Raw genomic sequence first — 576,716 nt, forward strand, 5'->3', positions numbered from 1 at the left:
CTTGTCAAATTGTGTAAGATCATGTTGAACTAATATGTATATTTCAGAGGCAGAATAAAATCTCCCCTCATAGCCTTTCATATTCTTTCATTGCATTATGCAAAAAAGACATTCTGCTTTTGATTTTGCTAGTGTGAAATAAAAAAACTTCAGATCATCTTTTCATTCCTCGTTGAGAAAGTTCTGGTTTCAAGAACTGCGATGCAGATAGTTCAATCTCTGTAGCCCACTGTTCATAATTAAAAGTTAGCTGTAAACAGAAATTCAGAATACCAGGCCAACTCAACTTCATAAATGTAACAAATAAGAGAATAAAAGGTAATAATCAGTCAATAATCAAAGCTTAAGTTATATCCTGTCATATCAGTTCTTGTTGCAGTGGTTCAAGAGTTCAGAAAGGGAGCAGGCTCAAACACACCAAAGGAGACTGATTTGTACCCCATTTGTTTATTAGAGTTAAGTACGCATTTTCCATATCACAGCATTTTCATCTGCCTACGCAAAGACCTAAAGTACCAATAGACTAAAATGTCAGTCACACAAGCCTTTGCTAATTAATGCCTTCACCAGAAAATGTCTGGCATTCTTAGGAAATCAGGGAGATATAGAACATAGAGATCATTCATATTTATATATATTTAAAAAAAAAAAAGGCAGGAAAAAGAAAAGCCCTTTAATCAGCTATTTTAAAAAGCTCCAAATCAGTCAGCTAGGCTAAAGGTCATGAAAATGTAGCTAGATCTAAGTAACCCTTGGTGGCAAATCATCGCACAAGCTTGTTGCAGTTTCCTGAGGCAGTGTAGAGCACTTTGGAGCACACAAGCCAGGCCAGTAGGCTAAGAAATAGCATTAACCATTCAGCCTTCACCATCTGTTCTGTGTACAGCCAAGCCGACAGTTGGGATGAAGTCGTTCTATATGTTTCCTTATTTCCAAGCACATGGTTTTTTAACTGAACTTCTTCACAGAAGGCTTGCCAGAGAAGACAAACTACTGTCATCAGCAGCACCAGTATATATTGTAAAGCAGTAGCATTGATTGGGAAATGATAGTTGGGCTGTTCCCAGACTCTTGAGCATACCTGTCAGTAAAGCAGGGCGAGGGCGTGGTGATATTTGTTGTTCTAAGCATGAGACAGGGAATCAGGAATACCTTTTAATTCCACGTTTGATGCAGACTGGCTTTGTAGCCTCAGCTGATTTACTTGGCCCTTATTGCCAGAATTCCCATTTTCTTCCATGTCATTGATATATCCAGGCACTAAATGACTTGTCATACTATTCAGTTAATCAGTAAACGCGATGTACGTCTTTTCTTCTCTTGACGGATAGTATGAAATACTCTCTCTAAAGCATTACTATATAGAAGTTGTTGCATGTGGTATTATATTCAGAAGAATGCTCTTCTGCTTGTGCTTAAACATGCTGAATATGTATGCCGAATACCTTAGTTATGCAGCCTTCTTGTGATTCTTGCTATCAACAAGAGTCACTGAAGGATCAGGATAATGCCTAAGAAGATTTTAAAAAAGTTTTCAGTGGGATCAGTTCCCCAGTGTGACTGAATTAGAGCCTAAATGAGTGCCAGTGTCAGCGCAAGGGGGAGAGTGGAAGTGCGCAGCTGGAGCTGAGCTGTCCTTTCCCTGGCAATCCACACTTAGCTCAGCTAAATGCGATGCTGAAGCCACTACCTGAGAAAACTGTTATGAATATGGAGGCATTTCACAATCCTGACTGTTGCCTGTGAGGCATTTATCCAACCACTTCTCATCTTATTCTGAAAAAATCTTGTAAAAATTGTTAGAAGTGAAATCCATAGAGGCAGGCTGAAATGAATCTAAATACTTTTGAAACACCTTAGTCATTTTGATGGGACAGAAATTGCTATTTGGTTATGGTATAATGCATCCTTTAAAAAAAATCAATTAGAAAATGTATAGCAATGTCATCATTTAAAATTCTGTACTTTTAATACAGTTGATGTTATTTCAGGGGTTCTCCTAAACCTCCGACAACACTCCCTCTTTTATTTTTTTTTTTCCTTCTTCCGCCCCCACAACACTGGGGCAGGACCCACTTCAAGGACAGAGGTTGCCCTTGTGATCTGACACGAGAGTCACTGCAGAAGGATGGCACTGTCGGTGCTTGGACCCCAGGGAGCCCTTTAAGAGGATGGGTGGTGGTGCGTGAGCGATGTGGGAGCACCAGCACCACCAGGAAGCTGAGAGAGAGCAATTGCTGAAGGTAATTCAAAAGCAGGTGTTTCCAGACAATCTGTAAAGGTCCAAGGATGCTGGTACCCAAGCCACCGCACATCTCACGTGCAGATTTGCTCCTCCACTTCCTTCTTGGCTTTTCCATGGAATGGGGTGATCTGCCCTTAGGCAAGCATTTCACTGCCAGAAATATTTCAAGGAATTGTTCTTCTCTGAATGCATATCCCACTCTAATTATGCATAAGATTTCACTGAAAGCTTTCTCAAAAGGTAGACATGCAGCATAAGATCTATTATGTCAACAGCCTGAAATACAGATACACTGAAACTGTTCATTGACATTCTGGGCAATCCAAATTAAGCATCCCCAGTAAATGCTGCAATCAAAGGAACAAAAGCTGTAAAATGATTCAATGAATTTATAGTCCATGTAACCACTGGAAGACAAACATTTCTGCCTTGTACAAAAAAGTAGAAATGTTGTAGTTTATGCAAGGGGTGGATCTGAGAAAATTTTAACATGTCATGGTGGTCTGCAGTTAGATCTTCAGCCTTCACTTGTAGCCACTAACTCTATTTGTCAGTGAATTTCTCAGCAAATTATTGAACATGATTTTACCTGGTTTCTTTCCCAGATACAATGTGGAGCTATGCTTTTCACTTTAGTATTTCCTTTTGTAGGTGGGTATCGAAACATTTAACAAATACTAATTGCAGTATATAGTCCTGTCTCAAGGGAGTGTATTGACATTCTTAACCTAACCCTGAAATGAGCCAGTATGAAGATGAAGCCCAGAAAGCTCTTAGCAGTTCAAGCCACTGCTGCTCACCAGTTTAAGGGAGGAGGCAAATACATCAATCCTAATTTAATGGGAGAATTTTCAGGTAGACAGTAATTGAGTTGGAATTTGGCCAAAGCCTTGAGGTTAAGGAACCTACTCTTATGAAATATATTAGAGGATCTTTAATGAATGCAAAGAATTGAGATCACAGTTTCATCTCTTCTGCAAGGGATAGCAGAAAATGCTTGTTTCCCTCCAGAAATACTACGCTGCCTGTAATCAGGCTGGGGCGCTGAAAAAAATATGCCACCTTCTGAAACTCTGGAACTGTTTTCTCATCAACAAAGATCTCAGCATGTTGACCTGTAGGAGGAGTAGCTGGCTCATACATTTTAGTAATAACTCTCACATCAATACTGAGAAATGGCCACTAAGCAAGTAAAGAAATCCTTAACTAAATTGAATTAACTTACACTGAATTCAACTAAGTTGTACTTTTTTCCCTTTTTTGTCTCAGAAATCCTGCTGATTTGCAGAATAATTTTGAACAAGTTTATTAAGCTCTTCAGATAGATAGACTGGACAAGAGGAAGGTCTCCAGGCTTGCTGCTTTCCATAGATAGATATTTCCATATCGGTCAGTTCTTTTGGATTTCTTACATATATTTATTTCTAAATATAGCTAATGGTTGGGGAAATCAGCATAAAAATGAAGGAAAATTGATGCTTTACAGATACTAGAATTATTTGCCTTTGAAGCTCTCTGGGTGAAAAGAATTGTGTCAGCATGCTGAAGCCCAAAATATAAGTTACTGTATGCGCAGAGGGGATTACATGTTGTTATTTTAAATCACCTTTAGTGCATGATACTTTATCAGCTGAAATAGAAGTCCCTTTAAAAGCAACAGCCACTAAAATGCATATGAAGGTATCTACTTCGGAGATTAAAAAAAATATACAAGTCAAACTTTATATGAGTGCTTAAATCCTTTAATATGGAATTTGAAATGTTGATGCCTTATGCTGCCTTGCACCAGGATGGCCCCAGAGAAGCAATGGTAGGTAACTAGCTTGGTCGCTTTCACTGATGAGAATGAGTAAAGAGCAAATCCATTCATTTAGGTTTTGTAATGTTACCTGTTAAAGCTAAATTCTTGCTAAACTAGCAGAGATAAAGAGTTGTTTGTGCCTTCTTTAACTATGCATTTACTTGTGTTTTTAACCTCACAGTGGGTGTGTAGTTCCTAGCACACAGGCACAGAAGGACCTGACATACCAAGTATCATTACGTACTCTGGAATTATTAAAAGCCTCAATGTTTACACCTGTGTGTGGAATTGCTAAAGTGGTACCAGGTGAATGAGACAGGCTAACCAATACCCTACTGCAATGTACAGTGGCCCTGAGAGTGACCCCCAATTCTAAAATCTGCATTCAAATTTATATAGTTAACTTTGGACTTTTAGTGCTATGAAACATAGTATATGTTCTGTATTAACCAGATCAGATTTTGAGAGGCAAAATCACCTGTATTTAAAAACATACAATATGTAAACTGAATAAGAAACTTAATTTTAGTGCCCTGCCTGAGATTCCCTGCATTCTCCTAATGCTTTCCTCTCCAGCCTCCATACTTAGAAACAAATAGAGAGCAAAACCTGGGTGAGTGGTTAATTCCTTCAAGATGACATGGACTTGGAATCCAACTAAATAATATTCTTGCTTTTATATTTGATTTTTGGTTTGGATTATTCAAGGATATTTATCCTTCTCTCTTGGAATAATTTTGCTTTTGGAATAATTTCAGACAACAAACACAGTCTACGGTTTAACTTACTGTGACCCACTTTGGCTCCCAGACTAATTTCTCCTACCGATTTATTTCTCAATCGTTGGCTATGCTCTGCTGTTTTTTAACTCCTTTTGTGCCCGTTAGATTAGGAATTGCTGCTGAGATATTTTTCTTGAGGACCTTTTATTTCTGATTTACTGTGCTTTTCTAAGTAAAGAAATTGCTTTCATTGCTGTAAAGTAGTAGGAAGCTGCTAATGCTTTTTGAGAGCAGAACCACACACAGGAGGCTCATATAATTTACTTAGTAATTGAATGGTACATTTCTCAGCATCCACATTTTTAGCTGTTGGGATTTCTTTTTTAAGATGATATATCCTTCAGAGGTTGCGATGTACTCCTATTAAAGACAACTGGGGTGTATTTCCCTAGCTCATAATAATAAATTGCTTGAGCATCCTATCGCCAGCGAATCACCCTTCCAGTTCTGTGTAATCCTCCAGTAACCTTGCACAAACTTCTCCCAGGCTGTAACAGAAACTTGGCACCTTGCTTCTGGCTGTACTCAAGCTGGGCTAGCGCCTCTCAGAGCTGTACCCTGCGATGTTGCTGTGAGCTTGTTTTTTGTCTTTGGACTGATTGGACCTTTCTTCTCAGGGCCAGATTCTGCCAGCTTTATTGAGGCTGAGTAGTCCCACTGCGCTCAGTGAAACTATTCATGGAGTGAGGTGAGCTTGAGGAACTGTTCAGTGGGAGCTGGGCTGGCACCGTCTGGTCCTTGGAAGCAGGGAGAGGAAAGTCTTTTCCTCCTTTTGTGAAAAGCAGAGAGCATGCGTAACAGAGAGGGATGGCAAACAAGAATGCGCTGGGCAGAAGTAGACATGGGAAGGAAATGAATCTTTAACTCATTATCATGGAGCAGCAGCGAAGCTGGAGCTAAAAAATACTTCAGAGATTTAACATGAGATCTCAATTTTATTTCAGAGTTCATATTGCAATTTCATTGCAATGACAAAAATGAACCAACTGAATAATTGAATTGGAGCTGATCATTATTCAGTTTTTCTTTGTGGTTTGATGGATGAACTGATAGTGAAGTTTAAAAATCTCTCTCCTTTCAGCAAAAAAAGTCCCAGTTCAGCTCCAGAGTGCTTGCTTGAGAAGGACTGGATATACAATGCCTTTGCTATTGCTGCTGGAGATGAAGGTGAAAGTGGATATGAGCACTGGAGTGAGTATCAAGATACTGTACACAATATGAAAATATAAAGGAATACACAAGTGCTTCCCCATATCTTCCTCTTTCTGCTTTTTGAAACTTGAGGAATAGTGTATTTCAGTGAAATCATGCATACTGCTGCATAGGTTTGTTTAAACTAAAGCAATTGCTTGGAGCTTAGATGTAGTCCAGCACACGCCATATGGATAAGTAAGAGGGTTGATACAGCTGTGCAGTAGCTACATGGGGGTTTTGGAGCAGGCAAGCAGGAGTGGCTTTGGGTAATTGCTGTTGCACCAGGTCCTGTTCTTAAAATGCTGTCCCTCCCACACATCAACACTGTCTTCCTTTTAGGACATGAGACACGACCCAGGTCTATGAGAGAGGAAGGTAAATCCTCTTCCTCATTGCTGGGCCCAGCATTTGGTTACCTGCCCTCCTTTCACCTGAAGCTGAGGGGTAGCTTCCTGCAGAGAGCTGGGTTGCTCTAGCTTGAATGCACCTGTGCGTTCCCCTTCTCCAGACCCTCATCTGCTCCTTCTGCTGGGACCATGTACAGGAGACTCCTCCAGGACACGTGGCCCTTCCTGGTCCCTGGCAACATCATCCTCGTTGGACGGCGCTATCCTTATAAATAGTCCCTACTTGTGGCAGTAGAAGTACTCCTGAAAAATGAAGTACTAATAAAGACCAGCTTCCAGTGCTAAAGGAAGAACCACTTGTGTAGATCAGAGAGCTACGAGTCCCAGCCTTGATGAGGACATATGCCTCAAAACAGTTCTCTAAATGAAAATTAATTCTCAGAATAACTTCAAGTTTTTGATGCTACTGTTCAAGTAAAAGGAATAATCACTTTCTGTAGCACCAGCTAAATAATTGAATGCAGATCTTAGCAGAATATTATCGGCCCAAGGACAGTGGAAATCATAGAATCTACGTCTCCACTTGTGCAATGACAAATTGTGCAGAGGAATGCTTTTTTTATAAACGTCTGTGAGCTGCTTATATAAACTCTCTCATTACCTCAGCTGCTTTCATCACCTCAATTTTGTCTGTACAAGATTTCTTTTTTTCCCTCACTTTCCTTGGTTACATAATCATTTTATATGATACAAGTATTTTCTGGTACTTTTCCCTGGTTCTGAGGTGACTTTTCCTTAGCTATTAAATCAATAGGCTGGACTTAGAGTAAAAACTGAACTTAAAGCATTTTATTTTTAAAAAACTTAGTCTTTTTGGGTCTGCATTGTAAATTGAAATACAAATTAAGCCTTCTACATTTTGATAAAATTGATCTTTTTTTTGTTTGCTTGCTTTTATAGATGATAAATGTTGGAGTCTGAAAACAGGGACACAGACAAAGAGACTGAGAAATGAATGGACAGAGTCATGTTAGTAAGAGTGAATCCGAATGCTGTAAGTCTCAAAGAAGCCCATAATTCATTCAAATATGAAGTTCTGCATCAAAATATAATATTTTGTCTTAACACTGAAATTTGTAATGCTACCCCAGAAAGCCTGATTTTGGGAAGGTGTCCCCAATGCGCAGAGGTCAACGACTAATCCATTCCTGCCAAAAGTGTCTCTTACCAATTACAGGCCATTTGTGCTGCCCAGTTGCCTCATGAGCTATGTCATGCATAAAAAAATGGATGCTCAACAGAACCGGTATCATAATTTTATAATCTTTTCATTATTTAGACATTTCTCTTTTTCTGATTTATGTGCATTGCAAACATTTATTATGAAAAGAAAGCATATTAAATTCTGTTTTTTAAATCAACCCCTTATATCCCATACGACAGTGGGCTCTCTCCCATCTCTTCCCTTCCCAGCTCCTCACCGCAGACTTCCCATGCTGTTGCAGCTCGGAGACCTTTATCCTGTAACTAAACGTATTCTTCCTAACCTTTACAAAATACATGAGAGCGATTCCCAGTATCTCTCCCTAGGAAGATGCTTCCTGCGGGCACTTCCACCCAGATGGCGGGACCGTGCTCTTTCCACTCGTTCAGTCTTTGCAGAGCAGTGAGGGGGAGAAGCGGCAGTGCCTGAGTGGGATCAGATCCTGGCTGGCCTCACACGGCTGCAGCTGCTGTGGCCATCTCGGGGGGGCTTCCGGAAAACGGGAAAAGCTGAGCACTCCAAGAGGCTGAGAATGGGTGTAGGCCAATTGATTATTGTGATTTTTGCTTGTGGATAATCATGGAATACCAGGTTGGAAGGGACCTCAAGGATCATCTGGTTCAACTTGGCAAAAAAATACATAACGACGTGTTTTCTATCATGTGCTAGCATAATGAATTTATTCCTAGTGATGGGTCGTTTCTTCTCCTTCATGAAGTCCACAGATTACAGGATGAAAAGCCTGGGGAGTAACAAGACTCTGCTACTTTTTGCCTTTCTTCCCTCTTTCCACTCTTGTTCCTGTTTCTCCCGCTCCTTGCCTTGGTGTTTGTCCCTCTGCATCTCCTTCCCTGCAGCAGCCGCCACTTCCCAGCTGATCCCTTCTTCGTGTCACTAAAATGACTGCCATGCAATTACGGAGATTAAAATTCACCCATTAACACTGCAGTGAGGTGGGGTCCGAGGAGTTCCTACCTCCCAGCTTGCTGTGCCACCCTGCCAGCAGATTCAGGAAGGCGACACCACACTGGTTTATCCTGGTTTTCTTTCCAACCCTGACAGCTGGTTATAACTGGTTGAGCGATGGCTGGAGTTCAGCACAATTCAGATGTCTCAGACAGTCTATATAAACATCAGTCCTACTTAGAGGTCCTGTTGGAAGAAGTGTCTGTTGGGCACTTAGTGAATTACAGGCTTTAGAAACTACCTGGCAATGCTGGAGACCTTGAACCAGACGCAAAACTTCCACTAATGCAACCTTTAGCGTCTTAAGTAGGTACTTGGCTGCCAATCGGTTTTAGGCACGCTGTAAAGGGACTTTCTAAAAAAAATCTGACTCTGGACCAGCATCCCCGTTTGTTTCATCTCGATTTGGAGTGGTTAAATAGGAATTTGCAAAGGAAATGAATAAGGGGACCAGCTTCTTTCATTTAAAAGGCTTGTCTAAGTAGAACCAAGCGACAAAGGAATCCAGTGTAAGGTTTGCAATTTTTGTCGCTCTTGTCTAACCAGATTTACATCGTCAAAAACAAAACAAACAAACAAACCCCCCAAACCAACATGAGAGAGCATGAGCATTTTAGAACGTGTGCATTACAAGTGATAGAGAATATGCATTTATGATTCAAAATTTTAAACAGCTGAGAAATAAATATGCAAAGTAGGTTGTTCTGTTTGCAGATGGTAATCCTGCCACACTGATTTTGCTCAGCTGTCTGATTTTTCAATGTCTGCATTCCTGGTTCCTGGGGTTCCTGATTAAGAAATAAAATATGAGTCACGGTGCATGGTTACCTTCTGCACATCTGAAAAGGTAACTCAGTGACTGAAAACAGATTATTAGAGGCTGATGCCCTGCTGAATTCAATGCATTGTCAGGGGAATGGAAAAAAAAAAAAATCCCTTCCCCACTCTGCCCCTCATTTTTACAGCTGTAGGATAAAGGTTCCTGCCAGCTCTTGTAGATCGGCTTGTAGTAAATTGGCCGCCCGGCCCAGCTCTCCTGGGGGTCTCTGTAGGCGAGGATGGCCAGCGGGCAGCACGCTGCTCGGCAAGGTGAGGCGCATCCCTTTCCCTCCCTCTCCCGAGGATGACTCAGTCGGTTATTAAAGATTTCCAGCTTCCAGCTAAAAATGGCATCAGAAGCGGTGCCCCGGAGGGAAGAGGGGGAGACGTGAGAAATGGGTTCTGTTCCCTTCTCGGCTTCCCAACACACACACACATGCGCACGCACACGCGCAGAGCTGATGTGCAGCTCGTCTGGGAAAAGTTTATTTTGCAATAAGAGGGGTTAGTATTCTGCTAAAGGCTTTTGCAAAGACTGGATCCAATTTTCAGAGCCTGTTGCCAATATTTGTGAGTCATTTCCTTGGAATCCTACCTTTGGTGTTTATTTCCCTTAGAAGGAAACTTGTAAAAGAATAATAATAGCTCTCATTCTTCGTGGAAAGTAGCACACAGCAAAGTGGAAGACAACTTGCTCTTTGTTCCAAAACACTTTTTTGTTTGTTTTGTTTACTTTCTTCAGCAGACAAAAAGTGAAGAAGGCAATATAATTAACCTCATAAACCATCTAATTTACGGTGCCAGTGACATGCATGTGCTGCTGCACCGGAGTGAAAGTTAAGTGGGGAAGCGGTTTTAATTGGTACCTCTTTTAAAGAACGAGTCACGAGAACTGCCTTGTGATTTGGGAAGTCTCCGTATGTAACAGAAGGGCTTTGCTTTTTCGCAGCCCTGCCTGACTGCTGGGACCCCTTTTTCTCTCTGACCTCAGTCCCAATAACAACATCTAGCACCTATTCAGTGTCAAAACCCATTACAAAGGTTAACTAATCAGAAATACTGTCAGTTATAGTTTGCAGCAATAGGAGCACCTTTTACCCTCAGGATACTGGAGTGTTTTGCAAACTAAACTCCCACTGAGCTAAGTGGATCCTGGACAGAGCTTTATATATCTAGCAGGGCCACGCAGCCACCAGCGGGGTGGAGGCAGAGAGCATATGAGACATTTTGGCTCAGAACACTGGAAAAAATATTTATGCTTACTGAAATAAATACCATGGGGCTTTATTGTTCTCCCAGAGCAGGCAGGCGAAACAGCCTTCAGGAGATGGCTGCAGTAAACTTGATGTCACCTTTTCTCATATCTGCCAGAGCCCTGTGGCCAAAAAAAAAAAAAAAAAAAAAAAGGCAAATTTGCTTGTATTTTCATATATTTGCATAAATTCTGGGACAAACTCTGTTAGAACCACCATTTAAGAGTTCATTGCATATAGACTACCAAGGCTACTGATAGGTGACATACCTACAAAGAAATAGAAGAGGAAACCTCTTTTCTGTCGATATAGAAACCTCCTCTTGTTCTGCTTCACAGAAGCCAGAAGCAGGAGAAAGTACAACTGTTAAGAATTCAAAAGAACTTTTAAGATTTTTTTTCTCTGAAGAAATGCTAAGAAAATCAGGGGACTCTGATAAACTAGGACAGAGTAACTCCAAATAGTCTTTCTGGAAGAATTCAACTGAAAAGTATTAAAAGAAAAAAATTAGCACATGGGAATTAGGAAAGTTAGAGAAATATTTGTGTGGAATTCTGTCTTGAGAAAGAGACACTCGAGCATCTGGAGTTGTATAATCTACATTAGGACAGAAGTTAAGTGAAGACACTTTTGAAACACTTTCATGGAAGGGCTGCATCTTGACACAGAAATCAATTTCTGATTTCAAGTTAATTCCCTTTCCACCGAACAGTAAGTCCAGCTCTAGAAAAAGAAGGGGGGCAAAAAGAAAGCAAAAATAAAAAAACAGTGGATTCCTTGAAATTCCCTGAAGTGAAGGCCAAGAAATACAGGGAAAAACACTAGACTTGGCAGGTATATAGTTTATCTATACCTCCGAAGGATGAAGAGCCGAATTGACCCCGCTGGCACACAGACCTGTTGTTCTACCAGTCTAGTTATTTCAGCCAGCCTTAACCCTTTAATTTCTCCCTTGTAGCATGCTTATGTTAGATGGTATTATACAAGTTTCTGATACGAGGTGCAGCTGAAGGAACAGAAAACCGTCATTGCCTGGGGCCCGCACTGTCTCGCTGCCGCCTGTCCTCATTCCCCTCTTTCCTCTGCCTCCTCCCTGCAGTCTCCGGCTTGTGGCTCACCATCTCCCTCACTGCAGACCAGGGACCACTCTGCATGGGCACGGTGAGACACTGCAGCAGTTCTCAGCTATTTTATATCACCAAGAGAAGGAGGAGATCTCTCTGTCTGCTCCCAAGCCATGGCCTGTCTCTTGGAAGTTCAATTTTCAGTTTAAATCCACATGGCCCATTCTAGATGCTTTTCCACTTCTTGCACCCTCGCTGCTTGCCTTGTCTCCAGAGCCCTGAGTGCAGGGATCATCTTTGACTCTGCTTTCATTTACTGTGATTGAGCTGCCCCAGTGTGCTGTGATTCAGTGTTTCCACAGCTTCATTCATAACGTTACTACAGCTCCATGCATAACTATCCAGACAATAATCAATTTAATCAAGGCCATTGTTATCTCCCATCTCTGTAACTTCCTCCTCCTTGAACTTGTGACATATCAGCCAGTTTGATCTATTTAAACATAAGCTCCCAACATCCTCTTCCCCGTCCAGTGCTGTGGTCAGAGCCAATGTGTCTCCTGCCTTTCTTCCTTTGCCTGCATCTAGTCTTTAATTTTCACATGCTAGGCTGTCACAGCTCCGTCTTAGCTGTTGTCCCTCCGCCATTGTCCCTACTGTATGGCTCTGCTCTCTTTGCCAATGATGCTTGTGCATTTATCTGCGGCTCCCAGGGGAGCCTTTATGCCCTCTTCTGCGATGCTCTTGCCCACAGAATGATGCCCTGCCTCCCTCAGCTAAGTTAGCGATACCAAACTTTGTTGCAGCAACCATAAAGAGAAGATACTTTACAATGAGGTTAGCTTGGAATTGTTTACATCTGGTATAGCTGGCTTTTATTGTTTTTAATGTACGTACACCAGTCTGGGTAGATGATTGTGCCTTTCCCCTTCCTCTCTCTGGCTGTCACTTGCTTCCTTAGACTGTGGGTCTGCACAGCCTGCGTTCAGTGCTCGTGCAGTGGGATTCCTGATTGCTTCTGCAGTGTAAATTTTCTATAACGCCAGAAAGGTAACAGCTACCAAAATTGTGGCAATTTTGTTTTCTAAGCCCTGCAATCCAGATGTTAACAATGGTACAGTACAGTTAAGAAACGCTATTCTCTCCTCAAATCACGTTGTTACACAATGGAAACGCTCCAGAATATATGATAAAGACTGAAACTGCTGCGGTACTTGGGTACAAACCCAGGAGTTAAGAATGGAATAGCCATCTTAAGTCTATTCCCTTGTCTTTATTGATCTTGGTGAGACCTGCAGCATTATTGTCACAGGCATTTTATATTTAAGTTTGCGTTTTTAGAGGCATTCTGGAACTGTATAAAGAGCCCTTTTCACTGACATCGCATCAGGCTTGTTATAATGTGAATGGCATCATTACAGTTCTCTCATTAACATCATAATGGCTCTGGAGGAATAGTGAGTGAAAACCCCAGCAAATGGAGTAGCGGAGCAATGTATAGTAGTCTTACTGTGTAAAACTGCATACGGAAAAAGTTTGACATTTTAACCTTCAGGCTGCTGTAGATGCCTCAGGGTGTCCTCATACTGCATGCATTTGGCTGACAAAATGGAAAAATTGTGGTAGCCTAAGGATGGAGGGCTGGGTTCAATAAAAAACTGTGCCTGGCTTCCATGCCACTGAAGCCCACACAAGGCTCCCAAATGGATTTTTCAAAATTGAATCCAGCCCCAAGTGTCAACCTTTTGCTGTAATTTTGTATAGTAAATGTATTGTATGCTCAAATGTACATCTTTCATCCTTTATTTCCAGTGGCGTTAATGGAAATGTAACAATGCGTGTGCTGTTCTGCAAAGTCTCATTCAAACAAACGGGATTTTGGATGAAATCCCTCCATTGCACACGATAATGTAATATAAATGGGTTGGGCTTACGGCTGGAGGACGATGAGATCTGGTTCTATTTCTGGCTCTGACACTGGTTTGCTGCGTGACTTCTGGCAAGATACTCTGGAGTGGATTTTGCCACCCTTAATGGGGAAAAACAGTAGGCTGGCTCTCCAGGAGCAATGCCAGAGGTCCTGTTTATGGAGTCAGGTCCGGTAGTACTTTTGCAGTAAATACCATCTCGTACTTCAGGCTTTCAGTTTTGCCATGTCCAACTTTACCTTTGAGGAGGCTGACTGTTCCCACGTGCTGAGTACTCGCAGCTCCCTTCCCACTCATTTGCAGCAGCTGGAAATTGGTGCTTCTGAAAAATCAAATGGGAACAACGGGCATGCCTAGAGTCACAGCCCTTTTAAAAGCCTGATTCTCAGCTCCTGTGTGCTGAAGCAATTCCTTCGCTATAAAATGGGACTTATTTTGTATCTCAGTACCACCTAGACAGATTTGTAACACATGCTGAGACCTACAAGCTTGGTTTGGGGCTTTGGATTTCTGGTTGGGTTTTTGTGTGTTTTTTTCCCTTTTTCCTAGGGAAGCTCTATTATTTATGCCTGGTTTTTATACAGTTTGAAAACATGGAGAATGAGCATGGACAGTAGCCATTTATAGAACTGGCCTGCCTCTATTAATTTTGCGTGTTGTAAATTGCAGAATCAGTTCATTTACTTTACTAGCTGTCCAGAGAACTCAGTTTTTCAAGATAAATCAAGAGAACTGTGCAGAAGGCATCCCAACACTCCCTCCCTTCCTCCCTTCCTTCCTCCCTTCCTTCCTTCCTTCCTCCCTCCTTTCCCTGTTTCTGCTTAAGCACAGAAAGACCTATTTGTGGTGAAATATGGTAAAAAAAAATGCACAGTCGAAACCTCTGCATAAAAAATTCCACAAAGAGATGTTGAATTCATTACGAGCAAAGAAATCCTGACTTTCCCAAAGCAGCAGTGAGCTTCTTCCAACCCTTATTCTCTAAGGACAAACACTGAGTGTTGACATCATGCCAACACGAGAAGATTGATGTCTCTCTGTGAGTGATTCCTCCATGCAGATTAATGAGAAGAGTCCATGGGTGCTTTCTAATGATGGCGTAATCTTTTCAGCCACAAAATATATGAGTTTTTAGCTTGTTCTTGGGCCATTTTTTGGCCCTGTTCTTAGGTCAGCAGACTGACCCACTTGTTGTTTTGACCGGTCTTTCCATGTGTCGGTACTCAGCTGGTAACAAAAGGTGTGGGGAATAAATAATCTATATTGTCTGTGTCAGGGATAGCTTCCAGTGGGCCAGTTGAGTGGCTTGCCCTTGCCCCTGTCATTGTTTCTTTGCCCAGGAAAAGCAAGATGGCCGTAATGGGCTACTGCAAGAAAACAGCTGAGGGCCATATGCAGCACGTGACCAGTGAACTGATTCTGAGGAAGGGGTTTAGGCACCCTTCAGCACGATTGCCGTGAGGTCTGGTGGCCTTTACTAGGGCAACTGCCCGTGGAGTTCCCCTTCGCCTCCCATTTTCTGCCCTGTTGAGGAGTGTGGGGCAGAGCCACGCACGCATGCATCCAAGGAACCGAGGGTTAGCGCGCGCTGGAAGCCCGTTTCTTCATAAAGTAGCAGCCTTGTGCATTCTTCCAGGATTTAAGAAAACAAGTGGCAGATGTGAATGATTTATTTTTCCTCCCTCTTCTGCTGCGGTTTATTTTTTCCTCTTGTTAGAGAGCGCTGGGCTGCTAACACAAACAATTGCTGAAATTCCACCTGCCCACCTGCGGCCCCTCCTTCCCGCTGCTCGCTCGGGCCCTCCGGGGGGGCTGCACCGAGGGGAAGCTGCGTCCCGCTTTCTTGGAGAGAGGAGGAGGAGGAAGAGGAGGAAGGAGAGGGAGGGGCCGGGCCGTGTCTGGGCGCATTGTTCCGCGCTCTTCTGCCAAGAAGTAGGTGACTATGAACTCATCCCTTGCCCCTCGCAGAAAGTTTGCTCCCTCCCCTCCTCTCCCCTCCCCTCCCGCCTGCTGTCGCGGCAGGAGGCAGCTCGCAGCCTGGCGCTGGCCCCGGAGTCCCCGCTCCTGCTTAATATTCCGCCTGCTCCGCCGATGTTGTGCTTGGCTCCGGTGGGACTGCAACTCACGGCTTGAAACCGGAGCCAATTTTCTGTCTTAGTCTCGCAGTGTTTTGACTGGAGGCAGATCCAGTTCAGTCCGATCGGGGCTAGTGGAAACAACTACCTAAGTCTCTGCTGTCTGCTTCGGTTGGGAGGGAAGAAAGAAGAAAGAAACGCGATCCCCAACTGCTGGGCGCGCTCGCTCGCTCTCCCACACACGCACACCCCACTGCACACACACACACACGCGCGCACACACACACGCACACCCCCCCCACTGCACACACACACACACGCACACGCAGAGACTCGCACCCCCGCCGGTGCGGAGCGCGCCGTGCCAGCACCGCCGGCAGAGAATGGGAAGCGAGTGAGCGGATCCGTGCCGGTGTGTGAGCGCCGCGGGGACGGGCCGGCCACGGCGACGGGGCGGCGGGAGCGGGCCCGGGGGGTGGCGGGGTGTGGGGCGCGGCGGGGGGGGCAGCGCGCCCAAACTCGCGGGGCTGGAGACCCCGCGCCCTTTGTGGGAGAGGGCTCCGGTCTCGTTTCTGCCGTGAGAAGGGAAAAAAGAAAAGAACCCGCAACCCAGCGCCGGTGTGTCTGTGTGAGATACATCCGCGTGCAGTTGGTGCGGGCCGAGGCGGGAGCGCCGGGGGGCGCCGCGGGGCGGGGGGCAGGTGAGGGGGCGCCGGGGGCAGGTGAGGGGGCGCCGGGCGCTGACCGCGCTGCTTCGCTTCCAGGTGCCGGCGCCCGCGATGACCCTGGTGCTGCCCATGCAGCGGCTGGGCCGCCCCATCGCCGCCGAGGGAGCCGCCGACCTCGCCGCCTACCGCGCCCTCTGGCAGCCGCCCTGCTGCGGCCGCCCCGGCCCCGCCGCCCCGGCCCCGTCGCCCCCGGCCCCGCCGGCCCCCCCGGCCCCGCCGGCCGCCGGGCCCCCCGCCGCAGGTAGGCACCGCGCCCCCCGGCCCCGCGGGGGGGACACGGGGGTTTGTCCGCGGGTCGGGGCGGGCGGGAGGCGGGGGCTCCCCCACGGGCGAGCGCGGCGGGGCCGCAGGTGCGCGGGGCTCTCGGGGCGCCGTCGCGCCCGGGCGGCGGGGGCAGCGCCGGGGAAGGCGCCCGCGGCCGGCCGGGGCGAAAGTTTTGCCGAAGCCGAGCGTGCGGAGGGGGGCCCCGGTTCCCCGAGCCGCCCCGGTTCCCGGAGCCCCCCGCGCCGGCGGCCCCGGCTGGCGAGCGGCGCCGGAGTCAGGTGAGGGTCTATTCCCGATCGCTGCCGATAGATGGGAAAATACGCGGTGGAGTTCTGTAGCGCGAAGGGAAACGAAAAGTATTTTGTTTGGAGAACCTCCGGCAAACCGCATGTCATTTGTCATATCTGATTTATTACCCGCAGGATCGCATTACAGGGGAATTTCAAATCCTGTAACAACATCCAAGATCACATACTTTAAAAGGAAATATGTGGAAGAAGAGGATTTTCATCCACCACTCAGCAGCTGTACACATAAAGTATGTTTTCTAATAGTCATTATTTTTACTCCGAGTTTCAGATGCTTAGTAACACTCGATTGACCCATTTCCAGAAGGCTGAAACACTCCACTGAAATTAGGAGAAAGATCCAGCTGTTTGCTCAGAAACGAATAGTTGTCACTTGTTCACATTTATTGTTTTATTGTCATCGAATTGCTTAAGAAGCAAAGCCGCTTCTTCATTTGTAACAACTGTAAATGGAAACGCTGAGAATAACTTTTTTTTTCCAGATTATTTTGTTCTTAGCTGGTTTATATCGTGCTTACAGAAACAGCTCCATAACAGCATGAGAACAGCAGAAAGGAAGAACATCAATAAAAAGGGCCCACGATTCCCCACTCATTCCAAACTTTTTCCGGGGGAGAAAATAGTAATAGGTTCCATGTACCCCAAATGGGTTACAGATCCTCTAGAAAAATAGAATGACTTGGAAAGCGAGTACAAGCTCCTTCAGTATTTAATCCTGTTTATTAAAAAGCTAATAACTCCAAAAGAACAGATTAGTAAATGAAAGAATATTTTTTTTTTTAATGAATGCTGTCAGGGGAGGGATTAGGGCAAACATTTCCCAGGCCAGTGAATACATAAATTGAAATCTAACTTTTTTTATGAGAGATTTTATGCTCTCATTCATTAAGGGCTCAGTCCTGTAGGGAACTGAATGCCCAGAGTGATGTGCTTAAGGATAGCATGTGCCTTGAGTTCCCATCCTTACCTTGCTGGATTGTACCTGGCCCACGGCAGCCCGGTGCTACCCAAGTACTGCTGGTGACAGAGAGGCCGCCATACAATCTGATTTATGCCCAGCTTATGGGGGTCGGTGGTACCACAAGAGCCCCAGAGATAGAAAGCTAAAACAGATCAAGATGCGGAGCGAGTTTATACCTTATCTTTCCCTGCGTCGCAGAGGCGGCCTTCTGAGATGTGGGGAGAACAGAGCGCCTGGTCCCTGCTGCGGACACTGGGCGGGCAGGTCTGCCCAGTGGGATCCTGTTCCCTGGAGGGATTTCCACAGGGGAGAAGCGGGCAGTAACGCTGAGCTCGCTTCCCAAGGACCTTAGAGTAGCTGAAAGAATTTTCAGCTACAAGTAGTGTTGGCTGGAAATAAGTACCTGACTGGGAAGGTGGAAAACTGCCCCGCCGTTAATTCCAGAAGGTGCCCGGCCTGCTTCCAGAGTGATGATCAAATAGCACTGAGGGTGTCGAAAAATGTGCTCTGGTTAGTGAGCGTGTCCCACATGTCACATCGCTCTCCAATTTCAGCCATTTTTTTTCTTGGCTAGATTGTTGGATTTTTGTATCAGTGATTATTTTCCTCGCAGAGAGGAGGAATAGTTACTTATCCCTTTCTAACAGCATAAAAAAACAATTGTGGAGGCATTGATAAGACAGACCTGTCCCAGACATCGTTTTGTGCTGTTGTAGATGTGTATCGCGGCAGAAACCCTGGGTCACCAGTTTCTTCTGGTTGACACAAGTGTGTTTTCTACTTTGCAACACTGAGCTCTGGGGAAGGGAGGATGCCCACCAGATTTATTTGAATTTCTTACCTCCACTGCCCGGTAAAGAAAGAGTTATGTTCTGAGATTCCTTGTCCCATAGAGTGTATGACACTAGGGCCCCAGGGCCCCTCTCCAGAGGGCTGTTGGCAAACGTTTGTAGTAGAAAGCCTTTGACGACTTGTTCCTACTGGTGACCCTCCAGGATGTATCTCCAGCAGGATCACAGTTCAAGGCTTACTGGTTTGCTCCAGGCTTTTATGGCTTCACTGACTATTGCTGCAGCAGGTATAAAGGATGCAAATTAACCAATAGGCTTAATATGATTTAAAATGAGTCATTTATTACAGAAAATTACTCTCTCTAACAAAGAGGAGCTTCAGCTGTGAACTCACATGAAAACACGGCCCATTTTTGTTTTTACGAGGCACTGGCCTGCTTCTAAGCCCTGCAGACAGGACCAGGCTGTGGAAAGAACTAGAGGGCCGAGGAGAGCTGAATGGATGTGAAAAGCAGCTGTGCTTTAAGCTCTTTCAGTCCTCATAGCTACGACTTCCACTCTGCAAAAATGCTGTAACCATGTGGGAAAGGGAAGAATGATCAAGCCACAGATGGGGGGGATTTAGAGCAGTCTCTCTTTGTGCTGTGCTGCTCTCCTCCTACGCAAACCAAATTCTTACTAAAAATGAAAATTAGTTAATAGTGCTTACAGTAGCATGCGTTGCCCCCTCTCTTATTTTGATTCCCAGGGTAGCGATTACAGCGCAGAATCCGGGGCCTCCCGGGGGCAGTAACCTGCTCGTGCTGCCAGTGCTGAGAAAGGGAGTCCTGGAAGGACCATGGAAGGGAGAACAAATCTGTGGGCGTCGAGCCAGGATTTCTGCAAATCCCTATCCTCGCCTCGTTTCCTGACCTTGTCCCTGCCTATCTGCGTTCCCACCAGTCCTGTAGAGCGCAGGGTGTAGGACGCAGGCCAACAGCTGCTCTCCAGATGCTGGGATGCTTGGAGAGATGGGTTTCTCCCTGCCTCCCTCCCTTCCTGCACTTCTGTACACAAGAGCAGTGCAAGGGAGCTTGGCAAATGGCGACCTCCTCGCTGGAGGGCCTCTTCCACTGGCAGCGGATGAAATGCTCCGACGCTTGCAGCGTGAGGCGAGGGCTGCTGGCTGCGTCTTGCCAACCCTGAGGCTGCAGGAGGGGACCTTCACTTGGCTTCCGAGCTTCGTAGAAGCCCCACAGGGGATGATGGAATTGGGTCAATTTACCTCAAAAAGTCCCCAGCCATCACTGGAGCAAAACTGCACACCAATTTTATGTTCTAACCCCAAATGCAAATAAAGAGCCAGATGTGTGCATCTGGATCTCACTCTCCCATCCTGGATTCGTGCCTTGCGATTGCCTCTGGGGTGTAATGCTCAGCTGCTTACTTCCTAAACCTGGGTGAATGCTGTGGCCAAGAAGAAGCAGGTCCCTGGCTACATGGGTGTGAAAAATGAAAAGCCAGTTTTAGGCACCTCAGGAAGAGAATGGGAAAAGTAGCAGTGCAGGGGGAATACTTTGCTTCATTTTCTTTCACCTGGCCTGGAACAAAACCAGTTGCCTTCAGCTCCATATCTTCTGTCTTTTGCATTTTCAGACAATCTCCGTGTTTGAGGAGCGGGCCCATATTCTTTACATGTCTTTGGAAAAGCTGAAATTCATTGATGATCCTGAAGTCTACCTGCGGAGATCCGTCCTCATCAACAACCTAATGAAGAGAATCCACGGAGAAATCATCATGCAGAACAACTGGTGCTTCTCCGCCTGCTCCTTCAGCAGCACCTCGCCACAAGAGTGGTTTGTGCCTCAGGACTGTCCGTACAGAAAACGCCTTCGGATGGCAAAGGAGGAGTACGAGAAGCTCCACACGTGCTGCTTCTATCAAGAGTGTGGCAGTCACTATTTAAATCTACCCTACTCTGTTAATGCTAGTACAGAAAATACTTCCTCCTCTTCTTCCTCCTCTTCCTCCTCCTCCTCCTCCTCCCCCTCCATTTCTTTGCCAAGCTGTTCCCAGCAGGTGGATTATGACATTGGCAGTGCCCCTTCTTACAGGAGTGATGACCAGATACCTGCTAATGAAATATTCATCACTAATGCCAGGTCTCACACTAATCAGGAAAAGGCAAAATTTAATGACGAGAAAGGAGGTAATGAACCTGAGCGAGAGAGCATCGTCCTAAACTGTGAACCTGTAAGAGGCACCCATGCTCTCGAGTGTAAAGGCAAATTTTATGACTATTTTGAGACTGGATGCAATGACAAGAGCAACATAAGTGAATCTTGGAAAAAATCCTTAAGGAAAAAGGAACCTTTACCAAGTAATAAAATGTGCTGCAGCAAAGGAAGTAAAATATGAGGCATCTTTCTTGCTCTGTTGAAGCATGCGCAGCATGTTCGTTTGTCTATCAAATTTTTATTTTGAATGGATTTTTTATAGTTTTCTACAAATGATACAATCATGCCACAAACGTTACATGTAGTTCTAAATGACTGGAGAGCAGATTGCGTAAAGCGTCTCTATGATCTGCATCAGCGGGCTATTTATAAATATGGAGACTTCATAAAGAACGCAGTTGCGTTACTGCTTAGCACTGTAGTCTGTACAGCTATGGTGTAGCTTTTGTTACTGAAAATACCAATCAGCCAGATGGGGAAAACATATTGTTTTATATATCCCCGCCCCCAAGAAGTCTGCCATTAATTAAGAAGAACCTCCATTATGTTTACCAAGGAATTAGAAGTCTGGTAAACAAATTGATGCTACCAGCAAGGGCGATGTGCTCCTTGTAACTCAGTATTTGTTCTGACAAAGGACCGTCTTCATGGACTGGGAATAAACCATCCTTACGTTTTGTACTGATACTCTTGAATTCCTGGACTCAGCATCTTGTTCAACTGACAAAATAGGACATAGCATAAAGAAATAACCTGTTTATGGGATCTTGATCAGAAACACAACATGCAGCTCAAGTACTTGCATGTTTTCACCTCGGCTGTAATAACTAATGAGGCTTGTTGTTATACAGGGCAGGTTTTTTTTTGGTGCCTTACTTTTTGTCTTAATTTTTGCCAGTGTGAAAATTAAGTATAAATCAGTGATACAGCAGGGATTTAACCTAAACAGAGGAAAAAAAAAAACCCACAGGGTGGATCAATATTATTAGAAACCTTTAACCTTTGAAGTACTGAGTTCAACTTCCTATTCAAACATCTCTGTTCTTCCTTTTTGATGCTCAATTGCTTTTTGATTTGCCATCCTTAGGAAGGGATTTAAGAAACAATAGAGAGATGTCTCTTGTAAACAAGCATTCGATGCTTGAGTGTTACTATGGCAACTGTCTGTTGCTGGGGCTCTTTTTTTTCCTTCTTCGTATAATGAAGTTCATGAACCAGTGGCATGTTTTATACTTTATTCTGTTTCGCATAATTTCTCTCTCTTAGATTGCAAAAGCATGCGGGAGTTTTCTATGACTTTTGCCGTTGATTTAAAAAAGACAAGAAAGGAAAGCAAAAAGCACAATGTTAATCCATAACGTGGCGATAAACACGATTTTATCTGAATGAATGTAAGGGGTTTAATTTTAAAAAAGAACATTTTGGAGAAATGAGCTGAGATTTCAGTGGCTAAGGACAACATTTAGTCAGCCCTAGGTAGACCATCTGCAAAAACGTGCTGTTTAAAATGCCCAGAAGACATTAGTCGGGGTTGGACCGAGAGTATTTTGAGTCTTGGATCCACCAAATTAATTAGTTCCCACAGTCCCCATAACAACTGGCAGGATGTGCTCAGCAAAATAGCCACATCCAAGCCATGGCTGACTCATAATAGCTGCCTGTTCCCACAGCATCATGCACTCAAATGACATCTTCTCTGCTTGGTTCTTGTCCAAAGGGTGAAATTCACCTCTGTGCTGGGGGAGCAGCCAGCTCGGCGCAGGGCACGAGGGTCCCCAGGGGGACACCGCCCTGGGCTGCACCCAGCTTGGCCTTGGAGTCAGCCAGGTCTCTGGGTCAGAAACCTCCTGCTCTGGGTTTCACGGGTTCAGCCAGAGTCCTCCGGAACAACGGTTACTTTGGGTGGCATGTGCACCCCGCAGCCTCGTTTGCAAAATGGACAGTTTTCATGAGTAAGCCTGGTGGTCACAGGAAAAAGCTCACCCCCAGCCAGAGTGACCACAAAGAGAGTAGGATGTAAACCAATGATAACCTTTATGCGGTCAGGTGAGTTGGAACAGATAAGTTTGTAAGGGTTATCATTGTGAAGAATGACAAAGAAAGAAAGTATAAGTCCCACCTGATTTCTCCAAGACAGAAGCTTTTTTTATTATTAATAATAATATTAAATATAGATCTCATTCATACAGTGTATGAGTAGGATCATCATTTAGACATTTGTCCACAAGGACCAATTTTTTAAAAATGATTTTTCTTGTGTTATATCCAGATAGTCTAGTAATGTCTGCTCTTTTCCAATATTTGATAAACACTTGATGTTTTAAGCTTAAATATTAGATGCTTGTATACTAATGTGTTGTTGTAGTAAAGTGAAATTTCCTTGATATATATTTATTAAAATGACCAAAATTCATTTTAATTTTACATCTCAAATGGCTACTGGGTCCTTTCCCCCATGTTCCCCTCCCTCACTCAAGGAAATGCCATTTAATCAAACTGCTCCCTGCTGAAGAAGTTACGCTGCGGTTGACTCTGCACCTCAAGCTGAGTCCAGGATGGAGCTCAGCCTTCTTGGGGTTTCAGGAGCCTTTAGGACAGTCTGAAGGTGCACGAGAAGCAACAGACTTCTCTGAGGACTTGCACATATAGCCAAGGAAAATGCCTGGCCAAATGCTGCCCAAACCACAAATCAGCTAACACTTACAGGAGGGCTGAAAGTTTTTTGACCCTAAGGGGCTCCTTCGTCTTCAAGAACAAGCCTGCACACATAACCCATTGCAGAGTCATCTGAGTTGAATTTGCACCAGCTGAAGTGATGGATCAGGAGAACTCTCTGTCTACTCTGGCCTCTCTAGCAGCTTCTTTAGTTCCAGGGACACCTAGAAATTAACCTGTTACAGCTCTGGACAGTCTTACTGGGTGTCATAAGGGTCTGTAAGGGATGAAATGTCACCTAATGAAGGTTGGCCTAAGGCCTAAGTGGTCTTTTATGCCTTTCTCTGGACCCTGCCTCACAAAATAATAGGAAATACTGAAAGTACATGTATTGGAGTCGGGAGTCCACTGATTTATCCTGTTTGCTTCAGAAGAGACAGAGGTATTTCATGTTAGAAAAGGGAGTTGGAAACACCCTTGTCCAATTGCCAGAACTGCAGTAGACCTTGATCGGATTTCCAGCCTGGGCTAGGCTGAATGGGTTCGTGGTTTAAATTTGGTTTGATTTATGGCATGTGAAGAGTGTAAACGTGATAGGCCTTTTCCCCACTGCACGCTCCAGTACTAAGGACATCTTGCTAGTATCACAAATTCTCAAGAAATACTTCTTTTCGGAGATTATGCTAATGCCTTTCATCCGTATGTCCCACGCATAGCTACAAAATGAATCCTCCCGAACCTGATCCTGGCCCCCCTGCCTGGAAGAACTGGACAGAAGAGCTTCACTCTAGGGAGACTGTTTAACTCTCTATCATAAGATACTTTGCTCCTGGAGTGTAAGACTGAAGTACTGTGCCTTTCAGCAGGTTGATAATGGTACTTCAGTAATACATGGAAAACAGCAACAGAAAAAGACGTTTCTGTTGTCAGGTCTATTTTACTGTCGCTAAGAACAGAAGTGTCATTTTATCTTCAGGATCGCTTTTCACCAGGCAATATATTTCCCTTGGAAATGCATAGTTCATTTGAGTTGAAAAAATTACGTTCCTTTTTCAAAACATGTGGCATAATGTCATTGTGCTTCATATATACTTAATGCTTTTGGTAAAATTTTACTATTTTTACTGGATTAGCTAATCTGTTGAAACAGTTTAACACAGTTACTTAAGCATCCCCAGCACTCAAATAGCCTCAGCTGGCACCAATTTGCAATGCCAGCATAGCAGCTGGCTCCACAGAGAAAACAAACGCAGGCTGAGCTGCAGAAATGAAGTGCTGCTTTCAGTCCTGAAGGTGTTACGCCCCAAAGCAAAGTTGTGGTAAAGAGAGGTTTTTTCACATTTAATCTTCCTGTGCACCTTCCATCCTCCTTTTATGCCTCTCATCTACTGACTGTCCTTTCGCTGAAGACCACGACACGCTGCTGAGGTGGTATGCTGGGTACCATCATCCTTCGGGTCCACGCAGGGGAAGCAGGGAGCTGGTTCAGAGGTGCAACATGATCTAAGGGGGAATTTAAACAAACTAACCAGGGTGCAGTGTGTCTCGGCTGCTTTGTGGCCCATCTGGAAGCCCATGCCAGTTGGACCCATCCAGCTAAATGGCCTTTCCAGCTGCTGGTAGCTCAGATTGCCACTATGGCAGCAATTTGGTGATTAAAGGGCTATGGCCGGAGCAGAGATGTGAAGGTGATTTCTAGCCTGTGTTAGACTCATGCCCTTTCATTGCCTTCATGAGATAAAGGCTGTAGCCAGAGGTGTAGCAAATGCAATTGCTGCTTACACATACCAGGAACCTTGATAAAAGAAGTTTTATCACAAAAAGAGCCAGCCAGTCACATCAGAGAAAGGTTTAAACTGCTGTGGGGTAAAGGATTTCATCTGGCGTTTTATTCAGGGAATATAACTCTCACATGGAAGCCTCCCAAAGGGACCTAACCTTTTTCATTGCCTGTCCCTTCCCTTGCCACCTCGAAGAAAGGGGCTGCCCTCGCTTTCTGGAGGGAGCCTTTTGGGCTCCTCAGAACTGGTACGAAGTTTTCTGCAGCTGCACGAAGCACCCCAGAGGCTTTTCCTGGCAGGGTGTGCAGAGCCTGCTAAAAGATCGCAGCCAGGGAAGCACTGCAGAGGATCTTGCTGGAAATGTTAGGAGATGTGAATCTTCCACAAGGCATCCCATGTAACAGCCAAGCCGCTCAGTCACAACTACTTGGAATACACAGTAATTTCCTGTGTTTTTTCAATCTCACTTTAACTTCTCTGACAGATGGGGAAAGATGACTAAACCAAGGGAGTTTACAAAAGTTCGTCTTGTGGTGTTTGCAAACTGTCTCTGTGAGGTCCATTTTCTCTAATGTAAACACAGCCGTGGCAGGGTGCCGAGAGCCTTCGCAGCAGTTAATCCCGCTCAGTTTAAGGCTGCTAACACGAGGTGTACCGGGCCAGCCAGGTCTGTACTGGGGAACTGGACGCAAACCAGGCTGAGGGGTGTTAGGATGAGACCTTCACTCCTCTTGGCTCTCAAGAGAGAGCATGAAGCAAAGCAGCTGTGGCTGTAAAAGCAGGCTGAATTTACCATTTGGGTCAGTGGCTTTCCATGTCAGGGGGCCTGGGGTCAGGTGTGGAAAGTTAGAGTAAACACCAGGGGAATAACCATGTGAAAATAGTTGCCTTTGGGGCTGTAGTTGGCCTGTTGTTGCTCTTCCTAGTCTTCAAGTCATAGCAAGGAAGTGAGTGTACCCTGGGGAAGGTGGAGTTTCAGTTTCTCAGCTTTGCAAAAGTGGTGCAGACTGCAAGGTATGCAAAGCTTTCTCACCAGATCCAGCTGAAAGACCAGGTAGGTAAGTACGTTAACTTCTTTTAATCTCTGTGTTCAAGTTCCACCTCTGAGGAATGCAGGGAGTGCAAGGAGGAGTCACAGATGGGTGGTCTGTGTACACTCAGAAGTACCCACAATGAGCAAAAAAACCCAAAACCTGGCAAAACCCCCGAAACAGGGAGATAATGAATTTGAAAAATAACTTTTCTTGCATGGCTAGTAATTCTCAATTAATATAACATCATTCTCCAATTCACTGCAGAGAGAGCATCTAATCTGTCATACTAGGATTGCAGAAAGGAGATAAATGGTCTGTCTGCTCAAGGTCCATCCATTTAGTGCTACCTCCCCGTGGAATACCCTGCCAGGCTCACCTTTCCGTACCGTGGGCTGTGTCTGCCTCCTGAAACAACTGAAGGCTCTGGCCATTGCGAAGGAGGGTGTCAGAGTGGCAGTGGTCATTGGCCAAGCCTCCTCCATGAGAAACTGGCCTGTAGCCATATAGCTCAGAGGGACCCCACAACATTTATTCTGCTGTCCCCTCACCACCTTATATTTCTAATATAGCATTTTTACTTCTGAACTATGACTGGTGTCAAATGCTCTCTGGCAGTTTGCTGGCTGATGTTTCAGAGACTTTTTGCAGCCAGGTGATAGGTGATCAGACTGTTGGCTGGTGTGAGAGGACGCTGTGTTATTGATTTTTGGAGAAGTTGTGCCTGGTCGTGTCAGCTGACCACCCTCTCCTTTGGTCATTGTTGGTTTTGTCTTATCCCCCCCCCCCCCCCCAAGTTTTCTTAATCAGAACAAGTTTCAAATGGGAATCTCCCACCCCATACAGTGTGGTACCGGCTACTCCGTATTTAACCCTTTAGTTAGGGAAAGCCTCTGCCGGTGGGAGTTGGAGTTGAGCAGCAGGTTATTTTCAAATCCAGTTTTATTCCCCGACTTCAAAATCGTTTCTGTCTCTCAGTATATGTGTAAAATCTGTGCTCTACTCCTTCATCAACCCTAAAAACCCTTGTAAATTTTTTTTTTTCCCTCCATCCATTTCTTTTTCAGGGTGAAATCTTCTCTACCTATTTCTGTGAGTTGGTCCCACTCACCAGCCACATCCTCTTAGCCATATGGTTGCCATGGGGGCCTTTATTCCTTTGAATAAAGTAGCGTGGTTTTGGCTCAAAATGCAATTGCCCTTTATATTACAAATCATCAGACAGTGCACGTACATTAAGTGTTGCTACCCTGTAAGTGTAATGTACTTTCAATATTATGTTTTCCTCATATTTATCTTCTGTGAGTCTCAACAAGTATGACCAAAGCAAACTACATTTCTCAATTTCTATTATTATTATCCTGAAAATATAGTTTGACCAATTTTTAAATCTTGAGCAGCCTACATTTTACCTGTGGAGGTTGAATACATATTATTCCTTCTTTGACCCCTTCCTCTGCATAACAGACTGGATTCTGGTTTACCAACAGACTAATTAGTGTAATACTGCCAAATTTCATTTCATGTTTGCTATGAGAAGTGTGTAGTGTTAATGCAGTCCTGAAATGTACTTTTGTTGCAGAATTGCTCCAGTACCAAAACTTTAAAATAACCTGTATAGTTATCACAGTCATGAAGAAAATCTTAAAACATGAGTAGGGCACTGTCAGATCATTTTCCTTATTCAGCATGAAGGCTGAGACAAGAATTTTTATTGTATGAATTTATCCACCCATTGAAAGTGCCTGTTTGCTAATTTTGAGGCTTAAAGATGACAGTGTAATGTCAGCTTTTGAGGTATTTCACTAGTGACCATTATAAATAAGACATTCAGCTAACAAGCTTGCTCCACATTTCCAGCGGTCTTCTGAGCTGCTCAAGCTGCCGGTGGCCCCCAGTAGTCCCTTTCCAGCTGCCAAAGCTCCCTTTTCCCTTTGAATATTTCCATGTGCTATCAATAAAATATCTTTCTAGGCTCTAGAAACACAGGGACAAGACAAACTCTCTTTTAACTGAATATCAACATAAATAATAGAAAGGCAACCAGGCCGATAATTTTATTCTTTTCACTTTGAATATACGAAACCTTTTTTTAAGAAAAATATTATTTGGGAACTTAATTTTAATTTAAATAATGCAACCACAGCATTTTATGGCTGTCATGAATCTGACACCCGCGCACTAAAAATCCTTCATGATCACATAGAGCTACCCTGGTGGGTGCCAAAATCAGAACCTCGGCAGAGCCTCTGAGGTTTGACTGAATGTTTTCCCACACTGCCTCATTTTTCCCCTTTGCTCAGAAGTGCTGAGAAGATGCGTGTGGAGGGGGAGGGGACCTGAGAGAAAAATGTAAATCATGGCAACCTGACTGTCAAGAGGGTATCACTTTTTAATTCCTAGCTTATGTTCCCAGTGGCGGTGGAGCTGCAATATTAAATTGTGTTGTTTTACCTCTCAGCTTGGTTTACAGGTGCCGGAAGAAACGCAGCCCCAGCTTCTTGAGCGCAGAGGTAAGGGACCTTGCAGCAGAAAGCTTGCCTAGAGGTTTTGTTCCCCTTTGATAGGTTGGGCTGGCGCTTGTTGCTGGAGCAGCTGGGAAGAAATGATTAGCATAACAAAGAGCTATATTATAGTATTGCATTGTGCATTTTGAGCCTTCAGATACCTTGACACGTTCGGTTGCATGTTACCTAAATCTAAATTCCAGGTAGAACTGGAAAAACACAAAATAAAATGAAAATAAATAGATCCTCCCACCTTTAAACTTAAAACAATCTGAATACTCTAATTGGAAATATAGAAATCCTCAATGTGTTGAGCGTAGCCATGCTGCAAGTGCATTCATCTAAAACCAGGTGCCAGTGGCTCTCGACATGGCTGCCCGGCACATGTGGCAAAGGAGCACGGTTCTCCCTGGCTGGCAGAAGGGTCCGAGGGGGACGCAGGGCCAATTCTTCCTGGGGTACAGGAGCTGATGGACTGGGGTGCGTGGGCACGTGGGCCTGGGCCAGCGGACAGGAGCCTGATGGCCCCCGCCTCCCCAGCAGCCACTTTCCACCCTTCTCAGCCCAGAGGCAGAAGAGCCGTGCGCAGGCGGTGGGTTGCCAAGGAGAAAGCTGTGGGTGCAAACAGTTGATGTTTTGCTCCATTTTCATTGTTAGCAAATGGCAAAGCCACGCTGTGGGGGCGTTGCTGATTTGTACTGGTTTAGTTGCACAAGAGGTTATGAACCCCGCGGAAAGCTTCTTTCCCTGCCCGGGTGCCTTCCCCTGGGCGCTCCCAGGCATGGTGCTCTTCTCTCCCACCTTGCTCGCAGCAAAGCTGCCCCACACGTCTGCTCCTGCCCTGCGGCAGAGGCTGGAGGAGCATTTGCAAAACCTGTGCTCCCTTCCCTGGCTCGTGTGAAATAAGCTGCTTTGTGCCACTTACGTGTGCCATGCCCACCTGTGGTCTGGCTGCCCACTCACTGCAGCATACCTCTCTCTTCCCTTTTTTTTCCCCCTTTTGTCTGGTTTTTGGCTGAGGAAAATTACCCGCCCCAGGAGTTAGAAGAAATGTGGAGAATGAAGTAAAGGGAGCAAAAATATCCCAGGGAAGGTTTTTCAAAGCTGATCCTCCCCTGGGTGCAATGTCTGTCAGACATGCTTGCAGCACACAGCTGCATCATGCTGTCAAAAAGAGGGATTTAAAATCTAACCCACATACGCAGCTCTTGCTCCCTTGGATTGAGAGTCCCCTGGCAGGGCAGGAGAGTAAATCCCAGTTTAGGAGGGTGACTCTGTCGGCCCTGCAGGCAGTCTGTATTGCAGCAGGGAGCTGTGTAAGCTCTGTCATCCATGGTGGTGGTGATTTTTGCAAAACCTGAATGTACTTCACCCAGATATTTGTATTCAGCACAACCTCATCAAGCAGGGAGATCCAAGCTGAGCAAAAGCATGGAAGATCTTAGTGCTCCATCCTGGTTGTGCATGGAATAGGAAGGCTGCTGAGCCTCTAACAGAGATAACTTGGGGAGAGAGCTGGAGATAGGCTTTGAGGAAGGACAAAGCCAGAACATTACAATAATACATTATGGTTCTTAAATGGTTGTGGTAATTTTAGGAAGCCATAACTTTCAAATGGTTACTAAAAACACAATGTTGTTTAGGCTTTATGCCTCTGATAGTTATAATAAAATTTATCAGAGAAACATATTTGTCAAAACTAATGAGACTTTTTACATTTAAAATACACTGACATTGTGTTATGCTTTCCTTCACAAGTAACGTCTAAAATAAGAGTTGTAGCTGAAAGAGATTTGTGAGGAAAAATTACACAGATCTATTCTTTTGTTTACTTTGTGCACTTGACAGCCCCTGAACACAGTCAGGTTCTCCGCTTTGCCTGTACAGTCTGTCAGTCAGTTTTGTGACATTTGTTTGAGCCTTTCACATAGCAGCGCAGAAGATGGAACTGGTTTTTACAAGGAAAATATGTCCATGAAAACACAAAGGGTGCCGATGGATTCAGCGGTAGGGAGTGTCACTGGGTGATGCTTTACATTCATTCATTTCAGCGGAGAGAAATAAAAAAAAAAAAAAGATTTAAACAGACTGTTTCTTTTTACAGCAGAGAATGCTTCTTTGCAGCCTGAGAGCATAAAACACCACACAAGAACACTGATGAAATTTTAAAAGGCAAGACCTGAAAGAGCAAGAATCTCAGGTAAGCTCCCTGCAGGTTTGGGAGCGTGGGGGAGTGTCAGCCCACAGTGCTTTAATCCTGTCCTCACAGTGCACAGCCACAGACCTTGAGGCAGTCTCCTCTGTCCACAGCAAATGTGGTTCACCCCATGTGTGAAAAATATCTTTCTTAGGATCTGCAGTGGCGCTTGTTCTGGGTCTTGCATAGGCACCATCAGGTCTGTTCTCTCTGAGCCTGTTTCTACCACGGCTTCAGAACATGGGTTCTTCCTTTCTATAACAACCACATAGCTTCATCAACTATATCCATTACCAGTGTCCATTTTCTACAGCTCACACTACTTACATAGAAAAACAGGCTCTACTACTTCTCTCATCCTAATTTCACTCTTTCGTAAGGAGTATGGTCAATTTAAGCAAAGCATGCCAGACTTAGCAGAGGATGGGTGCATAATCTGCTCTGGTACACCTCCAGTGAGATCGGTAACCTGGTGCAGGGGCAGACCCTTGGGCAAGGCTCATCAGAGTTGATCTGCTGGGCCACATACCATTGCAGGACACCCATCAAGTCATTATTTCCTCCTCCTCACAGATCTGGACTGAGGAAACAGAAATCAGGCAGGATTGAGAAGTTTTTGGGATCAGCAAGAGCAGCTGGCTGCAGTGCTTTAAACCCTTGATACTTGCCAGACCCACTGTACTTCCTTCGGGCCAGAAGTATACTGCAGAGGTCTGTAGGACATAACTTCTCTGAGAAACAGGAGAAGATTAGAAAGATCAGAGAGCTCTCTGTGTGGACTTTCTGTATGTATATCTGTATGCAACTTCTGACACTTAGAAGGAATGGCAAATATTTGGAACTGTTTGGTAACAGCCAAATCTGCACAATGTGAAGGACCTCCATGCCTCAGCCCTGTGTTGTGGCTAAGTGGTCTTCTCCGACTGTCCATCTGTCCTGGGTCCTGACTTACTTGGGACATGCAGATTCTGCTCCAAAGATTTGCTGATGTTTGAGTGAGACTTATTGGAAGAAACAGCTGCCTTTATGGCTCTCATGCGGTTGTCTGGAGAAGAGCTGCAGTCTTGCTGAGGCTCCCAGAAGTGCGGCTACACGGCTCCCAAAGGTGCTCTGACAGGAAGATGCATCTTGAGCACAGCGCTCCACTGTAGGTGACCCCATGGGTCCGCCCTCCTGTCCCTGCTCTGTTCCTCCTAAAATCTCTGTGATGCTCAGAGGCTGTTGAAGGGATATGATCACATCATCTCCTTGTGCCTTTGAACCTGGTAAACTGGAGGGTGATTTGGCGGTGGCTGAACTATAGCCTTAACTATTTTTCTTTTTTTTTTTCTTTACATCAGCACTGCTTTGACTCAAATTCTTTCAAACTCCACACTGTTGGGTAAGAACTGCTGCCAGACCCTCTGCTTTGAAGCAGAAGAGAAACACCTCCATAATTTCCCTAGCCAGTGCCAGAATATGGAGGAAGTCTGCCACAGTGCATGCCCCGATCCTGCTTTGGGGAATCACTTAGAGCTGTTCCTGTTTTGACAGAGCTCATTTACCTCTCCCTAACTGCTGTAATCTCTTAAGAGTGCAATTCAGGTTGTTAATATGAGTACCTTCATAAAGAATTTCCATATGCAAATTCCCAGTCTGAACTTTGCTACAACAAAGTCTGTTGCTGGAATACATTTCTCTGCACCCACAATCATCTTTTTTTATCCTCTGTGCACCATACCTTCCGCTACCTGCTCTGAGCTGCTTTCTGTAAGCTGGAAGTTGTGAGCATGAGTCTAATTTCACCCTTCAGTAAGCAGGGAATTCAGAAAATTTAGAAGTGCTGGGATCAACACCAGGCGCTCGCTTTTGTGATAGCTCTCGGAGTTAAAACTGCGAGTGTAGCCGTGTAGCTGCTATGCTGTCATTTTCTCTGAACCTGAAACCTCTCCGAGGTCGGCTGCCTGCAGGCAGCAGTAGGCTCTGTTTGGCATGCCGGAGGGAGGCTGGGCGTAGCTTGTTGGAGGACAAGCACATGTGTGCACACATTTGCTGGGCTGTTTCCTGGAGCCTGGCCTTGTTCTGTCTTGTCTCTGGGCTCTTTAAAGCAAGGGTCATTAGGACTGTTCGCTCTGGCATTTGTTCATCCCACATCCTTCTCTGTATTAGACAATGTCTACCTTACAATGTCTGATCCTGATCCAGCAGAAAATATTCCATTAACGTGACCTGAAGAGAGGAACGTATTTTTCCCAGCCTCAGTCTGTGAAGTTAGTTGCAGCACGCTGCTTTGTACATTACGACCGAATCAAACTTCCTTTCATCAACACCAGCTGCAGCGCTTTATGCCTAAACCCGGGACGCAGAGTAAAAAACTTACAGATCCGAGTCAGAGCAGGAACTGACCTCAAGCCGTCCATGGGGCCTCAGGTCAAGTCTGCATCTATCTCCTGTTGCACTAAGCTGTTAAAAACAATTATCTTGAGAAAGCCTTGCTTGTATCTTTACATCTCATTAACTGGTGGGTCCTGCTCTCTGTCATGGTGGCACCTCATGAAGAGTCAAAAGTGGGAGCAGGAAATGACATGATGAGTCAAACCACAGAAATTCAATGTCATCTGTCCAAAGAAAGACTAGATTGGTTTAATGGAGGTTGGAAAGGGCATAGCATACATGGAGTTATGCTATTTACTCTCTGCTGATCTTGATCATGGGAAATGACAGCAAACAGAAAAATAGATGCGAATTTACAAAGTGACATAAGGGCAGAAAGCAGCAACACAAAGACACCAGTGGGAAAAAGGACTATTTAAGATGGCTTTTGGCTATAGAATAGAGCAAGGTGAAATTAAGTATCAAGTAAATATCACCAAGATCTGCCTGAGTGTGGAACAGCCTCCAGAAAGAAACTGGGAGAGCCTTTGCTTGAGCCACTCAAAACTAGCCTGAACAAGGTGTGGGGAGAGATACGCTACAGAGAAGAACTCTGCAACTGCCATAGGGCTGCAATGATCTAATAGTTCTTTCCCACCTTTAATCTCTGTGATCCTGCAGTTAATCATCACATATTCATTGTGAAATCTCTGCTCAGATCATTTGTTAAGCCTCTAACTAGTGAAATTTTATATTCTCTAGAAGAGGACAAACCTAGGAGTTTTAATCCAAAATTACAGCAGCTAGTGGGCTTGGAGCCATGATTTTGCTGGCAGAAATTTGGACCCAGGTCGAAACTTTGTATCTCTACAATGGGCAGATCTGAAATGCAGCCTTTTTGTTTCTGCCCTGTGCCTCTGTAGAAGCTGCTGCCAAGAGATACAGATAGTGAATCAGAGACAGGTTCTTTTCCAGAGCAGTGACAGTGACTAGCAATTACAAATAGCTTTGGACCTCTTGAATGTAAGAGTGTAAATGGAAGCTATTTTTCCCTTGCATCCTCCCCCACCATTTCTCTACAAGCGCAGAGGTTGGGACGTGGGTGTGATGAAGACAGAGGTGGCCAGACCGTTTGCATGATAAAGCCGCCTCCCTGGAGCTGCAGGAAGTGCTTCCTCCAGTTTGTGAGCTGCAAAGCATTGAGATGGCAGGGGCAGTTGCAGTCCATAAATTTGCTTTTGTCACTCTGAAAGATGATTATAGATCTGTGAGCAACCCCCTGGCCTACGTAGGCTTGCACAGCAATTACTTCTCCATCACCCTGCTGTTTGTAAACTTTAAGAATATCCCAGAAATAATATTGACCTTTGGGCTGATGGATTCCAAGCAATGAACTGTCAGATGAGCTGTGACGTGTTGCTTTTCCTCAGTTGTGGAGCAGGTGCAAAGGAAAGCAAATAGCACTGGTGTCCTCCTCTCGATCGACGGTTCATTTCTGGATGTTGTCTGTAAATTGAAGAATGTGATGACGGCAAAAGGGCCACCAACAGTGGACTGGAAGGACACAGAGAGGGGAGAGAAATGTGCTGTAACTGGGTCATGAATAGAAACGTATTTCTCTGAAATTTGCTGCCTCACTCCTCTGACTCCAGTCATGGATAAGTAGCTTCTCATTAGTTTCCATTTCCCTCCTTTATTTCACCACCAGTTTCACATCACTCTTCCTTTGATTTCCTTTAATCCGGGTTTCTCCCTGATGGTCCTTTTCCATACATATGGGCTAGTCCTTATGTAGTTGCAGAAGCAGAGGCCTGCCCTGTTTTCATCTTAACCACGACTTTCCGAACATTTTTATTAATAATTCCCTTTTCCTTGCCACATTACCAGAGGGTCCTGACAAACAAATTGGGTAAATCTGACTTCCCTCACAAACTTAGTATTCCATGCTCACTGTGTGCAGCACAGATAAAAGAAGTCAGGTTTTTGCATAAAAGTTGATACTTTTTTTTCTGTGCTTCCCGCAATGAATATGACAGGATATGGTTCAAGAATGCACTAATGTCTTGATGATTTTTTGCATCCAGATTATGCACATTAGTAACATGAGCAGTTCCTGGGTATGAATAGATGAGCTTCTCATGGGATTTTTCGCTGTGTCAAGCATGGGAAGCAGGTGAAGCTGGAGAAACTGGAAGGAAGCAGTTTTGCTTACAAAGACTGTAATTCTGAGTTTGGATGTGGGTTTTTTTCACCCAGAAACTTCTTCATGATCTGAAGTTTGCAAATGGGTTTTCTATGTGAGTTCATTTTCTTCCCAATGCTGCTTTTGGGGTGCAAAGGGGAGGCTTGGAGGAGCTGAGGCAGTTGGGTCTTGGGAGACTGTGCAATGTTGGTAATACTGTCCACCCTCCCAAGCCACTGACTCATTGCTGCTGGCTCCAGGAGGAAGAAGAAGCAGTTGGTTATCCACAGACTGCTTCAGGAAGACTGCGTATCATTCTGCAGCTTCTACAGATCAGCTGATAAAAGGCTAGAAAGAAGCTCTGCAAAAAAGAAGAAGGAAAAAAAAGTCAGAGCTTTGCCTTACCCAGCCTTAATGATGGCCCAGAACACTTACTGGGGAGGCTAGACGACCCATAAAAAAACCACAATTCAGTTATGCCTGGGAATAGAGTAAACTGAGATCAGCAATAAAGCAGCTTTTATACAAGTTGGGAGGATGCTGTAACATGCCAGGGTATTTTGCTAGTAGTGCCTTTCAGGGTTGTGTTATGGCAAGTTACATTCTGCATGGGCTATGTCCAGAGACAATCTTCCTTTTGCGTTTCTTCTTTTTCCATTAATAAATTTTCTGCTGCACTCAGCCGCAGAGCAGTTTATGTGCTTGTCTGGCATTCTTAAGCAGTGGAGTTGGAAGTCAGGCTAAAGAAGTCCTAGGTAGAAAGGGCAGAGTGCATTAACATAGTAGTGCTCCATCTGCCAAAAGATACACTGGTTAGCAAAAGTTATGAGCTAAAATCCACCCTGATATTTTGTACTAGCTTTCTTAGTGACCCCAGAAAGGGATTTCTTTTCACCATCTTTCCAGTTATGCTGCGGATTACTAATCTCTGCCTTTTCTGATTTCTTTCATTATCCTTCCCGTCAGCGGACTTTTGAAAGATCCTGTGCTATATAAAAACACTGTCTCTGGGCAGGAGGCAGGGATAGTCTTGCCCTTGCACATAACTAACTTCCAAACCCACAAATTCAACCTCATGATGGGCGTGTGTTGAAGTGGGGCTCTGTGTCCAGGGCAGTCCTCAGATAATGGCCCAATTCATCAGGAAGCATCATGAGCACCAGGTCTGGACTGCAGTGTCAGGGTAACTCTGCTCTCTTCTTGTCCTCCTCTCTCTTCCTTCTCTCCTGTGGTTGGTCCAATTTATGGGTTGACCGTGGCCAGCTGCCAGATGCCCACCCAGCCATGCTCTCACTCCCCCTCCTCAACAGGTCAGGGGGAGAAAATAAGATGAAGAAAAGCTCATAGGTCAAGATAAAGACAGAGAGATCACTTTCCAATTACTGTTATGGGCAAAGCAGACTTGACTTGGGGAAAATTAATTTATAACCAATTAAAATAGATGGGATAGCGAGAAAAAAAAAGACAAAACAGCACCTTCCCTCCCTTCTTTTTTCAGGCACAACTTCGCTCTCAACTCCTCTAACTCTTGCCCCCAACTGGTTCAGGGGATGGGAGATGGGGGTTGTGGTCAGTTCATAACAGCTCCTCTCTGCTACTCCTTCCTCCTCACACTGTTCCCCTGCTCCAGCATGGATCCTCTCCATGAGCTGCAGTCCTTCATGAACTTCTCCACCATGGTCTCTCCACAGGCTGCAGGGGGACACCCTGCTCCACCATGGTTCTCTACAGGAGAATCTCTGCTTTGGTGCCTGCAGCACCTTGTCCTCTGACCCAGGTCTCTGCAGGGCTCTTTCTCACATTCTTTCTCACATGCTTTCCCTCAGGCACTACTGTCTTGGCTGCTGGGCTCAGCTGTGTCCTGCAATGGGTCTGCTAGAGTTGGCTAGGACTGGCTGTGTCTAGCACAGGGCAGCCCTGGCCTCTCCTCATAGGGGCTGCCCCTGCAGCCCTCCCTGCCAGCACCTTACCACGGACACCCAGTGCAATGACTTTCAGTCAGATGGTCCCAAAGTCCTTTCTGAGGAGCTGAAGTCAAGTTTTTGCTCTCCATAACCCAGAGGTGATGTGCTGGGGGTGGCTGGGGGTGTCTGCTGCTGCCTGAGGGAGCTGTGGTTGGAGACACCAAGTGTGGCACGTGAGCGTGCGCCAGGGCAGGCACTGCCAAGCCGGGCTTGTGGCAGAGGCAGCCAGAGGTATGGTAACAGGGTGTCTGGAAGAGGGAGAGGGATGTTTGAGAGGAGTGGCGGTGGGCCATTGGCCACACGAATCTTGGGGCTGCAGTTCCCTCGTGGTGCCAGGACTGCTGCACAGGGTGCACTGAGATGTAGACGTGTGAGTGCGCAACTGTGCTATACCACGGCAAAATCATTGCCTTGGCCTCAGAGTGCTTCGGTCCTGAACTCTTTTTTGTCTTTTAAGGGTTCATTACAGACTGGGGACCTTTGTCACTTGTGTGCATGGCCAGGGTCAGAAGTCTTCTTCCTTTAGAAGTCACAACTCACCACCAAGTAAGTCTCTGGCACTCGCTGTTGGTCAAGTGTTGCCCACATTGTTGTACCCCAGGGAAGGGTGATGCTCAGCGGGGATTTCTCAGAGCTGAGAGGAAGGAGGTGTGGGTGGTTTTTTTCCCCTGGGCTGAAAAGATGGCAGCAAGAGGGAAGCTCTTGAACAGGAGAAATATTTCAGGGAAAGGCGGGGAGGAGGCATGTGCGGCTGGAGGAAGGCTGGGGCTGAGGCTTTTTGGATTTCCTGAAGCTGTGGGATGTGGGAAGCACCGTGGGTGACAGACTTGGACGGAGGTGAGGAAACGGCCCAGCGCGTGGTGGGCACTGGCCCAAGAGGAGTGTTGGCCGCCCTTCTGCGGGAAGCCATCCTCCCCTGTGCTGGCAGTTACGGGCGAGGTGTGCTTCAGCTACCAGTTCCAGCAAAGCTAGCACCGAGCTCTGCCGGCTTGGCAGGGCTGGTCCCATCATTCCCACACAGCAGGGCCCTGGCAGTCTCCCGTCCCCCGTTTGCAGCCCAGGGCAGCCTGGCCCGCAGAGCTGGGGGCTCCCAGCCGCCTGCCGGGGAGTCCCGGGGGGCTGCGCAGCCTGAGGTTAGCGTGCACACCCAGGCAATGCTGCTTTCCCAGCTGCAGGAGCCGAAATCGCTAACTGTTTGCCAGCATGTCTTCTGTGTTTTATGTAAGAAACCCAGAGCTTTAGCTCTTTTTTTTTTTTTTTTTTCTCCTAATCAAGAATTCATCAAGACAACTGCAGTTGGGCATGGTTTAAAGTAAAATGATAATATGGGCTCCTGTTGAAGTTTTAGTTTTGCAGATGGTTGCGTTTTGTAACAGACACCAGCGTGAAGCAAACTCCTAGATCCAAATACCTCCCAGCTTTTAGATCTGAATCATGTACATTCAGAACACTTCTACTTAATCATTAGTAAACCAGAATATTAAATGGCATCAAAGTGTGGCCATGAGCTAGAGATTTTGTTGGTGAGGTTTAACCTTTGCAGTTTCAGAGCCAAAGCTTTGCATAAAGGAGAAATTCTAGGGTAAATGTAAATAACACCCAGGTCTGGAGGATTAGCTGTCTCTTGTCCAGAAATGCCACACCTTGTAATTAAAGAAGAGGCTGTTAGTATGAGACACAGGAATGCAGAGGGTGTGGACCATCTCAGATTTACAGGCTATCAAGTTTATGAAAGAGACTAAATGCTGTTTAGTGTTACAAAGGTGGTAAGACCTTTGTTCAGCGTTGCCCCAAAAATCTGGCAAGCCTCTGATGGGAAACCACTTTGCAAGTAAGATCTTGCTAGAAAAAGAATCTGTAGGAAAAATTCAGTAGGGAAACTCCAGTAGCTTCTCAAATGACTCCTTTTCTTCATGCACTGCAACAGGATAATGGTGTATAGGCTGAATGTCAGTTCGTGTTTGCAAGTTGCCTACTGTGAACTGGAAAGTTTGACTGAATATTTTAATATAACTTTACAAGTAGCCATTAAAATAAAAGTTCGTGAGTGAACTTTAGTGCCAAAATAAGTGCAACAAAAGCATTTCGGTATGTGAAAAACAGTATCTGCGATGAAGATCTGAATGTAAGCACAGGGCTGAGGAAATCATTTTGGTTGTGTCCTTTCCAGTGAGTTGCTATACCTCAGGATATTTATAGCTTTGTAGAATAATGAATATTAACACTTGTCATCTCACATCCAAAGTGTCATGTTAAAAAAGGGATTTGAACTCTAGAGATTAATGCAGTGAAAATTATGACAACATTTGGCTCAATGAAAGAAAAGATTTGAGTTAACTGTAAAAGACTCAAAATGGAAAACTTTTTTTCTTTTTTTGCCAGACCACCGTGGTGACTCTGTGCTCCATGCTATTGTGTCCACATCTCAGGTCTGGGTAAGGCTGCCTCCAGGACTCTTCTACAGGTCAGTCGTAACACCTGTCACTAAGTCTAGTGAGTTTTATAGTTGGTTTGGTACTCATGAATGGGCTGGAGAATAGAATCAAATGTGCTAACAGGATACTAGAAAATAATCAGAGACCTACTCTTGCACAGCCATGCTCACTAGAAGTTTGCACCATGTCTCCTGCAATGAAGGCAAGCTAAAGAGACTTGATTGCCTGACTCTCCTGCCTGGTGAATATGCTGTCTTTTTCATTCTTTTGCATGGTTGAAAATTCCACTTTTCCAAAAGATTTGCAGAAATCCCCTCCTCTCAAGGCAATTGGAGTTTTAATGGGATAAAGAAACATTAGCTACAGTGCTCTGAGTGAAGGGGGAAGCAGCTGATTCAGATATCTGGAGTCTGAGGGCACCATTATAATTCAAAGCTTGACCTCCAGTTGGACAGTGTTTCCCTTCCATGCTAGGACTGGATTTGGTTGTGTCATTACAGACACACCATTGTGAGGCCAGATTTTGCCCAGCTGCTACACGGGTACACAAAGAGCTGAGAAAGCTGCAGGGAGCCTCTTCGTTGTGTGTTCCTGGACAGCGGCCAACCTACCATCAAAGGTTGCTCATTCCTTGAAAAAGCACAGGGCTTGCCCCATCCCCCAGCAATGCCACAACTGAAAGGTGTCTGAAGAGAGATGGGAAGGGTATTTCCAGTGTCCCAGTTTGTGGGACAGAGTGTGCAAGGTGGGCTGGAGAGGGAAATCTGCAGTGACAGAGAAGATAAGCAATGCCTGAATGGGAGGGTGTGGAAAACCGTCTCTCAGGGACAAGATGTAAGGCATGATAGAGCTTTTAATGGGTGACCTGTCATCAAATTTCTAGTAATCTTTAGCAGTGAGTTTCAGTATGCCTCTGACTGATTTTTACATGCATTTGCAAAAACTCCTGAAACTCATCTATAAGCTGGCCTGCCTCTGACCAGCACAATTCTTTGTGTGTGTGTTAGTTTGCATCAAATACAGCCCAATTCTTATGTAAAAATTCCATGGGAAAATCCAGGAATGACTGCATAACTGATTTGGTATGGCACTGGGCTTTAATTGTTTTCAGATTCCAGTTTTCAAGGCCAAGAAACCAAAACCCTAAATAATGTTTCATTTCTATCCCTTTGCAAACTGAGTCTCTGCGGAATGCACAACTGTAGCACTCAGCGCTGTATATAGAAAAGCACTTTCGGTGTCCTGCAGATGTCTGCTCAGTAGCTTCCATATGGCAAATTACTTGTTATTGGACCAGACTCTGCTCATGCTTGTGCAATTCTGTTGCAGTTGGCGGGGAGGTAAGGCAATCACAGCTCAATCTGGCCCGTTGGGTCAAATAAACTCTCTGCACACTTGGGTAGGGGTTTCAAGCTGAATAATGTTGCTGGAACAATTTCCAGCCCTCACTCACGCTGGTGTAGCCCCGCCTCTCACAGCACTTGAAAGGCTTATGGGTTCGGTAATAGGTTAAGAGTTCTCTGCCACCTGAGCACTGGGCTAGGGTGGAAACTCTTGGATATTCCTGGCACCTGGGAAGCCTTTACTGGCCCAATGCAATAAACTGGTGGTCTTAGTGAGGTGAAGGACCAGATAATTATAGAAACAGAATCGTCCTCCAGAAACTGTTCTCCCTGTCAAGCCTGAACTATTTTGGCAGGGGCAGTTTCCTCAGTGTCTCTCAAGCTCTGTATTTTTTGTGGCTTAAGAGAACACTGCATTCACTTGGGGTTTTGAGCCACCGAACTCCATTCTGTTTTCTATTTATAATATTTTCCATGTTGTTTTTTGGGAGACTTCTGTGTATATGTCTGAAACAAAGACCAAAATTTGAATTTAGACTCTGCAATCCAGTCTTGCCAGTACTGGTGTCTGTGCAGCCTGGATCCATGCCCACTTGGTTTCATGCTGGTGGCACTACGATATGTGGAGGATATGTTTTGTGATGGTGTTGAGTGATGGCTGGAAATTGTTTCTTACATTCAAAACCTCATTTTGAGATATTTTTGATGCAAATGTGCTGGCTTCAGGTGAGCTGCACCTGTCTAGTTCAACTCAGGTCCAACCTAACAAATGCAAGCTCATGAGAGCCCACCTGAGGATACCCTAAGCTTTAAAGACCCTTCTTATTTAATCAAAAACTGTAGTACATCAAAGTTTTGTCCAATTAGAAAAGCTGAATTTGACCTATAGTTTTATATTGGTACTGCAGTTAAAGAAGAGTTCAAGCAAGGCATTAGGGCACTGGATAGATAAGGCAGAAATTTGGTGATCCTAACTTGTCCATTTTTGTAATACAGACAGTGGGGACACATAAATAAGAAGGTTTGTTCTTTTGGCTACCTTGTTTTGGTTTGCAACTTGAAAATCGTATTTGTAGTTCAGCTAATTTGGAAATGGCAGGAAACTCCAGTCTAGTTATGAAGAGACACTCGCCATCTGCAGTCTAGCAGTACTTGCCAACTATATGTTTGGGACACAGCAGTCTAGGCAAAAGTGGTATCATCTGACCCTAATATATCTATTTCTCAGTTTATGGTGTTGTAAGCATGTCAACAGAGCAGCTCTCAAACATGGCACATTTTGAAACAAGTAAATTATAGCACTAATCTAATGGCTGATTTTGTTTTTCTGACCTACTTAATTAAAAAAAGTGTCTAAAAATGGAAATGCTGTTTAGCTTAACGCGAAGACAGAGCTGGCTTTTTTTCTCTCAACATCTGTGTCCAGAAAGGAAGAAAAATCCTGTTTTGACTGGCCTTCCTCCACCAGTCTTTTTAAATTTTTTTTTTATTTCTTGTCTAAAGCAAAGTAAGTTACATAAACATTCCACCTCTTTCCATAAATTGGCTGCAGTTTCTGAACAATAGCGTTACTGTGAAGAGAAGAAAACCACAGACACACCCCACAACTGTTGGTCACACAGCCAAAGAGAACTAAAGACACATTCTTTGAAAGTACCAAAAAGGAAATCCATGGTCTTAAGGCAAGACCTTTTATGTTATGTTTGGAAATGTTTCTCATTTCTCTCTTTCTTCCCCCACCCCCGCTTCTTCTTTAGCTTTCTTACTTCAACATGTTTAAGGGAGTGAAATGGCTCTAGACAGAACTTTATTCTTTGTCAAGATGTGTTGATAGTATTTGTCAGTACTCACTAACCTGAGACTGGATAGTGAAAGAAAACTGAAAAGTGGGATTTTTAGAAAGAGGAAAGAAAATATGTTACTAATAATGCCTTTGAGGCTTCCTCAGTATAAAAAAATACTTCACTTGCAAGAAGAGAGAGGCTAAGACAGAAATCTCTGTTTAAAGATGATAGTTCTCAGTTGTAAAAGTAATAATTCTCTTCAGAGAACAATAACTCTGTGGAAACAACTGTTTGCTTCTCTGAAGCATCTCAACACACTTTCCAAATGGGAATTCACACCCATCACAGCCTGTGTTCCCCAGCTGGGCAAGGCGATGCACTAGGTTAGATGGTCCTGTCAGAGTCACGCTACAGCAATAAATACACCCGAATTACTCTCCTCTGCTGTATCCACCAGCCTGCACAGCCTTCTAAACACAGAATACCAAGTGGTTTGGCACTGTCTGTCGATATTCCCTCTTGGAGGCTCTGGGATTATGATCTCAATGAAGGCAAAGTTGCCGCTGATCTTACTGGGAGTTAAGCAAGCGTAAAGTCAGCAGAATCCTGCAGGCACCAGGAATGCACAACAAAGCGATGCCTATAAATCAGCGACAAGGTGTCTACTCGCCTCCTGCTTACTGGTATGTGCTGTGGATATAACAGCAGCCCTACATGCAGCTGGAAATCCCAGCTGCTCTCTAGCCAGTGAGAGGGCATGGCGGAGTTTACCGACTCGCCTTCGCAGCAGCCCATGCTCAAATCTCCCCCCAGCAGACCCAGTCGGGCTCGAGCATCTGCCCCACTCTCCCGACGGCTGCCAGGGCTCCCTGCTGCACGCCAGCCCCGCTGTCACAGCCCTCCCCGGCGGGGTCACTTCCCCTTGCCCCATCTCTCGCTCCAGAGCAAGTCGGAAGCAACATTCAAATTATCTGCCTGCATTTCTGAGTGCATCTGTATATGTTATTGAGCATGCTTTGTTCAGGAAAGCAGCACAAGTGAGCAAATATTATACCATGTAAGGAAGGAAACAATGAAAATAGCTGTTCTTCTGTTAAGGTACCAGCAGAAAGCATGTTCAATTTTCTTAAAAAACCCAAACATTCAGAATAAACTTCAAATACAAGGAAATAAAGAAAAGGCTTCTGAAAACGGAAGATGAATTTTTAGAACCTCAGATGGTTCTCTGCAGTTTTACTCTGTAGTCATAACTTGCAGTTGTTTGGCACTACTGAGACATTTAGACAGGATTGGGCCCCTCTAAGATATACAGTGTACATAAGCTGCTTCCAGACCTCCAGCTTAGGACAGAACACAAACAAAGAAAGAGAAAATGAAGAATTATAATCACTTGCATGCTATTAAACACAGATATATACACAAGCTAATCTGGTTTTAGACCCTGCAGTGGCTGGTAGGTGCAGTATGCAGCATGTGGACTGAAAAAGGTTAATTTTTTCCTTCTGCTTGCCAAATCATTTCTCTACTCCACCCTTGGTGTCCAACTTTCCAATCCCTGAGTCAGTGTCTGAAGTCAAAACATCCAGCTGGGCCTCACTGAACCTTTCACTGTGGGAAAGCTCAGCTCAAAATGGCTGCATTGTTTCTCTGTAATCTTATCCTCAGTGTTTAATATCCTCAGCAATTCACAGAATTTTCAGGATTGTGTTTTGGTCCTATGGGAAATAGTGACCTAAATGGTGTGAAGGTTTTTGCTCTTATGTTATAAGGGAAAATATTATGAAAAAGTAAACTATCCATTTACTATCTCTGTTGATATATTTTACCTACCACTTCGAGCAGAAAGCTGCACGATTGAACTACATACACCTTTTTTCAGAATAATTCCTTAACAGAATCCGATAACCTGGTAAGATGGAAGACTGGAAATGTACCTGTCATAAAGAATGTGTCATAGTAACATCTACTAATGGAGAATAGTTTGTCCCAGCATTTTCAAACTGCCTCACAAAATTACTTCATGGGCAAAGCGTGCAGTATCTATTAATGTCTAAAGATCCTTATATAGGCAAAAAAAAAAAAAAAAAAGAAAATATTGTGATTAAGAGTAGGATTACAGGGCACAGGAAGAATCTGACAGGAAGAAGACACATATTCATTTTGGGGATGATGTGTTGTTGCAACACTTCCAAAATTTTTAATATTGAGGTACAGCAAACAAGGGCCATGTTTGAAAAAAACACAGGAGGATCTCCAAATGTAAAGAAATAGAAAATGTGTCACTTCAGTATGAGCAGTATGTTACATTTTGAGGGTTGGGAGGAAAGCTCTGCGAGTATTTGCTGTGTGTCAGGCAGACAAGCGTGCCTCCCACTGAAGAGCCTATTTTAGTGGTGCTAGCTAGTCTCACGGGTGCACTTGTTGGAGCAGGTGTCAAGGCAGGTCTTGTGGGCTGACCTCAGCTTTGGCAAGGAAAGCCCAAGGAGAATCCTGTTAGTACAGTCTTATTCTCAGCTGTGAGCTGAAGGCCAGAAATCCTACCTTTGGTGGCAAGGTTTTAATATCAGGGTAATATTGTGACAAGGTCTTTGAAGTCAGTTGCATGGTGAGGACCTGTTTGTGTACCTGTTGTACAAATTGCTCATGTGTACCTGGGATGGCAGTGATCAGGCAGGCTGAGAGGCAAAACCAAGACTTTTCACAGCCAAGGTGGAGGGTTGGGGGGTGGGCAATGTCCCTAGGGTTTGATTGGTTTAAACCATCTTAATGATTCCCTCATTAAGAACCTGATGTTAATGTAGTATCTGTGATGATTGGCTTATGATGATGATGTAGGAAAATCACATATTGCAGAAACTCTGAAAAGCTCTGGAGCTTCCCAGTCATTACAGATGGGTAAATACTGCTGGAGACTAAGTCTTATGGCAGATAGCTTCTGCTGCTGGACCTTGATCCCCAGTCTATGCCTGTTTCCATCCCATTCCATAGCCTTGCCTATATGTGCTCTTTTTTTGCATTTTTTGTCTATGGGACATGTCAACATCTTTTATTTAACAGTGCACATTTCTAAGCTAGTCTTGGGGATGGGAGCCCATGTCTTGAGATAGCTGATGACTGGGTATTGTTTTGTGTGCTCAGCTTGAAGAATTAAGCAATAAGCATCAATGATGCATAGTGTATATACTTGTGTATGTAAATTAGGTTCCTGCTGTTAAACATGTGACTGTGAAAGATTTGGTCCTCTCATTTAGGGTTCTTTCCCCCCTTAGGGAAAGGCACCTATTTTAGAAAATATAGATATCAGACATCCAGTTCAAATTTTCACTATTACTCAGTTTAGATGAAAAATCACCACTGACTCATTCCTCTGCAATTCAATGTTTGCACAGTTCTCTTCCCCATTGCTTGTGAGGGGATCCCTCCTCACCAGACTGAAATTCAAAAGATCAATTGTGTTACAACTGCATAGAAAAAGAATGTTGCAATTGTGACCACAGCAAATTGTACCAAAAGATCTGCTGCTGATCTATACAAAGACTGTCAAAACCCTTCCACAGCTGTTTGCTTTGGCATTGTCCATGACACTGTCCTTGGGCACCGCGTGAGGAACATGCAGGCGCCGCACAGGCGATACTTGGGCTTTTGGCTTTCTTGGGAGCAGTCTGCCAGACAGATCACAGGGATTGTGCAACTGAGAATTCAAACTGATTAGACATGTGTTTTTAAGTGAAATTGGAAATGAGGAGATCAGTGAAGACAGATGCCGCATTATGTATAAAAATCTGCGACTTGGTTAGACTGAGATTCATATGACAATAGATCCTTATAGTGATCTTAATAGAGGAGCACTTTCCCTTCTATTGACTTTTCCTACTTCTGTTCTTTGTACTGCAGTAGCCCTGAGCCTTCTTACTGTCCAAATCCGAGCAAGTCTCAACAAGGCCTCATAGTTCATAACAAGGCTTTATCAGCTAGTGTAATCCTTAAATCTAAGTAGCCCACTGTCAAAATTACAGCAACAGGCAAACCCTTGAAACTTGTCTACTGGCAGAGCTGCCACAAAGTCACAGGTCAAGGGCATGATCCACCCTGGAGATATGTGAGGTAACTGGGCACACTGCAAGGACTAGGAAGGACATGGTGTGATGACCTTAGGACCATCATACTACTGAAAGACATACTTGAGATCATTGCTTGAGGTCAAAGCAGATTGGCGTTTGTACTGCTTTACAGTTTCTCATTTCTAAAAAAAACACCTTTCCTAGTGCAAAGTTGCAGCCTGATAGAGAAATATTCACATAGCCACAGGCAAACATCCCTACCTTTTCAGAAATTGCTGTATGTGTGATAGGCTGTGGGCCAGTCCTGTATAGCTACCTGAAATACTGATACCAAAGCTGCAAGAGATGTACTCCCGAGAGAATCAGAAACATTTTTTTTAAGCTAAATTATGCACAAATATCCTTACAAAGTTCATGATTCCATTAAATCTTTATTCCATTTCCTTGTTAGCTGGACCAGGCAAGTTTGTGATGCCCTCAGCTGTCCTGTGGTCTACTTGTATTCCTCACTGTGTTAATTTTTCTCCTAGGTACGTTATTTTCATTAGAGTTTATACTTTTGCTTGTTTAACTTCAGCCAGAAACATCAGCTCTTTCTACTTTAAGTCCCCCGTCACGCACTTCTACTGTTTTTCCTCAGACCAAAACACAATCTTTGTAAACCTTACTACCTTCTACAGCAACAAAAACATGTTGTATTTTCCAGTAAAATGTCTCAGGTGCCAAGCACAACCCAACTGGCAGTCTGAAGAAACTGTCTCCCAAAAAGGTTGGTGAATATGTGCAAACATGAGCTGTTTTTCTAAAGGCACTTGCCAGAGCCCTTCTGACACACCAAGCTTAGAAAAATATTTGGCATCAAGCCCTTCTTCCAGAATTTCTCCATTTGTAGACAGTGGAAAATGCGTTCTTTTCATGTATTCATATCTTCTGGGTCAATGCATTAGCAAAGCCTTCTATCTTTAGTTCAGCAATGGCTGGCAAGCAGTCACTCTTTCAGCTTTTACTCATGATACAGTCATTTGTTTAGTTGGACCGTTTCAGTCTCCTAGCTTCTCCCCTGAGAAGAGAGGGTATTTTCTAGAGCAGGAGCCATAGGAAGAATGAGATCTTTTGGCTGTTTTCTTTACCCTGAGGGGAGTATGGTCCCCTGCACCTCCAACTTGTCACTCCTCCTGTGACAAGGAACTTATGGCATTCCATAACTGAGGTCATATACCTCTGCATAGAAACCGTATGCCACATACTGTGAACAGGTTCAAACACTGGTAAGGAAGATTTCTCAAAGCCAATCAGGCGTGAAGGCTCATGGAGATGAGGGAAGAAATTAACTACGGTTACTCTTCTGTACCACTAAGCTAGCTCAGCAATCTGGCTGTATTGTTGGATGTCTCTGTTCCTTCCCATCTGGCTTGCAAGTCTTCCTGTAACTGATATCATGCTGCCTGGTCTTTTTCTGTGTTGCAAAGTGTGAATTTATTAAATAAGCATGGTACAAATTCTGAAGCAGGTCATGGTATGTCCACAGTAAACTGGTAAGTATGTCAATAGAGCAAGCCAAGTCCATACGAAGGCTGCTCCAACTATGCTTTCCAGGCATATCCACCACCCAGTTCTGAACTATAACAGAATATCACTTGTTTTTACAGCTCCTTGATGAAAAAATGCCATGTTGGTCTCTGTTAGAAACCATTGACCCAGCATGTGGACTTTCAGGATAGACTGAGACTAGATAAAACCCAAGTAGTATTTGTGACTTTTTGCTAGTTTCATCTCTTGCTGCTCACATTTAAGTTATTACAGAAGTTATGATGAAAAACCCCACTGGTTTATTTCTGCAGAAGCCATGGTGCAACGTCAATAATCTTTTATTGCTAAAACCTTTATGCAAAGCAACAGCTTTCTAACAGCTCATCACAATTTTTTTTGGCATAATTTCCTTATCCTGGCAGAAACAGGTGACCAAGAAATGCAAAGAAAAAATAATTTGGGGTTAAGTTCCAAAGAACAATTCCTTAAACAAGACATTTATAACTCAGGCTGCTTTATTGTAAATCATACATGGTCATATGTCCCACATGCACTAGGGGCAGTTTATTGCATTGCTTAAATGTCAATTAGTTTATAATTACAGCACTTGAATATTAACATCTGTAGGGTCAAGTGATCCTGCAAATATTTCACCAAAATCCTTAATGTTGTATGTTATAACTGTTCAGCTACTACATAAATAGGCCAAGGTCCAAAGGCTTTGCTGCATCATTACCCAATTAGCAAAAAGAACCTTTCTCTGTACAGAATGTAAATCTTCAAACTTATTCATACCAGCTAATAAGGCTCCCTTATCAATTAGGCTCTCAAGGATTCAATTTTTTTTTTTTTTTCTATTTTAATTGCTGTAATTGCCCAGAGCCCTCAAATGCTCAACTCTAAACTACATGGAGGCCAGGTCTGCTAACATACATTATGTTCCTACATCAGAGTGAGTTACTACACAGGCAGGTAGCAGCATATTCTAAAGTAGGCAAATCCTGGATGTAAATTTGTCCTATGAACATAATTTCTGCGTAACAGGAGAAATAATAACTGAGTTATCACTGTGTGCTCTGACTGATAGTAAATTAGTAGAAAGTGGTGGGGTTTTTTTCCTTTCCCTTGTGGCTGATAATGAAATGCAAAGTGTCTTCCTGATGTGTTTCTTCATAGCTATGTAGAACTGTAAGAGATTGCGAGATACGGTCCTTCCCTCCTGATTTACACCCACCTATCATTTCTGGCAGCTGTTTGTCTAATTTGTTCCTAAAAATCTACATGGATGGGAATTGCACAGACTCCTTTGGTAACCTGTGCCAGTACTAAGCTATCTCTTTAGCCACTGCCTGCTCCCCACTGCTCTGAAACAGGTTTGGCTCTTCAACTTGTTCACTCTTCAGACATAGCAGGACACTGGTGACTCATCTTAAAGCATGAAGATAATACGTGCTTTTCAGGGAAGAAAATATTTGGAACAATCTGTAAAACTGATGTTTCTTCCTTTTTCAATTAAACTGTTTGGCAAAAATAGATATTAACTTTGCTTTCCTGTTAAAAAAAAAAAAAAAAAGTTCAGGAACTCTGTGGGAACAGGTCCCACCCAGCTCACGGTGACCAGCTGGTTGTCAATGACTCTTAAATTCTCCATGGGCCAGCTTATTTTTCATATTATTGCAACTGTCCTCCCTTGTGTGCTTGTGCTGTCTTGCACACAGGTTGCAGCCAAGCTGTCTGCTTTGTTCCTCCCATATGCTTGGGCTGGGCGTGGGGCTGAGTGCCCATTAACTCTGCCCCGCGGTGCAGCCAGCTGTGCTTCTCCCAGGGGTGTGTGGGACCTTGGGTAGGTACGGACAGGATAGCCCTCCCAGACAAAAGAATTCTTTGCAATTCCTAACAGAAACATAAAATAGACCATAACAAAAAAAGCAGCAAAAATAAAGAGAAGCTCTACATGCCTGCCATTTTGTCTAGTAACAGGGACGGGCTGTTTCACACAGCTCAGTTGGAGTCTGTGTTTCTCATCTGTTTCCCATAGTACTGCCCTGTCAACTACCAGATCCTTAAAAAGAAAGTCACTTTTGTCCCTTTGTTTCAATTTCAGAGGCCTTTGTTATATCCTGAGTGTGAAAATGTGGATTTTTGGCTTGTAACTGGAAACTCAACAAAAAAAAAAAAAAAACTTTTCCAGAAATTAAACCACCACAACTAAAGGATGTCTGGAATTTTTTTATATGGTCTTTATACATGGATTGTTATGTGACCATACTTTAAAACTATTTTCTTTTAATAAGCTTACTTCTCTTTATATAGAAGGGAGACCCAAAACTCTCAATAGGCTAAAATTCACTCAGATATTTTGTCACAAGTAGCTAAAGTAAAATTCAAGGTCTTGCAAAATACCATTTTCCCTGGATACTTCTCTCTGTCATTGGCAGCTGAGTAAGTAATAGACAAAACAAGTGCTTCAAATAAGCTTGTTTGGGGGTTCTCTCCACAGGCAATATGAAATACAATGGGCTTGGGAATTTCGTGTTAATTCCTCTTAGAATAAGCATGATAAAACTGCAGGCCACTTAGTAAAGCAGGAATTTCCCTAAGTGCAAATACACTTCCAGACATCTCCCAGAGAAACTGAAAGTCACGGGAGAGAGAGAGAGAGTAGCATAGTTGGTGGTGACAAACCGGGCAATACGTGGCCTCTCTTGCCCCACGCAACCACTCTGGAGGGTCGGCCCAGGGTGAGGGTGCCCAGCGGCTCCTGGCAGAGTGGTCCCCAGGCCCACAAAGATGGGGCTCTGAGATGACATTTCATAACAGTTGCAGCTCAATGCGGTGCAAGGGGTGGCCCACAGAACCGAGTATGTAGAGGCTGGATGGCACCTCCCACAGCAGAGAGGCCTGCCCACCGCTGGCGCTTGCAGGCTGCGGCAGAGGTGGTGGGGCCATATTGGACTGCTTGATGTTACTCCTGACCCAGCCAGCCCCTGGCCAGGATGGTTGCTAGCAGGGAGAGAGAGGGAGGGAACCTGGCGTCCTTTTTGGCACTGTTTCCTCTTGCATTGCTGCGCGTGGCTGTGGCAGGAAGGAGACATCAGGGCTGCATTTGGCAGCACCCACCCAGAGGGGACAGTGTAGCAAGGGGTCCCCATGGCAGCACTGCACAGGGAGGCTGCCCGAGGGGGCCGTGCCATGCCGGGGGGCGGGAGAGTCCACTGTGAAGACTGAAATGGAGAAACGAGAGAGGAAGGAAAAAGATGTTTGGTACAAAATGGAAAGAATCTAGGCTAGGAGAGTGTCTCTTGTGGAAATGGGTAGTGTAATGAGAGAGGAGGGAGTCACTTTTACTGAACAAGCCGCTGGGACAAGGGTGTGATGAAAGAAAGTAAATCCAAACCAGAGGTCTGGCTGGCAAACTTTGATCCTCCTCCGAGATCTGGTCTTTTTTCTCTGCAGACCCATGTACTGAAGAGCCTTGTGTAAAGAAAAAGCCATTTCCATTTTTCTGGAAATCAGGAGACTGTACAATAGTTGCAGGGAGAGAGACCTCTAAAAACATTTATGGTGCCATGTGTTTGTTCATTTGTTTTTCCCGACGGGGTTACAGTTTCCATTGTTATGATGTGCTGCATTTAGGGTTTGTGATCTATGGCAGTTGTACAGTTTCACTCCAGCAGAGTTTTATTCAAATATCAGATGATACTTTAACTTAATAGGCACGTTAGAAATCCTAGAAGTATTTTTCCCACTATATCTTAAATTGACATTGCTATGCATATGTGTATCCTGTGTATCCTGCCATGCACATGCTTTTCGTGTTTCTTCTTGCATATCCTGATGATATGCTATGATAGCACGTTCTCGTAATAGACTGGAACAATAAAAACACTTCTTTTTTTCTTTCTTTCTTAGAAAGAACCAGACTCCATTAGCAAAGATGTTGAGAGCTTATTCTTTACTACAGTTGGTCCTTTCAGGCATTTATCTAACAATATCATCAGTTCTTGGATGACATTCCCTTCAGTGAAGCTACACGCTTGCCTTTCTAAATTTAAAGCTTGCTCAGTGAACACAGTTTCTGGTAGGAATCCATCAGTTGGCAAGTTTGTTAAAGGTGTGATGTTATTGGCAGTTCAGTTTTGTGATTTTCCATGTGCTGCAGTACTGTACAAGAAAAGCAAAGCAGCATGTTAGGGAGGATAATAGCATAGCAGAAAGCTTCCTGATTCTCAAATAAGTAGGAATTCCTTCTGATAACATGGGATTACACTGAATTTGCAACTAGGACATTGGGTTTTACTAAGTCAGTGTATCAAAGCTTTTTGTCCCCACTCTCAGCTGGTTGAGTGATGTTTGCCTGCTCTATTTCAGACGAGAGGTTGGAAGCTGGTGTAAGACATTGCCTGCCAAATCTTGTAGAGTGACAGTGACTGCAAGGCATGGGGCTAAATGAATGAGACTATATGCACGTTCTTTTTGTATTGTGGAGTAGAAAGGGGCTCTGTGGGAAGAGCAGAGACCTGGGAGGCACAGCATGTGTATGCAGGATCCTCCTCCTAGCTTCATACTGCTGTGTTTGCGGGTGTACTGTACCATGAGGCCTCATATTAAAGCACATACTGTTTATCTTTGTGTGGCATAGTGCTCTGAGGTACTCATCCACCATCATCCAGGAGGGAGATGTGGCTAGAGAGCACCCAATCTTCCACCCAATCTGCCTAGGATTTATGGTGAGATCTTCACCATCAACTCTGTACAAGTAGCTTGCTGCGCCTTTTTGTTCTGTTTCCCAGGACAGAATAGTCCTTTATATCCCATTGCTTAACTCTGGAAAGTTAAACTAAATGAACAATACAAAACTAAAATACAAAATTACATTATTGCTAAGTTGTGCCTTTAATTTCAGAGCTTCATACTGTGGCAGACTGTGACTGCTCTTTTGTCCAAAAACTTAGATTTAAGAGGCTAAATAGTGAGTATGTGTTCAGGGAAGCAAGGAGCTAGAGGTCAGTGGCATTGATGTCATATTCACTTTGCCTCTATAAGAGAATTAATTAAACTTCACACAGACAGAAAAGTGAAGGATTGAAATGGTGAATGAAACCAGAATGAAAGGCAATTGCACATTTTCTCATGTTTGCTGCAAATCTGATTGCGTAAAAAGACAAGCCATGTTCTTTCCCCCCTGAACCTAAGAACAGCTGTAGTGGGTCAGACCAGAGATTTGCCTGTTCCAATGTCTCATGCATGATACAGGCTAATAACAGAGCCCTGGGTAAAAAGTTTAAATACTAGATGAGCATCCAGTCTTGTTTCTTTCAGTGTACCCTTCCAGTTTCTGGCAATCTGCAGCTAGGTGTTTCTTCAACCAGAGATTGTGTCCACATCTCCCCGCTGAATAGTTTTTCATGGAGTTTTGCAGGGCTTAAAGTCACTTCATTCACAGAGCTGTCTTTGCTCTTGAGGGTGGGACACAGCGGTAGAAATACAAATGACCAGTCCACCAAAAGCTGGTACTTACCAACTCTGTGTTATGGAAACGAGTTTCATTTCTTTGGTGTTACTCATGACTCACTTCTTCAGTGTTACTCCTGACTCCTACAGATGCAAGAAGAGATTTGGGCCTTTTTAGTATATTGTATATTGTTTAACGGGGAATGCCTGTGCACAATCTTTTCAGAAACTAAATTAAAATGAGAAACTCCTGAAGATTGCATACAAAGTTTGTACTTGGTATGAAATGAGGATGAAATGCACTTTGCATCACTTCCTAAAGGACAGCTTCTGGTACTTCTCCTGACCAAGGATTGAATGGAAGCAAAAATCTGCAAAGGAAACAACACTTCATAGGAGTATCCGGGGTACTGGGTATGCACATACAAGACTCCTTACCAGAAATATATCTGCTTAGTTCATTTACCCTTTCTAAAGGGAGGGACTCTAACCAATTTTGATGGAATAGTCAAATAATTCCATCAAGCCAAATACAAGGAGAAGCAACATTTTATATTCCTTAATTATGCAAACTTTCCTTTTGGCCACGTTATACATAATTCTGCATGTGCCCAGAAAAAAAGTGGTCAAATAATCCTACATGTGCCCCAAAGTGCAACACACACACACACACCCCCAATATGGCTCTTTTCCAGTTCATAATCTCTTCAGGTGACTCTTAGGGGACTGCTTGTACACTGTCATTATTACGGTACAGGAGCTCACTGTGATTGTACCCTTGCTAAATTCCCAGAGATTTCCTTTCAAATCAGATTGTGTGATCAGATTCCATTGAAAATCCTCAGCCTCTGTATTAGCATAAGCTGTGTTCAGGTTTGAAATATAATTTGGTTCTTTATAGAAGTGCAGAATCTTCAGAAGAAATTTAATGCTATGATCTGATGATTTAGACTCACTATTTTTGTAAAACGTAAAAAATTGGCAGTATTCTGTCTTCGGTAATCCTTTCTCGGAAAAACTAAGCTTCTTAATAAATCTCAGTAGTCATGGATGGAAATCCACCAACTGCAACAGTGTTTATTGACCTTTCAGAAGTGTTATATTTAATTACACTTTCATTAGTACAACTGTACATAAATTAGTCAAGTCAGCTCTTTTCCATGTTTGCACTGATGAGGTTCCCAGCTTCTTTTAGCCTTAACTGGTTCTTCACTTTAAAGGACATGTTCGCACTTCAGTCTGCAGTGTGTTGTGGAAATACCTGAGCTGACTCAGATACTGGGATTGGTTTAATTGCAGTGGCCTTGGAGATGAGCAGAGGGCTTACCCCACTTCTTGGCAAGCTAGTCAGCCGTTTGACTATGTCCAGCATTTGAGCAAGCTCGTTTAAAGCCAGCTTAGACATCTCTGCACTATGCTACGGTTGTAGTGCAGATGCGCACCTCTCTGAGGTGGTTTAGTGGTGCTTGATCCTTTGCTCATATGCTTATTCAGTAAGCCTGCTGAGGGAGCATCTTGCACCAAAGGAAATATCAGTGGGGTGTTCATTATACACTTTTCTGCTTTCTTCCATGCTTTCAGTGTCATACCAAAAGCAGCTGTAGTCAGGCCAAGGAGGGTGCCTGGTTTTCTCCAGCTATATTATTAGAGCAGTAGGAAGTCTTTGTCTATCAAGTTTCAGTCTTATAGTGGACATGTATCTTTCCACATAAAGGGGAGTGAGAATCAGAGAAAAATATCTGATGTCACACCAAAACCAGCTATTCAAACCTTTAGTTGCATTGACATGTTTATTATGAAGACTTATCTAACGGATTGCTTATGGTGCCTTTTCAGGATATTTTTTCCCTTAGTAACACTGTCTGAAGTTGTAAGAATACCTTTCTGTATTTAAAAAAAGTGTCCGTAGCCATATGCCCATGCACTCAAATAAATACAAATTAGTATTTCCACAATGCTTTATTTAATTCTAGTTATGCAAACATATAGTGTAGTAAGGGCTACCAAAATTTATAAAGTACTCAAAATGTTTCTGTTAAATTATTTCTATTATCAACATAGATCTACAGTGCTTTGACAGACGTTTTCTTACTACTGAAAATATGTGCGCATGTTGGCGGGGGTGAATATATGTATATAAAAGTGTATATAGTGTATATATATGCTTTTTAAACAGCTGTGGCCTCAGCAGGAACTTCAGAGTACATTCTTCAGAACAAATCATCAGTTTAGTTCATTTTCTACTACTCGCATTGAGCAAGGTTAAACTGTACTCCTCATCTACTGACATTCCCTTTTAGGCTGAAAACTCTTCATAGCAAAGAGCATGACTCTTGTTTTATGAAATCACTTGCTGCCCTTTCTGGTGCTACAAGATAGATATTAAGAAGTGCAGTTTGGAGAGGAAAATCTTCAGAATGATTCAGAAAACTAGTATTGATTATCCTAGATTAGTAAAAGTATGAAATAAAAGTAATGGTAGAGAAGACATTTCAGAATGATAAACAGATTTTTTTCATTTCCCGTTTGCTCAGACAGTTCAGAGGGGAAATCTTTTTTGTGGCATTTCTTAATCTGCCTGAGCCAAAATGCATGTAAACATAACTCCTGATGTGATTGGAATGATATTTCCAAATATGACTATTGTGAGGACTATTATGGCCACATCCGAAAACTGGTCAGCTGCATAGTAGATTCACCCCCAGATTTGTAAAGCTAGCCTTAGGTTTGTGGAGGATATCACCTCATACATTTGTTCACCTAACATCTAAGCTAAGGTGCAGGTCAAACCCAGGGCTACAATACGGAACCTTTTCAGATCCCACGAGACACAGCAAACACTTAGACTGACAGGAATCAGCTGTGCCATGACAAATACTGAGGGGGTAAGGACAAATCCACACATGGATGTGATACCTTGGTGGGGGGTGGGAATTACACACTAGTTTTCAGAAGGTCCCAGTGTTGTGTTGCTGTACCATGATGAAATAATGAAAACTTGATGTAATACTTCTGATTAGTTTTTTTATTGGTTAATTGTGCTGTCATCTGATACACTGATGGAGAGATTTTTGGAGGGGAGGGGTTGAGCCCTGTGAAACCTCAAAGCACTTTCTTTCCATTGTGGGCAGCTCAGTTAAGCTCTTATTAAACGCAGCTTTTTCTAATTTTGTAATTCACCTCCAGACATTTGCTTTTGCTCCAAACACAATATTAGCTGTAGATGTTTGTCTATGTTTGTGGTGTGGGTTGTTTCATTGCTTATTGTTGTCTGGATTATCCTTTTCTACTGTCAGGTATCAATTAAATATTTGATCCTTCTTTGGCTATAAAATAGCTTGCTAACCATCAGACTAATGCTCTTGAATTCAGGACTTAATTGAGGTTTACTGGTGAAAAGTATATGTATTTAGATACATTGGAAGTAACATGTTCTTATTATAATTTTTGTTTACATACAATGATCCATAAACTGTATAAGTTTTCAGGCACTGAAGACAAACTTAGTTGAAGTGAATTCATTTCAGTATTATTTCTTCATCCACCCGAACATGCTTTCCTTTTCCTGGAAAAAAACCCTTTTCAAGTCAGTTGCTCAAAATGTACCAAGTGACGAACTGCAGATAGCAAACTGAGCATTTGTTTGAGTTCATGCTTATTACAGCAGTGTTCTGGAAAGTGTTTGTGCTTAGGCTTTTAATAAACTCCCTCTAGAGATCAATTACCATGATTTGTCTAGTTACTATGGATAAGAGGTTTTGGGGGGTTGTTGTTGTTGTTGAAATGTTTTGTTAAATTGAAAGGGTCTTGAATGCTTTTATTCAAGTGAATAAAAAGAGAACAAGAAGCAGAACACAGTATCTCTAAGGAAAAATAATAATTGAAATAGTCTTAATAAAAGGACTCGGCAACATTACCAGGCCTTGTAGAACAATTTTGTCTGTGTGTTTTAGACTTGTTCACAGGTAGCCCAGAATGTAGGTCAGCAGGAGAAGACATGTAAGAAGGAGGATAAGCACCGATAAGCTAATTCTCTTGACAAAGTTTTCTCACTATAAGGTTTCAGTATAATCAAAACCAGTTTAGCATTTGAGGAAAAGCACCATGAAATGGAGTAATGGAATTAGCTTTTATGTTTTTCCAGGAACCTAAACCACATTTCCTGTCACAACTGTATATTATTAATATAAGGCATCTGCTAAATCAGAGCTGCCCTAAAATGTGCACAAATATCATACGTCTGGTTTAAATCATTTCTTTTTTGACATTTGCGGTGAAAAACTAAAGCAAGATGCTGCCTCAACCCATCATAAAAGAGTATGATTTGGAATACAGCAAGTTTTCAGCATGGTCTTGCAGACAGATAATATAATTCTGTTAATTTAGCAGCCAGGACTGTTACTGCCTGCATTTTTATGTCTTGCTTCCCTTTCATTTTGTATTCTGTAGTTGCACCAATTAATTTTCAGTCACAGAGGGAAATGAGCAGCAATCTTGAAACTCACTCACTTTCTCAGCCCCCTGTCCTTTAGAATTGGGAATAGAATGCTGTTTGTTTTCTGATTTTTTGGGGTGGGGGTGAGACATAAGTCATCTTTTCTCACGTTGTAACCATCTTCCACAGGCTTAAGGCGAAGGGCCCAAAGCCTGATAATGAAATGGGATCATCTCAGGAATATAATGTCCAGAATATAATTTCCCAGAGGACTAATGCCTTACCCAGATGATTTTCCACATTAATACCCAGTCTGAAAAAAAATCTATTACTGCATTTCCTTATAGATTACTTCAACATATACCAAGGATGACAGAGGCTTCTTTGGGAGCCAGACAAGCCTGAAAGTCTGGCACTGAGTCCTAGAGTGTGAATCACAGAATCACAGAATTGTCTAGGTTGGAAAAGACCTTGAAGATCATCCAGTCCAACCATCCAATCGGGACAACGAGACTCAGAAATTCCTGTGTAGTTTCCCCAGCCCTTTCCCAAAGGCCTGTGTGGAAGGGCTCTGGATAGTGTCACAGGTATGTGTGTCTGTGTGCTGCTTGTGTCACGTTAGCCTCATCAGTATGCTGAATAGTGGGAGAGTGTGTCTAAAATCCCACTTGATTACACTAGATGACTTACCAGAGGCCTTGAAGACCATCATAAACTTTGGCCAAATGTAGCTGTAAGCCGAGATAATGTGAGAGCCCTGACACAGAGATCAACTCCCTTGCAGAGGTGATCAGCTGGTTTTCCAGCCCTCACCAATTCACTTTATGCTGACGCCAACCACGTCTTCTTCCTCTCATGCCTGTGGTGCCAGTGTTGCTTGACCACTTTAGCCTCGTTCTTCATTCTGTCCCTTCTCCTGAACAGCTCCGCCTGTTCCCACAGATTGAGCCCTAAAAATTTCCCCTCAGCACTTTAAAGGATTTGTTCTTAATGAAAAATGAAAACATACTGAAACAAACAGTGTGAGGAGCCTCTCTACTGCTTTTTTATCATTGTAATTGTGTCTTTTTCCATCCATGGTCTGTTGCGATCCCTTGGCCATGTTATGTCTAATTTAGTGATTCCGAGATTAAAGGACAAAAGCGTTAGCTGGTTCATGTCTGTAGTGCTGTGCAGGTTTATACCAGCTGAGCATCTGAATTCATGTGTGCTAAAAATCCTTTTGCAGACTAATCGAGTGACATTTCACATATGGAGGGAGCAACTTGCCTATCCAGCTGTACAGCTGGTTTGAGCCCTGAATGTTTTGGCTGTAAAATAACAATGATATCCAGAACCCAATAGTGAGAGGAGGATTTTTATAACCTATTTCTTGGAAGCAGATCGGAGGATCTGAAAGCCAAGCTGGGTGTTTTAAGGTTTGCACATCTACCAGGATAAAGATTTTGCAATTAGAGTTAATTAATACTTGGTTGGTGAACCAAAACCAAATCATTCTCACCCAGTTCAAATTATGAAAAGAGAAAATATTGTTTGGAGTTTACTCTCCAGTGGGACTAATTATTCTCTATATTTCACCCATCACATTATAATCCTCTTCAGAGAAAAGAAAGAATAAATGTTCTCATTAAATTCTGAAACAGGCATTTTTTTTTTCTGACAAGTTGCTCTTCCTTTGAAGAGGCTAATATCCGATGATGGAAATCATAAAGAATAAATAAAAAAGCTTTGTAGAGAATGATTTATTTAAAATTACACTGTCAAAGAGCTTTTCATAATAATTAAAAAAATTCACAATGTTTGTGATGAAAACTCTATTGAAACTGCAATCTGCTTACTCACCTGGTGGTATTTTCATGTTCTTACTTAATGAACACACTCTGTGTTTTGTTATTGTAAGGCTGCCTGGGAGAGCTGGGCTGGTAGCATTGACGCTTTCCTCAAAGACAGAAGTCTCAATTGAGCAAATCAGGCCTATTCAACAAACTACTTGAGCATGCTCTCAAGTTCCATTAATTCGAATGATTTTCTGACCTGGAGACCAAAGGGTCCCTAGTAGTCACACAAGGCTTTTGCTCTCATTCTTTGCAGTAGGACCAGATGCTTTGGGTACAGTGTGTGTGTCGGGTGAAACTGCATGGGAACGCTCTCCTTAGTAGCTGTGTACACACAGTTCTGATTTCCCTGTGAGAGCAGTGTGTGTTTGATATCCACAGCAGAACGGACTGCTGGGTGAACGAGAGTTACCTCTGAGGACGGAGAGCTGTTTAACACCTTCAAAATCAAATTGTTCTGGTACTATGCCAATTCAAAAGCCAACTCCCTTAAGAAGGTAGATGTGGTCAAATGAGGCTCCTGTGGACCATTATGAACCTGGACTTTTTCTCTCCAAGAGTAATTTCATCATTCCTGGAAGCCCATCATATAAGTGTGCCTGATGAAACACACCTCTTGGCAGCCAGGTGAAGAAATACCTTTTCCTTAGTTAAGGAGTGTCCAAATGAAGAAAAGCGGCTCCACAGTTAGCAGATCTATTTATATATATGAAACAGTGTAATTTGGACCTGTATGATGTTCCTACCTGAACATGTGAAAAAAACCTTCCCTCTCATACCTAGGAAAAACTTGTCTTAGCTGTGAAGTAATTAATCTGGAGGAGTGTAGTCTGAAGTAGGGAATGGTTATGGACTTCTCCAGGCCTGTTTGCCTGCCAAAGCGTTACTGAGGGGCAGAAAATGTCCCAGAGAAGATCATATCCAATTTTGGTGGGACTTTGCTTATAGGCTTATACCAGCTATATAAGCGCAGCTGTAAGACTAAATGGCGCTTGGTCCATTTGACCAAAGTCCCCTGAGCAACTTGTCAGTGTTTTAAACGCGCTTCCCTGCCCCACAGCCTGCTATCTGCTCTCCCTCAGCTGCAGGACTTCTCAGAAGCTCATTCTACTCCCGGCCTCGAAGTTTGTCTCCGTGGGTACCAGGTCTGGATCCATGGAGTGCTGCCATCTCCTCTGAGAGCTGTTCTGTGTTACAGCTAGTGTTATCCATCAAAACTGGAATCGTTGCTTTTCCTTTTGATCTATATAATTTTTCAGGCTGACTTACTCTCAATCTAATTTTCTAATACAGCTACGGTCGTAAGTAAGGTATTAGAGACTCTGGCACTTTGAGATTCTCTGATTCAGACACTTGAATTGCTACATGACCAATACATGCTGTCAGCCAACTCCTAAAGCAATGTTAGAAAAGAACTGCATTGCCCTGGAAAAGTGGCATTATCCTGTCCTAATTTTTAAAACTACACTGCACCTATTCTGTGTGCTGTTAACAAAAAATATGCTGCGGGCCATACCAAAGAAATATGTATCCCACAGCTAAGTCCACATGAATTTTTTTTTAACACACAAGTTCAGACATGGTTTTCAAGCATGATGAATAAAGAACAATGTCCTGTTTGTGGGGGTGTGTGCACTGTCAAGCAGGCGAGGTTTAAATGGCTGCAGATTTTTGAATGGGAATCAAAAAAGGTCGTTTGGAAATGGACAACGTTTGCTCCTGCACAGTTTGTGACTAAACATCTGGGATTCACAGAGGACACTAGAAAAAGGTATTAGTAGTAAACAAGGTTTTGCTGGTTTCTTCCACAGAAAGAGCAATACCAAGAATAAAAATGGTAACAGAGTAGAAATTGTTCAAAATTTTTGTGCGGTGTGCACTTAAGCTGCTTTTAACAATTATGGTCTTCTTTCTTTGCTTTGTTTTTTTTCTCCACTCAGAGCCTCAAAAATTGACTAGCTCTAATGAAAAAGAAAAGACGCCGATGTTATACAGTAGTGGAAAACAAACCAATTTGTTGAAAATTACTGTTGAAAAGTATTCTTTGCTAATAGGTTACATTTATTCTCTTGAAACATTGTGCAAATTTTTAAATTCTTCTGAGGCTGTAGTGAATGTTTTTCATCTTTACAATAATGTTTTGAGGAATCACAGATAGCAGGCATCTCAGAAGGGGAACATAAGTACCCTCCTGAAGCAGATTTTACCATAATATCATACTTCTGTACCTATTTTCTCCCCTCTTCAGGAAATACCAAAAAAAATTACTTGCTTTCAAGCTATAATAACTTAGCAATTTCTTCATTTATGCCCTTCAAGAAGGTTTATATCATACTTATAGTTGTTTCATCTGCCTCTTTTCTGTTGATTCCCCCATTTCAGAAAATGGACATAAATGAGCGTAGGTATTGATGTGAAGAATACTGATGCATTATTTTAACATATTTATTCCCTGTAAACATTCATTAGTTAGAAAGGAACGCTTTTCTCAAAGCACTTCCCAGCACATTCTTAAAACACAATCATCCAAATAGACTACTCTGAGAGCAGGCATCACCCAGGCATTAATAACCTGGTAGCTGAAGGCTTGTTGGCTTTCTTACCAAAGCCAGTCTTCCAGCTTCTCTCGGTTCAGGAAAGCAAATGTGCCTTGCAGCATGCCCTGAAGGATGATAAAGTCAGGCTATTATTGGCAATAGTTAGTCTTTAGAGGGAAAGCATGAAGTATTGTTCTGAGCACAAGACAAAACCTGAAACTCCCAGTCCCAGCTCTGACTATGATTCTCTCCAAGGCTTTGGGTAAACCACTTGATCTCTTGACCTCAATTTCTTTATCTGTAAAATGGCGATAATATCACTTTGTTTTGCTGACTAATTTTACAAGACGTTGGAAAATTAATGCTTGAAAACCACTTTGATGGTAACAAGTGCATTTTAAGTGTGAGGTTTAATACAAACAGCTCATAAGAATGGTGTTCTGCACTCTGTTATAAAGTAATCAGGACAGATTAAATGCTTAAGTCATATCACAGGATCTACAGCTGTGTTTTTAGAGCAATCCACAATAACATTTCCTTAGAAAAAGCTGTAGAAAGTGGAAACCAAAAATGCTCCCCACTGTTTCCTTTATTTTTCAGACTTGTTCTCTATATATGGGTTGCAGCTCTGAATGATGAGGCTAGTTGACCCAGGTCTATTGTCTGACCCTTCCTCTAGAAACTCCCTTCTGGAGAAAAGGCTGTCAACAGCCAGGTGAATGATGGGCTAATTCCAAAGAGGGGCCAGCATCTAAACCAGAAATGGGGTAAACTGGAGGTACCTAACTGAACACTGCCACTTAAAACCACTTAATGCCAGTGGTGCTGAAATGCTCTAACATTTCCCTGTTTGACCCAAAATATCTTTGGGCACCTGGAGCTCTGCTTTATTCCTTGTGCATACTCCCTGTGTCCCAGGTAGTGCTGTGAAAACTTGTAGGGCGTCTCTGAGTTCGGTAACAGTCCCTCTGTGCTCCCCAAGGGCCGCTAGGAGTACGCTTGCACCAGCAGCCAGAGCAGGTCCCACTCTCTACACCCTCAAGGCAGCCATCACCACTTTCTTTTTAAAATACAAGTGGCACAACCTAAAGCTCCGAGCAAACCTCAGGATGTGAGACTGACAGATCTTGTATTCTCTTCAGCCTCAGAGTTTCCATCTGTCTCCATTACAGAAGCAAGCTCAGGGAAAACAATGTGGTGGGGAAAAAGAGCTCTCCACTTTTCCATGGAAGGGCTATCACCTGACAAAAAAAGAATGCAGGATACCTGGGCCCAAAAAGAAAAAAAAGTGCAAGTATGGTGCTGTATCTAGTATCTGGGACACTCGTGAGAGAAAGGATTTTTATGGTTTTCAGTCTTCCATACAATTGTCTTTGTATTTTGCACTAAATCTCCATTGACTCAACTGTGTGAAGCACTGTCCAGAGATGATGACACTCAGTTGTCTCCTCCAGGCAGCCTAGAGGCTGATCTGTCTTGTAGGGCTTGCATCATTTTGATGGGCTGGTCCTTATTCAGTTCATTTTCCATGTCAAGGTGATGTTTTAAAGAGGTGAATCCTCTTCTCGCTTTCCAGTGAAAAGCTCTCAACTCAGACTAAATAAGGCAGGAAGATTATGGCAGTTCATGGTAGATGTGAGGTTTGAAACCTATTCCGGATCTACAGTAGTCAATGAAGACATTGTGCATTGAAAGCATCACCTTGTCCTGAGGCAGTAATTTGATGTATTTGCAAATCATGTTGCAGTTATAAGCCACAATTGGCAATGACCCACTTTTTTATTGTACACAGTGTTAGTCAGTTGATTTGTGCTAGTTGCAGAGCAAAATTTTGGCATTTCAAATTGCTGTAAATATTTATGAGTTAAATGCAATTTTTGCTAATATTTTAGCACCGTTATTGGAAGAGATTATCCGCAAAGGGTGAGATGTTGCTGGCATTTTGCACAGGCACCAAGAGAGCTTTTGAATTCTTTTTCCTATTGAAAGGCATAATCTCAAGAACAATCTAAAAAATGCTTCAAGTATGACAGAGCACTTCTCATCATCTATATACATTTATGGCTTGTTACATAAACACAGAAGCAAAATAGAAGATGTCTGCATCATAAAGTCAGGTTTTTTATGACTTAGAAGCCCGTCCTGGAGTACTGCCCTCTCTTCATGGAAAGGTGAAACACAAAGTGGAGACAAATTAGGGAGAAGTCAATGCATAGAACAAGAAAGCTTCTCAGATAAAGCATACAGAAGCATTTGTTTCCTGAAACGTCCTTAGAGGAAGGCTCCTCCTGACCAGTAATGTAATGTTACCTTAGTTCTTAAGATGCCATCCATGTACTCAGGTAGGAAACTAGCTAGAAGCTTTTTATTTAGAACACAATGTGGAGGCAGGTGCAGATTGATCTGAGCGTGCATACATGTAAAGGGAACAGGACCCTGCAGCCATAAGGCCACAAGTGCACCAGGTAGCCAAGGAGTATGCATGACTGTGGACACGAATATAACTGCATTGACTTGAATATTCAGTGAATTTTTCATATCTGTGTTGTGGTAGAGCTTAGAAGGAACAACTGGCAATTAAGGCATTATGGACTAGGCCCCACACACTCATGGAACAAAAAGACAGTCCCTGAAGAGAGGACAGCCTGAATAATAAGGGAAATATTGGCATTGCTCGTGAAACTAAGATGTAGCAAGATCCCTTCATAAAAGACACCAGAATGTATCCAATCCACTTAGAAATGTTTGTGAGAAATAATACTTCTACCAGAAAGTTAACATAAAAGACAGGTCTATATCTTTGCCTCATTGCTATGAGGGAGGAGTTTCTGAGTTGTCTGCTGGTTCTGTCTGAACCGCTGGCTACTCGACAAGGCTGTATTGGCTCCATTTGTGATGTTGTGAACAGTCAGCTCCACTGAGTCTTCTTAGTTTTACAGACCTTAAAAAGACAAAAGAAAAATATTCTGCCAAATAGAAATAGTCAACCTGGAATGTATTCCCACTCTTTCACAAGGATATGGCAAACAATAGGAAGTAAGGGATAAATCAGTAAAATAGAAGTGGTTGTGGTAGCTGGAATGATCCTTTACTGGCTGTTCATATAGCGAAGCGATGTGAAGAGACAGAGAGTTTAGAAAATTTTCTCAATAGGTAGTGAGAGAGGCCATTCTGGCTGAATATTTTTTGTCAATTATAATATAGTAATCTGAGATGTATTTTTTTGCTACATTTATTCCATTCACTGAACTGATTAAAAAGGCAATGTTTTCAGGAATATAGCTATGGATTAAATATAGATGTGCACAGATAGGAGTAATTTCTTATGCCACTGAAAAAGATGTGTATAATTTGGTATAATAGAATGAGATTTGCATCTGATTTATAACCTCAGTGTAACTAAATTTAAATCACCTTTTGGATCACTTACATTTTGTCAGCTACTTGCCCTGTTGGAGGTCAGGTGGTAGTCTTGCCATCGTTTGTAATAATGTAAATTATAATTGAGTAAACTGGCTGTGATCAGGCCTTTTTTTTTCTGAATTTCATTCCACTATTACTTAAAAATGGTAAGAAAAGTAATACCTGAAGTAGGGATTTTTTTGAAGCATCCCTTCTCCCATGTTTGGACTGGACCATCCGTTCTGCCCAAGGATGACTGAGATACTGAAATACCGAGGTGTTTAAATATTCCAGTAGTGGATTAACCGCTTCCTCACTAGGAATCACGGAAGGTTTCGATATGATGGCTAAGGTATGTAGGAGTTGATTCACTATCCCCTTAACTCCCACCATTTCACACTTAAAGCTAGACAACTTCTAAGGCGTATTGTGGGAAAAAGAAAAAAAGCCTTTCAGTTTAATGGCTGATTACTTTGAAACTAAGGCTCAAGCATGATTAACTAAGACTTAGACATGATCAAAGTAGCACAGCTGAACCTCACCCCAGCTATGGTAGCTGTACTCAAGTGGACTCTACATCCATGGTGAGAGCAAGGCTGTACAACTGCTTTCATTGGAGGGAAGAATGAGTAATCAGGAAAGAAATCCACTAAAAGGCTCTGACCAGGAGGATGGTTTTCAGGGCTTTAGTTAAGCAAAGCAGGTAGTGTATTGATGAGGAAGCCACTGAGATGTTCAACATGAATCCAACAGTGAGCTGCTTAGTTACAATACTGGATTAATTTACTGTATTTTTTTACTGTATTTTTTCCAAAAGTAATTTTATGAATCCCCAGTCAGAAGCATGATGGTAATTTTCCAGCCTCAGAGCATGAAACAAGTTCTCAAAGATGCAAGGGATTCATTAAAAGGAAGCCAGGAAAATTGTTATATCTGCATGCACAGAAATACTGACTTTGTGATTGCAAGGATCTCTATATAAACAATGTCTGCGTAGATACAGCTAAAAGTGATGGGGAAAAAAAAATTCTTGGCACTTCACAAAGAACCAGTTTCAGGGCTGGGGGTCAGAGGAAAGAGGAACCTGTAAAGGTGGGGCTATCTGCAATACTGACCAAACTGTAATGCTTGCTTTTCATTAAAGCCAAGCCAAACAAGACGAAAAGGGCAAACTTGCATGTTGTCTCCCTAGAGTTCATAACTCTGTGCCTGAGATCTCCAGAGGGAGGGTTCATGTTAACCTCAGTTGTGTCATATTTAACTTGGCTATTGGAAGACTCACTTGGCTCTCTTCGTAAATACCACACCTTTTATATTTTTGACTCTCCCCCTTTTAATATTGCTGTTTTGCTACATGGAGATTTCTTGTCATACTTGTGATTTCTTCTAAATATACATGGCTCATCCTCCTGTCTGCTGCTGAACTTCTCATCTGCAGACTCTCAGTGGGTGCTGATCATGTCCCATCACTCAGATGTTGCACAGAGGGGGCGTTACTGTGTGATTTCCAGAGGGTGAATAAAAACAAGAGGTTTGGTTCAATGCTGTAAGATATCAACCTGTGAGGGAAAGCTCTAGGGCACTGCTTGTAATTCCCAGGGGGACTTTATATTCAGAAAAGCAGTGAGAAGCCCTATGCTTTAGCCTGCCTGAGGACTCTACTGCTGGATTCATAAATACTCATTTTGACTTCTTAACAGCATGCAAAACAAATGACAAGTTGAAAAAAAGGGTTGAAAACGCGAGCTTCAGTTTACTTTCCCAGCTGCAAAATGCCTCAGTTGCCCACCTTATTGCCTTTTACGCCCCCACCCTGCCTTGTCCCTGTAGTCATGACAAGGCCCCAGAATTAAGAGTTCTGTAATGAGCTCACATTGGAAGAACTTGCACAGAAAGGCAATAATAAGGGCCCTTTTAAAAGCCTCCTGATACCTCTGTCCTTCTTGATTCTGGAATAATTTGCTTAAGTTTCTATAGCTGATCACATAAGAAAGGCAGACTGTCACCAAAGAGCATTTGAACTTTATGGTCAAAACCCAACGCTTCCAGCCCAAGTGCTATACCAGCTTCAGAAGAGATAGAAATAAAAAAGGGGACATGAACTGGTCAGCTAGAGACAGACTCTCTTCTAGTGATGCTTGTACTGATCGGCAAGAGGCTGGCACTGCACCCTCCACTGTTCATCAAGGCCATGGTGGGGACTGGATGCCTTCCTGCTGGCTCCCAGTAGCAAAGATGGACACGGACCTCTTCGGCAGGTTGTTGCCTTTGCACTTTGTAGCCATTCTGGTGCTGAGTAAGAGTTGGTACAAACTTTCAGGCAGAACTGATGCTCCAAATTTGTTCCAGAGAAACACCTCTACTATCACAAATAATCATTCTGCCCAAGGTGGATTGCTTATTTTGGCCTCAGAGGAACATGCTGTATGTGTACACAGCATCGCACCACTTTCTTCCCAAAGGGCAGTTGTCTTGAAGAGGCTGCCAGGCCTGTGCAGCTGCTGGGACACATGGCAAATGACATTAAAAATCTTTACCTCCTTGCTGATCAAATGAGAATTGGGGCTTTCTGCTGCTGCTTTTCTAGGGTTTTTGCTCTCAGGTTTCTCCACTGCCTGTCAGTGACTATAGCAGCAGCAGAACTAGCTTTTATTCATGCCATCTAAAACGGTGAGGGCTGTGTCAACGTGTAGGTGTTCATGCCAGTGATGTTCAGCAGCTTAGTTTACAGCTAGTCTCACAAAGTCGTTCATTGAGATTCTTGTCACGTTTTACTATACAAAATCCTTTGAATAAGGATGGGGGGGGAAAAAAATCATCTAATGTAGAAGTCCAGGCAGTGAGATCTTCCAGCTGGGACTGTTGGCAGAGTTTGTCAGTGTTCCTGCTCCACCCCTCTGTGGAAGGGTAGCAGCTCACCTGCTAGCAGAGTGTACATGGGCTCCTGGATGTCACCACATAACTAATGACAAAGATGTCCTTTTCAGTGTAGCCTGATGTAAAAGCTGTAACTTGTTATACCTCTTCCCTGTCTGATGCTGCAGTACGGCTCCTCCGTGCATACTGTTTGTGTTATGCAGCCACCTAGAGGGCCTGCTGCCTCTACCGCCTTCACGCTGTTGACCAGAAATCACAAAACTGCTGGAAAATATAAGCTCTGCTGACCCTTAGTGGCTGTAAATTGGCTGTAGTGCTGTGGGAATCTTTTTACAAATTCAGGACTGCTGTTGTTCTGGTGCTGTTATGCAGGTGTCATATTTTTTGGGGGGAAGGTCCTGACTAACCTGCTGAGGGCAAAAACTGGGGAAGCACTGTCAGCAGAGAAGAGGATCTGGTATCATAGAGGAGAATATACCCGACCTTGATATTTTACCGCAGTTCCACAGAGCAACTGCTGTATCTTACATCTAGGGGCTATCAAAATTGACATTGTAAACTGAAGGTGAGTCATTGCCTGGCAAAGAGAGAAGGGAAGAAAAACTGGAGGCAAAAGGTAAAATGACCAAAGACCACCACGTGGCTCTGACAGATGGATGTGATTCTTGGAGACACCAGGAGATGCATGTCTGGTTCAGATAGGGAAGACAACCGCTTGTACTGGTGAAACTTCACCTGGAGTATCAGACACAAGCCTGGCTTTCAAAGATCAGGAAACAGGAATTTGAATATGCAAAGAAGGCCTCAAAGTAATCAGGGGAACCAAAATACTATTTTATATGAGGAACTTAAAGATTCAGCAAGACAATATCCAAAAGGATATGAAATGTTTCCCCGATTAAAAAAAGGTGTCAGTGATGTCAACAACAGAGAAGGATAAAAGTATCACGGTGCAAGATCGGCTGAGCATAAATTGCCCAAATCTTTTGTGCTGGAAAGTCTGTGTGTTTTTAACATTGAGAGCAGTGAGGTTCATTAGCCATTTCTGAAGTGTGAGGAGGAACGAAACTTCTTCCCTCGCTAAAACGCAGGTTGATCCATGGGGTGGTTGTCAGCACCAGCATTTCCAGCCCTACATTCCTGCTTTGGTGGTGCTCTTCAGACCTGCTGATTTATCAGGTTATGTCATGACGACTGTAAAAAGAGTGTCCCTGCATTAGCGTCCCTTGCACTCCATCAGGGGAAAAAAGTCCGTGAGAGGCTGTCGCGGACACCCTTTTGGTCTGAATATCACCCTTCCTTTTGACCTCACTGTTAATTCACACGGCATCTCCTGGAACAACTTTTCAGAGGCCTCAACTTTTTGCTATGTTTGAAGACGTCTGTGTTTTCACTCTTCCCTGCAGCACTTGACCGTCTGCCAGAGCCATCCCCGCGGCTTGGCCCGCTCCGGTAAAACACTGCCGCTGGCACCCTCGTCCCGGGACGCCTCTGCACAAATGACACCCTCCTGTGATCCCGCAGCCGTGAGGGTGCCTTGCATCCGTGCTCGGGTCGCGGTAAATGCTACGGAGACACAAGACCAGAACGATTTCATGCACGTTACACGCCCAAAGGCCACAGTGTTTCTCAGTAGCCCGGCTCCGCACAGTCCTCCGGCGGGGCGGCAGCGGCAGCCGGCGAGGGGCCGGGAGCGGGGCCTACCCGACCCCTCTCCGCGGAGAGCCCGGCGGGGCGGGCTGCGGCGCCGCCCGGAGGCCGGGAAAGGGCGCGCAGGGGCGGGGAGCTCCGCCCCGCTCCCGCCCGCCCTCCGCGGGGGGCGGCCGCAGCTCTGAAGGGGGCGGGCGGGGTCGGGGCTTCCGTGGAGCGGCGGGGGCGGCGTGGCCCGGAGCTGCCCCGCAGGTGTCCCTCGCTGGGGGCCGCCTGCCTGCCGCGGGGCCGGAGCCTCGGCTCGGCCCGGCCCGCCTGCAGCCGCGACTGCTGCTCCCACTCCCGGCGGCGGAGCCCTCCTCAGGTGAGCGGGGTCCCCTCTTCTGCTCCCCTTGGTCCTGGGTCGGCGAGAGCAGCCGGGGTCCGGCCCTGGCCTTAGTCTTGCGCCGAGGGCCCCGCCGGGCCCGGACCGCACCGAGCCCTCGGCCCCGGGGCCTCCGCGGCCGCCGCGGTCGGGCAGGGCTCGCCTCGCCTCCCGTCCCGGCAGCTGCTGGAGGAGCCCGGCCGCCTCCTCGCCCCGCGCCCGCCCGCCGCAGGGCCCCGGCAGCGCACTCGGTGGCCGCTGCCCGCCCGTCTTCCGCGGGGAAACCTCTCCCGTCCTCTGTTTCCCCGCAGGGAGGCGGCCGGCGGGGTCTGCGGGGGAGCAGCTCCCAGGCCGATGCTGCTGCCGGCCTGGGAAATGTGTGTCTACGGGGCCCTGACCGTGGGCTCCCACCTCTACGCTTTCTACGAAGCGCACCAAGTGTCTCAAAGTAAGTGTGCGGTGCGGGTGTGCTCGCTCCCGCAGCGCCTCCCGCCCGGGCTGGGAGGCTGGACGTGTGCTCTCGGGGATGGCTTCTGCTTCGCTCTCCTGCAAGGAGCGCCTCTGCTCTGCCTGCCCGCAAGCCAGCCCCGGCTGAGGACGCGGTAGCCAGGGGCCAGCAGGGCAGGGAGCTTTTCCCAGGGCTTTTCTGCCTCGAGGGCTGGGGAGGCCCTTGGCCATGGTGTCCTGGCACCCGGCTGTCAGGGAGGAGGTGAGGGAGACCGCTGAAGTCAGCTACTCAAATGGGGGAAGTGTAGGAATGTTGGCTCTGAATTGGGGTTTTTCCTGGCTAGTCTTGAACCTTTTCACCTGCAGCCCCTTGGAGGTGGGTGGTTCAGAAGCAGCTGTGCCTCCTGATGGTGCTTGCTGGGGGTTGAACCTGGGGAGGCCCCAGGGCAGGTGGGTGCTGCCCTGCCTGGAGCTGTGGGGCTCCTGTGCTGGGTTGTGGGCTTGGAGCAATGACTGAGTTGTCTCTGCAGCTTTGGGGTCAGTTTTTCTCCAAATACCCACCTGTGCCTTGGGTGTAACCTCTGAGTAGCTGCTGTAGTGGCTTGGTTCTGGTTCGGTGGGGCTGTGTAGTGCAGAGGAGGGGTGGGGTTTTAAACAATTTAAATACAATTTGTGGATGAAGTGAAGCTGTGTTCTGGCACATGAGTATTTTAAGGGAAATGAAGGTGGCATTACCTAATAAAACTATAGCTGGTTAGAGAGGCTTGTTAGGGAAATGTTTATTGCAACTTACTAGGCTTTAATCAGCAAGGTGTTCTACATTAATGACCCTAGCTGGCCTTCAGAAGTGCTTAAGGGAAGGACAGGAGTGTCAGAAAGGTATTTGCAGGGTAGCAAAGGAAGTGCTGAGTAAATGGGTACAAGGCTGCGCACCCACACGTGCAGCATGTCTTCTGCAGAGATGGCAAAAAGCTGCAGGGGAACAGGCTCTGGAGGCAGCTTCTCTGAGCAGCTTTGCCATGTTCTGGCCATACTGGTCACTGTCAGGTCTGTGTGTCCCTTCTGCTGTGGTGGGAGAAACCAGGCAGTCCTGAAAGAGGGGGAAATGAGGATTAGTGATGGTCCTGTGTGGTAAAAAGTTGGTCGCTGTCTGCTACTGCCCCTGTTGCAAGGGGGTATCAAAGCATAGGTTCTGGGCAATTCAGCAGCTTTGCCTTTGCTGCGGGGCAGAGCTGGGGCCTGGTTGGGCAGCTCCTCTGGTGAGCGGTGACCTGCCCTTCCCTGGCTCCAAGTGTCCCCATCGGCGGAGGCAATGTGGGACTGTGTTGCTCTTGAGCAGCAGGGGCCATGTCCCTGGGTCTCCCTGCTCAGGCTGCTGTGTCATTAGCAAAGGTTTGCTCTTCTCTGCAGAATATGAAGCTGTGATGGACAGAAGATTTGGACTGGAACCAGGGACTCTTTTTCGGGGCCTCAAGAAGGTAGGATGGGTGACCAGTACCAGCATCTTTTATTTTGTGGCAATAATGTGAACATCATGTCTCCATGTTCTTTGCTTCCCAAGCTTCTGAGTTAGCTTCAGAGGTTTGTAGTAACTTTGCAGATTTGGATATTCATAGTTAATTTCGGTCTGTTTCTAATGAAGAAGAGGGACTTGCTGAGTGTGTCTAGATCTAAGAATCATAACCAAAGTTTTGTCTCTTTTCTTGATCCCTGTCCTAAGTGTTTCTCCTTTGTTACATCATTTAATAACCTTCTATTTTACTGCTTGGCCTTAAAAGCTATAATCACATTTGTTTCCTGCAGCCTCTTCCCCCTTTTTCTTGCCACTGAGTGGTTTGGAAATTGTTTAACATCAGTGAACGTGCGTTTTCCTCTTGGTTGGCTTGTAGTCCAGCATAGAGGAGAGCAGATTTTTGAGGTGTAAGGACTTAAAGAAACTTGGTTGGTCTTAAGACTAATAAGAAAACCAGTACCCCTCTACCCCAAACCAAAAAACAACCAACTCCCCCACCCTTGCATGTTTTTGACCTCACATCCTTTTGAAGAAGTGCAACTAATATTAAGGATAATTTATGCAAGACCAGGAATGCACTTCTGTGGAAGTATTTTGGTGTTTGGGCCCAACATTGCTGCTGGTAAGGGACCCTTGATGTGCTTTCAAGAAAGCCATAAAGCAGTTGTGGAGATGAACTTCTAGTGGGGTTCTGTATGGGACACAAGGCTACCATCTGATACTTCTTACCTAGCTTAGATAAAAACCCATGTCACAGGAGTCTCCAACTGACCTGAATTCATCTGATCCCACCTAGGCTTTCTTGAAACAGGGAGTGTAACTTCTCTTCCAGCAAGGTGCCTTTTCACCCAAGCTCTTGGTTTTCCAAGGCAGAGCAGAGTTGCTCTCTGAATCCCTCAGGAGAGGTGAGGGGCACACACAAGGAAGGCAGGTATCTGTTTCTCTGTTGCTTTTCTCAAAAGCTCTTAAAAAGGCTGACAGAAGTTGAAAAAAGAAAAATTCCTGGCTAAACTTTTCATGAATTAAGTGTAGTCCAAAACTGATTTGGTTTTTTTCTTTCTAAATGAAAAAAAATTCCTAAAATGAAAAGGATCAGGGCAAGCATAGGTGTGAATTTGTTGGGTTTGAAGAGAGAGTCAGCAACAGTAGTAGCAGACTAATTTGTTGTTTTCTGAGAAGCTTCCTGACAGGGAACCAAAGCAAGGGTGTGTTGGACTGGGAGGCCCTGAGAAGTGGGACCCTTGTTCCAGGCTGCATCTCTGTAGTCACCAGCCTGTTCTCCATGTCCCAGGGAGGAGGGGGAAGCGGGGGTGTGTGCCTCCCTGCCCACTTTCTGGTTGGAAAACTCCCCAGGGTTTGTGGGGAAAGGCAATGATTACTGCTTGGTCAGGTTCAGCACCAGTGTGGGGCTTAACAGTGTGGTCACAACACCATCTAAAGCTCTTTTTCTGAATTTCACACCACTGGAAGTCAGAATGGTACTGTCTGAGCTCACTGTTCTAAGTGACCCAGCTGGACTGCTGAAATGACATTCCTCAGATAGAGTTCTGTGGTGTTGGGTAACGGACCTCGTGTGTTAGAGATGTCTCCTTGTCCTGTAAGAACATGCTTTTATGGCCAGATACAATAGTGATTGGTTCCCTTGATGCCCCAGGACCCCACAGACTTTGAGTGGAGCTACTGGATTGAATGGGGAAGGGAACGTATACTGTGGCTTCTGGCTGGTCACCTGCTGGTATCACAAGTGTCCAGGCTCTTGGTGGAGAAGGTATGTATGGATTTCCTTCACAGCAGAGAGTTTCTGTGGGTTTCAGTTTACTCTGGCCATGGGAAACTTTGCACTGAGGCTACTGAGTGTGGAAAATACCATTCTGTGGGGTGAATTGTGTGAGTGGGTCTGTAGCAATGCACAGGTGAGGCCAAGTAGGTCGGTTGCTGTAGTGTTTGGAGACTTCAGCTTCCAACCTGTGAAAGTCTGTGCTTTGTTGTGAACCATTAACCAGTGTCATTTGATTTGTACACAAAAGGAAGGTGTAGTTATTCCTTTCCAAGACTGTGAGGTGATGACTGTTTGGGTTTTGGCACTGTTGCTAAATGATTGTCTGAGTGTGGGAAATGACTGTCATGTTTCTACTGCATGTTTCTTCTCTAGACCCTGTGTAGGACAGCACAGATATTGGGTGTTTTTTTCTTTGGAAATCAAACTAAAAATTGTTCATTTTTCTTTTTCTAACAGTATAAACCATGGTGCTTGATGGTTTATGGAATGGCTGCTTGCTGGTTGTTACTGGGAATCAAGGGCTTTGCTGTCATTTTGGTACATGCAACTATTTCGTTTGCTGTGGCTCAGTTTCAGCTGTCGCTCCTGACATGGTTGTGCTCCCTTATCCTGCTGTCCACTTTGCGCATACCAGCTGTGGAAGAAGCCAAGGTAATGTGAGAAGGACTAATTAAACATCAAATTAATTATGGTGGTGACTGTCCATTATGGCAGGTATCTTTATGATAGAGTACTATCCCTTCAGTTGATGTAAGCAGAGGTTGACTTGAAAAACCTTAGGGAGTAGAGCTGCAGTGACTCATGCTGGAGCTTCTCCAGTTAGAAAAGTCATATTTCTCAATCATGCTGGCTGGTACATTGAGATGAAAGTATGTGCCTTAATGTGTAAGTGGTGTTCAGTAGAGCTGGAGTATGATAATATTTACTAGTGCTCTAGTAACCACGTTTCTTGTTCTTTGGAGCTTGGTGTTTGGATTCACATCCAGGAGTTGCTTAGTCAAGCCTGACTGTACCGTATTGGTGACTGGAGACTTCTGCATGGAAAGGGGAAATGTTTCTCCACCACTTTGATTTGTACCAAATGAGTTGCTTGCTCACAGCTGGTTGGTGCAAGCTCAAGTTTTGCTCTTTCTTTAATGGCTTTTGCTGGGCCATACAGATTTTGGAGAAGCTGCTGCTCAGTTGTGAGGAAATGTCCTTGTTGCATTCACTTAGATTAAGGGGAAAAACTGAGCATATGTTATAAGGTTTGTTGCCCTGATGTTCAGCAGGAGGCCAGAGGGGAGATGAGCAGGTAGGGTCTCTTCATGTGGTGTAGACAGATTTGTCTCTTGCTGAAAGGAGGAAAGGGCCCGCTGCAATACAACTGTAATCAGCCAAACTGTTTGCTGATGTTCCCAAGTTTTTTGTGATTTGTTTTTTGTTACTGGAAACAGGTGTGACAGTGAGTGTGAAACTTGATAAATGCTCAGTAACGTTTTGCCACTCTCAAATTTTCTCAGGAGTGACTAATTCTCTTCAGATCTGAACCACAGCCTTGGCTTCAGCCATAGCAGTCCCTTGGCTGTCAGTAGTGTTCTCAGCTGGTTTGGATATTGTATCACTGGACCAACTCTGAGGGAGATAATGGCATTCCTGTAAGAAAAGCTCTCCTGCTGTCAGTTCTTCACAAACTGATACATTTCTGAAATCAAGCTGTTGTCTCTTTATGCTGGTTGCAATAGCTCTGGAGGCCCTTTCTCCATCAACAGCCAGTGCTTGTGGTTCATGTGTAAAGTAGTGCTGTTCACTTCAGATGCTTGTTCCAGCTGCTGTTTGCTTTAGTTGTTTCCTGCTGCTGGTGACCCTGAAAGTTAGAATCTGGGTGGACATCATTGTCCAGTCATGTAGAAAACACAGCATTGCGCCATCATTGTCTGGCTTTGTTTTGTCTTGCAGAGAAAGTGGTATGACACCGAAAATGAGTATTATCTGCTGCTCTTCACTGTGTCTGTCCGCTGCCTCTTCTGCACAAGCTTCAGCCTGGAGTACTGCTGGCATGGACCTGCCCAGAAGTCAACCCACTCGTTCCTGTGGATGCTGGCATACGTGTTTTATTATCCCATGTTCCACAACGGACCCCTTATGAATTTTGATGAATTCAGTAAGCAGGTAACAGTGGTTTTTAAGATCACGCAGTTACAGATTTTCAGTGCATCTGTGCCTCAGGTGAATTGGGTGAAGAACTATTGAAGTGGATGGTGATCTCTTTTCAGCTGCCAAATCCATGCACAGACCCTATACTTTGAGGAATAAAATTTAAAATTAAAGTGTGATGGGTTTGGGTTTTTTGCTCATCTTGAGAGGTTTTAATACCAATCATGAGAATTTTAGACAACTTCATCCAGTTTTCCTTGAGATGCTCTTTTAATGGTATGTTTCATAATGTGGTTTACAGGTAAGCCTGAGTTTTTATTTATTTCCTGCTTAACTACTTGAGAAAAGTTAATACTGATGAGACTTTCAAACAGAGGGTGTTCCTGGTATCAGTCTGTATCTATCATCTTTTTCTGTGTAAGTGTTGAAGTATGCTGCATGCAAAAGGGAAGGCTGTAGTTAGAAACCAGTCTTGGGTATTCATGCTTGTATGCCAGCCATGGTGTAATACTGAACTTGCATAAGGCTGGTAACTAATGTTGAAAATATATTGTCAAAATAAGTCTTTATATCTAGTGCTTGGGTGGAGAGAGGTTGATTAGACTCCAGTGTTAGAGAAGGTGGAAAGAAAGCAAGATAATTTATGAAGGCTGGCTGATAAATCTTCTCTGTAGACTCTGATCTCTATTTCTATCTGAAATAAATATTTTTCCCTTAACGAGGTACTTTGGAAAAAAAAGGCAAAACAAAACCAAGCAGAAAAGGAGTTTTTATGCATGTTTTGACTTCAGTAAAAGCATCTATCTATAACTAATATTTTTCCTCCTTACTAGTGACTTGAAGGATTTCAGTTTTTTACTTAATCTCCTTGGAGATTAAGAATTGTTTGGGTGTTTTAAGCTACCTTCCACATAACTTTGAAAATATCAAGTAGAGTTACAGGAATGTGAAGACTGGACAATTTTGAGTGTAGCATTGGGAATTTGACGGTGTCCTGGATATCAATGTCAAGACAAGCCTTCTTCCTCAAGTTCTACTTTACAGGATCTTCTTTGTCTGACGTCAGATTCATCCCTTCAACCTGGGAGCAAGTGACATATGTCATTACATTTGGAGAGTGTTCATAATTTTAGCGTGCAGCTGCTGGACTGGATTCTTGTTTTCATCTCTTCCATCAGGTGGAATAAAGTAACGTTTTCAGCAGCAGCTGGCTGTTAACTCCAGAACAGGTTTCGGAGTCACAGAAAGCTGCTGGTTTGTATTGGAATTCTTGAAGACTCCAATTTCCCCTCATGTTGGCGTGAAAACAGCTGATTTACTTGGAACACTTTTCTTCAGACTTTAGCAAGCTGAGCAGCTCCTTAAATGTGAAAGACCTGCCTTTCTTGCTGAATGTTTTTCCTAGTGCCTTGCAGGCTGCTTTTCAAGCCTGCTTCTACATGACAGGAGAAAACCCCACATTTCCATGCTTTATTGCTTTCCTTTATTTTCTTGCACACTTGAGTAAGAAGTGAAATCACCACCCATGATGTCTATAGCTAACATCATTGGGAAGAGTGGACATTTCAAACCATAAAACTGCTGTTTCAACTTATGTATAGAAGCCTAGGTGCTTCCTTCTGTTTATATTTGGAAATTTTCTGTTGAAGCCACAGCAAATAGACTGGGCTTTATGCAAGTGGAAACAGATTCTGGTGGACCCCTGAGTGACAAGTCCTATGCTCATTTGTCTTCAGTAGCTCTGGAAGATGCAAAGCTGAATTTTGTTATCCTGGGCTGGATGTTGTAGGAAAAATCCGCATAGACTTGCATAGAAACTGAGGTAATTTATTTTTTTTACTGTTTATTGTTTTGTAGCTTCTGAAGTGTGTTAAATTCCATCTATATTCTTGTACCCCTAGCAGAGGGAGAGGTTGTTGGGTTTTGTTTTTGTGTTTTTTTTTTTTTAAAGAATGTTTCAGAAGACTGTAAGACTTCAAGTTGTGAGCAGCTTGGGGATAGCTGTAGGGAAACCTGAGGGTGGTCTTGCATTGAAACTAATCTCATCTGGTATGGCTCCGCAAAGACTTGTGCAGAGACCATCTGTATTTTTGCTGTGAGGAGAAAAAGGAAGACTGAGAATGGTATGCCTGTATTTGCAATAGGTTCTCATTTAAATATGAACAGACCTGTTTGGTTACAGCCATAAAGAAGAAGGAACAAACTGAACAACCTTAATGTGTTTCTTGTTGGTGATTGCTGGAGTGCATTGTCAGAGCCCTTACCTGAGCAGAGGATATTGCCTGGACAGCTGAGGTTGGAGAAGGGTTTCAAAGTTTGCAGCACCCAGCAGCTGATTCAAGTGCAAAACGCAAAGAGTGTGTTTATCGCTGCTGTCAGAAAAGACCACCTGCAGAACCCCTTAACTGAAGCTGAGACTGAGACAAGGGCTCCTGCTGAGCACCCTGGAAAGCAGAAGTCCTGGAAGTGGAGGCAGAGAAACTGCTGTATGTCCTGAAGGGTGTTAATACCAATGCTGGCAATTGGCATCCATTGCCAGGCAAAAATGAGACTGATGCTTCATCAATGGCCTTGTTGAATTTCTGGGTTGAAGCACGGCATAGCAGTTCTAGTCGTGGGTTTGAAGGCCTGTTGTGCAAATCCCTGCAATTAAATAGTAGTCTCCCAGTTTTCATCTAACTGGTACAAATGAACCTTGAAAATGAGTGTCCTGCTTTGTTTGTAAGTGAGCAGAGCTAACTGCCTATTTGCTGTACTGTGTGCTTGCAATTGAGGGGTTTTGTCTGTGCAGATGGATGAGTTGGTTGCTTGTCTTCCACATGCATTTGTGGTGGCAAGTTAGAGACTGAAGAAGGAAATGTTGCACACACACAATGATAACGTACCAAACATGACTAAATTTTTAGGCAATCTTATGTTTCTGTTATTTAATTATATTCCCTTTTACTGTAGAAAGAAGGTAAAATAATAGTATACTAGTGTGTTTACTACAGTTAGCCGCGTAAGAATTTGGGGCATCTTGAGAAGCCTGTAAACTGCAAACCTTGTCTTATCCAGTATTTAACTTCCACTGAACTGCCATTTGCTCAGCATGTCATGTAGGTCTTGTTGACTTTGGCAATACTGCAGGAAGAAAATGAACTGTCCTCAAATAATCAATCCCATGCAGCTGGTAGAAGTTGGAAGTATTTTAAGAGCAAGCAGTCATTGTTTCCGTGTTTGGTAGGGCTGCTGCTTGGAAAACCTCCTTCATAGTTGTAGTTTCTTTAAACTTTTTTGATTATCTCTAGAGGTTGATCAAGTTACAGGAATTAAAAAAAAAAAAAGTGTCTCATGTCTGGATTCTGTTCAGGTTAACAGCACTTGGCCTTTTCTACAACAGTTTGGTGCAGTGTATATTCCTGTTTGGTCTCTTTTTGATTTCTACTGCTTACTGAGATTGAGAATGGAGAGACCAGTCTCCCTCAAGAGTATGTCAGGAATTTCCAAATGGTATCGTCAAATGGTCCCTTTAATAATAGTAATGAATAGCAAATGAAATTTTAAAAAAAGTTCTTGGGATGAGTATTTGAGTAAAACAGTCACTTATGTGCCATATAACCTCTCTGGATTTCTTTTTTAGATGAGACGACAAGAAGCCTTCAGTTTGAAGACCAATCTCAGCATCTTAATTGTGGGCATAACTCGTATTTTCTTTTGGTGGTGTCTGGCTGAGCTGATGATTCACCTCATGTATATCCATGCTCTCTACAGCAGTGCTCCACCTTTGGAAGCTGCATCATACTGGGCCTTGGGTGAGTATAGAAACAATAGCAGAAATCTTTCTTCTCCCACCACTTCAAGAACCCCAGTCTACTTTTATGTCCATCTGTAGGTACTTATGAATAGTACCTTATGGCCAGTCACTGTCAGAAATATGGTCTGCAGACTTAATATAATATAATATGTAGATTCTCTTAAGAAGCTTACAGTTGAACTTATTGATCTGCTTCCTAAATTAAAAAATATTCTGTATTTTTTTTGCAATCTAAAGTGTGTGTATAAACTTTAGTCTGAAGTGGTTTCTTACCCTCCCTAAGTCAAGGAACTGGACACTTAAAAAAAGTTTTAGTGTAGGAATAGAGGAGAGGTTAGGAATTGAAGTGTGTTTTGATCTTCTTCAGTGTTTGATGTTTCTAGTTAGTTAGTCACGTTGAAGGGTAAAATGACAGTACTCATGAAAAGAGCAGAGGGAAGAAATTGCGAACAAGGTGGCCTGAAAGTAGCAGTTAGTGCCTCTCAGCTATGTTTTCCTGCTTGACTTCCCCCTCTTCTGCCCACTCCCAGCTCCCTGGGATTTCATTAAAATGACTAACTGGGGGAAAAAAAAATGAGCACTGATGAACATATAAAATGGCAAGAGCTTTGTGTGCTGGTATGTAGTTAGACATAGGCTAACCCATAAGAAACTGATGTATGTGGTTAGTTTGATTTCTTTTGTTTGTTTGTTTTCCACTGTCCTGCCATGTGTATCACCAAGTAGGAGGAGTGAAAGCAGAGAAACCCCAGGCATTAAAACTGGGTTCTGAAAAAGCCTTGGTGATTGCCAAATTGAAGGTGTCTCTTACTGTAGCAGCAAGTAAACACAAATCAATACACACACTGATACGGTCCTATCAAGCATTCATTGGAGATCATGTTCGATGAGCAGTGTGTGTGCTGGAGCACACTTGTGTATTGGACTCTGGTCAGCAGAGGGCAATGTGTGTGCTCTGTCTCTCTACATATGTATGTGCATATGTACACAGTTAACATGTATTTCAATATATAAAAAAGAGCAAGAGCAGATGGAGAGCAGAAAGTGAGAGATTTGCCTCTGTGGTTCATTCTATCTCTCCTCACTCAGTCACTGTTTAGAATGTGGATTCTGAGTTTTCATGTCCTGTTCTAAGTGTCAGTTCATTGATGAATTGAATCTGTTGGCTCCTGGTGGTATCTGAATGTCTGACAAAAATCTGGCTAGTGGGTAAGGCAGGCAAGGCTATGGAATTAGGGATGAAATATTCCAGCTTTGGTGTTACTAGTGGAGTCCTCCTTCCCTTAAAGATTACCAATATTGATTTTTAAAAAAGGGGGGGGGGGGAGTTACTTTTCAGACAATAGCTAAGTAGGCTGTATATTTGACGAAATCAAGTGCTATATCCTAAGAATTAAAATGCATTTTGAACAGATGATTAGGAAAGGCTAAAATGCTTAAAAAAAACAGGTGATGAAAGCCAGTCTTAAAGCAAGTTTGGACTGTAAAGATGCCCGATTAAAATATGATCATTAGAATTGAAACAAGGCCCCTGTGAAAACTCTGCTTTTAGGAGAGGTGTGTTCAAAGTGTAACCCTACTTTTGTTGAGCCTTGTCTTTGTGGTAATGAAAGCAGGTGTTTAAAATATACTACAAATGAGATTGTGAGGCAGAAGTTTGTCACTTCTTAGAACATTTTCTCTGCCAGTTCTATCACAGTGACTCTACAGGTCTCCTGAGACTCAAATCAGTGACAGGACACTGTTGTGACCTGCTTTAGGGAGCCACTGATAGGAGTAAGAGTACTGGCAATATTTTTCTGTTGATCCTTACGGATCTTACCATGCTTCTACACCAGTTCTGTACTGAGCCAAACGTTCCTCTCCATTATTGCGCATTTTGTGTTATTGAATTAAAACCAATTACATCAGATAACTGAGTCTTGAGACCAAGGAAGCAGCTTGTTGTTGTCTCAGGAGGATTAACCACATGATAATGCCTTTCTGCATTGCTGTTTGGGTTTTTTTTGTTCATTTTGTGTTTCCTATTTAACTACCACACCTTCAAAACAGCATGGAGCATCTACTTACATCATGATGCCTGGCTGCCCCGATAGCCTGTTAAACTTAGGGGAAAGGCTGTGAGGCTGTTCTGCAATTAGCTCTAATTAGGGAGGTTATAACTGCTCCTTCATATTTCTTCTGGGATGTCTTTGAATGATAGGCAATAAATGCCAGCAGTGCAGATAAAGGTGACAGTGCTATGAGATTTTGCTCTTGGCATCTTAAGGGCAATGATGATGGTCAGTCTACACCTCAGAAGTGTGAAGCTACATGGTGTTCTGCATCACTTCATGTGGTGTTCCTGTGAGGTGAGACAGCAAAGAAATAAAACAAACTGAGTTGCAATGCTTGTTTAAAAATGCCCACGTACAACATTGTTTATGGCCATGTAAAGCAGAAATGCTAGTTACCTGAAGTAACATTTCAGTGCACACAGGTATGAAATTAAGCAAAAATAGTACCTGGGAAAATATATTACCCAGCAGTAAGAGAATTATTTTCTCTTGTGTGGAAGGAATTAGGCAAATGAGTGTCTAAAAGCAGCAATATACAAAATGGTGCATGTATTGTTTTGATGCCTGTGTATTTAACTATAACAAAGATGCAAGCTACCTTCAGTATTACTGTTTGCGTGGATTAGCTGCTCTTAATACATTCTGTGAATTGTATGGTTGGTTTTCAAATTTCTTAAATTTTGTGTCCTTTTGCCACTAAACCAAAGATCCTTTTAGGTCAAATGTTCAGGTGGTTCTTTTCTCCATGCCCTTTACAAGCCAGTACCTGCATGACTGTAACAACACTCTTGCCTATAGGTTATGTTACCTCATTCCTTTCAATTAATTTGAAAATGCCTAGTTCCGTGTATTCTCATACTCTTCTGAAAGTGAGCATGTCAGAGTCAGTGCAGAGTTTCTCTCTTGCTAGAGGAAGCCACTCTGTCCTAGATAACTCAGCTGGGCTGTGTGTTTCTTGTCACGTGTGTTACCATGGTGTCTTAAAGGCTCGGAGGGCATTGTAGCCTTGCTTCACCCTTTGCTTGTTGAATATCCTCCAGCCTCTTTATTGGCTGTATAATCTGGGTAGATGAAGCCTGTCTTTTGAATAAACAATGATGTGGCACATGCTTTCATGCATTGTTGTACTACAGCAGGAAGAACTGCTGTAATAGAAGTATCTGTGCAATCACTTTAATTGCTGTTATATGCAGGTTATATTTATAACAGGCAAGTTTCAAGGTCATTAACTGGGTGATAAGTGTTGGGAATTGTGAGCAGAAGACTAAAGACATAGTACATGTGAAGGTAGAACCTTCAATTCTCTCCCAGTCACCCATGTTTTCCTGGATTACTCCTCTCTACATTTCTTAACTAGTGCATGGCAGTCGCCAGTAAAGGCAACTTATGTGCCTGCCCTGTGGATCAGTGAGCTATGGAAGTATATAGTCAGCAACTCTTGAGAGAGCAGGTTGCATCCCCTGTGCATTAATCCTGTAATGAGTAGGAAAGTAAGTGTCTTGTTGCACTATGGCTCCTGGATTTTGGGGCATTTAAATGAAAAATGGAGTCCTAGCTGGAGGATCCTCTGAAGAACAGCAGCTTTCTTAAAATTAGTCTTCATGTTATTTTAGAACTTCTCTACTAAAAGAGAAAATGGACATTCATTATTTAAGCTTTTCAGCTAGACAGTAGAAAAATCTATTTTTTCATTTTTTTCCATGTTGAAGATTTTTAGCTGGATTTCTGTCCATGATATGAGAAAAAGCTGGTTGCATCCACATCTTCCATGGACTAAATAGAGTAGAAAAATATTCTGGATCTGTTTTCAGGATATCCCCTCCCCTGCTCAGTACTACAATTCCCATGTGCCACGTAGATGTCAGAATATCTTCTATCACGTATTCCTCCTTACATTTAAGTTGTTTCCATTAATATTCTGCACATACTTCTTTAAACTTGCATGCTTATATCACAGCAAGCTGTGACTGTGGTACTGGAAACCAAATGCCACGTATATTAACAAAAAGCTGCATCATATGGGTCTGAAAAAAGTGTAATTTCATGCTGAGTACACAGTTGTATTCCATTTCTTCAGTGGCCTGTGCTTGGTAGCAAGAATAACCTCTGAGAGGAAATGTCAGTCTCTGGTATGCAAGAAGAGGAGGTGGTGAGAGCTTGCTTTGGGTAGAGGTGCTTTCAGATATCCAAATATTAACTTTTTTGGGTAACTTTAGGTATAAATGATTCACAGTCATTGCCCATAGCTCCAGCTCCCACAGAGACTTTATTCTTCTCTGTATAGGGAAGTGGGAATCTTGCTCCCTGTCTGGATGTTGGGGAAGGCATTCGGCCATACCTCTGGATGGTATGAGAATGGGTAACACACAATCCCTGTGAAATCTTGCACTTGTTTCTTCAGTGACTCTTGTACTAGCCTGTGTATTCCAGCAATGCCGTGAGCTTCAGTGGCACCCCACTCTCCCAGCAGAAAATGATACTGTTCTCCAAGACTCACCATGCATGATGAACACCTGGCAGCACAGTATTAAGGGCTGCTCATGGGCTGGGCTTTGCTGCTCTCCTCTGCTCTTTTCTCAGAACTGCTTATCCTGCCACCCCTGTTCTTGCAGCAAACCCTGGCTTCAAATTCTTCTTGGCAATGCTGCTGATCTGTGGTAGGAATTATTTGAAAAGCCAGGTGATGGCAAGCAGTATGGTTTTCCAGTGGCCAAATACTAGGTCCCACAACAGGAATAGGATGAAGAATATGATGGTACTGTATCCATAGTGTTTGAGTTTTTTAACTGTGTGTGCCTGTTTGCCATATATATATGGCCCTTCAGTTTGTGGGAGGGATGTTAATGTCTGAATGCAGAATTAATTTAAAGATGTCAGCTGGGCAGCACCGTGCTGTTATTTATTGATTCCAGGAAGCCATTGTTTGAAGAATGAGAGCATTTCTAGAATTCACAAATCATTGTGCCTATATTCACAAATGTTTGTGTCTAGGAATAGTTAGCTATTGGCATATTGAACAGTATCAGGGCATTTGTGCTTATTTAACTCTGAGCACCAAATGCAGTGTTCATAGTAATTCCATGTTTTTGTGACAGTGCTGCATCTCATTCTGGTAGCATCAGTCAGCTGCTTCTGAAAGAACTGGGCTTTTTCAGAATTAATGTTGCAGCAGGAAGACCTGTATTCTATGGTAATGGAAACCCTGATAATTCTCAGCTTTTAAATTTAATTGGAATGAATTTGATGCCTTTACATTTTACACTGTAAAATGAAGATTTGCAGGCACCAATGAGAAAAGCCATTATGGTGAACTGCAGCACATCAGAGTAACAATGCTAGGCCAGATCATCTGCTCTAGTGAGTAGTGTTTGGACGTGGGGAGCTTGGGAGCTTGGGAGAAGAATTAAAAAATAAAGGGCAGGTAGATTGGTGATCTTTTCCAACCTGTGTTCTTCAGGCTTCTGTAGCTGAATGCCAAATTCACTGACTTGTAACAGGGAGCTCAACAGTGCTAGTTGAAAGATCTTAAATTGAAGTGATTTATTTTTTCTTGGCTACGTCAACATAGAATATAAATGGTAAAATTTACTCTGGTGGGGTACACTCTGTTGTATAGAAACAGAAATGGATGTTGAGTGTTGCTAACTCATTTGTGTGTTAAGTCTGATTCTGAAAATGCAGAGGTTAAAAAAAACCCCACTGCCTATACTTTCCTTATGAGGCTTCACATTTAGCCTGGTGATTCAGCACCATTTACTCATCTCTGCTTCTCTGAACAGAAATTCATGTCAGTCTCAAGGTATGGTGAAAGCCAGAATTCTGCATGAAAATGTATTGTCTAATACAATTGTTGCACTGGATTAATCCAGGATACTAATAGATACTGTAATTGTAAAAATATATTTGACTAGGAGTCTGTATGCATGTGTTCTGTCAGAGGTGTCTGATGTAGACACATACATTTGAGACGTATGCATGCATGATACGATGTCATGAGTGTTCTGTGGGTGTAATGTATTGGTCTTAACCATGTGCCGTTTGTTCTAGTGAAGTATATGCAAGTTAGTGTCAATTAGCTATCATTGTTTCAATTATTAAATAGTCTCTAGTACTCCAAAATGGTATTTATTTTCATATGAGCAGCATGTCAGTCTAGAATATGATCTGTTCAAAGGTGGAGCCACCTGGTTTAATCTGTAATTGGTGATTTCATGTTTTGATTTCTTAAAAGAAGAAATGTTACATAAGCTTCTCTTTGAAAGCAAGACCTACAGAGTAGTCCATGTAAGTTGGATGTAGGGTGCTGGTTTTGATGTATTGCATTTCTTTTTCTAATAAACCCATAGTTAGGAAATGGATTTCTGAGTTCATTTTAAGACATACAGTGTTTTGCTATCGAAATGAGGGTGTCTGCATTTGTCTAAATGGTAATGAAATACTAATAGTAATCTGAGATTTTTTTCCATCCTGCAAGATAATAAGGACGATCTGATAAAATACTTGGCATCTTGATGTCTGTTCTGAAAACTGGGAACACAAACATGATTCAGAAAGTTTAGTAAGATTTTATTCTCTAAAACATGTTGTAGTTCACTGCTTTATACAAGTGTGTGTGGGAAGGCACATTTTTTTATATGCTTTTCTGCAGACTAAACTTCTAGATAGTATTGGCAATTAACCTATGTTTATGCCTATTTTTACTCATGTGTGTTGTGGCTTAACCCCAGCCACTGACTGAGCCCCACCCAGCTGCCTGTTCACTGCCCCAGTGGGATGGGGGAGAGAATAGAAAGGGTAAAAGTGAGAAAACTCCTGGGCTGAGATAAAGACAGTTTAATAAATAAAGCAAAAACTGCGCATGCAGCAAAGGAAGACAAGGACTTCATTCACCACTTCCCATGGTCAGGCAGGTGTTGGGCCATCTCCAGGACAGCAGGGCTCCATCATGCATTAACCGTTACTTGGGAAGTCAAAATGACGTAACTCCAAACGTCCCCCCCCCCCCCCCCCCCCCTTCTTCCCCCAGCTCTATATGCTGAGCACGACATCATACGGAGTGGGATATCCCTTTGGTCAGTTGGGGTCAGCTGGCTCAGCTCTGTCCCCTCCCAGCTTCTTGTGCTCCCCCAGTCTACCCACTGGTGGGTTGCTGTGAGAAGCAGACAAGGGCTTCACTCTGTGTCAGCACAGCTCAGCAATAACTAAAACATCCCTGAATGACCAACGCTGTTTCCAGCACAAATCCACAACATAGCCCCATACTAGCTACTGTGAAGAAAACTAACTGCACCCCAGCCAAAACCAGCAGAATGTGTAACTGTTGATTTATTTAGAGTTCTTCCTGCAAGTAGTTACTGGTGAACATAATGCTTACTGTAGAGGTTTTAGGAGTATTCAAGGTAGGTGACTTCAAGGCATGTCTATCCATGAAAAAAAACTCTGGTTTTCTTTAACCTGGAAGACCTCTGTATGCCTTGACCAAGAGTCCCTTGGCAGCTCTGTTTAATCTTGCTTAAGTAACTCACTTTGGGATTTTTATGTCCATTCAACTGTCTAAAAAGAAGCACTTAGCCTCCTGGGCAAACACTGTGGTATGTACTTTCCTGCCACTGCTTTGTATGTTTTAGGATTTTTCTTGCTTCTTGTGTGCTACTACTGGAAGGCTGGGATATGAAGTTGGGCTGCATGAGTCCCTGTAGTACTTTTTTTTCATAATTCCTTTTGATTTTGTGAGCCAGCACCTCTTTCAAAGGGGAAAAACACTGCTGAGCAATGAGCCTAATTAATAATTGCATTGTTTTCTGTTCAAGTAATGAAATCAGTGTGCTTCATGTTTCTTGCACGATGTTCTTTGTCATTGGCTAGAGACAGGAATAACAGAATTGAGTTGTCACTTTTGCATTAATTCAGGTCAGCATAGGAGGTACGAGTGGATGGTTAGCCCTGAGCAGGGGACAGGAGAGCACAGCATGATGTATGTGGGATTGCTGGCAATGGCTGCAGAGCTCTGCTTACCTGGCAGCCTGTGCCAAGTTGACTTGGCGCTGTGGTAGTCGTATGTTCATATGAAAGCTTCCCCCAGCATGAGATGTAGCCTGCTGCTGTGGTCAATACCAAACTAAGGTCATGGTAGATCCGGTCTTGGGGCTTCTGTCAGCAGGAGTGTCCTGCTGTGAAGAAAATGCTGTAGCCCAGTGTTACCATGCTTGTCAATAGTTGTGCTCTTATTGATTGATATAATGGAGCTGAAAACTCCTGATGCATTTTTATGATTGTTGGCATTATTGCTGAGATACATCTGTAGCCTATCTGCTCCAATGCAGAGCCTTATTCCTGGAGATTATAATTTGAAGGAATCCCTGCATAATTTTCAATTCTTCTCCATAAGAGGAGGCATGTAAAAAAATGAGAGGTTAAATGAACCCCTGAAGACTGATGTTTTGAACTTTATGATCTGGCCCCAAATTCTGAGCCTTTTTACATGTCTGTTTCCTATCGTAGCATGTGTCAATAACCCTTTTGAAATATGACTGCATATTTATCTCTGATGTGTGTTTTCTAGTTGAACCTGCCCTGGTACTTGACAGAAACAAGCATCTACAATTATTAATGACATAGGGTCTGTGTAGCTGCAGAAGGGGTAAATTTGTGCTGTTGCACTCGTAATAAAATTGCGTGCAAGTTACAATTTTTGACCATGAGTTTTGGTGATGGTTTATGGACAGAAAAATGCCAAGTGTGGTTTCCAATACCTGGATCCAAATCTTTTGTCACTTACTTATGAAAATGTTCTGTTTGGTAACTTCTGTCAAAACATACCAGGCAGAGTTTTGAGAATGTGGGGGGGGGGGGGGGGGGGGGGGGAATAAAATTCTGTGAATATTCTAAATTCCAATTATTTTTGAAACAAAGCTTTATGAAACTTACAAAATGCAGTTTTGCAGTAAATTTAAGGAAGGTAAATATTTTAAGGTCTATGAATGCATTTTTAAAGCATGGGAAAACTTAAAATGCTTTAAGGATTGCAAGATGATAAATTGAAAATATAAATTTCTAGAAAAGTCAGTTAAGTTAATCTGGGACTTCAAACAGCTTGACTGCTCAAGTGCATGGGCTTAAGATTGGGTACTTTAACTTGATATTTTTTTTATCCCTTAACACGTTGCAGTGTTACAAAAATTTAACCTTGTCTCTGAATCATTTGAATGAATTTATTATGGGGAAAAGATAGCATTTTTGCAATACTCTTTCCCTTAGGTGTGTCTTTAGTATACACTTAATATAGCTTTTTTCCAATTTAAGATAATGCTTGTGTGTGAGTTCTAGTTAAGCTTTAAATCAAACACTAGAGAACATATAATGTGACATTGTTAAAGTTGAGAAGTTTAGCATTGATCTTAAATTTCTTTATTTCATGTATTTAAATCAGGTGAAGCAGTGTACTTCTGGCTGCTTTGTGTTACAATGGAGCAAAATGCAAAGCAGCTGGAATGTCTCACATATTCAAGGTTTAAAGCCTGTGCTGGTTGCCAATGTAGCCCAGCTGTTGTGTGGCAGTAAATCTTGCCCTGAGCTTTCCATGTGTTGCCAGAACTCTCACACCACTGGGATGAGTTGAAAGCCAGTGAGAACTTAATCTACATATTTTGGTAGGGACCTCCACATTGCTAGTGTTGTGAGTCTTAGAATTGCTGCATGCAGAGTAGCTAGTGTGTGTCAGGTAACAACTGGTGATATGACATCTATATTTATTTAAGATACTGGTGCTATTGAGCTATCTGCTAGTTAACACAAATGACAACTTAAATGTATGTTGTTAGAGATGGTGAAAATGTTTTTTTTTTCCCTGAAACTTGTGTATTATAACTTTGTATCTGAGAACTTGGAATATTTCATCACTGTATTTAAGAACAAATGTATTGATTTTCAGGTCTCAAGAGAGCAGTAGTCTATGTCTCTAAATCTCTTTGTCATGCACAGCCACACGATTTTGAATTTTACCAGTGCACAGACAGCTGTGATCTTCATAATCGGTTTGTGTGGGTGTCAGCATTCAGCTTGCCAATGAAATTTGTCAGAAAAGAAATGAGAAACTGAATGAGATGGGAATTAAACCAGAAAGTTAGCTGTATAGATGATTTAGTGGTAATCTAATGTGTAGCTAATTGGCTAGTATCCAAATTGTGCTTCTGATTGTTTGTTTTCCTCTGGGGAAGAATGTTATTGAATACTAGATGACTGTTTCCCTGAAGGAAAATACCATAAGCTTCATGTCTAGGTATGTTGTTCTAACATCAATTTTTTACCTTGTGTGGCACAACTGTTTCTTATAGCATGCACATGGATCATGATACTAAAACTAAAAACGTTGGACTGTAGCAGCAAAATGCTGGCCATGTTTAGGCTAGCAGGAGTTCTGCAATTTACATTATTAATGCCAGAATTTCACCCTAGGTTGTTGTATGTTAAATGAATTTTTATTGTTTAACTTTTGGTTGTCATCCATAGTATACTCATTAGTCAGCAGAATGCAAAAGGAATGTTTTGTGGAAAAAAGAAAAGCAGATTTAGATGTTCACGGATGTGTACTGCTGGAGTCAGATCGAAAACTTTGTCTCCAAGGAAAGTCTGCTGGAAGGTTTTAAAATTCCATTAAATATCTAAAGTACTCCAGTCAAATCACAACTTGGTCAATATCAGTGAGGGAAAGCAAAACACTGGAAAAGGAGGAGACATAACAATTGCATTTTGTTGGTTTTTTTTTTTTACTCTTCCAAATGACAATAATTTAATTTTGTTTTCCCTCCTTTGAGATTAGATTTTACTTCTGTCAACTGTCAGTCGAATGGAAAAGTTCAGTGAAGTCAGTGGAACTTTTAGGAGTGAATTCTCAACAGTTTCTATGAAGGTGTTGGCATCTGCTTTAAACTGAATTTTCTTCTTATGATTATTGGTCAAATAGTGTTTTATTCAGCAGAAAACATTTAGAATATTGATATGAATCATCTTGCTTTATGTATTTTAATATTGTTGCTCACAGTAACTTGTGTAATAACTCTGAGAATAGCCAGTGTGACTTTCATCTAACACCTGGTCAAGATGCTGTATTTTGTGCCATACCTTGGGGTTAAGCTGTGAGCAAACACACTGCCAAAATTTCTCCTCTGGAAATCAGGCAGCTAAAGCCCCTTAAGGAGGCCTTTGTCCTGTGGGTTTAAAAACTGAAATATGCCTTAAGCATTATGCCAAGTGGAGTTCCAGTCTTCTATGCCTTGGCTGCAGCAGGAGGGATTTTGTAGGGAATGATTTGGGGGATACAAAAAACCTGACAGTACATGGGGTGTTTGTGGAGCTGTCAGTATAAGCTGCAAAGATAACCATTGTTTATACCTGTCTGGAGGAACAAGTGAAGCATGGTTGGTTGGGTTTTTTTGCAAAGATAAAATTTATTGAACCTGGGGTAAATGTTCATTGTTTATATTGCTATGTTCTGATTTTTTAGCTCAACATAAGTCAGTATTTGTTTTTCATAGCAGTCAATACCCACAGTCCAAAGATTTTTTTTTTTGAAAGTGGAACTACAGATGCTTACTTATGCCTTCATATTGGAATGATGGTACTATTTTGTGCATGTGTGCCTAAGGTCATCATTGCATGTGCTTGTGTCCTACAGCTGTTGCAAAAGTATGTATTGTATATCACATCAACTGATAGTGCTTGCTTCGGTTCTTTGAATAATGTCAGTTTGGAAGTAATCAGTATTAACAAGTTTTAAAAGTATTTCAAGACTTGTTTAAGGTATGATTTTGATTTTTTTTTTTTTCTTTTAGGTGGCCTGGCTTTAGCTCAAGTACTATTTTTTTATGTGAAATATCTGGTTTTGTATGGTGTTCCTGCCCTCCTCCTTCAAATGGATGGACTCAAACCTCCAGCTCTGCCTTGCTGTGTGAGCCTGATGCACAGTTTCACTAAAATGTGGAGGTTAGTCATTATTGCTTTTCAGACAGTTTATTACTGATATATGGCAGTCAGTGTATAAGAACATGCATGTTGTGTGCTCATGGTCACATACATGCTTGCTTTCATGTCCTCGTGCTTTTTCTCGCCCCCATGATTCAGCTACTTTCTAAATTAAATTCAATTTGATGGTTACTTTTCTCACACTCTAGAGGGTAAGGGCAAGCATCCCTTTCAGCATTTTCATCCTCTTAGTTATTAGAATTAGACTCAGTCTACTTAGCTTCACTAACATAGCAGTTATCCTTTTCCAGATATCTATTAAATAGTTCGTTTTTCTGTCTTGGTCTGAAACCCACATTTCAGCTAGATATTCTTCCAGAGAAGGAAAAGAAATGCTTGATTAATCACCCTATGAGGAAAGCTGTAGTTATAAACACCTTAATATGTAGAGTCATGCAGTAGAGAAAGTCTTCAACACGTAAACCATTACCATTTTTCATAGTATTTTTAATAATGTAGGATGAATTTCTGGATCCCATTTGCTTTTAAAGAGTTTCAGCACAGTATTTCACAAAAAAGTATCAGTTTGGAATCTTGCAGTTGCTTTAAATTAGTGTTCACTGAAAACTGACTCCCAGGTGGATACTGCTTACTGTTTAGCATGTGCGTAACAGTGGATTCACTTGACTTTACCCCTCCCTTGTTTTCTTCTGCACTATCTCTAGTTCTTTTCGTCTGTGGGATGCTGTGCCCCAGACTTCTAGAAACATTATTTAAAATGATTTAGACTTGTCAGCTTTTTAGGGCAGAGACTTCTCTTGTGTTGTGTGAGCCTAGCGCAGTGGTGTTTACCCTGTTTGGTCTCTGACTGCTTTGCAATATGAATGAAGCTTTTTCATTTTAGCCATAAAATCAGCAGGCCTGCTATTATCAGAGCTTTGTTGGATGAGATTTTAATTTTGTTTTTTGTCTTGAAGCTACTTGTAACAAGAAGGCTTTATAAGAAATGCAGTAGAAATAGAATGCAGAAAACAGATGAACTGTTAAAAATAGTAAGATACTAGCAAATGCCTTGGCTTAAATTATTTTTTAAAGTTTGAACTGCAGTTATGACCTATAGAGTTAGTATAGAAACCTGTGGTTTTTACCAGGCGTTCTCCTGAGAGCAGCATCTCTTGGACTGCAAGCAGAGTTACAAACAGCAGTGGTTTTTTTCCTTCTCCCGCAGTTATTATTCCAAGGAATATGTGTTACTGCTCTGGAGGTGCCAAATGAAACTGATCTTCAGCACAAATACCAATGACACTGCTGTGTCAGGTGGTTGTAACAGACCATGAAAAGGTACTCTGTGCCTGCAAAGATGTGTGGTGTAGCACAGTAAAAACATAGGGGGTTCTTTAAAAAATATTCATAACCTTTATCTCATAAGAAAATGAAACTAATATCTAAGCAGAAAGCTTAATTTTTTTTACAGAAGGAAAAAATGTCAGCTGCTGATATTTACTGTTTGCACAAGTATTTCGTTCATATACGTATCAAACATTCACTGCCAGAAATAATAAAATTATCTTGTGGATGGAATTTGTTTGCTTTTGAAGGTTGAAGAAATGAGTTCATGTACTGCTGACTTGATTTCTTGCTCTCAAAGCTGTGTAGATGGTAGAATTCCCTATGGCTGCTAGTGAATTATGGGTCACTCTCAGTTATCTAAGGAATCTTGCATAGCTTGCCCTCTGAATCCCTGAATTATGATGCCCTTATACCTTTACAGTTAGACTCTTCAATCACTACTACCCAGAGGCTTTGCAGGTTTTTTTATTTATTTTGGTACGTTATATAGGAATGTCAGTGTTAGGAGTGGGAATAGCCTTTGTTTCTGAAATGTATGACTGCCTGAACAGGACAGAAAGTGTGGAGACAATGGGTTTATCATAAAAGTTAGAAAAAAGGGTAAAAGTAAATAGCTTGTGACACTTTCCTTAAAGTGCTAAATACTTTTTTGTAGTTTGTGAATATGTGGACTTCTATGTGAACGTTGCTAACAACTTTATCAGAGTGAGTCAAATTTAAATGTTAATAACACAGTGCCTAGTTTTAAGCTGGTAGAGTGAGGAGACTTGTACCAGGCTCTGTTTTTGTAAAATGGTAGCCTGGTACAGCTTATTAAAAGCTTCTAGGGCCATGTTGGGAAATGGAGTGGGGTGGAATGAGCCAGATAACATGAAGTGCACCACTGTTACCTGCTGGATGACATCTGTGAAGCTGCTTTGAAAAAAGTGTTTGTGTGTGTTTGGTTTGCTCTTATCCTTCTTGCTGGTGGTGTCTGCTTTTAGGTACTCTCAGAAGCAGGGTATTATGCTATAGCTAGGCTTTCGGAGGACCCAGTATTGCTGTCTTTATGTCTCAAAGCTATTAGCAGTGCAGATTTTGAAGGAGAGAAGGTAGCCTGAAGATAAAGACAACATGAATGCCACAATGTAAGGAATGCAAATATGCTACTAAGGAGTCTTCCACCACCACCTGGTGTCCTTTGGTCATAACAACAAAGCTTTTGATCAGATACGTCCAGACCAGTGTCACTTATAAGGAGTACGGGAGGACACAATTCACTATGTAATATAGCAGGTGGAAGAGCTTTCAGTCAGGAAGGTAAGAAGGATACTACAGTGTGTCTAAAATTTCTCTGAAGCTGAAAAGCAAAGCAGGTTATTAGAAAAACAGATCAGGTACTCTGCCTCCCTATTTATGGTACTAAACAATAACTCCTTTTTAATTAAAGCCTTTTATTTCTAAGTTTGAATGGACACAATTTGATTTATCAACTTAATAGTAGATTCTACCTAATTTGCACTTTATTTAATCAAGACAATCTCTTGAGTCAAAAAATTAGCAATCTTGTTTATTGTCTCAAGACAAATACAGGTGTTGAATATGTTACTGTGGTTTCATTTTACCAGGATATTGTCTTGCTAAATATGCAGCTGCACAGCTAATGAACGCATGATAAATGTATTACTATTCAGAAACTTGTTTATAGCTGTGAAAAGGAGTTTCTGAGCTCCTGATTTCCAGATAGGGCAGCAGTTCAGTGACACACCAACTTAGAGTTTTTAATGTCTGCTTTATCTTAAGTCATGAGAAATTAAAACTTGGTTTTTGTTACCAAAGTCGAAAGCAAGGTATTGAATAGTGCGTGAGCAACAAATGTTGTTTGAAACTTGTAAGTGCTTTTAAAGAATTGGTTCAAGACTGATGTCTGCCACACAACTTCTTAGGTGGGGGGTGAATTGCATAGTGCAACTGGAAAAAGTTGTGCTGCTGCTGAAACTTGCAAATTAGTTCAATATGGAAAAATATCCTAGTGGAGGAATAAGGGTGTGGAAACTACAGAAACAACAGATAGCATGTAACTAAATCCTGTATCAATTTTGACATAAGTAAATGACTTCGGCAATGTATTCCAAAAGAAACTTGTCAGTTCATAAATTAGGACAACGTTTAGCACAGATGCTGTTCATGGGGAAAAATCATACTTCCATTTTTATGTTTCCATACTATGTTACTGAGTGTGAGTGCTTTTCTGCAAAGATATTGGACACATTGATCAGATGTGTTTTGATGTGCCGTGGGAATAGCATGTCATAAGAAACCAGTTATCTATGGTCACAGACTGATACAAAATGTGCAGAAGCACAACTCTTCTTCTCTGCCTTTCCACCTTAAAACTTGCACATTCCCAAGTATCTTATCCCAAAATAATTTTGAGACAAATGTGTTGGGGACAAATTCTGCTAAAACTTTATGCATGTTTAATATAGGTCAGCCTCAGCAAAGACAGAGATTCAGGAAGGCACTAAGTAGTAGTATTTGAAAGGTAGATTTAACAGGAAACAAATTCATCTAGAATAAAGAAAATGGAGTCAAAGAAATGCTACAAGATAAAAATAAAATAATGCAATGATGGAGAAAGATCTGACTGTTTTCAGCTACCATACTGGAAGTTCTAGATTCCACCTTGTATTTAACAACCCAATTCTTGTCCAGACAGGAGTCTGGCATAAGTCAACCACCTAATTTTCTTGCATGCTAATGGATGGACTAGGAGGGCTGTATTTTGCATGTACAGACACATGTACACACTTTTATATGAACCCATGTTAAGTTTATCCCACAGATGTTTTGGTGACATCCAAAAATGGTGCCTGGTTATGATTTGAAAGAAGTCATCTATGGTTCAGTCTGGTTTACATGCCTCATTATTGCAAAAGCATTGCTTGCCTTATATGGGAAAAGTCTGTATGCAAGGTCTCAGTGAATTGCTCCAAATTATGGAGTAGAATTTTGCTGTAGGCTAATAGCATTCTCGGCTATAACCATGCCATAGAAAGTGGATCTACAAGTGAAAATATAATCTCATCTGCATCTGTTACTTCCTCATCCTGATACTTTGTCTACCTTCACTGCTGTTCTTGAAACCTTCCCCCTCTGGAAACAGTTCCTTGTGTATGTCTATCAGAAAGGACTGTAGAGGGTATTTTCCCTTCCTTTCAGATTCTTTTCTGGGAAAAGACAAGTCTGATACTGATGTTATGTGTGAGTGTGAGCACAAGAGATCACTGTGACCACATGCAGTAATTTTGGCATGATGAATAGCAAGCAAAACTCTCTTATTTCGGGCTTAAATGCTTGATAGTATTTATTTTTTTATAATTATAATTGTCTGTTCTTAGTTTGTGCTGAGAACTAGAATAGATTTTTAAACAAGGAAAATGGATTTTCTGACCTGTAGAGGAAAAGTAATTGAAGTCCACTTTCACCTGTGCTTCTCATGGTCTCAGTCCAGTTTATCATGTACTTCCGTTCTTTGGGCTTCAGATTTTTGTATTGGAATAAATCATTTGGGGAGTTAACTTATTAAATATATCAAGACTAGTAAGCTGCTGAAAGGCTTTATGTTATATCATTAAGGAAATTTAAATAAGATGAGAAATGCTGTTTCTGTAAGTGCTTGATTTGAGAAGCTTGCCTCCTTAAATTCCCAAATAACCAATGTCTGGCACAAAAACCAAACATAACTGTCTAACTGTGCTACAGTCGTGTGTAGTCAGGATGACACCCCTGCCTCTGGGCTCAGAAAAAGGTGTCTTTACAAGTTTAGGGGCTTGTACTCTAACAAACTCCTGTGGAAGTCTTTGCTTTCTGTTTGAGTATTGTAGTGCTCTTTTCCTGTGGTGTTTCTAGGTGAGTTGACAGATGGTCTGAAATTCAAGTTAGCAGATTTTTCTCCCTATATTTCTCCTTTCTATGAGTTTAGTTCTCTGATTACATGCTAGTAATAATAGCAAATCACTGTGGTGCAACCTGTCATTTGGAGGTAATTATAGGGGGGAAAAAGGAAGGATGCTAAATGGTGGATCATAAACTCCTTCCCATGACAGGTATCCTCAGGAGTCAGTTAAGTTATAAATCCTTGAAAAATTTGCATGAGGGAAGGAGAAGCAGGCAGTGGAAAGGAACTCCAAGCCTAGTTGTGCTATGAACAGGGGATCTCATTTTAAGTGCTATAAATGGCCTAGCAGTCAGCTTCAAGAGGATTGGGTATTTTGAGGTGATTTGCTTTGTATCTATCCTATAGTTCAAGACAGCTATGTTTTTGAAAGCTCTCTACTCCATGCCTCTGATGGGACTTACCTAGTAGCTGGAACTGAAAAACAAGACAAGGAAGGACAGGTTTATGCATATTTCCCTCTCCTCTGGAGATTAGGAGTGTCACTTCTGGTATATTTCCAGCCTTCGATATTTTCAAAGAAAAAGTTGTCCAGTGTGTTTTAGTGTATCTGGTAAAACAAAAATGTCATTTAATGATCTAGCTTCTCACTGGTTTTCATCTTAAAAATGCTGCAGCATTTCTACTTAAATATCAAAAAGCACCTTTTCTCCACCCTATATTTGTAGACATGATCTCTTAAATATGAAAAAAGATTATTTAAAAGGAGAGTTGGATTAAACAGAATTACACCCACAGTGTTGAAACGGCCTAGTGCTCATGAGTGAGGGAAAAATGTATAGAAATCATATCAATATCGCCAAAGTTTGCAGAAGTCCAAATACATCGATGCCCATGAGCCACATTAACGTTTGCAAAAGAAGGCTTAACATTCTGAAGTCATAAGGTCTGGTTTGTGAGACCTGCCTGGACAAGTACACTGAATTGGATTCCAAATCAGTAGTAAAAATAACATGCATAAGAACAGTTTTGTCATGGAAAACTTTTGGATTATGTGCTTTATAAAGCTTAAAGAATACTAGTTTTCATTCTTGAGAATCTTTTTATGTCATCTTTGAAGTTGCTGGGTGAGAGTTTCAGAAAGGAAAGGGCTCTTTTTTCCTTCCGTTGGTATGGAAGGACCAGGGTTGCATTTAAGGCAGGTCTCGCTGTATGTCCTTGCCACCTACAACTCCTGTGGTACTTCTAACCAGTATGCTCCTGTGTGGAATGTGCAGCTACTATGTGGAGTAACAGCTGGAGTCAGGGTGGTCTTTCAAAGAGAAGAGCCCTCCTTAGGCTGTGGAGTTACATGTAGCCTTTAAATGTTACATCTGCTTTCCAGTATTCAAATACTTGAGCTACTTGCCCAAAAATTGGGCATTAATTGCAGAATTAGTGCACGTTTTTTAGTAATGGAATAACTTGTTTCTCAGTTGAAAAATTAACACTTTTCCCAATTTACTTGCTTGTTGTATTTTTCATTAACTGTTGTGATGCTTAAAGCCAAGCATTGATCTGTGACACATTATTTTAACATGTCACCTGAATATATGAAAGATACTTTAGTTCTGGACTGGTTAGTCATTCTCTCGCTGATAGAGAGAAAAGATTTAACTGCTTTTGACGTCAGCCAAATTAGAGCATGCTACATTTCTTATCAACTGTACAGCTCAATTTGCTGGTTATATTAAAGCTTTAAAAGGATCCTTAAATCTCTTCAGTAGAAGAAAAAAAATCTGTTATTTGTCTCTTTGGAGTGTAAAAAGAGGCAATAGTGAAGCACCTTAATCCTTCTTGGTCTAAATTGCATAATTATTGGAAATTTATTTGCATAGTGACTGCTTTGTTACTGTAATTTGAAATTGCTGGGCTTTTTTTAACAAACAAATGAAGCCCACCTACTGCTGATCACCCATGAAGCCCATTCTTCAGTGTTTGATATGAGCTCTGCATAGATACAAACCATTACTGCTACTCATATTTGGCAAACAGCACTCTGCCTGTTCACAACTACTGTAGAAAATGAGTAATGGCTATTAATAAACTTCATTGTTATGTTTGCAATAAGGATAGGGATCTCATAGTAATTGGACAATCACACTGCATTGCAAGTGTCTTACTTGAGGAAAACTGAAGGAGAACTTACCCTATGGGAGTTTGGTACTAATAGGCATTAGGTTTTATCCACTCTCCATGAGCTACCACAGGCTTGTGAAGAATCAGGTAAGGTATAAAATTAAAGTAATATTTCTTCTGAAGGGTTCTAGGAGAGATTTACAGAATATAAATGAGATTTGCTCTTTTTAAGAAAGTGTCTGCTGAACCGTATCACCAAGTTCCAATGTGACTGATATGTGAGAAACAGAACTAATTTCTTGTCTTAAAGCCTTCTAAATAGGCAGACCTGTGTGTAATCTTACATTAACACTGGCAATGACTGATGCCTGCTTAAAGTTCTGCTTGTCTCTCTGGCCAGGAGATTGCAGAGGTGGGAGGAAATTGCTGCCTAGAATCATTAAAACTTCCCTCAGGCTTTCTGATATAATACAAGTTGTGTGTTTAAATTGAAATGAAACAAGACACATTCGATCATGGATCCAATTTGTAGGCTGGAGGCCACTAGCAGTTTGTGAAGTCTTTTTATGTGGTCCACAAAAGAGCTTTCTCCTTGTGGTTATCTTATTGTAGATTATTTTTGCTATGCAGGTCTCCAGCCTGAGCTCCCAGCTAATAACTGAAACTCCACAGATGAAGCTTTGGGACTTACTGATGTTTTCTACTCGGAGGTGAAGGGGTCTCTAAAAAGTTGAACTGTTTCCTGTGTTATACGGACTGTCCAGAGTCAGTCCAGGTATATCTGCTTCCATTGAAATCAGTGAGGGCTTTTGATTTTGACTGGGTCAGGATTTCATTGTGGATTTCCACCATTCTCATAGGTATAGGAAGCCCTAGATTCTCCCTGAGATACTTTCCAAGTAAAATGTTTAGGGTTTGCTCTGTTCAACTTCAAAGTAATCACATATTTACAAAGTACTCTTTCTGTGAAGTAAGGTGAATGTTTACGCATCCGCTGTATTGGTGCTGAAGAGCTCTACAACACTGAGCAGGAACTCCAGATGGAGGCATCTGTCACAAGATGAATGCAGTAGCAGCTTTGGTTATTCCAATAATGGAGGAAACCAAAAGGCAACTTAGTACTGTTTAATGATTCCGGGAAGAAACAACAGAAATTCAGAGTGTTTCATCTAAGCATGAAGTGTTAAAATTCCAGTATGTCCTTAAGCAAGTGTCAGAATATGATAGATATCTTCATGTATATACAAGTCCTGCTTATTATTACTGTAACAAGAAATTGCTTGTCAAAGACATGATATAAAAGCATTTGACAGTCTTCATATTTTTTCAAATACAGATTTTTTTTTTGAGTCTTAGCTACATTTTTACATGGAAATGAAAGAAAGCTGCTGCTACTAGTTTGCTGCATTGCAGATGGTTAGAACTTAAAGCTCTCAAATAAAAGACAGTCCATTGAAGCTTGAGACCTAGGCTTAAGCAGGTTCTTAAGATCTTGATGTTTAAAAGAACATTAAATTCACTTAAGAATTTTCTCATTGGGTTGAGCCAGGGTTTGCTTCATTGTATGTTGCATGGTAAGAACAGAGATATTCTGATTTTGCATAGGAAAGAATAGGATTTGTTATTGTTTACCTTGAAGGAATGCCAAAAGAGGTCCATGTATGTATTTGTTCCTGATTCCAATACCATATCAGTGGGCAGACTGTGAAATCTGTATGTGGGTGGAATTCACAAAGTGTCTTGCACTGATTGAAAGGCTGAAGTGAAAAATGAGAGCTCCAAGAACATACTTGTATGTGGCAAAAGAGTCCTCAGGAAGTGGTGCAATGTGACTTTCAAGGCTCGGTGTCCAAAAGTATATTCCATAGTTTGGGTAATAGATAAATCCAAATGAGTGGTTATATTGGATTGGATCTCATTTTTTGTCACGCATCTTTCCATGTTCATTTTAAAAACTAACAACACTAATCACTCCAGGCTTTTTAGATTAATACTTTGCTTGCTATATTTATTTCTACTGTAAAGTATCTTCTGTGATAATTTGACTGTTGTTTTTCTATTAAGTTGTACATCTGCCTTCTAAATAGTGTGTCCTAGCATGGTGGCAGTTATATTATTTAGGAAGTGTACTGATTGTCACTGAGGAGACAAGCTTTGCTATAAAGGTGTAGGCTTCAAGTAAACTTGCAGAAAACAGTATGTCTGAATCTATGCAAGCTATGGACAGGCAAAAGTGTCTTTTAAAAATATGGATGGCTTTCCCAGATCTTTAATAATGAAGATGAGTCAATTGGTAGCAGTCACTAGTTGAAAAATAGTTATTCTACTCGGGAGGTATATCCCCTCTAGGGGATTTGCTTTAGCAAAGTTTTATAGTTCATTGAGACATTAAATACAAGCACTTACAAAACCTGTATATAGACTTTGCTGTCTGCTTTTCCTGTAGTAATCTTACTCTTCAGACAAGACTCTAAAACATGTTTCAGACTTACGTTGCACACTTGTAATTATCTGTAATTTGGAAACTGTCATCTTTGAGGGATTGCCAGCGGGGGAGGTTGCCACAGGCAGCATTGGAAGAGAGATGAACAGAAATAGGAGGATCCAGAAAAGTAGTTGAGAACTGCTAAATGGTGGGGCATCTGTCAAGGGAATTCTCTCATTTACCACAGTCTTTTGGGCATCCCTGCTGTAAGACATTGCTTGAGAAGGAGGGACAATGAGGCAACTTAAGAGCATTGGATCAGTGAAAGCAGCTGTCATTCAATGACCTCTCAGTATCCAGTGCAAAATGTTCTGGCGTGGGAGTGACTCTTAGTCAGCAGCTCACCGGCAAAATGCCAGATCTACTTGCAAAGACTGCTAATAGAAGTGCTGGTCTTGCAAACACTGTTCTATGGTTAAATAGGACGGTCTACTCTGAGGATATGTGAATGAGTTAGATTTTTCTAACGTAAAGTTTAGCCACACTTGTGAAAGGAAAGGCAGAGTACTGCTGTTGAAACACTGCAGCAACTACAATGCTTCTTTTAAGAGATGATGAATGCCCTCAGGGTAGAGAGTACTGAAGCTATAATTAATAACCCACTTGTTGGATTTCATCGCCACCGTAAGTGACAACTAGTCTAACTGATTTGAAGAGATTTAAGTGCAATTATTGTATTGTTTGCTCCAGCGAAATGTGGGGTAGGGCTGCTGCTTGAACTCCTTTCCTTTCTGCATTCAAAATTGTTCATGTTCCAGCAGTAACATGACTGTTTTTAAGGTGTCTAGGATATTTCTGTCTACAGTGCAGTGCAGTCTCTGCTATCTACCTAGATCTACTCCCATGAAGATAGGGCCTAAAGTTAGAATCATGCCACTATCTGCTTTTCAGAGTGGTGATGTACTGTCTATTTGCAGTGGGCATCTTTGCTGAAGTGCATGGTTAACCAAATGCCTCCCAGGTTATGCTACATGTTGCAGGATTTGTTGTGCTTTGTTTCCAGGAATTGCATGCAGCCCAACAGTCCTGGGGCAGAACTGAGAGAGAACAAAGCCATGCTGGTTTCTCTTCAGCACATGGTTTAAAAATATGGTTATACAAAACTGGCGTTTGGCAACTCATTATTGTAATTAGTTTCATGAAAAATAGTTCCAGTAAGGAGCTTAACTTTAATTCATATGATCCTGACACGTGCTTGGCATTTATGGCTGGTTTTTTATGCTGTAAATCACTGGGAATGAGGTCTCACAATCCAGCTTTGTGAGATGGGGTCCTTTAGCCGTCATACTGGAATTGTGAATTGTAGTCTAGCCCAGCTAATGAGTAGCAGTTTTCATCTAGGTGGGTGTGGGGTCAGGTCCTTAAATAAATTCATTGAATGTAAAAGTTGTATACCAAAGACTCATACAACTGCTTTGAGGAACCAGAGTTTAGACCTCAGTGGAACGAAGGCACAGCTTTGTAGAAGGTGGGACAGCTCCCCCCACCCCATGACACAAGGGGGAAACAGATGACTGGCCACTCTGATATCCTAACTGCAGCGTGAACAGAAACTTGTCAGTTTTGCTCATTTGGTTTTCAGATGTATTCTTTTTGCATCCTGGGGACAAAAAGAGGATTTCTGTACTTTTTTTTTTTTTCCTGGGAATCATCAGGATTACGATTTCAGTGCATGTGCTATTGCTACTGGCTGTGGTTCATACCAGCATTTTTCTGCCTTTTCATATTTTTTCTGTATAAGAGGACTTTTCCCCCCCATCAGTTTTGTGCTGAATGCAAATTTGGAGGCAGCTTGTTGCATTATGCATTTAGCTTTCAAAGCAGAAACTGCATGTCTGTGAAATAATTTTGAAAATGTACCTTGAGGAGAGAGAGCGATATGCTTGCAGGCAGAGATTTCAAAGATTATATTTTGGAGAAGGTCCTTGTTGGTTTAGTAAATATATATTGTTGGTCATTGACTTCTAGTTGATATACTGGGAAAAGACGGATTTGATTAGGAAGGATTACATGTATAATCTTTTGTTTAAATGTATCAGAAACTAGAACTTCCATGCTTAACAAAAGAATTAGTTGTGTACAGAACTGTAATTCAAAACTGCCCTTCAGAGGAACAGAATTAAACATGTTTTTGTAAAGAAAAGAACTATGAAATTGTTTGCAATGAGTAACGTGATTATGAAATGGAGGCTAAATATGTCACCTTTATTGTTCCACTCACTGGTCAAGATTTTGCCCTATTCAAAGACTATCATTACTATTTTGATAAGATTTTACCCATTATTTTTCAAAAAATAAAACCCTATATTGCTACTGACATTTGAGCAGTATAGAGAATTTAACTGGCAAATACTTTTTTACTTGTATTGCTATGGATATCCTTTCACTTGTTATTTTTAGATTTTCTGAAATAAAGGTTTTAATTAAAATTATGCTTGTTCTAGTATTTCAAAAGCATTTGTGAAACTTTTATGTTAACTGAGGCACCCCATATTGCAAGGGTTACCAGATAAATCCTGTATTTTGCAGAGAAGCTCAGGAACTTGCTGAACAAGCTGTATGAAGTTGATTATAAGTTGTGCTGGAATATGAAGTAAATATAGGTTGACTTTATAGGCAGTAGATAATCATGTCCGTGAGCATATGGCAGGTGTAGTTCTGAGTTAATGGGCGGGGAGGTGGGTGGGGCACCCTGTCATGCCTGATGGGTAGATTCCTGTGATGTTGAAGGGATCATTATGAAATTTTTAATACAAAGGTAGTGTGATTTCTTGTTCTTTTTTCATTTAATTGAAGTTGCTTATTCCACCCCCAAGTTGCACTCTGAACACTGCTATACAAACACCCTCTTTACCCCTTGTTAACTTTTCCATCTGAGAATGGAGGGATTAATTACATGTACCAGATCTGTTTCCATTGCTACTTCACTGTATTTTTCACTTCACTTGTAGACTTAAATGCAGTATGTATTTAAATGTGAACAAGTATAACAATTGAAAGTGTCTATGGTATTGTTTTGTCAAAAACAGCTTCCCATAATCCTAGCCTCTCAGGATTTTTGCCTTGCACGATGTCTCTATTCATTATCCTAGGTGCTTAAAAGTGCATGTACCCAATATCCGTAGCCTTAAGTAATGCAATTAATTCTCCCATTTATAGTTTGAAATTGTTCAGTCTTGTTGTTCTTGCTTTTTGGAACTAATCAATGATACTGTCCTGAGGTGTCTTTAAGATCTAGGTGCACACTCTGCTACTGTTTATTCTCATAATTCTGTTGGTGTAGTTACTACTTTAAATGACTGCTTACACTGTTGAGAATTCAGGATCTTAAGTGCTCAGATGAAATGTATCAGTACAGCATCACACCGAGGAAATGGGGCCTGCATCTAAAGCTGAGTTATACCTAGTGAGAGTCTGATCTTTTTTCCTTCTTTTCATTTATTCTAATTGATTCCATCATGTTCATTTGTAATACTTATTGAATGTTTGTAGAAATATTTTAATAGCTAAAGCCTATATGAAATAATTACAAAGCTTTTTTAATAGCAAGTGTATTATGTTTTGGAAAGGGCAAAAATTGAGAGAAAAGATGGCATGTAAGACATGTCATCTTTTCAGATGAGTTTCATGATAGTATGAGGCAGCAAACTGTCTCATTTCCTCTCCCACTCTGAACCCACGCCGCCTCAGGTTTGTCCACCCCCAACCTCCTTCAGCTCTGATCATCTCTAGTTAGCAGGACCATCCAGTTTCCATGCTTGTTGAAGGCCAAGTCCTTTGGCTTTTGGTTCAGTGTCAAAAGTGGTGATATCTGTACACTCCACATCCCTTTCTACAAGAAGCTCAGTTGTTATGTCCCTTCAGAGATGGTGGCAGATCTGGTCATTGTCATTTAGAGAATAGTTAGGGGAACTTGAAAAGAGGAGCTTGGCTGAAGATGTGCAAGATGGCTGTTTAGCGTACAGCTGTTCCCTGGAACTGTACAGGTTTCTTCTCCTCATCCCAGCACAAACATACTGAGGTGCTTGGTCGTAGGAAGAAAAGGTTTTCAGAGCTATAAATACAGACTGGGCAACTCTGATATAGAAGACTGTACAACGCAGTATTTTAGTGAAGAGGGGGAGCCAAATTACAGTATGTGTCCAGTCAGGAGCAATGCAGAAAGATAACTGGCCATACTTCATGCAGTATAATTACACAGTAACATAACAATAATGTAAAATGGAGAATGATTTTAGGAAAGGAATATAAAAATATGGGTTTAATGATGACCACGTGCATGTTTCTGGCAGAATATTCTGTTGCAAGGCAGCCTTTAAGTGAGAAACTTGTTTCCCTCCTCTCCACCCTGCTGAACCAGTGGACTTTCCTTCCCTGTTAACTCCTAGAATTTCTACAGCTCATGATGTATCTGCTGTTATCAGGATGCCACTAACTACCTGATGACTTCTCTTGTTGCTTCAGGTAGAAGGCAGCACACTGCAAGCAATACTGTTAAAATAAAACCACGTTGTACTCAAATGACCAGCTAGGCTTTTTTTTTTTTTTGGAACAGGATGCTCAAGAGCTTAGTATATGCCAAAATGTTTTCTGTGTACAGAGTGTAAGCCCATTTCAGAGCAAGGCCAGCACTAGAAATAAGACACTTGCATTTTCCAATTGTGCTGTTATGCACACAGTTGATCTGGGATTATATTGATAGTCCTGTAGAACCAGCACATACTTCAGATACTGGGTACATGTCTCAAGTCAGCAGATACCTTCCTGTAGTGTCAAGGATTTGCTAGTACATTGTTCATGAGCTTGATTTTCCTGAGCTGGCTGAGGGATGTAGGAAACAGGGGAAAGAAGCACTGGCACTCACTGCTAGAGTATGTTAGTGCTGAAGTTTTCAGGCATGGTTCTTGTAATGTAGTGTGATCTAACTCACCGTCAAAAGTCCTCAAAGTTTTCCTCACCAGATCTAAGTGGAATATGCTTGCAAGGCCTACTTCTCAGTATATTCTGTGTATCTGAAGGAGACATAAGGGACTTCTCTTTGATTATCCTGTATCATGGAGAGAATTCAGAGCAATTACTTGCATTTTAGTGCAGTACAGAGCAGAAAAGGGGAAAGAAAGGATTCCACAGTAGTTTTGCATAGAAGATCTACCTGCACATGACAGGAAACGTGCAGACTCACTGGTCATCAGGATGCTTAAAATTATTTCCAGTAACAGAATATACACAATTCATACTTTATGTGGTTTATACTACTTTGAATGTTACTGCTTTATTGAAGAAATACTCAAGGAATTTGTGAACTTTTTAACATGCATCTAAATATTTCTATATGATCATCATCTTAAATTTCACATATCACTACAGAAAGGAAACTGTATATTATATTTTTGCTTCTATTTTATCAGTTCTAGTAATTTTATATTTATCTTTGGTGTCACTGTTTTGAAATACAGTGTTTGTACAATACAGAACAGAGTAGTATTTATTTAATAATTTAAATATGGCAAATCTTTTTTCTTGCAGAAGTTTTGATGTTGGGCTACATCGCTTTCTGGTCAGGTAAGCTAATATTTACTTTGAATTGCAATTCTGTTATAAGTAGAGATGTCCATGTGAACTCAATACTACTTCATATCTTCTATGCAAGATCCTCTTTTGTCTTCCACTTATAAATTAATTTGAGAAACTTTTAACTATTTGGCTCGGCTATCTACCCAATGTCACTCTCTAAGGAACCTCTTCATGTGTCCTTCAGGAAGACCTTGACTCAGGAAACTTCAGTGGTAGTGTTCCACTCCATTCCTGAGGAAATCTTAATTGTGGCTTATACTGAAGAAAAACTTGGTGTCCGTCCGTCCCGCCTGCCCCTTCCCCTGGTAACTCAAGTACCTTCATACTTTCTAGTATGGGCTTGACTTTTATAGAAAATTGTGACTGTGGAGGGGAATTTTATTTTCTCAATAGAAAACTTGATTGATTTTGATGCACAGGATGGACTATGTTCTGAAGATGAGTAAGGAAAGTGTAGTAATTGTGTGTTTGCTGACATTTAGAGAAATGCAGTGATTAAAGCAGGGGCAGGGCACTTCAGGAAAAGGGAGGTTAATGTGTTTGAATGCTACACTGAGGAACTGGTTTTGCTGTTTGGAGTTCTTTTGTGTGAGCAAAGTCACAGGTGTTCACTGAGAATGTGTTTGCATTCATTTTCAATAACAAACCTATTACTATCTACTTACCTTTACAAAGAAGTGCAATGCGTACCATGTAAGGTGAAGTTTGCAATGGTCTTCAGGCCCTTGGAGAATTCATTCTGTCAGTCCGCTAAAATGGTGCAGTGTCCCTCTGTGAAGAACTTTACCTTGGAAGAATGAACCCAGTATGCGAGCCAGAGCATGCTGGTTGGGTCCCACCATAAGGGTCAGGTAATGCTAGGCTTCCTTTGATTTGGCCTTGGTACTGAACTCAGAATTTTATGCTGCTTTGTCATATTTCCTGGATAAAGAAATATGGTTAAGCCTTCACACTCATGAGTCCTTGTGTCCTTAATGCAGAGGTTTTTGGCACTGAATCACAGGCTCAAAGAGCTCTAACAGGTTGGTTGCTCCTGATAACTTTTCATTCCTCTGGTCGGTCACTTGAAGCGTGTGTTTTCTAATGTTTTCAGAACCCTGCTAATAGCCTTTGACTGTAGCTAGTGAAAGAAGCATACAGCTCCAGACAGGATGATAAATGCCTAGAAGCATTTCTCTGCCTTAGGCTCAGCATCACTTGTAAGTGTTCTTTCTGCTTTGTCCTCTAAAGTATCTAAGATGCCCCTTTCATATTCAGTTTCCCCAAATTATCAGCACCATGGCTAAATCTGGGAACACTGGTAGTTCTCTGTCCAAGGTCTGGGTGCCAGTCATAAAAAGGGTATATCTTAAAGGGAAGAATAGTGGGTAGTGTCATATTGAACACCATGCTTTTGTGGTTTAAGCTAAGTACGAAAACCATATAAGCTCACACAAAGCCTGCATCACAGGGAAAATCAGGTTTGTTTTAAGTTTTCACAGACAAGCACCCATCCTGACATCTCATAATCTTTGAGCAGTAGGCTTTGTAACATTAGGGTTATTTTACGTATTTCTTTGCATGTAACATGACAGCTTTTAAGACAGCTTTCTTCATTAAAGCTATAGTGTCAATATTGCTGAAGATATATGTATTTCAGTTTGTAGATACAGTTTTTAGACTATTGAATGTATTTAAATTCAGGTATCAGTTCTACAAAATCAGTTGCATCTGTATTTTGACCAGCAGATTGGTTTTTTTGAAATAGAAATCATCATATGAAGAAAGGGTTTAAAAATATGCTACTGTTGTAAAGGATTTATGGTGCACATGGGAATGCAGACAACTACTTAACCAAGAATAAAATCATGGTAAGCATTGATGTCCTAAGTTTGAGCCCCTGGTAATGCTTCTGCCACAAAATATGCTTTCACTTGCTTCATACAAAGAATGTAGTAAGACCATACTCTCTTTTACTGCACTGTTTTACATCCTGTGGAGATGCTGTATTGGAGTTGTATGCTTGTGCAATCCCTGGACTGCAAATAGGTGTTGAATTTAAATGAGTTGAATGTTGTCTTTGACTAATGTGTCATTTTTTCAAAGCCAACTGTGGGTTCTGTGCAGCATGGTGTTCTAACCTTAGCTTTAATACTTCATTCTCAGTCTGTCACCTACCCCTGTTAACAACTTGAGGAGCCATCAGATACTTTCTCTGTACTGCTAAGGAGGAAATATTGTTCCCTTCTGTTTTAGTAGTATGAGTTTTGCTTGGGTTTCCATAACTAAAAAAAAGTTCTGTTTAGTAGATGACTTTTGGACTAGGAAACAGAGGACTTGGTGTTGCATCTCTGCTGTTGGTCTGCCATGTGACCTTTAGAAAGTTATTGCCTTTGTTTTTGCTTATTTAGACAGTTTCTGCTCCCGAGAACCTGCAGATCTTCTGTGTTCATATAGTGTCTGTCATAAATGGTCCTCTTCACAGTTTGGGTTTCTATTGGTGAAATATAGGTGTGGGGGGGAAAGAAACCCAAACAAATCAGTTTTGCAGGAGGTGTTGAAAATCTATGACTTGAGATTTGAAATGTTCGAGAGATACTACTACATTGTTTTAAATATAAGGATGTCACCCCACAGTGTAACAGGGAATCCAATGTGACACTTCCAAATATAAAGTGCGGGGCCAGCAAAACTAAAACCAGTCTCTGCTAAAAGGACAATCGGTGCCTAATCACTTATTAAAATGCTGATTGAAGACTAGGACTGTACACAGCCTGGCATAAACAGTCAATGGCTTGCCCAAGTAAAGCATGACACAAAGTATGACAGAGAATTACAGCTACACAGCTTCTTCCACATTAGGAAAAAGTAAATACAAATTTGTATCCATCTATGTAGCTGTGGCTTGAACTATGCTTCTGCTACTGTTTTTAAGATAGCTCAGAAAGGTTTAAAAATCCCATCTTTTTAAATACATTTGTTATGTAAAGGTGTATGTTATACTGAAATGGCTATTATGTGGTAATTACTGGCTTGGGGTGAACTGGACTGTAGGACTAGATTTCTAATCACTTGCATGCTGAAATATGGTGGCATCATGGAACTACTACTATTCGTGAAATTAAAGTGCAAATGGGTACATTGGGGTCAGGACCTTGAACATTTGTTAGCTACACCACAGTGGGGATCCTGGAAATTCATGGGGGAAGGATCAGTAATTTCATGATGAAAACTGGGTTTTGATACTACCCATTAAAAATGTAATATACTTGGAAGGTAATTAGTCCACTGTTTTCACACAATGTTATAGAAGCAAGTATTTGTTACCAGTTTAAGGATCAGCAAAATTATTAATCAATGTTATTTAAATCACATGAGTACTATATAAACATAGTAATTTTTCATTGTGACTACAGGAAAAACAACCCAGTTTATCCCAAATCTAGGCATTCTCAGAATGAAGCAATGGGTATATTTTCAGAGTTCAAAATGCATGAAAATAGTGTTTAGGTAGCAGTTTAGGGAGGAAAGAGCAAGAGAGGTTGCCTGGTGCTGTTTGCTCACTGAAGCTATTTTATCCAGGGATTTCATCCAGTGCTGAGAACAGGGCACTGGATGAAAAAATATTGTTGAACATATGAGAATATTTACTGTCCTAGTGCCAAACAGTGCTACCTTTAGGGCAACACTGATGAGGACAGTGGAGAAGAATAACAGTTCCTGGAGGCATGATCCTTTTGAAAAATGTCCATGCTTTTAGCACTGCTGTGCCTTTGAGAAAGTGTGAATCATACTCATTTCAGTACAGATCTGGCTTTGAAAAGAGCTGCAGGATCAGTGTCTCCCAAAGGTGTCCATCTGTTAGCAGTGCTCACAGCTCACCCCATGGTTTGCAATTACTTTAGCTTGTTTAGAGTTGCAGGTTATTTAGGTTTAGCTTATTACCTGGTACAAAGGGTCTCCAAATACAAAACCTGAAAATCATGCCCTTTTCTAGTTTTCTCAGGTGAAAAGAGGCATAGTTTAGCTCCAGGATCAAAATTTAGTATGTGTTGCCACCTTTTTTTTTTTTTTTTTTAGTTAGAAACAGGACACCTTCATATAAGGGCAGAATGGTCCCATGGCAAAAGAGGGATTATGGTTCTAAATAAGGTACACCATGAAATGATAAGAAAAAAGTCTGTTCATCTGCTGGCTCAACTCCTGTTTTTGTTCTCTGGGGAATCCCATAGAACCCCACATATTTCCATGCTACCCAAAAGAATAACAGAATAATGATGTTGATTAACTATCTGATAACTGGTTTAAGTAAACTTTTAAAAAAGTCAAAGTTTTTTTCTTGTTGTTCTACTCTGTTCAGGAAGGTGCCACTGAGATCAGTTTCTATGAGGTCAAACTTTTTCTGAAGTACAGACATTTCCTCCCAAAAGACATCATAACTCTTTACTGAGATGGTGAGAAGACACTAAGTGTAGCCCCTATGGGAAGTGTAGACTCACTGAAAAGCTCAACAGTATTCAGGCCATCCCAAGCTGAAGAGATCTATGCCCCTGTTTAAAAAACCAAGCAGTTCTTGCTATTGTGGTTTCTGTTTAAAAAAAAAAAAAAACCCAACCAAAAAACAAAAGCCCAACAAAACAAAAAAACCACACCACCAACACTTCTGAGCTTTCCCCTTCTTTCAAAGATGTGGGTGTATTAGAAAGGCAACATCTGATGCAACAGTCCCTTTCACTTTGTACTACATTCCTCCTCTAACTGTTATGAGGTAAGACCAGGGGTGATTCTGGGCTCCAACAGTTAGACAGATTCTCTGCTGGGGTGCCCCATGGAATGGAGTGTAAAGCATGGCCCTCTTTGGGAGACAAACACCAGTGCTAATGCTGTACAGTCTCTCTGCTGCTTTGAATGTGGCTGCCCACAAAATACTACTGATGTTCTAACGTGCTATAGCTGTGCCAGGCAGCACAGTATTAGAGATTCCACTTTTGTTGCAACGTGATTGTTAGAGGTATTTGGATAACTGCCTCTGCCTTTGAAAGCACTAGGTATAAAGTCCCACAAGGATGCATCCTTTTTCCTCTGCTCTGTCAAGAAGTTTGTTTTTTTTGGTTCACTCTGTGTCCTGGTCACCTAGTCGTCATTACTGCATGCACACCAATAATAAAATAATTTGGGTTGGAAGGGACCTTAAAAAGTCACCTAGTCCAACCTGCCCCGCAATGAGCAGGGACATCTTCAGCTAGATCTGGTTGCTCAGAGCCCTGTCCAACCTGACCTTGAGTGTTTCTAGGGATGGGATATCTACCATCTCTCTCGGCAACCTGTTCCAGGGTTTCACCACCTTCATTGTAAAAAATGTGTTCCTTATATCTAGTCTAAATCTACTCTCTTTTAGTTTAAAACCATTACCCCTTGTCCTTTCACAACAGGCCCTGCTAAAAACTTTGTCCTCATCTTTCTTATAAGCCCTCTTTAAGTATTGAAAGGCCACTATAAGGTCTCCCCAGAGCCTTCTCTTCTCCAGGCTGAACAACCCCAACTCTCACAACAATGTATGCCCAAACTATCTTCTGGAGCAAAACAAATCATATCCTCAAGAACAAAAATCTGAGTGGGGTTCTGGGGATCACTTGTACCACAGACCTTTTCCCATAGGTGGTGTGGATACAAGTAGTACACTAATTTTGTCTTCCTGCATGCCCTATTCAGTCCTTTAGTAGTTCCCCAGTAGCTTTTACCCTTGGGACTTCCCTTTTCAGGCTGTGCTTTTAGTCAGTGGTGCTGCCCTCACCTTCCTTCAGACATCTTGAGAAAAACACGGTGCCTTAAGGCACAATTCCTGCTTTGTGTGGATTTGGCCAACCTATTCCAAATGAGGTTAATCCTAATGAATTTTGCCAAATCTTTGTACTGCTTTGCCTGGGAGTCCTAGATGACTGGTTGGAGCAGATGTGTTTGACTTTTATGTGTAGCCTGTGTGTCTATGGAAGACTCATTGGATAAGCAATAATCTCCTCTTCAGTGTTACTCTTGGTGTGTCTGACAATTCACATCTTTGTCTCATTTTTCTCACTTGGATCAGTGCTAGCACAAAGGTGCTGTGTTGATTAAGCAGCAATATATCTGGATGAAGGAAAACAATTTATGTCTGTCTGTACTCATCAAAGTAATGTACAGGGTAAAAACTGCTGAAGATGCAAGTGATGCACTGCATCATTCCACTTAAATCTACTCATATGCTTCCCGGGGAAGGATCCAGTGATGCTGGTACTTAATTTGTCATATGCAGGTGGGACCGCTGTGTGTAGGATATGTGCAGTCGCTGTACTTGCATTCTCTTCTGGGTCCTTTCTGTCTCCAATCCTTAGCCTTTAAACCAAGCAAGGACTAGTAGGGCATGAGGGTCTAGCAAGTATTTACTCAACTCCTTTGGATCACTGTGCTCTTCTGGAGCAGTGCAGATAAAGCAGAAGTAGCAGAAACTGTTTTCAGTCATGGGTGTCCAGCTGTGAAACAAGCTTCTAGAGCAGACTAACACAGAAACAGGCTGTTTCCAAGTTATATTACAAAGATATTCCTTTGGACAAAAAAGCCCTGCTGTAACAATACCTCCTTAGCCAGGGAGTTAAGAACAAAAGGTGATTCTTGCCATCTTTTATATGTCTTGTGCTGTAGAGATGATGTGCTGGAGACAGCCCATGTAGAGACTTACTTGAAATTTTGTGATTAAGTTAGCACATTGAAAACCCAAGTATGTAGTCTTGTTGCTGATAAAAGAGATTGTAGTAATCACTAGATGTGATTGAATGGCTTTGTCTAATTTATAAGTAGCTTTAAGGTTAAAGTGTTAATTTTACTACTGTGAAGAGGTAGTGTTAGTAGCCTAGGAATTATTTCTTCTTTAGATTTACTTTCAATATGGGGCCTTAGTGTTTCTACAAAAACTGTTTTAAAGTTCTAAAATACCGAAGAGAACAGTAATCAATCTATCTGTAGAGACCTCTGCATGGAGGAGCTGAAAGCTGTAGCTTTCTATAAAATGTTGCAGTTACATCCAGCTGCATCGGAGACTTCTGTGAGCTCTGCTTTCAGATGTGCTGGAAGTTTTGAGATGTTTGCTGGTGTTGACAATTTTTAAAGGGGTCAGCACCGGTCTAATTGTGTTCCTGTTGAAAGTAATGATGACACTGAAGTGACATTAAAAAAAAAACCAAAAAAAAACCAAAACTGCACAGTGCTTGGAAGCTTCTAAAATGTTCTCATCTACAAGATTCAACCTTACTGCTGTTAAAGTCTGTAGCTGAACTCCTGTGGGTTGCAGTTGGAGGTTTTGTCAATGTTCTGCTTGTGTGTACTGGGCATAAGTGTGAACTATACAAGTGACCATGATGCATAAAATCAGTTGGAGCGCTTTGCTTAGAGTGAGACAGTGTCCAAAAACAGTCAAGTTTGTTTTAAATGAAAATAAAAACCCAGAAAAGTTGATCAGATAGTAATGAAGAATGATGCTAAATTGCTTCAGAGCAACTGCAGTCTCTCAGATACCTTCTCAGAATTAAACCTTTTTTTTTTATAGAGCAAACAATCTGTTGTTACATAATGAATTAGCATTGAGTATGTTGCAAAAATAAGGCTGGGTTTTGTATAAACAAAACTGAATCTTTATGTAAATGTTATGTAAATGTGACATTTAACTTAAACTGTTGGAGTGGAGAAGTCAGGATTAACAAGGTACAGATCTCTTCATGTTTATGTGTTGCAACTGTGAATTAAAACAGTTTGTTATTTTTGTTGCAGGGTGTTTGAGTTACTATCTATGAGCAAGAAATAAGTTTGTGGAACGTGAAGTATTTTGAGATTCAGTTCAGGCCACTTTTAAATAATTTTACTGAGTAGTTTAACGGAGCTGGATCAAACACGGTATTTCAATATAATAGAAGAAACCATGGGCCCAGGATTCTTGAACCACCAGAGGTTGTAAGGATTCTGAATTTATTCTTTGTGAAGTCCAGGAAATTATATAATGGGAACATTTTTTGTCCCTGACTTTGACTATAAGGGCCAGAACTTCCCAGATTTTACATGTGATTTCAGTCTGAGAAACTTTGTATCTTTCATAACTGCAGCAACCTGTATTTCAGAGTCACAAACCCCAATATTTTGAAGTTACTTGTGTACTTCACAAGTGTTACTTGCATTAAAAAAAAATTACGTAGTACTTCCAGTTCCACTGAGCACTTGTAGTTAAAACTAAGCATATATATAAATATTTTTTTTATGATCTGGAGTATAAATGTACAGATTTCTGCTTAACTTTGTTTTCTTTTTGATTAATTCTTTTGTCTGTCTTGCTTTTAATGTTGTCTTTTTTTTTCCTTCCATGTGTTGTGGTCCATATTTGTATTTTGGTATGCTAAGAGGCACGATTACCACTTCCAAATAATAGGATGTGGTTGGTATAAACTTCCATCTCAAAGTTATTTTGTGTTTTGTGTTAAATGTGTTTTGGAAAGCCATGTGCTATTTTTGCATGGTAGTGTATTGGAATTGTTAAGATGCAGACCAGCTCCGGAAAAAATTGTGGAAAAAAAATAGGATGAAACAAGCATTCTTTTCTGCTCCCAGCTTCTGGTAAATGAGTTGTTTGCAGCACAGCTTCCGTAAATGACATTTTAGCCAGCACGATTCAGACTCAACCTTTGCAATCCGAATCTCGGCCTCCCCCTCAGGAAGAGCCGCGCGGTGACCCTCCCGCCCCGCTCTCGCTGCCGCATGCAGGAGGACGGAAATCCTCAAATTGCGGCGGCCGTGTCTCGGGCTGCTCGCTCCTTCGGTGCAGGGCCGGGCCCTGGGGAGCAGCAGGACTCCCCCGGGCGCACCCCGCTTCCCGGCCCTGCCCCGAGGTTGGGCCGGGCCCGCCCCGCGGCTCCGCCGGCGCGGCCCCTCGCTGCCGCCAGGGGGCGGCCTTGCCCCGGCGCTGCCTGCAGCGCGCGCGGGGCGCCGCCTGCCCGCCCGCGGGCCCGCTGAGGGCTGCCGAGGGCTGATTGCCTCGGCGCCGGGCCCCTGTTCACCCGGCCGGTCAGAAACCCGAGTCCGCTCCGGTGTACGGCGCCTCAGCGCAGGCACGAGGAGCTGCAGTTTGTCTGTCTGCGCCTGTGCTTCGCTCGACCCTCGCTAAGCTTGGGACGGGGTGAAACTTCGCATCATAAAACTGTGCTTTCTCTGTAACTTCTTTCTCTGCATGGCAAATGGTTCAGGGAATGACATGGGAGTCCATAAAGCAGCCTCTATGTTTCTTGGAAGATGGGCCCATTCTAGGAAACGTGCGTCCCAGAAGATGCAATCTGTTGTGCGATCTCCTCTGCTTTTGTGCCTTCTCTTCCTGGAAGTGCCAGTGCAGGAAGTAGGGAGCTTGTATAACGTTCTAAGAACAGCTGCTCAGAATAAACTGCCTGGGTTAACACAGTGGAATACAGAATGCCTCCCTTCGGCCCCATGGGCAGGAAAGCTTGCATGTGTTTCTCTTCCTTGGCTACTTTATTGTGTGGAGTGTTCTGGGGACTGAAGTGTTTGAATCCTCTCCTGAAGATCATGGCTCTTCAGCTCATCTTTGTGCTCGGGGTCAGCTTGCTTGACTTTGCCTGAGTCCAAAGTGGTTTTGAGGTGGTTGTGATATACCATGTCAAAACAATAACCCCTTAACTTTAATCTGAAGTCATGTTACAAAGTTTTCTCAGATCATCACGTCTGGATAGTACGTTATCAGATGTGTTACTGAAGTAGATAGCATTACCAATTATTTTGTGGCTGTACAGTAGCATGCAGTGGTTACTTGGCTGTTGATCGGATTGGAACTTGTGCGGTTAGTATGCAGTCTGCTTTCAGTGCTTGTCCCTCCAAGCTCCGATACTTGGTTCTAGGTTCTCTGAATAACCCAAGAGAGTTTATAGGGTTAAGGAAGTCTGAGTTTAAACATCTACCTTAGAGCAAGGTGCGAAGAGTGGCCATGAGAAACAAATCTAAGAGGGGAGGAAAGGTTGAATTCAGGAGGCGTGATAACTCTCATCTAGTTACCCACAGATCAGGTCATTTGAGGGTTTCAGTGTGGAGGTGAAAATACTTTGAGGCACTTTAGTGGTGGCATTAGACTTTGATATTTGTGTATCTGTCTGCAGCAGTATTAATTTCAGCAGTAAAGCCTGAGTAGAGGGCTTAACTGCAGTTATTTACAGCACTGATGGCAACATTAGTGTGTTTAGAGCTGTAAGCAGGGAGAAGGTAGAGTACACTGTTAAAACATGCTGCCTGTGTGGGATGGGAGGTGTTTTAGTGAATGATAAGCTGAATAAGATACCGTATTGAAAGCCATATTCTCTCTGGACTGATCCTAAGTGACGCGTGGAATTGCTGAGTGCAAATCACAGGCCACTGTTATGGAAGGCTCTGGGGTCTGTCTGCAGGTATGGATGCTGTTCTGGCTGACCAGTGGAACTGCAATTTAAAGTGCAGTCCTAGCTTCACTGTGGACTGTGTGATCCAAATTTCACCCTGAAGATCTCCATGTCTTTTCTTCTCATAGATAAAGCAGGATAATGATCATCCTTTGTAAAATGCTTTGAGATCTATGGATTAAGAATGCTATATAAGAGCTCAATGCTGATATTTAGTATAAGCTCTTTACGTAACACCAAGAACAGATGATAAAACAGGACAGGAAGTAACTATTGGATTTGGAATCGTTCTATCACAGATAGAAATTTAGGGTAAAAAAAAAGGAAATGTGATTTTTTTTTTGCAGTCTGTGTGTGCTCTTAACTGCATTTACTTGGGCAGATTATAAATGTCAATAGGAAACTGTAGTAAAAAGTGATCTTTTAAGCTGCTAAGCTAAAATTAATAAAGCATGTATAAACTATGTCAGTCTTCACAAATATGTTGTGACGTGCAGTTTAAGAGGAAACACTCCTTCCCTAACACCTAAAGAAGCTAGGCCATGTGAATCAAAATCTCATGCAGGCTTCCATCTTAAAGGTCACAAATAAATAATTGGGTAGAACTGATTTTTGAAGGAATGAGTGGTCAAAACCTTCAGACTTCTATTTATCTAACTGTCTGAAATAAGAGTAAAGTAACACGCTGTAGGCTTCCTAGTATATCCTAAAAATGTAACTGCAGTACCTCCGTGCAGTGCTGAAGAATGAGCTAAGGTCATGGCAACCAAAGGCTAATACTTTTTATCAGCTGTCATAGAGTTCTTGTTTGCTTTTTCCTGGAGAAGATTTAGCATTTTCTTGCAAGCAGTGCAGCTGGACACTTGAAAAGTAGCTCTCCATTCCAGCCAACCTCTACTGTTCTGTTCCATGTGAATAGCAAAATGTAGTTTGCTTGCCTGAGTTACATCATGTAACACCAACCTTAAAAAGCGTTAAAGAAAACAGAATTTCACCTTGGCTGATGTAAAGAGAATCAGGATGTATAAGTAATGCTCTGCTATTTTTTGTGAATACAGATATTATATAATGAACATTATCTCCTCTAGCTATAAGGATAATGGCATTCCATGTGCTAGTGCTTTTCAGAGACAGTTCTGGTAGATTTAGAGATTATTTAAAAATTTATCTAGTGTTTTGGTACAATGAATTGCTTTTCAAATCTGGATTAGACTATGGCTCTGAAAATATCAAGTATTAGACATATACAACTTGCTAGTGAGGCAGAGTAGTTCTAAATACCGATCTTAATTTTTTGGCCCATGATAGGGAGCTAACACGAGAATGTAAACTTCAGTAGTGTTTTTATTCGAGTTCTGCCAAAACAAGTGTGTGTGTGTGTATATATACACATTTTATATATATATGTGTATATATATGTATAATATGTGAAAAATTTCTGGATGTATGGAAAAGGGGAGCCAAAACAGACCATGAATTGCTCAGGTAAATTTTCTCATTTGAAGGCCCTCAGAGTGTAGCAACAACTGAGAAGCAGATCTTGTTCGAGTAACATAAAATTGATCATGCCGTGGAGGAGAAATTAGCTGACCTCTGCAGATTCACAGATTATCTAAAAGAATAATAAAGGTGTTCACTGATAGAAATTTCTGCAAACACATAGCAACAGTGAAATGCAGAAGTCTGCCTGTAGGATGGTAGGCAAGCTGATATGTTTAAGCTGCACAACAGTTTCCAGGACACTTTTTGGCTAGGACACAGCAGGAAAAACGTTGCTTCTTAGAAAAATGTCTGTCTCAGTCTCCATATGCTACTTAAACAGGCTGTACTGTACTACTTGAGTCACCATCCCTGGAGGTATTTAAAAGACGTGTAGACATGTCACTTAAGGACGTGGTTTAGTGGTGGGCTTGGCACTGTTAGGTTAATGGTTAGACTCGATGATCTTGAGGGTCTTTTCCAGCCTAAATGATTCTGATTCTACTTACCACCTTTTACTGAAATCGGTACTGCAGGACCAGCCAGTATTGGAGCTGGCTTTGTTGCTGCGTGATGACTATGCATACAGGGCCTAAGGCTAAGTACTGCCTCTTAACTGAATGAAATTGATATCCAGATACCAAGGACTCAAATACCTCCAGACTTTCCCCCACTGGGGACTCCATATAGAATATCTGGGCTTTTGAGTGTGAGTCCGGAGTCTTCCCAGTACTAGTGGTATCATAGAGTTATTGTTCCTTCCCAGACAGTAAGAAGCTAAGCTGAAATAGAAGTTTCCAGGAAATCAAAATAAAAATGACCTGATTTAGATGACATTTTTGCTGTGAAAAGTACTGTTACACAGAATTAACCTTTCATCTCAAGGTAAGAGTAACTTCTTTTGCATTAGAAGTAAATGATTAAAACTGCAGCTGTTTAAATGGATAGAGCTTGAAAATTGCCTTTGGTGGTCAGTTAGTTTTAGCTGACAGCCAGGCAAGAGCTTTTACTTACAAGTGAGACACCTGCAATTTTATCATTGATCTCAAGGCAAGGGACCCTCATCTAGTGCAGATAAATTACAGATGAACTGTTAGTAAATGAACTTGAGTCAAGGACTTCCTCTGCATGTTCAATAAGGATTTGTCTTATATAGTGTACTTGATAGCACCAGCAACTAGTAGATGTCTGTCTTCTAGAGCTTCATTGGACAGTCAGCTGTTGAAACAGACATGACATATGGTGGGATCTTTCTGTAATGTAGATCTTAATAAATACTTCATTTCTTCTTGTTTATAGCGTCTTGTAGTTTTTAAACTATGTAAACAGCAAAATGGAGATGGTTAACAAAGTAACCATGGAAACCTGCTTTATCCTCTTTCTCTCTCTCTGTGGAAATGTTTTTTTGATGATATTTATGATTTCTTTCCCTTACTGTGATTTGAACTGAGCCAACAAAATAACCCATAAAAATTGTATTTTAAGCTGTTGGTTATCTAGTCACAACCAGTAGACCAGTATTTGTATGATCAGTGTAAAGAGAGAGTTTTCATTCATACTCTGTATCTGGGGTAGCACTGCAAGAATAGAATAAGTGGTACCAAATAACTATATATGTAATGCTAGTAGCAAGCCATGACTAGACAAAATACATGTCTGCATTTCTGAAGAACGAGATCTTCAAATTTGCAATGGCATTTTTCATTGTGAAATGTTGGATGAGGAAAACAGATAAGGAATCATTTGAGTTTTTTATTGATACTTCAAGTATATGAGTGCTAACTTGCATAAGATCAAAGCATTGTTAGACAAATTTATTGTACTTCTTGGGGGAAGATTCTTAAACTGGACACAGTGCCTCCACTTTGAAGAAATGAAGGTCACCTGAAGCCTTGTTTAGTTCCTCAGATTTTGAGAGACCTTCCTTTGGGGAACCTGGTAGGTTAGAGCAAAAGTTAACTACAAGTATAAGAGCAACTGTGCGAGTTCAGAACAGAGCTCACCCTGGCCAAGGACTGTCTTTGCTAGCAGGCAGAAGTGAACACCTAGCGAGGAGGCGTGTACAGCTGGGTCAAGTCTTGTTGGTAAACTGTTGTCTGCAATTTGTGGTTCCTGAACTTCTGGAGTCAGGAGTGGTGTCTTCACGTGTGATGGTTTGTACCATGCGCTGGCCTTGACTCTGGGTTTAGATTGGAATTACTGCTGTGTAGGTGAAATGCCCTCCAAGGAGGGGGCTACCTGCAGCACTTTGTTCTTTTTGAACCCTCAGAGTAGGAGCTGCACTGTCTTGGCACTTGTGGTCATTTAGCAGTTTTTAAATGGGAGAGTGTTGCTTACTTTTTGGATCAGGTAGACTATTGTCAAAATACAGGTAGGTTTCGCAGAGCTGATCATCCCTGAATCTACAGAACTGACAAAAAGGAATGTGAAAGGAAATAATGTTTTTTGTTTAGAAGTCATTAGGCTTTTGTGTTAGAAGTGCTGGAACAAAGAAGACTAATATTGGGTATAATTTACCTTTCTAATTAATTCCTCACAAAATAACAATTGCAAATACAATATACATATTTTACATAATCTGAGACATTTTAAGAAACACATAAGTATGTTAAAATTTTGTGACTGCTTCAGATTCATATTTTAATTGTGGATTACTTTAAGATGATTGTATGTTGTCATGTCAGTAAGCTTAAACTCAGTGGAAAGGGTTAGCGGTGTTTAATTTTTGTCAAATAAACAATCAATTTCAGTAATATAAAACCAAATTTTATTTCTTGGATTAACTTAGTTTCAGTGATTAGATATAATGCGACATCTATTACCTGAATGCTTTTATTGTCCTTCTAGAGTTGGAGAATAACTGCTTAGTGGTCCTCCAGTGGTCTGGAGCATTTCTCTGTTGTTTATTACAGGACTGATTATGCTGCATTCAGTCTGGTTTTAAGAATTTTTGTTGCCAGGATTTTCATCACTCTTTGTCCCTGCTTTTATGGGCAACAGTTCTAGTTCATTGAGGTATCCACCTCTGCAAGACTTTCCCTGTCTTTCCTGATTCCAGAACTGAAGATTGGTTGATGTTTTGAACTGTCTGATCAGAGCTTTGCATGACTCAAGAGCAGTGATTAAGGAGCAAAAGTTATAATGAAGAATTTTGTAATTTCTTATTCATGGTTTTGCCTTAATTTTTGGTTTGTACTACTGCAGAGCATTCTGTCTTATACAGGTTTCCATTTGCCTACAGGAGTTGTTATAACAGGTAGGAATTAAGCCCTGACTTCAAGTAAAGAAATTGTGTTAGAAGCCATCAGTAATTTACTTGTGTATAAAAAAAAAAAAAAGCCTTAGTAGGGACAAAGTGTGAATACACCAGGCAGAAATTGCTCCTGCAGGCCAGTCTTCTGTTATTTGTACTTTCCTGTAGATGTGATATCAAGCTCTTTCTTCTGGTAAGTTAGCATAGCTATAACTAAGTGAAAAGTTGTGATTGAATTGACTGTGGTTGAATTTCTGGGCACAATGTGTGAAGAAGAGTACGGCATGTGCCAACAAAACTGCAGATGTAGTACAGTGATATGTAGATTGCTCAAAGTAGACATAGTCTTATTTGCTTAATGTTACCAAGTTAAAAGATATTTCAGTGCTAGGAGGCAAGTATCTACAAAACATTTGCTTTTTGGACAGTGCTTAGAGAAGGGCATGCAGTGTGCAGGTCATAGGCATAGTGCTCAAAAGTAAGTTTCAAAAAGTTACTGTCAGCTACCATGCATGCTTTTAGTTCCTCTCCTAAATTATTTTTGTGCCTCACATTGCAGTTTTTAAGTGGGTTTTTTCCTACTCTTCTGCTGAACTGAGGAAAGATGAAAACTTGATCCACCTCAAACAAGGAGCAGTGACCCAAGGTTTTATGAAGTGCTGTCAAGTGCACAGACCAAATCAATAGGGAAAGGCTGAAATCATTGTTTTCAAATTTCTTTCGTCTTAAGCGTGGCTTATAACAAAAGGCTCAGAAAGCAATATTCAGGCAGAAGTGTCTCGCTTCAGCTGATGGTTATCTCTGAAGAGTTTAGAAGTAAATTACAAAAATAATGACTGCTTTCATTAAGATGTTTCAGCTGTGAAAGCAAATGTGTTGGAGTTACATGCTTTTGCTAGAGCTGTAGATACACAAACCACTTTTAGGATCAGACTGACAAATCATTTAATCACAGAAAGCTGACATGTCTTTGTCCTGATTATGATCAGTGTCTCAGAGGCAGTGTACACCTTGACTGGGTGATTATCATTTCACTGAAGTGGCACAGACCCTCCAGAACCTGTGCAGTGGTCACAGCATGCCGACTCCTCTCATGTATCCTACAAAATCTCTTGAGGGCAGTATGTAGAAAACATTGTTATGACTTATTTTGTAGATATGAAATATTTATATCATCAGTCCATAGAATTGCTGACTTGACATTTTATGCCAGCTTAAAGTAAGAAGAGAATGCTTCCTAAAATGTAGTAACATGTGAATAACTGCATGTGTGAATAAATGTTAGGCCACTTTCCACAGGAGTAAAGTGATTTTTTTTTTCTCCTCATTATTAAACAACAAAGTTATTAATGCCATAATCTTGGGTCAGCATTTTGTGCTTTCTTGTTTGTGTCGTCATAATATCTAGCTTCCGACCTTGAAAATGCATACAATTTTCTTCAAAAATATCCCTATGTGTTGAGATCAACAGATTTTTGTTCTGTTTCTACATGTTTTATAGAAATAAAGATTTTGTTTCTCTCTGAAGAACAATGTGACTTTAGGTCCTGATGCTGCCCCCAAGAACTGCTGATGCGAAAGTCTGCCCAGAGGTGCTGGCAGTAGGTCTTGGTATTGTCAGAAGGATCATTTAAAAATAAATCAAAATGTCTCATAGTTCAAACTCGTAAGGCCTTGGAAGATGAGCAGTGAAATTAGTACTTCCATCTCTTGTACATTTCCTTTTCACGTCCAAGTTCACTTAGGAGCTCCTTGCTCATCCATGCAGGCCTCTTGCTGCCTTTGCTTGATTTCTTGTCAGGATGGACCTTTCATGAGCTTGGAGGGGGTGATCCCTGAATATCAACTGCTTTCCTGGACCTCTCTCCTCTCCAGAGCCATATCCCATGGGGTTCTTTTAAACAGATCTCTGAAGAGGATGGTTTCTGCTCTCCTGAAATCCAAGGCTTTGGTCCTGCTTTCTGCCCTGCGCCCTCCTCTCACGATCCTGAAGCCTATTATCTCATGGTTACTGCAGCCAAGGCTGCCTCTGACTTTCCTGTCCCTGGCCAGTTCTTTGTTGTTTGTAAGTACGAGGTCCAGTGGAACACTCTTCCTTGTTGGTTCCTTGATGATCTGTGTTGGGAACTTGTCATCAATGCACTGCAGATATCTGCTAGGTTACTTGAGGGCTGCTGTGTTGTCTTTCTAGCAGATACTGGGGGGGTTGAAGTCCCCTATGAGGACCGGGGTCTGTGCACATGAGGCTTATTCTGGTTGTTTGAAGAAGGCCTTCATTCTTTCTTTCTTTGTCATGAGGAGGTCTATAGCAGATACCCAGTATGGTGACACCCATCCCCAGGCAGAGCTCCGTGCACTCCAGCTGCTCTCGCACATATTGGGCAAGTTCCCCTCCTGGCCTGCTCATCCTGTCCTTCCTGAAGAGCCTGTATCCATCTGTCAGCACTCCAGTCATGTAACTGCATAGAGACTTCTGGCTCCTGGGTTTTTTTTTTCCCCCATGCTGCCTGCATTAGTGCAGAGGTGTTTTAGACAGCCACCTGAGCATGCTGAGTCCCCAGAGCAGGCTTGAGAGCTTTCCCCATAAGACAGTTCCACATTGTTATTGTATTTTTACCAAAATGTACTGTAGAGTATAGAGGGATGTACTTTAGTAGTCCTGAAACAAATTACAGAAGTGTTTTAAGGCAATATCCTCTGGGCCTATTTTTCCTACATATTTATTTGTTTTTAATTTACGATCAACATTAAGGGGGTATGTGGTTCTTTTTCTGTGGAATCAATTCAGTACTAGCCCTTACGAAATTATGTTAATGAAGAAAGCTCCCAAATGACTCTGCTTAGATGTGCATTAGATGATGAACATGGCTTCCTCTGTTTTGTTGGTTTATCTTGTATTGTAATTTTCAAAGAGCAGAGTGATTTTTTTTTTTGAAAGATGCCTAACTTTTTTTATACAAAAAAATAAAAGTGAGCTCTAAAGACAAATGGTTTATTTGCATTCTTTTATATGTAATAAAACAGTTTGTGATCTGTCTGTATTAATTTATTCTGGGTTTAATATCATTCCATCTGTGCTGCTTTGAGTTGTTGCTACTAAACAAAAAGATATCAATGCAATATTTATATATGAACACCTGGCAACCAGTTGTGCAGTGCATAGTTCTGCCAACTTTGTGAGAAATCTCAGGTCAGAAAAGTTACCAGTGGCAGCCTGAAAGGAGGGGAGTGCTGACATGGCAGTGCCAATCCAGTCCTGATAGGAATGGCTAATACATGTTGTCAGTTGCTAGACCTAGAAAAGGAAGTATGGAATACATAATGGGGAAACAATAAGGGAGAATGAACAGAGGACAGTAGCACAGTTTTACTTGTTGTCTTATATATAGTACTGGCAATATAGTTGCGTTGGAAAAATGCTGCTGTCTTTCCAGTATCTTAATGATTAATGATTATTTGTAGTCTTTCATCTTTGTAGAAGCACTCCTATCTTACAACTGGTGTAACTGGAATAAGAACCAAGTCCACTGGTTTTAAAATCACTGTTTACCACACATAGGCACGTAAGTGTTGTTTCTCTTTGTTTCTGCATATTTATGTGTACATGCTCAGTGTACAGCACACAGTCCCAGCTCTGCTGAAATGCCTGAACATAGGGGAAAATACTATTTAGTGACTGTAACTATTTCATAAATACTATTAGTGATTTATTGATTTAATCTGAAATGCAAAGCTGCACTGTTTAGACTTCTCAAATCAGAGAGGGGGAAAAATAAAATCTGTTCCTACTGTGCAAGTTGTCTGAGACAAAACTTTGTGTCTCTGTGGTGTATGTGCTTGTTTCTCTTTGCTTTTTTGTATGCAAGGTAATGTTGCCAATGTTCAAGATGTTGGAAAGTGAAGATAAGAGCCTCAACTAATCTCACCTGACTTGAAGGCACTTTACAATTTCATCATACCTGCCCCTTCAATGATTTGAGGTAAATGACACTAGAGGAGTTGTTTTCCTCCATTGCCATGGGTTGAGGAGGAAATGGGAGTGATCATTATTTCTACTGCATACACAAATGCCTCAGGAGACATGATCTAAAGGTAGTTGGTGCTTCCAAGAGCAATGGGCTTTGATTTCTCTTCACTTTGCAGAAACCGTAGCCACAAAAAGGCTGAAAATTGCTGTAGTTTGCTTTTGGTAGTGCCTCCTACCCATGCTGCCAAAGGGTAAATCATAACATTGGGCATTGGAGAAGCAATTCCTCTGTAGTCAGGGGAAGAGTGAAATGATGGGGAGTAGGAAGACGATGCGTGGATTGAGTTCTGACAGCGCGGCAGGCTGGGCTTCTTGGCGGCAGATGGCATTAAAATGTCAGAGCATTAAAATATGCACGTCAGGAATAGGATTGGGCATGTAAGAGGTAATTATTCCACAGAAAAGTGATATTTCTATGAAACAGATTCTGAGAGGATTTAGGATGGTTGCTGCTGTAATTAGCTGTGTAGGCTTATCGCCCTGTCTTTCAGCCCTGGCAGGAGACTGCCGCAACCACTTTAGTTAACAGACTCTCAATTATTTAAATAAAGGCAGAAATGAATGAATCTTCCAATCCTGTCTTTCTGATCTGGGAAAGGAAAACCTTTTTTGCTTGGAAAAGGTCTCTAGAAAGTCTCTTTCCAAGTTCCTCAAGAGCTGCTTTGAAATAGGTTCCTATTGCATTTTAGGTAAAGAGTATTCTTTCTCAGCTGATGTCCAGCATCTTTGCCCTGCTTGCTGTTATAGCAGGACCATCTGTTTTCCTGGTCCTTAAAGATAAAACCCCTATATCCTAAGAATGGTGTTCATATATTTTGCTGTCAGTATTTTGCCAATGTCTGGATTCTGCAGTCCCGGTAAATCATACAGGCTGGCCCATAAAGCACTATATTAATAGAGAAACGTGTTGCTTTTATCTTATAAAAACAGCAGATAAGTACTGTGTGCTGAGTCCTAGCTGTCTGTGTTCCTGGATGCATTATTTACATATTACCCAAATTGGTGGGCCTACTGAATATGCTTGTAATAGGTGTCTGTATGTAAAGGTAAAACTACTCTGTAATACGTTGCCTATAGATACAATATATAGGCTGAACATGAGCCAGCAGTGTGCCCAGGTGGTCAAGAAGGCCAATGGCATCCTGGCTGGTATCAGCAATAGCATGGCCAGCAGGGACAGGGAAGTGATCTTACCCCTGTACTCGGCACTGGTGAGGCCGCACCTCGATGACCGTGTTCAGTTTTGGGCCCCTCACTACAAAAAGGACATTGAATTACTGGAGCGTGTCCAAAGAAGGGCAACGAAGCTGGTGAAGGGTCTGGAGCACAGGTCTGATGAGGAGTGGCTGAGGGAACTGGGGTGGTTTAGTCTGGAGAAGAGGAGGCTGAGGGGAGACCTCATCGCCCTTTACAGCTACCTGAAAGGAGGTTGCAGAGAGCTGGGGATGAGTCTCCTTAATGAAATAACAAGGATAGGACAAGAGGTAATGGCCTCAAGTTGCGCCAGGGAAGGTTTAGACTGGATATTAGGAAGCATTTCTTTACAGAACAGGTTGTTAGGCGTTGGAATGGGCTGCCCAGGGAGGTGGTGGAGTCCCCATCCCTGGAGGTGTTTAAGAGTTGGATTGACATAGCGCTGAGGGATACGGTGTAGTTGGGAACGGTCGGTGTCAGGTTAATGGTTGGACTAGATGATCTTCAAGGTCTTTTCCAACCTAGATGATTCTGTGATTCTGTAATATCTACTTTTCTTAATTGCTTATACAGCACATCAAAAGCCATGACTTCATGTATCAATCTATAACAGGTTTTTGGCTGTGAATCCTTGTCTCAAATAGGTGCCGTGGGACAATTTCGTGTCAGGAACACTTCACTTGGCTCTGGTGCCCATTTTTCAGCAGTCTGGCTGTTAAATTCTGTTCATCCATTCTCCTGGTGCTTAATTCATCAATGTATTATGATGGCTCTTTAAGCCATCTTGTGCATCACCTCCCTAAACCCTTGATTTGAGCCAAAATTCTTGTGTGATGAGGTCAGTACACTGGCCTGTGTAACTATCTTCTGGACAAAGAAACATGAAAAGCTGATGGAGTCTCCTTGTCTCTACATTCCCAGTTACTGCGGATGCTCCAGAAAAAGTGTATAGGATTCATAAGTTTAGGAATATTTCTACAGCCAGGTCTTGTATTACTTGGTTATTTTTAGTATTAGGATCTCAGTCTATTAATTACTTGTAACATTATTAATTTAAAACCTGTCACTGTATCCTAAAGAAGGTAGCTTCTAAGCAGATTACTGCATTAGCCTGTGTTACTTTAACTCGGTGTTCGTACCAGTCACTTTTGCTATGAGCCATATACATAACTGAAGCTCAGTGAAACTTTCATTATCTTTCAGTTCCTTTACAGCTGTTTGTCTTAAACTATCTGAGAAGTCCTCCAATGACCAATTTTCCTTTGGTCACCTGTGCACCCTCTCCTTGTTTGCCCAGCAACTTGCACAAAAAGGGAAGTTCAGTCACTGCAATACAGCAACCACTGTGAGGAAAGGTGAAGAAATCGGTAACATGATCTTTGCCTGCTCCCTAGGTAGTTACACTGAATTCAAGTTTGGGTTGCTCTGTCTTGGCACTTGAAGTTTTTATGGTATATATCAAAGATTGTGATGAAAGATATCTATCTTTAAGGTGAAGGATGTTTTAAATATGACTGTGTTGTGAAGCACATATGTAAATTTGGTATACTTTTTTATAATTAGCCTTCCCTTTCTTAGACTTTTCAAAAAAACTGCATATGTATACTGTAGATGGAGATACCTATTAAGTACTTTACCCTGGGTTTAGGAACTGTAGGTTCAATATCCTTTTTTTTGTGTTTACATAAAACAAATATCTGAAATTCTTAACGTTGAAATAGGTAGGCTATTTTCACTTAGACACTTACTAGTTACATAAAACTTTGTCCCAATCATATTTTTCTGGTACACCACCAAAACTTTCTGACATCTTATTTGCAGTGTGTACATCTAACGGATAGAACTGTAGAAAATGAAATGTAGGATGCTTTGATTGTAGGGGGAAAAAAAAAGCATTATACCATGTTTACATGATATGTGATAGAGAATTCTAGACAGACAAACATTATCATCTTATGCCTCCTTGCTGTCAATCCCAAATTTTATCTGAGATTTTTCACAAGTGTTGAGAGTTTTTGCCTAGAACCTAAAAGCTGCTCATGAAAATTGCTGAAACTTATATTTTTGTATCATTGCACCTGAGCTAACTTTTCTGTTGCAGTGCTCTCTCAAAGTTGTTTCTGTAGCTTGTCTTCTGGCCACTCGCTTTCTGCCTCTTAAATCAATTTTGATTCTTTGGCATAACTTCTTCCATTCGGTGGATTTAAGTGTTTGGAATTTTGAGGGTGATGGGTAAACTTATTTTGACTCTTTTAAAAACAACTATTCATGTTATCTCTGCCTTTCTCTTTTTCTTATTCTCAGTCAGCTGAGTTTTTTCTAGCCTTTATCATTTCTGCCACCCTTCACTTTTGTTTTTGTCCATTCAGCTAGCCTGTGTAGTGCTGTGGTGCCCTTATCTAGCCACTGTCTCAAAATAGTTCTTGATGATGATGATGATAAAAAAAATCAACAGTAACAAGCATGACTAGTAATTCTAGCTAATTACAGTGTCTCCTCCCTGTCAATCAGCCCAACCCTGCCTTCTCCCCAATCTATTTTGTTAGTTTCCAGAAGTCTGTCTGGTTAGCTCCCATGTAGGTACCTGAAACAGCTGTAGCACTGGTGGACATTGTGGCTGTCCTGGAAGCATTTGTTACATCCCTGCATTTCCATGACGACCTATGGGAAGTGTTCCTGTATGCTGATGAACAGTTCAAGGTTTCTCTAAAAATATCTGTGAGCAATGTATATACATCCAGTGCATATAGAAAGAAGGAAACGTGAAGTAGGCTCCATATGGTTCATGCAGGTTGTTCATTGTTACTCAGTGCAGGGGTTTGTTTTGGTGGGATAATGGGGGCAAGCTCTGCTCATTTTGTCAGCAGGTGTTTCACGTGTTTCCTTCCCTCCAGGGTAAATGTTTTAGATCCAGTTACAAATTATGAACAATTGGCTTTACCCCTTGAAAGGGTGACTTTGAGGATGGTTCTCATTATCCCTGCAATGGATTGATTTAGGTTGTTTACAACCTCCTTGTCATCTTTGTTTTTTTCCTCTGGTGACATAGTATGTTTGTAGGCTGTCATTATGCAATGTTTCATATCTATAGATGGCATCCCTATTTTCATACATAGTTACAGAAGTATAATGGGTAATATAATAAGCAATCTTCTTCTTTGGTGAGTCAAGTACTAGCTTATACAACTGAAGTGTCAGGGGAGGACAGGACAGGACTTGGAACTGGATTCTAGGGCAACACTGCTTGATTTTTGCATAGGGTGTTTTTTTTTCCACTGATTGCTTTTTATACCGTGCTGTTATTCTCTAGCTTAGCTATCTTAAGCAGCACAATGTAATGTGCCCTTGAAAACAGTATTGTTAGAGTGCTCTGTCTTTTATAACATCCGTTGTTGAGAAACTCTTGTTGTTCCTAGATAGAGTGCCAAGGTGTGATGATGTACATCAAATGGTCCAGTTAGCACTGAATAGTGCATTTTTTCACTACCATGGGCTACTGCTAACACATGAAAGCTAATCTACATTCTCTATACTTCTGCCCTGCTAAGTACTAATCAAGTTCAAGGTTTGGGCCCTGTGGGGCTCAGAGACCAAAAAGATTTCATTGTAAAGATCTTGAAGGCAGACGAGGGTCAGTAACCCTAATCCTCAAAGGTAATGAGTCCATCTACATGCAGGTTCAAGATGATCTTTTCAGGAGTTTATTCTATCTGGTAATATAGTCTATAGTTTTGTGGTGAGCACCTACCCAAACTAAGAGCCCTGGTATCACCTTTTAGTCCATAGGCAGAGCAGGGTTCTCAAACCTTGCTTACTTTATTTCCAAATGCACTTTAAAAAACACATGCGTGGTCTCCCTCCATGCCATACTGCTATGCTGTATTGCACAGGTGTTTTTTTTTTCTCTGTGGTGAGTGAATAAGCCATTGAATATTACATGTTTGGTTTTGGTTTTTTGTGTTGTTTGTTTTGTTTTTGTTTTTTTTAAATACACTACCAGAATGCATTCAGTTACTGTAGTGATGGAGATAGGATAAGCATTTTTATAGAACAATCAAGAATGTGGTTTGACAAGCACAGACTGTTTCAGATAAAATACAGAACACTTACCAGTGCCTGAAGATAATTTTGGAACAAACAGAAATCTTTGAGTATTGTTTTGAATAGATACTCTATCCTGGATCACACATGACATGCATAAAATAAACAGTATGTTAAGATGATGTTCAATGTAACTTTCTTGTCTGAGTGAGGTAAGCAGGAAGAATGGAATCTGTATTTTCCATTACAGTTCTGACAAATCTTCTTTTGTTTGCCTTTTTATCTGACTTAATATGGCTTTCCATGTATCTGTTTCATGCAGACAATGTATGGGAAGCTTTACTGAACCCTATTGAGAGAATGTGGACCAGCTGAACCCTATTAGATCAGATTGCATATTTTAAAGGTATTTTCCTATGCATTTTAAAAGTGATTGCAACATGATAATTTATCTCCCTTCCCAAGTACACAGAAGAAAAGAACATATTTTTAGAAAAGTAATGAGAAACTTATTAAAAATAGTCTTTAGCATCAGACACATCAGTACAGAATTCATATGTAAGCTGAAGGGTCTGGAGAATAAAGGACTACAAGCTGTGTTCTTCCTATGTGTTCTTTCAGCCATGAAGAGATACATATTGGAGGAGGGAAAGGCTGTGGGTGTTGTCTACTTTGACTTCAGTAAGGACTTTGACACCGTTTCCCACAGCATTCTCCTGGTGAAACTGGCTGCTCATAGCTTGGATGGGCACACGCTTTGCTGGGTGAAAAACTGGCTGGATGGCCGGGCCCAAAGAGTTGTGGTGAACGGAGTTAAATCCAGTTGGCGGCCGGTCACGAGTGGTGTCCCCCAGGGCTCGGTTTTGGGGCCACTCCTGTTTAACATCTTTATTGATGATCTGGATGAGGGGATTGAGTGCACCCTCAGTAAGTTTGCAGATGACACCAAGTTGGGTGGGAGTGTTGATCTGCTTGAGGGTAGGGAGGCTCTCCAGAGGGATCTGGACAGGCTGGAGCAATGGGCTAAGGCCAACTGTATGAGCTTCTGTGTTGGTTTAGCCCCTGCCAGGGTCTGAGACCACGTGGCCGCTGCCCCTCCCCCACAAAGGGAGTGAAACGCAAAGCCCCAGACTGAGATAAGGAAAGGTTTAATACAGCAGTGCAACTGCAATGCAACAAACAACAATAACAGTAATAACAATGAACAGAGCAAAATATCTACCAATACAGCAGTGAGAACAGAGCAAATACCACAGTACACGTGGTAACCCACTGTCCCACTTCGGTGCCAGGATGTGAGGTCTGCATGGTATCTGAATAACCCAGCTAGAGCTCCCCCCACCACTGCTGGGGAAACTTAACCCTATCCTGGCTAAACCAGGACAGCTTCAATAAGGCCAAATGCCGGGTGCTGCACTTTGGCCACAACCACCCCCAGCAGCGCTACAGGCTTGGGGAGGAGTGGCTGGAGAGCTGCCAGTCAGAGAGGGACCTGGGGGTGCTGACTGACAGCTGGATGAACATGAGCTGGCAGTGTGCCCAGGTGGCCAAGAAGGCCAATGACATCCTGGCTTGCATCAGAAATAACGTGGCCAGCAGGGACAGGGAAGTGATCCTACCCCTGTACTCAGCACTGGTGAGGCCACACCTCAATGACTGTGTTCAGTTTTGGGCCCCTCACTACAAAAAGGACATTGAATTACTGGAGCGTGTCCAGAGAAGGGCAACGAAGCTGATGAAGGGTCTGGAGCACAGGTCTGATGGGGAGTGGCTGAGGGAACTGGGGTTGTTTAGTCTGGAGAAGAGGAGGCTGAGGGGAGACCTCATTGCCCTCTACAACTACCTGAAAGGAGGTTGCAGAGAGGTGGGGATGAGTCTCCTTAATGAAATAACAAGGATAGGACAAGAGGTAATGGCCTCAAGTTGCGCCAGGGAAGGTTTAGACTGGATATTAGGAAGCATTTCTTTACAGAACAGGTTGTTAGGTGTTGGAATGGGCTGCCCAGGGAGGTGGTGGAGTCCCCATCCCTGGAGGTGTTTAAGAGTTGGATTGACATAGCGCTGAGGGATACGGTGTAGTTGGGAACGGTCAGTGTTAGGTTAATGGTTGGACTGGATGATCTTCAAGGTCCTTTCCAACCTAGACGATTCTGTATTTGTACATTGATAATAATGACTTTATATTTAAATCACTTGATATTTTCCAGGTGCTACACAGATTTTAATTAGCATCTCACCTTGCTTCCAGTCAGCTCATTCTCACTGATTCAGAACACATTATTCCTTGGTATGCAATGTTTCAGCATAATCAACTTTCAGCTTGCAAGCAGTCTAAAAATCTGTTCTTTCTAGTGTACAAGCAGTTCTTAAGACTTATACATGGCAAGGTCACTTGCATTTGAATAATTGTGATATAATTTGAAAACATAATTACCATCTGGGCAGTAAAACCATTTCCATCATTATCGGTCAAATGGCAAATTTCTAAGATACTCTTAATTTCTGTCTTGTTCCTTCTTCAGCTCTGCTTTAATTTTCATAAATAGTCTTGTATATTAGTTGCATAGGAAGAAAAAGATGCTAAAAAGAACAAAAAGCATGGTGTTTTTTTTCCCTTCTGCAGTTCATTTCCACATAGACTTCTTTTTTTGATCTTTTCTTCACTTCTGCAAACCTGCTGATGAAAACAGAAAGTAGGGTGCTTGCAAATGGTGCCAGCACAGTTATCAAGATCCTTATCTGTGTTTGCTTTGAAGCATATGTGTTCAATTACTTAGCTGTTAGATGAAGCTGATCCTAATGCAGTGTAGTAGGGGTTAAAACTCTGGGTCTCTATAAAATGGATTTTGGAGTTTGCTCAGTCATGTTTTATCTGTTGTTAATGTCTGAATCACAATAGATTAAGAAAGCCTAGAATTTGAAGGTGAAAATGTCAAGCAATTGTTTTCTTATTGCAATACAGCTCTTGGTCGTGTTTGACAACTGGAATATTTTGCATACTTGATCATCTCTTGCCATCAGCAAACATAACTAAGAGATACTGATTCATGCCCACCTGTGAACTGGTCAAGTATTGGCAGTAAAATATTATCTTCTTTTCTCTTTCTTTCCTTTTTCTCTCATACGTTCATGCAAAATCCCCATTGAGTTAGCTGGATGATAGCTGTGGGGGTACAGTCCTTGCTGTGCTCCTTAGCTCACTAATAAGCCCAGTACAGCGTTACCTGGCAGTAAACTATTAAATCTTCCTCAGAAATGAAACCAGGATGGCACTGTAAAATCCTGTCCAGGGCTTACTGGTTTCCTTGCAAAGCGTGAGATATGGTGAATGTTGAGCCAGGGACACAGGATATGGTGTGGAGGGTGATAGAGCTTCACTGTGCAAATCCATGATATTGTCCTAGTTTGTGGCCTTTTTGAAAGGGAAATATGGGATAGTTGAATACCTTGCACTAAGTGTTGGATCAGTCTGTGTGCTTTATATTTAGTGACTTGGTAATCCTAAGAGGGGTTTAGTTTTTGAGAGAATTTTCTAGGCTTAGTAACTAAGAGACAAATTTGCAGTGTGGAGAATGTTGGAAAAAATACTATGTACAGTCCTGAAAAGAGGGTGAACATATAAATTAAAAGTTTTTTGCATCAATTTAAAAGGTTTGGGTTCTACATGTTATTTAAGTACATGCCTGATGTTAAGCATGTACGTACTGTCCCAGTTAAGCAACACAATTAGGTCTGTGCCTAATATGGGCTCAGTAAAGTTTAAATATGCTATTGCTATGTAATTACATCACTTGCCTGGACTTATTTATTCACATAATGGCTTTCAGAGACAGTAACAGTAGAGAACAGCATACTGTAATGATTTTGTCTGAACTGGGAAATGTTAAATCTAAGTAGCATTATCAGCTAGAAAATTCTGAAACATGGACAGGACAGGCTTGTCTTGCATGTCAAGCACTCTGTACAGGCTGCTGCCAGACACTGGATGATATCTGCAGCCGATCTTCCTCAGTCTGATGTGGCTGTGTGGTATCATTGATCCTTGCAGGATTATGTACAGAAAAGATACTTGGATTAAGAAAAAAGTTCTCTGCTGCTTTATTTCTTGCTATTAGGAACATGGAAAGAGAACGCTTTCTTAATTACTGAATCTCAATGACTAGACTAGAAGTGGTACTGAAATAATGCCGAAATGTTGATTTTTAGTATTGCACTGCAATTTTAACTGAAACAGGGCTGGAGGGGGTCAATTGCTGTTAATAGACTACACAGTAAACAGGTGATACAGTCTGTTTCTTTATCTTGTTTGCACACAGTACAAAAAACCCCAAGAGGCAGGAATCAAACCTGTATGGTATAAGACTGCTCTGCCTCTTTTCCAGCAGACTGGAATAATAATCGGTGTATTTGTGTCATAGTGCCAACCAGGCTCTTTCCTGCAATGGACTGAGTGGTGTTAAGAGTTTGTCAAGCACCAGTGGTTGGTACTTTTGTTTTCCTTCTCTCTCTTTCTTGAATAGTGGACTTAGCCTGTACTTCCATTGTCTTTGAAGCATACAAAGAGTATTTGATACATGTTTTGTTCACAAAACAAAAATTGATCATAAAGACATTTTCTCAATAATCTTACCTTTCAAAAATTCTGAGTTAAAATGAAACTGCGTGGTGGTTGTTTGTATTGCTATTCTCCTTTAGAAAGTGAAAAAACATAGCAAAGCTGGCTGAAGGTAGATGATGGAGAAGAATGCCCTTGCTATTGATTTAAACTCTACCTACTCATCAGAAAAAGAGCCACAGGAATCACAGCTAGGCTTCCTTCACAGAATGTACTGATACTTAATACTGAACTCTCTTAACAAGGCTAAGAAATGAATGCTGTTATGATAACTAAGACCAGGTTTTCTTGTGCAGATGCAGCTAGCAAAGAAACGGATCTATGCTGTGCAAAGATCCAGTTGATCACAGGGGTTATCATTGTTAAGAAATGTGTACTTCAGAGCTAGAATGAGGTTTAAAACTCAGTTTACAATGTAAATTTTGCCTGCACTCACTTTTGTCCACTATTTGTTTTTGTTACAATAGGAGCTAAAAATTGCCTCCTGTTCTGAATGGCAGCAGCCCCACCTAAAATCCTCAACCTTCTGCCAGCAATGGATGCTTTAAAGGTTTTAACACCAACTGTTAACAGTTGGCTTTATGCTGTCCCCTATAGCTTTAAAAAGATGTTGCAGTTCCCTTAAATGAGCCTGTGATAGGATCTTTTGACTTCCAACCTTACTGCTTTCTCATATTGCCAGGCAGGAGCAGAAAAGCCAGTACCTACTGGGATCTCAGGAGTAGCCCCAGCAGCTTGTGCTTTCTGACTGAGAGGAGGGGTGATGAGGGAGCAAGGGAACAGCAGCTGTCCAAGAGGGGTTACCTCAGGAGGCTGTGTCATAAGCTCAGCTTATCCCATAAAGGCACAGAAAAGAGTCTGAGATACAGAGAACAGTGTTTGTAGGTTTGCTCTTTAAATAATATTTGAGCTTAACACTTCCAGCTTAGCTGCAAAGTTAGTACTGTGCATGTGCTCAGAAAAGGATTTAACTGGCAGGCTTGATGTTAAGGACTGCAGTTTAGTTTGCACTGTATTTTCTTGAGGGTTTGTCTACCTTACGACAGTAATTACTTTTCAACCAATATACAAGTAAAAATGTCAACAGATCATGGAAGCATAGTAAGAGTTTTTATACAGGAATGCTTAGAAGGTTAAAACTGGACAGCCAGGTCATAATTACGTATGGCTATTCTCCCGAGCATATAAGACAAGAAAATCATTGTATCTTGCATGTGGTATCAGGTTTTTATAATAAAGAATTTTTAATGTAGGAAACACTGTTTTAAACATTGAAATGGAAATAATTTAATAAATATACTCTGGAAATTGACAAACTGAAATAATATACAAATTGGAAGAAATATCTGTCAAGTTCACTCTGATAAATCCAATCTCCAGACTAAGTTAGTGGTGAAAATTTATTTTTGTCTTTCTGCTCTGCTAAATGTATGCTCTCCTAAATGAACCCTATCCCTGCACCTACAAAACACGTAAGCATCCAGCCAGAGCATTTGTGTGAATACATGCAGAAAAAGAAATATAAACACACAATTATTGAATACTTTTTTCTTTTGACATGACAATGAATTGTAGCATCATCTCTGTAACTATGGAAAGGTCAAGAAATCTTTGATTCTTCAGTCCTCAAATTTTGAAAAGGTTTAATTTGGCTCATTTTAGGGGTAGAGCAGAGGAGACTTGGTGCAAAAGGTACTTGGCAATGAAAATGAGCACAAAACCCAGATCCCTATCCATCTGAAACTGATCAAAAAAAATCTTGCTGGCAATAAAAGAAAATATGGTCTGGCCTCTTCTCTTAGGAGCAAATAAACTGATCTTAGTTACCACAGTCCAAGAAATCCACTGCTCCCCTTGGTGGTAATTTGGTGCATATGCATCAACAGAATACTTGCATTTTCCCTTTGTTCTAGGAATAACCTAGCAGTCTGAACTAATGATTTGGGTATCTGTTGAAGTGTTCAGAGCCATCAGTCATCATTCGTGTTTTTTAGCCAGCAGTTTCAGCCTGTTACTGTCTCTACACTAGTGAATCTGGTCTAAACTGTCACACTACTGCATTTAATTTCTTTTCAACAGTGTTGAAGTGTACATATAGAATGGAGACTGAAGCAGTCATAGACTTGACAGACGGTAATGAAGAGTGGGCTGCTGTTGTGGGACTGGGGTGAAGTGGGGGCTCTTTAGCTTACAGAAAAAGGTGAGAAACAAATGAAGAAGGCTAGCATCACTAATAATCAAATGCGTGAGCAAATAAAAATGAGGAAGCATCATTCCATGGCCATTCCACTTCACATTAATTCTCACTGAACATCATTAAACAGTGCTGTAGAGGTGGATCATCATTATCAATCTCTGCAGCGGTGCTGTTAAACAAAACATTTGCAATGTAAACAGAAGATGTTCCAGGACATTGACACACTTGACCCCAGACAATTATATTTGACTTTTTGGTATGCATGAATTCTCTCCATATGACTTATGCTCTGCCACTGTATGAACTCATAATTGAGAATCATGAGTTTCAGGTAAAAGATGGGGGAAAAGGGGAGACACCTCCTTAACCTGGCTGAGCATTTCTAGTCTACTTCAGGGCAAACAGTCAAATCACTGGTGAGGGTGCACCTGAAATTCAGGTTTGTTTTCATTGCTTAGCTTTTGGTCTCAGCCAGGAGCTGGTGGATGCCTAGGAGCTGTGTAAACACTGTACCCCCACATCCTTCCTTCTGAAGTAACCTGTCTGTGAAAAGGAAAAGTGCTGCTGGAGGCAGGAGTCTGCCTCGGCTTGGAGGCAGAAAGCATTGGACAATGTTGTTCTGCTTGCAGCTCTCCAAGTCGAGTGATACCTGTGTGAGTGGTGATTTGTGATAAACAGAAGCCATTTTCCAGTCAGGAAATGGTCTCTGCAAGATGGTGAAAAATCAACAGCCAAGAGCAGTGTTTGCCCACTGCCTCTCAGTTAAGGCTGGAGTCAAGGACAAGCGTTCCACCTCCATGCAATGTCACCCATGGTTTGAGGGTGCAAGAGCCTCATGGTTGCATTCAGTGTGGTGGGACACTGTTTCTTTGCACACATGCTTCCTTTTCTGTCATCTTCACTGCCATCATGGCAAAAATGCAGTAGGGTAGAGGTATTTTTTTATTGTCTGATACTCTCCTACGTGTGTACCTTACAGCCCTGGGGGGTACTCAAACCCTGTTGCTGAGGGGTGTGAGTTACTGAATAGTGAAGCAGTTTAAATACGTCATTCAATATTTGGTGAATAATTCAAGCAGTTTTAAAGCTAAGCTATAGCTATCTGACCATGATGCTTTTTAGATTACTGTTTAGACTTTAACTGACAGATTTGGGTTTAGCTGAGGTTTCTCAGGGAAAAACATGCCAGTTTGGTGTTGCTGTTTCTATTTAACTCTTTGAAGCTGCGTACTATTTTTTAGCTGGTTAGGCCTGAGTATTAAGGATGATGTGAGTACAAGCTGCTGTTCCTCAGTCTGTTCCCAAGCACCACCAGGAATTTGTTAGACTGCTCTGAAGCTTGGTGGGGTTTTCTTGCTCCTGCTTGGTCACCCCCACTTCTGAAGAAAGAAAAGGAATTTGTTTGCTTTTTACAGTCTCTTGAAATCTCAAGAAGCAGAAAACAGGAAAAACAATCACTGGTGACCCAATGTGTAAGCCAGATACTTCCTTGAATAGCTTTCAGAGAATTTCATGAAGGCACACTGACTGGAATGCTGTTGATAGTCTTAATGGTCTTTAACCTGTTTTCTACCTTTTCTGGCCCTCATTTTTACTTCCCAGTTAAAACTAGTTTTGTTGATTCATCATCTTGGGGCTTTCTGTGAAGATCAATTCAGAGAAGTCATTCTTTTACCAATGATTATTTGTTCTCTCTTTCAAACAAACAGACTACCCTTAGACAACTGGATAGATACACAGCTAAGTGTTGTAAGAAGATAAAGAAGATTTATGGTACATTTTCTACCTACCTTTCTGTGATACCCTGATTTTTTTTTTTTTTCCTTGACAGGCTTTTACCATTTCTTTTTCCTTGAGCATGGACCTTTTTTTTCCCCTGTTTCTTTCCCCTCCTTACATATATATTTAAATATCTGGCTGTAGCTACAGTATTTCTCACTCAAGTCTTACCTTTGCATTGGGTTACTGTATTTATTCACATATTTGTTGCTGTATGTTTAAAAACTATTGGTTTGTTTAGCTCTGGTCCCCTGATGCTGACGACTTCCCAGGAACTGACATTTCCAACTTAAGTTTTTATCTGGATTGAACCATGTTCCTGACTGGTGTTAGGAGAGTATGTCTGTGCTTTCTTTACAAATGAGAAAAAAGAGGTCATTGCTATTTAAGGGTCCTGCTTCAAGAAAAGTAAATATTTTGCTTCACTCTACTTAATTAAATTTTATATCCATTCTCACTTACATAACAATTAGGCAGTGTTGATATGGGCTAATAAATAGGGATTGTACTCTACATCAGAGGGAATTTACTCGGCTGGTGTTTGAAAGGTTTTTGACAATAGAGAGTGTATAGAAGTTTTTTAGTATGAAAGGTGCTCTATAATCTTCATTTAAGTCATCCCAGCTTTGCCTAGGCATCTCAATGCTTTGGCTGCATTTTATAAATAATCTGCAGACTATTTTCTAAGAAATGTGAACTCAGGAGATTGAGTGAATTATTTGGCTTGGAATAACGTCAGAAGTCTTAACTCTTCAAACTTTGTGCTCATGCAACTTGGAGGAATATGTAACGCTACTTAATAGTTAAGCAGGTACATTGATATAAAGTTTTCTGCAATATTTAAACATCATCTCTTCTATATTTCTGCTTTTCATTAATTACATGCTTTTACTTTTTCAGAGATGCATTTGAAGTACATTTTGTTGATGTTGGTTTATAATCTGAAGGTTGTAACACCTACTGAGTCTTCACGGACTTTGGAACTTTGGATCTCAAACATTATTCTGGTCTCTCAAAAATTTGTATTTCTGATGTACCCAGGTGAAAGTCCTCTGACGCCTTGGTTTCTGTTTGTCTGTAGAGCAGCCCAGTGAGGCAAAGGTATTGCATGGTTTGGTGAAACTGCTGTGTGGTCTGTGGATACTAACAAAGTCCTTTGACATGCATGTGTACAAAGCGGTATATAAATGCAAAAGAATCATCAAGCTCTTCGTAAAGGGATTTGTGAAGATTTTCCGTTACCTAGCAAATTGCAGGGGGCTGTTTAACTCCATCACTTTGTCTCTAAGCAAAAATATTTTAATAAGAAAAATAATATAGGTTCTATGGTAGTGACTACATTTCATGCACTCATTTGGCAGAGGCATGCTGGAAAAGGTAGCTGTTAAGTGCATGGTGATGGGTGTATTTTAAACATCTGAATTCACAGATGCAGATGGAGCTGCATTTTGTCTGATGTACCTAGCATACTGAGATCAGCAAGATGGCTAAGTAGCTTGTGCTTCCACTTATGGAATTTAAAACAGCTTTCTAAGAGGTGGGGAGAAGATATAGTACTTTATTCTTGGCATGGTCAAAGCAACAAATGATGTGTACTTAACAGTTTTTCACTAACTGAACCACAAATAGTTCAATACGTGCAGTCACACGCACAGGAAGAATTGTTCTCTGTTGTTTTAGCTGTAATTGAAAACTACTGTAAAATGTGCTGTTGTGAATGCACACTTATGACAAGAGGGGAGATGGCAAGGGAAGAGATTTGCTGCAAAGGATTTATTTGTGTGGGAAAATTATGTCTATGCAGCCTCCAGTGCAGATATGCAGAGCTCTGAATTCTGAGCTAGGCCCTCCAGTGTAAGAGTCAGGAGGAGTAAAGAAAATGAGGAAAAAAACATTAATTCCTTTGTTCATGGTGTTGCTTATGCATTTTGTCTAATCATTCACAGTGAGCAATTGCTGGTGCAGAAAGCAGGACTGGGATCTCTGCATCTCTCTGGGTAATGCCCTAGCCACAGACTTGTTTTTTCTTGCATATTCACTCTTTGAGTCTCATTTTCTTTTCTGCCTGGTGGCAGCCTGGTAACAGACAGCTGGAGCACTCCTCTGGGAGACAAGATATGTTGGTCTCCTTGGCAAAGAGCCTGACCTCTACCATTTTATAAGCAAAGAGTGACAGTGCTATTAATAGATCCCTCCTCCAGCTGGGTTTTCAAAGGAGTATAGCCTGATTGCTGTGCTGCTGAGCTTAGATATTACCAGCACATGGTAGGTGTATTGTGAGTATCAGGAATGAATTGGGCCCCTGAGGAGAGTTAAGTTCAGAACAGCTTCAGGGAGCTCTGCAGGCTCTACATGGGAGGAGGCTGGAGGTGCCTGCTTCCTGGCTCCATCAGCCTCCAGGGGACACAGCCCCCTCCTGCCCAGTAGCTGAGCTCTAGGCACTTAACTCTAGGCTGTTTTGGCAGTAACACACAGGCTCCTACCTTCAGCAAAAAGGTTGGGGCCCTGGTTTGGACTTAGTGATTTAACCAGTCTTTTGGCGCTTTGGTCATCTGGAACCTCTCCCATTTCCATTACGATCAAAGGTAGTTGACTGGTAGTTTTGCATTTGACTGCAAACAGGTGGTGGTAGGCAGGATTTCTTTCTTTTGTAAATGTGGCTGGGACAAAACTAAACACAGCAGTCCATCAGTAATGAAACTTTTTCTATTAAAAGGAAGTATTATGATCTAGATTAAAATTTCATTTGAGATAAATGAATCTCATTGAAAACATGAGCTTCCTTGGAAGAGTGAATTCAAAATGATTTGTTCAATATTCCCCAGTTATCTGCCCTTTGACGTATGGACTTGACTTGGATCATTTTTTATGTTGAATGCAAGGGAATAAAAGTACATTAAACACTTTTCACCCTTTAGTAGGAAACTGCATGCTCATGGGAAGCATGCTAACAACTGGAAAGTGAAACAAAATTCAGGTCATATTTGTAAAGCCGAGTGTTCTTGCATATGAATATTCTCATTAATGCTTTGTAACCCAAATGGACTTAATTTCTCATTAAACATTTTTGTGGTAATTTAACAAAGCTTGCCTGGAGCCAACATTAGCTTAAATATTTTAAAGGGTCTGCATTTGTCAAGGTCTCTCTAAACATCGCATTAAGCTGGTGAGGTGAGAGAATCTTCCAGAGCTTAAAAAGCTTTGTGAACAGACCAGCAAAATTATTAGACCGTGTGAAAAATTAGTTTCACGGTAAGAACAATGCTTACCTCCCTTAATGGAAACTTTGCCAAATGGTATTCCAAATACCTCTGGTTATTTTTTTATTTCAGGTGAAAATATGTGGGGCTCAGCCTTCAAAGTCATGTTTACAAGAGATGTTTCTGTGATTTAAAACAGATTTATTCATGTAGGACCCAGTCTTGCAAAGACTTACAGGTGTACTTTACTTATGCGCTCTGCATAGCTCCATCCAAGTCAGTGACAACTTGAACTGACAAAACAGGAATGGTAAGAGCTCACCCAGAAGTAAGAATTTGCATAACTGGGCCTGAAATCTTAATATTATGCAGCAGATAAGTTTGAAATCGGTCATGTAAGACCGCAAAAGGAAACACAGGGTTAAAAGTAAATAGATTAAGGAAGCCCAACTGCAGTTCTAGAGGGAATTCCCCTTTAGTTTTCACCCATGTCCTGCCATGCTTTTCATTTCAATTAAATCTCTTTTGTGGTGACAATCTTGGGATAATTTAGAAGCAAAAGGAATGGTAACTTAGGTATTTAAGTTTATGCTCAAAATTGTTCAGGATGATGACAAACTTTTTATTGACTTAAAGGTTCAAATTCTCCAGATATAATGCTACCTAGATGAAACTTTCTATGTGTCCACAAATGGACACCATCATTGTAGAGAACCTCAAGCAATTTCTGTTGTTGAGATGTAAGATGAATACTTTATTATTGCTTTTTTAACTTTTACTGTGTTAGCTATATAATTGTCCAACTCAAAACAGTATGGTTAACCCTTGAATGCTTTGAAATTTAGAGAAGCATTGGAATTTTGAGCATCAAATGTTCCCTGAAATGAAACACTAGAAGCTCATAAACTAATTTTATTTACAAGAAGTTTGCCTTTACAAGCAAATTAATGTTTTTTTAAAAATTTATGTTTCATCTGGTTCTGGATAAGGCATTCCAAGACCAATAGCTAAGGAGAGGGGAAGAAAAATCATGGATAGCATGCATCTTGCTATATGGCCTTAATTCAGGAAGAAATTTCAGCACATGTTGAAGAAAACCCCTGGACAGAACTACATTTAAACAGGTGCTTTACTTGCACTTACTTCAAGGTTTAAATGTGTTTAAAATTACATACATGTGGAAGTAAGAGCAGTGTATTGAGGCCTCAAGGAATAAAAGCCCTTAAGTTAAGTAATTCTTAACTAGTTATAAATGCTCCTCTTAAAGGTTTTCTGAAGTTATTAGAATAAAAAGTTTATAATGTAGATGTCATTAAAAGAAAGGAAACAACGTGTTTTCCAAGGGAATGATTGTCAGATCTCTTATGATTGTTCTGTAGATTACCACTTCAAGAAAACTAACAAAATGGTTATTGGATTTAAAAGTTACTCTCAGTAAGTAAATGTCACTTTTAAATACCTCAGCTATTATGTTTGTGTTTGCATTACTTTAGGGATTTAAATGGTACCATTTACATATTTTATCCAATTCTCTGATGTTCACTTAGTGAGTTAAAATTAAGATAAGTTGCGTAAATGGAACAGCTTGCTGGCTGTAGATAAGCTGATTTAAGCTACTGTAAATGGAACTAAAAGTAAGGCACTTGGTTATTCAGAAGACATACACAGTTATGCTTCGTTTGTGAAACTAACATGTTTAATAGCATGTAAGTTTGAAATCAAAACAGTCTATGGAAATATGGTAGAGACTGACAGCATCTTTGCCTTGGGAGGGGAAGGCTAAGAATGTATGTTTAGTTGTGTTTAGTCATGTCAGGTGTATGTGTTCAAATAATTTTTACTATGTAACATTCTCTCAATATTTATTCATATTTGTGCCTCAAATGCCCCCCAGATGTTTTGAGATACTTAATCTACACGGAGTTCTCTTCCCCCTTCTCTTCTTTCCATTTACTATGCACAACCTTTTCTTCTGATGTGAAGTGCCTTTCCCTGTTATCTTTAAGAGGTCTAGCCAGACTAGGAATGGTTGGCAAAGCTGTGGCATTCACACGTTCCTCTTTGACAGTCTGCCTCTGTTCTTTCACCTTCAAATTTCACCTTTGAAGTTTTGGCAGGGATCGACTTTTGATCCCCTAAGTTAATGTTCTATTTTTAAATACTCACCTAGCCTGCATTTTTTGATACTAAGCACCTTCCACAGGTCTAATCTTCCTGTCTCTAATTTTCATGGATCTGACCAGCATTACCCATCCCTCAGAAGTAACCTGGAAGGACATAAACGATTACCATCCTCAAATCTACTTGCCTTAACATCCTTTTCCCGTTGCGAAATACTCTGTTGCTTTTCTTCATTTATCTGTCTGGCTCATTGACCACCTGTTGACTTTTCTTTTTCTGTGAGTATGTGAATTAAGATAGAGTTGCATGTTGGCACCACGTTTTTCAGCTAAGTCTGCCTTTTTTGCACATCTACGGTAAATGTGTAATCTGCTTATGAGCTCTTAAGAAATTCTGCTATGACGGTGTTTCTTTGAGTTGTGTTAGTCTGCCATGAGGATCCATGATTACTTTTATGTACTAATAGTGCCTGAACTGGGGGTTTTGAGCTTCTCTGTGGATTTTCTGTGATTAGAGATGGAAATAGTCTTAAAAACTGCGTGGAAGCTTAAAATGAGATATTTATGTAATACTATTCTACATATGGTGTGGCAAATCAGCGTGCTCACAGCAACCTCTCCATTTGTGTAAACCCTGAGTTTCTAATAGCAGCAGAGAAGGACTGTACGATAGATTGAAAGTAGACACTAGTATTGGTAAGAAGGAAAAAGTTTGGGAAGCATGCAGATATATAAGGCATCAAATTGTAGTAGCCATTGCCTCTTAATCTCTCTCTCCCTGCCTCCCTCCTTCACTCCTCATGGATTTTGTTAGTGAACTGGAAGACAGAACAATGTTCCTAATGTACTGTAAGAGACTCCTTTTCTTCCCCATCCAGCTGGGGGCAGGGAGTGAGCAAGGGGCTGTATGGGGCTTAGCTACTGGCTGGGTTTAAACCACAATACATTTTAGTTACAAAGCATGTTTTGTATTGTAAATGATAATAAAAAAGTAACATGTTTCTTCTATCTTCTGGCTTAATAATACTATTCACTGTTTTGTTCTCCCTCACACTTTAGTGTAAATGTAGCTTTCTGTAATCAAATGAGTACTTTTCTATGTAAACACACAGGAAAGGTATTGAGAAATTAGATTCTAAACTACCACAGTGCTCAAAAATAAGAAAAATGCATTTTTGTAATGACAAGGGGCTCTTGTGGTGGTTCTTTTGCAATTTTGGTTATATTTGGGAGCACAGAGTGGCTAGCATGGAGCCAGGATCTGGCCCTGGCTTCACACTGAGTTGCTTATTGCTTGTACATGGGCCTGCCAACGTAAGAGTGTTAGCACAAGAACACGACGTGGTTATGATGTGTGTGGGTGATGAAGTAGCAAGTATATTTTATCTTAATGTATTCTGTAACATAATAATGGACTTTTCATGAATTTTTCTGCATAAAACAGCCAGGAACATACAGAATTGCTCTTCACACTGCTTGAGAGAAGTGACTCAATATCCATCAGTCCTTTATACCTACTTTAAAATTGCCAGCAGGAATGCCCTACAAGGGAAGGCAAGATCACGCAGTCTGAGGGTGGTTAGTGCCCTTGTGACAAAAACCGGCAGCCAGCCTTCGTTCTGCAGGGAAGGAGAGAGGTGTTGCTTTCTGCTTTGCATTTCTCCTCTGGGCAAGTAGGCAGACTCTCCACAGTACTGGAGGGGAAGGCTGAAGTGTTAGTAAAGATTACATGACTCCTTTTGGCTTCTGTCCTTCTTCAGACAGGTCTTCACAAAGATACCACGCATGAATTTTCAGTGGCACAGTTGCCATGGGCCTCACTAGGAGCTAAAACTTCACTGACCTTGAACATTCATCAAACTGATGAGTTGTTGCTGCTCAATTATTTAGCTGCTGTTGTTAAACACTAAAAATCAGAAAATAGCCTATTTTTCTCTGCACAGTAATCTGAAAGCCATTCAGGCCAACATAAACTGAGCTGTGATTGCGAATGAACAGGCTGGTGCTGCTGGGCTGTTCCTGGCAATGCCAGGAGGCTGCCTGTGCTGACAAGATGACTGGTGCCTACAGAGCAGCTCTGTCTCAGTGCAGGGAAAGGGACTGTACAGAAACCCAGAGCTACTTCTGCAGTAAAAGCTACTTTTTGTGCCATGGATTTAACCCAGGACCCTGTGAGGTTAGCAGAAAGGTTTCCTTAGGGCTTAGAGTAAGGTCTTCGTCACAGAGATGTGTCTCTGATGGTGTCTGGGTTACGTTTAGTGCTGTGTTTCAGTAAATGTACGACAGAGTGAGCTTTGCTGGGAGTGACAGGGCTGGCAATGTCCTGTTTTGGGCTCCTCTGGGTGAAGCTCTGCAAAACAAGGTACTGCTGTGCTTGGAGGGCTGGAAGGGTGGGGAGGTGCTGCGCTTGGGATTGCAGTTTCTGAGCTGTGGCATGGGGCTGCCAGCCCCCCTCTAGCCAGCCTGCGAGGGGAACTGGTAATGACAGTGGACCCTACCTATAAAATAACATAATCAGCCTTTAAAAAGGGAGAGGGAAGGTATTGGAAAAGTACCTCCTAAGAGGGGATGACATGCTTTGGTCTTTCATTTCTGTAGTCCTTTGTATAGAAGGAATTTGTCTGAAGCAGTGGAGTCTGACTGCTCTCTTGACCCTCTGTGCCAGAGCCCTGCAGGGGATCCCCCTTGTTACAGACTACTGAGACGTACCACTCTATTAGACTAATTGATTGGAACTGCAAGTGTCTATTATTGCTACGCTATTTCTTTATATACGTGATGAGAAAAGACTAGATTTGAGAAAAGCATAGGAAGGGAAGAGAGAACAAAGCCACAGCATAGATAAAAAACTTCTGCTCTTAATTTCTATTTATTTTCATATGCTTAGTAAAAAGCATACTTATACTGAAAATCACTGTAAATGTTATCAGATGTTCCCTGTAGCAGGTTGAAGTAAAAAGGTGTATTGATGTTATGTGTAGAGAGAATTTGGAGCATTTGACAGTTTTTTATTTAATGACTTTTCTGTTTACCTTCTAATTACTTTCATCACTTTATTTTACCCTGTTACTGTATTTTCTTACTTCCTAAGATTAGGAATAAAGCACTATGGTAATTTCCCTTTTAAGTTTTTAAGCTAGTATTTATCTCTGAATGTAAAATCTGATAACCACAGATAAAAATTTCACTGCAAAAGATTTCCCTTAATTATCTTAGCAAGTAGGAGTAGTCTCAAATATGAGTACAGTGTGTCATGCTAAAGGAATGACAGCTGAGGAGAACTGTCATCGGTGTTTCTCATATACTGCATCTCCTTGCTGGTACCCGTGAGCTCGATGGTGACTCTGTTGCCTGATCAGCTTCTTCAAAGTGTTGACAGGAATATGCAACTTTTTCAGATATTTGGCTGGCCAGTGGCCATGCATTACTTGGAAAATGCCAGGAGTGGATGTAGCTCTCGAGGCAGGAAGGAAGTGAAGTGACCCAGAAAACAGTGTCAGCTTTCAGAATCCCATTGCTTCTGGTATTTTTACTGAATGAGCACTGTTTTTTGGACACTTATAAGCATCAATTGAAGACTAAGGTTCTGACTCCTGGATTCAGTTTAAATACAGAATAGAATTGCATGCAGGGTGCTTCATATAGGTTTTGGAGTTTTTTTGGTATATGTGCTCTGAAGGTCATTAGGCAGACATGATTTTGAGATTATAATGCAAGAACTAGATAGGAAATATTTTCAGTTCATATAATTTTTAATGAAAGATTTAAAAAAAGAAATTACAAGCCTTTAAAAATAAAAAATGTTTGCATGTGTCTACATTTCTGATAAATGGAAAACATTTTATGGGTTATGACTATATATGATTTAGTATAATCGTAGACTCACAGAATCATAGAATACCAGGTTGGAAGGGACCTCAAGGATCATCTGGTCCAACCTTTCTTGGCAAAAGCATGATCTAGACAATATGGCCCAGCACCCTGCTCAGCTGAATCTTGAAAGTGTGTGTCTAATGTTGGGGAATCCACCACTTCCCTGGGGAGATTATTCCCATGGCTGATGGTTCTCATTGTGAAAGATTTTCCTCGTGTCCAGTTGGAATCTCCCCAGGAGTAACTTGCACCTATTACCCCTTATTTTTTTCCACGTGCCTCCTTTTGAAGGGTCTTATAATTTAAGTTCACACGAAGATTACATGTAATTTCTGTGTATGCAAGTTGAGTTATGACTGCTGTGGTTTAAAAAACCTGAATCTTTGTCTCTCACAATTTTGAGAATATAGTTTATACTATACATTTGCCTAATGCAGAGTTCCCGTGACCACAAAATTGTCTTTTTGCCAAATGGTATGTGCATGTATTTCATGAAGTGGTCTACAACTTTGCAGAAACTAGGGCAAGCTCTGTAAATAGAGAACGTCAGGTAATTATTCAAATTCTTTTTTTATGCCACGAAATAAATTTTCTGTAGTGGATGTTTTTCTGAGATTCCCATGAAATCTCTAATAATGATGCTTATCTGTCGTTTCACCTGCAGGTACATTTATGTTCCAATGGGAGGATCTCAGTCCAGTCTGCTGGGAACACTCTTTTCCACAGCCCTCACTTTTGCCTTTGTAAGCTATTGGCATGGAGGACAGAGTTATTTGTGGTACTGGGGCGCACTTAATTGGCTTGGAGTAATTGTGGAAAACGGCGTCAAGAGGATACTTTCTATTTCATTTATTCAAGATTTAATTGTAAGTTTTACCTCTCTTCATTTCATGTTCTTGTTTCCTGGCTCCATGCTCATCTGAAGTTCCTGGTTACTAGTTTGATTTAACCTAGATTAAAAGTTGTGGGTAACAGAGAAAAGAGTTAGCATTCCATTGCTCACCTTCCAGTATTTGAGATAAGCCATATAACTAGAATTTTGCAAAGTATCAGCAAAGCAAACACTAAAATACGCATGGTTTTAAAAGCTTCCTCTGCAGTCCTAGAGTAAGCAACTGCTTGTCACGTTGTATGTGGCTGAACAGAAGCCACTTTCAACATTTGTATTCCGATTTCACTCAGGATGGCCTTAAAATATTCATCTTCACCAGAATTAGGAGTGTATATTTCTAAACATGTGTTTCCTGGACAAATGAGTGTGTAGCAGCTGCTTGCATCTGGGAACAAGCTTACAGTGAGAAATCTTATGCTGCTAAAGACCCAAGTAAAGAAAGTACTATTTTTCTTTGAAGATCTCTGATATTTTCATTTTACTTATACTTTTGACCTTCATGGTGTCATTTCAAAAGGACAAAATTGTCTTTGACATGCAATCATATGCAAAAAGCGCTATTTTAATTTTGGTGGTCATTTTAGTCTGCAGGTTTGCTCACTATTAAATCCCAAATCTTCTAATAACTTTGTAAGAATATTCCTATGTCTTGCTTTCTTAGTAGTGATAAGTGCACAGAATTTGAGTCCTATGTAACGTCGAGGTGGTGGTGGTGACTCACTCTACAGCCTGATGAAGTCCTGATGCTGAAGTAATTAGGCTGTTCTCCATCCCACCCATCGCAATCCCATGTGTTGCAACTGATACAGCTAAGTAATTTAGTAGCCAATAACATCCAGTACTACCTTATATCATCTAACTGTCCATCAGTGTGAATTCAGTGACAGTGTGTAAACAGCTTTTTTCCTTCTTAGAGAATGAGTTTATCAGATCCATTAATCCTCCCTCTAGGGTGACACTGAGCTTCACCATTTGACCAGCTGCATATGTTTGTCTCTGGACTGGAAGACAACGTAGTTTTTTAGACGTCCAGCTGTACAAGAAAATATAAGTGTAGGGGCTTTTTGTATTTAATGACATTGTATTAGGAATTTTAAAAGAATGTTTAAGGAATTAAGTGCTTAAATACGATAGAAATTATAAGAATGTGGCATTACGAAGGTGGGGTTATATGTGTTGGATTAATTTCTAACATGTAGTTCTAATTATAGTTAACCGATGCTGGCAGTAGGTTCTTTAATTAACTCCCCAAGAGTGAACCGAGTGCATTTTATCCCTTTGTTTTCATCAAGTGTTTTTAAAGGCCTATCCAATGTCTTCCGTGTCTCCTCTGGTTTTCATTTCTGTTTAGAAACATGGCTGTAGACCTTCCTTAGAAGACACTTTCCCATCTTTCCCTGAAATATTTCTGAAGTCAACATTTTTAATATGAATAGTTTTGACATCTGTATTAGTGCATTAGGCAGATCTTGCTGCATTTGGTTATGACTGAGTCATGCTTTGCCTTGTGCCTTGAAAGCTTCTTTACAACAACATGAGCTACAGTCTTTGCAAATACCCCTCATTGCTCTCTCCGCACTCTTCTAACAAACTCCCATTTTCTTCTTGAACACTGAGACTGGGGAGCAGATGAGTAGTTGGACTTCGACCCTTCCTTATGCAAGGGGTGGAGTGATGTGACATTCTTTAACAAGTATCACATTCAAAATAAACTGAAAATTCCCTAATGCCCTGTATAAATTTCCTTTTTTTCCCCTTGTAATCTGGCCTTTGGAAGCATTCCCATAATCCCGTCTCAGCAAGAGGTGTGCTGCAAGCCTAGTCACTGTGGCATTGAGAAACCCATTTGGGGGGGGGGGGCGGTTTTCACTTAAATTTCATCTGTTGACAAGCTGAAATCCTTTGCATTCTTGTGCTTCACTCACTTGCTGTGTTGGGTCTTGAAGGCTATTTTTGAAAGGGAAAATTTGTGGTTTTCCCCAGAATAGCAGATGGGTTTATGAAAAAATACAAAGCACAGGTTTATGCTTTTTTTAACCCATTCTATTTACCAAACCTCCCCATATATTGTTGTTAAAGTTGGGTTATGTAATTCAGTTGAGCAGGAGGTGTTTAATTAGTAAAATATAAAAAAACATTGAAGAATAAATTGAATTTTAATTCTTCTGTTTTTAAAATTTAATTGACCACAAAGAATAACAAGACTTATATCAAAACTGCTTCCCTTTTTTCCCCACTCTATTGTCTCAATTCTCTTGCAAAAGAAAGATTTAGAAATCTAAATAAAGCATGTTTGAGTCTTGTCCTTCACTGAATCCTTGTGCTGACTAAGAATATATAAAAAGAGTTGGACCCTATATTTATGCAAATTTTATGGTAGTTTAAATCTCAGCACTTGAAACCTAGCGCAATATGGATAAATAACACTTTTGCGGCAGTCTGACAGGTTTTAAATGTCATCTCAGGCATATTGAACTAGAGTCAACAAAGAAGCATGGGCATTACTTGTGAGAGGTAAAATCAGCATATAAACAAATATTTACTGAAAACAGTAAATTTTGTGACCCAAAAAAATGGATCTGAAACTTTTCATTCAAACCAGTGCCTGGCTTCCTGATTTCATCTCTAAAATTGCTGATACTCCTTCTTATGTACTTTTCAGCTTATACTTCTCTGAACTTTCGTATTTCAGTGAGTTGTGTTGTGAGAAGTTATCAACATATCTTTTTTTCCCCTAGAGATTACTTGCTAGATATCAGAAAATTAGAGCTGAACTAAGTAATGTTGTCTCTTTATTAAAACATTGTATATAAACCAACAATAAATGCTATGCATCATAAGCTAGGGCATATCTGGGAACTTTATATTAAACTGGAGAAGCTTCATTGTGTTTTTACCAGTTCTTTTCTTTTACTTTTTCAGGATATATTTAGACCCATACTGAGCAAAGTAGTGCTTTGTTTCACTGATTCTATATTAATTTACAGATGAACAGAGACTCCAGTAGTATCTCGTTCGAAATCAATGACAGAATTTGTATTGACTTTTAATAAATAACGTATCAGGTTTCTGAAAGAAAATGCTAATGGCTATCATTCCTCCAGTGATTTAAATTTCTTACAGAAAAAGAAGATATAGATCTATACAAGAAATTAGATCTTGGTATAAAAATAGATTTAGAATGATTTAAACCTTAGAATAGCCAACAACATTTTTTTAAATCAATGGATTTTTTAAAAAAAAAACATTTGGAAATCACCCAAAAGAAGATGTAGCAAAGGGAGTGAAGTTGGCAGATTGTTAAAATTAATGTTTTAATCTCAATTGAAACAGCAATATTTATCTTCTTAGTTCTTTCATAAGGTGCAAACACATCATTCAGCCTAGTAAGAATTTTTAAAATTAAGATATAAAGATCTCTCTCCTAAAACTCATGCTATGATGAATTTCTAGTGTAAGATCTTATCTGTAGCTTTAGTAAGAAACTAAATATACCATAAACAATTCAATTTGGGAAACCATCTAATTTTAAGCGTGGCTTATTTTAAAGTAATTTGTACTATCTTTGTTTTGTTTTTTTAATGCATAAAATACTTTGATTTCTCCGTTTTCATTTATGGCTGTAATGAGGTACACTAAGTCTGTTTCAGTACACTGTAATTGCCTTTCCAACCTCCCTATGCAAAAGCAGAAATACTTTGTATGAGGTCTGTGTTTTTGGTTAGTGTTTGATTTGATTTGGTTAGATTGTCAGATACTTTTTTTCCCCCCCAGAAGAGTGAACTCCATATGTTTGTCTCTGTAGTTAAAATATCACCATTGCTTTGGGTACCAGAGATGTGTTCAATGACCTTGACATCCTAAGTTTTATAGAGAACAGAATTTTAGACATCTTCAAAAAGTTGGGCGTGGTGAGGGGGTTTTGTCCATTTTTTTTCTCTAATTTTTCTTGCCCTGTTTTTTCTGCTAGGTGCATTGCAATTTCTACAGTTATTCATAAGTTATGCATTATGCAGTGATCCTGCAGACAGCTGGTGTGGAGCATGGAAAGGTACCGAGAGGTGAGCCTGACCTCTGGGCTGTGGTTTGACAGGGAATTAAGCTGATCTAACAGCTCACTGTTATTGAAGGGGGAAAGGTTTAATTGCCCTTTCCTCCCTTCCTTGTAGTCGCACCACTTCCTCCTCTGCATGCATTCCTGCTGGAATCTTTGCTGAGCTGACCTGGCTCTTTACCCCAGCAGAAAGCTTTACTTTCTCTGGTCATTTTATTGCTAGATGATTTGTCTCATGGAGAGGAATCCAGAAAGCACCCAAAGCAGCACAATCTAAGAGCCAATGAGAGGAAGTGGAAGAGGAGGAGCTCGACTCCTTGAAACTTCCCCCTTGCAAACCTATATAAGCAGTATGGGGTAGTAGGCTGAGCCTCTGTGTTTAGTCAGTGGGTCAAAAAAACCAATTGGGTTCTGCTGCAGTAATTACTCAGCCCGATGTTAGGGCCCAAACTCAGCCTATCTGAGATAAAGATTCCTGTGAATTTCACATCCATGTCCTATATACGTTGAGCAAATGTGTAACTATCTCCTTTGATGACAGAATTTCATCAGCAAGTATAACTCTTTCATCTGCTGTGAGATAACCGTAAAGCTTCCTTCTGCAGCTGAGGCAAGACCTGACCAAACATTAAGAACTCATTAAAGGGAAGTATGTTTGTTGACCACCTTGCAAGATTAGATCTTTAATAAGATCTCTGTCATATATAAAGACCCTTCTCAGCTGTTCTTCAGCACGCACTAGGCTTTGATCTTTCTTTTGCTTAATTTGGTGGAAAAAGTATTTATATCACTGGTTTACTAATGCCAGGCCTGTCTGACCTTTTCTTTTTTACAAATAGTTTTGTGTAATTCATACTTTTTTTTATTGCAGCATGGCAATTCAATTAAGTGGCAAGCATTGCCAATGATACTTCCTTCATAACCTTTTTATGTGCTTGCTGTAGACTTCTGTTGGGTTAGCCGTTTCACTCTCTGAGGATCTGAAAGAATGTAAGGTAGGATAGTTGAATGAAGTCCCTTAATCAGACTCTTATTCTCTAGCACAGAAATGGTTTTTGAGATATAGGTATCATCCATAATGATGGAATCACCCAGACTTCCCACCCCAGCCTTGAGTTAAGCCATATCATTGCTCTAACCAGAAATCTCTACTATCCAAAGTAGATGTACCCTGACTCAGAATCAATGGAAACTCCTTTCCCTGGATGTGAACATGAGCCAGGGCAGAACTGTGACAACTGGTCTTTGTGCGTGGTACCTAGAAGCAGCAAGCTGAATTATTAAGATGCTGTTTTGTACTGAGGGGCTCAATGACCATTAAAGGTGAATATGGGCTGGCTGATGCATCCTGTGGTTTTTCCACGGACTTCTAGCTGTGCCAACAATAATTCTGAGTCAAGTAATTCTTGCCATGTTTCTGCTTTTGCTTGATTTTATTTTTTTTCTCTCTTTTCCACCCTGTTGTTGTAAGGGTTCATTTGTCTTCATGGAAGTGGATCCCAAAACTTTTTGAGAGCCCTGCTGAAAATACACACACTTGCACTCCAATTCTAGTTTTCTTTACTGAGGGAACTTCTTGCCTCAGACTCAATAACAAAGACTGAGAATCTAGAAGGTGTTGTTTTGTGTGAGGGACAAGCATATGCAATGATACAGGCTTTAATGAATGACAAAAGTGGCTACAGTAAGATTTCAGAGATAACATTCTATCACTTCCTACCTTCTGAGTACAAGCATCTGTTTTTTTGTCAAATCTGTGCAAGAATAATTATTTTTGATGTCAGCAGTGGAGAAACTTGTTATTTTACATCTGTCTTTAACCAAATGATTGTTGCTCTGCTTCAGACAGCAATGTCAGCTGGGAATCCCCTTGCATAGCTGCTCAGTTGTCATAACAAAAAAATGTTTCTCCCACCTACCAGCATTATTTACGTCCTCTTCTGTTTTGGAGGCATCAGGCAGTTTTCTGGTGCTCAAGCCATACACAGTTTGAAAAGCAAGTAAATCACGCTATGGGGTCAAAAGAAGGCAGAGCAATGCTGGTTATGTGCTTCTTTGTTACTGTTACACAAATACAGCCTCCCTCTGTTGTTCACCTCAAAAATTAGTCCAGACAATAAATGTCAGCAGTTACAGAAGTACAAATTAAAGCACCGAGGAACAGTTGCACTCTTGTCTTTCTGCTGTGCCTTGAGCTACAGAAACTTGCCACAGGGAAAGCAAGGTCTGTATTTGCTGAGAGTGTTTATCAGATGTCTCCATGGGGATTATTACTGTGTATTATTTATTTGTTAACAGTTTCAGTTTCACAGTGACCGTGTAGGAGGGCCATAAGGGCAGGATCAAAATGCAGCACTAATGATAGATGAAGTTAGATCCTTTCCCAAACTGATTACAATTTAGAAGATATAAATGTTAAAATGTGGATGAAGGAACTGAGAGAACCAGAATAGGCAGAATGGGAACCAGAAGAACAAAAATAAGGATGTCAAGGACCTGACACAGAGGAGAGTGCGTGGCGCTCTCGAACTGTCCTCCATGGGGAGAGCTGAGACACGTTTATAGAGTATGTGCAATGCCATTACTTGGTTAATTCCTTGCTTTAAACATAAACCAGAAAAGAGGATGGTGCATTTCAATGCTGTTCATTTCGCGCTTTTCACAAGCTGCCACTTTAAAAAAAGAAATGTTTGGGCAGGTTCTTTAAGGGTGAAGAGTAAGTATAGGAGCAAGTACAGAAATTTACTTCTGTGTATGTCAAACTTTCACACATGCATCTGTAAGTGTAGTGCACACATACGAGCTGGTAGGAGGCTTTCTTCAAACAGAAGTGGGGGTTGGCTGTTTGCTGAGATGCTATAAATGTAGATCTTCTGGAAAATCTAAAAATGAACTGGTGCTAGTGCAAGACAGCATTTTGTTGAGTGAATGTTTAGTAAGACATCAATAGAGAAGATGAGTATCTTCTCAAATACTATATATAGCATTTATTCCTAAATTCAGAAACAAGTTCTATTTGTGAAAATAGATCTTAACTGACAGCTGCTTGATTTTAATTGTGTGGTCCTCTTTTTATAGGAGTGATGTAGGGAATTACAGGTCATTTGCATCATCCTGTCTCTTGGAAAAATTTTGTCAGTTCCTACCTTCATGTGTGAACCTTCCAGGAGCTAATTTTTACCTTTGCTTTGAAAGGAAAGTATATACATTGAAAAGAAACAGGAGTTGACCTCAGGCCACAGTTCAGCTTGGGAAGAAGGGACAGAGCAACTGCAAGCAAAATAAAATGCCAGAAAAATAAAGCAAAGAAAAGTAAAGGGGAATGGGTCTTGGTTAGAGGTAGATGAAGAACAGAGCAAACAGGAATGATTACCATGTTTACTGAAGGGTACAGTGTATGTTGATGAGAAATTAAATTTATTCTTCCATTTCCTGTGGCAGTTGTTGATGGATGAGATCTGATAGCACCTCTTGTTCCCTTTCCCCTTGCAGGCCTGTTCCTTATCTTGTTACTGTTACAGCTCTGGGGATTCCACAATTTATTTTGGATTATTTCATAAAGGGATATTTTGCATGTGTACTCAACCAGAATTTTTAATTTTTGTTGCTTTTCTGTTCTTTGGTACAGTCTCTACTTTTCGCTATTCAACATCTGTCCCTCAGCTTCCAAGTGCAGGAGTAGGTATTATATTGACATGTCAGCCTCTCATCAACTGCCTTTCCCTTGCTGCTGCTGCTCTTCAAGCCTAACTTCTACCAGCATTTTATTAATGAGCACATGTAGTCCCTCCCTTCAATTCTGTAGTCTCCCAAACACACTTTTGTCGCCATTACCCATTGACAGTGTGTATTAACAAATATTTTTAGAAGTTGCCCCACTGCTTGGACCCAACCCATCTTCATTTCTATTGCTTGCTTTAAAAATTAAATAAATTGACATTCTGTTTGGCAGAGCTTTGTCATAATTTTCAGCCTTTCCTCCATCCCATCTGCTCCCCCAGCTGCTCAGTCACACCCTGCCCTCCATTTTCAGTGCTCCTAACTGCAGATAGATAAAATAGCCAGTAACTGTTAGTCAGGATGTGTTGCTTCCCTTCCCACCGTCCCATCTGCTCCTCACTCTCAGCTTTTCACCCGTGCTCTTGTTTTTATGCTGTCCCGTTATTTTTGGCAAATGGCTGCATTGCGGATGACCCAGATTCAAGGAATGCATTGAGGTGTTCACTCTTGTGGCAATGGGGTGATTACCAGAGTTTAGGGATAGACTCTGAAGTGTTGGCCTGTCATTTATCTAAGAACATTTTTTAAAAGAAAGCACTTAGAAGTGCTTTTAAGATTGACTGGGCAGTCTCTGTTGCTTTTGTAGAGAGGTAAACAAATTCAAGCCTTACTCTTCAGTTGTGATGCAATGGGGGGTGAAAACCAAAGTTCAAATCCTTAAACTCTGCTGGTAAAAGGAACCCCAGCAAGCAATTTGAGTGTTTTTCCAAGCATTTTCGTGATATGTATAATGATATGTACTGCAGCAACTTTGCCCACAAACGTTTTACCATTCATCCCCTCCCCCCAAAAATCCTTGCAAATCCTATGTAACAGACTATTGCAGAGAATGTTTCATTTAGTTTTTGAAACCTAAAGATGAGTTAACATTACATTAGCTTTTAAGCATTGCTTCTCTAGTAAAAACCTTCAGGAAATTAAAAGGATGGAGCTTTCATAACTGTAGGAAGCACACTTACTCCCCTCATACACTAGGAGAGGCAGTGAAAGATAATGCAGGACTAGGTGTTATATTAATGGTAATTAATTTGCTTGATCTCTTCAACACAACAAATAGTGCAGTTTGTGTATCTTATTTTAAAATTATTGTGGATAATTTGGCTGATCGGTTTAAGTGGGAGAAGATGAAATCTGTAGAACAGATAGTAATTAGATATTATATGTTTAAAAAACCCCAACTCTTCTAAAAATTGTACTAGATTATTTTGACCCTTTAAAAACCAAAGGCAGATGAAAATAGAATAATGTAATCTGTAGTGTTGCAGTTTGTAGTATTGAGCACATGTTTCATGTCACTCTGGCCATAGTATCTGACAGTCTTATTCCACAGTGCATATGTTCCCATAAGAAATACTCAGCTGCTTCTCCAGTTTTACCATACGCTCTTATTTTGCCATGTGCTTGGATTATCAAGTTTCTGGAAGGGTAGTTCAAAAAGGAATAAGTGTTGTGAGTCTCTGTTTTACTCCATAAAGATGGACACTTGTTCAAATTGCACCAAATTTAATTCCCTTATATGGGACTTGTTAAAGTATTTTTAGTATGAACAAGCTTGATAACATCACTGACTTTATGCAGAAGTTTTCTTTAATCTGTCCCAGAGCAGCTATATAAATGAGATGCGTTGTGAATGCAGCACGCGTAGATATTTTCCATCTTCTGAGCACTTGCCAGGAAGTTACCAGCTACTGTCTGTCAGGGGAGGCTTCTTGCCACATGTCACCCTGTCATCAGGGTGGGTTTGCAGTGTGGGGGAAAACAGGCACCCCAGTTGCTAAAAACAGCGTGATGCATGTGACCTCCTCTCAGAACAAGCTGCTGCAAATGGATTCAGCAGCTCTCTGAATAACGAGCATTTGAGACGTGCCAAATCACCATGGTGTCACCACTGTTGCTAGAAAAAGTTTAAGAATGATTGCTGTAGGAAGATGTAGGATTGGGTCCCTGATAAAATACTGGGGAATATATTTCTGTAAAAGAAGACTTTAGCCTGATATTTTGTATAGGACTGCCTAGTTTGACAGCTGTACAGAATTCAGTCTTGGGTGTCTCCTCAACTTCCATGTGGAAGGGTGGATGACTTATTCTGGTCAGTATTCCCCAAAGTATTTTCTCTGTTGTTGTCAGCTAGGAGGTGTAAATGCATTTAGAAAAAGCACTTCTGGACCCTCAATTTCATCTCTCCATGCCATTCAGTAGTATTGTTACACACAGTCCTGTAAATCAGAGAAAATGATAATTTACTGTTCATTAGCTCTAACTCATCTTAGACGTTCTTTTAAATGGTGCTCCGCTGTCTGAAGCCACTTCTCCTGCCATGTTTGGTTGTTTCTCACACATAGTGGTGTAATTGCTCTGCAAAAGCAAATGAAATGAGTATTTTCTCTCACATCCCCTGACTTCAAAATCCCACTATGTCATTTAACTTCACTCTTAATTCTAACCTAAATGATCTATTCTGGTGCATGTTGTCCTTCATAAGCTATCTTTCTCAAGAAACAACCGTTATACAAGCTTCCTATATCTGGCTTGGCTTTCACTTAAAGGCTGAATGTGACATGCATGTGTAACTGGAAATGGATTTAGGAATGGGAATGTTTGGACTGCGCAAATCCTTTTCACGCCTGTCTTCTTCCACCCCTCTCAAACACATACACAGATTTACTTTTCAAGGTACCCCACTACATGATAGTGTTTTTGTAAGATGACTGAGAAGGCCCAGTTGAGAGAGGTCTGATGGTAGCCGATTTTGCTAGACCCAACAATGTGCTGAGAGAGGTTTTTCACAACTGGCAAAAATGTCTGAAGCTGGCCTTCGTTTACAGCAGGATTTGGATTGGAATAATAACCCAAACTCCATTCAGTTCCAGGAAAGGTGGCCTGAGACAGCCTTTCTAAGTCACCTCCTATGTCATGTTGCATGCTTTTGGACTTGAGTATCTTGACAATATGTCTATTTTTTTGTGTAGTTTAAATGCTACAGTCCATTTATTTCACAGTGTGTGGGGAGGCGGGGATGGTGGTGATTACTAAAAGTAAAGCATGATGAAGTATTGATGTGAGATTACAAGTAAGATGGAGCATTGAGGAAGGATGTAAATATTAGGGTTTCAGCCAGGCAGCCACAGCTTCATTGTAATTTTAACACCAGGTGCTCTTTTGCCACTCTATCTTCTGGCCATATTTCCAACAGGAAAAGGGGAGAGAGAAAGAGACAGCGGTAAAATCCAGAGAAACACAACAAATCCATAGCAGCTGCTTGTATTGTTGCAATGGGAACATATTGTTAAAAGCATTAAATAGCATAATGAAGAGTTGTGGGTGTGGAGGTTTTTTTTAATTTTGTCTGCTTTGATGAAAACAACTTGCTGTATATTCAGAAAAATCCACATGCTGGTAGATATTTAAATCACAGATGTTATTACGGATTATCTAGACCAGCCTCATTCCTTTTTCATGGGTAAATTAATGCTTCCAGTGTATTAATTTGAGCACAGTAGCTGCTCAGGTACTTTCGTAGTTAGCTTTTTCTAGATGACATGAGATGTTTAAAGAAATTTTTCTTTTTTTACCTTTGTTGCAGCTGGGTAAAAGCTGCATTGACATCAGAGACTCTCAGGAAAATGTCTACTGCTTTTTGGATCAATGCCTAGCAAAGTTAATATAAATTAGCTACAGCAAAACCCAGAAAGGGTTCAGTGTTTGCCTAAACAGTTTCTGTTTTAAACTATTCCCTTATACTTTATAAATGACCAAAGGCTTTTATGGTCTGTACTACAGTTAGTCTATATTGTTTAACACATAAACACTTTTATAGAGGATGACGTATTATATGTGACAGTTCTATTTTTTTTAGTAACTGTATCATTTTTTTAAAAAAGTGGCAGAGGTTTTTTTAGGTATTCCTGTTGTTTGTCTTTATTGTATTGCTTTGGGTTGCAAAACGGGCAGACCTCACAAACTTACCAAGTCTAATCAGTGCCTTGGTAGAAAATGCAGTCCAACACCAGCGCTCTGATGGGTTGTCCACCTCTAACTCTTTCTACAGCTCTACCACAAGGTTCTTTTTTTTTTTTTTTTTTCCCCTTTCCTAATTAAAACTGTTTCTCTATAGAGTTGATGAATAAGTTTGATAGGCAAAGGGAGAGTGAAAGGTAGATCTAATGATAGACTATGCTCTATAGATAGGCTACAGCTCAATCAGAATTAATTAGCATGGTGTAAGAAGAGGGTAAGTGTGGTGACTTAACACAAAAGTTCAAGCTAGCATGATCATAACTGCTTCTTACTTAAACTTGGTTGTTTAGCAAGATTTTGAACATCTCTATATGAATACACTAATGCATTCTGAAAAGGTGTACATTTTTCATCTATGGAACCATGCATTCATAGTGTGCCTTTCAGGAAGAGTAAAACTAAAGATATCCTCTGAAGGAGAATGTTTTGGAAGTCCTTGGGCCGCTTGGGAGATGCAGTGCTAGAAAGGGAAAAAGTTGCTTCACTAACTGTTGTTATCTGTGAATAATTATGATTATCTTATGTTCTCTGTCCTTCTCCTGTGATGCTATAGTTTTCATCTAGAATTTTCAGAGAAAAATCTCAGTCTCTGTTTTCAGACATGAATGTCTTTCATAGCGTTGTATGGAAGATTGACCATTGCTGTATTATGCATACAGCCTGATACAGAGTACTTTTCCTTGAAGCTTATCTATCCCTAGTTTTGTGCTGACTCAGACTGACTCATACACTAGATATAGTTCTGACTGGGGCTAACATTCAATTTACCAGAGATCTGCTTTGCAGTAATATGTAAAAATTGTATTTTTATGCTTGTAACTGTCATTTATTTTGAAGATTTGTCATTTTATAATTTAGCGGTTGAAACATTTGTTTTGATGCTTACAAAACTAGCATTTAATTGTCTAGGAATGTATTTTTAGGTCTGTTTTGAGCATGTGTTTATGTTGTTTCAGGTATCTGAGCATGAATCTGACTGCAGCTATTAAAGATTAATTACTGCTCCTTTTGTTTGATGCTGCAGTCACAAGACTTTGTTTTCTGCAACATCGCCGTTTATGATGTGAAGGCTGAGCCACTCCTGATATTTTCCTTTGTTCCCATGCTTATCACTTCACACGAAGCATTCAGTCTTTTTGCAGATTCAGGCACTGTGTAAAGAGGCTTTCAGCCTGGAGCCATATTGAACAAGATATTTTTCCTTTTGCAGTAATAAGACAATATTTCCTTGTGATGTGCTATAATGATCTTTAAAATTTGTTCTAACAACTGAATATTGGAGGATGCTAAAACTTTCTCATCCTTCTTTCACTGTCTTCTTGCAGTCTCTGTGCTGCACTCACACCTCAGGTGATAGTACAAAATACAGAATTGGAAAAATATGAACTAGCATGTGGTAGAAAGAGACCTACTTTATTTGTATCACTAGAACAACAGTACCAAAACTATAAACCGGATACTTATACTTCTTGAGCAGTAATATTTGTACTGAAAAAAAAAAATTTGGTTTGCATGTGTTTTTAAATCTTTCTTTTATATGGAAGTATCTGTTTATTTGAATTAATTGAGATAACCAGTTCTTGTCTGACTCTGGAATCTTTCAGTGAAGTCTTATGAATCAACCAAAGCATTAATGACTTCTGAAGTTTTTTGATGATGTGTGTGTTTTGTACTGAAGTGCTTTAGTCCATATTAGAACCTACTGGATAGTATCATCCACCACAGAAGCATGTTGTTACTGTTTACATACATCAGCAAAAATTTGTCAAGGAGTACATTTAATAAGGAAAAAAAAAAAAACCAAAACAACATAGAATGTATAGAACAGTGTCCAGTTCTGGGCTCTCTACTACAAGACAGACATGGACATGCTGGCATGAGCAGCCCAGCAAAGGGCCCAGCAAAGGGCCACAAAGATGGTGAAGGCACTGGAATATCTGCCATATGAGGAGAGACTGAGAGAGCTGGGACTATTCAGCATTGGAGGAGAGAAGGGTCAGGGAGATCTTATCCATGTGTATAAATACCTAATTGTAAGGAGGAGGAAGACAAAACCAGACTCTTCTCAGTGGTATTTAGTGACAGAACAAAAGCAATGGGCACAAACTGAAATAAAAGAAATTCCACTTAAGCATAAGAAAAACTTTTTACTGTGAGTGTAGTCAAACACCAGCATAGTTTGCTCAGCAAGGTTGTGCAGTCTCCATCACTGGAGATATTCAAAACCCAACTGGATGCAGTCCTGAGCAGCCTGCTCTAGCTCACCCTACTTTGATGACCTTTCTAGGTAACCTCCAGAGGTCCCTTCCAACCTCAGCTATGATTCAACATCACTTTTTATCGTGAAGTCTTACCCAAACTTAAGTGACGTTGGTGGGAGTTCTGCTAGATATTTTAAAAGCTTTGGGGTGTGTTCCATAAGGATTTGAACTTCTGCATGAAAATTGTCTGTCATAACTACCATGTCTTTTTCTAACATTGATTGAAAAATGATAGGGTTTCTTAACTTCATCTGCATGTTTTGTTTTGTCCCTCAGGAGCATTTCTTCTCACCAAGAATTCGTCGTCGACTTCATGCTGTCCTAGCATCTGTTAGCACTTCAATGTTGATTTTATCAAATCTAATATTTCTTGGAGGAAATCACGTTGGAAAAATCTACTGGAACAGGATCTTTATGGAAGGCAAGTTTATTTTTATGTGCTTTCTAGATAACAACTTTCCAAATATTACTTTGGTTAGGCTGAGCCAGGTTCTTCTCTCAGTTCACTACCTGGGAGTAACTTTTTTCTGTTCCCGTTCAAAACTATCAGAATCTGTCTGACAAAATCTAAATAACTCTTCAGGCTGTGTGGCTACAAAGAAACATTGCCTTTCTCCCATCAAGTCTAGAAAGAGAGTTATCAGGCTTCTCTGTCAGTGAAATCACTGAAGATCAAATAATAAATGTGTGACAAATTAGCCGGGTTGGATTTTTTTTTTTTCCTGCTCTGTATTCATGTACATTAGTAAGAATAGGTGTACTAAAGCCAACCCCACAGATTCTGTGGAAGATTTGTGAATGAGATCTGCATAATATGGCATAATTGAGCAATTAAGGTTTTTTTTTCCTAGTGGATCTGTTGTCAGGGTAGGGACCTTCTGACTATTGAGGACAAGGTTTGAGCACAGGGTGAGAATTTGGGTGACAGTATCAGCCTGTGGTGTTGCTAAATAAGTAGTATGCAGCGTTGTGCTGTGAGCGGATTCAGGGGACAAATCCAGCTTTAATTGTTTTTCCCAGAGCTCAATGTAAGCAGGACCGGTTTTCTTCTTGCTTCCTATTGCTGCCAGGGCCCCACACTGTCAAATAAAGGTCTTGCAGAGGAATATTTCTTCCTCATGACAGAAGTACTAATAGCCTCTGTGCCTGGAAGTGCTCTGCTACAAAGACTGCTGTCTGTTGCTCCTTCATGCACCTTCATGTTTCTCCTCTTGCTACTTGCAGTGGTTTAGAGGCCAGCTCTGGGGTTCCTACTTAAGCATCTCCGAATAATAAAGGTATTAAAGAGTAAGTTATGTGTATAAACTGAACAATTTGTCTTCTGAGCTAAAGCAAAAAAACATTTAAACAGCCCATTTTTAGCATAAAATATAGTGAAGCTTTTTGTTAATACTGGGCAGGGAAGATGGGTGAAATACTTGTTCATGTTTGGTTTTTGCTCTTAAAACATGAAAGATTTGTTTCCTATTTTCTTAAAAAGGCTTAATTTTTTCTTTAATTGTTTCCTCCCAGTTAGCTGGCTAATAGTTTCAGTAGAAAAAAATAGCTGAGAGAATAAGTTTGGAAATAAAGTTAGACATCACTTCTTATCTACTGAAACAAAAAAACCCCAACCCTGTGAAATTGTCCATTTCAGGTTTATAGCTTCATGGAAATTATTTCCTTAATGCAATTTTGTATATTACAAATGGAGAAAGTAGGCCTTCTTCTTTGAAAGGGTTAGCAGTTGGCAGAACGGTGGGGTTTACAGTTGATGAAGGACAATGTTTTAGCAAGTAGAACAGTATTTAGTTAAACCAGATCAAGCATTGATTGTTTTTCTAGGTTTGGTTTTGGTGAGTTTTTTTTAGTAGTTGTTTGGTCTATTGCTCTGTGTATAGCTTGAGTATATATTAGGTACCAGGTGTCTAAGATAGGAATAGCAAATTAGTTTAGTCATTTGCAGCTTTGTTTCCATGATGAGTTAATCAAATTAACCTTATTTTTAGAACATAAAAGCTTTTGCTTAGTGCAGCTCATACTCTACTAGTAGAAATCTCAGTGTTAAGCTTTATATGCCTGTAATCTTAGATCACGCAGATGACTCTGAGCATATTCTATTACTGCTTTATGGTTCTGACAACTCATGTGTACAAACGAAGATTTTATTGCATCAACACTCCTTCTCCATTGCGGTTTTCCTACTATGGAACAAATGCTGAGCATTGAAGGCCAGTCAGATCCTGAAACACTATTCAGAACTGTGGTCTTCAATTTAAAATAAATTTAAGTGCTGGTCTGTAGGAGATGTAACAGAAATCTATACATACATTTGGAGAGTGCAATGCTGAAAGATAAATAAATTTTTGTGTAGTCTGCACTGTTCTGATATATTCAAACCAAATACTACAATATATATTCTGGTCGTTCCTTTGTTATCCCAAGGACAGATGAGATGATCTAGCTGCTTGTCTTCAACTCAAGTTTTTGTCATTACCTTCATAAAAAGTTAGCTGGGTATATGGTTGACTTGTTTGAAGAAGCAAGGGTGGTGGTAGTGGGTGGGTGTTCTGAGGGGCAGGAGGGGATTTGTTTTGGGTTTTTATTTTTATACGTTTTCTGGTGTGATGCAAACAATATAAAGTTCCCATGAATGAAGATTTTCTCTTGTGCACTGTGATGTTGAAGAGCTTTGATTAGAACAGATGTTGACCTCCCATCAGTGTCTTGTGAAGGGTAGTCAAGAAATCTGCAAGGTACTCTCAAACCACTTCTCTACATGATACCCAAATCTGTGTCCTTGCACTTGGTAGACAAAGCAAAGTTATAATGTCCAGTACGTTACTAAGATCTGCAAAATATGTATCTAGTTACTTTGAGTCAATAACTGTTAGCTTTGAGTCGAGAAGAAAGAAGATACTTGGTGAATTTCAGGTTAAAATATTAAAAATAATATTCTTGCTCTATTTAAAACCTTTTTTGATCTGTTTGAAATTCGTCTTAGGTCAGGAAACCTAGGCAGGGTTTTGCACCACTTTAAAAAAAAATCTAGGGAGTAGACATGTGCATTTGGAGGACATCTCAGCAACCTGGGCAGCAGGGCTCGAGACTGGTTGACTGAGAAGGCAGAGGGCTCTGCAGCTGTAGTGTAACAAAAATATCCCTCTGAAGTAAGGAATAGAGACCAGGTAAGGAATAGAGAACTGTGGAAAGCAAGCTGTCCACCTGCACATCAGCTGCAAAGAATAATCAGTTTCTTTCCTTTGTTCAAATCCCACAGAATTACGTCTACAAAGATTTGTATGTATACAGGTAGGAAGACAATAAGAGATAGATGTGTGTTTCAGTCTGTAAATATAATTGGCATTTGTAGGTCATTAACAAAATTAATCAAGAACATATATGCTAAACTCAAGCAATAAAATGCATCTCAGAGCAGAAATGAGATCTCCAGGTTTAGATGCAGCTTTAGGTGTTGTGCATGGCGTTTTCAGGTCTGGCATGTAAATGAACCTCGGAATACCAGTATTTTAAAACCCTAAATGCCCAGTGTATAGCACTTTGTAGTCAGAAATTATGAGTTCTGTTGTATAATATATAAAAACAGTGCTTGGAGAGCAGCTTCCCATTAGCATGTGTGTGACAGTGATACAGATTTAAAATGGCGAACTCTTAAAAGGAACTTTTACTGAAGCTGAAGGTGTACAAAATGCACTTCTGTTTTTCCTCTTTGGTTATTGAAGAGGATCTACTGTGTTCTTTTGCAAAGATTGAGTATTATCAAAAATCTATACAGTTGCCTGAGAGTGGGCAGGACAGGACATGTGCATGAAAGCAGTTAAACCCCAGGACAGCGTAGTCAGTGCAAGGACAGCCATGCAAGTGAGCTATCTTTGTTATCAGAGCTTTGTGGATTGCTTTCTAGGAACAGGATTTAGATGAGGCTGTTTCTCATGTGTGGTAGCTTTGGATGGTGCAGTACCCCTTGCCATGCCATAGTTACCCCTTTTCTTTTCCCGGAATTCTTGCTTGACTGATATTTGAACTGTTTTGCAGTGCCTTGGCAGTGCTTTCCACAGCTCCCATACCACTGATGAGGAGAGTTTATATTTGAGCATGCCAAGTAGCAATATTTTTTAGCATTTGCTTTTCTCTTGTGAAAAATAATCTGGCTTTAAAATGAATTTCTGTGCATCATTAAAACCACTGTTGTCAAAATCATGAGAGCAGGGGGGTGTGTGTCTCATATGTATGTTTATTTGTTCTCAAACTGTTTGGACCAGCCTCAGTGCTTGTTTCTAAAACTTAACTTAGGGTCAGTGTCATAAGTTATTTACGAAAAAAAAAAGTTCCTGCAGCAGGCATTTGCTTTGACTTTTTTTAGTAAGGCTTCTCTCGTATGAGGTTACTGTCATTCTAATAAGAAAGCAGGAGAAATGTCTTCTACGTAACAAACTGGTTTTAATCCTGTATTCAGAGTAATTAATTAATACTTCACTTCAGAATGAGAGGCTTCAATGAGGGGGATTCTCTTTGGAAGGACTCTCTCCTGGGACTGGCGCTGTGCAATGCTTTTGGTTAAGATGCTGGGTTATCTCAGCAAGCATGGCCAAAGGCATTAAGCTGGGAGGGGACACAAGTATATTGGGTGATAAAAGTAAAAAAATGCTTCCTGCTCTTTTTCTGGTTTGCAGGGAACAGAGTCCAGATCAGTGAGAAAAGTGCACAGTGCGTGTCAGGCATATTTTACTTTGAATAGCTGCCTGAAAATTGGACAGCCATCACTTAACTATAAACCAGTACTTTAACTATCCTATTTACCTTGCTAAATTGTGAGGACTGCCTCTCTTGAGGGCAGTTCATTCCATGCACATCTGTCTTAGCATGGGATGAGATGTGCTGTCACTCTTCCCTGAGATCAGAGGCATTTTGTACAGGCTAGTTAGATTAGGTTGGACATCCAACCTTTGAGAAGGTGTCCTTTAGTAGGCATCCAGTCAAGAGTGAATTTCACTCTTGGTTAGCAATGATTTACTGCAGAAGGACAGAATGGCTGGATGGGCAAAAGTCCTGCAATGAAGGGTATCTGACTGTTCTACCAGATTGCAAACTTAGTGCATCAACAGTGTCATACCACTTAGAACAAAAATAGGCCTTACATTGAGATGTGTTGACAGCAGTGTAATATGCATAAAATAACCTCTTCTTCTACATGATGGTCTGAAGGTTAAAGCTAAAATATGTCCAGTTTTGATTACTGCAGTTTAAAAAAATAATAATAATCATCTGAAAATTAGGGAGAGGGAAATAGAGCAACATAATTGGAAGTTTAGGAGCCATGGCCCTGAAATAAATGTTTTGAGAGGAAAGTACTGAGGGAAGAAATAGGTTCAGAGAAGTTTCTGCAAAGAAAATGTTAATAAGCTATTCTGTATTGCCAGTGAGGTCAGGAGAAGAAAAAAAACCTGTAAAGCATAGCAAGGAAGCTTTAGTTGAGGTAGGAAAAACTTTCAAACTGTAAGGCATGGAAAGTATTGAAACACATAACCTAGGTAAGCTGTTGGATTGCCATCTCTGGAGGACAGTCTCTGGGTAGACAAAAATCTGTCAAGCAGTGAAGAAAGTATTGACTTCATTGTGGTGTAGGAGGAAGCTCTGAATGGCCTCCAGACCCTTTCCAAGCCCTGTTTTCTTTCAGTGCTTCATCAGCAGATACAGCTGTTTACCTGGAAAAGAAATCTGTGTACAGCACAGCAGGATTTTTGTTTGGATTTATTTATATATTTCTTCAGTAAGTTAAGGACTATGGTAATGTACAAAAATGCAGTTTCAGTAAGATTTTTTTTTTTAACAGTTTCTTTATGAAGTTTGATCTGATGGGGAAAAAAAGCCCATAGTGCTATGCCTGAGGTGCAACTTAGTGTATGTCATGGTGCAATTTTAAACTACTGACAGATACTCGCATGGAGAAGTCTGAAATTATTTGCTGTTTCATACTTGCTCTTTTCTTCTAGCGTTTAGGATGAAATGCATAGTGTTATATATGAATATTTCATTAGACAAATTTCTGAGAGCATTTAAAACCAATTGTACTATGCAAAACTAAAGCTGATTTGTTAGTGTCTAATATTTGTTCACTAACTGAAGATGGTGGAGCCTTTATTTTACCCCAGTTTTCCCTTTCCCAGCTTGCTTTGAAGCACAATCAGGTTTTATGCTCATCAGAATTCAGTGATTTGGTTAATTTATAGGGAAAAGAAAATATTTTTTCATCACTACTAGGTGATTACCTGATGTATTTTATGGAGGCAGAAAGCCTTTGGACTTCTTCACAGCTGTGCAGCACTATCTCAGATTGTGTTTCATGAGACATCTTAGACACTGATTTGCAAGTGGGAATTTCCATGATAATGGCATACAAGATTCAGAGGTTTGAGTGAACCAGAGGCTTTGGTGTAACATGCATAAAGGTGGAATTTTTGGCATACTTTGGCAGAAACAGTAGGCCATTATGTTATGACATTAAATGAAAATGATGCTGTTTGCTAATTACACTGTATCACAGTATTGAAGATTATTGTTAGAATTTGTATTTGTTTCATTTTATGTAAATCATGTAGCAAATTAATTGAGAATTAAAAGGGTATCAGGATCCTTCAAAACATCATTTTGGATTGCTGTTACCTTTAGAAGCTTTGCTCTTGATTTTGAAGACAGTGGAATTAGGTCCTTTTTCTACAAAAAAAAAAAAATCAGTTGTGTATTAGTGGTTGAGAAGCCTTTCTGTGTTCAACTAAATCATTTAAAAACTACAAGTTAATTCTTGTGTAGCTCCACTGCTTTATGAGGTGTCAATAACAAAAAAAGATGAGAGATTCCTGTATTGATTGGTGATTGCTCTAGTCTGGCTCATGTAAGATCATGTCTACTCATTAGATACGTTGTTGATCATATGCCTCATTTGCTGCAGTAACAAGTGTAGGAAAAACATCTCAGGATGATCAGCAGTTTATATGACAGCATCTCTCCCTTCAGAAACTATCTGAATATTGCTAGTTAGCTTAATTAACAGATTTAACACATTTTAAGGGCTGAAGGAAGCTAATAAAGAGTTGGTGCAAAGGGTTTTGTTTGGACTTTTTAACTCTGAGATGTTGCCAGATAACATACAATGATGTATTAGGAGCCATATTGCACTCCAACTTCTGAGATCAGTAGCAGCGATATCTGTAAATATCTAGCTATGAAGGGGCTTAAAGATGCAGGAGAGATGAAATCATGTAGCGAAGGACCTCAAAGGAGGCCACAAAACCTGTCAGCTGAGGCATCTCTGTGACTCTGTGATACTCTGCTGTCCGTTTTGTGCATTCTTGCAAAGCCTTCATTCAAGTTTCTTTCCAGCTGAAAGAAGAAGGAGGGCTACTTCAATGATTGACTGTTCAGAGTTGTTTGTTTTCAGATGGCCCTTGTTTTGGTTTGAAAGCTTCTGCTGTAGAGTAGCTGACATATGGTTTTCCAGTGTTCCTGTTCTCCAGATTTTCACTTTCACTGAGAAATCCCACTTGCTGCTATTATGCAGAAACTTACTTAAGGTCATTTTTTCCAAAAATACATTTATGAATGCTATTTTGATGGATTGCATAATTTAGAGAAATATTGCATAGTGGCAGGGATAGTACTGAAGATGTCACATTTTTCCAAATGATTCATTCCTCTTCATGCACAAAGGAAACTTGTTTTTACAATCGTTTATGTGACCTTGCTTGGTGGGTGCAGTTCTTTGGGAAGTGAACTGGCAAAATGCGAAGAAAAATGAATTTTGGTCTGCAGTAATAAGGAGGCAGTGATTCTTTTTTTTTTTTTCCCCCGTTCACCTCCCAAAGGAAGAGAACTGTATGAAAGCAAATATTCATATGATTTTGGGAGATTTTCTTTAGAGTTGAAACAGTAAAGCATGTTCTGCCATTTTCTGTTGAATCACATTGGTTCAAGCCTCTGTTCTATGTGAAAACTATTGGAGCATTGCTGTATTTGAGATTCAACAGCAACAGTTGAATTTCATAGTTTACCATTTGTCTTTACAGTCTTAGGACCTGATCCTGCAATCATATCATGCAGAAAGGACCTTCTGTCTAGAAAGTTCCCTGACACATGCAGACATGTCTGCTGGGAACAATATGATTGCAGGGTCAGAATCGGTCACAAAGAATCTACATCTTATATACCACGTTAAAGCCTTTATTTTACATATGGCATGTGCAACTACAAACATGCAGGACAGTCTACACTATGACTGCATGTACAGAGTTCACTGTTTTGGGTTACGTTGTATGTGACTTACAGAACGAAGTAAAATACATTGCACACAGAAAACGGGGAGCTGTTCCTACATCATGCTGCCTTCTCGGCAATCTACAGCTCTTTTATAAACAACAAGAAGTTTCCTGCTTAATGAGCTTTGCTGATCACAGGCAAAATGCCTCCAGATTTTCAATGACTTGGGCAAGGCTCATACAACCTTTTTCTTATCACTGCAACAATGCCAGTAAAGTGTAGGATGGTACGATGAGCAGTTGGTGTAGTGGTTTGGCCAAGTCCGTTTTACAGATGTAACCTTGCTGGTAGCAATGTGCTTAGTGTGGAAGCTGGAATGAATGATACTGCCAAACGTGCATGCTCTGCTGGTGTAGCAGATCAGTATGTGCTGTTTTATCATAGTATTTCAGAGACTGAAGTAGTTTGAATGTGTGTACCCTTTATGTATTAAACATAGCATGTATGTAAAAAATAAGATTAGTTTTTGTCTCAAAAAGCTTAAAATTACCATGACCTCATGACTGCTCGTCAACATGTAATTCAGCTTGTAATTTCCATAGCAGAACTCAGCAAAGAAGTGAGAGGGTGGGAAGGGTTTTAAAATTCATGGGAGAATGTTTTAGAAACAATAATCTTGCAACACCTCTAAACCGTGTTTCTCTTTTAGGTCAACATGCACGTAAAGTACAATGACAGACACATCAGAAGGCCATGTAGGAATACCATTGAAACCATGTTCTTTGGGAATTGCTAACAAGACAGGAATAATGCCCATTTTCCCTGTGAGTTCTAGATTAACCAGCAGGGACTGGGGCTGGGGGCTGCCAGAGGGAGCAGTGTTGCTTCCAGAAGCAACACGGGAAGATGAAAGTGTAACTGTGGTTATGCCAAATCTTTTTTGTCATACATGACCAGCAAGAGTAACTTCTGAAGACTGTTAGTTTTCTTTTCCACTCCAGGCCCTGCTCATCCTCAATGTTGAGGGGCGAGATAAAATTTCAGCTATACCTTGCAGAGGAAGAAGTGTAATGACCCACACTGACCGTGACTCTTTCTCTTCCCTGCCATTGCACTTGCTGGCTCTTGCCATGCAAAATAGCCCAGCCAAGAACCTTAGGAACGCAGAAGATGCTCATAGTTTTGCCTTCTCCTTCACAGCAGAAGTCTCACAGTGACTCAGAATAACATAGCCTGGTATAAAACACTTGCTGTTTTATACTTACTGTGTCACTATGCTTATAGGGAAATTTATACATAAATGAACTCATGGATGTGGTGGCATGTATGTAACTGATTAGTAAGAGACATAATTTCAGCTAAGACTTGCAACCATTGAGAAAAGTTCTCTGAAGAATGATGCAATCTTTCTTTTCCCTTATTCAGAAATTTCCAGGAGTCTTGTAGCTGCTACTTCTTTCTCATCACTGAATCCTATTTCTTCCGTCAGCTTCTTTCATCTGTCTTCAGATTTGAACTAGTCCTGACTCTTTCACTTTTTTTCAAATGCTCATTGAGAAAACAGTTCCCAAATACAGAAAGTAACCATCTAACAGCAGAAACTGGAACACCAGCTGTATTTAGCTTTGCAATCATTGAGACTTTCATGACAACTTTCTAAGTTGTTTATTTCCTGAAAAGTGATGTTAAAACAGCATTGTGGGGTTCCACAATTACTGCCACTTGGAGCTTGCTAGATCAAATTTTCTCAGCTTATAGGAAAAAAAGACACTTTTTTTCCAAATGCCAGCCCTTCATATCAGCCTGGGATTGGAAATTCAAACTGTGTTTGTTCTGGCTCTTGCATCTCCAGCAGCAAAGTCAGAGATGTTCTTAACAATTCCGTTGTAAAGGTGCAAGGGCCACAGAGGAGGCTGATCCTCTTCTAAAAGTTACGTTGCCTGTGGAACAGGAATGAAAAGCAGTTAAGAGCTTATTTTTCTCACTAAGGAAGCTCTACGGAAGTTTTTACTAGAACACAGTTCTGTTGCATAAGTATGCAACATTTTTACACTAATGCTGTTTTGTGTAATGTGCTGTTCTAAGTTCACAAAGATAATGGTCTCAGACTATATTAGCATCTTCCTTTTTATCTCTGACTAAATTTATTTCAACCATCCTTAAATAGCCACTGTTTTTAAAGAACAGAAAAACTAAAAGTACAAGAATACTGCAAAAAAAATGCCTGATTTGATTAGGCCTTGTCTCATTGTCTTGACTGTTGTTTTTTGGGTAGAGTTTTGGTTTTAGGACTCTTATTTTTTCGAGAGTGAAACATTGTGCCTATATTTGACAAAATTTATAAACTTACACCTTCATAAATGGTGACAGTTCTGTGAAACGTCTTCTAGCTCCCATCATCACATTTCTTATGAAATTGCATGCTGTGGCATGTTGTCTTAGGGCACTTGGTGCCAGCCCACAAAGATCTGAAACTGTGCAGAGCTGGGATTTAAGTTCATGCCTGACTTGGAATATATCAAACTTTATGTAGACTTGATCAAACCCTATGAGAAACTACACCATACGGTGGAGCAGACTTAGCTCTGATGTCCCTAAGGAAGCACCATGAGGGCAGAAGTTTGTTTCCTTCCTAAACAGCTGGGGTTTTTTGCTTAGTGTTATACCACTCCACTGATAATCTTCTGTTTAGTGTGGCACCTGTAAAGGATGGATGAACAGGGAGGCATGTGGCTCTACTACATTTTTTGATCTCTTCTGGGCTGGCTTCCCCTGAGAAAATGGAGAGATACCTGTCTCTGACTCCTAAAGCCTCATTTCTGTCTGCCACAGAGGCTACACCCCTGGGATACGGTGCTCTCCATTGCTATCATGTGCATGACTTCCAATGGCCATTTGAATACATGGTTTTGAAGTGCATGGTCTGTGTCCACCTAAGGTCTGAGAGACCGGATAGAATTCAAGTACTAAATGGCACAGTTCCCAGAATTAACTTCAATAATTATAGAAATGTTACATCTTTCTGTTAGTGCACGTACGTGTGTGTCTTAAGTAACAGAATGTAGCTGAGATACTAGACTAAATAAATGCAAGAAATATTAGTTCTAAAATCCAGTTGTAAAGTTGGAGAGCATCATAAGTGTTCCCAGTTACTGTTACAAATTATGCTTGCTGTTCATTCTGTAGTGAAATAATTAGAAATTTTTGAGCAGGGAAATTCCTCAAGAACATTTCTTCCAAGGAAGTAATGGAGTTCTAATATTAGGGTAGTTTTTATTTAATAAACTGTCATCCATTTTATCTTTCCCTTTTCTCACTTTTTCCAAATTTCTTAATATATGGAGAGCATGTACGGAAACGCAGTTGTGACTTGTTAGGTTGCAGATATCTTTCTAAGTGTTGAATTTTCACTGTTAGTAGGTTAGCTTAAAAGCCTGATACAAATGTCTTGACTCTCCATGCTTTAGCAAGATCCATTTTATTTCCGACAGTTGTTGAGATACCCGAGTCTTTTTCCACAAATCTCTGTCAAGCTGCCAGACCCGTGTATTCCTACCCATTCTACTAGTTAGCAGTAAATGGTGTGAGTCATTTGTAGCTACAGAGTATCACGCCAGTACTTAAGGGTCTTAAGCCGAAAATATGCTCTGTTGTTAATAACTGATTTAGTTATTTTGATTTTTTTTTAAAAAGCTACCTCCTTATTTTTGTTCCTTGCATGCAAAAAATGATAAACAAAATGATAGGGTTTTTTTGTATTGTTGACATCCATGCTCCTAACCATGTAACAACATTGGACTATGGATTTTTATTACCACTGCGCTCTTTCATGTGGCTTTTATTAGACCCACAGCTAAGCCTTCTATCAAATATAATAATCCTTCTGCAAATTCTAACTTGGACTTTGAAGCAATCCTGGGAGAAGAGTGACTTGTGTATTATAATACAAATTATCCATAAAAATTTTCCCAATGGCGGGACTTTTATGTCTGAATAAAGACTTATCTTGCATCTGGATTGGACAAAAAACTCAAATCTTGGTGCTTGTGTGGAGTATTGTTGTGGGAGAGAGTTGTTTGTCTCTTTAGAAATGTAATAAAGTGTTATTGAAGTACTTGCATTGTTCACAAGAAGAAACATCATCTTTAGTGGTTCTTAACACTTAAAGAAAAGAGTAAGTATATTGTTCCATTATCTGCAGGTTAATATGCATCCTGCAGTGAGGAATAGTTTGCAAATAATTAAAAATGTTTTAAACTTGAATCTTGTGACTATAATGCTTTGCCAGCCCCTCTGTCCATTAGTAATATTTATAGTGAAAGCATCTTCTATTTAACAAATAGTTTGTATGTAAATACCTGAAAACCAGCTTATCAGAGAATCTTAACTTTGTTCCAGTTGCTATTACCTTTGATTTAAAATGCTTAAAACAGTGATCCTTGTTCTAGCATGTCTGTTGTATGCAGCTGAGAATGTTTTATATATTCTTTTATTGCTGTGCATAAAAACTGCCGCACTTATGTTTTTATTGTAGCAAATCAGAAATTAAACATACATGTGGAACAAGATAATCTTCAGGACATGGGCACCATTCATTACAGATCAATTCCAGCACGTGGATATCTTACTTTTTACTCCGATATTGAGACAGGAGACAATTTGCTCATTCCTGACCAAATAGCACGTTCAAGTGTTTAAGAACAGTCAGCCTGTACCAATGTGGAAAGTGAAATGACTGAAAAACTCTAGAGAATTGCTAATTGCATGTACAGTCTTTTGCCTTAGCTGAAGTTCAAATTTTTTCCAGGTCAGGAGCAGCTGAGAGTTTGTACCACAGGATAGTTTCTTCTCTGGTATACAAACTGGGAAGAAGGATTTATATAAAGTTGCTGTTGTTTAGCAGAAACTCAGCAGTATCAAGGTGGGTCTGTAGACTGCTCTAGCAGTGGAATAAGCTTGGAGACTGAACTCTACCTCTTGGAGACCATAGTCATTGCACAAAAGCTATGAAAAGTTAGGGATTCAGTTTTTGTCACATCCCAGATGTGCTAGGAGGAGTATTTGCATTGCAGTTTGCCTATTACTTCCAGTAGTAAAAGCAGTCTCACTCTAGCTGATCTTGTTCCTAGCCTTACTAAAGATGTCCTAGCAGAATGGGACTAATTCAGGTATTACAAGCAAGTTGTGCATAAAGACCCTCAAAAGTCTTATAAGTGCAAATATTCTTTCAGTATTGTGGCAGACTGTCTTGTGGACCAAATTTTTAGTATGTTGGCCAGTCCTGGCACATTCAAACGTCTGTCGTCTGTTGTATCATGTATCGTGCTAGCACCCAATACCAGATGCTCAGGAGAAAAAATGCGTAAGGAACAGGCCAGGTCTGCAAAGTGCAGGACAGCAAAAGTTTTTATTACAGTGAGAACCAGTACACAGCTCAGCCTGAGCTGTGCAAGCTAGGAGGGGCAAGGTTGTGTAAACGTGGTCCTCCTCTTAGTAGGGCTGGGGAAGCTCTTGTCAGGGATGAAAGCTACTTGGGCCTCATGGAAAATCTGCTCAGTGAATGTGTTGCTGACTGACTATGGTGAATACCCTCGTGCATAGGGCAGTACTGCGTAATTGCATAGGGCAGTACATGGTGTTACACCTCCCGGAAACAGCAGGATTTAATTTCTGTTGTGGAACTGAGGAAGCAGTCATTATTTCTTTATCTTACAAATATGTGTTTGGTCTCTGCACTCATCTGCTGTTGACAGAGGAGTCATATATTTTGGCTTAACTACAACTAAAGCATGAGAACAACAAAAGACAAAAGCTAATTGGTATTCTTTTGACTGCTGCTTTGAAAGAATGGAGCTGTATTCTCAGCTCCTTCTTAAGCTCCAGTGGAGATTAAAAGACGACAATGACTACAAGGGAGAACAGAAAAAAAGAAATGGAAACAAGGCAGATCCAGCCAAGAAAAAGGTCTGGCCTAAGCATTTATTCACACTGCAAATTCATGTAAAATAAACCTTGAAGAGAGACCTGCATTGAAGCTTACTCTGTCTTTGCAGATTTCCTCCATTGCTTTTGCATAGGCTCTCACTCTTTGTTTGGAGAAAAGCTGTTGTCCAGTTCCTTTTACTGGATTGGTTTGTGGAGCAGACAGTCCCACTGCGAAGTAGCACAAGGAACATGGATGGTGTATTGTGCAGTGCAAGATACCAGTGGGATCAGCAACTTGCTGGAAGAGCACATTCCATTGAATGAATAAGTTATACCTACTTAAAAATGTAATATGGACCAACGCTTTCAATCTATAGAAGCAGAGCACAGACTCACATCTCATGGGTGGCTGCTTTAGCTTGCATGGCTGGCACTGACACAGCTGCCAAGGATAACCTGAGCAAGGTAACTGACCTTGGCACTGTACCGCAGCCAGTATGAACTGTAGACTTAGGAGCTTTTTTTTTTTTTTTTTTTTTTTAAATGCTGTTTAAGGGGTCAGGTATAAATCAGGTTCTGTAGCACCAGGAGCAGTTCAGAGCCTCTGGTGGAGATCTAAACCTGTGAAATTATTGGCATCTGCCGTCTGAGATACTAATACATTCAAGGAAGTGCTGTTCTGACTTTGTCAGAATTCTTGTTCATCCCCTCTCCTCCAAGTTTTAAAAGGATTCTTTTTTCTTTTTCTTTTCTTCTTCAATATTTTTAATCATTGTGGCTGTTCTGGCTGGCTTTGCTGGCAACTCTCTTTTGATCATTGACAGTCATGTGAAAAGGACATCTCCTGAGGCTGCAGGATCAAGGGGCCAGTGTTAAGGAAGTGCATCAAGGCAGTTCACAGTTTAATCCTTTTCAGTATGTATAACAGCACATAACCATGAATTCTAGCTAACAAATCCAATAGATATCCAAGAACACTTTGTTTGAAAGACCACTTTTTTTGTGGTAGAAGCTTTAGTTTGAGTTAATACTGGGTTTGATGTTGGACTATAGCCCTTTTTTGTGTTGTAAGTACTGAGAGGACAAAGCACAGGATGCATTAATGCAATTTGAATTGCATGCATGTTGATTTTTACTTGAAATGTAAACTGAATCTTTTCTGATCACTGTTAATGTCGCCTAGAGAAACGTACCCAGCCTGCAAAAGTTGCTTCAGCAATCAGAGCTCTCATGTCCATTACAGCTGGAAACAGACAGGGTTTTCTTTTGTCAGAGTTGATTTTCTCAGAAGAAATTGGGTGGACAGGAGAGAAACAGCTCTTTAGGCTCTCCAGTAACGGAGACAAGTTTTTCACTGCTACTAGAGGTTAGAGAAGCTGTAAAGGTTTTCCAGTTTCTGCTGAAATTGATAACCTACAACAGCTGTCAGCAGGCTAGAGGCTGCAGAATGCAGTAGGCTCTACTGTAGTTTAATAAAGTCCAGCTAAGGTCTACCAAAGATGTAAAGCCCACCTACTCTGGCTGTGCTACACCTGACCATTTGTTCTTTTACTCTTTTATTTTATTTCTAAACCAAAAGATACTCGTTTATCACGTGTAGGGTGACTTGTTTCTCTATGTTTGTCATTTTGAAGTGAAACATCATAAAGTATAATACCTTTTGGCTGTATTTCATTTACCTTAAAAAGACTATAAAACCGTTAGAAAGGATCAAAAAGTATGTCCTTTCCTACAAAATAGTGTCATCTGGAATAAAACCCAAACCACATTCAGCCATCTCAAATTTTTACAAATATATACTGTCCCTGACAATTTCCCTTTGTGTTCTTTCCCTTATTCCCTCAACAAACCAACCAACTAACAAACCAGTGGGGTGAGCCTTTATTATTAGCAGAGGAAAACATACACGAGTTTGACTTCATCAACACTTCCATTTTGCTGAAATACCATAAGACATTAGTGAGGCTTTGTGTTTAGCAGATAGTGTACTTGTGAGGCATGAAAGCAGGCACCTTGCCCTTATTTTGTTCTTTTGTTCATATTTTAATACTTTTCCTTAGTCTATTCCAGGGAAGAATTAAATGCTTGACTATTTTTGTGACTATTTCTATTTCTGTTAACTCTTTGTCGGATCATTCCTTTTCACAGTTTCTGATTTTACTAGTGGTCATTGAAATACATCAGAATTCATTCTGAGCTAGAGAATGTGTGATGGGTGGCCTGTCACTCTTGGCTGGCTGGCAGGCTCACAGTAATATTGCTCTGCAATAATTGTCACAGATCAGTGACCATTTAGGATATCATGGGGTTTGTGGGTCACTCTCCTCCCCCAGTCCCATTATCATCCTGAACGTGTCTTGATATTGGAGAATGAGAATAGTTTGAGGACATCGAAGAGCTGACAACTGCCTGAGGAGACTGAGTAGCATACAAATGATTAATGAAGTGATGTATTTGGCACTGCTAGAATTATGTTTTGGATAATGTATTCAGGAGAAAGTAAATCAGTAATGGGATTTAAGAAGCAAAAAAAGAGATTTCACTATAATAAATTACCTTCACAAAGGTGGTACCAAGTATCTATAATATTACAGGAGCAGGGAGGATTTTTGTGTGAGCTGACAGCATACTCAGATTTTCAACTCTGAGCACTGGATCGGTACAGTATCTGTTGAAGATGTCATTAGTGCTTTGCATTACTTTCATCATTCACTCTACTCCTATAGGGAACTGAGTGGGTTTCCCCACTGTGTAAGAAATACTGGATCTTCATTAGTCCTTTGCTGGCTCCGTGAAGAAGCTGATAAGTTCATGGCACGTGAAATTATCTATCTCACTCCTCCCTGAATTTCCAGATTGTTTTATTGAAGCAAAGAGCATAAGTGTGAAATCTTCAAGCTCCCCAAATTGCTAGTTTTCACAGAAAGGAATTGATCTTCCCTCTTCGTATTCTGTCTCTGGACAGTTCTTTCTGTTTTCAAAATATTTTGTTTTTCTACTGTCTATTTGGTGTTCTTCAGTACCTATTTGTGAATCACCTTACTAAAAGACTACTAGCAGCCTATACATGTGAAGCATGGTAACTGGGTTTCCCTCATTGACTGTCCTGGTGTTGCAGTAATTATGACAGTTTTCCTATGTGAAACTATGCTGCCCTAATCATTGCAAATATCTGGAAAACTGAACCAATGGGATCATTTCACGTGTTTGCTGGGTACATAATAGGATTTACCAGTCTGTGACTCTGCAGATAGAACATTTGTTATTTTCCTCCCTGTTATATGTGAATGTGTCAGGCGAGGAGAGCAAAGGAGACCCGAACCGAGTGCAGACACTCCATCATGCACTAGAAAATGTAGTTGAAAACTTGCATTGAGTAGATAGTTGTAACTGCCTGTGCTCTCTGTGTCACAGGTGGAGTTGCCTAAGGAGGCCCAGGCAGGACCTTCAAGCAGACATTCTTGCTGCCTGAAGGCAGCATACACATCCTATACCTGTGTAACTTGGGACAGGTACTTGTACAAGGTACTCCTGCAGCCCTCCAGCCCTGGGCTTCCAGAATGCTCTTCAGGTTGCCAGAGCCCGCCCTTCCTAGCATCCCTGTCATCTTTTCTGACACAAGGAACTCTTTTCCTTCGTTAGCCACTACAAGCTGATGGGGGATGGATTATTTCCTTCTGGTTTTAGGTGACCTTTTACAGATTTGTCTGCACCCCTTCGTTATTTTTTTCATGTGTCTTTCCATCAGTCTCTTTTATGTTGTCTCCGGGTCTCTTATTCTTACTGGTTTTGTTATTACTTGTGGCCTTTCCTGTATGCCTACACGCTCAGATTAGGTAACCTAGCGATGCTACAGAAATGCAGTGTTTATATTTCATTACAATCTCAGTCTGGCTCCAGTTACAGTGGGGTAATTTCAAGCTCAAAGTTTCCATTTCAAATTCATTAATACAACAAATACAACTGTCTTCCTGTTGTCTAAAGGAGAAGGGTAAAATGCTTGCCTGGCATCATTTACCGTGGGCTAATTTCAGGTAATGAAGTTAAACCAGGTTTATTTTATGAGTGTAGTCAGGTACTTAGTTTTGAAGAAGCTTTAATCACAGTCCCAGAGCTGTTGTAAAGAGAGGCTGAGTATTTCAGTTTACCCTGAACGATTAGAAACAGGTTTGCTTATGCCATTGTTGGCATCAGTTTTACTGAGCTAGAGTAGAAGTGCTCGCATGGTCACTACTGCATTTGCTTAATTAAAATGAGCTGAAAACACACCTTTTCATTAGACCAATATTAAGCTACAGTTTTGTTTAGGTAAAAGCAGAACTTCAAATAGGCATTGAATATTAGCACTGATGCAACTGTGATCCAAATAGATACATGTGTTTATAAATACACAAAACCTTAAACTAAAATGGCTCTGACATGTTTCCTTTTACTTACCATAAACTGAGGGAAAACTCATGAAGTACTATCACACACTAATTTATACATAGCAACTTTTAAAAGTTGATCGAGTGTCTGAGATCTACCAGTCTTGAGCACACAGGTGAAGTTTGCCTTGAATATTGTCTGACAAATTTCTTAGTGGTCGTTTTCAAACAGAAAAAAGGAATGTTTAAAATGCTAAATATGGTTTATGAGATGCCCTGAGGAAACCTTCCTACATATAACTTCGCTTGAATTTGATGTGCTGGCATTGCTTTTTACATTCTGTAACTTTTGTGTTTGGTTTCTTTCTGGTAGCTCTAACCTCCTGCCTTATCGGTACTCTCCAGGTCTCACAGGGAGTAGTGGCCGAAAGTGAATTCACTGTGCTTCTTGCTGTTTCCACATAACTTATCTGAAATGTTATGGGCATACTTCAGGATTTAATCTTTTCCCTTTATGACAGTAATTAGTTTTCTGGGTTTATCTCTTAATTTGTCATGCTACCAATTTCTGTTTCTTAAAATAGTCATTCTGTGGCAATGTTTTTAATTTCAGTGGCTCTTACAGCTTGTCTGTGTAGAAAAGTAATGACAAAATTCCAGACTAAGTCCTCAATTTAAAGTGCCAGAGTTACTACAGAATAGCATATTCTTGGTCAATGCTACTGAGCAGACAGCCTCTCCATTCTTTCTTATATTTCAGGTGAAGCAGAGACATTGTTTGGCCTCCAGATCATAAATGTAAACTGCTTGTCTGGCAATTGAGATCTAGTTTCTTTTAATCTACTTCTAATAGCATGGCATTTTTCCCTTGAAAAAAGGATGAAAAAACATTTTTCTGGGGAATGGCATGGAGCTTTTTATCCCAACAAAGAGTTTGATACCTCATAACACTGAAGGACAGACAGAACTGATGTCTTCGACAACCTGGATTATGGCAAGTGAAAAAATAGCTCAACAATGTTAAATGTGAGTGAGGGGCAGGAGAGTGGGAATTTGTGGGGACTCTTGAGTGGGTTCTTTCTGTTAAATAACGTATCCTAAATATATTTCATTAGAAATACTGTCATCTTTGTCACTTCAGACAGTGGGTAAGTACATTTTCTTGTAAAAGAAAGTTCTTTTGGAGCAATATTGAAAAAGCCCTGTAGCTACACCGTGAATAGATAGATACCCATGGTAATGCAGCAGGTTGGTTTGATTTGGTTATTTTCCTCACCTAGACTTGCAAGCATACAGTAGTTCTTTTTAGAATACGATTTTAACATCAAAATAATTACAAAGAGGTTGGGGTTTGGGTTTTTTTTAAAATAGTTTCTCTTTACCTGTGGCACATCTGTCAGGCGTGGAGACAGTTGACAGTAGAACCTTAAGGCATTGAAACTGTTCCCCACTAGTTCTGGTTTGAACTTCAGGTACTGTCTTTCCTTGTAGTGCAGAAAGAAAAAAAATTGCTAGGGGATAGGAAAATGCATTTTTGTCATTATGCTGAATGTATGTTAAGCAAATGACTGTCCACAAGAGTGGGTATGTGGAAGTCACTCACTGAGGCTATGCTTTCACTGTATCTTCATATTTGCAATCCAGTCCATGTTGCTGCAAAAAAAAAAAAAAGGCAGGAAGCTCATAGCAAAAATAAGATCCTGTGGTTGTTTTGTTGTGGTGTTTTTTTCTTTGTTGTTTTTTTGGGGTTTGGGTTTTTTTTTTTATTTTTAAAGCGGGCATCAGTTAGCGTTAGACCATTTTAAACAGTTACTGTGTAAAAAATCTGTATTTTTTTCCTGGTAATTCAAATTAACATGCATAGATGAAATTGATTGAAGCTGAAGTAGAATTTGCATTGAAGAACAAGATTTCATTCCATAACTTAAAAGGAGAAGCAAAAATCAGTTGTACAGCTTTACATACTAATATGATCATTACCACATTAGGATTGCTCCAAAATACTGGAGCAATTAGCATTATTAGCTTCTGAATTTTGGGGTGCATGTCATTTATTTCTTTTGCTTGATGGCAAAGTTTAAGAGGCAAAATCCACTTTCCTTTTGCTCTTGTCACCATCCTGCTATTTGGTATAGTTTTGACCTGCAATAACTAATTATAGTTCTTTAAGGACACTTAAAAATTCTTTTTCCAAGTTTCTGTTGTTTGAATTTCTCCCAGAATGTCAAGTATAACCTTGTGAGGATAGTTTGACATTTCTGCAGCTGCACTCCATCCCACTATGTTTTGCTCATGACCAGATTTAGTAAATTTCCTGTGTTCTTTATCCAGAAAGAGAATAGATTTATTAGACATAATTAGTTTGTTTTAAATCATGACTGCTTATCACTCTTACCTTTGTCATCACAGAGATTGTTTGTAGTTTTTGTTACCTAAATATTTGTGTCATTCTTTTACTAATTATACATGCCAGCATTTACAGCTGCTCACCATTAAAATGAGACTTACCTCTCTGCAGCTACCTTTTCATCATTTAAGAAAAACTGGTTTGTGATTTGGAGGGGGGATCAACTCACTTGGCACCCTAGCGAGTGTATCATCTAGCTCTTTGGAAACTCCAGGCTAGTGTCAGTGGAGAAGCATTTGGGTATGTTAGGAAGGGTATGTCTGTTGGATGACAGGCTGGGTCAAGCAGAGAACAGAGGGCTTCTTTCTACTATTTCCTGTTTTACTAATCATGAGTACATCTTAAGTAATGCAGTATCTGATGAATGGTGGGATGTATGTTGTCTGCATACGTAAAACATAAAGTTGAGTTGATTCTAACTTCTGATTTACAGGGCTTTTTCCCCATACATCTCTCTGCTCCTAATATTTATCAGTACAGAGTAAAGAATGCCCTGCAAATGCAGCCACTTCTGTGAATCTCTAAGCTTTATTGCAAAACTAAATAAATCCAGAACAGGCATTGTAAATGATTAGCAAGTTGTAAATAGTCACCAGGTTCGTGCTTGTGAGCTGCATTTACACACCTTTCCTCCCACAAAGAGTGACAGAAATAAATTGAAAGATGACAGGAAGGTGATGGATGGAGAGTTGATAGATGTAATTGTGTCCCCTCGATTGCTTTAAAAAAAGGGGAAGAATTGTTTTATATTACTGTCTTGCACAAAGCTGCTACCTTTCCTGAGTACCAGGGAAAAGGTAGCACAGAGCTCAGCTTTGTATTTACAGCTCTGGAGCTTGGGGTCAGTCACTGCTTCATTAGTTCATGTGCGGGAGTGACAGTGCAGGGCAGAAAGCAGATTAGCCTCTAATTACTGTAAATCCCTTACAGCATCTTCTGTGGTGGAATTAATAAACAATTAGTTGCTGCTGGAAGCAACTGAGATTTTAAACATATAAAAAAGTAGGGATGACTCAGAACTGTATCAAATTAGCTTTGTATTAGTGTTGAGGTTGAGGATGACCATGAAATTGTGATGGTGGCAAAATCCCACCAGCCATCTACACAGCTGCTGTTTCAGACTGACATTTGTGAGAGCTGAAATGTTTTTAATTCTTCTTAATTCCTACCCAGAACCAACACTGAAGGGATGAGTTTGTATTCAAGGATGCGTTTGTTGGCTGTCTGCTGGAAAGGTTTTGCTGAAAGACTTATTTGGGCTAATGTAATTAAGCTTCTTACGGCTTATAGCTGAGCCAAAAAAATACCTGTTTAAGTGCGCTGCAGTGCTCCTGAGCATGCTGTCCTTGTGCTCGCTGTACGCAAACTGGCCGGGTAGGGCTGTTTCTGCATCAGCAAATAGCTTTGTGCGGCAGGAGCAGATCTGTACAAGCAGCAGTCGATGCTGAGGGTCTGCTGATTACAAAATGCTTTTGGCAAGAAAAATGAAAATGTTAAGGTGGTGTAACAGTCTCAGAGTGGATACTGTTACTTAGGTGCACAATAAAAATTTCAGGTTTAAGGAGGGAAGGCTGAAGGGGGTCTTTCTGCTATTTAAGGGGAGGGTATGGAGAAAACAGGAACAGAGTCCTCTTGAGTTGCATGGTAACAGGACGACAGGCAGCAGTCAAAAGTTGCAACAAAGGAATATGCAATTAAATATTATGGAAAAAAGTTTCAGAATTGGGATATTTAACCACAGGAACAGATTGGCCAGAGAGGTTGTGGAGTTTAGCTGAACAAAGCCCTGAGCAACCTAAGGTGGTGCTGCTGGCATCTGGAGCAGATGACCTCTAGAGGTCCCTTCTGACCTAAATTAGTCTATAGTCTTCGTCTACATCCACACATCCATGCACAGTGTGCTTCATGAAGAGAAGAGGTTACTTCAGACTGGATTTGTTGGATAGTATTTTAAGGTTTTAATTTCAGCAGAGAGGAATCCAGTTCAGGCATATCGTGTTGCTCTGTGATGCAAATCAAAGTGCTGTAAAAAGAAGCAATCAGAGGATTCATCTCCAAAGCATATCTTTTCTTTTTTAAAGTGATTTTTTTTATATTTTTTTTTAGACTCTCCCTAATGCACTGTGTCAGGAACATCCAGCATGAACAAGCTAAGTAACACTTACTCAGGATCAGATCTATTGTTTAAAATGAATCACAGGTGAAAAACTGTTGTTGCAGAACCACTATGTGTAACAGTCTGGAAATCAGGAGTCTGTAGCTCCATCTCTCTTCTCATACTCGTATGTTTTCACGCTTTCTGGTACTATGGTAGATTTTTGGTTTCTGAGATTTCAGTTTAGCTTTTAGGTTTACTTGAGCTGCTGTAACAGTGAAATGTGGTTGTTCTTTGGTGAGGCTTGCAGCTGAGTATGGCAGATAAAATGCTTATCTCTCTTCTACTGTATTGTTCAACGTTTTTAAAAGTTGCTTCTAGTTTCAAATGGGAACAATACAGAGAGGATTAGCTTAGGCTTAACAAATGCAACAAAACAGTGCAAATGAGATGCAGAGCCATCCAGGCTGAAACTCTTACTATTTGAGGTACCTAAAAGATGGGTGCAGTGTTCTGCTGACACACAGTTCAATGTTTCTCTTTATTCTTATATAAGAGCCCGAATATCTGCTCTTCTGTTTTTTTATTTCATTTTTATTTTTTAATCTCCTTTTCTATTTCCATTCTCATTTTCCTTTTCCCTTTGCACATACTATTTTCTTGTACCCTGTCCCCAGAATTTTTGTTTTGCTTTGTCCTTATCTGCTTATCCCGTAGGTCTTTCCTCCTTTGCCTTTTCTATTTCTTTTTTGCTACCTTTTCCTTGATATCTTCTCTGCCAGTTTTTTTAACCATCCTTAGCATTAGCTGCGTACCAGCCCAATTTCATTTGTACCCTCAGTTATTGTTGTACAATTGTGTATTCTCTTCTGTAATCCATTTTCAAGTATGGAAGGATGTGATTTTGCTTCTGCAGAAAAGTAAAATCCCCAGCAGTCCACCAAAATGGCTGTTTGCTAACAGTAATCATGACACAGACCTCAGGCCTCCTGACTCCAGGATAGTACTGAAATAGCAGCAAGCACATAACTGGGTGCAGGTCCTAGGGATCTGCAGAGATTGAGGGGTCATTGGAGCAGGGAATTACCTGTGAGGTTTGTGTTGCTGAGCTTTCCTGAGCACACCCTTAACATGCAGTAGAGTGCTATGCTGATGCCTCTGTAGGCTTTCCCTTGTGGCTGTCAAGGGTGATCTGATCCAGGAGTCCTTTCCAAAGCAGGCTTCTCTTCTTTGTCACCTCTGATTAGTCAGATATGAAAAGGTGCTTATTTACTCTTCTGACTGCCACGATGGGAAAAAATGTGCCTAATAAATTTGGTGGCCTTCTACAATGGGGTTACAGCATTGGTAGATAAGGAAAGAGCAACTGACATCCTCTACCTGGACTTGTGCAAAGCATTTGACACTGTCCTGCACAACATCCTTATCCCTAAATTGGGGAGACATGGATTTGATGGATGGACCACTCAGTAGATAAGGAATTGGCTCAATGGTCACATTCAAAGAGTTGTGGTCAACAGCTCGATGTCCAAGTGGAGAGCAGTGACGAGTAGTGTTCCTCAGGGGTCGGTGTTGGGACCAGCGCTGTTTAACATCTTTGTCAGTGACATGGACAGCAGGATTGAGCGCACCCTCAGCAAGTTTGCTGACAACACCAAGCTGTGTGGTGCGGTCAACAGGCTGGAGGGAAGGGATGTGCCATCCAGAGGGACCTGGACAGGCTGGAGAGGTAGGACCATGCAGACCTCATGAAGTTCAACAAGGCCAAGTGCAGAGTCCTGCATGTGAGTCGAGGCAATCCCAAACACAGATACAGGCTGTGCGTAGAATAGATTGAGAGCAGCCCTGCAGAGAAGTGCTTGGGGGCATTGATTGATGAGAAGCTCAACATGACCTGGCAGTGTGCATCTGCAGCCCAGAAAGCCAACTGTATCCTGGGCTGCATCAAGAGAAGCGTGACCAGCAGGTCAAAGGAGATGATTCTCCCCATCTACTCTGCTCTTGTGAGACCCCACCCAGAGTATTGCATTCAGCTCTGGAGCCCCCAGCATAAGAATCATAGAACTGTTTGGGTTGGAGAGGGCATCTGCAACTTCTCTGGTCAACCTGTTCTAATCTAACATCTAATTTAAGTCTACCTTCTACCAATATGGCATGGACCTGTTGGAGCAAGTTCAGAGGAGGGTAATGAAGATGATCAGGGGGCTGAAGCACCTCCCTTATGAGGACAGGCTGAGAGAGTTGGGGTTGTTCATCCTGGAGAAGAGAAGGCTCTGGGGAGACCTTATACTAGCCTTCCAGTACCTAAAGGGGGCTACAGGAAAGATGGGGAGGGACTTTTTACAAGGGCATGTAGTGACAGAACAAGGGATAATGGTTTTAAACTAAAAGAGGGTAGATTTGGTTTAGGTATTAGGGAGAAATTCTTTACCATGAGGGTGCTGAGACACTGGAGCGGGTTGCCCAGAGCAGTTGTGGACGCCCCCTCCCTGGAAGTGTTCAAGGCCAGGCTTTGAGCAACCTGGTCTAGTGGAAGGTGTCCCTGCCCATGGCAGGGGGTTGGAACTGGATGATCTTTAAGGTCCCTTCCAACCCAAATCATTCTATGATTCTATGATTGATTCTGATTAATAACAGCCTCTTTAAAGTTTAATTGCTCAGCTTCATTTTTGCATGTTAACTTAGTTATATAAATCACTGCTTCCTCCCCCACAATTTTTCATTGTCTGATACTCTTTGCTTGGCACAGTCGTCTAAATGACAGGTCAGCAGTAGACTTTAAATGAGTTATGGCTTTGGCTCCTGAACCTGGTACTTAGAAAGATGGAAGCAGAGAAGCATAGTGTGTTCAGCTCCTGGTTTACTGCCTGTAGCTTTGGCCATGGTATGGGCCAAAGTGTCAGGTCCAAAGCCAATACAGTGGTATTGAAAGTTGCCAGAGTCCTATCGTCAACAGTGCTTGTCATCTTCATGGTGAGTTATATGGCTTTGTATGCTAGAAAACCTTCCAGCTTTTGACCTGAATTTCACATATTAAAAGGAGAAATTGAGGAAATGTTTTATCTCCCACATTGCCTTTTCTTCACAGTAAAATTGGTGGTGGCAACGAACACAATCTACCTGCCTTTTTCATCTGTTGTCTGCCAATGATGCATCAAGTTACGGGAGATGAAATTGAGAGCAGCTCGTGGTGGCGTCCAGCCAGCTTGCAGTGAGAGAGGCTGCCTCCAGAGCTCTGTTGCTAATGAAATGGCCCATTTCAGTGATGGGTATTGATCAGCGTTGGTGTGTATTCCTGGGGCTTGTTGCACAGACAGGATTCTAGGGAAGAAAACAAGCTATATACTATGGTGGGTTGACCCTGGCTGGATGCCAGGTACCCACCAAAGCCACTCAATCACTCCCCCTTATGAGCTGGACAGGGGAGAGAAATTAGGGTGAAAGGCTTGTGGGTCAAGATAAGGACAGGGAGATCACTTGCCAATTACCATCATGGGCAAACCAGACTCGACTGTTTCATATAAATTAATTTAGTAATAAATTGATTTAATTTATTACCAATCAAATCAGAGTAGGATAACGAGAAGTACGCCCAAATCTTAAAAACACATTCTCCACATCACTCCCTTCTCAGCTTTACTCGTGATTTCTCTACCTCCTCCCCTGCAGTGGTGCAGGGGGATGGGAAATGGGGGTTGTGGTCAGTTCATCACACATTGTCTCTGCTGCTCTTTCTCCTTGGGGAGGACTCCTCACACTCTTCCTCTGCTCCAGAGTGGGTCCCTCCCATGGGGTGCAGTCCTTCAGGAGCAGACTGCTCCAGTGTGGGTCCCCCACAGGGTCACAAGCCCTGCCAGCAAACCTGCTCCATGTGGGCTCCTCTTCACAGCTCCTGCCAGGAGCCTGCTCCAGCATGGGCTTCCCACAGGGTCACAGCCTCCTTCGGGCACATCCACCTGCTCCATCGTGGGGTTCTCCCCAGGCTGCGGGTGGAGATCTGCTCCCCCGTTAACCTCCACGGGCTGCAGGGGCACAGCCTGCCCCACCATGGGCTGCACCATGGGCTGCAGGGGAATCTCTGCTCCAGCACCTGGAGCACCTTCTCCCCCTTCTTCTTCACTGACCTTGGGGTCTGCAGAGTTGTTTCTTTCACATATTCTCACTCCTCTCTCCAACTACAATTGCTCAGTTGTTTTTCCCCGCTTCCCCCCCTTCTTAAATACATTATCCCAGAGTCATTACCATCATTGCTGATGGGCTCGGCCTTGGGCCGGCTGGCATTGGCTCCATCGGACATGGGGGAAGCTTCTAGCAGCATCTTACAGAAGTCACCCCTGTAGCCTCCCCACTACCAAAACCTTGCTGCACAACCCCATTTTGGGTTTGCATCCTGGTCATGTGCAGATTTGCTGTAAGGGCTGAAGTAGTTGTAAGAAGTTGTGATAGACTGGGGCATGAGGTAAATGCAGGTCCTGTTATGACAGGCAGTGCCAGCTCCTGATGGTTATATCAAGTCAAGCGCTGAGGAGAAGGAGAGAAGTGGTGGCATAGTGGAAGGTGCAGTGAGGAAAGTGGCCCTGGTGTCCTATAAAGGAAGGAGCTGAGGAGAAGCAGTGACACAGTGTCTCGACACTGTATGTCTGTACTGTTGTAAGTAATTGGCAGGAATGATATGCTTCTGTGCTTAGAGTCAGCACAACAGACGATCACTGTACTGCAGGACTGTAGTATGTGTTATTGCCCTAGAAACATTTCTTTGAGAAGCCCTTTGTCCCCATCTGGGTTGTGTCTTGCCCACGAGGCACAATTGCAAGGTCGTAAGGGCTGTTCCATAGTTCTGAGTCTGATGGAGGAAATGAGCCTTGGAGAGATTGTTCCTTCTTTGTAGAAAAGCAAAAAAAAAGAGGTATTGACAATGTGCTCGCATTGAGTGTCTTCATTCTCTGTCCCTAGCTAAACACTGTCATCCTGAAATGAGACTCAAACCACAGAAGCTACAGATGAGGAGAATTTGGAAGACCTGGAAACACTGGCTGGTGTTCTAGCGGCTGGCACCTAGGTGGAAGAGTTAGATCCGTAAAACTCCGAGTGCAAAGAGTTACCCATTTATTACAGAATTTGGCAAGTTACTGGGTAAAATGGAACAAGGCCCCCCAGTATTCAGGATATTGAACCCAAATCATACAGCTGATAATAAGCAAGGAATAGGAGACTTCACTGTAGCACTCAACTAATAAATACATTCTGAGAGAAAGAGCAGGAGCTGCAGGAGTTTTGTTGCTGAGAGTCAGTCGATTTGCTACATGGAAATTAGTGGGATTCTGCTCACGCTGCTGTCAAGTGACAAAAATCTATCTTTCATGTAGGTAAAATAAGGCTGCTTTGTAGTATTTCTCTGTAATAATGGGCTCCCTGTTTCTCTTTACTCATTTGTATTTGAACTAGTTATAATTAGTAGTGGCATACATTTGGCAGGCATCAATGGGCAGGTGGCCATGCCACTTAGCAGGGCTGGAGTTTAGGAAGCAGTCACTGTTGTCCTAGCACTTCTCTGCCAACTCAGGTGTAGCAGTTGACCCTGCTGAAACCCTCGCTTCCCTAGCATTTGATTTTTGGATGTGAATTGTATTAGTGAGCCAAACTTTATGTCTTATTTTATAGTATTTGACAATGGCTTTCCAATAACATTCAGCACATCTCCCAGCTCTTCTCTAATTGAGCAAAATCAGGCGTTGGGAAAAAATAGCTGTATCATGGTGTACAGATGAGTTTATCAGCTTGTCTAGTACTATTTTCATGATGTCCCTCATTAACTCCATTACTTGTTGTTGCCATGCAGTTTTGTTAAAGGGCAGTAGGGAACATGGTAGTTTATTAAATCCAGTAAAGGCCAAATGTGAATAAATTGTAGCTAATTATAAATTCAGCTGGACACATGATGTGATGTAAAACAAAATTATACAGTTCTCCTTCCTCTGTTGTTGTTGTTGAGTAAATGTTTTGCCTGCTAAATGTACCAGCCTGGGTTTCCTGAAGAACAGCCTCTCATTTTTTTGTTGCATTAACTTTCCAAAGTAACTACCTTGAGTTTTCAGAGTCATGATTCAAAGTAAAGACTAAAATTGCTAGTATTATTTCAGATGGCTGAGACAGTCCTCATCTACCTTCCCCTCCTGACCTGACCAAGCGCTATTAAATGTTAAAGGGAAGGTGACACAAAACAACTAATTTGACCACAGATTAAGTTGTCATTTTACAGTGGACTGTGAACTGGTGTCACTTGGATTGCCTCCTTAAGATTGCCAGATATGAATATTGTGAGATATCAGAAGTCTGATCCCAAAAAATGTGTTAATGCCTTAAAAATAATTTTAGACGTTAATATCATTTGGATTTTCTACTATAATTTTGATTTTTTTGGCCTTTTGCTGCAGTCCAGTTGTGTTTTAGGTAGCTTTCAACAAATAAGAAGGCTGAATATGAACTCTGGTTTCAATGAAAAGCTGACATTTTTTTACAATTCCAGCATCTGGGGCTTTTTAAAAAAAAATCTAGTTTCCCCAAGATAGGAATTTTGATTCAGATAGCTTCAACTAGAAGTTGAGCATTACTGTGTATTTTTGTCTCCATCTTGGATCTGATTTCCAGCTCAAGAAAGAAAGTATGAAGTTGAAGTTGGGAGTAATCATACCAGGAGCACTCAAATGGATTTGCAGATGCTGTAGGGGAAATGTATTTCCTTCTATGCGCCAGTGTTAAGTTCTCTCTTTCTTAAGTACATAATTTTTTAGTTGATTCCTAGTGATATTTTAAGAGCAGTAGAGTTTCTTTGTTTTGGTTTTTTTAATGACAGATATGTCCTGCAGATTTTGCTTTGCCAAAACTGTTTCAGGATTTTCAGTCTGGTCATTCCATGAGACAAGAAAAAATATTTAATGAAGGTGGCTCTGGTCATCACCTTTATTTCTTTGAAAGGCTTGAGAGCCTTTAGCCCATTACCTTCATGCCTTTTGCAGATACTGCTTACATGAACTTTCTGTTTTTCTCCACTCCTGCAGAGAAGTCCTGCTTTCAGTAGACTCCACACAGTGGTGAATGATTTGTCTTGTGTTACCTATCAAGACTGTAATAGAGCCACAAATGGAAATCAGATTCTCTGGTTCTGGTCTAATGCTCCATCCTTTTACCCTGGTTTGAATTTTGCGGTTAAAATGGTACATGCATAGTACAGCACAAAAGCTTTTGCTGATCACATAAGCTGTTGATTCTGATGAGACCTTGTTATAGAATCATAGAGTAGTTTGGGTTGGAAGGAGCCTTTAAAGGTCATCTAGTCCAACCCCCCTGCAGTGAACAGGGATATCTTCAGCTAGAGCAGGTTGCTCAGAGCCCTGTCCAACCTGACTTTGAATGTTTCCATTCAAGGGGCATCTACAACCTCTCTGGGCAACCTGTTCCAGTGTTCACCACCCTCATTGTAAAAAATTGGTTCCTTATATCTGGTCTAAATCTACCCTCTTCTAGTTTTAAACCATTACCTCTTGTCCTGTCATGACAGGCCCTGCTAAAAACTTTGTCCCCATCTTTCCTGTAAGCCCCCTTTAAGTATTGAAAGGCTGCAATAAGGTCTCCCTGGAGCCTTCTATTCTTCAGGCTGAACAACTCCAACTCTTTTAGCCTTTCTTCATAGGAGAGGTGTTCCATCCCTCTGATCATTTTTGTGGCCATCCTCTGGACCTGCTCCAACAGGTCCATGTCTTTTCTGTGCTGAGGAGTCCAGAGCTGAACGCGGTACTCCAGGTGGGGTCTCACCAGAGCAGAGTAGAGGGGCAGAACGACCTGCCTCAACTGCTGGCCACGCTTCTTTAGATGCAGCCCAGGATACAGTTGGCTTTCTGGGCTGTGAGTGCACACTGCTGACTCATGTCCAGTTTTTCATCCACCAATACCCCCAAGTCCTTCTCCACAGGGCTGCTTTCAATCTCTTCATCCCCCAGCCTGTATTGATACTGGGGATTGCCCTGACTGATGTGCAGGACCTTGCACTTGACATTGTTGAACCTCATGAGGTTCACATGAGCCCACCTCTCAAGCCTGTCCAGGTTCCTCTGGATGGCATCCCTTCACTCCTGTGTGTCAACCTCACCACTCATCTTGGTGTCATCTGTGAGCTTGCTGAGGGTGCACTTAATCCCACTATGTTACTGATGAAGACATTAAACAGTACTGGTCGCAGTATGGACCCCTGAGGGACACCAGTTGTCACCGATCTCTATGTGGACATTGAGCCATTGACTACTACCCTCTGGATGCGACCATCCATCCAATTCCTCATCCACCAAACAGTCCACTCATCAAATCCGTATCTCTCCATTTTAGAGAGAGGGATGTTGTGGGGGACTGTGTCAAAGGTCTTACAGAAGTTCAGATAGATGGCATCTGTAGCTCTTCCCTTGTCCACTGATGTAGTCACTGCATTATACAAGCCACTAGGTTGGTCAGGCAGAACTTGCCCTTGGTGAAGCCATGCTGGCTGTCTCAAATCACCTCCCTGTACTCCATGTACCTTAGCATAGCTTCCAGGAGGACCTGCTCCATGATCTTCCCAGGCACAGAGGTGAGGCTGACAGGTCGGTAGTTTCCAGGGTCCTCCTTTCTACCCTTATTAAAAATGGGTGCCATGTTTCCCTTTTTCCAGTCACCAGGGGCTTCACCTGACTGGGGTGACTTTTCAAATATTACGGAGAGTGGCTTGGCAACTACATCAGCCAATTCCCTCAAGACTCTGGGATGTATGTCATCAGGTCCCATAGACTTATGTATGTTCAGGTTCCTCAGGTGGTCATGAAGCTGATCTTCTCTCACAGTGGGAGGGACTTTGCTTCACTGGTGCCTGTCTTGCAGTCCCTAACCTATAGGGAACCGTATAGAAAAGCAACAGAAAATAGACTCATGCAGAATATTAGGGTGTCTCATTGTTTCATGTAAGATGAAGACTACCCTGCATTCATCCTTTGACTTTGGTTGCATAGTCATATTATAAGAAAATGCATGGTGCAGTTGTGGCACAAGTCACAGTCATTCTGAGCAAAATACTCTTTATAGGTTGAGTATAAAACCCCCCAGATTCTCATACACGCATAACAAAACTCACTTTCTGAACCTGTGCTTTTTATACCATGTGATGATTCTGCTCTTTGTCAAAGTAGTCTGTGTACAGAGCAGCAAACGTGACCATATGTTGTATTGTTGGGTTCTAATAAGGTTCTCCCTGAGATGAAGTACTTTAAGCAGCAATAATGGATGGCGGGAAGTGAAAGCACTAAATAAATAAATGGGGTTTTAACAAAATTATCTCATGCCACTTCCATATGCGTGTATTTGTGTGAATTCAAAGGAAGGAAATAAGTAAACGTGACATCCTAGAATCCAAAGCTTGTGCCAGATGTCTTATGCTTGGAGTCAAGTCCTACATGAATCAAGAAAAGCTGTTGATTTTAATTGAAAGTCGACTCTGGTCTGCTTTGCTTGATCTTATGCTCAGTAGAGAGCTCATCAAATAAGGACCACATCTGTGAAAGAATGGCTTCTTAGAGAGTAGGATACCTCTATTTTGTTGTCTTTAGTGTGTGGTTCCCAGTGTTTAAATCCCATTGCACTTAATGAGGCAGAGGAAAAGAATAGGCACAATTTTAGTTTTCTCTAATTCCTACTGGTATCCAAGGAGCTCTCTATGCTGCAGAACAGAAGTTCTCTAATCCCTGGAAAAGAGAAGTTAGGAAGCCCTTGCTGGAGCAGTGAGGGAGCTGTTGCATGCCTGGCACCACTCAACCTTTTGAACAGAAAAGGAGAATTCCAGGGCTGGTCTACAAACTGGTGTTGCAAATGACAAATCAAAATGCCAATATACTGCCATACAAATGAGAATTATAGTGAGGTCTGCTTTTAATTATGCACATTATCAATGTTTTGTGATCATTGCTGCTTTCTCTTCTAGAAAGAGGGCTCCAGAACAAAAATCAAATTAGAGCTCAAAGTCAATAGGAGCAATGGTAACTTGGGAAGTCTTCCATTAACAGTAATGTGTGTGTGGACCACAGGATGGCCCATACATGGACTGACTGTAGCATCATGTTTGTATCTTACATTTCCATTCACTCTCTACACTGAGAACACAAAACTTGTACCTGGTGCGTAAATTCTTACAATATCCAGTGAAATGAATATTTTTTATTTTTAATCTTATGGAAGAGGAAACAATGAGGTATCAGAAGGCTTCTGCTCCTTGGTGTGACTGCTGCAGAGCCAGAAAGAGGACATGGATTGCCTGTTCTGGTTTTCCTCTTTGCAGTCCTCAAATTCTGCAGGGCAACTTTGAAACACATAAAGCTGAGCAGTATGTACTTAAGCTCAATTTAGCTTTAAAGTTGTGCAGGTGTGGTCTAGGTCAAACTGGATACGCAAGTATCTGACTCTGTCCACAGGTCAGGTAGGTAGATACCTAGTTTGTGCTACTGTGCCTAAAATTACAAGGTTGAATGATGGGAATGAGAGAAATTTCCACTGTTTTCAGTGATGTCAAGTCTCTACCTAAAACTGTGGTCTCCAATCTAGACAGGCAAATATGAGGTCAGTTTAAAAAAATTCAAGATCAACATCTCTGCTATGAAACACAGCTATATCCACTGGAGTCAGTTCACATTAAAAGGCAAAGTTAACTTTGTTTAAGATTGAGGGCTCAGCTCTGGCTTTGTTGGTACACTGTAGACAGGGAATGACTGTGGGGAGGGCTGCACAGGAGTGGGAGGGTTTCCTTCAGTCACCTAAAATGACCTCCTTAGACCATCCCATTTCCTGTGGTGAAGGAAGAAAGACTTCACAGTGCCAGGACAAATATGCCTAAGTTAGATGCAGGGATGTGTTTCGAACAATGCTGCATTCAGGAATCCTGCCTGGTTTGCTCCATGTGATGTGTTGTAAACTGCAGCCATTTGTTACAGCAAATAAGCAGGACGGCAGGAAGCAGCTTGCTGTGCGTTTCTTTCCTGCTTAAATGGCTTGTTGAGCTCATAATTAATAAGCAACAGGACATTAGGTTTATCATAACTTTACTCGATGGATGGTAAATTACTTATCACTGGAGATAGAAAGTACAGTAATCCTGTTATCTGTCAAGACTTTTCACATCTATAGGAATTGCAGCCATTGATGTATGGAATAGAGCACTCCTTCAGAACTGTAATATGCACATGAATTATTATTGTTTGGAAATCCCATATGGGATTCTTAAATTATTCCTGTTTGCTTCAGCTGAACATTGGATACAATAGTATCGCATGGTCTTGCAATCGAAATAAGAGAAACTTTTGGGTTGAATGACAGAGTCTTAGGTAGATTCTGTGTATGAACCTTTGTAGAGATGCACTTAAACTGAAACAATGGTTCAGGACTACAAAGAGATTAAAGTATTACCTACTGAATCCTTAAAAACTAAAAATTCCTAAAGTATCCTTAAAGTTTTCTTTACTAATTCTGCTCAAATCTATTCTGTTTAGACATGATGCTCTAGTGAGGTAACTGTTCAGTGTCTCCTGCACATATGCAAAATGGATAGTATAGGCACTAGTATAAGGCATGCTTATATCTAGCAGGGCATACTGGCTGGTGTGCAATACATATCCTGTGGGCTAGGTCCTACTGCCGACAGCTGGACGCTGAAGGGGGCTGCTGAGCCTGGGGCTGCTGTGCTACGTATCCTCCAGGAAGGTGATGGGGAGCAGGTGCTGCTGACTCATGAGCCGATGAGAGAGCTGATGCTCATCATAAGCAGCTGGCTATGAGTAACGCTGCTGCACAGGAAGCTTTTGTGTGCCTGTGGCTGTCTTTCATAGCAGTTTCTCTTCTTGTTCTCTCTTAAGGTTAGCTCTTCTATTAAGGTGATCAAAGTGTGTCTTCCAGACAGGATGAGAAAAGCTTCAGGTGATGAGCACATTGATTGTGCGTGCACCTGCACGCTTGTGGATTGCAGCACTGGGCCTGTACTCTAATAAGGGACTGTATCAGCGGTTCCCTAATGTGCTGGTACCCACCTGTTCATCAGAGCTCCGTTCAGTGTGCATGTAGGTGATTGCTTATACAGCCAATCACGCCATGCAGGGAGGCAGCCTCACTTCTGGAAACAAAGCTGGGAGTTAGTGCATTGCCTTGTTGCTCTGCTTTTGTCACTGCACTGCAGCTAGTGGGAGTGAATCCTCCTAAGTCTTTTCTTGACTGAAAATGCAGTGCTAGAGTCTAAAGCTCTGTAATATAAAAGACCTGATAAAGCTGCAAGACTCTATGCATATTGTAAAGCTTCTTTTTATTATTAGACTTTTTTCTTTTTTGCTGCTAGAGCCATGTAAAAGAACTCAAAGGATTTTCAGTCCTTTGTGAGGAATCCTCACTCCCAAGCTTCTGATGGGGGATGGAGTAGAAATAGCATAGCTGCAAACTGAAGGTCTTTTTCAATTTGTGCTTAACACAGCGCTGTGAACGTCACTAAGCAGGAATTAAATTCTTGCATTTGAACAGTTTAGTTCTTTGAAGAGGCACTTCTTAGTTCATCTTTAAAAGCCTAAGGCCATTTCTTCATGATAGTCTGCTAATGCAAAGACAGTGCTAACAGGTTGCTTCTAAAAGCTTGTCACGTTTATTTATATCCTTGATGGAAGCAAGCACCTACAAAAGCTTCTCTATTAGGGCTGTGGTGTTAGGGAAGTGAGTAAGGAACAGCTTTGAAAGAGCTGCATGATCAATCAGATAGGACAGTTGCAACACTTCATTCTCTCTGCTTTGGCAAGCACTGACTGCTTGGCTTCTTGGAGCCACTTCTGCGGCAACAGTAAATGGCCTGGATGCAGGCAGCCAGATTTGTAGCAGTTATCTGGACTTTTCAGGATAGCACAAAGCTGGAGGTAATGGTCCTGAATTCTCCTCCTCCTGATAGGCAGTGGGCAGTCTTTCAATTCAAATGGACAACCTTTAGCCAGCATCCTGTGTTAAACTTGTCCTAATCTAGCAAAGTCTTTCTTGGAAACCAGAGCAGGACAGGAAACGGTTTTTTCCTGTCTCTGGGAGGTATTGAGTCTCAGAAATTTTCCTGTCATAATATGGGATAAAACCAGTAAAAAAAGTTCGTTTTCCTGACCTGTCAGGTAGGATACAGGGAGATGTTTCCCTTGGGTTTAAATTTCATTTAGACTTGAATTTTTTTTAGTTGAAAAAGAAAACCTTAGCTTGCATTTCAAAACAAGATTTTGGGGTCAGGGATTATTTTTTTTTTTTCCTCCTGTAGGAAATGGTAAAAGGTTCTGTTTAATCTTCTTTTTTTTTTTTTTTTAATGAGAAACCACACACAGAAGGATCGTATAAATTTGTCTCTCCGTCTAAAGTTGCAGAGTCAGTGTGACAGTATATTTTGGTTCAGAAAAGTTCTTAGCCAGCTACTAGTATGAATACAGAACATTTCAGTGGGCTTCTACTGCAGCATACTTGTGCAAGTTAAGTTTGCACATTTCTTCCTGCAAGTTCAGCATCAGATTCTTCAAAGGGAGAGAAGTTTGGTCAGGATTATAAAGAGAATTCCTGGATGGAGAAAATAGACAGCAAAAACAGTGGGTCACCTGTAGTCCTCCTCCAATTGCAGTCCTTCAGCACTCTTCGCCTCTTTCACCACTGGCAACCAATTCAGTGTTTTACAGCTGGTCGTATTCAGTCTGTAGCAAAATGTACCAATTTCTAGTAGCTCTGTAGAAGACACAAGATTAGACATTGGTCCAGTTACAGGCATATAGTGCAATATAAATATATCTGTAATTGGTTTCTTACTATCTCATACTCTGCAATGCTGCATATGGCTGGTGAGTGTTTCCACTGTGTGCCTTCACTGTCACATCAGACACTGTGTCTGACTCAAGTAGCTGAATGATTTTTTTAACTGCTTAAGGCATTAAATGATCATCTGATGAGGAAGGATTTCAGCACATCTGAAGCTCACTGCAGTCTCTCTGATTCTTATATCTTGTTATCCTCACTTTGCTAATTTTCTGGCAGACAGATGTGTTCTTTGGTTGCTGTCTGCATACAAATATTTAATTAAAATAGGAAGTGGTAATGCTTCTCAGAGGCAGCTGTTGTCCCCACCTCCAAATGGAAAGAGTCAGTTTAGCAGTGGCTTCAAAACGCCTGAAAAGAAGCAGTGATGTGGTCAGTAAGTCCATGCTGGCAGCAGGTGCATGTGCAGCAGATCAGAGAAAGGCCACGAGCAGCATGCGTCCATCAGTGCGTTTGGCAGCGTGTCTGGCTGCAGCCTGCCTCAGGATCACACAGCAGCAGCCAGAGCTGTGCCTGCTGGAGAGCGAAATGTTCATGAAGGTGTCAGGCTTTTAAAGAAACAAAGAACTTAGAGATGCTGCAAAGCTGGCCAGGCTTGAGTCTCAAAGCTGAGGAGCTGTTATCACTCACTAGTGAGTATTTCAGGGGGCAAAATCAGTCTGCTGGCTCTGCTGCAGCCCTCAGCTGCCTTCCAGGCCCCTTTGATGAACCAGCACACTCATCAGCACCATGGTACTAACTGGCATCAAAGTGCAGTTTTTCTTTACCAGAAAGCAGCACGCTGAAAACTGTAGCTAAAAACTTCAGATTTTTTTGGATGCAGCAGAAGCAGTTTTGGTGTGTTAAGGCAACAGCATTGCCTTGCCTGCTGCCTTTCTCATTAAAATGTCTCAGCAAAGGATGTTGAACAGCTTTCTTGACCTGTTCCTCCCACAAGCATCCAGGCAGGATATTCAGAAGTAGGACTTTTTAAAAAAAACACATGGTGTATTTATATTTAATAATGAGATCCATCTTCTCTGAGTTATAACCAAAACTTGGTGTATTTATATATGAAAAAGATTAGTGTATAATTATCACAGAAACAGTTGAAAATACACAGCTGTAGAGAGGAAAGCGCCGGGGATAAAAAAGCTTTCAGCATTGTCTTCCTGGTTTGATCTTGGGTTTTTTGACCATAAGAAGTGTCCCAGTTAAAAGCAGGTGCTCTGAAGTAAATGTATATTTCCTAATTCATTAACTTGTCAGCAGGTGAGCAAGAGCCATAGCTGGAGAATGAATTGCCAGTTCACTAATTAATCTGTTGGTTTTACTGGAATACAACATCCCTGACAGTGATATTGAAGAATGATAGTTCTTTTTGGGACACTCTGTTCCATGCTGCAGGTTTAATAGAAAATAAAACTGAAAGGAAAAAGAAAACAGAGAGAAGCCCAACACTCATTGAGGACTAAGAGGCAAGTATATGGAAATCAGTTTAATCATTCCTATTTGTCATTGTTATATGTAGTTTTGAAGGAAAACTAATTAAAGTAATTGAAGTTACTTCTCTTGGTCTGGCATCCATTAAAATCCCCTTGAATATGTAATGAATGTTGTTAATATAACAAAAGATCTAAACTGAGGAGAGGGCTCTTTTATCTTTCTCTTGCCTTACCACTTCACCCTGCTGTTGTGTGTTTGAGCATATTTTTTTCTTAATGTAGTAGTGAATACACAAAATATTTTTCTTAGACTTCTCACTTTATAGTGTCTTACCTTATCAGAGAAGGAAAAGCAAGGCTGTTTCACTCTTCAGGATTGCTGGGCACATTTTAAAATCAGTAAACATGGTTAAATGCTTCCTTATAACAGAGTGTATCTAACTGTTGAGGTTTAAAAAAATCTCCACATGCAGATGTATGCACGTGCGTGCACACACTTGACTGAATCTGTTGTTATGGCAAATTAGATGCAGCAACTGATTTGGAGATGGAAAAGCTGTCTGTCAACCCAAGAAGTGGAATAGTGTAGGCACATGTTCACCTGTTTTAAACTCAGCTGGCAGAGGCTTTCTCCACTAATGAAAAAGCAGTTCATTTTTTTTTCTTTCAGCTGTTATTTGTGATGAGATCTCATTGCAGGTAATATTGATTAATACCAGGTAGACTTTTCCTTTAAGAACTGGAGAGCATCTCAAGTTTATTCCCTACAAAAATAGCTGGTAGATGGTAATGAGCTTTTGCACAAGCTTGTAAGAGAAAAAAGGAAGAAGAAAAGTTTTTTATCTGGCTGCTTCTTTTTATTTTTTTTTTTTTTAATCTCATAGAAATCCAGAACACAGTTTTATCTAGAGAATGGTGTAAGAGCAGAAATGGAAGTGTATGTAGCATCACAAGGTATCGCTTTTTTTTCCTTCTGTGCGTGCTACTGCTGAAGGTCAGAGCATCAGCCCCTCCCTCACTTCTGTTCCCTGCCCTTTTTCAGTAGTTCATTTCTAATGGTGTTAATGAAACTCTCAGATTAAATAGATGAATTAAAGTAATGAAAAGCTTAACATTGCAAGTGCATAATAACTAGCAATCAGTACAGTCCATTGCTCCTCAAACAGGACAGAAATGAGTTGCATGCCTATTTGCCAATAATATATTTTTAAAAAAATGAACTTTAAGACCAGTAACCCTTTGATTTGATTCCCGAAAAAGAGAAAAAAATTATGATACTGGTTGTCTGTATTTGCTGTCATACATAAACAATATCCACTCAAGAGCTCTACTGTTATACGTGGCTGTAAAGTCTCCGGGAAAATTAAGCATCAGGACAACGCTGCCTCCAGCAAATATTTTAATAAAAATGCCTTAAGAGAAGGAGAACAGCTAGGATAATCAATATTGGTTTATAATCCTTTCAAATCCACATAATTTCTGTTCAGTGAGGCAATTTAACTACCAGTATTCTATGAAGTTTGACAGTCCAGTCACACAATTGACTAGTTGCAGCAATATTTATCAGTTGCCTTCATTTATTATAAACAGAATTCTCCAGATTTGCTTCAGAACTTCTGTCTGACATGGGAACTTGGGCTTTTGGAAATGAAATGCTGAGATTCAGCTTTCTAGCTGAAACTTCCTCACAAGCTGGTTTCATGCATTTCACGCAGAGGCTGTATTAAATTAAATGAATTTGGTCAAACAAACATAGACAATAAGCATTGATTGTGGAGATCCATTCATTATTGAAGAAAATAATCTTTACTAAGTTTCATTAAAATATTTTGAAGTAACATTCTCAAAAATTATGCATGTCTGAGCGCTACATTTAAATTCTTGGGCTGTTAATCAAAACCCAATTACAAGTTTTAAATAAACTAAACAGTACAACTTCTCTTCCGTAACTGAATTAAGAAATATCACCTCCTAGAGGACTGATAAACATATTTTGTCATATTTATACCTCCTCACTGAAACAAAACTTCTCTTTGAAATGATTTTATGAAAAAGCTTCAGCTGTTTTGTGAGAAAATTTGAGCAATCAAACAAAAAAAGGCACAACTTTTATATCATGTAATATTATTATTATGAGCACTTAGGTAAATGTGTGAAGTCTGAGCACTATTTATATTTTAACTATCTTCTAATCCCCTTCGTTATCTTATTACCTATATAATTTTAATGTTAGTGTCTCTTCATGCCAGAGGTCTGTACTTTGAAGGGAAGGTTATCCTGCTTATCTTCAGGATTTTAAGATCATCTTTTTTTACCTGCTGACACCATCTTGTAATTCTAATTTAGTGATAAGCAGAGACCAGATGTTAAAAATGGTGTGATTTTTATTGTTTAGCATCTTGTAATCCGATAGGAGTAGGATGGATGCTTTTTACCACTGGAAAGAGGACGTGAGCTTTTTGATTTTTCGTAGCTTCAAGGTTAAAACAATGTTTGGATGTTACTCCTGATCTGAATACAGAAAGTTTACTATACCCATGCAAGTCATAAGAAAGATTGTGTGAAGCAAACAAAGTTTTTATTTAGTGCCAACACTTTGTTACTCTTTCTTGAAATCAGAAATGAAAAAGATGCATTAAAAGTTTAAGAAATTCTTGATTTAAGTGCTTTTCAGAATATGGGAAGGAGGGGGAGGCAATTCATATTTTTTATTTATGGTTCTTATGCTTGACAAAAGGAAGTTTTGGAAGTATGGGTTGGTTCTATGAAAAGCTTCTAATATTTTAAAACTCTGTAAATATGAATACTGTTATATTGGGAAATTGACTTACTGTTTTCAGATATGCTGTAGGAGAATATCAAAATCTGCTGTTTGGTGCTGACAAGCTGCACAGCTCTTCCTCTCAGATTTAAATTGTACATCTTTCTGCTTAATGCTGTAGTTCATGCCTGTTCCCTAAACATACCCTCCTTATGCTGTGATCCCACCGAGTCACTGTTCCTTGGTATAAATAAAACCTTTGTTGTCTTTTTCTATACATAGATACTGACTTTGATTTTCAGTGGTTTTGTTGCATTACTACTTTAATGAAATTTAGCAGAAAATGTGGTGTGTCCTATTATCATGAATGGATTTAATTGAAGAGTCGGAGACAGTAACAGAAGATTGCGAGTTTATACACTGTTTACGGTCTGTGGCAGAACCAGTTTGATAGAGAAGTTTCTTAGTACAAAGTAGAGTGAGGACAGCCCTGAGGCCCCATTTTTTAAAACGAGGAGGGATGAATATACCCCTAAAGGCTGGGTTTTTAAATGGATTTAGTGTTGCTCTGCAGTAGTAGTAGTAGTGTTTTGGCCTGTTGTCGCTATGTGTAGGCAGGGTGTAGAAAAGGCTGCCTTCAGGCAGCCTCTTGGAAGTCATAGGAAATGCTACATCTCAGCAGCACAGGGCTGCCGTAATCTTGGTGTATTTGATTGGCACTTACCTGGGCAAAGATGGTGAGGTGCTGGGACACAGGAGCCCTGGTAGGAAGGAGAAGACTTCAGCAGGGAGGAGGCCAGAGGCGCACAGAGGTACCTCAAAGGCATACTAGGAATGAGTGGTAAGTAGGCTCTGCTTGGGGCGGAGTGTGAAATTCGAAGAGAGATCTCTTTGAAACATGAATGTTTCTAGAGTCCTGTTAGGTCTAATAGTCATGAAATTTTCATGGGTTTCAACAAGAGTAGGGAAACAAAGCAAGAGTGGTAAGTCTACTTCAGTCCAAAGTGGATGTGATCAAATCAGAGAGTTTCTACATCCTTGCTTGACCTTATGCCTACAGTAGATGAGGAAGAAACTTGAGGAGATTCATTTCAATCTTAATTTTTTGTTGCATTTGTTATTTTCCAAAAAAGAGATACATTTCTGATGGTCAGTACGAAAATTCATGTTTTTCTTCACAAACAAATAATAATGTAATGATAGTAGGAGACTTGGTGTTTAGGGGGATTTTCAATAGCACCAAAGAACCTGTCAGCACCTTTGGATATCTAAGACCTCAGAAAGTCTGGCCCATACTGAGTCCTTTAGCACTGAGCTCTTACACTCTCTGCTAGTTTTTGTTTGTAGATGAGAAGGGGAAGGTAAAGAATACTGGTTTTAGAATCACAGTGTGTTTCTAACTTTTAGCTACTTTAAAGAAAATCTTCCTGCGTAACGGAAACTGAAAATTAGGACAAAACTTCCTCATTTCATCCTCAAAATAAAAAATACTTGCATTTGTGGTAGAAAATTAGTTAACACAGGGCAGGAGTTCACTCGGATACTTCTGTCACAGTATTATTTGCTGCATTATTTATAGAACTTGAATTGACATCTCCAGCTACAGCTCTTATTTATTCCATTTCTACATTCATATAAAGTCATCACCTTTTAACTTATTAAACTTCACAGCATGATTCAGTAATGCAATATTTCTTATATAAATTATTTTAATAGATTACAAAAGTTCAGATATTCAGGAAAGTCATCATTGGTTCTTATTAAATTTTAAACAAGTTTGTTTAAAAAGCAAAATCATTAAAATGTAATTTACATGCTAAAAATTCATTTGAAATAAATTCCTTAATCTCCATCCAAACATGGATGCAACTATTAAAAATAACTTTCTTTGAGTGTTGGACTGTATCTTTCCTCTTACCAACTGTGTCTCAGCTCCTGAGTCTAACCCTGCCCTGTGCCGCACCATTTACACCAGCATATACTGATGTCCACTGTTTTGCTCCATTAGCATCTCCAGTCCTACATCTGATTTGTCTCCTTCCACTGGTCTATTTAAGCCTTCTGCTCCATTACACCTTGTGCCTGCACCCCCTCGTTCCCTCTCTAAGATCCCTCGCATCTATCATGGAAGCAAATTTCAGTAGGAGTCCCTGGCTGCTTTCTGCCAGTGGATGTATGTAGTATATGAGGTCATTGTCCGTTTGGATGCGCTGTCTAAATCTGTGTGATGTTAAGTTTTACACACAACAATTGCTCAATTGATTACGGAGTCTGGAAGATTTTTACAGGGAAATCTGTGAGATAAAGAGTAAGCCCTCAGGGAAGCTGATAGACATATCCTGACGTAGCATATTTAAACCAGATTTACTGACACGGTCATCCTGACAGGAGCGTTTTACATTCCCTGAGTCTTTTAGTGCAGTGTACATGGGGTCTGTAAAGCACTTTGATGTTGGAGCTGTATTTAAGTGTCAGACATTGTTGTTTGGAATCTTTCAGGTTAAGGGTTCTCGTGGACATGAGGAGGCTGGGTTTTGTTAAGCTTTCTGTTTTATCATCTTCACACATGGTGTCCTGCTGCATGGACTTGACTTAAAATTATAAAGTACAGAATTAAGTATTAAAGAGGATTTTGGAAAGGTGACTATCAGCTGTGGGTGATTGAGGAAAAATGCGGACTTCCCATGTAAAAAATCACATGGAGAAAAAATTCTCCTAACGTAGAACTGGAAGAACTCCTCGTCCTTGCTCTGCACTGGCATGCCGGGTGCCGGGCTGCAGAGACCATCCAAGGTGGGGGCTGGATTAACACAAACCTGAATTCATAAAACTAGCAGAAATGACCTCTTTTTCTCAGGAATAGAAATAGTTTCCATTTTGACTGTTACGTTATTATTGCAATGTTAAGTCTTGGGAAACAATCTTGGGTAGAGGTTGTTTTGTACATTTTTGTGGTATTTCCTGAAAAGCCCTTTTTTCTTTGCTAAGAGCCACCTTTTAGTTCTGTGTTCCCTACGCTGTTTGTTTGTGTTGGTGTATTTCTGTGTTCAGCAAAACCTCGAAAGCCTGGAGCTGCTCATTTAGGAGAGTCTAATGGTGATTGCTCCTGCCACCTCCAGAGATCTTTTAAAGTGGAAAGAAGATGGGAAAGATCAGGAAAAAGAACATGTCTTAATGGAAATTCCAAGAGCATATTGGAGAAGTAGATCTGTGGCACTCTGTTGTTTTCAGCCGAGTTGTGTGTTTTGTGTACACAATGAAGGGAAAGCTGAGTTCACAGTGTGGTGGTTCTTTCAAGGCTGGCCAATCTTCTCTACTGCTGTTTCCTAATCAGTGACTGATACAAGCTATAAAGAAAATTCCAAAGAGGCTGCAGGTTTTGGTTCTTGGAGAATTATTTTTGTTATTTTTTTCCAAATCTAAAGTACCTTAAATGCCTGAAGCATACTCGTTATGGCAAAACACCATGTACAGGTGAGCTGATGTCTAAATGGCCAGAAAGTCAAGGCTTACTTCTAATGTGTCCTGTTGATTCAGTGAGTTCTGCTTAGGCAATCTGGGACAGCCTTCCCTTTTTCCATATGAAAAAAGTTACCAGGCCTTTTAGAAAGTCTGTGGCTTTCAAATCTACTCCAGTGGGATGAGCTGGAAGATAACTATGAGTAGTTTTCCTATCTACTAGTTAAAACCAGGTACTGATTAAGAACTGAGAGGCAGAATAACTTTGAAAGAATGTGTTTAAATATCTACCTAAATAATTTCTATACATTTGCAACCTGAGCACTTATTCATGCTAAAATAAGACTGCGCGCTGTTGGTTTTTTCTAGCAGTGAAATTAGAAGACTGAAGACTAATATTAACATTTCTGTATTACATTAATCCCAAAAGAAATTGAATTGATGTATTACAAATAGGGTTAGGAGCACCTCAGGTTACTCACTACAAGACCATTAATTCTTTATGTGCTTTTTGGGGTTTTTTTGAGTTTTTATTTCTACTTTCTCTCAGGCCAATTCCTAGAAGAAAAGACTCAGCCAAAACACTTCAGGCATCTCCAGGTGTGGGGCTGAAGTACATAGAACTAGGTTGACAGTTTTTGAAAGGCTAGAGGCAAGACTTGGCATTTGGTCAGAGATGAGGAAATGGAGAAGGGAAGTATGGGGATGACTTTGGTTTGTGAGCCGGAGGTGAGGAACAACTGCCTCTGTCAGGATTTGGCTTTTTGCTGTATGAGAATTGACCATTCACTCTTTTCTTACTCAGAAATTCTTGTTCAAGTTAACAAGGGCAGTTGTGCTTTTTTGATATGTAGATGTTGTTTGAGCTAATTATGGAATCTGATCTGAAGCCATGTCAGAACTGCAGGACGGAGCCTTAACGGTGGTATATGCTGTGGCTTCTTTGCATCCTTCTGTCTTGCTTGTTAGTGCTTGCTGGTTGTGAACTCTGGTCTAGGCAGAGATGCAGCTGGGAGCAGGCGCCACTGGGCTTCCCCAAGAGCTGAACTGGACTACAAAAGGAAGCATGACTGACTTTATCCTGTTCTCTCCCTACTTCTAGGGAAGAAGAATCTTTGCCAGGTGCCTAGGAGCCACATATTACTTGCCTGCTCACATCCTGTGCTAGATGGTAATGGTAAAAAAGACATGAGGCAAGCATGACAAGGTGCAGAAGGATCTTCAGTGGCATAGCAATAAAATGGCAGATGAAATTTAGTTCACTTGTGTGTTAACTGCAGTTCCCTTACACATTAACTGTATATTGACAAAGGAGAGGGAGGGAACAAAATCCAATCTCTATATCTGAGCTGGCTGATACCATCCAGGAGAGAGCCTGACATTATCTCAATGACAGTCCAGTGAAAACATCAGCTCAGCAGCAGAAAAAAACCCAATCATGAGTATTGTCCATTCTTGGGAACACCATTTTCCTATGGTACAAGGCTGTGCTGTGCCCACATCTTGACAGATGCAAACTTGTCAATGACTTGGTTTGGAAGTAGGTGCAAAAAGCTCCAAAAGTAGCATCTGGCTTGGAGACTCATCTAGTTCTAGGTTGGGTTTCTGCAGTGGTTGAGCTTACCATATGCAAGTTCATAAATGCATCATATATAAGCATTTATCGGTTGTAAGCATAAGGCTCAAGCATGTATGGATTTATTGCATAGCTCTGAGTCATCATAGCAGACTTCTGTCTGCACAATATGGAAAGTAGCATTTGCCCTTCTGCTCTCCCCACTTTGATGATGTGTTATTTTGCACCATTGATTTCAACATGACAGATTTGCTATATGGTCCTGCTTTTCAGACGGTTGTTCCTCTTGTGGTATCTGCTCTGTAGACAGTTCCACCTGCATTTGTTCCTATCCCTGCCACAATTTGTTCCTTTTACAGCCTGTTAACTATATTTGGACTTCCTTCTTCTGCTTTACCCTGCCATGTTTATCAGTCCTGGATGGGACTTGTTTTACACACCACAGTATTCACGTACAGGCAATTGTTAAACCCTCTGGTATTTCTATTCAGGCTACTGTTGAGCTCTGCAGTCCCTGCAGCCTTCCTCCCATACAAGAAAACATCTAACAGAGCTTGACATGTTTTGGAGAACAATGGGAATGATGAAAGGGTATGACAGTTTCCATGCACAGAATGATCATGCAGGTAAATAAGTTGGTAGCTGTCAGGTAACCAAATGCTGCAGTGAAAAAGTTGATAGATGGAGAAATTACAGCAAAATTTGTTCAAGTGAAATTTACAGATTCAGAGCAGACACAAGTGTCACCTTCTGTTTTCTAAATGTTCTTCATGAAAGAGTAGTAGATCTAACACTTTACAGAAGACTGGTAGTTATTTGTTAAACAATTTCATTTTACAGAAGTGTTTTGATCTGTCTATGCCATATTGTGTCTTCTTTTTTTCACTGAAGTAGATAAAAAGTTCTGTTTATTTTCCTGTCCTCCAACTATTTTATTGGAGAGATACATAATTTTAATATTCAAGTATTGCTAATTATTAAAACATTAAATGTACTCCTTTCTCAGATGGGAATGTGCTGGGGATAGTTTGGAGGTGGGGAGTGTGAGAGAAGGTCCTGTCATGTAGTCACAAGATATGAAGCCCCCCAATAGCTGTCACAAGCAAATGGTGTATTTCCAAGGTGAGGTAGGCATCAATATTTCAGTTACTTTCAAGCCAAGTCCCCCAAATTATTGACTGCTTTTAACTTCTGCCTGAGTTGCTGGGAGTGGTCGTCACCATACAACAAAGAGCATCATACCCCAACAACCCAGTCCTATTTCCTTTAATGTTGGTGGCAAAATCCGCACCATTTTGTCAGTACCTGATTTAAATGTCTGGATCTTCTTTTCTCAGGTAAATGCGTTTTCTACAAAGACCACAGTATTTAAATCTGAGCCTTAATACGTCATATGAAAATTTTAGTAGGAGCTTATCCCAGACACGTTAAACCTTACATTTACTGCAATTTGCCTTGTTTCTTCCATGTACACTTTCATAGCCTAGAAAACACCATCAAGGTGTTGTCCTTAAGAAATCTTCTCCAAGCAATGAGACCATCTCACAAAAAGCTAATTTGGGGTAAGCTGCATGCTGAACAGCCTGTGTTCGATACACTTGCTGCTCTGTACTGCACTGAAGATCTATTGCCTGACTCCAAAAATGAGTCCAAGTTTTGTCACATCAATTCTCTGCAGGAAGCAGTTGTTTTCAGCTATCGAACTGCTTCAACTTGTTTAGTGGCAGTCGTGCCTTTTATCACCTAAACAGTTCGATGCACATTGTCTTTTATTCCGTGTCATGCTGCAAAACAAAACAAAAAATCTAAAGGAGCCAAAAGCTATTTTGTAGTTGACAGCAGCATATAATGAACTGTGCTTCCTGGGGGAAAATTACTAATGGCTCCCTCTTGGTGTAGGGGAGAGAGGCTAGCTCTAGTTACAGTGAGAGCCATAGTAATTAAGCTCTGGTCCACTGCATTTAGGAGAGGTTAGCCCTGAGGGATGCAGAGTAACTTCAAGATGCTAAATTTCTCAAGGACTAATGACTTCCTAAAGAATGTCTGGAGTTAGTCTGGGATTTCTTTGGAGGACCACTTTTCAAAGAGGGGAAAACCACGAAGGGATTTCTGTCTAGCTGATGCTTGGTTCTGTGTTCTCAATTCATACGCTTGGGGCCATACCTATGCAGAAGGCACCTTTGCAAGTACATGAATACCCACAGGCTGTACCAGTAGGACATCTCACATATATCCATGCTTTGTCCTAGTTCAGTAAAACTCCTCCCTGGGTTGAAACAGCATATAATGACAGAAATACTCTTGTAACTTCTACCAGCAAAATTACATAGAACAGGGATCGGACCTTATTATACTGTTACCTGATGTGTGCAGCTTAGTTGTAAGGGACATATAGCTTTGCTAGGACATTTGATATCATCTTGCTGCTTTATCCTGAACAGTAAAACCCCATACTCTATCACAGCAGCCAGGGTTAAAGGCCTTTCCTAGTAGCAGCAAGATCATTGTGTTGTTTCTAAGGCATCCTTTCCAATGAGGCTGATGTTGATTGATGGTGACACAGTCATGGAGCTCTGTGCACATCACTGTATGAACTAACCTGTCTGATAAGATGCAAATTTTACATCATAATGCTGTTTATTAAAAAAAAGAAGAAGAATTAAATAGCACCTGTCTTTATTGCAGTAAAACCTCTGTTGTGCTGGCAAGATGTTGGACAAAATTGCTCAAAAATATCCCAAAACACCTATCCTTATAAACCTACATTGTTTCTAATTGCCTTATAAACCTACATTGTTTCTCTCTCCTGAAGCGAGAGAGCATGGTTTCTTTTCCTAATGTAGTTTGAATCTGCTTTGGCCAATTTTAAGGTTGTGGTAGGTTGCCAGGCTTCTGAGCAGTAAAATATAGCAATAGATGGATGTATCATTTTGTTGTCCTGTATTGTATTTTTGACCTAAACATTTGAATAATTTTGTAATACCAGTTGCTTTACAAATAACAAAGGGAAACAGAGGCACAGAGAGAAGTAGCAAGTCCATAGCAGAACTGGGAATAGATCTTGGCTCTCATGCCTACTGTCAGTCAGTGTAGTTCAGCATTCATCCCTCCCTGTGGTGTGCTTTTTCACAGCCCTGCTTAGACACCACGTTCTTTAGGGTTTGTGAATGGAGCTCAGTAGCACAGAAGGAAAAGCCAGAAGTGATCATGAAGCAGAAACACAGTAGTGTTAGATCCTTTCAGTGCATTGGTTTCTGTGCTTCTTGAGCTGACAGTAAAGTTTTCAGCAATAGCAGTGCATGAAAAATCCACTGTATTGTATATAGAAGGTGTTGCTATGAATGAGGCTATGAATGAGGCATGTCTTAATTTGTTTGACTTATGCCAAGTTTAGAAAGGTTAAGTCCTTGTTTAAAAAGTCACAACCGCTCACTAACATGAAGGTGTCTTCTGTACATCACAGTAAGCGCTGCTGATCTGTCTCTCCATGAGCTGGCTCCTGCATTACAGTTAAATACACAAGCTTTATCTCGGGCTTCTTTTTTAAGTAGCATTGATGATGGAAGGTTGTGAGATGAGGACAGGAGAAGCTAGGAGAGAGTCAGCATTTACCTGCTTTGACAGCCTAAAAGAAATGGCAAAATGTATCTTGTGAGACAAAATAGCTTCTTCTGTCCCATCCCCCTTTTTTCCTCCAGAATTGTCTGTCTTGCGTAGGTTAGGGGTCTTTATGATGTGCTTGTCTTTATTTGTGGGGTTTTTTTCTTCCTCTGAAGATCTGCCCTCACCTTTACTGCCCACTGCTCAGGTAAAGTGAAGTAGTGAGATGTCCTCTGCATGGTCTGGGTTTTTGATTCCTCCTAGAGAATGCTAAAGACAAGCTGGAAGCATATGTAGGATGTATTTGGTTTAGTCTCTGCCAGTTGGGCCATACTGGAAAGTCTGATTTTCTTTAAAAGGGTTACTGGATAGAAACAAAATATAGTCTGTGGAACGGGGACGGGACCTCTCTCTTCCATTCTGCTATTCTGTAAGAATACAGAAAATCCTGGGGTTTTTTATGTAGTGACTCTCTGAGCCATGGAGCAGCTCCTGAAAGAGGCAGAGCTGAGCCTGACATCGGGGGCAGCTCCAGTGTGAGCCTCCAGCAGAAGCTTCCTGGGGTGAAACGTGTTTCCCTTTGGGAATCTAGTCCAATATAATTATTACCCCAACAAATTCAATAGGTATTGTTGCTACAACATGGTGTGTAGGCACTACTATGAGCATGGCCACTCACAAAGTGAAAAAAAACAAACAAACAAACAAGAAAACCCACTGCATACCCAGATGTCACATCTTAAAATGCTGAGTCTTCAGGGTGATGTAAAAAAATAAGGGTGGCTTTTGGTTTTTTTTTTTTGTCCTGCTTACTCTTTGCACTTTCTATATCTTCACACCATCTATAGTATTATATAAAGTATCTACGATTTCATTTCAGTGCAGGCACAGTAGTATATAAAACAACTGTAAAGGTCTGTCTACAGTAACCTTCCTGTGCTTCTGTTACAATAGTCAAGTGTTGACCCATCAGCTCTCTTGAAACTGAGACCATGGCAGTGCTGTGCTTAGCCCAGGACACACACTTTATGAGCATTTAGTCACTGAAGTTAATTACATCAAGACCCTGTGTTACATGTAGTACTTTGCCAAATTTGTACTAGTTTTGAAAGATGACACAAATTACTTCCATGACTATTTATAGATGGTTCAAAATTAATGTATAGTCTGGTTAGGTCTCCATTAATCAAAGATAGTGGTTATTTTGTTAGAAAATGTTAACATTTACTCGACACTTTTTACAGAATATTTCTGCCATCATGTGAGTTCTGCAGGAGTAATTTCATTAATAATTCAGTTCAGCTTTATGTACTGCTGCCTTCATTAAAGAAGTTGGCTACTGACAGCACTTGTATTTAATGTTCTGTTAAGCTTGATTAAGATACAAGATTAAGTCCACTTCTATCTCCAAGAGGGAAGACAACAAAATTTTTCTGCATTAGTAAGATTACAGCTATAATTAAGCTGCTGGTCAGCCCATACCAAGCCTACAACTCTTCACTGTAGACTAAGTCTTCAGTCTGAAACAAAACTGGCATAATTACCTCTGAAAGAAGGCTTAAAAGCCTGGACCTGTTTTTACCAGGTAAAGGCCACCCTAGTTAATAGCTGCAGTTTACAGATTGATCATTTTTCAGGGTGTCTTGGCAAAAGACCTTCGGTATCCATTCTGCAAGTACAGGATGCGTGTACTCACCAAAGGCACAGGGCAAGTTGAGATAGCTAGTGTGCCTGCTGAGACACACTCATGAGCACGGGGGGAAGTTTATGTTGACATACAGGCTTTGTTTGCTTTTACTTGTAAGACTAAGAATAACCACCTAAGATTTGAAAAAAATACAGTTATTGAATCTTTTTCCCTGTCTCCTTTTCTAAAAGACCAGTATTATTTAACAAGAGAACTCGAATGTTTTACTCTCTCATAACATACTTGATTGAGACCATTTGTTGTCTAATGTAGTGTGTAGTGCCCATTCCTTGCCCATTTTCTAACTGGACTGTTATATCAGTATTGATGAGTTGAAGAAGCCTCTTACGGCTGCTTTTTTAGTGAAGAGTTAATTTTTTCAAATCTGTGAGTTTGACTCTTGCTTCCCATCTTTGTCACAGTTTCCATAGTTCGGTTCTCAGTCTAACCTCTGACATTTTTTCCTTCTTACTGGAGATTCACTTGATCACTTTGACCCTTTGATCTTTATTTTTTCAGAGTCTTTACCTAGAGTGATGCTAACGCATTTGAGTCACCTTCTGCTTCTGTCCTCTGTACTTTCATTTATAGTGTTTTGAGGCTTCCAACAGCAAATCAAAATGGAGACGTGCCACAGCCTCTCAAGTATTCCACCCAACAATTATAACATCTGTTGCAGTTTAGGTTAGGATTTAAAACAAATTAAGCTACATCACTCTCTGAAGAATAAAAAATAATTTATTATTCTAAAGATACAGGGGCTTCAGCAAAAGGGAAGGTAGACATGGTAGCAAATTGATAATGACCTTGGTCCATCTGCCAGGGTAATTTTCCTGCCTTGGTAATTGAAATCTATTCAAATGCAATTTAAAGGTCATCAAGGATGCAAGTCAAAGACTTAAGCAGAGTTTCTGATCAAAACATTAAATATTGTGTTTGACTTTTCCTTTTATGAATGGCTGAAGGATTCTGCCAAATGGTAAATTTCTCTTATTTAATCAGGCTTCTTTGTTACAACAAACTTTGACTGCAGCTGAGCTCTTCACTTGAGTCCAGTACTCACTGAAACACTAAAGGACAGAGGAAGGTCTTTTATCCATAGTTATCTTGCAGTTCTGCAGTAAAGTGAGCACTGAGACAAATCCCAATGCAAAATAATTCTTCAAAGGGGAAATAGAGGGTCATCTGAGCAGCCTTGGCCCCTATGATGACTACAGTGTGAGCAGACATGACGAATGCTAATGCTTGTGTCAGAAGATTTGATCCAAAAAGCAAAACTTTCAAAATCTATACTGGGTGTGCCAGTATCCTCAAAAGATTTTTTTGAAAGAAATGAGTAGGGCAATATATGATGGCTGGACAGCCAGATTGTACATTTAAGATTTCCAAATAAAGAACCAATAAAATAAATTGATACTTTTCTCTTTAAATGTCTGTTTTCCTGTGCAAAAATCAGCTGCATTCAGTGACCATGCATAGATTTTTAAGAAGCTCTTCCATTTCATCCAGAATATGTAGTTCAGCATGAGGCATTGATTTTTAGTAATAATTCATGTAGAACCAGTAGAAGATCCAACTGAAAATAAAGGGAAAGGGAAGAAGATGAACCCTCTGTCCTCTCTATTAGGTGTCCTAATTATTGCCAAAGAAATTGTCATTAATCTCCTTGTCAAGATCAAGAGTAATACTGCCTTCCAATGAAAAATAACCTATTTCAGCAGGGTGAGCCATATTCCCTGTCTTCCCTGCCCCCGCCCCCCACCAGGCAATTGTTTGGATCTTCTCCAGCTAATCAGTGTAAATGATGGACACCTTGATAACTTCATTTGGCAATATGCTTTCCCCAACATACCAAGGATTGCCAACCTCTAGCTTTGGCAGTCCTGACTAAAATGAGGCCATTAACCCCATTCACATTTTTACTGCTACAAAATCACGGCTATCTTTCTTGGTAGCTTGTTTTCCATGTCTAGCTTTCCTTCTGCTATCTTACCACAGCCATCTAAGCGGATCAGATCTAATAAGATATTTTTTCCACCTCAGGTTTTAAAATATACCATTTTTGCATTTCTTATGCCAGGCTAAAAATATTAGCTGCATAGCCCAATTACCATTGGGTCACTTACTGACCCTAACAGTGACATGAGGAACGAGGCTAACAGAAGAAGAGGACCTTTGAGCTATCACCTGTAGAGCTGTTCCTCATGTCTTGTTCTTCCCAGCGCACACACCATCCTGCTTCAACACCGGCTTTGCCCGTGCCCAGCCAGCCCTCTGTAGCCACTGTGCTCTCTTCCTCAGGTGGGTTACTTCTCTACCTTAGTGTTCTAGTTTAAAAATGGGGATATGAGAAGGTGTTGTTTTGACATGTAGTGATTGTAAACAAAGATGTTTGATCATGGTCTGGGCCTGCTTGAGATGCAGCATTCATTAATTGGCCCTAAATTATATTTAATACGAACTAATCTGTGTGGCCATACCACTGCATGTGAACTGTGATCTCTGAAATAAAGCAAGTCAGATCCAGCTGTTATATCGGATCCTCTGAGCTGATGTGATAGTGCTTAGATTAATTAATTATTCTGGTTGTGTGGCTGATCCCCATAAAGAAGGCAGTATGCACCCCACACACTGTGGAGAGGTTTGCAGAGAAAATTGTTTAGCAGGGACTGTACATATGGAAATTTGTTCTCATTTCTTCCTTTGTGCTATCCCATTTACAAATGACTGCTTCATAGCCACTTCTCATTATATTTCTCTCCCATGAGATGTGAAATTAGCACTAGGAGAAATCCCACGGTGGTTGGGGCTGAAGCCTAGTCTCTGCGGTCGAGGCTGCTCCACCAGGAAGGGGGGAGCAGGGAGGCAGGAAGGCTGGCAGGACCCTGCCCATGCCAACATGCCTCAGCAAGGGGCAGAGGCAGTCCACGGGCATCAGCCAGGGTCAGCCAAGGGGCCAGCCAGGGCTGGGCAAGGCAGTTGAGACGAGCCAGGGCCAAGGTGGAGCTGGCAAGTCCAGTTGCGATCAGGCACAATGTGCATCCAGTATATGCATAAACAATATATTTTTATACAGTTAAATACAGGGGAAATGGGGAGGCCCCTACTAAGTGTGATCAGGGCACTGAGAGCCACCTGGTGCCCTCCTGTCCCTGATATCCATGTAGGGCCCAGCTATCTTCTGGTGAGGAGTGGAGCAAATCCACCCCTTGCTGCCCTCGGGTCTCACACTGTGTTGCTTAGCCTGGGGTGGTACAGCTGACTTCAGTTAATCTGTCCCTGTTTTACATCAACAGCAAACACCATCAAGGCTGTGAATCACTGAATTGTCACTTCATTGCACACCTGGGTAAGGAGACAAGAAACTAGTTGAACATTACAGAGTTGATGTATATAAAAATGGGTCACTAGTTTCCTCCGGAGAGGTGTATGTGTGTGTTGGGTTTGAGCACAATGTGTGTATTAGCGCTATCAGCAGTCACAGGTTTGCAGCACTGCTTTTATTACATTGAATAGCAGAGCACAGGTGGGACAGAAGGTATAACAACCATGCATCAGATCGTGCTCCTTGGTAATTTTAGTGGGCCAGGGAAGAACATGGAAAGATTATGTCTCACTGCACTAAGTTGCACTTTGTTAAAGAAGACATAATAAATATAGGCACTAACTTTCTGGTAAGGCATAGTAATACTGTTTTACTTGGTTATAGTTTGATGTAATGTAAAGGAGGTGGTGGTTGTGAGGGATGTTTTTCTTCTAGAAAAGGGAATATGCTGCTAAAGATATTTTTTTAAAAAAGCAAATTTTTTTAGAAAATCTTTTTGTAGTCACAGGCTTGTTCCTGTGTATGCTTTGCTCCACCAGTGCAGCCATCTGACCTGAAAGGAATATTGTGAGTGATCCCATTCAGCAGCTGTTCAGGAAGCTTGCTTGAAACAGGAAAGCAAGGAGAGCAGCTAGGCTATTATAACAACATTTAAATTTTTCCATGCGCATTCCTCTGAGCCAGCTACAAGGCAAAGAAGTGTTGTTGCTCTCAGTGGACAGGTGAAGGGGCTTGGGCTGACAGAGTCATTTTGATCTCGGTTACCACACAGGTAGGTAACTCGCTCAGATTTACGCTGATCAAACTTCCTCCCCTCGGATGGCTGCTTACTGGCCTGAGACCAGATCCCAGGAAAACAGAGCAGGGTTCAGGAAATGAGCTCCCTGTACTTGCCAATGCTGGCAGATTTTGCATGTTGATGTGGCTGCCTGGGTACTTCTAATCTGTGTTTTGAGACGTAGGTGATAAAGGGTTTGCTAGCTTTTGCTTCAGATGAGCTCCATGCTTACACAGCTCACAGAAGTAGACCCGTGTTTTCAGGTACTCTCTGGGCTCGGTGTCACAGACAGCGCACTTCCAATTCACATAGAAAGCAGGGAATAAGGTGTTTCCTCCTCAGACTCACTAGATGTACTCTTGAAATCCAGAATGTGTTTTCTGAGAATATACAAGCAAATTGTCTGATTTTGACCTTGAAGTCAGTTAAATATTGATATATTTCAAGTAGTTTGAAGTTAATTTTTTTCTTTGTTTCAAGGGGTCTTTTTTCCCACCAAAATTAAAATTAATCTTACCCACAAACAATCTGCAATTGAACTATTTTATTGATTGTTTTTCTGTTTAGTTGTTGTGATTATATGGGCTGCAGCAGGGTCAGGTCAGCTTGCGCAGGTGAAAAGTGAAACAATTGCTTTAAGAAAAACCGGCTGACCAAGGTCAACCCTGTATGGCCCTTTTCCTCCAGATAACTTGCATGGAACAGTTACATTTCATGTGATATGCTACCAGTGTGATGGAGACTGTTGGTTGTCAATGTTTTCTGTTGGCTGGTCACCGCCTTCAGGCGCTGGTGTCCTTCCAGGGCTGCCTGCCTGAACTCCGCACCAGCCCTTTTCTTTGCCCTTTGGCGATGCTGTGAAAACAAGACACAAGCGGAAGGGGAGTAATTTCATACAACCTGAGACCAGCAGCATCAAAAATGTCTTAGTCCTGAATTGATTGCTACAGATCAGTAAGCAATTACAAGATTGCCTTGGTTACCTTATCTATGCATTTCCATCCCTCAAGATGTTTGGATTTCTGTTAAGTGAGAACTCGGTTCAATGGTCTCACTTGTAGTGCTGGCTTTACACTGATACAGCAATTATCACAAATGCAGTGTTCCTGTAAATTACGGGTGTGCTCTCAGCCCTTCTCTTACTGCATTAAGCTTTAACAGGTAATATAATTTTCATTACACAGCGTTTCAGGTACGAGAGCCCTGTGATAAGAGGTTGCAGTTTGTTTATTTCTAGAGTACTGGTTGTAAATAGTTGTAAATTTGTCACGCTGTCTGCTTTTTTTCTTAATGCTCTGAAGAGACAAGGCAGCACCACAGAATTGTATCTGTGAACATAAGTGTTTTTGAGAATGGCAAGGAAAAATTGTAGATTAAAAAGTGTGATGGAGGTAGGAAGGGGACTGTGAATAATTCATCCTTAAATAATTCTTCACATTTAAAAATTAATTTTTTTATGGTCATTTAAGCATCTTCTATTCATGACCATTCCAGGGTACCTTAGCCAGAAATCGGGTTGGGAAATAAATTATAGTACTTCACCTTTTTACCCAAATGTTTGCTTGCTGGTGATTGATGATACCTGTCTGAATCCCTGGTTTAAATCCTCAGCTTTTGAGAGCATATAGCCTTGATTTCTTAAGAGCTCCCTAGCACTAAAAAGGTAGAGGAGTTTCATTGAATGCAAAAAGGCTGACACACAAACCTAAATCCTAGAACCTCAATTAGATTGATACATAAATCTTCCTGAAATTCAAGCTCTAGTAGAGGGGAAGTTAATTCACCCTTCTGCTCAGCATGTCTTTCTATATATAACATGGGCATCTCTCTGCTCAGTAAGAGACAGATGCTCACCTCAGGATCCTGCCAGGCAGCAGCAGCATTCCCAGCTCTGCCTTTGGGACATTCATGTTCTTCTGGGGAGTAAGCTCTTTATTCTCCTGTTTCATCTTGCAGCTGTAACGAAAGGAGGCTCCTGGCTCTGATGTTTTAATTGGCATGTATAATGCTCTCAGCCAATAATTACAAGTGGAAAATGCCCTAAAATCTTTGCAAGTGCTATCTTTCCATAATTGTTCACGCCGTATTTAAGGAGGTTGCGCTGGGAATACCTCAGTAGACATTCAGTTATAAGGATAGTGCTGTCCTGATGCATGCCAAGTCAAATACATTAGTCTCAACTGTTTTCCTTGCATAACACTTTGAAGAGGTAGCTCTTTCACCTTGCTTCCAGGTAAAGAGGCATCTTTATTTACAGTAATGCTTTCAAAAGCTTTTGTCTCTGTTCTAAAAAATAAATTATCAAACACTGAGATTTCATGTTTTGTGGGTTTGATTTCACTTCAGCTGTGTGTAGCTCTCAACTAAAGACCTGGGAGGAGAAGGAAAGTTGCTTCTGATTTACAGATTCACCCATTCTTAATCTGAAAACTAAAGCTGTTTGTCTGGTTTTCTTTTCCTTTCCTATTAGCAGTTGTGGCAGAAAGACTCTTCCAGGCAGTTTTAAGCAGTCTTCTTTATTGTTGATTCAAATCCAGCAGTAGCACAAATATGGGTCTTTTGATTTTAATTGAATTACTCCAGAGTCAACTTGGTACGCATGAGACCGGGATTACTGCCTAAAATCTCAGGCTTTTTTCCACTGACTAGCTCTGCTGGAAAAACTAGTAGAGGGTGAAGCTTCATTTTACAACCTGAAGCAGAAGGCATAACTGCTATGATTCTTTTGTGCTTTATACAATGTTTAGAAGTAAAAATACTTAAGGTACAATTTTGGTCAGATAATACCACAAAAAACCGCCAAGAAATATAGAGTGACGTTACCAGCATCATCCTGCTCACATCATGTGATACATACAGGGGAGGTAATGCTTCTGATCTACCTTGTAGAGCAGCCAGAGAGCTGCTAACGTCATGGTTAGGTAGCATTAAATGAGGTTCTGGCTCCAAAGACAAAGCAGAGAATCCATGGAGGCAGGCATATCCTGTGTGGATACCTGCATCCATGGAGCCTTCACCAGCATTTGTAAATAACACAGTAGGGTTTTTTTCTTTCATGTACATACTTAATGCGATGCAAATAGTTTTGGCATCATCATGGATTGTGTCAACAGGTGCTTTATAAAAGCTATAGGATAGGCCTATCTTTTGAGCTCTACCTATGAAAGTGTTTATTTGCAGGTTATCTAATTAACAGGAAAAAGTATGTTCAGCATCCTTAGCCCTGACGTAGGTTGAATTGATTTCTTGTTTAAGAAAGTCTGTGTCAGCAGGCAACTTTATTCAGTGCCATCAAGCATAAAAGTAAAATAATTCTAGCTATGGTAAAGTGTAGTTCCACACACAGTAAGAACACAGAAAAACCACAACTTTTTTGATCTCTGTCTGCTAAATAAAACCTGTTTGTGTTATGCAAACACTAAGAGACTACGCCTTTCTGCTTTCAGTAATGCTGATCTGGGTGAGTTGCAGTCATCCTGCACTGCAGATGATGGTCTTGGACTGTTACCTATCAATTTTCAGTTTTCCTCAGCAGTTATAAGTACTCCTCAGAAAGCCATCAGTGTAAGCATTCTCCAGGATGGTACAATTTAAAATTCATATAAGTAGACTACTATGTTATACATTTGTTAATGTCTTTAGCTGGAAACTACTTCGCGTCTACTGAAGTCCTCTTCAGGGTACCTGGCTGAGGCTCAGGTCTAGACTTGACAGCTAAGGATTTCGTCCTTTTCAGTCTTGTTTCCAGATGCTGCATGGGACAGCTTTTGAGTTATCCTTACAACATTTCCCTGGTTTTCCTTTGAAATACCTCCTATTGTACAGTAATACTTCTTCTGAATGTTTGGACTTTACCCACACTTGCAGCTTCAGTATCTTCAACACCTGAAAATGTGTAGCAACGAGTAAGGTCAGCCTGGAGTCTTCAGGCTGGTTCCCCTTAGCTTAAACCTCTCTGCTGCTCTGCTCCCAAGTGGCGCAGTGGATGGAGGGGAGAGATGTGGGAGCTGTTTGCTGGGGGCTAATAATGGGATGAGGTGGCATCTTGAATATACAGATGCTGTGAATCTGTGTGCTGCTTTACATGAGGAGGAGGATGGAGGTGCCCAGCTGGGACTTCAAGGGCTGTGCTTTTGCTGGCAGAATTTATAGCCTATCCTTCACCGTGGCACTGGTGTACCTGTCTTCCTGCAGCCCAGGGAGGAGCAACATGTGCAATGTGGAGGCCAAAAGTAGCAGCAAAAAACCCCCTGCCATCGCTTAGGTTAGGGCTTTGCTTGCCATATATATTCTTTTGCAACTGAATTCACTGTGCCCTGTGTACTACATCTTACCACCCTTGCAGTTATCCCTGATCACAGCTGGAGGTGATTTGATAACCCTGGTTTGAGTGCTCCCATGCAACAGTCAAGAAGCCAAGAAATTCTCTGCATCAGCTCTTTTTTCCAGGCCTGTTGGTTAGCAGCAGAAGCTTATATATCAGTAGCTGAACTGAAGCATGCAAAAATAAAATATTTATTAGTAAAAGCTTCTACACAAGGATACAGATTGTTTGCAGACAGTAATGTCTAAATTAGCTGTTAATTTAGAAAAGCACCACAGTTGAATTTAAGCACTTGAATAATACAAACTAGTAGCCTCTTCATTTTATGTTTTAAACCCAGGAACTGGGAGCCTTAATAGGCCTTTAGGCTAAGATTTCAAATATTAAAAATTCTGCTGGATTTGAAGAGGAACATCTACAGTGAGTAATGCACACACTTTATTTTTAAAGGCCTATCCTTAAATACAGATTATAAAAAAAAAAAAAAAAAAAAACCAAGGAAAAATTTGATCACCAATGCCAGGCAGTTAGGAAGAATTTAAATATTTGGAGGACTGCTTCCCTGACTAAAGATTTTTACAGCATTTGATGCACACAGAAAAAGTCTTTTAATAGCACTGCTCAAGAAAATACAGACTGGTGAGAAACTGCATTTCTGATCAAATTCTCCAGGTGCTGTAGAGCTTGCAGAGCAGTGGGAGGATAAACTGAGGAAAAAATTCTTAAATCAGGTTTAGATCACTGCCTACTCTCATCAGCTCAGGCAGAGTATATAGAGATCAGTGGAGATGGGGCAGATGTGATTGGGATCGGGTACAGCTGGGTGATTTAGATACATTAATAAATTTTCTGTCAATATAATTATGTTGCTGTACCTACAGTATAGCAAACAGTGCAGATATGTAGCAGCCACACAAAAGGGGAATTACATGTCTTCATTTAATATTTTACATGATTATTCTTCTCTGCTTTTGGCCCTACTATATGATGCTGCAGTAAGTTTACTTTATTGCAGAGAAGATATAATTCAACATATACAAGAGCTTTTCCCAGCTACCTGTCAGCTCTGCTTACATCTTCCCATCTCTAAATTTTGTTCTTGGGATGAGCTGTAACATAGAAGTGCTTAGGGCAATGCTGTCAGCCACTAATAAACCACTCCAAAGCTTTCTAAGGGTGAGGCGGGCAATCTGAGGCAATGACAGAAACTGAAGAAGGGGGGGGGGGGGGCAGAGAGGAGAAGTGTGAAATTTTATTGAATTGCAAATAGGTCTAATACTTCCATAATTGCTTCTGGGTTGTTTTCTTTACACCTGGTAATAGAGTTGTTTACTATTATAGGTTCTAGTTTCATAGAGATTTCTTAAATGTCTGGCTTTACTTAATGAGTGGTAAAATTACTTAAGCTAGAAAACAAAAGCTGTGCTTGGCTCTTTTTCTTCATGTGATAATTGAAACTACCTGGTTTCCTGTCTGGAAATAATTATTATTATCTGGAAATAAAAGTTATAAGTGAGTAAAGGGAAGCAGATAGATAGGAAGGAATTAGCATCTAAAGACACTTTAAAGGAGTTTGTAGGAAACCCCTCTCTATAGAGGTTGATTTTGCTATTTATCATGAGTGCTGTATTTTGAAGGATGTATTATAAGGACAAGAATATCCTTCAGAAATAACTTCTAAAACCAAGATTTGAAAATGAGAGTTTCTTTCACACTCTGCTCTAGTACCTTTGGAAGTGGAATGAACTCCAGGAGAAACAGAAGTCCCTTCCATTTCTCTTCATTTAAACACTGAGCTTGGTCTGTTGAAAGAAGAACAGTATCTGTGAAACGACAGTACAATGAATGTTAGGTTTCTGTTCAGCTGTGCAAACTGAGTGCATATGGCATAATGCAGTGTTACCCAGCATTAAGTAGGGCTGCGTGTATCGTGTGTGTGTGTACGGAGCAGCTGGAAAAACTGATGCACAATGCATGGAGCAGTTTTGTATAAACCAACTGGATCGCCTTTAATGTGCTTTGAAGTTACCCAGTCCACATCTGCATGCTGAATGCTAACACAGCTAAAATTATATAGGGTTTCCTTTTCCAAATACCTAAAGAGCAATTGGGTATCAGACTGCACAGTGTTCGTAATACACGCTGTTGGACATGCCCTGCTAATGGTCAGCAGGGGTCTACCTGAAAGTGACAAACAGACCTCAAATTAAAATTTTAAAAATCCAGAGTTTATCCTCTGCTTCAAATGTTGGGCTAGATAATAGGTTTCTTTCAACTGATCTTTAGTTTTGAATGTTATTTTGCCTGAAAACGTGGCAGTTTTACTGATCTTTTAAGGATGTTAGTAACTGCAGGTAAGAGAGGTCTTGGCCTCAAGTGCTGGTTTGCTTTGTTTTTTTATTGTGCTTGACAAATCAGTGCCTGTTCCTCCTCCTCCACACAGTTGAGTCTCCTTAATTCCACTTTACAGTGGAGTTGCTTCAGTGTCTTGTCACATGTGAACTTCTGTTTAAGGATAAATTTTCCTAAGTGCTAAATCTTACAGCAACTTAGGTACTTCTGAATCAGAGTAACATGAAAAGCTTCACTTTAGAAGCATACAAAGAGATGACTTTTTCTGACTTCTGTTGATTTATTAACTACTCTGTACTTGAAGACTTTTTAGGGCTGTGCAACCAAGTCACATCTGAAAATATTATTGAGGTCCCAAAGCTACTGAGGCAGTTTTGGAAAATGCAAAATGCAACTACAGTTCCCTTCCTCCTACATTTCATGGGTTGAAAGGAACAAAGGGCTGTTTCCTAGCATTTTGATGATGATATGAAACATGGATATGCCCAAAACATTGCTAGGGTGATTCTTCTTCAGTACTGTAGGTGATGAGGAAATTTGAAAGAGCTTCCTTGTGGATACTAGATTAAATTTGGTTCAAGTGATTTGAAATGAGGTAATGAGGACAATGAGAGCATAACTGGTCTTTGAGAGCTGTGATCCAGCCTGTTACTTTTGAGTTGAAAGCTTAGTTTTACACCACTCCCTTCAAAATTCAGACTGTGCCAGACACATGACCTTTTCTAGATGTTTGCACAGTATCCAGAAGGATTCTTGAAGAGGAGTTAGGAAGCTCAAAGGAAAGAGTGACTCCAAAAGCTGTTCCTGCTGCAGCTAGTTTGTATTAATTGTCTTGACCATGTAATGAAAACAAGTCTCCTATTCATTATGCTGAAAGCTGAGTACATAACATACCAAATTGTGATTTTAAACCGGCAAGATTATTGGACAGTAGATCAGGTGTGTGCGACAGGGCATTGCCTCATGCCTAGTGGGGACTGGAGGCTTCTTTGGGAGTAGGTTGTGTGATAGACGGATAAAGTGCTACTGTTACCTCACCCCAGAATTCACCGTCCTCTTCACAAAGGAGTTTGTGTTTGATATTTGTGGAGCAGTATACCTGTATAAGCAGAGAATTTGGTCGTGATTCCATTAATATTTCTCACCCAGTGTTCCTTCGTTAAAAGGGAAGTTCAGCTGTCTTAAAGGAAATTTATGCAGGTAAAGCTCACAAATATTGCTGGATTTGCAAATAGCATATGAGTTTGTTCTTGGATTTATAAATAGCATATGTTAATAAAGACTAATTCATCTTTCCACAAAAAAAGATTATGAAAATCTGAGTTGTCTCATGAAACTTGGCCTTCAACTAAGATCAAATCACTGAAAGCAGTCAAGAAATTGTAAGATTTAAGGTGGTATGTGACATGTTTTTGAATAGACAAACTTAACTCAGTCATTTCCTAACAGCTTAGTGCTTGATTTGACCCCAGTAATGTTCCTGAGTACATTTTATGTATATGACTTTGTAGAGAAGTACTGATCTAGAACGCAGGCATGTACCCTTCCAAGCAGAGTTTGGAGAATGGTACAGCATAGGTGAGGATGCAGTATTTTAGGGTGATAAGCTGGGGAGCCACCAGAAAGAGGAGTGCCTTTAATGGTGTTGGAGAGTAGGAGCAGAATGGGAGTCAGCAAAAGGCCTGAGGGAAGAATGTACCTTACACTGCAGGCCCAGGGCAAAAAGAAGTGCAGATCTGAGACCATCAGTACTGTTTGGTTGTTTGGGTATACACGGAGAAACTGTTTAAGCAAGGAAAAGGCTCCTGTGAACTTAACCCTGCAAGAAGGCAGGTCATGCTGCTGTTTGATTATAGAGGTCACATACACGGATGGCACACAAGTCATTTACGTGCTAGGCAGAATTTGAAATTGCATCCTTGCTGGATTAACATATCTCAATGTGTCCCTCCCTACAACATCACCTTCTGGAGACCAAGGTCTTCAGTCCTTTCAACAAGTTTATTTTATATCCAACCCTAAAATGGAAGGGATGAATGTAAACCATTTAAAGATGCCCTACTTGCTTCAGGCTGTCCTTGGGCTGCTTCTCGGGTATGGATACACTTCTGCAAATCTGCCTTGAGTGGACTGGAGCTAATCTGGGATTGTGTAGGAGCAGGACGTGATGCCTTTGCTTTGCTCACTTACAGCCAAAGCACCGTATGCATTTCCTCACACCCAGCAGCCATGCATGTGGTTCCTGTAAGGCAAGAAAGGGCCAGCAGGGCAGAGGTGCCCTCTCTTTCACCCCCGCTCAGAGCTGGCCACCTCCTGCTCATGCAGCAAGAAATGCTTTGGGATCTGTGCAGCTTCTCCTAGAATAGCTGTAGCAAGATTAAATTAAAAAAATTCCCCTTTTCCCTCACCCATAGCAGGTCACTTGGTCTTCCCCCTTCCTTTTCAGCTTAATTAGATCAGGAGGAGGTGATCTGCCGAATGCAGCCCCTGACACCTCTTACAGTACAGGAGAGACTCCCTACATTCCAGGAGGATTACCACAAACCTGCTTATAGCGGCATGAGAGCCCCATGAACCCAGGTCATGGGCACTACAGAGGAATCTTATCATAAATCTAAGACATCTAGGAAAGATTTCCATTGCATACCTATGTATTCTGACAAGATCTCTTTTAACATTGGCTGGGGATAACAAGCAAGTCAGACTAAAGACTACTCTTGGCACATTTTCTGAGTGCCAGAGCTCTGAAGTATTTAAAAACGCAAAATATGTATCTAGCAAGATTTCCAAAAGGTGCCCTTTTAAAAAAAAAAGCAGCACAATTCTAGACCCAGTCCTTTAACTTTCCGGCTCTGTCTGTATAAAGCAGCCACCACAATGTTGCTGCCAGAAGAGGTATTTTTTACTTCATGCATTGACATACTTTCACATGCAATTTTATCAGAGACAAAGCACAGCTGGGCTTTAGCTTGCCGTTGAAGGTGAAACCCAATCTACGGTAGCCTGATTTCACTGAAGAAAAAAATGAGACTATTTTATTGTTAAAAAATCCATTTGGAAATACCTCAGAAATTTTGTTTCGTGAAACAAATAGTTAAACAAAAAGTATAATTATACTTTAGAGTGTTGTGAGGACAAGTGATTAATATTTGTAAATGTCTCCATGAAAATCATTCGGGTTACAAGACTGTATTTCACCACAAACAAGGCCAGAACAATTAGAGATTCATGAAGCAAACACACAGCTATTCACAGGGGGGAAAAATAACATTTTCTGAACCTGTTCCAGGGTGAAGTGTTACACTGCTCGGGCTCTTGGAGCGCAGAGGAAGGGTCCCAGCATGTGTGGTCCCCAGAAGTGCAGGACCGAGCCCAAGGCTGCAGCCCTGCTGAGGGTAGGGTATTAAGCTAAGGCTCAGCTGGACATTAGCACAATTAAAAAGCCTCCAGACTGGAATCAGCTTGAAGCCTGGACAAAGCCAGCCTGCCAAATTAACTTGTAAACATACCTTCAGTAGGAGCTCTTCCTGGAGTGTCGTGTTGTGGAGAGGTTACAGCTTCTCTCCATCCCTCCTCCAGGCCAATGGAGAATCTCACGTCTGCCAGCAGGGTCCTTCAGATCAGGGTTTTCCCCAAGAGGGAGCACTGAAGCTTTTCCTTCAGCAGCAGGTGCTGGTAGTTCAAGGATGGTGTGCAGAAAAAGAGTCATACACCTAACCGAAATTCTTATGTCAACAACAACACAAAAAAGCCACCAAAACCCCCTCAAACACCTTCTTCCTTGCCCCCTTCCCCCAGACAAAACACACCGAAAAACATGAGGGCCTAATGCAGAGGATTTCAACCTATAAATTCCAAGCAGAGGAGGGGGATGGAGAAAGGGAACAGAGATGCCAGGAAAGGTATCAAAAAAAGTGAAATCATTTACCTGATTACAGATTTCTCAAGTGATTTACATCTCCACTGGAAAGCAGTAGACCTTTTGGCTTGTGACCTGCTGCTCACTGTTTTGCTTTTAGCTGTTAGAAATTGCAGTGAAAAGATGGTGACTTCCACTAAAAAGAATTTGAAAATAACAAAACGTGTAATTTCCCCAGCAAAAGTTTTATGTATTGGAGGAGTCAGTCTTTTTAGTTAAAACATAATCTAGCAAAAACACATCAGGCAAATAGGGCTGTCTGTTCTGCACCAGCACAATGGTGTTCTGACCCCATTAGCTGTTATGAGGCTGTAGAGCAGGTACCTTAATTTTTACACCCAGCTGCAGTGTATCCAAAACAGCCTTAATCAGAGGTTTCCCCAGACTCTTTTTACAGAACAGATAACTGGATTTGTTCTGATTTTTAATAACCTACATTGTGGTTATGCATCCCTTTGTGCCTAGGAAGCACCATAGAGAGCTTAAAGCGTCAGGGTTCATTCGGGGATCTGCTTGATAGACAAACCCACTACAAAGGCGAGGATTGAAGCAGACCTCTTTAATTTGGAAAGCATCCTTTGGAGGTGCAGAGCAGGAATAAACCTGGTCCAGTTCCCTGAAAATGGAAGAGACTGGGGCTGCAGGGGGTCAGGCATCCCTGAAGCTCAGACAACCCAGATTTCCCTTTTCAGATTTTGTGGGTTGGCTCTACTTACTTATGAGACTGAATTGCTACTAAAATTAATTAGAAGCATCATAAGTTGGACATCCCAAGAGTATTTCTACTTGAAGCAGTCATTAATTATTCTGACTAGGATTGTCTGTCTTTCTATTTATAGGCTGGCCATGGGCGACACTGACTGTTCTCGGGTTCCTGTACTGCTATTCTCACGTTGGAATTGAATGGGAGCAAACGTACGCTGTGAATTAGGAATGACGCAAAACAATGATTTTTAAGACAGGTTGATGGCTTTTCTACACTATATATCCTGTCTGCAGAAGCAAGTGCCAGACCAAGACTTTGGTTAATGTGTTAAAACCAAAAACTCATTTAGTTGATTCTGGATTGTGAATGCAGGAATTAAACTAGAAACACTGATGGGCTGTGACTGGGGGTGGGGAGAAATTATGAAGCATTTGAATTATGTTATTTTTATAAAACAGCATCTCTGTGACTCTATGTACATTGGAAGCATGCATCTCAGAATAGGTATTTGATATATGTTGGAGACTGGTTTTGTTTCTTCCAATGTTTTTCTGCCTATTTTGAGATATTGAAGAAGAAAATTTTTCCTATCTTGAAGAATTTAAAAAGCCCAATCTCTCATAGCCTCTGTCCAGGGGCATACAGGGCTGTGCCCTGCACTTACACTACTCTGTGAAGGGCATGGTGTTCATCAGTTCTTCTTGATTGCTTTCTGATTTAAGTTAGAACATTTTTGCTATTCTCACTAACTGCAGTAGTTCAGCCTTAAGCTAGTTTTCTACCTACTGTAGCAAAGTCTGCTTTAATGTCTTCATTTAAAATTTTGCCTTTAAAACAACACCCTTTGTTTGGTAGTCTTAGGAATGGTTTTACTTGTTTCTTTAAAAAGAGGGAGTAGGGAGGCAGGTCTTTTCTTAAGAAACAGCTTTTCTTTTTAATCAAATATGACCTTATAGCTCCTTGGGCTTTAAGTGCTCTCTGCCTTCTGTTAGAACTAAAGCATATACCATGATCTTTATTATGGGGTGAATCCCAGCTTCAAGGGAACCATTCAGTCTGCCTCTTCTATTTTTCTGTTACGAAAGGTCTGGCTGATTGGTAAATCTGTTCAGTCTGCCTCATTTTGTGGTGTCCAGGCAATCAGCTCCTGCAATATTAAAGACACCCTAGGAGTAGCATTTTAAGACCTTTAAAAAAGTTAGAATGGTCCAATACAGTGACATCAAATTAGCCAGAGCTCCATGTCCTTTGCCCACAGGCAGACCTGTTACAGCAGCATCTTTGCTAAAAGACTGGGTTGCCCAGGGCTGGGAAAGTCCTGCCTGCCTGCCTGCAAGTGTCAGGGCTGCAGGGGTGCTTCAGCATGCGCCGTTTTCCAAGGAAAGACGAGACCCTACGCCGGTCTGGTACAAGGGGTGTCTCCCAAGCTGTTATTTTTTAAACTGATATTGAAGAGCAGCTAGAAGACCTTTAGTCTTTCTAAAGTTACACATTTCACCTAGGCCTGGTGAAAGGCCATCAGTCCTGGAGAGGGCTTCTTGCAAGAGCAGCTTCCTGTACCCAAAGCAGGACTCCTGTCAAAACCTGTCCCATTCCCCTTAGCAGCCATTTCAGCCTGTTGGGAGGCACGGTTAGCATCCTACTGTCCATCACTCCCGCAGCTTCAGCCAGTCTGATAGACCTTATCCCTTCAACAAGAAATTCAGCCCCTGAGATAGGCTTCGGCTTAGTGCCTGCATTTCTGATATCTCTGCTGCTCAGAACTTCATTTATTCCTGAAGAAATAAGGGTAGAGGCTTTAGTTCTCTATCTATCTGGAGAGAAAGCCCATCTCTTGCTGTTTCAAAGCAGAAGCTCCAGCCCTTTATGTTTAGGGAAAGATTTTCCACCTCATGATTTCCCCTGGAAGTAATTTCTAGGAGATACTGTGGACTGTTGAAAATAAGACACACCTTGAATGCTGCCTGACCAGAGACATGGCCCTCCTGATTGACTTACGCTGACTGCATGGATCCTCTCAGCCATGAGGAAGTATATTGCTCTCAGCCTCTGAATGTACTAAGAGGATCTGAGACTGATCTCCCTTTTGGAGTAGAACTGAGCTAAGGGCAAGAACTTTCACAAACTTAAAACTTTGTAATTAATTTCTCAAACTTTGTAATTAAGTGAAATTAGTACTGGAGCAAAAAGTCATGAGTCTGTTCTTCAGTCTTATCGATTACCGTTATTACATGAAATGAGGGGCTACTAAGTGATTAGATTCCAATTTGTATGCATGCAAAACTTCCTGCTCCAATATGGAAATGACCTTGAAGGTCATCTAGAGTATGCTTATTTCTGAACTAAAATTGGTTGGGGGTGGGGGGTGTTTCAGTGCTTTATACATCTTTCATAATTTTGTATCCCTTTTTCTATAAATAAAGCTGAAACTCACTGTTGGCTTGAAGAACTGTGTCTTAGAAAGCTACGGTTTGGTGTAAGAAAGAAGTGCTCCACTGCTGTGAAGAAACACTACTATGCACTGGAAGCCTGCAGGATGGGTGCAAGGCAGACTGGTCACTTTTATCCCTCTTGTGCACTGTGTGGAACATGCATTCCCTAATGGTGTGAGTTTAAAAAGCAAATACACCTTTTGTATGTTAGTTAAGGTGAGACTTCTGCATGTGAAGCTTATGAGAATGGTCACAAGAACAGTATGAAAGCAAAATGATGCTTCCCTTTAGATGCTTGCTATCCTGGTCCAGGGTCAGAAGTACGAAGTGTGCTTGCACAATTTACAAAACAGTACCGATTTCTTATAGTTGAAATACTTATTGTATGAGAAACAGATTTCCTTCACTCAGTCTTTCCAGAGGTTCTTTGTCCTGCTACTTTGAAATATGTATTTCAAGAACAAGCCCACTCACAAAGTTTCTGCTCCATCCTGCTTATAAAGCACCAGTAGGCAAGGTGTGGGGCATGCTTGGTCAGCCACACAGCTCTGTTAAGAGCTCAGGCTGTGCCTGAAGCACTGTAAGTGTATGTAGTCAGTTGTACCCTCAGCATGACCTGAGAATTGACTCTTCATTATCATGTGGCATCTGATGTAATTGACATGATGTGATAGCAGAAGTGCCATCCTTCAAGCAAGTCCTCTGTGACAGTCCTAGAGAGGTGGGAGTTTGTGGAGACCTGGAAGAGACTGAAGTAGACACCCCACTTACCAAAGGAAAAAACATGCAAGGGCGGGGGGGAGAAAGAGACTTCCAAACACTAAGGAAAAGCTAGTTAAGGGACCTAGGAAACAGTTGACAAAGACAGAAATTGCCAAAGACATTGGCCATTTTGAACCAAGGGGAGGCACTTATCTGGTGGGGGGTTGTGGGGACACTACTGCAGATAGACCCCAGAAGTCACAAGAGTGCAGTGACCAAAAAAACGCAAGGTGGTGGCTCTGAAACAGAGCTGGACAGACACATGATGGCTACTGACAAAAACAGTTTACAAGGGATCTTGAAAAACAGCCTAAGCAACTAGCAAGCATAGCATATCACAATATATGTCTTTAATGGCTAAAGTCTCTTCGCACACACACGTCCTTCCCCGAACCCCCTCCTTGGCTAACAAAGCCCTCCCAGCCATCATCATTACTGGGGATGGTAAGATTATGCTAAGTGGCTCCTTCTTTAATTCTGTATTGATTAGGGGGTGAGTGAGGCTTTGCTCACATATCTCTTTCACATCTGAGCACTAAAAGCAGCTTGGAATAACCAGCTTACCACAGGTCAGAAGAAAAACAGCTTAACTGTGAAGACCTGCAGCAATTTTGTTATTAGTCAGTCACAGCAATAGCACAGGGCCTGTCCTTTCTCCTGCGCACCCACTTAATTTCCTTCATCACTGCTAACCCGTGAGCCGGTTGCAGCTCCAGCTTGCTAAGGGGAGGTTTGCCTTCCTCAGGCGTGCTGGCACGATTTTCCTCAAGGAGCTGTGAAGAGCAAGGAGATTGCTATGCATGGGCTGTCACAGCTTCTCCTGCCTGAGCTTTATGGTCTCCCTCCCCTCCCGGAGTAGCGCTGCCTGTTACTGCTTTGCAAAATAACTCCCTCTGCTCACAGCTCGATGCAAACCTGTGAACTCTTGAGGCTGTAACACCTTTGAGAAATGAGGGGAAATCTGCATTACAATAGATTAATTCTTGTATTAAGGGATCTCTGAGCGCAGCCCTCTCTAGTGGGTGTCTCTGCCGACCCCCTGCAGACGCAGAGGCACAGGGGTGTTGGCACATGCACCAAATTCAGCAGTTTCACCAGTAGCTGCTTGTGGAGCGGTTCCTCCATTAGTTGCATGTAAAAGGAAGAAAAGATGAAGACAACTGTTTTATTTGATATTTCCACCTTCAGCAAACACAGTCATGTCAAGCACAGGTCCTGCCAGAGCATCTGAGGAGATGAGTCCCAGCTGCCCATGGTGCAAGTCACCTACACCTGAGCTTACTGTGACCAACTCTGCTCAGGCATCCCAAGCCTGGGGACAAGCACTGGCAGCTCTGGGATTGAGAGGCTTTCAGGGATGCCACCAGTACCCAGGAGGAGAGGAAAAGAAAATGCATCCATTCAGGACAGCCACCACATGCTTTAGCAGCATAAGTCAGTCCTCCAGCCTCATGTCAGCATCGGTGGCCTTGGAAACTACTGCTCTGGGAAGAAACAGGCACATGCGCTCTGACCCAACACAGAGCATGACAGGATGAAAACTATGCAGCGGCATTAGTCAGGGGAATTAAACACACTTGCAGGTACTCAAAAAGCTCCTCATTCCTTATGCTGGGAGTCACAAAGGTCTGGGCAAGAGCAGGTTAAGCTAACATTGGGGTTTAACAGGCAGATTTGGACTACAAGCTAGGCCGCACCACCTTTCATCATATTCAGAGCCAGTTTGGGCTAAGTGTAAATAACCTTAGGTACCTGCATCCCAGTGCCTTTCAGAAATGGGTCAAATGAAATGGGCTACCTGTGGTACACAACCTCCCCAGGAACGGTCAGCCTATGGGTAATCAAAGTGCATCACTATCCACAGGGATTTAAGGAAAACTTTACATACGGTTTGGAAGCTGAGGTGAATCGTTGCTGACAGGTGCATCAGCCAGCCACTGAAAAATTGAAGTTTACTGAAGAAATAATACAGAAATGTAACTCAGGGTATGACCTGTGAAGTTTAAATTGTATTAGCACTCCCTCTAGAGCTGATCTTTCTTGACAAAATTAATTAATTTTTATGGACCGCAGAACTTCCATCCCTGCACTAGTGCATTTGAGTTTCCAAAATTAGGTGGCAAAAATAGAACTGGAAATGCTATTAGAAGACCAGAAACATCTATACTGTTGGTAAATGAATTTTTAAAAGGCAAAAGGGAAAAAAGAAGACCCAGTTGATTTTTTTCAGACTGCCGCTGGAAGGGTTAAGGTTGTTGTAAGGGCTCAGGTATGTGGGAGGATTACCTTATAGTAAGCCAAATTGCAGAGATAAAAATAAGCATTTATGAGACAGTTCTTTAAATGATGGTACTGCTGATTTATAGTTATGGGTTTCTTTATTCTTGTGGTGGTAGTTTTGTGCTGAGGTGGTAGTTTATGCTGAAATTACAGGCTAATAACATTCATTTGATCACATCTCTGCTCCAGGCTACTTCAGTGATCTCTCAGCTGCCTTCCCCACCTCTTGCATCCTGCCCCAAGACCACCCCTTGATCAGGTTCAGTTCCCATGACAGTGCTGCAGACACAGTAAGGGCATTGTTACCTTGGCAAACATCTGCCCAGGACCAGGCTACCTAACGGTGAGCCCAGCACTTGCCCAGCCCCACTGCTGCCTGCTGGGGCCTCTGGGATAGACAGAGCTGCAGCCTGAGGAGGTAAATAACTACCCTTTAGTACCCTCCCCACACGTGGCCTTACCCTGGGCCCCACGCTAAAACACCACACAGCAGCATCAATGCCCAGCCCACCCTGGTTACTTATGCTCAGATTTCCTCAGTTTGATCAAATCCTGCCAAACAGCCCTTGTTAAAAAGAGACCTACAAAGGGCCTTCCATCTCTGAAGACGTCCTGCTTGCCTTGAGTGGTTATGCCAGTAACCACTGATACCAAGAACAACTGCAAGTTTAGTATGAGCCCCGACATGGTATAAGGGTTAAAAAAGCGTGGCAATCATGCAAAATACAAGAGTGTACTGCTTCTGGAGTACTTGGAGGCTATGAACTGCCTATTGCTTAATGCTGGTTGAGAAAACTTCTGACTGAAGAAAAATTGCATTTTTATAATAATAATGTTTCCAAGCTTAATCTTTAAAACTTCTTTAAGGCTGCTGGCAGTAACACAAGGGTACCCTATGACACTGGCAAAGAAACCTAGGCAGGATGAAGTATCTTCCAGAAGACAGCCACACTCCACTAATGAAACTACAGCAGCTGTGGGGCAGACGGTAACTGAGGGCTACAGCTCCCTAAGGAGCTTCCTAGACAGTCGGTCGCATTTGCCCTTGTGCCAGTAGTGTGCTTTGATTCAGCTACTCCTGCTCCCTCCCTGCTGTCTGTCCCCTTGGCGGGTTTGCAGACTGCACTCACCCTCTCACCCTTTGTTTTTTCTAGGCTTTCCTCAGATGCTTTCCTGAGACACAGCTAGATTTCCTCCATAACCAATTTTCCTGGACAAAGGAAACATAGCAAATTCAACCCATCGGAACAGGCATCCAAGGCTGCACTTTGGCTACATTATATGCTTCTTCCACTTACTGCCATGACCTCAGACTCTTCTCCTGACACCTGGCCTACCACTGAGGCCACAGCAACCAGCCTGCAGCTTCTCAGCACGCCTGAGTACAGCTGCTTTGTTTGCTGCTTACAAATGAGACATGCCCACCCCAATTTTACAGAGCTATAATATATACAAGAGCTGCTGTAATTTCATGCAGTAGTCCATGCACGGTTTCTGCACACTTTCCTAGAGAGTGCTTTTTTCAATTTAGCTTTCAGCTGAACTGTTTTAGTTTTTATTTGTCTCCACACTTCCAACAGCCAGCTTCAATATGGCTGCATGTGCAGTGTTATCATCCTAAAGGAAAACCAAAACAAATACTTTATTTTGACTTGGGGCTACATACAGATTATCTTAGCTCTTATTCCTATCCTCATACCACAGCTGAGAATGTTCAATAAATTCTCCTGTTAATCATCAGTTCTTTTAAAATACCTTCTGCTTAACCGTAAAACTCACCAAAAAAGATTGCCGGAGAGGTTTGAAAGCAATCTGTATTTCCCTTCACTGTGAGCCACTGCTTACAGGGACCATTTCTTGCTGAGCTGTCTTGGTCCTATTGCTGAGCACACAGTAGCCCCCAGGTTTAATACTGCCACCACTGCTTAGCATTTCCCCCAGTGGTAACCCTGACTTAAGAAGAGGCCACAGTCCCGCCTTTACAGGAAAATCCACATGTCTAATAAATACTCCAGCACAGTTTCTCCCCGAGTTGTGTATTTCAGCTAAGAGAATGGGGGTGTGGAGGCAAACACCCATACCAAAACATGTCCCCCTCAAATTTGCACATACAAACTGCAGTGACATTCACAGGGGCTATGCATCCCCCAGGCAGGCATTAACAGCAAAACCACACCTTTGCCTCACTCATCTGCCTGAAGAGAAACATGTTCAAGGAAAACTCTACATCTGAACAAAGCTTAAAAAAACAAACAATAAAAATAAAAGAAACACTGTGTAGAACAACAGGCATCTCAAAAGCAAGCTTTTGGAGGTTGCTCACATACTCCTGCCCCCGTCAGTACCAGAAGAGAATTTTAGGTAGAAAAGTTGAGTCAGATATGATGGATCAACCTGCCAAAGTTAAGCTTGTTTTAAATGTACACCTGTGCCATGGGGCAGGTTAAATTTGAATTTGGCTGTGCTACATGAGGGCTTGAACTTAATTAGGAAGGGGGAACAGGAATGGAAAAGGAAGAGGAAAGGAAAAAAACAAAGAGACAAGGCTTGGGCATGTGTATTTTGCAGATATGGCTGTGCACAAACATCTTCATATCTGCTTCTGACAGCAATGGTATGAGTTCAGTTACTGTAATGCCGCCTTTGGATCTCTCACAGGTTTTTACTCATTCTGCCTTTCAAGAACAGGACAGGTTATTCCTCCCAGCTTCCACATACCAACACTGAGGTGGTGAATTAGAATGAAAGGAGCAAAAAATGCAGTCTTCTAGATGAAAAATATTTGCTTCCTATGCTATAGGCCTGTTGCAGTGAAACCCCTCATACCGCTGGTGGTAATAAATACCATCTCAATACCACATCCTTCTCAGCATTTTCCAGTTGGATACGCAGCCTGACTAAGCACCCTGCCTCAGTGGAGCGCAAAGCAGGCACGGAAAGCAGCTCATCGGCCAACATCTCCTCAAGTCTGGGTGCCCTTTGCAGGTGGGCAGGCTGGAGCGTGGCAGCCATCTCTCACACCTCTCAACACCAGGCTCGTTGCTCCCCCCGAGTCTGGTGGGCTGTGCCGAGCATCCTCCCACACCAGACAGACACATTGCTGGCACGCGCTGAGCGGAAAACAGTTCTGATGTTCCTTTAGCGATGGGGGGAGCAAATAAAAGACATTGCTAGTGCACACATGTGTGAGAGGGGGTAGATTTGCTGTAATTCAGTCCCACAGATTCTCACAGCACAGATGAGCTGGTTTATGCTGGTTGTATTTACTCCCAATGCAAAAAAGCATCAGAGCCAGAATGTTGCTGACTGCAACAGAGATACTAAAATGTACCACATGCCACCCCATTACCAAACACAAAACTCAAAACCGTGTAAGCAGCACTCACCTCCCCGCAAGCCGATGCGCCACAGACTGCTCTGGGAGTCACTGCTGCTGCCCCTGCAGCCAAGTGCCCCGGGGCCACAGACCCAGCCACATGAAGCCCCCACATTCCTAAGAGGGGTCCCCGGCAGCTGTTACACATGCAGCAGCATAGAGGTGAGGAAGCCTTCCTGGGCTCCAGGCCCTCTGCCAGCCAGTACTACCAGCAAGGGACTCCTTTACAGCCCAAGGGGGCTGCACAGCATTACACAGGCTCCAACCCCAAGCTCTCATCTGACTACACACCTTCAGATACCTTACAGGTAGTGCCCTTTACACACTAACAAACCAGAAGCAGCCTTTTGTCCCTGCTCTGCAGATGCTCCCAGGTGCAATGAATGAGGAGCAGGGGCTGGCACAGGTGGGCCAGGGGGCTGCTCAGCTGAGCTCAGGCCTGAGGGACCAGCAGGTGGAACATGAGCCTTTGCAATTCGGCACACAAATCTGAGCAAAAAGTGCTGTAGCACTCAAAACCTTTGGTTTGAAATGCTGTGGGGCTGATGGGAGGGAAGCCGGGACAGGGAACATTGTGTGGGCAATGCTGTCCCTCTTTGCACTAATTTAAGCTTGCGGCACAACCAGGGAGGCTGATAAGGATGCAGGAAAAGCCCAAGCAAAGTAAATAATGGAGAGTTTAGAAAATGAGAACAACAGCCTCTAGAGACCTCAAAAAATCACCCAAAAAGTACATGCCTTCACTATGGTAATTTTCCCTTTTCTAGTAAGTGCAGGAAACACTGTAAAACATTAGGCAAAAGAAAGCTGGGTTTTCATACTGGCCTGTGAAACAATGCTAGTGACTGGAGACCTGTCACATCACATACTACAGTGGATGGAGAAACGGTGTTAAAAATAGCTCCTCATTGTGCTCCTTGGCTGCTCTCAGTACAGTTTAGCCTCGGCTCTGCAGTCTGAAAGCTTATGCTTTATTGCTGTTCTTTTGAAGATGAGATTCACAATCCCATCAAGTGTCTTAATACAGGTGACAGCCACGCTCACCAGACCCTCAAGCAAGACGATGGAGAACAAGCCACAGAAGTGGGTGCGAAGCTCACGGGGTCCAGGCTGACATCCTGAAGACTAAAATTCTGTATACACATCCAGAGCAGCTGCTGGCCCCCAGGAGCGGCTGCTGCGTGTGATCCCGTCATGTATGCCTGGCCTGACCTGAAAGGATCTCCCATTCCTGTCACATTTGGTTATCGATTTCTTTGCTGAGGTAGCCAACAAAATACTCTTCATTGCTGCCTGTTGCAGTAGTGTCACTGGCAGGTGACACACATTACTAGGGGCTCCATTCCTGTTGTTTTTGTCTTCATGTAAGTCCGTGGTAAGGTCGCCTTCTTCTGCAGCAGATGACAGGACAGCAGAAGCCTCTCTGATCTCTATTACTCTGGTTTCCAGAAGTTTTGTAATAGTTCTCAGATATTGCAGTAGTGAACACAGTGTAAAACCCAGACTGGCTACAGACACATGTACCCTCAGGATATCAAATGATCACTTCAGACAGGTCACAGCCACTCCTCCAGGGATCTCATTCCTGCTCAGCAGACCCCTGGCCCAGACTGGGCCCCACAGGGCAGGATGCTGCCGGGGGTACCAGGTTATTCACTTTACAGAACGCCCGAGTTCAGTTTAGTGACCCTGGCAGTGTAAATCCCGCTTGTACTGATACACAGCAGACAGAAATCTGAGGAAACAACCTGAATTGTTTACGACCAAAACAGTAATATCAAACTTCTGTACTGATAACATTCAAGATACAAAATGACAGCAACAAAATGGCTAGCCAGAAGTTCTAGAGAGTAACTTAAAACCCCCCCTTGTTGATCTTATAAGCACATATTCAACACATAGAAAAGCACACCAAAGCAACTGTAATGTATAAAATAGTTTATTACTATAATAAATAAAATTAAACTTTTTTTTTACAAATATTATTTGTGCTTGTTTAAAAATGTTGAATAGGGATATCATTAATGTAGGTGGCTGCATTTGTAACTGAAACATTCCCAGACAGTGCGTATACATACATATGTACACACGCTGTCTATCTACTGGCAGCTGCTTGGCTGACCACAAAAATAGTATCTACTCATTCTCTTTTTCTAGTCATGCTTCATTGAACAAAGTGACAAATGCAAAGAAAAAGAACCAAGAGTATTTGGTGGATTTCTGAAAGGATAAAAACAAGTGAAGTACATTGAAAAGCGCCAAAGCAACTGCATTAACTGCATATCAATAAAGTGTCCATGCAGTGGTGGCTAAATATTGAAATGCAGACAGGTCTCCAACAGATGTACAAATATTGATTGTATGTAGGTACAATAATATAACACATTCATTAGAAAACTTGGTATTTCTTTATATAGCAGTTCATCCTGATACAAGATTATTGAACTTCTTTCATCTACAGCTAAAATGATTCTTCTTCTATGTTAGTGGTCACAGATTCAGTGGGAAGAAGAAAAAACCCATGAGCCTTTCAGAACAGTTAGTGAAAACCCCAAACTGTTTTGTTAATGTTAGGCATTTAGATCCAGTTACAGAGATGTTTTGGGATTACACATCAAATATGTTTACACAACACTCAACAATCAGCTTGAAACAAATTACAGTTGCAGGTAAATTCACATTAGCTTTGTCAAACTGTAAAAAAAAAATCCTTGAAACAAACACTTTTGCGATATGATGGTTTGGCTCCCTGATATACAAAAGTGTTTAGACAATAGTTATGTCTCTTTGTTTTGTGAGGGGAGAGGGCTATTGGAGTAATTCATTATCCTAATAAGAAGGCAGTAAGTGCAGAAAGAAATGTGATTACCAGCAAGTGATTTCCATTAGATTTAGAAAGCTAATCAAAGTGCTTCATCTTTAGGCAACACTGTAAATACTACAGAACATTAAGAAGGAAGGAGAATGGAATCACAGTTTGAATTATATCACTTATGAAAGGGTCTTAAGGCTAAATGTTGGATATATCTTATTGCAAAAAGCTTTATTTTTATTTAATTGAATCAATGCTTGCCACAACAGTGTGGTCAAAACTATGTCAGATTGGAGGATACAGTAACCTACTGTGCCTCACCTCAGATTTCTAGAGCTTCCCCTGCACGGGACTCTCTCTAAAATGTTTGTCTTAATGAATCAGAAGTGCAGCTGAAACACAGACTTTGTTATTGCCGATACACCCACAGGAGACTATGTGGAAATGAAGAATTCAGCAGAAGATGCTTTTCACCACCTAACACCAGGACAAGAAAGCAGAGGTGCAGCGACCATGTGTTACGCTGCCCGTGAGAAGGAGGATTAGGCTCAGCACCTTTGAGACAGCCCCTGGTACCAGGAAAAAGAAATCCATTTATTCTACCATCTCTGTTGCAGGAGAAGCCACAAGAAGCACTACCAGGGCAGTTTAGCTTCAGAGATACTCTGACAACAAATAGTGGTGTATGAGCCTTATTTCCACTGACTATGATACAGCATTTTTCCAATTTCACATGTATTTCTGTTTTCTGACTATCACAACGCTTGCCAGATCTTCTCTCAGTCGCAATGTTTGCCAGACTAACAGTATAAAGTTGAGGCCAACTAGAGAAACCAAAAGTCGTGGCCTTAAAAGTTCAACAGTTAACAAACAAGATACTAACTAGGACATTCGGTGGATGTCTACTGGGAAGATTTAAGCTCCCTTCTTGAACTGGTATCATTAAATGAGGAATGTGCTTTTATTTAACAGAAATGCAATCCATAGACTTATCTATACATAGATATTATATATATGTGTGTATGTACACGCATCTGCACAAGTGTAATCATACACGTTGTTTATATAGTAAAGACAAATTATGTATTAAATTCTTTCACAGACTGGTCAAGAGTGATTGAAAAGATATATCACCAGATATTCACAGTAAATATCTTGTTCGGTTCATTAAAGTGAAGTGTAGAAACAGAACATCACCTTCGAAGCTGTTAAACAGGGTGTTCGCTGGGATTCAGGGCAGCACTGTGAAAGAGATTTAAAGCAAGAATGGTGTTTTTAAAAGTATACATGTAATACCAGACAGAAGTAAATGTATCTGAACACGGTAGGGATTACAGCTGGGTTTTGCTTTTTTAATCCTGTGCTGCATATTGGTATTCTTTCTAACAGTTTAAGCATGAACTTTTGGAAGTTCCCATTTTACCAAATCATAACCCAGGCTCTTTCTCTCAACTACCTGCAACTGAAATCTAAGTCCATCATATAGTAAAAATGGAACACACCACCTCTTTTAGATTAATGCAGGTTATTTATCAGGTTGTTAAATGGCAGAAGCACTATGCCAGAACACAGTTAAAACTGAGGCTTTTTGGTTTTTCTTTTTTCTTATACTATGTACAAGCATTTGCTTGTTAAGGGGCAGAGGCTCCTGTTCAGAGATCATTCATTTCTAAGCTGGAAGATAATTTAAGTGAAAAGGCTTAGCCAACATGTAGAGAGAAACAAAAGAAAAAGGAAAAGCTGACAAATAAAATGAAAGAACAAGTAACGAGTACGATGGGTACGCAGGCTGTCCAGCCGTAGGCATCTAAGTGTAAGGCTCAATGGACAAAGACAGATTTGTAACACAGGTGCTTTTAACCACTCTCTAAAGGAGAAGTGCTGCATCGGCGGAGCCTGGGCACCACAGCACAGGTCCAAATTAGTCCAAGGTTCAAAGGATTGGCTAGGCCCATAGCGGGCAAGGTTTTGCTCATTTTAACCACTTGGTAGCCCAGGCAATCCAAAGACCAAAGCTTATCCTAGATAGTATGTCTTTTTCAAATTCTCTTACAACATATACAGGGTACTGAGGGATGATGCAGTCTCCTACAAGTAGCTTTAGTACCTGCCAGTTCATAAAATCGTAATAAATGGGTCTAATCCCAGTTACAGCTGTGCAAATCTGAATGACATTGACTGCTGTCAGTGCTGACCTGGAGCAGACACCCTGAAGGTGTCATTGTAAGGAGCAGAGTTTCTCTGAAGTTTCATGACCAATACAAAATCAAATTTGGCCATAATCTTCAAAGACATTAAATTTTAAGTGTAATTCAGGAGTATATTACAATCTTTGAAGGCTTTACAAATGGATTATAAATGGCTTTATAGCCCATTATAAGAGCCTCATAAAAGCTTTAAAAAAGGACTCTGTGCTGCACCCGCCCGTCGTCACACAGGGTGTGCAGGACTACAGTATTGTACTGAACGTCAGGCTACATGAGAAGTACCCCCAGCAAATGGGGACTTGTCTTCTTTTATTCACAGGTGTGGCTAATTGTGGGGCTTCTAGGGCTGTGACTCCAGACCAGGGCAATCAGCAACACCAGAATAACCTTGAACATATCCCTGAGGGCACATAAAAATACCACTGAGAAACATTAACTTGGTATCAGCAACAAAGGGCCAGGTAACCTGCAACTGCACATTTAGTTCTACGTCTGCACTGCAATTCTGGAAATACTAGGCACATACTGTGGAGGTTATAAACATTTCCCCCCACATCCACCCGGGATAAGCTAATTTCCATGTTTATCCAACTGGGGGTAAGTGGGTGACACTTTCACAAAGCGCTCGCTAAATTCAGCAAGACTTTCAGCCTTTCAAAAATCCTACAAAGAAAACCTAGTGTCAGGAACATAATGCTGATGAGGAATTTGTCTGGATTAGGAAACTGACTCCAAGCCAATCTCTAAAAATTTGCCCGAACTTTTGGGTATCAATTATAAATCATTGTATATCAGTACACCTGTGGTTTACCTGGGCACAATTTCATTATCCAATGAATTTCCTGACTGAGGAGAGTAGAAAGAAAAAAAATCATTCAACAGTTTCTAATTGAAACCATTGATGTATGGATTTCTTACCGCAATCATGCCACAGCTATGACAGGTAACTGTTGCCACTTACAGTGATTAAAGCACCAAACACACAGCGTGACTTTGGTCAAAGAGAGACTTCCTCAGTATTGCATGTCTGAAGTGCATAACTGTAAAAGACACCAGTTACCACTGGAAAAACCTAAACGTGGAACCAGAAATAAATTAAGGAAATGGCACCTTGGTTTCACAGCAAGTCACCTCCCTACTGCCTTTTCTTGTGGGAGAGAAAAGGTAACCTACAGATTTGATCCTGATAGGTGTTTCTCAGGAATATTTCAGAATTCACAATCTGTGGGCACTTCCATATCAAGCCAGGGTGTAAGACCCTTAAAAGCCAATCCTAAACCAGCTGCCTCTGGACCTGGAAATGGTTGTGCTGCGCTCGGAATAGCCATCATCTTTGAGAGCAAGGGCAGTTACCACAGGAACAGATACAAACAAATACAGTGATTTCAAGACCTGAGCTGGTAGCTTTGCACAGCACAGCCTCACCACTGTGCCACTTCATCCGTGGACCTCACAGTTCCCCAGGGATGTCTGACACAGTTCTGCATTGCACTGTGCAAGCATTAGGCCAGCAGAAATCCTTTCAAATGGTCATTTTCCTTGCCTCTTCCTTACTTAATATGAACAAAAATCTTCCCCAAAAAATCATGTGGTTTTTGTAAATGACATAGTACCATGGAAAAGAATGCAACTCAACTACTCCCACACTGTGTTAAGACCTATTGCCATTAAAAATGAAAACCCAAAAAAAGTGTTGCACCATGCTTCTGAGCTCTATCCTACTGTTAAATAGTGAACATACTGGATCAGTGGAGAGAATATACTGTGAACATACACCTATATCCCAAGGTGATAACCCAAGCCATGATACCAGCTGTGCTACCCTATCTAATGAATAATGAAGAGTAGTTTTGGTAAAGTGCTTCAATCTTCCTCCAAAAACAGTTATGAAAATATAGGTTTTGGAAACATCTCCTTCTTTAAGAAGCAGATCTTTTTGTTTCCTTGCTACAATAGCACTTGTATACAGTAAGCACTGTATTTCTACCTCTACTATCCATTTGCTTACTAGCTAGATTAGATGAGGAACAATACATCTGGATGTAGAGGAAAATGCCACAATTTAAAATCTTTAAAAGTTCTGTGAAAGCCTTTGGCTACAATGAACATTATCAAAACAGAAACTTCTGAATAATAATTTAACAAGAATTAAAAGAGCAGATTCATAGCAAAACCAGGACATAAATGCCACAGTATATTTTCATGGGGAGGCAAATCTGCAGGACCTGTTATTGATGTTCACAATACGTTGTGCCGTGGGGCTGTGTTTCAGGTACACTGCACACCCAACCCTCTGTCTCTCACAAGCTGGAGTTAAAAGCAAAGGTGGCAAATATTCAAAGACATCTGAGACAGAAGTCAAGTTTTTGAAAATCAGTATCCTTGACTCAGTGAATGAGAATGTGGAAGATCCCATTTATTAAGAGACCTGAAATACTGTGGCTACTATTGAGGATGTTGTTAAATGTAATTGCTTTAGCAGTATGTCAGTTTGCAATTAAAAAGTACAATTTTTTTCATCTTTTTAGCCCTTCCTTGATTACCCAAAAATAACTTCAGTACTCAGTACCACACATTCTATTGAAATGAAATGCGTGTCTCCTCTGCTCTTTGCATTATTACAGATATATGAAAATATACTGTGACATTTAACATGCTGTACAGGTGACTGAGACAGTGACAGCAGCAGCAAAAAAAACCCCACCAAACGCTGAAAACATAAGCACTGTGGCAAGTGCTTATTCATATAAGCAAAACCCAAGCTAATGACATAAGGCATGCTCCAAAAACCTCAGAGGTCACCTGGGGCTCACAGGGATGGCTGCTGCTGTCAGAATTCTTATTCCAACATCCCAAGGGAGAGAGGGGGAGCGAGGCGGGGGGGGGGACACGGGGAGGGGGAAATGGGCACCAACAGAAAAAAGAAAAACTTTAGAAACTGTACCCTTGCTGTCAAAAAGGCTTCAGAGTCAGCTGCCATCTTGACATGAGGTTGCAATTCCTGTTACCGTACCTTTTTAGACACAGGGAACATGCTTAGTGAACTGGTCCCTCACTCGTTTTCAAGAAAGATTAGATTTAAAATGTTAGGGGGGCTGTTTCTTTGCTTGTTGGTTTGTTTGTTTTTAAAAAGAAACACCTCAGCTAGCTCCAAACATGTCTTTTTCTGATTCTGGAGACTGGGGCCTTGATATTTCAAACAATTCCTGTGGTGACTGGGAGCTTCTTCTTGAGGTTAATATCCTAAGTATCTCAGCGAGCTGTTTTTCTATATTGGTCATTTTTGTGTTTAAAGCCTTGATGTCCTCTTTCAACTCATGTTTCACTTCTAGCATGGTGGCCTGAAGAGTCTGTTCTGGGATGGGATAAAAGGAATGCTTGACCTCGGTGAGGACCGGGCTGCGGTCCTGCGGGCTTCTTGTCTCCCCGACGTTATCCAAGCGCAAGTCACTTTTCGTAATGCCACTATCACAAGAGTCTGTCTTCTTCAGGGTAGCTTCTCCTGAAGTTTTAGTTCTCTCTGGTAAAGTCTCCATCGACTCTGCTTTAGAGACCTTGTTCCAGTCTTCACCTTTCCCACAGGCATCTTTGAATTTGGCCCAGCCTTTTCGTCGGGGGTAGTCCCCCGCCACTTTACACCCTGCGTAGTCCGATGTTGGGGCCTGCAGCTTTGCCTGGTCAGATGCCCCAGATGTTGAAGCGGACTGGTACGACACAGGGGTTGCCGGACTCTCCCGTACAGTCACAACACTGGCTTTGACCACCGAGCGGGTGGAGGAGTGCTCCCCTAAAATGTTGCCCTTCTCCACATCCAGGTCATCCGGATCTCTGCCCCTCTCTGCTGCAAGCCGCGCTTCCTTCTGCTGCCTGAACCTCTGGAACAGCCGGCGGACCGGGTGGTCCGGGGGTAGGATCAGAGGTGCTTCGTTCTTCCTCTTCATTCTCTCCTCTTCTTCACGTTTGACGTCACTGATTTTCCGGAACACAATCTACAGGGGGAAAGAGATTTCGCTCTGTGATTAACTGCACATTTGCTAAGAGGAAAAAGTTGTAGAGAAAGAATTATTTGAAAGAACTTATTTTAACTGACAAATGCACAACCTCTGCACATTTATAGCAACATTTTCAAGTATCTTATCTTGTGTGGAATGTGGGTTATTTCATTATTTAAGAGCATACACCATCTGTCTTACAACACCAGAAAGAAAAAAAAAAGAAGAAAAAGATTTCTCCAGTTCTGAGAGGTCAGCAAGGCAGCATCATTGTAAGTGTAATGATCCTAGGAAGTTACTTGTTCTATTTGTGTTAAAAGTGACTTCTTATATGTTTTCCTGACTCTATGGTTTAGCACCAAGTTACAAATATTACGAAGAGCCATTCTCATGTTTTACATCAGTCTCATCCCAGAGCTCACTCACTACATGCCACGCAAAATACCTGCTATTATTTTAGTGCAGGTTGGCCACTAATGGGGTCAGTACATCAGAGACTACTCTGGACTCTCCAACAGCAGTTTGCGAAGTGCTTCTTGCCCTCTTCCAGAAGCAACTTGCAGTTTAGGGGTGAGGCAAAGCTCAAGTCAGTCCCACAGTCACGGGTACAAGGACTGTGGGGAATTGACTCTGCAAGACATGGGGAAGCTGTTCATGGCTTGATTACTACAGAAGCTTGAAGAGCTTTATGCCTTGATTTTTTTCTTTATTTCTATGGAAAAGGGGAAATTTTTGCACAAAGAAACATTAATTTTCCATCTACCCTTCTAATTATATCTTCCTGAGCCTGTAGGCTAAGCGGTCTCTATGGGAGCAGCTCAAGGATCTCATGGTACTGATGAAAGCCTCACAGTGCCCCCACACAACCCCAAAGGGCAGCCAGGCAGTGTTTCTTCCCTGGACTTGATGGCAACACATTCTCTTCAAAAACTCCATGTATTTTACATTGGTATTGGTATTTTCCAAGCAAAAAAACCTCCAGTGTGGTATTAAAGGAGAACCAGTAAGTAGTCTGGTTTGAAAATGTGAGGTCCCCTAAGCTGAGGTTTTCGATACAGAGTATAAAAGATGAAGTCCCCAGCTTCTACTGAATGCTGATACCTAATCTCTGTAGCTGCTTTTGGGAAAATCCATTCAAAGTCCTTATGCTCCAATGCAGAAATAACTTTCAGATTCAAATCATTATTAGGAAATGTGTAAATAAACCCATCCCTCTGTTGTAGACAGATTTAAATTAAACTAAACATAATAAGCACTGCTTCACTGGCACACACAAAATGCATGTTTCTCCAGACTCCAATGCTTCTTGACAGTTTTGTCATTGTGAAGCAGGGAAAAAACATCTTAACACTGTATCTTTGGAAGGAAGAAGTTGTCAGACTTGGCAGCGTTTCCCAAATACAAAAGAATAAAATTAGCAGGAAGGATATTTTATTTCCAAGCTGCAATTAGGAAACTAAATGTGAGATAAGAATAAGAAAACAGGGTACTTGACAGGTTTTTTTTCCCCAGGAAACTCAGTCTGCAGTGAGCTCAGTAGAAAGCGGACAAAGCAGAATAATCCTTAGAAGTGAAAGAATAGCACTTACTCCCTGAGAAGGCAGAATCAATACAACGCTCCAGGCTAATGGCTTCCCACACGCTGGCTGTCTCCCACTTTAATGGAAGGAAGAGTGTCAGCCCCGCATTAGGGTGGCTGCCCGGCACGCTCTGCTGGAGCCTCACGATGCCAGGCAGCGTCTCGGGGGGTCACTCCAGCAGCGGGCTAAGGCCGGCTCTGGTGGCACAAAGCCCCAGCAAACCAAGGCAACTATAAGCCAGGTCATCTTGTCTCTGCAAAATTCTGTCCCCCCAAGCCCCCATACACAATGGTCAGCCTCATAGGGGTCATCAGGGAACACCCTTGGGTGCTTGGAAGAGCTAGAGGCCAGGCTGCTTCATAGAGTCCTTGTCTAGTCCAACCCCTGCTCCATGCAGCTTGCTCAGCACCTTGTCTGGTAAACGCTGGAGTACCTCTCACTATTTAGTGACTGGCTTTTGTAACATAAATGGGGAAGTTATTTGACAGAAGCTGCCCCTGCTACAGCACCATACAGATGAGAGGGCAATGGAGCAAGTGTCAAGCAGTAACTTATTAACAGCCTAGCCCAACCCATACTTGTACTAGTCACTGCATCTCATGCAGCTCATAGTGTGGTCTACATGCTGGAGTACATGAGAAGCAAATTTACTAGCAAATGCAATAAAGTGAACAGTGAGAGACAGGCTGTTGGTAGTGCTCATCTCCCCACAGCCCCCGCCGCCTTCCGCTGCACTGCCTAGATGAGCCTGGTTGATGCTGAGCACACTCGGCCACGGAGGAGCAGCCACCAGCCTTCTTGCGGTGTGGTGGTCAGCCTCAGGGCCCTGAACATACCTTCACCCCTTTGTCCTCAGGAGATCTGACTGCAACAGAAACAGGAGCGTATGTGGAGGGAGCAGTTACCTAAATACTGCCTTTGCCATGGGTAACTGCTACCACACTAATGAGACCCCTAATTTCCATTTTCCACATGAGGCCTCACACCAGCTACAAGGCAAGTACATCACCGCAGCAATCACCTGTGTGAATGCAGAAGTGCAATCCTCAGGTCTCCCATCCTGTTCAACATCTTTTAAACGTATACATTCATGTGACAAGCTGCACTCATGTGGTGCAAATCAAACCTACGTGCATTTGCCAGAGGACACAGCCTCGGACTCTTGGATTGGCTTCTTTTAACTAACTCCTAAGACACTGGATAAATACCTGTCAGAGAGCAACTCATCTTTGGGAAGCCCAGGCAAAGCTGTCACTGGTGTCCTTTTCTGCAAGCTCCCTAATGCCATATTTTCTCCAGACAGCTCCATATTTATGTATGAAGCAAAAGTGTTATAACTATGCAAAGCTCAGCAGTAATTGAAAAGACTTTACATAACTGCATTTTGGATTTTTTTTGTTGCTGTCTTTTTTAAGACTAAATGCAAGTCCTTATAAATAAAAATACAAATAACTCTTTTAAATGGACTGTTTTCTTACAATTGTTGAGGAAAAAGCCATTTTTAAATGGTTTTAAATGGTGAAACAGCTTCAGCAATATCCAAGGTATTCAGAAAATGTGGTTGTTATGCTGATGTATATACACCTGCTCCCACAAGCTGTAAGAGTACAAGGGGAAAGAAAATATTTCATTTGTTATAAGGAAGAGAAGTCTGGACCTACATAGCAATTTTCATGTGGAATTTGGTAGGGCTACAAATATGGATCTTTATCAAAGTTAAAACCCCAAATATTATGGCAAAGATCCTAAGATAGTTTTTAGAGCAGTTGTTCTATCTCTCTCTCTCCAAGCATTCATTTTTGTCTGGGAAGGAATAGTGCTTTGTACCCGCAAAATCTCCTAGCCCATGTGTTATATACCACACAAACATAAGGGACCTCTACTTTACAAGCTATGTAGTTCTCCATAACATCATCCTCTTCAAGACCTAAGCACACCGAAAAAATTTAGTGGGAGCATTTTAACAGTATGTGAAGACCAAAACATGGACAGAGAACCTCAACTGAGGTGAAATAACAAGAAATTTAAAGACCAGGCCTAAAAGTGCATCCTTCACACATCCAATCTCAAGTCTTGTTTCATAATTCCATTTTTATTAAAAAGGTGCTGAATCGTGTAGCTCGGCAGGAATGCCTCCCAAGCTGCCAGAAATTTGAGTATAGTGGGGTTATCAGCCTAGATTTGTCAAAAACTTGAAAAACAGCTATGTTAGGCACAGATTGCTGCAATCATATAAACATTTAACTGAAGCACGCGGTTATGATGACTCGATACCAATTTTATTTTCGGACAATGCACTCATAGAAGTGAAGAAACACACTGACACGTCCTGGTGCACTCCTGCACCCGCACTAACCTGCACACCTGCACACCTATGATAGCACACACTCTGCAGCCATGTTCCTGCCTGTACATGAGCCATGTCCAAAGAAGAAAGCTGGGGTTACACCCAGCACGTTTTCCTTTCCTCAATTTTAACTAGTTGTGAAGGTGAAGTCTTCCGTAAGTTTTGGGGGAAGACTCCACCTTTTTTTAATCTTCAAAGAATTTTCAAGCCGTATTTGTAGAATCAATGTCTTTAGAGATTAAGGTCAAGATTTCTCCCCCAAACGTTAAAAAATTAGGTGGACATAAATGAATACTTGAAATATCTTATTTGGTTGTCAAATCTGGAGAGCCCAGTGACTGTTACCTGGATCTTCCTGTGCTCAGCACTGAAACCCAAGCATCATTTAAATAACGCAACATGGACATTTTTCATGAATATGACTTCCATAATTTCTTTGTAAGACCAGAAGAACAGACTGCAATGTGACCTCCAGCATAAGGCAGGCCATAGGATTGCTCTGAAGGGGCACTCCCTGAAGGGAATCTTGTTACAACCAGACTGTATCTTTTAGAAAAACATCCAGTTTGACAGCAATAAAGAACCCATCATCACATATTGATAAAACGTTCCTGCAATTTTTGCTTTAAGACTGAGTTTGTCTGACATCAGTGACATTTCTGTTCATTGCTCCCCCAGACACTTAAAAATTCACTTTTAGAAATCTAGAGTCTTATGTTTAAAAATCTCTGCAGAAGTATTAAATGTAGACAGTTACTACTGTGAAGCATTTAGAACATAGTTTTACTGATACGAAACAGGCAAAGTTCACACCTTCAGAATTTTCAATTTAACTCCCAGCCTTCCTATTTTAACTCTTTGGAGATGTTTGAATTATTTCCTACCTTCCAACATCTTTAGTAGGCAGTGCTCAGCGCTTAAATTCTCACTCTTACCCAGAGCTAGAGTATATAGTTGATTTAGTTAAATACAAGGTTCCTTTAAAAAAGTCAAGTAAAACAACTAATCCTACAATGAGTCTTCCAGCTGTTTCCCTCTGCTGGTTCGATGCTACCTACTCACCGCTTGCTGTTGTTTCTCTAGAGCTATCTAGCACAGCTCCAAGTTGTTTTTCCTGAGCAGTAATAAGAGGAGAATGGGAACAGGGGTACTCACTTTGTTTCATGAAGACATTTCAGAGAACCTATGCTAAGTTGGCCATTAAAACTGAAGACAGCCTTGCAACAAGATAAAAGGCTGACATACTCAACAACAGCGCTATCCTCTGACCAGATGCAAATACAGATGCAGTAATTTAAGTGCCTGTTTCCTTTACACAAAGATGGGGGTGTGTGTGTGTGAAGAATGTGACGGGGTATATAAAATCAGATATGGCATGAATAGGGGTAGGCAGGGACTGATTATACAGTGTCTTATCCAATATGAGCATCAAATGACAGCAGGAGTCGTCACATACAAATCAAAGACATGTTTTTTCACCTGTATGTCAAAGATGTTAATAAAGGATGCTCTGACTGCAAAAAGTCTGCATGGATTCAATAGACCAGGCAAGTACTTGGTAGAGAAAGCTACTGAGGGCTATCAGACAAAACTGGATTCCTGCTCAGGAAATCTCCTGAGGTAAAATTAGTTGGAAGCTGCAAAAGTATTTGTTAAGAACTGCCACGTAGGAAAATTTTGTTCTTATTGCCTCCTTTGGCATCCCTAGGCAACCCTAAATAATTACATAGGCCAAATCTGGAACTGCTGCCTTACTACTGAGGAAACATTCCCAATGAGGGTTATAGAAGAAGTCCCAGAGGAAAAAACATCAGAAGAAAATATAATAAAGGCTCAAAGATCTGAACAGCCTGTTCACCTATTTTAGAAAAAAAGTTTACTCTCATTGTGCCCTTCACTTGCGTGTAGGGAGAGGCAGGACCAACGAACCATTAGTGTGTAGCACTACGTAGATTTCATATTGCTTTGGAACTTACCCGGGCTTGAATGAAACAACTAAAAATGGCACGTTGTTTTGGTACAGTAGGGAAGACCACTTGGTGCACACTGGGAATTAAGAAGTCCACTGTGTGTAGTTACTCTTGTAATGAACAGCCCACTGAGGAGCATCACCGTCTCTGAGCTGTTGGTAGCCCACAAAATGCACTAGAACAATGCTGCCTGCTGTGCTGCAGCAAGTCATGTTCTTTAATGCTCTGCACACTCCCAGGAAGGTAACCAACAGAAGGGCAAGGTAGAAGTAACACATTAGCGACCGTATTCTGGTCGTCTTGTTACCTGATTGTAAATGCAACCACGGTGCTGACACTGCATGAGACAGTCTTAAAGATCAAGGGATGCTTCATTTAAAACACACTATGAATATACCGAAAACCTTATCCTGTCAAATGCTAAAAAAGACCTGCCTGCATCTGCAGTGGAAGGGATCTTTTGGACTTACACAAAACCATCCAAATTTCTTTTCAACTTTGATTGGCAAGAACTGATCCAAGACCCACAGGAATAGATAGAAATATGGATTTCATCATGTTTTGAATCAGACTGTCATCACGGAGTGACAATTATGAGGCTCCTAGCCACAAAGCTGCTGCTATTATTAGCTCCTCAAGCTTCCCTACTTTCCACCTCTATAGCATGCACAAATATTGCAAGATTTGGCAGGTCTTCCTCAGCATTAACAGCAAGTAGCATGGCAGCATTTTTCTCTGATGCTTAATAATTCTCTTTCACAGATACAGAAACATTCACAGAGTCTGTAAGCGCCAGATATCATAAACAATTAAAAGCTTAAAATTACTTCATACAGTGCTCACAGAAAATGGACTTAAGTGTGAGGAAAACAATCACAAAAGGCATTTATTAGTACACAGTCCATCTAGCATCTGCCAAGAACTGATGAAAATATCTTCAGGCTGATACTAGTCTGATGAAAACTGGATCCAATCTTTCTGTCTTTTTTTTTTTTTAAAGAAGAAAGCAAGAGAAAAAAAAAAGGAAAGAGACAGAAGGCTTGACAATAAAAATGCTTTTGACACTGATGTTAAAGAAACCAAAGCTGCGTGCGATCAACATAGACTACGATGATGAAGAATCCCTATAGCAATATATGAGCAGGTGTCAGAGAAAATGGTGGAGAAATGAGACTGTCTTTTGCAGTTGCATGGGATGGCTTGTCAGAAAGGAGGGAATTACTGGTCCTACCTTCTCACAAAATATAGGATCAACAGTGCAGGCTTGTGAAGCTTCCCACCAAAATCTACAACAGGTTTCACTTCCATTATCTATTACCAGAGACAACTCCTGGGTTAAATGCTAGTCTCAGTTGCACCTCTGGGATGTAGAGGTGTAGATGTGTGAGAAGGTATATAAGTACATGGGTCACATTTATGACAGGTGAGAGCGCAGATCCCATTATGCAGTTCAAGTTCCAAGGCACAATCCTCAAAGTCCACATACCTGTTAAAAGGCTGATGTAGTCCCATGCAGTTTGTAGTCCCATGTTGTTTGGCTTTGACCCCAGGTTTCAGGAAATGATTTGTGCATGGGACTTGGGGCCACTCAAAAAAGCACAAGTCTGCAATAATGTTGCAGATGTCATTAAGTTCTCTAGATTTACTGGCTACAACAGCAAAATTTGGTTTCTGCTTCTAAAGAGGAACAGGTTTCCCTCCAGTTAATGTCACATCCCTCTAGGGCACTCCTGAACATTTCTGGTTTTGAGTAATAATCTGAAAACTCAAAGCAAACTAAGATTTGGAAGGTCCTGGCAGTGGAGTGCAAAGGAGTGCTGGTATCAGGTATTCCTTGGCATACACAGCCCAAGAGCCAACATGTGGATGGACACAGCCCTTTTGCATCTCCAAGAAGTCTTTGTTCTGTGGGGACTGAACCCTACCCTTCAGACAGAGCAGTACCCTCTTACTTTTCAAAAATCAAGACTTCTGTGCGCTACTGGATCATTAATATACGAATGTTTGGAAGAAACACAACTTCCTAATTTAATGAGCATCCGCACTATCCAGATGAATAGAGGTAACAATGTTCTTAGTCTATACAGAACAACATCTGGGCTGTTACTGTCACGAGCACCACTGTCTTCAACAGTACTGAAGCTCTTCCTTGTGACAGCATATTTTGTAGCCTAATTACAAATTCTAAAAATACCAACTTGAATATTAGTGTTTAATCATGTCACTATTATTTATTTAGAAGTTCTGCACAACTCAAGACTGTACTCCTTTATGTCAAACTCCTCATTCTAATTCATGTTTACAGGCTATGCTAGTGTTGAGAAAAAAGGAAAAAAACTTAATGAAAATACTACTGAAAATAAGACGGAATTATACGTCCAGAGCAATTAGTGGAAATAATAGACAAAACCTGCCTGATGTACAACATGCTCACTAGCAAGTTTTGAGGCATCAAGAGATGTCTCTTCCCAAAAATAGGGTCTAAAACATTGCCATTAGTAAACTTAAACAACCACACGATTAAAACTAAGAACCACACCACTGACACTGGTCAACGGTTTGGATAGACATTCACAATTACAGCACATTATAGCTCATTTATCAACCCCCTTCACTAACTTAATAATATGAAAAACAGTGAAATACAGAACTTCATTATTTTTGAGAGGAAAAGTAGCTGTTAAAAGCAAATACTTAACATGTATGCAAGAACTTTGGGGAAATTATGCCAGATCTGAGTGGGGTAATGTTATGCCACTTAAAAACTACTATGTCCATCAAAACATGAAATGTGCTGTAGGAACTTCTTGTTTGTAGTAAATGAGGAGAAAAGAATGCTTCTGCTTCCTGCCTGCCAAATGTCAGCAGTTTCTAGCAGCAACACCTATAAAATACTATTTTCATGTCTGTTTGGGATATTTTTTGACACCCCACCTTTTTTTTTTTTTTTTTTTTTAATTTTCTGCAGATTGGGTGCTTTTGTATCTCTATACACACATCAAACACACAAACAGCTCATGTAGACTCATCTTTTACTCCAGGTAAACATACTACCTTCATTCCTGGGCAGATAAGATTACCTCAAAAACCGCTTTAAGGAGAGCCCAAGGCACAGCAGGAACTTACCTGTCACCTAAATTACAACTATACAAAATGTCATATAATCTGAACAACATGCCTTCTCAAGAGTCAGAGTCTGTTTCCCCACGCTCCCTGTGGCTTGCTGCCATTTACCAAGTGTTTCCTGAAAGTGTGAGTCAAGAATTTGGGAATATTTTTTCCTGTCCTCTAAGTCAGAGACAACTGAGATCTGAAATGGATGCAGAGTTTGTAGAGGTGAGGAAAGCAATGATGTGTTGAGATAATAGCTAAATTGTACAGTTTGTTTTCAGTTATTACATTTTAGACACTAGTTTGCCGTTAAGATCATCTCCGCTTAGCCAGTGTCTTTGTTTCATGCACTTCTTTTTCATGCTTTCATTTATCTGCTTTCTGTCATTAGGGTTATAGTGATTGACAGGTATTTCACTTTCCAAGAAGGTATCAAATGTATTTTCAAGTGTATTCAAATCAATCAGACACCATCAGTCCCAAGAGCTTACAGGTCATTCAGCTACCTTTGAATGCCCACTCACAAACCAATCCACAAACACAATGAATGCTCAGTGTCCCTGATGTACAAGGCTTGTGCAGCTCTTGAAATTATAAACTGAGAATTACATTAAACCCAGCTGAAAGTTCCATGCATAAATTGCCTAAAATAGCATGAACTCTTCTTTATGTGTCTCTCTCTCATCTAACAGGCTTAAAGTTCAGCTATAATATTGAAGGAAAACAAACTAATGTGCAGCTCTGCGTAAAAAGAGAATAAAACTTCTACTAGAGTAGGTAACCCAGTATGGCCGCACAGCCGTGCACACCCAAATGCCCAGTGCCACTCAACTGGTCTGTCCTTTCCCTGTTAAGAGCACTGCTTGGATAACGTTACGTGAGAAGGAAACAAACCGTTAATAACTGAGAATCAGCAATCAAAAGTACATTGCTCACTATTTCCCAAAGCAGCTGTCAAATCCCTTCAGCCCTAACAAACAGGCAGGAGCTTAAAACCTTGAAGGGAAGAAAACAGTTGACTGTAGCGAGTTGTCTCAGATCTTCTTATTACGAGGAGCTCCTCTAAGCTAGCAGTTGCTGGGAATAGGTCTCTGCCAGTTTGCCGCAGTCCAGTTCCAGCTGGTGATAAGTGATTGCACTGTCTTCCTTGTCAAGTGTCAAAACTGATCGCTGCCTCCTGTCTGGTAAACGCACAGGTGAGCTAATTAAAATAGCCAAGAATTGACAGCTCCCTCCAAATAAGAGAATCCTTTAGAGCTGTACTTGATTTTGTTTCAGGTATTTTTATTTTGTAAAAGCAGACACTTAGGTCCCATGGCAAATACAGATTCAATCACTGACAGAGGTAGATGCTTTCTACCCAATGAGTGTATTTCACCCACACACCTCCAAGTGTTTTACAGCAATTCCTCAATCTTCCAAGTATGACCAATGTCATTATTTGTATTTATTATTTACATAGCAGCAACGCTTAGGGTTGTATTAGTCTTTCAATTTATACACACACACACACACAGAGCAAAACGCCATTATTCAGTGAGGCAAAATGGCCTGTTTCATGGGAAGACATGACAGGTCCAGCACATATTGCAGTGTCTGATGTCAGCCACATAAAAATTTATGAGCAGTTTGAAATGTTACTTGTGCAAGATGTCCCCTTCTGTTATGACTGGAAAAGGTTCACCCTTACAAGTTCCAGCTAAGAGATCCTGAATACAACTTGTCAAAAGAGTCGTGATTTCAAACGGACTTAGCATTCCCAAATTTCTCCTGAAGAAAATGGCTGCTCTAGAAGAGGAAAACCAGGATCATTCAGCACAAGGTTCCTCACACATAGATTAGAACGCTCATTATAAAAATATTTATGATCACGTGTATTCAAAAAATGACAAAGTTAAATCTGAATATTGAAAACCTCTACATGCTAACCTCTATTACCAGGAGCAGTAGGAACCGCAAACTCAAGACTCCCTGGCACCATCAAATGTGAGCCTAAAAGCTGCCTTTGGCCCAGGCCAAATTTGTACCACAGCTCTCTGTCTCACGTACAGATATGGACAGATATGTATTCACAATGGTTTATTCATCCCCAAATGCCATTTCAGTCATCGTAAATTCAGAATGCATTTGCAATTACTTTTGTTAAAAGGTTTTTTTTAGAAAAAATGTGCTTGCATCTGTCTCTTGGACATGGTGTTGTCTCCCTTTTCCTGAGTAGTTGAGAGCACTCATAGAAGAAAGCAAACTCCCTTTCCCCTCTGCCAAAAGGATTTGAACATCCCTCTCAGGAGTGTGCTCCAGTCACCACATTATGGGGCAAGGGCTGCCCAGCCAGCACAGAAACTTGGTTCAAACTCTGAGGTGCACAGAGATGCAATGAGGGAAGCTCTCACACCCCCTTCCCTCCCTCCCCAGAGCTTTGCACTGTGACAAGAGATGCCTGCTCACTGAAAGCGAGACACAGGCCAGAATGGCTGAGATTACTCTGGGGAGAGCTGCTCTCCGTCTCCCCTGCTGTTTCACTTCAGATACATACACATCAGGGCATCCTGTCTTCAAGGCTACAGAGCCAGTTTGTCATGTTTCCAAAAGAATGAAACAGGAAGGGTTGAAGGAAGCCCTCTTGCTTTTAAAAGCAGTGACTGGAACTGAGGTCCCCCAGCTTTCCTCAGGCAGGTGTCAGAAATGGTGCCTCAGCCAGGAGATGGGAGATGCAGGCCCTGACCAGGAGGTGGGATTCCCACGTTCTGGCTCCAGCTTTAGTGAACGCCCTCACCATTGGTTCAAAACAGAAAGTCTCAGATGGAGAGCCTACAACACCAAATCCAAGAAACCCACCTGGAAAGGAGTTTTACCATCCTCTTCACCTTGTCAAATCAATGAGAAAAATGAACTTCCTGAGCCTGAAAGCTAGCCCAGTTTTATATAATAGCCACCCCCTCCTGCTTTGCAACTCTAACCCTTCATTTCCCCAAACTTCAATGTTTCATTTCATCTTACAGGCAGCTTTTCATTTAAGCTTTCTCCTCTTCTCCTGTTTTTCCACTTCACTGAGGCAATGCAGAACATTTAATTTTTCATTTGAGAGGCAGGTTTGAAGAGTTCAGCTGTAGCTTAAGTGAGGCAGAGCACAGACTGTACTTCGACGTGGTTATGCACTTTTAAGTGATCAATAAAATATTGATTGTTTAACTATCATGCTTTGCCATCTCTACCTCTTCCATGTTCTAATGTCACATTGGGCTAAACTTAAATACCTGGGGTGATGTCTCCTTGCTTCCTCCTAAGGGGCACTGTAAGTTTTCTCCTTGATCCACTGTTCAGAGACGAGGAAAGAGAGACGTGACACAGAGCTTGCTCTTGAGCAAGCTGCCTCTCTTCCTCTGGCAACACTGGGACAGTAACTCTTAACCTCCAAGCCTCACAGAAACATGGCATAACTCTGAGTTTCAGAGTTGTATCAGTATCCAGGAGAAGCCACCACCAAAGCCCTACCTTAGGTTAGGAGTGCAGTGAAGTTTTGTAATCTCAGCTTAACTCCCCCTCACACTACACCACAAGCTCTTTAGTTCTCCATGTGCATTTATGGTTTAGATTTACATAGCATAATTTTCTTATTTTTAAAACAAGAGAAAGGCATTTTCAAGGAGGTGGTCATACTAAGTTTTATGTTACCCATTTTCTAGTTTCATATTTCATAAAAACTGATTCTTATCCCAAGTGTACGAATATAAAACACCATCATCCTGATCAGAAATAAAGGCTGTGAGCAGCACGCTATACTCTCCTGAAAACAGGAAGAACACGGAGAGGTTGGAGAAGCTGCTGGAAGCCTGGTGGGTTTCATGCTGCCACAGACCATTGGCAGGTGCTGTGACATTCTGCTTTGTCACCATCACATTGCGCTCTTTGCACGAGGAGGGGAAATAAAGGTTTGCCATGTACCTCACAGAACTTGGGGGACACAATCAGGGCCTCGCGCACTGGAGATCCAGTTGGGAACAGTTCCCAATGCAAAGTGTGACCTAAGAGCAGACACTTCAAATGGTGCTGTAAAATTTTTCTGTTATGAAATGATTGTACTTGACTGTAGTCAAGTCAAGACTGTTATGACAATGATTGTACAGTGTACAAATTTGTTTAACTGTTCAGAATTAAGCAAATGAAACCAAAAAATCGCTCTCTTCCTGCCTCCATAAGAGCTTTCCTCACATGTTCAGGTGAGAAGATGGATGATCTTATACCACGGGCACAAGCTGAGACATGAAAAATGTATGTCAAGAAAAGGAAACTATTTCCTTAGCAACTGAAGAGTGCAGCAGGCACTTCAGCAGATAAGTACATGTGGAAATAATACCAGACTCCATGAAGAGAGTATTTCAATATAGTGAAAACAGTCATTTAATGGAAAATTTTAATTAGAGACCAAAAAAAGATGTTAATATCCTAAATAATGTTAGTCATGGATCTAAACTCTGGACCTAACTCTGGATGCTAAACATGGATCTAAGCAAAGACAACAGCAGGTACCACTCCGAATCTGAGTAAGCAATGGTTAGATCAACCTGTTACGTGTGCGTATCTGACAATGACACAGCTGGACAATTTAACAGAGAGCTCAGAGAAAATAAAGTGTTTGCACATACAGCAAACAACACTGAAGAACCTCTTCCTGACATTGTTTTCAACTAAGAGGTTACGATCCTCAGAAACACAAAGCAGTCATCATTATACAACCAGCAGCAGCGACCGAAAGCTGGATTTTGGCAATAGCTTCAGCATTTCACATAAAGGAAAAGTGCTCTTAGTTTTTCACATAATGACATCCTGATCAAATGAACTGCTTTTAGGACCACCTCCCTTACTACATAATAACCCCATTTGTCATGGGCACTCATCTGTCAGTTAGGATTTGCCACCTAACTTCTGTATGCCCACTTCTCTAAGAGAAGTCATTCTGAAATCACAGCTCAAGAACAAGTGGACCCGAGCCATCGTCATGTTTTTCTAATCACAGGCTGTCTGGGGGCTGGGAAGGACTAACAGATTTTAGAGGATTCAGGGGCTCGTCAAGGATGCATCTCCTCTCCCACCCCCGCTGTCCTCTCAAATGCCCCTGAACTCTCCCAACATGCATCTTTATCACCAATCTGCCCACAGCATAGATTTATATCGGGCTGCAAAATTAAGTCCTTAAAAGGACTTTATCTGGCTCTGTGTTACTGACGGCACAGGGGCCTTGCTGCAGAGGTTTTGGCACCAGATTCATGAAAAGAAGCTACAGTGCTTTCAGATTTCAAGCAGGTTTCTCAAAAGGCCAAAGAAGCAAACATTTTATCTCAAGATGAAACAACACAACTCCTACAACTCCTGGCGTGGGGGCTCCATGTTGCCCCTGCTGAAGAAAACCTACAGCACGTGCACATGCCTGGGCTAGTCTGCAAAAAAAAGCAGGTTTGCATTCTTCTAATTTATTCATTTCCACACAAAGCAGATTTGTATTCCATATCCCAACACTTTGAGCTACTATTATATACTAAGTCTAGAGAAACTTATTTTTTAAAGTTGTGACTTCTACCCCTCCCTTCCTGATTTTTATCTAATGCTGGACTTTCTAGTAAACATTTGACTACAAATGCACAGAAGGGGCAAAGAGATCGTGCATTCGTTACAGCAGCACACTGGCAAATTTGCTTCATATTCAGATGGAAACCATTTGGCTCAGAGGCATCGCTGCTTAGTAAATCAGCTGTAATTTCCATTATTCTCATTGTGCTACAGGGGCATCCAGCCCAAAACGCTTGTTTGGCTGAAATGGATGGAAGCACCAGGCAACTGCCCGGATCCAGGTTTTGTTCTTCGGTTACAGAAGGCTCTAGAAAATGCTGTCAAGGAGTGCACGGCAATGCCGGCAGAGATCATTTAATTCCCCTGAACTCTGAAACCTGCTTGTTTGTAACTTGGATCTGATGCCAGCCCTCAGGACAAGAGACCCCCGGCAGGATGCCAGTAATGGAGCATCTCTTGATGTGCCTCATGGTTTCTCTATGTGGAAAAACTGTCCTCTAGCTCAGTGGTGGGTAAATGAGCTGCCCCACTGCGTGCCTCGCTTGGGTAGCTGTCCCCGTGCTCAGAGCAGAGTCCTCAGAACCACCAGCCCCACAAGCAGAGGGTGGCACGGTGGCACACCAGGCAGGCAGGGCATCCTCGCCGCAGGGCAACATGGGGGGGGAGGTGGCACTCTCAAGCACTCTCACTGCCTCCAAAAAGTGGGTGAGAATAGCAAATACACTGCCTGCCTTTGCTCTCTCAAAGCCAGGTCTTGCATCAAAAGAGGTGAAGAATTAAAATACCTGCAAACTGTCCTCTCCTCTCTCCTCTCCCCAAAGCTCAGCAGCAGAACAGGCAGGGGACAAAAATCTTTCCCCACTGCACAAAGTGGACCCTCTCTCATGGAGAGACAGTGGAAAGTGCTGGATATCACTAGTTTCACCTGAAGTCCATTTATCTCTAGCACAATGCCAGACTCTAAACTTTTCAAAAGAGCTTTCTGAAAAAAAAATAAAAACAAACCTGAACTATATATAGCATATATAGTATATACACACTATATAATATATATATATATTTGACCTCTCAACTCTTAGAAGGCCCTTGGGAAGATTTGTCAGAAATGTACTGTGCAGGCTGAAGATGGGCTCTGGGAGGAGCAGGTGATGCAGGTGACTAGCACGTGCTGTCTGGACGGGCGTGATGTGCAGGGCGGCGGGAGGTCTGTGGGCAGATGTGCGGTGCTTGATTGCAGAGCACAGCAGAACATGAGCTCAGCTGCTATCAGGCATTCCCGCGTCAACAGACGCAATAACTTCCACAGCAGCTCCAAGGTATAAAGGAGGTTTCACTTGTGATGTTGGACTAAATGAAAACACCCTTTGAAGAAGTAGTGCCCAAGAATCTTTTCAATTGTGTTTCCAAATTTACTTTTTCCCCTCAAACAATCTTTCTTATCCAGTTAGGAAAAGCCCAGTCCAGCCTCTATTAGACATTTCTCTAACAGGAAAGTTTGCCAGATTCAACATTTTAAACAGATTTTGTCTTTTGTATTCCTTTTACTTAGCGTTTGCCATTTCATACATGACTTCTTAGGAAATAAAGCATCTGGTTTATTGATAAAGAGGATTATTTCTAGAACATTAGTTTGGGTTAAAACAGCTAAAATTTAAACTGCTGCTCTTCAAAATCATCATCCTTGGAATACTCTAAATTGAAAAGCTGTTACTTCAGTAAGTCATGCAATTTTTCAGCATTTATCTTAAATACAGCTATGTATCATCACCTGTTCTGCAAGCCAGCTGCCCTCAGCACATGTTGTTTGGAACCGAGTTTGCTGAAAATATGAGCTACAACAGTATAATCAGATTTTTCTTTCTTTGCTTTTTTTTACACTTTTATCACCTGCATCCAACCTTCCAACCTTGTTCAGATGTAGGAGTGATTAAACCAAGATCCTTTTAACTTTGCTATTAGAACTTCTCCCTTGGAAGAGCCCCAGGTTTGCCATCAAAGGGAGTAGGGCTGGCTGTGAAGGGCTGACTGCCTGCTGCTGCTGTAGCGTGCAGACCCAGAAGGATTTAGCAGAGGCACAGGATGCTGCAATGACTCCCTGTTAGCTGAGCCAAGTTACTTCACAGGGGATATTGTAACTAATCAGCACACAAACCTCATCTTTGTCTGACTCAAGAGAACAGGATTCCTGAGAGAGAAGGCAGAAGTTTTTCTGTCTTAATAGATGTTTGGCATATCACGTTGCATTTGATTGTCTTCTCGCATCTATCATTTGCTGGATACATCTACCACAACAAAGCTTTGAAAAAAGCAGGCAGACAGTATGACTTAGCTAAATGTGAGAAACTTTTAGCCTATACCATGGGGGCAGTGAGAAGCTAGGCTCCTCTCTGCACCACACCCATCTACACTAGGTTAGGTGAAGCCCCCACTCTCTGAAAACCCTTGGCCTTTGTATTGGTTATTGAAACTGCATCTTGCCAGTGATCCCCGGCACTGGTGCTAAAGCCGTGAGTCACTCTCAATTGCCTGAGAATTTCCAAGGCGTTTACATGCTTCAATACAACATGCTGTTCTTGTTCTCAGAGAGGCTTCTTCACATTCAAAACCTGTTCAAGGACAAAGCTACAACGAGCAATTACTGACAGCAAAGAGAATGACAAGGAAACACGCCATTCTTTGATGAGGCACTACAAAATTTGTTGTTGCTGTTGGCTTTGTAGTTGTTTCTGTTTTTCACACCGTCAGAGACTGAGCGTACCCTGTTACTGTTGCATCCAGAACTTTAGCTGTGCTTAGAAGCCCTAATGGGCAGCAGGGCGAGGAAGCAGCACAGCTATGTTCCTGCCAGCTTCATGCAGCAATTCACTGACCAATCGCACATTGCAGATGTGACCCGGCTGCTCTGCAGCCTCTAGCTCAACCCCAATGAAATGGGAGACCGATGGCAAGGCTGCTCCATTTCCCTTCTGGGTACCTCAGGAGACACAAATGAGCCTCCTGAACTGCATGAAAATCTGTTGATGACTGTGGTGACACCTGCCAAACAGATGAAATCAAAACTCTGAACAGACCACGTTATCCTTTCTATACACACAGACCATTAATTCTCCTAGCCGCAGTCTGGCATGATGATGCCATATCTATTTTATAGACAGGGAACAGAAGACAGAAGAAAATAAATTATTTGTTAAAGGCCACCAGAGAAATCTTTTTGCTGAGAAGTGGACGAGCATTGCCCAAATCTCAGATTAATACACTACACAAAGGTCCCTCTTCCTCTTGTAGGCTTGTGACTAACTGATCAGAAGCTTTCTATGCAGCTTAGTAATACCAGTCACTGCAGAGGTCCTGCAGGACCTAAATGCTGCATAGTGCTGCATAATATCAATAGGCTGATGTAGGAATATGATGATCCAGCTATGCCTTGCTGGATTTGTAGATAGCCACACAGAGGGAAGCTAAACTCAGAAGGTTTCTGGCTAACCAAGATGGCTCCAAACACAGCAACAATTCACAGACCAAATACCCAAAGGGAATATTGACTGGCCTATGTCCGCATTTTAATTGCAGGAACAAACCGGGCAACTATTTGCAAATGCATCAGACACTGCACTGAGATGTGTTTTGCATATAAGGGAACCAGGAGTAGGATACTTCAGAACCCCTGGGGCTGACGGCAGCAGCTCAGCTATTTTTGTGCTTGCTAATCTGGCCTGACCAAAGGCACTGGGGTCAGGAGTCAGGACTGAGCTGCGCTTGCTGCTGGGAAGGTCAAGCACTCCTGGGCAGTGGACGATGCAATGGGAAAATTCACCATCTCTGATGAGGCCATTGCTCCAATTACATCATTTAAAGTCAGATGTTTATAGAAGGAAACCTAAATGCCTGAACAGGTGAGAGTGACAGTTCTACTTTCTCCTTTACTTTGTCAAAGCTGAGATAGGGTCTGGACTCACATGTATGTCTTCCGTCTTCCCACACTTCACTGCCAGATTGAGGCCTAAATTTTGTGTCTAACTATAGCTGATGGCACCCTCTTAGCACTGGCAGTTTTAAGCAACAAGCAGATGCCTCTATGGCCTCTAACGCACTGCTGGACATAGCTTTAAAGCATCATGATTTTGTTGAAAACATTTCCAGTTTGTATTAGGATTACAAAATGAAACAAGTAAAATAGAGACAAAGTTCAAAGTGTTTAACAGATAACAAATTCTGCTTCATTACATGCAGGAAGTACATGTCACAAGCAAAAGGCTCAGAAAATCAAACCCTGGCCTCAGCTGAAGAAGTGGGCCTCGTCCATACCGTTTCATTTCCTAGCCACTTTCTATCAATTCTGTAAATATCTGGCAAGCGAAACGTCTCTTGCACTCTGTCATATATAGGAAATGGACCCAGAATCAACACAAAAGTAACAGTCAGAAGGGAAAAAAAAAAAACCAACACAAATAATTCAACTAAAGTAAGCGTCGGATTTTTACAAGTAGCTTGGTATTAACATGAATCACCATACTTAAACTCCTCCATAGGACAGTTGCAGTACATCTCATTTAACTTTTTAGGCCTTTTCCCCCTATGTAAAATAATCTTTTTAAGATTAGAATAAAAAGCTCCAGCTATGGACTTTAGTTCGCTAAAGATGTTTTTGTATGCTCCAGGAGCTCCAGCAGCCACTGTCCTCCTCACAGGAGGCTACAAGACAAAAGCATTCAAAAGTCTCTGCTGGTATAATGACACTGGAGGAGGAAGACAGGAGGTATATGTGAAGTCCTTCATTTCAACTAGAAAACTAGTAAGCACTGTAAAAACATCAATCTTGCTGCACACATAAGAATCAGTAAAAAATCCCAGTAAAAATAAGTACCTTAGGATTTGATCCAAAGTTTATAAACAACAGTCAACTTCACTCTCGTTTTTTTACTACCTATCTAGGCTGTGGCATAAGCTTTAGTCTCTTAAATAGTATCTGTCCACTTCAATACCACCTTTTACCTGGGAATCTTAAGTAGATTCAACTTCATAACAGCTTCTGAGCCAAGGAAAATATTATTGCTTTTGCTGTCTGGATGGAAAGTGAAGAGAGTGAATAATCAGCCTAGTCTTTGTACTAGATGCCTGCAGTAGAGAGAAAAGCAATCCTCATTTTCCCAGCAATATAGGATGTTCATTGTCAGAATAAATATTCCAAGGAGTCATATATGCTTGCAGAACAGTTATATACAGTGCATTTAATTACCAGTGCTGTAAATAAATTATTTTCACCTGTGTAACACAACAGGAATAAGCGGTCCCTACTTTTAGTTCACTGTGATCGGTTGCTTTAAGGCAAAAAGGAAGACACAGCAGTAAAGCAGTGATTCTAACTGCTACCACCATAATGGAAATGAGAGGAGTTAGTTTATCCAAGGGCACTAATTTGACCATGCTCTACTAGATTTATGTACAGATAAAAAAAATTCACTTCAAGTAAATGCTAACTGATCTCACTCCCACAGTGGTGTGCGGGTCCCATGAATTTGTGCTACTGTAAAGAAGCTCATATTGCCAGGTTAAGTTTCTCAGGTAGAAAATACTGCATACACAAAGTCTGTAATTTGCATAGCTTTCAATTGCCAGAGGGTGATACTTCAGCTTCTGAGCGCTGGGGGATTTCAGTAATTTCAAAATTAAAACCAGTTTGATTTAAAAGTCTAAACAAGGTTAAACAGCTGGATTCTCAAGGGAGATGAGCACCCTGAACCTCTCCGCAGCTCAGTGGCTACAGAGGGTGCTCAGCACCAGCACTGACCTCAGGCACCGCTTCTCAGCTGCTGTGAGACCCTCCCCAAGGAGCCCACCCACCCTCCCTCCCTCGCACGCACACACACACACACACACACGAACGCTCAGAAGCAAACTGCGCTGGCACAAGGCTCAGGCAGGGCTGGAATGTTAAGAAACCCCAAGCTGTGGTTGCCTCTGACAACTCTCCTGGTATGCCACGGTCATTATTTACGAAAGCTCTGCCCTCTAACCCAGGGCTGCTGCATTATGAGCAGTGCTGAGTTCATCAGGTGCTATTTTTCACAGCATTTTGTAGGACCTGGTCTATCAACCACTGGCATACACAGCATCCAAACCCTGCACAGCCAACAGAGTAATTTCCTTATGGGCTTTTCTTGTTGCAGTAGCTTTATCCTTTCCAAAGATTAATGAATTCCTCTTAGCAATGCCCTGTGACATTACTACCCATCTACCCACAGAAGAAAAATTGCACGACTGCTCCTAGTACAGACTTGTGCTTTATAATCAAGCCAGATTGTTTCTTTAATATCATTGCATGTAGTTCATCCTTTAACTTAAATCAATAAGGATCAAAATAGGTTATGACTTCTATGCATACAAAAAGGCTTGAGACAGTCTGTGAACAACTGTATGGATTTTGTGGAGCCTGAAGGATGACTTTGTCGGAAGCATAGAAAGGGGCACATTCTCAAATAGTCAGAAAAGAAGGGAAGTGTCATCAACTAGTGTCTGTGCAAGTGCATCTCTCAGGAATGCCAGAAACTAAGCAGGACTGTGGAAATGATTAAAGCATATTGTAATGCAACACTTACACATACACCTCAACCCATACTCCTTTATATATATAAGTGAGAATTTAGGGAGAACTCATCAAACTATACTGTGATCTATCTTCCCGTAAGATAGCTGTCATTTTTTTTTCTAGGCAGCTCTTTTAAGGAAGAGACAGATAAGAAGAAGAAACAGCAGTCAGAAGCAAAGGATTTCCTGAGAATGAAAAGTCTATTTTCAAGAAATTTTACAAAAAAATCCAAAAGAAATAAACCCATATGTGCATTGAATGTTTTGTAACGAGAATCAGTGCTGTCAAAATAAAATAATTTAAAAAACCCTCTCCAAAGACCTTTGTATGCTAGGGCAGTAGAAAGTTTTCTTAAGTCTAAGGAAAATTGAGACAGAGAATAGCTATGACTCAAGAAAATATATCTTCTGAAGTGTCTGGTTTATCAATTTAATACATTTACATGGAAGAATGTTAAAAAACCCATGCAATGGAGCAGAAACATAAGAGGCATGAGTCAGCAACAGGGCAGGATCCATCTTTCATTTGATTTAAAGGAGCTTGAAGAACCTCTGAAACATAGAAGCATTTAGAAGCAAGCAACTTGAGAAACATTATACTTTTTTCAATCAATGGGGACTGATCAGACAAAATTAATGGGTGTTTTGCAAAAGCCCTGCATAGTGAGATGACTGGTGCTACATTGTTCTTATACAGCATATGTATGGAAATCTCTGTATCATATTTATATGCTACAATAGATTTACATTGTATGAAATAATTTAATGTGCCCAGAACAAGAAAGTGCTTCCTACTTGAAAAAAAAGTCATTTGTATTCCACTTTAATACAGCTGACACCAAGCAAAGAACGGTCTGCAATGCCCACGCTGCAAAGCCACCCTCACCCTGAAGAGAAGGAATTGCTGGCTTTCCAACAGATACTCGCTGTAACTCTGCACAGTGGAGACGAGATGCCTTGGCTAATGGGGATTTCATTAAAAACAGGCAGCGAGATGCCACAGAGCTCCGATGACGAGATGCTTCTACTGCTAACGACAGTATAATGGAAGCATATCCTGGACAGATAATTTCTGAGAAAAAGCTCCCAGTTAGAAGTTTGTTTCGTCATGTATTCATGTGGAATAACTGTAGGTAGCTCTTTTCAGACAGTACAAACAGGCCAGACTTCTGAGACTGGCCAGACAGAATCCAAAATGTTACAGGTTTTCTCAGTCTCTAGACTTGTTTAACCACCAGTTGCATTCATAGAATGATAGAATAGTTTGGGTTGGAAGGGACCTTTAAAGGTCATCTAGTCCAAACCCCTGCAATGAGCAGGGACATCTTCAGCTAGATCCGGTTGCTCAGAGCCTTGGCCAGCCTGACCTTGGATGTTTCCAGGAATGAGGTTTCTACAACCTCTCTGGGCAACCTATTCCAGTGTTTCACCACCCTCATCGTAAAAAATTTCTTCCTTATATCTAGTCTGAATCTACCCTCATTTACCCCTTGTCCTATTGCTACAGGCCCTACTAAAAAGTCTGTCCCCATCTTTCTTACAAACCCCTATTCTTTTTCTCCTATTCTTATTTTTAGGAAAAAATAGTTGGAACATCTCTGTGAAGTGCCACAATATCACTGTGATGCTCCTAAAAGAAAATTGTGAGTATGGAGCAGAAGCCAAGATTCTTAACCCAGAGTGAAATGAAACGTCCAACAAATGGCTGAAGCAAGATACCTAATCCTCAGCATATCAAGAAGGCAACTTCATTGTTTGCCTGGTGCACTAGAATTATATCTTCAGAAGTCTTTTTAATCCCTCGGAGATGTCACTACTTTGTTTTGGTTTTCCAGCTACACTGGAATCAGTTATCTCATACCTTTTTAATTATTTGTCCAAATCCTAACTTTTTCTCCATTGGTTCAATCACCTTTACAATGAAAATCATAGAGGAGATCATTTTGCCTTGGCTTCACTTCTTTTATTCTGCAGGAAAGGGTAAGGATGCTGAAAAGGTTCCTTACAAACCTATTGCCAGCAGAGCAAGGTCTCCTCCGGTGACAGTGCTGTGGACAGAAGCTACAGGCTGCCCTCCTGCATGGCCACTTGCAGACACTTGCATTAAGAAAACCATTCTGGACACAAAACTCTGTGAAGGACATAATGCTGCTACAAGTGGTACAAGGCCTGGGATGTTGCCATAACACAGACAGGGCAATAGGTCTGTTAAATTTCACTATGAGCCATTCCTGCTATTTTAAATAGCCTAGTTTAGGAGCACACAAAACTTCCAATCACATCCTTCAGGGGTGCAAGTTCAGTATAGCTTCACCAAAGTTACTGGAACTGCCTAAAGAGAAAAGCAGTTACCTAATCGCTGAAACCCCTGATTTCAGTGGTAAGAATAAAACTATACAAAAATCCGGCAAATAAAAAAAAATCTGAGTAATTTTGGAAGACGCTCAACCTTTATCTCACTTCAGAGCTTGGCATCATCGTATTTCTCTTACCAATTTCACAAAAGAAGATTCACAATATTTTCTGTAATCACAAATATAAATGTTAGAAAACATCTTTAAAGCTTTAGTTGAAGTAACTTCCACAGCAAGCTGAAATTGGGAGGCCAAGTGCTGCAAGTGGCTGTAGTTAGAGCCATACTGGAGCTCTTAGGACACCTGAGCCACAGCACTTACAGGTGTAAGTCCCCTACAAGTCACCAGCACGTCTGGTTGAAGTGCTACACACTTTTACAGCATAAGCTTTTAAAGGAAAAAAGGCTTTGTGACAAATTAAAAGATTAAAAATGTCGAGTATCTAACAGCATCTTACAGCAGTGTTTGAAAGTTGCCTACATGCAGTCATTATTCTGCCTTTATTCACTGACCCACATCACTTCCTTATGGTGCTACAAGGTTAAAGCCAATAAGAGTATAGCCTTTTCACATTCACGTTTTGCTCAGTCTGAATCTTTAATGTCCCTATTTTACCACCCTAGATAAGTAAAAAAGTCCTACTGAATAGCAGTGCACAAATGAGTAATACTACTGCCTATTAGATTTATCTTTGCTTCCCTCATCTGAGATATGCTTTAAAGCATCAATCTACTTTCAGATCTGCAGTGCAAACCCGCTACAAATTTAATGCACTAAAGTTAAATGCAAGTGTGCAGCCCAAGCCTGCATTTTTGAGAGATGTAACTCTAGGAAGTGAGAAGTAGTCAGGAATCCACCTAACACATTATCATTTTGTCCTGCCTTCAAAATCCTGTCAAAGGTTGAGAGGAAGGCAAGTACATGCATGCACTTGCTGTTCAGGGTTTCCAGTCCCTCTTCCCATTCTAGAAAGGGGCTCTTCTGGGTTGGGCTGCTCTAAAGTGTAGACGCAGATGTTCAAATTTTGGCTTTTAGTGGGCTATCAGCAGTCTCTGTGTATTGCTCACTCTGTGTGACTCTTACAATGGAGAATAGGCAAATTTCCAGACCATGTGTTTTTAACATTTATGTTGGAAGATGCAATGAAGAAATTGGTTGACCTGAAGTGGGACTAAGAAGCAATTATATGGCACATTCTAAAGCCAGCAAATATAAAACTAGCAATTACTGACCAGAGGAGAAAGATTTTAATACATTAATGCCAATGATAAATAGTAGAACTTGCACTTGCATGAGCTACCCACTATGAGAGCTTCCTGGGAGTTTTTAAAAGTGCACACGTAGAGCTCTTTGTTTGGTTTTGGTTTGGTTTTGTTGGGTTTTTTTGACAAACTAGTATCTCTGCAAATCAGATCCGAAACCAAAATACAGCACTCAAGAGAGACATGTGGATTTATCATGCGCTTGTGGGTTCAGAATCCAAAAGACCATATTAAAACACTTTTTAGAGGTACACACTGGATTTCCTATGCTGCAGATAAAATCTTATTCCACTACTGTTCTGGTGACTCATGGGAGTACAATGCCAATTTTCTTCAATTCAATGCTTTTGCATTAGAGCAGGTAGAAGATACTGCTCAGGCTCAATAAACTGGGAAATACAGGCCTCATTGCTCATCCTTATGAGATAAGCAGAATGGGTACAACTTTTAAACTGGTTTTATAACACTGCATTTTATCAATCACAGCTGAAACAGAAAGCTCTCCTTCAGAATCTAAGAGATGTGTTTTGCATGATTTGCCCTCAGTTCACACACAAGACACAAGAAATGCCATTGCAAAAAAATGGCTAGGAGAGAACAAACTAGGGGACATCACAACTGAAACAACAAGATTGTGCCTTGCATGCATGACCCTTGTGCTAAAATACTTCATTCCCTTCTGCACGATACTACCCTATAAAAAGGTCAGATATACTGTATTACCAACCTATAAATAATTCAGGGTTATAAAGCCTCTTATCTGATGTTGAAAATGCAGAGGGCACACAAGAGTGCTCTTCGAATAAAGTCTTCATAAACCTCACAGATCAGAGTATATTAAACTGTGCTGCCTTTACCACAACCCTGATGAAGGATGCATTATTCCCTTAGCCTACATCATACGTCACTGGCAGGTCCCTGGGATTGTCTGCCCAAGTTCCCAGTGAAGATATATTGCAAAGAAGTTTAGCTAGCCCAGCTTCTGACTCAAAGGCTGAGTGCACAGGCTAGTCTGGGCTCAGAAGCTAGAAAAAATCCGTTGATTGCATGTGGGCTCTTTCACACTAGACTCTGTACAAGCATAAAATACGAGCTGATGTTTTCCACAATGAGGTTTGGTCTAAATGCTCAGGAGGGAAAGACGCTTTCTATCACCCCAGTGCAAACACAGATATTCATCAGAAATCAGGATAACACTGACTCCATACTTCCATACTCTAAACCCATACACTGCTGCACTTGCAAACTTAAATGTGCCAAAAATGTGAATACATTCTGGTGACAGCTCTGATGCGGCTATCCTTACATGGCCATTTTCATGTAACACGCAGCTTGCTTTCTCTACTTCTCTTAGTAGAGAGATTTTAAAGAGAAGTATTGGAATTTTTGTTTTCACAACTATTCCAAGTATTTTAGTATATGGCTTTTCAAGTTGTTGAAGTAGACCTGACATGAAACACCAAAATGCCAGTCATTTTAGAATCTCATCTTCTGACAATTATTAACAAGAATTAAATCAACTTCTTTTCTTGTGACTTAGTTCATTCTGCTTCTGTATAAAATAAAGAAAGAGATGGCTTTGAAAATGACTGGACTTTATTAGATAAATCAAAGCTAAACTTTTTTCTTTCTAGATGATGTTTTAAAATATTTGCAATAAAGCAAAAATATACCCTTAATCTGTTTGAATGATTCTCCTCTTTATATATTTTCCCACTGTTTTTATGGATTTAAAAAAACACTTCAAGAAGAAACATCTGTTCGACCTTAAAGCATACAATCTGTCCATTGTCTCCTATGAAAAACAGAAATTATATTGATTTTCCAGCCTTTTTTCCTCCTCTGCAATGGAAAATTGAAAATTACTTCAGCATGGTTAGAAGACCTTAGCCTAGATCTGTATGGTCCAGCTGGCAATTCTGTAGGCCAAACTGATCCTTCAGGATTTTTCCTACCTGTGAAACTACCTTTTCCTCAGAAGAGATTTGGAACAGCTGCAGAGAATGACTGCTCAGCACTAACAGATGACTGTCTCTGCCTGTGTCTGTACCTACACCCCAAACTACAGCCACATCATCCACTTTGGTGGCAGGTGTGCGGTTATGATGTGCCTAAGATGCGGCCCAGCACTTAACAGCACTTATCAGTAGGAACAGGGGAGATGGGGGGAACCATGATCCATCTCTGACAGCTGATGGGGACGGATCTGCAATATTATTATCTGAATATGCCACTATCATTGCTGATTGCTTAAATATCAGCCCAAAGCTATACAGGCACATAAAAAGGAAAATCCTTGGTTTAAAGGGAGGCATACTGCCCTGTATTATATAGCTACCATGCAGAGACAGCCTTAAATTGCTTCCTCACATCTTCGAGGACACGTGTGGAGAAGCAAGGTACCTGCCTATCTGATCAGGGGCAAAACACAAGGGAGCCAGTCCTCACCTCCTACGCTGATGAACCAGCCACCCAGCACAAGGAGAAAAACCCCACTAGTCAGGACAGGTAACAAATGCAACACTTCTCCTGGAGGCTACAAATTACAATTTTCTCAGAACAAAGCAGGGAAGTGATAATTTTTTTTTGGATGGCAAATCCTTTCTAAGGTGCTGTGAGGAGCAGCACAGCTATATACTGCAATTTACGGAAAGATTATGAACTGTGACTGAAGCCCATACTCCCTAAGTTAAATCACTTCTTCTACAGGACTGAATTCTACCAGAGACCTACTGCAATCAATCACATTCTCAGAGAGTAAGAACCACAGAACATACAGCGGCAGAGCAGCATCTCGAATGGGAAGAGGAAAAGGAAGAAAGGATATAAGGAGAAATTGTCATGACTTTCATTTTCTGAGTATTATTCTTCCTTTTCATTTGTTTGTCTTGTGCCAAACCAGTTTATCTTGATACAAGCCAGGGAAGCAGGTCCCAAGTGCATTATATAAGTGCCTTAATAATATACTCTTAAAATTTTAAAATGAGTGCTTACAATGTTTTTTTCATTTTGTTTTGGTGAGAAAAATAATTAATATTAATGCAGGGAGCACATTATCAATTTACATTCATTTTGCTTGCTGTTAAATTGCTGTAAATTCCCCACTCACTCTTATTACTCATCGCTATTTTCCTGCTCCTGCTGTAGCTGTAGGAGTGAACTCTTGGCTGCTGTCTGTCCGCAGCACGTAGCTGTCTCTCAGTCAGCGTTAGAGCATTAACAGTCATGCTCTGATAAATCTGTCATGGTAGGAACAGGATTAGGTCTTATGTTACTTTAGTAGGATCAGAACTAAGCCTTGAATCCTTGCATATGTTACATACACGCACACCAGCAAGCAAAATACTTTAAGTGATTCAGGAGCCCTGTAGTACCTCAGCTTTGCACCATTTGTTATAAAGACTATTGGGTAATTCAATCACCAGGAGTCTTGCGTTGCATGAGTCACGGCGTGGGGATGGACATGCGGTTCAAATGAATGATACCAAAGGAGCCTCGCCAAGGTACCACGGCAGAGCCAGGGAGAGCATGGCTGCCCAGGGAAGGCACAGCAAGGGATGCTGAGCACAAAGCATTGCGCCAACAGCCCGCCCTGTCTCCTTGGCTGCTGCCACACACCAGAGATTGGCCAAAGTAAAGGTGACTGCAATGCCCAGCAAGCAGCTAAAAAGCACTGACCACTGAGAACAGTTCAGTGGATGGCAGCAGTGACAACGGCACAGACTGGTTCATGGACTGTGTGCAGGCAGGAGGCTTTCTCCTCATGGTCCCCCTGTGCCAAATACCTACGCTTGCAGCCTTGGCCAAGCCTCCTTCCAGGGGCACAGGAGAGAGGCATAAAGGGACACAACCTGTACATCCATCCTGTAACAAAAGCTTTGTGCATATGTACCCATAACACATGATTTGGAGAACAGGAAAGCTTCCTGTGTTCATGATAGCCCACATGGTAATTGGTTCTGCCTTAGAGAGCCAAACACCTCACTTATCCAGTTACCCAGCTGCAAAGACATTGCCCCTTCCACAGACTACAGAAATGGTGCAAGAGCAAACAGTACATTCTCTGAGATCCCTCAGCATGGGACAAAATTTGCCTTGAGGACTTCCATTGCAGCTTCTTGTCATCATTCGCCAAAGACAACTGTGGCTTCAGGTCAGCACAGACAAGTGTGACTCCCAGAAGCAGCAGAACTGCAATTGCAACATTAAATAACAGGTAACCGGCCATAGCTATCGATATCTCTTACTCTGAAAAAATGGAGTTATACAGAGATAAATTATCATAGCAACATATAAAACAGAAAAGCCTACTTTGTGCAAAACACACAGCAACAGAAGGATGTAATGGGCACATCCACTGCTTTGATTTCAAAGGAAATCTAATTTTCTGACATTTTAAAGTACTTCAGAAGACAAAGGTAAATCCTCTGTCACTTCTGATCAGCTGCAGCTGTAACCAAGGAATAAGCAATGACACCAATGAATGTAAAATCTAGAGCATTTAAGTTCTTAGCTGAGTGGACAGTCCATTTGAATATTTGCAAATCACGTTCTTTTTTCACATCTAACTGGTAGCAGGCATGTAGACATATGGCAAGACACTGGAGAGAGACTTCCCTTGGCCTAGAATGTATGGCTAGGTTACCCAGTTAATATTTCTGAAGTGACTTGTGAAACTGAAGATACCAGATCAGTTGAACTTTGCTGAAACATTACAGTATTGGGAATCCACTGCTTCTTTAGTACAAGGAACAGTATTATTAATGTATTTTCTAAATAAAAATAGTAGATGGAAGTGGTCACTGTAACCACTATTTAACATTTTGCTTAAATCTGTCTTGGTTTTAAAACCCTCATTTATAAGAAAACAGGGAATGCTCCTACGTGGCACACCCCAGGCACATAGCTAGCTGGCTTGGAGGCACATGCTATCCCAAAGGCAGTGCCTGATCTGTGTTTTCTTCATTAAGACTAAAAAGTGCAATGCAGTTAAATCATATGTAAGCAACAAGCATCTGATGACCCACTTGCACTTACACTTTCCATATTAAAGGAAATATTAAAGAAAAATAATCAGTCAGAAAGGGGCAGTTTTAGAGAAGGGCAAATGAAACTTTTTTAAGCTCCGCTTCCCTCCCCAAAAGCTCTTTCTGGCTTTGTTTTAAAACTGGCTGAAAGATGTCAGACATGCAAATCCCTTCCCCTGGCACCAGGTCCAAGAGGAGCAGAGCTGCAGCAAAAGGAGAAGCAGAGACCAAAGTTGAGCATCTGCTGCATTAAGTGGGAGCTCTGCGGCCCCCAGAATCTGCTCCTTCCACCTCCATCTGCCCTATACCATCCGCCTCTCCTATGAGCCACTGCTGGAAGAGATGGGTCCTCCTCCTTTATTTCTCCTTCCAGTCCCACAGCAGCCTTCTTGGAGCAGTTAACTCCTCTCCTGGAAGGTGTACTGTTCTCCTGAATTAGGGAACACCCACCTCCCACATGGTTGTCAGACAAAGCCCTAAATAGCCCAAGTACCCTTCTCAGTGAGAAACCACTGAGCAGTTGGCTACCACTGCTACAACAGAAACTGCTACTGGACTGGGGAACCATTTCAGAAAATCTCAGAGGGACAGCAGGAAAAGGGCAAGCAGAAAAGGGAAGCTCAGCTCAACTGGGTTTGTAAAGCCCTGGGCTGAGTATTGCTGTATTTGCAAGGATAAGTCTATAACATACATGCACTTTTCTTCAGAAGGCACCTTTTCAGAGAAAATGCTCAGTGAACTTCAAGTTAGGAAACTGTGGCTTCAGTTACCATTGCTGTCCTGAACAGCATTAAAATGTCTGTGCAGATCATCATGTCAGCTACTGGCTGAACATCTCCTCCTACCTCCAGAAAGCAGGAAAGCCTCACTCCATTTCTGATGAAGGCAATGAGAATGGCAAACACCACCCATGTCTGTAGAAAATCAGAGGCAAGTCTCACTCAGAATGAGCAAGCCACCTGTGTAAGCATGCAGCATCTAATCATTAGGCAACACCCTTCCTTCAGCATGTCCCCTCAAAAAACCTGAAACGTTCCTGCTTTCCAGCAAACGGTTCTGCAGACACTGGTAAGACACTTTGCAGCCTTCCCATAGACCATGCAAGGAGCAGCAGCTATTTTTCTCAGCTCAGTGGCAGTGTTTTAGGGTATGAAAAGCTTTAGACACCGCTTTCATACCACAGAAAGGACCATCAGTATCCTTCTCCATGTGCTGGCTTCTCAAATATATGCTACAGAGATGGTCTTAACAACTGAGGATAAATTTATTTCCCTTTAAAAAAGGAATGGAAAATTCTGATGAAAACCAGTTTCTGCTTCTCACAGGAGGCATGTTCAGACCAATCGCACTAGGATGGCAAGCTGCTCACAGTGAGCTTGCATCAGAAGGGCAAAATGTCAGGAAAAAGGGTGTTAGTGGAAAAAAGCCACCGTAGATAACCTTCCACAATAGGCAAGATCCATTTGCATGAGAAACTGTAGCTATCCCTTTAGCCACCTTTAGTGCAGATGTCAAGGAAGACAAGAAATAGCCTGGTTGGAGAAATTGGGGTACCTCTGTCTGAAAGGTCTAGAGGAAACACCCACTGACACATACCTCAGCACAGGGTCATTACCTGCCACTGTGATTTCATTCAAATAATTTCATAAATAACTGCATATATGTCACTTCTATTGCATTGGTCAAGGCGACAGCTCTTGGTTATAAAACATGAGTAGAATAGATAGCAACAGGATTAGTTCAGTTTCATCTAACTCAGCACTGTTAATATTTTTCCATAAAAATGCACTCAGGAGTCTGCATTGCAATCATCCAGGCATAACTTTGTTATCATGAACTAATTATTATAGACAGTTTGAAATGGCTACACATTTCTGTCTCTAGTAAACAGATTAAATCACTGCAAGATTTCTACTGCAATAATCACACAAGACTTTTACGGTGAAAACTCCATTTGCTGGGTCTTTTTCCTTAATGCTCTGAATATCACAATCAACTGATTCAGTGGTGAGGCTGCCTGTAGGACTACCAGTGAACATTCAATATGAACACAGTGCCATAGGGAAAAATGCTGATACCTTTTGTGGAAGAAGGGGAAAAATATAGTCTCACTTTCATATTTTTTTCCTCACACTGAGAAAACATTATCTCTGTGCTACAAGACACACCAGGTTAAAGAAAGTTCATCCTCTCCCCTTACACAGGTGGTCAGAAAGAACAAATATTAGCTGATGCACAGGACAAGAGAGAGAGTGGACAGCCTATGGTAATGCAGGACACTGCTGATAAGCAACATCATTGCCAATGATCCATCTACCAATTTGCAGTGATGCAAATGAAACCCCATCTCATTGAGGTTATTTTTCTACCTGGGCCTCATCACTCTCCTGCAAATTCTCTCCTGGAATTTATTGGAGTTGACAACAGCCACAGAGGCAAAAAGCAGGCACACCACCCATACAAACCTTTGCCAATGCAATTCTTTGCTTCTGGTGCTTTGGCAGCTCCAACTGACTGACAATAAATCATAGCTGTTGCCCGAGTCAAGGATTGTTTTAAATGCCATTGTCTGTAAAAACTCATACCAATTTACTGGTGCTATGCTCTGATGAATGGAAGACAACAGTGTCAAAACCCATTTTAGACTGACACCCTTACTGTCAGTATTTTGTAAACAATGTTGAGACTGATCTCGTTATCAAAAAGGAGCATGTAAATATTCTGTTACAGCATTTATTACAGGGATTTTATAAATAAATATATAAATCTATATAAATGTACATACACAGAAATTGCAATTAAAGATCTTGGTTGATTTTGTTCAGTCCCTTTGTTCTCTGAAGTAAAATTCAGGCTTGTAGGAACCTCACAGTACTGTCACAGCATTTAACTGGAAACACCTATTTCCACAATTTGCTTTGATGATTTCCCACGGCAGTTTTGTTTTGCTCCAGGTGACAAACTAAACTTGGTGCAAATTTCCAGAAATTAGTGACACACAACTGCAGAGCCTGAATTATAGATTTTGCCAACATTCAAAAAGAAAAAGGCAGCAGCAGATTATGTATATAATGAACTAGCAGCTTTCTACCTTGGTCTTAACCTGAGGGTTGAAACCAGACTGGCTGGCTAATCCAAGATACACAAGACTTTCCTGGAGCCACTTTTATGAAGAGGACAAAAAAATAAATGCAATCAAGTATAATGGACCTTGTTTTTAATCACTCAATTGCCTAGAAATTACCAGGTACATTCATACTACTGTTGGAAACCTATTATCATTAACAACCATATTGATTTCCATTTACAAGGATGTCTTTGAAAGAGATAATTGCCCAGTTTGACTAGACAATTCCCTTTTAACAACACACAGAAATCTGTGGCATTATGACCCTCTACTCAACAGCTTGTTCTCTACCTAGCGATGAGTGAAAGATGTAGTAAAGAAGCACTTGCTCCTTTTGTATTTTATGATTTATGGTATAATTCATGCGATAGCAGTGCTTTATCCTTTGCTGCCCTCCCAGTGTGACTTAAAGCTGACTTGGAAGAACGGTATGTAGTATTTCTCTCTGCTCAAGCTGCATGTAAACAAAGTACATCCATTAAAACCATCAAGTGTCTCTCTGTTAAGATGACAACCAACTAATGGTTTTGGTTTTGTGACGTACACTTCACTTGAAAAGGGGGCTGTTGGTATTCTGCTTGTCCTTTAAAAGAGGAGTTTGTGATCTCTGAGGTGCAACGCTGAAGGGGAAAACTTTGTGTAACCTACTACTCCCATTCAGGTTTCATCAAAAGGAACAAATGGCATCATCCTGCTATGAGGCCAGTTGAACGATGGAATAGACCTCCACAGAGGAGCAGGGCTGGTCAGGACTGCTGATCACACACACAAAAAGGCAAAAGCTGTTGCTGATCTTGTGACTGATCCTGTTGATATTGTTGCTGATCTTGTGCCTACCGCCTAGTCCCCAGATCAGTCTGTTCTGAACTACTTGAGGGTGGAAGGGCAGCTATCAGATTTGACCACATCTATGCTAAGTCAGCAGACAGTATACTTCCTTCTAGAAGCAAGTTTTAAAGAAATTACAGGTCTCCCTGTGACCATCTCTCTTCTAGAAATAAAACTTCTGATGTAAATGTGAAAGCATAGACCAGAAACAGTGTCACAATCTTCAACAAGGCTAATTTGCCAGCAAGTCCTAGACTCTAATTTGAGAAGGAAATAATATATTTAAATTACATTGTAGATTCAACAGTTCATAACAGATTTCTCTCAATTACTATGAGAAAAAGCTTTTCTCTTAGTTCTTTTATAATGCTTATTTGCCTTTTAACTAGTTTTCCTGCAGGCATATGCTATAAAGGCATAAAGGCAAATTTTTATACTTCAACATCTTAAAACTTGCGTGCCTGCAGCTACCTTAATGTTATTCTTTATTGAAGTCAGCACCACCAAATTTATCCTTTTATCATTCATAATCTTCAAATAGCTGATACAACTGCACTAAGATGCAAACACATTTATTTCCAATGCATCCAGGATCGAGTCATTTATTTTGCTTGACTGCTGACAGCCCTACACAGTAATAGAAAACATTTTTGATTAGCTGAAGTAAAGCACCCTTCTAGCAAATGAACTCTTGATGAGAGTGTAATTTTCTATCGTTCACTGAGTTTGTTAGAGTTTTCAACATTTAAAGTTGCTTAAACTGATGGTTCATTTGGGCTGGAATTTTATTCTTTATACCTGTTTGTACTACAGTTTATAAATTATTACTTTGATACTGAATGGAACACCTAGAATGGGGTAATAGAAATACTTTCGTTGTTGTAGATTTAAAGATTTACCTTATCTGCTTCTCTGTCCAATATGGAGCCAGAAAGATCTTACTCTTTAGGGTTTCTGGCATTATATTTTTCACTATTTTAAGCCAAGATCTTGACTTTTGCTGTTCTTCAGTGTAAAATTCCCTGCTCATCCTCCTATCCGTTAGAGCCATTCAAAACTTATACTTACTGCCCACACCATCATCTGTGCTGATCCTCTCTGGTTATGTGAAACAAACCAAGCACTCTTCCCTGCTTTTTTCTCCTACTGGAATTACATCAGACTTATGATGCTGTCAGAGGACAAAGTTGGACCTTTCCTAATGACTACACAGAGAATCAATAAAAACCTAAAAATAGATTTCCCAAATAATTCTATAAAGGTAGCCTTTCTGTTCTAAAAGTCCATTTTGGCTAAACACACCCTACAAGTGTTGGGCCTTGCCCTCTCGTAACAGCTCAACACTGAGATCTGCAAAGCCTGTGCTGCAGCCTTTAGACTTCTTCAGGAAGGTTTGTACAGTATAACAAAGGTAGGCCAGTGGGTTGTGGGACAACAGAAGGCAAAAGCAACCCTATGTGATTTCAACGTAAAGGCAAACTCAGCCACAAGTGAAGAATACTGTAGTGTCATTATCCTATGCAAAATGTGCATGTAAACGTGGAGGAGATTCCCCCTATGATTAGCTAAGCACAGGTGCTACCTCCACCTTTATATTCTTTATGAAGAGTTCAGAAAGCTTCTCCTCCTCTCCGCCATCCCCTCCCTTCATGTCAGCCATGGGCCCTTCTGCACTGGAAATTCCCTGAAACCACCACTCACTTCCAATGCCCAATTTGAACAGGAACACATTTTTCCCCTTCCCTCAGAGGAAAAGGAACATTTCAAACACGAAGCAGCACAGATCTTCCAAAATCCCTCTGAGAAACTCACAGCCTCTCCCCAATTCCGTTCATCTTTCATGCTCTCCCTGGCAAATGCTGTCAGTGAGCCCAAGGCTGCAGCTGGTGCATGGTCCTCAACTGAGGTTCCTTAACAGTGGCCCACCACAGCGATCAATGGAAGGAGAGATGACATTTGTGATTAAGGAATATTTCAGTTTCCGTCTGACATTTAATTGTCCACAGACGTCTTTTATTGGTTGTGAATGCTATTCTAAAGTTCATCTCTTTGTTGCATTAAATGCCTGTCCATTTCCAGCACTAGCAAGCTCCTACAATGTTTTGCTTCCAAGGCAGAGCACAGGTTCTGTGAAACGAATGGAAACAAAGAGCAGATTTGGGGGGCAGGGATGCAGGAGGGAATAGAAGGGAATAGGAAGAGGCGTTCTCTATAGTGAACGGTTCATATAGACACACTTCTGTGCTTTTCTATGTATAACATGATAGCAATGCTTTGGGGAGCACTAACAAGATCAGTGTTAAAAATGGGTTAGGAGCAACATCACTTTTCTTTGCTGTGTCATGCTTTAAATATGCTAAATAAAAATCAATTCATTTTGCAACCAATGGAGAGTTAAATCACAAAACATCTTTTTATCATCTCTTTGTCAGGAATACTTCTGCATCACCAAAACATTACAGCATACATTTAAAGTTAGCAAACAAAACCTGCCATTGTCAATGAATGTTGTGCTAAGATTTCTTTTTAGCAGGGTAAAATCACCAAGATAAAGACACTGTTACTGTTGTGGCAGCCAGAGTGTAAATCAGAGATTCCTTTCACATTGACTTTTCCAGTCATGGGTAAGTGACACAGAATCATTTAGCCTTTTAAATGCCAGCTTTCTTAAAATCTGAGCTGGGGTAGTTGTTTCCTCTGAGACGTGTTTGAATCCCACTGCAATAAAGCCACATTTAAAATTAGCTATCAACACAACTCTGTCATGAGGCTCTTTTCTCTCAAGAGAAGTTAGAAAAACTTCCTGTATTGCAATACTGCAACTTTATCAACAAAGCTAATTCTTACTAAGCTCTTATTTTTACTGTTTGAAAACCATTAATATTGTCATTTAAATACAACATACCTTATTTTTGCATTTTAAAATGGTGCTTTAGAGAATTTATTCAGTTATAGTCAAATGAGAATCTGGCCCAGGCTATAGAATATACCATCTGACAGCAAAATGGCACAGACTGAAAACATACTAATTTACCTTTCTACTGTGTAAGAGAAAGATTTCACCTTTTCTAATTGCCTTAAATTAAAACAAAACAAACAAACAAAAATCCCTTATCTTAATCTTCTTGTAGTAAGGAATCACATTAGAGGTAGATAGAAATCAGTGTTACCTTCTCAATCTATTTTCATTGCCCAGGCCATACAGTACATTGGCAAGAGGCAGATTTAGCACAGAGAGGTGATTTCAGTGACTTGCAAACACCCCACTATTGTATAATCGCACAGGAGAAGATGCAGTGGCTTCAACTCAAATTGCTTATTTGTGGAAGCAATTATAACTAAGAGCAGAAAAAGGCAGTTGGTAGATGCATTGCTGTAATAATTCAGGGGTGATGGATGCAAAAACACAGGAAGGACATTTGCTGCATAAGTTACTCGATGTCTCAAGACTGACAAAAACAAGTAATTAGACGTACACAGAAAGAAGCCATGCTGGAATAAACACTGAAAGTAGAGGGCTTATGGACGTCTCAAGCCAAAGCCTCTTCCACGAGTGTGTGTGAACATTTGTACACACAGACCTGTTATTACACAGTCTGTGTAATAACAGCAAGATTTGAGAAGGCAAAGAAAGGGGGTGTGAAGATGGGAAATGCCAAACATACTTTTTGGTCCCTTCTGGCTCTTGCCAGCACCTCTGGCTTGGAAATACTGTGAAACATGGAACTGCCTCAGCAGATTTCAGACTTTGCACCTCAAGCATAAACACCCTCACACAGGCATGGTCCTAAAGGCCCATGCGATTCCTCCAACAACATGGAATAAACAGAGCAATAAAACAATTTGTGCCAGCAGGCCAGGGGAACGTAGGCTTGGAGGGCAATGACAGCTCGTCCAAGTCCAGTCCTGTGCTGCATCCTCTCCATCAGCTTCATAAGTTCTGTCTTGGACCTAATTCAACCTTTTTTCCCTCTGTAAAAGCCAGTTTCAACATGTCATCCTTTCAATAATTAGAAACCTTATTTTGAATTCCACCTAAATTTATCCATGATCAATGTAGATCTATTTGGCATAAGTCTTACTCTTTCTTCAGTAAGTAGTGGTCCTGAAGTCCCATTTTATTTCCTCTTGGAGTTCACCACTATAATATTTTATATCAAAAGTAATGCTATGCCATTCTCTGCTTTCAAATTAAAGAAAACATATTGGCAGAAAACTATTTGACCACCAACTCTAAAAGGGTTGGAAGAACAGTATGTCTTAAAAGACCAGCACATGAAAAACAAAGATTACTCATGGATGCCATATCGACCTTGAATCAGCCTGTGAAACATTCACTGTGGCCAGGAAAATGTTTTCAAAAAGCCAATTTTGGCAGCAAGGGCAGGCTCCCAGCTGGCAGTGAGGTTGCTCCATATCTGTTAAGAAGCAGTACCCTGTTTCCTATTACTTGGAAATTGTTGGGAATTCTCCACAGTTTCTTCAGGTAGCTTTTTTTTTTTTTTTGTACTGTTCATACTTATAAGTTATAAAAGCAGGACCACATTCCTAAAAACACCTTATCACAGTATGTTTGTTTGTTATTCAAGTAAATATAGTAGGTGGCATTCAAAAAAAGGTTTAAACCATTTTATTGAATATATCAATATGCCTAATAGAATTTCTATTTAGTGCTTTAATCAAATGCCTACAAAAGTTAACTGTACATGCATAAATATATATGTCATACTTCTGAGTGAAGTAAAATGTAGTTTTGCTATATGAGTGTATGCCTACATCTTTACAACAGAATAGCAAAATACATTTCTGTGAAAATCTTCTCATATCCAAAATCTTTAATGAAAGTTCTATGGCTTGTGACTAGATTCTTTTTCCTTTCCCTAATTTCATATTGAAGCAGCTATTCTATAAATAAATGTTATAGCAAACAAATATAAAAGTTTTAATATTATTTTGGGGCTTTTAAAATTACAGCCTAATTTAAATAAAAATAAAACTGTTGATTTAAAAGATGTTGGTTATATATACAACACAGGATCAATGAAAGACCTTGAAAAGTAGTGCTAAGAAGGGTATAAAATAACCTCACTGCTTTTTTCCTCTTTTCTTCATAGCAGGGAGAAGACCATGTTACCAACAATATTATTGCTTATCATCATTAAAAGGCCATGAGAATAGCTTTGGAATTCACAAGATTAAAAACCAACTGCTTAAAAAATAACATTTCTAAAGATTTATAATTGTGGGATTCCTAAATGTATGAGTTGGGTTTCTTACATAGATGCTTGTCTCCAGGAATTGTGCCATCAGGGGAAAAAGCACCAAATGGAGTCTTTTCATGAAATTACAGGCTCTGGCAAGCGCTATGACTCTTGCTATTTTATTGTGAATCTTAAACTATAAAGTAGGTTGTTTTTTTTTTTTTTAATGGCCTAGTTCTCAGAACCAAATGGTGCCTGCAAATGAAAATACTTTCAATATGCAAAAAGAACTAGCTGTTGGTCTACAATGGTAGGTTGGCTAGCACTCAGAACTGTTAGGTTAAATGTGCAGTTAAAAAATTCTTCACCACCATGTGAAATGAGATTTCTGGCCCATCCTGAACCCTTCACCTTATACCATCTGCTCTACCTCTCCTCTCTCATGAAGGCAGCTCTGCCCTCACTCTCAACCTCTAGTGAGGCAGAAGAGATGCATGCTGCTGAACATGGGGCAAGTGTACTTTTTTTCTTCTCCGACTCTTTCATTAGTAATTTTCCTAACACTGTAGTAAAGGTGGAAAGCCAGTCAAATACAAGCCATTCGTCATCTGAAGTCTGTGCATGGAAACAATACTAGAAATTAAGAAGAGAAAAAGAATATATGCCTTTTTTAACAGAGGTAAACAGTAAAAGTACATCAGAAAATGGAAAAACCATTGAGAATTATCACAGCTTCAGAATCTGAAAAATTCAAAGCAATCAAAGGGAAAAAAGGAAATAGCCTGGGGAATAGGTCTGCAGATTTGTTACACCTCATTCAAGCAACTAAGTCAGCCTCAAGTGGGTTTAGAAAAGGGAAGTACACTTTGGATGTAAAGACCATTCAGAGCAAAATGCAGTTTTGCATTAGGATTAGATTTCGTACAGCATTCATACCTCAGCGTAACCTGGAGGTTAAATGGTGGCAGATGACACAAGCAAATGGGGGAAGGAAGACCAATAAAAGAGGAAGAGCTTTATCCCATGTCGTTGGTGTGCTGCTGTCAGTCTCTAGATGCCTTGCCATTTATTTGGCAGATTTCATCCAGGATCAGAATTTTCTATAATTCCAAGTATGTTTTACCTTTTCTACAAATTAAAATGGTAAAGCTAACACCATTTATATGGCAATATTTTCATTTCACTTTTCTCTACTTTGGGAGATTCTCAGCAATGAGGCTTTTAAAATAATACCAAAGAGAATTATGACGATATAAGCAAAATCATGGGCTTCACTGTAGAAAAATGAAGTCAGTTAAGCAACTGAAAACTGAACTGAACGCTGAGATACTAAACTGCACAACAAATGGAACAGAATAAAAACAGGTTGCTACACAATTTTAAATACCACGATGAGGTACCTTTGGAAAAGAAACTAATTAAAGCCATTTCTACTAACATCAATGACTTCACTTCCACAAGAATTACTCAGACAAGTTGCTCATCCCCAAGACTAATCAGTGTATCTCTAACACATCTAGAGGACACCGTGGACAATGTCATTTAGAAGACAGACGTGCAAGAAGGGAAAAAGGGATGTGACTGGAGGAGGGGTGATCCAGTGCTGGAGTCACTGCCATTGTGAGAGAAGGGCGGGGAGCGGGGTCAGGTCACGACAAGTAGCGAGTAATATAGGGTGGTCACCACCCGCAGGGTCTGAAGTCTGGTGCATCTGAATAAATAATGTATTCCAATGATGCTGTGGGGGAAAAACTAAAGCACTTATCAGCCAAAGTCTTACAACCAGCTTCCTTATCACTTCTGGTTGTACAGCAAGGTGTTAACAAGCCTGTACTCCACACAGCCCTGCATGGCCTGGGACCTGACCATTTTCTATCGCAAAAACTATTTTACTCAGACTATTCCCAAAAAATCCTTGAAGCAGCTCATTCACTTCAGCTTACTCCCTTCCCTGTGTTCAGCAGCTCACCAAAGCTCTAGTTTAGCAACAGCAGAAAAAAGATGGGCCAGGTCACTGTTCACTTTGTACAATTTTTTTCAGTGTTGTTGACAAAGTAACTCTGATTCTAATACTACTGATTGCAACCGAATGTAATGAATTCATTACAGATTTCATTTCATAAATAACCGTTTTGCTCTTGCATTATTAGATGCTTTTAGAAGTAATAAATCAATTAATAAACACAGCAAGTGGCTTTTCTTTTTCAGTGCTGACAAGGTACAAATTTTGTTAATTTTAGATGTCAAAGTCTATCATTAAACTAGAAGGCATACTCTGCATAATAAATACACAACCGTCACCCTCAATACCAGTTTAATGTTTGCACCACGACACTGTGTTTACATTTGAAAAAAAAAAAAAAGTTGCAAATTATCCCTGCTGTGACCAGTTATCCTGAAAGAAATGAGAAAAAAAGCAGCAATTTGTTATCAGGTTGCTTTTATTTCATCCTTTATGTTTTAATATTTCTACTTTCTTTTTCTAAATGAATCTCTTTGTTCTTTACTGGAATGTTCCGTTGGGAAATCACAGAACATATAAATTGGCCCAAAAATTGTAAGCAAGTTGTTAGAAAAATTGGTAAGAACAGCAATAAATAGGCAATTTAATTACAATATATGCATAACACTGAAACAACTGTGTGCTTTATTCTGTCCGGAAATGTTGGTTTGCAAACACTGGGGTAAGTAACATGGTTCTAGAAGGACCTTTGTATCTCACAGCAAAGTGGATATTCACATTCTAGCAACATGAAGTATATTTTCTTCGGGATCAGAGGTAGAAAAACTGTAACCCAAACACCCAAAACTGCAGGGAAAATAAACAGACTTTCCCTTTTTATAGGTAAGCCCAGAAGACTTGAAACAGCCCATGATGGGAGGAAAGTGTTGCAAAACAGCATCATCAGGTTATTGAGATCCTTGTTCTCTGGGTCAGTTTCCAGATTTATTTCAAACAAGTATTTTCATATTCTCAAAGAGCTGAGGTTGAACCTGGCTGCTAAACTTATTCCTCTATAACGAAGAATATGTTTGTCTATCAAAGACTTCTAAAAATCACCTCAAAGAAGTAGACATCTATCTGCAGCATGCTTAGCTTCCCAGCGCAAAGTGATACAAGCAGAAATCTAATCTGATGCTTTTGTTTCTGAAACTCTCAATGGCATAACTCAGATGCAACCAAGAGAAACATGGGAAATAAATTTGCCCATCATGAACACTTTATGATCATTTGAATCTTGTATCATGTTACAAGCCTTGTACTTTTCAGAATTGGACAAATTAAATATGTCAGGTATGTTCAAAAATATAATTAAAAATGTAATTAGCCCCAAATTAGTTTGTGGAAGTAGGGAAATAACACTTTTCATTTAGAAGAAATAATAATGAGTATGTTTGGAAATAAAACCCTGTAACTTGAAGTAAATTTTTTGTAGTTTCAGAACATGTTCCCTGTTAGTAATTTCCTTTAAAATTTCTGCTCTGCTCCTCATAAGATTTATGGAAGGAGTCGGGGTTGCTGGGGTTTTAGTACAGAAGGAAGAATAACTAATATACATAGCACTGTCTTGCACTTCTAAGTGCTAACTTTAGTATTAAGATTTATTTTTAAGAGTTACTTTTTCAAACTGGCTAGCTCCTTAATTTTACCAACTGAAAAATGATTGAAACTGGGGAAAGGACACTTTTTTTTCCTCCTTCCAAATCCTTTATTTTTTCAGTATTTCTGTTTGTTTTCTATTACAAAATAATTCTCGAAAGGATGTTTTCAGCTAGAAATTTTTTTTTTCCCCTTGAAAACTTCTAAGGAGATAAGTAACCTTTTTGGTCATTTGTAGTATTGAATCTATTAAGAAAATGCTAGGTTATAGCTGCAACTACTCTCACAGCTCAGACCAAGTCTAATTTCAGGTATCTGTTGATAAAGCACTAACTTCCCAGAAGAGACTTCCCAGATGAATATTACATTGTTCATCAACTCACAGGTTCTCAAAGTGCTGCTTAACCTTTCAGTTTAATGAATGGTTACCTTAAAGTAAAATATGTTTGCAATGTAAAAAAAATAAGTAATAAATTAAAGGTTTGGTTGAAGGAGGTAGAACATCTGTACACTTTAGTTTCTTGGTATACACTCTTCACTATACATTGTTCAAAAAAGTGTAATGTTGTCCTAAGCAAAATGATGTGGAATCATAAATGAAGGTCACTGCAATGGTGGCTGAGCCACCTTGTCTCTCGAGCAAGGAGGAATGCAGATGCACTTCAAGGAGGAGAGGTGACTGACTCGGGTCCTGCCAGTGAGAAGAAGCACACAGGTAGCATGATCAGGGGGAAGCATACGGTTTTCCATTGCTACCACCATGGATAAACTGCCAAAAGTGCATATAGCTCCTATACACGCAGTAAGCAGAGTCAAATGGCTGCTAAGCATGATCGCTATTGACCATACTTTTGTGTCAAAAGCAAATGAGAGTGCCAAACTTTAAACACATGTAAATGTATTCACCATGAATAAGAAAATGCTTAACAGCAGCAAGGAAACAAATATTTTATCTACATTGACCATCTCACATATTTCATCACCGTGCCATGGAAACTGAAGTCCACATCTTCAGTATAATTTTAATTCTCTGCAAATACAATTCTGAATGGTATACAGCTGTGATATTCCCACTTCAGTCCTCATATATAACAAAATGAGTTACATTGGCTGCCATCATGTTGTTAAAAATAGAAAAGTAAAAGAATTGCCCAACATGTATTCCATTTCTAAGCCAAAGAAAGGTTTTTGTTTGTTGGGTTTGTTTTTTTTTTTTTTTTACAGTATATACTTCAATGATCTGCCCAGAATAGATGGGCACTGTGATTTACATTTCTTATGTGGTACTTTTTAATGAACTAATTAATTCTACCAGTAATGACCTAGATAGTGCTTGAAATTCTTCTTGCTACAGGAAATAATTTGCATAAAATAGTAAAACAAGAGAAATTTTTTTCTTGTTGAACCTGTGCTGAAATATGGCACACACAAAATCTTATCAGCTAGTATGTTGCAGAGGAACGTCTATCCATCTAGGAAATTATTCAGACCCCACAAAGTAACAAGCAAAAGTGCTTGTCCCTTGCCACTATTGCTATTTGTGAAAAAGCAAACTGGGAGAAACCCAATAGTTGAAATTTGCTGGCTTTGAACTACCCACTCATTGCTATTCACACAATTACCAGCCAATATGTGCGTTTCTATTTCTCATTTCTCCCTGGAACTCATCTCTGGGCTGAATCACAACCACATGAAAGATGACTTTTCCAAGGCAGCAGCATTTCAAAATTTAGTGTGTGCATCAAATGTTGCTTGCTTAGTTTGATCACATTGCTTTTACTGAACACTGAATTATTGCAAGCAACACTCCTCCCTCTCTGCTGTCCCTATAACCAGTGGATTATCTGCAAACCACCTCATGATGAAAAAAGTAGAAAGGGTTTGGTTAAAAGGTACTTTTCAAGAAGTTTGTCAGCCTTCCTCAGCTATAGCAAACATCTGATTCCATACATTTGCTTCATGGGCAAAACCAGCCACACAGTCTCAACTGTGTCATGAAGAAGATACTGGTTATGAAGGTTTCAAGGCAACAGTGAAAATGCTTTTTAATTGGAAAAGCAATTCCAATTATTTTAAAAGAAAAGAAATCCAAATGTTCCAGAAGGGAAGGACTACAAGAAAATCTTCTGAAATATAAAGCAAGGTCTCTGCTTTGACATACCTCCTCACACATCCCACCCAGATACTTCATCCTTTTACTGAGAGTCAGGAAAACAATGACTGAAGGTCAGCCAGGCAGCATATTCCAAACCCAGATTACAATATCCCTCTGTCTTTTCACCCCTTTAAAGATCCCAGGCACTACTCTAAAGTATTATTAGGCCTACAGTTGTACTAGCTATGTTTTGGGTTTAAAATCAAGAAGTAAATTAATAAAACATAAATCTGAAAGCAACGGCAGGCTCCAAAATGATTCTCTGCTATCCCGCTGACACACAGATTCTTTGTTTTTAATTTCCACCGGTGAGGTGAAAGCAGTACACTCTTCCAGACTTTCTTACATGTATGTCCAGCATTCACACTGCTCATTCCTCAGAGCAACTTTGCATTACTATCTCTTGTTTTCAAAATGCCTCTGCTGTGTGAAAAATAAATAGCTTCCCTCCTCTACAGCGCTATTCACTTAACATTGTGGTGTTAAATAAATATTAATATAAGACTAGACTCAGGCTCTTTTATTAATAGTAAGTGGTACCTTACTCTGCAAATATTTCCATTCTCTTTAATAGAGCAAGGTATTACTCTGCAGAATTAAAGGAGGCAGAGCCTGGCTCAGCCCAGCAGTGCCATTTACTCCTCTTCCCCCCCGGCTCAACTTGGTGCACTCAGGCTCAAACACTGAAACCTGCTGCCTCTGGGGAGACAGCCCTGCAAGACACCACACTCAGCTCCAGAGCACACTGACATCCAAACACATCAGCCCTTTCCACCACACTGCAACACCATGCAGCCCCCTTCCATCTCTTTTCCTCTTGGAGAAGTGCACATAAGCGAGGCCAGGGGACAGCAGGGTGGGCCAGAGCCTCCAAAATAAAGGCAGCGTCTAAGCTGAACACGCTGAACACTCAGGTGCAGGAACAGTGTGTCATGAACACACATATTTATGTACTTGCACCTTTTTTTTCCCCTCTTGGGTTACAAGAACAGAAATCTAACTCCCTTGTTTTTTGAAAAGGGGACAAAATGTAATGTGGAGTTATCCAGGCCTGTAGCCACTTACCCATCTAACCAGTTTACCTTACTGCATATTGTCAGTTTGTAAAATATTTCCCTTGTTTCAAAGACTCATCTAATGTCTTTGTGGTACTTAGAACAAAACACCAAACGTTATTCTGCTCTGTGCCATTTCTCCACAGTAAAAAAATTAAAAGCTGCTGCTTCTTTGGTTTTGTTTTCTGCTGATGTTTTTTTCTTTTTTGACTCCTGTTTACTACTTGTATTTTAATGTACACTGGACTGAAAGACTGTATTTTTTAAAAGAAAATGTTTACATGTATTTAATCATGTCACATTCCATCCAATTCATATACTGTTCCTACCGAGCTTCCTTCAGGTTGTCTTCCTACATCCTTCTAATAACAAGCAACTAAAAGCAGTACTTAAGTTCATCCCACAAATTACATATAAAAAACCATATAATTTTCATCTCTGTATCCCCTATCTAGCACTATTTCCAGATTTTTCTCAGCATTTTTATTATACTAACTGCTCTAAAGTTCGCTGAGCACTTTTTTAAAAACAGGGGGGCTCTGGCTTGCCACTTTGAGGTTTTTGATATGCCACATTACTGAAGAAACTGTAAAAGGATAAAATGTGACTTGTCTTCATTCTACTTCTTCCAGGGTTTGTGCTAATCACCTTGATGCCAGTTGGCTTGAGATATTCACTAATGTACCTACAGAGTACAACCATTTCCCTACACATATCTAGAGTATTTTTTCTCTCAATCAGATTCGTCACACTTTTCTCCATCACAGAGAACTGACCAGTAACAGCTTAACAAATCACTCATTATCGATCCCTGTATCATTTTCTCAAATGTTCAGCCTCCATGTACCTCCATAATGTTCTAAATGCATAAAGTCTGTTGAGAGTGACTAACTAAAAAATTCTCACTACCCTTGTTACGTTTGTTACTGCTATCTGAAATGAAATTAAGCATAAGAACAGTTACTTTGCTGTGGAACAGATGGCACCATTTTCCTATTTTACCTGTTTCTAAACTGAGTCTGAGAAAGGTCAGTGAACATTTCCAAAGTGGTATCTGTTTTGACCAAGTCCATTTTAGACCTATGACTGGAGACAGGAACAGCTGGAGCTGCAGAAATGTCCCCGTTTCTCTGATAACCAGGTCCAAAATATCTCCAACCAGACAAAGAATTGGTCACCCCAAAATCAGAAGTATCTGCCTGTGAGTGTTCAGGTAATCTCTGTGGACACCACTGCCGTAGTAGGTAGGAGTCAAATAATGTATTCAACTGCACAGAATTTCAGATTTATCAGTAAAACTCATCTATCAGAGTTAATTAATACCACAGAGCCACAGAGAAGTTTAGATGATTCTGCAGGTTAGCTATAAAAAGAGATTAAAGCTAAGTGAAGAGCCTGATGACGTACATGTGGTTTCTGAGTTGACAGTTTGTACCTAAAAAGACTGAAATTGCCTTGTGTCCATATTCGTCTGGTTTTGGGTAGTATTGTAGTATTAAAATTTTTTAAAAAGAACATTATTAAGCTGTGGGCTCTTTGTGCTTTATTTTTAACTTTCTAAGGAGCAATCAGACTGAAACTTTAAGACTTAAACTGCTGATTAGCCTGAGCCCCTTAGTTAGCTGTTAAATCAGTCAGAAAAGGTATGAATCCAAACTAGAAGCAGCAAAACCAAAAACTCTTGGATCAAGATCTGCATAAAGGCTGCAGGGAGAACAACTTCTTCATGGTGAAACCGGTTTTCATATAGACCCTGTGCATCCTGGATTTTGCCTAAAAGATGGTGTCCCACAGCTGGGGTGGAGCCAGTCAGCACTGCCAGCCTGACCTGGCTCCGGCTGTGGAACAGGCACAGGTCCCACGGCCGGGAATGCTGCTAGGCAGAGCCAGGACTGGGAGAGACAATTCAATTCTCCAAAAGAGGAGAAAAATCTGTTGTCTGCCTTGCACAGTACAAACTCCAAAAATGCAGTTTTATCATGGAACTAAGCTCTTGAAAACAGTCTGAAAAGATGTACTTTGAGTCAAGCAATATGCTTCACTTTCTTCTCAAGGGTTTTTTTTTACTTACATTGTTTTGTTTTAATATGTTTTGTGGTTTAATTTAACCATTATGAAATGAAACACCTGACTTTGAATATGTGAAAACAATTTTGCATCATCATTTTTTCTCATCATGCTTTATTAGTCAATTTCAGCATGAAGCTGTGAATGACAAGTAGTCTCACATCTACCTTGGGGGTGGGGGAGAGGAAGAGAAGGGAGGGAAAGAGCATAATAAGGAAAGCACAAAGGTGTCTACAGAGAGCTATAAAATCATTACTGTCATGGTAGAGGACAAGGAACAGTTGCTCATCGTCTCTTCTGATAAAAGCATTAAGGGGTATCAAATTATATTAGCAGGTTCAAAATAAGAAAGGCAGCTCTCCTCACTCAGCTGGCTACTAACCTTCGGATCTTCTTGTCATGGGCCTTAGGAATTTTTTAATTTTAGCTTTAAGGAGATTCAAAAGGTACCACGACAAAGTCATAGAAGAAAAATACACAAAGGGTTATTAAATACCAACAAACTGCTTCTGATTCTTTCCCCTAATTGGTTGGGTGCCAGGAGATTATTCCAAAAAGTACTGTGTCATTTTCATCCTGCACTTATGCTGTCCCCCAGGCAGTACCACTGGACACTGTCCAACACCGGACACCCGGTTAGATGGACCTCTGAGAGGAGCAATCTCTTTAGGCTTGCACCTGTACTCTTAAAGAGGTTGAGTAAATATTTGTTGTAAGATACTAATCCAGCTAGAGCCACGTAACTGTGTATTCCACAGTTACTATCCCAGATATGCTCATTTTTTTTCCTGTTTTACATAACTGATAGAAAACCAGAGATCTCACTTCTATCTTCACCAAATAATTTCACTGGCTTTGCAAAACTGCATTCCCCCCAGATGAAGGTGGTTTAGAAACCACAGCTTTCAAATATATTCTCAAAAGATGTGCTGATAAAAATGCAAGCACAAGCACTCTGATTTATGAGGACAAACTGAATGATTGCATGCACAGTTCTGGAGCACAACTGCACCCAAAGCCATGCATGCTAATGCTTGCAGGCAGAAATGAATACAGAGTAACCCTGGAGCTGCCTCTGCAACCATGTGTGAATTGCAAGATTTTAAGTCAGGTTTTCATCAGGTCCAAGTTTGCATATCTTTGAATGTTTTAGGGCAAAAAATTATTTGCACTTACTGTGTTCAGCCACAATTTACTTTGTTATTACATCAGAAATTCAGCATCAGAAATTACTCCATCAGAAATTCAGCAGACTGACAATATACTTTGGACTTAATAAAGAGGAGTACATACTTCCTAAGAACTTCATAAAAGCTTTTAAAAAAGCTAACTAACTATAACTTAAGATAACTAACATATCACAGATAGCCGTTTCAGCAACAGTGTAAATTAAAAATTTCAAAGAGTCTCAGTAAGGAAAGAAAGGAATCCAAAATCAGGGATTTACAGAATCACAGAATCATCTAGGTTGGAAAAGACCTTGAAGATCATCTAGTCCAACCATTAAGTTTAGACTTAACAGACTTTATCTTGACATGTAAAATGGCTCCTATCATGTTGTTCTGTAATCCTGAAATTCTAATATGATGATACAAACCCTAGACAAGAGCTGGAAGTAGGCAGCATATATCCCTGCAAGCTCTTTGGACTTTATTCCAAAACCTACTCCTTCAGCACAGGAGCAGAAGCCAGAAAGAGACCTGATTTATTTGAACAGTTTACAGATCTATTAATTCTTACTAGGAAAACATATGACCTGAAAGGCTATGCGTAGTCTCCTAGACTTTATCAAAACCTTCCTTACTTCATTGCCTATAGGCAGTGCACTGTCATCATACAAAGATCTGAGAGGAAAGCAGAAAAATGCTGCAACAGGCACAAAATTTATACGAGTGATTGTGATTTGCACTACAAACAAATAAGCTCAACATAACAATAAAAGATTGCAGGAGCATCCCATTGTGATTTTTGATAGAATAAGTGATACTTAGTATTCAATCAGATATCTTTACAGTAATGTGAAAGGAGAATGCAACAGAAAGGCACAGAATCTCTTACTATTCAGGCTGACGCACAAGGTTAGAAAGAAAATCACATTTCTATTTTTGGTCTCTGTGACGTTGAGTACATGGGGCGCATGTAAGCCTAACAACTACCATTTACTGATTGCAAACATTTAGCAGGCATGCTGACAAACTCTCTCCATTGTATCTCTGCAGAGACAATGCCGTGAAGGAGACTTAGCATGCGAAGGAAAAGCTGCCTACCTCCTCACACACTGAGCAGCCCCACCTCACCAGTCGCCTGGGTCTCACAGCTCATTCTCAGGGCAGAGAGGGCTACACATGACATGGGGTTCTGCCAGCATCCCAGGAAAGTGGGAAGCTGCAATGGGCTGCAGCCATCAAGGGACTCCTGTGCAGTGTGTTCCCCATTGATCCCTTCTTAGACATGACTTGAGAACTTGCTGTGGGCTCCTGGCCATCACTGTCACTAAGGATTAATGAAAAGGTCCTGAGCAACCTGCTCTAGGTGACCCTGATTGAGCATGGGGAGGTTGAAAAGATGCCCCCCGGAGGTCCCTTTCACCCCCAACCAGTCTGTGATTCAGTGAGCAAGTGAACTGAGAGAAGAGTCACCATGGTATGAGGGACGCTAGCACATTCCTGTATGCTGTATCTGAGCCTGTTATCATAGCTGAGGCTGTAGGTACTTTCACACCCCAGAGAAAGATGGTGAGTGGAAGCTCACTATGGGAAAACTCAGCCAGGTCTTGCTCTGCTGGTGAGGAGCCCTCAGGAAACAGAGTACCACAGCCAGCTATCGCACCAATCAAACCGTCCTTGGAGGTTCACAGATTAGACACCCCTCCTCCAGGTAATTAATTTTCAATCTCACAGCAAGAATTCAGAAGAAATAAAAAGTATTTTAATATAGTGGCTGCACTGGAGACAGCAGAACTGTGTTGCTTGGAGCTCCTTTAGGGTGACTGAGCTCTGCCTCACTGTCTGAGCTGTACTCAGACCTGGCAGGAGACTAGTGCCAGCCAACCCATAGAGAAACCTCTAAAGGACACAGTGCCCCACTACATCTCAAGGTCAAAGTCAAACTGCCACAACAGCACAAGGCTACTGTGAAATTAAATTGCAGTCCCTCACTCTCTGAAACTTTACCATCAAATAAATGACATCACCACAAATTAGGCACTGTGGACATATGTAATTAAGTCAAGGTCAGTTGTCTCTACATAGGGTTCCCTAGCTAAGCATAGGATTCTGATTAAAATAAGACTCAGAGATTTCTATAATTCAAGATTTCAAATGCCAGTTTTTAGTGATGTGTTACTAAAAGACACACTAATACAGTGCAAAAATAGCTGCAAAATGCAGGTTTACTTTGTAGGTTTCTAGTCTAAGAGGTATTACAGCTTGCTGGAAGTGCCGCTTGACTGACAGGCTCTTTTTCAGGATCTAGCTTACAAAGAAGCCACCCCAGAAAGTGCCTAAGGATCTGGACTAGGAATCTGGCTGTCTGGGTTTTGCTCCCGAGTCTGTCACAGATTTCCTGTGTGAACCTTGGCAAATCATTTAATGTCAAGGGATCAAAAATAAGAAAGATGTAGAGTAAAATTATTAATAAGGTTAAGTGACATTTATGGGTGACTGGACCCCGACAGGCTTAGGAAATCCCACAAGGTAGTGAACTCTTTTGTAACTTCCAACCCTTCAGACAGAGAGAGATTAATTCCCCGTCACTACAACAGGAATCATGCATCCTCTGCCTTAACCTGTTTTGCTTCAGACCAACATCTTTGACATGCTGACTGCTCCTTGCAGGCAGTGATAAGCAAGTCTGAGAGTCTCAATTTGCTAAGGACGTTTTACTGTTACTGAATTGAAATAATGAAATATCATCATCACAGCCACTGCCCTCAACTCTCAGTGAGGGCACAGGTAAGCAGGAACTTTTCAGCACTGTGCAGTAACACTCATCACTGCTCAAAACCAACTTTTTAGAATGAAGTCTGGAGTCAGAATAGTGTCAGACAAGTAAATAGCCATCACTCATGTATTTTGTGTTCTGAGCCAGATCTCCTCAAGTTGAAAAACAAAATAAGCTTATTCTCGTTGGCATAGCAAAATCAATTCATCTGCTCGGGGGTACCCTGTTCCATGAGCAACACTTCGACCATCTCAGCTGTCTGATGAGCTTCTATCCCTTCCTCTCCGATGCTGAGCTTACTTAGCCCAGTTCATTCTTAATTAGACTATAGACTGATACACAATGCACCACCAAATCTTCAGTACCATAATCTTTTGTGATAATAGCATATTACAAGCTCAACTTTTCAATGAATTCCCAAGGAATGTAAAATCTCGCTCAGTTTCCCATTTTCTCCTCAGCTCCATAACTTCCAGGGGTATGTTAAAACCATTTAAGTTCTAGGGGAAAATCTTTGTAAAATCTTCTGTCCATTGGTGTGGAATCATTTCATACTGTAAAGGTAAAGCCTACTTGTGCAGGACACAAAGGTTTCTTAAGGGTCAGAAATACCAATAGAAAAAGTACCCTCACAAACCTTTCAACCTTCAGTCTAAAGTTGATAGCTCTTTCCCTGGCCTTTTCTAACAAAAATAATGCCACACATGCAAAAAAAAGGAATGTAAATATATAGTGAAAAGTGAGAAAACCCAACTCTCCCCAAAGGGAGGAGAGAGAGAAGGTGTGTTGGTTATGTTGCCAGATGCCCTAGACAGGGGGCAGACCCTACAATGAAAACGTAATGCAAGAACCTGCCCAGAATCAGAGAAAACAAAAGGGACAGGGGAATGGCATCATGACCCACAGCTCACTGCAAGACTCCACAGGACTGGCAGACCACGGAGGGCAAAAAGGCAGCAAGAGATGACAAACCTTTTTTTCTGAGGTGAAATTACATGCAACTGTTGAATCTATTATCTCGTTGCTGCCAAAAAGGGGGAGACCTCACTAACCTGCTTTCCACTCCAGCTCCTTTCTCACCCCTACTTCCCAGCCACCTCTTGCCCTTGCTGATACCCAATGGTGCTCATCAGACTGGAATTCCCTTGAGCCATCCTCTCTCTTTTTGCCAGGCCAGTGAACTGAAGGGGCCTGCAGATGGGGTCTGAACAGTGTTGGAGTTGGCAGACACAAAATAAGTGACAGAAGTATGCAACCAGAAACAGGGAAGAGAAGACAGCAGGAATTCCTTCCTCTCAGCCACCAAGGAATAACAGATCAGGACAAGTCACCTCATGCAATTTTAAGTTACTTCAAGCTACTCAAGCTTCTAAATTGTCTTTCAAAGGAAGTCTCTCAAAGGAAGAACAACCTGAGAAGCCCTCTGTGTAACATTTTGGATTAATGGTATGTTCCAGAATCACACACAGGAGAATGCATTTTTAGAAGACTGCAGCGCTACTTTAGTGCAGAAAAACTATTGCTCTGAAAAAGCATATTGAAAATTTTCCTACAGTTACAAAATGTTATCCATTCTTCATTGTTGAATGGAGATGCAAAGATGTTTTTTTATTGTGAATTACTAACATCTTTTTTTCTATATATACAGAAAAGCTCCATTTTTCACAATACTCACAAAACCTCCTTAGGTATGAGATCTCATGGAAGGAGTTGCATGAATGGCTCCTTACCTTTCCCAGAAAAGTGGAATGCCTAACAGGGCAATAAGAATGATAATGGGTCTCCAGCACTGAAGAAATGATCACAGATAATGAAGAATAACTATTCTAGGGGAGGAAGGCAATTCAGAGAAGACTTCAAAGTGATTTCCTTGCAGTTTCCAATACTATTAAGGGGTGATAAAAAGGAAACTTGAATAAAGATAAGACAGATGAAACAATGAGGGTGAAGATTAAAGAGCTACTAGGAATGGCAAGGATAGAAGTTGAAAGCAAAAAGAAAAGTGATTATCTAAATTTCTTAATGCACAATGTACTGGAAGATGTATTGAAAGATGTGTCAGTCGTTCCAAGAGACACCGTGCCTGCTGTGTTTGCCCCAAGAGCCAAACTCATTACCTGGAACTATCATTAAGAAGAGGAAAGAACAAGTACCCACAGGCTTTCCCTTGTTCAGCTCAGCTCGACCAGTAGGTGTCACAGCAGTCAACGTTATCGTTGTACGGCAATTTCAATCCACATAGGTATCTAGTTTGAAGAAATCTCAATTACGGTAGTTAAAATAAATTGGGTTTAATTAAAAAAAAAAAAAAAGAAGAAGAAGAAGTCATTAGTCTTTTCTATGACTCTATGACTTTCTATCAGATATTTCAAGTATCCTTAAAGAGCTTGGGAAAAAAGCAAACCAAACAGATTGCCAAACATGTCAGCAAATACAACCACTCTTACGCCTGCACTTAGGGCTTTAGTGAGGCATTAAATACTCTGCGCTGGCACGGGTAAAAAGAACAGAGAAGCTTACTGCCCCCTCCCCAATTGTATTAGCCAGCCCAACCGTCACGCAGGGCTGAGGTTTGTTCCCAGACATGCCTGGTCTGCGAACCACAGCTAGCAAACGTCAGGCTGTCACAATACGAATGTAAAGCTAGAGCAGTACCAGTCGCAGAAAGAAGAGAATTTCGAAGCAAATTTTAAAATTCTGTACTTCAAAAGAAATGGAAAACACACACATCTGAGAGAGCTCCTTGGGTTTAGCTTCCTTATTCCTGGTGCGTATGCTCCAGAAGCAAAACTTTGGGCTGAATGTTTTCCTACCCTTCCCCGGCGCTAAGGGAAGCAGATGGGCTCTAATCATGCACCAATATAGCAAAGAAGAAGAAAAGCATATGATGGCATCCCCCGTCATGAGTCTGCCTTTATGCTTGCCAGTCAGCTGTGCACATATAAAGCGATCATGACTTTGGCATTTCCTCTGGAACATATGGTGATTTACTATGCAGTTTCCAGCATGTATTGACACTGTTTTGAATAGCACTTAAATCCTTGTCTACTACACGCACAAACATAAATACATGTGTTCTGTGTTTAGGGGCATGTCTACCTGATAGCAGAAGAGTTCTGCCAATAGCTATACAGCAGCTGCTGAAAGCCCTCCTGTCCCCAGTGCCCAGAGATTTAAGTGGGAGAAAATGGCTTTGTATTTTGGGGAAGACCATGGCAACTTGCTACAAAGCAAGACAGCTTTAAACAGGCCACCTGTGCCCAGAGAACCCCCACTGCTTGGCTGAGCACACCAAATGGTTTATCAGCAGCCAATCCTGCTCTATCCTTTTCTGCCTAGTCGCACTGAGTAGTGGGTTGCATAATGATCCAAAAATAGATCACTAAAATATGAAAATCATTAGATATATTTAATAATAATCCCTGCAGCTACAACATTTTTCATAGCAGGCAATTGGCTGGCAGGTTACACAATTTAACATCCAAGATGTGAGTCAGAGCAAAAAAAGGAGGAAGTTACAAGCACATCAGTTAAAAAGCCCCACAGATTTAGGCAGTGCTCAGTTCCTTACCAAGATACAGCAACTGTGACAACTGGATCTTCAAAAACTGTGCAACTTTGGAACAAGTAACAGGGTTTTTTTTTCTCACAAGTAACTGAAGAGATCATCCAACAATTAATCTTCTCATGCCAGAAAATAGAGGGTTTTTTTAAACAGAATTAATATGAAGAACATAAGTTAGACTTAGCAGAGTCTGAGATTTCACCCAAATTTCATAAAATCAAGAGAAACATCAAATACCATGTCCTGTGAAACACCAAGATTGGAATATTCTTTTATCATCTGTTTTTCTTAAAACAAGAAAACCCATTGGATTGTCACTGTGTTTTCTGCTGATTTTTACATAGTCGTATTTGTAACACTCTTGAAACACTTAAGGGAGGAAACATAGTTTGTCTTTTAAAAGACAAAAGTAATTCCAGTGAAGCACCTTTTAGCCTTTCACTCCAAGGGAAAATAACCGTATTGCCCACAAGATGCATCTCATCAAGAAAATGTAATTATGTACAATATTAGATGGAGCTCTACTTCACCTTGCTTTTAAGAAGCTATTAAAAATTGCTGTTCTCAGTGCCTAGACTCCACCTTCTTTAACGGCGACAAACTAAGAAATCCTACCAAAATAAACCAGTATACTGAGCACACATTTACTTCTCCAAGGAAAAGAGATGAGAAAGAATAAAGTACATATGGCAGATGTTCAGATGTTAGTGCTTTTGCTTTATGCCTCACCAGAAGACACTGGAAAAACATGGTGATAAAGGCAGAATGAGAGCCTGTGTAAACCTGAATAGAAGTAAAGTTAAAGGGGGAAAAAAAAAAAAATAAATATAGTCTTGCTATTTTTGTGGTACAAGAACTAAAACTAATTAGGTGAAAACAGGTTTTTAATACCACTTTTAGAGTCTGAAAAAGTGTCACGCAAGCAAGGTCTGCCTTTAAAGGTCTTATCTTAGAGTTCGCTAAGCAAGCCAGATAAGAAGCACTCATGATTACTCAAGGTACTTAGGTTAGTGGTTCACTCAGCTGAAGCTCCCAGGCTTCTGCAAAAAGCTGCTGACTACTGGTTTCAAGATCTGAGAAAACTTACTAAGGATCAAGAATGACATGAACAAGAGTGCTTCAAAGTATCACATTCAGTCATCAAAACATTGATTTCAACAATGGCCTTATCAAAACAGTTAGATTTATAAGTTAAAATTAGGCTATTGTTGTCTTTAGAGGTCCTTGCTCCAATCTCACCTAATGCTATGTGCACACAGATCCTCACTTAAAGGAGGTAAGAAAAAGCTTCCGTGTTCTGCTTTAAATAGCTTTCTGGAGACAAGACATAGCCTTGTAGCTCAGGCTCTCACAATGTAACTTACTCTAGGTTGTAGCAGGGAGATGTTCTCTGGAAAGCACAGGTTTCAAGGGAAATCAAAGCGGGAGCTCCTGTCTGGGCAGCAGCACTAGAATCACAATCAAGGAAATAAAAGGAGCTTGATGGAAGCCTAACAAGCATGAGTCAATGTATTTCAGGCTTGTCTGCCATCAGGAAAGGCAGAGACGCTTTACCAGTGCCCAATAAAAAGAGCAGTTTCATTTCCAAGGTCTAGCAAGCAGCTTGTTCCAAATCTGTTGTTTGCTTCATTGGAGTATAAAACAAAATCAAAATTAAATCATTTGTCTGTTTCTCTAAATCACTTAGGATGTCTAAAGGCAATTGAAGCTTTTTAATAGTAAACAAAGAATATTTGTGTTGCAAAACAATCTTTACCAATTAATTTTATGCCATTAAAGTATTTATGCAGTCTTTTCTTGTTTACTCGTTCTGCATTAAGCGAAAGTTACAATATCTATATCCTAAAAATAAAATGGGAAACTTTCTAACCATCTAATGGTGGTTAGAATGTCCTAAGATAAGCATGCGGGAACAAAAGAGCCAGTGATCCAGCAACAGCCAAATAGCCACTTACATTAGCTACCTTTACACTACACTCATTACAAAGGTAATTTGTTTAGCTTATTATTATTGTATTAAAAGGCTTTTTCCCACTCTACTCCTGTCTGCTCACTCTTGCCTTACTGACCATGCAAAGAGTTGATTCAGCATGTATAAAAATAAAGGGACGAGAAACCTCTGGTTAAAGAAGGATCAGGAAGTTCTTCAATAGAAGCATTCTCCACTGATCTCAGATTCGTTTTAGGAGGCTCCCAGCCATGAGAACGATTCCTATTTGTTTGTTTGTTGTACAACTCTATGAACCACAAAATACCCTGCACTGATCTGTGCTGGGTTTCAAAGCAACAGTTTATGCTTTGAACAGTTTGTGCCAGAAACCTCTGATTAGCTCAGAACAACAGTAATCCTTTTCAAAAAGCTTATTTTCTTCCAGATCAATTAACATTGACACTCCTACAGTAAAATTAAGAACATTCAGTGTCACACTGTCCTTATAGAAAATACCCGAGCACTGCGTATGGAAGATGGCCTCAGGCTGGAGCACAAATGTTGTCTTCTCTGCTGCTGCCCAGCCCAGTGTCTCCAGCAGGCTCTAGCTGCTCTTCAGTGCATCCCTGAAAGGGTACCTACTGCCATAGATACCACCATCCCTTGCAGCTAAGACAATTTAGTCTTTAATACACACACCATTTGTCCACACCACGCACACTCCCATAACACAACACAGTCCTGTGGAAGGAGTCCCGCCTAGCTCTACTACCTGCCAGCATCTCTTCAGGCAATGTGAGGGGAATGGAGAAAGAAATCAGAACCAAGAGAGATCCAAAGCTCTGAGAAGTCAGCCTTCCTCATCTGCCTCCCCAGACCCATCAGAGAGCGTACCTGAAAAGCCAACCACCACTGACCTCTAGGTCTTTGTCCCAGCAGACCTGTTTACTCACATAGGGCAGAACACCCCTTCTCCCCACTTCCTCTGGCTCTTGGCTCCAGCACTGTCTCCTGAGAAGGTGCTCTCACAACTCAGCAACGTGACATGGCTCACAGAGCATGAGATGTACCAGCTGTCTGAATGTGGACACAGCTGGCCCAGATCACCTTCAAAGGCTGCTCAGAAGGTGTGGGGCTCACCAGCTGGTGGGCAGAACAAATCAAAACACACATGCAGAGTAAATCTCAAGGGCAAAGGTGACCTGGCAGCATGATCAGGCAGGGGTAGGCAGCGTGGCGTGCTGAGACTAGCTTGGCACATCCCAAGCACACACACGGTTGCTAAGTGAGTCTGGGTAGTCTGACAAACCCACACTCGGGCACTCATCCAGCAACCACGGAGCAGCAGCCTCCAGATTGATCACATGTTGTTTCTCTGAGGTGGGAGGGCTGCAGGAAGCAAGTGTTATATGTCTTTTGGTCCTTAAAGCAGCTTTGCCACTCATGTTCACGTGGGAGGAGCATGAGCAGCAGGATCAATCATGCACCATTTGGGTTACCATGTGGAAATACCAATTGAGATCGCTTTTGATGATCACCATGGCACAGGCCCAGCAGCATGGCCTGCTCAGTGAGAGAGGTAAGCTCCATATCCATGCCACACAGCTTTTGAAGAAGCATGTTGGGTACCCCTGGTTCTAGGACACTTTGTGGTAGTCGTAAGCCGTGATGCAGCCTGCACCACCATGGTCTCACTTTCTAATAGGCACCGTGTTGGTAGGGTTAGACTTGGGGACCAGAGCAACCTCAGACACTAGGTCATCCAGAGAGCTGAAAAGCACTTCAAGTGCAGTAATGTCACTAGAAGGTGCTACTGACTTCTTCATCTCATTCTGTTGGCTGCTTTAATAATATTCCTTGGGGATCATAAGAGCATAGATATTGCTGTATTGCAGCTTCTGTTGGTAGAAAGGGGTGTCAAATAGGCTGTCAAATGGTGTAATCAAAAGTGTTTCCTTGGTGGCCAGCTAGGGGAAAAGTTGGTGAATAAGACAATTTGAGGTTGCCCTTTATTGCTTTTATTGTGTCTACCTGGTCTAGGAAAACACAGAAAAAGAATGAGTTGCCTCTGTCCCCAGTCACCTACTGCTGTCTTATAGCCTTGTGGATCACACACCACCAGCTGCTCCATTCATCCAGTTTTTTCCACCCATCTCCATGGAGAGATACCAGATGTTCCACTCCTTTTTCTCTCCTGCCTCTTTTCTCTGTTTAACTTGCTTATCTACTGACAGGTTCTCTTTGTACATGCAGTATTCAACAGGGGAAGAGGGACAAGTTTGTGTTCCAAGTACCATTTTTCTAGTCTCTCTTGGCAACCCTGTCCTTGTTTTTGCTCACTCAGTTGCTTCCTTTAGCACACTTTGTATGTACTATTAAATACTTATTATTCACAGGGTGGCCTGTCTTTCAGAGAGCAGACACAAAGGCCTTTTACAAGACTGCAGCACAAAATTAGAGCCTGCTCTTTCACCACACATGGCATAATTCAACACGCTACACTATATGCTGCAGACCTTCAGAGTTTTTCTAAACTGTGTAGAGCATATGGCTAGAAAATCCTGGTTCTGTTCCTCATCATCAATGAGAGACACTGTACAATCCAGCAAGTCACTTAATCCTCTACATTTCAGTTTCCCTTCACATAAGGACAAGAAATTATTCAATATCTTTTAAAAAATAAATAAAACCCCACATGAGATCTTTGGATGAAGTGCTCCATTTGTATACCTTAAAATGTTCAGTAAGGAAATTCCAACATGTAAGAAAATGACATTATTAATTCTACAAAGTATGCCTTTCTGAGCAGCTCTGTGGTGACAATGACGGGGTGAAAATCTTACTGATTGGAAAATGTGGTGAACCAAGCAATATGCAATATTTAATGATAGATTTTCAGAGAGCACAGTAAGAAACACCCCTTCAGTATTTTTGCAGTTATGCCTTCATATCACTATCAAATATGCTAGATATCATAAAAATAACAGAGCAATAACAAATTTAGACAAACTGTCATAAATTTCTGAACTATATTACAACCAGAAGCCACAAGTTTTTCAAACTCCCTTCATGGCTGCATCTGTGTTACAGGATGGTTTGGATATGAATGATGAAGGTCATTTATGAACTGTCTTGATTGTCAAAAGCAAATTACAGTTTTGAGTGTTACTGACAAAGAACATCATAATGCTTTTATGTTAAAGGATAGAACTGTTCCCAAATGACATCCCAAATAAAAGCTTTTAATTATTACTTCTTCCACTTACTCCAATGAATTTGTCATTGGACTAAATGTGAATTTCCTCTTTTGAAAAGGGTACAGGATAATCACTGAAAGCGTGTAAGCCACTGAAGTACCTCATACAACTTTTACTCCTACAAGACTTGCTGCTTGAGCAATTTGAAAAATGCAGGCAAGGGAAAGCAAAGGATAATAATGTGTTTCCAGACTGTACCAGAATTCTAATAGCAAAGCCAATATCCATTTTTTGGAGCTAACACTATTTTCTTCCTCTGCTATTACTTTGTATCTTAACATGAGTAAGGGTTATAGCATCCTCGCATTTCATCTCTAGCCTAAACCATCTGATCAAGTATGTACTGGAAGTCAACAGCAATTTTTGTTAATCAAGGTAGTGACTGGCCATAAATAACATCTTCCCTGTTACTGTGAAGTAACAGTGAAACCTTGGAAAACAATTAACCCATCCCCTTACTTAGAGGAAGACTGTAACATGCCTCACTTCTGCAACACTGCAAAGAATGCCGGAGTTTACATGATTTCAAATTTTGTAAAAAAAATAGGCATCTGCCTTGAAGACTGGAGACATGGATTTATCTATTCTGGTCAATTTGGGTATACTATTAGCTCTTTTTAAACAGTAACATCCTAAGATTTTTGTGGGTTTTTGAGTTTTGGGTGTTATTTTAAGAATAAAGGAAACAAAGATTTCCAAAAGGGGAACATAATTCTGCATTTTCAGACAAAGACAATGCTTATGGCAGTTTACAAAGTAAATCATCCAATGTGTTACAAAACTAGTTTGGCAGAAATCTTCTTGGATTCTCTGATGTCAGCTGTATAAATGAATCACAAAATAATTTTGTTGTGTGGTATATCTATTACAGAGCATAGGGGAGAAATGACCAAGCGTGAAGTTCATGAGGATGATGGAAGCATATGCTCTGAAATTTTAAGATAAAGGCATAGTACCTTTAGATGAATTGCAAGAAAAGGCCAGGTTGGGCTGGCTGCATGGTTCTGGGGGATACATACTGGGGACTTGGTGTAGATGGGGTTTGCCAAAGTCAAAAAGACTTGGAACAAGGCACATGTTGAGTGTTTTCCTTCCTGTCTTTAGAAAAAAAAAAACCCAGAAGATGGTGACAAAAAGAAGCACCACCTAAGTACATGGTAACAAAAGCACATAGTATTCAAGTCTAAAATATTACTTTAATTGGGTGTCAGGCTTTCACATTCACAAAGCTGTACTAATTAAAAATGGGTTTAGCAGACTTAGCTCCTGATAAAAATCTGGTGAAAACAGTATGCAGTCTCACAGCTGCATAGAGACACAATGGATTTAGACCTGTGGTTAATTAAGATCACTTCATGTCCAGCTGCACAGTTGTTTGTAGATAGCGCTGTTCCCACTCCAAGTCCTACATGGACAGCATTTTGGGACACTGAGTGTACTCAGAGTAGCCTACCACTGTATGCTCCTGCTTCAGTTAAGGGAGATATTACTGAACTAAGTGTATATATATAAGTGTCCTTGCACAAGATACTGAAGTTCACACCTCATTTTGGAATGTAATAGGTAGGAAGAGAAAATGAATGGGAACCAGAAAAAAAAGTGACAGCAAAAGGAAGAATACTGACAGTGTTTTCAAGTGGAGCTGAGTTTAAGTCCCCTCCAGAGTTTGCTGATTTAGAAAAATTACTCTAAAAACACTTAGTACATTCATTTGCATAGGGCTTTAATATTTTACATCAGGTATCACATTTCCGTTTGAAAATTTGAATCCAAACAGGTGTTTGACATGATAATGCACTTCCTTTTGAGGAAGGAATCATACACAGTTTGAGGAAAAACCCAGGTGCCTGCTGCAAAAATACTACCAAATAAAGAGGGGCTGATTCATGATCCTGCTCTCAAATTATTTCAGTAAGTTCTTATACTGAGCCACAGCCCAGCACAACGCCCTCCTTACCACGTGACTTTAGCTGTGGCAATAGTCGGTAGCTATGGTCATAGTGGGTGATTGGCAAGGTGCCCTATCAAGTTTTGTTTGAATTGGTTCACTCCCATAATGGTAAAGCTTACTGGATTTCAAATTCAAAAACTTTCACAAGGCCACACCTATTAGTTACTCCACGTTCAACAGTCAAACACTTCAATATCACACTGGAACAGGCAGCAGCCTGTAAAGCAAGTTGACGCCAGACACCACATTACCTATGTGACTTTTTTACAGCAGGCTTGAGACTCAGGAATGTGGTACACTCCTGGCTGTATCCCCCAGCAAGATACTTGTTCAACGAACTAGAAGGCTGATTCTCAAAGATGGATACAGGAAAAACATCAGTTGTCTAAACATGTAGAATTGTTTGACACAAATACTGTGGGCACTTCCCAGTGTTCATAAATCAAGCTGGGAAACTGCTTTGTTTCACATGAAGTCTTAACAGCATTTGTCACATTTAAGGTGAGCTACTTCTTTTTTGCCCATCATGGTGCACATCAAATAGAGTCCTTGAAGGAGCTGTAGAGAAGCTCAGGTAAGCAAAGAGGAGAAGGACCTCCTTTGTCTCGCTGTCCAAGAGCTCAAAGTTACAATAAAGGTCTCAGCATTTAAGCAAGAAAACAGAGGACCTGTAGGTAGGGTTTGGTCTGGAGCAGGGATCACAAAGTACCTATACACATTAGAGGTAACCTCCAGAATTTTATTCCTTTTTTTATATGGGGCAGTTATTTCAACTTTCATTGGAGAGCTGAAGAAAGGACCAACCTGACCCCTTAGATTATAAAGTCTGACTGTTCAAGGATGCAGGTTTGCCACTGTAACAGCTTTCATATTACAGAGCTATCTACATTCTCTCTCCTTCATGAAGTGCACTGAACAGGTTGAGTGTTTGGATTTGCAGTCCTATGAGTTCGGCTTTTAGTGACCTTAGAGAAGACCAGAAGATCAAAACTATTATGCCAGGAAATCATACCCTTTTAAGTAAGTGTTTGGCCTACAGTCAACTGCTTCCCAGACCACAGACACCAGAGATCATTCTTAGAGTTGAAAAAAATATATAATACAGGAGGGTATTAGGTCACCGTTCTGTCTTTTGCTAGGTCAGTAATGCTCCAGAGTGTATGAAGCAGCAAGGTATATCAGAAAATACAATCAGCAGGGCACAGAGGTTACCAGGGCACTGACATAATTAGTGTAGTCATAATACATGATAGAACATGAGGCATACAGGCAAAAAAACCTGGGCAATAGCATTCGTGTATTAGAAAAAGTGCATAATATTTGAATTCAGCAATTGAATTCGAAATATTGAGATTCAGCAACAGGCCAGTCATTATACATATATATACACATGTACACACACAGGGATGACAGGCACCAATAAAAAAATATATTTTATTTTTAAAACGAGAAATACAGAGAGAAACTCTGGCCAGTCACAGTAAGCAGTAGAAGACAGACTTCAAGCTTTGGAGAAAGAGTAGGAACTCTTTGAATTCCCACAGAATGTCTCCTTCCTCTTTGCCAACATGGTCCAAAATCGGACTAAGGCACCTCAGTACACTTAACTGAGCAGATGGTAGTGTGCCATGCACATACTGAAAATAAGAATAACACACTACACAGGCAGGCTACTGTTTAGCTTCCCTTGTGTATCCATATTACACTTCTATGCATCAAAGTCAACACAATAGTAAGAAAAATAAGAATTTAAACTAAGGACTGATCCTTCCTACTGTAAAAATACTAGTGAGCATTTCACTGTTTTCACAAGGAAGACCAGATTTCCAGACTGCGTAAGAGCAGTTACACTGTCTTTTGGATTATTGTCTTCTGTCCCTGGTGGTGGGCCAACATCTAGAATTTCCCCAGTTCCTAGGAAATTCATTTTCTATTTTAAAAAGGCTTATGGGAGCTATCCTGGGGAATCCTCATTCACACTAAGTAACCTTTATCTATATTAAAATTATTTCTATGCTTTAGTCTACGTGGGTGGAGGAGGGTAAAAATCAAAGTAATGCATTTTCTTCTGTTGGGATAAACAAGCTGGTGTGGGTGGTTGTGCATGTTAAAAATGAGAGAAAACCCTTTTTTAATGTTAACTTTCTATTACTCATCTGAAAATAGCTTCCCAAAAGCCAAATGTGCCCTTTTTTTTTTTTTTTTAAGGATTAAAATAGTCTGAAAAATTTTATTTTAATTCACCATCAACCTTGTTAACTGTATTTTTCATCTACTTGGAAGAGCTTTACCATATATGGAAAGACTTTATGAACACTCTACAGATTTTGAAAAGGTCAGAATTTTTTTCTTTTATATTTAAGGCTGAGTATTTTATGGGTCATTGAGAAAAAATCCTATCAAAAACAATTCAAGTGGGTCTACTCAAAGTGTGATAAAACAAACAAAATATCGATCCTGTTTCTAGAGTAATGAAGTGCTTAACCTCAATTTCAGGACAACCAGAACTTGTTCCACTTACCACATCTTTTTTTCAAGTACTGACATATAATTGGAATGTCTTTCATTGACATAGTTTTCCATACTTAGAAAACACATTGGGAAATAGCTAAAATTCTGATTTTATAAATTCAGTCTGTATAAATCTGATTTCTAATTCAGTGATGTAAATGACTGTTAAGTATACAGCCACCAATGTGGGAAAAAAATCTATAAATCTATGATAGCACAGAACAGGAAATATTCTCTTACTGAATATACTTCAAGACAGTTATGGTTTCAGTATCAGCTTCATAAAAGAATCATATTCTTCCATTTTAAGATTAATTATAATTCAAAATTCACCCTTACCAGCTCTTCCAACAATTTATTTTATTGACAGTTATTAATGCCTATTGATTACTAGGTTACTTTTAATGGGATTTACTAGTGAATGACCTATCAGAATTTCAGCAACTTAATATTCCTTTGGAGAAATAGTACACCATACAAAACAAGATGTGTAAGTTATTTCTTTATAACAACTGTACAGACATTATACTACAGCATCTAAGTGTATGAAAATTTGCTCATTCTTCATAGTAGGAGAAGGCATCTCAAGCAAGTGATGAATTAACCAAATCACTTGAGAATAGATTAGTCATTTAAGAGCATTTTAAAGAAGCATTTTGCTATTTACCCACACAGATTAAGTTAAAGCTAAAATTTTCATTAAACTTTACATGAAAATGTATCATGTACTGAATGCAAGAAACAGAACAGTTTTGTTGTCTGTATTGGGTTTTATGTGACAAGGATTTGGTAGCAGGGGGTCTTCAGGGGTGGCTTCTGTGAGAAGGCACCAGAAGCCGTCCCCATGTTGGACAGAGCCTGTTCTAGTCAGCTCCAAGATGGACTCACCACTGGCCAAAGCTGAGCCAGTCAATGATGTTAGTAGCATCTCTGTGATAACATATTTAAGAAAGGGTAAAAAACACTGCATAACAGCAGCTGAGAGAGGGAAGTGAGAATATGTGAGAGAAACAACACTGCAGACACCAAGGTCAGTGAAGGAGGAGGGAGAGGAGGTGCTCCAAGTGCTGGAGCAGAGATTCCCCTGCAGTTCATGACGACAACCATGGTGAAAACCATGGTGATGCAGGTTGTCCCCCTACAGCTGATGGAAGCCCACAGTGGAGCAGATATCCACCCTGCAGCCTGTTGAGGGGAGCCCATGCAGAAGCAGGTCTCCTGGCAGGACCTGTGGTCCTGTGCAGGGCCCGTGGTCCTGTGCAGGGCCCACGCTGGAGCAGTCTGTTCCTGAAGGACTGCACCCCATGAAAAGGGCCCATGCTGGAGCAGTTCACGAAGAACTGCTCCCTGGGGGAAGGACCCACATTGGAGAAGCTTGTGAAGGAATGTCTCCCATGAGAGGGACCCCACACTGGAGCATGGGAAGAATGTAAGGAGGAAGGAGTGGCAGAGACCAAGCATGATGAAATGACCGCAACCCCATTTCCCCAACTCCCTGCACTGCTCAGGGGGACAGTAGAAGAGTTGGGAGTGAATTTGAGCCTGGGAAGAAGAGACGGGTGGGGGAAGGTCTTTTTTAGATTTGTTCTTATTTGTCATTATCGTAATCTGATTAATTGGTAATAAATTAATTTCCCTAAGTCAAGTTTGTTTTGCCCATGATGGTAATTGGTAAGTGACCTCTTTGCCCTTATCTCGACCCATAAGCTTTTCATCTTATTTTTCTCCCCCTGTCCTGTTGATAAGGGGGAGCGATAGAGCAGCTTGATGGACACCTGACAACCAGCCACCACACTGTCTTAGAACTTCTTAGTTAATTGTGCTTCTACTGTAGATGCACATCCCCACTATGTAAACTATGTAAACTGTGTGTAGCCAGATCCTCCTCTGTACAAGCATAGGACCCTAAGGCTTAAAGGCATATAGATTTAAATAGAACAGAAATAACTTCAGAGTTTAAAAGTTTTGGGAACTAAACTTTAAGACGATGTATCTGAAAGGTAATGGAGTTACTCTGGGCTGAACACTTAAAATCACTGTAAAAATATGAATGTTAAATGCTTGCAGTTGGTCAAATCCTCTCCAAGTCTGGGTATTAAGGCTTTACCTGAAGGGGTCCAACAAACTTCAGGAGATGAGAAGGAAGAAATCCAAGGGTACATCCTCCTCAGAGCTGGGGATGGGGTTTCAACTCATTGACAGATCACTTAAAATTATCCATAGCAGACGTGCAAACCTAACAACACACAACATGCCTCAGAGCACTTTCAGTCTAGGGTGTAAAGACAATTTACACAACAATCTGTGAGCTAGATAAACAGTTATCTGTGAGAGATGGATAAACGTTAAGAAAGTTGTCCAAGGCCAGAGAGAAGATGGAAAAATGCAATACGGACTCTACCAATGAGGAAACAGAATAAAATACATTTTGCTTAGATTGGCACAGAGAAACAGGGAATATAAGATCATTCAACTACCTCAACAGCTTTTAAAAGGCAGCATGGGAAAGAACAGAGTTGAGTACTTAAGTGTTAATTTACTTTTGGAAGTTTTTTTGGAAAATGACAACTTTGGCTCCTGGACAGCTACTGTGGCATAACTTTCAAACTACAGACCCATCCAGACATCTCAGTCATGTCCAGTTTCCGGGGTTTTCAGTGCTCCAAGACACATGCCAGTCAAGCATCAAACCTCTCTTCCCACAGGACTTATGGGATTGTTTTGGTGAGTACAAATGCAGGAGAAAGAAGCAGGCTGTCAGTTGGACCATTCTGAAATCCATCATCAAATGGGCCAATATTCTATAATTAAAGCGTTTCACTCTTATTTTAAGAAAGCCTTGTTAAAAATCTTCCAGCAATTCAGCCTTCTGTATCAGAAAGAAGTCTGGGATACCATTTTGAACCTATAGCATGAAAAAGAATTGGAAAACTTGTCTTGTAGAAAGGCAGAATACAAGGCCATGGGTTGCCTCTCTGAAAATAACCTGCTGTCAAGCTCCCTGAGATTTAAGCACTCCAGCTTGAAGCACTCCTAGATGAAATGTTTGATCTGAGAGAGTTTCTCTCTCTAGTTAGAGCTTACAGTGTAAAAAAGAAGAAAGGTGAAGCTAATGCTGAAGAGGAAAGCACAGTTATATTTTAAAATTGCTTTTAGAAAGGGGTGGTGGGAGCCCTGTCCACTGGCACTGTTGGAACAGCATAGAATAAGCACACCACTACATGTACAAAAGCTCGCAATCTTACCCCAGCAGGGAGACAGACTTCTCTGTTGCAATTGCTGCTGTCTCAAGAAATATGTTCTGACTAGGAGCTTTGGCTTTAAATCACTAAATCATGCTTGTTTTGTAAAAATGCAGAGTGTTATTTGCCATTTCTTTCAGTCTTACAAAATCCTAAATAACATATCTACATCCTACTGCAATCCTTCTTTTATTCCAGGACACCAAATTTCAGCTTCTGGAAAAGCTACTTGCACTTTCTATCATGATACTCCAAAGCATTCAGAATTCGTCATTTAATCTTTATACAGGCTAAAATGGCTTACTAGAGAAATCTCAGCTTAATAAATTATGTATAAGAATTCTCTCTTTTATGTAGTGTGTGCGATCATTTGAGCTATAACATCATTTATGGCTGCAGCAGAATGAACTGAGCAAATACACTGTGGTACAACCCAGTGTAAGTTAATATTGGTCATAAAGCTCATACACATGGAAAGAAGCAACTGCCAAAAGCAGAAGACTTGCAAGTGTTGCCAGAGGCCTTTTGCATTCCTAAAGAAGGTGCCAGCAAACTTGCACCTCATCACAAGCAAAAGACAACAACAAGTAGCTATCATGCAGGCTTCTCTCTTCTTACACTTCTACTAACCCAGAGCTATGAAGTCCAGGCTGGAAATCCTGAAATGTTTAAATATTTGCTGGGGAAAAATAGACCTCCATCCAGCCTGTGAATCCTGCTGCCTTCAAAACCTGAAATATTTCTCTTTTGTCTAGCATACCCTCCACAAGGGTGACTGTCACTTGACCATCCGACATGCCCCCAGTGTCTACATTCTGGTTCCTCTCAGATTCCAAAATCAAGAGAGAAACATCAAGTTAACCTGCTTTAATTTCACAGCATTGTTACAGCAGGAAGTGCTCTGAGAAATCCTCTGTCAGCTTCCTTTCAGCTGCAGAGCCCTTGAGTCTGACATACAGCCACCTGCAGCCACAGACTGCAGTTCCAGTTTCTTAAGATGTTGGAGAGAGAGATGCAGCAGCTGATTCTCTCCCTGCTTCCAGTTAGATGAAATTTTCAATGACTGGCAGCAGAAAGAGTTAATTAAAGGTCTACTTTCTCTTCCCCTTTAGGAAAAATAAAAAGTTTTCTAAGTCTGAGCTCCAGCCAGAGGTAATGAGACAGCTAATAACTTCAGGAGGGATTTTAGTCACCTGAGGAAACTGCTCAGGGAGTCACCTGACAGTGAGCTGACAGTTTCAGAAAAGAGAATATTTCATCAGTGTTTGTCAAGAAAGTGAGTGAAAGGAAACTGTTTTCACAGCACAGACAGCCACAGCATGACAGGGACAGAACACTGGAAGCATCTCCTGCGGCCATGAAGTCCTCAGACGTCACGGGCGGTAATGTTTCATAACTGTGGCCCTGTTCTAGGGAGGGCATAAAGGGAACACACAGACAGAAGCATCCTGCCCTCCCAGCTCAGCTCAAAGCGCATTCAAGATCGGTAGGAAGAGCAGCACAAGAAATGGCGGGAAGATGCTTTTTACTTTGCCTAAATTCAGCTCTAGAGTAACTCTAGACCAATTGGTTTTGGTACCTTACAATGTATCTGCATGTCTGCTTATTTCTGTCACAGTGGTTAGCAAGTGGATCCAGACCCCAGTAAGCAGGGGGGACACCTCTAAGGTCAGCACTGCTCACTGGCACCGAAGGGTCTGAGACAGGGAGTCCCATCTGCATGAGGGAATGGATCACTGGAGGAGACCCAGCAGCCAAGGAATATGTGAACATGGTGAAAGAGTGGACCAATGCTAAAGCTCACTTAAGTTGAGTGAAACTTGGCTAGAAAGTACCTTGCACTATGCAGTGAGAATCAGTACCATAGACAAGTGAAGGCGTATGCACCCTGGAGATGGGTACACCTCAGAGGAATAACCAGCTCTAAAAATATACCCATGAGATCCTTCAGGCAAAAAAATCCCCAAAGATGCTTCTTCATGTATTTGGAATCTGTATGAATATATTCGGGAAGAATATACAATATCTACACTTCAACTAGTTGAACACTCTTGGAGCCAGGGCTGAAACTGTTTATTGAAATGAAAAGTGTAATTCTGGTATTTATATTCCAAAGGATATGCAACACATCACAAACGTAACTCACAGAAGGTACCGGTTCATCTGAATTCTACAAAATTCCATTTGCAGAAATAGATCAGGAGAAGTGTTAGAAGCGACAGGCTGGGGAGCTATTTCTATAAAAGATTCACAGATATTTAAACCAGATTAAACTCAAAACTCTAAAAAGTTGCCTTTTAATGTGCATTATCTCCAGGCTCTGAAGTATCATACCTTCTATGCATTTCCAAAAGCGTATATTATTTACATTATTTAACATTTGCATTCTGATTGCAATCAGGCTTCTTTCAATAAAATAAATAAAATTACAGCCAGTTAACCTAGAACCATCAAACTCTCAATTCCATTATCAATCAATGCCACTTTTCTGCTGACTGCAACTCAATTAGAATCCAATTATTTGAATAACTGGATAGAAATTGCTATCATAAAATGTACCTTTTTATTAGGAACTTTTCATGTAGAAAATTGACAGCACAGGAATTACAATACTGTGGTTAAAAAGTGTTTTGTAAGCTGAGCTGGGAAAAGCTATGCCAATAAACATGGAGAGAAAGAGTGTCACTTCTGGAGTAGGCATTTGATTCTAAAATCGGGACTTTTGGCTCAGCAGTTCCAAAATGATGCGACTCTGCTAGCATTACTGTGAGCTTTAAGAGAATTGGTCCTTCTATGCCTCAAAGTTTGTTATTTCTACCGATGTTAAAAAAAAAACGTAATTGATATATTCTTAGACCATCTTACCACACTACCCACAGTGTTATTTTAAAATATGCCAGTGATACCGATGTTTTAGGTGATCTCAATACCAAATTCTTTCATTTCTTTTATTTCTTACATTAATTAACACCAGGTAAGTAGCTGGTTTTTAAACTTAGATTTTAACAGGACATCTCAATCTTCTTGCATCTGTATATGTTCTCCTTGTCCTGCAAGAACTCAGTGTAATTTGAAAAAAATGTCCTATGAGGAAATTCTCAAATGTAAATTTGCTCCTTAGTTTTTAACTACATCAATTTTCTACCAGAGCTTTGATTTGACCAAAGTGTGGATAGCACATTCTTCTTTGCCCAATATTGAAAAGCCAAATTCTTTGATATTGATAACACATGCAGATAGAAACATCATCACACTACTTTAATGTCAGTATGCCGACTCTAGGTACAAAAAAAAAAAAACCTATTAAAAAAATACGTTAGGCTTAAAGTCTAATTTTACAAAACAGACTTCAAAGATGAAAAGGTTTCTATTTTTTCAGGTGCAATTATCTAGGACTTACTTGGCACCTAGAATTTACCATGGAGAACTGGTTTTAGGAACAAAAAATTTCCTATCAAACATATTTCTTTAGCTGATCTCAAGTATCTTTATATCATAATATTTTAAAGCAAGTATAGGAGCTCCAATGTATTTATTTTGAATGTAATATTATTGTTTTCTACATTGCATCATGAAATCGTATCAACTGAATGATACCTACTGCAGTTTTAATAAATTTCTACAGAGGTGGTTCACTGAAGATTACACAGAGAATTTAAAATGGGATATTAGGTTATAATGATTCACGTTTGACAAAATAACTTGAACTGGCACACAGGAAGAAATGAAAATGGAAAAAAGTCAAGGATAAGAAAATGGAAATATTATAGATAAGCAAAGTAATTCCAAAATGTGATTGATACTAAAAGAAACAACTCTTGAAAGAACCAGTCATGTTCATATTACTTTTACATTGTGATTAGTGTTGTTGACTTTTGTTCTGTATATTAGATTTCATACTTTCCTTCCACTTTCCTTGCAACTTCAGGCAACATCACTAACATCTTTTTAGCTGCTTTACAAACTAAAGTTGCAGAAAGTAGTGAACACTGTTTATCACAAGTGCCTAACTGTTCACAGATATGCTGGAATCTGTCTGCTTCATAGAAATGTAAAATACTTTCACGTACACACAGTCCAGCTCCCTATAAAACTAGCACTTGAATAAATATCATGGCCTTTTGACTCTACATGCTAGCAGTGTCTCTTAGGCAAACTCTGAAAAACCTTCTTATAAGAGAGACTACGAAGAATGCCAGAATTCAAGCAATTCATTTTTTTCATACAGACAGTCCTTAAAAGTGATCATTTATACGGTCTATGTTAAAATCAAAGCTACTTACCCTTTTTCTCAAGTTGTAAGTCAAAATGAGATTTCTGGAGAAGGAGTGTGAAAAGGCTGTATAGAACTCCAGCACTTTCTGCAAGGCATCTCTCTTAATCACATGAAGATCACAGTAAGTCAAAGCCCTTACATTAGCACAGGACTGGGCAAGGGTAGACTCCTTCCAGAACACATCACCAAAAACGTCTCCTTTGCCTAGAGAAAAGCAGCAGCATTGCTTTCAATAACGGTACTATTTCCACCAAAAATATGAAAGAACATACATCTCATTTATGCAGTCATTATGTGTTCAGAAAAAAATTCTGTCTGGGGAAAAAAAAATAATCTTTTGAAGTATTTCAAAATTTTTGAAAATTTTGAATTTAATTTCCACTATCTTTTTGTTAACTACAACAGCCCAGAAAAATTTCATAAGAATAAACCACAATCAGAAAACGTTTCATGTGACAAGTCCTCTTTAAATATCAACAAAGGTTTTCCTCTAAAAATCAAGACAAGCAGCTCATTCTTGGTCCATGTTCTCTTCTGATTCCTTTCAAAGAGATTAATTAAGAGGAAATGCTTTTCCACTTTCTTCTTTTAACTGGCACACAAAGGATTTGTTTGTTACATCCACGTTGTTGAGTTTTCTTAATCTGGCAAACAATTACCCACTATTGTGTCAATAAAATCATCTTGTATAATGTGTCAGTGCAGTTACAGGCTGTAACGAAACACCACTATACATCAGTATTAAAGTAAGTTTGCCCTAGTTTGCTAGATCATTGCCAGAAAAGTCTATCTTTACAACAGTATAAAAGAGCAGATCTCACAACTCTGGTTGCTCTTATGCTTTTCAGTTGATAAGAGTCTCAACAAAATCTTTCAGTAGTTGTGCATGTGTGCCCCCATATAATACAGCAGAGGTTTAAGGTAACAATGTAGTCCAAAATAAGAAGAGTACAGGTTAGTTATCACCAAGATAATACTGACAAGGCAAGAACATTTAGCTGTTACACAGCAGAAGAAAGAAAACATGACCATTTCCTTACAACCTTCCCACGTATCTGCCTCTATGAGCTTGGCACAGCCAGTGAAATCCCTACTAAGGAATACTGCAATGAAGGCAGCTGTACCAGTCTGGGAACCACAACACAGGGCAAGAACACCAAAATCTGCTGAAGAAGTAGACCCCCTGTCAAGATTTCACTGGTTATAGCCCAGCTCAGGTTGGGCACAAAAGGGAGTGTTTAGGAGAAAGTTACAAGCTCCTTTACAGAGTAATAGTCTTTTTTTCTGACATACAATGCTAACAAGGTAAGAATATTCAGTTGTTACTGTGATAATGAAAAACTATACTGTTCTTGTTCTGAATGGTATTTTCCTCTTAAACCTCTACTGTGTTATATCATCACTGCACATCACTTTTAAGACAAACCACAAATACATTTACAAAGTCTATCAAGTTGTGGTAGGCATGGACCAGATGGTCCCTTGTCTTAAAAGTAATACTTTTCCAGTAGCAATTCTTATAGCCAAAGCATCAAAATATATATTAGTTTATTGACTTCACCTGGGCCTTCTTAGATTTCATTCCCTAAATAAACAGTCATGTATGAAAGTCTATATGAAATTCAAGAGAACTGTCATGAGTAAAGAGGTCAAAAAAACTTCTAAATTAAACCCAGAACTCCCAGCTCAGCCCTTGAGCTGTACTTCCACATTATGCAATTTCTTCCATTAGAAGATAAGTGTTTTCTCTTTGAGGAGAAGCTATCACCCTGATGGTAAGCTACACTGTAGTGCAACAAGCTGTGGTTCACACTGATGTGCTCCCAGTCTTCCACAAAAGCCCTATGCAGTCCACCTGCCAGGGACCAGTTTAGTCCCTGAACACTTTGGAGGAGCACAGACTGTATTTTCATTTTAAAAGCATATATACACTGAAACCACCTGTTCCGTAAGCACATTTTTTCCCACAAAGTCAGGCAAAGGCACCATAGTGATACCCTTTCTTCTACCTCTAGTCTCTTTACATAGTATTTCTGGATGTTGGCACTATCAGGGCTGCATATCAGTAAGCAGGGTGGTAGCCCAATAGCCCGGTGCAGTAAACAACTTTGCATTTTAATGGCAATGACTTTTCACATTTTCAATTATTTAAACATATGCCTTTTCAGTACATACATTAAAAATGGCCTAAGAAAAAAGCTTCCATGCACTTAAAATAGATCATCATCTACAAGCTTTTAGACAGACAAACACATAACATATTCAAAATTGAAGTGAAACAATTTTTATGCACCATAAAAACTGATATGCTTCACTGGGTAAAAATGGATTGTTTGCCTTTGGAATAAATATGCTTTTACTCGCAATCTTCCAGGCAATTAGCTAAACAACTGTTTTAATTAACGCTCTGGAATCTATCAAGCATTGAAATGTGCCATCACTGATGAGCAACAGTTAGAGCTGGTAGTCCAAGCATAAGGGAGAAGAATTCTAGCTCGTTTCTAAGCGTATTTAACATCTCCAGACAAGTTTCTCTACCTTAAAATGACAATAATTATTTTACTGCCCCACAACAACATGAAGAGTAATTAGTACAATGCAAGTACAAACAGCATGGTGTTGTTTTGCCTACGTATGAAATTATATACAGCAGAAGTTAGTTACATCTTACACTTTTAAAAATTTAATCCTGCTTTTCATATAACACAGAAAGACACAATTGTGTCCTTCACCTGTGGCAGCAACCCCAGTTTCCCCTTGCTATTTGTAACCCCCAAAAAACTCCCCCTCCTGCAGTTCCCTGTCATGCCAGGGAGCCACTTCCTATTGCTGGCAAGAGCAGCATGTGAAGGAGCAATGTCTGTTGGGTGCCCGTTGAGCCAAACCAGAGAAAAGCAACACATGAACCACAAACTGAGTCAGACCACAGAAGCCTCAATTTTTAAGAGACAAATCAGGCTAAAACAAGAAGTAGTACTGTTTTCTATCATTAAAAATTTCCCTGAAGTTAATCAAGTTAACAGGCAGTGATCTAGTCAAAAATCAATCCTACATTACAGTTCGATTTCCAAAGCAAGTCACACATACAAGTATCACACTGCTTTGTTTCTGTCAAGTGCATTTTCTAAATGATGCATATCAATCCAGATTGTCAGATTCTAAAAAAAACTTGTGTTTGACATTCATAGATAAATGGGGGAAAAAAGGAGCAGCAGGAAGTCTTTATAGCAAGCAGGAATTAAAATTCCACCCAGGAGTACCTGCACTGGATTAGAACAATTGTCCTCTTACACATAATAAGGAACTGCTTACCATCTCCCTTTGTTTATATGTTCTCCATAAAGTAAGATCAATCACTCAGGAAAAAGGAAGAAAAAAAAAAAGGCAGATTAAGTGGGTGTTTTATTAAAAACATCTGTAATTGGAAAGCAAGAAGAGTAAAGCGAGACTTCTAAGTGTGTCAGAAGGTGGTTGGCAAAGTAACGGCTGCATTAGAGAACCTGAGTCAAAAGCGTCTTTTTACGTGTAACTCCAGGCTTTATATATTTCACTTTACCTCTGAAGAAAGATTAAAAAGCTAGAGAAATGCAGATGGCCATTTGTTTGTCAGTACTTTGCATTTCTCATTCCCAGCTTGCTGAATTCCAGACATTTGCCAGGAACACTATCTGTCAATCACACTTAAAGTGGATGATCTAAGCTTTTACCATCAATCATTTATATTCCCTGCTGGATTTGTGGGCTGAGGACCTTTTCCACCATCAGCTCAGCATGCACTGAAAAGCCAAATAGTTTTCTGCCTTTTATATTTGCCTGTTTGTTTTAATTATAATAACAAGTCCCCAAACCCTGATATATTTAAACACTGAAGAATTATTTCACAAAACCAGCACCTTCTGTTTCCATATTTATTCTTTCCTAATCTTTTCTCCATATCAAATTTGCTATTCATCTTATAAGTGAAAAGAGGATTTCTCTGTTACCTCTGCAAACTCAGCCTTGAGTCAGGCAAAAGGTCAAGCCACATCCACTCTGTCTCCTGAAAGCAGCACCGTTAATGAAGATCTGATTATTGCAATTTAGTCAAGTGTTAGCAACTGCTGATTCTGTTTGAGAAAAGAACCATGCTTGCACACTACAGCTGTATTGCCCTGATGTGCCTACCAGAACAACCCTTCGTTTTTTTCACTCCTACAAACAGAAGTGTTGAAGAGCTCTCAGACAGAAGATATTCTACCCTACTCTGAAAAAATTATGACTCTATGTGGAATATTTTAACTGATAACCTACTTAGTTCACTTTTGGGTTCAGGGTGTCTGGGAGTTCTGGTGCAATTTCGGTGTGATAGCAGCAGGGTGAGAAGATGAGGCCATGGATTCATGTGCTGAAGATCTTCCAAGTCAGTATGGACTTTGATGGCAATCCATAGCTTTTCAGTACATCAGACAAAATGGTAGAATCATTCTCAAATCAATAGTAATAGTTGTTACAGCAGCTAACACCAGAGTCTAGCTCAGGTCCCTTCCATATCTGCCTTCATCTGCATGCTTGAACTACAGAAGAACTGTGATCTGACATAGTTTCATCAGACCCAAAGATGAGCCAGAATGACCAAACTCTGCTTGATGGCACCTCAACAGCCATGCAGCACTAAGCGTATCTTGGAACTCAGGTGTTAGCACATATTGTTATCTGTGATGCTGATCCACAGCGGCTGCCACACCTGCGCAATGACCTCCCCAGCACAGCTCCCCAAAGCACCCACACTGGCCTGCGCCCTCAGGATTTGTTCTCCACCTCCAAGCAGTAGGAGACACCAACTGCTCTAAAGGCAAACACAGACTGTCTGTGTGTCAGTCTCTGTTCTAGTGACTGCTCAGTTAAAATGCTGCTGAAATTTAAAAACAAAAAAACTTGGCCTGATTTTTCTCTCTCTCTTTTATTTTCCCTCCTGAACAGATCTGAGCAGAACCAGAGGATCTGAAGTTAGACCATGTCACAGGGTCCTACCAATTGCATAATTCCACTAAGGACAGTGTATTTACCCCTAGTGTTCAAAGCCAGTGACGTAAGACTCGGGCCAAACCCCCTCTGTGATCACCACATGTCTATTTGGCTTCAACTGAAAATCTTTCCCTCTCCTGTCTTCCCTCATCTCCTCCTTATCTAAGTACAGCATGCAATTTAAATTTTCCCATTTGACAGAGAGAAGAAAGATGCAAAGAAAATAGAGGCAGCAGAGCAAAAATAGTTCTTCCTCTTGGTGCATTGTTTTAAGACAACGAATATCTGCCAGCCAGAAAAAACAGCCACTATTGGGCATCAAGGTAGAGTATTCAGTATCCATCCCACAGATAAATTGCACAACTTGACAGCCATTGAATAGCCTGTAGTTTGGTTCTCCAATACAGTACAACTGGCAGGAGATGATGCATGGATGATGCAAGTGATTTGCTGCTTTGGATTTTCTTAAGATTTCTCAAGAGCAAAAAGGAGACATGTAATGAGAAGTGAATGACCAACTGCACTGCAGAGAATATACTATTTCTCATTAACCAGAGGTTTTAATCACTCTTTTCCACTAATAAGACCTTAAGGAAAAAAACAAAACAAAACAAAACAGAGTATCAGGGCCAGAGAAAGCAAAAGAAGTGTTACAGTGATAACAAACCGAAGTTGCACTTTTGGTGATTTGCCCGGTGTACAAATAGAAACACAGTGTATCTGTTCATGTTTTAAAACACAGCTTGGCAACATTTTGCAGACAGTTTACAACTGCATCAATTTTCTCTGTTGAAGCACATTACTGTACAGACAAAATAAAAACATTTCTTTTAGAACAGGGGATGAGTAGCAACAACATGAATTAGTTACAGCTAAGATTTCTATTATTATGATAATTAATGTGTTTATTTGTCTCTCTGAATAGAGTGCAGATTATATTTCACTACTTGACTTAGTGGGATGAGAAGAAGAGTTTTAAAATGTCAACTGGGCCCTACCAGGCTTATTCAGAAAAAGCTAGGAGACTTCACCAGAATCTGAATCATTTATCCTTATTTGCTTTTTAATGATTACTGTAAAAAATGTTATAAATGTCACCAGCTTGTACAAACTCAGAAGACATGAAGTTGCCAGCTCAAATAAATTCAAATACATTTGTGACTAGTTATTTGCATTGGTTAAGTAATAGGAAAACCACAGCTCAGTCTGTGTTGCACTGCATTGACAGTGCCAGTTCTCTCATCCAAAAACTTCTATGAGAGGCTCAAATTGCAATAACCTCAGGAGGTACTCCCAGATGACTTTGAAACAGGCTACATGTTATAGCTATGGCTTGAAGCTTACATTAAAGCCCAAATTTTTTTTTTATTTGAGACAAATGGATTCACAAGAGTTTAAAATAGTAGATTTTACCTTCTGAAATATAGAAAGCAAATATTTTGAAAACCTCACAAAGTTCACAGCTATAGTATACTTCATTTTATTTAATATTTCTAGAAACTCCTTGAGGATAAATTTAACAATGTTTCAGAAAAAAATTCTGAAGAAAGTTTTAATTTGAGACTTGGAGAAAACAAAGAAAAATAAGTGCTCTGTGAAGATTTATTTTTCAGATTTTTTTTCCAATGTGGCTTTTCAGTGAAAAAAATTACTCTTCTTCCTCCAAAATTCTGAGACAGAAACAAGATTCTACCACAATCCAAAGCAAAAATTAAAATTAATTCAGTGGTTCACCTGCCAGAAATCAGTGCCTTTATAATTTAACAAAGAAGCTGGATTTCTGTAATTTCTACCTCTTCATACCTGTTTGAAGTATGCACAGAAACGTGATCAGCAAGCCTTCCTAACACAGCCTGAGATATCAAGGAACGTGCTGGAAGGGAGCACCTCATCTCCATCACAGCTCAATTTCAGCTGCCAGTGCATCATGGGTCACTGTTGCCAGTAGCCTGACAGACATTACCATCTTCTGAAGGGGACTTCTTCCACATGTGGTGGTATCAGACTATTTATGAGCATGTTATGCAGAGTTGCATAACTCGCAACAATAAAACATGAAACTGTAGAAAAAAAATCAACTAATTTGAACTGCCAAGAAGTTCACGACTGAAGCCTCTATTCACAGGGAATGCCCCTCTTCCCCAATTATTCCAGGAAGGCATTAATTAAATGTTTTAAAAATCTGTTTCTCCAATACCCTGCACAGTCTTAAACCTTCTATAGATAGCAGTGGATTTGGCGATTCCTACTTTTAATGCTCTGCTGGAAGTTAGGCATAGAACACATAATGTCTGGCTGAAGTCTCAAAATAGGCAACTCACACGACATTTTCTAGACGTCTGGAGCACAGGAATACTCTCTGTGCAAAAACACCATTTGGAACAAACCTGTATTTCTCAATAAAAGTTTTAGTGCTGCTCCTACATCCACCGTGAAATTAAATTTTGTATAAAAGTAGACCTCTTTATGCCACTGTGTTTTAAAAAGTTTAGTCAGATCTCCCTTTCTAATACTGTTGCTAATAGTGTGCTGGGGCACACATTGAGGAAATCAGACTTTTAAAACCATTCCTTCAGTTGATGTTCACTGAATCACTTCGTAGAAACATGTAACTTGTCCCATCTGCCTATATATGTCAACCTGAAAAAAAAAAACACTTTAAACTATAAATAGAAAAAGCACAACAGCACAATAGAACTACCGAAGATAAAGATGGATTTTAATTTCAATCATTCCATTTTCAAAGAACTTCTGGTCATGTTACAGTCTTATTCAATAACACAAACAATGTTGTGATGTTAGATACCATCTTTGAAAATAGTAAGAAAATTCTAATGCCATCCATAATCCTGCAAGCAGCCTAAGAGCACAGCAGCTTGGCATTTTTAACACAGGAAGGCGTACCTAAATTTAAAACTCAGGTGAAAATTGAAGCAGAGAATTAAGGGGCTTTTTCAAAGACTTGGCATTAAATAACAACAGGCCCCAAAACACACAATTAAATTCTGAAAATGGGATTGTACACAAAGCAATTTAGTTTAGGGAAACCTGAGTTAGCTCAGGTACTGGGGACAGTCTAAAGATAGTAGCCTGGGCTCAGCATAGTTAATTTATGCAACATCTTCAAGTGCGCTGAGAAGCAATCTTCACACGATTGTGTGGAAGATGCAATGCTTTTCCACTGAGAAGGTCTAAGACAGAAAACACTTCTGCACTGCTATTTTCCCTCCTTTAAAATAAGCCATCCCTGTGGTGCAGTTGCCCTTGCAATTTGCTCTGCCCTATCTGGATGCAAATCTGTCCCACCAAAATCTGAATCAAACCTCTCGTGTCTACATCTGAATGAAATGCTTATGGCTAAATGAATAAGGTAAAGCAATTGTAAAGAAAACAAACAATTATTCTTATAATGTTCCTTTAAGATTGCAATTAGATCGAATTAAATCAGCAGGAATTTCTCCACACAAAGCAAATGGAGCATTTAATATCCTGCTGAAACAAAACATTGCACACCAAGCTCTCCAATATCATGTTAAAACAACAGTCTCCAATCTTGTCAACATTATAGCTTTGTAAATAACGATAAAAGATCTGTATTTCAGGGACATCCAGTTTTCACTTCCTCAACTCACATGTGATCTTAAAAGTATATCTATGTGCATCCTTTGCACGCTTCCCCCAGCATTCCCCCTCCCCACCCCCAAAGTGATATATCCCACTTTCCCCCCCCGATGGTGAAGAAGGCAGCCTGTAAATTCTCATTCTTGACATTCTGTTACTGCATACTTTCATACCTATATAACATCTATATTCTGTTATTTCCCTTCAGCTTGGATAGCAGCAAAAGGAATAGCAATAGCAAACTGTCCTTATGGAGGGCAATGATTTTCCTTGCTCACAATAAATTACTGCCTTGATTTCCCCTCTTATGTCATTCACTTTACCTGCCCTTTCTGGAGTCAGGAGTTGGACTCGATTCTCGTGGGTCCCTTCCAACTCAGGATATTCTACGATTCTGTGATTAATACTCTTCTAAACCAACACTCAATAAAAAAGTTCATTCTTTTGAAAATTTTTAGCTCAAATAAGGATAGCAAGAACATAATAAATGCAGAACAGCTGGGATGCAATACTTGGGATAAACTGCTTTACTCTTGGGTTAAACTGTTTGTGTGGGGGTTTTGTTTTTTCTTTTTAACTAAACCTTCTAGTAAATGTTATTTTTCTCATCCATTCCTCAGCTCTGAAGATCACAGCGGTTTTCAAGACTTTGCTTTTTAGTTGCTAAATAAAGGCTGCTGGTCTCTAAACCCGCAAGACTAACCTCCAGTCTTACTATCCATACACACACAGGGCCCCCTTGCAGGGATCATCAAGACCACTTCAGCAACTCTGAACAATTCACCTAAATGAAGTTGGCTGCTCAGTCAGGCCCTCTAGGAGTCATTAATTGACAAACTTTGCAGCAGTCTGAAAATTTAAGGTTCTCTCAGACATTCAGATATTTGTACATACACATTAACATAAATCCTTTTCTAAGAAGGCCTCCTAGCCAGTCATTCTGTGTATTTCCATAAAATTATAAAAAGTTAATTTTGCTACTATGCCATTATTTTCTATAATTTTCATTAAATTATCTATGCACACATGCAATTGGAGACATAACACAAGAACTAGCACTTCCTCTAACCAATGGTGAGAAGAGATTAAAAAGGTCCAGACTAAAAGGCTGGAGGACCAGGGAAGTACCCTGTTAGCCCCAGCAATGGCATATCACCTGCTCAGCTGGACTTCCAACATCAGCTTCTTGACTACCACAGTTCCAAACAATCTACATTCTCACACTCCACTAAGGAAATGCATACTTTCATAGAGTAAAAAAATACAAAAAGTGCATTGAATGACAGTTTAGGTCTTCAAGCTTCCCTAAATTAAGAAACAACAACTAGCTACGCAGGCTTATTTTACGCTTCTACTACTATCCCTTTTCCCCCGCATATTTCAAAGAAAGCTGCAGCCAGAACTTATGGTCCCTGCCTGGAACACATTTAATTCAGGAGCATGAGTAAATTTTAACTTTTCAAAGACCTGCGATAAGGTCAAGTTTTCAGATGGCCAGTGGCTCAGCCTGAAAGGTCAGCTCCAAATCACAGAAACTAGAGCTGCCAAACGAAGTGCAGGTAAATGGTTGATTGTTTTCAACAGTGACAAAACAACCCATTTTCTCTAATCACATTTAGATAAATGGGTAAGTTTTTAAGCAAGAGTAGTTCAAAGAGCTATGTCAGTCTCAGATGGATAAAGCCACATCAGCCCAAATGGGAAGGCTTAGAAAAGTTAAAAGCAAAGCCAAATTGAAAACAGACTCTTAATGGAAGTCCTGCACAACCTGTGCTTCACTCAGTTCTCTTCAGGGCAGGGACTACGTGATTTGTCTCTATCTTCCTCAAAGTGCTGAGTGTACATCAGTGCTTCACCCTATGCAATAACAATGGTATAAATGGAAGAGCAATGAACTACAGAAAACCGAATTGTATCTCATCCAAGAAGCTTTCCACTAGTTAATCTTCACTTCTACATAATCCCACTCATATACTTACACATTAACATAGAAAAGCATAGTAATACAATGGCTTTTCTTGCTATGTCTTCCCCTTTCTGACCCATTTGTATTAGAATGAATCACAAATAAATCAATCACCTGGCTTAAAGGTAATTTTCTACTTTTTTGGGTTTGTTTCTTCAGCACATCATATCCAAAGATTGTAATTCAATTCAGCAGAAATTTTGGATAGAATTCAAAAATTTCTTTCATCCCAACAAATCAAACTTCATACAAAATGTGTCAATTTTGTAAAGTTTTTACTGTAAACATTGCAAAGAATTTTTTTAGTTTACTCATTTTTGTGTTTGTTTCTAAGTCAAATTAATGGGGAAGGCAATCTCAGGAGACACAAAAAAATGTACATTTTTTTCACTGCTGGCCTATGTGCAATTTCTTCCAACTCAGTACTCACATTAATCCAAGTCAATCAAAGTCGGTGCTTTGTCATAAGAACATAAGACTGAACTGAGAATATACCCGTCTCTTGGGTACTGCACAGAACTGATCTGGAAGGATATTATGCAAGTGTACACAACACACTCCTAATTCCAGGGCTACACAATACACTTTTATATGCCACTCTGCAAGGCTAAATTATTTCAGAACTTGAAAATGTTTCATATGAATTGGATCCTTTAAGGATTAAGTGTAGTTTGCCTTTGGTTTATGTAATGCTGCACAGCAGTCACACAGACTAATCTAGAGATGCAATTTATTTCTCCATTGTAAGGAAGATACAGGCTACATTGCAAATTCCAAAGGCTGCTTATTAAGTGAGAGCTAAAGCTGAACAAATAATTCACCTTGAAAAATTTATGCACTTATTTTTTTTGGTTTTATAAGAATGTCTGAAAGAAGATTACAGTCTCTCCAACATACCTGTTAACTGAAATTACCCTACAGAATTCCTCACATGGTTTGCTGTTACGTGCCCGATGTTCGTAGCTATGCTTAGTTGTGATTGGTAAACAGAACTTGTGGCATAGGCTGTTCTGGCTGAATGATCAGCAACAATCACCTTTCTTATACAATATAGACATTATTTTTTTTCCTTGCAGTGCCTCATTTTATCTGGTGTACTTTTATCAAGAACTTGACAGATTTAGCTGAACATGAAATAAAAAAAAAATTATTGCTATTCTACAGGTAAGAAAACTGAGAGTACAAAGAAGTCAGGGAGGAAATCCTGACCCCATCTCCTTGCAGCATCCTTCAGTAATGTGGTGGTTACATTATGTAATGCTGAAGGATAAGAAAGTCCAACTGATTTAGAATACTGAAAAACTTAGTTAACCACAAGTCACCGTCCCTGGATGTCTTTAAGGGTCGTTTAGATGAGATGCTGGGGGATATGGCATAGGGGAGAACTTCGTAGAGTAGGGCTGATGGTTGGACTCGATGATCCCAAGGGTCTTTTCCAACCTGAACGATTCTGTGATTCTCTGATTTCTTATCAGGATAGAGAAACCTTCAACAGAAGGCTTCACAGCCTGGGGGATGAAGGTACACACACACGTGGAAGGGATTTCTTAGTCCAGAAACTGAAACACAAAAATTGATATACACTGATCCAAAATGAAATCTCACAGAATCACAAATAGATCCCACTTCATTTTACTTTCCTCTCTGATTACAATATTCACAAAAGAAAATGACAGAGGTCTTTGATGAGAGACAGAGAACTGACTCCAATATAAAAAAAAAAAAAAAAAAAAAGGTGTGGAGGAAGAGGATCAATAGTTACTGTCCCAGGAGAACAGCAATAACAAAATATTTTCATTCAGATACCAAGGGATCAGCCTCATTTATCTGTAGTTATCACTCTGCAGCTGCAGAGATCAAGGGTTCAGGTTTCCTTTACATTTCTCAAGGAATCTAGTCTGAGTGTTTTCTAAAGTGAGTATTATGATAAAACACAAAGTTAATGGTAAAGATGAGGAAAAAATTGGTATCTTTAAAGGATATTTTCAAAAATTCTATTTCAGTGCTTTTTACCTATACTGATTAAAGATCTATTGAGGTTTTCTTCTTGTAATGGTCACAGGAGGTGGCACTATGGGACAAAAGGTGACACAAATTGAGAGGCTTTAGTTTGTTCTACATTTGCCATGTTAATTCAAGAGAGTTCAACATGGCAAAAGGTATTAAGTTCTTGATCTGCAACTTCAAAAAGCAGAAGTTGCTAATATCATATAGCACTGAACAGCACAGGTGATTCTGGAACAACATAGAATCAGTTATCCCCGTACTTTTCACCTTTTTAGTTTCTTACGTGGCACAAAATACGATCTTGACTCTCCAGGACACTAAATTCACCCTATGCTATATACGCAATCCTGTTCAGAAGTAGAGAAAAACTTAACACAGCATATTTATTAGCCCCTCATTTTCCAGTAGACATTCCTCTTAGGAGAGCTGGGTGTACATGTTCTGAAAGAGTAAGACTACCAAGCTGTTTTCTTCTCTTTTTCCAGGATACTATGAGTGACAGAGACTGGATTAAGCCACCATGAGAATTTACCTTATCACAAAAGGGTCTGACAGAACCAAATGATAAGTATCACCACCTCAATGCTCCAGCCACCCCATGATTCATCTATGTCTATTGGATTATCACACTCTTCTCTCCTAGATTTGCCTCAGAATGTTGTTCACACCACTATCAGCTTCTTTTTAATGTCTCCGACCGAAAGCTGTCATTCCAAGTTAACACAAGTCAGCTCTAAATTTTTTATATTACTTTGACTTTAAAAGAGATAAGTATTATTTCAACATGAGATCTTAAGTAAATCTAACTGGAAAATTTTCAGCAAAAGTGGATTATTATCAGAGGGTAAGAGGGAGGCAGGAAAGCCAGGCACTTCAAAAATAAGTTTTCTGTAGTCCTCGATGAAATTTCTAATGAAAAGAGATGTGGCAAGACAAGGAGAACCCCAAGAATGACAAGGATCCCAATGCTCAAGTAGAGTTTCCATTGACCAGCAGAAATAGGGTTGAAGCAATCTGGAGATTAGATGATTTCCCTTCCTATTTACCTATGCACAGTAAAATATATCTCATCAGGCTGTGGTAAAGCTAACTTGACTGAAGATTTTTAGAAAGTTAAGTGCTTGAGTAGAAGAGGCTATAAAAATGCTCTACGCATCTATATTTGTGCATAATGCATATTATCAGCTGTGAAACTCACCCAATATAGCAACGACTTCATCATCCTGGATTACTTCCAAAGATCCCGAAACCACAAAGCAAAGGCTGTCGACGCTCTCACCAGCGTGGTAGATCAGGTCTCCTGGGGCACAGTGCACTGTCTGAAATTCCATGGCAAGCGCTCGAAGACACCCATCGCTCGCCAGCCTGAAGGCTGGGTGTTCCTTGAAAACTTTGCGGTTCAGATGCACGCAGATATCTGCTCTCATGTCCTTAGGGCATATCTGCAAAACCTGAGAAGGAAATCAAGCAATCAATTCCTGTGCATAGCTTGTATGTGCCTATTATCCCTAGTTTACTACACAGAGTTTAAGAACTACTTTCCTCCTTCTTATAAAATTTCTAATCTCAGTCCGTACATTTATTTTTATATTATTTATATACATAATCCACAATACTAACTTAGTCTACTTTAGAATACCTGAAGGAAAATAATGTTTTCCTCTCAGCAACATGCTCTGCTGGATATTGAATTACCAGGATAAGGCTTCAAGTTATTAAGACAATCGAACTGAGAGCACAGCAGTACATAAAGTGGTGAAGAAAAGCTTCCTGAAAGATTGTTTCTAGAGGGTAGGTCACTCTTTTGATAGGCAGATTCCATGAAAAGCCTGCACAGATTATATGCTCCAAGTGGGAGAATACTGTATAGAGGAGAAGTGTAATCTCATATCTCTTTAGCAAAAAAAAAAAAAAAGTTGTTAAAAGTTTCATTAACTCATAGTACTGAGATATACAGGTATTCAAATTCACCCCTCAGTGGCAGTAACACATTGTTGTTCACACAAGAAAGGGACTTTAAGGTATCATACTGTGTTGGGCAACTTTTGATCTTCCACATGCACTGTTCCTCACGGCAATTCATGATGTGTGCTGCTAAGGGTACGCAAACTGATGCTTAGCACAGCGGGTATCAGTCAGGGCCATTTCTGAAGGTTTTTAATATAACACAGACAGCTGAGTGGAAAGAATACAGAATTACTACTGCATGTACAGATTAAAAGCTCCTGGTAAAAACACTGGAAATACATAACGTGAACAGGGTTTTGAGATGACAAAATCCTTGGAGGATATTCTGTGATGAAGTGCATCTCAGGACGTATTATTTGAGAAAAGTAGTATAAGTCTGTGTCATTTTCTTTCCCCCATAATAACTATTCCATCCAATTAAGGAGCACTCTGGGTGAACTTCAGAGTTACTCCCACACATTTTCTGGGATGGAAAGAGATGGCTGCTTCAATACAAAACACTCCTTGAAAACATAAAGGTAACACAGGAAGCACTATGGCTATGCCTACACCTTGCAAAGGGGCTCTGTGCGAGATCTGAGCAGAGAACCAAGCTCACAACTCTGTGCATGGCACTGGTTCCACATATTACGCTTACTACTCCAAAGGCAAATGACTACCACTAGTATCATCACCTTTGGCCCACCTCCAAGCAGACCTGCTACTACAGATATCACTTCTCAAAGAGATATATTTCTATAGTGCTTCAGTGTAGGGCTCTCACGGATGATCTCTCTCAGCTGCCCCACAGGGATCAGCAGCCGAACCTGCCAGTTCTCAGATTTAAAGGTTCACAGAAATGGGTTAGGGCAGCAAGACCAACATTTAACATGGAACACAGGCAACGGCCACGGCTGTCTTTGCAATTATCTCATTTACTCTGACAATAAAAATATTCTGTATTTGCAGATGCTTGCCAAACTTTGCTACTGGAATTACACACACACACTCTTCACAGTTACTTGAATATCACACACAAAAAGGGTTGTTTTAATAGAAATAGTAGTAAGAAAACCTAAATATACAAGAGAATATTTAAAATGAGGCTCTTATCCAAAAACCCCTTGGTTTTCCCAGTCTAAGAGGAAGTTAACTCATTTTCCATTCTCCATTCAGAGAAGTTGTCTCCAAAATTCACAAAAATTAAAGGGATTAAAGATATTTGAGAGGTACAAATGGCAGAAGACTTTCGTTTGTATGGGAGGCAAGAAACATATATTCACAGATTAATTTTAGAACCTTTCAGCAGCTCTTGGTTAAATTTTATTATACTGGCATTTTCTAGACTTACAGACTTTGCTTTTAGCTGATTATTCACTCCTTGGCATGCCTGCAGTTAACACTGAACTGACAAATTTGTGGCCTACAAAACAGTGAAATGATTGATTCTGTGCTAAGTTCATCTTTAAATATCTGCCTCATCTGTAGAAAGCTGCATGGCATTACACAGCAGCACAACTTCCACTGTTCTGTCACAGGAGTAATACGTGTTTTATTCATTGCATGACATCCTAGAAGTTATACACAGGCATCAAACCAACAGAGCTCAGACCTGAGTTTATGGATTGGTACTGCCATTAGTCGGTCTTATATCTGCTAGCTTTTGTGCAGATGAAAGTTGATTTCTTGGTTTTACAGTCACCGCTATGAACACACCAGTTATTGATAACAACACCATATTAAGCTCTTTGATGTCCTGATAATTGGAGACTTTTTTTTTTTCCTGTTTATTAAGATAATTCTCAAAGGCTACAGTGAGTTGTGCTTGGTTTGGTTATCCTGCTGTCTCCAAAGGCATTTTTAAAGCATTTCTCTCCTTATCAGAGAAAGCCAAGAATGAACTTTGAAGATAAGCTAAAACAAACATGTTTTACATAGCATTTTTTTCTTGTTGCTTTGTTAAAATGATGAGAGGAGCTTGTACTGGGGGGTGAATGAAAGCACCAGCATTCACTACACTGTGTATCCTCAGATGTTGTCTCTCCACCTTCCCCGAATGTACCTACCTCAAACGCACAACGCCCCACAAAGATATTCTGTGAGAAAACAGGCTGAGCAGCTTCTAATCAGCACTAGCCAGTACTAAAATACCATTTCTTTCTGAAAGCTAGTATGACGGACAGTGCTTCCCAGAAACATGGTCTGAGATCTAAATGGCAGATACACTGAAGACCATTTAGGAAAGCAAACAGTACCCTGTGTACCCATTGGTCTCCAGACAGCCCAGTGCAAGGCCACATCTGGTCTACTCTTTCATAACAATGCTTTAACAGCTAGACAGAAATGAGATTGGTTGCTCTTTAACTGCATCATCTACAGTTTAGAATACTAAATTAAGCTGCCAACCAGAAGGCTGGTGACCAGAGCATTGGTATGACTTCCTGAATAAACCACTACACAGATCACATCTCTTTGCAAGCAGAAGAAAAAATGTCTATCTCCATAAAAGCTGGCAACTAATATGAAAGCAGCAAGTAGTTGCTTTTGTACATTCGTTATTTTAAAAGACATGATGGGAATTTACTTGTAATATAAGTAAATTAGGATGATAACATTTGCCTCACATAAGGCAGTTTTCAAACAACACGTTATGGTTACAGTAATGACTTGCAGCTTTCACTAATATATTTAACCTTCACACAGAATATTACAATCAAATTCTACAAAGACAAAACAAATTTTACTTTGTATTCAGGCCCACAGAGCTGCAAACAACCTCACACAACAAACACTGCAAAAAAATCTCATTTGTAGAAATTCCAAGGTTGTGTTAAAACTTGGAACTTTTTATTTAGTTATCTTCTTTGTTTACTGAAAGCCAAGCTCTTCCGTTCATCATTTTTTATACTATTTTATGCCATATCACCAGCAAAACATACATACTTTTACCACTAACACATGTCAGTATGACAGAATAGCTGAAATAGTGTATTTGAAAGTTGAAAATTAAGGGAAGCTACTACTTGGAACTATTTAAAGAACATTTGTCTTCTTTACTAAGAAAGTACCTCCTGTTTATTTTAATGAAATACTTTCAGGATGTGACTTCTTTCCTTGCAGTTTAATTTACTTACCTTTTCAGTATCTATTCCTCTAGACATTGACCAGGTGGAAACGATGTAATCCATCACACGTTCACTCAGTCCTTTAGGGACCTGATAGAGCTTTAGAAAGTCCCGGACACTGTTCAGCATTTCGTGATATCTGTTTGTATTAGCATACATTTGCTGAAATATGGTTGTCACATTACCAAAAATGGTTGCATACAGAAGGGCTGTAAAAAAGATGAAAAACAAGAGATATAATACATAATAAGTGGTGATGATCCGTCTGTGTTCCGCTGTGCTTTAAGACTGGAAATGCCAGACCCATAGAAATGCTTGCAATGTCGGTGCTTTGTTAAGAAGGCCCACTGAACACAAGCATTTTATAGATCACCTTCAGCACCGCAAATTGAGGACCACCACCTACTTTTGCAATGCCAAGGTTTGCAGCACAGAGTTCCTGAAACACAACTATTTGTCTTTGTCCAATCAATTCAGTAGTATCCAAAACCTTATGAAACCACAATAGAAGACACAAGAATTTTAAGACAAATAGCTTGACAGCAAATACTTTAAAATTTCATCTCTGGTTTATAGCGCCTGCGTTGAAATGCCATCAGTGACAGATTTCCAAGCTTTAAGTGCATTACCACAGGAGTAAGCCGAGTCATCATTACCCACCTCTGTGACAACAACAATGCATCAAAGCAGAAGATAGAATATGTAATAAACAGCTACCATGGGTCAGTGATTTATAGTTGTAAGTTTAATAATACATAAAAACTCACATTATGTTTTATAATCTTCAGGCAGAAGAACAGCAAGGCCTGAGGCAAGAGCTAGAGCCCTCAAAGGCAGACTGCTGCACAGCCCTTCTGACTTCATTCAACACAGTTACGAAGCCAGCTGGTTCATCAAGATGGGTTTAAGAATAAACATGAGAAAGAAAAAAGGCAGTATTTCCAGGTGTGAAGGGAAGCAGATGAAAACACATGGGACTTGAGAAGATCCGCCTGCCGAAGACCAAGACAGAACAGCAGGCTGGTGGCAATCTCAATGGTCATGTTTTGATGGCTTGCAGAATCTGGAGCTCAGGCTCTTCTAGCCAATCCAGCTCTGAACGAAAGGGAAGGACAGGAAGCCTTAATGGGAGCTTTCCTATGTTGTGAATCAGGTCAGTGATATGTGAGAGGCTGGCTGTAGAGGGAGAGGAACAGTCAGATGGCAGATGCGCCAATAACCACCAGTAAGTGTGCTGGCTTGCTGAGGAAGTTCTTCCTCTTTATCATTTCCTGTCCCCCAAAACAGGCACCAAATTGTCAGTATCATATCTTTTCCACTCGAGGTAAAAATAAATGAGAAGTCATATTTATAAAAAACAAGAGAATATTTTGCCTTTTTTGCTGTATATTTCCTCCCTCACACTCTCCTTAAAAAAAAGAAAAATTAAAAAGTTTCCTCATCCCATTCATTCCTTTGAGAATGCAGCTATTTATTCAGGTCAGTGTTACAGGCAGATATCCTTTAGCCAACTAAGATGCTTTAGGGTTTTATGACCAACAAAAAAACTTTGATAATGTGCAAGAGAAACTTACAGGACTGTCTTCCCCTGATCATCGAAAGATGAAAGTTAAATTTAGACTTGCTCAAGGCCTTTACACTGCTGATTCTCTACAGAATTCCTTCTTGATGCTGTACGACTTTTCTTTTTATGAGTTCCTGTAGAGACCAGCTCTCCCCTTTTCCAACTACCCCTCTGTACAGACGGGCATAAAAAAATATATATAAAAATGTGCAAACTCAGTTTAAAAAAAGTAAAGACTATGAATAGGGATACAGTGACCAGAAATGTATAGATTATTTCTCAGTTTAACCTTAAATTGTGCCTGAGCTAAACCATATTGCGAAGTCTGATGCAATGAGTACTGAAGAATGAAGAAATGCTTTAAAAAACAAATTTACTATAAATGCTCCTTAATCCATGAGTATTTTGTATTTGAACAGCATTACCTTTCCCTAACTATGCCCCATTTTGCTCTGTTATGCAGATGTAAACACAACCCTACAACACTGCCACCATAGGACCTACTTACATGGACTTTTACCAAGTTCCCTAAGAGAAAACGAACCCAGGACCTTCAAAACTGCAAAGTCCCACTGGCAGGACATTGCAGCAGCACAAGGCATCCACAAACACCATTCTTCTGCCAGCCAATATAGTGCTGAAAATAGGAGACAGATTAGGAAGAGGGTCACAATCAAATTCTCATCTATAGATTTCCAGGCAACCATACATGTGTGCATATGACTACCTCTTGCTCCCTGGTGAATAGTGAGACCTGGGGGCTCAGTATCTTGGGATGTATATCTCTATGCCAGCAAAGGTAAAATGGAATCCCCACTCTGTCCCATTACTGTCCAGCTACATGAAGACTAAAGAAAAAAACAGGAATTTGGTTCTTCATTTTGATTATTATGAGGTAAGCAGTCCTAGAGCAGTTTCCACTGCAAATTACAGCTACTATGCTCCAGCCTGACAGTTATCTTGGCAAGAAAAATTATTCCTGCCCAATTAATTTTTTATTTTTTAAAAAAATCCCAAATTTACAATCCTTAATTTATCATTAGCTATCCACTTTATTACTATTAAAGACACGTTAAAGCCAAGGATTTTTGCAGCCTAACATTGGGTAGATACATTAGCATATTAAACATTGACCTGCATAGAAATAGCTAGCTGTGTGCTTTTCCTTCTTTTCAAAGGACTAATGAAATGAACCCACTGCAGTACACTGCAGTCCCAGAAAGATTTCAGAAACATATTCTGCTACAGGAAGAAAGTTGGGCAATTTATGACAGAGCAAAATCTCCAACACCTCCTCTCCATGAATGTCAAGATCCCTCAGAAAAGATAGAGCCCCCCCCGCAACATTAATATTCTTTTCTGACAAAAGACAAACATATTGTCCCCAACAATGTGGCTACCCGTTTACAATGCAGTCTGTGTCACCCCATTTAAAGCGGTGTTTAAATAACGTCAAAGATAAAAGCATAGTAATTTCAATAGCCAATTACCCGCACAAGTGAATCATGAAGGTCAGACACAGGTTGGAAAGGTCACCAAATCATCTGCTACTCTTAATGATGTAACAAATAAGAATAGAGAAATAAATACAAGTCACTGTAGGTCTCAGCTACCACAGTAAAAGATCTGGGATCTGATTTTAGAATTATAAGAGGAAGAATTTCTATCTGTAAGAATGAGAGCTTTGCAATTACCCCAATTACAGATGTAAGTGCTGCATGCGGTTCCTGAGATGAATCATCAGATTGATGATTATTTGTTCAAAATGCACTCATCCAAAGCCCTTGCATACAAAATGTGTGCATAAGAACTATACAGCAACAAGTGAGACAACATCAACTAGTGAAAAACCTCTTAGGCCTTGCCCTCAAGACCCTGCAGTGTTTTCTAAAACTTAACTGCCTTCATTTTCACTTTTTGGAAAGCTGATCCAAAAAGTCGGTCTGTCTGCATAGAAGTTCCACTTAACAATTAAAAAACAAAACAAACCCCTTTTACATACTAAAGGAGTAGACTGTGCTAACCTAAACACTATTCAAAGAGCAAGCACCTGGATTTACAAGTAGTAGGTGATTTAAACGTATAATTGCACTTCTGTTTCACTAACAAGTTCCTAGTTTACAACAAATGACTGAGTTCATAGATGGCTGAGAGAAAGCACAGCCTTGAAAACCTGTTGCATTATATCACTTCTCACTGAAGACAAAACATAACTGTAAATTAACCACAAAAATTGCATGCCTCAAAGGCATTCTTCAGATAACACGTTGTGAGGTCACACAAAATTAACATTGATCAGATAAAAAGAAAAGCAGAAATTAATAATTGTATGGATTATAACATAATTATATGAGAAAAACATACTGGTTTTAAATGTGCAATTAAAACAATGAAAGATCTTATAATTGCTTGAGATTAGGGGTCTTGATTAGTGGTAATTATGCCTACTTATGGGTAGAGAGCATGCAGTTAAAAGGAAAAACACTGAACAGTTAATTACAGTTTGCAAGCAAATACCAAACTGAAAAGGTATCTATCAACAAATTGTTTACAGCACTAGATTTGATAGAATTGTTATTTGTAGTCTTGCAACTTGAAACCAAAGCATCTGAAGTAATATTTACTTAAAAGTATCTATATAACCTCCTAGAATAGTACAGAATTTAAATAGGTTGCCCCATTTTCTATCAATGCAGATGCAGAGCTGCTTAACTTCCTATTTCTTAGGAAGCTTTGTATATTACAAAGTTTCCTATTTGTAATCTTTTATCTACCTTTTATTTTTTATAATACAATGTATAGAGATATTTTATTTAGCTAGTAGTGAATAAATGTAAACAACTTAGCCATAATAGGTCAATATTATGCACTTTATGAATTTTCAAAATATATTTATATAACATTTTCACATGGGAAAAAATACTTTTTTTGAAGTGAAAGTAAATTCCCAGAGGAGTTCTCCATGCTGTTCTGGTGACTCTTAGATCCCGCTCTTCCCACAGCTCTCTATTCTCCCAGAGTGAACCGATACACTGCTCCACATCCCTCCTCTTTCACTCCACCAGTTTGTAATTTGCACCTCAGCTTAAGTACCCCACAAGCAAAAGCAATGCAGTAACAACAGCAAAGATCAAAGAACTGGCACAGTACTATCCACTGAGCAAGCCTGAAAATCAATTCAATGGCGAAGAGCAAAGCAGAAAGCCTGAATAGGCCATGAGGGACATGAGCATCAAGCTATGTGGCAGAACCACTTGACTTCCAGGATGAAAGATGAGACCGCAGGCAAATTTTATTAAACTCTTAGTCAAATCCTACTGCAAATCTTCTCACAATCATCACATTTGCTGAAATCACCCTGCTGACGACAGATGGGACATAGAAGGACCACACTGGGCTCCAGCTACAATGGAAATGTCTCCCCTGCAGAAGAACAGGCCACTAGTGAGGACACAGTTGACAAGGGCTAAACAACAGAGCAGAAACATGGGGTTTTTTTTCCTCTTCCCACCACCAACCAAACAAGAACTGCAATGAAATGAAAGTCAGAGACATAAACAAGGGAACAGCTGTTCTAAGAAGCCACTTAAGCAACTACCAAGGACTAAAGTAGTAGAAACATCTGTGCACCTTAAAATAGGCTGTCTGCAGTAAGGGCAGAATGGGAAGAGTTAAGAACAGCTATGGAACGAACACCACAAAGAGCTCCCACTGCTTCTCTACTCACACCCTTTCCTAACTCTGCAAAATAAAGCTGCTACTACAGCAGCACAGACCCACAGGCAAATAACCTCCTGTTATCTCAGTGACTTGAAACCACTCAGATTTTGCCAGTTTAAGGCTTAATATGGAAGAAGAGAGGCAAGCATTGGTAAAACACCAAACCTTCCAAAGATGCTGAACACCAGCATCTCTACAGATGCTTCAAAACTGAAGTTTTTTTATTTTCATTTGATCTGGTAGCACCCACACAGCTGGTAGCAGGAATCACAGGTGTTTTGGTTCACAGGATTTCAGGAGCCTGGTCATCCTGGGTAGCACAAATCTCTAACAGGTTTTGCTTTTGCCTTCAGCATGTCTGAGCTGAGATAAACAGCATGGGAAAAAACACAGAAAAATGATCAGAGGAACAATCTGAACAAAAGTGAATAAAAGCCAATAAAACAAACTTCAGCATCAGCCCTGCAAGAAAACTCTTGGTTGCAAAACTAAGGAATAAGAGTCTGGTTGTACATTGTATTTGTGCTGTAAAGGGAAACCAACAGAAGACAACACAAGCATGACACTGAAAGGAGCTAAAGAGAAGATCATCCTAAATACAGAGAGACTTCAAGCTGCTAGACTTTGAAATCCCTAACCACAACGTTTTCTCACCTGCAGGAAAATAGAGCTGCATGTTCTTATTCTATAAACAAACAGCATTTGCAGACCAATGAGTTCACCTGACTCTTCTCACTTAAATTATCTGAAGGCATCAGTATTTCTGCAAGGCCCTGTACTTCCACTGACTGGTTAGTCCCAATGGGTAACATCATTTTACATCCAAAGATGCATCACAAACCAGATATGAAGATATATGTTCTGCCTCAATTTACAGGTAAATTCTTAAACCTGCCAGATAGCCATAACTAACTGCAAACACAGTAATGCCTAGTAATTAACTGAAATTAGGGCCTTAGCCCTTGATACCAAAAAGCCTTTCAGAGAACCATTACAGTTTAATCAATGAGTCCACAGAAAGCTCCTTGCAGAATCAAATTTTATTTCAGTCAGAATACAACAATATGGGATAGCAAGAGCAGCAGGCAAGAAGATTTGCAAGGGGAAACATCAGCATGATTACTCAAAGGTAAGACTAGAGAAAAAGTAAGATAATTCCACAGAAATGGCACTTTCCAGTTACCTCTCCATGTTTTATCCCCCACAAGATTGGTTCATCTCTGATAAGGTAAGACAGAATGGCCAGGAAATGTACTGATTTTCACAACTAGTTAAAACAACTACAATTCCAGTAAAGAACAAGATTTTTATCAGAACATCTTAAGGAGGGTCATAAAGGGTTTTAAATGTGGAGCAGGATCTTGATGATGCTCTATGTTTTAAGCATGTGTACTTCAGTGAATGCTAAGCTTTGTTCCAGCCTAAGCCAATTTGATTATCAAGAGGAAACTAACTGTACAAACAGATCACAGCTGCAAAAACCATCTGTATTCCAAACACACAAGGCCAGACTCACCAGTAGAACACTTTTATCAACAAGGGATGACTTAAGCCCAATGTATTCACTAGCAGGTTTTACCATGACGAGAATTATTAAAATGGCAAAATCTGATTAAATCCTCTGCAATTTGCAAGAAATTACACTATTTTACTGTTTTGTAGAATTTTATGGACAATAAAATTTAAATTGTCTAGAAAATTGAAATGGATTTCCATTTCATTTCCCAGCACTAATGAACAGATCACCATTTAAATGACAACTGAACCATTTAAGGGCATCATTTTTCTTCTACAATTTATACAGGGTAATGCATGGCCATTTTCAATTACTTGGTTAAAATTAAATCTCCAGATACTGCTTCTAGGTTTTTACTGACTTACACCAATATGAAGGCTTTTGCTTTGAAAGCTGTTTTTTTAATCTACCCTCAACTTACCTTAAATGATTACCCCCAATTAGAAGCACTCTCGCTTTTCCTAAATCTATTACTGAAATAGAGCTACACATAAAAAAAAAAAAGTTAGGGAGGAGGATTAAAGGAAGGAGGGATTAAAAAGGAAAAGTTGTTATCTTTTCACATGAGACTACATACATACATATTTTGTATAGTTCCTCTATTTATCCTGTTTCCTCTATGATTTGTTTGATGTCTTCCACAAAGCCTTGCAGGAGGGAAACCTGGAGAGGTTCAAGGAGATCATCTTTTATCCAAACTTTCTGGCCCTTTCCCTACAATGCTGCCACATGTTCTGCTGGGTTTTGTACTGCTGGCACTTAACCCCATTGTTGATGCAACACAAGAGTTTGATGGCTGAAGCCACTTGCTGACAAATGCCCAAGCAGTATTCTCCAGTGTGATTCCTTTTGGTCATCGCTCCAGACTTCGTTTAATTAAGGTACCTTATATTCGAGTGAGATATTTAGAGCAATCCTTTGTTCCCAGTGATAAATGGATTCAGGTAGATTCCCTCTACTCCCACCAGAGCACTCATGTGGGAAGTTGGTAGCTGGCTGCATTTCTTGCTCAGTATGTTCAGATCTGAATCCACCAGTAAGACTACAAGGAGGAAGGACCGACCCAAGCCTCCCCTGAGGCTGCAGTGGTCTCACTTCTCATTAGGCTTAAAACCTCCACTCAGCTATGCACTTAAACATAGCCTTTAAACACTACTCCACAGGTGTGAGCAGGTATGGTTGTGATTAAAGTCAAGGACACAGTCAGGAGAAATACTGAGACAAAGCAGCTCTCTGACCACTAACTTTAATCTGCTGATTTACAAAGGCTTTTGCTGTATAAGTAGCAAGTACATCACAGTCTTTTTTTAGGCTCTGTCTTCTCTAAGAACAAAAGAAAAGGTAAAATTTTAATGTCTATAAATTATCCCAATATAAAAGCAGAGTGGGATGAAGGTACTATGGTTTCATTGTGAAGTGAACCAGAGGTGGGTGGCAGAGTGCAGGCCTCACCTAGCCAGCTGGTGTAAAATTTGTACATTCCTTGTCCCACAGATTCCAGAGAAAAGTAACTTCTCTGGATTAACTGCATTGTCCCCAAACCAAAAACTAGTTAAACAAAACCCTTAAAACAACCCAGAAGTGTGTAATTGAGATGAAGCCTAGGTCTTCCGCAGCTTATCTGGCTTACACTCACTAGCACTGCTCAAGCTGACTTTGCTCCAAGCAGTCACACTGCAAAACAGCCAGTGATCTATACATTAGCTACACAGAGAGGTTGTGTTAATCACTAAGAAGGTGTCAAGCCTGTTCAGTTGACAGACCAGCCAGATAGAGTGAAGAGCATGGCTGCACCTGACAGGATGAATGAATACCAGAATTAAGGACCACAACTAATTCTCAGTTCAGATCAACTTTACTGCAAAATTAAACCCCTGAAGCTATTGCACTTAACTAAACTGTGCTCCACATGGCTGCTTTGCTTCTCCACAGCTCCATCTCAAGCTTCTGATGCAATAACCTTGGTAAACCAGGCTCCCAGGGTGTCGTTACTTCAATAACCACAGAAAGACTGCAAGATGCTCTTCAGCTGACACTGAGTGACCTGCCAATCCCATCTTGCACATGCACATCTTTTACTTCTGGGTGCAACAAGTACAAACAAGTTATGTGGCTATATTCCATACACTGTTTTCAAACACTTCCCAAACAAACCTAAAGACAAACTGGTCCAAAAGCTTCCCTCTTCTGGTGCCGTTAAATAGTTACAAATATTTAATGGTATTTATAACACAAATAAGAATATTGAAGCTCTTAATTATGTTGAGTAAACCAATGAGGTCTGAGATAAAGACGACATTCACAGATGAAGTCTAATTTGAGGTGATTAAAGAATAATTGTCACTGGAATGACTAGGTTTGAGTCATGCTCCTCCCACACACTAATCACAGATGTGCTTGCAGACCAAAATCAATAGGTACATACAATACGCACAGGAATGGGAAATGGGAAAAGCTCACAGACAGTGGCTTCTCCAGGGGGCCTGCTTTACTGACAAGTGAAGTGACAGATTAGTGAAAATGCATGTGGCTTATCAAAAAATAACTGAAACAACTACCCATCCAGGAAGACCTGGATAGGCTGGAAGAGTGGGCTAACAAGAACCTTACAAAGTTCAACAAGGACAAGTCTTGCACCTGGGAAAACATAATCCAGGAGTGCAGCACAGGCTGGGATCTACCCAGCGAGGAAGCAGCTCTGCAGAAAGGGACCTGGGGGTCCTGGTGGACAACAAGCTCAATATGAGTGAGCAGTGTGCTCCAGCAGCAATGAAAGGCAACAGGATGCTGGGTTGCACCAACAAGGGCATCACCAGCAGAGATAAAGAAGTCATATTCCCACTCTACCCAGTGCTTGCCAGGCCACACCTGGAATACTGTGTTCAGTTTTGGTCCCACTATACGAAAGAGATGTGGACAGGCTGGAGAGGGTCCAGAGAAGGGCCACAAAGATGATCAAAGACTGGGAAGCCTGCCATGTGAGGAAAGGCTGAGAGAATTGGGTTTCTTCAGCCTTAAGAAAAGAAGGAAACTCCCTTTTTACAAGGAAAAGATATGGGCCAATGGGTACAAGTTACTCCTGGGGAGATTCCAATTGGACATAAGGGGAAAAGTTTTCACAACAAGAACAATTGGCCACTGGAATAATCTCCTCAGGGAAGTGGTGGATTCCCCAACACTGGACACTTTTAAGATTCAGCTGGGCAGGATGCTGGGCCATCATGTCTAGACCGTGCTTTTGCCAAGAAAGGTTGGACCAGATGATATTTGAGGTCCCTTCCAACCTGGTATTCCATGATTCTAATTGTTTGGGGTTTTAATGAGAAACCATAGATGACTGCATGTGAGAAGAACACTTTTCTCTGCAGTGGTGAAGAAGGTTATAGCCTAAATTTCAGAAATGGGTAATCATTACTGTTCCTATGGCTCCAATCTTGAAGATGCTTGTCTTCCAGCCTGACTCTGCTGTTTTATTAGAACTGAGCAGAACTAAAAGCAGCAGTAAAGGAAAGCATGCATACAGCTGGGAGTTCCACACCTAACTTCTAAAAAAAATACATCATTATATTCAGGGGTAGATGTTATTGCATAAGAGACACTGCCTAATTTCTTTTTAAAGTAAACATTACATAGAAATCATCTGGCATCTAAAAAATGTCAGGTAGCTGCACTTTGTGCTTTGGTGAGTTTGCTAGCAAGACAGCACAAAATGCAAATATATCTGCACATATACAAACATATAGAGTCAGAAGTAATTATGTAGTAATATCCCATTGGGACACTTTTAGAGAACTATGCTGCTTGTGCAGTGCCTGAACCATGAGACACACAAGAACGGCATTTGCAGATGCTAATAAGCTGAAGATGGCCAACAGAAAGTACAGAGGACTCTCAAAGGTAATGAAATACCTCTGTTGATAATTTGCAGCTACAAACATCATCCAGTAGTCAGGCACACAAAGCTTCTCCTTGCTTAGGGAAGAATGATTTAGGGAAGACTGCAACTATACTCCCCTGCAATCAATGTACATCTGGGATACAATAGGCCTGCATTTCAAATCTCAGTGCAGGAATAGAGACCTGAACACAGGTCTCCCATTTTCCTGTAGAGTTCCTTCACCTAAAGGTGACTGGGTATTTTGAGAGAAAGAGAAAGGAGAAGAAAAAAGTTTTTACTGTTAGACCTGTTCCAGTCTCCATAAATACAGCAGGGATACAAACCCAACATTTCCATATCCTTGGAGCCTTTTATATAATTGATTATAATAATTGATTTGAATGGGAGAGGCAGACATCTCCAGCCACAAACACTGACCTCTCTGCTCTCACCTCTCCACAGAGTAACACATTTTCTGGCAGGCATGCTCTGGGAAGCTTTACTTGGCCAGCCCCAGCAGGTGGAGAACACCTAATATCCTAACACTCCCAGAAGATCCTAGGAAAAGGTAATTTCTGAGATTGGTTCCAGTTATTTCAAATGTGTGCATCAACAAAATCTAAGGAACCACAGAGATGTAAGGTTGCTGTAGCAATTCGTAAAAGTAGCCAGAACCTCAGTTTAAGTTAGCCCTAGCACATCATCAGGAGTCAAACCTCAGGGTAAACTTCATCACTGTGATACAGGGCACATAATATGAGAACAATGACTCGTCCTGAACTTAAATCCTAATCTTTGGATTTCAAAATGAGAAGTCCTAACAGTTCAGATCCCCACTCTCTGCTGACACAACACTGGATCTAGCCTAATCCTGCGGCAGTCATTAAGGAGGCATTCCTTGATAGTTCTTGCAGATCAGGGATAACTTTCACATCAGAGGACTTCCAGAAGAGCTTTTGCAGTTATCACAAGTCTTTGCCGTGTTTAAGCACTGAAGAACTTGCCTTCTGTAATCCTCTATCACATACAGTATCACCTAAGTAGCACCTACCAGATCTTAAAATTCTTCCTTCCCACTGATGGAGGCAACAAGATCTTACAGCTCATACAGTAATTGGAAACTAACAGTAGGAGTTGGGCAAACAATTGTGGTAAACATATTCCATGTCATTCACAGGCATTGAAGTTATCAAATTATAAAGAAGTAAAAATGCAGGAACTCATTTTAGCACTTAAAAAATTGTGGTAATAACCTGCATGCTCACCTTCTAAAAGCTATGTGAAGTGAAGAATAGTTTGTAAGCTGTGTGTTCTACCATGAATATTCATTTACTGCTTTTAGGAACAAGGCAAGGATAGAATGCTGTTCAACAGCTCGAATTTTGGTATTATATAGCTACTACTGGCTGACAGATATTAATGATTCTTGACGGAATACTTATCTTTGATCTGTTGCTGTAATCAATCAGCACATGAGCACCAGGCTATTAAAACATTTTTCTGTCAAGCTCACTTGACATGCTTTGAATAGTACACAGCCTCAGTGTTGGGTTGGGTTTGGGGTTTTGTTTTTAGGTTTTTAGTTTGTTTGTGTTTGTTGGGTTGGTTTTTTTTTTTTTTTTTTTAAAGAAGAGAGTCTACCTGCAAACCACACAGCTAGATTTTCTGGATAAGCACTTCTTGAAGCTGTCCCTAAGTAGCACTCCTGATGATGAGCATTCAGGATCTGGTCACCACGGTTTCAGCTCCCTCTGACAAATGTCCCTCTGATGGATAACCATCTATCCTGCCTTTCTCTATCTACACATGCATACACACACTCTTCTTGTAACCATTTCCCCCTGTCCAATTCTTGTCATCTACCTGGTCCAAAATTACTCTTCATGCTTCCTTCCAGAAGTTCTGCCCTCCTGTTTTCTCTTACCTCTTCCAATTTTCTATTCAATACTCTGTCTTCCTCCAGCCTTTCAGAAACCTGTCATGGGAGCAGTGATTTAGCAGTCTCTCTGCATCACAGAGCCTGCAAAATTTAAATCAACAGCTTAGCAGACCCATCAAAGAGGCTGCCAGACCTTCTTGGCCTCAATAGAGAAGCAGGGATGCAAGCCTAAAGAAGTAAGAGGGGGGATGGAGGAGCAGAAAAGGAATGCAGGTGAAGTTAGGAACGGGGAACACAAAGCACCAGATGATAGCCGAACTGGTAAAAAATACAGAGAGAATTTAAATGTCCAGTTTTCTGTACAGCCTTCCCTTTACTGATGCCAATACCCTCAAAGTCAAAAAGACACACTTCAGTAGCACTGCAGAGGGAGGGAATAGCTACACAGTGGTATGGTATGTACAGAGCACAGTAAAAGACATTCTGTACTAGTAAGATCTGAAGAGTTAGAGAGGCAAGGCAGGCAAAGCAGAGACACGAAGCAGTTTGCATAAGGTCACACGGGAGAGTGTGTGACAGAGCTGGGAACTCAGCCCAAACCTGCCAACTCAGGTCCTCTCCCCTATGCACTAGCTCCCACTGGCTCCTGCACTGTACTTGCAGTATTTTTCAGCACTGATGAGATAAGCAGCAGGGTTTTTTTTCACTTTCTGCTTTGCCCTTCGCCTATCAGCTTATTTCCTTTGCAGGCCATAACATCCATTTTCTGTCTCCAGAACCTTCTGCAGCTTCTAGAAGCTAACAAGCACCAATTGTCTCTGAACGTTTGGTAACCAGCTGCCAGGAGAAAACAAAAACACTGTCTCTGGGTGAATCCCTATTTCCCCAGGAAAAAGAAATCATACCAAAAGCCTGCTTAATGAAGAAACTGTTTGAGTTAGGACGACATTTACTAAGATCAATAAGTGAAATGCAGCAGTAGTAGGCTGAGCTATAGCTAACAAGCATCCCTTAAAGCTTTGTTTGAAGAGTGTGTCAGCATTGTGACTGCAATGCAAGACACTTCAGACTGTGCAAGTCAGACCAGAGAAAAACAGTGCCTGCAATAACAAATAGTACAGCAAGAATGTTGTCTTTGCTAGAAGCTAATGAAAATAAATTGCTCATTTTTTATATCTTAAAGCAAAAACTATGATTTTTTTATTTACTTTCTCCATTTTTTCAATGCTGAAAGCTTAGGCAATAAGCCAGAAGGATGAAAGAAGAAACACTTTAGAACAAGCCAAGGGGACTAGACAACAAATCCAGAGAGATTATTACAAAGGGCACTAAAGAGATCAAAAATGTTTGGTCCTAACAGTATCCTTCACACAAAGCCTAAGTAAACAGGTTGCCACAAGCAGGGTGTGAAAGGGAGGGATAAAGTCCTTTGTGCTACTCTGCAGACTGACAGAAAAGAGCTTCAAGAGCTTCTGCACAGCCACAAATCTCTCCACAGCATTTTCACTTGCCCAGGTTCTCCTCATCACTGTGCCATCAGGGTCAGCATCCATCCATCTAGAGATCACTGCTCCACAGTTGGAAAGAGAGGAGATATTGGTTCTTCTGAGCATGCAGCCGACTTCTTGAAGCAATTTTCCTCCCCAGCTGTGTGGCTCTATTTTGCTAGGAGCCTTTCCTATTTGACCTTATTTTTCTACCACTGACAAGGTAGAGATGTGAAATCCTGAACAGTTCTAAACGCTACCCAATTCCATGCTTCATATTCGTGTGGTCTGAGGAGGGCACAGGGAAGAGGGAAGTTACTCAGTAAACCATTTTTGACTGGAATCACCATCAGGATTCCTAAACTAGAATACTTAGGACTCTGTATTCATGCTCCTAGTCCAAGTGCAGGAGGGAGAAAACACATATGTGTATCACACAGAAGGCAGAAGATTCTTAATGGAAGTCTTTTTATACTTCACCCCACACATTAAGAATATGTCTCCCCTTCCACATGATGACCACTATGATCTGAAAATCTCCAGCAGTTAATGCCCAGTCCTGACTCCCTCTGCTGGTACTTGCATACAGTCTCCTCTTCCTAAGCCTTAGAAAAGGAGCAATGCCCTTTAGTGTTTCCAACAGCAGTGTGATAGTGGGAATGTGTTGTCACAGCAATTTCATGAAAATTTATAAATATTTTGCTAAGTGTTTAAAAAAATACTTTGGAATCTTCAAGTGTTCATTATCAGGGTTTTTTTTCCTTCCTGTATTATACTACCCTTGCACTGTCTGATAGACTTCCAGCTAGACTAAAGTTAGAACAGAATTAAGTTGCAATGAATGTAAAACCTTTAGTTGCTTTAATCCATGGTTTCATACTCCATACAAAAAGGACAATTGCTAATAAAAGTCTTTATAAAAAATAAAACACTTTATCAACATTACAATGAGAGTGAAAGCACAGAGAAAGCTTTAAATACTAGAAGTTGCAAGCTGGAAGTATGGGAGCTCATTAAAAAAGCACTGCACAAAAATGCTCAAGGCAAATGCCATTCAAACTTTTTCTACTCTGAAGTTATTTAATCGTCACAGCAATCACAAGGGATAAGGCAATGTATAAAGGAATTGCCTTCTGTAGGCTTGCTGCTGTTCAGTCTTCTGGAAAGGTATTCACTGTAAAAGTGCCATCAATTTAAAATGCTTCTCAGTTCTGAAAAGCAATCTTTCTAACCTGAGGCTTGATACTTCAGGCTGCAGAGCACCCTCAGCTGAATCAAGCCAAGTGACATGGGGCTTCTGAGTACCCCAAAAGACCAGAACCCCAAAATAGCAGCAAACTGAAGTATTCAGCAAGTAGAAATACTTGTTTTACACGCACAAGCTAAATTCTTCCTTTTTTGTGTGTGTGTCACCAATTCAAATAATCCACCATTATGATAACATAGTTTCTGCATTAGTTTTTCCTGCTCATTCCCTGAGTATTAAAAGCTAAGCTAGCAGTGCAGCACCAGGAAAGTCTATGATTCCATGTAATAAACATTTGCATAGAACTGCCCAGTCTCCCTTTTCACTGCATTTACAGTCATTTAGACCATTCTGCACAGACTGGATGAAAACATGCTACAAAAATCAGCATGGAAATTTTTATAGGCATATAAATTATTACAAATGGTACAAGGCTGTGGACAAACCAGTCCTAGGTATGTGCTTAAGTACTAAAATTTAACAGATCTGAGTTATTCTGAAAAAGGTGTAGCAGCATCCACGTTGCCATAGGACTCACTCCACCAGAGTTATAGTCTTTTCTTGCTAAAGTATCCACCTCTTCATTGCCTTCTGTCAGCTAACAATTCATACAGAAGACCTACACTTCTCCTTGCTTTCAGGAAAGCCACAATCTGGCCCAGCCTTCCCAGCTGTATGTTCAATGAATTGCTGTGAGGGGCACAACTGTGGTTGGACTACAGGTGCTCAGCTGAGCTGAACCTAGCTACCTTCTCTGACGTTCAGCTTCTAGGCACAAACCCTTTGCATTGGCTTTATGTGCAATGCATCTCATTTCTGAAACTAGTACCACCTCCCCATGTCCACACCTCCTTATTCCTCTAAGTTACTGCCAAAGTACCCCCGGATGAAGTCCATCCAGTTCAAGAACTAACACAAACCACCATGTCATCAAATGCTACAGTCTATCATCAGGCTCCAACATTTGTAGTGTGTTTGAATTGCTGTTACCTGGTCTAAAAAGTCAGTCGAAGGGCTGGAGCTTTCACACAAAGAAACAACTAAACACGATGAGCAGGGAAGGAAAGGAGAAGAATCTCCTTGAAGGAGTCACTCCCTCACAGATACTTCAAGAAGAGCATCAGCCACAGACCCCTCAGTTGATGAACACCGATGAACACTACACTGACTCTTCTGCAATGACAATCAATAGCCACTGCAGTATCTCTGTGCAGAAGATAAAGGAGAAGCAACCAGAATTGAAGAGTGTAAGATTTAACCAGTGAGTCTCTGTCACTATCTACTTCCAAGAAGTCAAAGATGCTACATTTCTTTTTTACCATAAAGTAAATTTTAAAAGTGCTTTCCACTGAAAATCCACATGCTGATTTGCACCAGACCTCTGCAGACTTTCTAAACAGCAGAAACATCAAAATTTGCCGCTCATTTCAATATGGCTACCAGAGATGGGAATATCTCATAAAGCTCAGGAACAGTACCTTCACTTTCCTATCATGCTATGCCACTGCTGGTTCTATGAAAGCTGATTCTGGAGTTCATTATAGCTCAGCTCCCACATCCTGACCCTTTACAAGTCAACGGCTCTCCAAAATGAGCTGCGGTACAAAACAGCTAACTGTATTGGAGAAAAAAAAATATTAATGTTATAGCAGCAAAACAACACTTAGTTTTTCTCTCAGGGTCTGTGCACCCAGCACAGCATCCATAAGCATAACACAAAGTGCACATACGCACTAAAAGGCAAAATAGCATAATCTGGTGCAAAAGGCGCTCTCCCACCACCTTGGAGACAAGTCACACTTTCAAGAGCTTCCAAAGAACAGCACTATAGAAGTTGATCAATGCCATTTACGGTAGGGTTTTAATAAGAGAAAGCTTAAGGGGAAAAAAAGTCAGTACAGTGTTGGTGCCGACACACTTGTGTCGGTATCACACACTCACTACTCAACTCTGCCAACCCAAAACAGCAGGTTTCAGAATGACCGCAACTGAGGGAGAGCCTGAAGGCAAATGGTTAAACAGCCGGTGTCCAGGACAAGAGTTTAATTAATGTAATCAAACCCATAATTAGGTTAATTGCAGCATGCAGATATCACCAATTAACTCACAAATTGCCAGTCCCACATGTTTAAAAATCAGTGTCTGAAATGAAGCACACACAGCACTCTCTGGTACCACAGCAGGTGCTTCGCTGTAAGCATGCGGATGTGGTCAGCCTGCCAGGCTGGGCTGCAGGTACTGGCAGCTAAAGGGTGCCTATATATCAGCTTGTCCTCAGAGCACTGGCTTTCAGGAGCTAAACATGTCTTTTCCTGAGTCACACTAAAGTCAGGTATCTCCCCATGTTGTTTCCATGATTCGTTCTCTTGTGATGTTTATGTCTATTCAGCACTTCCACTGACATTAAACTATGTATATGGCTAGTTCAGTAATTGCATAATCTTGTGTGTCTTTCAAGGCCAGCATTTTCCAGTGGGTCGCTATTAACTGTCCTTACATTGTTGGTATCTTTCTTGAAAGAAGGCTCATTTTTTCTAAGAATTCTCCTCTACGAGTATTCTCTTGCTGCCAAATTTCAATTTCCAGCCCTGCTGTTCTTATGTATCTGCTCTGAAGAGAAAAATTTTGCTTTGTTAAGTGGACAAACACCACCCCTGCTCTCAGAAATGGCTGACTTGGATTACTTCAACTTGGAAATTGAAAAATTTAGAAAGTTAGGAACATGAGTCAAACAGAAAATAGAAAGAAAATGTGTAGACAACCCTAATTATAGATGTTGCTACATTTTGTTTCTAATACTATCATGATGGCAGCAGACAGATAATAGCAGTAAAATCAGAAATGGTACAAAGGACTCAGAACACAAGCAATAACATAAAACACATCATCAGCCTGTGGAAGGCACAAAGCCATCAGTAAAAAAGCTCTTTGTTTTGGGGTTGAGTTTTCTTCCCTTTCTAATGGGAAGACACTGGTCCAATCAAGCTGTTTTGAATTGATGATCATAGTTGTTATGCTCTGTTTACTTGTCTGATTGTAATTTTTAATGTCCACAGTCTGAATTACAGCATACCCAGTGTATTCACCACACAATGATACAACACAGAAACAGCATAGAGATCATGCAAGGAATACAGAAGCACAGTATAGTTTTGTTGTTACACAGATATCAGCGCTAAGCTTATCAGCTGATACTGGGAAGGTGCAGTCATCTCTCTCACTAGAGAGACTGCCTATCTGCAAGTTGCAGCTCCTTCCTGACAGGATCAGAAAAATTAATACCAGCATTGAAGGTGCAGTTGTTTTCACAAATAACTAGGGGGTTTAAGCTGGCAGAATTAGCCTACGCTACTAGGCTTCTCAAAGTTTTTAATTCACATTTTAACTTCTACAGTCCCATCTAAATTTTCTTTATTGAACATCCTGCTTAGCTGGTACTGACATCAAGGTATGTACATCATTAACTTGAAAAATAATATACTCTCATGCCTGTCTTACCTCCTGTTGTCCAAGGTCAGAGTTTTCTAGTGGGTCACCCGTACAGACAGTTATCATTCTAAAGGACAGGTTCATTGGTTTTTAGAGGTACTCACAGCTCTATTTTGCATCAGAGGCTTAGCAACATACAGTCAGGTTTGCCATGTACCAAGTGGGGAAAATCAGAAGTTAAAACACAAATTATCAAGCACCCATGAAGATGTTGTTCAAAATAACTTTCCAAGAGCTAACAGAAAAATGATGTGACAGCACACAAAATAGTCTCCAATTCTGTCAACAGGCAATTTTTTGTTTGAACATTCAAAATTGACATAATTTGAAAATCTGCCCCAGTAATGTTGTATGAGGAAGAGTAAGTGCATTGACAAGCAGAGATTCTGAGTCAACCTCAGAAGAAATGGAACAACTCCGAGGAAGGAAGTTTTGCCTGCCTTCACTGTAAAAGCTCTCGAAATACCGGCAGCTCTGTGCAGGATCACAGCTTTTGAAACTCCTCCCAGAAAACTTCAGTGGAGGAGAAATCTGTGCAAAAGTAAAAATCTGATCCTTAGGGTAAGCAGGTTTTGTGGATTGTGTGTTGATTATTTCCTTCAGTTGGCACATTTATGTGCTGCCCTCTCTCTCCTAGATGACCTGACCATTCAGAACTGAGGCACAGAAGAGCAGCTTGCTTTCCCTACCCACCCAGGACACAGGCTCAGCAGAGACTGTGGAGGAAACTTGCTGTTTCTCAGCTATAATTACAGCAAGTGCTCTTTTTTCACCTTAGGTGAATCTACAGACTGTTGAACTGTGAGAAGCAAGCAATCCTGTAGCATTTTAAATTATCTGCAATTAATGGGCATTTCAAACAGCAAGTTGTTTGGGAAAGTAGCTCTGCTTTACAGGAATGCACTTGGTCCACCATGCAACCAGCAACTGACGGCAAGGTCCTCCAAAGCTGTTAAAACAAAAGTACTACTGTGTGGCTAGTGAAAGACAAAACTTTACTGTTAGCAACCCGTGGTGAATTTGGCTGTGTGGCCTCAGGCAAACATTACTGCTTATCAACCATCGCTGCATAGAAAATGGTACAAAAATAGATAGTTTTCTCTTATATGTATAAAGCAGTACTCTGGCGGTACAGAGACAGCAATTACAGGAGGAAAGCAACATACATGCAGAAACATAGTCTCAGATTTAAGTCCTTTCTTTTTCACCACCCATACTGCCGCTTTCTGGGAAATAGCTTCTTACACTGCTCATTTACCCAAAATTAATAAAACTCTTCAACCATCTCCAGTGTTACCTTAAAGCCTACACCTACAGACCCTGGCCCCAATCCCTCCCAAGCCCTACCAGGTCTGCACACTACATTTGCGTATTGTATGGGATATCTGGCAATATCCAACATCAAAAGCTTACAGGAAACAGCATTTCTCATTCATGTGCAGCCACCAAATGCTTTCCCAGATTTCTTCCCCACTGCTCTCCACTTCTGACACTATCTTATGCTGAAGAGAGAACACAGCCATGAAGTGGCTTACAGAACAGATGTAGGAAAACACATGAACTACTACTACAAGGACAGTATTTATGTCATCAACACTGATTTATGCATATTTGTGCAGAGTGTGCAAGGCTAGAAAGTTAGTTCTGTTCCTGACTAGTTCTATCACAGCTACTCCCCCAATGCATCAAAAGACAAGCTTCATAGCAGATTGCTGTCCTTCCAAACCAAAGGCGAACAGGCTGAGGAGTGTGGTTGCCCTCAGGCTCTCTCTTATCTTCCCTGCTTTTCTGAATGTCTTATCTGTCCCAGTATTTCATTGGCCACTGAACTGTTGAACTGCCCATTTCACTGCACTGTGGACCCCTGCAATCGTACCAGTAATCCATGTACTGAATCATTCATACCTTTCTGCTATAGTTGCCTGCTGAATCGTATTTTCCATTTCAACTCAAATTGGTAATGACTCGGAGCATTCTATTCTGTCTGGCTGCCCAATGATACAACACAATGGTCCAATAAAACAGTAGTCTTCCCTCCAGTCTTCTGTACTACTGAAGTCTGCATATGAATAAAAGAGAACTCCATTCTGGATCTGAACTACACCCCCATGAAGGGAGGTATCTTTTATATTGGCATAATCACAATCAGAATCTCATATACTTTGTACAGTACAGTAATCGAACCTGATAAAATCAGCACAGTCAACTGGCCATACTTACCTCATGCCACAGCATGCACTCTTCCTCGCATTAATAAATATCTCAAATTCCCTTTTCATGTCCTTGTCTGCTTCAAAGCAACATGCTTCAAACCATGCTCTTTCAGCCACAAAGACTGAAGCTGAGAAATATTGCTCATCTGTTGAACTACAGGTCTGTAACTAGTGCAAGGAAACAACCATCTTAAACATGCACTGTGTAAGATTCTGTTTATTTTGGGAAGCAGTCAAAAAATAAGTTTAAGAGTTTGGAAAGGAAAGAGGAGAAACCATAGTTTCAACTATAGGTTCTATTTCTCTCTCTCAACACCTGCTCCCCCTTTTGTCCACCCACACACATCCCAGCATGAAAGCAAAAGAAGCAAGGGAAACTCAGTAGCTACAGGCTTCCATCTCACACCTGTCAGTGCATTTACTAACAGACCAGCATGAGCCCAAAAAGCAGATGGTCAGCTGTACTGCCCTGAAAGGACAACCTTCTGATGCCATCACCGGAAAACAGGAGCATCCATCCACTTGGCAGCTTCACGTCATACCCCAGAAAATGCTTGGCAGTGTCACACAGATGTCTGCCTTGCAGGTACTGCTGTTCCCATACTTCTAAACACAAGTGGAAAAGCTTTGATTGATTTGTCTGTTGTAGTTTTCACAAGGAGTGTGCTGTCTTCTCTTATATCAGTGAGAAAAAAAAAATAAATCTGACCCACCTGCCCCTCCCCTTTTCCTGTTTTTCCAGAAAGCTCCCCTCATGGTCAGACAGCATATTCCAGTGCCATTCCCAGCCTGTACTGGGAAGTCAGCATGCTCAGGTGCCTCTCAAACACCTACACCAATGCAGGCAGCATAAGGAACAAACAGGAGGAGCTGGAAAGACTATGTACAGTTACAGGGAGATGACTTCACTGGGATCATGAAGACATGGTGGGATGGTTCACACAACCGAAGCCCTGCAATGGATGGACACAGGCTCTTCAGGAAGGGCAGGCTGGGAGAGCAAGGAAGGGGACTTGCCCTTTATTTGAGAGGGCAGCTGGATGCATGGAGCTCTGCCTGGGGATGGTTCAGAAGCCAGCTGAGAACTCATGGGTCATGATTAGTGGGTAGACCAACACAGGTGCCATCGTAGGAGGTATCTGTAATAACACCTATTTTCATTTTAGCAGAATTTCAAGCTCAAGTTAAGACTGATGCTCTTTTGAGAGGCAGGTCCTTTCCCACCTGCCTGCAAAAAGTCTAAATATGTAAGAAGGACAAAGAAAGGAAAATAGGTTATGGAAGGTAACATCCCAGGTTAACACCTTAGTTGGGTACAGGACTCAGCTCCCCTGTGTCACACTACAGGGCACTAGCAACTGGATCCCAGTGCCTCTTCCAAACAGCTTCTCGCAGAGATTTCTGTCACTTAAGTTTACTATATACAGGAAGGTTGAAAGCAGACATTATTTTCTCTGCACGAGCAGATCAGAACAGCATAATAGGCCAAAGGTGCCACATACCTAGGTCTTCTCCTCCTTTTAGCTGCCCACAGCCAGTGTGGCACCTACATGACACAGTAGTTTGCTCAAAGTAATTTGCCTATTTGGTAATTCCTCTGTGATTTTCACAGGAGGTTGCTAACTTTATGTGGAATAAGGCTCCCTTCCAGAAATGCTCGTTTTCCCCTCCCACATTCTGTAGCTGTTACCTCATCATTAACCTGCAGTCAACTTATTTGCAAGGAATGTGAGAAAGCCAGTTCCTAGAAATTTTCATTTTGGCATACTTGGTTTCTGATAAAATTGATTTTATAATTTTCCCAGTCATATGAAAACAGAATAAGTTGAATCAAAAATATTCAAAACAAAAGTGAATCAAGAAATCAACGTCTATTTGCATCTTTGCAATACAGGAAATCACCTTTCTTTCCCCTTCCTCTGCACCAAACTGAATGGAGAAGCTTAAAATCCAACAAATGTTTAAGGAATAAGAAGTTCAAGGAATTGCAGCTTGTAACAACTTCCCTCTCTAAAAGCAAAGGGGCAGAACAAGGCAAGTTGAGTATCTTTTCCAGTTCCTTGTTTCTTATGAAATTCTCTCTGTGCCAAAAAAAAACAACCACACCCCAAACTCACAACAGGATGAAGCTACTAGTGTGGGATGGCAAAGCTCAGAGCAGTGACAGGCCCAGAAATGAAGGTTTATGCAGGGAAGTGAGAGAAAAGTAGGAGGAAGGAACTGGTGGTCCATTATATGAACGAGAACTAGAAATAGGAGAATGGCCACATCAGATTTAAGGCACATTTCCATGAACTATCCTCAGTGGATACTGGGTTATTTCCAACAACACAAAATCACTGCCAAACCTGTGTGTGCGATGCAAAAGGATGCACCCTGTCCAGGACCACACACAAAGTGTCACAGTAGACCCGACCACTAGGAGGTAGAATTCCACTCATTTGCCCTCTGAGTATGAAAGGAGGGAAGCTCTTTGAAAAAGGAAAATTAAGATAGGGTGAGCTCAAAATTGGAGAAAGTGTGCTACTTCATATTTACAAAAGTTGTACTAGAAGTACAACTGTCAATAAACAATACAACTGTAACAAATAAGCTCACAGTTTTCAGAATTCACTTAATGAACTGCTTAGAAGCTCTGAGACTGTTTACAATCTTTGTGGAGCAGGATGATCCAAAAACTCTGGCATTATTTTCCATTATTTTTACCAGAAAATAACTCACAAAAAACCCTCATTCAAGTTCAATTTCAAAGACGGAAATTAATTCTTTATCTTAAGTCCAATTTTTTCTCCTTCAATTTGGCCTCTGAACACTGACCCATTTTTGCTTTTGAGATGGTGACAGGGGAGGGCAAGGCTTGCCTATTATTTGACCAGAAGAATTTACTTCCACACCACCTGGTACAGTTACTGGTTTAATTTCAAAGAAGGAGGAAAAAAGCATTCTCAATTCATGTTGAGGTAAGTAAAAACAGTCAGGCTTTAATACCTCAACTATTTCATTCTTCACCATAAGGCACTTCGGATTATAGACCCTACTGCTGTCAAAACCCTTTCGTTAGAAGAATAAATTTTCTACTTTCCTTCCAGGCACTAGGACCTATTAATAAGTTACTTGGCTCTTTCCACATTTTTCACACCAGTTGCAGCAAGAGCTGCTGTACTGCAGATAAAGGATACTGACATTTTCACATATATTCCATATTTTCTCAGGAGATCAGAGTTTCTTCCATCAGGCTGATGCTTATGATAGGATATGTCTTCAGATAGCAACTCCAGATCTAGAATATTTCAGAGCTCTCATCTCCAAGAAATAAACGGCATATGACCCACAGCAACATCTGCATCTTCTAGAACATTACTGATCATTTTTATAAACTGAAAAATCTTTCTTTAAGATATAAACTGCTTAAAATACAAATGCATTAAAACTCACTGATCTGGCAAGCACAACTAATCCTTATTCATTCTCAAGATGTCATGAGATAGCTCATCTGAGTGGTTAGGGACATATCCTGACACATAAACCACTTATATATTACAGCTAGGCAAGCTGTTTCTACTCCAGCATTTTGTAACCTACAGCAGGCCTGTTTGACTCCAGTAGCAATTAGATATTGGAATAACTATATAATTTTTGAAGCTGATGCAGAAGTGAAAGGTGCTTAGAAGATGCTTCAGATGCTTCTGTCATATTCCACATATTAGATGACAAGTGGAACAATGTGTCATATGAGTGGATGTGCTATTTTGCTAATTTTTCCCATGCCTATCTAACTGGATTTTTCTTAGACAGAAATGGACTTTGAAATACAGATTATTCTCATGTAAAACCAACTCCTTCTCCAGGACTTCTATCCTTCAGCAAGAGTTGCTGCTTAAGGAAAGGCCTCCCAGGACTGGAAAGAGAAAGAAAAATCTGTCATGCTTTTTGTGTGCTATAGGTATTTAGCCAATGCCACAGGTGGGAAACCAGAATAAAATTTTGACAAGATGAACCATGCTCTTATAGATTACTTGTGTGCCTCAGTAATTTAAGAATAAAATTATAAACTGAACTCCCAGGTTTGCCGTCCTGCATATCAAAACACAATGTCTCTTGCAGATTCTTGATTTTTTTTTTTTCATAGGGAACAAAACACCCATCTTGTATATTATGCCATGGTTCACCTGCCTGTAATATTCCTTCTTCCTTTTACGCTCTTCTGCCCTCTCAGTCCATGTTCTAGATGCATCAGGCACTTCCCTCCCAAACACTGAGTTAATGATGATCCTTCAGAATTCAAAACAAGTTGGTTGCACATGCTGATGAAAGTTTGAAAGAGTCAGCACATTTTAGTGTTTTAAGTCTACTTGTAGGAAGAAATGTTAGAAATAGCCTAAAGAAAGCCAAATTCTGCACTAATAAGCATGTGATATGAAAGATATCAGGTGAAAAAAAGAGACAACCACAGCTGGGATACCTATTTATTTTCCTTATCCTCCTCACTACTTTTAAATAATTCAAGGGAAAAAATTTAGAAACACTGTGCAACAAAGAGAAAAAAGCCAATTATCTGTAACATTACTGTAGTGTGAGCTCTCCCCATATGCTGAAAAACCCCAAACCATTATCACTTTATAGCTTTCATCTTCTCTCCTGTCAAACAGGACTTTTTTCCCTCCATTTGCATTTACAGTCCTTTCAAAGGTCATCCAGTGTCTTGGAGAGCAAGGTTAAGCTCAGCAGGAGACAATGGATTGTAAGAACCTTGAGAATTAAAAATTTTCACAAAAATCTCACTTCAAAAAATTATCCTGATTGGATTTGCATGATACTGACAGTGATTTGGAGTAAAATTTCCTGGGACTATTCTAGCAATTAAGTTCTAGTATATTCTGAGGTAGGGTCGTTCCCTAGATCCACTAGACCGAAGTACAGCCTGGAATTTTTTAAGTCATTAAGGCAAGATGACACATCATGAGACGATTCATCAAGCATATATATGTGATATAGCTCTGGAATTTTTATCTTCTTTTTTCCCCCACAACCAAAAGTACATGGGCAATTTACCCTTGCCATTTGCAAGTTGCATTTTGCGAGAAATTTAATAGCAATAATTTAATCTATTTTAATCTGGTCATATACACTTTAAATAACAAGAAAAAGAATATTGCTTACTCACTTTTGCATAGTAAGAAATAACAAAAACCATTTTCTTTCTTCTATAAATATTACTTTGAAGTGTGTAGTGGTGAGGAGATGACTAACCCCATATGAATGGGCCACTCCTCACATAGCCATGGTCGTTAGCTCAGACAGATTTATTACAGCATTAGCATTGGTGTTGTGATCCTGGAAAAACCTTTCAGTCCATCTTAGCCTGGAGACAATGATTTTTGTAGGAGTTTGCTATTTACATACATGTCACCTAAAGTCTGTCCTTTTGCTGGCATTGACACCAGTGTTTTATGTTTCAGTAGAAGCGATCCTTAAAAAATCTGCAGGCCTTGGACGTCCTTATCCAAAGAGGAGGCAACTTTTAAGAGCTACAGTTCAGGTTTTAGAGCTTGCTATGCTGTGAAGTCTGTCAGCACTGACCGCATCTCTCCAGCATGCCCTCTCTGTACTGAATATCAGTGATGTAACTGCACGGGCCAGACACTCCGGCTCATCGGTGGGTCTGAAAATGCCACCGTGACCTGGCGCAGTCCCACGCTTACTGATGAGAGATACCGACGCGCTTCACTGAAAACTGCAACCCTCAGGACGCAACTGTCTCAAGGACTGTTTATATAGCCAAAAAACCTAAAACAATGTTGTCTACCCATTTTTTTTTAATCACAATGACTTCGGGGTTTTGGTTTTCATAGGTGTTTTTTTGTTGTTGTTTTTTGGAGACTTCTTTGGTTTGGTTTACTTTTTTTTATTATTATTCATTCTTTACTCTTAACAAGAAAAATTGAGGTATTTTCACATCTAGAGATAAGCAGACCAAATCCTGCCCTAATAGCCAAACCCTCCTTCTAACCTTCAGAGAAACTCTATCTGGATTTTCTGCTGGCTCTACCTCTCTGCTGAAACTTGGTGTAGCTGAGAAACATATCCATGACACTTCTGGTGGTTAATACTAATGAAGAAAGCGTCCAAGCACAATAACATTCAGAAATCCCAAACAGTTGTTTAACAATTATAGCAATAACACACCAGCTCTGCAAATATCGTGACTAGCTTCAAACAAGAAGTATTAAAGCACAGCAGAGAAGGGTGAAGGAATAGATCTGCAAAGACTCCCTATCTATTAAAAAGAAATACAATAATATACGAAATTGTAAAAAATTAAAATAAATCCAGGCCTTTAAATCAGGAATTACTAGCTTGAATAGTGTTGGTGGTGGCTAAGACAGATGAGAATGAAAAGCAATGCAAAACTATCAGCCAAACGGAAAGCATGCCAACCACAACGTCAGTGGCTAGCAAGAAGTCTGTGGCACCTAAGAAATTTTTGTCATTTTGCCTGGGTTGGCGACTAAAAGCAGGTATCCAAGAAACCACTTTTGCAAGGCAAGGTTTCTTTTTCCTTTCCCAGCATGTCCCCAAATCAAAACAAGGCCCTTGCAATAACCATGAATACAGAAAAAGTTGTTTGAAGTCTCATAGGCCTTTGTGCTCAGTCCCCTGAACAATATCCTCAGCAAACCCAGACAGTGCTCGGCACATGGCTGGCCCTCAGTTTCAGGCCACTAACTTGCAGGAGAACCAATTTCAGCATGTGCCTGTCCTCCATCCCCTAAAAGGGGTACTAGGGGTACACATGCTTCTCTTACGATTAGGTGTGTGCATATTTGGTAAGTACACACACAGCATGGCTGCATCCATTTGCTCTAACAACTGATGAACTGCATTATGAGGGGAAGATCATGCCTCTGGAACATCATCAAACATGACGCTGTAATGCATCTGTATCTTGTTCAGGTATTCTGATAACAACAGTCCAGTTTTCATCAGTTCCTGGCTATCCTTGTTCACAAGAGCTTCTGCACACTTCCTACCCTGCTGGGCGTCACCAAAGCACACCAATCCTCTGTGAGGCTGTGAAGGAGCAACACTGACCCATGCGTCACGACACCAGCCACCAAGATTTTTTTATAGTTCAGAGGGATGTTCACATTACTAGGGTAGATTTCTGTTCCTTTCAGCAAGAGTGCTGTAAATAAAGCTATCTAATTATGTTTTCAAATTTGCTTAATGTTATCCTCATTCCTGTTTTTATGTCTAATGAGAAAGAAGCTATTCACAGACAAAGCTGAACAAAGCTGAGACAGCTACTCCACGATCCTGGGATCTGTTTCTACCTTAATCGGAGACAACAGCTGAAGTGCTGTAGGACTGCATGATGCTTGTGTTGCACATGACCAATGAAGATGAGTGGTTTTGGTCTCTGGTCTGCTTTGATTAATGAACTCAGTGGCTGAAAATTTATTACAGAATGTGAGCATGCATGTCCTTAAGTCTGACCTTTTAACTCATACTATTGTTCTTTTTCCATGATCCCTCTCACTATCTGGTCTAATTATAGTATTAACAGGGGAATTTATGATTTAGTTTAGCATTCAAACATGTGCCTTTTCCTCAGTGAACTTCATACTTCGGATGAGTCAAGCCCTGTGGTTCCAGGAAGTTTCTACCTAACAAGGAGAATTTAGCATGAACAGGCACCAAAAGCTTGGGATCTTTCAGTGCAACTGAGAACACTAACAAAAGGCCCCTGAAATTATAGATTTTGCTCAGTTGCTCAAAATCCAGATAGGCAAGCATCCATCAGTATTATGGTATGTTAAAAGTGGAAAATGAAAGCATTTTTAGAACTGTTCATCCCTACTCCACCTGCACAGCAAGGGGATTGCTGACACAGGGCCCAGATGTGAAAACTGCAAATGGAAGTCCTCGGGTTTCTGCTATTGCTTAGGAAAAATAAACAATACGCAACCCAACCTGACAGCTTCACTGAACAAAATAGATGAGAACTGTTATTTCGAAGCATATGTCTCTACAGGGAAGAAACTAAAAATTGAAATAGCTTTTTTCCCCCCCCAAGTATTAAAAATGGAAAATATCTATCTTTCCAGACCCAGCAGTGGTTTTAAACCTGTTTTTATGTAACATCAGCCTCTCTGAAAGATCTGTCTGTAGACATATTCCCTATTAATTAGCAATTTACTGGCCATCTGTGAAAAGGGGTAAGCAAATATGTTTTGATTCATTTAAAATGAAGCTGAGGAGTTAATTGCTTTTACTTCCAGTAGTAACACTCATACTTCTCTCTATATATACACATACACTCAATAAATAAAGTGAGGTAAAACCATGCAGGTCAGTTCATTGACAGATGTGAAGAAAGTTTGCTTTACAAAACTATAATTTACCATATGTTCAGGAAAAACAGCTACACAGTAGTATGAACTGCATATCTGATCAGAGACATCAAGCTTCCACAGAACAGAAATCCTTAAGAGCAGCCAGTGGATACTTCATCTCTATTTTAAAATAATTTGTTCTTCCCAAACAGATGTGCATTGAGGTCAAGAATCAAGAGCATTTTTCACCTACCCATGTCCCCTTTCAGTGAAGCTGACCAATGGACCATACATAGCCCAGGGATACACCATGAGTATGCTGCAGTCCCTCACAAATCTAGTAAGGGGTTGCACCTCCCCATGTCAAAATAGCCAACAGTAAAACACTTTCTCCCTGAAAACTGCAGCCACGACAAGGTCAGCAGGACAGCGTGTGCAGTCATTGCATCTGAGAGCACAAGAACACCTCCCTGAGAAGATGGCCCCGAAGCAGAGACCAGGGCTGCTGAGACCAAGCCACGCTTTCTTATACTTTGCCCCAAGTGCAAAACCAACCAACCCAGCCAGCCCCACAGGCTCAATACCCACATGCAGCTTATTCACCTCATTCATCCCTTCCCAGTGTGTACACACTCCTAACATGACATACCCAGCCTTCCTTCTACAAGCTCACATACCTTAAACTTTTTATCAGGCAAACATTTGCACTCAACTCAGCCAAAATTCCCACCAGTCCAGGATAGCTTCACTAACACATCTCTAAATTTTTAATTAAAAGTTACCTGGATTTATTATTTACCATAACGAAAGGTTGAATAAAAAAAAGAAAATGGAAGTGGTCTTACCTACTTTTTTTAAACAGCTGTATGACATTATAGCAAAGTACTATTACTAATGGTCAATGGGTCTACAAAGAGTTAATATAACACAAATGTATTTCTGTCACAGGATCAGCTTCACAGAGGGAGTAAGCAGTGAGCAGAGTGGTGGCTGGGCAGCAGAGAAAACCAAATTTTGCCTTACAGAAGATATAACATAATTACAGAGTATTAATTCCATCTCTCTGTGCATAAGCATACTCAACACACATGGAAGGACACTAGTTACGAACTGTTTACACTTTCAAACACTTGTAATATATCTGAACCCTTCTGACACAAACATCCTATTTGGATGTCACCATAGTCCTGTGCTGACTGTACCACAAGCCTTTCAGTCAGTTTGCCTCTGGAGAAGACAGCAATACATGTCTTAAAATCACTTGTTTACACAGTAACTCCTCTCGTGAAACAGAGAGGCTCACACAACACTCCAAGATCAAAGAAAAAAGTATTGCTGCTATTCATGACCTTCCTCCCCAGAAACTATTTAAGATACTCTGCCATTAAATTAAGTAAACCAAAACAAAACTAAAAACTAACTTTGCTAGGACCAGAAAGCCTTGCAAAACTGCACCACCTGGCAATGCTCCTCAGGGTAGCACACACCATGTCCAGCCTTCCCCAGAGATACAAGAACTTTACACAATCAAATCCACTCTATTAAAAATAATTCTAGAATATCAAACATGGAGAAAACCCCATATGCTCTCTTTTTTCTTTTTTAAAGCATCTTAATACATGTGCACTCTCTCTGTGTATACACATACGCTATGTACATACGTATGTATGCCTGTATATATATAATTTATAATTTATTTATTCTTGAGTTCACTGAGTAGGAAGAGTTCACATTTCTAAAAGTAAATTCTTCCTTTCCTTCCACTTGATGCCAACATCTGCACTTCAGGGAAGCAGCTCTTGAGTGCCCCTATCAAACCATGGTGGCACAGCTCATGGAGCAAACTGAAGTCAAGACCACTGACATCAAAAATAAGAGGGAGGGTGCAGTGCTATGACTCTAAACTGGATCCAGGAACGAGCAAGCACCACACTGCTGTAGTTTCTCTTTCAGCCACCAGTGGGAGGCAAGTGCCCACCGTGCACTGAAGTGGTACCTGCACTCTAACTTTCTGTAGGGTAGCTACACATACAGCCTATGCAAGGAAGGGGGTGGTCGCAGACATTTTCACACGTGTTGACCACCACCTCCATTTCAAGAAAATTCAGTTTCTTTTACAAATAAAAAGATCAAAATTTCAACGGTGATCTTGATAATAAAATTGTGACTGTAAGCTTAGCTGGCCACAGTATAGTTTAATAAGCCACTAGTTTTTTGACACGGCGCTTATTGCTATTCAAAAAAGAGCAGAGGATAAAACGCACAAAGAGAACAAAATGTTATAATTTTCTTTCCGCTCATCTAAATCTGTCCCCATCAGGCTAGTGGAAGATTTACTATTTATTCACAGGAGGTTAACTGGCCCAAGGGAAAAAAAAAACACTCTCCTATTAAAAACTTCCAGCCTATTTAAAGTAAAATTTTGCTGGAATCACTTTGAAATATTAATTCTGGCTGTCATACATTTGTCCCCAAATACTCTTTTTTTTTTTTTTTTTTAAATAACACTATAGTGACAGTTTTGGAATCTCAAAACCAATCTTGTTAACATATTGTCTTACTCAACTAAACGAAAATGGTAACATCCTCAAAGAAAAGGTAACAGTGTTGCTTCTATTTCATACAGAAAAGGTTGTAAAATGACTTCACTTATTTCACTGGACTATTTAAATATACAGGTATGTATTTTTGCCTAGACTATACCTAGCCACTTAAAAAACAAGATAAATTCACACAGTTCTTAAAGATTTCTCCTCTAGCAGGGAAGAAGTTAATGGAGTGGTAAGTTTGAGGTTGGACTCAGCAAATCCCACCTATCTTTAATCGGAGTTTTAGGTAGTCAAACAATTAGGCACTTTCTGCATCCTTCACGGAAAGAAAATGGCTTTCCCTGTGCTACTGAAAGACAGCATCACTAAACACATGCTAAAATAAACAGTGTTAACGGCAAAATATAAATGAGAAATCATATTCCCTTTCCTTTTATTAGTGGACAGTAGCACATTAGTAGAACTGATTTGAAGGTGATTATTTCTGAAGCTTTGGACATCCACAGGCCCTACCCATCCCATGTGCAAATCTATGTGATCTGACATCTGCGAAATGACGACCGTAACAGGAACATGTAGCCAGCAACTGTGTTATAAGTTTGTAGCTCAGCTCATAACAAACATGTTACTTGGCCAGGGGCAAATACAAATTATTCCCAGTGCTGTACAAAAGTTTAGCCAGGAAACTTCTTTTCCCTCCCCCACATTTATCCCTGATACCTTTGCTATGTACCTTTCAGGTTCCCAACAGATCAGAAAAAATTCTTATAAAATAGCCCCAGTTCAAGCTCAGATCATTGGTTGAGAGCTTAATTCTACAGGCAAAATAGTGTTATTTTAACATAAAATTTTATGGTGGAAGAATGTCAATCAACAATTAAGCTTTAAATACCTGCAAACGAAACAAATTAGTTTTGTTCCTCCCATCTTGAGGAATGAATGAACACAGATCAAAACTTCAGCATGTTAAAGGCAATCAAGACCCTGCAAAATCCTGACTGGTAAAATCAAAGATGGGATTACTTAGTTGCCATTCTTGCAAGCACATATTGTGAACAGTCCTAATGGTTTGCAAGTAGTTGTTCACAGGATAAAGGTGCTCAGATACACAGACAGTTATAGGGTTATACATGTAATGTTCCAGAAGTCCAAATACAAATAGAATTGTTTCCCTCAAATGTGATTGCATTCATGACATTTAAAAATCACCAGAACACCATTTTTCACAACCTGCTGAAATTAAAGTTCATTTTAGAATTCAGAGCAGATATATATGAAAATTAATCTTACATAAATTCAGTTTATTTCCACCAGATTTTTATATAACGAGTTTGGAGCAGGTACAACTCCCAAATATCCCCATATACATTCTTGATTTTATGAAGGTTATGTTCATTCAGTATTCATAGTACTAAATAATAATACTGAATAATACTAGCTATTCTTGTCTAGCTAGTATCATAAGCATAACCCAATGAACAATAAACCAAAGGTCAGGATATTTCCCATTAAACAGGTACCTTCATTAGGAAATATGTTTGGAAGCCTGTTTTGTACTACACTGCTACATTGTCTAATGCACCTTCTCATGAGGAAACCGCATAATTTTCTCCAAGTTTTATATAAATTTCCCTCTGCTACGTGGGTGTTTTATTAGGATGACGGGACTCTTAGCAGTGGAAAAAGCTAGAAGAACAAAATTAACAATTTTTATAGCTAAAATATCCCAATCCCTACATGATCAAGAACGTTTGTCTTTATACTTCTCACTAACCTTCAGCCTGCTTAATACTGCACGCGTAATTTCAGCATGTGATTTCAGTGTTGCTGTAAAATGACACTTCAGAATCAAAGCTTCACGTTTCTATCATAACAAGCACTGTGCTGCTAATTGAGTTTCATTATATATTTGGTTTTAATTTTCTGCTTAGCAAGGATTGACTTTTTTTCTCCTCTAGATTTAGTATTAACATACAGAAGCATCTCTCTTTCTCCATATAATATGCTCTTCCATGTACAAAGTAGAATTTTTTTTTCCTTATTTTGGTTCAGATTCCACCCTCACCAAGAAAAACAGGACCTAGTTTAATGGTGGCCACCATATGGTTCTTAACTCCAAGTAGCTCTCAAGGCACTTTGAGTACAGATCCTGCATTGAAGTGACAACATGGCCAAAAGCTGGACAGCTTGGCAATATGAATCCTTTGTGACAAGGAAATGTGAGCCAGAGGTGCCCAAGGCTGGTATCATCCTGGTTGCTTTAGGATCTGACTGTATGCTCAGCCCACAGCTGAGTTTGTGGCCTCTAGAGTGCCACTGTTCTTTCTCCCTTATGAGATGCTCCTGACCTCCTCCTACTCACCAGCCCACTTGTCCAATATATACAGCTCTCAGATATACAAAGACTTTGCCACATACCAAATGGAGGCACAAAGGTTGTCTGTACCCACTGTGATGCATTAATTTTTAATACTCCAGGCTTTACACATTTTATGGTTTACTTACAAGAGAATACCAAAAGCATATTGACAAAATATTGCTTCCAAAATGACTGAATTTTTTGCTAGTCAGTAATACTCCCACTTGTGATTTTAAAACTAACCAGTAAGAAAGTGTGCAATATCTATATTGCCACCAAAAATATTTTAAGCTGCATAATAATATTTGACATGATTCCAGATGTTCTTATGATATCAGTATTCATGACACACAGCTATTTGGCATTGTGTGTGTGAGAGAGACAGAATCTCTAATACTTACAGCCAATCATCATCATAGCAACAGCAAAGATCTTCTCCCCATCTGTAGTCGGAGCGATGTTCCCAAAACCAACACTGGTGAGGCTGGTCATCGTAAAATACAATGACGAGATGTAGACTGAATCTTTGCTTGGTCCACCTTCCCATTTTCCAAAGCCTGATGCGTTAAAGCGGTAAGGTGTTCCTATTGACATCCCCAGCTGATAGAGCCAGCTCTCAGTTCGGATCGTGTTTGTATCCTCATCGATAACTTCATAGTCTCCTATGCTGAACCAAATGCAGGCCAACCAGTGTGCTGCAAGACCAAACACACACACCAGCAGAACCAAGACTGCTGCTCCGTACTCAATGTAGTGGTCCAACTTCCGAGCTACGCGACCCAGCCGAAGTAGCCTGACCACTTTAAGTGAACTGAAGAGGCTACTGATGCCCTAGAAGGATAAAGCACAATGACCATTAGAATTTAGTATTAAAGCAACAATATTCATAACTGCGGTTTCCAAAGACACAAGTGATCCATAACAAATAGATGGTCATCAGATAACACCTGAAAAGAGAGACTGTGAAACATGAAAAGGTTAGTGACCCTTTTCAGGGATAGATGAATGCACTCTTATCTTCAACCACTAACATTCTGTGGGTTGCTCTCTGAACTCCCCTTTCAGATTATTTGAACAGGTCTACATTTGTAAAGACTTCAGATGACAGGCTATTTATTGCACGTCCACTTGTGCAGGTAGATCGTCCCTGAGAATCCTGATGCTACATTAGTCTGACTGAAAATAAATGTGGAAGTCCCTGACCATTAAATTATACAAATCTAATGTTGAGAGGAACATAACCAGACACCTATTGAATTCACTCCAGCATCTGGAGTCATGAATCTCTTACAGCTATTCCTGACTTCCTTCTGATCCTGGGCAACACAGGTCCTCTCATGTCTCAGATATAACACAGTTTGCAGTATTTAGCTCAGACATATCAGGAAGATAAATAAGGAAGGCCAAAACATACTGCAAGTATCTGGTGATTTGTAGTTTTTCAGTGTAATAGAGCATTTCCTATGACTTATCTTTCATATAAGAATTCACACACAGATAAACAGTGCTCTGACATTTCTTACATAGACTACACAAAGCTTACGTATTTCAAATATCTCACTGTCTAATCCCCACATCATATTCTTTTTATGACAGCTTTGTTATCAACGTAGTATTTCTCTGCTGATACTAATATGGCTCCCATAAAACAGAATTAAGCCAACATGCAGGACTTTGTATTGTTAACTTCTAGACAGATTTGCAATTCCATGCACAAGAAGTTAAATTAAAAAATTCAAAGCCATTTGGGGCACAAGACGATCTGAATAGCCTTTCATAAAAATCCTTTCTTTTTTTTTTTTCTACTCCCTTTTATCAAGACTGTTTCATACGTAGAAGTCTGATTAAAATTTAAGCAGACTGGTTTAATGAGTGTTTCTGGAAATGCATAATTGCATACTTCTGGTCACCAGCTTTTACTGGAAGTTTGTTTATTCCTGCATAAATACAACTGCTTCAGTGTCTTAGGCTGGTTCAATGCACTAGAAGAGATGTTCTATTAAATAATTACATAAAGCATATTGACTCATGTTCCCCAGGACTGCAGCAATGTATTTCCCCTTTATTTCATGAATTTGTCATGATTACATTGACTCATTTTCAGAGACAGATGTAATTTGTTACCTGGGAACACACTATCAATTTCGATTAAGTATTTGGACAGGATCTAACATGACCAGGGGGAGGGGAGCAAACAGGAAGAACAAAACCAGAAAAAAGCAGCCTTCCTTTAAATCAGAGATACTTGCACAGATCTAGAAGAGACTAAGTGATCTATTCTTCCAATAATTATCTATGCCAAACTTTTCAAGTCACTGATGCAAAAATTCCTTCACAAATTTCCATTTCCCACTCATTCCATAACCAGCTTTATTTTGTAAACAATGGAGCAAAGTCTTGATGCCAACTGTATATGCCACAGAAGGCATAAGGCCTTCATTACAGGGGAGGGAAAGCGGGTACTTCTGAACACTCAGCATGGAGAGGAAAAGCAAAGGGGAAAACAGTGAAAATTACACCATGATAACTGTATTTTGGAACTGGATATGCAAGTCCGTGAGTGACAAGAACATATAGTCTCTACATTCTAAATATCTGCATTCTGACATTACAACACAGCCTTCTGGCCTTTTTCCTCTTTACAAACTTTAACAGCAAAAAATAGCGTTTTACATTTGGAGAGGTCTCCAGTAATGGCCTGCTCTTAGGTTCAGTCTCAAAGGCAAGCTTTTTAATCACGCAGTGCTTACAAGTCTCAAGCAAGGGCAGGAAATTTTTCCATCCCAACATTCTAAAAACCATTTTTATTCTTGCTCAAAAGTAGTGGTACAAAACTTGTTCTTAAAATTAAAACTCATCACTGGAATTTAAAAAAAAAAAAAAAAAAATGCTGTTTGTCAGTAAGTGTCCTACCAAAGACAAAAATAATCATGATTCAGGAAGGACTTAGAAGTTTGAAATTTGGTTAAGTCTTAATTGAAAAAGAAGTCAAGGATTAGAAATACCTGGGGGGTGGGGGGAATCACAGAAGGGGAGTTTAAGAAACTGGATATGAAAAATAGGAATACAAAATAAAATACTTGAAATTAGATTTAAAATATTCAAGGCAAACTACTTTGCTTTCAGAGTACTCTTATCCTAATTTCCCTTGTGAAATTCACAAAAAAAAATTCTGTAAAAACATTTAAAATGTGATAGAACTGCATTATTTCTGAGGAAGTGATTCTAACAAATTCTGACCAGAGGTATACAGAATTAGGGGTTTTGTACAAAAATAACTTGCTTATTTACAGGAAAAAAATACTTGATTTGTTTGCATTGAAAGGATGCATTTAATATTCAAATCATTCACAATATTTCACTTGACTGCATTGCCAATAAGATTCTAAAAGTTCAGAAAAAGCTAAAAAAAAATAATTTATTTTTATTTCAGCATTAAGACTATTTTCTATTTGATTTCCTCAGAGGAAATGATTTTTCTATTCTAAATGGATCAATATCAAGAGGAAGAAATGCCCAGGGAAATAATTATCCATAAAACTCTCAAAAATTTCAAGTGACAGAATTTTAAATGGATATAAACAGTGGAAACTTAATAGACTGTTTCACAGATGATACAGTAGAAAGAAATCAGATCATTCTCCAATACTTTAAAACAGTATTTTTTGTCACCAAATTCAGCAAGTAATATTTTAATGCTCACAGGAATAGATCTGCTGGATTCAAAATTGACATTTTTAGATTACCACTTTCCAAAATAGAATGGTACTTTTGGATTACTGTCCATTTTAATGCTCTTATCAGCGCAGATTATTTTTATGTTTTTATCATACAGATGGCTCCACGATGTCACGCAAAAGAGCCTGAACTCAATTTACTCCTCTTGATGCATGTCCCACCTTCTTAGCTCTGCTCTGCTACTCCTATAATCTTTGAGAGGCAGATTAAGACACACCAGAGCTCCTTCTGCCCAAAGGAAGTAGATGAACCTCAGTTCATAAAGAGCTAGAAATTGCACTATGGGTCCCAAACAGGAACCCCCACATGCCCTGCTCTAAAGGATCACCCTAAGGAACATCTGTGTGTCAGTCAGGGAAAGGACAAGACTAAGTAATATCCCACAAAGTTCTACCTGTGCCTGATTTACTTAGACACAGTTCCAACTATTAGTACTCTATCCAACAGAAACCCTTCTCTGAGGGTATGCAGAAGCTGTTATATGGCCAGGGTAGACAAACAGTACATTTTTACTACGTTTTGTTATAGAGAATTTGTGTGCAGCGCTTACTTAAATATGCAGCACTTAGTCAAATATGGCAGAAAATGCTGAATTTCACACAAACTTGTATGTCAAATTGTTTGAAATAACTGAATGACACTAAATAAAGATTATATTGCTGATATCTACACATAGCTATTGACAAATATTTAATAGATTGGCAGGTTTAGTTTCATTGCCAGTGATGGCTGATGCATAAAAATGAAAGAATCTGTAGCAAGTCCCCTCTAAACCAAAAGGCAAGCTCAAAGCACTGAGAGCCAGAAGAAATAACTCTGTATTCGATTCACTGACTGAGCAAACCTGCATGTCAAAAGCCCTTAAAATAATAAATACAACCAATCCCCCTTCCTCTCCTCCTACACAATCTTTGCAGAGTAGAACTGCACCTCAAATACAGCAGAAAAACAGACCAGCCTCAGTCCTAGAGGAAAGCAGGACCCATTCAAAGAGAATGCTTCCTAAGTTTGTCCATTAAATACTGCCAAAAGTAAATTTCCATATATAATTTGTCATTAATTAGACCTACTCACTAGATACTGTGCACATTCACACAGATTTGCTTTTGTATCTCCTTGTTTTCTGCAAGTCATGATCTACTGTCAGTGCACTCTGTCTCACACTGGTATCTCAGTGATGTAAATAATCTTCTTTCCAAACACAGGATCCAGGATACCCATGTTTTGCCTCTAGCTTTGCATCAGACAACATAAGATTTGTGCTATTACTTCCACGTCCATAAAAAGAGATAGAGGAGAGACACTGTGATAAAGTAGTTTGTGAAGTGTTTTGAAAACAGAAGAGCTGTAAGCAGAGTAATTATTAGTTACTTGTGTCATTATAGTCCCCAAGAACAGTAACAGTAGACACTACGGTGCTAAATGCTGTACAAATACAAAACAGTTGATGCTGTTCATTTGCCATGCAAAAATAAATTTAACTCAATTCATCAAATAATAAAATTCCACCTAGAAAAACCAAATTGTTTAAAGAACAGCAATAAAAATTAGCTACAGCCAAAAAAAGAGTGCGAAATAATTCATTTTCCCTTCCAAACAAGATGTAGGATGAACAACTTCAGAAAAGAACGAAAATGCAACTTTCATGCCACCTCCTACAGCTGTAGTAGCACTAGCACTTTAGTAATAGATTCAATCTGCATGACAGTATTCACTTTTTAGGCCATTATTTACTTTCCACGTGTACAGAAAGAAAATGCGCTTAACCCAAGCATTAATACTTTTTTCTAGGCTCAAAGGAAGTATAATTTACTTCTTACTTACTATTTTACAAAAGAGAAACATCAGTATTGGCACATATATGTTCTAAGTTTTCCAGCACTTTTCTCTCATATGAAACTGCTAAAGCTCAGGCCTCATCTCAATTAAAGGGAGATGCAGGAGACTGAAAGCTAACCATTAAAAGAATGAGAATGAAACAGAACAAAAAAATAAATTAATTATTTATCCAAAAAAAGGAGGCAATGAACCAAATTTATCACTACCCTAAGTGAGGCAAGAGCCATGGAAAGCACTGCCTTCTTTCTTGACATTTGATTCTGAAGTCAGCTGTGCTGCAGCCTGACTCTGCCTATCTGCAGTAACACAGCAGCCCTGTCAGGTCATTATTAGGACTTCTCATTTCTGTTATTTGCCTCTTCTGATTTTCTTAATTAGGTCTGAGAATATGACCTTTCCTACAGATTGCCATATTTAGCAACCAACAGATGAGATAACATTATGTGCACAGGTCAAAATCAATATCTAAACCCTCTAGTTACTGCTGTGGTTTTCAGCACTGAAGAAATCAGATCTCTAGACTCACAAAGCTTATTTTAGACAGACATCTGCGAGTTTGGTTAGAATCAAGGGACAAACAGCAATAATTCACATATAAGAGTACATGGTGTGAGAAGACACGGAAAGGCTGATTTTTCATTTACAAAACTATGTCCATGCTTGCCTTACACACATAGTTGCACACTCAGAAGACCAACAAATCCAGGAATAAAAACTCTTTTTTACTTTGAAAGGAAGAACAAGGGTAAAGATAACACATAAGTAATCTAAAGAAATTCCACTTTGCACAGTATCAAATGAAAAATTTACCTGACAGCAATCTGCTTTCCAATGCTTCTGATTCAAAGACAACATCAGTTCCAGAAGCTTTTTACTTACCTTGAAGAGGCAAAACACCCAAATAAGATTTAGTGTTACTACTACCTAATACCACTCCATCTTTTCAATTCTAAGCCAATCCCTAATATGAAATAGACTATAAAGTAACCATTTAGCTACTCAAATAAATACCCTTTGCCATCTCATCTGACTTTCTGCCTCAGATCAATTCAAGTATGCTGAATGGGTATAAAAAAAGAACAGAGTAACTGATCCCCATCTCTGAAACATGCTTCCCTTTATATGCAGTGTAAGTATCACTAACAGAAGCTTTTTGAAATAATTCAAAATCTAATATATTCAATTAGCTCTCCTTCTTGGACAAAGGTTCTCACCATATATTATCACTGAAAATGTAATTCAGCATTTTAATTCTTTTAGCCTTATACAGATTGAATAGCTTATGTAGACTACTGTTCTCTCTTTAACAGTATGATAAATCATGTCACGCTTTTCAAAGCTATGAAGTGGCCCTGAAACCCAGTAACACCCTTACTTATCTGTGACCTAGCAAAAAGATTAATTTTAACATTAGTAGTGCAGAAGAGGAGTTAATTGGCATCTTAACAGCCACAGCAGAACCTACAGAGTAGGTGTTGGGCAAGGACACAGAAAGGCATCCTCCTCTGGTATTCTCTCTTGGGAAGGGCTATCCATCAGCAGACAGCATAGATGTCCCTGAGCCACCAAGGTGTATGAACCTGGGGAAGACCAGGGAAGCAAGCAGAATTTAAATTAACTAAACATCTTAAGAAGGCTTACAGCAGAGGAGAGAATTTAACCCTAAATGGGTTAAACGGCATAAGAGCTCTGCAGCATCTATATATAATGCCAACACAATTAGGAAAACAGGATTTAGGGGCAAAAGGCAGCCTGCCCCTTCCTTATTAGCATGGAGGTTGGGTTTTTAAGAAGGGAAGTTAGAGAAACTCATATTTGATTAAAAAAAAATAGGAGGGGGAGAAAAAGTAGACAAAGAAAAAAGACACCCTGAATCAAATCCTCAAGAGACTGTGAACAGTAAGCGCTTCTTTGCCTACCTGGTTTATATCCTGGCAGTCTGCTTTACTACCCCTGGAATCTGCTTTACTCCATTTGCATTTCCCCAAATATTCCTTTCTGCCTGTTAAGGAGTAATTCCTGCTTGGCACAGCCCCTTGGGGCCATGCTGCAGTACAGAGGCACCTACAGAAGTCAGACAAGCAGCCCTCCTCCTCCATGACCACCTTTCCTTTCTTCTGCACTTCCCTTCTTCCTCAGGTCAAGGACCCCAAGCTCCTTCTGAAGCTCCCAACACCAGCTAGGAGCCACACCAAAAACCCCCTAGCCTTGCTGGAGGGTCCAGAGCACACACCTCTCTTGGCCTTTACCTGTTTCTCAGGGGTCTCTCACAGGGGGACACAAAACCACAGAATCACAGAATCATCTAGGTTGGAAAGGACCTTGAAGATCATCTAGTCCAACCATTAACCTGACAGTTCCCAACTACACCATATCCCTAAGTGCTATGTCGACCTGACTCTTAAACACCTCCAGGGATGGGAACTCCACCACCTCCCTGGGCAGCCCGTTCCACCACCTAACAATCCGTTCTGTAAAGAAATACTTCCTAATATCTAGTCTAAACCTTCCCTGGCGCAACTTGAGGCCTCTTGTCCTATCGCTTATTACTTGGTTAGAGAGGCTCATCCCCAGCTCTCTGCAACCTCCTTTCAGGTAGTTGTAGAGGGCGAGGAGGTCTCCCCTCAGCCTCCTCTTCTCCAGACTAAACAACCCCAGTTCCCTCAGCCGCTCCTCGTACGACATGTGCTCCAGACCCTGCACCAGCTTCGTTGCCAAGTAAACCTCCACCACCACCACACCCCCACCAACCCAAGGCCTGTGCTCCAGCCCTCCCACTGTGCCACCTGGGCACAGTAACCCACGTGCTTGATTCTTTCCCAGGAGCACCCATAAGGAGTCACCCAGTCCAGGGAGGCTCACTAATCCTTTCTCATCTACCTTTTTTTCTCATTTACATCCAAGAACCACAATTTGCCAACATTTCCTCTATGCCTGGCTCATATTCTGAGATGCTTAGCTGCTTTGTTATAGGCATTACATAGAAAGTAGGTTATAACTACTTTAATTTTAATTAGCCACAGAAAAATATTCACTCATTACCAGATTTATCAATAGACTCACATTGAAAACACAGTATCGCCTAATTGGATAGATCCAAACAGACGTGGTGAACTACACAGTTTCAAACAGATTTTATATTATACAGCTGTTTACAGTTTAAAATACTTTAAAAATTATATTTTCCAGTTTGCAAAATTCCTCTAACCCAAAATCTCTTTATAGGCTTCTGTTTATTCCATAAAACTGTAAATATGATAATTTATTCCCTCGTCCCTTATTGCAAGTAAATAGTAAAACAAGGGAAGTTGCATGCTTTTCAGTGTAGCTACTTCAGTAATTCCTAGATAGCTAATTTGTATTAGTATGAGAGATTACTCCACTAATAAGGTTTAAATTAATCTATTGCAAAAGTACTGCCTCAGAGTTGCCAACAATCTGACCAGCAACACATTCATTTTTTCCTCTCTCAACTCACTGTTTACTTTCCAGCTACACCATGCTCACTTCGCACTAAATAGCTTAATTTACTTCTATTACTTCTGTATTGTGTTTTTTCTGGGACTTTTATCATCATCATAAATTTTGTTCTTTCAAAGCTGTATATCTTCTTTGCCTACATGCTATCTTCTCTCTTATTCATCCACTTAAGCGAACACTAGATCATTTATATTGAATACATCTTTCCCGATGATCTTTTACTATGCATTTATTTCTCTTCTACCTCAACTAATAGAGTGATATATGGTTCTCAATATGGCATCAGCCAACAATTGATCATAGTGTTCCGTTCAAATACAGATAGTAATTACTACTACAAACTCCCTATTTCAGAGATTTATATGGTGGTGACACAACTGGATTCCACTCCTACCATGAGATTTCACAACAACAGTGTCACATGTAATAAGTCAAATTTTTTCCAATATAAATTATATCTTATGGTATTATGGCTGAAAACCACAGTATAAAATTGCTCAAGCTGACACTGCAAAAATATGCTTCAACTTGCCTTTGGAATCCAAAGTCTTAAATTGCACTGTTGTTGGCAAAAATTGTGGAATTTTCTTTAAGCCTGTTTTGTATTAAATCTACTGATTGATGTCTGAACACAAAAAGATAACATTATCCCCCAAAGTAGGTGGTATTTCCTTAAGTGAGGAATAACACTAATTACTGTAAAGGCTTACTGACAAATGTTATTGTGACCATTCAAATTCAAAAGAGATTAATACCACATGTTTTAAGGGCTATGTAAATTTTAGACCAGTATTTTCTATTCTTACTCAAACTACACTACAGCATGACGTATTGTCTTAACAGTAGAAAGTTTAAGCCTAGCATTAACTTGATTCATCAATCAATGGAATATTTTCTTTTCTTGACCTTCTATGGCAGGTCAAAAAAGTAATTCGTATTCAACTGTATAATTAGCTTCCCATATAGAAAAGCCAGGAGAAACATTTATAACTTCTTTCATTTGGGTAACAATGGAAATTTTTCTACAGCTATTCATTTCTTCATTTGCTGAATTCCGTTCATGTCTGAATATGAGAAACTGTACTGTCTCTTTGAGCACAGCACTTGAGATCAGAAGCTTCATACATTCTTGTATTTAATTCTATGGCCTTGAACAAAGACATTAATGTTTTTTATTTCCTCTTCCATCTGTAGAATGTGGCTATTCATATGTAAGTGCCTCTTGAATTAATTGTAGTTATTAATAGTTGTATTGATTAATAGTTAATGAATGCAAATTATTTTGTGGACAAAAATATTCTCAACCATGCAGAGAGGAAACTGGAACTTCAATTATATTAAAAAATGTGAATTGAAAATATACTAATGTTCCAAACTGCAACAAACCCAAAGAATTTTGAAATTGCCTGAAAAACACAGAAGTCACACTCAATTTTGTTTCAAGAAAATATTTTCCATTATATCTTATAATGGAATAATGAAGTAAATTGCAAAACAAAAAGTTACTTCAAAATAGAAAAAATCCAATATCAGAATCTTTTAAAATGAATATCTGCTTGTCAAAAATATTGATCAACTCTAGTTTCATATATTATCATTAATCTTATATTGGTGAATCATTTTAAAGATGACAAAAATAGTTTCACTATTAATCTATCAAGGGCTAAGTGGTGGGGCAGTCCCAAAATTACCCAGAGCCAAAAGAGCCTCAACACACTATATACACAGCTTTTTACTTCTTCAGCTCCAGGTCCTGTGTCCCTCACAAACCAGTTTGTCTCCATCACAGGAATTACAGTATTCTTAAAAACAAATTGACTTGTCAAGTTAGTTCCTCCATGACATCCTCAGTGTCTTCAGTGACGTTTCATTTAACCGAAAATGACATCAGGCAGAAAAAACAGTGAGTATCCACCTGCCCCAGTCCCCATTCACTGTAGGACTGCAACAAAGACAGGATTCTATTTCCTCCTGTTTAAAATCATATATGGAAAACATCAAAACAGGAAAGCAGCAATTCATAGTCCTCATTTTATCACCACTGTTGACACTGGGTATCATTTAATCTCTGGCATTTTTTTTAAGAGTATTCACATTAGGACTGGGAAAAAAAAAAAAAAAAAAGATCCCTGAGGCAGTCATGGCCACCTACTATCTCCAGACTCACGGCTCAAAAGGAATTTCCTTTAGCAAAATCAAAGTGACACACAGATAACAATCCAGTTTGGCTACTTGTAACTTGAGCAGCGCAGCCTCACAGCTGACTTAATCCAACTGTGAAGTAATACCGTGTGTAATCCAGGGTGAGCGACAGGTAAAATTTAAACCAGCAAGTTTGAAAGAAACGGAGTTGAGCCACAAGGGAATGTTCTACACAACAGAGAAGATAAGGCAAAGCTTTTCTACTTTCAAGACTCCTTGAATGTGGCTTTTTTTTTTTTTTCCTTCTTCTTTAATAGAAGATTATCTTTCTCTACAGGCAGTTCATGAAACAGTGATCAGCATATACTGTCCTAAATCCCCACCTGATGTGCACTACGTTATTCTGCTGGCATTGCTGGCAAAGCCCCTCAGGTCCTGTAAACCACTCTATGAGCCCTTAATAGAAGTACAGCAATTTACACCAGTGGAAATGCTGCTCTAATGACTCTACAATGATTTATACTAGCTAAATGTCAGAACCCACTAGGGGAAATAGAGACAAACAGTCTTGAAAGGATAGCATCAAGAAAAATGTTTTTTTCCTTGGGCATGATAGTAGAATAACTAAAACTAACACTGTTATACTGATTAAGGAGACTGTTGAAGAGCCATAGGAAAACTGAAGTACCAATCAGCATCTCATTGTTACAAGGCAACACTGAGACAGAGAACCTGGAGAAATTCAAACTCACACACCAAGAATTTCTCTGCAGAATTTCTACCATGAATCTGAGAGCACCTGTGCTGAGCTCAAGGGCTGTCACAGCCACTGGTATAGACATTTTCCTCAGGGATGTTCTGTAGGTCACACCACCAGCCTACAGTTACAAAACGCTCCTCCAAGCAAAATCAGCAGCAGGTTGCTACTATCTGCAATGGGTGAGAAAAGCTTCCTTCCTTTCATTTTTTTTGGTCTCTTGATTTTTATTTTTTTTTTACTCTTTCAGTCTAAATGTCAGAAACTGACATATGGCCACTCCTTCTATTGCTTTATCAGTGCCACAGCAAAGTAATATGTGAAAGCCCTGCAGAGTAATCTGCAACCTGGGTCCTTTTTATGACAAACAAATATTTAAGGACAGGTCTCACAAGGCTTTTTTGTTTGATCTCATATGTCTTACTTCAGTCTGTAGCTTTATATAAAATGAAAACCTCTCTAGGGAATATCAGATAACATCATGTTTTTTCCACTACATTCAATAGTTTTCCTACTTGTCCTCAAGTCACTGACAATACTTTAATAAAATACTTTATAATACTTTTGAATATAATAAATAAATGTTAAATAATAAATAAATACTTTTTAATAAAAATACTTTAATAAAAAATACTTTAAATACTTAAATTTGATAAAAACCTGTGTAGTGTATTTTTAGGAAAGTAATGTGATTTCATGTTTTTACCCAGATATTTCAGTTGGCATAATTTTCTTTCAATAGCTAGGTTGTCCTTTATAACATGGGCATATTTTAAAGAAACTCATAAAAATTAAGTTTTACAGGCTAAAAATTAAGTACTAAGCACTGATGAAGTGTGTATGTATGTTACAGGTTTAGTTTGTCACAGATAAATACAGACACATAATTAGTTGATGACACAGATTTTATTACATGTAATTAGAAAGTGGACTACTGAAATCCTTTTTAAGATTTTGTTAACAATTCAACAACTCTGAACTATTTAGGGGTGGAACCTTAACATATTTAGTTTAGGCATATTTTCTTGGCAGCCTGATCCAGTAGAAGAATAAGCAATTAAAACAGGGGTAGTATTATGGTTTTAAGTGTCTGAACATTAGTTCTTTTGCTGGCCTGACTGTTCCCAAAGAAATGAGCAAGAACTACGGAGGAGTCTAGATTTCCAGATTTCTCCCTATCGTTTTGTCTAATTATGGAATTACCAAACAAGCATCAAAACTGCATCTTCAATTGCTTCACTTTCCTCTAAAACAACTGTTGCCAAACAATGCTGCATGAATCACCAGATACCCACACAGTACTTTCTGGTGGTCTAAGACTTAATCAGTCACTGCCTGCTTCTTTGCCACCTGTTATACTGTATTCAAAACAGCTGAAAAAAAAGCATATTATACTTCCCAATTGTTCATGTGAAGAGTTTCCATTAGTGGATACACCCTGTTCAGTTAACAGTGAAAGCAAGAGAACCCTGCCCCGAGAAACTATCCTGGACACACACCAGCTCAAGCTATTCATAGTAAGTCTGATGAAGCGTTTTTCCTCAGTGCACAGAGGTTCTGCTGTCTGCTTCTGCTATTCCTCCCAAACTGTGAGGATGTAGAATGAAGGGAAATAAACACAGATATCTGACAGCAAAAACCTCAGCTTCTCCCAGTGCAGTTAAAGACAGACCCTTCTGGCTGGGACTCATAAGCAAACTTCTGTGTGCGCTGAGGGAAGCTACTAGACACATATGTACACTAATTCAATATATTTAAAAGCATACATTTCTTTCTTCTCTCCCACTCCTTCCCCCAACCATTAAGTAGTAATTAATGCGTCAAAGTGGAACTAGTATACTGACCTCATCGACGTTCTCAAATGCATTGATGACATCATACGGCAAGCATGAGAGCAGATCGATCACAAACCAGGTCTTCAAGTAATTCATGCGAATCAGCTTTGGGTCAGAGATCACCTCTCCTGCTGGCCCCACAAAGGTGGTATGGAAATTAAGCACAATGTCTACCAAAAAAATGACATCTACAATGCTGTCAACTACTAACCATGCCACATTGTTCTGTTTGGTTTTAAAGGAGACATTGTAAGGGACCAAAATAGCAGTGTAGAAGGTTAAAATCAAGATGATCCAGTCCCAGGTAGTCTTGAAAACACAATAATGCAAAATTATATGTGGCGGAGTCTTTGGTGCCTCTTGTTTGTACTGTGGGAGGATTTCAGAGCCCAGCTGCAATACCTGCAGTCACAGAGATTTCAGGAGAAAAAGAAAACATGCTTAATTTTTTAACATTTTTCACACCGTAGATTCTCAAACTCAGTATAACAGTTGATAAAAATACATGTCCATTAACTCCTTTTATCACCACCAAATGGTAAGCAAGTCAGGATAAGTATTCTGTTAAACAAATTAGCATCAACCTAAGAACAGTTGTTGTTTCTTCTAATGCCATTAATTATTTTTGACACTAAGTCTACTGTGCTATCTCTCCAAAACATATAGAGAAGAGACAGCTCCTTCAGCAGTCTAAATAGACAACACAGATAAATGATGGGCAGGAAGGCAGGTGCAAATATAAATCAATCAATGGCAAAACCAGGAATACCACAATTTGAGTTCCAGTCCAGCACCGAGACCACTGCACTACATTGTTTTCCAACATTGTCTATTTAACACTTCACTATACTGTATCTGAAATAGTCTTATGCTACAATCTGTCATGAACGCACAGGCCTTTGTTCCTCTTCTGTGGGCTCTGCAGGACCAAGGCGCATGGATAACTATTATTAGCCTCAATAAACTCATTTTGAACTTTAACTTTTCACTGAGAAAAGATCAGTGTCTTCACTATCTGATGGTGTACAGTCGAGTTACAATGCAGTTAGCTCTGAATTCAAAAAAGCACTACAGCAAAAGATGATCTGTTAGCATCTGTTTTAAGCCCTGGACCTCAAGCTGAGCTCCAAGTGTTTTGCATAACTGCAATCTAGATCAATGCTGCCCATTTTAAGTTTATCTCTCCAGTTCTGCACACTAGTGCAAAAAGAATATGATCATGTATTTAATTCTTGGGAACTAAAAGTTTCTCTTACATACCTATGAACAAGAATATGTTTGTTTATATCTATGGATATACATGAAGTTGAAACTAACATGAAGGTCCTGTCTCCAAATAAAGAGAAATTAAATTTTAAAATTAAATTTATCCTGGATGAGTTATGGATTAAAACTGAAAGGAAGACAGAGGTTTGCTTGAGTGGGACATGTTTGCTAATGCCAAACTCTTAGAACCTGTGAGAACTATTTAGGAACATGGTTCTTTTTTCACAATTATTTACCCATAGTTCAGAGCAATAGGAAGAAGAGAAGGAAATTAAATGGCCACTTCTCAGAAAAGATCAGACAACATAGCTATAATAAGAGGATGCCTACCTTTCATGCTCCTTATCTCAGCTTTTTTGTCAATTATTTAGACGCTGATTTTTATCTGCAGGCTTTTCTGAGTGCTTTTTATTATTCTTTTTTTTGGTGAACTGGTGGGCTTTTTTCCAACAGATTAATCCAAAGGGCACAAAAGAAAACAATCAGCTACAAGAGTCCTACTTGGACAAAACAACCTCAGATTAAGTTCCCTGTTGCTCTAAACCTCACATAATCACCTACTCTTGTGCACTGTCAGATCACAGTCCCTTGCACAGGTGTAAATGACAATGGGAGTTGCAAGCCTCCTAACTTTGAGCCCAGTATGTTCTCCAGAAGAAAAGTAGCACAACCTGCTCAGACACACCTGCATGTTAGTACAGAGGCATCAACAGTTTGAAAAAAAAAAAAGGACTTAGTATTCTTGTTTCACCAAGTTTCTAGAATGACAGCAAAGAGGGAAAAGGAACATTTTCCCCCATGTAGAACCCCTGCAGACCAAACTAAGACTCAGACATGTCCACTGCAGTATTACTCTGCCACTTCTGACCCTGATTCACACATAGTTCTCTATACTAAAAAAAAATTAAAAATTCTTTTTAAAAAATGCCTTGTGGTGAGAGGAGCTAGAAGCAGCACAAGACAGAAGCAGTCTCTTCTCTGCAGGAGGCACTGGCCACCCAAAGCAGTCCCCAGAAGTCACTGGTAGTGGCTGGAAGAGGCGTAGGTTGTGTACTGAGTTAGTATGTGTACTCAGACCATCATTCCCTTAAGGGCTTGTTTGCAGTCCCAGCAACAAATGGTAGAATGTCTTTTCTCAACAAAAGCTCTAGCCGAAGATCAATATTGCAAATATCTCCTGCCCTCCCTTCTGAACATCGCAGCTGTACCTGAATCAGTTGGAAAGCACTGAGCTACTACTGGCTTTTATGAGGATTTGCATGAGTAACAGCTCTAGCATAAGATCCCAAGCCTGAAATATGCTTCAGTGAGCAAGGAGAGTCCTCTGCAGTATTCACCCACTGGAATAACTGATCAGCAAAGTCAAGCACTTTCTATCACATAGTAACATTTTTCAGTCAGTTAACTGGATTTCAGTTCTAATGCTGAGATCTTACTAGTGTGGGGAGATTGTATCACCCCTCAAATGCAAGGTAAAAACATAATTGCTTCTTTTGCAATCACATCTCCTAAAGCTTATTTTTTTAGCCTTTGATATCATACAAAAGAGTCAGACGTTTTGGTAACCATTCTAATCAGCACAGGAACTTCAACCATGAAACACTGAAAAAAAAAAAATTTGTTAGTTTTTGCCAGATTGATTCTTATATAAACATACATAAGTTCTAGACTGAAAATCGTATAATGCACCCCATTTTGGCCACTGCTGGTCTCTGTACTCCAAGAACTTGAGGAAATTTTGCATCATCCAAACTAAAGTTACTGGAAAATGTACTAATGTATTCCCATATACATGAATAATAGGAACAAAGGCAAGAGCAATTTGTTTGGCAATAAAAACAGGTTAAATTATGGTGTCTGTTATTTTGCTGTAAATCAAAAAAAAAAATTACAGTAAAGCCAGTGGAACTGCAGGGATGTAAAACTGAACTGAATGCAAAGAAAAACAGACTTCTAGTTTCAACTTGTTAAGAAAATAAACAATTTTGGTGTTTTAAAATGTCATTACCAAGTGCAAAGCACCTTCCCCTAACTTGTTTGAGATTCAAGAGCTACAGCACAGGAAAATAAAAGAACTGATGTCTCCTTCCCTTTTTACTTAGAAAGTAAATGTAAACCATTGGAATGGCCAGGGACCTTATTAATAAAAGTCTTTTGAACTTTCATTACCACCTTGGAGTCTCTGGTTCAGCTGTACCAATGGCTATTTAAAGTGACCAGTGGCTATGGCTTAGCTGGTCTCCTGTGGAAGGATGGGCACCAGCAATGTGGGTGTGAATCTCAAAAGGAAGGGCAGGGACAGGGCAGGAGATGGGCATCAAGGAATGATGTAGGGATATTGCAAGGTGGGAAATCTACCTGCAGCAAGCCTGAGATGTCACCACTCTGTCGTTTGGGTGGGGTGGGGGTGACAAATTCTAGCCCTGGCTCCTTCACGACATCACTAACGCACACCTTGTAAAACCACTCCATCTTGCTGGCATTGCTAGAGACATGAAGTGTCATTTCACAGCTTGAGATGGAGGAAGGGCATTGTCCCAGCTTTATGCTACCTCTCCCAGGAAAGGCAACTTGCTTTACCGACTGTCTTGTAGCCTCTGTGAAAGCGCTTGGCTGGCAGTCCAAGGCATCAATTCTTCTTTTCATTGAAGGAAGAGAAAAACACCTATAAGGAAGCTTAATTATCTCAGAGAACAAGCATGTGCTTTTAGCATTAAGTTTAAGAAGAGAGCTCAGTGCTGTACAGAAATAATAGAAGGAGGTCCACAGAGTTAGCACTAAAGATCTAGGTTTTGTCAGGTTGCTGCACTGGAAGTTAGGAGAGCTCTCTCCTCCACTTTTCACACCAAGGGCCACACACAGTCTATTTCTTCACCATCCTTCCAGACACACACACCTCCCCAGCATCATCTGGAGATTAAGAGCTATAAACCCCACTCTCTGTGCACCATATAGCAAAGCATGGTAGAGGCAAAGAGAAGTATCTTCTGCCCTATTCCAAGGTCCTCTTGCTGCTCTCCAGCCTCTAGGGTGAGTAGTGCCAACCTGAGACACAATATTTGCTGAAGCAGTCAGGTGTGGTTACCCACCCACATAAACTAACTAGATTCAAACTGTTTGTAAAGGTACTTCTCCTGGAGAAGGAAAAAAAAACAAACCAAGTGATGAATGTAAAAGTAATAATGAAGAAAATGTGCACAACTATATAAACTGATATGCTGAGCTTTCACCCATGTGTACTGAACAAATATTTCATTACTATCATTTTCTAAATAACTGAAACAGCCCTGGTTTTGGAACATTCTTCCCTATTATGCAGTTATACCATAGTAAAAGAAATGTTTGTTTCAGAAAGTTATTAATGAAAGTATTATTCCAATTACTTATGATTCATCAGCCACTACAGTTGTATTATCTGCTTTTATTATTTGTGGTAATGATGCATGACGTTTTAATAGCTCTCTAAAGCCAGAGAATATTATTTCAAGAGCAGAAATGACAAATTTCATCATGGGTTTCACAAGGCTGTGTTCTTTTTTTTTTTTTAACATAACTAAATAAAAATAATTTATCCTAGATTTGTTAAAAAATGGTGAATATATCACCAGTCAGGACTCATAAAAGTGCATCAACAAGTGGTTACCATGATTTATTTAAGACTGCATGACTGGGGAAAGAAACCCCACACAAACAATCGTTCATTTTCAGCTTAATCTCTCCCTTTTGTGTTTTCAACTGCACATATTTGCTTTCTCTTACTCTCCCCTGCTTTTGTTTTCACAGTCACCCATACAAATTGCTCCTAAGCCAAGGGCTAGGTGCTAAGCCTCAACTTGAAGTAGATTTTAATGGCAGTTATAAGTCCCTGGTAAACAAGGTTTTAAAAAAAAGTGGCAGAAGTTCCATTACTAAGTAGTGCTGCTAAGCACCATTGTAATTTTTCTGCTTTTATTTCTCATAACTATCACATTTTTTAAATTATGACAGCATCTTGTTTACCCAGAACGGCCTAGTAAATATACAGAATATATCAGCTAACACCATAGGTGCAGAGGACACATGTACTATGCAGTGACCAGGAAGAATGGTTCCTACAACCAGCTCCTTTGTGACAAAGCCACAGAAATGCAACAATTACTTTATACTCTTATTGCAAAATGTACTCTTGGAGTTACCTAATACCTTTGCATTAACTGCATAATTAATTCAAGCAATTTTCACATGACCACTATTAGAGAAGTCAGGCTAAAAAATCTACACGTACTGGAAAAAGTCAGAGACTGAGGCTTAACAGACACCGCTTATCCATGACCTGTGGATAAAACAAAGTAGTTTGTCACTAACACCTTTCTTAAACTAGTATTTCATAAACAATAAAAGAAATTGTAAGCGTTTGTGGCAGGCTCCTGTTCTGTATTTGTACACCTTGCCCCGCTCAGCTTCTAGGACACAACTGGCCCCTCAGATATCCAAAAATACAAGTGATAAACAACTAAGAGCAACACAAATAATATTCCAATAAATGAAGAGCCTTCTCAAGCAAGCAAGACTGATGTGAATTGCCATAGTGAGTAGGAAAAAAAGATGAATTTTAATTTCAACTTAAGATTTCAAATAGGCTACTGCAGAGATGAGGAAGAGAAAAAAAAAATTTGAAAATACAACAGGGAACAGTTAGAGATCCCATGTTCAACATTACTGAGAGATCTTTCCAGAATAAGAAGCCTGGCACTCCATACGTCTTCAAAGGAAGAAAAGTGGGCTTGTCTGTATGATTATCTGCACTCTGCTTTTCTCTAGTATAGTTAGTTGTATTGACTTAAGTGGAATTACGGCAGATATACAACAAGGTACCTAACATCACAGTTGGGGCTAATGTTCTTTTTAAAATAATGACTGCAATATTCAGTCGGCAATTAAAGAAACTCATTTCAGACATGTAAACTATACACTTGACCTTTATTATTTGTAATGAATCAACTGGCTGTGCCAGTTAGAATACTTGCAAAGACTTGTTGAACACATTGGCTTGCAAGAAGTTTCAGTAATATGTAGTCACTTAGGTCCAGACTGAGGTTTACTGAGGCAGAATAACCTCAGACCCTTTGCCTTACATTCTACTGCCTACATTTTAGCATGAACAAAAATTCAAGGGTAGACATCTAAAGAGAATGAAGGATTATTTGATGCTAAGACTTGAGTAAAATTAGGAGGGAGACTATTCCAAATTCCAGGACACCAAAGAAACCTCAGGGTGGACATCTGATAATCACACAGTATTCCTATAGTATAGTGTCCATGTGAATGTCTGCCCCTCCCCTGTGCTAGTATGATCTACGTTATTTCTATATTTCCAATAGAAATCAGTTTTCCATTCTTGAGTGCGTCTCTACTGAACAGGTAAGCTCCTGCCTGTGGGAATGTCATCATCTCATGTGATAATAGTGCAGGCGCAGGCAAGAGTTGTTTATTTTGCAGAGAAACTAAGATTTATACAGGACAAAATTAACAGAGTACTGACTATATGGAGACCCCATGGAACCCATCCGTGGCTTACACCTCCAGCTACACAGGAAGATTAAGAATTATTCACAAGAGTCACAGCTGCTACCATGGCATTCACAGCAATAGGAGAAATAGAAGTGCCATGTTATATTGGCCATGTTGTCATTAACACCCTATCAAGACTTTCCCTAAGTTCCTGTTACATCAGGAAGACCCTGCTACTGGCCCAGTAGAAAGCTACAGGAAACTTGGGACAGTCTCTCCCCCTCGTGGTGAAAGCCCTAAAACCCTAAGTACTTTAAGGAGCCTTCTCTGCCTGGAGCTTTTCTCAAAACTTTGAGAGTCTACTTAAATCACAAGGTTTCATTTTCCTAATCTATCTGCAGTGCTGCTTGTGGCATCTTACAGCTGTTCTGTCCATAAAACCAGTAACTCAAACATACATTTTAAACAGTTTGTAAAGCAAGATTGGGATCCCACTGAAAAAAAACTAGGCATAAATAAACTCAGAAAACAACTGTGTCAAGGATTCTCCAGAATTTCCTTCTATACCGGCCTGGGTTTTACTCACCTCAGTTTTACACAAGTGAATAGTCCAAGATCCTACTAACATTAAGATCCTCAGAAGAACAGAAACTAAGCAAGAAAGTATTACTTTAATAATGTCATTATAAGACTTTGCTGAGATATGGAACACAACGCTGAAACTAGGTTACATGAAGTTTTTTGGACACCTGTTTCATTCCACTGTCGCAGGACACACTTCTCAGCACATGTGCCATATTCTGAGCTCCCATGCCTGCCACCAGGCTTCAGATTCCCAGGACAAGGGGGACAGACAGTGTTTGGTTCACACAGAGACAACATACCCACAAAGGCTAAAAACATTTCTTTACAGTCTCTCAGGGAAAGAAAACGTTACCTCAGCAAGTCGCGAATGCTTGTGAACGTTCTCTCCTTTCTGCACGCTTGGAGCAAGCTGTTGCAGTACACCTCGGCTGCTTGTGAGGGCACGGGTCAAGCGAGCAAACTTTCCCCAACCTTAAGAAAACGTGCAAGATTATACACATTACCAAAAAAAGCTGCAAGTGTACCACATAAAGCCTCTCATAACTAAAATTTAAAAATAAATAATTTAAACCAGAGCAATTTGCTTTAATACTGACCACAAGGGAGTATAATTTAACCAAGTACCAGATAAAAGCAAGTCACAAAATAGGTGTCAGGGTAGTAAAGTAATAAAACCCATGACTGCAGTGACTTTGTATTCAGTGGCTCTACAAGAGTGCTGTTACATGAACCGCATCTTTTGTATGGGTAAACGTCCACTTTACAATAATCTTCTATTAAATCCAATGGCCAGATCTGGATGTCACAGCACTGCAGAAGACACTCCAGACTAATCAAGATGTAAGACTAGAATAATGCACAACAAAAAATTACAGTTGCCTGTAACAGAAGTGAATCTGGCCTCAGATGTATCAAGCATAGATCTGGCATAAGCAGAGAAATATGCATAAGATAATAAAAAGCAGAGCAGACAAAGCAAAACAAAATCATTAATTTTATCCTCTCTAAACAAAATGGGGAAATATACAAACAGATTTTCTCAAACTCTAATAAAACATTTAGCAGCTTCTGGCAGAGAAGTCATATGCTGAATTTTAATTCAGAATATTTTTTGCAGTCGTTTCAAATACCCCTCAAAATAGAAGACCTTGAATGACAGTCACAAGAGCTAGTTACAACTATAACCTTTATGAGCAGTACTTTGTCATAACTTAAAAGTCAGGCAGAATATATACATCTGGATATTTCTGGTACTCTGAAAGGAAAGTATCAGTGCTTTTAGTCCCAGTCTTGAAAAATGCTAGCACCACCTGGGAACTGTTGAGCAGTCTCACTTCCTACTCCAGCTCTAGATGCTCAGCACTTTGCAGATTCAGTTCTTAATAAGAACCTGGTTCTGGAAAAAGTTCCCTCCACATTATGGTTTTATCACCAAAAGCAACTATACTACCAGCAGTGACTGTTTTTAAAGACCAGTCTGAAGGTTAGTCTGCAAGTGATCCGTGACAAGTACAGGAATATGAGTGGCAAAAAAACTGCCCAGTACTTTGAACATATCCTTGCTTGACATCTCACTTCGATGGAGTTTTCAGGAACATATTTGGTAATTTGAGAAGTAAGCACAAAAAATAAACAAATTACATGGATCTGGTATTGAACAAGATCTTCCAGGGCAGTCCTGAAGAGAGTTTAGCTTTTTCTCCTTTACAAATATGCAAAATGGTGCATTTATTAAAGGGAAGGACCAAATTCATCAGACCTCTCTAAAATCAAGAACAAAATTGACTATTTTCTTATGCCTTAAAAGATGTTTTAAAGCAAGTCTGTCACTAGTAATTTACTAGCCAAATTGAGTAGAATTAGCCAACACTTTCAGGCAGTATTCAGCAAGAAGTAGATTGAACTATTTTTATCCAGGAAGCCAGATCTTTCCTGATAAACTCATGTAAGATTAGCTACTGTGCTAAGGGACTATTTTTCAGAGAAATAAATCAACATGACAGAACCTCAAGTGAGGTCAGATCGTATCGGTTATAAGCCTTTCCCAAAGCACTTGATTTCTCACAATACATTTCCATGGAAGGTGGTAGGTTTTGGTGGTTTGGGTTTTTTTTTTTTTAAAGATACATTTATAAAGAGTATACTTTCTCTACTGTACATGAAGAAATCCAACTACAACAGATAAGCTAAGGCTTGGAAGGCCTTACTACCTTCTGAGTAAAGCCAGTAGAGATTAAGAGAATGGATCAGGTGGGAGAAATCATTCATAATGGCTAATTTTCAGCTGATATAAATCGGACTAGCCTTTGTAAAGCCAACACAGCTACAGCGATTTACACCAACCTAAAACTTTGCTTTTGTGGAACTTACATGCCAGCACTACTACTTTTTCTTCCTGCTTTACAGGACCATGGGATAAGGCTATCGGGATCGGTATATTTTCAGTGCTATAAGTGCAGGCTGCCGAGGCCCGAGGGGCTTGCTCCGGGAGGACAGGAGCAATAGCTCCGTTTTCCAGCGGCGGGAGCCGGCGGTGCCCCGGTGCTGGCCATGGTGCTGAAGCGGAGGCCGCGCGGGCTGCAGCCCGACAGACCGGGCTGGTTTGCAAACAAAAAAAACGGGGGGGGGGGGGACGACGACAGAGTTCGAGCTTCACATCGGAACTCGAAATCTGCCTCCCTTACCAGACACATGATGGTTTTAATGCCAGCTAACAGACAGCCCTTTTTACTAACTCAAAACAGACTGATGGATAGGGCATTTTCCTGGAAGATTCAAAATTTGGTTCAAAACCTGAGGACAAACTTTCAGTGTGTCTTTTCTTCCTGCCATACAGTCTTCTAAGAATTGAGCTATCCAGATATAAACAGACAGAGGAGGAAAAGGAAGAACCTCACCCGAGCTTTCTTCCACAAAAGCACTGCCAGACATCTCTGTGGCATGATTTGCGCCTATGAATGCTGAGCACCTTTGGGCACCTCCCTCTCTTCCCAAGAGTCATCTCCTTTTGAAAGGTACAGCTTAACCCATTCCTCTGTTCTCAGCGTCTCCTATAAGCACCTCCCCTGCCCTATACGTTGCAAATCTCATTTCTGGGTGCCTAAATGTTATGCGAAATAACTGTTCTGATGAACGTTACATCTCTCACCATATACTCCAAACTCTGATCTGAAAACAATGTAACTGGCAAGAGACTGTGTCAAGAGACAGGGGTTTTTATCCTGGCTTTTTGAACCAGTGCTGATGGCAGTGAAAATGGCAGGCTGGGAGCACATACCCTAACCCGCCCCATACACTGGGTGCAGCACATGGGATCCCAGCTTGGAGTTGCACATGCCACTGTGTGATGACATGCCTAAAACCAGGTACTGAGTCTCTCTGAAAATGTCCCAGGTGTATGAATCTCATCTTTAGGACAGAACACTCTCCTCCTTACGCTGCCTATTTAGGAAAATAAAAATGTGGGAACTTTGAAGAATAATTAAAGTAAACCTGCAGAATGCAGCACAGGAAAAAGAAAATTAAAATGAGAAAGAATGCCGGTACTAATCCTATTGAATGATAACTCCTCCAATACTGCTTGAAAAGACAGCAGTACTTGTTGAATTTATTGCAATTTTTCCTCCAGAAGCCTAAGGACAGACACAGCCTACAGCAAGTCAGATACTTATCCAGTGAAGACAGGTCAAATAATGGACTTAAGCCACAGGAGAGTGGCTTAAACATTAAGTTCTAAGGGTCATGGAGCTGATTACAGGAAGAAGATGGAGATTTCCAAGAAAATAAACTAGGTTTCAGAATATATTGATATTAGTCCTGCTAGGAGAGGGGAACCAAGTGATACCAATTAGGAATTCTCTTTCAACACAAGCAGTTGATATAACCTTACATCTATTCTTTTCCTCTAGAAAGAGAAAATATAAATGCAATTGAAATCTAATGACCCTAGGTGATTCTCATATAGGCATATATATTCCTCAAATAGACAAGAGCTTGAATAGCAGAGAAGATAGCTTGGAATTCAGGAGTCAAACATGGTTCTGCTTGCCTGTGTCTCTGTCTTTGATTCTAATCCACTTTTATCATTGTTTGGTGGTCTCCTTTTTCAGCTCTGGAGAAAACATCATGCAGGGACAAAGCAATGAGATGGCACTGAAACATCTCCAGCTTCCAAAAGATAAAGAGCCTTCAAGATTAACAGCATTGACTTCAGCCGTCCAGTATTCCATGATGCCTTTTCAGTTTTCCACCATTTCATTGGAAAAAGCTGAATAGAAACTGCTTCTGAAAACACCCAAGAAGACAAGATGCCTACAACAGGGACAAAAACCGTCCCGAGCTTTGTTTCACAGGGAAACATGGCACTGAAATACACCTTTGTGATGTGGTGTTCAACTCATCAAAGCTTCTCTTTAAGGGATAAAGCTTCATTTATCAATGCTCTTAAGTTGAAAAAAATCAATTTTCTGTATTTTGAGGTAAGCATGATCTGTTGATACTCAATCCACAACAACATTTGGTAGTTATTTGTAGGTAGTTATTTGTTTCCTACCACTCTCCTCAATTTGATCATGATGACACATAAATTCAAACATTAGGCACTGTGGCAGTTACAGAACATTTGTTATCAAGTTGCTGATCCATAACTTACACAATCCCTAGAGTTAGAACAAGGAGCCATTGCCTACTAGAGAATCAGCTCGCTCAGTCACGAGTCTACTGTTCACACAGAACTGTGTAAAGGCGAGTAACTCGGGATTCTAGCAGTTCTTGCCTCCACTCAAACCACCTTTGTTTTCTTGCACATCAAAGATCCCTGCTTACATCCATCATGCCTCTCTGCAGTCTTAATGCTCCTTCCCTTTGAAACTTCATGACTAAAACGCTTATTTTTCCATCTGGTCTGGGAAAGCATACCAAAGTTTTTTAATATACTCACCACTTCCCTTTCATTTGTTCCTCTTTTTAAGAAAACATTTCATCTAGATGAAAGTAGAGTATAACTTAATCAAAATATTTCAAACACTGGCTCTGTTCATATAAATACATCTTTAAAAACAGAACAAAAAATTAGCAACAAAAAAAAAAAAAACAGAAACAAAAAGGAAAAAAGGAAACGCTTGGAGTTTTCCCTGAATTAAGATGAAGGAGGCAATCAAAATATTATTTTTGTGTAGCCCTGTTTGTGATGCAAAGGACAGCTTAGCTTCTGCAGAGGAGATTTTAACTGATGATTGCTACACGGCACAGGAGGTTACAATAGCTAGGAGGCTAACAACCATTTTCCTATAGGATTCAGTGATGTTAAATTTGATCACCTCCTTGTATAAAAACAAAGTATCAAAAGCAAAAATCAGTATGCAAATCATAATTGCCAAACTTTTATAAAGCTGCGTAGATGTATCTGAATATGTTCACATTGTATTCATACATGCACAACCTGTTCAGGCAAACTTCTTACTAGCTACTGAGAGTGCAGGCACAGATTCTATTTGTCTGCACAAATTATTGTTTTCATAAAGTGATGCATTCCAATTTATACACTATTCTCAAACATCTCATACTTGGTGTGTTAGATCTCAAACCTAAAAAGACATATACAGACAAAATGCATGAATTCCAAATATAACATATACTCTAAAATTCAGCTAAGAAGGTGACCTATCACTTCACAAGACAAATTTAGCTATGCTATAGCTTGATTTTGCCTACTTCTAGTCAAGTAACCTTATTTTTTCCTGATGCTTTAAAGGGGCAAGCATACAGGGAAGAGTGGAAAGAGGCTGTTTAAAAACATTACATCATCAACATCACTGACACACTATTTTTAAGTTGTTTTATTTAGAATGCACTATTTTTAAAGCTGCTGCATTTAAAAGCAAATTTATTAACCTCTATGGTAGTCATAAAATAAATATCTTCTAAATTATCTGAATCAATTAACAAAGATGTCCACTTAGAAGTCCACTTTTTACATGACTTTAGAAATATTTTTGTTTCATCTATTCCAACGTCTGATATTATTAATTAAAAAATTATTAAGAATGAAAAATGGCACTGGGACCTTCTGAGTCACCTTCAGATAAATATGCCTATGCATTTTTGTGCGCAGGTCAAACACTTGTCATTAGAGCTCAACACTTTTCACTCAAGGAGTCACTACATCTGCAGCTGAACAATCATGCTTGAAATTGCCCACAGGTGATAGAAAACTAAGATACACAACAGCTAAGCAGGTTTAGCCTGACAGATTAGTTGCTCTTTAAACTGATCGTGTTCTTGTACTAAATAACATTTTTCTCTACATAGACAGAGGCATTGATTTTGAAAAACTGAAATACTTTATGCTATGCCACTCTGCAAATAGCACATATATTAATAAAACACCTGCATTTGCAGGCAGCCTATTACATATTAAGTAGTCACATGTACAGGAAACTGATTTCACATATAAACACAGTAAAAGAAAAGTAGTTGACAAAAGCTGATTGAAGGTGAAAGAAGGAAAAAAATTAATTTAGCCACCAGTTTTCAGCTGTTTCAATTAAACAATAAATCTCTAAATTCACAGGTTTAGGTTTTCAGATTGGGAGTTTCTTTGATTTTAGAATATGAGAAACATTCTTATGAAAATTGTTATCCTTCAAAAGCATGCTACAAAATTCCTATGTAATGCTGTACACGGTGCAAAGAATATGCCCTCTTCACAGCTCAGGTCTGTAAAAGCAATGATTCTTAGAAGTTAATACAATTTTACCTTTTTTAGATCTTCCAAAAGAGTTTTTCCCTCCATGAATCCTAGAGCCCACTACAGACAGTTATCTGACACTCCATACCTGCCCTTCTTCCCCACTCACAGTATACAATTGCACAGTGAATCTAATATTAAAGATCTTGCATGTAAAGTTCTTTAATAGTTTGACAAATCAGCTCTTCTTTTCCAAGAAATTACTCATTCTGCCATCAAGTGACTGATACAATATCACCTCCTGAGTGCATATCACAAGAGTGCATATCACTGCCATATTAAGGATCTTCTGTGAAAGCAAAGAGAAAAGACACAGCTACCACCCCTGACTGAAAGTCCTGTTCATCAACTGACTAAATGAAGCAAGGGCCTTCACTCCCAGCAAATAAACAAGAGCCAGCTTTACTGCATCATGATGATTTATTTTGTTGTCAGTCCTCATCAGGACACAGTGAAGACCACTAGGCAGGGAAAAAAAAAATACTGCAGACCCAACCTTTCCGACAAGATATATTTTTTTAGTTTTATTAAAGCAATGAAGAACCAAACAAATAGCATTAGAAAGAGAAAAAAATAGCCCACATAGCCTGGAAGAGGCTATGTTTGTCAAGGTTGTACTTCCTTTTTCATGGGAACAGGTGTTTCCACTTTGAGAAACTATGTTTTTAAAGAATAACATTTTGAGCATAAATGTAAATCAGTTCACCTTCACAGTAAGTTTCCTGTTTAATTTAATACTACAAATATTATTAAATACTACAAAAATGCAAACAACGGGAGAACTTACGTCTTTTCTTACCCTAGAGGATACAAGTCTCTGCAATTCTCCATATGGGTATAAAAGGTCTATTTCTGACAGGATCTGAACCCGAGTGCAAGTTTATGCTGCTGTTGCAGGTGAGCTTGCTTCCAGGTTTTCAGGGTATAACTCAGCAAAGGGTTAACAGCAAAACACAGCAATGCTACTTTACTCACCAGGACAGTTTAAACCTGATTCAACTTAAGATGATGTCAATCTCTTCGCATATGTTAAAGGAAACTAGTCCAGAACTTTAACATAAGGAATCCCATAACAGTGGTAACATCAAGCCAGGCAGAACGAAATTATTCAGATCTTTGCTAGACTCAGACTGGGTTAATTCCTCAGTTTTTGCTTACAGTGTCACCCAAAATTTGTACAGGGCCCAAGACCCTTCAGTTCCCTCTGACATCAAAAAGGCTGTTTAGCAACAGTGTGACTCCTTGCAGGCTATGTTGGAGCACAGATTAATAATGAATTTATAAGGAAGAGCAGCACCTATTCGCTAAGTAAACTCTGCTTCCTGAAGCACTTGGGGGTTTTGTTAGCAATGACCCTTTCCAGCACAGGCCAGAGCCAATTTGCTTAAGAAACCAGCAACCATTCCTTGCACAAATGCAGTCCTCAGTGGCAGAGCTACAAGCTATTTTAACATCTAATCCTTTGTCTTTGGTATGTAAAGGACTTCAGCTCTTTCAAGACCAGGGCAAATAAACAGAAGCAGCATAAATATATAATTGTGAAAAAGACAAACCTTTACATGAATCATCCTCAATGGGCTGCTTGAAAGCCGTTATGTCATTGAAAGTGCAAAGAAATAAAACCACTTTATCCTGCTCATTTCGAATTGGAGCAATTTTCACAAAGAACCAGACAGGTGTTCCTGGAAACAAACATATCAGAAAGTTGGTCAGTGGTAGGCAGAACAGCAAATGTGCTAGTTTAGATGTTTACACTTCAAAATCAGCCATCTGTAAATGTTACTTTAATGTTGGGTTTTTTGCAAACACCCATTAGGAGAAATGACAAAGCAACTAACACTCTTGTCAGCTAAGTTCTCTGCTCTGCCTCTGATTAGCTTTTTAATCTTCAGGAATCAGTTACTATTTCTGGGCTTCACCTACAAAGTGAATACTTTAACTTATGAAGTGCTTTGTGATCTCCTGAAAGAAGAGTCCCATGTAGGTGCAAAGGGTGCACACAACAGAGCCTTGCTGGTTCTGTGCAGGACTTGAGAACAGGTCAACTTTGCCTAGACCATGACTATAATACAGAGTCTCAACTCAAGAGCACAACCAGTTCAGTAGACCATATACCTCCCTGCAAACAGGGAGCAACATCCCCCAACTACATCAGCCTATGCACAGCTTCAAGAGCCAGGCTCTGGGAGCTCTGGTCTAGCCTGCAAATCCTCCCATGTAAGGGAAACCCTCTGCAAGCTGTCTTTCAGCTTGCCTTGTCCTGAGCCTACTCACAGTGTGAAGCAGGACTCCACTGAACTGCAGAGAGAACAAGCCATCAGGACCAGACCACGGGGTGTGGATGGGAGTAGGTTGTACTACATAAAACTGTACTTTTCTAATTACTGCAGTAGATAAACTACTAATGAAAACTGCTTGAGAGATTAGAGCCTGCACATCACAGAAAAAGATGATCCCAGATAATGATCCTTCATCTATCCACACAGATCACCTTGAGGAGAGAAACTGTCAGTCAGCCCAGCCTTTCTATATTTCTGGCAGTTCTGCTGAGGCTGCTGAAGAGACCCTAATGATAGCAATGAAGTCCCATGTAACAAGACGGTGTCTACACTCTCATTTTACAGGAGTCACCACACTGATTTTAGTGATATTTAAGTATAAGCTGATTGGCGGGCTTAGAACAAAGCAGTTGGGTCCTGTATGTCATAACATGGCCTCCTTGAAGGCACCGGTTTTCAGTCTGCAGTCTTTGGTCATAAAAAGATGACTCCTTCTCTAATTGAGGTACATGGCAATCAGGAGATTCCACCGTCACCAGGCCTGGGCCTGCAGAGAGCTTGTACATGAGTTTTCAGACTGTCCCTACACCATCAATGATGATGAAAAAACTCACCATTGCTTTTGTGGGCATAAAAAGTAAGAGCCAAAGACAGGATTCAGGCTTGCTTGCTGTGAGCAACATTTCTCTTGAAGTGTCCCTTGTGAGCTATGTTTGGAGAGAAGGGTCTACATACCAGGGGTCAATACAAGATGTAAAAATCAGCAGGATTTTGACCGTCTGGGAAAGCCAGAATAAACAGCACCACACATAATTTTTGTCACTCATGCAGGAAAGCCTATTTTAGAAAGGGTGATCTTGGAAGACTATTTCTTTCCTTTCTTGATCACAGGATGCTCCTGTAGGCTAGAGATCAGATTCCCTTTCAATTGAATTGCTCAGCAGTTTAACATGAATACTACATGGTATATTTCATGCAATAGTAATTTACCACAAGGACCACTCATGCTTCCTGACTGTCAGAGGGTCACAAGGAAACCTCAGGTAGTTCACCAGTTACTGTTCAGCAAAGCAAACAAAGGCAGCTTTTTTCCCCAACTATGTTAACATAACAGAGGTTGTTGCTACCAGTGCCTCACCTGGCTGTTTCCCAGTCTCTGTGCTTAGCAATCTTTTCTGGCCACAGAAAGCCAGGGCATCTCCAAGACCCATGGACGACTTCCATAAATGAAGTTCAATTCCTAAGGCTCCCACTGTGCCTGCATAGCACAGGCAGTTTCAAACCCTGGCTGAGATTCCATGCCATATGTACAGCCACCTCTTATAAACAGCAGGGTATATGATGCATGGAGGCCTCTGCTCAAAAAGCAGAGAAATTCAGATGGAATCACTGATGGCCATTTCTGGAGCATGCCTGCATGGCGGAAAGTATTCAGGGGTCAATTTTTATTTTTTTAAAAAGAGTTAGCAGTCCTGAACAACCCGTTACAATAAAGTATGAGCAAACAAAAATGCTAAATGCAAGAAAAGATTCAGCAAAGTAACTGTGCCAGTAAAATCATCACTAACTTGCTAATGAGCTTAGAAGACACTGCCACAAAGCAGCCAACAGCAATTTTCAAGACAGTAACACCCTTTACACTAGCCTGTGTCAGGAGCTCCTAAAATTGCCTATCTCCATTTCTTCTTGCCTACTTGTTTTTCCCATCTTCACATGTGAACTATTCTGAGCCTGATCAAATCTGTATCTTTTACACAAACTCCTTGGTGACTAATTGCTTTTTATTTTACCCACTTCAATACCCTTCACTAACACTGCAACCTTTTAATCAGCCCGGATCTCCATTTACAGCCTTGCTTTTTGATCTCTATCTACGTGCACTTGTCTTTTTGATTAGGGACTTTCCCCTCCCCAAAACCACTTTGTATTGTTTTGCTACTTCAAGCTACAGCCACTCTGCTATGGACTGTTCACAGTATCAACCTTCATAGCACTGAGGCTGAATTACATAACTTCATCTCTGCCTCTCACAGCTATAAAAACTTACCACTGTGCTTTTGAAGATGCTGTACACATCACAAACAGAAAGGATGCAATTCATCCTCTTATTCTGGCTATTTGTCGGATGTCTGCTGTCATCTTCTCTTTATGATTACGGTTTGATACATTGTTGCAAGATTTTTCTAACATGGTCAATGCAGCTAGAGGAAAGACTTTCCCTGATAACCTGTAGAAGGCTGCTGCAGGGCACAGAGCTTCTATCAGCAGGGTTCTTATGCTTTCTAACTCCCTTGACTCCCATTCCTGTGCTGCATTATTTATAGTAAAAAGGAAAACAAAACACTGTTTTACCTAGAACCAAGTGTAGATCTTAGTGATGTGCCCCACAGCTAATGAGAAAAAGCCAGATATCCTTGACAGCTAAAAGTAGGTGTTCTTGATGACTGTCACTATTTGGGTACCCTTATAATTTCCAGAGTGTCAGAGTGCCATGAACAGGGTGTATTCTAGGGGAGAACATAAAATCAAGGTGGCACACATGGTCTGTGTAAATCATCTTCCAGTTTTGGATCTATACAGTAACACAGCAACAGCGAAATAAGTAGATGGAAAATTCTGCCAGGCCATGTATCTGCCTCCCCAACATTATTCAGCATTTTCCCCTGCAGCGTATTCCCCACCATCTTGTCAGTCTCTTTTGTGACTAGTAGACAAGTGGATATAAAAATACAATCATGATGTGAGTGCTCACAGGGCTGGATTACATGGGCTTTCCACAGTGCTCTGCAACCAGGAGCTCGTTCATAGCAGAACTGGGATCTGAACTGTGGGAACACACTGAAAGGCTCAGCCAAGATGTGGCTACGCTCAGCTTTTTTCCTGCATACTGGTTTAATTATCAGAAGAATTTTACTTTTTAAACATTAAACAGTTTATTTAACTATTAAACAGGAAAGCTTAAAGTATAAACCACTTATAAATCAGGTTGGAAACTAGAATTTCAACCTCCTACAGGCAGCCCTCATACTCTTGGTGTCAAAGAGGATGTTCCTGCTCAGCCAGACAATCACTACTGGCAAGAGGTACAAATAAGGCCATTTTAATGAAAAACGTGATTTTTCAGATTCAGCCTATGGGTTATTCAGGCAGCAAAACTGCAGCATGCTTCAGAGCTCTCACAGCAAAACAAGAGTAACTTCCTCATATGCCCCCAGTCTGCATTGATGTACAGCCACGCAGAAACCGTTTACCAGTGTTTCCAACAATACATCTACTTCCATTTACATTTTGTGTTCGGGCCTGGCAAGCTCTCTCACTGGTGAAGTTCAATGATAATGCCAATGCACAAACAAAGAAGTAAACACTCGTGAGCCATGTTGGCTTCTGTTAGATTTGGAATCAACAGTGAAAGAATCCAGAGTTTGTCTAATGGCATAGGACCAATCCTTCCAGAAAAGGAAATGTCACTTCAGTGCTGGTGGAGAAGCAGTGTGAACAACTGGGAAGAAATTAAAATCTATAATGAACTTCTGAGAGTAGCATTACGACCAGCGTGTCTTGTGGTACCAAAGTTATGTAGCTAATTCCAGAATTAACAGATGCAGCTTTTAATAGTCTTCACTGACCTGAGCACAGTACTTAGGTGTTGCCTTAAAGGCAAGACTATTTTAAGAGCTGTGATTCAAGTCCCAAGTCTTCTCCAGACTAACACACAGTAAATGTCTCCACACCTTATAATTTCCCAAACACAAATACTACTGTCTCTTCCCTCTCCTTTTTTTCCAGTCCTGTGTATTTCAACAGTTCAGCCCCTTGCTGAGCAGGAACACCAGCATTTAACATACTATTTTAACTTTTGTTGAGGTCCTTCAGAAACTCTTATAGTGTCAAAGTGAATGAGATGTTAAAGGTCTATTCTGGTTTCTCCCCCTGAGAACACTGATGACCTCTCCTTCAGTCTTCCCTCCTGTCAAACAAAAATAGGCTATAATGAAAATCAAAATCACTAAGTACGCCTCTCCCCATACTTTGAACCATTTAACCAAAAAGGTCACCTGTTTTTCAAAACTACAGAAAGTTCAGTTTAAATAAAATTGCAATATGCAATTTTTCTTTCCACAAAGTAAAAAAAATTCATTTATAAATACAATGAAAAAAACACATTTTGACAATTCAGCCATCTTCACTGCCCTTACTGAATGAGGCGAGTTTCTTCAAAGCAGCCCAACTTCTGCATTACTTGATAATGTCTCAATCAAATGATCAGCAGACAGGTATTGTCCTAAAGGTAAACACTCAGGCAGTATGGAAATGAAAAGGATAGAAGCATGTGCTGTGTCTCCACCAATTCCTACATGCAGTGATGCAGACAGCAGGACTTCAGTTATTTAAACAGCACGGCTGACTGTTACAGTCACCCCTTTCGGTGTTTCACTTATGCCCAGATACTCAGTATGAGACTGTTTCTCTCTGTCCCATACAGACCAAACAGTTTGTCCAATATCAAATTAGTAAATCAGCTGCTGAGGTGTGACCAGAAAGAGTCAGGCAAGCCACTATATCCACACAGGTTTTAACTAGGAGCACAGAGAAGCCTATGACATATTTACCATGCAAGACAAAGAGCAAAAGTCTTCCTATAGACTCTACCTTGTAGCAGGGAGTGTGCACTGAATGTGAACAAACCAACTCAGTATGTAGCTCACCACTCTGTGCCTATACTAATAGACCTTAAAATACATTTCCAGCACTTCAAAAGCTGTTACCTTCCCGTCTTTTGCATCTGGTGCTGCTATGCTCTGGCAGTTAATGCTTCTAAAGGTCAGATCTTTACATGCTAAGATAAGGAAAATCAATTTCAGTCCCCAAAGGTGAAATCGCTACACACAGGGGTTACCCTATGACACTGAAATGACACAGTAGGAAAAAGCTTCAGCACACACCCTTGTACTGCAGCAGTGTTTACCTGATTCTGAGTTCTCTGAAGAACAGAAAGTGAGTATAAGGAAGGGGAAGACGCAGGGAAGTCTTGAAATGCTTCCATTCACCCCAGATAAAATATTTAAGGATTACTACTGGGAAGTCTTACTGTTCTGTATATATTTGAAGAGATGATAACAGGTCTTGCCTGCCAACACATTTGAAGTTGACAAGATCAAACTGAATTATCAGTTATATGAATCCACAAATACTTAGATTCAACCTTGCTGAAGGTAGCTGAACTCATGCAGATGGATTTCACAGAAGAGGAGATGCAGGTGTGTATACTGCTTGACAAATATGGAGCTAGATTTCAATGGGATGCTCAGGAGGATACATGCCACTTTACTCCAACACCCTCATCCTTTCCTGCTTCTAGTCCTATGCAATGATTTGGTTTAGCAAAGGTTTCCATCTGGAGACACCAGAGGCACAGCACACACAAATATAAATGGTTTTAAATTGTTCTAACCAGTAACAGTTATGAGAAACTCTCCCTAGTGGTGGGCAATCACAGGTCTACCACCTTAAAGTGAATTTTGCTCTCTATAAATTAGTATGGGGTTGTTTGTCTGTTTTTTAACCTCTATAGAAAACACTGGTTCCAAAGATAAGTGCAAGTACAATCTGACAAATCACTATTTTGGGCTTATTTGTCATTCTTTGACATCAAAAAGCCTTCTAATACACTGTGGGGGGATGGTGCATGTGTTAAAATATCCAACAAACAAAACAAAAAAATCCCACACAAATATTCATGGTATGAAATTTGTTAAACATTCAAGCACCCAGAAAACCAGGGAAGTGAACCCCAGCTCAAATTAAAAGTGAAGCCCAGCCTTTGGGACTCTCACCATAATATATGTACTCAGAGATGAGCTACTTATTCAAACCACTTTGCAGTGTGCAAAATAATTACCTACAGTCAACCCTTTGGCAGCTGCCATTCCACTGGCCTCACCTGTAGAAAACCTCTGAGGAAAAAAAAAAAAGAAAAAAAAAGGTGTCTCATCACTCTCTGCAGCACTGCTGTAGACAGTAAGCAACGGGAATGTCTTTGCTCAGACAGGGAATGCTTGAAGACTCTGTAACTCTTCATGTATTTTAGTTTTGAAGAGTCCAGCCCACTTCAGATATTATTCCACTGAAGCAGATCAAGTACTGCATAGAAAAGGTGGTTAGATTTCAAATGGGCACTACCCTCTTCAGAGGCAGACAGAAGCAAGTAAATTTATATTCTTACGAAAATTTACTTCAGCAATAATGGAAGCAAGTGCATCTAGAAGCAGCCTGCTTTTGCACTGCTTTTAACCCAGACCTATGTTGTAGATGGAGAACTAGGCAATGAAAGTCCAAGTTTAATTTACTCAGTCATTTTAATTTATGAGGCTGACCATAAAGTGTAAAAACCCAATGAATGGCTGTCAAAGTCTTATAAGAAGTTAGATGTTCAAGCTGCATCAGTTCAGATAACCTAAGATATGACTAAGACTGGATACAAAATCTTTTCTAATACATTAGACCATATCCTTCCTTGGTGTAAGTTAACATAACTCCACTGATTTCAGTGATACTTAGCAATGTATTGATTTTCTCATATAAAAATAAACAATACTTCCAGCATCACTGGACAATCACATCTAATCAAACAATGGAACTGAAGCTCTCACATGAAATTACTGTTAATCTATCTGTTGTAATTTTGCAGTCCAGATTAAAGAAAGCTTTCACTTCACCTCCTTCCAGGTATGACCATGAATCCCCACTGAATGCAACAGGATGGTATCAGAGCAACAACGACAAAAATCTGGCGGCTGTGCACCTGCTTGCTTCAATTGCTTCCAATTACCCTGAAGGAGCTCTGCCTTTCTAGGAAACAATTCTTCCGAAGAATAACAATGATCATCACATATCTGCTAAGTAATCAAGGGCCTAGCCCAGGGAACCATCAAATCTCTATTGCATCTTAGCTTCAAGTTCTGAAAAGAGGGAAGATAGTCACTTTTGGATCAGGGGAGGGCTGGACAGAGAAAGGGGAGGCCGGTATAGAGACAGTATCCATAAATGCAAACAGGATGAAGGCAGAAAATTGTGTCATCATTCTGAATACTACAGCCTATGCTGTTTCTAGAGTTGATACTGTGAATTGCAATGAAGGTGGTAGATATACTGTAACCATCGACATCTAGATGGGGTATTCTTATCAAACAACTGAGTAAATACTAGCACTGGGTCACCACTATGCAGACTGCTGTGTCAAAAAAAAAAAAAGCAGCCTATCACTTCTAGAAGCATTATTAAATGTCTGAATCTATTGTTGACATGTCTAGTGTAAGATCAGGACATAACTTACTCAGAGAGAGATGACTGCTGTTCATAATAATACAAGATGAAGATTGACCTGCACTAGCAACATCATAGTTAACTCGAAACTCCTGCTTTGTTTTTCTCCCCCCCCCCCCAAAAAGGGATAGAGATTGTATTGTTAAAACTAGAAGTACATTAAATGTGCAGGCTGTGGAAAATGTACCAATTATTGAACAATACAAAAATGGAAGAAAAACTTGCTATTTATCACAACTGTTAGTTTATAGGGAGGAAGCAGACAGGTAAAGAACAAGAAAAATCTATTTCCTATCTAATTTACTGGCTAATTTGAAGAAGAAAAATAGAATGAGGGAAGAATAGAGAGACAAAAAAAGAAACAAAGAGCAGGAAAGAAGCTGTCTAACAAAATTCAGGGTCCCTTACAAACCTTCAAACTGAGAGTAGGTTGAAACCAATCACGTTCATTGCCTGAACAGCAACTGCCATAGTTGCAGACAGAGGTAAGCTGACCACAAAGGCAAGACCACGTAGCAGTCTGGGTGCTAAGTGACTGGAAAACAAGATAGTGTTTTTCTATGATGTGGCTTATTCTGAGAAAAAGCTCCAGGATGTCCCCTTTTTGGTATTTTTCAATTACAACTCTCCAGTGTTATTAGTCAGTCTCTGCAACAGTAGTTAATGTATGTCTAAAGCTACAAATCTAACAAACATAAGAGCACTGCGTTTTGTTAAACTTAAAAGCAAGCTCTGTGCTTTCCTTTTTCCCATGCCTGTGACCCTCTGTGCACACAGCAGAACCATCACAGCTCTGCTTTTTGGCATGTCGCACAACACAGCTTCTGCACAGCTGGACTTTGTTCTAGGCTGCCTCTCCTCAGGGAAGTGCACAGCAGGGCAGGAAACATTCCTCACTCCACGGTTACCTTGCTTTAATTCTGCACAAAAGACAGAGAGGCCCCAGGCTCTACTACAGGCCATATGCCGCAGCAATGACAGAAGAGTAGCTGCATAGCCTCTTGGTGCCAAATCACTGTTAACTAAGAGAGAATTCCAGACCCTCCTAGATCCCATGACTGCAGTTGATTTACTTGGCTTTGGATGCATAGATGTGAGCTGCATATGGTCCCTACAGCCACTAACTGAGCTAGGAACAGAAATCAGCTTTAAGAAATAGGTAAACATTGGAGGCAGGTAACACTAGAAGGAAAGAAGCACAAAGCAAGGCCATTCAGAGAGCACATATAGCTTTTCAGATGAGTTGGACCAGCAGAGCTGTGCTCCAGAAGAGCCCTGAGCAATGGCACCATGTCAGCAGTCATGATGCTTTGAACAGGCTAAAATGAAAAGAAAAAGACTAGAAAAGAGATGAAGCAAAAATCTCTCAAGGATTTTTTTTTTTATCTCTAAAAAATAACAATAAACAATTCCACGTACTTTGGCACCACCACTTCTTAGAAGAACAGACTCATTCTGATAGAAAACAAGTAGCTCCACACATCCACAGATCAGCAGTAGCATACATAAGTATTCTCTTAGCTTTTGTGAAGGGCCTGTGGTTCTCTCGCCAAACTCCATAAGTACTAGCTGGTCATTTCAAAGAAATGCCAATGGTTCACACATACAGATAGACTGGATAACCTTTCCCCAGAAAACTGGTCTTTCTAACAAGAAACAAAGCAGCAATGAGGTTAACTGTCAAAAATTACATCATAGCAGTTTATGTCATATTTTGTGGTGAAAGGGTGAAAGTCCCCCATGCCCACTAATGTAGAACTGATCAAATTGATCATCACAGCTGTAATGGGAAGGAGCTGCTAGCAAGATGCTTCTCCAAGGTACCCTCCCCTGTACACAGACACCACCAGTTCCATGATTAGAAGGCAAAATTGTTAAGAGCAAAATATGTTACAGAATGCAGACTTTTAGCTTAACATTTGGCCAGGCTGAAGTCCTCAGCATATTTATACTTCGGGTGACATTAAGTAGATGAAAATAACTATGCCATGACATAGTCTACACTAGACGGGGGAACAAGTTTTGGGCAAGTAGTTCATCTGCTGACATGTGCAGTTACAGACAGATGAAATTCCTAGAAAAAAGTCATATACCAATTAAGGAATTTGTCCAAAACAAAAGACAGTTTTGTCTGGAAACGTCAGAAATAGTTCAGCTTCTAAAACAAAAGATGGGTTCTTTTTATTCCAAAACTATACCTAAATACTGGCTTTGCTATATCAAATTTTTAAAAATTGAAGAAGTAGTTGTCTGTAAGGGAAACCATTTCCACGAACCTAGCTTGTGTACTATCATTGCTGATGGAATCTTGAGTGTTGTCTTAAAGTATCACACACAAATTGCTCTAAACATCAGAACAAATTAGAGAGCTTCATCTCCCTCCCTGAGTGACTTTCATCCCCATGTTCTCATTTCTCCCTTGTAGATCAGCTGGTAGAACTGGGGCTTATTTAGCCCTAGATAAAGCACAGTCCTCCAGGCTGACTTGCAGTTTTTTGTATTTACATTTTATAATTTAAAACAACTTTACACATCTATGTTAACAAACAAGTCAATCAACTACTTACTGTTCTTCTTGTACATCAAGATTTCAAAGGAGTTCATCTCATAGTTCTCAAATGTTTGCCGGACTTTGTCAATTGTATCTTTGTCTGTCAGCTCTCCATACATAAAACTGCAAATAAAGCGCCAAATTCAAGTCAGATACTTAGACAAAGACACAAAGCCATTTGTTTACAGTGTGAAAAGGACCTATTTAGAAAGAGTCCTTTTTTGATTTTGTTTCACCTGGAAAGCATATTTGACAGATGCAGCCCCAGGAGATAAAAGACAAAACTGGAATAAACAGATTACTTTTCTCCTCAAGCAACAAGCACAACACTACAAGCTATTTAACCGAAAATAAATCTGTTCTCAAATACCTGCAGGTGCTGCTTTTTTGCATAACTTCTGCTCTGTGATATCCTGATAGCTTGCAAAATCCATCGTTGCTGTAGACAATGGGCCAATCCACTATCTGGGCATTACCCAAGACAAAATTAGTATCTGTTTGAAAGAGCACATCGGTTAGACATTAGACAAGGCTATGGTTGCATTAGAGGAAATATTCATTTCAGAACCCAATCCTGATTGCTTCACTCCCTGCACAGTTCTTCCCAGATACTATTCTCACTGCAGTCAACAGGATTATTCCTGGTTTTAAGTAAATTCTTATTTAAAAACAAAACTAATTACTCATGCAAAGCTTAAGAGGATGGTTTATGGAAATGAAACACATAACAACTAAACAGGTAAAATTCATCTCTTGACTGAGGACAGATTCACCAAACTATTTCCCTCTGTGCCACATGCACTGATCCACCATGACACTCAGTTTGAATGTGAAGCTTCTTACACGCGGCCAAAACAGCACGAGCAATATTTCTCCTCTCTGAATGTAGACACAGTGGCTCCTCTCGATATCGCCTTCACTGCTGGCCACACAAGCACAAATACTTCTTGTGTGACGTGTACGGCACAGTGCTCCAAACTAGACACCAGACAACTAGGGTTAGTACTTACACCAGTAGACAGAACTTTTTGTTTGCTGTACAAGCCAGAAGGAGTTTCAATCAGTAAGAAAAAAAACTGAGTAGGATTCACGCCTCCATTCTCACTGGATCCGTCCCCAAATGCTCAAACATGCACAGTTGTCATTAATGCTTCATGCAACCAAGAGACACAAACAAATTTTTTTTTATGATTTCTATCTCATTCAAATTACGAACATACTCAATGCTGGGCCCAGACCTTGCTTTTTTCTGCTGCTTTGGCTCTTGTGCAGTCAACTAATTACACCTGCGCCGTCTTGGGCACAGGCAGGCAGGAGATGGTGGCTGCAAAGACCCCCTGACTTTTGAAAGAAAGGCTAGACAGCCACGTAAGATTAAAAGGGGACCCTTTAAGGGAGTCCACTACGCTGTCTACTTTTCAGGATCTATCCTCCAACTGCTCAAACATACATAGCCATCATTAGTGCTTCGTGCAACCAAAAGACACAAAACAAGGCATTTTACCTATTAATTGCAAAGAGTTTTGTTTATTTTAACTTTCCTTTTCAAAATCTTTTGTCCCATTGCAAACTTCAAGTGGGTTTAAATAAAGCATTCCTGCAGCTATCTAAATCCATTGCCCAATCCCATGAGCATGATTAAGTGTATTTTTATACACTCTTTAGAATGAAATACACCAGTAGTATAACTTCAGGACATTTTAACTGCTTTGTTTCTCACAGCCTCTTTTAAATACCATGGTTTTTGCTTGGTTGAAGAACTTTGTTCCAAAAACAATACATGTCTTTTACCCCTTCCTATGAATAAGTAAACCAAGTCATTTCTCATTGCTAAAGCAAGTGCTTTTGAGTGTCTATTATAAACACTGCATTGTACTGTGTTAGGATATTTTTAAATTTTCATCAGGAAGTACAAAAAAATGACAAAAAAATATGCAAATACAAATCTTAGGCCAGGTCCTGCCCTGATCTGAATGGTGTTATTTCAAGCATGCATCCCTTCTCACTGTCTCCCCTTCTCAAAAGACAACTTACCCTTCTCTCCACTTCCTCAAGATCTCCTTGAAGAGCTTCTATTAACTTAAGCAGTGGCCTTCCTTTCAGGCTTAAACCTCAACATTGTCCTCAGATAAATAATTTCTTTTTGTTTATTAAAAGCTATATAGGGCACTTTTCTGATGACCATTATTACTACACTAATCCTACTTTTACCTAGCCTTGCAACACTTCCGTGAGGTACAACACTGCTCTTATCCCCTTTTTACAGGTAAAAAGAAAGCACTAAGTCCACAAGGGGATTTAAGCATGAAAAGGTGAGACTGCTGCAGCCTAGCCCCTAGATGCCCAGCTCAAAGACTCAGCAGATGGAAGCTCCATGCACAGTGTTGGTGAGATAGAACTGAAAAACATTATTACAGCAAACAGAAACCTGCCTGTTAAACTATGGAAAACAATGAAAAAATGGACAATTTAAGGGTTTTTTTTCCCCTTTCCTACATTACTTACAATACCTAATATTTTAACATAAGCCCAGCTCTCACATACAATACCAAGATTCTTTGCCATTACTGCAGGAGCTAAAGAATCACATTCCCACTTGCTTACCCCTTTTGGCCAATGAAACCCAGTTTTTTGACTGGCAGTTTCCAAAGGATGCTTAGAGAACATGCACATATTTCCCTCCCCTCTGACAGCCTAGCTGTTTGGGTGTTCTCCTACGAGATGTGGGGCTACCTGAGGGCAGTAAAAGCTCAGCCTTCATTTCAACTCTCAAATGACTGTTCTAATTATCAAGCTACCACAGCAAACAGATGCCAACATCCTCACCATATGAGTTAAGTCAGTGTGACTTGGCTATTGTATTCTACACATCCCTATTAGGTAATTCTGTTAGTCTACATTGGGTGAGCCTCTCTGGGAGGTGAAAGTAGAACGCTTCATTGAAGAGTCCAGGTCGGGTTTAGTTGTGAGTTACAACCAAACTGAGAGATCTTCATGTACCTATAAAGCTTTAAAGGCAAAAACTTGGGCATCTATCAATTCAAAGAGCAAGTCAGAGGTTTTGATGCTCCCACTGTTTTATAAGTGTGCCTCACTTCTAGCTAGTTCCTACTTCATGCATCTTTTACCCTTCTTTGATCCAGACTTTACATACCTTACAAACACACCGGAAGTAAATACTGAAGTTGGATCCATTCTCTGGAGTCAACACCAGACCCCTGCCTCATCTTTGGGCTTGCTCTGCCAGCTCTGTTGCCACACGTTTTTTAGTGGTTGCCCTGGGTGATCCCTAGATCCAAAAAAATGCCCTGCAGGGACCAGTGCTTGGGAACTCCCCCTGTAGCCGGAAGCCTGCAGAGAAGCTGTTGGCCCCTGTTGAGCTCAGCAGCCAGGCAGCCGAGAGAAGCTGTAGTGTAGCACCATCCAAACAGCCAGGCCAGGAAAGAGGTTTCCAACCCACCACTCTCTGCCAGCTTTCCTTGGGAGGTTACCAGGCTCAGGATAATCAGTTCCTTTGTTCCTGATTTTGTTGCAAAGGGAGAGATGATCTGCACTGGTGGTTTCCAAACTTCCTGCATCCACTTCTTATTTTTTTTTAAACTTGCTGTGGCCTAATAGCCCACAGAGAGGGAGCCCCAGCATCTGCAAAGAAAGGGTCTTGGAGACAAATAGGAATTTCTTTTGTTACTCACTCCTCTTCCCAGATCTCCTTAAAGACAAAACAGTGACACAACAGTGGTCCTGTGTCTACATGGAGAACATGCCTGCATTTCTTCAGAAGGAGTGTCTCCAACAACAGTGTTTTACCTGTGTGAACACAGGCAAGACAAAGCATAAAATAAGGACTTCCACTTATAACTCCCCGGCATAGTTTATTCTGACAGATAACCCAGAGGTAGAAGGGCTGTTCTCATTGCTATCATTTACATTCAATTGCATTGACATCCCTGACAACGTGCTGCTTGGCGACAGCCCATAATCTGTTAAACAATTGTTCCTAACATAAGAAAATATTAAATAACATCCATTGAGGCAAATATTGCCTCTCTATCTGCAGGGACACAGGGTCCCAGAGGCCAGGAAACAGCTGTGGCTTTGTTGCACAACAAGCATGAGGGATGCTCTAGTGAACTCTTTGAGCATCACAGGGCAAAGACTCTTGGGGACCTACAAAGGTGGGTCAAACAAGGCCAGGAAAGGAGTTGGTCAGAGGAAGACCATGAAGAAATCCACTGCTAAATTCTCTTCAAAGACAGGGGTAAAATGTTCATGTGATAGCTGCAGTACTCAAACTATTTATTGACTTGAGGCACCTCTTTGAGAGGACTCAAAGAACTCCCTTACCAGGAAATCAATTTCTATCACAATGTCAATTGTGTTGTGGCATAGCCTGGCCCAAGGACAAGCTGTAAGCATCATTGGCCCTTCTTAGTTCCAAAAACAGAGCTAGGAACTGGAGAGGGTGGGCTCATATAAAAGAAGACCTGGAGTTCTGGACTGTGCTGCAGTTGGCACAGTCTGAGCAAGACCATTGGGAGGCTGCAAGAAGCGCAGCACATCATGTTGCAGAAACACAAGAAAGAACTGCAGCATCTCAAAGGCAGCACAATTACTTGCATGAGTAGGGTGGGCTTCTGCAATGAGGGTCTGCAACACTGGTTACTTTGTGAAGTGCCTCACTTCATGTTTTCTAGACTGCGTTTTCCACAAGTCAATTCTGTTCACTGCAGTATATCCACATGTCAACCTTTACACACTCAAATATCAGACCCATTTTGGATTATCACTTTAAATTAGACACAGCTGCTTTAAAGCAACAACAAAACCATTTTAACTCCTTCCAAAACGTAAGAATAAATTTTGCTCAGTCACTGAAACCAGTATTTTCCTCCACTCACAAAATACACCATCACAGAAGAATCAGAAAATGTCATTCCAAATAACAGCGATCCTTTAACAACAGTGACAGAAAGTCTCTAGAACACCCAGCTTCACTGTATATACTGAATCATGTTGTTACATATATAGTGCTTTGTTTAACCAAAACGATCCATCAGCTCAAACCTCCAGAACACCTGAGGACAAGAAGCACCTCGCAGACATGTATCTGGTCAGGACTAGCTGACTGAGAGGTCACCTCCTTGCAAAGAGCATGGAGCAAGTTACTGAAATGCTTCCTCCCTGCCATTGCCCTGCACTGCTGCATTTGCACCCATAGCATCCCGGCCTCTCCTGTAAGGGGGACCTTGACAAGCTGAGCCCTCCACCTCTTTCCAGAGGCCAGAACACCAGTTCTGCCTTCCCTGTCCCTTCAGTGATGCATGGGCCCTCTTCTGGGACACACTGGCACAAGGTCAGAGACCAGCAGCCAGACATATTCCCACATGCTGCCAGACACATTCCCACAATGCTCCTGCACAGAGGAAGCACACAGAGGTGACCAAGAAGAAACCTCTGCTCAGTGAGTTGTAGCGCAGACCTTGGTAACAACAGAGACTGGTGCCCACTGTGCTTTCAGATATGTATGCAGGTCTATCAAAGCCCCCCACAAGTGTGCTCCAGTTGGCACAGCGCACAAATGTAATTTAAATATATTTATATCTTTTCCCCCAGTCATCACACAAGTACAAAACTCAGAAGACTTGCTCCTAATTTATTGCCCTCTCAGTGAAAGGAGAATCAGGCTCACCATGGTGGGAAGACCTGCTCCTCACCAAACCTGCTAATTCTCTCATCAGCCTCCAACAGAACAGAAACTGCCCTCCTCATTCCAGACCACAGCCTTCATCATGCTGGGTGAGGACATAACAGGTTATTGAGACCAGCATGTCTGCCCTTATCATGTCTCAAACTCCTCCCATGAATCTTCAGTGGAGCAAACCTAGACCTCTACCATTACAAAGCACAAATCACTACTACAGCAGAACTAAAAGAACTGCTTAGTAAACAGGTTTCTTACCCTACCCATGGTCACTGGGGATAGGTGTGGGGGATACAGCCTCCTTAGCTACTGTTCCATTAGCTGGGCATAGGTGCTACGCCACAGCCGGCATAAGAAATGTGCAGTAGGCAAAAATCACGTGCAACTGTCATGTGATTAAAGACTGCATCACAGAGCTTAACTACAAGGGACAGATGAGTTTCTAAACAATTTTTGTATTTACAAACTTGTGACTTTGCATCACAAGTAGCATCATTTGGATATGGAAAAAAAAAAAAGACATGGTTTCATTTTTTGTAAGAAACACAATGCATGGAAATAGAACGTTGTTTATAAGTAGGCCTGTCAAAATTGCTACAGTCACACAGCTCATATTGTGGTTTTGCTTTAACAATTGGCAAATAATAGGTATGTATGAATTTTTGCTCAAGTTTAGTCTTAGTTTAGAAAAAAGTAAAACAAGCATTTAGTCACACTGATTAGTTACACTGTTCAAATGTAACTTCTGGTATCAAAATAGGGCCTTAAATGAGTACAAATAAGTCAAACTGAATTTCAAGTACCTATTCAATCCTTTCTTTGCATAAATGGGATAAAGGCTCACACTTTGGGGAGGAGAGACATGGGAACCAACCAAATTTTCATCTTAACCGAAGTGCTGTAACTCTATTCAAAGTAAGTACAGAGCTGCTCAAAGGACCAAAAGACTATTCACATGGTAGAATAAAAGTAGCAAGACAAAATTCTGCTCTTCCACCCACGTTCTCCTGTAGAAGTCAATGGTGTTACATGGATACACACATCCACTCAGTATCTCCTTGTATTCATTCCTGGAGTGGGAGTGCGTCAAGGTTTAAATACCCCATTGAACAACTTGATCTCTCTAAAGAATAATGACATAGTGACCTCAAAATTGTACATCCTTAATATCAAGACCAAATTATTTTAAGTTGTAGCCTCACTCTAATACAAAACAGCATATTATAAAACCCTACAGATAGGTTTATTTGGGCTTACATCTTTTATAAAAGTTTTATATAAGTATTTATTTTACAGAAATAAAAATGGATTTAGAAGCTCCTCGGCTGCTACGGCATAACACAATCTACTAAATGCAGGCATTTCATGCTTTATTCAAACATGACTTACGCTGTCGTGTACTTCAGAGCATAGTGCAAGTACAGGCTGAAAAGAATTATTAAAAATATATTTCATCATACTTACCACAAATAACAAGAGAGACACTAACTAAAACAACAACTTGAAGTGACTCAGTTTGAATCATTACAGAAAATGAATGCTAATTTCAGCCAGCAGTACAGATAAAAACTACTGGTTCCATCTCAACATTTGTTATTTTGCATTGTTATAGCAAATATTTCACAGTAGGCCTCTATCATCAGAAACGTTTAAATTGAAAAGAATACATCCTTCCAACACTAGTAGCTGTAAAATCTTCATCGTTATCTGTATTTTTAAAAAAGTAAAACAAATTAGTGCAGAATAATGGAACAAGAATAACTGAAATTGAAAGTGCACAGAAGCTGTCACACGTATTTTATGCATAGTATCGTTCTTCGCCTACGCCCTGAAGTACTGTCCATACCAAGAAATTAAAAAAAAAAAAAAAGGGAAACAAAGGAGATAATTTTCAGAAATTAGAAAGTTCATCAGTTGTAAGTGTCATACATTGCACCATTCTTAATAAAGGACAAAAATACTGTTTAGCAGTGAGACTTCACCTTTTTTGGTCAGAGTTTCCCCTCCTCCCCATCTGATTTTAAAAGTAGTCCAGGAAAACGCATGTTTTAGTTGCATTGATTATCTGGGTCTTCCATCAGTTCAAAGAAGCCATTTGATTTACTGATTATAGCTACAGCCATCAAAACCCTTAAAAGCATTTGACAAGACCTAACTCCCTGCTCACTTTTAGCTATATGAGTTACAAAAATGCATTAACAAATTCTCCAATGAGTGGGTTTCATTAAGATTTGTTTTACAATCTTGTTCTTGGATTTAATGCAGAAATGGATTGATATGTTGAATTATCACAGTAGAACTTCTTGAGCTTCCAGAACATTAATTTTAAAACACATTATCTATCATCTCTGTGTCGTACAGTTTTTTTTCTTACTATCTATAAAAATCATTTTAAGGAAATCAGGTTGTACATTTCAAAATGCATAGATGCACACACAAAACTAGAGGCTTCTAGCCTAGTAAAAGCCAGAAAAAGACCATTTTATATTCAACTCAAGTGATACCGAGAAAAAAAAAATTGTCAATAGTGAATAGATATTTTGATGTACTAACCTACTGTATGAAAAACATGGATGAAAATAAAAGTGTCTCCACAGTTGTTAACTTCGAAAAGAAGGAAGACCAGGAAGAAATAAAACCCTTTCTTTTGTTTCATTCTCAGTTTGAGAAAATGTCCTTAACATGGAACCTACAAGTTGTCCCCTTGTGTTTTTTGAAGGTGTGCTGCTTTCATGGCTAAATGTCTTGTTTTAATCAGTGCCAACAGACAGACCTACACTCGTGGACTTTACTCAGCCAAAAGTGGTTTTACAGGACATCTTGAATAAACTAGGTCTTGCAGGATTAGATACAAAAGGGTACAGACTCAAATTCAACCACTGGATGCCAGATTTGTAGAGGATAACATTCACCTTGCCTTGCACAGGGCAAGCCATAGCAATGGCAAGAGAAACAAAATCTTCAGCTAAAGGCACTCTGTACATATAGCACCATCTTATTACTGATCCAGCAGTTTTCCATGCACTTTTTGCAAGGTGCGACTCTGGCAAAGAGCCTTCCATAAAAAGGAAGAGAAGCGTTCTCCAAGCCAGACCCCTCTGTTCCATTACGTTGCATTTTTTATGCTAAAATTAACTCACTGAAGTCCAAAAGGTGGATGAGACTTTAAACTGGCAGCACAGAGCAGAAAACCTCCTGCATATCTGCTATAGCCTTCCAAGTCAGCTGATTTGGGAGCTTTCAGAACTAGGATAGCTTAACCCAGACATTGCACCTCATAAGGAATACCTCATATTGCTTTACCCTGTACACAGCTGACTTTGTCCTTTTCAGTACTTTCATGTCTAAAACCGTCACTAAAACGCATCTCCCTATTCAGTAGGACCTCACTAGATCACACAGGGACGTTATTTACCAGCAGCACAAGGCTTCTGAGCTGGTCCTCTGCAACTAATGAATTTCACCCAGTGTTGCTTGAAGATTCATCGAAAATTATGGAAATTTATGAACTGCGAGGAAACCAAACATATTCTATCAAAACGAAACAGAAAAGTATACTCCACCCCAAAAATGTGCTTCCTAATTTCAGCAAAAGCAGTCCTGTTCTCAGTATGAAAATACTTTCTCGAGGACTGATGCTATTTACCGACAGCGTTGCAGTAGTATGAAGTACCCTAGCACTGCCCAGGACCTGGCTACCCTTGGCTAGGGTACATACAAAAAAGTGATGCAGAACTTGTCACATTCAATACATGTGTTCCCTACTAACATAACAAAGCGATTAGACCCACAACACTTAAGATAGTAAACCCCACCTTTGGGGAAGCATGCCTATACTGCTTCTGGACCCAAATCCTTTTAGCTGCAGCCAGGTCTGCATCTCCATACCACGCTGCTCACTGCTTTAGGTTTTGAAGGGAAGGCAGTCAGCCAGATTGCAGCAGACACAGCACTGTCAGGCTAAGGATCCTTTGCAAACATTTCATTTAAATTAACATTTTATTCAAGTGCAAAAGTATGAAACTAAAACTCAGTTTAGTTCTTCATTCTCTGATAAGTTGCCTTTGCTCTGGCTGAACACAAAAACAGGTTTTTCAGTTTCAGAGCTGTTTAAAATAAAGTTAATATCTCTCCTAGGTCTCAGGCAATGGTACACGGTTAGCATGCCCAGGTTGCAGAGTGTTTATTGTATTGGGACTTTATAGTCTCCAATGGAAATAATGCCATAAATCATGGAAATGTCTGTTATTCTCATGATTTGTGTCTGAAGGTGCACTTATTTTTTCCCTCTACAGGGAACTCACTGCATTCTCCATCAAAGGGTGCAGGTTTGCTTCCATATGTGATGTCTCCTTAGGGTGTTCTCAGAGGATTTAGTGAAAGCAAAACTGAATTCACACAAGCCTTATGTCCTCTAACCTCCCCTTCTTCCAACCTCCTCATTTTGTCAATAAATCTGAAGAGCATCTGTGACTCCCACCAAAATTCCAAAGCCATGCTTGCTTTTGCCATCCTCACACATGCACAATTATCACATACCTCAGAACTTTGACTCATGAAGGACTGCAGAATCTATCTGGCATTTATGTAAACTGAAAAGTTTTTTTGCCTCCAGTTATTGATAAAGCATTGGAATATCCCAAAGAATCGGTATTCTCTATAACATACCGCACCATGTGAATTGGGTGCCTTGGCCATGAACCAAGATTATAACTGTTATTGTTATAGTGCTTGTACACTGTGGGTGTATTACGTTACCCAAGAAAAACATTAATATCACATTAGCAGGAACCATCAGGGGCTAGTGATTCTTTACATACTGCACTGTTTTACAGCATGGGCTCATTTTCTGTCCCATTGGGTGTTCTGATCTTCAAATATTTCAATGCTTCCAACAGATTTTTGTCAACCAAGCACTACATGCAACATTTATTTTTCTAGCTCTACACGGCTAGTATATAGAAACACAGCCTTCAAACATTAAATACAAGACAAGCAGGATTACGGTGTCCCTCATTTCAAAGAAGAACGAACCTTAAGTTCACACTTCATCCAAATGTCTCCTGTGAGAAGAAACCACAGGGGACCAGATGAGGTACACGAGTCTAGGTGGATGACACTTTATACATTCTTTCCTGCGTGTGGTATCATAAGGCCATCCCATCTCAGGATGTGCTGAGAAATTCTCAATTCGTTCTTTACTCCCATGTGTGGAGACAAAATACCATGCAGCTTCTAACGCTAGCGTAGCTCTTTTGGCTGGCGTTAAAGCAATGCTTCCAAAAGAGGTTGCATGCTAATTACTTTGTTATTACCATACAGCCTCTTTCACCCCCTGCCCCAAAAGATATGACATAGCAAGAATGTGTTTTCCTCAGTTCACCTGTGACTGAGGATGCATGTCATGTACAAGTACCTTTAAGGGAAGCACATATTCAGTATCTATTTCTGTTCTATGACCAAATTCCTCTCCTTCCAAAGGGAATCCTCTCCAAATTAGGAACATTCCTATATCTGTACAAACTCAATATCTGTTGGCACTACTTAACTTGCTTGCACGTGCCAGCAAATACAGTTTGACAACAAGCCCGAGGTTTATTTGGCAAATCCCAAATGGCCTAGATAGTTTCATTGTGGGTCACATTACTACCCAATCGAATGAAACCAAGAAGGGGGAGCCAAACCTCAAGCTTTATGGGCCCATTTAAGCACTCATCCTGTGGGCATCCCAAATCATCTCAAGGGTCAAGCAGGCAAGCCAAGACGAGCCAGGCAACAAGGAACCGGCATGTTTACATACTGCCCCCACGCTGGCCAGCACAGCCCTGCCAGACGAAGAGAGAAAGGAGAGTATCCTTGTCTCCTGAAGGAGACAGAGGTTAGAAGAGGCTGACAGTCCCACGTTAGAACTGATTCATACAGCATTTGTATGTGACGGCATCACATTTACAGCAAAGCTGGACCGAATCCAGCAAAAACTAGAAGGCACATTAAAGAAGAACTGGGCTTCTAAACCTGAGTCACTTCCCTAAGCTTATCCTAATACGTCTGAACTATGCATCACTTCCTACCGAGCTTAATCTAAGAACTTGTATTGATTACAGCCCTCTGGACTTGCTGAGCATTTGGAAAACTAGTGCTGTCACCTGTGCTGTCTAGCACCATGCTCTGTTATGACACCTTCTTAATAATGGGGGAAGAGAGGAAGAAACAGAGCACAGCTTCTGCTGTATGATCCCCACCATCTCCACACCTCAACTGATTTATTCCATCAAGGTTTTGGCACTGAAAGTCAAAAGAGAAAACTGGTTTTTAAGGAAGAAAATAATCTACCAAATCAAGACAGTTTTGAGAAAAGCCTTAGGTAAGGGGTGCTGGAAGATTAGAGAAGCAGCCTGAAAGTGATGACATGTAACATTTCCATTTTTAAAAAAAAGAGGGCAAGATTCATTGTAAGAATGGCAAATATTTTTTCAGGAATGCAGCTTCCAACCCCTTCCCTTCTATAAGAAAGTTGCAGAGAGAAACAACCTATAAAAAGAGCCTCACAATTTTATGTGAAAATATGGTCTTATCAAAGGCTATTTCTCCAACAATAGTGCCTAATTGAAAAAAAAAAAAGAATAAATTAAAATCATTCTTTGGATAATTTGAGGTTTTACCTGCTTATCAAGAGGGTTGTCTTTACCTTATCAGAACAAGCTGACAATGTTTTTAATTAACTAACTCTTCTGGTCTTGTCTTCAAAAGGAGCTTGATCCTGCATATTCTCAACCATACTCCAAGTTCTTAATCCCTTAAGTAACCTGATTGAAGTCAACGGAAGCATTAAAAATGGCAGAACTTAGGCTTCGAGCTTTAAAAAAACCGCACATGCCTAGGTTTAAACAAATACATAAACGCTTGCACGGTCGCAGGCTTACTGGGGGAGCAGCTTTTGGTAAGTCCCTAAGTGAAAGAATCTGGATAACATTAATGCATATTTGCATGCAATTGTGAAATTCGAGGCATTTTCCACTCCGCAGTTTTCCAAGAGAAAGACCTGGTTACAGTGCACTAGGAAAAAAAAAAAAATTATCTCCCCTCAGCCCTCAAAATGGCAAACTCTCTCCTCACTTGGACAAATCTCCCCTTCCAACCCGGGCCGGCAGCCCCCGCCGGTCCCCAGCGCCGAGTTCTCCCTTCCCAGAGACCATCTTAAGCCCCCCCGCCCCCCGCCCCCGCCGAGCGCCGGACCCCACCGGCGGCCCGGCCCCGCTCGCCCCCCGCCCCGGGTCGGGCCCCGGCGCTGCCCCCGGGGCCGCCCCGCGGGCGCGGAGCTCGCCCGGCACCGGGCTCAGCCCCGCCGGCGGCTCTCCCTGCGCGCCCCGCCGTGCCGGCGCACCTGCGGCCGGAGCCCCGCCGAGAGGCGGCCGCCCCGCCGCCCGGGCCGGGGGCTCTCCGCAGGACTCGGGCGGCGCAGCCGGCCAGCGGCACCGGCGGCGGCCACGGCACCTGGACGCGCCGCTCCGGCGGAGCCGCCTGGCAGCGGCCGGGGCTCACCGCCCCTCCGCCCGGGGCTGCCCCCGCCGAGGAAGCGGCGCGCTGTTCCGCCTGAGAGCGAGCTGCCCCTCAGCCCCGCCGCCTCCCCGGTGCCCCCGGTCCCCCCTTACCGTTAGACCTTCGCACGATGTTCTCCAGAAACGTGTTCTGAGGCGCCACCAGCCCTCGCCTTCCCCCGGCCATAGTCGCTCTGCGGGAGCGCGGCGCGGACGCTCCGCTCAGGGCCGCGCCGACCCGCGCTCTGCCGCGCCGCTCCCCGCCCGCTCCGCGCGCCTCATGCCTCCGCCGGGACCGGCACGGCTGTGCGGCATCACCCCTCCCGCCACCGCCGCCGCCTCCCGCGCACCGCGGACCCGCCGCCGCCGCGCCGCCGCCGGACCTCCCGCAGCGCCCCCTGCCGGCCGCCGCCGCCCCGCGCCGCCGCCCCGCAAGGCCGGTGCTGCAGCGCCATCGTCTGGGCGCGGCGCGGCGCTCGCTGAGGGGCGGCCGCCAGAGCCGCCCGCGGCGGGGAGGGGAGCGGGGGGCACGGCGCCCGCCCGCCGCCACCGGCGCCCCTCACGACTGCACTCAGAGGGAAAGGCGGCGCGGGGCCGGCGCGCCAGGGGTCAGCTCCGCAACGGCCGCGGAGCGGAGCGGGGGAGGCGGCGGCCCCGAGAGGGCTCTGCCCGTCAGGGGCAGACGGCGCCTCACGGCTCCCCCACCCAGGGGCGGCTGCGGTGGGGCTCGGCCCCTCGCCTCTGCGCCCCGGGGGGGCTGAGAAACTTGGGGTGCTCTAAACCCACTCACAGACTGGCGGCGGCGGGAGTTGCCTCCGTCCCCCACCGCGAAAAGCCGGAGGCTTCGCCCTCAGCGCCGCGCTTGCGGCGGCCACCCCGGCCGGCGTGTTCGCTTCCCTGGGATGGTTTCTTTGAGAAGGCTACCGAGTATTATGCGGTCAAAGCGATTAACAAACCGTGGAAGCAGTGAGATAAACTATTTAAATATAACTTTTGACAGGTCTTAAACTCTTTGAAATATTTAACTTACAACGGTTTTTCATTCAGGGATTAAACGACTTTGTTCTTTCCCCCTTACCAATCTATGAGTAGATAGAAAATAGTCAGATCTTTGTCATTTAACAGGCAGATTTTCTGCCCAGCAGTGGTGTTGACGTGCTGTAGTGCAATGCCGAAGCGCAGCACCTCCAGGCTCCCCCTCTCAGGGCATATTCAAGACACGAGGATGTTTCCGCATGATGACATGCCTGGGGAAAAGCTATTCTTCACAGGACAGGCAACCAGAGCATGGCAAAGACGATGGCCCACGGCACCCAGGCTTTTTAAGCGTTAGCACCGCTCCCACAGAATCTTGGCACTGCCCGCTAGCCCTCTCCAGGGCGACGCTTGGGCCAGGGCCACAGGGCAGCCAGCGGCCACATGCACGGTCCAGCCCCGCTACGCAGCATGGCCCACGGCTGCAACCACGTGCTGCCCACACGCAGGGACTGCCGCGAAAGCCCCATCTTCCTGCTGCCCACCTCCTGCCTCCCACAGCATGTTTAAGTGAAAGGCCGTGCACTACGCACCGTGGAGAGCTGAGGGGTGACAACTTCGCTGCAGTGGGAGCTGCAGATCAAGTCCCAGAGCGTCCTAGTGTCGGCAGCCCCTCGCACAGCCGGAGACCCGGGTGGCTCCTAAAACCCCAGAGTGGCCCAGCCCTGCCGCCAGGCATAGGAAGTAGCTGTGCCATGGAAGCCACTTTTAAACCAGTCATGGACTGTGTACAGGCCATCCCTGGATTTGCGGACAAAGAGAGACAGGTTTGGAGAGAAAAATCAAGCGCCTGAAGCTGCAAAAAGGCTACTAGTTCTCCCTGAAATGTTGTTGGATTTTGAAAAATCCCATGGAAGCATTTATTTGCATCTCCATACATCTGTATCTATCCCAAACAACTGTACGTACAAAGACCCCAGTGGTTTAGTTCCTGCTAGCTTCAGCAGCACAGGCTAAACCTGAAGAGCCCTTAAACTCTCTGGCAATTTCCCCAGAAAAACTGTAACCATAACCTTTGACACTGAATTTACAAAATGTCTAACAACAAAGAGTGAGGTTTTGAAAAACTGGGATCTGGAAGACTGTTTTGTTATTCTTCTAAGCCACTGTGCCAGAGGGCTAGATAAGTGCACGCTGTCAGCTTCTGCGGGGCTCTGCAGGTAGATCTATGACTTGGAGACATCTGGTAGCTGGCATACATTACAGAAACTTTGGGGCCTTGAAAGAAAAAAAGATTTTAGACTGAATCAGCAAGTACACAGAAGTGGGAGCAAGGGGACACAGAGTAAGAAAAGGCCGTATTTCCTCTGGAACTCCTGTGAAGGGTGAGCTGGCTGCAGTTTGTGTTGCATTGTGTGGTCCAGTCTCTGATTAATCTAATTTTTCAGAGCATCATGCTTCATCCTACAAGTTCCTTGTCAAAGGTACCATTTTAGCTAGGTTGGTGTTTACATCTGCCCTGTAACATTGCAAATGAATAAAATGTTACAGCAAATGGAAGATTTCTCCTGTAAGTTCTACCTCCTTTAGACTTTCTCACCACCACAAAATAAGAATCCTACTGGTGATATGAAGTTTTCACCACTACTGCAGAGGGACACTGTGATAATGTTTCACTGTGATTATTTTGAATTCTATACTCATTTTCTTGCCATTACTGGTAAATTTTTCAAACAATACAAAGATGGAAGCAAAGCCCCACTTGAAGCAGTGCATGTATACTGTCTGAATTCATTATTAGATGGTTATCTCTCTCCAGCTATCATTTTTTTCAGAAAGTTGAAAACTGGAATTGCTTAATTTCCTTGTTTGCTAAAGCCTGTTGGACAGAACCTAATACGTAACGCTTCCACTTAAGGCTAATACAAAAGGTCATCATTTGCTATAGAGGACATTCAGCAGTATGTTATTATGCTGCTCTTTCAGCCTGTTGTTTTTTCCTGAAAAAGGCCCTAGGTCAGGACTTATAGTAGTACTCCAGTAAGTGACCGTCCTTTGGCTGCAGAGCCTTAAGCTACTGTTCCACAGTCACTTTGAGCAGCTGCTGCTGCAAAAAGGACAGAACTGCCTTCATCTAAGCTGTGCAGATTTGTCACCCCACTTGAATTGAAAACCAGCCTGAAAAGAAACCCAGCACTGGTGGTGAATGAGGAATGGCAGCTGAGACACCTCCCTTTTTGGCAGCAGCCTGTATTTACGCCAACCCATTTACTAACACAACCATAACTTCCAGTGTTGATACACACAAACATGCTGAAAACTATCATCAATAAACACATTAGTTCCAGGCACTAATTTGTGGGAATGTCACTAAACCCCATGGCACCTATGAAATAAAAACACTGGAACAGGACAGAGCTCGTTTTTTCATCTCATCACAAGGTTCACTCCTGAGAAAAACTACTGTAACTTCCTTTAAAAACTTCCCCTTAGTCAGCAATAGAGTGTCTCTAGGTACTCTGTTCCAACATCTAACAAATCTCGTAACAAAGCTTTTCCTAAAATACTGTTAAGTCATCTGGTCTTTAAAGCTAGTAAAAACTCATTCTTCTATGGATACAAAAATCACCAAGCCTTTCACAAGCTTCCAAATGCATGAAAAGTTGCTATAATGCTCCTCTCTCTGCCCTCGCTGCCTTTCAGTCTGAACAAACCCAGTTCTTCCAAAGTTGCACAAGACTTACTGTTAGACTCTGTCAGTTCTTTGGGACTCATTTCACTTTCACAGCATCAAATCAGTAAAGAAACACAGTGGTTAGGGAAGTCTCATATGCTCAAAATTTAATTAATTTATATTGAAAAGCACTGGTTTTATTCAAGGCCTTTTTGATTTCTACCCTGTTTTGTACCAGAATTATAACTCAAAGTTATAACAAACTACCACCAACACTGAAAATAAAAAGGATCTTTAAATTGAGTTCCATTTGTATACTACCATATGGCTTTTGCTAAACTGTCAAAATAAAGTACATTAATTGATAGGATAACAAATTACAGAGGGGGATGCACAAGTTACTCTGCCATACAGACATTAAACAAAAAAAGGAAATTCTGAATTCAAACTAAGATGGAAAAACAATGATTATTTTTTTACATTAAAATCAATAAGGCAGTCATTATTCTACAAACTCTTACTCCCGAAAGTCTGCAGGCTAAGGCCCCCATCTAAATACACATATACATGAATACTTAGTTGCTCGTGATTAACATTATTTGTTATCTTATGGAAAAAGCAATGAGAAACAAAAGTCAGTCCTTAAAACTAAGGTGAGTCAATATTTAACAAGTACACACGTCTATCAAAAGGAAGGAATTTGGGAAAACATCTGTGCATCTTACTGAAACTGTTCCATGTATTTCTACAATGCATTTTAACCAAAATGCTCCAGACATTGGCAAAGCTCAGCCTGAGGTTCCTAAAGGTCCAATTATTTCTGCAGTCTAAAATGAAATGAAACTTTTAACTTGGAGAAGCATTGAGTTGCACAGCAGACTGTAGACCTAAAATCTGAGGAATGTTAGTATTCCTAAATGGTCATAACAAATTTGTCAAAAAATAAATATGGATGCTTTTCCAGTTTTGGAATTACTGAATTTCCTCCAGACTTTCTATGGGTAATAAGTATGGAAAAATAAGTAATAAATCCTACATTCTGAATAAAAGAAAAAAAATCTCAAAATAAAACTGATGAGACAGTAAACAGCCAGTCTTTTATTTATACATCTAACATTTGGAGTGTGGGCTAACAGGGAAGAACTGTTCCTTCTTAGAACAGCTCAAAAGGGCATATTAAAATTCTCCTCATTTGGATAGCATGTCCATCTCCATTATTTCAACAGGAGGTGGCATGCTGTCCTTCCAGATTTAAGAAAAAAAAAAAAACAAACAAACCTCAACACAAAAGTCCCACACATCCTGATTAGGACACCAGCTACTATCACCATTCTCCTCACCACAGGTGTCTCTACCCAAACCTCTTGGCTCAACCCTGCCCTGATCTGTGCATGGTCTCTCCCAGTCTGAGAGCAGAGGCAGTGAGCCCCTGAAGTGTTATTACTCAGAGGAGGAAAAGAAATTTAACAACAGTTTCTTTGGTTCCAGGTCTGGTAAGATTTTTGTTAACGTTTTTATTCTGTACTTCAGTGGGCTTTGTTTTTCCTGTGCCTGGGTCAATATAAAACAAGGCAAAATAAAGCAACTGGGGTACAGCTTGCTTGAATTCTAACAGAATGCAGGAGCCCCCACTAAGTAATTGTAATAAATATTTTTATTTGTGTGCCCCGCCCACAATAAGCCTAGGAATCCATAGTTCTGGGTGTCAGTTTTTTGTTAAGTAGCAAGGAGCACTGCAGGCTGTATTACTGTGTTGTTACTGACTGCATTTTTCTCTCTCAGCTGTGGTCCAGTAGTTCCCGTTTCGACCATATAAAAAAAGCCACTTTTAATCCTACATTTTCACAATATGCTGTACAAAGAATAAACCCAAAACCTAGCTATTTTAGGCCCAGATTCTGAAAAATAACTCCTAGTTAGAGGAATAGGCTTGTGCTAGCTAGCAGGTCTTCCATCTCTTTTTTTCATACTTTGGCCCTAAAACATTCCCTTTTAACCGCTGCCCTTGATCTAAACCATGTGATTAGCTTTCTGAACAAACCTTGTATTCTACTATACAGCAGTTTCCAGGAATGTAATAATAATTCCTAAATAATATGGAGTCAGACTCTCCAAATTATAATATATAGCCTAAACTCTGTAATTAAATTTAAAAAGCAGAACAATCTTAAAAGCCTCATTGCTAGTTCTCTGGACAAAAGCATCCTACCTGGGAGGCTGACAGCAGTAAAAACCCTGCTAGTACCTCTTCTACAGTAGGCTCTCCAAGAAACACACCTCAAAAAGTACCCAGTATAAAACTATACTCAACACAGTGAATAGGTTTCTTGCACAGGGCTTGTATTTCATAGCTTTTGCCTTACATGTGCTAGAATTCCTGTTTGGGAGTTCTGTATTTTATAAAGTTGATCTCTTACCTCACAACTTTATTGACCATATCTGCTCCTGTACTATTTCAATTTTAGAAAGTTTGTCAAGAGAGAGAAACCAAACCTTCTCAAAAAAAACCCCAAACCTACAGCAGGGGAAAAAAACAAAACAAAAACAAAAACAAAACAACCTCTTCTCACTTAATTTCTAAGTTTTACTGAGGCTAACATTTCATCACATATTTCCCATGTACTGATCTTCCTGTCAACAGGCTGGATTACTCGCAGTATTTGCTTTCCATGTAGACAGAACTTTGTTGCATTCTTTGACAGTGGGAGGGATACGCAGAAGTAGCCAAACAACTCAGGAGCACAAATCTGGAAAGAAAGAAAAAAAAAATTAAACACTTTGTAACTAGCTTAGTATCGCCATTTTTTAAAATTTAAAATGTAAATATAGCGATTATTGGTTTTCTCATTCTAACTAATCTGTTACCTCCTGCAGTTCCACTGAGGAAAAATTCCTAATTTTCTGAGTTTGATCATATCTTAATAGAACTTTTTTCCCAGGCCTTTGTTGGCCCTGGACTCTTATCTAGTCCTAGTGACTAATATCACATGACCCTAAAGTCTGATGGGCTGTTGATTTTTGTAAACACTTGGATACCTGCTGTGGGGTTTTTTATGCCTTTTCTAATTCTGGTTATTTTTTTTACAAGATATTAAGCTCTGGCACTGCCAGGTACAACGTTCATAAGGAGCTCACATTTTACAGATGTTCAGTCATGCATATAGATGCTCAGTGAAATTCAGTGTTTAAATAAATAGAACAGGATTCCTTTTTGTGCTTCCATTGATTATTGAGAAGCAAAGACTGCTACCAGTTAACTGATACAAAAGCTTCTGTGTAAAGTCACAGAGTACAGTGAAATATCAGGTCATTCTTTAAACAAGATGCACTGTAACATGCAAACCTATCTCCAGCTACCTAACCAAAATACTGTGTATGGCACAATGGAAGGTGAAGTTAGGGAATGAGTAGATGGGCTGGGACACACGCTTGTTAGAAGTGAACATTTATACATGAAACATCAGCAGAAGTATCATCAAAGATGTCTTTGGCAGTTCTGCAGTGTCTGTAGGGAGTGGATCTCTAGCAGTGGGCTCAGAGTGCAACTCTGAAACCTGGATCATCCCTTTGGTTTTTCAGAACATTGGATGTCTTAACACAAATAGACCTCATAACAGGCTCCCTGACTACAACACATCTCAAGTTTTAATTAGGTAGAGCCCTTAAACCGAGGACAAAAGCCACCTTCATTAAAAGGAATGTCATTTAGACAAAAGTATTTAATACGCTGGTTGAGAGTGAATTTGAAGTGGGTATTTTTTCTAAAAACGATTGTGGAAACCACCAACAGCAAGGGTCCTAGTGGTATCCAGCATTTTTACCCTAAAATTATATAAGCATGAGCTTTTGATTTTCCCCTTGGTTTAACAAACACTCCAGCAGAAATGCTGTGAACTGATGAATCTTTCCAAGGAGAATTTTACTGGTGTAGACTGACCCCATACATATTCATCAATACCCTCAAATGCAAGATTGTGGATTTCAGTTTTACATTTACGCAGTTTTATCTGCCTCAGACAGGAGAAGAGAAAATCTTAATTCCTGAAAGCATTATCTAATACAACCTGAAGAGCCAGACATGGCCATATTGATTTGTTTGTTGTTGTTTGGATTTTTTTAACAGAACACACTTAAGAGAACCATTATTACTCCTAGAAAAATCCAGTGAAATGGTATTATAATAACAATTTCCACGTGGGAAAATAAGTCTTACACATTTCAGAAAAATTAATTAACAATTATATTTTTATTGATTGCAACTCCATCTTATAGGTATTCTCAAAATGGAACCTCTTGCTGATCCTTCCTAAACTGCATACCTGAACTGTGGATCATTACATCAGCAAAACAATAGTTACAGTAGGAAAAGATATGATACTTGAATAGCAATAATGTTTTGGTATCTACACGGTCCAGCCGCATTGACCTCCAATATCCAGCAAAACTCCGTAACACAGGGATTTCTAAGAAACAGGATATACTTTTCTACAGAAACCATGAGATGGAAACAAAAATACAAACTCTTATAATACCTCAGGAACCTTCTTTTGGTCATATAGAGTCAGTGTTATTTTCCACTTTATACACCCCCACCCCCCCGCCCTTAAACCACAAGAAGCCAGGCAGGATAAATAAACTATGGAGAACAAAATCTATCAGGAGGTGCCAGTATGCTGCAGCATAAAATGTTCTTACAGTCCAAGGCCCAAGACATACAGCAAAACAAGCTGTCACTACTGGTTACTACACCACTCTTCACACTTTTTCTTCCACATGCAAAGATACATCATATTCCTCAAATGAGGCTCTTAACACTACAACCTTTAGTTCTTTCAAATCCCTCAAGATTACTCCTACAATGAGACTGTGTCTTAAATGGATGGGCATTACAGGGTTACAGTAATTTTACCTGGTTTGTTCACATTAACATATTACCGATGTTTCCCTTATTCTCCCTTGTTTTTTTCAAATGTTAGTTACATACACTGACTGGATCCTCATTAAACAGTAAGCTGTTTGGGGCAAGGTTACCTCTTTTTCAGGATTAGGCACACAACATAGTAACATGCCAGAGCATTAATTTTTTTTATTCTGGTATGTGTTAAAGAAAAAAATTTTTCTCAAGGAAGTGAGTGTTTGGTATTATTAACTGCAAGGAGAAAATCTTGCACAGTATGTTCCTTTTGTAATGTTACTTCACAGAAGGAAAAGGAAGAAAAAAAATAGGAGGGAGCATAAACATCATTAACTCACAGCAAATGGTCACCTCTTCAGCTCCAAAATAAAGCATAAGTTTAGCACACATTTCACTAAGTGCATGAAATCAAAGCACTTGTTTTCCTTTGCATTTAAAAAACCAACAACAACCAAACAAAACCACAAAAATCCAGATGCCATGCAGGAGAAACAAAATTACATTTCTTATGGAAGTCCAACAGCTTTAAGTACCAATTAGGTGAGATCTGCTTTCCACTGAACGGTCCTATGAAAAGTAGTTTTGGTAACTGTATGCAAAAGTAAGACAGGACAAAGTAAGAGCACACTAGCTTACCAAAACAATTACAATGCCTTTTTTTTTTCCTTTGGGAAACAACTGGCCCTAAATCCAAATTATTTGTAAAGAGATTCTGCCATTTCATCCACGTACACAAGCTATTTATGCACAGACTGAGAATCTTCACTGACAATACTGAATGCCAATGTTCTGATTCAAAGACATATTGCCAGCTGTTACCAAAATTTACTTTAGAGAGGGTATGGAAAAATATAACTAGTTAAATGATGTCTGCAAAGTGACTTTCTGAAATGATCTGTTGTCCCAAACTGCCTATGTAACATAAGGTTAAGCCAGATAAACTCAGGCTTTCCAAACAGTGTGTCATGATAATCAGCTGGACGCAGTACTCTCTTTACTTTCTGTAAATGGTACAGCTTACCAGATATTTAGGTTAACTGCAGAGAAATTAAATAATGGGACTGAAAGGGCTGATCAGGAACACCTGTTCCTCCTGTCAAGAAAAAGGGGATTATTTGGAAAATTTTTCATTTTTCTTTTAAAAGAAAAAAAAATCGTCACACATTGTCAGTGGAACTCACCGCTACAGAAAGTCACTGAAACAATCTACAAATACGTACAGATGGAACAGATATTTTCATAACACATGTAGAGGAATAGAAATGATAATTTTTTGTCAAAGGATACCAAGCTTTACGCTTCAGAGCTTACACAAATCTTTAGAAGACCAAGAATAGTCTTCTTGCCAAGAGAGAACGGAGATTATGACATCTGCCCTAAAATGAGTTCCTCTGTGGTCTTTGCTGTTCGTAACCGTCAAGATCAAAGTACTGAATAAGATGGATGTTAGTACTAACCCATTATGCTAGTTGTTGGATAAGCCTTCCTACAGTGCAACAAACCATTTCAAAATACCATTTTTAACAGAGTGCCAAGTCCTAACATTCCAGCTTCATTCAACATTATCAACCACCAACACCATACAACACAACCTCAAAGTCTCAAATTCCAGCAAAGGTTTCAGAAGAGTATGATTTGATCAGCTGGTGGCAGGTATTTAAATACAGACAAGTGTTTACAACTGCTGGAGTCCTTAGCCTTCTCAAAGAAACTGCAACATGATTTACTTCATTTCCAATAATAAGTTACTGACTAGGCTTATACAGACAGTCTATAGTCTGTAATGCTAACTAAATTGCAAAAGAATTCCGTCCAGATTTGGAGAGCAGATAGCTCTTGAAGCCTATAACTGGAAGACAGCACTACAAAAATAAAGCAAACAAATTAAAAATCCCAAATCTCAGTTGGGGGATATTAACAGCAGCAAGTCAGTTCACCAATGTTTTATTGTTGCATTTCACTGACCAGTTATAGAACAAATTTTTACTGATTTCTGCCTTAATAACTCATTAAGACTACAATTCAAAAGTACTAGCAAGTGCCCAGCTTGAGACCGATGGCCTGATTTGCCAGAGCCGCTGAAAACCCAGGACTTCCACCATCTTCCACTGGCTCCACTAAAACATGTAATCTTTGGAAAATTCAAGAATGTTGCATGGAACAGAGCAACAATCATCAGTCTGAAAGAACTAATAAATCTCACCCTGTCCACTCTAAACCTCCCACTTACCACCCAGCAGGCTGAGTTGTGTTTAATATAAAAGCAGCACAGTACTTGACAGATGACACCTATATATTTTCCAGCAGAGGAGTGAACAGACTCCAAGCAGTGTAATTTATCTGAAATTACCTTGGTTCCAGGCATGCTTTTCTCAATGTGTTTATGAAGACAAAGAGCATACTTTTCTTTATGAAACATTCATACCAAAGGAAATTATAAATCTTCACATTAAAGTACAAGTTTCCAGGCTGGATATTGCCAAAAGAGTTCATGGTCATCCCATTTTCTCTGTGTTTCACACAACACATGTTATACATTCGTAATTTTTCTGAAGAAGCAACACAAATTAATTTGACCTGTTTCTAAAAAGACACAGATTTTAAACAGTATGAAGTGAGATCCCCAAGCCAGGGAACTGTCAAAATGCTTTTTCCAAAAAACTGAAAGCGTAAAACTGTCACTATAAGATAAAAAGGCCAAGCGCATGATCTGCAGTACTTTTCATGAGCTAGAAATTTCAGAGGTGAGATAGACATAACATACAAGAAAGATACTGAGGTGCTGGAGTGTGTCCAAAGAAGGGCAACAAAGCTGGTTAAGGGTCTAGAGAACAAGTCCTATGAGGGGTGGCTGAGGGAACTGGGGTTGTTTAGCCTGGAGAAAAGGAGGCTCAGGGGAGACCTTATTGCTCTCTACAACTACCTGAAGGGAGGTTGTAGTGAGGTGGGTGTCGGTCTCGTCTCCCAAGTAACAGGTGATAGTGTTAAAGGTTAAACTTTTAGAACAATGTAGCAATGTTATGCTTAGGTCAAGAAAGATGTTAAAGCCAAAGGCATCCCTAATCAGAAGAACAAGTAGATAGCCTTCATTGAGCAAGGACATTGCAGAGCCATCAAACCTTGAAGAGGGTACATTGCCAACTTGGCAAGCAAACTCAAGGTCTGTGTATCCTTAGCTGAACTACCCTCATTATAATACTAACAATCACACCTGTAGGTCAAGAAGACCCTTGCCCAGGTGAAGACCCTTCCCCTGAGCATACGTAGTAGTAGAAATACTGTGTCAGCAGTATTATAATGGTATGTAAATTACTAACCAATCATCGTAGAGAGGATGGACTTGGAAAATTACTAACTCTGCAAGTTTTGTGTAGAAATATAGTGCAAAAAGTCCCATTGGTATTCTTGATTTGTGGGAAACCACCGAGCACCGAGGCTTGCGCAACCCTAAAATAAATAAGCAATGTCTCCTGAGTGTGTGATTACTGACCTATTGCACACCAGGCAATGAATCCACTTTTCAGACAACAATAGGACAAGAGGAAATGGCCTCAAGTTGCACCAGGAGAGGTTTAGTTTGGGTGTTAGGAAAAACATCTTCACCAAAAGGGTTGTCAAGCAATTGGAACAGGCTGCCCAGGGAAGCGTTTGAGTCACCATCCCTGGAGGTATTCAGGAGATGTGGTGCTTAGGGACACAGCTTAGTGGTGGACTTGGTAGTGTTATGTTAGCGGTTGAACTCAATGATCTTAAGAGTCTTTTTCAATCTAAATGATTCTATAGTAATACAGGCATGTGAAACCATCTAGTGTTTTAGGAAACTATTTTATTCTGGATAAACAATCTTTGCTTTCCCATAGCTCACCACTCAACAGTTAATACTGTCATTATCCCTCACTGCAAGGTAATAATAATGAATTGCAGGAGTCCACGGTGTAAGAGCCTGATTTTAAGCAACGAATTACAAGAACCTGCTCTAACAAAGATGATTGCAAGAGGCCTCAACCTGCGTGGAACTAGCTCAGAAGCCATGTGGGCTTGAAGCTGTTAATTCATGGACAGCGAAAGCTCTTTCCCTTTGAGCTTCTGTTTCTACTAAAGTTTTTTAGCAACTGCTTCACCTTCGTTGTCTGCAGCCGCTCCATTCCTGAACTCCCCTCCTCTCCACTGCAAGCCACCTTGCACTCCAGCAATCCCTCCCCTCCTGCCCTAACACAGCCTTTCCCCCTGAAACTACAACTTTGGGAAGGAAGTTTTAAGAAGAAATGCATAACCTCCAGGAATGAAAAACTGGCAGGCTCATAAAAAGAATCTTTAGACTGCCCCAAGTCATACCTTCTGAATACACTGGTTACGTTATTGTCCTCTATGGCTTATGTTTAGAAAGAAAAATTAAGAATAAGGACATATATGGTAATATTAGTCTAAGCTAATTCCTTATACATCGTTTCTACAACAAATACAGGACCAATCTCACAAACAGCAGTCTGCTTTAGTATACCACATCTAATCCAGGAGCACCCAGACACTGAATGTGACAGAGGACCTATGGAGAACCGGGGGGAAAAAAAAAAATAAAAAAAATTTTAAAAAAGAAGACTTTTGTCCAACAGAATGTGTATTCCAAGGCAAGCCAACTTTAAGACTGCATGGGAAAAAAAATTACTACACACATTTGCTAATATGGAAGTGCTCGACTTAGTGAAATGTAGTTTTAACAGCAGCCATGCGAATAACAGAAGCAAAAAGGGGCAAGCTCTTAAGACAATTCTCCTTCCAAGCATATTGACAAGGAATCCTTCTTCCTTTCAGGTAATTACCTTCACAACACTTGTAGCAGCTTAGTGTTCCTGAAAGCTGTAATGGCTGATTAAAATTTTTGGTGGCCTTATCAGTTAAGGGAAGAACAGACAGACATAAGTAGTCATAATACTGCACGTTTGCCCAAACCTCACATCCTTAGAAAATAAAGCTAAAAAGCCTCAAATACTCAGTTTTAGGAGAACTAAAATAACAAAGTCCAATTTCCTGCAAGTTTTCTTATTGATTTTGCATCTAAAAAGTGCAAACGTTGCTTGAAGATTTTCCTGTGGTTCAGGTATTTGTGAGTACTTTCTCTTAGGTAATTCTTTTGTGTACATTAAAATGCAAGATCCCATTACAGCTTTTTTCCCCTCGATTGTTGAGGCACTTGCAGGTAGTCAACCATCTTTGCTTCTGCCTTCTCCTAGTCTTTCTTTCCAACTGTTAGCAAGAGGGAACAGCAAGCATACAGGAGTCAGAGCTTGTTTTCTCCCATTTTTGATGGTCAGCTGCCAAGAGCTGTCACAAAAGCAGTTCTTCAAAGACCACAATATTCCCAGAGCAGGAAGAATCTTGACAATATTTTTCTGCCATATTGTAGGAAGCACACGTAACTCAGATTTTTTAAAAGTATAGAATTTTACCATATTGAGCTGATTTCAAGATACGTATCAAACAACAACACCCTGCAAACATGGCAAACTACATGATGTTACAATCCCACTGTAAAGCACCAGGGAGACTTGGTAGTCACAAGTCGGGACACAAGTAGTCATCTTTCCTTCACCTCACAGTAAGAAGGCAGCTATACCGTTCTAGTTAGCACTCTTAAATCAATCAGTCAATCAACCAACCAACCAACTTGGGGCTGACAGCTGCCAGGGCAAAGTTTGGGAAGAACGGTTGAGATGTGACCAAGTATAATGGATTGTGTCAGACGGCCTTAGTGGGAACATGAGGTCTGACTACTCTACATGGCAATGGTAACTTTAACAGCTAAATTTATATTTTTTTCTTACATCAGGAAATCAGGCTGCGACGTTATCACTGCATCATTAAAAATACCTTTAACGTATATTTAAAGTATAGCCACAATGACATTAAATGTATTTGCATAGAAACAAACCAGACTAACACATCTCCAGATTAAGAAACAAGACTGCTGCCATACTCTGCCTCTATCTGGAGCCAGTCTCAGCCTTTTTTTTTCTCTTAAAACCTAGCTATTTGGATATGAACTGGACAGTGACACCTAAGCACTGGTAACACGCTGGAATTACATTTAATAAAGAAAGAAATAATTTTGCGCATTTAGAAAGAAAAACTAGCCCCATTTCACACACCCCGACAGCACCTGGCACTAACCGCAATGCCGCCCGTTTCTGGTGCTGGCTTCCCTGTGCCCTTAATCCCCTCAACCTAACTTGACCCTGGTTTGAAAGGCTCCCAAAAGCCGTGCCTAGGAAGGTGGCCCCGCTTCCCAGCCGGCCGAGACAGCTGCTCACCGCGCCGCCCCCAGCCGCTGCCGGCATCGGCTTTCACGGCGGGGGCCCCGCCCCAGCCCCCAAGGTGACCGCCCTCCGACCCTACGGGCGGCCGCTCTGCTCAGGCTCAGGCTCAGGCTCAGGCTCAGGCTCACCCGGCCGCTGCCCCACAGCCAGGCTCCCCCTGCTCCCCCACAGAGCCCGTACACTACGCCCACAGCAGCCCGACACCTCCCGCCCCTCACCGCCGACTATGACACCATCCCTCCCCGCCAGGATCCCTGCGCCGCCGGAGGAAATAGTCCCCGCTCCCCTGCGCCCCCGCCCTCCGGGGGAGCCCCGCGAGGCGGCGCCGGGTCCCCGACATCGGCGCGCGCGGAAATCCCTCCGCCGCGCCGCCGGCGCTCCGCCGGCATCCCCGCCCCCTCTGCTAGATCCGGCCGGGCCGGCGCGGAGGGATTCCCGGGGGCTGCGCGGCACCGGGGGAGGGGGAGCGCGGGGAGGCGGGGGGCGGTGTGAGGGGGGAGGAGGTGCCGGCGTCCGCGGCGGCCTGAGGGGGGGGCGGGGAGGGGGCAACATGGCGGCTCCGTATTAACTTCCCCCCCCCTCGGCAGCCCGCGCTGTCGCCGCTCTCCCCCGCTCCCCGCCCCCCAAGCCCTGACATGCCGGGCATGATGGAGAAGGGAGCGGAGCTCTTGGGGGGCAAGAGCCGGGCAGCCCCCAACGGCACCAAGAGCAGCAGCCCCTCCAACGGGCACTACTCGGAGCCGGAGAGCGGCGGTGGCGACAGTGGCGACGAGCACGGTGCGAGCCTGGGGCCGGCCCCGGGCCGCCCCGCCAGCGGGGGGAGGGGGGTGGCGGCGGAGGAGGAGGAGGCGGCGGCGGCGGCGGGAGGGGCGGCGAGCCGAGCCGAGCCGCCTCCCCCTTCCCCACGCCGGTATCGGGGCGGCGCGGCCACTGCTGCCGCCGCCGTTACTCCGCCGCCGCCGCGCGTCTGTACTGCGGCGGGCCGGGCCGCGGCCGGGGGGGGGGGGGGGGAGGGGGGGGGGGCGGGCGTGCGCGAGAGCGCGCGGCGCGGCCCCGCGGCTGCCGGGCGGCCCCGCGGTGCTTAACGATGGGGAGTGTCTCCCGGGAGCCGCCGCCGCCGCCGTCCCCATTGTTCCGCTGAAATAAACTCCCCCTTCCCCCCTCCGGCCCCCTCCCCGGCGGTCGTTGGGGCTTAATCCGCGGCGGTGGCGGCGGGCGGGGTGGCGGGGGGGGGAGGTGGCTTATTCCGCACGGCCGCGGCGAGGCGGCGGGGGCTCCCGGGCGGCGCGTCCGCCAGCCCGCCCGCCCGCCACACGGCGGTAGCCTGGGACGGCGCCCGCCCGCCCGCCGGCCCGGGGACAGCCAAGCCGTTAATTTCTCTCCCCCCTTTGCGTTGCAGATGTAGGAATGAGGGTCGGAGCGGAATACCAGGCGCGCATTCCTGACTTCGAGCCCGGTAAATCGCTTTTCGGCTGGAACCTGACATCTTGCCGCCGCCGTTCCCGGGCGGGAGGGATGGGTCGGGTGCCGGGGTGGGCTCGGCTCGGCGCTCTCCCGGCGGCGGGCTTGTATTTATTTGGCTTTCGAGCCTTTGTGTTGGCGATCCGGCGGCGGCGGCGGGAGGTTGGCAGGGGCAGCGTCTGCTGCCTGGGCACCCGGGGGCGGGGGGCATCGCGGGGGGAAATTTTCCCTTCATTATCAGCCGTATTATGTATATCCGGCGGGAGGCGGCGAAGCAGAAAAAGGTTGGATGTTTTGGGGTTTGTGTGTGTGGTGGTTTTTTTTTTTTCCCCCCCCTCCTTAAACCATAAGGTATATGATACGTTAATAAGGTGAGTTAAAAATCTTTGGCGAGGGGTGATGGATGTTGTCGGGCAGGGTGGGAAGTGATGCGCCCTGCCGGAAGCAGAGCAGACCTGGCTGCGTGCTGGAGGCGCTGGGTGGAAGATGCGCTTGGTGGGGAACTCCTGCCCCTGGTTTTGTGTGCTCTAGTAGCCTCGCTAGCCCCGCTGTTGCAGGCTGAGCTGCTCTCCTCCGCCTTCCTCACCCCCCCTCCACCCCCCCAGCCCCGCCCCGAGGAATACTGGGTACGCTTGCATAGCCTGGTACTCGGTTTTAGCAAGTTCATCGCTAGAATGCTGTCTTGCGTTACTACACTGAGCAGTGAGACCGTAGGAGCGTTTATCAGTTTTGCTGTAGTGGTCAGATGAAGCCTATCTACTTTCCTGTTCTCCAAACAGGCTCCATTGGTGTCAGATGATTTCCTACCGGAAGAGGATTGGGCCAGAGCTCCTCACATAGTGCCTCCTAAAGCTGGAGCGAGCCCCTCTTGATGGGCGCAAGTCCCCACAGGCCAAAGAAAAGGCCGGGAGAAAGAAAGGGGGAGGGTGGGATTAAATGGATGCATGATCTTGGCATAAGTGAATGCCTTTCCCCTAGAAAGGAGCGCGTAGTCTAGGGCTCTTTGTTAATAAGACTAACCGTTTGCACCCTTTATTTTTACATTGCCTACATAAAAATAAACATAAATAAAAATGATCATTTCTAAGGTGCGGCCTGGGCTTGTTTTTCCTACAGGCCACTTAAATTAGAAAAACACATAGTGTTTGTTTTTCTTTTGATTAAAAGAACTCTTCACCCCTTGTAGGGCAACTGAGGTTCTGTGGTTTTAATTTTGTAAACTATATATGCAATAGTATCATTGCGTTTGTAATTACAGAACTAATTTTATGCTCTCTTGTAACCAGACTTTTAGAGCTCCTAAGCGTTACTGGGGGGTGGAATTCAGCTGATGCTCCTTTCCCCAGTAATTGGGATTAAAATATACTCCTTCACTTTATCAATTTCCTTAATGATCTTTTAATCATTTTTAAGAAGTTTTGTGTAGGAGACATAATGTGTAGTATTCTTCTCAGTGTGTGTATTTTAATTGTTAGAGTAAGAAGATAGTTTTTTGGAACACCTAAGTCTTATAACATTTTTTTTAAAAAAAAAAAAAACCAAGAAAAGGTCCATAAAGTGTGAAAGTACAATACATTCTTACCATGTTATCAGAGTGGTTATCTGAGGAGATCTCAGCAAAATCTCATGCTTTCATGTTTGGGATTTTTCCTGATGAGTCTCAAGGCATTATTTCTTAGAGATGGAATAATGCTGGACAAAAAGCTCTTATCATAGCTACACTTAGAATAGTACTTTTTTTTTTTTTTTTTAGCAAATGATGTAACAGACACTCCATCATACTTACTGGTTTGCATATATGGACATAGGCACTATCTCAACTAACTTTAATGGTGTTTCTTCTTTTTGAGAGTTTACCAGACACGTTAAAATGTGTGTTTATTTACAGTACTCTGCTGGTTTTTTAAGCCACTTAAATAGGTGGGAGAAGGGAATCAATAACGGATGAAACTAGATAGAAGTCTAAGATACAAAGTCAGCCCTGTGGTACGCATGCCGAATACTAAAATGAGTAGAATAAATACCAGTCCTTTGGCCTCACTTAGCCTGTGTTGAAAAATATTTGTAAGCAATGCAGTACAACAGTATATTGAGGAATAAAACGTTCATTATTAAAGTTGTGTTAATAGGCATTTTTTTTAACCTGAGTTCATGTATAAAATGTTTTTTAAAGAAAAAGTGAATCAACTGTCAGTGTCTCTTTGAAGAAGTGGATTGTGGTTGGAAGCAACAATTAGGAGAAGTTAGTTTAAACATACTCTTTCTTACCCCTTCCCCCACCATCCCTTTTTTACAAGCAAGCCTTCAGGTAGAGGTGTAAGGGAAATAGCATTTTTAATTGTCACTAGATAGTACTGCAATGAGAGAAACTTTCTCACTGCAAAAAATGGTTTTAATAAAATAAAAATCCTCAATCTCCTTTCCTAATTTACTGAATTAATAAACCATCTCCTGCACTCCAGATTTGTCTCCTTCTGCTGGTTTTCCTTTATGTTCTTGAGGTGAAATTGTTTCTGCTTGTACTTTCTGACCCATCTATAGGTGTAGCAGGATGTTACAAAGCTAGTGTCCTTATGTTGTGGGCTGTTTGCATTCTCTTGGAAGGCATAGCGGAGAATGCCATCACTGGAGATGCACCATACTGTTGTGTCATCCGCACAGGAGAACTGCTACAGAAGATTTTTTTTTTTCTACTCAGATCTGGATTTCCCAAAGGCTTTAGTATGAATTTTGCTTACTTAATGCTGAAATACTTATTTCTCATTTACCCTCTTCTCGGAGGGGAGGGAGGTGCTGTCAAGAGGAATGTTTCATACCTTTTAAGATCTCTTATGGAATTCATTTCCATGTATGTCCTGTAACTTTTCTCGCTCTAGTCTTCCTATATGAAAATAGGCTTTCTTAAATTGAAATTATTAAATTATGTGGTGAGATGTATAAAATTTTGCATTTATTCTGTCATCTGTCTTCATATTCCCTGATTTTTTTGTTTATTTACTTACTTATTTTTCAGATTTCCAGTCCTTGATTTTAGAAATGTAGTTCTTCCCTCTGTTAGTTTCTGTGTTTTTGTTCTTACTCTCAAAGCTTAGTCTTAAACAGATGATGGTACTTTGTATGCTGGTAACCAATATAGTTTTAAATTGCTGTGCTGCCCCGTAATGCCCTTAAGTCTTGTGTGCTTCCAGATTTTAATTTTCCTCTCAGTACTTAGAGTTGTGTACAGAACTTCATCATCCACGTGTACCTAACTTCTAATGCTAAGCTGAAATTTAGAAAGTGTCAGTTTGCTGCTACAGTTTCTCTCTTCTGGAAGCAGTGGAGAGTGCCAGTGGGTCATCTTCAGCTAGCCTCATTTTCTAAGTGATATCGGCAGAGGAGTGCAGCAGCTGAAGCACAGAAACCTCTTCCAGAGTGGCTTGAATGTGGGGTTTTGGCAGGGGGAGGCTTGTTATACTCGACATGTAGCTCATGGTCTTTCTGTTCCTTACTGGCGTACAACTCTGCTCTTCTAGCATGCTTTGGTTAATATGTTGCCTGGTATTTCCAGCTGCTGTCCGTAATAAGAATGGCTCTTGCAGATAAAGACCATATTGCCCTTGAGAATCAACACAGCCTTTTTGGGGGGGGGGAGTGCTGCTCACTTGAATACTTGGGGCACACAGGACAAGAAGTGGTTCTCATAAAGGTAGTTCATGGTCCTGCATATGGGGATGGAGGGGTCCCTGTACTGTAGCTATGGACATCCTGTGTTGAGGACAGGACGCCTTCCTTTGGGCTACCTGTATGGTTTCCTTTTGTAGTGTGAATATGCCACCTGAACAGAAACAGTTGTCTAATTCCTGCTGGTGAAACAACTACTTAGAAAAGGGGTGTTCTGGTGGGAGCTGCTTGTCAGTCACGTGAGGCTGGCACCTCAGTAGGGGAGTGTCACTGCATACATGATCTCCTGCAAGTGCAAATGATAAGACTCTGAAACGAATTTTTTCACTTTAGTACTTGAATATTCAATACCTGATAATATCCATGATATCCACTTGTCTGCAGATGTCTGATCTTTTTTTTTTTTTTTTTTCTGGAAGGAAAAACAGGGTATACTCATGTTAAGTTTAGACATCTCTTGCTCACAATGTGAAATTCCGATGCATCCTCTAGTGGTCCTGTTTTCTCCCCATCTCTTAGTTAAAAGAGCAGAGTACAGAGTAGCGGCCATTTATTTGTGATAAAATCTGAGTAGTCGAGAGAAATGTTGTGCCTGTAACGTGTTTGCATTACTCTTCATGAAACATTGCGTTCCTAATGACTAAAAATGGCATGCTTTTTTGTTCTAAAGTAAAATGTTATATTAAGGAATTTGTTCTTATATACCAAAACCCGTTCAGAGTTTAGTACTGCTTATGACTTGAAACTGGTGCTCTGTGAATGTATGTACATTTTTAACTTGTTGCAGACTTTATGGTGCATTTAGGTTATCTGTCTTACACATCTCATTTTGGAAGATGCTTGAGTTCTTTTAGTTTTTCTAATTAACTGGGTTTCAAGTTCACAGTCATAATGGATCCAAAGATTGCAAAGATGATAGCAGATACAAAATGCTGCCAAACTGAAGAGGGAAGAGCAACAAAACATAGTACATAATTAGAAAGCACTAAGTTGTTCTCTTTTCCAAAGCATCGATTTGTTTTGTTTCCTTCAGTAAGGGGTAGAACCTAAATGTAAAGTGTGGAAGCTTAAAATGGAGTGAAAAGTTATTTGTTTCACTGAATAAAAAAATCTGTCCTTCTCCAAGAAGGATGCAAGGAAAGTTCCTCTGAGGGTGATTCCTCAAGGAATTCATACTGACAGAAGTGTAAATGCTCCAATTGTTGAGCAATGTCTTAGGAAGATAAACTGTTGTAAACAAATAGATTGTAAGAGCTTTATGTAGTAGCATACATTTGTAAAATACTCATGAAAAGTAACTTAGTTAATGCTTTTCTAGTATTGGGGAATCTTTTTTTACAGTGTGTTATCAAAAATCAAAGACTCTATGATTTAGTGCTTTGTACAAAGTTGCATCAGTATTGCATATATTGCTCTGTCCTGATAGGTTAGGTAACTCAGACTGCTTCCCTTGATACATCCAGCTGGAAGTGAAGCACAAACAAACAAACCCCCAAAAAAACCCAAACAAAAAAGATTACTTTTACACCTAACTACTTTCTACAGCTACACAATTTGATTGGCTATGAAAATCAAAACCAGAGAGATGAACAAAATTATTTCTGGCATCATTGTTCGTATGGTTCCTTGTTGAAAGGATCAGGGGTGGTGACTGTATTCTACCTCCTATCTCATAGTTGTTTTGTTTTAAGAAAGCCTAACAATACAGTAGATGCTGATACTCCTATGATAGTGATAAATGTTGAGTACTAATAGACAATCTAACTTCTGGAGGACTGTTGCAACACAAGTACCTCTAAATTTTGCATCCATGCAAACTTTAGCAATGCGCTTTAACGCTCCAATTGTGGAAACCAGGATCCTATCTGATATCCAGTTATGATTGAACCTTGTAAGAGTAATGTTCAAATTCAGCCATTCGGTGTCTCAAGGCGATAATGTGGAATTAATGATTTTTTTTTTTCCCTTCCCTTAGTAGCTGGGCTGGACTTCTTAATATGGTTGACTTTTATTTACTGTCCCATGAATAGTTCTCTAGATCGTATTTATAAATACTGAGACTTACTTGTTTTCTTACAGGTGCCACAAAATATACTGATAAAGATAATGGAGGGATGCTTGTATGGTCTCCATATCATAATATTCCAGATGCCAAGCGTAAGTCCTTCCCTGCTTAGGAATTTGGATGCTTAAGTATAACTAAATAATCGTTTCTGGTGTGCCTATTCATTCTTGATTTTACACACAGTGAAACTGCAGATTAGCAAGTTAAACACAAAGCTTCTCTTTTTTATTTGGAGAACTCTGGGGAAAGGAAAGATCACCTTCTCTTATTTTATAGTTAACTCTTTGTTTCAAATCACACTGCCTGTGTTGTATCATCATAGTGCCTGTGAAACCTTTAGTTATTGATAAAAGACCAAAACTTCTAAACATGAGGAACTTCCTACTCTAAATTTCTAGGAGAAAGAGTTGCAATGGATAAATTCAGAAAAAACGTGTTGAGGCCCAGTTCAAGGGGAAATTATTATTGCTGTCTTATCAGGAAAAACTGAGCATCTTCTTCCTTCAAAAGTGACCTGAAATACAGAAGTCATCTGACTAAATGTGATCAGTTGTCTGTTTAATCTAGTCTAAACCTGCCTTCTATGCTAGAATTTCCAGTATGTTATACAGGGGAGTAAACTTTAAGGATGCAGTCATGAGAACCTCGTCCTCAGGACAGTTTCTACCTGTTACCAGTAGTTAGAGGTTTGTGTCCCTCTACATTTGAGGGAACATCCCTTCTACTACTGCAGAACAGTTAGAAATAAAATACTCTACAACTATGATCATTAAACACTTTCTTCATTCCTTTAAAGTACGACTAACTGCTTCAGCAGTTCATGGCAAGGACATACCTGGTGCATTTGAATAATGAGGATATAATTATTTCTTTTTCTCGATCATGCTTACTTTCAACTACATTTGGTTGCTACTTAACTGGGAACTGTAGAACGTGAATGGGAAGAGTTTTATTTCTTTAAAAGTAGAAGAGTACCTGCTGAAGATCAAAACTTGCAGTTCTTAATTGCAAAATGATGGAAAGTATTCAGCTCAAAGCTGGCTGTAGTACGGCCAAATATGATTTCAAAAATGTGTTATTGTTGAATTTGACGTAATTATTGAATTTTCATATTCTCTATTGGAAACTGACCTCAAGCCAAGGTTAAAATTAATGTTGGTCAGTGAAAATTATATTAATATCGAGGATATGCATAATCATTGATCTAGGATGTCTTTACATTAATTTTTAACATGTTTGGGACTATGAACAGTAGAAGTAGTTCAATTTAAAATTAACCCAGGTGTCTGGACACCCCCCAGTGTGTCTGTGTTCTTAGGAGCGGGTTCCGAGAAGACATAGCCTTTCGATAACCAGCTAGTCTCTGATTTAAAGAAATAAATGATGAGCCTCTGTGGCTTTGTTGTAGTAAAAATGTGGGGAAAAAAGCATCTTTTTCATCGAGAATTAGTTTGTGTAAAAAGTTTATAAAATGAAATGTTGGATTAAAGACAGTGGGCTTAATTATTAAAAGCTATGAATATATTCAACGTTTTGGGGGAACTGGGCCTATGCAGTGTATTAAAGCATGGGAAGACTGTTTTCCCATGTTAGATGGCTAATTCTGTGTCGCCTTATAGCAGAACTAAAAGTACTAAAGAATAATTCTGACGTTGCTTTGTTACAGTGGATGAATATATAGCAATAGCAAAGGAAAAACATGGCTACAATGTGGAACAGGTAAGTGCTGTGAAATGAGAGTGCTCATTTAAAGGATTTTTTTATAGAAAAGTATAACACAACTCTTTTTTTTTTCCCTTGGTTACCATTAATTAACGCTGTTTCTCTTCAGGCACGGCAGCAAACACTGCAGTTAAATGGATCTGCATACAGTTGTGGTCTGGATTCTCTGCAAAAGATTGAGCTCTTTGTTTTCATGACATGCTCAGCTTGTAATGTGCACTTTTGAAAGGTTTGGTATGTTTCTTGATACACTGGGCATGTCATGCAATTGTGTGTGTATATTTAACTAAAGAATTTCTTAGGAAAGCAGCTTACAAATTTAATGTTTAATATTAGAATTCAAATGTGGTACAATTTTGAACCATTAATTGTGATAGGGACAGCACTGGAAAGGTTTCTTGCATTAAAAAAAGAGGAAAACCAACTTAGAGTGTTTTTTTAGTGGCAGGAAAACAGAATCAAACTCTAGGTTTGAGAGTAACAAACAAGTTCACTTTTTTTAATAAACTTCAGTCACTATCCCATAAAAAGTACAGGATAAAACTGCTGGTCTGCACTTAGTTAAATTGGTTAATTTATGAATAAAATTACAATAGATGTAAAAATGAGATTACCTGTTGCAAAAAAATGTTTGGTGTACAAGTGGAAACAAGTTGTATGATCAAGTTTTGGAGAATGGAAGCTCCTAACGGCAAAGACTTGTTAGTCAACTGCTATCTGAAAAAGAGGCTACCAGTGTTAAGATGTCCAGAATACGTGCAGTTTGGTGATGTTTGCTTATGGCTTGGCTTTTGTTAAAGGAGAGGGGGAACAGAGGCATCTCAAAATAAGTTTACAGAAAAGACTAATTTTTAATACAACTTCTACAAAATATCTGTAGTCTGGTTGCAGTGGAATAGAAATTATCTTTGCAAGAGGTGCTTGTCACTTGCCATTTTAACAAGAAAAGAGGTTTGCTATGTCCAGGTTATTAGAAGATGTGAAATCGGATTTGGAGAGCTGATGAACAACGTGATCATGCCTGCCTTGTATGGTTGAAACTGAGTGGGTTACATTTCCCAATTCCCGTGCCAGACTTGGCATCAAATCTGCCATTGGTTCTCTGGCAGAAAGTCTAATCAGCATAAAATTCTTTAAGAATATAGAGAAATGAAATTATGTAAGAAACTCTATTCAAATTTCCATTCCTTATTAGGTGCACATGACACTGAAGTGGCCATGCTGTTATTTGTGGATTGGAGTGTTGTAGAAAGACCACTCTCACTTTGAGCTTTCAGACTTGCATTTTGGATGGTCCTCTGCCTGCTGAAAAGTATTTTTTTCTTTTTTGAGTCAGCTGGTAATAAAGGCCTGAAGACCTATAAAGAACTGTAGGTGATACATGCTTGTAAAGGAAGAAAGCAGGTCAGATTTGAGCCTATCAGCTTAGTCCATGCTACTTCAGAATTACTGCTGCCATGCCAACCTTAAATTGTGTAGCTTTCATACCTTTAATAAAGTACAGATGTGCCCACTCTTCATACAGTCTCCAAAGAGAATTTTGTAACCTCTAGTTCATAGCCAATAAAATTGTAAATACATTTTGAGAAGGGGTTCTGATAGTCAAATTTTATTTTAAGTAAATAAATTACCTTTTTTTTTTAACTTGTATCAAATTTTAGAAAGTTGACTAAATCCAAAAAGGGACTGTTTCTTTTCAAAGGCTCTCGGCATGTTGTTCTGGCATAAACACAATATTGAGAAGTCCCTTGCGGATCTCCCTAACTTCACTCCTTTCCCTGATGAATGGACAGTTGAAGATAAAGTCCTATTTGAACAAGCATTTAGCTTTCATGGAAAGAGCTTTCACAGGATCCAGCAAATGGTAAAGTAATATTTTAATCAGAAGCGTTGAACAGTTCAGATGCGCTAAGAACAAAGGCTCCTGTTTGGCTAAAATTTCATGTTGATTTCTGTGTAAAAGCTTCAGGAACAACCTTGATTATAAGATTTAAGATAACTTCATTATGTCTCTTGGACCTGCGGCTTTTTACTCTAAGAAAAAAAGTCTTTCCCCCCTCCCTCTTTTTAAAAAATGTATACAAAATACATCCCTCCTTTCCATCTCATCCATATGTTTAAAATATTTGGGTAAAGGTGGTTGTAAATAGAGCAGAATTATGATCTTGGGTGGAATTTTAATTTTAAGAAGTATCAATATGTTAATGAATTCTTCTAGCTTCCAGACAAGACTATTGCAAGCCTTGTAAAATATTACTATTCTTGGAAAAAAACTCGCTCTAGGACAAGTTTGATGGATCGTCAGGCTCGAAAACTAGCTAATAGAAATAATCAAGGTGACAGGTAAGTTTTATATTCTTAAGTAGCTAACCAGAGACTGAAGCCTTTCTAGGTAGAGATGTCAGAATAATTTCCAGCCATTACATTTCAGCACGAACCATGCTTTTAGGTTTGAGCATCTGTGGTGATGTGTCTGCTTTTAGCAAGGGGTTTGGTATCTGTGCTTTAAGAACTATATCACTCCAGTTGGTGTGAGTTGTAATAACACACTTGAGTGCTTTAATGGATAACTGTATAAACAAGGATTTAAAAAAACCCTGAAGTCTGGGAATGTGGTTTAGAAATAATGCTTTATTTGAGAAGTCTAACCCTATATTATTGTGTGGGCAGGAGAGTGTTTTTGTGGATGTGGGGGTTTTCTGGGTGTTTTTGAACTAGAATGGAATTAAAACTCAAAGATCAACCACTGTAAAGAGCTGTAGCAATTAGAATGCCCAAGTACTGGTTTATAACAAAACTCTTTATGAAATCTAATTTTAGGAGACTTAGAACTGCTATCAGCCAAAGAGAATTAGAGCTCAAAATAGTTTTAAATTGTCTTGGATAGAAGGGAATGATGTTTCCCCTAGTTACTATAAAATTAAAATTATGTTGCACTTAGTATACTTGAGTATTAACTTGCACTTTTTAAAAAGTGATTTAATATGTTGAATGTATAAGTAACAATCTTGTTTATATTGGAAATTATGATTTTTACATCTATGGAAAACTGCCTAGCTAGATCAAAAGAGTCTATTTAATTATATGTTATTGAAAAGAACTCCTGAAATCTAAAATTCATATGCCTACTTAGTGACCCTGTAGCTGAAAAAATACAGAAGAAAATCAATTTGCTTCTAATACAGCATTTTGGTGTTGGTTTTTTTTTTTGTAATAACTAAAATTTTTTGTGGTGTTTTACATTCATTTATTCAGAAGTTATATTGTGTGAATGACTGGATTGGGCTCAACTAAACTAACTTATCTTTTAAATCTTTTCTCTTTGATTTGATTCAGCAGATTTCACTCCCCTCCCCCAAATTACTAGATCTTGAGTGCTTTGATGAAAAAGCAGTCCTGTGTTTTCCCATCTTACATTGTCCCCTTTAGCTCCCCAGAAACTTCAACAAGGGTTTATTCATCCATCTGCTGCAGTGGTTTGAAAACTGAGCTATTAAAACTAATGTGGCAAATAAAAGGTTGTTTCTAGCCTTGGTATATAGTTGACCATGTAAGTGTTCATGCTGGCACAAGTGATTGGATTGAAGAAAGGTGACACTAAATTTTTCGGCAGCAGTATCAGCACTGCTTAAAGTAATTTTGAAACTACAGTTTAGGATTTCTTGTTTATCATAATACTTATTAGAATTTAATAAACGAAATATGTTTGTAACAGTTCTCCTTTAAAAACTGCACGTAACTTTGAGATGCTATATACTTAGAGTAGATAATTCTGTTACCCTGATACATACTTATATTTGGGTTTAACAAAATAGATGAAATGACCAGCTTCTTATAATCTGTCCTCAGTGATGATGACGTAGAAGAAGCTCATCCAATGGATGGAAATGATAGTGATTATGATCCCAAAAAAGAAGCCAAAAAGGAGGTAACAGATAGCTTAACGGTGAATGTCAGTTTGTTTGTTTTCTGTCAGTGTGTCGCTGTGAAGCATATGACTTGTAGTAAAGAGATTTAGTTTGCAGCCTGCTGAAATCACATGGGTTTTAGGTGATCAAGATCTTGGCAACTTCTGATTGAAACCAAATTTTATCATATATTTTTGCCATTCTGTGGACATAAATGCGTCTCTCATTACCTTCACTATTTTCTGAGAGATCTTCAAGTTTTATAAGAGATGTATGCTACTGCTACCTGGTAAAACATTCCCCCTGCCTCTGTCTCGTTAATATGTTTACAGTTTTACTGGTTGTGCTTTATTGGAATGTAAATGTTTTCTTTGCATTTTAAAATTAAATTACATTTTTCCATGAATAACTCTTTTTGTTCTTTCAAAGCCACACTGAGGTTATGCATTTCAACTAATATGTGGCTTTACTGAGATGATTTCCACTAATAAATATAGAGAAAAACATTTTTGTCTTCTCTAATGAGCACTTACAGTTGGCTTTACAGATAAGTGCTGTGTTTGGAGTATGTTCAGGTTTTGAGTTTTTTGGGGGTTCTTTTAGTAAATATTAAGTTATTTATGAACAAGACTAGAAAAACACTAAGTGTAAATGTTTGATTGTTTCCTTGATCAACTTAATGCATTTATGATTTTCCTAAAACGGGACAGTTCATGCTGCTTGAGAATAAGAGGAGAGGTAGTGCAAAACCTCAACATCCCAATGAAGTGTTATCTAGGATTATTAATAAACTTTGCAGTTCTACCAAAAATGATGTTGAGTAAGAGACTGATAGGTTTAGATTCCATTCTCAGCTTTGCAGTGACCTTCAATGTATCCATTTAACTGCCGCAGGGGGGGAAGAAAAAAGGACAATTACAATTGCCCCTTTCTGTAAAAGAGTTTGAGATCTTAATTTTTTTTAACATGCCAGGGTATGTTTTTTAGAACTTGAAATGGCAGAAGGTCTAATAATGAACCTTTTACTTTTCATTCTGCTGTTGTAACGTTGTTCTTGCAATCTGTTGATTTGAGTTGCTGCCTAAGCCACTTCTAAATAGGGGCTATTTTTTTAAATTTACTTTCCTTGGTTATTGTTTGAATTGCTACATGCAGTCCAGAATGAAAGTAGTGTGTTCATAAACTCCTAGGAACAGGACAAATAGGTTTGCAGTTTCTGATGAGCTATTTGGATCTACATAAGATAATTTTGTGATCTGATATGTCTGGTGGGATTTACGTACTTTCACATCCTAAGCAAACTATAAACTGAGTAGGCTACTTGAACTCACAGAGCAGTGAAAGCTTTCTGTTATCAGAGAAAACTAAAACAAGTCAAACACTCTAGCTTGGCAGGACAAAAGCTTGAGTGAATATTTTAGCTTTAAATCCAGATTGAATAGACAGGAACTGCAATTTCATACTGAAAGAGCAATGCAGAACCAAAAAACAAATGGTATAAATAGGCCAGAAGTAAACTTAACCTTGGGATTTTTAGATGTCAGAGATGTAAGGCTCTGTATCAACTTTCCAAGGAAGAGCAAATATCTTAAGCGCTTTTAAGATGGCCTCTACGAAGTCTGCAGACTGGATTTAGACGTTATGTTAGCTGGGAAGAGAATGTGGCAGAAGGTCAAGCATAGTAGAGCAAAATACTGTTTGCTGATCTGTACTAATGCTACAGAACACAATAATAATGGCTGCTGCAATTTGTTTTATCTTCACTGTGATCAGATGACCACCTCCTCATAACCTGCGTGGATGCTAGCAGGGAGGAGCAGTAGGGAGCCGCTTGAAGTAGCGAAAAGCCTGAATCCCATCTCTGTTCTGGTACTAAGCATTGCTTTGAATTGGAAAATCCCTGCAGGGAAAGTCACTCTTGCTTCTCTACTCCTGGTCTGTGGGGAACCTACGCAGTTGCTCTATGGGAGTCACAGACATGCAGACTAGCTGTTGTGCAGCAACGCATCTTGAAGACAAAGTTGGAATTTTTAGATGTCCAAATGTATCAAAACAGCAGTTACAAAGAAGTCCATCTCCTCTTCGCTATCCCTTTCCACTTCAAAAAAGCAAACAGCAAAGGCTTAAGTTTGCTAAATTACATGGATTTTTATAATGACTGCAAAAATACATCCATCTTTTCCAAATTTCAAATCCTCTCCCAAAGCAAACAGCACTATCACTGTCCCTAGAGTGCCTGCAGCAGGGGAAACTGTCATCTTGAATTCTTGCCCATTCTGGTTGACTTTCTCTCGTTCTTCTTCCCTGATCTTCACCTGAACTCTTCATATCTGATCAGAAATAAATGTGTAAATTCACTGATTACTTAGTTTAAACATGTAATAAATATATTCTTTACCTTCTGCATACATAAAAGGTTCTTGATTTTTGCCCTCTTTTACAGTATTCACACTGTGATTTCTATACCATTTATTGTATTTTCAACCATGTTTAAAAAAAAAAGTTTTTAAAACTGACCTTTCTAAGAGTAATGCAGGCTTATCCTGCAAATGACTGGTATGCTCCATCAGCTCATCTGCAACACGTAGTTTGGATACTACATGCAGAGGAGGATGTTAGCTTAGGTTTTCTTTGTCATAAATATGACATTACAATGCTATGTGATACATTATTCTTTAATAAAGTTGTATAGAAGATACTGTTATTCTTTAATGATTTATTTCTTGTAAATTAAAGGGCAATAATGAGCAGCCTGTTCAGACCAGCAAAATAGGTCTGGGTAGAAGAGAGTATCAGAGCTTGCAGCATCGCCACCATTCTCAGCGTTCCAAATGCCGTCCACCAAAAGGCATGTACCTGACCCAGGAAGATGTGATAGCTGTTTCCTGTAGTCCCAATGCAGCCAACACAATTCTTAGACAGCTGGATATGGAACTAATCTCATTAAAGCGACAGGTACCATGGGTTATTGGTCTTGTTTTGTTTTCATCTCAGATTGTTCTGATTGTAATGATTTTGAAGATTATCTGTGAAGATTCTGAAACTTCTTTAATGTGAGTCTTCCTAACTTTGTTCCACAGTTATCACCAGAAATGCTGGACACTAGCTGACTAGCTATTCATTGGTTTTGGTTTTTATGTTCATCTGCTCTTGTGGATAATATGAAACAAGATGACTTCCTTTTAAAAAAAAAAAAGGGCGGTGGGGGGGAAGTATGGCATGAAAACAATGTTAAAGATTTGGGGACAGGAGAAAACTGAAGTCACATTTTATTTGATTTTTTTTCTTTAAACTTTGTTAAAAGTATTTGTGTGACAAGTGAGAATAAGACCAGTGAAGCAGAGGAAGTTATATTTGTTATGCTTAAAATTGTAGCTGTTTTTCTGGATGTCCTTCCCCACATACCATGAAAGTGGGGGGGGGGGGTGGGGTGTTGGGGGAAATCATGGGCTTAGTTATTTCTCTGTTTGCATTGATGAGCTTTCTATTTCTTACTAAATTTAGAAAAGCTTTGTAGTCTTCACCTTTAAGAGGACAATTGCCTGCATCCTTTGCATGAAGAAGTTAACTTTTAGCACTTAAAGTTGAAACACAGAATTTGTTCAACTTCTAAGAGTACAGCAGTATGTGCATGCTTGCTTTCTAGGAGCGATGGGGCTACAAAGTCAAGGCTTATCTCCTGGAATTTCTGTCTCCTTATAGACCACTAAGAGCTGCCATGTTGCAAAATCATGGAGTGAATAAAGGGTTTCATGGGGTTTTTGCTCCCTTGTATTCTTTTACAGGAGAAATATGCTTCTTTCTGTCACAGCAGGACTCGGGGGCTAAATAGCATAGGTGGGTTTCACTCTTTAGCCTAAGTGTAGGTGAGTTACAGCCTTGAGGTTGTGTTTCTCTTTTTTTCTTGCAGTGATCTCGGAGATGCAGCCTTTGGAATCTCCCACTGAGTTGTCTGCTTTTGTGTCCATACTTAAGAACACTTGTAATAGCTGTGCACCATAGTATGCAAAACTATTTTCTTATCTATGTTACATTATGTGCATCGCTGTCAGGTTTAAATGGTTAATAGATCTGTATATGTACGATTTGGAAGCTCTCTCCTTTTTATAGACTAAGATATTTTACTTCAATATTTTAAATAATTTCAAGAATCATCCTTAAAGGAAATCATGATGATCTGAGGTCAATAAAAAGCAGTCTGTCAGAAGGAACTAACTGGAAACATCTCATTTTATTTTTTTTTTTCCAAAGTGCTTTTTGGAGAAGGAAGAAGTTAATGTATACAGTACATCTCACTTAGATATCTAAGAATCAAGTTTTGTGTCTAGAATATTCTGCATTATTCTTCAAGAACATATGCATCATTATAAAAACTTGCTTGTTATGTCCTACTATTAATATTCCTGCAGACAAACTGTTCTTTTGAAAGACTGGTTTAAATATTTTTCTCTCCATAGTAAACTGTGCTGTATTTTTAAATTATTATTTTTTTAAACAGTTAAAAGTAGTGAAGCCTTAAACCGTAATATTTCTCTTTCTAACTTAGGAGGTACACTTGTGGCAATCCTAGTGAAGATATATGTGTAAAGTGACCAACTTTCTTTGTGGAGCTGATTAACTTTGTTGTTTTTGACCAAGGTTCAAAATGCTAAGCAAGTAAACAGTGCACTTAAACAGAAAATGGAAGGCGGGATTGAAGAATTCAAACCTCCTGAGGTAAATCAGAATAAATATTAGAACTTGTGGCCTTGCACTTACATTAGTGGGAAGCTACAGAAATGTGTTTTGCTGCAGCGTAGTGTTTGCATTTCAGCAGCAGCTTAAACAGGATCCATTGAATTACATGCAGGGGTGAGTGTGACTTCTTTACAAGAAATTAGTGGTAGGCTTTTTTATAACAACTGGCTGAAAAAGAAGCAGGAAAAAAATAAAATGGTCATGTCTGGTCATGACAATAGGGAGATGAAACTGAACCCTTATATATGGTTGGGGTTTTTTCTGATTAAAAGTAGATAATGTAGATTGCTAGCAGTAAATTCTGTGTTCCTGTGAGAACAGGACTATGTATACATTTGGGCATCTGAAGTGAATGATTTATTACTATTGAAGTTCCCTTTTTCCTTGTTTTAAAGGCTTGGATATGAAACATAACATGAATGCAAAACACTCCAGACACTAAGTCCTAATAGTTTAGATAAATGTAACTATAAATTCAAATTCTGTCTGCATAAAGATCATTAGCTTGTGTGTAAGTTATGATATAGCTCATATTAAGAACTGCAATAAAACAGTGAAAATAGAAAAACTATTGGTGTAGTTCTAAGCTCAAATCTTTAAATGCTGCTTCCTCTTCATGAAAGCAGTCTTAAACTATAAATTTACGACTTATAAGCAAGAAATTTTTGACTTATGTTACAAAATGTAGTGCAAGTAAAACACATTCTGATGCTCAGATGTTTTGTAGCTCTTGAAACATTTTAATGATCTTTGTGCCATTTTTCTAATTTTAATAGTCTAATCAGAAAATCAATGCCCGTTGGACCACAGAAGAGCAGCTTCTTGCAGTACAAGGTATGTTAATAGTAGTAGCGACTTGAAATCTGATGCAAAGGATTTGCAGAGGTACTTAGGCTTATGTTTGTATTTCCCTCTAATGAAAAGCTAAACTTTAGCTGGTCTCACAAGAAAGTCACAGGGAAAACAGCAAAACTAGTGAGAATATTTAGAGCATTCATTCAAGCAACATGACACTAGTCTTTCAATTACCCATATTAAATCTCAAATAGAAAAACTAAGCTGGGTTTAACAACTGTAGTAGTACCAAAAAGTCCCTTCAATCATCTTTTAAATCACCTTACATGAATTTCTCTAAAGTGGAAGACTGAAGTAATAGTTGAAGTAATAAAATTTGAAGCAAACACCTAAGATTTCTCTCCGTATTCATAAATTAGGAAAAAAGAGAAGTAAGACTGCTTTACAGTTACTTTTCTCTGTTCATGAGGGAATAGAAGAGCAGATATCTACTCAGTGGAGGCCTTTTAAGAGTCTGAAGCTGGATACGGGTACTTGACTAAGTATCTTACTGAAGAAAAAACATTTTCTAGTAGGCTATTGCTACAGCTAATTTGAAGTTATTTCATTTATATGAAGGAAAACTGTCTCTTGTTTTGCTTTAACATGCACTACCTAATCAAGGAACATGCAAGTGAAGTACCTGGAGAGCCTAACGCTGTCTTGAAGATACTATATATTGACTCACTTCTGTGCATCATCTTCTTTAAGATAATATAATCAGCTTGGTTATACACATCTGCTTTATTTCCCTCTATTCTTCACCTTTAAAATGAAAGACTGAATTTTAGTATAAAACCTTCAGTTGGATCAGGATATCAGTGTAAAATTGTCAGGTGTGCCATATCTGGTAGTTATTAGCCTGATGACTGAACCTAAAGTTAGGTTTATTTAGAAGTGTGAATGGAAATGCTGAAGAGCATGGTGTGTCTGAAGTCATGCCTGTCAACTTACATGCCTCAGACTGGGATTTGCATCTCCAAAGCATTTTCTAAGTTCATCCTCTCAGTATTGCTAACAAGCTCACTTTTTTTTATTTTGTTCCCAAATGCAACTGAAGGAGATGCCTGTCTTTAATATCATAGTCTAGTAAGTAGATTGCTTGCTGGAGAAGTGGGGAAAATCCAGGTTCACTGTGTTTGCCTTAGCATTAAAGGATTCAAACCGTCTTGCTTTTCATAGTTTAGTTATTAGAGCTCTCAGTAAGCATCAGTTTGGGAAGCAATAAGAATGCATTCAGCTTTTGTTAAGCTATGGCACTACATGACTGACAAAGTAAATAATAAAACTTGAGTGTGGGCAAGGAAGAATGACGGTTAGTGATGACTCCCTGGAGAGGAGTTCTAGTCTTCTGGTCTCTTCTCTAGGGAATGTTCTGTGTTTTATAAAGGTAGTCAGCCTCAATACTTAAGGGTGGGGTGAGAAATCGGGCCTTCTGGAAGAAGCCCGTTTTTCTTGAATTTACAAGTGCTTCTTACATGTATTGTTTCCTTTTTAGTCCCCTTCCTTTGCCACTGTATAACATGGAGATGGTAGAGAACTTCAATGCCAGGAACAAAGTATTCTTACTATCCCTCCCTTACCTACTGCCTGGTAGTAGTCTCCCTCCTGGAATGAGAGTGCTGTAGGTATTAACCTCCCATCCCTCAGGCTAAGGACCCCGGTCTCTTGCTTCAAAACAATTGCTTGAGCTAGTAGACTTATGCGTGAAGGAGCCATGCTGTCTTTTTCCCTGGCTCTGTTTTTAGAAGAAGGTAGCCCTGGTTGCTGTACTAAAAGCTACCGTAATGCATGTTAGGCTTGAGCTTAGAAGTTGACTTGAGCATGGGGACATTTGGTTTGTACATTTAAAATAGATTTATTTCATCAAATGTACTGATACATTTTGGCATGTGCTTTTAGTAATTTCACAGAAATCATAAGCATTAAGCAGGTAGGTGGCACTTCTGTGATTTGTTCACTTGAATTCAGACATTGAATCCAGCCGTGGAAATCATAAAAATAATCTGCAGGAATATAATTTTGGTACTGTTTTTCCTAAACATGAAAAAAACCTCTTGTTATCTGTGGGCTAATCTCACAAGATTGGCAGTAGTTGAAGAGGAGGTAATGAAAAAACCCACCTTAAAATAGAACTCTGTGTGTAATCTTAAAAGCAGTGTGGCTCCCTGCAGTGGACTTGTGGGCTCGGATTTACGATCTCTGAGGTGATATTTTGCAGTATAATTTATCAGGTTACTGTTCAATTTTGAATAGTTACTGAATGTAATGGGCCAGTTCATCACTTCAGGTGTTCTTAAGTTACAAACTTTTTTTATGTATAGAGATGTATAAACACGATCATCTTTCCAAACTAAGATCTCAGCCATATGAAAATTGTAGTTGCAAAAATGTTCTAAGACTTGTTCAAAACAACAAAACTTTAACTGAAAAGCAGTGCATGAGTTTCATAGCATTGCAGTGGAAAACAGTTGGGACAACCAGGATCTAACTCTGTGTAAGGTAGTTGCCAGGAGCATTGTAATCCCATCACTGTGAAACTGCAGCTCTCCTAACCCAGAGGTTACCATTAACTATTTCTGCCTCATTGTCGTACTGTATTATATTGCTTTGGACCCAGGCTAATGTTTTGTGTGCCTCTCAGTGTTTGCAGTGCTGCACAACATTAAGCAGCATAGACAGCATCAAACTTGGATTTACGAGTTTCTCCGAGTTAGACATTTAAGATGAAACATTGTAATAGCGAGCATGCATATATTCAAGTGCACCTTTGCAACTGGGCAAAGGTTTGAAGAGCTTGAAGGATTCCCACGATCAGGGCTACTTTCAGATGAGCCAGGAGAAAGACATTCATACATGTGAAGTGAGGCTATGCAGTCATCTTTTTTTGAACTTCACTTTCAGCAACCTAATAAAATTATTCTTACTGAATAACAGATTAAACACTTTAGAAATAATTTGGGCAGTGTTTAGGACAGAATGTGTATAAGGATGTGTAAGTAATGTGCACATGATTTGAAAGGGATGATGGGTTGGCATCAACTCTTACAGGTATGCAGCACCTTATGCATAAAAATTTCATAAACACGTATTGAACTTTCTGTGTTTCTGATGCAGCTTAAAAGGATTTTAGTATGTCATTGTGTAGAAGTTGTTGTGGTGATGATAGAGCAGTACTAAATGACACTCTGAAAAGAATCCAAAAAGAGTGGTGCTGTGTGTAGCTAAACTAAGGAAATCTTATTTTCTTTAGCTATTTCTTATAGTTGGGCTCTCAGTGAAGGCAAGATAGACTGTTTTCAAGCTGTTTGCTTGGAAATAGGCATTGCGACCTTATTGTTGACAACTTTAGCTGAAGTTAGCTAACAGGCTCCGTTGTTTTGCAGATTAAGGGGAAGGAAGAAGTATAGACAGCATAGCAACAGAAAAGGCTGAAATCACTAAAAGTCTGAATTAGGTTTCAAACAAAAATGTGCTTTGTTCTGCTGGGCACTTTGTTCACTTGATTAATTGTACAGGATGTTAGATATGTTGCAGCGGCCATTTAATGATCATTATAAGTTAGTAAGGGTGGTAATGGTAGGGCAATCAAAGAATATTAAAACACTGGAGGGAGCACTCAGCGGGCACACACAGCTTTTAAGGAGTATAGCTCATACCTTTGTACAACTGATAAAGCACAGAGCCAAATCCCTGTCTTTGCCTAGATACATGCCCTCCCACATGGCTCTGCTAGGTCCCTTTGTTTTTTTTCTAAGGTTCTTGCAGTCAGGATGGTTGCATTCTTTCATATGCCCCAGAAAAGATCTTAATTAATGTAGCTGGGTTTTTGACAGTTGAAGCATCAGCTTCAGCTACAGAAATTGTTACTGTCCTGGAGCTGAACTTTTCTCTTAAATTGCAGTGAGTGTACATTAGCACAGCAGAAGTGCCTGTTAACGAAGGGAGTAGAAAAAAGCAGAACAAGCTGATGGTCATACTCTTCACAATTAAGTTGAAAAGGAACATAGCTTTCAGATTTGAAACAACTCTCATTTTCTGAATTCTTTGCTTCACTTTCTGAAGTGAGGCATGAAATCAGGCATAAATTTCTTACCCTGTAATGAGACAGAGTGCCTGTCCTCTAAGCACTGTAATATGTTCTGAATGAGTTTAGTTATCAGGAGCTTCACAGAAGAAGTCAAATTGTAATTCATTCATGCATAGCCGAGAGCAAAAAATTAGTCTTCTGTTTACTCAGTCTGGAATAAAACTGTTTTATTTCTTTTAGTCTCCAAACTTTTGGACACTTGTGATTAAAAATATACTTTGTGCAGCCAAAAGCTGTGTTCTAGGATGCTGGAGAGTTAGAGGATTTTTTCTTAAGCAGGAGGGAGGAGGAACTAGACACATACCCTAAATACAACTGGGAAAAAATCAATAAACTTTAGGTTATAATTCCAATTTTAGGTTAAAAACTATGGAATGTTATACTCAAGGGGTTTTTTTGTGTGTGTTATGTGCTGTTATATGCAGATGTGGTTTTAGAACTTTAAAAAGTACATGTCGGGATTTTCTTGTGAAGTATTTTCTTGTGAAGTGCTTGTAAACAAAGTCCTTTTGATGTCAATATGAAAATGAATGAAAAGAACGATACAGAGATCTTCTGTCATGCTGCTTCTTGCTGGAGGATTTGATGCTGGAGGCTTGCGCTGGGTTGTCTTATAACAGACACCAATAGCTTATATTTACTTACATTCCCAGGGTGATTGTCCCAAAACCACAGATTCTTCTACCCAGCTCACATGGTAAATGAAAGCTTTAAAAAGACTTTGTCAGGTGAATGCTTGCCAGTTGCTCTTCGTAGCCTCGCTAGAGCATGTCACAAGTGCAGGAATGAGCAGTATATCGTGACTTATGGAACTGTGCCCCCCTGTTCTGCCCTGTGCGTGGTCCAGTTGCTACTGCCCTCTGCCACTCCTGCTGCACAGGTTGTGGGCAAAGAAACATCTGCATGCAGCTGGCACGGAGGGAACCTGTAGAAGCTGTCAATGTTTGTCACTTGATGTTTCTAGTGTTATACTCTGTTTGCAGCTACACACACATGTTCAGTCACCTTCCCTCTCCTGTCTTGAACTTGTCTCGGGCTTCTGCCCTTACTGCAACCACACTGAAGGATCTACTTTTATTTGTCAGAGGCCAGATCTCTGTGGTTTTAGGTTGGGAGGCTTGGTGAGTAAGCCAGGATCTCTTAAGAAGAGTGGGTAATGACCTTTAAATAAAGTTCTTGATTTGTATGTTGATAGCTGTGCAATTAAAAATTATTTTGTTTTAATGGAAATTGAGGCCTTCTCCTAATTGAGAAGTCCTCCTAATTAGCGAGTCCTTGGTTTGCAGGTCCCATAGGTTCTCTCTATAAATACATCACACGTAGCTGTGTCTGACTGATTCTTCACAGCTATGTTATTTACTTTGCCTTCCAGGTGTCCGAAAATATGGTAAAGATTTTCAAGCTATTGCAGATGTAATTGGCAACAAGACTGTTGGCCAAGTGAAGAACTTCTTTGTAAACTACAGGCGTCGGTTTAACTTAGAGGAGGTATTGCAGGAATGGGAAGCGGAACAAGGAACCCTGGCTTCTAATGGTGATGCTTCTGCTTTAGGGGAGGACACAAAAAATACTTCTAATGTGCCATCAGGAAAGAGCACTGATGAAGAAGATGAGGTGTGTTTTGTGTACCAGAAATAAGTAAGCATGGGTTGAGGAACAGCATTTTATTTAGTGATATAATGTAAGGTTAACTGGTGTGGAGTGGCAAACCGCATTCTAAAGAATGATGATGAGCTTGCATAGAACTTCAGCCAATGTCGTTAACCAGCTGGGAGCAGGACTGCACCTTTCATAGTGACGATCACGTTACTGTTTTATTGTTAAGATACACTTCTTGTTCTAGAAGAAGACTCTTGCTTCGTAAATATTTTTAGTTCTGCTGTCTATAATATTTTGGTTGGTGATTTCTTTTCAGTAACTTCTCAGTTTTTTGGTTTGTTTTTTTAAATGCTGTTTCCTGTGTAGTGGACAGTGGCAGCCCAACTGCATCGCGTTCTGGCTGGGATGGCTGTTCACGCAGTCTTGTCTTTGTCCTTTGTGCAGGCACAAAGCACTCCGGCCCCTCAGTGTTTAGGCCCTTCACCTCCAGCACAGGCATCTGCTCCAGCACCTACCGCTCCCATGGCAACTTTAAATCAGCCGCCCCCGTTACTTCGTCCAGCGCTTCCTGCTGCTCCTGCTCTCCATCGTCAGCCTCCGCCACTTCAACAGCAGGCGCGATTTATTCAGCCAAGGCCGACTCTAAATCAGCCTCCCCCACCACTCATCCGCCCAGCTAATTCCATGCCTCCTCGTCTAAACCCAAGGCCAGTGTTAACCACGGTTAGCGGCCAGCAACCACCCTCACTTATTGGAATTCAGACAGAATCTCAGTCCACTCTGCACTGAAGAAATAAAGCAGAATTATGCTAACTCCTACATTTGAAAAATTGTATCAATGTACTTTTTTTTTTTCCAAATAATGAAGGGGAGAAAAGAGCAAGCCTTCACAGGTATCAGACCAGTTTTACAGAGGAGCAAGCTAATAACTAGAAATGGAACCACGTGAATGACCACCTGTATAAAAATATTTTTATGTCAAAGACTTGTACAGCAGAACAATGCCTACAATACAGCCCTCCTCTATATGAATAACTGTTGAAGGAAGCTAACTTCTTAAATGAATAAATGTTCAACACACCAAGATTTTGTTTAACTGATTTTTACTCTATTTATTTTATTACAGTTCTTTGTAGTCAAGCATCTAACTACAGGAAAGTAGTTTGGCAAATCTAGGAATAGATAATATTGTAGGAGACTTAAATGTAGCATTGGGGTTTTTTGTGTGTGTGAATTATTTCTTTTTTTTTACCTTTTAGTGGAAAAAAAAAATGGCCTTAGGTTCAGAATTTTTGGCCCTGTTTAGATAACAGTAGAAGCATTTCACGCACTTGTAAAATGTAGGTGTTTCTTCTCTTCGTGTTTTTCCCAGAACAATATTTCTTGTTTGAAAAGATACCATCTTATTAAATACTCCTCTGAAAGAGTATTCTGAAGACTCAATGAGCTGTTGTACCAAACTTACTAAATCTCACATGTGTTCTACTCATAGAAATTAACTGAAAACAGGAGTCTAGTTTCCTGTGGCAGTATATCTTGTGGGCTGGGGTGGAGAGAGGCAGCAACTTCCACCACCCAGGGGGATGACAGGAGAGGAACCATATAGCAAGAAATTTAATTTGTTATTCCACTGATTCTTCTAATTTAAGTACAGTAGAGTTTCATTCCTCTGAGAATGGCTGTCTGCAGTTCGTGTATGTTAGATCATTGGTATGTTGCCTGAGAATTCATGAGGGAAGTGTAGAGGCTAATGGTGGTAGTAGAATATTGTGGCAGTAGAGTTACCTGCTGCTAGCCCAGTCTTACTGTTAAATGATTATCTCTGATTTTTGCTATTTCTGGCAGAGTTGATTAGCTGGGTTGAGGCTATCCTGGGGTTTTTTTGTTTGCTCTGTTTTATTGACTAAGTAAAATCTGCATTTGGGTATTAATTATTGCTTCCAAATTTTAGGAGAGTGAAAGGTTTTCTTTCCACTGTATTCTTGTCTGAAACCTTGATTTATGCCCAGCAGTGTTTTGGGGGTGGGTTTTTTTTAGTTTGTTTTAAAAAAGTCGATGCCTCTACCCTCCAAGTAAACCAGGCTGCAAATTTGAGTAGCACTGTTTGTGTGATCTGAATCAAGCTATCAAAAAATACTGCATTCTTGACTATGTAATAACATGTGTTGACTGCCATATTATTTAGAAAATTATTTTTGCTTATAGCTGAAATGGTGTTTGAAAATCCTTTTAAATCCATTCTGTTACTAACTAGATTTGCCCTTGACTAAAATGAAACTTTTTTTGAAAATGGAATGTGCTCTTCTTAGGCTTTTTCACAGATAAATTGGACAGTTTAGCAGCTGACTAAGGTCTCTTTTAATGTGCAAAGGGAAGTTCTTACAGCATCAGATCCTGTTTAATTTGTAAATCTAGTATTAAAGTCTGGTAGTTGTGGCCTGAATTGCAATCAAGGTGTTGACCTTTATGGTTTAGTTCTTCATTTAAAAATATTTTCAGATCAAACTTGAGAGATTTTCCAAACAGCTTTCACTGGTGTGCTGAGGTCTTTTACAAAAGGTCCTTTTGCAGCCAAGTAGATGCTTAGCCACTACGTGAGCATCAGATGACCTCTCGTCTAAGAAAAGCAGCATTGTAAAAAAAGCACCAGGGAATTCATGGTCACTGAAACTTGTGTTCTGGGAGTCATAAGTGTCCCCTCACCAGCTACACACAAATCTGGCTGCTCTCCAGACTTTAAAACCGATACAAAACTAATCTGGTACATTTGACATCCTAAGTATCTCAGTTTAATTGTTAACAGTGATAACATGCATCTTCAGGATTTCTTTTTTACTTTTTAGCATTGAGTCTCCCAGGTGTGTGTATTGTACCTTTGCTAATTTTTGTCTTGTCTCTTGTCGATAGACTTCAGTATGCAGAATGTTGGGTGTTGCAGTACAGTTGGCCACCACCAACTGCTATAAAACTGTTCAGTACATTGTAATTCCGTTTAATCTTGTTTAAATATTCTATAACTGGGCAAAGGTGCTGTATTTGAAGGGGGGAGGGAGGGTCAGAGATAGGTAGTATTTCTTAATTTACATACACTGTAGCACACAGTAGGGAACTCCTAGCATTTGTAGTACTAAATAAGTATGTACATAGCAAAATGTCTTTATTGTGTGCTTTGCAGAATATGTGCATACAGTTTGCACGTCCTGTTTTGGGGAGTAGGGTTTGTTTTAAGCAGTGTTTGCCTGGAGAGTGATATGCTTGCTGCTTAATCAAAGGATTAAAGTTTCAAAGAAATCTGTGTCTTCTATTTTTATGTACCTTGTAATGGTCTAATATGTTAGGGCCCTTATACTGTGATTCTCTTCTAAATTCATTTATATTTTTTTAAGAATTAGAAATAAAATTATACAATGGTGTTGATTTCAGTGGGGAATTTCTTTTGCCATATCTAGTCTCCTGTTTTGTAATGTAGTAATGAACTCTGACTTCAAGGTTGGCTTAATTTTGTCACTTTAAAAAATGTAAAATGTTTGCACACTAAAGTTTGGCAGAGAACGTGTATCCTACATTGTTCAAAGCTAATGTAACTACAGCTTTTTGTACAGTTTATTTTAGTTAATAAAGCAAAACGGTACTAAAAAATGACAGATTTTCCAAATGCAAGGCATAATCTGAACGACATGTCTTCTAGGAACAACACTTGCAAAATACGGATGTACAAGAACTATCAGATTTAATTGTTGCACTTTAAATCAGAATGGGTATGAAGTCAAGCAGGTATTTCTGCATTAATAAAACAATCACTAAACATTGCACATCATAGTAAAGCAGTTTAATTTTGTCTTACAGTTGGTTGTGAGCAAAAGGAATTAGTTACATTTGTCCTTAGGTTTTTGTTCATCTTTATATTGTTGGGATTTTTCTTAAATCATACAGTATTTATTCTGGAAACTACACGGTTCATAGAAAACAGAACACAAACCAGTAGCTTATAGATATGGAAGTTTGTGTATGAATAGAGCAGAATTACAAGTTTGGGGAAGAGTTTAGGATGAAGGTTACTAGAACTATGTTGTGCCTCTTGCTAGCAAAAGAAAGGAACGGACTGAAGTTATGGCTGATGCTAGGCAGAAATGTGGTTGTCAGGCAAAAGCAAAGCCAGGGCAAAGACAAACATCTTGAAACTGTTTGCTTAGAGGTGTGTTTCGAAATGCAAAGGAAGCTGTAGAGGAGTTAGCAGCTGTCATAGCTCCAGTGCAAACGGGTGCACTGTAAATTGCGCTGAATACAACTTGGTCGTTTTAATAAATGTGGTGAACCTCCAGCTTTTCCTGAGGTTGAAACAGCTAAACCTCAGAGTCTGCCTTTCTCTGAGCAAGTTAAAAGCAGGCACCATCATGATACACATCTGCTTTTAAGATCACAGGAAGTTGCATGTGAGATGTAAAAGGCAAACATGAACTTTAATGCCACTTGTAGTCTGTTACTGATGGATTAGGCATCAAAAATCTATAGTCGGGGGGGAGAGGCAAAATGTACAGGCAACAGTATCTGGACTGTTTAATAAGTAACTGGCCTATTTTTTCTCACAGACATCCTTAAAAATGATACTACAGTCCAACTTTAAAAAAAAAAATACTGCTTAGTTTTTACCACTAGTGAAGGCTGCTACTTTGCAGTTGTGTCACTTATTCTTTAATCTTAAAGCTCTTTTTCAGTGTAGTTTGGTACACTGAAATAATTTAGCAGCAAAATAAATCCTCATTGCTGTTACTGACATGAAAGTTTTCCCTTGGACTGGCACGAAAGGAAGCACTGACATTCAGGGATTGTGATCTCTACTGCTGCTTCAGGGATATGACTTTTGTCTTAATGCAAACCAGGCCTCCTGTTATGCTCACTGAATCTTAAAAGTTGTGATTTTAAAAGTAATGCCTGCACCCTGATATTTGATGATGCTTTTGACAGATCTTTGTCACCACAAGGCTCCGCTCTGGGCAATTACAATGTTCTGCAGTAGGAGGATCATGAGTGCAGCAAATGTCCGCCTTAGGAACCCGATCCCATCTCCAAAGAAACTATTCATTTACGTTTATAAATATTTACTTACAGAAACATGATGCCTGTTGTTCTGATGGATGTTCCTGTGAACTTCCCAGACAAGTGGTAGACTAACCAGGATGTTCCTAAAAGATAAAAAAAAAAAAAAAAGTCCTCAATTTTTGCTAGAGAGGGAGTGTTTTAAAAGGACTATGTTGCAGTAAAGGCCCCTACACATTTACTGGACTCCTGGAATTGGTGCAATATGGACTGACACCCTTGGGAGGGGCAAGTCTGAGTTATTTTAGCATCTTTCAGAATCTTTCTGAAACCAGTCTATTACTATTCTTTTTAGAGCTCCTCTTAAGACAATCCAGATAACACAGCCCAATTGTTTCTTTTTCCGATTGTTTTTTTTTTTCATCAGCCTTAGTGCTTTTGTATGGCATTTTCCTTAGACTGGTTTTCCTAGAAGTGGCTTAATGGGAAAGAACAAGGTGCAGCAGTAGGTGATGGGGAATGAGCAGTAAAGGCATTGCATCAGTGCTGTTGGCTGGAGGATGGCTGCGTTGCATTTGTGAAAAACCCTTTGGTGTGTCTTGAGTAACTGGCAAATAACACCGGCATGTGGCAACAGCTACTGTCTGTGTTCTTTGCGTATTTAGCATGGGGTTTGTTTTGCTGTTTCGGTACTGTAGATGTAAATAATAAAAAAGACTAACTATTTCAGGCAGGCAGAGATGCGGGCAGGGTGTATCGCTCAAGGGAGGAGCGGATAAAATCTGCTGACCCTGACCAAGGCAGCGGTGCTGCTCGCCATGGACTCTCAGTAGCCCACCCCGGAGAACTCACATCACAGCCTGGGGAGGACCCTCTGTCCGGGCTTTCTCCAACCCTCCAGAGTGTCTGGGAGGCTGCAGAGCCCCGGGCTGAACTCCCAGCCGGCGGGGGGCTGCCGGGGAGCCTTCCCACGCCGCGGGGGCCCGCAGCTACCGCCCGCCACTACAGCTAAGCGGCGCGGCCCTTTCTGCGGGCGCAGGGGGAACCGCCGCTTCCTTTCTAACCGGGAACACCGGCGGCCTCCGGCGTGGCGGAGTGCTCGCCGCCGGGGTCTCCCCGCCCGGGGGTTGCCATGAAACCGAAAGCGGCTCCCGCCCGCGGGAGGGGCGGCGGCAGCGGCAGCAGCAGCAGCCGGGGGCGGCGGCAGTAGCGCTTCCTCGCCGCGCCCCCCCCGCCGCCGCCGCCACCGCCTCAGCGCACGGAGCCGCGCCCCGCGCAGCCAGGGGCGGCCCCGCACCTCCGCCGGCGGCGGCGGCCCCGCCCGGAGGGCAGCGAGAGCCCGCACAGGTGCGGCGGAGGGAAGGAGCGGGGGGACGGGCGGGGCCGCGGGGGTCACGCCGGGGCCGGGGCTGCGCAAGGCCCCCGGGCGGACGGGGGCGGCTCCGCGTCGCGTGGGTGGCGGCCGGTTGGCGGGAGGCCCCGGGCGGTGGGTGTCCGGCCCCCTCGGTTCAGGGCGGAGGGCTGCGAGGCGCGTTCCTTTTCGCTTCTCAAGGAGGGCCGCGGAGGAAAGCTGCACTTGGTGCCCCCCCGAGTTCCGCGTTGGCGCGGCGGAGCCCCTCTCTCATGGCGCCGGCGGTGTCCCCCGGCCCCCGGGGCGGAGCCCAGCCCTGCCCGGTGGGTGCGGGGGTGGTGGCGGGGCGGGGCGCGGCGTGGCCAGGCCGCCTTCCCCCGGCGGGGCTGCGGGCGCGCGTAGGCCCGGGGCGCGCCTCGGGGGCGGGCGGGGCTGGGATTCCCGAGGTTGAGGAGGGGACGAAGAAGCCGGGGCTGCTCGGATGATCGCCGCTGCGGCGGGCCGGGTCTCGCTGTATTGCGGGGAACTGTGACAAGTACCCCCCGCCGGTGGCAGCTGGGTTCTGCTGGGGGAGGGAATTTCCCCTCGGTGCATGTGCGGGGAGAAGCAGCCGGTGCTCTGGTTTTCCCTGGTTAACAGCGCTCTGGGAGCATCCTGAGGCAGTCGGCTTTCACCAAATATTTTCAACACTTAAGATTTAGAAGGAAAAATGGAGATCTCCCGTTGTTGCACTTCTTGAATTGCTTTGCTTATTGTTAGCTTGGCTTCGCCTTCCCGGTGCCCGCCAAGAGCAACTTTCCTCATAACTTCCGTTTTATAAATACGGGATGGATGAAAGGAGTGCAACAATGTGCTAAAAATAGCTGGGTGTATTCAGGTCAGGCATGTCTCCAGACTGGCAGCAGCAACACGGTCGTATTTTTAAACCACCCCAGCTGATCCTACGCAGAGCATGCAAGTTTAACGATAAACGTAAAATTGAGGTGCTCTGGGATGCTCTCGTGCAGGAATACTGGCCTGGCTAGTATTGTGCTTCGCCTTGTTTTGTTCGAGGACTGCGTTACATTGTTGCTTTTGATCTTAGTGTGAGTAGTGGTGGTCGTGTGTTACGCTTGGCCTAAAACCACCCAGAGTAACTTCCTTTGCTGTTAGCCTCCATTATCTGTTTTACTTCTGTCATGTGGAGAAGCGTTTGCCGTGGGTGAGAATCCTGGTCTGCTGGGAGCTGCGTGACCACCGGGCAAAACCATAGCCTTTGGCTGAAGGGAGTTTATAGTTGAAGTTGTGAGAGAGGGACACAGCTGCATGCAAGAGCGATAGGAGACAGTGTGACCCTCCGGACCAGCGTGATGGTCAGAAGCCAGTTGTTCCCAGCTGCTTGGCAAAGGAGGTTTTACAGAAGAGATTTGAAGTGGAAGAGCCTGCTAATATCCCTCCAAAAAAATCTGCCCTCCCAGTATGCGCTTGCTCAAATACATAACAAGGAGGCAGTGGAGTCTGGTATCATCATTTGGCCAGAGATGAAACCAGCCCTTGTAAATCATTGGAGGGGACGCAGGGGCAAGTGGAGGGAGACTAGAACAGGCTTTGACAGTCAAGAGGTTTTGGTGCAGTGGGGAAGTGGAGGGATGGACAGAGAGTTGATGTGGTTATAGCTGTGGCTTAGAAAAATGATCCCTGCGACAGCACTCTGGGTGGGTAAATAATTGCATTTGAAGAGAAATGAGTGTTTGGAAAACCAGAGGATGGTGATGATGGACAAGAGTTTTATTTGTTTAAGTGGACAAGAAATACTGTATCATCTGGAGAGATGAAGCAGGAGAAGTTGGTGAGACATTGTGAAGATCTAACACTTCAAGCCTGAGAGAGAGATGAAGGTTATGGACCTAAGTGGAATATGGGCTGGCTGTGTCAGGTTTGGACACTGAGGGGCTGTGCAGGCGAAGGCCTGTTGGGAAAGGCTGGCAGCAGTGGGCTACCTCTGAGCTGGTGGTCATCCATTGCCTGCATACCAGAGGAGAGGCCAGGAGTTCCGCCTATGCAGAAAGATGATCTGCAGCAATAGGGCACATCTGTGAGTAGTTGGCAGGAAACTTTGGCTGAAGAGGTGTTGAAACGTTAGATTCAAGGTTACATCAGGAAGAAAGAAAAGCTTGGGGTGCACACAGAAACTACAAAGGGCATGGGAGTAATTGCAGAATTTAGAGAGGATGAGGAATGATATCCAGGAGGGGACAAGATTTTAAAGCTAGAAAGCTGCTGTTGGAGACTTCGACAAAAGGAATTTCAAATGAGTGTTAAGAGCAGAAACCAGACAGCTCTTTATTTCACCCCACAGACTCCCTAATCAGTCTCCCTAAGACAAACGCAGCTGTCAAAGCTACGGGCCAGGTCAGGAGCTCTTCATTCTGTGCTGGGTATTGTTTGGGTCACTTTGCCAAATCCCTTCGGTGAGCAGAGGTAGGGTGCTTGATCTCCTGGGCTTTATTTGTGTCCTGTCTTTAAGCTAACCTGTAGCCCTCTGTCTTCAACTCTTTGTCTGACCCTTTGATTTTACATAAATAGATGTTACTTATCATCAATAAATAGCTGACTACGGAGAGGTCTTACTCTCTCTGGCCCTCCAGGGAGTCTGTATGAGTTGTAACTTTTCTCAGGTTCCTGATCTTAATACAGTTGGTGGTGGCTGCAGTGGTACAGCTAGTTTCTTCTGTCTCACAGACATGCTGTTTTCAGCAACAGTTATTGGCCTGCCTGGAGCAGCAGCATGCCCGAGGGTGCTGCTGCAGCAGCACGCCCATGGGTCTGGGCCCTGGGTTGTGGTGAGGATTTCAGACTCTCTTCTTTCATTTTCTGGTCCTTTTCTGTCCAAGTTTCTTGGAGAATGAGAGTGAAGAGTTAATATTCACACTGTTAGTCATCAGTCACTTATCTGTGCCAGTTGGGGCTGCAATGTGCAGTTGTTCCACGCTCTTCCCTCAGCCCAGGGAAGAAGCTAGCCTCTTTACCCTGGGCTCAGGAAGGTGAAGAAACTTGAGTCATGCCTATTGTTAATAAAAATTTCCATAGTCTTCCCAGCTTGGTCCTGCAACAAATAAACAAGTGTGTGAGAAACTGTCTGCACCCTAAACCGCAGTGGTTTTGATATGGGACTACCCAGAGTGCTCTATAGTTAAGCATGTTTGTCTCGGCGGGGGGGGAACTGATGAAGCGAGTTTTTTGTGTGTGATGTACTGACATTTGCATACAGGGATTCTCTAAGGGTAGGTATGCTGCTTTGTGCTTATTTTGCAGAAGATAATATTGAAATGTAAAAGTTATTTTTTATTATTATTATTATGCAAAGCCACCTATTGACTAACCAAACCTCAAGGAGAGGAACAATGTACAAAGCAGTTTTTCCTGAAGTTGTCGCTGTGAGACATGCAATGATCAGACATGTGCTAAGTTTCGTCTTGGTTTTCAGTTTCGTCTGCTATATCCATGTGCTTGAAACTGGAATGTGGCCCTTACTAAATGTGAAAGAAACAAAAATCGAGGGTTTCATTGCCTTAGAGACAGCAGGTACAAACAGTTGCCAGATCACATAATCTGTAAAAGATACGGGAGGCTACTGGGCGCTATCTGTAAAGAAAAAATTTGTCCATTTGTCTGTATTGCTGTCATCGACATTAAACCTTGTGTCATGGCAGTTTTTTACTGAGAAATTATGAACGTGATCCTTGGTCATGTCTGAAATGTACCTTGAGGTCACTAAAACCAGCAACATTGTTCACTGCTGGGACCAATAAAGCTAAAACTGGTGCCTACAGCGAGAGCGGGGTTGGGTGCTGCCCAAGGCATGTTTAGCATCCTTCTTACAGGCATCTCGTCTGATGCCAAAAGGGGTGGTTCTGCCTTTCACCCCTGCAGGCAGGTCCCTGTGCCTTGCTCCTGACACCCATCCAGGCCTGTGGCAGTGGTGGGGCTCACTGTGCAGCTGCACTTGTGCCTGGCTGCGGCAGCGTGCAGGGACGGGCGGCAGTGCAGCCTTCAACTGCAGATCGCCTTTAGCGAAGGGCGCAGTTCGTACCTCTGTAAATCTCCAGCCTGTCCAGTTTGATCTCATGGGAAGGACTTCTTAAGAACACCTCCTTTCCCCTGTTTTTAGGAAAACAAAATGGTGACAATCTTTGCTGTCACTGCTTTCCCAACAGCAAGTTCGTGGGGTCCCCGATAGCATTTGGGTTTTGACATTAGCAGTTAACTTTTTAGTGACGACTGTCACTAGAAAAAGCGTGTCCATATGTCATCAAATACATGTGTGTGTTAGAGCAAAATCCACTGAATTCATGAATTCCTGAGGCTGCAGCGGGGGTAATCGTTTACCTCTGGAATGAGGGAACACGTCAGAAGAAGGGGGTGGCCAGACTTAGCAAAATATGAGTTTATCCTAGTCATTTGGATGAATAACCATTGAGTTGATTTGTAGGTTTCTGTATGCCTGCTGATTAAGTTCTTCATTAAGACTTAAGTCAAAGGGTCAGGGGCATGGAAAATTAAAGCCAAGACTGTCTTATGCCTTGAGTAGGTACTCATGACCAAAACAACTGAATGGTCAAAACAACTGAAGTCCTGGATAGCATGACCCCTTGGGGCAGGGAAGGAGACAAATTTAAAAGCCCCGAAGAACTAGTTTTGCAAAATGTGTAATGACCTGTTAGAAAAGTGAGGACTTCACTTTGGCTCCAATACGCTAAAAGAAAAAAAATTAAAACCTGTTAGTTGTCTTGCTCTCTGTCCCTTATTGTTACCTCTTTTCAGTAACTTTTGTTTCTTTATGTCTTTCTTTTCCTTCATTCTGTTTCCAAAGTGCTGTTGCTCTCCGTCTTTTCACTTACCTTCATCCCCTTGAGCCTGCTTGAAACCTGGTCAGGGTTTCAGAACTGCATTGGCGCTGGAGGAGATTGAGGGCTGCCCGCAAACAATAACACCAGCCTATTACTCTCTACTCATCTGCAGAGTGAAATTGTTTAAAATTAAGATCCTGCTCCTACTCAACTTCTCCATTTGGGGTTTTCCCCAAAGCTTCCCAGAAGCAGATGGTGTTTCCTGGAGCTGTGCTTGCAGAGCACCACACTTTCTGCAGTGCTGCCTCCTCCTGATGAAACCAACCAGATCCATCCTTTCTCCAGAGCCACCAGGTTCGAGGAAAGCCCATGTATGAGCTGTTTGGCTGTTCTGATGTCAACCTGTGCAGAGGTGGTGTATAGTCAACAGCTTGACCAGGATGCACCCTGAGGACATGAGTTCATGGCAAGGACGAAAGAGTATCTTCTGGTTTAAAAAGCTTGGCTATAGAAGTGATCTTAGGCTGCATCTAGAAATACAACTTGGATCAATTTAATTGATCCCATAAAGAAGCAGCATGCCTTTGAATCGATGCCTTTTCCTTTGCCACTGACTTCAGCGATGACTTATCTGTTCCAGAGCTTCAGAGAAGGTTCAGGAAAACATGCAGTAGGTTGAGATGCCTCCTGGGAGGGGAGATGGAAATTGAAATAGGTTAGAAATGCTCTGGGAACAAGCTCAGTTAAAGGGAAAAAGCTAAAGAGGGTATGTGTTGCATTTACTACAAGATAGAATAGAATCTTTCTTTGGGAAACTAGTATTTTAAATAACAGGAGACTTAAAAATTACTGCTTTTGTAGAAAATAAGATACCTTACTTTAGGGGAGGGAAAAAGAACCAGAGACTAGAAAGCCAGGGGAGGAGGCAGAGGAGGATAAAGAAACAGTGGGGCTAGAGACAGAGCCCATGGCACTGCTGCGCGGACAGCATGTTTTGGTCTGGGGAAGGAGGCTGACACAAAGTCAGTGGAGATGAAGGGTGCCAGGAATCCTGTGTGCGCAATTAAGTTCGGTGTACAAAATCATTAGGGTTTATGGCCACTTAAATTATTACAAACCTGAATATAAGCATTTATTTTCTTAAAATGGATTTTATCTCGGTTGGGGAGTTCTGGTTTAAGTATGAAATGCCTGCGCAGCCTGTAGTGTGAGTTGATGCAGTTGTTCTGTGACTAGGCCGGTGCTGTTTCCCCCGTGAGCCATCCCTTTGGTTCCCGCAATGAGTGGGTCCACCTGGGCTCTCCAGGGCCACCGTGGAGAGATTCACAGGCTCGGACCTGGGTTTCCTTGCATCCGTATGTGTCTCCTGCTGCCCATGTTTTTTTTTTCTTTGGTCACATCAGCCACCACTTTTGTGAAAGATGAAAACTCCTCTGTATCTTGCTCAAAAACTGTGAGAAAAGTTCTTGGTAACCTTGTGTTGCTCCATCTGCAGTCCCTACATCAATGCAGTAAAGGAAAATACTTTTCAATGGCTTGCCTTTCGTCCTAACGCTTTTAAAACCTTTTTAGACATGATCTTTTCAAAGCTACGCTGGGGGATTTCCACTCCCTTGCTGTTTTAAAATGCTCGTACTGTTGTTTTAACCACAAAGCTTACGCTGGTGCACTCTCTCTCTCTTGCGCTCTCTCTCATTTTCTCTCCATTGAGGACCAGCTACAGTTTTTAGGTACAGCTTTACCAAAACTTGTTAATGCCGGCAGGAGCCTAATGTTGCTAGAATTATTTCTCATCTCTGAAGGGCTCTTCAGGGGTGAGCCGTGGCACAGGGGGCTGTGAGCGGTGCAAAGCTGTCTTCTGGGAAGACTGCAGACCCTGAAAGATCTCAGGAACTGAGTTCACCCCCTGACCCAGCAAAGTGGTGCCAGTGTGTTGTAGGGGTGAGTGACGGTGCCTTCTTACCGAAATTTCTGTGCTTGGGAGGGTAGTAAAACATTCAGGTATTGCTACAGAAGTGATGGGAACAAAGTTACTTTCCAGCTGTGAATGAGATTATTTTAAAGCAAAAGTTTTGCGTATTACTGTAACAGTAGTGTGTTGATTAGGCATAGAGAGATTTCTTGATAATACAAAATTAATTATTTAATGATTTGGACATCCAGGGAAAAGAGTAGATGTAGCAAATAAGCAAGCTGGCTGTAAAATCAAAGCTACTTCAGCACTAGATACACTTCGTTAGTTGTAAGAGTGGGGGTTTTTTAAATTTTTTTTAAAATGCTGTGTTGTAATCTATGTCTTAAAAAAACAATGAGGTCTAGTCTTATGGGGATTTATTGTAATGCCTGACTGTAACTCTATGCAAAGGAAACCCTACTATTTTACACTGCTTAGTGAAAATTTGCCTATGGAGATTAGCAAACTGATGCTTGCTTAGTAACGTTCTACTGTACTTTGAGAATAACGTAATACTCGAATTTGAATTGAATAATATTGTCTATATACAAAAGAAAACAAATTTGTTCTGCTGCCTTGTGCAGCAACATCCCCTGTGGGGCCTCAGGCACATATCCAATAGGAAATTATTGCTGTTAGAAATATTCTTTCCTGTGCACCAGGTGGTCACTGCACAGCAGTTTTTAAGTGACTGGGACAACAGCAGAACAGCTCCTGAAGCTGTCTTGCTGCCCGGTGAAGTAGGAGCAAGCCCTGAGTATTGGTGGTTGGTGGAATAGGGGATCCTTTCCCTCCGTAGCCACTGGGCTGGGGGGCCACAACTGATGCAGCCGGGGTCCTTCGCCCCAGGGAGGCTCTTCAAGTGCGTTTTGCTGTCAGCATTCAAAATGTTGTAACTCTTGCTGGGTTGGAAGGGACAAGAATAATCCCTCAGTGATGTCAGATGTCATCATCTGCTGTTTTCACATGGCTCCATATAATCTGCTACATCTTAAATACGTATTTAAATGTGTATAGGGTTTTTTAGTCATTCTTCAGCAGACTCTGTTACCTGTTCCGCTCCATATGTTAAGAGTTGGGGCATATATTTCTTGTCCCCAAAACACAGTGTTTTTGTGGAGGACCTTATATTAGTAGCAAAGTATATAACTTTGTTATTTTAATTCAAAAATACTGGAGGCAGCTAATCTACCTAGTTTATAAGGCAGCTTGGAGAGGGTCATTTTAATGCAAGGTATGTTCCCCTCAATCATATTTCTGCCTGTCAGCTCCCAGTGAAGCGAATTGATCTCAGACCTCTAAATATGATAAAACTTTCCCCACGGTGACTAAGACAGGCTTCCAGTTCTGATGTACCATAAAAGGTAGATAATTTTCAGGGGGAGGGACAGACCATCTTCTAAGACTTGACCCTACTGGGTGCCTTAGGGCAAAGCAATAGAGCTGAACTAGAGCTAGGTTTATAGGAACATAGGTGTATAGCTTTTTTTTCTATGCCCTGTTATATGTATTTCATGGAAGCATGATAATTAAGGAAGCGATCACAGTGCTTTTTATTGAGCAATACCCCAGTCCTGGAGGGTAGCTGAGCGTTACTGTCCCCTCACACAGGGAACCTGGCAGAAGCCATGATCTCAGCCCCTCTTTGCTGGGCAGCAGGGCCAAGGATCCTGTCTTCTTGTCCATGCTTGATGACCAAACCTGTGATAACAACTCACATGTTTGCCCTTCTCAGTGTAAAAGATGTGGTAGCGTTCAGTGCCTGTGCCTTGGGTCTGCTGTCCTGGAGGTTTTGGTGCGGCAGCCTGTTGTAGTGGTGCACTCATAGCTCATGGGGTAATCTGCTGACCTTTTAGGGGGCTTGGCTTCAAGTGAGAGAAGAAAGAAAAACGTATTCTCTTTAAAAAGACTGACCACATTATAGGGATGGTTTTCTATGTGTGCAGGAAGTATGCTTTGTGGCTAAAAAATGTTAATCTGTCTACAGTAGTTCAGTGTGATACTGGCGTTGCACACCTGACCGCAGATGGCATAGACAGGCAACAGCGCTGCTGGAGGGAACTATTTGAACATGGCTTTAAAAATGTGAATGTAATTTTATGTTGTAGTAAGTCATGCCCATGCTGATTTTTCTCCTTATTATCATGTTCTGCTTGTGTCTTGCTCAGTTTCTGAACGGTAAGATATAGTAAGTGTGGAGCATTTTAATGGAAAACATTTGGGCTCAGTTTGATGTGGTGGTAGTTAAAACAGGGTAGCCCACATTTAAGCAAGTTTATTTTTTTGTAAGGAAAATTCTCCCTCTTGGATTATTTCCAGTGAAGTTAAAGCATCTGCCTCCAACACTGTTATATAAAGACCTGCTCCAGAAGTGTTTCGTGTGTGCTTCTGTTGGTGCAGGCAGGGCTGGGATGCTGAAATGGTAGGAAGGTGCAGCTGGGAGCATTTTGTACTGCACTGCCATTGAGCTTCCACTCTTTTCTAGCGGACTTGGGCTTAGCTTCTGGTAATTCCTGCTACTTTTCTATGCACGGTCAGAATTAATTCTATTTATTTCAGTATATGGAAATCCATTTTTTTTGACGTGTAGATTTTCAGTGTCCGTACATTGGGGTTTTTTTGGGTGTGTGCTGTTGCAGTGGAGTTGCAATGAAAATCCCTGTACCATGTGCGTTGTGCGTCTGCCACAAGAGCATCGTTATTCAGTGTGGGCCTGCCACTCTAATATTTTAAAACAGCATTACAGTTCACATGTGTGCCAAAAAATCGCAGTGTTCATAAAGAAAGGATGCCTTCCCATTGCTTTTAGCTGTGAACAGGCAGAAGTGAAAGCGTACCTCATCTCCTATGCAGGCCAGGCATTATCATAAGCAGGAAATTGATTCAGTTAACCATTGCCATGCTCTTGCTGTCACAGAAAAACACTTTTTCCCCTGACGGTTTCCCTTGGTTTCAGTTCAGAGAGTACAGGCGCGGGCACTGGAAGCCAGAAGTGGAAGAAGAGCTTCTGCAATCTGCCCTGCGTCACTGGTGGGCGCTGGGATTATGTGCTTCCTGAGATGCTTTGGATTGCATCCCGCTGAGCGCTGGCCAGTGGTAGGTGTGGCACAGGGCTGCCATTTCTCGACTCCTCTGAGCCCATCTCTGCAGCTGATTCACACAGGCACCTCTCCAGCTTGGGTGAAGCATCGCCATCCACAGGCCCTCTCCTGGGGCAGCCCATTTCCTCCAGCAAAACAGCTGCAAACCCCACAGCAAACCTCCTGCAAGTCTGGCAGTGGTGGCAAATGTCCCCGGTCTTCTGGGCACCCAGAGGTTTCCATTCTGCCCTCTGAGCTGGCAGGCTCGCCTGTCACCTGAAATGCACTTTCCTGTGCCCTGAGGTGCCCTCAGCTGTGCAACTCCTGAGGTGGAGGAGGCACTTTCGTGGAGATGCTGAGAGTCTCCATTTTTAGGAATGGGATCTGGGTTGGGTGCATCATGAAGGCGTTTAAGGAGATAAGGGCTCTCATTTCAGCAAGAGTTGGAAGGCGTTCCACAGCAGAGTGCTCCTTGCAGAAAGAGATGGGAATGAATGCAGTTGATTTAATGAGCAGCGAGAGCTCTGAAGGAGTTTCTGGATGGGATTTTGGGCTGATGACTGTGTTTCTTAATGCATCCCACAACTTTGTTGCCTAAAATATATATAATGTTAACCCCAGCTGGAAGTATTTCTGGAGTTAAGGTAGACCCTTAAAGGCAAAATGGGTAAAACGTAGTTTAATTTTAATTTTTTTACATGTTTTTATACAGTGCAGCATTAAGTTGCTAAACCGTACCATCAGATTATACAAGTCCTGGAGTGTAATAGGACTCAGGAATGCCATATAAATGAGAGAGAGGAAGGAAATGTGTTCCAGGGTTCTCACTGACTAACGACAGAACAAATTCATAGGAAACTCGTCCTGTAGGTAGTCTGTGCTGTGGAAGTTAATGGTGACAGCTCTTCGTCTGCCTTTGAAGCAGCAGGCACGCTCTGCTGCTGGCATCTGCTACCGAGACAGCCCAGGCATAAGGCTGGTAATCCCTCGGGCTGCATTTGGGTGTCTCTGGTTAATGTGAGGAATATAGAATTGCTCATTAATAAGTGTCAGAGAACCGGGAACCCCATTTTCAGAGAAGAAAAGGCCACCTGTTTAAAAATGAGAAGACTGACATAGACAATCATCTCTGGTTTGAAGCAGACGGCTGTTCATTTGAAGGGACCAAACGGGGTAATTTGCAAACTCCAGTTGGAGTAATAAGTCTTTATGCCTGGAATATGATTAGGGCTTGTATTCCTGTGGGCTACTGATGTTAGATGACCGGTTGTGCTGGAGTAAGTCTGACATTCAGCCTGGTGGAGGACAGGGAGGTTCTCACAAGCTGGGCAGGTAAATACTGTGTACAACCATCAACAAGGGTGCTGTGTTACAGGAGGACGTACCTTTGCTGTGAAATTTTCGTTGGTTAACTGCTTTGGCTTGTTTTTGAATCAGGTACTTTATCTGTCCGCAGGATTTCCTCACCCAGGGTGGGATATTAAAGTAGAAAGGAAAATGGATGTTGCTTTCTGAAGCCTAAGGTGGTCTGTGGCTGTAGCACAGTAGTGCATAGCATAGTACTTACTGCTGCTTTCATGGGCCAGGAATCCATTGCAGCAGGGAGGTAAGGTATCAGTACTTGGCATACTGTTTCATGCCAGCCATAAGGTTATTAATCGTGATGTGTTGGTCCTGCTTCCCCACAAAAGCAGCAGATACCCTCAGTGACCTTACAAGAGCTGAGTCAGAGCTCTTGGAAAGGTGCTGATGCCAGTAAGAGTGACTCAACTGACTGACAGGGCAGGTGATGCATGCAGAGGAGAAATAGGGTCCCACAGCACAGCTATAAAATTGAGCCCTTCCCCCAAGAAACGATCTAAGAGCTCAGGTGCATTGTATTTTTGTACACATCCTGTAAGGAAAAAGTCTTCTGAATGCAAAGCTGCAAGAAATGAAAACCAGAGTGGCTCTAGGTCTTGAGCTACTTGCAAAAAAACTACTGCAAGATTGAGGGACCGGTGGCATATCTCAAGGTTTGTGACTTAGGGTTGGAAACAAATGTTGGTGGTTTTTCCTATTAGAAAATTAACATTGTGTTCCTGTGCTGTGTATGAGCTTTGGTAGGTTGAGAGAAAAACTTGCATCATATTTCTGATTGCAATCTTGCTTTTCTTTCTTTTTTTTTTTCCACCACTTCTTTCAGGCAGGATTAATATAGCCAAGAACTTGCATATAATTCAGTAAAACGCTGAAAAAATAGGATTAGAGTTTACTGCTATAAATGAGTGATCAATGGGAAAAAGAAAGATGTCAAGTTAAGAGGCTTTGACTCCTGTAACACCTAAACTGAAGGTAAAATCCCCTTGCTGCCTTTTTTTGTATGTTCCTTGCTGTGAACCACAAAGCTGTCTCCTGCCTGAACCAGTGCAGCAGTGAACTTGTGAAGTCATGTGGGTGGGCTCTGCGTTGTATAGATTTTCCTGGCAGATATTAGGGCCAAGGCTTGGCCTGTGCTTTCCGCACCTTGGTCTGTGACTCTTGTAATTTTTTTGAGGCTAAGAGCTGCTGCAAGAAAATTTAAAAAAACATTCTGCAGAACAATTTTCAGATTGTGAAACTCTTTTCCAAAGAAGTGTGCTTTGATGCTTGTCGTGTAACCATCATTTTGTGGTTCTCTAAGCGTTTTGTTGTTCTTCCATAGTTGGTGCCACATTTCCCTCCAAAATCTGTCGCACCCTGCTGCAGATGACAACCCTCCCGCGAGCAGCAGCCTCCTGAAAGCAGTAGCCGGACCAGCGTGGCTGCCAGTGCATATTTGAAGGGATTCTCCCTGTGTCTGGTTCCCGGTGCAGCTCCCATGGCCTGTGACGAACCTGCTGCTCTCTCAGGCATCTTCACGCGCCAGAACTCTGCCAGCGCTGTCTCTCTGGACTTTGAGCCTGACGCCGACTACAAGTTTGTCGAAACCTTAGAAGACCGGTACAAGTGCGCCTACTGCCACCTCGTCCTTCGCAATCCCCACCAGACGGGATGTGGGCATCGGTTTTGCCAGCAGTGCATTCTTTCTTTGAGGTCAGTGCAAATTCCTCCTGTATCTGCAAGATCCCTGTGGTCCCCTTCCTAAAAAGAAGTCAATGCCTTCTATAAATCAGCAGCGAGGGCCATAATAATAGTACCAATCTGATAAAACGCTGAAGGAGTCAATGGAAAGACTCTGTTGAGCTCAGTGACTGCGTGCTCAGTGTTTCAAAGGTGTCTTTAAAGACCTTAGCCGGTGCTGGTGAAGAATACCTTGGTAACTGCAGGGAAGTTAGCATAAAGAAATTGTTGATGTAAGCTTAAGCCCTACTGTGTGCGATGCTGTTTCGGTCTGTCTGTCTAGCATTGTGCTGCTCAGATGAATTTGTTGCATTAATGTCTCATGGTATTGGCACTGGTGGTTAGATTAAGCAGTTTTCATTTGCTTCTGTATGACTTCTTTGATTTTAGTTGAGTTATAAAACTGATGTTAGCATTACCCAATACTACAGTCAGATCACCAGGCTGCTGCCATCCATCTGCTTGGGATTTATCTGCAGGTACAAATGAGTTTACCACTCAGAGCTGCCTGGGAATACATTACGTACTGTTTGGTGTATCCGAGGGCAGGACTTGGCCCAGGAAGGCTTCAGAGGAGCCTGTTCCTGTGGATGGATGTCACCATTTACTTTTTATGAAGTTTAGATGCTTCATGTCTGCTGCTTTCTCTCTCTGGGTTGCCTCCCTTTTGCACTGCCTCAGTAAGCATTCTCCTGTCCCTTATTGTAGGATTTCTGGAAGCCTTTTAAGACAGGAGCCATTAGATCTTCTTTTACTGGTGTAGCAAGGAGCGCGCTGCTTGTGCTAGGCAAAGGCTGGGTTTAATGCACGCGATGGGATTTTTTCAGATATGACATTTGTGAGCAGCAGATGGCCAGAGCATGACAAAGTCCTCTTAATTAAAAACCATCTTATTGATGCTCGTAGGACAAACTCTGCTTTCTGTTACATATTCACTGTTGCAGCTTAATGCCCTCTTAGAGCTGTGGGCAGAATTTGTCTGTGTAATTGCCAGACAAAAGTGTTTTTAAAGCACTTTTTTGGTTTTTATGGTATCTAGTACTGACTTCTGCCAGAGCCAAAGTCTAGCATAGCCCAGTTTCGTAAAATGAATAAAATTTTCTGTGGGTTAACATGACTCTTCTTTTGATCTAGAGAGTTGAATGCAGTACCCACCTGTCCTGTCGACAAAGAAACAATAAAAATGCACGAGGTAAGTGGCTGTAGCTTTATTTCAGCAGTCAGCATCTGCATGGAAAAGACAGCTGAGAACAAGGTGGCTCTTAGTCTGCTGGTCCTCAGGGGCAGAGCAGTTTTTGTGTCTGAATTCATACTAGGGAAGCAGTGTATTCAGTGATCCTCTCCCAGAAAAGAAGTATGGGTGTTAGCTGAAGCTTTATTTTATACCTCATGTTCTGAAGTTATCTCATTTTAGTCTTCTGTATTTCCAGTAAAGTGTCGAAGAGTTTCACAGTTTTAAATCTTCCCTAGTCATCAGATGTCTTTAGTGGAGAGGTTATTGACTTGCCTTTTTAATGCCCCATCTTTCTGTGTCATCTTGTTTATTTGGTTGTCTTTGTTTTCACTTGGTTATAATTTGCTGACTTAACTGTTTTCATTATATGTCATTGGAGAGTTAATTCACTTTTGGGTAACTTTTTAGAGGAAGAGATAAGTTCATGCTTCTTGTTTTGCAAGGTACTTTTTTTTTTTTTTTTTGTAATGGATTCATTTGTTCTTATTTATATGCCAAGGCTTGAAAGTATGCTACATACTTGGTCCTGCCAGAATTCATTTTCCAGTGAAATCAAATGTCTCCTTCCTCTCTCCCCTATTCCTGATAGGAAATTGTAATCAGACTGTCCACATGATTTTTGTTTTTCATTCACCTTTTTATATTTTGTGCAAATTTTGATGGCAGTAGTGCAACAGTGAGCAGCTTTGTAATGCTCCTTACAGGAGGATCTCTAAATCAGACTGAAAGTTTGCCCTGGGGAATTAATTTGCTTCTGCATACACAACTGGGAACAGTGCTGTTTCTCAGAGTCTATAGAAGGGATATCTCAGCATCATCGCCATCCCAAAGGCCCGCTGCACTGCTTGAACATCAGAGGAGCATGCACAGAGCTGGTTTGGCCTTTGGGGCCCATTAGCTCCAGCTGCTTTCTTCTAGATACAGGCAGGCTCTGGCAGTGGTTGTGTAGCTCCTGAGCTACTAATCCTGCTGACTGTGGGCTGGACCAGCATCTGTGGAAAAACTATATGGGGAAAAAACCCTATGCTTATTTGAAAATTCATATATGCTTTAATTTTTATTTTTAGTATACATTTTCAGTATGAGCTATCAAGAACTGTACTCACAATTATGGAGTCGACACTTGTGTGCTTAAAAGATTTGTTGTGATGTTTTGCTTTTCTATATTCTTTATAAGATCCTAGGTGACTGCATCTGAAGGTTGGTTTGCTTCCTTTACAGGTATTCAAAGATAACTGCTGTAAAAGAGAAGTTCTCAACTTGCATGTGTTCTGCAAAAACATTCCCAACTGCAGTTCAAAAATAATTCTGGGACGATATCAGGTTAGTTTGATCAAATTTTGAAGCGTTCAGTTTTCATGCGAACTCTGTGTATTTATCATAAGCTAAATTCCAGTGATTGTCTTCAGACTTCAGAGTTATTGTAGCAACGTGGTTTAAGTACAAAGATTATGACTTAGCTGTTCACTGTAAGTAAAAAATGTTAAACTCAAAATATTATGGCTGTTGGCTTGTTCCAGCTTTGCCTTAGGTTATTTGTTTAATAAGAACCGTTTGCTTTACGTAGCTTTAGTGTATCCACAGCGTCTCTACATGCCTTCTCTATGCTTAGGTGCCACGTGATGGTTGATTCAAGAAAACTTGCCAAAATGTACTGGCCATTTGGGCCTTTTTTCGGTATATCAATTGAATGAAAAGTAGATGTCATACAAAGGACTGTCCAAATTTTCACATTCACTTTAGTTTTGAGGTTGGAAAAGGAGAAAGTTTATGGAGGAAGGAGTATTTGGAGTTTTGTTTGTTGCCAAATTGCCGAATGTTTCTCTGGGTCTGTTGGGTACCTGCAGATGTGATGAAATACTTTAGGGTTTAATTTGCTGTTGCATGTTGCAGGAGCATCTTCAGCAGTGTTTGTTTGAAAGCGTGCAATGCACTAATGATGGATGTTGTGATCAAATTCTTCGGAAAGACTTGAAAGAGCATTTGAGCCGGCACTGTAAATTTCGAGAAGAAATGTGTCAGTACTGTAATAAATATGTGGTGTTAATTAACATAAAGGTAAGATTATAAAGTATTTCCTGGGAATCCATAGCACATGTTTCCTCTTAATGTTGCTGAGTGAAAAGTTTCCAACATTGCAGTGGGGCTTAACAACTCCTGAAACAAAATTCGGTTGAGTAGCTGAATGAGAAAGATTAATAAATATGCTTTAAATAATACCAATTACTGTTGCTCTCTTATGAACAACAATGTGAAAGGGGGCTTGCACATGTATGTTTGGGATTACTTTTTGCATAGCTTCCTCTTTGTATACTACTTTACAAAATTGCAAACCATTGCCTTGTTTTATTTCTTTTTCCCCCAGAATCATGAGAAAAATGACTGTCCTGATTATCCTGTGCCTTGTCTCCAAAACTGTTCACAAATAATTCTGAAAAAGGAGGTACTATTAATTTTTTCATATACTGTAATTCAGCAGATCACACACATTTATGAAAACTGAAGGTTATGTTGCAGACCACATTGGCCATGGCAATAAACCTTCATTGCTCCAAGTATTTTCTTTGGTCCTAAAAGGGATATATGTCCCATCTTACAAGTGAGATATTCGGTCACTGCAAACCATTGGTATTTTGCAGTATGGAAAAGTATCTGGCTTGCTTATTGACTCTGAGTACTCATTTTCCTGTTTACATGAGTGGTGGTTCATGACATTGGCCTTTATTCACTCTTTATGCAGGCATTCAGATTTTATCAGTGTGGCATGTTACTTAATATTTATTTCATTACAAGTTTCTTTGTTAATATATGCAGATTGAAAAGCACCACGCGGTGTGTCCTGAGGCAGAAGTGGACTGCCCATATAAGCAGTACGGCTGTCTTGTAAAGGTACTGTTTTATAGATCTTGTTTGTGGTGGGACTGGAATTTGTCTCCCAAACCAATTGGAGTAAATAATCAGAATAACCAATTTTTGTTTTTTCACAACCATTTCTAGTATTGGCTAAGATGCTGTACTAGAGAATCAGGACTGCCATTCCCTCACTTTCAAAGCACATAGGAGACATTTTAAATGCTTGCATCAATAAGTTTTTTACTAATAGCTTCAAAAATCTGCGTATCTTATTATTTTATTCTTTCACTTCCCCCTCTGCCTCACTAAGGTTAAAAGAGGGAAACTTGCCGAACATGAAAATGGCGCCCTGAGGGAACACATGCTGCAGATTTTAGACAAGAACTCCCGGTTGGAAGAACAGGTATGTCGTATTTAACGAGCACTCTTCAGCGGTTCTTGGCTGGTTGGAGGATAATACGAGATTCTACATGTGTTGCCTGGTTTAGCTCAGCTACGTTTTAAGAGACTGTTTTTATCATCTTTGCACACCTCAGAAGTCAGAATAAGCTCTTCTAGTGAAGTCAGTCAATTAGATGGAAACCTCTCTGTGCTTAGGCATGTATGTTCTCCACCAAGCACAGTGGGAGGCTCGTTGCCATCGCTCACCTCATTTGCTTTTGGTCTCTGCTTACAGTGGATACAAGGTTTGAGGATAAAGCATTTTAAAGTTTTAGTGGCCGGTCAGATTGTTTCAAAAAGGAGCCTTTAAATGCCCAAGTCACCTCCCTCTGTAAAGGTGTCACGGAGTAGTGCAGAGCCAGTTGCAAGCACCTTTCCACTCATGATCATTTCTGTGACTCCCAGCAGATGACACTGGGTGTATGCCCAATCCTACTAAGGCAAAGACATCCAAACGGATGGTTGACTTACTCTTTTGCTTGTTTACACTAAAAATAAGTGCCCCAAAGTGCTCCAACTTGGTTTTGGAGTTAGTATCCCTCACTGACTCATCTCTTACTGGTTAGGCCTCATCAGAGAAAAAAAAAAAAAATTTATATACATACACACAGAAACACACATGCACGTGTGTTCATGTAGGTACGTATTATCCCACTACAGAGCCAAATGGATCATCGTGCTAGGGATGAGAGATGTGAGTCTCTTTGCACCTGTTGCCACACAGATCTGTTGAAGAGTATGATTACCTTACGCTCACTTCTTGCCAGTGCTTATCCATGAATTGTGAATTTAGTAGTGCTGTATCTAGCTAAGTTAGAGGCATTGCATTGTAAACTTTTCTACTTTCTCCTATACAGTCATATGTGTTTTCATTTCATCGTTGTATATTTCGGTGTGCTTTAGCATTTTTACTCTGTTTTTTCCAATTGTAGATATCTGACCTGTATAAGAGCCTGGAATGTAAAGAGATTAAAATCCAGCAGCTAGCAGAGGCCATTAAAAAGTGTGAGAAAGAATTCAGACAGTTTACACAGTTGTTTGGTAAAAATACCAACTTGATGGTAAGCACGCAGGTGAGACATTGATTTTACCTTTTTTGCCAATTGCTTTCTTGCATCCTGAAATATGTTTATCCAGTAGTAGTTGTCATTAATAGCAGGGCAATAACAAATCTCCCAGACACTTCACAAGCCCTTCTCGGGTTTTTTATAGTACAGTATTGTCTTTTCATTTTAAACAGTAAGGAAGTTTGAATATCTGATTTGGGCAAAAGCACCATGTAAATCCTCATGAGCAGATCCTCATGGCAAATATGCAGGTGTAAATTTGAATAATTAGTTGAATAAAGTGATGTAGTGTGAATGTATCTGAGTAACAGGTGGTTTCTCAGTCAGTGCTGAATTCAGGAGCATTAAATTCATTAAATGCTGAATAAAGGAGCATTTGGATACATTCCTAAGCCAGCCGAGTACTTTGAATGCACCATATAGTTGATACTGCTGACATGCTAAAGGCTTCTTTATTCCAAATGAAATGGCTGATTTTATGAATGTCTCTTGTCTCCACTTCCATCCTCTTCCAATGGCATGAACTGGGAAGGCTCTGGCCAGTCACCTGGATAAGTCTGCACGCCTGGAATCGCAAGTGAAACAGCTAATACAGATGGCAAACCAGCAACAAAGCAAATTAGACTTGCGACCCCTGTTCGACACAATTGAAAATGTAAAACAGAAGATTGCCCTGATGGAGACATACGATCAGCGCTTGGGTATGTTGAGATTTTTGGTTCTTTTCTCCACAGGTGTGGGAGTTTTGCTGATTTACTGGTGGCTAGGTAGAGGCTCTGGTGCTACAGTCAACTGCAAGTCTTTGCCAGAAAGGGCTTTCTTCTTCTCACTTTCTAAGACCGACCCATGGTGGCGTGTGCTGCGTCCTCCTCCTTCCCCTACTCCACAGTACCTCCCAAATTCCTGTGGCACTGCAGGGCCAGAGAGCTGGCCTTGATCAGGCTGGTGCACTGTGATGGAGGCAGTGGTACTGTCCATAGGCAGGCATTAAATCTGGTTTGTAGTTACCGATTTTCCTTATTCAACTACAAGCTGCAATTACAATAAAAAAAAGTTAACAGATGTCGTAACACTAGCTAACAGCCTGTACTCAGGCTTGAGTAGTTCAGTATTGGCAGCTCAAGTCTGGTTGCTCTTTGTATCTGGTGCTCTGATAGATTTATTTTACCAAATGTTTCTCTTCCCTTTTTTTTTTTTTTTTCCCCCACCCCCCAGTTGTTTTGGAAGGTCAGTCCAGCAAACATGATCTCCAGATCAATATTCACAAAGCACAGCTCAATAAAAATGAAGAACGATTTAAGCTTTTGGAAGGCACATGCTACAATGGGAAATTAATCTGGAAAATCACAGACTACAAGATGAAGAAAAAAGAAGCAGTGGAAGGCCGTGTCCTCTCCATATTCAGCCAACCCTTTTACACCAGCCGCTGCGGGTACAGGTTATGCGCGAGAGCCTACCTGAACGGGGATGGCTCAGGAAAGGGAACACACGTCTCTCTCTACTTCGTAGTGATGAGAGGGGAGTTTGACTCGCTGCTACTGTGGCCTTTCAAGCAAAAAGTTACACTTATGCTTTTGGACCAAAGTGGGAAAAAAAATCACATCGTGGAAGTCTTTCGAGCTGACCCCAATAGCAGCAGTTTCAAAAGGCCAGATGGAGAAATGAATATTGCCTCCGGATGTCCACGCTTCGTGCCGCACACAGTCCTGGAGAACACAAAGAACACCTACATCAGAGATGACACTCTGTTTTTGAAAGTGGTTGTGGATTTAACCGATCTGGAGGAATTGTGACAAGCGCGCCTGATCGATGTGACTGCTTTAATCATTAAGAAATGCTTTCCTGGTGACTGCCAGCCATGCAATAGTGAATTGCCACTAGTCAAGCTAATGATAATGTCTCGAGGCTTTTGGACTGCATAACAGATAATGAATTGCCAAAGCATCAGCCTTTTCTTTTTTAACCTTTTTTTCCAAGACTGCGTTTTTAAGGCAGCTAGAAGTCCAGTTCGATGCGAACACGCATCCGATCCAGGCTTGGCTCAGTCCAGGCTGGGGGGAATGCTTGGCTCCCATCACCAGACTGGCATTTAGAGATGAAACTCCTCCAGTAAGCCCCCTTGGAGCCCAAGCAGGCCTGTGGGCTCCCGTCCCTCACACAGAACTGAAGCCATACGCAAGCGTGCAAGTGCATTTCACCTGTCTGAAATTGAAACATTTCAACATTAGCACGTTTGAATCAATGTATCTTGATCCCTCCATCTCTTGGATTTTTGAAGCGGGGAGAATGGCTTCAGTCAGGCAGGGAAAACATTTGCCTGGGATCTTGCATGTTTTGTTTTGTTTTGTTTTAATTGTTTTTTTCCAGAAAGCCCAGAGGAAGATGCCAATGCCTCTTACTTTTCTAGCCTGGTATTTCAGCTGTACAGAGTACCCCCAGGTCACAATAGCTTTGTTACGTCCTTTCCGTTCCTGCCTAGTGCCTTGGGACTGATTTCCATTGCTGGTAAACATCCACAGTCCCCATCTGCAGTCAAAAGAAGCTGCAGGTGCTTCTAACCTCTCAGGACACAGCCAGAAGCAGGGTACTCAGCCAGCCTGCCAGCTCTTGGCTGTGCTGCTGGAAGAAGTGGGGTAAAACTCCTGTACTTTTGCTCCCACATCTGCACAAAAGAGATGCTTTCTGGCCTACCAGCTCTACAGAAGGCAGGAAGAGCTTTGGATATCTGCTTGAGAAGCCCATGTAAGAAGCACTGTTCCCTTCTGCTAGAAATGGGGATGTTTGGGAAAGAAGGAGGAAAATGGACTAGGGAGTGAGGTTGCTGTAAGAACCCAGTTCTCACAGGTAATGCAGCTCTAGCATTTGTTAAAAGGTGAGACAGCTGCTGAGGAACAACCACTACCTTTGAAATATGTCTGAAAATCTTAGTTTTTACTCCAAGTTCCCTCCAAGGGAACATGTGCTTTGTATGGGGTTTATTGGAGACGCACTAAACCCACCAAGATCAGGCACTGAGAAACAAGTGACAAAGAATACACGTGCCTTTTTAAAGCCTTTTGGGTGCCTGTAAGAGAGATGTAATTTTGCACACTCGGTCATTTTGTTATTACAAGTGACAGAACTTTGCATGTCTCTCATCTCTCACAGATCAGGTAGTGAAACACCGCAATGTTATCCATTGCTCCTGCAGGCCACTGGCAGAGCAAACCCAAAGCTTGTCAGGAGACAGCAAGAAACCAAGCTGGGTTTAGACTAATAGTAAGCTAGGCAGGATAAAAATCAAAACGAGGCACAGACTGCAAGGCATAAGATAGAAAATTCAAGAGGACAGATGTGGGAAAATCAAAAATGCCCTTTCTGTGCAGGATGTTGATACCAACTGAAATAATAGGACTTGGGGATTGATACTAAGATAAAAGCTAAATACCGTACTTTATATCTGCAATCTCACTGCTAGGCACTTACTTTCTCACAGGGTTTCTAGGACATAATTCAGACACAAATATTTTCAAATTTAGGGGTGGGAGGGAAGAGACCTTAGTTATCTGTACCTTATGGCAAGTTAGCACATATGAAATCTTTGTTTTGATCTAGATGTCCTCTTTGTTGTACAATGTCAGGACATACTGGGCCACTGTAGGGGCTTTCTGTTCCCAGGGACAGGTGGTGAGGGCCAGATTTTATTCTTTTGTATGGCCATGACTGACTTTAAGAGTCATTTTGGCTGTACAACAGAAAGAATTAGGCCTCGTGTCCCTAACACTTCATTACAGAAAGAGCAAGCTTGGTTTGAAAATGGTGTGGCATTCTGGGACGTCAATCCCGAGCCTCGGACGTGGACTTCATGTCAATTATTACTTTAATATTTGTCATGCAACTTTCAAAGTGGCACAACTTGCATAATAACCACTAAAAACTGACGGAAACATACTACCCATGTTTCCTGGGACTCTCCAGTATGTTGAGTGTAAAATATAGAAAGTGATAAAGAACTTGGAGAATCGAGGGAGGCAAGAGGGAAAGGATGTGGTCTGTATCCTGGCAAATTCCCAGCTCTTTCTGCCTCCACCACCACAAGTGTAAAATGGGGATAATAATACTTGCAGAAGCGTTAGGACTATTTAAATGTGTGTGAAGAATTTTGAGCATGAAAAGAGCTAAGTATTATTAAAACTCCATTTCTAATTGTTAGAGTAGGTGATGGCATAGTGACGTGGATAAGTGTTTAGTGTGTTCCTGGACAGATTTGGAAAGCATGTTCACTTTTAGCCAGTCTGTACTGCAATCTCTTCTCTACCTACCAGATGGGTTTAGGTTTTTGCCACGAATATTCCTTTTAAAATTTTGAAGCACAAATGATTCATCCTGGGTGATGGAAACATCCCTTTTGAAATACTGCCTGTTTTATAAAGAATTAGTTGCGTAAATTAATTTTTTTAAAGACAACCTTCTTTAAATTGGTTCTTTTTATTACAACAATTGAGAGATTTATGTTAAAATTTTCAGCAATTTTTACTACTTGTAAACAGGATTTTAAATTTCATCCCATTCCTAATAAAGAAAAAAATATAGCATGAGTTGTCGGGAACAATTTTGATGTTGCATGAAAAACACCAAAAACTTTTCAATAATATTGTATTGGGTAAGTAACCAAAAGAGCGTAGGGTATTTCTACATCAGCATACAGTATGTTTTTAATGTATTTATTGACAGTTTGTAGTTGTTTGAATATCTCTTACTACAATACAGGCATTTTTCTAGCCAAATGTCATCACTGTATATGTAAACTAATGTAACAATAAATAATGTTACCATCCTTCTGGAGTGAGTGTGGCATATATTCCTTTTGGCTGGATTTAAGCAGACTTTTTAAAAGGATGTGGAGTACTGGATATTTGTTTACAATAAAAAAAAAATGGATGCCGCTTTAGATTAAGAATCAATGTGTGTCACAGATATTTTGGTTTATACCTGAATATCATTGAGCAGCTGCACATAGAAGTTCAGTAAATTCTGAGCTAAGCTGGATCAGACGAAGATCCATGAGGTCCAAGGATCTATCAGAATCAGACTGGGATGTTATTTCTGTTTGGAGCAGGTTGGGGTTCAGCTGAGGCTGGATTTGTTTTGGTTCAAGTCAGTAACAGAGGAGTTGTTGCAGTATCTCATGATTACTTCATGTGTGAGAACATGGTATTTTAAAAATGGAAACGGAAAACTTGACGGGGTTAAGCCCAAAGTGTTGGAAATCAGCTTGGGTAAAACGTTAGCATCCGACTCCTGTTCCTCTGGGAGAGCTCGAACTGTGAGAGCTCTTGTTCCTCTGGGAGAGCTCAAACACTCGCTCAGTGCCACGGGGTGTCCTAGCTCCAGGAGCAGCCTCCCCACAGCGGGAGGGAGGGGGAAGCCAGGTCCCAGGACAGGCCTCAAGCTCCCTTAGTTGATTTACAGCCAACGATGCTTGACCCGCATGTGCGCGCGCGGAGATGCAGCCAGGCAGCAGGGCCGTGTCCGCGCCCGGCAGCAGGGCGGCGGGGGCAGCGCGGGCCCGCCCAGAGCTGTCCTGGGAGCTGTGGGAAGGCCGCTGGGGCTGCCCACGGGGCCGGACCGCAGGGCGGCACCGAGCCATGGCGCTGCTCCGCGTTCCGGCTCAGCGCAGGGTCAGGTAGGAGCTGAGGTGGCCGCAGGCTAGGCGAGCCCCCCCCTCCCTCCCAGGAGCCGCCCGGCCATGGCGGCAGCGCCGCGCAGGAGCCCCAGGGCTCTGGGGTGGCGGGGCCCCCCCGCCTGCCCGCGCGGAGTGAGGCCCGGTGGCGGGGAAGGCCGGGGCCGGCGGCGCCTGGGCCCCGCAGCCCTCAGGCTCCCCAGGCAGGAAGCGGCGGCGGGCGGCGCCCGGGCCGCGCCAGCACTTCCGGGTCGCCAGGCGAGGTGCGGCGGGGCCCGCTCGGGCCCTGGGTAAGCGCGGCGGCGGGCAGGCGGCCGGGGTGGCGGCGGCCGCCCCCCTCCCGGGGTGGGTCGGGCACGGGGGTCCTGCGAGCCGCCGCGCCGGGCCCGGCCGCGGGGACTGGGTGGGAGCCGGTCATCCCCCAGGAAACGGCGGTGCGGCGCGGCCCGTAGGCGCCCGTGTGCCGGCCAGCGGCGCGGCGCGGCCCGGCCGGTGGGGGGGGGCACTCCCGGGCCGCGGGCTGCCGGCGGGGCTGGCGTAGGGCCCGGGGCGGGGGGGTGTCGGTGCGGCGGGCGCAGGGCGGGGCGGGGCGCGAGTCCCCGGCCCTCAGGCCCGGGGCCCTCCCGGCGGCTGCGGCCTATGCGCGGCCCCGAGGGCTCCTTGCTGGGCCCGGACCCCGTCATCCAGAAACAGCTGCATCAGTACTAATGGCGCGTTCGTCGAAGGTGACGCGAAAACTGGGGTTTGGCCTCGGGGTTCCTGATGCGAGAGGATGAGAAGAGTCTAAGCTTGCGCTTCGCCATAGCGTGAGGCAGTTAGATGGGAGTGGGGGGGGGGCTGCCCTTGGAAGTGCTCCCTGGTTTCCTCTGTCTCCGCACCACTCCCCCTCCTCCCCCCCCCCCCAGTCTTTTGGAAATGATGTTATTGAACGTACTTTTGACTCTCACTAGATATGGATAATGTGAAGGATGAAAAAAGTAGGACGCTCTGTGCAACTTCACAAGAAGAACTGAAAGTCAGAGGTAGGCATTGCTGATCTGTTTCAGCGCTATGGTGTTGTCTGTGTGTTATCCTTTACATCAGTTACCATGTTTGACCCTGATGTTGAGCACTGTCACTTGCTCATGGTAATAGACTGTGGTGCACTGTGAGAGGGGAAAAAAAGCCCCCACCAACCCAAAATAGGGGTTCGTTGTTGTTAAGTTCTATGAAGAGTCATTTTTTGTCACTGTTGCCTTGTGTTATCCTAAGGAAAAGAAAAAAGGAAACGAAAACGCAGTAGAAGCAGATCATCATCCATTTCATCCACATCGTCTTCTAGCACTACATCCACTTCTTCCTCCTCATCACGCTCATCATCAAGGTCGTCTTCTTCAAGTAGCAGAGGTAAGCTGCCTCCATGCGTACACATGATGGTTACTACTTCTGATAGCACTCTTGGAAACACTTAAAGCTTTTTTCAAATGTTTCTAAACCACCACAGAGGGACTGCGTGGAATACCAATACTGCATGTTCAGAGTGTTTCAACCCTTTCCAACTATTCCCAACTATGTTAAGGTATCTCATTACACACAGTATGCAATGTTCCTGACATAATTTAAATAGTTAACACAGAATAGAAACTGCTATTCAAGGAAGTGTCACTTTGTAACAGTATGCTGTATGTATTCCAAACTCAAGTGTTTTGAAAGTATAATGAATACAGATCTTTTTCTACTTCACATGTTTCTCTAGACCAGAGTTGGGGTGTTTGGTTTAGTCCTACTTTGGTCTTAACATTTCAAGCATTTAACTGTGAGGACTCACATGAAGTTTGTTAATACCAATGACCAAGTTCAGTGGGAACACACACGCAAGCGCTGTGGGATTAAGACTTTCCGAACTAAGATGCTGCTTACTTAGAGGGTTTAGGGTAGATACTGTCTGGGAGTAAGTGCAGAGTTTTTTCTGTGGGTATAACTTGAGACCTCGAGGGGAATGTGTTGCTGCTTATATTGAGACTGCCTTGTTTGGATATTCTGTATGAAAATATTTGGTATCACTGGAAGTAAAGTGACCAAATTGCCTTTTTTTAATAAAATATGTCAGGTTAAACACTGAAGTGTATTTTATCTTTTTTTACTATGATTGGGAAGAACTCTAGTATGAACTGAAGTTCTCCTGATGAAAAGTCTAACAGCGGGACAGCGGAAACTTCATCTGGTACAGGATGTCTTATTTGTGACTGTGTATTCCACAGTTTAAAAGAGACTAGTTCTGCTCTTGAAGCGGATTTACATCTGTACGGAAGCATTACTTGTTCTCATACTTCAGTGGCTTGATTCAATGTAGCTGACATAGCTATATTCTGAACATATTCAAATCTATGAACTTGTACATTTGGTGGGGGAGAGGTGGTCCTCCTTTCTTCTTGAATGAATTTTATCGCGTGAGATACACTCTAAAACTTCTAAAAAGAATTAAAATGTTGTGTCTGACACTGACTGTGTGAACATGCTTAGCAGGCTCTCTGGTTCATCTTTTGGAGGGATGTCAAGAAACACGTATCTGAGGGAAAATATTCTGAATTAGGCTCACGTCAGTCTGCATGTGCAGAGATTTGCTAAAACTCTACAGCTAAAAATTCCTTAAGTTTTCCCATTCACAGGGGAGAGCAGATGATCTAGCAAAAATGGCCTAAACTGTTAGACCAGTAAGTGGCAGTAAGTTAATGTGTTGCTTTTCTCAGGGTTAGTTTCAACCAGCGTTAATATGTATAGCTGAATTAAAGCATTTTCTTCTTATGTTTTACATTTCTATGTGCCTTATCTGTAAAACCAAATGCCCTTTTCAGAATGCTAAACTTACAGGGTTTTGTTCTGTGTTTTGTTTAATTTTAGATTCTCCTAAGTCTAAATCAAAGAAAAAGAAAAAAGAAAAACACAACAAAAAGGTAAACATTTACAGTTATAAATAAGTAGTTAACAAACAGAAAGTAGTTCTTCATGTTTTGATAACCTTAAATGTCAGGTAAGATGTAATGTTGTTGTCCATGGCTACGTAAATCTAAATCATGCTTTTAGGGTTAAGTAGGTGAACTGATAGGGTGGCATATACTTGACTGTATACTAAAGGAGAAATAATTTAAAGGCTCCTTTTGCCAATCGTTGCTGGTCCAGCTAGAGTTTAGAATAGTCTCTGAAAAAAAGGGAAGCGGAGAATCTTAATAACTTTATAGAATTTGTCAGAAGAGGTGATTTATAGCCAGTGAGAGAGCAGTAGATTCTTGCTGTTATAACTTTTCTTTTTAATAGGACCTTCTGTTTAGTGATTTTATATATTGGGGTTACATTATAAGAGAGAATAAGGGATCAGACCATTTCTGTTTCTCAAGGTCCACCCTGCTGCATTACTTTCTGTGTACTTCAGCTAGTACCTATTCAGCACGGTAAGGGCAAGCAGTAGTGGCTGTCTTGACTAGCCGGGGCATTGAGAGCTACCTGTGGATTTCCTTTTTTTGCCGTTGCAAGTCTGTAAGCATAAGAGTATATGTCTTGTACTTGTAGAAAAGGAAAAAAGAGAACAAAATGAAGAAAAAGAAAGAAAAGAAGAAAAAGAGAGATAAAACAGGACCTGTCCAGCTTTCCAAGGTATGCTTGTGTGAGTCTGAAGTCCCATTGTATTTCTCATCTAAACACTTCATCTGTCCTGTCATAAACAGCACCATTTTTTTCATCAGCAAGTAAAAACCCATCTGTATTGTTTTGGACAGTTAGGAAGTATAAAAAATTACTGTCTGTAGTTTTATTTAAGATTTGTAACATTACAAAGGAAAGCAAAGCTTATGCCTTTCTAACATGTGATCTAATTTTAGTTCTTTAAAAACAAAAAGAAGAACGAAAACTACAGCATGATAACTGGAAAGAAAATTAAGATGAAAATAAAGAAGTCTAAGAAGGATAAAGAGGTAAGAGTTAAAATCATCTATATATCCCTAAGGGAAAGTACTGTATCTTCTAGTATTTTTCTAATAGTAGTCTTTTGTAGAAGACTAGATCTTACAGTTAGGAGCTCTAAATTGATTGTAGCTTTTAATGTGGCTATGATGCCGTTCGAGAAATTTTAATTCATTCTTTTAGCAGGTTTTGTGTTATGAGTGGACTTGGAATGCTCAGGCGTGAGTAGATAAACCAAAGGATGCTTGTGCAGGATCTTAGAATTTGAGTCCATAATGTTTAGCTGATTCGTGGCTTTCTCTGTTGGTTTGATTTGCACAGTTTTTAATTGTCCTCATCTTCTTCCAGTCTCCTGTGATCAATTGTGGTAATTGCTGCTTTACTGTGTTTTTCTAACGCATGCAAGGCTAGGCATTATTTAGAGAGGAATTAATAGAAGTTGATAGTAGTATTAGGGCCATGTGCTCATGCATTCTCTCAAAGCAGTCAATTGTTTTTGCTGAGATACCCAGGGGAATAGATACCGTGAATAGCATTTTGTGCTATTGCTATGGGAGTTTGGACTCAGCACTTTAATATGTTCACTCTTTTCAGCAGTTTCCACACCTTCGAGTGGTCTGCAGAGGGCTTCTGGTACCAGTCAGTGTGTTAAATGTGTTACTTTGCTGAGGGTATCCAATTTAGGGGATTCTGATTCAGCTGTTAGAGTTTATTCTATAGCTACCAAAGCAGACCTGAGCATTCCAAATTAAATTTGAGCAAAAATACATCACCTTCTTTCTGTGGCACTGAAGTTTGTGTTAAATAATGCTGAATGCTTCTTAGCCTTATCCCAGTAACTTGCTCGTTACAATATCTGATGTCAGATATTTGAGGTTGGTCCTTTTTTGAGCGGTGTCCATGGTCACGAACATGCTGAATTGAACAATATCCATTTTTCACAATATTTCAAGATTCAGTAATTGCTTAATTAATTATGATTTTTAAAAACACTGGGAAGAAGTGTTTTGACTGCTTGGGCCATCTCTTATGTAAAGGAAGAACCTAAATTCATGGTTCCCTTACTGTTATGCTGCAAGCTGCTGCTTATGCATAGAAAAAATACTTCCCAAAGCACAAGACTTTCTGTGTGTACAGTGAAAGTTGCCTCAGACACCAGAGAATTGCATCTGTTCTGCTTGTGAGTTCCCTCCTGAGCAGGCTGTGAGCTACATGGTGACAACCCAGTGGAGCCTCCACAGGGAGCCACTTAGAAAATGTATCATGAAATAGTGACAGCAACAGCTTGTCTCCTACGGCGTGTCTCCTGAGTACCCATTGCCTTGCACTCCTTCCAGGCACTCACACCTAACTGATACCTAGTCAGATCCAGCTGTTCCAATGTGGTAGTGTTTGTGGTGTGACGTGCCGAGATGTGAAAGCCCTCCAGAAAACAGGGTTATGCAGCCTGAGATGCGAAAGCCCCCCAGAAAACAGGGTTATGCAGCCTTGGTTCCCTGAGTACAGGTCTGTTAAACTGCTGCCTCTGCTTTTCTGCTCTACAGAGAGACCGGAACCGTGCAGAACTCCTTGAATTTCTGAACTCTGCCTTATAATGGGAAGAGTGCTGACCAAGGACTTGTAAATATACTAAGCCAACGATCATGATGCCTAGCAAAATACTAAAGGGAAACTCAGGGAAAAGGATGCCAAGTTTGACAAGACCAGACTCTCCTGCTGAGAAGACAATCGGGATGTCCTTTTTTAATGGCAAAATGAAGAGTAACTGCTAACTTGTTAATGAAGATCCGTGTCCTCCTTTTGAGATCCTAAGGTAATAGCCAGGCTGTGGTGTTTTAGAAGAGCCTAAGAGTGTGTCATTGACAATGGTAAGAAATGACACACTGAAGTCCAGTAATGTAATTTCTATCCTAACTGCATGCAGAACGCTCTCTAATTTCAAATGTCTTAATGTTTCTAGTAGTTTAAGCAAAGCAGAGTATTTGTAAATGTCTATTTGAAAGATGAGGCGTTTCTATATGTATATTTTTTCCAGTAGTGGTTTTACTTGTCCTAAAGAGCAAGTTGACCTTTGTAAATAGAACATGCTTTTACATAAATGATTTTTTGACAGTTCATTCACTATTATATTATTTTTTTTCAGAATCTGAGACATGATCTTTCTCTGGACAGTTTATTGCCCCATCTCACTAGAAAGCATGACAGTAAAATACTCTAGAGCAATAATGGTAGCTGAATGATTTTTACCCTAAAATAGAAGCAGGAAAGGTCTCTGGTTTTGTTTATCTGGATCAGCTGTTCAAAGGCAGCTCACAATAGAGAGTTTACTGCCCACATCTGGAGTTGCAGTTCCTAGACTAAAAACTCTGAAGTTCTGGCCTGCCTTTCTGATCCTGCGAGCTGTGTATTGAATCTTCCTCTGTCTGAAGTGCAGGAAGACACATATCGCATATCTTAGTCGAATGGAAAGAGAAAAAGCCATAGGAATAATGCTGAGGCAGGCAGTGACTGTGACCCTCCAGGTGTGTTGACAGTCCACTGTGAGATGAGATGGGTCTGGATATGCAGCTGGACCCCAACATAAGGGCGGGGTGTGTGTGTGTGAGCCGTGGTGGTTTGATCAGTGCTTGCTCGCTTCCTTCCAGAGCCTTGGCAGGCCCCTGTGTACATAACCCTGATGTGGGAATTCCATTTGAATCCCTTGTGTAGCAAGTGCTCCTTGGGAACCACAGTTTAGGAGTGCGTGAGAAAAGGAGTCAGAGGTAGTTGACTTTGACAAGAGTATCAGGTGTACAGTGGTCAGAGTGTGGGGAGTTCATTAAAGAGCAAACAAACAGAAAACTTTGTGTTTGTCTGTCATGGTGTTTTAAGTAAATCTGAAGATTTATAGTATTGGTCACTATTGGTCAAGGGGTAATTTTAAAACTTTTGATATGTGAAACCTTCTGAAGATGCTAGAACCCTGTCTTTTCCCTAGGTTTTTTTGTGGTGAAACACTTCGCAATTGTTGCAGAGATGTAACTCTTTAGAGATTAAAGCCCTGATCCAGAACAGCAATGGCATCCTTAATGAACATAAAACATGAAAACACATAGGTAGGAACTGGAGTTTCCTTGACTTTTAACCTGGTGATGGAAGCTTTTTTTGGAAGTAGTGTTCTGAAGTGTCAGTAGGGAAAAAACCAACCAAACAAAAAAACCCCTCCTTTTTTTTCGTAGGGCTCATGCTTTGGTTTATGCTACTTTGGTATCTTTCTAGCTAGCGATGCCAAAGCATCTTGCCCAGATAAGCAGCTTGTATCTCTCAACTTCTCTTAACAAGGTTAATCCCAAACACACTCTTAGGAGACACTAACATCCTTGCCATTCCCTAGGTTATATTTTACGTAAAGATGGCATCATTTCCTGAAAATTTAGGGGAGGGGAAGTAGAAATTTGGAAGATAAAAAGCAAATGGGAATGTGAAACCTGGAGATTGCACTTGTAAAGAACTGCATTGGTTGGAAGGTTCAGACTTAATTGAGGTAATTGGCTTTTTGCTGCCTTAGTCAAGATTGTCAAAACTTCTTCATTGTTCCATGCTGGTATGGAAAAGGCAAAGGACCTTTAGTAATGTGAGGTGGTCTGTTCCTCTTTTAGGGTTTTAGTAGTTGCCAGTTCTGACTGTACAAAAATGTGCCAGACCGCTTGTTCTTTAAAAAAAAAAAAAATTTTCTGTTTCAGGACAGAGGATTTTTTCCTGTTCAGTTTTGACACGCTGGATATGCTTTGGTGATGCTTTAAAGTATTTCAGTGCCAGCATTTACTTATAAGCTATCATTTCTTTTAGAAAGCCAAGCTGCTTAAGTTCTGTGGCAGTGATTTAGTTTTATTCTCTCCAGCCTGGTAAGTTATAAGTGCTGTCTGAAACTTCCCAGCGGTTGCAGCTTTTATAAGCCTTCTTTTCTTTCCTACCCACTTCCATGTAGATTCTCCGGTTTCTAAAGAGGTTTAAGGCCATGTTGCATCCTTCCCTCCCCCATCTTTCCCCACAAGCACTGAGATCACATGCGTCTTCTCGGGACTGAGTATCTTTGAGGCTGCTGTTTGGAGCTGGCCAGCAGATTCCAGTCTCCCTAGTGAGCACAGGCCCATGCAGCCAGAATAATTGTCCATGCCTTGCTGCCTCAGGAGAGAAATTAATTTTGTTGACCTTTTCACTAAAGCATAGCTTCTCAATACTGCTTCAGATTACTGTTGTGGCAGCTGAACCAAAGACTGAACCAGATGTGAAGGTTATGACAGTAAGGTAAGAATTGTAGAGGCATGTGATGAAATACAGATCGAGGAATTTGCATGAGGGAAGTGTGAAGTGGCGTGGGATGTCGACCTGATATGCAAATGCCTGATAAGAGAGCTTTGCTACCAGGTCTTAAAAAAGTGTATGTTGTGGGGGATGTTGAAGGCTGGAACAATAGAACAATAGAAGAGGTATGAGGTAGGCATGGAGGGAGACTGCTGCTGTCAGAAGTCATGGAGTGGGGCAGAGGTCAGGTGATAAGGAAGGGGCTGCAGAAGCTTACCTGGCTGGACAAGTTGAGATTCTTGCTAAAGTGCTGAATAATAGAAGTCTTTCAGAAACCTGCTTTGGGGTGTGTGTGTGTGTGACAGTCTTCCCTCTCACACCCACTTTCTGTGTGCACTGTGTTCCATTCTGGGGATCATGCAGAACTCAACTGAATTTTTTTAACAACAGAAATTCCAGAAACAGATGTCACTGGGGTGGGAAGGATGGGAAGGATATATTCACTGAGCTGCTGCTGCCATGCCTATCCTCCTTGGCACCATTCTTTCTAAGTATTCTATCCCATTTACAAAAAGTTGTGCCACAAGCAGCAGGATTGGTAAGACTTGGTGGTCCGTTGAGATTTGTGCCTGTTGCTCTTTAAACCCTTGCTACCACTGCCCTGCTTTCCGCTTATGTACTGTAGTTAGGCAGGCATAAATGTGAAATGGCTGTGTGGTTTTCATCGGTCCCATGGTGGAAGGTGCTCATTTGGACCTCCTGGATCTAGTGAGTAATTGTCACGAAGCAGGAAAGGAACCAGGTATTTCTAAAGATCTCTCCACAATTGATACAACTGGTAGTAGTCCCAGAAGTTATCAGAAGGAGATGGAGCACAGTTACTAAGTTTCTTTTCTTACGCAGGGAAAACAGACAAAAACCCAAGCATGAAAGAATGGTTGATGCGAGTAATTAAATGATTCAGCCAGTTCTCATGGGCAATGCAATTCTTTGTTACTCTTGTTTCCTTTATAATTTGCCTGAACTTGATTCCTTTGCCCATGCCAAAACGTACAAGAGATCAAGATGAGACAATACTTGCAAATACCACTTTGTCTTGGAAGTACGTGCCTCCATTGAACTAAGTTATATCAGTGCTGAGCAGGGCCTGCAAATTTTGATACCTGTTTGGTATTTACTGTGGTTAAACTTAGGCAGGTTGTGCTGCTTTGATGTACTTGGATGTTTCATGCTGCAGGAATATATGAGCTTCCCAGTCATCCTCTGCAGTGAGGAAAACTGAGTGAGCTCTGTATGCAGCGGAAAAGCAGAGGTCAGAGAGGCTGAAGTAACTTGCCTGGGGTTGCCTGCTGAACCTGCCCGGGTGAGGTGCGGGTGGGGGCCTTGACCACTGGATGGAGCTCTGATACGGTTTGTTGTACGTGTTAAATGTACTCCTCCTCTTTGCTGTGCATATTAAGACACAAGTTTCCAGAGTTCTTGCTCAGCTCTCAAGGTTGGGAGGTCCACTTTCATTTGGGCACTCCATGAAATGGGTAGATTTTAAGTGGTAGTGAGTCCTGAAGGATATGAGGTCCTGGACACACCTGAAAATCCTCCAGTCTGCAACTTGGTTATATTTGAAGCTGTAGGGTGATAAGCTTTTGAGGTAGCCAATTCTTAAAATTATTGGCAAATACCCAGCCTTCTAGTTCCATCTTTGAACAAATTGAATCATCAAAATTACTGACCAGTGCAGAGATAATGATTTATTTGGCTGTTGACAACAGGTACTTTTTTCCTGCCTATTCAATTTTGATCTTAAATTGTGATTCACAAGCAGTATGAAACATCCAGTGTTTTCTGAGGTAAGAGCAGGACACAGTGCTGAGGGCTTTAAGGAAGCAAGTTTTGAGACTTTTCACATACTGTGAAGAACATCATTAGTGTCTAGTCTGCTAAGTGTACATCGATCACAGAGGCAGTGTTTGAGATGACAACTGTTCTGATACCTGCATGCTAGACACTGGTGCTGTCTTCTAACAAGGCACGGAATGCTACAGCTAACGTTCTTTTTGCTCTCCATTCGTGAGCTGTTCTCTGGGTCAGTGGTGTGAGAGAAAGGTTAGCTCGAGAGTGAGGAATCTGTATTTGTCAGGAGAGGCCTGGTTAGCTGCTGCCTGTTTCCTGCTGCCGGCAGGTGGCATTGCTGTCCAGCTGGACTGTCACGGAAATTTAGTATTTTTTTTCCTTTGGACATTGGCTTTGCACTTTCTTGTTCTTAAACCCTGTAATTAGCCAGCAAAGACCTAATTATGTGTTGTTAATCGGGAACATTTAATCCAGGTTTGTTCATTTCTTGGTCTTGGCTGAGCTGTGGACAGACAATAGTCTCTCCTGCTGGTGCTTGCATGCTGGAGGCAGAAGGAAGCCTTTAACTTCTAAGTAGTTGAATGCAACAGGAGCAAGTGTCTGAGAGCCAGTAGGGACCTGGAAGGAACAGGTGTTCTTGCACCATCCCTACCTGGAGCTGCTGAGTTCTTCAGAAACCGCACACTGCTCTTCTCCTCTCTTAAATTCCAGACCTCCAGTGTCAGAATATAGAAAAAAAATACCTAAGGAGTATTTCACTGTCACTGCTTCATACCACATCTGGTTATTTAAATAGCCTTCAGACTAAATTAGGTGCAATCTGTTGCTTTAGGCACCCTGACACTGCAGAGAATAAGGTTGGAAAAGGTACTGCACATGGCCTGTGACCTGGTAGAGGCCTCTGAGAATACGGCATTGTGATCACTAAACAGGTGGAACAGTAATTACATTCTAAGAGAAGACACTCTTGATGTAGAAAACACACATGCTGTTTCCCAGACTTCTGCAGTGTCTGCTGCTGGGTCAGATTAGATTTATTTGGTAGAGGAAAAATGTAATTGTGATTGAAATATAGAGGTGAGATCTATAATCTAGTTATCTAGCCAGGACCCTAAGAATGTGTAATTTTATGAAGTGTACAGTATACACAGATAACTGTAAATCACCACATAATTCACTGTGCTTCTTGTAGCCCTCTTCCTCACCTTTCTGTTGTGTTTATTAAGATCTCATTCAACAAAGATTTTCCCTTAGTTTGAGAATATCTTTGTGCAGCAACTGCACAGAAAATACATGGTAGTCACTGGGAGACCTGGGCCCAAGATCCAACTCTCAGGGCCAGCACAGTATCTTTCTGCAGTAAGCCAGCTTGAAACGTGGCTTGTCTGATCATACAAAGGGAACAAGAGGTCCCTTGTGCTGACAGCCCACGGCACCAACGGCAGTACCAGGGCAAGGGAGGCTCTGAGATTATGATGTCTCTGCCTGGCACAGGTGGGTGGAACTGAGGGAGCATTAATAGCCCTTCCTCAACTGCAGGGCACAACCAAAAAGGCTTTGACTCATGCAGTCCAGTGCTTCTCAGAATGCTTTTTTGGGCAAAAGTAGCACAATGTCCTTCATCAGGGAGGTGTAGCAGAGCACAGGAGTATCAGAATGGCCATCCAGTCAAGGCCTAGCTGTCTACAGTTTTCTTCCTTGGAGAGGCCTGTAGCAATGTTTTGGGGAAGTAGTGTAAGTAACAACACAGAGAGATTTGCTTGTCCACAGCTTCTGATGAGGAGTGGCTGTAGACTGTATCCTGACCACTGGTTTACTAACCGTCTGAACTCACGTAGCCCCTTTTGGAACCACTCATCAGTCTGATCTCCAGAACGTGCTGAGCAATGCAATCCATACTTCAGTAATATTTTGTGTGGGGAAAAAATTGCTTCCTTTTGTTTAACATATGCACACTTTGCATGTATGATGCTTAGCACAGGGAGCCCTGAGCCATCTGGGGCCATCTGCTAATATTAAGGTGTTCTAGTACCCAGGAGCAGGTACAGAATCAACAGGAGTGACTCAAAAGTATCTGGAGACAAAACATCCATTTTGTCACTTTCTTTCTTCACATTTTGTGGTAATACTGGTTAGTGTAAGACGTGCTTGGAAGCATGTTGATGAAGACTTCAATTCAAGGTTGTAACTGTAAATCACTTAGCTTCAGAGAATTTCAGACCTTGCAGTTGTTTAATCCTGGTTATTTATCACCTGAAATCTTGGGATGTGTTTGTAGAGGTAGCAAGATAGAAGGTAGGTGGCTGCATTTGTAGCCCCTAGAGAGAGGATGGGGATTTTTGTTTACCGTTCTTCCCTTCCTCCTTTGATACATGCACAGTGCACAGTGGGGCAGTACAACAGCTGTTGTGTTTGGCTGGATGTGGACAGATTATATTTCAGGAGATCTTTAATTAAAGACAACAAGTACAAAAAACTGTTCTATCTTTCACAGCTTTGCTTTAATTCTGAGGTTCAGTGATGAAATGTATAAACAGGGCAATCTCAGCAGACAGGTATTTCCTGCGAAGCTTACTCCAGTTCCCCACGGCGTGATAGCTGTCTGAACTATATGGTGATAGGGGTGAGGAGCCTCACCTCCTGCACACCTCTGCTGCTACCACAGCCTGGGGGCCAGGCTTGACTGCAGAAGCCATAGAAGCAGGGCTGCACAGTCTCGCTCAGGTGTGAGCAGTGACTGAGGAGTGTTAGCCCCTTGAAGCTGAGCGGTGCAGCTGAGCTGCTATAGAGGGCTTGCCATTACTTGTTAGAATGTATAGTAAGTCTAGGACTGCTTTTTCCTGGGTGTAACAATGTCCTTTGGACAGCGTAACACTACCAGCAATGGGGCAACAGCAACGCTCTGGGCTGATACCAAAATCCTTGCTGAGTTCTGAGAGAATGATTGAGGATTTAGGAGGATTCTTGTTCAGTTTACTTGTTTGTTTGGTAATGATGTTGTGTTGCTATTTCACTTTTTATTCTTCTTAAAGAATTAAGACACTGGACTAGCTCTCAGGAGGGGCTGAGAAGAGATCAGAGAGTCTCGTCACAGCTGTGTAGAAATTGGGGTTTGTTGTTTTTTTCTTTTTCTACACTAGCAAGTAGCACAGCCCAGGAAGAGCAGAGCTGTAGAGTCAGTTGTTGGTGAGGACCTGATGTTCACACTCTGCAAGTTTCATGAGGGTTTACTTCAGACAGTGTTAGTCCAGCGTATGGTCTGTGAGCCAGCAGTAATGATCATTTGGGTTAGCTTAATCGAAAAGCAGTCTAGTGTGCCTGCGCAGTGCCATGGGGACATAGCACAGTAAGTGGGGACAATCAGGAGTTGTGTGCACCTGATTTGAACTAAAATGCTGATTTAGCTACACAAAATGTGGAATTAGGACAAGGCAAACATGAGTGGATGCTGTGACCAAAGGATTATTTATGGTTCAGACTACAGCATTCCTAAGAAAAATGAGCACCACAAGCACGGTGCAGCAGTTGTGCATCCTAACCCCCTCCCCTGCTCTGCTTCAGTACCTGCTGGTGCACACACCATGCAGAAGGTCACAGTCTCCAACCAGCTGGCTCCAGGCAAACATGGTACTACTTCTATACCTTTAAGAGTACTAGACAGCATGTAGTAAGAATAGAAACCTCATAGCCTGGTATCTGAATATCCCTTTATCATCAGATACTATTGTGAGCCTGGTGTAACTTGTAGAAGATGTACAGGGAGAATGATACTGTTTAAAAGTTTGGATTACATTTTATTGTGGAAATAGAAATGATAGGTAAGTTGAGGCAAAACAGCTTGTTGCAGGCAGCGCCGCAGCCTGGCCTCCATAGCGTTACATGGCTTTGACCAAAGGTCAGCTTTGTCTCCCTTCGCTGGCTGTTGAACAAGAATGGTATCTGCTAGCTGGAGGTTGCTCATGAAGAACACAGTATGAGCACAGGCTGCTGTGATGGTGTGAACACCCTGCAGGTGATTTCCTTGGCTTTGTACGTTGGTGTGGGAAAGTTAGTTACTCCTGATTCTCCTTAAGAAAGACTGAACACATTACAGACACTGTACTGTAACAAAGAGCTTTATGTCAGTGTGTCAGAATGTCCCATCTCTCCCAGCAGTCGGTCAGATATTGCACCAATACAGTCAATACTGAAGGTGTCAAATAGAACGTGAGTGCAAATAAAAGTACTACAGAGCTGTAGCATTAAATTCATGAACTCGTCTCAGCCTTCAGTACCATAATATCTATTAAAAAAAATATGGTTAACTTTTTTTTTCCAAACAAGATACTTTTTCTGCAAATTGTGGTGATCCCTTGCTAGAGATCCCACATCTTCTAGACAGCTAAGGCTATGCGAAGTACGCCAAGCCTTTATTTTTACTTCATGTACACAATCACATTACTTCACAAGGACATACAGCTGAAAAACACCAAGCTGATTGTCAGAAGGCTTTAAACTCTCCCTCACTGACCTAGAGTTGAAATAGCCTGTCCCAAACTGGATGCTGTATTTGGAAGCCCTGAGTTTTTGATTAAAAATGAGCTTCTGCTTTCTGTCCCTAGGCAGGTTGCTGGCAGCAGTGTTTACCAAGAGACTAGAAACTACAGCCTGGTGCTAGTAAGAAAGCCTTGTCTTCAATCTTAGATAGCCCAGAGGGGAGAGAGGAAGAGCCAGAAACCCAGAGCCTTAGAAATCTCTTAAGGGTTTGATCTTGATCTTTGTTTTATGGTGCCCTCCCCCATCTCTGGAAGAAACTGCACATTTCTACTCTAGGGTAAATTTTATGTACTGGAATTCTTCCCAGAGTTGGCACAGCTTCAAAGGGTTTTATCTTGGCTGTAGTACCCACATGCTGCTGCAAAGATCTCCAGGGAAAAGAGTCGGAAATGGACAAAAGAACAACAAAGCTACAGGGTTTTCTAGGAAGCTATACCCCACTGGGATGATTCCCCAAAATCCAGTCATACAGGGAAATCCCTTGCTTCCTTCCCCATCTCCTGTTGGTCACCACAAAACATCCTAGCCCTTGGCTTCTCTGTGGGACCCATGACTTTCACAGCGTGCCATTCTCTTTCTTTGCTGGTAAGAGCTTTCCCTGCAGATGCTGAGTTAGGGCCCCAGTAGCTTTTCCTCAGCAGCATTTTCCTGTTTCTTCAAGGTCTCAGTAGAACCATGCCAGCCTACAAGCTACTCAGTCTGCACTGAAGATTCTTTTGTAATAGTATCAACTCACTGGCCAACAGCCTGTGATACCGGAAAGCTCTTGTCTGAACACTAATGGGAGAAGACTGAGAGAACAAACCTTCATCTACCAGAGCCCTTCAGTCAGTCACAGCAGCAGCCTGTTAAAATGATCTCCACTATTGCAGCTGTACAAAGGGCCCAGTATATGAATACTGATTCCCTTTACCCTTCTCTGTACGTTGATATGATACTTTAGTACTCTTTCAGGCTTAGCCATAAACATTAATTTCAGACTTCTTACTGGGATGTGGAGTGGGGCACTTACCTCAGCACCACGGAACACTGAAGACCAAGAACAGCATTTGACACAGCACTGATGTATGTGCTTGTGTATCTACACAGCAGGTTGTTAATTTCTACCTACTCTGCAGGTGCAAGGTTCAGGGGGTTCTGCCTGCACCAAAGAGAAAAACACCCAAGAAACCTGAGCATGCATAAACTGGTTGCTGTGGAATAATACTGGTCTTTCATCTCAAAAAACTTGGGTCTGTTTCTACTCAGGTTGGATTGTGAATTGTCAGCAAAAAGCTGATGAAGAGTAGTGCTGAGGTTACCTGTGAAGTTTCTTGTAGCACTGAGGAAGGTTATTAGTTGGAAATGTAAGTTTAGTTCCAAATCAGATACTAGCTTTAACTCACAGGCCTGATCCTGCAAGCCTTACTCACATAAGTGGCTGTCTTGCTTTCAGCAAGATTGGTCCAGCCAGCTCTCACTAGCTTGGGCCAAAAGCTTTTATAGATAACTACATCCAGGCTGGGGGGGAAAAGGGAGAAGACAGACAGCACAAAACTAATTCATTTTCCACAAGAAAGCAGTAATAAAAATGAGATAGTAAGTGAGCCTTGCCCTTAAGGTTACTGAATAGCTACTAAATTAAAGGAAAGGCTAGCATGTTTGATAATAAATTGTGTTGCACACCATGGGCATCAGCAGCAGTTACTATGGACGCAGCTTCCAAGAGAGAGACAGGCAGGAAGAGAGAGCTGGAACAAAGAAGAAACAGTAGAGCTAAAAAAGGGTTAACTGGGATTTTGAAAGATCACGGTCTAAAAACCTTATTCAGTATGGAGTCAGTAATCCTTGGCATTCCGAAATTCTGGCATGCTCCAAACCCTCCTGGTGGGCTGGGTGCCCCGTTCCACATCCTCAGAGATGGTCTTGATGTCACTGATGAATGGGGAAATCCTGGACCGAGATTTAAATGTTGTTAAGGAGAGGCTGGTTTTGTTCTTTGTGTTCCATTGCCTGGCAAGCTTCTTGGCCTCTTCCTCCTCTTTGATCTTCTCAGCAGCTTCCTGTAGGACAGAGCGGAAGAGCCGGGATACTTCCTGCACTTCTGGTTCATATTCAGCAACAAGTTGCCGGAATCTGAAAGCACAATCAAGGCACAGTTTTGATTAAAAACATCAAATTACGGATTGCTGCCAAGTCACTGTGCTAGGCTTAGAACTTGCACTCTCCTGCAAAATGGGACTCCCTGGACTGAAGGGAACAACAACAGGGAGGGGCCATGAAGATATGCTCAAGGTTTCTAAAATTACAAGCAAGCCGAAGAATGTAAGGAAGCAATGAATCACCGTTTCTCATAAGCACAAGAAATAACAGGGAGCACCAGACAAAGCTAGAAGGTGGTAAGTTTGAAATAGAAGGAAGTGCTCTTTTCACACAATACCTATTAGATCAGAACTCAGTGCTATCATTTTGTTTCTTAAGCTGTTGATCAGACAAGTTTGTGGAAAATGTCCCCATCACTGCTGATTAAATGTGTTCTCCAAATGCAAATCCTTGCTCAAGTAGTCCCTGAACTGCTGCTTACCAGAAGCTGAGGATAGACCAGGGCAAGTCCCACTAGACTTCCCGTTTCCAATTCTCGTTACCCGTAGCATTACCCAATGGCCACTAGACGAACAAAAGTCCTGTAAAACTCTTTGTTATGTTTGGTAGTCTCTCAGTATTTAAATTTCAGTGAAGTGGTATTTCATCTTCCAATGGATTTCTCTAAGATAATGGACTGGCTTGGCTGATAGTGCCTTGATTGACAGCACGATGCTATATCCAATTAGACAACTGTGAATTACTCCAGTGCCTTCTCAGCAAAGAGCTCAACTTTTTTTTTGTTGTATATTAAGCTAACTTAATACCATGGAAGTGAAGAATTACCACTGTTTATTTTGAAGGTGAGGAAGATGAGATGCAGGAGCAGGATAGTTCCCTTGAAGTCACTGAGTGGGTCATGGGTTGGACCAAGCAGAGAACATACCATTCCTGACACCTTGTTGGGTGATTTGGTCCCCAACCTGGGGAGTGTGGGGTCTACTCCCAAGACTCACACACCGGTCACGTAGATATTCTAGTTCTTCCATAATAGTATGCATTTATGACAGATGGCAATATGGCTACTCTTTAAAAAAATACTCAGTTCTTAACATAAAAAATTGTATCTACAGGCAAACACAGAGCTAAACTAGTACTTCACTAAAATCCAGGTATTTGTGCTTAATGGAAGCTAAAAAAACCTCTAAACTTTGAACATTTGGGTGCAAAAAGCCTCTGAGGCACTGTAGTTTACACTGGTACATAAGTACTTAAACAGCTATGCTCAACTGAATTGTGCAGAGCCTGTAAGAGCAAGAGACTAGGTCTCGCTGAGGGTTAGCGCATAGCAATGGTAACAGAGATTTGCTGTACACTGCAAACATCCTTTCTGCCTTCTGAGGAGGCACTTCAGTTGCATTATCAAAGAGCCAGAAACACGGTTTTCACAATAAATACATTTTTCCCTTTATCCTAGTCAGAAGCATGGACAGATGAGTCCATCGAAACCCAAGTCTTCACAATATTATTATACCAGGGAAAGCACTTTCAAAGCACTTCTGTTGCAAGGTGAACTGAATGAGTAATTCCATTATTTTACCTCCATGTGTATTTTAAAAGAGAGATGCTGTCATACCATATATCTATCAATACATCCTCTTCTTTTGTACTGGCAATTGTGCACCCAAAAGGCCTTACACAGCCTCTAAAACTGGAGGCAGCGATGTCATACTGCTGGATTGTGGCTTCAGAGCAGGTAGCAGCATGTGTCAGGCTATTACTGGACCAGTGACCGGCTCTGGGAACAGGAGGGAAAATGGGTGCTACAACAGCAAATTTAACCCCTGCACATAGAGCTCTAATGCTAATGCCCCGTGTTGCTAATAACACTCCCAACCAATCTAGCTGAAATAGCGTTCTAAAATCAGTGCAACTTCCCACTTTCATATCTGTCTGCCTGTTTGCACTCTCCTTAGCTAAGGCAGCAAGAATTGTTTTGTGAACTCTGCTTTTGCTGTTAAGATTTACCTCTGACTTTACAGGACCAACACAAAAACTACTTCATATAGATTTGAGCAGGTCTAAGAAACAAAGAGAAAGCAATCCAACAGACTGCCAGTCACCCAAAGAAAAGCCACTCTTATTCAGATGGAGGAGGGAAAGGGGGCCCTTTCCTCTCCCCCAATAGGATGAACTAACTTCACCTCTTTATTAATGCCTATCTAACTTCAGTACCAGCATGTTTGTGTAAGGGACAGCCCACATATGAAGTCCAAAAGGTGTGCATGCCACAAGTATTTCACAGCAGAAACGGTGGACAACTTATCAGGGGCTGAGGTCTAGCTAAACCAGTCTGCGTGTCAGAAAACAGATGATGTTTGCTGCAGCCACCTACGTATAATTGAAGCCATCTTCCCCAGTTATCAGTGAGAGCCAGTTGATGTGCTGTCTGCACAAAACAGGCAACATATAAAAACAGTAAAACCACTGGAATCAAGGAATATGGGCTCATGCCCTGGGAAACAAACTCCACACAAAGCTGCTCGGTGGAATTCAGCACACAAAATTGCACAAGGCTCACCTATTGTCTAACACAGGTTAATGTCCTTACACCTTTGCATGGAATAGTTTCAAACTAGGCAACTGCGCAATGTTATCTAGAAATCCCTCAGCAGGGTTTCCTTACTCATCAGAAAAGTACACCCATCTACCTTATTTGTGAAACAAGTTATGATGCCACGGGCAGCTAACCTGTAATATATTATGCAAGTCATGCAGTCTTGACGTGACTGTCAACAAAACTCCCCTTGAACCAGCACAGAAGCCTGGGGAGCGTGTATATGCACACATATAGACAAGCACATTCCCCAGTCCAGGCTGTGTTTTAATCACAGGTCAAATGTGTTCGTTAAATTGTGACCCTTCCATTTCCTTATAGGGCCACTGGATTTTAAGAATCTGGCTGTGCTTGGCTCATACTGGCACTGCTTTTTTCAAAGTGCTGTCACCTGCCTATGTTATGCTGTAGGTCCTCAGTTCTGTAGGTTTCCTAAGTACAGCCTGAACTTTAAAGACCTGTTAAATCCGATGGAAGTCTGTGGTCTTAAACAATATGCTTATAGTTCAGAGTATTCCCGAGTGCCTGTCTGAACTGGGACCTCTAAGTAGATTTAGTCATTTGAAGAAAACACGGGGTGCTTAGTGCTAATAATTAGCTGCTGATTCCTGAATCTATATTTTGAGCAGGAATTCTGGTTATATTGTAAACAGCTTTGCTAAAGAAGGCTACTTGACTCCCAAAGGACTATGGCATTCACACTAACTGCAACACTCATGTCACATCACCTCAAACTTAAGCTCATAATTGTAAATAAATCCATCTCTGATTTCAGTCATTTGTCTTACATTCAAGCATACTAGGAAGTCCACTTCAGCCATACACGGTCCTTAGAAAATTACAGTGCTTAGCCTGTGGTATTAATAACATCTCAGCTCACCAAAGTGCAGGTTTACATTTCCATATTCCCTGGGAAGAGAAGGACAGAAACTCAATGTTTCTCTTTTGCTGAAGCTGAAAGAAATTAAACAGACCATAACTAGCTCTGATTAGAGCTAAAGCTCCGAGTAAAGATGGCAAAAATCTAGCATTCTGTATTAGCAAGCTAATTACTAGTCTACTCGTTCAGTTTAACCATGGCAGTTAGGTCTCACCAAAATCACTGTCACTTCCTTCAAATGGCTCTAGAATTTAATTTTAAATACAGTCAGCAATCTCCATCCCAGTAACCAAATGCTAAGTTACACCTGAATGCATTAGCTTTATTTGTATGAGGTGAATCAGAGTCTCCAGATATCTGATGATATTTGCAGTGTACTTAAATCCTTCCAGAATTTCAAGGAACTCAAAGTTTCTATTGACCCAAAATACAGAACAGGCAAACTGGACCTGAAAAAAAAAAAAAAATCCCATTTAAAAAGTGCTCCTTTCCAGCCTCCTCCGCATCTAAAGACACAAATCTGTAGAAACTGTGCCTCTCAGTAGATGTGACTGTAGCCACAGAAAAGGACAATTTGAATAATCATTTAGACCTTTGGAGAATAAAGCGGCATCTCTGACAACTCATACAAAAATGTTTTGTTCTGGCTTTGAGCTCGGAATCTCACAAAGAAGGAGACCTTGCATGACACAGACAAAACAAACTGCAGTCTTGCAAGATACATGCTACTTGTGTTTTTTAAGTATTACATACTTGTCGAGTACATCAAAAAGGACTTCAGCTCTTCAGATGTCTAAGATGGAAGGGGGAGGATCAAGCTTAATATTTCAGACAGAACCAAGGGCTTCAGCAAGGTACATCCTCTGCATTTGAATTTCCAAATGCAAGCTCGTAGATCTTTTCTTGGTGGAAGATTTTTCTAAAAGTTGCTACATGTTAGAAAGTCACAGAGTATTCAAGAGAAAACATCAGTAGTGCAATGATCTTCTGATTAAAGTACTTCAGTGGAAATGTGGAGATTTCAGTTGAATTCCTATTATACTCATCTTGTGCAGTTTTGGGGAAGTTATTAAAATCTCCATGTTATTGCACTTTCTGAGAGGAGAATTTATCCAATTTTGGCTGTCTTTTAGTTAGATTGCATGCTGCCTCTTTCTCATGTACATTTTCAGCTGCTAGCGTGGCAAGGCCCATTCTTTTTCATTGTTTCCATGTCAGCAGTAAAGAGTTCTGAACCACAGGGCTCTCGGTTAGAAGGTAGAAAAGAAGAGGGGTCAACTGTTCACATTTCCAACACAAGATGAAGGGACTGTCGAGGAAAACTGGTACATAAGACAAGCAAAATAGAGTTTTTCTACAGTTTTCTGCAGCACAGTTGTAGTTCAGATACGGAACTCTGCCATTGGGTGCCCCAAATGCTAAAAGTTTACATGTGTTCAAAAAGAAAAGCAAAACCCCACAACCTAAACAAACTACTGAAAGAAAAAGCCACACAGAGCAATTATGGACAGAAAGATCACTTCTGGCTCCAAAAGTCTCCAAGTTACAAGGCACAGTAAATTGGAGGCTATATACAAGATACTGTAATTGTCCATACTGTTGTACTTGCTTGCCTTGTTCTTTTTTCCTTACACTGATGCTGTTGGCCACCATCTCGCACACAGATTGCACATCACATCAAACAGACCTTTGACCCAACCCAGTTCTGCTGTTTCTGTGGCTATGACATTCCCTTCTCAATCACAGAATTGAACCAACAAAGGTTATGCAAGCCTCATTTTTTTAACGTGGTTCTGCTAGCCATGCAAACTCCATGGTATGAAACAAAAACATGTCACTTCTTGAATCATACTGTAATACGATTTATAAGAGGATTTTTAAGAGAATGGTTTTACCCTTTTTCAGTTATGCCCACTTAGAGCCCACCAATGTTGCTGAGTATGTTTATCTACTGTCAGCAGTATGCTGAATCCTGAACAACAGTGAACAGCCACTACAAGCTGCACTGAAGTCATGCATCTGGCATGATCTCGTGGTTTGTTGTTTTGTTTTGTTTTTTTTTAAAAAGCAAAGCAGCAACAAGTTATATATGGCTTAGCTTAATACTCTTTTGTAAAGGTGGTGATGAACCTTGGGGCCTCCCAACTCCAGCGACTGAAGCCTGCTCTCATGGAAATAACCTGTTTGCCAGACAGGCCTTGCACAGTGGCCCTGGGGATGGTGAAAATAACTCTGAACCCCAAGGGGTTTGTAGTGGCTTGTTTACAGCATAGCTTGGACTTATACAAATACAAGGCAGGTGCTGTTCCCAGCAAACTTTCACTGGAGAGAACTTGGCCACTGACAGATCCCAAATCTCTGATTCTGCCACCATGGCAACCTTTGCAAGAGCCAAAGCCCTGTGCCAGCTTGCTTCCAAGGTTCAGCCCTGGGGAAGATGGGGGTCAGAGGGGTAGCTTTGGCATCCTTTCCTGGCCACCCCTACTGTAAGACAGAGGACCAGCTATTTTCGGCTCTCTTACAGTTGTGCTTCAGGAGCTGTAGATTCATTTGTTCAAGGGAAAACAGGTGCCAGCACATGCAGTGAGGGACTGCAGGGTGCTGAGAACCCCATTGTATCTGGCCTACCAGGACTGTCTTCTTTCTAATCCCAACTGAAGAACAAGTTGGAACAGGGGAAATGAATTATAAAGTATAAAGGCCCATTTCACAACTTTGCTTTGGCTGAGGTGGACTTCAGTCACTGCTCCTCACTTGCACTGTGCTAAGCAAGAGGGTTTAACTTAGAACAGCTCCACCAAAAGGAAGAGAGTCACAGAATCATCTAGGTTGGAAAAGACCTTGAAGATCATCTAATCCAACCATTAACCTGACAGTTCCCAACTACACCATATCCCTAAGCGCTATGTCAACCCGACTCTTAAACACCTCCAGGGATGGGGAATCCACCACCTCCCTGGGCAGCCCATTCCAACGCCTAACAACCTGTTCTGTAAAGAAATGCTTCCTAATATCCAGCCTAAACCTTCCCTGGTGCAACTTGAGGCCATTACCTCTTGTTCTATCGCTTATTACTTGGTTAAAGAGACTCATCCCCAGCTCTCTGCAACCTCCTTTCAGGTAGTTGTGGAGGACGATGAGGTCTCCCCTCAGCCTCCTCTTCTCCAGACTAAACAACCCCAGTTCCCTCAGCCGATCCTCATACGACCTGTGCTCCAGACCCTTCACCAGCTTCGTTGCCCTTCTCTGGACACGCTCGAGTAATTCAATGTCCTTTTTGTAGTGAGGGGCCCAAAACTGAACACAGTCATCGAGGTGCGGCCTCACCAGTGCCGAGTACAGGGGTAAGATCACCTCCCTCCATTCCAGTTTGGACGCTACAGCAGGCTTCGATCTATTTCTAATTTTCACAGGTTACTCAGCTGGCAGACAGCAATTCTATGTCTAGCACTTGAAAGGCTCAATAGCAAGTCCAAGAGGCTGTGTCTGCATCGACACTGCAGAAGGCAGAAGCACCACCTAGCTGTTGGAAGCAACTGCATGCTCCACTTGCATCCTACTCCATGTCAAGGGCATGGAAGGATAAGCATGCAGTCACTCCTTTCTCTGGGAATACCTGGCTCACAGGCTAAAAAACACAATAGCACCTTTTGGCTAGTCTGGACACGGGACAAGTGCCTCAGTAGACCTGCTGGAAAGCTTAAATCAAGGAAGGACGGCTCCAGTGAGATTGGATAAACACCAAAGCAGGTTGTTCAGAGGCTGTGGGATCTCCACCCTTGGAGATATTCAACAATGGATAGGACAAGGCCCTGAGCAATGCGATCTAACTTTGAAGTTGGCCCTGCTCCGAGTAGGAGGTTGAAGCACATCACAATACTGAAATGGCAACTGTTAATCAAGCAAGATAAAGCTTCCCTGGCTTCTCAGGAGCATGAAGTACTCAAGCCAGGCTCAGAGGGAAATGGCCTTTAGTAACTTTTTGGAGGAAATGATACCATGTTAAACTGACTTAAAACATTAGATTTCCCTTCTCCCACAGACTGTCCCAGCGTGACTTATGATACAGGATGCCAAGTTTTGGTTCTGTTGGTCCTAACAACTCTCACTCCCTCCTCGTATATCATAACGAAGAGAGGGGGAAAGGAAAGGTCTGTATCATCACATCTTTTACTGTACCTGAGTATGGCAGGCCCACAGTATGAAGGATGTATTTTGGTACACATATCCTCCAGCTGCAGCCGTTCTCCTGGGCTGATATCATAGCTCTGCTTTGGATAGCTGACCAGCCAGCCGTAGTCCACCCCAGTCTTGATCTTGCGATACTCATTGTCCCGCTCTCGCTGCTGTTTCTCTGCCTGCTTGATCTGCCAGCTCAGCTCCATCATTAGCGTCTCAACCACCATTTCTGTGGGGTTCCTCTGGGAAATGCGATTTGGGGGCTCATTCCACCTGAACCAGGATGCCAGTGACATAGTGCTGTGTCTTCATTGGGAGTGGGTTGAGGGTAGGGAGGGAGAGAAAAAGAACAGTGCCATCATCAACACACCTCAGCCAAGAACATTCTCCCCCGCACACCCCTTGAGTCTGTTGTTCCCCTAAAAGTGCTACTGGATTAGCCGCTTGGAAGTAATTGTTGCTGCACACCTGAGAAATCTCACCCATAGCAGCCAACTCGTGCAGAGGGCAAGACAAAGGATGAAGAGGCACAGTTTCCCTTGAACTTTGTCACCATGTAATTAAAATGACAGTCACAGTTCTTACATCTGAAGTCAAGTTATAAGGATACCTTGCTCCCTCCAGGTTAGGCTGGGAAAGCATTCTCCTGCCCACACAGAAGAGCTGGGGCTAGGGCTCACCTGTCTGAATCCTCATGGGAGGGCACTTTGCAGAAACCCTACATGTAAAAACTCAACACATGGAGTCAAACTATTGCTGGGAGCCACATTCTACCCAGGAGGAGATCCGTAGGGAGGAAGGCAGGATAGGTGACCTGGGTGGTGGGTTGACCCTGGCTGGACACCAGGTTCCCACCAAAGCCGCTCTATCACTCCCCTCCTCAGCTGGACAGGGGAGGGAAAATATAATGAAAGGCTCCTAGGTTGAGATAAGGGCAGGGAGATCACTCAGCAATTACTGTCACTGGCAAAACAGACTTGACTTGGGGAAATTAGTTTATTACGAATGAAATCAGAGTAGGATAATGAGAAATAAAACCAAATCTTAAAAACACCTTCCCCACATCCCTCCCTTCTTCCTGGGCTCAACTTCACTCCCAATTTCTCTACCTCCTCACCCCAAGCAGTGCAGGGGGACAAGGAATGGGGGTTGTGGTCAGTTCATCACCTGTTGTCTCTGCCGCTCCTTCCTCCTCAGGGGGAGGACTCCTCATACTGCTCCACTGCTCCAGCATGGGGCCCCTCCCACAGGAGACAGTCCTCCACAAACTTCTCCAACATGAGTCCTTCCCACGGGCTGCAGTTCTTCATGAACTGCTCCAGCACGGGTCCCTCCCACTGGGTGCAGTCCTTCAGGAACAGACTGCTCCAGCATGGATCCCCCACGGGGTCACAGGTCCTGCCAGCAAACCTGCTCCACGGGGCCACAACTCCTGCCAGGAGCCTGCTCCAGCATGGGCTTCCCACAGGGTCACAGCCTCCTTCGGGCACATCCACCTGCTCCAGCGTGGGGTCCTCCCCAGGCTGCAGGTGAAGATCGGCTCCCCTGTTAACCTCCATGGCTGCAGGGGCACAGCCTGCCCCACCATGGGCTGCATCATGGGCTGCAGGGGAATCTCTGCTCCAGCACCTGGAGCACCTCCTCCCCCTTCTTCTTCACTGACCTTGGGGTCTGCAGAGTTGTTTCTCTCTCACGTTCTCACTCCTCTCTTCTGACTGCTGCCGGTGTTGTGCAGGTTTTTTCCCCCCAGTTTCTTAAATATGTTATCCCAGAGGTGCCTACCACTGTTGCTGATGGGCTTGGCCTTGGCCAGCAGTGGGTCAGTCTTGGAGCCAGCTGACGTTGGCTTTGTCGGACACGGGGGAAGCTTCTAGCAGCTTCTCACAGAAGCCACCCCTGTAGCGCCCCCATCCTCTTCGCTATCAAAACCTTGCCATGCAAACCCAGTACACCTGGGTAGGTTTGCAACATAAGTAGTAGAGCGCATCCATACTTAGGTAGTACTGGCAGGAGCAATCGCTGCATTAACTACAAGGCCAGGCAGAGCTTTAACTGTTATTTAGCAAATGCATTGTTGCATGCAGGAGAGGCTACACCATCTTCTACAAGCTGAAGTCCAACTGTTAGCTATGCTGGAAGAGCACACCTTAGGTGCTACCACCAGCGCCAAGGCAACTGAGGCTGGGCTGAGAGGGAAGTAGCAGCATACCAAGGTTTAAACTGTTACTACTTTTAAGTGAGAGGTTTCTGCTGCTGGGGAGTTACTCAGCACTTAGAAGGCAGAACAAACTGCACCAATCAGCTCAGCAAAAGATGGAATTAACTCCCCATCCAGCCAATCCCTTCAGGTAGTCACTTCAAGAGGACAGTGCATGGAACAAAGTTATTAACTATTGTATTTGTATTTAAACACAATGGAATCCAAAGCAGGCACTAGGGACTTGAACAGGAGCAAAACAGCATCTGTTTCTTCGCACAGCACACTTACGTGCCTTGTTGCTCCCTTCCATTAGCCCCCAGGGAAAAGAGGTGGCACAAATAATGGTTGCAGCTGGGATTTCCGAAAGGTTACTCCTGGCAGCAGCCCAATCAGGACATGGCGTCAAAAGTTAACATGAGGGTAATGGATTAAAGAGCCCGATTCTGCAGGGCCTGAGCAAATCCTCACTACTGAGACACAGACACAAAGACAGACATAAAAGGGAGAAAAATACGCTTTTGATTTAAGCTGCCATAGTGGGGCCTTGAGCCTTTAGTGACAATGCAAGTCACCAGCAACTCATAACTACCCAGTATTCCCACTGGAGCGGAGTGCCACAAGCTCCCAGACTCCCTAGAAGAGCAATAGTCAACAGGGTTCTGCCTTCAGTGCTTGGAAGACCATCACCGACTTCACCAGGTGAGAAGGATGCTTGAGTTGCTTTCATGCCTTTATCACTTGCCATAATGTAGCCTTGTTCTCTTTCAGAAATGTTCACATTATGTAAATATGTCACACCGTTAAAAGAAAATGCTCCAGAACCCTGGATAGTCTGTACAGTATCCCAAGTTTGAAATTATTTCAGGGTCTAATGCTTAGGCTTTTCTAGAATCAGGAAGCTTGCCAAACTGCATCAAAGGACTAGTTTCTCTAATCCTATATCCTACCTCTCCCAGCAAGCAATACCAGTTTCTTCAGAAGGAAGACATGAAAGGGCTGAAAACTTCCACAGGACACAGATCCTACCTAGGTGTGTAAAGCAGCAGGTACTTTTCTGAGACTGTATAAACATTAACACCTTTGCTACTTTACAGTGCTTATATGTGAGAGATCGCTCTAGTGAATTTTTTTGCCCTGGAGTATCAGCTATGATTATCCTTATGATAGTAGCCATAGTCAGCAGCTGCTGGAAGTCATCTTGCTCCTATCTCATTTCTGTGCTCTGTAGGAGGAGGAGCAGCAGGTCTTTTCATTTGCTTTCATTGCCAGGATGACTCCAGCTAACAGCTCTCAAATCACCACACAGTGCTCTGGCTGCCTGCTGCTGACTTACTTGCCCAGGACACGTGAATGAACTCAGGTTGGAATTGATGTGCTGTCAGCTTCAACTCCATAATCCCACCATCCTAACACGTACCTGGATCTTGATACATGGTGGCCTCCACTCACCATTAAACGTTATTAAGGATGAAGATCCTTAAAACTTAAGCCCTTTTCCTTATCACCCCTTATGTATCCCATAGGTGAGCCCTGCTAGCAAAAGCGAGCAGCGTAACAGACCACAAGCTGTTGTAAATGATTTAAAAGTCTCCTCTTTCTTTTCAGCTTATGTGATGACAGCAATCTTTCATAAGTTTTTACGAGTACATGACCAATTAAGGTATCATTATTACTTCCATTTGCACCTTCATCTGATGAAGGTGAGCATGCCCTTCTGTATTTTACCAGCAGAGGGTTAGCTTATTTTGCGCTTCTTCTGGCTATGACCTGGTCTCACGTTGGTTTAACTCTGCTGACTTCAATGGCATTAGGGGTAAAGCAGTACAAAGCAGTATAGCTGTGAAGCTGAGGAACATCCTTCCAGCTATTCCTAGCTCACCAGCTGTTTCATTAGAAGATGAGCAAGAGGGGAATTTAGTGGTCAGAACTGGGAAAGACAGCAAGGAGATCTGGGCTCTAATTTGACCTGCCCTGGCTTTCACATGGTCCTGGGCTATTCTTACTGCCTTTATGTTTTTATCTTACAGGTCTCCCTCAAAGCAAGTAGTTCTGTATGAGGAGAACCATTGTACCTAGCACTGGTATTGCAGAGGACAGTCAGTTAGAAAAATATTTTGGATACCTTGTCTGAGCAAGGGCTGTTGAACCTGAGCTTTGCCCTATCCCAGAGCTTTCATAAAGCACTGGTAACAGGCAGATTTGCTTTTGATATGGGAACATGAATACCACTAACTCTGAATGGGGCTTCCACTTGTCTCCCATACATTACTTGAAAAATCTGCTTCCACATGAGAGGAGTATAAAGTAAGGAAGGCACCACACCTGCAGTTGAAATGCCTGTTCTCAAATGAAGGAAAATCACATGCCAGCATTTCATGCACAGTGGCAGCTTGTGCTGGCTGTTCCTAAGGGAGTCTTGTTTGTATGAGATTGTTTCCTTCCCCATCTCTCATCCATCATCTCCTCTTTCTGAGAGCTGGAAACTGGCCATCTCTATTTAGCAGGCTTGACAAGCCACCACTCTTCCCACTACTGGTCTTTGCAGCCTGCAGAAGATACTGTGGGCTCCATTAATTGTAGCTGCTGTTTTTAATTTAAAGTTCACATGCAGGCTAATCATTAAATGACTCAAAATGGCTTTCCTATTAGGAAGGACTCAAAGGACTGTTGGCAGAATGTGAAGAACTAAAGGAAGGCAAAAGTTTCAGCCTGACCTTGTTACTGGGGAAAAGGACAAATTTGCACTTTGCAAATATTCATGTTACAATTATTAAAAGGAAGAGACATTGCCCCATCTGAATACAGCTCTTTATATTGTACAGTTAGTCCATTTTTGGATTCCTTGTAAGAGGCCATCCTGGGAACTGACATAATCCAGTTGATGAACTACTCTTGTGTTATTCAAGCACAATTTCAGGGTGGTTTGTGTAAGTTCCACTCCAAAAACAGATCTGGGCTTCAAGGCTTTTGCCTCATTGACCTTTGGCTAGCAGTCAAACCTTCCCCACACACTGTTGATTACAAGTCTGGCCAACCACCTCACAGAGTTTTAAGCATACATTTACCTTAGCTATGTTAATACCTCGCTTTCTCTCTCACACAGCCTCTGAGGGGTTTCTGCAATTTTTAGTGATTGCTAGTAAGTCCTTCTGAGTCTTTTTCATGTAAAAGTTTCCTGTTAGCTTTAGTTCTAAAGAAGCTTTTTGCCTCTCTCCAAATCTCAGTTTTGTTCTCCGCATTGTCAGCAGTTCCTGCATTTTTCTCCTCACATACTCTACAGCTTTCTCCATTCTCTTCTCATGGCATGTTCTGTACAATTTCACCTCATCTTCCACTTTTTTACCTTCTCCCATATTTCCCCATGTGATTTCCTCTTCTTGATTCAGAGAATGCACCAAAGAAACATCAGAAATATCAAAGTTCACATGCCTTATTGTTTTTCTACCTTCCTACAACAGGATTTCAGCCTTTCCTAGCTATTTTCCTAACAATGGTAATATGTTTTCATAGCTTGCTCTCTGGCTGTTCTTTGGCCAGCTGGAGGCTGTTCATATAACCTGACAGACATCAGTCTCCTTCAGGCTCTTGCAGGCTAGATCACCACTTGCTAAGGCTTATTAGCAGGCCTGCTTTCTGGTAAACCACAAATCAATCAGCGGGACCTGTTTGCTTTGTAAAAGATGAACTTTTGAGAATAAAAAATTCCTTTTCCATTGATCCTTTTCTGGTCCCCAGCTTCCAAAGCTCTCCAGGACAGGAAAGGAGTAGGCAGAGGGTGGGAAATGTGCATTTGTGGAAAAAAAAAAAAAAAAAAAAAAAAAGAGAGAGACTACAGCTGGACTCTCTGTAAAGGCATGCCCTTAGTTGAACAAGTTTTCTGTGGTTTGCCTTTGCCTTCACAGTCTGTTAGTCCAGAAGTACTCCTGACAATCCGTAGTGACTCTCAGTGGTCCCAGGGGTATGGTAGTTGTGTCGGAGCGGAAGAAGAAAGGTCTTAAGGGACTGGATGAGTAGGACCCTAATCAAAAATCCAGTGATGTCAATGGAAGTATTGTCACTCAGCTGGCTATAGACAGAGTCCCAGGAAATCCACTGTCATCCAGGCATTGCATGCCGACAAACTGGGCTGAGGAGCTGCAAAATGCCTTCCGTCCCTTCCTGTGAGTGATAGTTCCTTACTACTACAGTCAGAGAGCAGAGAGACACAATTTGTTCATGCAAGATACCCACTCAACCTTTTTCCACACATGCCAGATCAGAGGGGAACAAACAAGGAAAATTATTTCTAAAAGTGAGAGAAGCTCCATCCCCGAATTGTGCTCGTAACTGTTCTTTTTAAAAGACATCCAGTCACAGGGAAAACAGATGACGTGAAACTGCAGGGCATATTCAACTTTTTTTTTTTCTTATTTGATTCTTTAGTAAAGTTTGGATTGAATTATCTAGAAAAGTCCAGTGTCCTTCGGATAGCAAAGGGTATCTAGTATCCCCCTGGACTGCAACTCATAGGTAGATTAAAGCTGGTTTGGTTTGGCTACACCCATCTCTGAATTCTGTATGTGCTAACTAATGCAACATTTAACCAGCTTCTCAGGCAGAATTTGTGGTCATGGCTACGCTGCTAGCTATACCTGCATGAAGTAGAATTAAATAGTGACAGCATCACAGATGAACCCCAAATTCTATTTTTCCTGTGATAAAATTATTTTAATTTTGTTATAAAAGAAGAATCTTAACAAGTTCTAATTAAGAAACTGCTGCCAACACCTTCTCAATTTTATTTATATAGTCCATCATAGCTTTGTAAAAAAAAAAAAAATAAAAATAAAAAAATCCCTGATCTCCACTGCTTTTCTGTAGAGTTACTTACCATTATCCTCTCCATACAGAGAATTTTACCTTACCAGGGTCCAAAGAACCCTATCTGTCTGGAATCTCCAGTCTCGTTTAGTGACATGGAAGGCTATGGTGTTTACAGCTACTTGCCATGTGATTGTAATCTCGGTGGAAATTATTATAACCCCAGCCTGAGAACCCACATCTATCTCCCAAAGTTGCTATGAGGCAATTAAGGATGAAAAAGCAGTAGATAGAGCCTTTCAATCAAGAAACTTAAAAGCAATGCAAATATCATGATATTGATACAGCAGCATTCCTCATTCCTACAGAATAAAGAGAGAGAACTCTTGGGGACACTCAGGGGTCTGCTTAGAGACCACAGAAGAGAACCTGCGTTTCGCTTTATGAGCATACTGATTCTCTTGTCGTGATGGACACAAGCTATTTCTGGACCAAAAAAAAAAAAAAAAAATAAAAAAAAAAAAAAATCAGAGTGATTACAATATATCCAGGGACATGACCCTGTTACAAGTAGCAAGGAGTTTTGAATAACAGAATTACAGGGCATCCAGCGAACACTTAAATGAAACATTATTGTCAAGTCTTCACAGCTGCAGGTGTTTAAGGACAGCAAAAAGAGCCTCACAGGGGTGTCTAAGAGTGAGCTAACAGTGACAGGGCACTGTGGCACCCAAGCAGGCCCTTGCATGCCAGGTAATGCCTGTCTGACCCTAGCAGGGCAGCGTTCACGGCCCAACCAGGCTGCTGCAGGCTGACAGCTCCTGCTGCTGCCCGACCCTGCTTCTGAATGGTATGTGCTGTCAAAAACGTGCGAGAACCATGCTGCCATTTGGCATACAGTCTAATTTCTGTATGAGTTTTTCTCCAGCAGACTTAGCCTTCGCAGCATTATAGAGGTGGGCTGGCTCTTTGTCTGGTGTAATTGCCACGGAGAGTTACAAGTCACTTAAGCCATTTGTGAATGTGCACAACTGTAAAAATCACCACTAGGTAGCATAACAGAAGGACAGTCACAGCATATCACAAGGTGCTGTGAGACAAAAGAGAAACAAAACTGGTATCATTTCTACCAAAGGAAAGCTTGAGTGGCCTTCTGAAAATACCACAACAGTTATGGTATGCATGGGTATGTCACATTTTCTACAGCTAGGAGCCTTCAAAAGATTTTTTTTGTAATGAAACTCTTTAAAATTGAGAACACAAGAAAAATCCTGCTGTCACCTGCCCAGCATTTGTGTAGTTTGTAATACATTTTTAGAGCTTCGAGCTTTTAGAAAACAAGTCTATCATCTGATGTGTTTTACACCTGCACTTTGATTGCAAGAGGGGTAAAGAAACAAGAATTCAGCATGAACTGGGCTCCAAGTTCAGGTATGAATGAGAAAGGTATTTTTCAAACACTAGCCAAAACATGAGGAGAAAAGGTAGCTGATCTAACGGGTACAGCTTCATGATCTACAGTAGAGCTGCACTAATATAAAACAGATTTGTCTCACTGAAATAAAGAGCTGTGTTGATTAACTCCAGATGAAAATCCAGTCTACAGATCTTAAAGTGAAGGAAGGGCCCAATAGCCTAGAGCTCTGCTAATGGCTGGGACTCTCTACAGAATATAATCTTTGTGTCATCTGCAGAAGCAAAAGGGTGGGTGTTACTCAAATCTGCCTATGAAGCAGAGTAGCATTTTACACTTTGTCTACTTATCAGAGCAAATGAGTTTCATCTGCTGAGAAACAGGACTACTTTCATGCCAAATTCCCACTCATACTTTAAACAATATTTTCTAATAGCAACCGTAAAAACACTCTATCATATACAACTTATACTGGACTGTTACCTAAACCTACTGACGCCAGGAAGTTAAAACACACTGATTTGCTCTATTTGCCTAACTTGTTATTAAAACTTATGTATTTTGCTCAGATCTTGCTGTGGTGGATCAAACACAGCTTCAGTTCTATGTCTTACTTTGATCTCTGCAGCTACAAAGCCAGGTTTCCAGTCAGGACAGAGCGACCTGAAGTATTCTTCACCATTCATTCAGCCATTCAAATGAGAGTTCAGAAGGTAACACAGACACATAGCTTTCCTGTTATTAAAACTACTCAAACCACAAAAAAAAGTACCGGAGCAACAAAGCAGCAATAGCATCTGATGGAAGGCTCTGACACAAACGGCTTTCAAAATTAAAACTTGGAGAGATCCCCAGCTCATCTTTCTCTATTCTACTGTCATTGTAACTGCACAACATTATTAAAGGGGCAGTAATGTCACAAACTGGAGTTTCTAATACTGTCATTCCCTGCAGATACTTATGTCTATAGAATTATATAAAGTAAGAGCTTGAAACTCAGACCCAAAAGCATATTTCACCTGTCCACTGAAGTTTGGGTTTTTTATTCATATATTGTGGCACAGACCAGACTGAGCGCTGTGAAAATGGGTGGGTGAGATGTGCATTCTCCATCCAGATTGAGGACCAATTCTTTTGCAAAAGCAGGAGTCATTGTGTCATAAGGTGAGAATGCATTTTAACAGACACCTGTACATTCCTATTCAGTACTGAACCTTGGTTACAGCATCTATCAGAAAGAATCTTTACTGGAGATCCCCAAAGCCCCATTCTGTCTCAATTCACTGCAGAATGATTAGCCTATGTGGGAGTTTCCCCTGTGCTGGAGAATACTAGGACCAGCGTTAAAGTTTGGTCCTCGCGAAAGGAGTTACTTTAAAATACACGTTGTTTTAAAATTAGCATCCAAAAGAAGAATGCTAAGTTTACAGTTTGAAAACTTAAGCCTCTCTTTGTGGAGATCGCATACAGCATCGGGAGCCACTGGCTGAGCTCTGGAAAAGCTCATGCTTTTCTTCCTGCAATAGCTGTATGACCCACCTACGGCCCATCCGCAGACAGCAGCCATATAAACCATAAGCAAAGGGCCCTGTCTTGAGCGCAGGTTTTAATTAATGTGTTCACGTTAAGAGATGTACAGTGTAGGTTATCTCTGTTATGCTGTCATAACTCCACAGCTACCTGACTGACCTTACTGGTACCACGCTGGGGTTACTAAACACTGGACTTCCACACTGAAGATACTTAGCAGGGCAGGTGTCTAATCTGAGAGATCTTAAACAAGAGTGGCATAATCTTAAAGCAGCATAAACCATGCTTTCCTCCTCGGCTGCCTGTTCTTTACGTAACCAGTTACCCAGTGCTTATCCACCCAGGCAGCCCCGCGGTGCCGCGCCCGAGCCCAGCCCGGCAGAGCTGGCGGAGCCCCCGACCCCCTTCCCTGCCCACCCGCCCCGCCTCACCTGGGGCAGCAGCGCTCCCGCTGCCTGTGCGGACCCAGGGCGAGCCCAGAGGTGCCAGGAAGAGGACGCGGCTTGAAGTCGAGCCCTCTACACTGGCACAGCAGGCTTAAACCCGCACTGGGGTATGGATTAGCCCTGGTGACGAGGGATAACAGCTGGGCTTACAGCAGTGCTTTTGAGCTCTCAGGGCTTGGTCCAGTACCTCTGCAAGACACAGCTACCCGTCAAAAAGCTGACGCCTCTCGGCTTAGGCAGACTTCGGTACCTGTTTAAAAATCCCTCCAAAACCTGAGAACTTTGTGGGGTTTTCTAATCTGCAGCGGAGCCGACACTTTGATGGAAATGAACGCGATTCACACGAGCCGGACTTTCTGAAGCCGTTAAAGCGGGGCCGCTGGTTCACCCCCTTCGCCCCGCGCCTCCTCCTCCTCCCTGCCCGGCCCGGCCCGGCCCCGCGGCGCTATCGGCGCTGCCCGGCGGAGGGCGGGCAGCACGCGGCCGCCGCTCGGGTCGGGCAGCGGTAACCGCCCGGGCGGCAAGGGCCGGGAAAGGCAGCGCTCCCCTCCGCCCGGCACCGCCTCCGTCCCGCCGGGCGCCCCCACGGCCGCCGCGCCGCCCGCCACCGGCAGCGTCCCCTCCTCCTTACCGCGGTCACCCGCTCCCGTCCCGCCGACGCTGAGGCGAGCGGCCGCGCCGCGCCGGGGCAGCGCCGCCTCAACACCGCCCCTTCAGCGAAGTTGAGCGGAGCCGCCGCCGGCCGCCCGCTGCCGCCGGCTCCAGGCGCGCCCCCGCCGGCAGCCGCTGTTGCTATAGCGACTACGCTAAACCGATTGGGCCCAGAGGCGGCGCGCTCCGCCGGGGCGTGCGCCCGGCCACCGGCCCCAGGCCCCGGGTCGGCGTCAGCCCCCCGCAGGGACTCACCTCTGTAGATTAAACTTGCACTGATAAATAACGGCGCAGTAAACGGACCTAGTTACTGTATTTATCGCCAAGGGCCCTCAGTAGTAGCGACAGCTGTCCGAGGGGCTTGGGTCACAGAAGTCACACAGGTTTCACTGGGTGTGGAGGGACGAGGAAGGACGGGAGCTGGAAGGGCACGGGGCAGGCGAAGAGGCTGAGGAGGAGCTGTGCTGTTGGGATGGTGAAGGACTGGCAGTGGCAGAGGGTAGCGCTTCATCTGGGAAATAAACCTGCTCCAAGGAGGGGTCTGGGCACTGGGAGCTGCTGGGCATGTGCGTGGATATCGGAAATCCTCAGAAGTGATTGTATTTAGTAAGAAGTCAGTGAGGAGAGTTGTATTTAGTAAGGGGTCAGTGAGATGAAAAGGAGTGAAAACTGGCCTGGAGAGCACCTGAGAGACGGCTGTTACCCGGGGCTGTGAGCAGACCCCCACACCCTGCGGAGCACCTCGTGTCAGGGGACCCGGCCGCGCCCATGGCTTCTCAGCCTGCCTCTTCTGTGCAAAAATCCACAGAAACATCCACAGTGTCACTGGCCAAACCCCCACCAAATTCAAGGGGAGTCGAGCTGCACCAGAGAGTCACGGAGCTATGGCCTGGGTGAAGGAAAGCACACAGACTGGTGACACCACTCAAGGACGTGTCAAAACTAAGCACATGTTTAAAGTCAATCAAGTTCCTGCTGAAAAGCTTTCACAAATAAGGGCCCAAATTCTGACACCTTTGTATTTATGCTGTACTTACACAGCCAGAAGACAGTGGCATTTCAGACCATGTATGTCTACAGTACGTGCATAAATCAAAAGAGACCAGCTAAAAAATTACAGGTTAAAAAATGCCCAGTGCAGTCTAAACTAAAATGTATGAGGAGGGGTTTGGGGTTTTTTTTAATGTCTAGTTTATTATTAGATCAAATAACACAACCAGACTAACAAAGAGATTAGAAGCATTTTCTGCTCTAATTATTTGTGGAGGATTATGTGTCTGTCCTGAGCTTCAACTCCAGCCCAGCATACTACCCAGTTTGCAGAGGTTTATAATATTCTGGGTATGTTCTGCTCAACATGGGATTGTTGAGTTTTAATTAAAAGTCATCTTATATGGCTAAAGACCTTTATATTTTCATCCATTAAAAACTATTTCGAAAGTCAGCAACTCAACAAACCCCATCTTGAAAATATTTAGGTACCAGGTAAATGAGTTGTTATATTTTCAATGCAGTGAATTCCTGGGAAATTCCTGCTATGAATCAGAGACACTGATGACTGGGGAATATCTTCAGGAGAATTTATTTGCAGATATATAAGCCTCACAATGGAAAAATCATTCATCTCTCCTATACCTTATTTAGCAGTTGAAACCAAGGATTCTTATACTGTTGTACTGATACAACTTACCTGATCGGTCAGCAGTCAAATCATCAGTTGCTTAGTAGCAGCACTCTGGTAACATAGATGTAGTAAAGCTTTACTCAGCGGTACATTTTCCAGGACACGTCATGACAATCAAGTTTCACCGTATTGTAATTTGTAGCACTGTCCCTTTGGGACTGCTATTTTTCACGATTTATCAGATGCTGCCCTGACTCACCTGAGCACATTACTAGTGCCTCAGCTGTAGCCTCTGTGATGTTAGCTGCAGAGCCTTTATATTTCAATGTCAAAGTCACAGACCTCTGACACTGGCATTAAAGATGCATTTCCTCAATTGGTAGCAACATGCTGCCACTGTTTTCTGCATGGGTCCAACCACAAGCAAATAATCTCAATCACTGACAAAAATCAGATATAATGTGGTAGGGTTATACTGGGCCTGCTGTTTCTTGACTAAGTTGGTGAAGTGTGTCAATGAATATAATGGTGCTCACAGAGGGAATGTTGCCTTTTTCATAGGCTTAAAACCCTGCTTAGAAAAGTGCCACTTTCAGAGTTATTTGTCATATTTCTGTAGTGCTTGTTTTCCCTCAGCAAAGCAGTTTTTCGTTCACTGGAAAGATCTTCTTCCTGCTGTTTACTTCAAATCCAGTCAGCCCACCCACACAGAAGTGAACTATGAGCAAAAAAGAGAAAGTTCATTCAGTCTTTAGCAGCAGTCACCAGCCTTTTTGTAGCTGAGGCTCATTTGAGAAAAACTGGCAATGGCAATGTTACCATGTCTTTTCCAGTGAATACCTCTTCCTCTCCTTGCTCACTGTGGGGCTGCCCCTTTCTCCCTCTACGTGCTATTGCTGGGTCATGGGCATGGGACTGTGCCCAGCAAGGTTTAAATACTTGGATTAGAGATGTCAGCTGCTGCGAGGTGTGACCTCACCTGAGAGGTATGCCATCAGGGACCACCAGTCCAGAAGGTTAAAAAAATCAACTCAGAAAATAGTACCCTGGGTCAGTACATGAGGTAGATACTTGGATATTGTGTTCCAGGGCACAACAGGATGAAAAAAGTGGTATACAGGTCTTTCTCAGGAAAGCCTGTTAGATAGGACTGTTGCAGAGAGGGTTGTACTTCACCGAGGACTTTTGCCTTGGATAAACATACCATAATGTTTTTGCAAGGATAGCTCTTGCTAAAGTGAACAGCCTTTCTCCTGTCACCTTATACAGGCTCCTGAGTGACAGGCCTGCTACTGTATCTGAGTAGGCTCTGATGTTGTTTTTTTGCTCTCCTTCCCTCTTTTTGGAAAAGATGACAGTTGCTATGATTTACTAAAACCTAGAGATCCTGAAGCCATAGAAAACAGAATCACAGGGTGCTACAATGCCAGGAGTGGAAAAAGATTGCTTAAAATTAGTATTAACTAGAGTAAATTTAAGGAAAGAAAATTAGGCAGGAGCAGTTACTTCAGGTAAAAGATTTGTATCATGGCCAAATATTTATTGTGGATGAACCCACAAGCTAAACATCTTAAAGGACTCTAGGAAAGCAGTAGAAAGTGTTTGTTGTGGGGAGGTGGCATGAGTTACCTACTAGGAGCACTACACCCCTAACCTTGATGGCACTAGGAAGTAAACACCTACAAATGTTTCTTCTTTGCATGCATTGCCCACTCAGTGCAGTCAGCTTTAACTGCTTATTCCTTCTGATATACTGTAATGAGTGAAGAGAGCCTGGATGTACACTGATCCTTGTGTGCTTCAGAGCATCCTTAGCCCTGACACAGTGAGTGTAGTTAGCTAAAGCCCTCAAAACCACTTATACTCGTGGAGACTATCCAGAGTACAGTAACCAAATAACCTTCTAGCCCTGACATATCCCCTTCCCCCTGAAACATCCTGTAAGCTGGGGATTCAGACCATGTACCGCAGTAGCTGGCAGAACCACTAATGATTCTACCTCTGTGCATCAGAAGTAAGCAGTGCCAGAAAACCTGATACACAGCTTTTAAAATGTTGTTGCTTCCTTCTTGCCTTTCTGTTCACCATTATAAAGAATCATTTAACAGAAGTGTAGTGGTCTGTTTAATTGCTGATTATCTTAACCGAGCAAGTTAACTGGGCAAATATTAGTTCCATATTTTTAGCACTACGAGTGAAAATTATGAAGTGTCATGAAATATTCAGCAAAAAAACAGATGTAGAAAGGCAAGCTGAGCAGCAAAAATTACAACACAGATGGTCATGATAAATTAATTGAAGACATTGGGCTGCAGGGGGGGAGATGCAAAAAATGCCATGAAACCTATAAGTAGACAGATGTCAAAAATATCTGTGATTATGTGCTTAATTGCACTCTCTATGATTGCTTGATTCCTAATGTACACTATTAATAAACAGGAATCTCCAAAGGACATTGTCAAGGTTGCTGGCTTTTAAAATGACCCCATCTCAAAAGCTGACATAGTCCATAATGTCACCTTTACAGGGGTAATAATTTTTTAAGCTTTACTTTTCACTATGTGATGAAAATGGCTCTTGTACTAGAGACGTAACTGTTTTCACACCATATTTGAAGGGGTTTTGCCTCTGTCTTACCCAAATATGTGTTATTTTATCTTACACTGATGCAAATCTAGCTGACAGCAATTGACAGATTTTCATTAGTCCCAGGAGGCTTTGAATTGTTTGTTCTCTTTCATCCAAAGGTGAATTTTGTACTGTCCAAAATTCAGTACAATAGGAACTTTGCCATTAATTTCAACAGGACCAAGACTTTGTCCATTTGTTTGAATTTGTTCCAGAGTCTACTGAAATCAGTGGAGATATCTGAGCTGATTTGGAAGGGAATTAAAAAAAAAAAAAGAAAAAAAGGTGGGGGAGGGAAGATGATAATGCTGTAGTTTCTTTTAATACAAATACAGAGCATATAGAGAATCTAATTGTTGCTCCATACAGCATATAACCTAATTATATCACTGAAATTTTATGGGGTGTATTGTGCAAGATATACTAACTTTATTAGATACATCCCCTTCAGGAGAGATGAGTAGGAAGAAAGAAGACAAGGATACCTATGAGACTTCTTTGGGGATTTGAGACTGGAGGACACAGCAGCGGGAAGGTCCTCTGGAGGCAAGAACTGAAAACTCAAACAAGTGCCGGTGGGATCACACTGTTTGTGTAGAGCCTCCCAAAGAAAGTTGTGCCAACTCTTCCCACTCAGGGAGGCAGACAGAGCTCTGGAGCATGCCTATATTCTCAGTGGGTCTAACAGATGCTTATTTTAAACACTTAAGAAAAGATGCAGTGTACAAAATCTCCCTGTCACTACATCCTAAGACCTTAAAGGCTACATCCCACAGTTAGGGAAGCAGCCTTCACACCTTTCTCATTGCCAGCAACTGCTTAAGAATAAAGGTTTCTGAAATGGTGGTGTTTCAGAGAGGGGCACCCTGTGGGCATTTGAATTAAGCCCACATTCCCCGGTATACCACTTATATCCACAGATTCTTTCCCAGGCCACCCACACAGCATGTGGAAAGCACTGGTATCTAAGCAGATTTCAACCCAGCATTTGGGGTGCCCCTTGCACTGCTCCATCAGCTTGCGGAGGACCCAAACACTGTCCATAAGCATCAAATGCCTTTTGACACAGCTGGAAATGAAAACTGGCATACTGCAACCCTCGCACTGGCTCGGCCCTGGGGAGGCCTTTCCCTTCAGGGAGGCTGCTCCCCGCTTTCCCCATACTTTCTCCACTTGAGCCTGCAGGTGGAGGGGTCTGCCGCTGCAGAAGCTGCAAGAGCCGCCCCGGCTCAGCTGAGCTGGGAGAAGTGAGGGGCAGTCACAACAATTTACCCATTCCTGCACACTGGGTTTTGCACAGGCTAAATGAGCGTGTTGCCTTTGATGCCTCCTGACTTCGTATTTAAAGCCTGGAGAGCCTGAGTGTTGCAGGGGCGAGGGGAGGTTTTAGGCGCTGCTTGTGGGTCACGAACAAGCCATTAAAGGAGGATTGCAAGGGCGGGGTGGGGAACTGGGGAACCCCAGCATGAGTTTGTTTTTTCAGATCTTATTAAACTTTTTCTCTTTAAAATGTGAATTCTTAAGGTAAATCTTAAGATAAATGTCTTGAACATAATATGTTCAGTTAAACGCCCATTTTCCAAAAGATATGTAGCATTACCCACCCACAGACCTGTATTTCTTTCAGCGTGGGTGGTCAAATTCTGAAACTCTAATCCCACAAATGCTGAGATTTACTCTAAATCTAGAGCCTGGGATTTGTAAATTTTTTTTTTTTTTAAATTTCATTTAAATTTAACTGCACGATTTCTCTTTCCTTATGGCCAGCCCCAGGCCACCCCATTCATCCATTACCCAGCATTACGCTGAGGCTATCAGCAACCAAAGACAGTACATGCCGCAGGGGAGCTTCACTGGGGAAGGTGTTAAACGTGGTGATTTAGCAATAGCACATGTTTTCAGTCTCCTAAACAGACGGTGATCTATGGAAGCAGATGCATCTAGTAAATTGTATTCACAACACGTAGAGAGTCAGTTCAATCAGTCCTGAGCCTCTGTGCCCACGAGTGAGTTGTAGTATCTTACTGTGGGACAGTCCTGCACACCACTGGAAGGTAAAACTCCGTACCTGCGGCATGAGGCAGCAAATGCAAGAGAACATGCAGAGGCTGGGCAGCAGCTATCAAGATATATTTGAAATAACTCGGGCTCAGGCTAGATGAGATCTTCTAATTTGATGCTTATCTGCCACCCCACCCTTCTGTAAGACAGAAATCCTCTTGAGCCTGCCAGTAAAATGTTCTACATCATAACTCAAAATATTAATTATTTGACAAGCTAGTGCTCATTTTCTTATCATTGCAGCCATTGTTTTTCTGTTGTGATTCTAAATGGTTAAGCCAGCTGTATACTAGGAGGCATAATCTGCTGTAATACGCCGTGGTCTGATGCACGCACCTAGATTGGAGTGTTACTTAAGCTTTAATCCCCGAGAAATCAGTGATTACCCACAGGAGACAAATGGAGGGCTGTTTATAGTATAGTTGCTAGACAACAGTGAACCATTAAAAGTATCTTTGTCCAAAGATTAACTGCATTTCAGAGACTAACAACTTTTCTGAAAACCTGTTTATGAAAAACAAAGTTTAAAACATCTAGATTTTCAAAGGAGAAGAGAGTAACCCAATTATTACTTGGCATTTGCAGTGACACGGGGAAATAGTGAGTGTGGTGCAGAATGTAGAGGAAGGGGCTCCTAAGGCTTAGTCTGCAGAGGAGAAATGAAGGAGCAGCATGTGAGGACTATGCACAGGTCCCTGCCACCCCTCTGCACGCACAAGGGACGCGTTTCCCCAGCATTTACATAGTAGTGCCAGGCAGATGCTTTAAAGCCTTTCATTCACTGGCTCCCTCAGAGAGTAGAACCAAAAATAGTAAAAAATGACAAAAAGCATACCATTAAATCCATCTCTTTTTCCCCCTTTTCCTCTCCTGTGAGTGTTACAGCAACTACCTTTGTTCCTTTTGGCAAGGAGGGATATGTAAATGGCGCAGAGCTGGGCTGCATTTATCAAGATCTATTTGGAAATGCTCAAATACAAACTGCATTGTTAATGTCTAACTTCAGTGGTGTTTCCTTATTTACTGCAATGCTGTCACACTTAGTTTTGTCTTTTCTTACAGTTTTTTGTTGTCTCTTTGACCATGTTGTTTTTTCTCTTTCCTAATAAGGAGGTGATTGGTGACAGCCAACATGGCTTCACTAAGGGCAAATCATGCCTGACAAATTTGGTAGCCTTCTATAACAGGATTACAACATTGGTGGATAAGGGAAGAGAAACTACCCAGACTTGTGCAAAGCATTTGACACTGTCCCACCTGACATCCTTGTCTCTAAATTGGAGAGACATGGATTTGACAGATGGACCACTCTGGATAAGGAACTGGCTGGATGGTCACACTCAAAGAGTTGTGGTCAATGGCTCAATGTCCAAGTGGAGAGCAGTGATGAGTGGTGTTCCTCAGGGGTCGGTGTTGGGACCAGCGCTGTTTAACATCTTTGTTGGCGACATGGACAGTGGGATTGAGTGCACCCTCAGCAAGTTTGCTGACGACACCAAGCTGTGTGGTGCGGTCAACAGGCTGGAGGGAAGGGATGTGCCATCCAGAGGGACCTGGACAGGCTGGAGAGGTGGGACCGTGCAAACCTCTTGAAGTTCAGCAAGGCCAAGTGCAAGGTCCTGCACAAGGGTCAGGGCAATCCAAGCACAAATACAGGCTGGGCAATGAGTGGATTGAGAGCAGCCCTGCCTCCGGAGAAGGACTTGAGGGTATTAGTGAACACTTGGGGGTATTATAGAAAACTGGACATGAGCCAGCAATGTGCACTCACAGCCCAGAAAGCCAACCATATCCTGGGTTGTATCAAGAGAAGTGTGGTCAGCAGGTTGAGGGAGGGGATTCTCCCCCTCTACTCCGCTCTCGTGAGACACCCCCTGCAGTGCTGTGTCCAGCTCTGGGGCACCCAACATAAGGACATGGACCTGCTCGAACGGGTCTAGAGGAGAGACACAAAGATGATCGAGGGGCTGGAGCACCTCCCTTATGAGGACAGACTGAGAGAGTTGGGGTTGTTCAGCCTGGAGAAGAGAAGTCTCCAGTTTTAAACTGAAGGAGGGTAGATTTAGATTAAATGTAAGGAAGAAACTCTTCACTGTGAGGGTGGTGAGACACTGGAACATGTTGCCCAGAGAAGCGGTGGCTGCCCCCTCCCTGGGAGTGTTCAAGGCCAGGCCGGACAGGGCTTTGAGCAACCTGGTCTAGCAGAATGTGCCCCTGTCCATGGTAGGGAAGTTGGAACTGGATGATCTTTAAGGTCCCTTCCAATTCAAACTGTTCCACGATTCTGTGATTCTTTTTTCCCAATACACAAAATAAAGCAAGGAAGGAATATGGGGGGCAGGGCAAGGGGTCCTATGTGTGGAAGAAGTAAGAGGGACAAGAAACCCAACAGAGGCTCAGAAAAGCAAGACTTTCCTGATCTGTCCTTCAGACCCTCTTTTCGTTTTTTAAGAAGCAAGTGCCTGGATTATATAGTCTTTTCAATATATGGCCTCTGTGTTGCTTGGCAACTTTCTGAAATAATCTTGGGTTTTTGCAGAGAGGGAGCTGTTCAAAGTGTACATGAGTGCTTCAAATTCCAATCCTCTTAGATTATTTTCTCAAAGCCTGGTCAGTGCTTTTTTGTCTCTTCTTGACATATGGCAACAAGACTGTCACTTTCCCTTTTCTTTTTGTAAAGTCCATATAGGACCTTACAGACACATGGTGTCTGAAATGCCCTCTTATGACCTCTTCCACATAGAAAAATTTAGCAAGTTTACACAATTGTCCCACAATTTGTGTAGAATAAAAATCCTATCCCTCCAGGCCTTATTCTTGCTGCCCACTGACATTCAGGGGCTACTTGTGTGGTGAAAGTGTATTCCCTCAAATCAGAATTTAAGGATAAGGTCCACTTTGCTGCCAAATGAAGGCAGGACCAGATCCAAGCTTAGCAGTAAGACAGCAAGGAGGGACCAGCAAAATGGTGCTGCCTGTGGTAGCCCAGGTGTTGAAGATGGCCACTGCTGGTGGCGAAGCCTCCTCTCAGCAGCAGTGGCTGGTGTCAGTGGCCTCCCTGGGCCCCACAGCAGCAGTGTGAGCAATGTCACTGCCCCAGCATGCCTTCTTTACAGCTCCAGATCATCAGCTGGCCTGAGCACAGGAGAGGATTTTCCTCGAGAAGCTGCAAGGCAGATATGACTGATGTTGCACCGGCTTGAGCATACACAGAGCTGCAGAGTCCGGGGATGTTACCTCACCCACCGCTGGCACTGGGGCAGCATGAAGCACATGGTGGCCGTCACTGGCAGGTCTTCATCTAATCTATTCTTAAACCCATGATGGCAGAGATTCTGAGACCTCTTTTGGCTACTAGCTGTGCTTCACAAGTTTCACAGTGACAACATTTTTCTTCATATCTAGCAGAAGTTCTCCTTCACACAAATTAACCTGATTTGTCTTCATCTTATACCAAGTAGACAGGGACAACAACTGCCACAGTAGAATACCTGTAACTTGTGTTTATCTCGTGATCTGCTGTGACCCCTGGGTCTTATTTTGCAGTACTTCTGCCACTTGTGTAGTTCTGTAGTACATTCCTAACTATATAATTTCACCTTTGTCTTTACTGAATTTCATTCTGGGCCATTTCCCCTGTTAGTCCAGATCATTTTTACCTCAGGCCCTCACTCCAGGTGCTTTCAGTCCTTTCTGGCAAGAAGGTCATTGTAAAATGATAGAAATATATTCTCCAGTCAGTCCCACTGGACACTAATAAAAATATCCAGTAGATCCAGGCTCACAGCAAATTCCTGTGAGACCTTATTTAAAATTACCTCCTACACTGAAATAATGGAACCAGAGAGAGCTCTGAGAGTGGTTTTTCAACCAGCACTCCTTTGTTATGGTACTTCATCTACACCACAGTGTCCCCAGTACATCATTAACTTTCAAGCTGGTACACAGAAGTCTGTGCAGCAGAGAGCAGGATTTGGCCTGCATATCACTAAGATTTGGTGTTCTGGTCCATGCTGTTTCAACAGCCATCAAGATGAAGACTTTCTATTCTTAGCTTGAGAAACAGCATAATGCACAGCATTGCAAGAAAAGCAGAGAAATATGTCCATGAAAGGATTGCCTTTTTGTGAGATAAAGACAGTCAGGGCCAGCTGTAACTCCGAGGCCACCCATTTAGACATATGTACACAAAGCCTCCGAAGTACATGACAAACATCTTCCAAGGCTGAAGCTATAACTTGTTTGCGAATTCACAGGAAGATTTGATTCTGGATCATCTGACAAATGGGAACCTATATGGACTTCATTGAAGAATTCGTCCCTGTAGATGAACCAGGCAATTTGCAGACACTGTACCAGAGCATTTTGTTTCTTTTCTATGATTAGTGTCTCAGGAAGAAAATTTGGAACACACAGGCCCTGGTTTTGCAAGGTACTGAGCTCCCTGTGTCCCATACCTACCAGGAAATCCCAGAAAGTGAGGGATTTCGGTACCTTATGCCCAATGTGGAAAACACCAGGTTAGTAGGTGGGATCCTTTGTTGAAATAAAGAGACTGGAGCTGCTGAAAAGCTGAGGACTGGGTGATCAGGCAGCTCTGCGAGCAAGAGCAGAGGCAGTCTGGAGAGAAAAAGTAGAAGCAAGAAGTTCTTTTCATATGCAAAAGCTGTCCACCCCCTTATATCAAGAAAAGACAAGCCATTCCCTCGTGGAAGTTACAAAAAAATACTGAACATCTCTGTTCAACATTGCATTCAAGTAATTCTCTGTAAAAAGACAGTCTCTGTTCCACTGTACTCACTTGTCCTCTGCATGGACTTACAGAGAAAAAAGAGGTTTGAAATGCAGCAGTGGGTACTGTTCCCGGTCCAGTCTCTGAGAGGGTTGCTCTCTGCACCCCCATTTCCCGTGCTTGTGGTCTGGACAGAAAGGCCACACGTGGAGCTGGGGACCGAGACTGAGCCTTGCTCCCAGGCTGGGGCCCTGCCCCTGGGAGGGGATGGAGATCCTTCATGGCAGTGGGCACACAAACCTGCACAGCTTCTCCCACGGCTCCACCTGTTAGGAGGTGGATGCCACAGCTCTGCTTACCAAGGGCTGACAGTCTGCAAGTGGTGCCGGTGCTAAATTCACACCACTTACTTTCTCAACTCATGACTGACCTGGAAAGGAATGGTTTAAAACAAAAGCCTCCTTTCTTTGCTGATATTACTGTGAAATGGTAGCCTGCTCAGAGCTTGCCTACCAGAAGGAAGAGGCTATCACAGTTGAGAGCAGCTACTGCAAGGACACTCTTACTCTGCTGTAAGACTGCTTTTTCCCAATTCTCCCAAATAGTATATTCCATATTATTCAATGTTGTCTCATGTTTTTCATGCAGACAAGCCTCAAGTGGCAGCAAAAGATGAAACAGAAACCTGAAGGACCAGGCTACTCTCTTGAAGAAGGAAGGCTAGACGCTGCTGTGTCTGAGGGCCCGTTCTAGCAGCAGGTAGCAGAACTAAAGAGATTCCCCTGGAAAATTACTGACAAAAAGTAAAATGCAAAACAAATAACCTGTTCTGCTTTCAGCTGCTTATTGCTAAAGTGAAATTGTCTGTCAGCAAGGAGGACATAGACACACAGTATGTTGTCTGTGCCTGACAGCTCCTATCATCTTCATTTTGTGGGCAGAGTCCAGCACAGTTTCCTGTGGGCACTGACCAGCTTTCTTTGACAGCCTGAGTGTTTTTAATAGGGAAGTGCATACACAGCCGTAATGCTGAGAGGAAATATCACTTCTAGAGTGAGATTTTAGTGGCAAACAAGCTACAACATTCAAAGCAGAGGGTCCAACTGACATCTTAGCTTTCCCTCCAGTGGCTGTTAGGTCGTATCAGAAAGCACACTGTCCTGATAGTGGTGGTCTCTGAAGGAGCCGCACAAAGATGGGGAATGCTGGCTCTGAGGAGTGGGCTGTGTTTCAGCAGCAGCAGATCAACTCCTCGGGTTATGGTGCCCAGCAGCTGGCAGCCTGCCTCCTTGCCAAGTGATATGTCTTTCTTGCTGCCCATGAATATGCACACCATACAGCTTGTGGCACTGGCCTTCCTCCACTGCCTGAGGGTGTAAGCACATCCTCCTCTCCGGGCTTCCATCCGGTCCTTGCATCTATCAGGACAGCTGAGCTGGAGAAATGAGCCTTGGCACTGCCCACTTTGCCTTGGTTTTCTGATGTGCTTATGAATATATTGCTGTCACAGAGTAACAGTCTTGATGTAGAGAAATACCAGTCCCAAACTCTTCAGTGCCTGTATGGGGACACTGCTCTTCAGTTGCTCTGCCTTCCTCCATCTTGGTCTTTCATAACCTAAGACTCGTTAAAAGGCCTGCCAATAACCTGGAGACAGACGAGGGCGACCTTGGCATCTGTGCTGAGTTACGATATGGAAGGCTCTGGTTCCTCCTCAGAGCTCAGCCCTACATCCGCATGTGAAACGTGGTGTAGAGAGGCCCTGGGGCCAGACGCTGGTGCCCACACTGACCGGCCGCCTGACAGGAATGATGGGTCCTGCACAGTTGTGAAGCTGCTCCATTTCGCAAAGGGCTGCACTGCCCTGTGCAGAAGGAGCAGGTGGAGAAAAGGTCTTCTTAACATCTTGTTGCTGGTCTAGTGATTATGTGGGAGCAGATAGGCTAAAATAAGCAGGGCAGCATCATTTAGTACTCTATTGTGAAAGCGAGCATGTATGCATGTGAGGTAGACTGAGTCCAGCTCTAGAAGGTCAAACAGTAGACCTGGTGACTTCATGTTTCAGGTTTTTTTCCTTTCGATGAGGCACATTTCTGATGGCTGCAGTTCAGTCACTACTACCCTGAAGGACTTGATATTCAGCTTAAGGTATACCACCACAGTTGTGTTGATTTGATTCTGTTCACAGGAGCATGGGATTTAATCCACGTGTACATCAGAGCAGTCTCTGGCTTGGGGTGCCTTCCCCTCCTTGACTCTCATTTCAGCCCTGCTCTGAGCAAATCATCTGTGCCTGTCATACTCTCAAGCTTTAGAATTGAGATGAGCTCAAAGCAGAAGGTCAGATTTTAACTCAGCTCAGCCACAGGGAACTGAGGTCTCCTTTATGCTGCAAATATTTATCCAGCACATTCCTGATGCTTTGGGAGATAATGATAGAAGATTAGAATGATTATCATCTCTGCAAGGAGTGGCTCGCCATGATTCATGAAACACAGCTCAGCCAGAATAAACCTGGTCCTGTACCAGTAGCTGAAATGCAAGGAAGCTGAAGGGGAGAAACACTGATGAGTTTTCAGTGATAGGGCTACAGGAGGATTAGTTCTGTGATGTCTGAGTCTAGCGTTCCAGAAATTGCCTGGCCTCTGCAGAATAATTCATTAACTCTACTGAAAGGCTTTGCTATGGATTTGAAAAGGGCCACAGAGAGTGGCCAAAAAAATCACACTGACTCATGGGTTCCGATCCTTGGTGTTGAACTGATGTTCACTGTATGCTAGCAAGAGAAAAATGGAAGGTAGAGGTGGGCACCCGTGAGTACTATGACACTTTATAAAGTAGCAGGGCCAGCCAGCACTCAGAAATGGCTGAGGTAATAGCACAAGGGAAAGAAGAAAGAAAGATTGAGTTGTGGTAAGCTGAAGTGTTCACTGAGCTTGTACAACAGTGCTCCTTTTTTTTTTTTTTTTCCCCACTGTCATGCCATACTGGTGCTTGACAAAGACAGATAAATGTATTTTTGAGTTATGATACCAACTGTAGTGAAATCATAACACCAGTAAGGAATGGTGTTTTCAGCAGAAACACATCGGTCAACTCACAGGGGTTTCAGCATCCCAATTCAGATGGCTCTGTAACAGGATTTACCTGCACATTTATTCTTTAAGGTGTTTGCTGGCTATTAGAGCTATTATTTGTCTCAGTGGGTCATTTATTTATTCTTTATGGAAGCCGTAACTGTCCTGAGAACCAGTCTTCTTTTCAGTGACCAAACAGGTACCATATGGAGAGTTTCTCGCCTGCCATCTGCTCCAACCTGGCTGGGAGGGACCAGCTGTGGAGGCAGCAACCATTCAATTTCCACTGACACTTAGTCCTTGAGGTCTCTGCTGATTGCCCATAACAGTCCAATAAGTCTTGCTTGTGATGTGCACAACTATCCAGTAAGAAAAAGATTAAGACCATCTGTCTCGTTAATGGCCCAGATTCCTAAATGGTGATTATGCACTGCAAATGCAGGTAGCTCCTAACAATTTATGGCAGCCAAGGGTCTGGCCACTTCTCTGAGTCTGCACTTAACAAATGCGATGCTACGGTCTTCTGCTTGGCTGAGGACACCGGCACCCCTTACACAGCCAAACGTGGCGTGACTGCTGAGATAATGTTTTGGCAGAGGTTAACCTGTGCATAGCAAGTGATGTGCAATGTGAGGGATGACAGCCTGCGCGCAGCTGGAGCCCGGCGTGTTGCTTACCTCGTGTCTGGGAAATGTGGAGTCCTGGAATCTGTAATGATCAATTCTTCTGTAACAGCAGGAAAATGTGTGTGTGCCCTCTTAGCATTGTTTGGGATGATTTAATGATGGATGTGTCTAGGAGAGGGCATTCCACACACAACAATTTTGGGAGCTGATAATGGACATTTAGCTGTCCTCTCAGGCTGTGGGCTGAGGAATAAGACCTCATGTCACTGGGTAAACTATTTTGGACACTAGAGAAGTCAGGAGTTGTGCCACAGGATTTGTATGACAGCAAAGCACAAAGGCAGGGAATTAGTCTTTCAGGTCAGCAAAAGTAGAATTTGAAATGACAAAGACAGAATGGAGTCTCATCGCAGCAGATTGCACTGCATGGCTGTGGAGCACCTTGTTTTAGAAGTATCTGAAAGCAATAGAAAGAGCAGGAAATTGAGAGCTCCTGCTGTCCTCTATTATCAGCTCTCACTCCTGCTTGCCCTGCCATGCACGAACCTGCAGACGGACACCTGGGATTTTTAAGCACGTATTAAGCAGACATCTTGAAGGGGACAAATACAAGGGTCACAGAAATCTGGTTTTAATAAGTGTGCAATTAGGAAACTTAAAAAGTTACTGACTGAAGTAAGAGATGCTCAACTATAAGATGGTCCAATATCTTTAAAGTTTTTTTTAACAGTGCTCCTGTTGTTCTACTAGTGGGTTTCAGATTAGACGTCTACTAAGGCACTGCACCAAGTGAGTGTGTGGGTCACTTCAGAAAAATGGTTGTAGAAAGCCAAACCCTCCTTTCACTCTGCATGCTGGCTGCAAGGAAGTTACACCAGGTGCTTGTCCTGAGAGGAGGCCTCATCTCTGCTACAGAGAGCTGAAACTCTGCTACAGACAGCAGTGCCGCTGCCCAGCTTCATATTAAGAGCTCAGCTTGGTCTATTGAAATTGTTTGTGTGGAAAGCAGCTCCCATGCACAGCTGCATCTACTGCCTGGCAAACAGGACAGCCCAGCACCGTCTCACAAGGGTCTTGAGGGGACCACTAACACAGTGGGAGTTACCTGCATCCCTCCTGCAAGAATCCCCATTGGACCAAGCTGACAGGTGAGCCCTAGTCTTTCCAGCATGTGAGTTAATGCAAAGTTGTCCTGTACCTTCCTGGCCTTTGGGAGGGACCGGTCACCTGGAAGTCACAAGCACAGTCCCAGAGAAATGCAAAGGAAATGTCCTTCTTCCTCTGGCATCTCAGTCTCTCTAGGTTCGGTGAACACAAAGCCTCTCCTCCCCAGTGTTTTTTCTAAGGGAGGTGGTCACAAACTACCCCAGGTCCTGGTGCTGCAGAGTAACAGGATGCAGTGCAGGTTGGTTGTGGAGGGGTTCAGCAACCTGCAAGCCACAGGGGTGCAAATTTCAGCTCCTCCTGTGTCAAACCACTGAAAAAAATCCTCCATTTATTTCTTTATAATATTTCTGACAGCATGTCAAAATGGTTTCACATAACTTAGGAAAATGCCAGTGACATTCACCAATAACAGGGTCATCCAGAGCTTTTTGAGGCACCAGTAATGTTGCCTTCACAGAGTAAACAAACTGTTATTCTCACTGGAGCACAACTCTAAAAACACAGGCAGATGTGTGGAGGTGTAAAAAGTAGAATGAGGGGGATGAGTCACTGCTCACCCCAAAGGCTTGTGATGGGCTGGTCAGGGAGTCCCAAGCATGACAGCTCTGAGCACAGACAAACTTCAGTGGTGGATGAGACATGTTTCTTTCATTCACTCATTCATTCATTCCTAACACCACTACTTTGTCTTCCTGTGACTCTAGCAGAAGTTTCAAGGCTCTCCAAGAAAGTTAAAAACTATATTTTCAAGGAGGGGGGTTATTTTAGAAACCAATGACTTTCAACTGCAGTCACTGCCACCTTTGAAAGGAAAATAGTTATCAAACCAAAGAGGATCCAAGCTCCCTGCACTCCAAGGGAGTTTGGGATCAAGCATGGGCTGATCCCTGCAAGCAGAGGTGAGCTGCTAGTAGCACTGACATCTCTTCCTGTGTAGGAACCAGGCAGGGCCCAGGAGTGAGCAGCTCCTGATGCAGCTCAGGTTAGAGGTGACAATAACCAAACCAGTCCCAAACCTTGATGATCTCTGCCTATCAGTAGCATATGTCCTCCACACTGCTTAACGGGACTGAGAGTTTCTGATGAAAAAAAAAAAAGCCCACAAAATATTACAGGTCAAAAGTGAGCCACTGCCTAGGGCTGGAGGAAGGATTTGGCCCTGGCCAGCACTCACTGTCAGCAGCAGCAAAGGCACACAACAGCTTTTAAATGAACAGGAATAGAGACTGCATTACTAGAAGCAGGGCAATTTTACTGCAAGATCATGCACCCCCCGCACCATGGGCAGGCTTTTAGCTATTTTAAGCTGCTCATTCAGAATGTAGCAGATGTAAGTACCAAGATGCCCCTTCCTCCCACAGCCTGCTTCCCCCACTGGTAAAAACCCTGGTTTACAGTTACCTTCAAGCCTGTAACCAGCTATTTAACGACTAGAAACAACTTAACTCAGGTTTCATCACCAGGCACCATCTCTGCCTGAACATGTCTGTACAAGGTTACTAATGTCATGTCCTCGAGCACTGCTCTGGAATGAGTTGGTGTGATGGTAAATACTGATTGCCTTTGCCTTAGGAACGGTCACTGCTGTTAGTGCTGGATTATGTCTGCTTTGACCTGACATGAAAATTTGCGTACAAGGACTGCTTGGAGACTGCACCAGGTTTAAAACTGGTTTCAGTTGGCACACATTTTTTGGCCCTAGCGATGTGATGTATAGACATTTCAACCTGGGGAGGAAAAGCAAGGCAAAGCTTGGTCTAGAAACTACTGGTGAAATCCTAAAATTAGCTTTAAACAGAGTGACTGAAAAATCAGAGTGGCAGCTTGTGGATTGAAGACATAAAACTGAAAGCCTGAGAATTTCTATTGGGCAAAGTGCTTTGGCTGCCTTTGGACAGGGCCTGTGCACTGTCTGCGTGCCAACCGACACAGACACACATAGTCCTCCAGCTAAAACTAGAAACAAACTCACTTCTAGACTCTCCTCAGGCTTTAAAAAAATTCTCTGTTTGATCTCAACAGCTCAAAGGTAAAACTGAAAAGCTCAGGACAAGCAAAACACTGAAGGAGCAGAATCTCAGAGGGAGTTTAGCTGGTTTGCCTGGCTGATTGATCAAAGACACTTACTATTCAAACAGATGGGAGCACTGCGGGCCTCTTCATGATCCGGTAGAGAAAAAATTTCCTTCAGCACCAAAATAGCCAAACCAAACGTGAATGTGTATTACCACGCAAATAGCACTGCTTCCCATCCATTAGATAAGGCATAATTGTAACCTATGAAGTTCTGCAAAAACTGACAGGACTCTCTGCCTGAGGCAGAAATCCCAGCACTGTGTCTCTGGAGGGATTCTTGCTGGCATCGAAGGGGTGATACTGTGTTAGAGCTGACCTGCACTTCTCGCTTTTGCCAGAGTAAGGTGACGTGTAGCAAGCTCGGCATGTGCCGAGACCATCGGCCCATCTGTCTTTCTCATTCTGGCCCTCTTGTGCAGATGCTTGGGCTTTTGCCAGGGCTGGTCTTTGTGCCGTCTGAGACAAGTTCAGCTTCATTCCAGCACCAGAGACTCACCATGAAGGAGAGGAGATTGCTCTTACATCTGAACACCTCCTCTGGCTCACTCCTGAGGATCACAGCAGGTTGCCATTGGCCCCACAAAGCTCCCAACAAAGGCTTCCTAGCAGCCCTCCATTTCCCAACACCAGCATACAGCAGCGCAGCCATGCAGCCACCTCAGCTCTATGCATGATGCGGGGGCTGTGCTGGGGCAGGCCACCAGCCCTACTTCTCTATGCTAGGTTCACAGAGTAACCACGAGCCTCCCTGGAATAGCAGGGAAGGGCTGGATATCCCATGGAGCACAGTTCGGGCATGCAGGCAGAAGAGCAGGGCTGCGCTCCTGGCCGGATTTTCTACATGACTGTCTTTGCAGGGAGGAACATTTCCCTCTGAGCAAGCAGTGAGCAGGACAGCCCTGGCCAGGCACGTCATGCTTGAAGGAGGCAAAGGCTGGACTGGTTTGGGGTCAATCAGTGCTGCTGCTGCTGTAATTCCACACACCTGCCACAAGGTATTTTAATGGAAATTAAAAGCTTTGCAGAAGGACAGCTTGAATCTCAAGTGAACGACATAAAAATGACAGGCTAATTTTATGTTTCATTTTTAGCAGCATTATTCTGAAGTGTAGGATCATGGTTAGCTGATTTAACCAGGTTCTTACTTCAGGTAAGAAAGGCAGAACAAAGAAACTACTATATTTTCTCTTTCTTTTTGCAATTTGACATTATAATCAAGCAGCACTATTCATATCTTTAGCTAGGTTTCCATATATAAACTTTTAATTGTCCATGAATGTGATTGTAAGAATAGCTTTGATTATACATAGCACAATAAGTGTGCATTTATTTAGGTTTGTGTAGTAACAAATAATTTTACTTTTAAACTCTGTGCAATTTCAGTCACCCTTAGACTGACTGAACACACTGGTGTGCAGTCCTTTGGGATGCCCAAAACGTACGGAAACCAAGCCAAGGAGAGAGCAGCTCTCCCTGGCCAGACAGCCCCAAGGATGGTGCCCTGGGAGAGATTCCCAAATCAGGCAGGCTGTCCTAGGGAGGGGGCACAGTCAGCGTTTGTCAGCCAGGACAAGTGCAAGAAGGTGGGTCCTTTCCAGATCCCAAGCCCATCCTCTCCACAAAGGGTAGCTGAGTTACTGCATCTCAATCTCAGTGGGCTCCAGTTTAAGGGACATAGGTGTGCTCCCACTTTCTTTGGCATCACACCCAGAAGTCTCAGGTGCCATCATCAGTCCCCAGCAGTAAACAAACTTGTAATTAAATGTACAAACAAACTGTTAGTAGGGTTTGTGCCTACATTAGGCTGAGGTGTAAGGTTAGGCTAATAACCAGCTATGCATCTCTTGTGGTATGATTTACAGTAGGAACAGGAATCTCCCAGGTGAACTGGGGGTCCTTTGTCCTTAGCCCAAATTATAGCAAAGATGTAGTGCTTGGCAGATGCTGGCAGGATGAAGATCCCCTCTTCCCTCTCCAACTGCCTCCTGGCAGGGATAGGGTGGAGGTGGATGCAGAAGGTCCTGCTGCTCCACAGCCCTTTCAGCCCCTCCTTGCCTGCGAAAGCCTGAGAGCACTCATGTGGTTCAAGGGTATTCCTCTTTCATTATCCCTTCCTTAGATCCCATCAGGGTCTCTCAGCAGAAATACAGGCACTCATGACACAGTCTTGACTACTGTAATTCCTCTTTGCAGAGCTTGCAGCTTAGCTCCCACAGCACTTGCTGCTTTGGCAGAAGGGACCAGCAGGTCGCATCCATCTCAGAGCATCCTCCACCCTGTATCCCAGCTGCGTGCCCAGCAGTGCTCCTCTGACTTGCTGCTGGCACTAGTGGCTTTCCACGCCTGCAGCCAGCACTCACTCAGCGCTCACAGCTGCCAGATTCCCACCAAGGGGTCTCAGATCTCTAGGAGAACAGACTGTGCTGGCCTGAACCCCACTAGAGGCTGTCCCCCTGCCTTTCTCCAGTGACCTAAGATATGCTGACAGCTTTGCTAATAACACATTAAAACTCTGAAAATCAATAATGTTTATATGGTTCACAAGTTCTGCTTTCTTTTCCTCTCTTCCATGGGTCTGGTCTCCCTCCTTACAGAGAATGGTATTTTTTGGATGTTTTTTCAATAACACTTATTCTTTTACAGTGGCAAGATCCTTGTTAGTGAGGCAGTGAGTAATGATTATTATCCTGCCTACCAAAGGGCTGTATGTTTGCATTTATTTTCCTTCCTGATCACCTAACCCTGTGTGCTAATCGAAACCAGACCTTTAATAGCAACATGAGCAAACCAATGTTGTGTAGGCTAAGCTGGACAGGAACATCATCTGCTCAATTAGATGAGGTGGGCAGGGTCAGATTCTGACCTGAGCTATGATCAGTATAAGCCCTCTACACTCAAATTCCCTCAGAGTTCAAGAGAATCCAGAGACTGACACACATTTCCAAAGGTGAGGTGTATGGTACAGTCAGAAGACAGGTGCTTTAGGATGCCATGTCCCCTGGCCAGCTCTCTCTAGCTGCTGTCCTTCCTTTATCCATCTTTTCTGTTTGGTCTGCGTTACATCCTTGGTGGCAAATGCTCTGTTGTGCGTCATTTCTGCTCCACAACAGCACCATCATTTCCAGGAGCATAAGCAGTAATAGTACACAAACTGGGGAGAAGAAGCCACCAGGGTGCATCCACTGCTCAAACAACCTCCAAGCAGCTCTTTCCCTCTTTTCCCGAGCTTTGCCGTTAAAGTTTTCCCTCAAGTCTGCAGAGAAGCTTCTGCTGTTGCTGTGAGGTCCATATGTCCCCCCCACCCCATAGTCCTCAGCTGCTATGGCTCCTCCATAGCTCTGGGGTTTGGCACAGCCTCACAAGGCAAAACTGGTACAGAAATCCACACAGGCTGGCAGAAACACTGATCTTACAATAGTGATTGATTTTTTTAAACTATTTTTTTAAAAGGATGAGCCTGCCTTTGATCTCCTAAGGCAGGTCTTTTTAGGTAAAGGGCACTGCCAGGGAACACGCCTTTACTGAGCTCCCTCACAGGAACAGACTAAAAACCCTCTCCCATTGCTGCTCTGCCGTGCAGGGCATGGGGAATAGGAAACAAACCCAGCGTTCCTTGATCCTCTGATCTCCTGTAATCCAGCCCGCTAGCGTCCTGCAGCAATTTTCTCCACAGCCCACCATGCAGAGCGTGCCCTCAGTGCCCTGGGCCTGCTTAACCCAGCTCTACCTTAATTTGCACTAGCAGCAGCATTACATAAATTACTTATTCACTAATGATGCCTCTCTTAAGTAAGCAAATGGGATGACATCACCCACCAGCAAAATACCAGCTGCTCGGGGGGGGGGGGGCGGCGGGTGGAGTGAGCGCACGTCTGCGTGGGTGTGCGCACAGAGACTGATTGAGCCGCGGCTGCATGGCAAAGCCCAATCCTTCCAGGAATGGAGACAGGATCAGGGATAATACAGGCTGGAGAGGACCTCAGGAGACCTCAGGCCAACCTCCTGCTTACAGCAGGGTCAGTGATGAGGCCAGACCAGGTTGCTCAGGACTTTGTACAGCTAAGACTTGAAAACTTCTGAGGATACAGACTGCACAGCCCCTCTGGGCAACCTGATCTAGTGTTGAACTGTCCTCATGGGGAAAAAACATTTCCTTGTATCCAGCCTAACTTCTTTTTCAACTTAAGGCAACTTTGCCAATTGTAAAGCTGGTTTAAAATACCCCTATACACAAAAATATCATGTAGATGCATTCAAATCAATCCACATCTCTGCCCACATCTTTGTTCATAGCAGCCCAAGCCTTCTCCAGCCTTTAATAAACTTGTTATACAATATTTGTTGTACATAGCATCATTTAATTTATCTGTGGGAGTGCAGAAATTTGTTCATCTCCTGAATACCTCAAGCAATCAGGACCATATGCATTAACACAGCTAAAATGACTGCATGGCTTATGTTTTGCCCAGATGCTGTGTTACTCCCTTCATGCTACAGAAACCTACCGTTCATGAAGCGCTCACGTCCTCCCTCCAGGCAGGAGGAGCCCTGCCAAGTGCTTGTCTCCAGAAAGTTTCTTCCTGAGCAGCTCAGCCTTCCCCTTGGGGTCAGACAGTCCCATGCTCAGGGCAGTCCTTCTCAGGCCCAAACTAGCTGGTGACAGAGACACCACCCTCACCAGAAGCCATACAAAATCTCCTGAGTGCTGGGGGTCTGGCACTGGCCTCAAGCATTCATAAGGTGTGCTCTGGGAAGCAGATCCTCAACCCCATCAAAGTCATCACCATTCTGCAGGTCTTTACCCACCAGCACCTAATTCTGCATTGCCCAGAAGGGCAGTAAGTGTGATCTGGTGTGAGCTGCTGCAGTGGTCATGAAAGGAAATTGCACCCACCTGCCATATTCAGAAATCATCTAGCAAACTGACAGCTAGTAAAGAGTAGGGAGTGAAGAAAGGCACCAGCAAGCACCGAAACAAGTGGTTCTTGTTAATACCCACCTGTGGGAAGGGAGCTTTACATGAGATGGTTTGGTGGTATAATGCACAACCGGGATAGTGCCAGCTTGCATCTCTGGGCCCAGATGTCTCTAAAACTAATTCAGATGAGAATGGTCCTGCCAAGTCTCAGCAGCCATCATTTACTCCATGGTTTTACGCACAGGCCAGTTCTGCATTAGACATGTGGTGGAAACAAATACTTCCACCTGCACTGAGAGAGTTATTTCGAACTCCAAAGTCGAGGACTGAATCAAAATCCACTCATTCCCCACCCCTGCACATAAAATGTGCTTTCAAAATTGCCAGCTTCAACATAAAATCAAATGAAGGATATTTTAATTTCTCTTCTGATTTTCAGCCTCTTGGGTGTGCTCCAGTTATGCTGTGAAGCTTCTTTCTAGAAGATGAGTGCCAGAATTTATTAATTTTTTTTTAACCCCAAAGCAAGACTGTCACAGAATTCCATAATTCTGTGGTGGCACTTGGGGACAACAAACTGTGAGACCTTGCACAGAAGTGATGAGAGCAGTCTGTATTGCTGCAGCTCGTATCAGTCACACTGAGACATACCTGTATCTGGGGGGGAGCCCTTTAAACTGACGAACACCCCTAAAAGGCAAAGGACCAGTGAACAGAGTAAACCCCTAGGAAGCTTAAGGAAGGAAGGAGGTTTGCTGCTCACGTGTTTTGCTCCCTGCCTTGCCTGGGGGCCTGTTGGCCACACCAGCACCCAAAAGCAAACATCACTTGCAGGTTGATTACCTGCCACCCCCAGCCCACCAAAGTTGGTGATCTACTGCTTGTGAAGTGCTTTGAACACGTATGCCAAAATACTTGTGCACAGAAATACAAACAATACAGGGGTGCTGGAGATTAAGTATGCCCAGGAAATACTGTGCTTTTCCTTCCAAAGCTACCCTGAGTGAGTTGTATCATAGGGCAGGAGCCTGCTGAGACACTGTTGTTCAGTGTTTGCCCCGCTGTATGAAATTCTTGCCTGTCACCTCATATTAGATCTGGTAACTTGTTCAAACCGGAGGAAAAAATGGTTTTCTGTAGGAAATTTCAGGCGTCATAAAGAAACATGTAGAATTTCAGGCCCTTTCATTATCAAGGCAAATTATGAAGCCAGAGGAAGCAGAGAAAGCTGTTAAAATCTGCTCAAAGGAGAATTAAGATTGCTTGAAAACATAGCGTGGTTAAATGCTGCCCTTTGTGCCTCGTGAGAGCAAGGTTACCGGCTCAGATATGTCTGCTTGTTAGGGGGAGGGACTCATCTGCAGCAACCCTGCTGAAAAGGCTTCTGGCAAGAAGGGGAAAGTTGGCTCTTGCCGGTGAACAGGTTAATACCATGCTCACGGAGCTTGCCGGGGGATTAAGAGACCTCCCTTCTCCCTGTGGCTAGATTCCCAAACAGCGCTCGCCAAATCTGCAGCCTGCAGAAGACTGTTCTTGAAAGTAAAACACAGGGGAAAGCGTGTTCAGGCTGGGAGCAGCAGAATTCAGCTTTTCCCTCCTCACAGAAGAGGATCCAGCATACGCCAAAGTAGCACTAACTGCCCCAGACTCCTTTCTAGTAGTGCGAAAGCCCCATCTGTAACCAGAAAGTTGTGATGTCCGGTGTAAATAATTACCAGCAGGCAAGCCGGGGCACGCCAGATGTGTCTTCAGCGAGGGAAATGTGAGGCCGCAGCTTTGCGGCGGCTCCTGGCCGGGGAAGGTGCAGCGGGCGGTGGGGCGGCAGCAGCTGGCGGGCAGCCAGCGGGAAGCTGCTCTAAAGCCCGCGCTGAGCCTGAAGTGAAAATCAATAACACTACTAATAAATCAAAGAGCAATCATCTGCACCCAGCCCGGCTTTGCCCTGAGCTCGGATTAGTCACTTCTGGCTGCTCTCCTTGGGTTGTGCTTGAGCGGAGCTGCCTGGGCCTCACACCGAGCAGTACCGGTGCCGGCTCCTCCTGCCAGCCCCCGGCGGGGACGGGGCGGGCTGTGGGGTGTGGGGTGTGTTCCCGGCTGCGCTCATTGCTTCTGCCCGCTCCAGCCCGGCGGGGCGGCACGGTGAGGGGCGCCTGCCGTGCTCCCCGGTGGCCAAAGCCCCGGGGCGCCCCTTCCCGGGAGCTCTGCCGGAGCATCCCCCCGCCCGCGGGATGGGCGGGGGGGAGAAGAGGCGCTGCCGGCTCCCCCGGGGCTGCCACCCCGCAGCCACCCCCCCGCCTCCCCCCCGCCCCGCTGCGGCGGCCGCCTGGCCGGCAGTGACACCGCGCGGCGGGCACCGGCACCGCCACCGGCCCCGCCGCACCCGGCGGCCGCCTCCTGCCCCGGGGCGGACGGGGGGGTCTCTGCTGCGGGCCCCGGTGAGCGCCCGGGGCACAGGACGAGCGGCAGCGCGCGCTCTGCCGGGGACGGTGGTCTCGGCTGTTTGCAGAGGACTCGGTGTGCCCTCATCTTCCATCAGCCTTGGGAAAAGGAGCCTTCTCCTTCTTCCCCTTCTGAATATATATATACACACACACATATATATGTAACTGCAGCCCACCTCCCTCCTCCTCGATCCAAAGCCTATAAGGCCACCGCGTCTTGCCTCCACACCCCGCGCGCCCATTTCCACCAGCAAAGGTGCCAGCAAACCCTCCCAGCCCGACAGGAGCCTCCAGGAAGCAGCCTTATCTGTAATCACACTCACCCTGCTTTATTCCAACCTCAATCCCTTACACCATCCCCATTTGGCTCGCCCTCCTGGGATGTTCTAAATGAGATTCTAATTTCTTCAGGCCAGGGATGATCTTTTATCACGTCTCGTACAACCCTTACCACACTGGGCCTGGGCAGCATGGGACCTGCAGGCATAATTACAGTCCCGATGATAAATACCAGTCCTACTGTTTGTCTCCCCATTCAGGCTGCCGCGCTGCACTGTAATCAAACTTGCTGATTGTTTTTAAAAAGCAGGTGTGTACTCCGGGCCTGATGCAAGGCTGTCCTACATTCTGCTCTGGGTCACGTCGGGCTCTTTGGATTCGATGCTGAAGAGCGATGGTACTCCTCCAGCCTCATGTGCTGCAGGGCTCTGGCTCCTCGCCTTCCCCAAAAGATGTGAGACCCCCGAAGCACAACAGACGTGTCAACACAGCATGTGGGTGCGATGCTCACCCAGAGGACACACCCATCTGTCTGTCTGCTGTGAAGGAGGGGTGAGCTGACGCAGTCTTCTCATTTAACTTTGTGAAGCATGACATTTCCTGAAGGCCGTCAGCCTGGCGGTGCCTGGCACAGCCAACATGCTGGGTACATTTCTCCTAATTTTCCCATTAATAAGCATGTGGTAAGTGCTGGTGCCGGACGGCGCTGTACTGCTGGCACCACAGACTCCCATAAGGAGACACTGGAGGAGAAGAAGACTCCTCTCTGCCTCTCAGATTAGCATATGTCAAGTCAAGCTGGTCGCTCCAGCTGTGCCGATTGGTACAGAATAGGTACATCAGCACATCCCAAATTGCCAATTTGCAGCCACGGCTCCCTCTGTGTGACCAGCCTGCCCCATGGGAGCGACACGCCAGGACTGCCAGCATCTCTGACAAGCACACCAGTGCTTGCAGATGCTGCTGGCACATGATGCTGCTGTGGAGCTGCACTGCAGACACAAACTTCTGTGGAGATCAGATCCCAGGTTTTCCCCAAAGTGACCTGGTTAAAGGGCAAGTCTTTAGCTGTGAAGAGAGGACCAGAAGTGTCACTGCCTGCTCATGTGCTGTTTGTAGATCACTCAGGGAAGGCCTGGGGATGCACTGAGACCCTGGAGCACACTCCTCCTTCCAGATGCTACTGCAACCGTACCAGCAATCCCTGTTGGAGTGCAAGGGCTGACAGGGCTGAAGATCCCTGCACCCAAGACCCCTTGGTATGTGTCACCCCAACCCTGGAGGTGAGTCACCATCACATGTCCATAATGAAAACTCAGGAATACATCCCTTCCTTTTGCTCACTCTGCCCTTTGAATACTAATCATTTCTTCTTCTTAAGTCTCTATGGGGTCCTCAGATACTCATTTTCAAGCCCCCTCAAAGACATGGCTTGGAAAAACACAAAACACATCCACACCTGGCATTGGGCAGATGCCCATCTGGATGCAGAGAGCTACAGAAGAGTGTTCTCTGAACATCACCAAGATCAGAGAGAGCTGGGCCTCTCATCTGCTGAGCAAACAGCAGTTGCATAAATTGAAACTGCCTCGGGCTTGCTGGAGTAAACTCACACGCCCAGTGTGTCCTGGAGTTCAGAGATTTTAGAGAAGAAAAGCGTGGAAATGTCCTTGTCTGCTAGGGCCAGTTCACTGCTCCACCTTTTTCGGCTTTCCTCTGGCAGGTTGTCATCACTCCTTGCCTCTCGCACCGTCCTCCCCTGCCATGCACTCTGGGCAGGTTTCCAGGCTCCAGCTGGAGAATACCGACTTGATTAGATTTGATTCACAAAGGCATTTCACAACACTTGTTCACCTAAACAAAATAAAAGCCCTGGATCTAAGGATCATAATTAAGGACAGGATAGATCCTTTTGAAGCAAACTTCTGGTAAGTCACCAAATTTTAAATAGTAAGATTTCCTGCCAAAATCCCCTGCTGAGTAAAGAGTTCATATAAGTTCAGCTGCTCAACCCATGACTTCCTGAAAAAACAGGTGACATGTTTTTGGCTTTTGGGTCCCTTAAACATACAGGCTCTTGTCCCAAGTTTGTCAAATTAACCACTTGTCAGGTGTGCAGGAGGCTTTAGCCATCTCTTCAGGCCTCAGACAACCAGAATGCCACCAAGGATGAGGAAGACGTTCTATCTCCTACTCCTTCACCTCTGGTTCTTTTTGTTTGGACTCCCAACTGATGTGTCCAACATGCACAGTAGGGACAAGAGCAAAAACCATCACGCATGCAGAAGTGTTCGGTTCCCAATAACCTCTGCTCAGGCTGACCTGAGAGGGAAGACTCCCTGGCCTGGTTCCATGCTGTGGTGTCTGTCATGCTGAAAATTCATTTTTTATCCCTTATCTGTTTTCTCAGCAGCTAGAGATAGGTGGGAATGAGCTGGCTCCTTTCTGAAAGCTAGAAGTCTTTGATGATTACTGCTGAATTCATAGCGTGGTTTGCTACCGCAGCCTCTCTGTCTGAAATCATGTTCAGTTCCACATCTCACAGCATGCCACTCCACTTGCCTGTCTATGAGGCCGTAGCTGGAACTGCTTAAAAAACAACAAAGTGTGCTGCACAAGGAGAAAACTACTGGTGACATACTGACACCCTTCCTGGGTGCTCAGGGAAGATGGCAGAGCTGACCGCTTTGGAAAGAGGATCGGGGAGCATTGTTTGCAAGCCGCTGTCTCTCCTGGTGGAGAGGTCAACCTCTCTGACCAGCTCAGGCACGAGCCCCTCCTGAAGCACTCACAGATGCTCTGGCCAGGCTGGCCTTGGCTCCAGCCCTTCTGGCAGCTTCATCCTGAAAGGAAACCACTGTGGGGACACGTTCAGTTTCCTCTCCATGTGCCCACTTAAACTATTCCAGAAAAATAATCTCTACCAAATGTACTTTCTTCAGAAGCAGCACAAAGCCTGCTCTGTGAATCCCAACAACGATGTGCTCATTAAAACTTCCTGTTATGCTCCAATCAAAGTGCTCTTGAGGAATGGGTCTATAAAAGGGGGTACAGTCAAAAGCACAACAATTAATTGATGGAAAAAGGAATCCAGTCAGACACACCACTCCTTCACTAGGCTGGAGGTGCTTCAGTCTTACTGCAAAATGCTTGAAGGCAAAGCAAGAGCTGAGGAAAACACGCAGGCACGTATTTCACCAGCCAGTGGACACTCCTCACATGATGCAAAGGGCACCTGAGGGCCACATGATGGTTCCCCAGGAGAAGGCCGTGATTGAGGTGGACCTTTGAGAAGTGCAGAAGACTGGCCTGAACCTCAGCACTGTTCCCATCAGCTCCTGGCCTTGCTGAAGGCAGAGGGGTTTCATACCGCATCAGACGCAACATGGGACTGTGCTGCTGCAGTGGCCACAGTGCCCATGCCCTCGCTCGGGCACAATCCCCAAGTCCTTAGGCAAAGCACAGCCCCCAGCTTGCCTGGTAGGTCCAGTGCACCACACTGCAACACGAGACAAGAGGAAACGCTCTTGGCCACATCAAAATGAGGTGCTTTGACCATTCTTTTAACTGGAAAAAGCAAAGTCAAGACCATTGTGCAAAATGTTTCTGTGTCAATGAATCAGCTTCTTCCAGAGGGAAAAGCTGTGCCATTTGAAAAACGTTAGCCCATTATACATAACAAGCCCTCCCTCAGAGACCTCGCAATTAAGGCCTGAGACAAGCTGAAGCAGGCAGGCAAAATAAACCCCGGGTTTGGAGGTACCAATTAAACAAGCAGAGCAGAAATCTGAGCTTACCACTGGCCTGACCGATGCCAGAGGGGAAGAGTTTGTTGGCAAATTTCAAAATCAGACTTAAAAGAAATAGAGATGGTTAAAATGAATGAAGCAGCCTTGCTAGGCTGAAAAATGATGAAACAGTCCTTTGCATGTTCCTGCTTTCCCCTTTTATGCGTATGTCATAAATAATTAACCAGCTCTTTGTCTTCAGTCCTTGATGAATTCTGGGGTGTAATAACAGGAGTAGGCGATGGTATCTTGACTGTTCTCTCTTCAGACAATACCAGGCTCTCGCATGTAATCCCATGGTGGCATGGAGCAGCCTCTCCTTATCCTCCCGATCGGGTTTCTATCCTGTCCTCCTCATGTGAACATAATTATCCTCTGGAGCCATGTTCATGGAAGCAATAGGCACACACGCCATTCAGCAGCGCCGTACGGACTGGCAGATCTGCTAAGGCTGGGCTGTAATTATACAGTAGAAGGCCTTCAGTAGCAGTCACCAGTCCTGGACAATTAACAGCAAGCAAGTAACACCTTGTAGGCCAGCTTCCCCATGAGTTTTTTTTTTGTGGTCATGAGTCGTATGGGAGTACCAAGCAGGTAACTTGTCACATACAAATGTTGGGCCTGGACACCAATGGAGCAGACAAAACCATCTTTCTTTGGCTGTAATCTGAGCCACCCTTGAGAGACAAGGTGTGTTATCACCCCCATGGCAGTCACCCTGACAGCCATGCAGGCTGGGACCTGGGCAGCACGCCTATCAGCTTCACATCTTCCTGGGTTCATGAGGCCATATTTGGTAGAGAAAAGTGATTTCCTGTGATTTTGTTGAAGAAAGCTACAGCTCAGGACATTGTGGCAGGTCAGTACCTCCTGCCTGCCAAGCGAGTGTTTCAGCTGTCTGTTGGCACCCATCTCTGTGCAGGGCTGGGTGCCCACAGGGCTGCAGGAGACCATCAGCTGGTCACCTGCTGTGGTCTTGCCCACAAGTGATGTTCCACGATGTGAAAAGGCAAGGCCTTGGCCAGGTGGTGGCCAGGAACCTCAGCTTGTCATCCTCAATATGGGTCCTGGGGATTGGACAGAGCCAGAAACCTTCCTGGGTCACACAAAGGACATCACCATCTTCCCACCAACTGCCTTTTCCAAGTGCCCAGACACTCCCATCCTCTATCCTGAGAGACATTAAACCTGGGAAATTCCTTGTGATGCTCTTTGCGTGTCCCATCCACAGTGGTGTCCCGTCATCACCAGGAGTTAGAGTGCTGCCAAAGCAACTGAAACACAAGACAGGAGGTATATGAACAAATCTGATCTACCACCACTGCGGGCAAGCACAGCCCCTGCAGAGAACATGCAACAGAGGTGGAACACCAAAATAACACAAATCCCGTACTTCCCCCATAAACTAGTATTGTTTCAAAGGAGATTGCCTGGGCCTTCATCAAATGTCACCTCCCTTCTGGAAGACAGGGGTATCTAGTCCTTCTTTCTGATATCCTAATTCCCTTTGGATACATATACCACAAACATGCATGTAATTTTTCACCTTGATGTCATAACTCAAAGCTTCAAGTCTAGAAGAGATAACCAACCCAAGGCACCACTGAGGGCAGAATTGTGGTATTCCACTTTCTAGCAAACTGTTCACCTGTCCAAAGCTCAGGAAGCTCTGCAGGACACATTGCACATGTTTGTCCACCTCCTAGAAGCGGCTTGAAAGCCACAGTCATCCTGGAAATGTGATGATATTGGAGGTTGATCTAAATCACACCACTGTCTGCAGGTGCCCACATTTCATCCAAGGGGGTTGAGGTGGGGAAAGGCAGCCTGGATGGAGCTGGCGGGTGCTTCTGCTGTGGATGACCACCATGGGTCGGCAGAGAGAAGTGAGCTTTCTCGGGAAGGAGATGGAGCATGGCAGGCACAGAGGGCACAGAAACAGGAGGGCTGGCCCTAGCCGGAGTAAGACAAGCAAGTTTACATTGAGATCTTGGGGGCTGATTAAAAAAATGAAGCACAAAGGCAGGCCTGAAGAGTGGCACGAGCAGTCACAGGTGAAGTAGCACAGAACAGGTACCGCCGGTCTGTGTCTCCCTCCCTTGCACCCACACCCCTTGCCCTGCCCTGACTGCTGGCTCCATAGTGCTTGCGTCTCCATAGCTCCCTTCTGGGAAAGGAGGGCTTCCACCCTTCTCCTCCGCCTTGTGCCAGTGTCTCCTCCCCATGTCTCCTTGCTCTGCATTTCCTACCTTTCTCTCCCTCCAGGGACGCATAAGCCTTTTCGCCTCACACACTTTCCTTTCCCCCGCCACCATTTTGTGCTTCCCCACCAAGGCGTTTCACTTTCACCCCCCTGTTGAGGGAAGAGCCGAAAGCTGTCTCCCCACCAGCTTCACCACCCTTTGCCTCCACAGCTGGGTAGCTCCGGGCCACCAATCCACCCATGGGTGCTCTCCACCATGGGTGCTCCTGTGGGCCTCAGGAGGCCCATGGATGTTCCCCAACTGGCACCGCAAAGGGGTGAGGGGCACCCACATCCCTCGTGGCCACTTGCTGGCTTCCAAAAGGCTCCTGCAGACAGCAAGAAAGGAGCTGCAAAACTCCAGTGGTTAATTTTTCCCCTCCTTCCAATGCATATTACAAGCCTTTTGTGAAAGCAAAGAATTAAAAACCAAATTAATAAAACAAAATGAACAGAGACATGACCTCAGCCTGGCCGCTCAGAGCAAGAGACAGTGTCTGGACCTGACCAACTGTTGCTACACCTATGCCACAGCCCGATGGGTGGCATTTTACAGGTTAGTCAGAGAAAAGGCAGAGTCCATGCTGCATGTTATTAATTTTTTTTTTGTGAAAAAGCAACACTATATCCCCTATTTTCCAGGTCTCTTATGGGAGATGTAAGGGTTTGACTGGGAAGTGTTTACCTAGCCACTGGAGCTGAGAGTGAAACGTCCGTGTTGCATCCAACAAACTACCCATTTTTTTTCCTTCAGAGCAAATGAAAACACAACAGGATCAAAACCTGCTCTCTCCTTTGGTAGAGGCAATGCCTGACTTGTCCCAGCTAAACTAAACACATCTCCCTACAGCTTTGTCCTTCACTTTCTAGTCACTGCCTCTGACAAGCCTAGGACGCCCAGAGCAACATGGAGACAAGGCAAGGACCTGTGCACAGTGATTGTCTCTCTGCAAACAGCAAGGACTTCTGGCAGATACCAGGCAGACAAATGAGGGACAATTTCAGCTTTGGGAGTGCTCGGCCACAGAGACCAGTGGTCACAGTGGTGCCCAAGCTTTGCCCTGAGCAGGAACCCGAGGGACTGATGGTTGGGACAAACACTCCTGCACAGGGTGACAACAAGCATGAGGCAGGCAATTACTGTGGGCTAGGGAGTGTATCCACCTCAAAATTGCTGTTGACTGCAGATGTATGTATGATGAAATATGTCACCATTGTAGACAGACGTGTACATAGCGATGTCTGAATCAGATCACGACTAATTACTCTGGCAAAGTATTTGAGGTGCCTTAGATAGCCAACACCCGCTGAAGAGGCATGATGCTTCCTGGAGTGATGTTCTGGCACTGATTGCAGCTTGGGTGTTTCAGTCTGTGCTTACCTTTCCTCCTGAGAAGGGGGTTACAACTTCTTCTGACCCTGAGCACCCACAAGTAGTGTATTCACTGCTCTGTCATCAACTTCTTAATGAAAACTCTGAAAGCAAGTAAATTTATGACAGTTTGATACTGAGCTGTACATCACTGCTCTTGAGGTGTGTGTTGTCATGCAATTGTGCTATTGAATGACAGTAAACTCATTCAGGAACTGAAGCAAAAGTATGATGTGAGCCATGCACTAGGCAAGGAAGAGGGAGGATGCTAGCTCTGCCCCTCTGTCTGTGCAGAGAGGCTCCAAACGAGACAAAGCAAAAAAGAATAATAAAAAGCAATGATGGATGTGAAAGACAAGACGGAAATACAGCTAGGTATTAAGGGGGAAAAAGCTTCCCAAGGACAAGAACAGTTACAGGAAAGGAGGGGCTGCTGAGGGAGGTGGTGAGAGAAAGACCAGCAGTGATGCACCCTCTACTATCAGTGCGGGAGCTTTACCAGTGACATGAAAGAAGGCATTAAGACAGCAAGGGGCCAGTGCCAAAAGCCTCCAGGAAGAGTTGTGCACCTGGGGCACCCTTCTCTGTGGCCAGGGCATCCTTTCCCAACAGTCCACCATGCCACCTCCAGCCCCGTCATGGCCTCTGGCCTGCAGCTGGGGCCTGAGAGATGTGAGGGTCACTCTGAGCCAAGGCTCGCTGGGCATCCCCAGGGCACTCTTCATCCTGCCAAGCCACCTCTGTATACCAGCCGCTGTGAATGGAGAGGCAAATGTTAGCTCTCCTGGACCCTCCTGAAGTGCCACTGAACCCCTGCAGCACAGGCACTGGCTCCTGCAGAACAGGTAGCCTTCCAAAGGGCCTGTGCCCTGGGGAGTAAGTATTTAAGCATAATTGTAATTTGTTTTTAAAGTTTGGAGAAGCCTAGGCAAAGAGCTTGGGAAAGTGGTGTGAAATTACCTTACTGGTTTTCTAATTGGCATCTTCCTAGCATTGCAGCATTGTTCCTCAGCACATGTATTAGCAATAGCAAAAGGTCCAAGACAAGACATTCAGAAAAAAAGAGGTTACTAGAATAAAACACATTATCACCAAAACCACCTTGCCTCACCACAGAACTATGCCACAAAAGACACTGCCTCAAACCTGATAAGGGATGAAATGTCAGAGGTCACAGCACACATTTCTCAACAGCTCCTGCATTGTTCCCAATGTCAGCCTCCTTGACAATTTCCAGTTTCACCAGGGAGTTCTTTTATTTCACCCCCCTGTGCTGGTGTGGGGCTCCCACAGTACCAGTCTCATGTGATCAGCCGTCTGCAGCAGTGCCAGATGCTCTTACTTCTTCTTCACAGTATTTCTCATACACCTATGGCACTGCTACCATCACAGTCATGCCTCTTCCCCAAACCTGCCTCCTCCTGCTGTTAGTCCCCTGCCAGTTTCAGGGGGTGTGTGTGTAAAAAACAAAACTGGAGTCAGCCATGGAAATAACCAAATAGTTTTGGTTAAGAGATCCTTGGCAGTAGTTCAGGCTGATACAAAATTTGGCGCTTCAGCTGCAGAAGCCTATCCCACACAAAGGTTGTGTTTTTCCATCACATTCCTCATGCATTTGTTTTCTTACTTTTTTTCTGAAGAGGAAAATGGAATTAATTTTTTTCCTCCAGTTTTCTTTCTGGTTTGTTTGGGGGTTTTTTTGAAGCATCTTAGTATTTCTTGTGGGAAGAGGGCTTGCGTTTTGGACCTTGAAAAGCCGACTGGTGCAAGTGGCCATGGGTGAAAGGATACCCTTATTTAAGTATCATACTAAGGTCATGCAACACAGGGAAGCCAATTAGAATATTCTTATCACCATTATGGTAAAGACTCTGGAAAAAAGCCGCAACATTTTGCAACCTTACATTTTCTGTCACATGAAGATAAATCTAAGTCCCAGCACTGGGAGCAAAGACCTTTGTTTCTTTGCTCGTATGGAAAAAGAAAGTGGGAAAGCACAGGGAAAGGGCACTGCTAAGAAAGGGCCAGATCCAGCTGCCCATCTAGATTCCCTCTGGGAAAATGGCAGGACCACGCTCCAACAGAAACAGTTGAGCAGATGCCTGCAGGTTGACTTCAGAGCCATGACAAAATTAGGAAACCCACCAGTTGGGCTCAGAAAGAAAGGAAAAGCCTCTGGCTCCAGCTGAAAAAGTACTTGACCTTTAACAGAATTGTCTCTCAAAGCTCCCCAAAAAATCTGAGCTGGACTCTGGCTGTTTCTAGAGAAAATGATGGTGCAGGTGTACTGAGAACTGGAAGAGTGAAGGTTAGGAACATCATGGTTCATTAATGAGAAATCATGATGACACTCTGCACAGAAACCAGGAAGTTTTTATTCTCAAGTGTACCAAGGTCTTCAGGAGGAAATGATTGCATACACAGTTACTGAGTCTATTACAGATAATTGTATCTATTTTTCCACTGAGGTAATTTCCCTCACTCTTTTGCAGTTCAGCTTGGGTGATAGCTTTCAACACTCCCGTCATCATCATAAACAGGAGTGTCCAAAGTCCTGCGGGGACTGGCAGAGGTGAGTGTGGGGCATCGGCTCTGCCTCCTGCCGAGGAACATCGACGGCGCCTGGCAGGTGACACACAGCATCCAGCCTGGGCTGGGGCAATATTCAGGCAGGCAAAACCAGCGGGTTTCCTACTCCTGAAGCAAAATAAATCTGTTGAGTTTTTAAATAGATTTCTATCTGAAATAGAAAAGCTAGTATGGAGGAGGAGTTGGGTGGATCAGTGAGGCTGCCAATGCGGGCTGCTCTTGCAGGGTGAAGAGGGAAACACCATCCCATCCCATCCCACGCCATCATCACTGCCGTTCGGGGGAACCCAGGGGCCCTTGTCCCTGGAGCGTTGTCCAAAAGCAGGGGAGCAACTGGCCTGGGTGCCACAAGGAGTGAGGGATCCTCAGTGAGGGGATGCGGGACCTCACCCTGCACCGCTGCTCATGCTCCCTTCACCCTTGCACTCGGCCGTTTGGGTCAGAGCGGTACAATTATTTAGATGCCTACAGATGCAAATCAGGCTCAACGTGGTGTTTCCCAAAGCATTTGCATCTCAGACGCTCACATATTCTTAAAACTCTACCCTTCTGCTTATGCATGCACTAGTTTCTTCATTTCTAAAATGGATACAGTAATTACCCACCCCTCTGGCAGCAGGAGGAGAAGAGGAGATACCTGGCGCACGGCCGTTGGCTCAACAGCAGTGCCAGGTCCCCTCCTCATTCTAGCTCTGTGCCATGTGCCAGGCGATGCTGGTTAGCCCATCAGCACCTGCAAACTCATCTGGTGATTTTGGGAGAGGAGAGAAATGCCAACTCTGAGTCTAGCTCTGTTTAAGATGGTTTTCTGGGATGATGCTTCCTGACCATTTCCTCAATATCTGTGGGCTTGTGCCTTAGGAAAACTTGGGGCTCCCCAGGCTGGTGGCACATCAGACCGTCATGTTTTGCACAGGCAGCTGCTGGCAGGCACATGACAGGCACTTGCCAGAAATACCATAGGGTCATGCGCACGCGTTGCAGGGAAATGAAATCTGTGTGGGTGACTTTTAAGGAAACCATGAGCCTGTGTTTGAGCACCCTAGCAATCACACAGCTTGGAAGAATCAGCCCAAAAAGCATTTGCAGTACTTTTTCCCTGGATTGTCAGCCTTCTGCACTTCCCCTTCATAGCTAAGCCATGTCTTCATCTCTTCTTGGCAGTGCTCATTTCTCACGGTAAGAGAATACCACAAAAACCTAAGAAAAGCAAACAAAACTGTATTCTTGCCCATCAACAGAAAGCAGCCCCGCAGTAAACTGACCTGCTGGAGAGTGCTTTACATTCTACTTACTCAAACATAAAATCCTATTTTCCTTTCTATAGGAAAGCAGGAAATGTACGGACAAAGGGATTTTCACTTCAGGAACAGGGAATACCAAAGTAAGTTCCTCAAAACAGTTTGCAGGCTGAACTCAGCAATTAAAGTATTAGGACACAAGTAGGAATCAATGTGCCCAAACCAACACTTCAGCTGATCATCCAGCTACTTCAGGCAGGCAATCCATGAAGTCTGGCCCCTATGACACTTTTGAAAACTTGTGCAAGCAAAAGCAGTAGGCAGCACAGCACATTAGACCTTGAGGTAGGTGCACTGGCTGTGGGCAGAGCTACATACCTGACCTAAAAGCACCCAGGCCAAAGAGAGAGCCCTGAAGACTTGAGATCATGACACAACAAGTACTGTGGGGTCATGGTGTAAAATCCTCGGTGCTCAGGTACTTCTCTCCATCTTGGACTCAACATAAAAGGTACCACGAAAACAGCAGTGTAGCAAGCAAAAGGATGCAGCTCCCCTCGGCTGCAATAGATGCAGCTCATTCTTTACAGCCTCTCAGGGATGTGCAGAGTGTTAGTGCGCTAAATTAGCCGGAACGCAGCAGCTCACTTATTAACACATCCTGTGGGCTGCCGAGCTCACAGAGACTCCACAGTACACGGTGGAAACAGACTCTGCTTGGCTGCAGATCTGTTTGCTCAGCCATTCTAGCTCTCACTTTTCACCCATGTCAGGCTCGTTTCGAAACACGGCACAGCGTATGGCTATGGTGCAGTGGTCCTGAGTTTTTCCCTTTGCAACAAGTGTAACACAGAACAGCCCTGCAGTTTTTACTCAGCCCATGGTGCTGCCTCCTAGGAGTCTGCTACCAGTGTTTTTTCTCAGCAGAGCACTCAAAAAATGGTTTACTTATCTAAACATGCCAAGATACACAAAACCCTGGGAAGATACTAACAGTGGAGAGCTGAGCTTGTGGTGATTAACACAAAGACACCAGACCCTTCAACCTTTCATTAGGGAATATAGCAGAGACCCGAGTCACCGGCTGCTCACAGGGTTTGCTGTGGCAGTGCTACTCAGCAGCACCTTGCAACACCTCTGCTGGCTCAGCCACCTCACCGGCCTGGAAGTTACACTGCAGCCTGTGAGAGTTATGCTCTGAACTGTGCTGGAGGATTGAAAAATTGTGCAAATCACCGTTTACTGGACAACACACTGGCTTGTGGAGTACGCGTTTCAGATCTCACAGCATGTGGATGAATAACATGGTACCCAGATACAGGAGCTGCAAGAAGAAAGCCAGAAGTGCTCTGGTCATTAGAAGATCTCAGGGCTTAGCCTCTAAGCAGGGTCTCTCTTCTATTTGCACAGGGTCAGTAGTATCCCATGTTCATCTGTTCATAAATCCCTGTACTTTTGTTACACTGGGTCTGATGGGTCTTTCATTCTGTGGCCTGCCTCCAAAAGGACTCAGCAGTGGGTGGTGATGGAAAGAGGGTGTAAAACAAGGCATGCACTGCCCAGCCCCTCTCTCCGTGTGTCCTCCTTTTCAGAATTCTCCTTTTCCCTACAAGGTGCGCAAGGCTAGAAGCATGTTTATGCTCACAGATAGCTTATCTTCCCTGTTCATCCCCAGCCCCGAGGCCCCAGGCTGCACGTACCGCACGCTGACCAGCAGCGAACCCACGGGATCCCTTGGGCAAAACCCAAGGGGAAGAAAAATGAACATCAGGCCTCAGGGCTACAGGGGGAACTCAGGCCAAAGGACCTCCCAACAGGCAGCCTGCCCCCTCCCCACCACCCCCCACTGCAAATACCCTCCGCAGCAAACCCCGCTTTTCTTTAGCAGGGGTTGCCAGTCACAGGAGCAGAGTTGGGCCAGAGAAGCAAGTGATGAAATTCCTGCTGATTTCTATGAGAAGCAGCAGGCCAAGCCCCATTGCTCCAAATATTCCTGTCAGACGCCAATGCAGATTTTTTCAGAGCTGGTTCTTGTTGCAGTGGAAGACACGAAGCATTTATCTGGCCTCCTCTGGTATCTAGAGGCTTCTCCTTGGAGAGAAAAGATGAGTAAAGACTTTGGTAATTATTTGTGGAGCCTGGTCTTATGGTGTTCCCTCCTCTCGCAAGTGATAACTCAACCGCAAGCATGGTGGAGGCAGGCTAGGACAGAACCAAAGCCCTGTGATGGGCCTAGCTCAGCAAATGCTGCCTAAGACTTACCACAGGCAAGGGCTCAGACTTCCTCAGCGCTCGCCCCTCTGTAGCATTAGCTCCTGTTTTGCTGACAGCTGCAGCTGTGGAGAACCTTTTGCTGATACACAGGCTTTGCAGGGGTTATTATTAGCTTATCGAAATGAAATGGCTGTTGATATGAAAAGCTTTGGTACAAAACTAGAACAGGGTGGTCTGAAACTGGGAGGACTTTTTTTTCTTGATGACAAATATCAAGGCCCATCATGTGTTGCCAGTATGCACGTACAAGCAAATGAGGATTCACACTCAGCTAGTGCACTATTGCCACTATTAAAACAGCAGCACCCTCCCCCCGAAGAATAAGGAGGAGAGAGAGAAGACCCTCCACAAGGATCCCCATCCTCCCACCCAGGAGGCCAGGACCTGGTGATCACAGCTCTGGGGGATGAGCGAGTAGGGCTGCCGGTCACTGACATGAGGTGTCTGCCTGCTCTGGGCTGGCTGTGTTTTACTACACAATATCTGCTCCTGACAAAGATGCCCAGTGTCTTTGCCCTCCATCTCCTGCAGTTATCTTAATCCTGCAAAGCAACAACTCTTGTTGTGGCAGAAGTTGGGAAATGGAGTCAAACATTATTTGCACCAAATCATCCAACTCCACTTAAGAAGCAAATCAGATTGCTTCCCCAGTGCTTAATTAAGCCAATCTGCTCTCCCTTGGACACATGGGGACGAGATCAGTTGCTGTCACAGCCACGGCAGACTTTTTGGGGCTCCAGACAGGTTCCTACCCAGCTCCCTGGGATGGGTATCAAAGGGAAGGATTGCTTTTAGCAGCAGTCCTCAGTGGATCCTTCCTGACCACCACTCCACAGGTCAAATCTGAAGTTCCTGCCGGTGTGGTACCCTGGGGGAGGGCAGGTGTTTGGGCTGGTGCCGCTCAGCCCGGGCTATGCTTGGCACGCCAGCCCATTGAACTCGTGTCCAGCTCTGCAGACTCCTGCCAAGGGAAACAAGGGCGCTGTGGTGCTCCGGGCAGGCTGATGCTCAGCCGTGTGCATCTCCCTGATGGATTGAGCCTGTGGAGCTGCTCACACAGCTCGCCTGAATTTCAGCTCATCTCAATGAAAGAAGGGGCATCAGCGACAGAGTTGATGGCTGAAGACAGACCTGATGGGTTTTGCCCTGTTCAGATCTGCTGTCACTGAAGAGCCTGGTTCAGGACTCTCTCTATGATTTTTCATTTAGACTCACAGAATTAGTGTGAGTACAAGAGGGCAGTGATTGTGCACTTAATTTGTTTCACCCTGGTATACATCATTATTTAAAAGTCCGGAATATTTATTGGTGGCAAAGAGATATTGATTGCCTAGCCACAGGGCAGAGTAAAAATCATTGAGGGAAAAAAACAAACAAGCGACGAAACGAACCAGAAAAATTGCTCCGGTGCCTCCTAGCACGCTGCCATGCAATGCACCGTTTTGGTCTTCTCTGCCTTCCAGCATTCCTCAGCTCTCGCAAGCTTCCGAGGCACGAGAAATGGCCTTTCCCTTTGAATTTATTGGCAAAAGGTTTTCAGCAGCTCCCAGGCACTTTTATCACCTTCCTGCAGAGGAACATAAAACAGGGCCCTTGTCTCAGCCTGTGCGGTAGGAACAAATAAATAAGGGCAGCTCCCTGCAGCTCCACCACCGGCTCGTCCACGCACGGGAGCCGACTGCATTGTACTGAGGAGCTCAAGCTGCGGAGTTCAGAACTAACTCTGCTCTGAACTCCCCACCGCCCCTGGATGTTTGGAGCCAGTTATTTCCTTCTTAAGGTTTGCCCAACAGGAAAGCTGTTTCCCACCCCTAAAACCTGGTTAAAAGCTAATGGCCCATTGTGGCTCTCGTAAAAGACGAATTTTCCTGCTAATGGCAGCTGCCTGTTTCCTTGTGGTGGCAGCGATTCCAGCACTGCTTGGACCCTGCGGTCGGGTGCATGCGGCCAGAGTGGTTTCATTTTGGCAAATTGCATTTTACAGCATGAGGGCAATTGTTCACATCATTGGGGTTGTGCAGCAGCCCTGCGGCAAACCTCATTGTCACCCCATTTGCCACAAACCCCCTTGTGCTGGTTTCTGCTGCAGGCTGTGCTCAGGAGAAGCAGCACTGGTGGGCTGGTGTCTTCTGGGGTGGTTGTGGGGCAGCTCTGGACAGGGACCCACCAGTGGGAGAAAGCGGGACTGATCCTGCAGGCAATGCCCGGGGCGGTCACTGGCACAGAGCAGGGGTCTGGGCTAAAACTTCCTGGGCGAGTGAGCAATGGCGGAGGGCTCTGTCAATTGCTGCTGTCCATGGAGGCCAGCAAGATGTCACACCGCTGCTGGCCAGAGCCTGCTCAAGCCCGAGCGCAGCGGTCCCCAGGCTGCCCCGCTGCCCAGGGGAGAGGCAGGGTGGTGCCGGGCTGCTCTGCGAGATAAGCGCGGGGCTGCCCTCAGCACCCACGGTCAGGCCCCTGTAATCAATCCCCTTGCACCGGCCCAGAGCCAGCCCAGCAGAGCTGTGCACGAGGATCGCAGCAGCACACGAGGACTGCAGGCGTGCAAGGTGATTGCAGCCATGCAAGAGGACTGTAGCTGTGCACAAAGATTGCGGTGGTGCACAAGGCCTGCAGTGGTGCATGGTGACTGCAGCCGTGCACGAGGGCTGCAGCGAGGCAGCCCCTCTGAAGGCAGCTGGCTCCCGCAAGCCCAGGCACAGCAGCAAGGCTGCGCTCACCCATGCTGGTATCAAATGGAGAGCAACATCCCCACGCAGCCACACGCCCCACCACACAGCCAGCCTCTGATCTTCCCAGCACCCTCTTTGCTGGAGAGAGAAGGACGTAAATTAGCACCTCCGTAGGATTTTGCAGCCAATCTCTGGAAATCTGGTAGGCGTTCCTCAAGGTTTTGCTTATTCTAATTCTTGCCTGGGTTTAAAGGGGGAAAAAAAGGCATAAGGTGCCACCCATATTTCAAAAAGAAGCGTGGCTTAACCTGGCAATTCAGTCACAGGGAACAATTTGTTGTGTTTTCAGCAAGCTGTACTTCTATTTGTATTTTGCAAAAGAAAAGCATTGCCAGCCTAACCTTACTGATTATCTTTTCCCAGAAGCTTTAGATAATGATTTAGTTCAACATTTGTAATTTAAAGAGTAATTCATGTGCTAATATGCATAATCCAACAGCACAGTTTAATTGCAAGATCCTAGTGTTACCGTTGAACTGCATTGTTGGGATTCATTTCTCTCATTCTTCGACGGGTTCTAATTAGCCCTGTGGAAATAACTGATTTTCTAGATGTTAGCAGCTCTGAAAGTCTTTAGCAAAAGCTACTGGGGTCCAAATGTTTTGTTCTACTCAAAACAATGTGAGAATTTGAACTTGTAATTTCACTTTCAAAAGGGAAAAGTATTTCAAAATGAAAAGTGGTTTGGAGTCAGGTGGGTTTTTTAACTATTTCGGGAAGTTAAAGCATTTTACAAAAAAAAAGTCATTGTCCCAAGTCTGTCACTGCAGTGAAACCACCTCCAGCTACTGAAATATTTGTTCTGATATTTTTAAAATTTGGGGGGAGGATGTAGATTCCGGCTCTTACTTTAATGTCATTAAAAAGAATAGAAGTGGAAAGCACAGAAAGTAGTCCAGTTGCTTATTAATGGCCTGAGCAAGGGCTTTGTGTGCTTCAGTGCCCCAGATCACATCTGTGTTTTCCAGTCATGCCACACCAGATAGCATCTCTTCTGTACACCTGGCTTTACTCCTTTGGAAGATTTTTTCCCCCAAACAGAATAGTAGCATTTCCAAGACAATCTCAATCCTGTTTAAAGCAAACAAACATGTTTTAAGGGCCTTAACATGCCAAACATGCCTAAGAAGCCTAAATTCTATGAAAAATCACTTGGGATGTAGGCTCCTAAACCACACAGGGGCTTGGAAGCACTTGGGAGTGCAAACTGATGCCTCTGGCTTTTCAGAAACATCTAAGCAGCGTGCGAACATGGTGGTTTGTCCTTGCATCCTATGAGAAATGTGGTCCACCAATACTTCTGTAGACTGACACCGGTCCTGGAGGCAGCTGTGAGCTTGACGTGGTGCTTCCTTGCCCTGAGGGAGGACAATGAAGGAGGAAAACGGAGTGCTCTGGGACAAGATAACTATAGGTCTCTTCTAAAATTACAGCACTTGCTTGCACCTGATGTACTACGGACTTCTCCTGAGCACCAAGACAACCTCTTTCTTTCAGCTCTCTGCTCCTCCCTGCATAAGAAGCCATGTACCGGCGGAGCAATGTTTGTTGTATCTTTGCAGCGCTGGCTGCATACACTTCACGGAGGGCTCTCATTTCACCACCTAACACATAAAAGCAAAAAATAAAGAAGTCAGAAACATTATCACCATGGTACTGTTTTGGATGAGCTTCATCCAAGATTAAAACCAAACCAGAAGCATTTTCAGCATGGCAGGCATTTTCCTTAGCTTCCAGAAAAGAAAAATATGAGTCAACAGTCTAAAGAAATCGCAGAAACAGGTGGCAAGAGACGATATATGGAGTTCAGTATTTGTACAGTTGTTCTGATCCTTACATAGACCTGTT

General features: G+C 41.7%; 7 protein-coding genes and 2 long non-coding RNA genes across 22 annotated transcripts; 7 read left to right on the plus strand and 2 right to left on the minus strand.

Moving 5' to 3' along the window:
• The first annotated feature begins 15,848 nt into the window (after positions 1 to 15,848).
• On the plus strand, positions 15,849 to 23,430 carry SERTAD4 (SERTA domain containing 4). Its single transcript, XM_074864848.1, has 4 exons — positions 15,849 to 16,150; positions 16,503 to 16,707; positions 17,153 to 17,268; positions 20,426 to 23,430. The coding sequence occupies exons 2-4, from the start codon at positions 16,518 to 16,520 to the stop codon at positions 21,185 to 21,187; spliced, it is 1,068 nt and encodes a 355-aa protein (XP_074720949.1). The 5' UTR covers positions 15,849 to 16,150; positions 16,503 to 16,517; the 3' UTR covers positions 21,188 to 23,430.
• A 2,968-nt stretch (positions 23,431 to 26,398) lies between these two features.
• On the plus strand, positions 26,399 to 38,221 carry LOC141941868 (uncharacterized). Its single transcript, XR_012628457.1, has 4 exons — positions 26,399 to 26,500; positions 28,947 to 28,986; positions 31,085 to 31,180; positions 38,133 to 38,221. It is a non-coding gene; the product is annotated as an uncharacterized LOC141941868 (long non-coding RNA).
• Positions 38,222 to 71,248: 33,027 nt separating this feature from the next.
• Positions 71,249 to 234,953, plus strand: HHAT (hedgehog acyltransferase). Of its 2 annotated transcripts, XM_074863642.1 has the most exons (12): positions 71,249 to 71,382; positions 71,694 to 71,830; positions 73,240 to 73,307; positions 74,997 to 75,110; positions 75,579 to 75,773; positions 77,061 to 77,273; positions 80,881 to 81,052; positions 92,942 to 93,092; positions 108,428 to 108,463; positions 151,351 to 151,552; positions 165,967 to 166,111; positions 232,654 to 234,953. In XM_074863642.1, the coding sequence occupies exons 2-12, from the start codon at positions 71,737 to 71,739 to the stop codon at positions 232,743 to 232,745; spliced, it is 1,482 nt and encodes a 493-aa protein (XP_074719743.1). In that variant the 5' UTR covers positions 71,249 to 71,382; positions 71,694 to 71,736; the 3' UTR covers positions 232,746 to 234,953. The 2 variants fall into 2 exon arrangements, with proteins under 2 accessions (XP_074719743.1, XP_074719744.1); XM_074863643.1 differs by lacking the exon at positions 75,579 to 75,773.
• An 8,340-nt stretch (positions 234,954 to 243,293) lies between these two features.
• On the minus strand, positions 243,294 to 428,341 carry KCNH1 (potassium voltage-gated channel subfamily H member 1). The gene is made up of 12 exons (XM_074863645.1): positions 428,185 to 428,341; positions 415,202 to 415,325; positions 414,848 to 414,954; positions 404,232 to 404,360; positions 396,283 to 396,401; positions 388,599 to 388,991; positions 375,200 to 375,629; positions 340,573 to 340,772; positions 336,690 to 336,942; positions 322,901 to 323,097; positions 249,334 to 250,378; positions 243,294 to 245,424 (listed from the first exon to the last, which is right to left on the minus strand). Exons 1-11 carry the CDS (start codon positions 428,255 to 428,257, stop codon positions 249,530 to 249,532), a joined length of 2,874 nt encoding a protein of 957 aa, XP_074719746.1. The 5' UTR covers positions 428,258 to 428,341; the 3' UTR covers positions 243,294 to 245,424; positions 249,334 to 249,529.
• A 15,102-nt stretch (positions 428,342 to 443,443) lies between these two features.
• Positions 443,444 to 470,839, plus strand: RCOR3 (REST corepressor 3). Of its 6 annotated transcripts, none has more exons than XM_074863646.1 (12): positions 443,444 to 443,725; positions 444,348 to 444,404; positions 450,152 to 450,229; positions 451,804 to 451,856; positions 453,562 to 453,723; positions 454,078 to 454,202; positions 455,709 to 455,805; positions 458,504 to 458,722; positions 460,406 to 460,483; positions 461,281 to 461,338; positions 466,801 to 467,042; positions 467,472 to 470,839. In XM_074863646.1, the coding sequence occupies exons 1-12, from the start codon at positions 443,584 to 443,586 to the stop codon at positions 467,814 to 467,816; spliced, it is 1,656 nt and encodes a 551-aa protein (XP_074719747.1). In that variant the 5' UTR covers positions 443,444 to 443,583; the 3' UTR covers positions 467,817 to 470,839. The 6 variants fall into 6 exon arrangements, with proteins under 6 accessions (XP_074719747.1, XP_074719748.1, XP_074719751.1 ...); XM_074863647.1 differs by having other exon boundaries at positions 455,709 to 455,787; XM_074863650.1 differs by lacking the exon at positions 466,801 to 467,042.
• A 2,489-nt stretch (positions 470,840 to 473,328) lies between these two features.
• Positions 473,329 to 496,770, plus strand: TRAF5 (TNF receptor associated factor 5). Of its 4 annotated transcripts, XM_074863652.1 has the most exons (13): positions 473,383 to 473,411; positions 483,155 to 483,294; positions 485,464 to 485,612; positions 485,962 to 486,332; positions 487,494 to 487,551; positions 488,815 to 488,916; positions 489,487 to 489,651; positions 489,959 to 490,036; positions 490,408 to 490,482; positions 490,757 to 490,849; positions 491,820 to 491,960; positions 492,487 to 492,655; positions 493,170 to 496,770. In XM_074863652.1, the coding sequence occupies exons 4-13, from the start codon at positions 486,118 to 486,120 to the stop codon at positions 493,745 to 493,747; spliced, it is 1,674 nt and encodes a 557-aa protein (XP_074719753.1). In that variant the 5' UTR covers positions 473,383 to 473,411; positions 483,155 to 483,294; positions 485,464 to 485,612; positions 485,962 to 486,117; the 3' UTR covers positions 493,748 to 496,770. The 4 variants fall into 4 exon arrangements, with proteins under 4 accessions (XP_074719755.1, XP_074719753.1, XP_074719756.1 ...); XM_074863654.1 differs by lacking the exons at positions 483,155 to 483,294; positions 485,464 to 485,612 and having other exon boundaries at positions 473,329 to 473,411; XM_074863655.1 differs by lacking the exons at positions 473,383 to 473,411; positions 483,155 to 483,294; positions 485,464 to 485,612 and adding an exon at positions 473,630 to 473,738.
• Positions 496,771 to 497,424: 654 nt separating this feature from the next.
• LOC141941651 (uncharacterized) lies at positions 497,425 to 503,669 on the plus strand. The gene is made up of 8 exons (XM_074864620.1): positions 497,425 to 497,619; positions 497,774 to 497,906; positions 498,567 to 498,638; positions 498,868 to 499,002; positions 500,497 to 500,549; positions 501,163 to 501,246; positions 501,471 to 501,563; positions 503,097 to 503,669. The coding sequence occupies exons 1-8, from the start codon at positions 497,425 to 497,427 to the stop codon at positions 503,145 to 503,147; spliced, it is 816 nt and encodes a 271-aa protein (XP_074720721.1). The 3' UTR covers positions 503,148 to 503,669.
• A 6,497-nt stretch (positions 503,670 to 510,166) lies between these two features.
• On the minus strand, positions 510,167 to 533,108 carry RD3 (RD3 regulator of GUCY2D). Of its 5 annotated transcripts, none has more exons than XM_074863656.1 (3): positions 532,982 to 533,108; positions 521,961 to 522,266; positions 510,167 to 514,338 (listed from the first exon to the last, which is right to left on the minus strand). In XM_074863656.1, exons 2-3 carry the CDS (start codon positions 522,254 to 522,256, stop codon positions 514,041 to 514,043), a joined length of 594 nt encoding a protein of 197 aa, XP_074719757.1. In that variant the 5' UTR covers positions 522,257 to 522,266; positions 532,982 to 533,108; the 3' UTR covers positions 510,167 to 514,040. The 5 variants fall into 5 exon arrangements, with proteins under 5 accessions (XP_074719757.1, XP_074719762.1, XP_074719761.1 ...); XM_074863661.1 differs by lacking the exon at positions 532,982 to 533,108 and adding an exon at positions 532,601 to 532,753; XM_074863660.1 differs by lacking the exon at positions 532,982 to 533,108 and adding an exon at positions 532,336 to 532,516.
• Positions 514,195 to 515,451, plus strand: LOC141941259 (uncharacterized). The gene is made up of 2 exons (XR_012628258.1): positions 514,195 to 514,601; positions 515,148 to 515,451. It is a non-coding gene; the product is annotated as an uncharacterized LOC141941259 (long non-coding RNA).
• Positions 533,109 to 576,716: the final 43,608 nt, after the last annotated feature.

The sequence above is a fragment of the Strix uralensis genome, chromosome 3, assembly GCF_047716275.1.
Source record: "Strix uralensis isolate ZFMK-TIS-50842 chromosome 3, bStrUra1, whole genome shotgun sequence".
NCBI classification, from domain to species: domain Eukaryota; kingdom Metazoa; phylum Chordata; class Aves; order Strigiformes; family Strigidae; genus Strix; species Strix uralensis.

Bases quoted from the DNA above. Each gene is read 5' to 3' on its own strand.
- HHAT (XM_074863642.1), top strand. From the start codon at position 71,737: ATGCTGCTGCCGGCCTGGGAAATGTGTGTCTACGGGGCCCTGACCGTG. The intron at 75,774-77,060 runs GTAATGTGAGAA...TTTGTCTTGCAG, and splicing joins CAGCTGTGGAAGAAGCCAAG to AGAAAGTGGTATGACACCGA. The intron at 93,093-108,427 runs GTTAGTCATTAT...TTTTTCTTGCAG, and splicing joins AGTTTCACTAAAATGTGGAG to AAGTTTTGATGTTGGGCTAC.
- KCNH1 (XM_074863645.1), bottom strand. From the start codon at position 428,257: ATGGCCGGGGGAAGGCGAGGGCTGGTGGCGCCTCAGAACACGTTTCTG. The intron at 404,361-414,847 runs GTAAGTAGTTGA...GTTTGTTTCCAG, and splicing joins CTTGATGTACAAGAAGAACA to GAACACCTGTCTGGTTCTTT. The intron at 396,402-404,231 runs GTTTGTCTTTTT...CGTTTTCTTAAG, and splicing joins TGAGGATGATTCATGTAAAG to GTTGGGGAAAGTTTGCTCGC.
- SERTAD4 (XM_074864848.1), top strand. From the start codon at position 16,518: ATGACCCTGGTGCTGCCCATGCAGCGGCTGGGCCGCCCCATCGCCGCC. The intron at 16,708-17,152 runs GTAGGCACCGCG...TATTACCCGCAG, and splicing joins CGCCGGGCCCCCCGCCGCAG to GATCGCATTACAGGGGAATT. The intron at 17,269-20,425 runs GTATGTTTTCTA...TTGCATTTTCAG, and splicing joins TCAGCAGCTGTACACATAAA to ACAATCTCCGTGTTTGAGGA.
- RCOR3 (XM_074863646.1), top strand. From the start codon at position 443,584: ATGCCGGGCATGATGGAGAAGGGAGCGGAGCTCTTGGGGGGCAAGAGC. The intron at 443,726-444,347 runs GTGCGAGCCTGG...TTTGCGTTGCAG, and splicing joins CGACAGTGGCGACGAGCACG to ATGTAGGAATGAGGGTCGGA. The intron at 460,484-461,280 runs GTAAATCAGAAT...TAATTTTAATAG, and splicing joins AAGAATTCAAACCTCCTGAG to TCTAATCAGAAAATCAATGC.
- TRAF5 (XM_074863654.1), top strand. From the start codon at position 486,118: ATGGCCTGTGACGAACCTGCTGCTCTCTCAGGCATCTTCACGCGCCAG. The intron at 487,552-488,814 runs GTAAGTGGCTGT...CTTCCTTTACAG, and splicing joins AAACAATAAAAATGCACGAG to GTATTCAAAGATAACTGCTG. The intron at 491,961-492,486 runs GTGAGACATTGA...TGAACTGGGAAG, and splicing joins ACTTGATGGTAAGCACGCAG to GCTCTGGCCAGTCACCTGGA.
- LOC141941651 (XM_074864620.1), top strand. From the start codon at position 497,425: ATGTGCGCGCGCGGAGATGCAGCCAGGCAGCAGGGCCGTGTCCGCGCC. The intron at 497,620-497,773 runs GTAGGAGCTGAG...GTGGCGGGGAAG, and splicing joins CCGGCTCAGCGCAGGGTCAG to GCCGGGGCCGGCGGCGCCTG. The intron at 497,907-498,566 runs GTAAGCGCGGCG...GACTCTCACTAG, and splicing joins GGGGCCCGCTCGGGCCCTGG to ATATGGATAATGTGAAGGAT.
- RD3 (XM_074863656.1), bottom strand. From the start codon at position 522,256: ATGTCACTGGCATCCTGGTTCAGGTGGAATGAGCCCCCAAATCGCATT. The intron at 514,339-521,960 runs GTACAGTAAAAG...TTGTGCTTTCAG, and splicing joins TGTGGGCCTGCCATACTCAG to ATTCCGGCAACTTGTTGCTG.